The sequence below is a fragment of the Diabrotica undecimpunctata genome, chromosome 3 (genome assembly GCF_040954645.1).
Source record: "Diabrotica undecimpunctata isolate CICGRU chromosome 3, icDiaUnde3, whole genome shotgun sequence".
Classification (NCBI taxonomy): domain Eukaryota; kingdom Metazoa; phylum Arthropoda; class Insecta; order Coleoptera; family Chrysomelidae; genus Diabrotica; species Diabrotica undecimpunctata.
In genome coordinates this window covers 155801829-156327348 of record NC_092805.1, presented here as the reverse complement: position 1 = coordinate 156327348, position 525520 = coordinate 155801829, and the positions used below count along the sequence as shown (strand labels likewise).

Here is a 525520-nt window from a genome sequence, read left to right as displayed (position 1 = left end):
CCACAAGAAAATAGCTTTAGAACAGCATTAAAACGATTTAGAAAATATGATACACTTGAAAATAAATCAGAATTCAAACGACTAAAAGCTCGAGCTAGATTCACCATTATAAGAAGTTAACGAGTGAATCGAGGAAAAAGTTTATTTCAGAATTAAATTTATCTACACCAATTAATAAAGTGTGGCAAATGGTATGAAAGATATCCGGAAAAAATACCTCAAACCATATTCTTAGAAAAAATATAAACTTCCCCTTTAGACGTAGTCAATATTCTAGCTAATAGCTTTAAAATATTCTCAAGCGATGTTCTTCTTCCAGATTTCCCCAAGGATTTAATTTAACGTCTCTCTATTTCTTATTGCAATAAATAATATTATCTCCACTTGTGACTTACGAGTAAAAGCTAGACTCTTTACTGATGATTTAATCATTTTTGTTAAGGGGACAAATAATAAAACTCTAAAGGCCCCAAATAAATACTACGGAATCTCGAATCATGTACAAATTCTAGCGGTCTTCAATAATTAACCACAAAATCAAAGGTTATGTTATTTTCAAAAAAAAAAAGAAGTTATATCACTCCAAAATTAAAACTATTTAATAGAGAAATAAAATATGTTGAGAAAAATAAATGTTTAGGCATGACATTTGACAACAGATTAAGCTGGAATCAATACATTCATGATCTAAAAAGTACTTCAATCTGCACCTAACATTATGAAAACTGTTGCACACAACAAGGGGAGCAGATAGTAAAATTCTGACTCTTATGTAAAAGTCATTAATCAGGTTCAAACTCGGTTAAGCTTGTATTATTTACGATTCAGCAAAACCATATTTGATAAAACCACTCGATCGTATACAAAATAGTGCTCTGCGAACCATACTAGATGCCTTTTACACTAGCCCTACCGAAAGTTTACACTGTAAAGCTGGAGAAGTTAACCTGGAATTTGGAAGAAAACAACTTTCAGTAACATATGCGACATCAATACAGACCAATCCTATGAATCCTGCTAACCAATAAACTTATACCGTTTTAGGAATATTTTTACAACAATACTAGGCCTAATCTTCCTTTTTATGAAATGGTAAATAGAACTTGAATTCAAATCTCCATATATCTACTGTTTTCACTGTTAAACGTCAATACTGTTCCTCCTTGAACTGTTTCCATCCCACTGTTGCCATCCCAACTATCAATACCAAACTCTTCATACATAAAAAAGCAGATAAGCATCCCAAAGTATTATATCAATATGTCCTCCAAGAACTCGAGACATACAGAAACCGTAATCTTATATATACCCATGCCTCTAAAACAAAAGAGGGAGTGGGAGCAGCATTTATGTTTAATAAAACAAAAATATTTATTAAACTCCCCAAAATAACATCCATTTACACAGCCGAATTAACCGCTATCCTCCATGCAATAAATTTTGTGGTAGAAAATAGTATCAACATCCCTGTCATTATTATGGATTCCCTAAGTTCTGTAACTGCTTTAAATAAGTTCCTAGATATCCAAGTTTGTTATTTATTAAACCAGCATTAAAATAACTGCAAACTATGAATATAAATGCCTACTTTGTGGATTCCTTTACATATTGGAATTGCTGGTAATGAAGTAGAAAGCTGTAGAAACCAGAAGCATTCCACATCTAGATGTAAAACCCATAATCAAGAACTTGAAGCAATTTAATTTACCTACCACATTGGGTGTCACTTGTAACAATATAAATTGCTTATGGGGGATTGAAAGGGGGAACTGATCAATTACTAGGCTGGAAAAAGGGTTAGCAAATAAACAGAAATATTTGCAAACGGCTACTCTTGTTTGAATTTGCACTTCGGAAAACGATTTCCGAAGTGGAAATTGAAACGTCAATAAACGTACTTTAACCTTTAATTGTGGCTTATTCACATTTAAATAGTAATCGTTTTAATGCTGTTTTTGAACGTTTAATAGCTTCTTAACATTCAGAATTTCACCAATTGACTAATGAGTTTAATTGTTTGGAATTCATTTTACCAACGGCTTTTTCGGAGTCATTTAAAAATAAATTCGAAAACTCTTGAATTTGATTATCAATATTATTATTTGATTTTAAAATTTCATGTAATGTTTCATTTCAATTTCATTTAAAACTAGATTATAATAGTCTTGCAAATTTGCGTTTTTGATATTTCATTTTAGAATATTACAAGAGTATTGTATAGTGTCAGGATTTGATATTACAATCGGAGAGTGGTCACTATCAGTTAAATCAGAATGTAAATCCCATGATAAAGTAGCTGATAATGCTGGATCACATATTGAAAGGTCTATAGCAAAGGATTTACCAGTTGAAATGTCAAAACGAGTATTTCTTCTATCATTTAGTAGGTTTAACTGAAAATTGTCGAACATTATTTCAATTCTACGACCTAATGGAGTATTTTTTGATCCCAATATGTAAATATGTGTATCAAAATCTCCAAGTATTAGACGAGGTAATGGTATTTGTTTTATCAAATCTGCAATTTCATTATTGCTTGGGTTTTGTGTAGGTGGAATGCATATATTTATTACACAAGTTCAATTTTTATAGGCCCTTTGATAGGAATTGCGAAATTTCTGTATCGATGGATGAATGAGTGTAGATGGTTACGCTACCACTAGCATATACTACATTTTCTCTTCGTTTGTATGCTTCTCACCCAAAACATAACAGATCTAGTATGATATGTTAAGAAGAAAACTAAAACGTTTGTTCTTTTGTTTCGCACTCTATGTCACAGGCCAATAGGTTATTTTAAAAGATACAGATAGAAAAATATATAGAATTTTAATTTTTTAAATCTGAAATACCAACACCCTGTAATGTTTTGCAAGAAATTCTTGCATTAAGCTGGAGTCCATTAGTTCGTATGCTAAATGAATGACGACGACACATTTTAATAATTATTAGTGTAGTTCTTCAGGACATTATCGACGACCTTAATTTTGGGACGTTTCGTAATACATTTTTAATAACATTGGCGACCTCCAAATCATTTTGTCAAGAATAATTTGGTACCTGAAAGTAACCATGAGAAAATACGAAAATTATTTAAATTTATGTAGGTTTATTTTTTACGATTCCAGTTTTTTAAATTGCGTGGATACGAAACAACCGTCAGAAGATAAAAGAAGAGCATTATTACACTAAAACTTTTAATTTCTTATTAATTTATAACAAGGATATCTGGTTTTCCGAAGATCTGTATACATATATATTTGTTGAATAATTTTGGTTTTAAGAAAAATCATTATTTTGATGACGTTACGGTAAGGTAGCATTTGCCATTGTCACGTCAGGTAGTGACGCTTCTTGCTGATGCTTGAAGTAGACTTGCATACTTCCTGCATCCATACTCTTAAATCTTCTTCCACTTGTTGTCTCCATCTCAGTTTAGGTCTGCCTCTAGTTCTTTTACCTGGTGGTATCCATTCCGTTAAAACTCTTAACGGATTGCTCTTCTTTGTTCTCATTGTGTCAATACCATACATCTTATTCTTTGTGCTTTTATTGCTCTAACTATATTCTCTTGACCCATCCATTCTTGTATTTCGTGATTCATCTATTGTCTTGCATCCTCTTCGTTTTCCCTCTTTGATCCGTAATCTTCCTCCCAAAAACTTTAAATTGCTCTTGTTCTCTTGCTGTTAATATAAATGTTTATGCAGCATATACTACTATTGGTCTTATTGAAGCATGTTCATAATTTCTTTAAATTATTCCCTTTAATAAACTATTTTCACGCCGCCCATGCCTGCATACCTTCGTTTTGTTACGCCTTTTTTTAACAAAGAAATAACTTCGCCAAATGTTTCTTCTTCTTTTTATCTTGTTTTGCTACATAAAAATCTTTCCTAATAACAAAGGAAAAAGGACCTATTGTGAAATCTCCGAGCTACCTTCTCAGAAAATCAGAAGAGTTGTTTTTCGTAGAAACTTTACTTTCTATTGGTAAACGCTACGAAAATGAACCCCAATATCCCGGTTATTTCATGTCAATTTCGCGTGGCATCCTTCAGCCAATATCCCTTCCCTATTTTCAACCTTCGCTTGTCTAAGCCCTTCTAAATTCACAATCCGATATTCATTTCCAAGTTGGTTCCTGTGGCAAGCGGTCTTATCTTCGACAATCGGCGGTAAGTGGATTTTCAATTCACCCTTATTTATCTTTACACAGTGAGTCCTATATTAAATATTTTCTCTTTTGTCCAACAGACGTGTTCCACTTCGAAGGAACGAGGTCACTTCTGTTTGCCGATTAACCATTAACCATTAGCCATTAACGATTAGCCATTAGCCATTAGCCATTATTTAATATTCACTATTCATTGTGCATTATTCATCATTCATCTCTACTACCGATTATTACCTGTGCTATTCCTGTTTGGCTGTTTATCTTCTCGTCTGCCGAAATCAACCCGAGACGGATTGAAAACCGTAATTCGTTGCTGTAGCTACCTGTTGCCGAGGACCAAGTGTCAAGTGACTTTATTGAAGGCCTAACGCCACTATCTGTATCCACCTGTGGCATATTAATTGTGAGTAGTAAATTTTATTGACTAAAGCTCAACTTTGATACCTAAACCGTAAGAATTTGATTTATAACGTTTAGTTTAGTGACCTTGCTGTTTATGGTTAAACGGAACGAACTATTATGAGTTTGAACCTACGATACAATATATGTATAAATTACGGACCATTTCTTTTATATTAATGTAGGGTATATTTATGTTAAATTTCATATATAGATTTGAGGTGATCACATTCAATAAAAAAATTTTTGGTAAACGTTTAAGTGTTCTCAAGGCATAATAATAATTTGTTTGACGAATATTGACTATTATAATGTCCCTTGCTTTCTTCTATTCTTGAGAATACTACGTTATGCAGAATTATTTTCCCAAAAAAAATATTTTTTGTTTTTATTCGATTATAAATTAATCAATCACTTATCTCGTGTCATCTAACTGTGCCGTGAAGATTGTTATAGTGTATTTTTTTTATATACCTCAATATAATTTTGTTGACGAACTTTTTGCTTTTTATTTTTATTGTTATGATAGGAATATATATTATTGTGCATGGTGTATCTCTTTCAGGCATTTTTACTGATTTATGTTATTTGTTTTATCGTATAATTAGTGTATCTGTGTCGAAATATTGAGTGTGTACCGCACGATCAAGATATCTTTTCTCTCACGGTTTATTTTATTCTCGCGTATCTTAACTGTATCTTATCTTTCTCATTATCGTATTCTCTATGCCTTAAGGTTTCCCTGTTCCTCTAAAAATAGGGTGGTGCCCAAATAACTTTTCTTCTCTTATCTCTTATCTTCTCTTCTAACTTCTTGTCTTTGTGTCGTAAGTACTTCTTTAATTGATCCGAGATATTTGAGCTGTAACAAGAACCCCGACCAAGATACCTCTACCAGACTGAAGCCCGAGCCTAGTACCGTTCTTTGTGTAACCTTCAATCGATCATCCAGAGGGTACACAGAAAAGAATGGCGCCCAACGTGGGGCTAACAGCAAGAAAATATCGTCCAATGTGGTAGCTAAATGGTAAAAAATAGCACCGCAACGCAGTCTTCAAATATAAGTATCTTCTCTTCTCTCGACTATTTTTTATCTAAACGAGTTTAAAAATGGATTCTTCTGTTATCTCTTATCTCAAGGTAAATCAGATCGATTACGAACTGAAAATCAGAGGTATTAAGTCAAATAGAACTCTTTCCGAAAAAAAATCTATCCTTAAGAAAGCCCTTCAGAAAGCCACTCCGATTATCGATCTAACGGAAAATCCCCTTATCTTTGAAGATGAATCAAGCCAGATCGAAACTATCTTTTCCGAAGTCGAAAATCTTATTTCTGAATTTGAAGGAAACCCTAGTGATTCTGTCTACAAAAGAACAAAGGCCCATTTATTGCATCTTTCCCTAAGACTACAACGTCTAACCCCAGATCCACAGAAACCTGTGGAATCGAATTTTAAAGACGAAGCTATCTCTACCTGCCTTCTGTTAGAAGCAAACCTAGATGATAAAATAATCACTACCGACTCGAATCCTGCATATATACCTTTAACTTCACAAGCTCCTATGCCAGCCATTAACCCTATCGTCCATGTTAATACTCCTGTCAATGTAGGTGATTGGAATATTAAATTTTCCGGTGATCCTAAGCATCTATTTAGTGTCTTGGAAAAAATTCAAAATCTTGCTGAATCGCGTGATATTCCCGATGCGATACTTTTCCGATCTGCCGTGGAATTTTTCTCAGGTAACGCAGCTAAATGGTTTAGCAGCGTTAAATCTAAACTTACCTCTTGGCCACAACTGGTCGAATTACTTAAATTCACATTCCTTCCGCATGGCTATGAAGACGAACTGTGGGATCAGATCAAAAGCCGTAAGCAAAGAAAAAATGAACCTTTCGTTCTGTATCAAGCAGACATACTTAATTTAATAAAGAGATTACCGAGACAGCCCTCCGAAAAAACCATAATCTCTTATATTCGTTCAAATCTCCTACCGGAATATTCTACTATGATAGCCACTAGTACGGTGGATACCGTAGACCAATTATCTTCTCTCATTAATACCGTCGAAATAAATGCTGCCTCAGTTTTCAAACGTGACCCTCCTTCTATTTCTAGCGTAGAAAACCAAAGGGATGCCCAGAGAAACCCTCCGAGACATTTTCAGTCTAGAAACAATTCTTCTAGTAATACCTTTCCCACGAACCGTTCTTCAGGCAAGAATTACGTACCTCCCTTAACTTCTAAGCCAAACTCTTCCACTGCGTGTTGGAATTGCCAAGGCAAAGGACACAGTCACCGTGAATGTCGTCGTCCGAGGAAAATATTTTGTTATCGATGTGGAAAATCTCAAGTTACCTTCCCACAATGTACAAATTGTAATCCTCCAAAAAACTAACGTACGGAATAAATACTATCGGCTATTCTATTCCCAGACATCCCAAAAAGTCCGATATCTCCCGATCCTCCAGTTATTCTTCAAATAGAATTCAGAATAATTTACCTCGAGATTACCGTTCTCCTACATCTCACCGAAGTACCTTTAACTCCCGTCAGCGAAAACAATGGAATAAGAACCGAGACTTTTCGCAGAGAAACTCCTACCGCTTGACCGAAAATGAGTGGAAAAATTACCTTACGGAAGTTAGAAACTTCTATCGTCTTCCTTCTCATAATAAAGTCTGTCCCCTTGTGATCTCTAAAAAGACTGATAAAAGACCCTACATATCTGTAAATATCTACAATCAAGATTTTACTGTACTATTGGATACCGGTTGTTCCATTACGTGTGCCGGACAACAAGGTCTCGCTTTTCTTAATCAAAATAAAATTCCAATAAATAAATCCGTTAACTCGACAGTTTCTCTAGCAGACGGTTCCAATAAAAAAGTAACTGGTCTCATAGATTTACCTATTCTTGCCGATAATGTCTTTAGAGTAATTCAATGCCTTGTAGTGCCTTCTTTACCGTGTTCTTTTATCCTTGGAAGTAATTTTGCTGAACAATTTTGTCTCTCAATTGATTTTAATACCAACCAATGGAATACTAAGTCCGACAAACCAAATCATCCTTTTCCTATGGCCAATCCAGAAGCTATCTTCCCGCATCTTTGTTCGTTAGAATCTCTTAGTCCAACCGACCGTACCTTAGCGAACAAAATTATTAATAACTTTAACGAAGTTAGTAGCGCTGAAGGTATAGGCCGCACAAATAAAATTCAAATGACAATAGATACAGGCGACTCAAAACCATTCAAGCGACGTCCTTTCCCTATGTCTCCATATATGTCGAATATCTTAAATAAAGAACTAGATTCAATGCTCCAGCTAGGTGTGATAGAACCCAGTTGTAGTTCTTGGTGTTCACCCGTTTTGTTGGTTAGGAAGAAAAATGACGAATTTCGTTTTTGTTTTGATGGTCGTACTTTAAACGATGTCACTAAACATGACACCTACCCGCTTCCAAATATCGATAGGATCCTCTCTCTTTTACGAGGTGCAAAATTTATCTCGTCTATTGATCTTAAGAAAGCTTTCTGGCAAATCCCCTTGGAAAAATCATCTCGTGAAAAAACTGCTTTCGCCGTAGTAGGTCGAGGGTTATTCCAATTTACCGTTATGCCTTTCGGTTTGTGTAATTCAGCACAAACACAACAACGTCTAGTAGATGCAATTTTCGGACCTGAATTCGAACCCTTTATTTTTTGTTATCTTGACGATATAATAGTATGTTCCCCTACCTTTGAAGAACATATCTCTCTTCTTTCTAAAGTTAAAGAAAAGCTAAAGGACGCAAATCTTACCATTAACGTAGATAAATGCGAGTTCTTCAAAACTTCCCTTAAGTTTCTCGGTTATATCGTTGGTGATAATTCTCTTCGGTCGGACCCCGAAAAAATATCTGCTATGATAACCTATCCCAGACCTACAAACACTACCGAAATTAAACGCTTCATTGGACTTTGCTCTTGGTACCGCCGTTTTATTAAAAATTTCTCTACCCTTGTCTCTCCAATAAACGATCTCCTAAAGGGTAAAGGAAAAGAAAAGAAACAAACCATTACTTGGAATCCTGAAGCTGAAAAGTCTTTTATCTTAATCAAGCAAGCCTTAGTATCTGCCCCCGTACTGGTTCAACCAGATTTTTCGAAACCCTTCGTCGTTCAAGCCGACGCCAGTGACACTGGAGTTGGAGCTGTTTTGACGCAAAAATTAGATGATAGCGAACAAGTTATATGTTACGCTAGTCGATCTCTGACTAAAGCCGAGCGAAATTTCTCTGTCACAGAACGTGAGTGCCTTGCCGTCCTTTTCGCCATTGAAAAATTTCGTCCGTACGTTGAAGGAACCAAGTTCACCGTCATCACTGACCACTATTCCCTTCTCTGGTTGACTACCCTCAAAAATCCCTCTGGTCGTCTTTGTCGTTGGGCCATGCGCCTCAAACAACATAACTTTACTCTTGTTCACCGAAAGGGATCCTGCCATAAAGTACCGGATGCACTCAGTAGAATGCACGAACAAGTCCCTCTGGACGAAACTCCTGTAAGTCCCGAATTAGCTTCTCTCGATGTTGATCTAAATAGAATCGAGCCCTGGTATGATAACTTACGGTCAAAAATTATCGCTAATCCAGATAACTTCCCCCAATGGAAAGTAGAAAATGAATATGTTTATAAGTATGTACCTACCTGTCTACCTTTTAAATCTAACGAAATAGAATGGAAAATTTTAGTACCTTCTCCCCAGAAACACGACGTTCTCAAATCCTGTCATGAACCTCCTACTTGTAGCCATTTAGGCTATTTTAAAACTTTATCCCGGGTCAAAGAGAGATTTTACTGGCCGAAGATGAGGAGAGACGTCCTCAAATACGTTCGTTCTTGCCAAGTCTGTGGAGCACAGAAAGCTCCAAATGTTCCTCAAATGGGTTTAATGGGAAATCAGAAGAAAGCCGAGTTCCCGTGGCAAATAATTGCTATTGATTTTATCGGTCCCCTCACGCGCAGTAAAAAAGGTTTCTCTTGGTTACTCGTCGTGACTGACTGGTTCTCTAAATATACGTTAATACAACCCCTACGCAAAGCTACCGCTCAGAATGTCGCTAACTTCCTAGAAAATAATGTTTTCTTAACTTTCGGTGTTCCCCAACACATCATATGCGACAATGCCTCTAATTTTAATAGCAAAATTCTTAAGAATCTTTGTCATGAATACAGAGTTCAAAAAATCTGGTTCACTGCCGTTTATTCCCCCCAATGCAACTTCGTAGAAAGAAGTAATCGTACCATTTGTACCGCTATTCGCAGCTATATTACCGAACATTCCGAATGGGATAGAGAAATTTTTAAAATTCAACAAGCTATTAATACCGCCCGCCATGAAGTTACTCAACACTCCCCAGCTTTTCTGAATTTTGCCCGCAACGTTCCCTTATTAGGAGATTATTATAATCGTCCCTATGACCAGCTCCAAAATATCGAATTCTCTCCCGGTAACAGAGACGAATATGCCTCTGAAATAACTGGACTGTCAACTGTCTTCAAGGAAGTCCAAACCCACCTATCTAAAGCCTATGAAAGAAATGCCAAATACTATAATCTCCGCAAACGAGATGTTCAATTTTCTGTTGGTGATACCGTGTGGCGCAAAAATATTGTTCTTAGTAGTGCTCCAAAACGTTTCATGTCTAAGCTTGCTCCCAAGTATGTCAAGGGTACAATATCTAAAAAATTCTCTCGTCTGGTGTATCAAATAAAAAACGAAGATGGTACTAATGCTGGACGCTGGCATATAAAAGATTTAAAGCCGTGTTATAGTGACTCTTTTGATTCCGAAGTCTCAGAAAATGAGCAAGAATAACTATTTACCATGCTAGAAATATATATATTATACCTTTTGTAACTGTCGTCTAACGCCCACATCTAACTTTATTGACTAGGAACTTTTACCTCCCATATCTATATATGTTATAATACGTCTGTAGTAAAAACGGTTATTTTACTATTTCCTACTATTTCTTATCTGACACTCATACATACATTGTTGTAACAAGATTCGTGAAAACACCTCTCATGTCTTTCTACCGATGTATCTTACCTGTCCATGTAAATTGATGTTTGTTGAGACCCCTATAATTCATGGTTAGTCTTAATTGCTTTGATTTCTACTTATCTATGTCTTTATTTTTACTTTCGACGTCATGCGATTTACCTTAAATTTTTCGTCCTATCTTATAACACACCTTACCTCATTGCGTTGATAAAATAATCGTTATATAGGCTGTGCTGTAGTCCTTACAAGCGAAGAAATCTTATCGTGTTACCTTTATTTAAAAATTTTTACCTTATCTTCAAATAAAAATGTAAGGATATCTTACCTGTTGGAAATATACCTTACCTTCCAACGAAAAATTTACCTTACCTTCAAATGAAAATTGAAGGGTACCTTATCTGTTGAAAATATACCTTATCTTCCAACAAAAATTGGAAAAGATTTACCTTACCTTCAAATGAAAATTGAAGGGTACCTTATCTGTTAGAAACACACCTTACCTTCCAAAGAAAATTGGAAACATATCGTATCTTGAATAAAACTACCTTGACTCCAAATGGAATAATTAAGGACTACCGTATTTAAGAAAACCTAAGATTTTCTTGCCTTTACCTTTTAAAAAGTACAATTGCCTTATACCTTATCTTTACTGATACATTGTTTCTAACAAGACTTCCCCTAAATCCCTAAACACACTGTCCGGCTGTGACATCTCTGTCGTGTTTAGAATTCCCAAATCGTGTAGTACTCTCTTTCCTACTTGGTTTAACTTTTGATGTGAGACCCAACATAGAAATAACATCTTCTCTACCCCTTTTCGTCATAGAGATCAGCATCTGCCAGAGATACTAGGCACTGAGGAAGGCTAGGACTGATGTTAGCGGACGTTCGCCAGTTGACTCGCCGAAAATAGTATCTGGATCCTAGTTTCTATTGACCATCTGTGGTAAGAATTCAGTCGTTCTTCAACCGGAATGAGGCCAATTAAATGACTCTCTTAGTGTTAATTTTGGTGCCTAAGAGGTTAGTCCCATCAATACCAGAATAAATACCCTATGTGCACCTGAAAAATTATGTACCATATGTACCCCCTGCTCCTAAACCTCGGGTTTTTGCAACCACATTACTGAAATATAATTTTTAACTCTATTAAATCTCAATCTCTTGTTAATACTGCATAGACTTTTGATAATCATTAAGAGATACTAAGTACGCAAATCCTCATTACAATTCTCCTTGTTAGTTACAAACTCCCTACCTACCTAACCAAAACTTAACATTAGTCTTATTACCTTTATGCCGGGTTACGAAAAACGTTGGCATATTAATCGTCTATTATTACCGCTTATATTTCAATAAGTACCGTTATATGGATTTTTAGCTATCTTCTTACACCACTGAAACTAGGTTAAGTCTATCTTTCTAGTGATGATATCTAAGCAAAATACTCGGACTATCTATTGATACAGTGTTATTTAAACCAAGGTGCCTCACGTTAACAATCTCGCGACGAACTCACTCTCTCGCTCATTGTTTAACGATCTCCATATTGCCTTGTTTGCCTTACGTGTCCTATTTTGCTGTAACAATATCGAGCGGATACCCTCTTATACCTTTTGACACATAAGTGTATATATTAACATAGTTGTATAAAAATATTATATAGGTTAAATAAATTCATTAAGCTTGTACTTTCATACCTTTTGTAAAAATTATAATTATTAAGCATATACCTTTATAACTTTTGTAAAACTTGTAGAATTACTTTTATGTTTTGTCTATTGTGTTAGATAGATACTATTTAGTGTATCGTTTATGTTATGTTATAATGTTACTTGGTCATATTGTACGTATGTGTTATCGTAGTAACGTAAACTTTCCTTGTTTTTCTCAACTTGTCTTTACGATAGTTCTCCCATGCTTCCTTGTTTCACAGTTCCGATGCAAACTCAGTACACCCAGTTTACATCGTGGAAAGGGCTGTGAAGCATGTTCATAATTTCTTTAAATTATTCCCTTTAATAAACTATTTTCACGCCGCCCATGCCTGCATACCTTCGTTTTGTTACGCCTTTTTTTAACAAAGAAATAACTTCGCCAAATGTTTCTTCTTCTTTTTATCTTGTTTTGCTACATAAAAATCTTTCCTAATAACAAAGGAAAAAGGACCTATTGTGAAATCTCCGAGCTACCTTCTCAGAAAATCAGAAGAGTTGTTTTTCGTAGAAACTTTACTTTCTATTGGTAAACGCTACGAAAATGAACCCCAATATCCCGGTTATTTCATGTCAATTTCGCGTGGCATCCTTCAGCCAATATCCCTTCCCTATTTTCAACCTTCGCTTGTCTAAGCCCTTCTAAATTCACAATCCGATATTCATTTCCAAGTTGGTTCCTGTGGCAAGCGGTCTTATCTTCGACAATCGGCGGTAAGTGGATTTTCAATTCACCCTTATTTATCTTTACACAGTGAGTCCTATATTAAATATTTTCTCTTTTGTCCAACAGACGTGTTCCACTTCGAAGGAACGAGGTCACTTCTGTTTGCCGATTAACCATTAACCATTAGCCATTAACGATTAGCCATTAGCCATTAGCCATTATTTAATATTCACTATTCATTGTGCATTATTCATCATTCATCTCTACTACCGATTATTACCTGTGCTATTCCTGTTTGGCTGTTTATCTTCTCGTCTGCCGAAATCAACCCGAGACGGATTGAAAACCGTAATTCGTTGCTGTAGCTACCTGTTGCCGAGGACCAAGTGTCAAGTGACTTTATTGAAGGCCTAACGCCACTATCTGTATCCACCTGTGGCATATTAATTGTGAGTAGTAAATTTTATTGACTAAAGCTCAACTTTGATACCTAAACCGTAAGAATTTGATTTATAACGTTTAGTTTAGTGACCTTGCTGTTTATGGTTAAACGGAACGAACTATTATGAGTTTGAACCTACGATACAATATATGTATAAATTACGGACCATTTCTTTTATATTAATGTAGGGTATATTTATGTTAAATTTCATATATAGATTTGAGGTGATCACATTCAATAAAAAAATTTTTGGTAAACGTTTAAGTGTTCTCAAGGCATAATAATAATTTGTTTGACGAATATTGACTATTATAATGTCCCTTGCTTTCTTCTATTCTTGAGAATACTACGTTATGCAGAATTATTTTCCCAAAAAAAATATTTTTTGTTTTTATTCGATTATAAATTAATCAATCACTTATCTCGTGTCATCTAACTGTGCCGTGAAGATTGTTATAGTGTATTTTTTTTATATACCTCAATATAATTTTGTTGACGAACTTTTTGCTTTTTATTTTTATTGTTATGATAGGAATATATATTATTGTGCATGGTGTATCTCTTTCAGGCATTTTTACTGATTTATGTTATTTGTTTTATCGTATAATTAGTGTATCTGTGTCGAAATATTGAGTGTGTACCGCACGATCAAGATATCTTTTCTCTCACGGTTTATTTTATTCTCGCGTATCTTAACTGTATCTTATCTTTCTCATTATCGTATTCTCTATGCCTTAAGGTTTCCCTGTTCCTCTAAAAATAGGGTGGTGCCCAAATAACTTTTCTTCTCTTATCTCTTATCTTCTCTTCTAACTTCTTGTCTTTGTGTCGTAAGTACTTCTTTAATTGATCCGAGATATTTGAGCTGTAACAAGAACCCCGACCAAGATACCTCTACCAGACTGAAGCCCGAGCCTAGTACCGTTCTTTGTGTAACCTTCAATCGATCATCCAGAGGGTACATTATGGTCGTTTTGTAGATTTTCATTTTTGTGTTTCGGTATATCTCCTTATTAGTAAACATTTTTTTATTTCTATAAAACACTGTGTTTCCCGCTTGAATTCTTCTTTTTGTATCTAGACTTTCATTTCTTCTGTTGACTAGTACTCCCAAATATTTGATTGTTTGAACCTCTTTGAAACTGCGTGCATTTATTCTCAGTTCTTTCATTTGTGTCCTCTTCTTGCTTACGTTTATGTATTTTGTTTTATTTCCATTTATTTCCAGTCCTCTCAGCTCTCTCTTCTCTCTCAAGTATATATATATATATATATATATATATATATATATATATATATATATATATAGTTTTGAGTTGCTTGAACCGTACTATATTTAATATAAAATTAGTTTTTCGTGGGTTTAGTTTCAATAAATTATATTACATGTGGAACTAGATTTTATTTTCCATAGAAATCAACGTTTCGGCAGGAAACCCTTGCCTTTGTCTTGCCTTGCGCCTACGGTATACAAGAAAGGTAACAGGGTCAGTGTTATGCTTCAACCGCTTATTATTACCCCTAGGTTTATCCAAGGTTCTCATTTTATTAAGGATGGCTCGACCTGGAGCTTGTAGATATTTAAAACTATGTACATGTTTTTATCGGCGCTGGGGGGTCGATCCCCAGCCTTCTGGGTGTAGGTCAGCCACTCTACCGGCCCTAAAAACAAAATAAAAACTAAAATTATAGCAGTAATAATAATAAAGAATACAAACATACAAATAAACATGAACACAATTATCTGTAATAAAGACCTTATTTTGGAACTGAGCGTAATAACTATGATAGTTTACGTGTTTTCGATACTACAATAATTAGATATATTGTGGGTATGATAGATATAGATAGTTTTTGGGAATAACCCTAATTATTAGTTGGAATAGACGAATACAAGTTTAGCCAAAATAATTAGCTAAAACAGAGAAAATGCTAAACAGGACAGACTAATGAAACTAGGAAGATAAAAATTTATAGAATAAACATGTTAACATGTAAAACATGTAAAACGATATATATTACACATATGATTAAAGTTTGATTAGGTAACTATTTTTTTGTCAGAAATAAGCACTGTGGTTTTTGAGCTTTATTTATTTTTCAACATTTTTAAAAATTTAATATCGAATTTATTTTAAGAATTAGATAACATTATCTACTTTTGTCGACCTTGTCAAACTTTTTGTGGAAAGATATTTCGGAAACTGCTTATCTTATATTCCAAATTTATGTAATAATTTATACGCCACACTTTTTAAAACGTCATTTTTCTTTTAACCATTCGTCTTTTACGTGACACGAAATAATATATGTTACAATACGTGGAAATTTAATTTAATTAAGTTCTAGCAGTATTTTTTACAAAAACTATGTTGTTCTTATTTTGCGTTTAGTAAAATTAGGAAACCTTCAAATGTAACATGGAGAAGATAAGTGACTGCTTTAAAAACCTACCATCGTAGTCTCATGTGATTATTTTCCTAGTTGAAATTTTATCTTGTAAATAGTAAACGTCTAGGCATTATCATTGTTGCCTCTGCATTTATCTATATCAGCGCTTGCCTTTAATAATTACATTTATCCATAAGTTCCTGCGCTAGAGCACCTACACGATGGCAATATGATCTACAAAGATGACGAAAAATTGGATACATACTGCACAAGACCGTGCACTCTGGATAAAAACAAGGGAGGCCTATGTCTTGCAGTAAACTTAACACAGGCTGATGGTGATGATGATAATGATTATGATATAACGTTTTGTTCTCCGAAATATTAAGTCTGTCCACTTATTAGAGTAAGTTCAAAACACCTTAGATATTTATCAATAAAAACAAATTTATTTATAAACATCGTTATTTGTTTGTCGTTATTTTGGTTAGTTATCAAAATCGAATGAGAATTTCAAGGAAAACTTTTTCTCGTATAGCTCACATAATAGAAGAATTAATGAAATAAATAAATTAAATAAAATATACCATTGCAAATATGTATATATACAGAGTGACTTTTAGGTATGGAACATCTCAACTATCTCGGAAATAGAGTATATAAGTCCACTAGAAGAAAAAAAAACGGGTGTGGCAGTCCACTGGGACTGCCGGTAGAAGTTATACTTCTATACACGCGTTCGCCATTACAAATTTATATGGGAGTAAATCTGCACAATCATTACATATATGTAATGCTATAGGTAAGAGAGAGCAGAAAGAGAAACACAATTAGGTATATAGGAATATGGTGCATCGTTTGCTGTATATAAACAACATTTGACCTGTAATAGGAATATAGTAAATGAAGGATTGAATCAATATTTTGAGGAAAATGTATATTTTTATTTTCGTATATGTATGAAAGGAGTTGAATGCAAAAAAATTTTTTTACACATACTCTGCAGTAAAATTCATTGTTTATTTTATTATTAATATAAAAATACAATACAATGCACTGCAACATAATTCAATATAATAATACAATACAAATTAAAATGCAATATTTATAAGTATTTAAAAATGGCAATATACATAACTTACGCATATGTTTAATTTACCATGATAACAATATTAATAAAAAAATAATAATAGTATTAATAAATATTAAATATATTTACAAAAGGAACATTTTTATTCTCGAGAGAGAAAGAGAGAGAAAATAAATCTTCTGTCTCTCTCTAACCTATATCCTAGATAAATAATATAGTATATAGAGATAGATAGGCAACTTAATGTATAAATTTCGTTCATTAGCACCACTTGCGAGTGGAGTCATTACTAATCATCATTTTGGCGAGAAATTCAAATGGACAAGTATTAATTTCATCCTTTAGCGCTTCTTGCGGGCCATTTCGTTACTAATCGAAATTTACTAGGAAATTGAAAATATCTTATTATTTTCCGATGAAATAATCTCACATATATTATTAAAGGATATGTAAAAAAAGCACAATTTTTTCTAGATATACTTGTATTTATTTGTTGTTTAAGATAAAACAGTTATAAACTAATTACATAATATTCATTACATTGATATTTTCATAAAAGAAATGTTAAATACTATTATTGTTTGCTTCCTGAAAATGTTTAAAATTGGCGCTTCTACAGGGAGCTATTCAAACAATGTTTTAAAAATAATTCACACCATTTGTTATTGGAAATGACATTTCTAATCGCTAACTTCTGATTATTCTTCTTCTTCCCATTCTTGTTTTGGGCTATGTCCTAGACAATTTACCCAGTTTACTTCGAGGGTAGACACTTTTTGTCTTGCTTCAGGAATCAGTGTCTACCTACACTTATATCCTTCCTTTGTTTGTTTTCGGTTATTCTATATGTATACTTATGCTGTTTTTTTTCACAGGCTAAAATATTAGTAGGATAACACAACAAAGGTATGAACTTTTCTTGCTCGGTGTAGCCTCCAAGCTTTGCACACACCAGAAATGCTACTGACGGATAAAGTAGAAGCACTCAGGACTGAAAGAAGGAAAATCATAGTTTTTAATTTAATATTGAAGGTAGAAATAAAGTTGCATAAGGTGTTTAGTTTTAGCTAATTCGGCATAAAAGTCGAAGTGTGGGTTTTGATTTAAGCGACATTCTAATAAAATATAGTTTAAGCCTCCCACTTGGCCACATTCGCAATAAGGATCATCTTTGACTCCAATTCTAAATAGATGAAGAGGGGATGAGCAATGACCCGTTCTTATACGGATGATTGTAGTTAAAGGTCTCCTGCTGATATATGCGAATTTATTGAACCATGGTAGTGTGTGAATTCGTTTATTAATTTTGGCATAGAATGAATTACTTGTGCCATATCCTTCGTACCATTCAACTGCCCAGTTAATTCGGGCGATCCAAATTTGACGTAACTGCAATACATAAAACCATAGGTATTAATAAAATATTATTGTTTATTAATTTAGAACAAGAAAATACTTTGAGTTTCAGAGAAAACTTACTATCATCATGCATGGAAAATTATGCGTTTTTGTAATTTCTCCATGATTTGTAGATTTTTACACAACGGTACAAAACAATAATTTACCATGTTTAGTTTTTCTACTATCACAACACAAAAATTCACACACAGAAAGATAAAGATAATAAAATAAAATTGAAAGCTGTAAACCAACGGAAGATCTGTCATTATTTTTGGCAGAATTGACATTGTGGAATTAAGCTTCATTTGATTATTTTATTTGTGATACCACGAGATTGTGTTAAAATAAATTATTGGTTAAAGTCTTCGTGAGAGAGATATGCTGTCATTTCTCTTTATTAACTTACTGTTGTCAAAGTGGTGGGGGAATGTTCCAAGGTCATTCATATAAGTTTCCGGGGCATGCCTATATCTTACACATGTAATGATTTTGCCGATTCACTCCCGTACAAATTTCCAACGTCGAACGCGCGTATAGAAGTATGACTTCAAAACTCTGTATTTGCAAAAATTGTAAAAATTGAGTTTCCGCTGACAGTTATTTGTCACGTGTTATAGCTATCTGCTGATGTAGAAATTCAGCTGCAAAGTCAGGTATTTGCTAAAAAATTCGCCTTAGAAGTCTTGAGTCAGATGCAAAACTGGTGAGCCTATGCCAGTTGGTGTAATTGCAATTGGCCAATTGCTTACATTGTTTGAGTCACATGACACGTCACATGTGCACATGTCAATTACGCCATTATACGCCATTATGAAGGCGCACATGCGACCGGGTGCACTGTTTGTTATTTGAGTGCTAAAAACACCAAGTTTATTACAAATAATTGGCATTATGGATCTTCACGTGCATATTAGACCTTGTGAAAAAGGAAAAGGGAGAAAAGAGTTATACAAACAGAAAAATGGAAAAACAAAATGTAACGAAACTTAAGAGATAAGAGGTGTCTACTGTTACCTAAATAGGTTCGGGACTTATTGTCAATATTTTTAGTCATAAACCTAATGATTTACCCGCCTTTCCCACCTGTAGTCATACAAAAAAAATGTATTGTTGTAAAGATTGAAAGATGCGAGACATTCAGCGCTGCCATAATAATATGTATTCAACCACTGACAAAATAAAACAAGATATTTTTTTGCTGAAATTTTATGAAGGTCAAAAGTCCAAGAGATCGAGTAAAAACCTACATAGGATTTCAATTAAATATTTTGTTCCTACAGTAGAGAGTGGACTTTTAAGAGTATGCAAGAGAGCGTTTCTTGGAATAACTCACTTAAGTTCTTAAAGAATAGAGCGTGTTGTAAGAAGGTTTGTTATCCGCAGTGAAATACCAAAAGAAAGAAGAGGGGAAGATACAACAAAAGGTAGATTTGATCTAATAAAATTATCTGTCCAAACATATACGATGCAGAAAGTCATTATAATAGAGGACGATCAACTAGACTGTATTTGCCATGTGATCTGAATTTTACAAAGCTTTACAGTTTTGAGAAAGAAAAATTTAGAAGAAGAAAAGTTAAAGTTTGTTACAGAGCAGAGAGTTCATACGTTAAGAGCTAAAGCCTTTTATTCTTTGTTAAAAAACGAATCAAATCAGAATATACAAATATTTTCTTTTAATTGTCAAAAAAATCTTTCCTTACCAAAGCTTCCCGACCAAGCGGCTTATTTCTCGCAGCCAATAAATTTTTATTGGAATTTTTGGAGAGACCAGCCGGATCTCACATTTTATAAAATAATAGATACTGGCGTATAGACAAGTAATAAAGAGAGTGCTGCAGAAAATGATCATATTGATGATGAGGACCCGGAGAAACTTACTTACTTTACTTAATCAGTAGACCCATTTGTACCCTTACTCTGCAGTATCGGCGAGATGTTACTGTTCCATTCTTTAATGGGTCTTCCTCTTCTGTTCTTCCCTATTGGTTTGGCGTCCTACACTCTTTTTACTTGTCTATTATTGTCCATCCGGGTTAGATGTCCTAACCATGCCGATTTTTTCTCCTTGATTGAGTCGAGTATCGGTTTGATTTTGAGTCTTTCTCTTATTTCTTCATTTCTGATCCTATGAGTTTTTTTTACTCCGATCGTTCTTCTGAGGTATTTCATCTCTGCTGCCTGAACTCTGCTCTGATGTGTTTTGTTTAATATCCAATTTTCTGCTCCATATGTCACTGTAGGTCTATATATTGTTTTGTATATTGTCATCTTGGTCTTTGTTGATATTTCTTTGTTATTAAGGAATCCTCTATGTAGTGCTTGGAATATTTTTCCTGTGTTTTCCATTCTGTTGTTAAGATCGTCCTCGATGTCTCCTTTGTTGCAGAATACTGTTCCTAAGTATTTCTATATATTTGTCTGTATTATTTTTTGTTGGTCTATCATTACTTCTATTTGATCTTCCGTCCCTTGTTTCCTTGATATTTTCATTATCTGAGTCTTCTCTTTGTTTACGTTTAAGTTGTATTTGCTTGCTTCTAGGTTCCATTTCTCTAAGTTGTGTTTCAGTTTTTCTACAGTTTCCGCAATTAATACTATGTCGTCTGCAAATATATACATCTCAGCGTTTATCATTTGCATTCTGTTCCAACTGATGCAGTATTTCTTCTCTCGGAGAAACTTAAAAAAAAAAGTTTTCTCTCGGAGAAAAAGTTTAGAAATTAGTATAAATATAAAAACATAATTTGTAAGACCTTTTGTACTTTGGATAAAAATAAAGTGTTGACTAAACGGTTATTTCCACATCCATTCTTTCTTATTCGTAACACACTAGGTTTGGAAAACAGATTAATCCAAGAATCACTAATATCGTTAATTAATGGTTGACTATTATCATGTATTTGCAAATGTTTGTTGCAAAAATATGTATACATAGTTCATTTGGAAAACTCTTTATTTTAAAATGTTTCTTCCTTTCCTATCAAACACAATAACTTTCTAAGAAAAAAAATCATTATATTTTACTTCATAAAACATGTATCTATCACAAAAAAATGCCATTTATTAAATCTAAGGCTTTTTGCAAAATTTACTAGTTTTTTGCAAATAACTGTTTGACTTATAGGGTAAATACAAAGTTTTGCATCTGGCCGACTCACACAAACCATACAAGTTTTATTTTGTAAGGATTTTGTAATACGACTTATGTTATGATTTACATTTTTGCCATATTTTCTGCTGTTTTTTTTTGCATATGGGAAAACTGGCCATATTAATGTTTTGTAGATTTTAATAGTTGTCTTTTTGTTTAGTTTTCTGTTTTAAACAAAATTTTATTTTATTTTTTCCGAAGACTTGGCTTCCTTTTACAGTTTTTTTTTAAATTCTTTCAGATGCCCAAAAAAATAGCTTCAGAACAACATTGAAGTCAAGTCTAACAAAATTTACTAGGTATAATAGTAAAATTTTTTTGACCCTCAAAATATATGCCAAATCCTCTTAAGTGAAGAACGACAAGGCAATTAGTCTTGGCTCCTGTTAAAGTCATCAATGTGTAGATTTTGCAAGGCGGGTTTATTGTATATGTTACATGTTTTTTTTTTTCTCTGAAAACATAATAGGGGTGGTCTTAGAATTTTATATACTGATGTTTGAAATCAGACTTTAGGATGCTGTAAATATTTGATCGTAATAAAATATGACACTGACGACTGTTTTTGGTCTGCGTCTCTTGATAGGTAAATAAACCTCATCTTATAAATTATTTATAAGGTGATCTTTTCTACATCGCCCGAGCACACTAATGATGATGTCAGTTAGGTAAACCCCGTAATATAAAACACAATAAGAATATCAGTGTATTGACCGGAGAATTCGAGCAATGTTTCTGAAGGTATGTAGTGAATGCATGATTGAGTTAACTTCGACTAGGTACATGTTTTGGCACTCAATTTTATACACGCGATAATACAGAGAATAAGGAAAGTGTATACAAATTAAAATGTGACATTCTCTTTTAAATATAAAAGATAAAACACTAGATAAATAAAATCTAGTGAATATACATTTATTAAAAAAATATATATTTACATAAATCACTATATCCAGTTTCAATGCACATAATCAATGAGAGACTGAAAACTTTTCTACAAAGAGAAATACCCTAAGAGTAAACTGGATATACCAAAGGTAGAGATACTCGAGAACACTTTCAGAACATTTTTGTTTTTGTTCGTTTACTGTGCAATCAGTCAAAAAGAAACCATAAACACATTTTTTGACTTTACAACATTGGCGCGAATAGAAACATTTCAATAAATATTTACTCTACGTGAATATTACTACAATTATCGATTTTTAACTCAAGAATGGTAAATCTAATGGTAATTTTTGCTTTAGGCGTCTTGTTTGTTGACTATTGTCGAATTAATTTAACGCCAACAGACTTGAGTGGTTATCTAATCGTTGTAAATATTTATCACTGTGACACTATCACTACAATGAAGGCGAAGAAAACACAGAGCCAGAGCAAATAAGTAGAGAAGAAGTAATAGAAGGATTATCAAATATAAAAATAGGCAAGGCAGGTGGAGATGATGAAATTGAACCGTAAATGGTAAAATACATGGGAGAAGAAGGAATAAACTGGTTATGGAAAATATATAAAGAGGCGTGGGAAAAACAAACAATCCCTAAAGACTGGCAGAACAATATCATCGTGCCAATATACAAAAAAGGAGAACATGTAAACTGCGACAACTATAGAGCAATATGTCTGTCATCGGTATGCTTTAAAATATATACGAAAATAATAGAGAAGAGACTGAGACAAGAAGTAGAAATGGTATTGGGAGAAGAACAAACGGCATTTAGACCGGGAAGACAAACAAATGACAACATATATATCATTAGAAACCTAATAGAAAGAAGCATAGATACGGGGGAAAACTAGTATTAGCATTCATAGACCTAAGAGCAGCATTTGACACGATAGAAAGACATATTATAGGGAAATGCTTGAGGAAAATAAACGTACCTAATGCCTTGATAAAAATTATAGAAAGTACTTACAAAGGGGAAAAAGGACGGGTACAAATAACAGGGGAAAGATCGGAAGCATTTAATTGGAAGAGAGGTATTAAACAAGGAGATAGTCTCAGCCCTTTGCTATTCATAATAGTAATAAACGAATTGATAAGAAACACTAGGGTCAGAACCAATCAACTACAGACAATAATAGGTTACCGCAGATTAAAACCGGTAAAAATAGAGTTCTTAATGTATGCAGACGACATAGTACTAATAGCAGATTCCGAGAATAAAATGCAGAAACTAATGGATATATGGGTAGAACAAATAGAAGAACTAAAAATGGAGATAAACGAGGAAAAAAGTAAGATAATGATAATCAGCGGTAAAAAAGGTAAGGAAGATAATCAAATAAAGATAAAATGTAAAAACTCAGAATTGAAAATAGTAACAACTTACGAATACCTGGGAAGTATAATAACTAATGACGGAAAAATAGACTCGGAAATAACAAATAGAGCAAAGAAATCAAACAATTTATATTATACGTTAGCCCCAATAATGGGAAAAAGAGAACTTGCTCGAGAAACAAGAATAAAAATATATAACACAATAGTGATACCGACTGTGCTCTATGCAAGTGAAAACTGGACAATTGTGGAAAAACATAAGAGCAGGATAAACGCTATGGAGATGAGACATCTAAGAAGGATAGTTGGAAAGACAAAATGGGATAGATTAAGCAACGAGACTATTAGGAGAATGGCCAACCAGGAACCGATAATGAACAAAATAGCAAAGAGACAAATGAACTGGTATGGGCATCTGATGAGGATGCAATCCAATAGAATAACAAGAAAAGTTTATGAAGCAAAAAACATCGGAAAAAGAAAAAGAGGCAGACCAAAAAAAATGGATACAGCAAGTAGTAGAGGCGGGAAAACTTAAACAAAAATCACTCGAAGAATTGAAAATATTGGCAGGAAATAGAAAAGAATGGAAGAGGTGGGTAAATGGAAATTAAAATAGCTAGCCCAAATCCGACACCCTGATAGGGTAAAAGGAAGGAGAGAAAGAAAGAAAGAAAGATAAAATTAATCTCCAATAGGACAGGAACATAAATATAAATAGGACAGATCGAAGACAGGCTCGGAGAGTGAACCACAGGATTCAGGGTATATGGAGCTACACAGTAATGTCTCCACTTCCTAAAGTGGGAAATTTGGCTAAGGTACCTTTCTTCCTTTTTCCGATTTAGCCTTCAATCTAAACTACCTGATGTGGTACAAACAAGAACTATGTCGTATAGTAAAGGAAGATCATTATTTTAGAGAAAAAAAACATACATTGGTGCATTCTTGTGCGCAATACTTAGCCCTCTAAAATAGTACGAATAAAAAAAAATTGTGAAACAATTATGGGAGTGTTTGTTTTACTTACCGGTAAGTATATAAATACGAAATATGTACAATATGATCTTTATTGTTTTTTGTTAATTGGATTAGTTTTATTAAACTAAACTCTTTACAAACGTTCCTTGTTTCTTCACCACCCTTATGTTTTTCACTTAAAGAACTTAAAGAACAGTCAACTTTTGTTTATATCGTCATATATAAAATGACTGCTGCACAGTGGTGTATGTGTATTTAAACTACAAATAAAGCAGAATTTCAGATAAAGCAAGTAGAGTGTCTTTAAGAGCATAATGCCAGACCCCTATCATAAGTGCTTAGAGTACACTTTTATTCTTATTATACACATTTTTTATTCAGACGTGAAGTTTGAAGTGCACTAATCAATAATGTTGTGTTATAAAGATATAGGAACAAAGTTCTTAATAGGCAAGGCCGATGATATTAATTTTTCAAGTTAAAGAAATGAAACAATATCAGTACCAGATTCCAAAAGCAGTTCATTTTTGACTACAATATTGTAATTAACTTTTAAATATTATTTTTGGTTTTGTCATTTGTTACCTTTTTACAAACTTGCTTATTTCCATATGGTATACCCGTTTTAAGATATGATCTATGTACACCTTTTGTAATTTACGTTAGCTGGATGACTATATATAGTAGAAGCCACAATTAGAATAACTCCACCTGGAATGACTGTTGGGTGGATCGAGTAGCTTAACAATCTTTCTTGCCGGTTCCAAGCCCGGATAGAGGAAGAGGGTTAAGCGGAAGGCTAACAACCTGCCCTTATAAAAAACATTGTGTTATGAAAACTGCAAGTTTGCCTCGGATTCGAACAGATACACATGGAAAACTACAATCGCAATGGAAAAGGACTTTGAATGTTGGACACCTTAGTTCTAGACAGCTAGGAAATATAAAAATAGACAAGGCGGTTATTTTCTACAGTGGAAACCAGAGAGGAAAAAACGAATTTGGCTTAGGTTTCGTGATACGAGAAGAATACCTGAACAGTATTATAAGTTTCACGCCCATTAGTGAAAGACTTTGGTATATTTGACTGAAAGGAAAATGGTACAATATCCCAATTATCTTCGCACATGCTCCGACAGAAGATAAAGACGAACATATTAAAGATTACTTATATGAACAACTCGAAATAACGCTTGAGAAAGTACCCAAACAAGACATGCAGATAATCTGTGGAGACTTCGACGCAAAAATTGGCAAAGAACCTAACCTAAGACCGACAATAGGACAACACAGCCTCCGCGATATTTCAAACGACAATAGACAAAGGCTCGTAGGGCTAGCATCGGCTAAACAATATGCTTGTAAAGTCTACTATGTTCCAACATAAAACATTCATAAGCAGACCTGGGTCTCTAATGGCCACTCCACGCAGAACCCAATTGGTCACGTAATTATCGATGCTAGACATGGAAGTACTATGCTCGACGTAAGAAGCCTCAGGAGAGCAGATGGAGATACAGACCATCACCTAGTAAGAGCAAAAATCAGGTTGAGAATATCTTCAGAGAAACCTAAGGCCAACGAAGCATTGTAACAGTGGAACATCGAAACAATGTAAAATGAGAAAATCCGAGAAAATTACAAACAAGAAATTAAACAGCATCTAAGTACAGTAGACCAGAGCAATAATGTCGAAAGGCTGTGGCAACAAATGGAAAAATCAATTACGGAGTCAGCAGAACTAATAATAGGAAAAAGCAGGAAGAGAACAAGGAAATGGTTTGATAGAAAATGTCAAGAAAAACTACACGACAGACAGATAAAGCGAAACATTATGCTTCAACAAGGAACAGCAGAAAGTAAAGAAAACTATGCAACTTCACGCCGAGAAACAAGAAAATTAATTAGAGAGAAAAAAGGAAGTACGAACAACAGAAATATGAAGAAATGGAAAGAAATAGGCAACAGTCAAGCATTTTACAAATCAGTGTCAAATGAAAAGAAAGGCTTCAGACCTAGATGCGTGTCTGTACTCAGAAAATGAAGAAATAATAATAAATGAAAAATAACTACTCCAAACATGGCAAGAATATTTCAAGACTTTACTAAACATACATCAAGAAGAAGAACATGGAGAAAATATATATTTTGGGGTGGACCTATCGGTAGAGGACCCCAAAATAGATGAAACATTGCAAGCAATTAACAAATTGAAGAACGGAAAAGCTCCAGGATCTGACAATATACTGGCTGAATTCCTTAAGTACGGAGGAGAAACTCTACATAGACAAATACACAAACTAATAACACTTATATGGGAAGAAGAGAAAATACCAGCGAAAAGGCATAAAAGTCTAATAATCGCCATCCATAAAAAGGGAGACAAAACCAAGTGCTCTAATTATGCAATCCAAGAGTATTGAAAATTGCACAGTCAAGAGATTCTGGTGTGGTGGTTGAAAAGGATTCCCGTGGTAAACACCATAATCGACCAAACAAAAAGCAGGAAAATATTGTGAAACAGATTGAGGAGCACAGAAGTGATTTTCCAGTGCATGAATCACACTATTCACGAAATGAAAATAAAAATAAATATCAGCAATAGTTAAATGTACAATAAATGTACGAACTTTATTTGAAGAAATATAATCCCGAGCAGGGGACAGAAATAATTATCTTCAAATTATTTGTTAAAAAGGCACGAAAAAATAAAACCTACAGTTACGTATGATTACGTAACTGTAGGATACTTCTACGAATTTAAGCACCAACTGAACGTTCAAAAAGAAGCTCATCTCCGGAAAGCCCAAGCGTTTTTTTGGCTACGGGGGAAATATTTTATGTTAGGCAGATCTGGGTTTACAATCAGCTTTTTTACTCTTCTTCTAATAATAAATCAGTCAATTATATGTTTGCCGAAACACTTGAGAAGAAAGGCTTCATAGAAACTGTATCGTTTTTATGGCATTTTATACAGAAGTATATTAAAACTTCTGTTACTGTTCTGCATATATTTACTTACAACTGTGGGGGGCAGAACAAAAATGCTGTTATGATCCATTTCCTTTCAACAGGCAAGAACGGAAGATTTTCAAATATAGTACGCCATTTACCCGAGTCAGGTCACAGCTTCACCGTGTGACCGAGATTTTACACAAATTGAAAAAAGAAGCGTAAGAAAGAGATTTTGTGTGTACCAGAAGAATGGTATTCATTGGTTGAAAGCTGTGGTCAAATTTCACTGTGAAACGTGTAACACGTAAAAAGCGCCCTTTTACTTTGTAGCGTTTTAATTTTTTTTTTAACTACGAAATATTTATGTATTAAAAATTTTCTAATAATTCCTGGACTATATACATAAATCTGTTTGTCTTTATTTACATTCAAATCCCCCAAAGAAAAAATCGTGTTACGAAGTTAAAATAATCAATATAATACGTTTTATGTGTTATTTCGACGAATTTATTTCCAGTTACCCAATTTAAAAGTAAATAATCAAGATGTTTTTTTGTCGGTTCGTTGCTAAGAACGAGGTCAAGGAGGGTAGATTGTTTGTTTAGGTTCATAGACCAAAACTAGCTGTGAGACGCGAGGGGAATTTATTTTGGTTGAATTTGTAAAATCTAACGCATAAGAGGTCAAGCAAGAGATTTCAAACGAGAAGGACGTTTGGCGGATTTTGAATCCAGAGCCACTTCTTTGTGTGTAATGTCTTAAGACCGGTTAAGGTGATAATACTCTTTGCATAATGGCAGTTTAGAACAGAGTAATCATCATAAGATTTGTGCAGTACACCGGAACTGAAGAAATTTTGGAAAATGATTATATAGGATATCCCACCAGCTTTGTTGTCGTTTGCCTGCTTGATCCAACCCCATTTACGTCTTAGATCGTCGTTCCTGAAGTATGGAAATGGTTTCCTTTGTTCCTGTGGAGAATTTGTCCGGTTAGTTTCAATCCCAGAGATGTAGCAAGTTTCTTTTTTTAAGGAAATAAGTGAAAATAAGGTAACATTCAATATATTAATTTTTTCCAAATTAGACAGACATTTTTTTGCTAAAAGTAATAATTGCTTTCATTAAAATTTAAAAGGATTTGTAATAATTAATAAATTGTAAATTTTATGGTTTAACTTAGCTGTCATTTTAATTGTTTTTTTTTTTAATTTAATGTCAACATATGACAGCTAGCTTTATTTTTTCGATATTTATTTGTTTTGTTTGTTTTAAAAAAGGTTAATCTCTGTGCCGTAACATTTGTAAGTTTTTGTAGTATCTCCAACCCCTGGAGTTTGTAAACAGGCAACACATGTAAGTTTTTTCTTTGAAATTTTGTATTTTGCAACTTTTAATTATAGTATTTTTTTATGACATCTATATTTTTGTAACTGTTTGTTTAAGACAAAAATAAATGTTAATTTTGTCTGATTATTTTGTTTGCATTTATTTAGAAAAATCTCCTAACCCCTGTTTGTGTTTCTTTATTTTAGGAAGGAAGAACCTTTCTTTCCTCCAGCACGAAGTTTTCTCGAAGCGACGTCCCATTTTAAATAGCTAGAGGTATTTCTTCTTGTCTTTATTTGTCCATTTGTCCAAGAGATTTATGCAAGTATCCCTTTGTTTCATATTCTGGTAGTTACCCCAATCCGACACCTTTGTCATTTACTTATCCACGACCCCAGCCTTCCAACTAACCCCTGAGTGCCCGTTCGCATACGTTTCGATTTATTTTGCTTGCCCTATCTCAACCCCCTTAGCTTCTGTCCCCAATTTTCTACCCCCATAATCTTACCCTATGGTAGGCAAAATATAATCGTTACAAAATGGCTCCCAACGTGGCTGGCATCCTTTAGATTTGCGCCATTTGTATCTTCGCTACAACTTTATCGAAATATAAATTATTTATATATGATTCTACATTCCCTGAGAATATTTCGGTAACTGAAGCACATAGTCCTTTCTCTTTAACATCATATGCTTTAAATAAAAGTTTACGAACGATTATTGACCTAAACGGATCTCCTCTGGCTTATAAGGAAAAGACCACTGAAATCAGCAATATACGATAGTATTATGCCTTTAGTGAAAAATATATTCTTATTTTGGTAGCAATAACCGTCTATGTGCAACATTTAACATCAACTTTCAACAATAAAACCAAAGTGAACATAAAAAAATTCACATAATTTCAACTATGACCAAATGACACGTTTTTCTCAAAATTATGCAATGTGCACGTAGACGGTTATTGCACCAAGACCTTCCATTATGGTTTTTACTACGAATTTGAAAATTTAGAAGTTTATTTATTTATATTTAGAAGAAAACAAATTTATTGTAGATTTACGAAACCACATTTTATATTATCATTTTAGTTTTAATTAAAATTGATGTGTATATTAAGTAATTATGTACCATTAACAAAGTATAATTGAAAAACAATCATCGTTAACAACAAAACTTTCTCTCATTTTCGCTAATGCATTATAATAAAAACACCAGGATGTTTGATTGAAAGCAATTATACATAACAATAAATAAAAACTAAAACTAAGGCACCGAATTTACACATATCTGATGTTTACAATTTAAATTAATCTGTATAATGTTAAACTAAATAATTTTTTTTATTATATTTGATAGATTTATGAATTGAAGTAAGGTTAGACATTTATTTGATGTACAATTTTATTTTATATAAATAGCTAGTTAGTACAAGTTTTTTGGTAAAAAAAATAAAGCGTTCTCAAAATTGAAGGATAGACATCCTAAAGAATTAACAACAAATATAATCTATAGTATGCCTTGTACCGATTGTAATAAACGTTTCGCCGGTAGCGCTCTCTCGCGGTTTGAAACTTGTACTTTTCTTGTAAAACCGGTGTAAGTGAAATATGACAAAACGAGAAAAATAGATATTTATCTCAAAATACACAAATTATGAACTGAAATATTATTGTAAACTGATTACTGAACGTATACACAGAATTAATAATAAAAGTAATTACGCTTTTTTATTTTATTCATTATAATTATAATATTTAAGATATAAGTTCCTGCGACTGGATGACTACTTACGCAAGAGGCCATTGAGAAAAAGAAGAAGTTTATGTGAAAATATTTAAAGGTTAAAGGTTACTTTACCTTACTTACTTGTGTGGAGTGTTTATGTTTACTATTTGAAATATATTTAAAATGGAACAAAGACCTAATTATTATTATATAAATGCAATACATAAGGTGTTGCTTTTGGGTCTTCTACACTATGTGAGGCAAAAAAGACGAGAACGTAGCTCAATATAACATATGTATACCATTTTTCAAAGTAAAACACTTCACGTCACGATTTATACAAAGTGACGTCACTTGTATTTAAAATTTCCAGAACGTCAACCTTAGAGTTCAAATGGTTCTAACCCAGCTAATAATACGAAACCCATACGGAACTGCTCGATCTTTCATAGGCGTCAACATGGTGTAATAATCAGAAAAATGTAATCATCATTATATTGAAAATTTTAGAGTTATATTGATTAAATAACCAAAAACATTTGTTATTATTAATAATATAAATTTTATGAAATAATTCTTCAAGTCTAATATTGCACAAAATAATAATTTTAATTAAATAGATTAGATAATTGTACGCAACTGATATCGGAATACTTCAAATTTTATTGACAGTTCAGCGTGTGGCAAAAGTGTATAAAGTGTTGCCGCTTTTTTAGAGTAAGTATTTTGTTTATGTTTTGATTTCTTACACAATTTGGTCATAATATAATATATATTAATAAATGAAATTTATAAATACATATTAAATTTAGACTAATAGCTTTAAAATCTAATTATTGTTGTGTATTGTGATTGTGCTATGTCAAAACAAATAAATAGTCTGTAGAAAGCTGATAAGCTTTCATATAAGATAGATAATTTTAAACAAGAAATAATGGCGGGAAGTCTTTACTATTACAGCCCTAAAACAGGTAAATTTAAAATTTAGAATATATAATTTTGTATTAAAATGTTTTCTTATGTATTTTAGTGTGTTGCAGTAGTCTTAAAACTAAATGTATTTACTGTTAATATAATAGTTTGACAAATAGTTGAAATTTTAAAAATTCCTCACTTACTAACTATTCTGATGTTTTGGCAACGCTGTGGGGTTCTGACGTCGTAAATCTTGAATGACGTGCAAGCATTTTTATGTGAAAAATGCTATATTATATCAAACAAAACAGCTAACATTTATTGAGAGTTAATTGAAATAAATATTAATCCATCCAATAATCTGACACATGATACATATATTATGACATATATGTCAAAAAATGTCGGATACGACAATCAAATATATTCGTACAAAGAATTTCGTATTTCGTGTCATCAGATATCAGATCTGTGAAAATCCAGTTTACACCTCTTGTTTTCATTTTGCATTCTGTTTACTGTTTTTGCTCAGCGTTATTTTTTGTGTGCGTAGGCCTTAGTGCTTAGATATCAATTTGTTTGAATTTTATCAAAATGGATATTAAACATTACACTGGATTTAAGTCTATATCACATGATATCCCATTTCAACCAGTTACACCAAAAGAGGGGAAAGATTTAGTTGATGCAGGGCATGTACGCAATGTTTCGAAATATAGTAGCTGCATCCAAGCCTCAGGTACATAACTCGGGCTCATTTCTGCATCAGATTTTCTTCCTCCAAGAAAGTGATCACTGCAAATTAATGATGACTTTTTGGAGTACATAATGATCCATCCTCGCTACAAAATCAATTATTTTTTTATTTTACATCATAGAAATATCATGTTGTTTGTATTATAGGCAATTTACTTACTTTTTCTTATTGATAGCAATAATCCACTTATGTATCAATACAACAGCTGCTATATCTTTTTTTTTTTAAATATCCATATTCGCCATTATTTGAAAATTTACAAGTTAAATGCAGAAAACTGCCATTAACAGCGCTGGTGAAAACTGTCAAATCCCCTCTACTCATCGGCTCACAGCGCCATAAAAAATCGGATTACCTCCCCCAAAAGTGACTGTACATTATTAGCCCAGTCTGGTTAAAAAAAATAGGTGGAAAAATGTTTCGCAGATATCTGAAGCTTTTAAGACATAGGTGGGGGATACTAGATGATGAATAGATGAAAAGATACTCCTAGTTTTACCTTGCGTTTTTTTTAAGCATTAATTATGGTCACAATTTGATTTTTTGTCTATAAATTTTTTCCCTTATATTTTAAATAAACAATATTTATGTCATTTTTTTATGCCAAGAATATCTTTATTTTCCCGTTTTTTTAATTAAAATTGATAAATAATTTACAGACATATTTGCAAAAAAGCAGTTTTCTTGCACTAATTTATAGATTTTATTAATTTTTTTATTAACAAAATAAAATGGTATTAATACATTTAAACATCAAGGAATTACCATCTTTTAGATTTGTGCGAAATTTTCCTCCGATCAGTCAAATATTTTATAAGTTATTTAATTTGTTTATCCCTGAGGCTAATTATTTAAACTATTGAGCTTGCCCTATGCATGATGCTAGACACATTCAGCAAATTTCATAGAATTCTTTAAGACTTAGACTATCTCAGAAGTTAAATGCATATTGAGTTTTCATCGAAATTATTTACAAAATAAACGTTTGAAAAAGGGGTATGTTTTTTACTTATAAACAATTGTAATAACTTCTATATTTTTCAAGCTACAGACTTGTACGTACAACCATTGGATAGCTGGTAAAAAAGCTCACATTAAAAAATGAAAAACCTTCTATGACCAATATAAACGAAATTAGTGACTATTTTTAAAAAAATCATATCTTCAATGTTTATAAACATTAAGAAGTAAAATTTGCACAAATTTTGAATGAAAATCTAAACTTTATATTGAAACTTATAGCTATAAAATTTATCTAATTTTTCGAAACGACGGTACTTTCGAAAGATCGACATAGGAAAGTGGAGAGGATATCTGCTTCAGCTCCGTTTTTTTTTTCGGCATCGGAACTTCAGATTGCAACACGTAGGAAAAATTTACATTATCTCGGCTTCCTTTGCAGTTGCAAGCCTCTTTTTTTTTATTCCGGGGTAGTTCGTCGAAATATGAATAACTACATAGTTTTCACTGGCCGGAAAATATGGGAAAACTCGGAAAAATTGAGTCCATTTGAAATTCACCATAAATACTCCCTTTTTTTAATTTGCTCGAATAGTCTGTCGCAGTAATAATAATGATGACGTAATTTTCACCCCCCATAAATATCGGAAAATCCCGGAAAATCAACATATGTTTTTTCATTTTATATCAATGATGTAATAATACTTATATATTTTATAAATTAAATTTCAGGTAATTTTTTACACATTATATTATTATATTCCTTATATTAATTATAATTGTTTGTATTTTTATAATTAACAATATTGATTTTTATTCTATTTTTCTTACAAATATGATATACAATATTAATCTAATCGCCTTACTGCTTAGATAAAATAAGTCGATTTTTTCATCACTTGCCTTATAAATTTTACAATGTTTATTGAACTTTACTTTTTTTATTTTCTTTACATACATTGGTTTAAAAGTTAAAGTTTGGTTCATTTATTCGACTTCACTGTCAGGTGTGAACCTTTTTGTTGTTTGTCTTCACTTATTAAGTCAATCTTTCCATACATTAACATATTAATGGGCGATCTTAATGCCAAGGTGGGTCAAGGTAAGGTAGGAGAACAAGTAGGAAAATATGGACTTGGAAACAGAAATGACAGAGGAGATCGATTGATTCAATTTTGCCAAAGTGAAGACTTCGTAATAACAAATACCTTTTTCAAATTACCTCCTCGACGGTTATATACATAAACATCTCCACAACATACCAAAGAAAAAATAGTGAGAAATCAAATAGACTACATTATGATAGCAAGGAGGTATCATAATGCTGTTAAGTGTACTAAGACGTACCCAGGAGCTGATATAGGCTCAGATCATAACCCGGTAGTTACTGTGATAGAGGCGAGCCCAAAAAAGGTTAGAAGACCACACAGAAAGGCACTAGATTTAAATAAACTTAGAAACAAAAATATACGACAAGAAACAGGAGAAGAAATAAATGAAAACCTCCGTTCAGTGCAGCAACAAATTAACGATACAAACAACGTTAACCAAAAATTAAAGTACATAAATACAGCTATACAAACAGCAGGAAAGAAACATCTTACAAAAACAACAACAAAAAATAAGGGGTGGATGACACAAGATATACTAGACTTGATGGAACAAAGAAGAAAGATGAAGAATTACCCAGACAAATACAAAGAAATAAATAAACACATAAAAAAGATAATAAAAGAAGCCAAAGAGGAGTGGATTAAAGAACAATGTGAAGAAATGGAAACCTATGAGAAAAAGTACGATGCGTTCAATATGCCCAAAAAAGTAAAAGAGATAACAGGAAGCATAAATAAATGCCAAATAGGTAAACTTAAAGACAAAGATGGAAATCGTATTGTAGATCTAGAGAATAAAATACAAAGATGGACAGAATACCTGAATGAATAATTTGAAGACGATAGAAACAACTTAACTCAGATAATAGATAATAGATCATTCTGACCATAAATTATTGTTTAAAAAAAACGCAAGGTAAAAATAGGAGTATCTTTTTATCTATTCGTCATCTAGTAACCCCCACGTATGACTTAAAAGCTTCAGATATCTGCGAAACATTTTGCCGTGAAATCGATGATTTTTGTATAACCAGACTGGGCTATATAGCCAGAAAGATGCACTCTTGCCCCACATGTACAGCTGGTTCCTAAAAAACTGATACAACTCTTAAGGCATATTTTGTAGAAAATTGAGCAGTGTATTTTGAAGGATAAATATTTATTATTTACATATTGTCACTGCCAAACTGCCACGTATCACATATGCCTGCTGTCACATATCTACTGCGCATTAAGATCGTACGCTTTTGGAGAGATAAAAAGAGAATCCATTTGAAGATGCGAAAGCTGCATGAATTATGTCACAGTTTCCAGGAAGAAAGACAACAACTTAGCGCAGAATTGAAGCATCGCGTCTTAGGTACCGAACTGCAGCAAAAAAAAAAACAAGCTCTTACACCACAATAGAAGCAATCAAGACATATAAGTATTTCCTTTAAACCATCAATTAATTACTATTAATTGAATTAAAAATATTCGCGGTATTATCAATGTATTCTCCTAATTTTAAATGTATGTAAAAATGTGAGTTTGATTAATTACGTTACGAAGGGATCTTGTACTATATAAAGATTGTTTTGATAATTATAGGGTGGATTATATTCTACATCTCAATTGTATGAACCTATGATTTCGTAGTTCTATAACGAAGTATGATTTTCAAAACCATAATTAATAACTGCATTATAGTCGATTATTATTGTAATGCATATTGGAATGCATCCAACTAATCAAAATTGAATAATTGAAAAGCAATGAATTGAATAATACCAGCCCGTGCAGCTGTCCTTTGACCAGCTAACCATTAAAACCAAAACTGAATATATCTTTTGGAAATAATACGATACAGACGGAATAATAACCCGACGTGCGGGGGTGGAATATACCCCTTCGAATTATTTACCTTTAATTGATATAAAAACAGTTATTACGATTATTAGGACGTTTCTTTGATATGAATAGGACCCTGATCGCGTGCCTCCACAGCGATATTTTTGATTGCAATGCATTGTAGCTGAAACCACTAATTATCTCTTCCATGCGGGAAGGTACACGTGCGCTTATTGTCAATGCTTTTGCTTAGTAAGAGGGAGGTATCGGTTTTTAAATGGGTTGTTCTGAAAAAAATCAGTTTGTATTTTTTTTCTTCACTGCAGGAGATTATTGTTGGTGGCATTTGTGTAAGTGAAGTTGGGTTAACGACCTTTGATTTCTTAGGGTTTATATCACGGATACATATAAAAAATTGGTTATTTTTATATATTAAAAAACCATTCATCTATTATCTATTAAATCTATTATAAATTAAACATTTACTAAGTTTATTGAAGAAGTACATATTAGTCATAAATATTTACTTTTTACAATAAAAATTACTTTAAATATTCCCAAAAAAAAATAAAAACGCAAAAAAATATACAAATTAAAAGAAGAAACATCGAAATCCATAAACAGGAAACAGGGATACAGTTAACAGCTGCTTCTCCTCCTCCGCTCTCACTAGTTTCAAAGTCAACCAATTTTGAGGACCACATTTTTGAAGCTTTGTGAACGATTTCATTAAAATGCAATCTTTTTTGGATTTTTTACATTAAAACTTTAAAGTATGTTCTTTCTTGTAGGCCTCTGGCTTCTAAAAACTTGGTTATTTCCCTCCATTTTTTTCCGACTCTTGCTTTCTCTCTCCAATTTCTCATGCATATTTCTGAAAAATCTTGCTTAACTGATTCCAACCATTTCTTCTTTGGACGTCCTCTTATTTTTTCCCCATTTCTCCCTCCTTCAGTATTGTTTTAACATTTCAATTCTCTGGCATTCGTATAATGGGACCAAGCCATCTAGCTCTTTGGGCTTGTATTTTTGCCGTAGTGACTGGTTTTCCATATATCCTCATTATTTCTTTATTCGTTAGTCTTCTCCAAATATTCTCTGCCGTCTGTATTCCTCCGAAGATTTTTCTGAGCACATTTCTTTCCCAGATCTCTACTTTCTTTTCTTCCTGCTGGTTCATAATCCACGTTTCACTGGCATAAATCACTGTGGGTCTGCTTACTGTCTCGTAGACTCGCAGTTTAGCTGTTCTTGATACATTTTTTGCTTTCAGTAATAAATTAAGTCGCACCTATCCGATCTTATCGCTCTGCTTCCCTTCATTATTCTTTTGTCTATCTCTTTTTCTTCTTTTCCCGTATTCGTTATGGTTATTCCTAAGTATTCAAATTCTGACACTTTTTTAAAACTAAACACAGTCTCTGCTCCTTTCATTTTGATATATTTGTTATTATTTGTTATGTCCCCTCTCATTTTCATATATTGCGTTTTTGTTTGGCTTATTATTAATCCGTATCGTTTCGCTTCTTCTTCTAGAAAACTTTTTTAAATGTTTTTTGTTTTCGCTGGTATCACCACATCATCCGCGTATGCTATGCACTGTTCCCTGCTATTGAAAATAGTCTTGTTTGTGCTCATATTTGATCTTCTTACGATTTGTTGTAATACTAGGTTGAATAAATTCGTTGATATTGGACCCCCTTGTTTTAAACCTCTATTCACAGTGAAATGTCTTGAAATGTTTCCTTTCATTGTTACCCTATTCATCGTGTTACTAAACGTCATTCTCACTAGCCTTATAAGCTTGTCTGGTATAATTTTCTTTTTTCTGCAAATTCTTTTCACTTTTCTTTTTCTTGCCACATAGTTTTCGATCGCATTGTAGTTTTGCCCTGTTTCTTCTTGCCAAAACATTCCTACATTCTTCATCGAACCAGTCTTGCCGTTTTTTTATATGCTCTCTTCCTATACACTTTTTCGCTGCTTCCGACATGGCTGTCTGTATAGTCTGCCACTCTTTATCTATATCCTGTTTGAGTGGATTTTCTAGTTTTTCATTTATTTCTTCCTTTAGTCTGCTTACAACCTGCTTCTCTTGAAGGCGCTCCAATTGGTAATTTAATCTATCTCTAAAAGGTTTTGGTATTATTGGTAGTTTTTGTTTTAGTTTTGGTATTATTAGTAAATGTTCACTGTTGGTATCTGCCCCTCTGTAACCCCTGCAATGGATTATTGCCTTATCATGTTTGCTTTCAATTAGGACATGATCTATCTGATTTTTTATTTTTCCATCGGGAGAACTCCATGGTACCTCATGAATATCTTTGTGATTAAACCTTGTGCTAGCATCTTCATTTTGTTCTATGTAGCAAATTCTATTAACTTTTTCCCGTTTTTATTTGATTCCTTACGTAAAGTTCGTTTCCCGGTTATTCTTCCATATATTTCCTCTTTTCCGACTTTCGCATTCATGTCACCAATGATAATGTTTATATCGTATTTCTGTATATTCCCTACTAGGACGCTTAGCTTTTCGTAGAGCTCCGTTTTGGTTTCTAAGTCTTTATCTTCAGCGGGCGCATGTACATTAATGATACTTATCTTCCTATACTTTCCTCTTACTCTCAAGTAACATTTTCTGTCTGATATTGGTTGAAAATTTACAACTGCTTTGTTTACTTTCTTCGACACCATGAATATCCACTCCAAACATCTCTTGGTCACCTCACTCTTAAACAGTTTGCTCTTTCCTATTTTTATTATTTCTTTTCCCAGTTGTTTCGTTTCTTGCAGAGCAAGGATATCTATTGTATATTTTTCCATAATTTGGTCTATGTTTCTTAAAGCTCCCTGCTCATAAGTACCTCTCACATTCCAAGTCCCAATTTTTATTATATCCTTGGATTGTTGCCTTTCTTTTGTGTTTATTTTTCCGTTTTCCATGGTCTTCCATGGTTTTCCTTTGCCTTGCCGTTTCGGTATCATATATATCTCCTCGGTTGTTTTTCTTCAACTAGCTTTTTGGCAATTTTTCTTTGGTATTTTCTTTTAGTTGTTGTTTTTCTTCATCCCATATCCATTCGTTCGCCAATACAGTCTCTTAATTGTTATAAACAAAGCTGCTATCAATTCATAAAAAAAAAGCGCTAACTTCGTCCTAAAGTGTCCTAGGACAAAATAAATCAAAAATTTCGGTTTTTTATAAATGTTAAAAACTTTTTTTTTAAATAAACTTAAAATATTTAAAAATTTTAAATAACTTTAAAAATATGTTTAAAATTTCAAGTCAATCGGTCAAATAGTTTAAAGTTGTTTAATGTGTTTATGCCAAATTAAATTTTTTTGCAACAATATAAGTCAGACAATTATATACAAAAAAATGAGGATAAATAATTTTAAATATTGCAAAATATGTCGATTTTTTGCTTATAAACAATTACAATAACTTTTTAACCATTGACTGCAAAAAACTGATTTTTTTATATTTAGACAGCCTTCATTTTTTTGTACAAATTTAAAAGAAAAAAAAAAGAGAAGTGGTATAATAAAATTGAAGCGTGCGATCAAAAATACGCGTAAATTCGATCATTTAGCTACTAGATTTTAAGGTTATGAGCCAATAAAGTGAGAAAATATTAGAAAATCGCCAATTTTTCGCAATTTGGGAATTTGTATGTTAAAAATAATTATTTTTACGATTATGATGTTTCATAGCAAGAAACTAGATGGAAAAGCATACGTGGATAAAAAAGCGTGGTATTTTCGAATTTTATCTTTATGAAAGAGTGAAATGGGGACTTTTACATGGAATTTTGATAATGTGGAAGAAAAAATTTTGAATTACCAACTGAGTTTTGAGGTTATGTGCAAATAAATGAATTAAAAAAACGGTTTTTTGATTTTTCGATGCTTTCCGCTCAGAAATTGAAAATTCTGCCTTGGCCATTTAAAAAATGAAAAAAAAAAAATACATAAAAAAATACTATTTAAAAAATAGTCAAAAATTATTAAGATAACCTAAAAAATTATTGAAAATTTCAATAATTTTTCCTGAGCTTAATTTTTCAATATAAAAATTTGAAAAAAATCAGGCTATTTTGTATTCAAAAGATATATCATCATGAATTTTTTCAGATTTTTTAAAGCAAAATTGCGTCGAGAAAAAAATAAAGTCGAAAAAAACTTCTTTTTTAGATTAAAGAAGTTCTATGGGCTCTGGTAAGCTAAAAATTTGTATGAAGTCATGTTTTTATATGCTTTATTGAAAACAAAAGTCGCGGTACGGGGGCACTTTTGACCATCTTATCCCGCTATTATAGCCTTTGAGGTATTTTATTTTTGTACAATAATTTTTAACGTATAACTCTGGGAGCTTTTTATTACACCAATATTTGTGGCTTAAATCTAATAATATATGTTTCATCGATCTAGTGTAGGCATTTGACCGTGTCCAACTAAAAGACATCATAAATCTCATTCCATCTAATCTAATCGATACTGTGGCAACAGTTATTCATCCTTAGCTGAATTTGAAGCATTTTATGTCACAATTTAATATAGTTTGTATATTTTATTGTAGTTAATTTTATACTAATTTTTATTAAAAATTGGATTAAAATATATAATTTATTTCAAAACTAAATAGAATACATATGATTATGTAAAGAATACTCATCTTTAATCACTTCGAGGATATCTTCATCCGAAAGTTTATTCTGAAAAATAGATTATGATAAATATAAGTTACACATTTTGTATAAATTTAAACTGAATTTGCAAAACTATTAATTATCGATACCCTAATGCTGATAGGTCGTAACCCAATTTTAGAAAATTTTACAAGAGGCACAAAAAACTGTATAGCATAATTATAAAAGATTGCTTGTGTAATGTTTTCTTAAATAAATAACTATGTAATGGCTACTAAGTGAGTTTATTGTAAAAATATAAATTTGTTTAATTTTGATCAGGGTACTAAGGGATACGACATATTGTAACCAACGTCATGGCGGCTTACGAGTATATCGAACTCTTAGAAAATGTAGTAAGTTATTATAACTCAAGGTGTCTTCATAAAAGTGTGGTTTACGTCATTTTAAATCATTATCCTTATTTTTTTATTTTTATTAATTTCAAATAAAAACAGATACAAATGTGTGTTTACTTTAAATAAAATGTAGCAAACTAAGCGAATACCATTTAAACAACGTTAGTGTTAACATTTTTAGGAATAATTAAAATAAAATAACTAAATAATAAGTTTAAATCTTGGCTTTCTTTTTTTTGATTTTTGTTATTGTCTTTGGTGATTAAGTCTTCGTGTGGTAGCGTATCATAGAAGTAGTGCACATCTGTAGGTAATACAGACTTTAGATCTTAAAGGTCCTTCCATTTCTTTGTGGTTATTTTTAATCTATTCGAATAAAGTTGATCGTAAACCAAATCGTGATTGACGGTGTTCTTTCTCTGAGGAAGGAGTTCATATTTTTGATCATGGGTCACTTTGTATAATATATCCCCATTTGGTAGTTATTTTAAGCCTCTAAGATCTGTTACCTTCAAATCTCCTTTTGATTTACCTGGATGAATTGAGCTGTAGCGAAAGTTTTTAGAGTCATTGTAGTTTAGAAAAAAAGTGTGTGTGAGATAGGATACTTTGGAGCTAAAACCGATAAACCATTCGCAAGGACGACATTCCTATTCTGATAACCACAGCCGTCCGAGAATATTATAACATTTTTCTTTTCAACGGTCAAATATTGTTCTAGATGTTTTATTAAACACGTAGTGAATACAGATGAACCAAGGTCTGCCTCAGTCTCATTCCAAACGAAATTCATGCTGCGATGATTTTCCAAGTTATATACTGTAAAGCTTTGTTTTATAGTACAAAGAACTAGCCTGTAACACTGGACACAATTTGGCTACCTGCACATCGACGACAAAACACTAAATTTCTTTATGGATGGCTCTGGTTTTATCGGTTTCTTTTTCGACGCGTGCTAGTTCTTTTGCTCTAATGTGGGATGCATATTGTTCATGTGTAACCTGTTTTATCTTGTAAGATGAATATATATCACATTGGTCCTTGCGTGGTTTAAACAATGCTAAATTCATTTCGTCAAATTCTGTAGAGAATTTACAATTTGATAATGGTACCTCCCTGTCTTTACAAAGATTATTGTTCTTTATAATGATTATATACTTCAGTTTTCGATTTAAAATTATGTTCCAGGTATAACTTTCCAGTAGACTTGTGGCAATAGTGACTCTCTATTTTAGGCAGCCTATTTAGAAACTCTCGTAAATTCTGTACTCGCAAAATGTCCTGTTTTGCTTTCGGTGTAGACTCTCTTTTTTCTTTGATCCTTGTTTGCATCATGTCACAAGTTTCTAGAAATCCATCTTTTCGTTAAACTAATTTTAAAGGTCAAACGAATTACTACCAACACGCTTTGCCATTCAAGCTACACTGTGGGATAAGATGAGTTGGAAGTAAACAAACAACGCGAGCGGGTTAGGACTTGTTAGAAATCGCGGGAATGGCCACCTTACTATTTTATTTAGGTTACGAGAATTTAACAGCATATATGGATGCACGGTTGGTTGCCTTTGACACAAAAATATGAATTTTCAATTTTTTGTGGGTTACGATCTGTCAGCATTAGGCTATCGTTATTCTATTTGTGTAAAGTAACTTTTCATTTGAATGATCTTGATTATTTGTCGATGTGCTGAGATTGTTATACTATACAGGGTGTCCAGAAACTCTCCTGACAAATGAAAACAGGAGATTCCTCAGATAATTTTAAGATGATTTAACCCAATTCACCTAGTCCGAAAATGTTTTCTAAGGATGCTAGAGCTCTTTGGAGATGGTGCCTTGTGAGTAGATTTTTTGTAATAGCTATAATATAATAACGGATTCATTACGGCTGTCGCCGCTTCTCCGCCCCCAATTTCCATCTTTTTCTGTCATATGCAGTTGCCTCTTCTAAGTCTCTTGTCGCCATTGCTTCATCAATATCGTTGCGCCAACTTCTCCGTGGTCGTTCTCTCTTTCTTCTTTCAGGAGGGATCCATTCCAGTACTCTTCTAGGCCATCTGTACTCTGGCATTCTTTTAACATGTCCGAACCAGATTAATTGTTTTCTTTCTATGTCATCATTGATATTTCGCTCAACGGTTCGCTCAACTATGAACGGTACTAGAAATTCGCAAATGGAGAAATCGATTCAATTCTGGAGGATAAATAATCGTACCAATTTTCGTTTTTCTAAATAAAAGCGTTCTGGAGCTAGGACAAAAAAAACTACTTATAAGGCGCCATCTTCAAACAGCTCTAGCTCCCTTTCTAGGAAGCATTTTCGGACTAGGTGTATTGGGTTAAATCTTCTTAAAATTATCTGAGACATCTCTGGTTTTCTTTTGTCGGGAGAGTTTCTAGAATAGAAACTTTTGGACGACAATACGACACATAAGGCAGGGAAAACGAAAGGAAATAAACGCAGTAAGAGATACTTCAAACCAAATACAAATAAGCCCAGAACAAATAGCTAGGGTATGGAAAGAATATTATGAGAAAAAATTTGATACCGAAGTGATAAAGGAAGACAATATAATCAATGAAGGCGAAGAAAACACAGAGCCAGAGCAAATAAGTAGAGAAGAAGTAATAGAAGGATTATCAAATATAAAAATAGGCAAGGCAGGTGGAGATGATGAAATTGAACCGGAAATGGTGACGGAATGGTGGCGAAATCCCCAAAGACTGGCAGAACAATATCATCGTGCCAATAAACAAAAAAGGAGAACATGTAAACTGCGACAACTATAGGGCAATATGTCTGTCATCGGTGTGCTTTAAAATATATACGAAAATAATAGAGAAGAGACTGAGACAAGAAGTAGAAATGGTATTGGGAGAAGAACAAATGGCATTTAGACCGGGAAGACAGACAAATGACAACATAGATATCATTAGAAACCTAATAGAAAGAAGCATAGATACGGGGAAAAAACTAGTATTAGCATTCATAGACCTAAGAGCAGCATTTGACACGATAGAAAGACATATTATAGGGAAATGCTTGAGGAAAATTAACGTACCTAATGCATTGATAAAAATTATAGAAAGTACTTACAAAGAGGTAAAAGGAAGGGTACAAATAACAGGGGAAAGATCGGAAGCATTTAATTGGAAGAGAGGTATTAATTAAACAAGGAGATAGTCTCAGCCCTTTGGTATTCATAATAGTAATGAACGAATTGATAAGAAACACTAGAGTCAGAACTAATCAACTACAGACAATAATAGGTTACCGCAGATTACAACCGGTAACAATAGAGTCCTTAATGTATGCAGACGACATAGTACTAATATCAGATTCCGAGAATAAAATGCAGAAACTAATGGATATATGGGTAGAACAAATAGAAGAACTTAAAATGGAGATAAACGAGGAAAAAAGTAAGATAATGATAATCAGCGGCAAAGGAGATAAGGAAGATAACCAAATAAAGATAAAATGTAAAAACTCAGAATTGGAAATAGTAACAACTTACGAATACCTGGGAAGTATAATAACTAATGATGGAAAAATAGACTGGGAAATAACAAAAAGAGCAAAGAAATCAAACAAGTTATATTGTGCGTTAGCCCCAATAATGGGAAAAAGAGAACTTGCACGAGAAACAAGAATAAAAATATATAACACAATAGTGATACCGACTGTGCTCTATGCAAGTGAAAACTGGACAATTCTGGAAAAACATAAGAGCAGGATAAACGCAATGGAGATGAGACATCTAAGAAGGATAGTTGGAAAGACAAAATGGGATAGATTAAGGAACGAGACTATTAGGAGAATGGCCAACTAGGAACCGATAATGAACAAAATAGCAAAGAGACAAATGAACTGGTATGGGCATCTGATGAGGATGCAATCCAATAGAATAACAAGAAAAATTTATGAAGCAAAAAACATCGGAAAAAGAAAAAGAGGCAGACCAAGAAAAAAATGGATACAGCAAGTAGTAGAGGCGGGAAAACTTAAACAAAAATCACTCGAGGAATTGAAAATAATGGCAGGAAACAGAAAAGAATGGAAGAGGTGGGTAAATGGAAATTAAAATAGCTAGCCTAAATCCGACACCCTGTTAGGGTAAAAGGAAGGGGAGAAAGAAAGAAAGAAAGAAAGAAAGAGTTTCTGGTCACAATTTTACTAAAAAATTAAATTTATTTAACGTTTAGATTTCCATTTCGGAAATCGTTCTCAAAATGCAAAACATTAATAAATTAAACAAATTTTGCTTTCGTTACTTAGCAAAATATTCTCCTAATAATTTAATTTTATCTGATTCATTCATATTGACAATTTAGATATATATTATACATTATAAAGAAGACGACTTTAAAATGATCGTGTCAATATTTTTAGAGTTGCGTTCCTGTGACGACTTTATTTTTTCTTTCAACAAGACATTGTAAGTATTGAAGATTTACTTTTCAAGATGATATTAGATTATGTTTTTGATCGAATTATTTTTAGTATAGAGATAGTATATTAAAATTCATATAAGAAACAAAGAAATATATATTTAAATAAATTTACTTTACTTTAGATAACCTAAATAGAAATGATGACATATTAGCAACAGTTATCAATCTATCAAATAGACAAATAAATGCAACAGAGAGTTTAATACTGTCAAAAGGTCTAAACTTTGTTGAGACTCATAAATCTATTTCAAAATTAGACTTAATTAGCTTAATGGAGAAAATATCTCAATATTTACCAACCCACGAAAGATAAGTCTAATATAATTAAGCAAAACATAAGCAAACAGGAATTAATAGCTGTAAGAACTTTAAAAAATGATGACTTCATAATTATCCTACCAGCAGATAAGAGAAATGCAACTGTGATAATGGATTCGATAAATACCTTGTGATAATTTTTCAATCACTTGTCATTTTTTAATTATAAATTTTATTACCTTTATTGCATGGTTTAAACATTGATCTGCCTCATGTTGTCTTTGTAACTTGAAATTAACTAGAGCCAAATAACCCCAAATTTCAGCGTAGGTATTGTCCATTGCATTTGCTTCAGAAAAACATTCTTCAGCACTTAGAAAGTCCTTTTGCTTAGAACAAAAAAAGTATAAAAAAATATATAAAAATCGGTAAATTTGATAACTATTGTAAAAACAACTTAATACCTTATATAAATACACACAACGCAAAAGTCTAGGGATATTTTTATAAATAGACGTATTTTGTTTATCTGTAATCAACTTAAAAAAAGTAATATAAAATTTGTAGTTTAAATTGTTGTTTAATATGTCAAAAACCATAAATTGCAAAAAAAAACAGAAAATTGGAGCAAAAAAAATATATTGCAAATCACCCATGTTTTACATACCACCATAAAATGACAAAAATACGAAATATAAACTTAATATAAAGTATGGCCACCACGTTGGTTTATCACAGCTCTACATCTACTGTTTATGCTCCGAATAACATTGTTAATGTCTGCTTGAGGTAGTTGTGTCCATTATTCTCTCAGAAGCTCTTTTAATTGAAACTCATTGTAGATATTGCCCATATGTGGAGTAATTCTTCGTTAGAGCATGTCGCATACATGCTCAATGGGATTCAAGTCCGGTGATTCTGCTGGCCACGGCAATACATCAATACCCTGGTTATCCATCCAGTTTGTTACAATATGCGCAACATGTGGTCGAGCGTTATCATGCATAACGTAAAAATTTTCTCCAACAGCAGCAGTAAACGGACGCACAACAGGTTCAAGAATAGTGTCCAAATATTGCTGACTTGTGAGAAAGCCACGTGGGAAAATGAGGTAAATTCTTCCATCAATCATGATTCCGCCCCATACCATTAATGTACCACCTCTGTATGCATACACTTCTTGAAGATGTCGTAATCGTTCTCCACATCCGGGTCGTCTCCAAACTCTTGTCCGACGAGAATCTGGATGAAATCCATATCTAGACTCGTCACTAAACAAAACTGTGGTCCAGTCATTGTCAGTCCAATTCTGAAACTCTTGACACCAGGTTAATCTTGCAGCGCGATTGCCTCTAGATAGAGGTAAACATCTCAGTGGTCGCCGACTACGAAGATTGGCTTCATGGAGACGATTTTTCACAGTACTGCTACTTATTGTTACATTATGTGCAAGCTATAATTCATTAACCAGCTCAGATGCTGTGGTTGTTGGCTGCTTTTTGGCATTTAAAATTAAATATCGGTTTTGAGCGACGGTTGTAGAGCGACCACGTCCTGGATGTTGCTCGGCTGGACTCCCAGTGTCTCTAAACCGACGCCACAAACGACTTATGACGCTTTGGGAGACACCCAGCTGGTCAGCAACTTGAGTTTGTCGCATACCATCTTGAAGGAGGCGCACGGCTCTATTCATCTCTTCCAATGTTAAATGTTGTCGTTTCATGGTAAAAAGACAATATCTTTAACTCACCTATTAAGCAAGAATGGTATTAAGTGACTAAAGTTAAAAATAAACAAAACTTAAAATTGTCGATTTTTTTGTCCCTTATAAACAACATTCTAAAACACGTATTGCTATCAGTTTTACAATTTTTTTTTGATAAGAAGTGAGTATCTGTATCAACAATTATAGTACAAGCAAATTTATATGGTCATGAAATTTCTGTCATTGGTATTGTCAAATTATTAAAATATCCTTAGACTTTTGCGTTGTGTGTAGCTTTATATAGGGTATATAGAATGGCAGTAGAACAAGACATACTTAGCAACATCGAAGAAAAACGTTTAATTTGGTATGGACATGTGAGAAGAACAGATCATACAAGGTGGATAGCAAAGATTTCGGATTGGAGCCCAATAGGAAGGAGGAAAAGAGGTAGACCCCGAAGATCATGGAGGGATGAAGTGGACGAGGCCATGGAAAGACGAGACCTCAGAGACGGAGAATAGCAGAACAGAAAGGACTGGAGACGTTGGCTGAAAGAAGGCAGGCGGCGACAGCTGTAAAAATCCTTATATAGATAGAGAGATAAATAGCTTTAATATGTGTTAGATTCTGTGTAGAAGACTAGTGAACAGATTTATGTACGTATTTAAATGACAAAAGAAATCAAACCTGCTTTTTCACTCTCCGTCTTAAAGCAGTCAATTGTTGCAGTACTGTCGTTGTCGTTGTCGCTGTTGTTGTTGTTGTTGTTGTTGTTGTTGTTATTGTTGTTGTTGTTGTTGTTGTTATTATTGTTGTTATTGTTGTTGTTGTTTTTGTTGTTGTTATTGTGATTGTTGTTGTTGTTGTTGTTGTGTGTGTGTATGTGTTGCGTAATTGTCTTTACAAAACATCGCTTATTTTATCGGAACGGCTTCGGTACCTCGGGTAAGGACCCATCGGACAAAGAAAAGATTTAAACAATAATAAATTCTCCTCTCGGTCGGATTCGAACTCATGACCACCAAAGTTTGATGCTCAGTAAGTCTTATGCTCTTACCACTGCGCCACCAAGTTTCTTTGCCACCTTACTATTTACCTTTTGTCCTATTTTTTCTCATGCGGCTTCTCGTATATTTGTTGTACTCTCGCCTTCACTTTATTGAAGCAGCATGTGAAGTGTTTGCACGTTTGAGTTCATTTTAAATAGGTAAGAAAAGAAAAGAAAAGAAAAGAAAAGAAAATATTTACCCAAAATTGATTTTATTATGCCTTAGACCGATTTTGGGCTCTACAATTGCCTGCTCATTGTCAGATTCCCGATTAAGGTAATCAACTTAACTATAACTTAACAATAACAACTGTAACATTTTTTTAGTAGTTAAGTAACCTTAATGGGACCTGACCATTGGCTGAAAATGGTCTCTGTTAACTCAACTAGTCGTCTGTTAAATTATTTATTTAATAAATTGTCTAAGTATTTTTTCCATCACTTTTTGACATCCTTTTTGTGAATTAGTATTTTATCACATCTAATCTGATCAAAATCTTTCGCTTTTGTGTGTGCGTTTGGCCCGACTGGCCCGCTTAGCTATCAGAACGATATTTAAAGAATCATATTTATGTTATTTAAAATAACCAGTGATACTTACTTCATAATATAATTTTCCTGCTATATACCATGTATAAGGAGACGGATTATATTTGCAAGCCAATAACATCAAGTTTCTAGCTTTTTGATCAGCGCCTTTATCTATTAATACTTGTGCCAAATTAACAGTCACTAGATGTAAGTAAACTGGTCTATTAAATGATTCTAGGGCATAATAATACTGCTTTTCAGCCTCTTCCTTTCGTCCTAGAGCCAGAAAACAATGTCCTGCAAGGCTTGAGACCGCATAATTCTAGAAAAGTTATAAAAACATATAAATAAGCTTATACATATATATATATATATATATATATATATATATATATATATATATATATATATATATATATGTATATATATATTTATATATATTTATATATATATATATATGTATATATATATATATATATATATATATATATATTTATATATATTTATATATATATATATATATATATATATATATATATATATATATTGAGGAACTGAAGAAAAAACAGAAATAGATCGTAGTCCAAACATATCCTTCGATGAAATACAACTAGGAAAAAGGAAAGAGCTATACAACTATCAAAAAATAGGAAAGCAACAGGTTCTAATGAAATTTCCAGCAAAATAATCAAACTACTCGACGATAAAGGCAAACATTTTCTTCTAAACCTCTTTAATAAAATATAGAAAACAGGCATATACCAACATACTGGCTACTGTCAACATTTGTAATGATATCAAAAAAAAATGAACGCTAAGCAATGTAGTGATCATCGCCCTATCAAAAATTTGTATCGGCATCAATGCGCAAAGATACGAATTAATCAGAACACGACGAAAGCAGTGGGAATACAATGTGGAGTGGGGCAAGGGTGTATTTTATCGCTTATATTTTTTAATATCTGCCCCGAATTTATTTTCAAAGAAGCCTTATATGAAGATGTAAGCTTTCAAATCAACGGGATTAATATAAATAATCTCAGATAAGCAGACGATACGGTACTGATTTCTTCCAATGAAAAAGAGTTGAAAGAACTTATAAACAGTGTGACCGAAACATGAATTGAATGTGGACTAAAACTTAATACTTCTAGCTAACTTTCCCATTTTTGTTTTCTATAAACAAAACTAACAATGGACGCTCATAATTAGCTTTTTGCAAAATTTGCAGAAACCTGCAAATTTTGCTAACCTGCAGAAACTGGTGAGGGAAGCATATTGTGATTCATTGCCAGTACTACGAAGCAAAAGGAAGAAAATATGGAATTTCAGATGACATAAAAACCACCTTTACTACAAACCTTGACTGCAAACATCGAACATTTACTAGATTATTTAAAAGATTTATATTTATTTACATCTATTTAATGTAAATGTAATGTAATGAAAATGTAATGTAAAAAATGAGTCTATGTGTACATTACTTAACTAACAACCCTGCGTTGATGCGAATTATGTTTCTAAATAAAAAAAATTCTTAACTTAAAAAACTTAATTTCTTATTTAGATCAAATTATCTTTTCAATGTAAATAGCGCAAGTTTTTAAAATAGTAAAATATTTATACCAAGTGCATGTGAAACTAGAAGCTTGTGCGAAATTACAATGTGCCTTGCGCTTAAGTGGGACGACTCTCGCGGAACCTCTCATTGGCTCGGGTCGGAGTAAACATACCCCACCCTACCCTACCATTCAAAATGATTACATCAGCCGGCCCATGCCAGCAGCATGCTTCGCTTCACGTGCAGTGTAAACAGCGCTTTACAAAACTTTTGAAAGCGTATACAGTTTTCCTCTTGCGGTCTGCTCTATATCCCATATTGACCTGTCTTGGAGTTATGTAATGAAATAGTCCGATTTCAAAAAATACTGTCAGAAATGTCACTTTATAGCCATTAAATATTGTCATCATCATCATCAGTAGCTCGACAACCCTTTCTGGGTCCTGGCTTGTTTTAGGATTTTCCGCCATTCTGTTCTGTTCCTTGCTTTGTTTTTCCAGTTGGTAATCTTAAGTGTTTTCAGACCTTGTTCCATGTATCTAAGTTTGGGTCTTCCCTTTGACCTTCTTCCTACTGGTATTTGCCTCATAATATGTTTTGGTGTTTCAGTCTCCAACATTCGTTCAACATGGCCCATCCAGCGCAGACGTCCGATCTTTATGGATGTTATGATCTCGGGTTCATTGTATGCTGTGTATAGTTCAAAGTTATATCTTCTGCGCCATATGTCATTTTCCTTTACCCCCTTATATATGTGTCTAAGGATTTTTCGTTCAAATGTGCCTAATAGGTTTTCATCGCTTCATTAAATATTGTACCAAATACATTATTTTCTACGTCCCAAGAAAAAAACAACTTTGGAAAAATGGAAAAACTTTTTATTCACATTTGATTTTTTTTATTAAACACTTAAAATGTGTTTATACCAGTGAAATCTGGTCATAGTTGACCAATTATCAATTTTTCTTTGACTTAAATTACTACATGATACATACATTCTAAGAGCTTACCCCTATGGTCGACTCTTATTTTACGCACTATAGCTAACACACAATGTAGCACTATGCTCTGCTTTTACACTACACTTTACACTCACTCAAACGGTTTTCTTCGTTTGAGTCTTCTTTCTAACCTAGTATTATCGAGGAGCTGGATGACCTCGACCTTTACATAAACTGTCATCTTCCTGATAACTATATCTACATCTTCAATCTCAAGGTCATTGTGAAGGTCGACATTTGTGATGTAGCAGGGAGCATTAACGACGTTCCTTAACACTTTATTCTGAAAGCTCTGGATAATCTGAATATAACTTGACTTGGCACAGGCCCAAAGTTGGCAACCATACGTCCATACTGATCTCAGTCTTAGTTTGTATAGCAGTTGGTTTTTATCTATGGACAATGCTGAGAAAATAAGTTTCTTCCCATCAGCCAATACATTTTTTTTAACGGATAAGTAGTTCTTCTCTTTTCTTTTGTTTTTTTATTTATGGACCACTGTCTATATATCTTATAGTACCTATTATTTTCTAGTTCAGGTATGTCGTATGTGTATAACAGGTAGACGACCGGACTTAATATGCTTTTTTGATGGACTCCTGATTTGATTTCTTTTAGATATACATATGTACACATCTTCTTGCTTAATTGAACGCTTAATTCTTCATTCACCTTCATGCCATACTTTGTCGAAGGCCGTAGCTACGTCTAAAAAGGTTGTAGAACAGACTTCTTTTCTTCTAATAATTATGTTGGTAATTCTGTGTTGGTAATTTAAATGTTGGTAATTTATTATTGCCAACATGATTGCCATCATGATTGCCAATATGATTTCCAACATCCGAAACGGATAGGAACCAGAAGAAGAAATTTATTATTCTTTCTTTCGAAACTCGAGGCTTTCGAACTCGAGGCTTTCGAACTCTGGTTATATCGCAGAGTGTTAAAAATATCATGGACTGATAGAATTACAAATAAAGAAGTACTGGAGAGGGTTGGTAAAGAAACAGAACTAATCACCACTGTACAAACCAGAAAACTGGAATACCTAAGCCACGTGATGAGGGGAAAAATATAAAATTTTGAGACTCATCATACAGGGAAAGATTCAAGGAAGAAAATCTGTTGGCCGAAGGCAGAACTCATGGTTGAAGAATCTACGTGATTGGTATTAATGCAGATCGATTCATTTGTTTAGAGCAGCAAGCTCAAAAATAAAAATAGTCATTATGATTGCCAACCTCCGTAGGGAGGCGGCACTCTAAGAAGAAGAATTTATTATTATATCAATCGCAGAATGTTTATTTCTAAGGCCCAATTGGTGGTTCGGAATCATTTTTTTCTCTTTTAATATTAGTTTCATTCTTTTTAGCAGGACTTTCTCAAAAAGCTTCACATTACTGGTAAAAGTGATATTGGCATATATGAGGAGACTTCATTTGGTGATTTCCCTGGTTTTGGTATCATTATAACCTCAGCTATTTTCCATAAATTTGGGACATATCTCAATATAAATGTAGCATTAATGATTTTGGTCAATTGGACACTCAGATTTGATTAAGTTAATATATATTTACGTCATCTCATATTAATTCTAAACCGAATAAGATGGGCGGGCCACGTACTAAGATCGAGTGACGAAAGACACCTGAACACCACATTCTGGAAAAGACCCGATGGCAGAAGGTCAGTTGGTCGCCAAGAAAGAGATGGAAGGACGCAGTAGCCAGTGATCTATGCAAAATGGGAATACAGCAATGGGAAATAGCTGCTCAGGACCGACAACAATGGAGGGAAATAGTAAACACGGCCAAGACTCATTCATTTGAAATAAAATTCAGTAATCCGTCATTTTGGCAAATTTTACTTTCTCAAGCTTCAAGTCCTCAACAAATAATTATGGCAACACTGATGCTCTATTGCTTCTAATGTATGAGCTGCATAACTAAAAATTGTTTATATTACAATAAGTAACAAATTATAACACACACACGTAAAAATAATTGATATTTAGTGAAGAAAAAATTCTAATTAAAATCACATTTCCTGTATAAGACCTCAAACAAAATTAAGAACTAATAATAATAAGACTTAACAATTTTAATGAATAAAAATATATTATTCTAGAATAAATCAAAAAATCTTTAAAAAACGAATGAAATAAGTCGATACTAACCGGACCATAATATTTCATGGTTTCCTCAAGATGATCCAAAGCGTGGCGATACAATTCTTTGTAATAACAGACTGCTGACAGAAGGTAATGAGTAAATCCTGGATGGGTATTTATTTCTTGAGCTAAAGCTAACTCAGTCCACTAAAAATAAAAAACATTTACTAATTATATCTACGGCTTATCATTATTATGTACTACATAATGTACGCATATTTTACGAGTCTCCCCATTTATTACAACATATACAAACATTCATCACAGCATCTATCGTAATAGCAATGTCAGTAATATGAGGAAAATAGAGTGACTATTATGTATAGACCGAGCAAGGGATGGCGCTACTAGTTTCGTCGTAATGTGCACTGTCATGCCAGACACGGCTGTTTATCTACCGAAAAGATCTAATTTTCTATCGAGTTTCATTCTTTGGTTCGTTTTTCTATATATCTTATAATTACAAAAGTACATTTTAAGAGACATCACACTATACTCACTATACATTTAAAAAAGCTTCATGTTCCTATCTTCAGATCTTTTAAAACGGTATCTTCTTCTTCCTATGCCGTCCCCATTAACGGAGGTTGGCGACCACATTTTTAAAAGCTTGTCTGTCTTTTGCAACGTGGAATAATTCGTCTACAGTCATGTTTGTCCAGTCTCGAATATTTCGCAGCCATGACTTCCTCTTTCTACCTATTCCCTTTTTGCCATCGACTCTACCCTACATGATGACCTGCAGTAGGCTATATTTATTATTTCTTAGTATGTGTCCAAGGTATGCAGTCTTGCGTACTTTATTCGTTGTATAAAACGGTATCTTATTTTTTAAATCATTACCTACCTTGAAATTTATCTTAATATATCAACTCAACATGTAATACTTATAATACAATCAGTATATCAATATTTTATCTTTTCTAATATAGTTTTTCTTATAGTAACAGTTGGATTGGATATATTTGATTTAAAACAAATTCAGGATTTTCTTTGTAATTTGGCAACATTGTATTGTTAAAAAAAAACAAGGATTGTTTTACTAAAATCACCACTTAAATTGAAATCAACTGAATTCTACAGAATTGTAGTAGTAGTATTTTAATTCGACCAAGTTGCTAACTCGCCTGAACTCATGGCGATTCAAATTGGATTTAGAAACAGAAACAAAGTAGTGCAAAGTCTTCTGAACGAGGGGTTCATTGTACTATACCTCATATAATAATTAAACTGAAAGTCTTTAAGTCTACCCACTGTTCAAATATTAAGTGGATATTTACCATCCCTGAATTAAAAAAGGTATTATCACTGACATTAATTATTAAAAAAAATTGTTAAATAAGAAAATTGATACGTACTGAAAACAATCGTAATTTCAGCAACAGCATAGCTGTTCGAAAGAATACAGTTTTGGGACAAATTTCACTAGTCCATACTAAATCCTCATATTCTGAGAAATAATCCAAAGGTACACTAACATCGCTGTACTTCTTTGCCATGCGCAAGGTGTTATCCATGCCACCGTAATTTTCGGTTTTTTGGTAAAACAGGTAGAAAATTGCCCAACCTAAAAAATTGACAAACAATATTTATATTCTCCGTTAGTTCATAAAATATTAAAAAGAAATACCTTCACACCATTCAGAATTTTCTGTCACTATATTCAAGAAACATGTTTCCGCATCTTCTTTGTGCCCTTTATTACTCAGCAGAGCGGCAAGTACTATTAAACTATAAAAAATATTTTACTATAAAAAATTTAAAATGTACAAACACGTAAAATACCTATATTAATTTATATTTATAGGGGAAAGGATTCATACCTATATTTATGCTCTTGTTTTTGCAACAAGGATTCTTTCATACACTCGTAAGATTTGTCATCTTCCTTTCTTTCTAAAAGATATATTCCGTAGTCAAACCAATAATCAGCACTCTGTGGATCGTTGCAAATTCTCTGCAAATTATTGTATAATACCAGTTGTAACTTTAATTATTGTAATGAAAATTTAATTTTTAATTAAAAATTTGACGTTTCGATTTCCAATCCAGAAATCATTTTGGAAAATATTATTTAAGAGTTTTGTTAAAAAGAGTGTATAACCGCCCAAGTTATTGATGAGGTTATATCTTTTCAAACAGTGAAAGCTTTGAATATTTGGTGTGCAATATTTGTATGTGCTTTAAACGTTTGTGTGTGTCTGAGCATTCATGTTTCGTGTTTGTGTGTTGTGTGTTGCATATGTATTGTGTATGATTGAGGGTTAGAATAATTGAAGCTGCAAATCAATTTCGTCAGAAAAATATGATTTTTCAGCGCATTCGGTTTTCCTTATTAAAACGATACCGAATGTGTATTGAAGAAAATGGGGATCATTTTGAACATTTATTGTAATATCATATTTATAGAGGTTATAAACATTTTTTGTACTTGTTAATTCATTTAAGCCATTTATTTAGTTGCACGAAATTTTTTAAAGGTTAATAAAAAGGGCCGTAACTCAGTAAAAACTGTTTTTTTTTTAAAGTGATAAGAGGCAAAAAAAATTTTAAATTTTTCTGTGCGCTTAGATTTTGTTGTTTCTTTTGTATGAAAAATGCTTTCAGAACAAGAAAGTAACGTGTTCATTTTTATTACAAAATGTCATGTAGTTTAGGAGATAATGCAAAAAATAAATTTTATTTTGTAACTTTAAAGGGCTGTAACTTTTTTTGTGTACACTTTTGTACTAAGATAAGTTTGATTCAATCAATTTATTTTTGTCCCCAGAATGCCTGATTTAATTTATGACATACCTTTTTGAAACACCCTGTATTGTTATTTGATATTAAAGTAAATAGCTTTGTAACGTTATAAACGTCACATGTGTGATTTTTTTTTTTAAATAATTATTTTATTTTAATTTCTTTAACTTTATCTTTTATTTTACTATTTTTATTTTAAAAATTGTTGGCGCCCAACTTTTCGTTAAACTATCTTAATATTAACTTAATATTCTAATTCCCTGTATTTACTCCCCATTTTGTTCTATGCGATGGAACATATAAAATTTCTATGTTCCACTTTGTATATCTATCAGTTGACAACTTTGCCGTGTCCTGTCTTCTTCTTCTTCAAGTGCCCTCTCCGCTACGGAGTTTGGCAATCATCATTGCTATTCGTATCTTTGAAGCCGTTGCTCTAAATAATTGGTTAGATGTGCACTGGAACCAGTCTCTTAAATTGCGCAGTCAAGATATACGTCGTCTCCCCACGCTTCGTTTGCCCTAAATCTTTCCTTGGATAATTAACTGGAGCAATCGGTACTTTTTCCCTCTCATCACATGACCTAGATATTCCAACTTTCTTCTCTTGATGGTGATCAACAGCTCCCGTTCTTTGTTCATTCTTCGAAGAACTACACTATTTGTTATTTTGTCTGTCAAAGGTATTTTCAAAATTTTTCTGTATATCCACATTTCGCAGGCCTCTAGTTTATCGATATTGTTCTTGTTTAAAGTCGAAGTCTCTACTCCGTACAGCAGTATCGAAAAGATGTAGCATCTAACCAATCTCATTTTCAGGTTTAAGTTAATGTCATAACTTCCCAGAGTGTCCTTCATATTAACAAAAGCAGCTCGAGCCTTTCCAATTCTAGTTTTTATTTCTTCTATGATGTCATTGTTGTTATTAACGCTTGTGTCCTGTTAGTTTTATTTAATGAAGAAGTTGAATATTTTTTTATGTCTTTTGCCTATTTTAAGGTGAATTTTCTTTAAGATTCATTTATATTTTTAAATCTTTTCCTAAGGTGAGTACATTTCATTTTCTAGTTGATCAATATTTTTTATATCAGTATTTTTATAATTTTCTTTCTATATTTGACGATCTTGTTTTTTTTTTTAGAAAATCTCCAACCCACCTGTTTCTTTTAACTTTATAAATCGTCACATATGCAGTTAGTATCTTTACTATAATTTAACTAATTTATTTAATAATTATTATATATATTTAATCCTTGCCAATTTGCTATTTTCTTTTTAATATTGTAATTATTTTCAATCTTCATGTGGCAAGGAAATATTTTAAAACATATGCAGTCGCTAACTTAGAATTTATTATTTTAGTTTTTTAGCGTAAAATACATTTTTTTCTTTTTCCTTAAAGACGCTTGTTGCTCCACACATAGGGATGACGATTGCAGCAGCATATTATGTATATGATATGCAGAACTTCATACCTGCTGAGAACTACAACGGGCTCGATCCCGGCATCTCCATCAACTTACAGGATACTTATTCAGCTAAAATCCATCCAGTCAACATCAAAAGTAATCAGCAAGATATCCTGTGCACCACATGAAGCCATAAGTCTCATTTTAAACTTTTTGCAAAGCTGTAGGCAAGATGTGCTTTGTTTTTAATTTAATATTAAGTTTATTTTATATTTTTTATGTACAAAAAATATAATTAGTTAATATCTTAGTTTATTTGTCCCAGCTAAACTAATTTTTTAGATTTACTTTGAAGATAAAACATTCTCACACCTAAGAGACTGAGCTAGATGATACCTAACAATTTTTTCTCAAAGAAAGTTGTGAGTTTTATTGCTATAAATTGGCTCAAAACCTTCAGAGATTGTGAGATTGTCTGTTGCACATGTTCATATTGTTACCCATTGGCACCCACCGTTTCTGATGGGTCGTTCGAAAGTTGCAGATTAAACACAGAGATAATAAACTGGTTATTTTTTTAATTAATTAATTAATTTAATTGCACACTTTCACGCAGGTAGCCTTTTTTGGCTCATTTTCAGAATTTAGAAGTATCAGTTCATTATTGGCAATAGATATTGTTTTTATTTTCATTAATAGTAGGTACGAGAGAAACAACAAAGAAAATGCACCAAAGTTGACTAATGGCCTACAAAGTTTACAGCTGAACTAAGAGCGAATACTAATTATTAAAAAATAAATAGATGAAAAACAAAACTGATTAATCCAAAGAACGAAGTTACAATTTTTCAGCATCTCTTAAAATATCATCTACAATATTTTCTATTGGGTATTTCTAAAACAAAGTACATCTCAGTTTAGTGAAAAAATAGAGTTGCTTTCATCAGGTCCTCGTAGACACATCGTCTCAGGACCAGCAACTTAAAGTGGAGTCATACGTCGCCATATTAGTAGCTTTAACATCATAGAATTTATCACCATATAATGTAAACCAAATTTAAAAAAGAATTTTTAACGGGTTTTTACCCACATATTTAGTGGCTCAATACATGTATACCCACCTAGTGCACTGATGATGCAATATGGATTCCGAAAACGTTTTGGGATATAGTCCGATTGGGTTTTTAAATTTTATACCTTTTATAAAGGATTTTTAATAATTTTTTTTTAAATATCTACTTTCATAGTTCTACCTTGTACACATTGATGTCGTTTTGTTTTACTCACTTCAAGAAAATATTTTTCAGCTATTTCTTTTCTATTTGTGTCCATTGCTTCTTTTGCGTAAAAGAAAAAGTTGTCAATCTTCTTATAAGTTGTCACAGGTTTCAGTTCGTGACATACTAGTTCATTCACAGTTTTGTTCATTTTCGATATGAGAAAAACAAATACCTAAAAATTAAAAAAAAAAAGTCTGAGCACGTTTCGCTTGTTTCGTAATATAATAAAACAAATTTAAAGTTATCTTACACTTTTTCAAGTTTTCTTATACTAAAATGGAATCTAGGCTAGTGTGGATATGCCGAGAACTCGACAAACTGGCAGACAGACGGAATATAAAAGTGTGTCACTGGTATGGGTTCCAGATCACCGGGAACAAAAACGGCATTGAAAAAGCTGATGAACTCAACAGAAGAAAACTCTCACTGAGAAAATATATCCGGTCAAGTATATCGCAAACTCTACATTGGACAAACCTGCTTTGTCGAACCCTCTTTTGATCTTTATTTTGATCAGTATATACAAAAAATACGCAGTTATAATTAAAAATTTAATTTTATACATATATTTAAAATATAGATAAAAAGAATTAAAAGTAGTTTCCTGAGGAAAATTTCACATTAATATATGCATTCTATACTTACATTACCAATAAACTTTTGATATTCTTTAATATCTTTTCCATCTACGCGTTGAAAATTTTTACTTATCATCAAAGATGTAGCTTTTGTAATGGAGTGTACATATGACTCATAAATTCCTTCATGTTTAAGGAAATCCACAAATCTGCCGGCAATTTTCTGGGACGATTCTAAAACCAATATCTTCATATATTTAAATTATTAAATCAATCTGAGAAAATGGTAAAACACTTTGAAAATCTTTACAAAAAACAATTCTATTTATATATCCAATTTACTTTATTTCATCTGGTACTAAAAACTGAGCAAAACTCAACCTGAAGTCAAGTTAAGTATACAGTTCGAGAAGAAGTATTCGTATCTAACAGTTAGATACTGAAGAAAAACAACCCAAGGAAAAGACTTATCTTTGGAAATGGGTCAAAATTTGCATATGAGAAAAAGGTTTTTGGGATAAATTTGGGTTTTCTGGATAAATATTAGATTGTTTAAATTCATAAATTCAACAAGTCATAGAAATTGCGTTCTTCAAGAGTAGAGAGATTACTTAACTTCTTTATCTGTTTTCTTCTCTATCACAGGTTAATGTGTGGTTTCTCACCGTTCGTAATGGAATTCGGAGATTCGGAGTTTTATTCCTTGTAACGTACGAATACTATTTACTTAAATATAAAAACAATCTAGGCCTTTCTGCTCGTGTCGGAGAGTTTGGGTGCGGTTCCTTCAAAAATTATATAGAAGCTGTTTGTATTATCTTTAAAATTAGAATGAATTGGGCGCCAATCCTTAATAGTTTATCCCCGTAAGAAAACAAGCTCAGACAAAGAAATACAATGAAAAACTAAAAAAAAGTAAGCCTTTATTATTTTGTAAGAAACAAAAAGTTATTAAAAGATTCTTGGTTAAAAAGTTACGTCATCACAGAAAAGAAATAAAGAATATATGTTTAAGGTATTAAATTACACATGAGAAGTGCTTATACGAAACTAAAATTAAAATCATATCGTAAGAAAACAAACATTTTATATCTTGGCATTACATAATAAATGAGAAATATATGAAAATAAAATTATACTTTATCCCAAATTTTGACATTCGTTCAGATAAAAAAATACATGTGTATATTAGGTAGAATGTAAATATTTATTGTAATTTAAAGATCGATAATAAATCACTTCCCTGTTATTTAGTTCATAGATAATCTTCACTGCTCAATAAAAGAATATAAAATGGGTACAACTTGAATTATGCAAATGGTTGTGTGGCGTGTAGAAAGGACATATTTTTTTTACCCTTTAGGTACTCAGGCTGGCAAAAATGTTGAATCTACTGAAGCAGAAACATAATATCCACTGGATTGGGCGGTTAAGCAAACGGAATATTCTTTGAATTGTTGGTTTTAGAACACTTACCATTAATCCATAGCTATTTAGATAATCTCGGGTCAATAAACATAGTTCTAGCAACTATTAGGGCTCCCGGTAAGGGTGTAAAATAAATATTTATTTAAAAATATATAAGAGAAAAGGAATTTTTTGGCTTACCTCCTCGAGAAAACACTCAAACAGAATTTTGTCCTGCCTGTTGGATTAAAGAGAGAAAGGAGCAAAGAATTTACGAACTCTCCAGTTTTGAGGCGACGGTCGAAGCTGTTAGGAACTACAGTAGCGTCCTTGAGGGTATTTTAATAATTTATAATTTAAATGCACTCGGCGGATAGATGGGGTGAGCAACATTGACTTGAATATTTACTAGGAATTACAATAATAAATTTTTTGAAACTTACATCCAGGTTACTTTACAGGTTACATCCTGTCTGTTCTGATTTCCTTTCAGTTTATAATGTTCATCTTTGTTATATCGTCTGTAACCCAGTCTTCCCGTCTGCACTTTATTTTATCTCATGATCTCAAATTTGTTGATGTATCAGATGTATTATCAGTTCATCGTTCTCTATTTAAACAATTTGATAAGTCTTTATTTATAGAGTGCGTTGACAACAATTAATCAATAATAATAACTTCAATATCTTTTATATTTTTTGATTTTCAGAACATAGTTTGTTGTTTGTTAACTTCCTTCGAGATCTAAGGTTTCTTAACTTTCTCCTTTTATTAACAAAAAGTTAAGTAGCGCCCTTTTTCTCTCTTTCTCTTTTTACCTATGGTAATTTTATCTATCTATTTATCTATTACTTCTATTTATTCTGTTGAACCAAGGGCCAATTCCAAAAGCTAGTTTCTAATTCACGACTCGCTCTCCACCAAGCATATACACTTCTTAACATGCCATACACCAAAGTGCGTAGGCGACTATCTCATTACTAGAATTCTGATCTTGGCGGCGTGACACAGCTCGCCTGTATTGTGTATTCCTGGCCATTCTTTAATATTCCTTAACCAGGATAATTGTTTGCGGCCGGCTCCTCTCCTACCTTCGATCTTCCCTTGTAGGATTAACTGTGGTATTTCATATTTTGCTCCTCTCAATATGTGCCCAAGGTAACCAATCTTGCGTTTTTTAATTAATTTAAAGAGTTCTCTTTCCACGCCGGCTCTCTTAAAGACGTCATCGTTTCGAACTCTATCCACCCAAGGTATGCGCATCATTCTTCTTAATGACCACATTTCAAATGCTTCAAGTTTGTTGATAGATGTTTTTTTCAAAGTCCACGTTTCCATGCCATAAAGCAAGATGGACCATATGTAGCACTTGACCATTCTGTAGCGTATTTCGAAATTTAGGTTTTGATTACATAGGAGCGGTTTGAATTTCACAAAAGCATGTCTTGGCATTTGTATTCAGGTTTTTATCTCTTGTTGTGGATCCGATTGGTCATTGATTGTGGTGTCAAGGTATTTAAAAGTTTTCACGCGTTTTATGCGATCGTCACCTATGCATATTATCGAGTTTTCTGGAAGGTTTCTGCTAATGACCATATATTTCGTTTTCAAAATGTTGATTTTGAGGCCATATTTTTTACCTATGCTATTCACCCTATCAAGTAATAACTGCTGATCTTCCAATTTATCAGTTATAATCACTGTGTCGTCCGCATAGCGTAGGTTGCTAATTGGTATGCCGTTCACCTTAATGCCTAATTCCGTGTCTTCTAATGCTTCCGCAAATATATTTTTAACATATAAATTAAAAAGCATCGGAGAGAGTATGCAGCCTTGGCGGACACCTTTCCGGATTTCAAATTCATCCGTATATTGGTCTTGCATATATGTAGTTGCCGTTCTCAGTGTATCTGTATATAAAAAAGAGTTACAAATTGGTATAAACGTGAACGGCAATAATGCACTTTTCAGAGCGGCACAATATCAAAACGAGTATGCCAAAATTGTAGCCAACATTCAGGCACCTTCAGAAGAAGGTGGTGCCTTCGATCATATAACACAGATGGACAGTAGAAGGCAAGTGAAAAGAGTGTGGAACAATAAACCAAAAAGGATAAACAGAAAGTGCAAACCAATAAAAGATTGGAACAGCAACATTGCAGAGGCATTGCAAAATAAATGTAAATCTTTACCAGAAGCAACACAAATGGCGAAGAACAGAAAAGAATGAAGGAAATTCATTAAAAGCTAGACGCACCTCCAGCGGCACCTAACGGTAGAAGAGGAACGATTATGTATGTATATGTTCAGAAGATTTTCTTTTAGTCCTAATATTCTTATCTAGTCTTAAGTATTTAAACATTTATACATTTTGGTTGCGTTGTAGAGGTAGTACTTTTTGTACACTTCATTATATTACGGTAGTAATAGTCATTTTTGAAGACAATAACAAGCAACAGCTTAATAATCATGGTATTTGGAGACCAAAAGTAGACAGAGGAAAAAATAGCAAAAACTGCGTGGCTCTCCAAGTCAATTTCTAAGTAAATTAGTGTAATTCGTGTCTATTAAAAATACATCACCATCATCATCATTAACCTTTTGAGTTTACTGCTGAACATAGGCCTCCCGTAAATAATTCCATTGCCTCCGATCTTGAGCCCCTAAATCCAGTTGTGCTGGATATGCTTAATGTATTGCTGACCACCTTGTTGGAGAAATATACCCACCTTCTTAAAAATACATAGAAACCTTAAAATTGCGACATGCAGTGTAAAAAGCAAGTAGAAGAAGCAAGCAAATAGAAGAAAAAGAAGAATCAATTATTCGAAAAACAAGACACTCAATACAGATTAAGTCGCCATTCCGATATACGAAAGAAATAAATTGCTTTAATTGACCAAAATCACTGGGAATATTTAATACAGATTTAGGCAAAGACTGCTAATAAGAAAAATTAAGAGGTGAAAACGATGACATTGAATTTAAATACAAATTCCATTTCACAATTTCTAGAGACATAATAGTCATCACGGAAAATTTTAAGGCAAAAATCGGAAGAGGTAAATGTGGTTCCATAGTATTTCCATGCGAATAGTGGTCGCAACGACAGAGGAGATGAGATAGATTGCTGCCAAGGACAAAACCTAGTAGTTTTTTAGATAGTTTGTAAAACTCTACTAAGATTAACAACAGAGGAAATTAAAAATGTATGTAAACAGCTGAAGAGGAACAAAGCACCCGGACCAGGAGATATACCCGGAGAATTGTTTAAGTACGGAACGAACAAATTGTACGAATGTCTTCGACAACTTTTTCAAGAATGCATAAACACAAGCGAAATCCCTACGGAATGGAAGATATCACACCTCAGCACTATACATAAAAAGGGTGATAAAAATAATTGTGAAAATTACCGAGGAATAGCTGTAACTGGATCTATGAGTCGAATATATGGAAAGGTGTTAAAGAACCGAATCGAGAGAGAATACTTGTATTATGAAGCAGAAGAACAAGCAGGATTTCGTACGGGTCGATCCACTATTGACCACATTTTCTCCTTAACCCAGATAATAGAAAAAAAGATGGCAAGGAATCAAGAGATTCATATGTTGTTCGTCAACCTACGGAAAGCCTACGACAGCGTTCCACTGAAGAAGCTGTGGCAATCAATGGAAAGCACGAATATTAATATAGAATTAATAAAAGCCGTCAAAGTGCTATACAACCAACCAATAATAAAGATAAAAGCGGGGACACAAATAACAACAGGATTTATAACAACAAAAGGATTAAAGCAAGGATGTTGCTTGTCTCCCACTTTATTTAAAATATACCTCGAAAGTGCTTTAAAAAGATGGAAACAAAAATGCAGGACAATGGGGATACCGCTCACCAATACTATGGTATATACGCTTAACTTTGCAGACGATCAAGTAATAATGGCTCAAGATTATGACGATTTAAACTATATGGCACGAAAATTAATTGAAGAGTATGATATATGGGGTCTAGAAGTAAATAAAAAGAAAACCGAATACCTGTGCATTGGAGCAGAACAAAAAGATCTCATATTAGACGATAACACTACGATGAAGCACTGCTGTGACTACAAATACCTAGGTATCACTATTTCACAAGATGGAACACTAGACAAAGCCATAAGAGAGAGAAATACGTCAGGGAGAAAAGCCATCACAATGTTAAACACCATTTTATGGGACCAATCCATCAGCAAAGAAAATAAAAAGAGGATATATGAGACTATAGTAAAAAGTATCACTTTATACAGCTGTGAGGTATGGCCACTGAAAGAAAGAACACTGTCAACGCTGAAAGCGACGGAAATGGATTTTTGGAGAAGAGCCGCAGGAAGATCTAGAAGAGAAAGGATTACCAACGAACGCATTAGAGAAATAATGGGAATCAAACGAACAATCACAGATGACCTAACAACAAAACAACTTATCTGGTTCGGACACTTACAAAGAATGGACGAACAACGAATGCCAAAAGAAATACTAAAGTGGCAACCAGAAGGAAAGAGAAAACGAGGTAGACCGAGAAAAAGTTGGAGCGAAGGAATAAATAAAGAACTGAGAGAGAGGGCCATAGAAGAAGATCTATGGAACAACCGGTCTAAGTGGCGATTGGAAGTCGGAAAACGGCGGAGAACGTTATAAACCGACAAGTAGTAGTAGTAAAACTCTACTTTTACAAACTACCAAAGTTTCGCCATTGTAGGTAGTTTACGTTCTTTACTTCATTATTTTAAATATATCTTGACAGTTCTTCTCAGAAAAATGTTTTGGCTCCAATAATTTAAGTAACTAAATAATCGTAAAATATTCGTCTCCTTGAAGATTAAGTTCATTAAATTAATTTCTGTTACTATATAGGAGTATATCTAACGTGATTTGGTTTAAGTTTTAAAAATACTTACGTTATATATTCTTGCAAAAATTTTAGTTACTTACCCTTTCTACTTAGAGATTCTACAGGGTTCTCGTTGGTGAATGTCAAAAATTTATCATTCAAATCCAATATCATTGCATTTAATAATTCATTGTAATAATCAAATGACATGCACTTCGATAGCATAGATGTGGGATGTAGATTAGCATTTTTTGTTTTCTCTTTAAGTAACATTGATAAACTACAAATAAACATTAAGAATTGACTAATAGGCTTGTGAAAGAACAAATTCCAAATAAAACGTGAGATATTTAGATGATACAAAAAGCGAAAATTGTTTCAAATCAAATGCGTAAAACAAAAAACGAATGAATGTTCAAATCGGCAAAACCAAATACCCGAAAATCAATTTAGATTGATGTAATACAGATTAACAACCAGATGATATTTCCATGAGGTATACGAGATATGAATGAACACTATGAGAATAAAGAAACAAATTCCATGAAAAATCATCTGAATGGGTTCTTCGTGAATTGTAAATATTTAGATAATATTCGAGAACTGTAACCAGAGAAGATGATCCTGCATGTATCTGCTGGAAACAAGAACTTGGATACAATCCGTGTTAGAGGAAGACTACGACCAGGAGATGCCCCTGTTCGGCAACATTACTCTAGAGAAAATAATTAGAAAATCAGCAGTCAATACCTTAAAACAATAACAATAAAAACTACAAATTTTACTCCATTCTCAAAAATGACTTTGAAGCACATAATAAAGGCATTAAAAGTTAAAACTATTTATTTTTTATTTAGCTATATTCTGTTCTCACTTCTTGCGATGATATGGTTCATTTTTAACTATTTTGTATATAGTTAAAAGTGAAATTTCTGTTAAATTAAAAGTTAATTGTATCAACAGTTTTTTTTAGAAGCCGATTTTGTTTTTTAGGTTTGTGTATACATTGAAACATAGTCGCTCTGTTTCAGCATTTAAATGCATTTGAATCTACTTTACAGGTACTTTACGGATACCTACGTTGTTATGGTACGCAATATTTTCAACCACATTGCCCCACGGACGCCACATCACTATTCAAAATAATTAATTAAATTACAACAAGCAACCCTCCGCACTCTACTAAGGAACTGCTTCTCAACTTAAACGCTTATCTGACTAAAATGGTATCCGGTCGGTTGCAAGAAAGAAGGAATATAACGTCGCTGCATTTAAAGCGTTCTATCTTATATGTTACCGCAACTATACTACAATATACTAACTCTTCTTTTACATCTTCAACCTTTTTCGCGGGCACTAATGGATTCGACATCTCGAAAGTAACTACTACAAAACAAGGTTTTCCTGCTTCATTATACACTTGCATGCTAGATTCTGGTTCTGCAGCTGGCGCAGGTTTTGGAGGAAGCAACTAAAAAATATAAAAACTATATTTTAAACATGTTTATGTTACTTCGCTTCCTTTTTTTGTTTTATTATTCGTTTTGATAGTTTTAATATATGTTAATAATTATATTTTAAATAACTGATTTATGATAAGAAGCTAAAAGAACCGTGATGTTGGTTTGCTTAGAAACTATATAGTCCCACCTGTCTGTAGTGAGAGTTTCTCGAACTACTAAGGAAGTGTTCAAATGGCGTACCTATTACAAAATTTAGGCAAGCCACCAGAATGTACTTTGAATGTTTTTTATTCCATCTTCGTACGTCAGCCAATGGCAAAGAATCTGCAGATGTAGAACACATTATTACAGATCTATTGTCCAACCATTTCAAAATAGATGCTTTATTATTATCGCGTACCCATTTTTCATGGGACCCTCAGTCTGCTTTTAGTAAAGCAGAATCTTTTTTTATTTTGCTTCTAAGTAGTCGTGGAATTCGATTATTCATAATAGTACCAATTCCAAGTATTCTTTTTTCTAATAAATAATCGAGTAAATTAATGGAGGATAATATCAAAATAAATTGTTGTTCTTGGACACCAGTTTTCGACGACAATTTTTTCACAACGAAACTTCCAATGCCCAAGGATTTGTCAGGAGCAGCATGAGGTAAAATGTTTGCACCTTGATAAATAAAGGAATCCAAGACTCTTCTTTTCGATGTGCCTATCCGTTACGAATGTTGGCGATCATCATGGCAATCTTTATCTTATCTGCAGCAGCGCGGAAAAGCTGCACATGTTGTATTGAACCAGATTCTGAGGTTCTTTAACCAAGATGTTCTTCTTCTTCCTGGACCTCGTTTTCCAAATATTTTTCCTTGCAGGATGGCTTGAAGGAGAGCATATCTGGATTCATTTCGCATAATATGTCCAAAGAACTGTAACTTTCGAGATTTGATGGTGGTCAGTACCTCTCGGTTCTTATTCATTCTTCTGAGGACCTCCTCATTAGTGACTTGGTCAGTCCACGGGATCTTAAGCATTCTCCGATATAGCCACATCTCAAATGCTTCCAGTTTTTTGCACATATCTTCGTTTAAGATCTATCTATCTATCCAAGACTAGCCCTGTTTAAAGCTATCAAAAAATTGTTCAAACCTACAGGATTAGGATTGTTCTTGACATACTATTGGTGCTAGTGAACGGAATCATTTTTTCGTCGATTGCCAATTTGAGAGATCTTCGAAGAGTGATATATTTACTGCGTACATCAAGAATAGGCTTTCCAAAATTTATTTGCCTTTTTGGTCTCCTCTGAAACTGCACAGTTGTCTACAACATTAAAAACGGGAGTCCAAAAATTTCCATTAAAATATGAATACCTGTGAGTTTCTTGAATTCCTCCGGAGTTTTCCCAAAATTGCTCAGGAAAATACTCTAATAGTGTTCGGAATTCGTGATCTTCATTAGCTGTCCATGTATCAGCGACGTCGACATCTTGAGTTTCAAAAATATTTTCATTTTACCTATTCTTAACATCATCTAATTGTTTCGTTTCCTGGAGTTTATTCCAATACTGCAGTAAAGTAGTATCATCGTCAGATTCTTGGCCGATCTCAAGGCTGTATGCAGTATTGTATGAGACATTGATTACCAGCTATCTTGCTATCTCTAAAGTAGTCTGATGTCTCTTGGTCTTAAACCTCTTAATATTTGGGCAACATGCTGCTTCCACTACCGTCTTCTATGTCTTCTCCATCGTACAATATCCTGTATTTTACAAAGATCTTGGTATTCTTCCAGGAGCTTTCAAATCAGCAATTCTTTATATTGGGTGATTAGCGTCTCGATATTGAATATGCCCGAACTATCTTAACCTATGCTCTCTCATTTTGACATCAATTGGTGTCATTCCTGGACTTCCTTCAATATATTCTGTAGCACGTTGTAGGCTTCTTATTGGTTTTTTTTATTTAAATTTGATGATCTGTCAAGATTGTCAAGGTGTAATGACAGCTACCAGATGATAGAAAAGAAGACTGTAAGTTGGAATAAAGTTGTGTGAACCATGTTGGTGTATTATTTTTATTTCTTAAGAAATTGAAGACATTGTTTCTACAATTCATTGTTAATTTTATTCTTGTTTATCACTTTACCCATCCATATTAGCATTATCATTTCCACCACATGCATTCGCTGTTCATCTGTTGTTTTAACCACCCAACATTGTTTCGTACATAACAGCAGGTCATATGACAGTTTTGTCAATTTTTTTGTCACACAATATATTATTCGCTTCCTTTCACTTGATTTATTCCAGTCTAATTCTATCGCATTGTCTCTATCTATTTATCAGTCCCTTCCACACCTATCCTATACACTAGTTATTACTCCCGAATACATATCTCTAACAATCTTTATATATTCACCGGAGACTCCTTTCTTATTGAGTTCCCACCACAGAATCGCTCGAGAAACTCTATCATATGCTTTCTAAAGGTCAATGAATACCATGTGAGCGTTTATTGCTTTACTCCTATATTTTTTCATCGGGTATCTTATAATTAAAATTGCATCTGATCTTGATCTGCCTTACATAAAACCAAACTGATTGGCTCCATGTCCATTAGACCTACATTCTTGCTACCCGATCAAAAGTACGGAAATCAATTTAAATTATAAGACAAATATTTAAATTATTTAAAAACAAATACTTTGCTGGAACGTTGCTCATTCTTCTTCACCAAATGCCTATTGTTTGCTGAACAGAATAAAAACTTATTAAGAATTAAAAAAAAAATTAAGAAAGAATAAAAAACTAACATCTTTCATATGGTGACCTTCCTTTGCTTTAGCCTTCGAAGACTTCGAGCTTTTAACTGACTTATTGTCTTTCTTAGGCAAATTCTCTCGTGGTTCCTTGTCTTTAGGTTCTTTCGAATCTCTTTTTGAATATGGGAAGAAAAAAGAATCATCTAGTCCACCATATTTGGCAGCTTCTTCAGGACTAAAGGTGGTTAATGGGGCGGCCAGACGTACTTGTTGAACTAAAATCCAAATAAATATATACTACATACCAAAAAATACGATTATTAAAGAATGAATTAAATCGCTGGACGTATTCTATTGGATTGTAAAGTTCTTTAAGTCCTCTCAACAATGACTGGATTGCCTTTCTTATATTCTGTAACAATTCTAATTTACCAATACTTGTTGCGCAGTTACATGATATTAATACTTAGTTAATGGTTCTTTCTGTTATACAAAGGAATAGTGAGAGAAAAATCATTAGATACTAGATTATTTTATCATGTTTTCTTAAATTTATCTCATATATTTTTTAGAATTTCGTGCATTGAATTTTTCTGCAATTAAAAGAAAAGAAGAAGGCTAAAAACATTTTATTGTTGTACGAAAATGGTTGCGTTTCGATTTAATTTGAGTGGTAAGAAACTCAAATTAAATCCAAACGCAACCATTTTCGTATATTTATCGTTCTTACTCGACGCAATGAGTACAAGAAAGATGGTAATTTATATGAGTAAATTGTTGATGCATAGTGGAATATAAATATTCCCAGCATCGCTCTTAATGGCTTGATTAAGCGTGAGTATACAGTTTACTTTAATTGCTATCGACACATTTAACTTCATTTTATTGTTGGTCAATTTTCTATCACAAAGACATAAATAGTTAAAGACTTGACTTGACTGCTGACAAATGTTTGAGACGAACTTACATCATTTTTTAAGCGAATTTTCTATACTGGCGTTGTACTACTTTTTCTCTATAATAAAATACTGAAGCGAGCATCACAAAAGTAGCACCCTTAAACGAAAAGTTGTCCGTGATTCGCAGTAAACAGTTGAAATAGTCCACATTTACGAGACGAGTCAAGTCCGTTATACAACTTTTACTCTTTTGTAAACTTTAAACTGTTGTAAACTTTTTAAACTTTTTAAATCTTAGCAAAATCTATAAAAAACAAATAAATAAATAATAAATTACTTTATTCAATTTTAAAAATATTATTTAAATTTTAAAAATATAGAAAACATAGTATTGTTACGAACATGCATTCAGCATGGCCCGTGTAACGGTTGCATCTCGAAAGCGACTAGAAGTTTCCGGCGATATCTAGTGCGAGAGAGACCAACCCGCCACGTAGGCGAATTAGAGGCGGGACTACTTTAGATTACTCTAGAATAATACTTTTGGTATATATATATGTAACGATGTTATGAGTTAGTTCAGTTGTTAAGATATTACCGAACTGTAAACTTAAAAATAAATATATTTATATAAATTCGAACCGCTCGTTTTATTTAATCTCGCTACAGTATAAAGCTTTACGCTATTATATAAAGCTTACCTCCAGGATACGTTAAAGTAGCCACATCTAATATAGCCATCAAATGTAAAGAGTCTCCGCCTTTTCGAATCTTCCTTACAAACTCAAGTGATTTGCTCAACAGATTAGAAGATTCTTTTTTCTAAAATTGAACAATAGTCTGGTTTTAAATACAAAATACAATCACAAATTTTTAAATACAAAGATTTGAAAGATTTACTTACTTACTTACTTAGTCCTAAGCCTTTCTACCGTTAGGTGTAAGGCTGGTGGGGTTAAGATTTGCACTGTTGTCTCCATGCTATCCGGTCTTGTGTTAGATTTCGTGCACTTTCCCATGTCAATCCTTTCTTCTCAACTTCTTTCCTGATTTCGTCTACCCACCTAACTCTTGGTCTTCCTCATTTGTTTTTCCCTTGCATTCTCGTTTCAAACACTCGTTTTGTTAATCTTTCATTCGACATTCTACACACGTGCCCGAACCATCTTAGTTGCCCCTCTACTATTTTTTCGTTTATTGGTTCTAGTTTTAGGTTTTGTCTGATTGTTTCGTTTCGTATTTTGTCTGTCCTCTTTCTGTTTGCTATTTTCCTCAGGAACCTCATTTCCATAGCATTGACTCGAGATTTTTGTCTCCCAGTCAATGTCCATGACACGCTATTATAGATGATTGTAGGTCTAACTACTGATTTAACAACTGCCGTTTTTACCTTCTCCGGTATTTCTTTTTTCCCCAAAAATGTTGTTTTCATAGTGTTAAATACGCTTCCTGTTCGTCCCATTCTCTCATTTATTTCCATGTCTTGTTTACCGTTTGATTCAATTATTGCTCCTAGGTATTTAAAATGTTCCACTTGTTCTAGTTGTTTTCCGTATAATTGAATTGCGTGTGTCTTTCTCTTATTTGAAATTATCATTGTTTTTGTTTTCTCTGTATTTATTTTCATATTTATGTTTGACAGTTCTTCTTCTAGGATTTCAAGGTTGTTCTGTAGGTCTTCTCTGTTTTCTGCTATCAAAACCATGTCGTCTGCAAATAGAAGCTCTGATAGTTGAGTCTGTTTCATTTGCCAGTATCCTAATATTAGTTTTCTCATTCTTCTCTTGGCTTTCTTTATTGCTTCATCCAGTACCACTGAGAACAGCAGTGGGCTCAACACGCATCCCTGTTTGACGCCTTGACTTGTAGTAAATTCTTCGGATTCCTCGTTGTTGGTTCTCACCGTATTTGTATTATTATTGTACATATCCTTTATTACATCAATTGTTATCCTGTCAACTCCTCTTTCCTTTAATGTCCTCCATACGTCCTTTCTTTGTATTCTGTCAAACGCCTTTTCCAGATCAATAAAGCATATATGTATTTCTCTATTTTTATTGATTACTTTCTCACTTATTTGTCTTATTGTGAATATGTGGTCTTGCGTGCTTCTGTCCTTCCTGAATCCACATTGTGTATCTTCCATAGTTGGTTCTATTTGGGTTTTTATTCTTGTTTCTATTATTCTTGCGAATACCTTCCCAGGAATACTTGATATAGTAATACCTCGGTAATTATTACAGTTTCTCTTGTCGCCCTTTTTGTGTATTGGTAGTATAATGTCTTTCTTCCAGTCCTGTGATATTTCTGCTCTTTTTATGATATCATTCATTAGTTCTTTCAGGCTGTCCACTCCCTCTATTCCCATGAATTTAATCATTTCCGGGGTGATATCATCCTTGCCTGGTGCTTTGCCTAATTTAACTCTTTCAATTGCCTTTTCTAGTTCCTCTGTTGTTATGGGTTCTACTTTTTGTTCTTCATTAATTTCTTGTATCTCCACTATGTTACTACGTCTGTATGAGTTAGCTCTTTGAAATGTTCTCTCCATCTTTGAAAGATTTAATTTACTTTTATTATCGGTTTGCATCTTATTCATTTTGTACAAAGATAAGACTTCTCATTCCTTAGTTTGTTGTAGCAATGACCGCTGGTGTCAATTTAGTGGTTTGTTTAGTTCAGTTTTGTAGTGAAAAATCCACGTATGTAGTAAGTTTAATTATTTTTTACAATTTCACCTATACACGATATAAAGAAAGTTTTTTCTTCGATATAAAGACAGAAAATAAAGAATGTTTATTCTCTTGCAATATGATTTTTCTAAAACCTTTTAGTAACTGTTTGTTCTTTACAAAGTAATGAAGGTTAGAATAGCTTTGTTTTAAATTTTTCATTTTATTTCTCTGTCTGAGCTCGTTTCCTTATAAGATTAAGTAAAGGATGGCGCCCATAAATCTATTTTGATTTTAAAGATAATATATTGAAACAGATTGTATATACAGTTTGAAAGAACCACACCCAAATCATTTCCTACTTAAGTGATGGGCCTAGAATAATTATTTAGGCAATGCTATACTGGGTTGAAAAGATCTTACAAAATGCTCTCGAAAATTTTGAAGAAGGAATAAAAACCAACGGATAATACGTAAACAACATAAGATACGCAGACGACACCGTCAATATTGCGCACAGTGCTGAGGGTTTACAACGACTTTTGAATGTCATAACCAGAGAGGGAGATAGCTTGGGACTAAATATAAACACAAATAAAACAAAAGTAATGGCTGTTACACGTGCAATAAAAATCGACATTAATATTTGTATCTATAACAAACATATAAAACCAGTACAAAGATTCCAGTATCTTGGTTGCTGGATAACAAACGATCTTGACCACGAGGTCGAAATACGTGCTATAGAATATGCTAGGTCCGCATTTCAACGAATGAAAAAATTCCTAATAAACTCTACGTTATCGTTGGATATCCGATACCAATTTGTAAAAACGTTTATTTATTCCATATTGCTATACGAAGTGGAAACATGGACTCTCGGCATTACAAGTGTGAGGCGTATAGAAGCCTTTGAGATGTGGGTTTTTCAAAGGACGCTGAAGATCTCTTGGATAGAGCACGTGACCAACAACGAGGTGCTAAGAAGAATGGGTACTGAGAGAGAACTCCTAAATATTGTAAAAAACAGAAAAACGAGTTATCTAGGACATATTTACAGAGCAGAAAAATACAACTTCCTACTACTTATAATGGAAGGGAAAGTGGAAGAAAGAAGAGGTCCAGGAAGAAAAAAATGTTCCTGGTTGAAGAATGTAAGAGACTGGACAGGCATGGACACACATTCGATACTAAGAACAGCTCAAGATAGAGAGTAATTTGCTGTAGTTATAGCCAACCTTCAGTAATGGAGAAAGCACCTTAAGAAGGTACTGGGTTCTCTTAGATAGCTGTACCTTTGGATTTTTTTTGTAAAACAATATTTTTTATTTTGGTAAATAGTGTGCCTACAAACTCGCCCCGTGTAATTCAGACTGTATTTAGAGGAACTAAAGTTAATAGAAGTTAGTGGACAACTCATTATGGAAAACCACAAGAAAACTAAAAAGAAATAATATTGCTTACGGGAGAAAACAATAGAGGTGGGTAAAAAATAACGCAGAAAAGGCAGAAAATTACGGAAATTTAAATACAATGAAGTTAAGTACATCATAACAAAAAGATTTATTTCAAAAAAGCCTCTCGATACGTTCAATTAGTCACAAATTTCGGAAAAACCTGGTAAAAGGATTTTACTTACTGTTTTTTCTTTAGGGGCCACATAAATTTCTAAAACTACTTTTTTGAATACTTGAATATGATTAATAAGTTCAGTAACAGCATCCCTGAACATTAAATGTCTCTTGATCATTACGAACTGCAGTCTTGGACTCTCTTCAGTGATGTACGATTCATAGTTTGTGTCAAAACGACTTATCAAGTCTTTATGATCTTCGGGAGTTCTAGAATTTGTGGAAAAAATATTTTTTATTAATTGTTTTAATTAAACACAATACTAATTAATTTAATGGTTGATGTAAACATCATGCATTACATTATTTAATGCAGTAAAGCGGTGAAAATGCGGATCATAACTTATTAAGTGGGAAACTTTTTGGTCTTTATTGCTTTTTGAACAAAAGTCGACGTACGCCCCATTGCAGCTATGCTGTAAGTTATTTAAGAAATATAAGTTGAGTCGGTGTACCCTCAGGTTGGTACTCTAATAGTTCATTGCAGTTTCCAAGTCATCGTTAGCGTCCACATGTGAAGGACACTGTAACGAGTCCGTTACTTAAAGAACCATTTACCTTTTTGTCACTGGAATCCTTTAATTTAATTATAAATTAAATTCATTTTTGAAATATTCTTAAACCAAATATTTAAAACTCCAGTAAATTTTATTTTCGAAAGTTGGCATTAAATCCCGCCCTCTGTCTAAGACTCTGAAAGTACATCGTCGTGACAGCCGTAGCACCGTCAGATCGCCACTTGTGGCTGGAATTTCATCGAGTGAACATCGTTTGTTCAAGGCGGCTGTAGGTGCCATTTTCATGAATTGGGTTTAAGTTTATTTTTTATTTTGTGGAAAAGCTGTTGTGTTGGAAGAAGCCATTTGTTATTTAGTTGTTTTTTTTTTTGTGAAAGTACTTTAATTTTGGACCACCTCAGCCGGTAAGCTTAAAGTTATAAATAAATTATGTGTAAAAACATGTCATATCATCCGCCATTGTTAGTGAAATTCAAATCTATTTTAATCCTCTCTCGATATATATTCTTATCTATCTATCTATCTATTCTATCTTATATATGTCCTATTTCACTTATTTCATTAATACCTAAACATATTACAAGTATTAGATTTTATCATTATCTCAAACTTTATTTCTTTCCAAAGATGAAAACCAACAATTATCTATTTCAATTCCATACCGTTTAAACCGGCTAATATTTCTTTTTTTTTTCTATTCTATAATATATATAGACCATGCTTTCCGAAAACCTATCTATTTAATATATCCTATAAAACATTGTCATACCATCCCAAGGTTATTTTTTACAGAAAAACAGTATAGTTTTTATTTCAATTTAAAGCAACTTGTTGACCTTTCTTGGTTTTTCTTTACTTTCTTGTATGAACAAAAGACTTGGAGTAACACAACTGTTTTTTTAGCCTACTTACGGATTCCAGTGCAAGTCAGGGAATAATACTTATTTTTTTTTATGGAGAATTTATTAAGACAAGGGGAAGAAGAATTTTAAGTTTATGGGTTTTATGAAGAAGAATTTAATGGACTTGGTTTAAAGTACCTCTTTTTTTTATATGGAATCCAGGTTTGGAGTAAATTTACCCACCTGCAACTAGTTCTTCACCAGAGGACCTTCCAGGGAAACCTACGGAAACCGGCAGGAAGAACTTAGTTTTATCTTTTTGTTTCTTGTTTAAATATCTTTAATAACATTACGTCCTCTTCAAGGTTTTAACTTTTATATCATTAATAATAATTACATTTACTTTTCCTAAAACAATAGTCAGTACAATTTAATTAAATTATTTATTGTCTACCAAGAGATGAGATTTTGACTCTCCCTTGAATCTCTCTTCATCAGGTTATCGTGTGCACACATATCCGGAGAGTTTCATTTCATTTCATTTCAAACTTAAACATTTATTAAACGAAAACTAAACTATTATATTAGTGAGTAGTATTTTATATTTATATTATCTTATATTTTATTTTATATTATTTATACATAATTATTGAGTATAACCTCTGTCAAAATTTAACATTAATAGGTACGTTAGGGGGGAAATTGTTTTATCATTATATTCTGGGATTTTACTGTAAATATAGATAAGATAAGTATATAAGAGGTGATGGGTCATATATAAGTGTTTAAAATAGTCTGTACATAAAATTGGTATTTATTAAAGTTGGGTTAAAACAATTCAATATTTCAATTAGTACCTATCTTTCATATTTCAGCAATACAAGATATCTCGGAAGAAAACATTTAACTTCCTGGCGCCCAAACATTCAGTAGAGCAACTTTATCTTTCATCTGTTTATTTCTTGGTGGTTTTCTTGTCATTAGTTCTTATATCTTACGGTCTCTGTAGGGCATGCAAATTGGCCGAATCCCTCTTTGAGTGTCGAGTGGTCATTCTCCTGCATAGTCGCTAGCCAGCATTAATTTTATTATATTTTAAAATTCATATATACCCTTTATTTATTTCTTTTACATAATTTATTTCTATCTAATCTCTTCCATCTTCTGTTATTCCACATATTAGTTCGTTGGTGTATAAAGGTACATTTTAGAGTTTACCCTATTTCTACACTGCACATTTTTGCTACACATTCCTCATTTTTGTTACATTTCACTCTTTCATCAATATTTGTTACAGTCAAATTTCTTGTTACATTACTCATTCTTATTACAACACATAGCTCCTTGGTAATTCATTTTTTCGTCATCACTGTCTCCTGCGTCATTGGCGTTGGTTATAATATCCTTGTCCTCAAGTAGTTGATTCATGATTTCCTTATCATTCAAATGCTGATAACAAAGGTCATTACTACCATCATTTTCCAACCACTCCCTTGCAACAAGTTCATCGTATTATCCAAATCCAGACAATGTATATTATCCATAGCATAGCAGCATTCTTATTTTTATATTATTATATATTTATATTTTTATATTTTCAGGCGACTAGGCGAGCAGAGACGACTGCCTAGGTTGGTGGATTCTCAAGATCATTGAGTCACTCCCACTCCAATATTTTTCGCGCGTACACGACAGCCGAGAACTGCGTTTTTTCAAGCCTAGTGCCTTTCACGCTGAAATACTTAGCGCAAAAAAATTAAAGTGTGCTATACTGGGCACGATTGGATTTGCGACACTCCGGATTACTGACGCTCAACTGTAATGTAATGAATTAAAATGATAGGGATCTTGTATTTTCACACCCACTTGGGGCCAAAAACGGTTCTCTGAATATACTTTTTTTAAATTTTTAAAATATACTGAAATATAGTATTTTCTACTTACGTATACACAGTAGCGTTAGCATCATTATATCCTCTAGTGGTTCCAGGCCATAATTTGGAAATTGGTTCCTGAGTTGTTGAAACTGTAGCTGGATTTGTGAAAAGAAGAGGTGATTTCCGCTTAAAAAATTAATCAAATAAAATGAATATGCAAAGAATGCATAACGAATAATGCGGAATCCTCATTTAAAATATATTAAAAAACCCTTTGGATTAAAGAATTCTGATCATAAAATTAAATTTCCTACACCATACAACGGATATGGGGTATCTTGTAAAGAAACGTTATAGATTAATCATATTGATATAATAAAAACTTACCCCATTAAGCATAGGTAACATTATGCAAGCCCAAAAGTCCATTTCTGGGCTCATTAAAGCAGGTATGTTATAAATTGTTTCCAAAGTGAAGTTTAAAAACGTAGAGTCATGCAAATCCAAGTCTTCTTCCATAGAAATCGTCACTACAATTGTTGGATGCGCTTTGAAAGACAACATTTTATTGTCATTATATTGCACGGTAGGTTTTATCCACAACATTTGGGTAAATTTGGATGGTCCTGAAAAAAATTATAATATTTGTATCTTGTTTCTCTTTAGATTGGAAGCAAAACAAACGAATTGTATCTATCTCATTATTTAGTCATCAACACATTATGCTTTTTCTTACTCTTCTCCACTTTTATGGTTTTGGATATCAAATATTCTCCATCTGTTCAAGTAGTGCCCTGAACTTCTTCTTTATTTTGATTTGTAATATAGTATTTGGTTAGTAGATTGTATCTTTTATGTTTAAATGTTATTTCCATTTTGTTCAATATTTTTTTATTTTCTATCGATTCAGTAGGTATACGATTTTTATCATAATAAGTGGTGTAGAAAATAAAAAAATAGAAGTTTTCAGACTTAAATTGGACCGTGATGATCGCCAATGTCCTTAATCGTTGATACACACTAAGAAGGATTGATGTATTCATATTTATCTTCTTGTAATCCATCTTTTCTTATCCCTAAATAATATAAAAACTATTGAAAGCATCTACCAAAACAACAAAATGGAAGTCAGAATAGATGGACAACTTACAGAACCTATAGAAATAGGTAGCGGAATAAGACAAGGGGATTCATTGAGCCCCATGCTCTTCAATTTAATCGTGGATGAAATCATCAAAAGCGTCAACAAAGGAAGACTCATACTCTGTTGTGCAGACGACGCAATATTAATAGCCCAAGATGAAGATAGTCTGCAAAGACTGGTCCACACATTTCACATAAGAGCAAAATAATTTAATATGACAATCTCGTGTCAGAAAACTAAAACAATAGTAGTCAGCAAAAAAACAACCAGAGGTAAAATAGAAATTGATGACATCAGTATTAAACACTGAAGACGTGGACAAAGAAGTAAGAGATCAAGTACAAAAAGCAAATAGATATGGCAGGATGCCTTAATAACACTATATGGTGAAGAAGTCAAGAATTTATAAAGCCAGTGCAAGACCAGTAATGACATATGACTCAGAAACAAGACCCAACACAGTCACAGCAAAAGACTATTGGAAACGGCAGAGATGCGAGTACTGAGAAGAATTACGGGAAATATGCTGAAAGCGAAAGAGAAGTGAAGAAATTAGAAGAAAATGTATCGTTCAGTGTATAAACAAATGGCACTAAATAGAAAAAAGAATTGAATAACCACATAAGCAGAATGGGGGAAACTCATGTCGTCAAAACAGCACAAGATAAATCACCAATCGGCAGAAGAAGTATCGGACGACCGCGCAAGATGGAGTGACAACCTTCCATAGAGGTATTAACCTGCCAATGAACAAGCAGAATTGCTTATAAAGAGGAAGAAGAAGAAGATATTTATCTTCTTGATTTTACTAATATAATTATTGCATTCTTCTTCTTCTTCTTCGTCTAGCCATTCACGTCCACATCTGAACATAAGCCTCTTCAAGTCTTCCTTTCCATTGTTTTTTATTGTACGCTACTTGTAGCCAATTTTTCCCGGCAGTCCTTTTCAGATCATCTGTCCATCTCATAGGAGGTCTGCCTCTGGGTCTTTTGTGTTAGTATGGTCTCCAGGTTCAAATTGATCTGTGCCATTTGTTTAGATCGCTCCTAGCTACATGTCCAGCGTATTCCCATTTCAACTTTAATGATTTTTGCACCACATCGGTGACTTTGGTTTTCTGTCTTATCCATGTGTTTGTTTTCTTGTCCTTAAGTAATATACCTAGCATTGCTCTTTCCATCGCGTGTTGAGTGACTCTAAGTATATTCATATTCTTTTTTGTGATTGTCCATGTTTGTGCCGCATAAGTTAATATCGGAATAATGCATGCATCAAAAACTTTAGATCTAAGATGTATAAATTGAATTTGTTGATTTCTAAGTATATAGTTCAGTTTACCCAATGCTGCCCAAGCTAACTTTCTTCTTCTTTTTATTTCTTCAGTTTGAATTTCCCTATTTAGTATTATTTTTTGTCCTAAGTATATATATTCTTCAACTTTTTCTATAACTTTATCGTTTATTATTGTCACGGTGTCTTCGGAGTGCATGAATTTTTTTTTGTTTAAATTCATTTTCAGTCCTATTTTAGAAGATTCGGTATGTAGTTCTAAAAGCATGGTTTGCATTTCTTGTAGGTCAGTAGCTATCAGGATTATGTCATCTGCAAATCGTAGATTACTGAGGTAGCGGCCATTGATGTTTATTCCCTTATATTTCCAATTTAGGTTTTTAAAAACGTCCTCCAAAACTAAGGTGAACAGTTTGGGTGATAAAGTATCTCCCTGTTTGACTCCCCTGTTTAATGGTACAGGGTTCGTGTGTTCATTTTCATTTAGGTAGTATGTAGCTGTAGCTTGGTTCATAGTTTCTTTTATTAAGTTAATATATCTGCTGTCTATTCTACAATTTTGCATTGCGTTTATTACGGCCGTGTGTTCTATGGTATCGAAAGCTTTTTCGTAGTCTACAAATGCTAGGAAAACTGGAAACTTGTATTCGTTACATTTTTCTATTAATATTTTTGTGGTTAACAGGTGATCGGAAGTTGAATAGCCTTTTCTAAAACCTGCCTGTTCATATGGTTGGTATTCATCTAATTTCCTTGTTAGTCGAGTAGTTATGACTTTGGTGAGTATTTTAAACAGGTGTGACAGTAGGCTGATGGGTCTGTAGTTTTCCAATTTTCGACTATCACCTTTCTTGTGTAATAAGATTACTTTAGAGTTGTTTTAGCTCTTAGGGACTTTGCCCTGATGTAAACAACTGTCCACAAGCTTAGTTACAATTGCAATTAGTTCCTTACCTCCTTCTAATATCATATCTGTGGTAATATTATCTTCTCCTGCAGCTTTATTTCTCTTCATATTTTCCAATGCAGTACTTACCTCTGAAATTGATACTTTTGGCATTATTTTTGATCCAACATTTTTTATTAATTTCCGTGCTGGTCTCATCTCATCATCTTCTTGATGTGTTCTGTAAAGTTCTGTGTAAAATTCTTCTATTCGTGTCAGTATGTTTTCTCTAGTTGTGATTTCATTTTCGTCTTTTCCCATTAATGATATCATCTGACGTCGTCCTAGTGTCGGTCTGAGGCATTTCATACTCTTATTTTTTTCAATAGTTGTTGTTATTAATTTTTCGTTTTCTTTTCTTTTTTGTTGTCTGATTCCTTTTCTAATCTGCCTATTAAGTTCTCTATATTCGTCGGTTCCTCTTTTGTTAGATTTATTTAAGATCTTCCTTCTTTTTATTTGATGTAATATTTCTTTGTCTAATTCATTGTATGTTGTTTTTGGTTTTTTCAGTTGCAGAAGGCTTTTATTCACTGTTTCGGTAATAAGGCTATTCAAATCATCAATATCATTGGAGTTTATCTGCTGCATGCTAACTTGATTTAATGCATGCGCTATCTTTTTGCATATGCAATAGTATATCTGTAAATACACTGTTCTACATAGCTTTGTACTTACCATAAAACAAAGGTAACAAATCCAGGCAACAGATTCCAAACTGCGTGGGATCGTAGTTTACACCAGACTTAGTCTTATCAAGTTTAACCTGCGATGACGATTTGCTTTTAGTGGTCGATGATTTTTCTGAGCTAGTTTTTGACTCATTTTGTGACTTTTTAGAATTTTTTTCCACCTTGGACTTTTCAGATCCTTTAGCACCTAGAAAAATATAAAAGATGTTTTAGTAAATAGAAAAACTTAAAGAAATATTTATAATATTCAGTAATCTAGAAATACTCACAAGAAGGGAGTCAAGGATGGTAACAATACCATTTGTAAAGAGTTTATCAGAAAAATTAAAAAGAATATGTAATAAGTACAATATCAAAACAACATTCAATATATCCAATATACTCAGATCTATCCTCTCCAAAAACAAACCTAACAACACACAACAAAGATCAAATAACTGTATCTATAAAGTACCCTGTGAATGCAACAATTTCTGTGTAGAAGAAACCGCGAGACCACTAAGTGTGAGGATGAACTATATATGAAACATATATGAAAAACAGGGATAGGAGAGATGCATCTATAATCATGAAATAAACTGACATGAAAAAGAGAATAATCAAAGAAGCAGCCCTCATTCTACTTAATGAAGAAAAATGTGTAGCAAACACATCAGCAGAATGTAACAGAAAGTGTATGTACTGAAAGAAGAAGTCAACAATAAGAATATAACATCAATAGCATATTAAGAAACTTACTTACTCACTAAGAGACACTTGTCTTTAGTCATACATAATATATATGCAGCACATAACACACATCATATACAAACGCTTATAGCAGATATTAATAATGCAGAACATCTAGAATAATCAGATTTTAAAGCTCCGTAGGGCAAAAAATCCACCCTCATATCTTTTCAGCCAAAGCATGGCTGTTACCAATAACACCGCTGTCAAGTTTGCTAATTTTTCAACTTTGTTAAATGACATAACCTCATAAACAATTTTGGCGGTTATACATTCTTTTCAACAAAATTCTAAATATTTTTTTTGAGAACGATTTCCGGAATGGAAATAGAAAAGCCAAATTTTTGGTAGTTAAATATCTAATTATCATTACCATCAATCGTGGCTAAATCTCATACAAACACATTATTTAACCAGGTACCCTTTCAGACGAAGCGATTGGTATCATTCAGTTGCAGTAAAGCATTGTTTAAATAAACGATTTCAGACGAGCAACTTTTAGTGTTTGGCTGCTTTTAGTGTAGTCTCCGATATATGTCTCACTTTCGCCACCAGGCCAGCCACAGCGTTTAACAGACAGCATTGGATAACATTGAAGAATAGTGTATCCAATAGAAAATAGCAATCAATTCAGAGAAAAAACAAGCAATCATATTCAAAAATAAAAGAGAAACCCCAGAGGAACAGCTGTTAGTGCAAGATAATCTTGAATGGAAAAGAGAAGCGAAATACCTAGGAGTCATTATAGACCAAGACTTAACATTCACGCAACACGTAGACACAACCATTCACAAAACAGCAACAGACAGAGCAGCAATAAGAGGACTCACAGGTAGAAACAGCAAACTGCGCATAAAGACGAAAATGACACTGATAAACAGCATCACAATAACATCCTCAGAGAAGCGGCAAATGTACCATCTGTTTAGAGAACTGCAGTAAGTAAGGGTGACAGAAAAAATGGTAGAAAAAGCCAGAATTGGGTTTGCGAAATTAGAGAATCACCCAAGCCCAACCAAGCGAGAGATAATAAGATATGATGCCTTCCATCGATGGAAGCACAAAAGTCCAAAACTTCAAATCCTGGCAAACACATAAAGTCTAGAGAATTCGTAGCTCTACCAACAGAAGAAGCTTCAACACGCAGCATTTAAAATTTTAATAACTGTTTATTGTAATGTAATTTTTATTGTAGTGTAATGTAATGTTCAGGACAACCTTCAGAAAAATATAATAAATAAATAACGGCCACCAAAAAAATTAAAAAATACTAACAAAAAGGCGAAAGCCATCCAAAAAAATGAAAGAGCCCCAAAACCTGGGCACAAAGGACCCACATCCTCGCGCACCGAGTTTGGAACTGGGCGCAGCCCGGAGAGGAGACTCGAGGTCTAAGCAAGCAATTTCAGTTCGATGATACGTCACTAGAAAAAATAGGAAAAGGGGCCTTAATGTCTTCACAGAGGAGAAGTCCCAGATGATTGGAATGAAAGTTTGACAATACTTCTCTTCAAATCTCCCTGCTGTCCCAAATGTACAAACTGTTTATGAAAGTAATAACTAACAGGTTAACTTCGAAACTCGATAGCTATCAACCGGACGAGCAGGCAGGATTACGAAAGGGTTACAGTACAGCGGATCATCTTCTTACAGTCAGAAAGCTAATAAAGAAATCCAATGAATATCACTTGAACTTATACATTGGCTTCGTTGCTTATGAAAATGCATTCGACTCCTTAGAAGTTTGGGCAATAGAGAGAGCTATAAACTACTGCAGGATAGACTTCTGATACAGAATGCTCATACATAATATTTACAAGAAAGCTACAATGAAAATACAAATAGATACGAAAACCAAAGCTATACCAATCAACAGAGGAGTTCGCCAGGGAGATGTTATCTCACCAAAGCTATTCACACTTGGACTGGAAGACATGTTTAAAGACATTAACTGGGTAGATAAAGGAATAAATGTTAATGGAAGAAAACTGAGTCATTTGAGATACGCTGATGACATTATAATATTCGCTACAAGTTTCGAAGAACTACAGACCATAATGACGCAACTATTTCAAGCTTCGAAAAAAGTAAGTCTTAAGATGAACTTGTAAAAAACAAAAATAATGACAAATACACCGAACATCAGAGAAATAACGTTGAACGACATAAATTTAGAAACAGTAAGCGAATACATCTACCTGGGACAGATAATGAAAGTTAACAAAGAAAATCAAACTGCCGAAATTACCAGAAGAATAAGGTTAGCTTGGCCAGGATTTGGAAAACTGAGTTGGATCTTCAAAAGCACTAAAATAGAACAATATTTGAAAACCAGAATTTACAATCAGTGTATCCTCCCTATACTCACGTATGGTTCACAGACGTGGACACTCACCAAGTCTAATATGGATAAAATAGTAAAAGCGCAAAGAGCCATGGAAAGATCAATGCTCGGGGTGAGACTTATACACAAAAAAACAAACAAATGGATTAGAAGCAAAACCAAAGTAAAAGACGCAGAACATGCTGCCAAATTAAAATGGAGCTTCGCAGGATACAATGCCCGACTAAAGGATAAAAGATGGAATCACGAAATACAACATTGGAAACCATGGTTAGGAAAGAGAAGCAGAGGAAGACCACAAATGAGATGGGCTAATGATATTAAGAAGATCGGAGGATACAACTGGAAGCAAGTGGCGCAAAAAAACACTGGATTGATTTGGGGGATGCCTATGTCCAAAGTTGGATTACTTAAGGCTGAAGAAGAAGAAGAAGGGTTAATCAAATTGCTTACAACCACCGGACACCGTTCTGTTTTTAGCAGAGTATTGTTTTAAATCGAAGCATTCCCATGAGCCACTTTTGGAGTCTTGTTTTTAGTTTTGTTTATTAAATGTTAATAGCCAATATTGATACCAATTTGATAGCCAACTCACGATAATCGAGCAGGGCATAAGGAGAACAAGAAGTTAAATGTTAAGTGTGTAAGTTACTGTGGAGTTCAATATGGAAGATTTTATAACTGCTGTTGAAGAGAAACCAGTTCTTTGGGACTATAAAATTAGAACAAAATAGTGATAAAATTGCTAAAAGAAATGCACGGGAAAGGGTAATATCAAAATTAAAATATATTTTTCAAATTTTGATATTACCTTTTCGTTATTTGTCTCCTCATCCTGCGTCTCCGTCGAATTATTAATAATACGTTTGTCGCTAATGTCGCTTACTGAGATTCATGTTTAAACTGATGTGGTTATCATCGGTGTCAGCCACTGGTGTTTCGTTTGCGCGGCTGACGAAACACCGGTGAAGGACACCAGTCGCTTCGTCTGAAAGAGTACTTAGACATGCCACAAAAAAAAAACAGTTTCAAAACCTAATTTTTACTAACTTTTATTTCGTTTGTTCTTGCTGTTTCTTGCCTCTTCCGAGATCTCCGTTTTTCGACCAGTGAAAGCTTCATAAATACTAATAACACTATCAAAAGATTTGGTCAAAGGTATATTCTGCAACGGTTTAGTTAATTGTATTTGGGAATATAAGCTACTATCGATAGTGCCTTGAACTTGGGAAACAATAACTAAAATAAACATAGTAACAATCAATACGATAAATCAATAAATGTCATTATATTATATTCATAAATTATTTATTTAAAAAAAAAATAAAACAATTAGCTTTTAGAAAGGGGACAACCAAGTATTACAATGCGTTGCAAGATACAATTAAAAATCTCTCGTGTTACAGCCCATTCAGATGGTACGGATTCGAATTTTTGTTCGTATCGATAAAAATGTCGAATTGTTCAATGACACATTGTTTTAAAATGGCGTGTTCAGACAATTCGATCGTATGTCGCTCTCGGAAATTTTACCGGATACGTCAAAATTTACGTTCGATTTTGTCACTGTAAACCGTATGCCGTGACGCGATACAAAAATCGAATCGAACGTCGGGGGCGGTTGTATTAAGGAATTTTATTAATTAGTTGCTTACTGCTTTTCAAGCACATTTTCCCAAACGTCCTAACACCTTCTGTTTCATTATTTTCGTCGTTTTAGATATCAATGCATTGTAAAAAACGTATTGACATCCATTATTCGCCCTTGCTATAAACTAATAGGGCTTGGAGCGCTTAAGATATTTGGTTCGATAATATTTCGTTTCGAATAAATTATCGTGCATGCCATCTAAACGGGCTGTTAAGAGACGACACGAACTAGTATATTAACCGAGACCGAAACAGACAATAATTTAATATCAATATAATACAATCATATAATTTTTTACCTGATTCTATAATAACTGGTTTAAATATCTGCCATTGATAATTTAAGTTATCTTTACACGGCACCAACCTGGAGTGAGGCCATAGAGATACCGACCTATGTACAAGGGGCTCATCATACGAGTGGATAGAACGAGTCTGTTGCACGCACCTACAGGACTGTATGTGAGGCGGCCTATCACGGGTTGCGTTCCTCTGCATGTGTTAGCAGTAGAAAGGAGACATTTCTATTGTTCTGACATTCTGACTATTGGTCGTCTTCAGTACGGTGCAGCCAAGTTAGAAAAGGAGCAGGTAACTTGGGAAAGGATTACTACATGAGCAATGCTTCCAAAACTAATGCCACAAATTTTAGGGTGTTGAGTTCCAACACCCTAGGCCAACCGCTTCTGCTAGAGTGTTGATCTAGTGACAGTTACCTACCAGTCTTAGAGTATTGATCTGAGGCAGACCTGTTCCGTGGCTACATGTTGATTAGTCACTTCCTGCTCCGTGTCGGATCTATTGTTTCACCTCTAATCCAGACCATTCCTTTTCGTTAGCGAGTGTGTATTAACGAACCTTATTTTTATTTGGATTTTTATGATATTAATTATATTTTATTTTTCGCAGGTATTACACAGTGGGTCATCGAGATGTGCGTCGATACCGTCACCGTAGAATTGGTATTTAAATTATGTACATATTATCTCGATTATAATTTTATTTTGTTATTTATTTATTTCAAATATATTTTTATTTTAATTAAACCTGAGTTTTACTAAGTCTGCTGTCTAAAAGGCTCCCCATCACACCATGGCTATTTGTACTCCCATCATGTCTCCAGGTTTGGTTCTGTCTAATGCTTGTTTTACTTTATTGTAGAACTGTTCCAGTTCTTCTTCTCTATTAAATGGCAAATACCAATATTAAGGCCAAAAACTGATTCATCTTAATGAAGCTGTCGCAACTGATTATAAGGGAGCGTTTGACTCAGTAGGATAAGTACTATATCAATGGGTGGGCAACATACTGAAACTTCTTCATCTTAGACCAAATAGACCATCTTCCGTTTTCTAAATATGTCTCTGATGCTATACTTAAAACTTACAACTACAAACCATATTGGAACCGTACTCACAGACCAATCTATTAGATCTTATAGTACTAAACATCATTATGGCTTTAGAACCCTGCATGTGTCCTAGCCTCCTCAAGAATTTCTCTACAGTCGTCCCTATCCATCGCCTTATTACACTAAGCACGTATTTTCATATTTCTTTTGTCTTCATCGATGTTATCAAGGAACCTTGTTCTGGGTCTTCCTCTTCTTCTCTGACCAATGAGTCTATCAAGGAGCGTTTTTCTAGCTGGGTCATTTTGTTCCATCTGCATTACATATCCTATCCACCTCAGACGTCCTATCTTAATATATTTTACGATATCAGGTTCCTGGTATATTCTATAAAGTTCGAAGTTGCATCGTCTTCTCCACACTCCACTGTCATTCATTGCTCCATAGATTCGTCTTGGTACTTTTCTTTCGAAACATCCCAACATGTTTTCATTACTTTTTGTTAGAGTCCAGGTATCTGAACCATATGTTAGAAGTGGGCGTATTATTCTTTTAAAGTGATATAAGGTTGAATGCTCGAATAAATGAATTTTAATCAAATGCCCAAGTACTTTCGCTCCTAGAGCATCTGCAGGGGCATTTTGTCAAATTTGGCCTATCCAATAATCTATTGAGAATGTCAAAGATAATAATTATACATTAACACTACATTAATATTAAAAGGAAATCATACTTACAAATTAAAGGTATGGACACAAGGGCATCCAATTCTTTTGGATTGTTAACATTAATTGTTAAGCTGAATTTTTGATTCACGGGAATAAGATCATCATCTAGTACAGGCAGTGAAGTCGTATTGCCGATAATTTTATCATCATGATTGATTGTTGTAAGAACTTCGGCTACTGGAAAAAAAGGCTTCTGAAAAAATAAAAAGTTTTATTTCACGAATAATAGCGCCAATGATTTATTGTACTCCACAGTTTTAAGTGTTAGTCTTATCTGCTGTTCGAACAAAAGATTCGCCTGCTTTGACGACTTGTTCTGTCAGATTTTTCCTTGTATTATTAGTAAACTATTTAACAAGTGCTTAAAAGGACAAAATATCCCTCATGATTGGAATGTTGGATACATCAGCTCAATATTCAAGAAAGGGGATAAACGCAAATGCTCTAATTATAGGGGAATAACTGTTATCAGCTCAGTGGGGAGGTTGTACGGTCGAATAATAAAAAAAAAGAATAGAATCAGAATATGAAGACATAGAAGAACAAAATGGATTTCGTGCAGGAAGATCGTGCACTGATGGTATATTCGTTCTGCAGCAGGTAATCTAAAAACGGGAGGCAATGAACCTATATACCCACCTATTGTTTGTAGATTTAGAGAAGGCATACGATAAGGTACCTTTGAAAAAACTGTTTCAAACATTGGCGACAGTAGGTCTCAGTAGAGAGTATGTGGATGCTATCGCAAATATATACAAAAATACAAGAAGTGTCGTTAAAGAAGGAAACTTTATATCTGAATCATTTCCAATAACAAAGGGGCTTAAACAAGGATGTTGTCTATCTCCGACCTTATTTAAAATATATATTCAATCGTCGCTAGAGCAGTGGAGGAAACAAATAATATACTTACAATATTCTTGTAATTTTCTATATGAATGTTGATGACTTTGTACTTTGGCTCTGGTAAAAACTCGTCTGAGAAATGTCTTGTATCAGGCTAAAAATTTAAATATACAATAGATAAATTTTTAGTAATACGTTTGTTTAACAGTATATTTAATACTATTTTATTTATTAGTAATAAAAATATTTACAGATTTTGCAGCTTCCGTTGCACTTTTGCTACTTTTCGGAGGCATTTTAATATTTAGAGGAAGATGACATTTAAATATAAAAAAGACAAATGTATCGACAGATTGAAATAAAATCTTTATCAATTGTAAAAAGCAATGACGTCATAACAAAATTTAATTATAAGCCGAAGAAAACAAACTTTTGAAACATTACAAGTAGAGTAAAACCAAATTATAACATGTCTGTAGGCACACGGCACACACTACGAAACTGATTATTTTACATACGACTGAAAACTCTGTAGTTAAAAAAAAAAGAATTCCTTTGTTTATTCCCTTTTAATTATCAGTACCAATTTTATTTCTTTAATAATCAGTAAGGAAAAGTATCATATAAATACCTACCATTAAAATTATTTTTAAATAAATTTACTTTAAGCGCCATCTGTTAATTAATTGCTTAACTCTCAGCGCCACACCATAAAATAGAAAGTAATATATTAGTGTAGTTGTTTCTGTATAGATGGCAGTACGAGTCTGTATCTAGAATTTATTAAAAGTGTTTAATTTAATTTTAAATAACTAGAGAGTTTTATAAAGACAAGATAATTTCCCGAAATATTATTGACCAGAGAAAAGTTTAAAACATCAGGAGAGGAATGGCAAGGGGATGAAGAATTTGAAACATCTGTCTCTACCTTTGCAATGGTTGATAGAACAGAAGCTAGTTCTGCAAACGAAGTTCAAGTAGACAAAGAAAGCTCTGTCTCGCCAATCGGACCTTCTTTACAAACACGTAAATCATGTGAGGAATTGTTGTTAGAAACGATGAAAAAAAAATAAAAAAGCACAGAATTCAGGAAAGAAACGAAAAAGACTGGTCACCAACTGTGAAATCATCACCTGAAAAGATTACTTAATAAAAAAAAACAAGAGGGGAAAGAAAAAAATGAAAGAAATTGAAAAAAAAATATGAAAAGAAAGGCCATACCGAAAGCTAAACGAAGTAGGCCTACACTAAGCTTTTTTTAAAACATAAGAAATAGAACAGTTTTGATTGTATATCATAAAGTAGTGATGATGTTGATTTGCAAGATATTGTAGAAGTAAATGAAAAATATTTAGATAGCGAGCAGAAATTTGAAATGTTCTGTAATAATATTGATGAGCAGACCTGTGGAAATTTTCAGCAACTAGATTTTAACCAAATTTTCAAAAAAGTTGGTAAATATGTAATTTTTAAGTATAAAGAAGAGTATTTCTTGCAAGTGGGCAGATAAAGCAGATATTGAAAAATACGATTGAGATATCGTTATTGGTACAATTGAAAAACCAAAAATTATTTCTAAAAGACGATTTTTCATGTGAAAGAATTGCAGCATTTGTGGGACATTATATGAGATTATAAAAGCTTCTTTACTAATCTTATTTTTCAATTTGCAGTTTCTGTTTCATGAAGAATTTTATTTAGGAATATGTTAAGATATTAGTTTTTATTTGTTTAGTTTTAATAACCTCATTAAATGTAAGTTTATAAACTCTTTAATGTAATGGCATTAAATTTCAAGTTGTTAGCTGCAAACTGTGTATAATTTGTTCATAAACCTTATCTGCTATACGAGACGATACCCTTACATTGAGTCTGGTTTCAAATTCGCTCAATTTAAATTATTGTTTGAGGTTTCTTTGTAAAATGTAAAGATATGCAATCAGGCCCAGATAGCCCACAATGATTTCTACCAGCCCTTATGAGATTTTAGTTACCCCATTTAATTGAGGTAACTGGACCAACCGTACGTACAATTTTATTATTTATTTTATTATTACTGTAACACTTTCAATCAAATTAAGGTTCCATACATTTAAATGTTATTAAATAATTAGGTACCTAACTAAAAATCTGAGCCGAATGCAGATTTGTTGTAAAATCATGATCCAATTACCCCACCTCACCCTATGTTGATTCTATTAAAAGAAGTTATATATCAATAATGAGTTTTAAACTAAATATTAAAAAGTCGAAAATAATTCTAAAATTTTGTTGCTAGAGAATTTTTAAGAATGTAGAAAGGAGTCACTGATGACGTGCAAGTCACTTTTTAGAGGAAATAATGTGTACCTACATGAGATTGAAAGATCTTATTAAGTTATTAAAATTACGAATAAATTTATGTCAACATTTTGTGTTATTTTTCTAGAAAACCTAAACCTTTTTTCCTGTTCTGTATTCACATTTATATGTTTTTAACTGTATTTTACTATAATTGTTATTACATCATTACGAGCTGTTGGTAAAAAAACAACAAACCCAAATTTGTTTTTTCCGCGGAACTGACTGTAATCAACCTTTTCCAAGGTCAGAAGTATCGTTTTATTAGTATTTTATAAATTCGAAACTGGGAAACACGGCAATGAATCATTCCCGGCTACCCCAGTGACATCATGTGTAAATCTTATTAATAGTGTTCACGACGCGTAGGCAATTCCTCCTACCGCAATGCTGGCTGCCTACACACCGGCGCAATAACAACACTCCCCCAAGCAGTTTTTGTCTTTTATGCCCTATTTTCTCTGCTTAAAATAACAGTGACATGTTTACTGTTTAAGCAAACAAATAGAAAGTCGTGATACTTCTACAAAATAAATACAGCTAAGTGTTGCATATTGTCGCAGTGTGTGATTTATTATCTCCACCTTAAATAGGTAGGTATATATCAGGAACCAAATATCAGTAGGTGTATCCTAGAACATAAACACACAACTAGAACAGTGTGTCGAAGAAATCAGTTATGTAAATCCGCGAAATATAAACCAATGAAGTATAACAATGAAATCTAAAAAGACATTTCATAACATCATTCTTAGAAGCTTCTAATACAAAAAGTAAATTCAAAGTAAATTTATTGCGGCGCACTTGTTGCTTGCGGTGAACTGAAAACCTGCTACTCCCAAATAAACAGAGTAATAGATAAAAGCTAGAATCGTATTGATTTTCAATCAAGGTATTCTCATTAGTAAAATATATTCGGGGTATTCGGGTAAATAATTGGAAATATGGTTACGATAATTTCGAAGGTAAATGGAAATTTTAAAAATATAAACATCAAGAACCTGACCTACTCTGGAAGTGGCTATTTTATCGCTCGTCCGGTTACGTAAGATTGAATGTAGGTTAATTTTAATGCAAACATTACTATGTTAGTTGTTTTATATACCTATGTACATAATTATATTTATCTGATCATAATGGCATGAAGCATCATAAAAAGCAATATGCAAAAAAGTAATCAATCGCCTAATCCAAGTGCAAAATTACTGGAGAATATATAGCGATAATAATACAATAGTGTCGTAACGCAAAAAAGATGATTTTTCAGAATCAACGAAAAACTCATTAATCATTTCCTATTGCAGTTAAAAAAAATTAATGCATAATATGAGTTTAATTAATATTAAAGGAAGTTTCTTTGTACTCTTAGTTAAATAAAAATACTAACAGTAAAGTTATCGAAAAATTTTGAGTTAACACTGTATTGCTGTAAGCAAAATGTGCGAAATGAAATATTATCTTTAGTTATGACATTATTTATGAAATATTTTGTGTTACTAAAATTTGATTTACTATTTTTTTCTGCGGTTTACGTTAGTTTTTGGACTTAAACAACAATTTTGGGAACTAATTCTTGGTATTTGTTAACATTGGATCTAAAGAAATTGTATTACACGTTAACAATTACCGCTGTATTGCGTACGCATATGCTGTAAGAATGTATTTATTTTTTTGGTGCCCTCAACAATTATCAGAATAAAATATAAAGTCCAGTTCTCTACCAGGAGTAGCATGTATCTCAATCTCTTTCAATCTAAATCTCTTTCACTGTTTAGGTCAATTTCTTGAAGTATTTGATGACTCGTAAATCGTGAAGGTATATGTGATGGTTGTACTTTTGCAACGTCACTGTTTTCTATTTGGGCACCAGGTTCATTATTGATACCTTCTAGTGACAATAACGACGGTAAAGAGATTTCCTGCTCCAAATCCTCAGCATTTGTTGCCATAGCAACAAGTAATCGCCCACGACTCAGGTATTGAACCTAAAAATGAATCAAGTAATATTATCTTAAGTATATAGGTACTTGATGCAAGAATGTCAAAAATAGTGTAGTAACTCTAAATTTATAAAATAAAGTAGTTGGTAAGCTTTCTTAATAACACTGATATACATTTGAAATGAGTTATTACTATCCGGTGATCGACAAATAGATAATGATTAATAAATGTTTTACAAACAACAACAAAAATGATTTAAAGTGATGATTCAACAATAATGTAGCATGTCAAAAATAATGAACTGAACCAATAATAGTGTCGTTAGTAAAAATATTAATTTAAAAAGTGCTGGTGTAAATCAGTAATAGTGTAATAACTAGAAAAAACAACAATGTTTTGGTTAGGTTCAAATCAACAAGAATGTAATAACTCGAAATATAGCTATGGAAATAACATACCTGATACCAAAGCAACACGCGTTCCCGATCACTATTGGTCGCAACTAAAGATGACGCGATATTGTGAGGGGGGTGACGACAGTCTGTCAGTCATGAATAACGTCTTATGGTGCCATCTCCTATTCATTTATTGCACTATTAAAACGACAGTTTTATTGACTTAGAGGGAATTGAATTTTACGTGTGAATATAGTGTTATGTCAATTTCGAAACATTTTGAGTTGCGACACTATTGTATTATTAGTGCGATATGACCAATAATATATTATTGGCACAATCTTCTTCTTGTAGTGCCTGTCCGTTTCGGATGTTGGCGGCTATCGTGGCAATCTGTACTTTGCACACTGCTACTCTGAAAAGATTTGTGATTGTTGTGTTGAACCACCTAAGCAGATTTTTTAGCCAGGAAATTTAAACAATAATATTCATAAAAATTCATAAAAAACATGATCAGTAGAAAAAATCAATACCCATGCTTTGGGCTCTATAACTTCTATTATGATACGACTTGGCAGCGTATGAATTGATGATATATTTGGCCAGAGCGCCAAGTAAGGTGAGATGGTTGAGAAAGCAAAATATACGTTTAAAAAAGAAATCTCCGAATGCCGGATATAGAAGCAACGTTTTAAAGCGGACCTATTATACAGGGTCGGAAACCGGTGGAGAAACAGAAACAGAGAACTATCATATACAACTAGTATCACTTAGTTCTTAAGTTGTCTGCTTATTAAGAAATCTGGCAAAGGTAATGGTTTTTTGTTTCAGATTTTTGTAATTATGTTATGGAATTATATGTTCATTCAATAAATATTCATAAAATTCTCTCAAAGTCTTAAAAAATAAATAAACACGACGTTTGTTTAACGTTCCTCTCTTAACTCCTCTGCCACACAGTCCTTCTATTCCAGTTCTCTCACAAATTTTCATTGTGTGCGACAATAACTTTATCCCTCTATAGTTCTTACAGTCGTGAATTTTCCCTTTATCTTTATACAATGATACCATCACACTGTCTTTCCATGCATTGGGCATCTTGTCTTTCTCATATATCCTACTTATTATTTGCCAGAAAATATCAACACTTTCCTCTCATAGAGCCTTCCAAACCTCCACAGGTATTTCATCAGGTCCTACTGCCTTACCGTTCTTCGTCCTATACCCTTAGTCTCCCGACGGTGCTTTTAAGTACCACCAAATTCTGATACCCTTATTTCCTAAGCATTGAAATAGATCGAATTTGAGAATTTTCTGTTAAATAAAAGTTTTAATACACGTGTATTTATATTCTATAAAAAAATAATTATTGCAAAATTAATAACAAAAATACTTTATTTTTTAATGGTACTTATAAGTACCGTCTAAATTTTCTACTATTTATTCTACGACTAAATTACAAATTACAAACTAAATTAAACTACAAAATAACGTTATGGTATTCCACAAAACAATTATTTTTCTCATTACTACAGAAATGGACTTTGCATGCAGAACAAAATGAATAAGGTTATGTCACTTGAGTCAAGTCCTTTGATGACTTGTCTCTTGCTCTAGCAATGCTGTATAACCTTTTCATCCACTCGGCTGCTTCCAACTCTACATACAGCTGTGCAGACGATCTTTTCTTAGCAGTAGCTATAGCGCGATTTGCTTTCTTTTTTTCCACCTTGTATATATCCTTATCTTCCTCTCCTTTAGACCTGTCATACCTCTTTCTTCTCTCTAATCTTCTGTTGTACCTCATCGTTCTACCATCAAGTTTCTTTGTCTCTAGGAGGCCCTTTAACAGAGGTAAAAGTTGGTCTTTTAGCTGACTTCTACATAGCACAAACTCTATCTGACTTTTGCTTCCCCCGCTACTATAGGCTACATACTGGTCTTTAGTATTCATAAAGAACATATTAATGACAGCCAAATCCCATGCCACTGCAAAGTCAATGACACTATTTCCTTCATCATTTCTTATTCCCTTTCCCAAACCTCCATGAACTCTTTCTATTCTTGCATTTTCTGTACCAATATGTCCATTCAAATCATCTCCAATAAAACACTTTTCGTCTACAGGAATCTCGAGCATCTCGCCATCAAGAGCCCTTCAAAATTCTTACTTTTCCTGTTCTTCACACCCTACCTGTGGGGCGTAGGCACATATGATATTCACGTTGGACTTGACTGTATTTATTTTGATACTAATTATTCTATCACTTTTTCTGACTACCCTTACAAGATGTTCCTTCCATTTTTTGTTCAGAATAATACCTACTCCATTTCTCCAAGATCTCTCTACTTATTACCTTTCCATGGAATCATGAAACCTTCAGATTAAACGCTTAAAAAAGAGTGCAATGGTCCATTAGTTCGCTACTTCTAACGACAAATTCCAGGGATTCTATCCAATTTTACTAGTATAGATTCTTGCACATAATGATGTACTAACAGTACAGTTTTCGTATTTCATATTTCGTAAAAACGACACATTTTTGAAGCGAAGATTCAGCCTCTACTGTACCGCCTACTGTACCATATTTTTTCCTTTTTTCTTTGGTGTACATACCTTTATTATAGTGAAAGTTTATTCTAAAACTAGGTTGCATAGAAATTATACAGTAGTATAAAAATGGACTAGATCGTCTTTTAAAAAAATTTATTATTTTTTAAAACATCTATTTAAGCGTTCATGCGGTTAAAACCAACTAAAATACAATGAATGCAAAGGACATGAGCTATCTGTTACTTCTCCATGTGAGTGTATGTAGTGAGTGACATTCTATTTGAAACTAGCTATCTTTTCAATGTTAATATTAACCTTCTATTTGCGATGTTTCATATCTACCGAGAGTTCCGTTATGGGGATGGCCATTTTTGTTAGAATTCGATCTCGCTAGTTTTACAGATGCGCCATCATTTATTTACAGTGACTCAAATTAAAACATTTTGTAGGAAAAGACAGTTAAGACTTGATCTCCCGTATATACATAACATATCATCGCTTTCAGCGCTTAAACATATTTCATCCTAGCAAAACTCATCAGAGCCACTGGGTAGAAGCCATTATAAAACCTTTTAGTCAAACGTATGTCATATTGTGGCATTTGACATGGAAATTTGACATTTCCACTACTTCTTCTTCTTCTTCTTCTTCTTTTTATATAGACATGACTGTCTGTTTTTCAATGTGCCTCCAGTAAGTTGTCGTTCCATCGTTTTCGTGGTCTTCCTATTGGGTAACCATCTCTTGGCGTCTTTTTTACTCTATTTGTTGTCATTTGGCTAATATGATCGTTCGATTCTACTCTTCTATTTCTTACCCAGTTCTGTAGTACATCTGTACTTCTAGCTCTATAGTGTCTTACCATCAATTTTTCTAAGTCTTTTTATCTCTGCTGTTTCTGACATCCTTTTTGTCCTTTCTGTGTCAGGTCTTGTTTTTGTTTTGTAAATTCAGCCTTTCGTTTCTTTCCCGATATTTTTATTTCCCCATATTGTTTCATTTAGGCAGCCTGCGGCTCTGTTTGCTCTATTCACTTGATCTTCCACTTCGGTTTCGAGCTTTCCGTAGCTAGATAATGTGATGCCTAGATATTTAAACTCCATCACTTGTTCTATTATCTGACCTTTCAGCTCAAATTCACATCTTAGTAAATTTGCTGTGGTAACCATGCATTTTGTCTTTTTTGGGGAAATTAACATGTTATATTTTCTGGCGGTTATATTAAATTGGTGCAGCATACGTTATAAATCATCTTTACTTTGAGAGAGTACTATTGCGTCGTCTGCTAGCAGATTATTTTAAGTTGTTGTCAAATGAAAGAGGTTGGGATATCGAATATCACAACAATAAAATCAAACATGGCAACATTGCCAAAACGGCAGTATATCGTATCTTCGTTGTTATTGGTTCAATTACTACGTATGAAGCGGTAAATGAAAGAGGATGGGCTAATGAATATGTTATCATAAAAAACGAACACAAAGAGATCGTCAAAACGGTATTACATCGTATTTCCGCTGTTATTTGTCCGATCGTGACATTCGAGGTGTCAAATGAAAGGGGAGAGGAAATAAGTTAACATAAAAAATAAAGATGGCGGGTATTCAAATCATCATCACCTATCAAAAGGACATTTCGTCATACCTCCGTTGTTCTTGGACCTATTTTGACGTTTATGGTATCAAATTAATGAGATTGATTTTCGTCAGACAAATCGCATTCTCACTCTATCAGAATATCTAACAGCGGAGATACGATGTAATACCGTTTTGACGATGTCTTTGCGTTTGTTTTTTTGTGATAACATATTCATTAGCCCATCCTCTTTCATTTACCGCTTCATACGTAGTAATTGAACCAATAACAACGAAGATACGATATAGTGCCGTTTTGGAAATGTCTTTTCTCCTGTTTTTTTTTTGTGTTAACGTATTGGATATTCCCTCCTCTTTCATTTAACGGGTTACACATAGTAATCTGACTAATAACAACAGAGAAACGATATAGTGCCGTTTTGGCATTGTCTTTGCGTTTGTTTTTTTTGTCCTAACATATTCATTATCACCTCCCCTTTCTATCGATACCTTGCACGTTGTTGTGCATTGAGCCATTTAGACGTTACAAGCTTAGTGTCCTTTTGGCAATGCCGCCATCTTTGTTTTTTGTTTCAACGTATGCGTTTCCCTCCCCTTTCCGATGATATCTCACACGTCACGATCCGACGAACAGTCGCGCCTCCACAACGAAAATATTAAAAAATTACCAAAATGAACCTTAAAATTTTTTAAAAATTTCCCCAGGGTCTGGGGAAAAATTGATTTTCTATCTCACTCTAACACATAGGCTCTTATGGAAGGCGTTGTTGCCAGATGTTGTGAAATGCCTTGTTTTTCAGTAGATCTGGGGAAATTTTATTTTTGTGGCTCCGAAACGGTGCTGCCCTTTTACTTTCCCGACCTAAAAACTTGTTGTTCTTCTGCTAGTGTAATAATTTTATTCAATTTATTTGTTATCACTTTGGTTATTAATTTGAGTGTTGTGTTTAATAAATTAATTCCTCTGTAATTTTCCGGGTCCGATTTATCTCCCTTTTTGAAGAGAGGTATTAGGATGCTTGATCTCCATTCTTGAGGAATTCTGTTCTGTTCTATTATTGTTTGGATTAGTTTTAATAGTTGTTTGGTCAGATCTGGTCCTCCGTACTTTAGGAGTTCGTTCGGCATTCTGTCCTCTCCTGGTAATTTTCTATTTTTTAATTTCCTTAATGCTTCCTTTACCTCTTCCTCCTCAATATTTATTTCTTCGTTTGTTGTCACCTCTGGTGTTGGTGGTTCATTATCGTCAGCTTTAGCAAATAGGGATCGAAAGTAGTCTACCCATGTTTCCTTCTGAATGTGTTTCGTTTTTATTAGTTCGTTCACCTCTTTTCTTTGTCCACTGATCATTCTTCATATTTCTTTTTGTGTTCCGTAGAAATCGTGTTCCATCTGTTTTGAGAAACTCTGCCAGTGTTTCTTTTTTAATTGTCTAAAGTATTCGTTTCATTTCCGATTCGTTTATAATGGTTGTATGCCTGTTGTGTTTGTTGTGTTCTGTATTGTAAAAAGGCTTTCTTCTTTTCTTCACATTTTGTCTTCACTTCCTCTCTAAACCATGGTGTTTTCTTTTTTGATATGTTAGTGTTCATTACTTTCCTCTCTCCAAGTGATTATGTTGCTGCGTTAATTATGTTTTCCCAGCGATCTTCTCTGATATTTTGTTTCCTGTATAAATATTCCGTGGAGTCCGTATTTAGACCTTCGACTTTGATTTTTGTTTGTGTTGGCTCCGCTCTCTTGGGTGAGAAGTATTTCAGGATGATTCTTATTTTACATAATACTAGGCTATGGTCACTACCTACATCTGCTGAGTTGAGGCATCTTACCAGTTGAGACCAATACTTAATTATTTTAAAGTTGATTCTTTATGATGTCTCAATTTGTAGACGACTTTTTATCTGAACACGAAATCATCATGTGATCTAATGTAAAAATCATTAAAAATATAAATCAAGCTACCAAATTTCCCATATGTAATGACATACACACGCCACTGTAAATGAAATTATGGGTTTAAAATATCCCAGTTCATGTTGCTCTCCAAGATATTTTTAGAAAAAAAACGTGTTCCTTAACCAGACGACTGTTAGATCGGTCGAGTAGTCACTACCTTCGATTTTCGCCCCCAATTTGATACCATACAAGCAGCGACGTGCGCGTCTGTCTAGAGAATTACCAAGGAATACGTTGTACGAACACCTCAAAAGTGGACGTGTGTGGATCAGCATGAAGAAAAACGTCAAAAATGGAATAATTGCGTAGTAAAAAGTGCAAAAGTGCAAGAAATAATTGTGTGCAAGATGTGTGATTTGGTGTATATGTGTAAATAATGCCTGTACTAACTCCGAGAACTTGAAAATCATTTGTAAACAAACTGTGCGAGTTTCGTTCAAGATGGCTGGACTTTGAAGATACTCTTTGTCCGTATGTCATTATGAAAGTTGAGCTATTTGCCCAGGATAGGAGGTTAGAGTGGTAAGAAAAAGAGTAATTAATTATCTAAAATTACTAGCCGTTATTCTATAGTAGTGGACAATATGGTGCAATGCCGACATTTTGTAAGAGTCGACTCCCAATCTTGGTGTACATGCGGCCCTGATTCTCTGTGGCCTCGTCTGTTACCCAGATATGTATTTTCTTTTTTCTTTTTCAAAGTATTCTGGGTAAGGTAACATACTTTTCATTACGGCTACATCTCCCACTATGATATTGTTATTATAATAATAGGTTTAATAAGCAAAACTGTTGTTAAGAGGTCAGAAGTCAGGTCATGTATTGCTTAGGTATGATAATAAACATAATCTTACGTTTTAATGCTTTTCGCAAAATGGTTTTGCAGGAGTTGCAAAATATATAATAATGACGCTGGTATTCTACTAAATGTGTTATTAAGGTTATTTAGTAACTGTAATTATGCATGATTCTAATTTCAACATTTCCTTTTATACACAATTCACTAACTCCTTAAATATAACAATGGTACATTAGTTTTCTTTGAAGATTTATAATTTTATATGTGCTAAATTTACATTTAATTTCCATACATTGCAAAGTTTCTGCATGTAACATGATCCCTCTCCATACAAAACATTTAGTTATCAAGAAACATTTTAGATGAAATGCTTACAACCCAATCTGGCATACCTTGACATTTTCATAACACTCTAAATATACACCAGGATAAAGTGTCACCTGTTGTTTTGCCCATTAAATATGCAATAAAGTAAATTGTCCATTTAAACCAGTCTTAGAAAAGATTACAATAAGAATATAAATTCTCTAACATTTTAATTACCACATTTTAATATTTCTGACACATTTTTTCTTCCCGTTTTGTGTTTATCAAAAAAGGTTACCTACTTGGCTGTTTTTCTCCAATTTCAGTTAAAACCAAATCTTTTTGAAAACCTAGCACATGTAAAAATGTCAAGGATCATACTCAAACCAATTTTTAAATAGAAAAATTAATCTATGGCATACATGTAATGAAAAATGTGTTACATAAATGTTGGTAATTCACAGTTACCAAAAAGCGTTACATGGTTCTCTAAATAATTTTTAACTATTGAAATCATAATAAAATACAACAAAACTTATATTTTTCTTTACTGTAGGATTGTATTAGCACAAAAATTGACCAAAAATTAATTAATATTAAAGGGAATACTAAAAATATTAACCAACTTTTGTTTTCTTGAGTTTACACACCATAGTAATATGTAAAGCTGAAATATTTCTAATATTAGCTCATAAAAATGGGAATGTTATTCTTTTGTGGAAAAAGAATTAACCATTTTTATATACCACACCATAATATTGATTTAGTGTTTCATATTACCTCCCTTAAGGTTTGTTCACATTGTGCATTCTTCTATCGAAGGTTGGCAATCACTTCTTTAAGCACTTCCCTATCTTTTGTAACTAGAAATATCAGTTCAACATTGTGGTTAGTCCAATCTCTGATATTCCTCAGCCAAGATTTCTTCTTTCTTCCCAAGCCTTTTTTCCCTCAACTCTTCCTTGCTTGGAAGGTCAAATCAGCTAATCAGCATTTTTGTTTTGATAAAAGAGATGCTAAAACAATCAGAGCTGAAAGTATCTTTAGTAAAAAGATAAAAAAAGTATCTAAGATACTAAAAGTATCTTAGATACTTTTATTTAAGATACTTTTTGGTTAATTTAAAAGTTACTTTTACTTTAGATACTTCTTAAAAGTATCTAGTATCTTTGATCTTTAAAAGTATCTTTAGATACTAAAAGTATCTTAGATACAAAAAAGTATCTTAGATACAAAAAAGTATCTTAGATACTTACTTAGGACCTGAGAAATAGATACTTTTCATGATCCGACAAGCTTCGACCTGTCGCGCCGGCCGTAGCGCGAGAGACGATGTGTATTGTTCTTTGCATCCGGCCCGCAGCATTATCCGTTTATCTCGTTGGGTGTGACTCGTTGGAATTCCATGTTCGATGCTCTGAACCAGATTCTTAAGTCTAAAGAAAAACTGGAATCTCTATACGAAAAATTAAATTTTGCAAAACAAGATCGGCTCAGAGATACTGATCTAAATCATTTAGCAGAATTATGCCAAATACTAAAACCATTTGCTTTGGCACTTGACATTCTTCAAGGCGAACAAAATATGTACTACGGTTTCCTTCTACCATCAATCGTAAGCTTGTTTGTTAAAATTGAAAAGTTTAAAACCAATAAGTTTAAAATGTGGAACCTATTTTGAACGCTCTGACAGTATCTTTAAACTCCAGATTTGAAAAACTTCTTAAGTTGACTAACCAATCTGCAATAATTGCGGCAGTTACTAATCCTTTATTTAAAACACGTTGGCTTACTGCATTTCGAGGAATCAGGAATATCGAAAATGATCTTAGTGAAATTAAGGATTTGGTAATTACAGAAGCTATAAAAATTATGAAGGAAAATGAGGAACAATTAAAACAATTTGATGTAAGTACAAATATCATTACTACTGTAATGAAAAGTAACAAAATGCAAAACGACTTCTTTGAATTTGATATTAACTCCGAATACTCCGATCTTCAAACGCAAAACGAAAACACTGGCTATACTGATTTAGATTATAAACGACAAGCTGAGCTGCAACTATTACAATATTTGGCCGATTCTGAAACCAACATACAAATGTTAAAAAAATATAATATACAACAATTATTTAAAAAGTTCAATACGCCATTACCTTCTTCTGCAGCTGTTGAAAGAATGTTTTCTTTTGCAACTTTTATTAATTCACCCCTACGTCATGCCTTGTCTGGTCATACTTTTGAAAATTTAGTTTCACTAAAAGCTAGTGGTTATACTAACTAGTTATTAGCTACCAAAATGTTACTATTTTTTTTATCCTATCCTATTGTGTTTAAAAATTTAATTATGTTGAATGTTCTGTTTTTAATGCATAATGCATCTTATGCTGTTTTTAACACACGAATTTATGTTTATTTTATATTGTTTTGAAAATTTAATGTTGGATTTTTGTTTTCAATACATAGTTATTAGTTTGTAATAACTTAACGTCTTTTATTTCTTATCTATCCCAAAGCCCAAAGTATACCATTTCAAAGTACCTGCTGGCTTAAACTAAAATTGTATGATAATTTAAAGGGTTAAAATGATGTTTTTAAAACAAAAGTATCGACAATCTACTGTAGAGTAGTAGAGCACCGAGTACCTTTATATTATACCCTAAAAGTATCTTAGTTACTACAAAAGTATCTAAGTATCTTAGATACTAGAAAAGCATCTAAGTATCTTTGATACATAAAAGTATCTTAGATACTCAAAAGTATCTTAGATACTTGAAAGTATCTAAGATATTTTTACTCTAAATACTTTTCCGGTATTTTGTATCTTTAGATACTTTCACAAAAAAGTATCTTAGATATTTAGTATCTTAAGATACTTTTTGCCTCAAGTATCTTAAAAGTATCTAGATACTTTTAAAAAGTATCTTTTACAGCTCTGAAAACAATCCACCACCACCCAATAGCACTGGTCCTTGGTCTACCACCTGGCATTCAAGACCACACTCTTCTAATAATCTTGGTCTCATCTAGGTAGCACCATCCACTTAAACCTGGCTCCTGGAGCTTGATTTCTACTTCATCTAGCTTCCTAATTCTTGGCATAGATGTTTTCTTTCTCGCATTTGCTAATATACTGCCAGGCAAAACCAGTTTTATATCAAATCTTCCTATGAATAATTTATTTTTAAATTCTTATTTAAGAGGATGGGTAAGAAAGTTCTGTTCAACAATTAAACTTATTAAGTAATATATTTACTCTCAGGTTGTAAATTGTCTTAAGCACATCCAGTTTTTACAATTTATTAAACTTTCAATATTTCTTGTTTATTTTATTATTTTTTACTAATTTTATCTCCTTAATTTCAATTTGAGCAAATTTTGAAATTTCAACTTAGACAAGTTCATAAATTCTCTTGAACCCTCCAATTATGAAATAATTTTTGGTTTTACTGTTGTGAAAATCTGTATATAAACAAGAAAGTATGAACAAATGGGACTTTCCATTATGACTCACTGAATAAAAACATTCAAAAATCTGTAAACCCAATGGACATCTTTGAAAGAAAGGTGCTGAGACGAATACTAGGGCTTATAAATGAGAACAACAGGGAGCGAATCAGATACAAATATGAAATATATAATGTAATAAAGAACCACTTTTATTATGCCCACCTATAGTGTCTTCAATGGGCAGGCCATGTATTTAGGATGGAAGAAAACAGGCTTCCAAAAAAAGACACCTATTAACAGACCGAGAAAGTATTGGTAGGATGATATGGACGAAGACACAAGAAATCTTCACAGTCAATCTTGGAGAAGAATGTCTACAAACTATAACGAACTGAGATGTGTGCTGAGGGAGGCCAGAGTTCAAATTGCACAGTAGAGCCATAGGCGGGAATAAAAAGCATATTAAATGAATAAAAACAGGCTCAATAGATTGAATTAATCTTTTTAAATTGGAGAGTATAGGTATAATGATCACCACAGAGTGAGAAACAGATACATGCCTTGACTAAACCTGTTTTTGTTTAGTTTTTTTCACAAAGTTGTAAATGTTCTTGAATTGACCTCTTTTATCTCACAATAATTGCGGAAACTGTTTCTTGGACACAGTTAAAATAATTCTAAACATTACTCACCATTGCTTCAGTGCCATATCAGAGAGCATTGAGACTATTTATGAACTTATTGAAGATTTTAAATGAATTTATAATTAATTCACTCATCAACTACAGTAAATCTTCCCAAATATGTTTGGATTTTGAAAATTATCAAATTAATAAGCCTCATTTTTTCTGCCTACATTTTAAACTGATATGTATGCTAACATCTCCTATTACAAGTAATTGCAGAGCTTCTACCTCAACAACACAACAAAAATTGGTTAAGGTATACTTGATCATATGTTCAGTAACATTCATTGCCTTGCCCATCACATTTATTCTATATATTTGGGTATTAGGTAATATAATAAGAAAGTTAGAGTTGAGACTCATGTACAAGTATCTCTAATAACACACTCCATAGCTTGTATCTGAAAAATATTGGTTAACTTATACTTGATTACTGTTTACATTGAGTTCAGGTTCATGTTTAAGATAAATTGAGAACAATATAGTAATGACAAAAACACATTCGGAAAGAGACAAATATAAACAATATGTTAAAAATCACTTCAAATGATAAATTTTCAACATAATCTCTAAAATTAATTTGTGTAATTAAAGCTTTTTATGAAAGGGACTTGTGAATTAGAAATTTATGTCAATTTTTAATAAAGCCTGTTACTAGCTTTATGGTTCAGTTATTTTTATCAGATAATGACTTGTTACATTTTATGTGAGCTCAGTCACACATGAATTTAAACAAAAGAAGACTAGCACAAAAAGTATTTTACATGGTTTTATTTCATAGATTTTATGTGAACTAGAAATATATGGAACTAAACATTTAATCTGTATCTGTACAAAATTCTGTTGTATATTTTTCTGCATTCAGATTGAATTTATATCAATTGAAACAGATTTTCCTATAGTTTTTATTGATTTAAATTTCTGGAAACACTTGTTATATTTCTACATAAATACAGCAGTGCATTATGAATATTATCTTGTTAATGGATTGTATTATATTGTTTGATAATGCTTAAAGGCAATAAATTACATGTGGAGTTCTGCTTCGACAATAAATAATGAGCATTTTTGCAGAATTGATATAAATATGCTAGTGAACTTAGTATTGCTGTGGTGATGTAAAAGAGATGTATCTATAATATAATTGTATTCAGAATTGTATCAGAAAAAAGATCAAAATTGGTCTGATAATGCCACAAAATTTTTGTAAATGTAGGCTACAAAGCTCTGATAAGGATCAGTGTTATATATAATAATAATAGTCTCCCGTTTTATACCGCTTCGCGGCTTTGGGAGTATAGCAGGGTAGTCTGCTATATCTAGGGCCTACGGTATACAAGGAAGGTAACATGGCCAGTGCTACGCTTCAACCGCCTATTATTACACCTGGTTTTACCCAAGGTACTCATTTTATTCAGGCTGAGTCGACCTGGGGCCTATAGACATTTTTAAAAATGTCTAGTTGTTCTTGCCGGCGGTAGGATTCGAACTCCGGACCACCGGCATGCGAGGCAAGCATCCTACCGCTTGCGCTACGCAGGCCCTTATCAGTGTTATAACCACATCAATAATTATACATAATAGATTATTGATAAACCATTAATGTGATTGTCACCATAAGGTGCTTTCTAGATTTACACATGACCAACTTTTTGTAGACTATTTAACTGTCAACTTCAAGAAAGATCCTTGGGGTATCAAAACAATTGACTAGTCTGCCACTTATTACTTTAATAATACCACGTGCAAAGTTAGTAGAAATGAAAACTTGCTCATAGGCAGTTTGTTTAGTTAGGGAGTTAAACATTATGAGTTTGGAAAAGTGAAAATGATTTAGGTATCTGGGAGCTACTATAGGCAAGATCAAGATATTATATTAGTCAGGAAAGCAGCAAGCCCTTGTTACTTCAAAAATGCATATTTTTATAAGCATTTCTATACCTAAGAACAAAGATAACAATATATGATATATATTGTTTGTTATCAATCAAAGACATGTACAGTGCACAGATTCTAAATATGCTGGTGGGAGATGGCTTCTATGCGTTGTATTATAGTTGGTATATGAGAGAAAAAGTTTTCGAAATAATGAAATAACAAATTTTATATTATTATTTGTTATTTCATTATTTTGAAAACTTTCTCTCATACATCGACTATAATACAGCGCATAGAAGCGATCTCCTACCGGTACATTTAGAATCTGTGCACTGTAAGTGCCTGTCATAAGGATATGCTCATTGAATGACCAAGAAGTAGATGACTACTAGAGATATACTGCAAGATAGGATTTAGGCTTATTGTCCAGGCTAGAGATGTTGTTAGGTTTTATTAGAATGTGACCTTAATAACACCCTATCCTTGCATATGGTTTTATTGACAGGATATTGTTAAATTGAGTGGCTACATTTTCGGCTATAGGCTACAGTAGACAATTATAAGACATATAATTGTGGATATATTTGTAAATAACTTTAATCCTTTAGATTATTACAGAAGGCAGGGAAATCTAAAAAAAGAGAAGAAAAACTTAATGAGAACCACAACAAACAGTTAGATTTCTTTCTTAATCATACATCTTTATATTTTTCCAATACTGTAGTAAGTAGTAGAAGTTTTTATTCTTTGTTGTGTAAAATTCCTATTTTGGTAATTTCAACATTTCAACAATCATGTTGTTCATGTATTATTAATCAATTAATTGTTGTAGAACTAAGAATTCCTTTGTTGTGTTGAAAAGAAAATTTCTGTTCAGTTTATATAGAATTGGACTAGCAAATGATATAAATATTTTGAGTTTATATATTTGGTAAGGAGTTGAAATTTCTTAATTGATATCTTTCCATAGTTCTGTATTTTTTTTTTGTTTCTATTGTAAATAGGTATTATTTCTTAGACTCTTTTAACATTTGGTTTATTATTTGGCTCTTACGCCAAATTTGATAGAGGATGAAAAGAAATCATTTAGGTGTATTAATTGGAGACATTTTATAACAAGAATAAGTCTTTTTGAGAAATTTTTAAAAATAATGATAAAATCTGTTCAGGTTTTTCTTTCACCAGAAAATGTGAAACATTAGTGAAAATAGAAAAGATCTTGAATTATGAATAACAGATATGCATAGCAAGAAAATACCTGCTAATATAAAGGAGTACCTGCAAAATGCTTGAAGTTTGTACAAAGATGTTCAAGAAAAGGCTTGAACACCTAATAAGACTACACTTTACTGCAACCCAAGGATGGTTACAGAGGTCCCTGAACAGATACAACTTTTAAAAACTTTAAAATTTTAGGAGAAGATGCAGAAGTGCCGATCAGGAAGTTGTAGCATCTTTTCCAGCTGAGACTAAGAAAATTATTGCAGGTGGGGAATATGAATGTAGGCGAGTTTTCAAGTAGCTACGAGAGAGATCTGTTTTGGAACAAAAATGTATTAACAGGATCTGCATCTAGAAATAACAAAACAAGCATGACAAACAAACAAAACAAACATGAAGAATGTCCTAAAATGAGAGAGAGAATAACATATTTGCTGGTTACAAAATATGAGAGCTCTTACCTGTAATACAAGAATGTCTTAAACACTAGCAGTTCAAAAAACTATCCAAAGGTACAAAAAACGATTTAATAAAGAGAAAAAAACATTGAGAAAAAGAAATAGCATAAATAAAATCAGTATAAATAGTTAACAAGTCTTTCAAAACGTCTATGTGTGGGTTATTGTCCATTTAAGTCACTAGCATTGGTTAATTGGCTATGCCAAAGCCATTATACAATAAAAAAAAAAAAAAAAAGTCACTAGCACGAAGATCCTGGATTAAGAGATGTGGCAACCATGTGTCAAAGGCTACCCAGAGAACTAAGCGAAAACACTTCTAATACTTCTAGTGTATACAAAAAACAAGCGCTACTGTATTATAATCAATATGTATATAACTATGATTATAATTGATTGCTGTTATACCAACAGCAGGACAAATCTTTGACAGATTTGGAGAGCACTTCATAACTTTGTGTGGAGTAAATCCTTGACAGATTTTTGAGGACTCTGCCAAACAGAGATGTTGCTTCGTCCCTGTCTGAATTCGCTCTGGGGTGTAGTAGGCGGGGTGGCTGATTTTTTGGGGAGTCCATTTTGGAAGAGTCTTAAGTGCACAAACACTATAAAACTAAGCAATGTTGACAATGTTGTAATTTATATGTTTACAGAGTGGGTGAATTTTTGTCAAAAATTCTAGAGAAAACACTGGAATACGGTGTAGACACGCACCACATATTTATAGACTACAAGGCAGCCTATGACTCTGTAAATAGAAGAGAATTGTTTAGAGCAATGATAGACCTAGGAGTACCAAATCAGTTGGTAAGTTTAACCAAACTAACCCTTGAAAAAGTTGAATGCAAAGTATGAATCCAGGGGGAACTCTCTGAACCTTTTAAAACAAATAACAGGCTACGTCAGGGAGACCCACTCTCCTGTATACTATTCAATCTAGCTCTGGAAAAAGTAATACGTACGTCACAAATCACAACTACCGGTTCAATATATAACAAATCTGTGCAAATCTTAGCATATGCTGATGATATCAATATTGTTGGGAGAACGGAAAACGCAGCACGAGAGGCGTATGTAGCATTAAAGGAAGCGGCTACAAAAATGGGTTTAATAATAAACACCAATAAAACAAAATACATGAAAATAGGTACGCAACCACAAACACTATGGCCACTTGTTATAGAAAATGACGTCATCGAAGCAGTTAACGAATTTGTATACCTGGGAACGCTCGTCAATACTGAAAATGACACTACCGCAGAGATAAACCGCAGAATTTGCACGGCTAATAGATGCTATTTTGGGCTTAATCTCCTTTTTAAACCTACAGTTATATCAAGAAATACAAAAGTAAAACTCTACAAAACAATAATACGCCCAGTCCTAACATATGGTTCAGAAACCTGGACTTTAACAAAAAGCAATGAAAACATGTTAGGATGTTTCGAAAGAAAAATACTAAGGCGCGTCTATGGAGCGGTAAATGAAAATGGTGTCTGGAGAAGACGATACAACTTTGAACTCTATAGGATATACTAGGAACCAGATATCGTAAAACACATAAAGATAGGACGTCTGAGGTGGGTAGGCCATGTAATGCGGATGGAGCAAACCGACCCAGCTAGAAAAACGCTCCTTGATAGACCTATTGGTCAAAGAAGAAGAGGAAGACCCAGAACAAGATCCCTAGATAACATCGATGAAGACATGAGAAATATGGAAATATGTGCTTGGCAGAGGAAGGCGATGGATAGGGACGACTGGAGAAAGATTCTTGGGGAGGCTAGGACCCACACAGGGTTGTAAAGCCAAAATGATGATGATGATGAATTTTTGTCAAAAGTGGAGTTAAATACTAAATTAAAAATATTGATAAATAATTTTTACATGTTCGAATGGATTTATTCGAACAGCATCTTCCTAGGAAAATAACTAGGGAGAAGAAAAAACTCATATAAAAGAAACCAAATGGATGTGGGAATCATTTGGAGAAGTTTTGTGGTTGCACAGAAGTTGAAAGAAAAAGTAATGGAATACAACTTGCTTACTGATCTCTTTTATAGGTCACAAGAATGATTGTCTACAACAATCTCAGTGAAACAATGTCTACCTTGTGCACCTCAAAACTGTGAATGTGAGTGCAAACCATTCCACTCTCTTACATTTTTCAACCCTGAATGTTTGTGTCTTTCTTGTACATCTGTTCCTCTTTTTTCCTTCCAACAATTAATTTCAAAAGCCTTGTAGTACTGTTTTTTATGATATGGCCAAGGTAAGAAGTTTTTCTCCTTTTTATGTTAGAAATCAACTCTCTTTATTGAACCACCTCTGCATTTCGTACATGATTCATCCAGGTTATTCTTTTTATAAATCCAACTGTTAAAATCACCTAATATTATTTTCTCTCTATGATTTCCTGATCATGTTCATCTCAGTTTACCAGAAAGTCTTTTGTTTTTGAGTTTTTTATGGAACTTAAAACTATAAAGTACTCAGAGTATTCTTAGGGACAATATATAAAAAAACAAAATGATTGTAAAGGGTTTGTACAATTTTTATCTGAAGTGACTGTTTATCTGAAGATCTTTAATTTGACTTTTGTTTAGAAATATTGTAGGTGGTTCCTTTTCTCTTAATTATTCCATTCTTTATGACAATTCTTTCATTTAAGTTAACGCCAGGAATTAGCTGCGTATTTAAGTAGAGTTGCTGTGAAAATGATTCTAAAATGTATTCAAATATGTAAAAGTTAATGTCACAACATATTGTGGAGTACAAAATGTCCTTGGCTGATGTACAATTAAATTGTTTGATAACTTAATGATGTTGACGATCTATACAACCAATTAAATCTTCTATTAAATTTTATTATATCTGTGTTTGGCTTTGGGTAAATAAGTAAACAAATGACAAAAGAAATTGTTTATCAAATTCTTAGTTGTACAGTCATTAACATGCCTAGAGAATCAGAAGCAATTACCTAAAATAATTAGTATTCCTTTTAATAGTTTCTGGTTAATGTTTTTCCCCACAATGCTCTTTTCTTAAAATTTCTAATTTGGATATTTTCTTACTTAGTTCTATATGTTTTGAAGATTAGGCTCTAACAATGGAAATTCCACTGCGGCCGATTAATGTAAGTGATTTCACATGAATTTTATTTATTTAACAGCTTTATGGAAACTGACTTAATTTGCGACAAAGGGCAAAAACTGGATATGAAAACTGCAGTTGGGCCAGATTTACTATTTTGGTATTGAATTTTGAACTATTTTCATGGTTAAAGTACAATTTATGTTTATGCTGTTAATATTAAACTAGTAATAATTATTTCTTGTGGGTTTTAAAACTACTGAAGTATTTATTTTTATCTGTATAACAACTTTAAACTGAATACGTGATCACTATTGTTGAAAACAAAATTGTAGTCCACTGATTCTGCTGATGAATTAGTTGAAAATACATTGAGTCCTTCTCGAAAACGAACTACAAGAGATCCTCTTAGCGCTGAAGTGAAATAAATAATTTGAAATGTATTTAAATATTAAACAATAGAAATCCCAGGTTAGTGGTTGGGGATATGGTAAAAAAAGTGGAGAATAAAGTTGGAGTTTATGATCGAAGTGTATTTATGGTGATTAAAGAAATTTTTTTATGAGAAACGAAAAACCCATATGGATACTGTTTTAAAGGAGGTTAACGATGATCCTGATTTGTCAAATTTGACGAAAACCCCATTTTATAGAATATTAAAAAAAAATTAATTTTCAATATCAACGCAGGGGAAGAAAGGCCATTTTATTAGACAGAGACGACATTGTGGTGTGGTGACGAGAGTATCTTTAACAGATAAGGACTTATAGAGAAGAGAAGCGCACAAAGCGGCATACAAAATCTAAAATATGGATATCTTTATGCTGGATATGCTTATCTGCAGCAGCGAGGAAAAGCTGCACAGATGTTGTATTGAACCAGAATCTGAAGTTCTTTAATCAAGATGTTCTTCTTCTTCCTGGACCTCGTTTTCCAAATATTTTTCCTTGCAGGATGGCTTGAAGGAGAGCATATCTGGATTCATTTCGCATAATATGTCCGAAGAACTGTAACTTTCGAGATTTGATGGTCAGTACCTCTCGGTTCTTATTCATTCTTCTGAGGACCTCCACATTTGTGACTCGGTCAGTCTACGGGATCTTAAGCATTCTCCGATATAGCCACATCTCAAATGCTTCCAGTTTTCTGCACATATCTTCGCTCAAGGTCCACGATCCAACACCATAAAAAAGGAGAGAGAAGACGTAGCATCGCAGCATTCTTACTTTTGTATCAAGAGAGTGGTTGTGACTCTTGAAGATGGCCCCCATCCGATTGAAGGTGGATCTAGCTTTTCCGATGCGTGCTCTAATCTCCTTGTTGTATTTATTTTATTTTTATTTATTTCCTGTTAGTAATTTCTACATATTTCAAATCTCAAAACTTACAAATACTTTAAATTTTTAGGAAAAGGTAAAAAACTTATTATTTGTGACATTAGCAGCGAGAATGGGTTTGTTCTAAATACGCTCTGGACATTTCAGTCGAATAAGTCTGGTGATCACCATAAAGAGATGGTCAGATCCAGAAACAGATCAATCTTTTGCAAATTTGTGAAAATTTCCAATGTCTTACCAATATTAGAAGACAAATCTATTATTGTTCTTGATAACGCACCGTACCATTGTCGTAAAATAAAGAAAATACTAACAAGTTTATATAAAAAAAGCAATATCCAGAATTGGCCCCGATCCAAAAATATAAAATGTGATCATATGTGAACATTTTTTTAAGTACAACTTCTTTCAATCGTAAAAAAAATTATGATAAATATCTACTTAATTGATGAAACGGCAAAAACCCAGAATAAACTGCTATTGAGACTTCCTCCATATCAATGTGAGTTAAACCCCATAGAACTCATCTGGACAAATATTAAAAATGATAGTACAGGAAAAAACACCACCTTTAAATTTTCAGATGCCATAAATCTATTTTATAATTCATTTTCGTCAGTTATACGAGGACCATAAATATGGAGGAACTGCATTTTACATGTTCAAGAAAAAGTAGAAAGGGAAATTTGGCGGCTGGAAAATGTAATTGAAACGCATTTTGAACCACCTATATTATAAATAAACGTTGATGATAGTGACATATTATTCAGTTCACCAGAATAATGTTAAAAAGTAGCCGAGGTCTCACTCTCTGCTATATATTTACGCCGAACTCAAACGAATTATGGATCACTTTGTATTTTTATTCAAAAAAACTAACCGTTTTGCAATATTTATAACAACATAAACAATTATAAATAAAACTTTTAAAGTATTTTAATATTTTTTGAAAACAGTGTGTTTATAAAATTGGTTGACCGTTTTTGAGATAAAAAAATAATTTCTTGGTTTTTTTTCGTCCTGTATAAATGGTTCCTATTGACGGATATCGACTAAAAACAATCAGGTTCTTTGTCTCGCATTTTTCCAAAATTACAATATAAATTTCGTATTTTACTAAGATAATAACTTCTGGCCAAACGAAAAGATAATCCTAAATGCGACCCTGTTAGAGGCCCACACCTGCTAATTTTTATGTCCCCTGCATAGTTAATTGAATTGTGGTTATAGGTTTTTATTTTGTGTTAAGTTTTTAAGCATTCGTATCTGAAAAAATCTTTAAGTGGTATGAATTTCTGCTCGAAAATATTACTCCAGATTTTTGAGCATTGTTTTCTTTTTTTTTAAATATTTACCACTGGTGGGAGTCTTTAAAATTGCCAGAGCTTGAAATATTTGAATCATTGCGTCATAACAACATCCGTTTTCTTCTAATTTCTCATTCTAAAGCACAATGTTTTGATACTATTTATACAAAAAAAATAATGATTAATTTAATTATAATTAACAGGATATAAAAATGTCCGAATTATTCAAAACCTGGCGCTGAAAAACCACAAATTACATTTGGAATTTAAATTTTCATTTGCTTGAAACTAAGTAGCTCGCCAGGTACTTTCACTCGTTGTGGACGAGACATTATAATATTTACTAATAAGGTCAGTGAGTCATTTCTGTGAAACATTACTTTACAATTAAGGCAATACACGAAAGTGTAGATATGCGAAAAAAATAAGTAGCGAATAAAAACAGTACGTCATTTGACTAATAAAACGTGTAAAAATGCTTTAAACCTGTTAGTGTTGCTTGTTTTGATAAATGTTTAAAAATATTTTTAAAACTAACTGAAGTTCAAACTGTTTAAATGTCAGCAAACATATACGAGGTATGGCAATTAAGTTCCGAGATTATTGATAAAATATCTTTATTTAATAATTCATTTTTCCCTTTAGTATACTCTCCTGTCACATCCCGACACCGATCCATGCGAACTTACCACTGTGTCCAGCAGTGTTGTAGATTATCTTCTGCGGGCAAGACAGGTTGCTAAGAAGCTTGCCGATTTTCGTTTTACGCCCTCTAATGGCTTTCATATCTATATAGAGCACACAACATCCAAAGATATACGAATCAGACGAGGAGGGCGACGAGTTGCGTCTTATCACTAGGGATGTATCGGATCGGGTACCTGGCCAATTCGGCCGGAACCGGAATTTCTACCGCTAACAGGACCTATCTAAAAAGGCCGGTTTTCACGCTACGTCTTATTGTACGTTTTGTTGGATAGGACAAATCCTATACAATAAAACGTGGCATGTAAACAGCAAAACGTACGTCTTGACGAATCGAAATGAAATCCAAGGTCAGATCGTAGAAATGATGGGAGAAGCATAGTTTTGCGAGAACTGATAGGATAAAACGTTACGTGAAAATACATGTTCAGACAAGTCGTCCGATCTTGACTTATTTGACGACTAGTTCCACTGCAGTTCGTTTCATTTTTCCCAAAAAAAGCCTAATAATGTCAGATTTGCGGCAATGCACCCACCCATTTTCTCGGGGAATTTATTGAATTGTATAAAACTTTTTAAGTAGTTATGTTTTAAAACCAAGTAGATTGCATTACAGGTTTCAGGAATTATTTAGCTTAACGCTGTAATATGTATGGTGTTATCAACTCTAGCAATTGACAATAGGCTGAGGTGTCCATTCGCAAATAATTGCGCCAGTCATCTGGTTCGCCTCTTTTAGTAACGAGACGTGGGAATACTGGCTTCTTTTTAGAAGCCCACTCTCTTGACCATCTTGTCTTTTCCCTCTTCATCCCCTTTTTCCTCAGTCGTAGTATCTTTATAGTTGAAAAAATAAAAGAAAGCAGCCGTGTTTCCTCCATAATAAAAAAAACACTAAACAAACTTCACACAACTCAAGACTCTGAATTAGAAATGAGGTAGAAAACGGAAGGAAAAACGTAGTGTGTATACAGTGGACAAAACGTACATTTTGTCGTACGTTTTATATGACCCACAAAACGTACAATAAGACGTAGTGTGAAAACGGGCCTTTAGAGAGTATTCCAACCGCCTAATATAATTTTGCAAGTATTGCCCTCTCTTTAAACTTTAGATGTAATGAAATTTTATACTTTAGCTTTTAAGGTATGCAAATGTGTATGCAAATTTTGCAGATTTATATTATACCTACTAAAGTTGCTTCATTTGAGACGTTGTGTAACTATTTATATTACTGATCAGCGGTATAAATAATTTAAACAGTAATCAATGGGACCTGTTGCAATCTGTCTTTGAATTACTTAGACCTTTTGAAGAGCTAGCGAAGGATAAGTAGCACGAACTCAGTGACTTCAGAAGTGATTCCAACAATTGCTGGATTAAGGCGCTATCTTTTGTCCAATAATGGCGTTTGGAACTATGAAGGAAAGTCTCATTATTATAATCAACAAAAGGTTTTGCGATGCGGAGTGCAAGGATTGTTTTCTATGATCTACTATTTTAAATCCCAGATATAAAACATTTTTTTTTTCAAGTAATGCTGAATTGGTGACTCTCTATGGTACTGAAAACTTGGTCAGACATATAAAAGCTAATCGGATAATATGGGCAGGCCATGTGGTAAGATCAGATGAAGAGTAGAATTCTAAAGACAGTGCTTTTTAAGAGACCAGACGGTAGATCAGTAAGCCGTCCCAGAAAAAGATGGAAGGATAATATTGAAGCTGATTTATCTAGGATTGGGGTATAACAATGAGAGATGGAAGCGCAAGATCTTAGAAGATGGATGGATAGTGGATGCGGCGAAGACTCAGTTGTTAAGCCAATCAAGAAGAAGAAGAACCTTCGGAAGGAGACGCAGGTAGACCCATGCTGTAGCCAAGGTTTCGTCAGTTGTTCAGACAAAATGACCATAAATTTTTTTCCAAAACCAATTATCCATGGTTATGTTACGGTTACTTACGTACACACCCTGATTTAATTGTTTTACATAATATTCACCTAGAGGCAGGTTATTGGTTTTAATTCCCTTTTCTAAATACAATTCTGTATCGAACATAATATATTGGGTACCGACGTCACACAGCATTACTATTTTGAGTCCATATTTGGCTGGCTTGTTTGGGATATACATCCGTAAAGGACATTTTCCCCTAATTGCCAGCAGCTGCTCATCGATTGTTAGGTATGATCCGGGCTTATAGGACGTTTTGCAGTTCTGTATAAGATCATCTCATATTTCACGAATGGCTGCTAATAGGTATGTTTCTTTTCTGTCTGGTCTAGACATTTTATCATCAAAACGTAAACATTGTATAAGAAATTCAAATCTTTCCCGGCCCATAGTTGCTTTATATATCGCACCAGAAATTTTGTCATCAAACATTTGTCTTGTTGCTAAATGATTGTTTTTTTGATCAGCAGCAAAAAGAACTAGTCCTAGTAGTTGCATGCAATTCGTCAATATTCACTTTCGAGTTAGTAAGTTTTTCGACTTTATGTTTTTGTGGCCTAACAAAAATTTCAGCATTTGTATATCCTGCAATTTTTGCCAAAGACTCTGGACTCATAAAACAATGAAAAGCATCTAAGGCAGTTTGTGCTTCCTTGGTAATATCATAGGGGCCTTGTACAAAATGTACGAAGTTACGTTTTGGAGTTTTAGTAGCAGCCTTTGGTTGACAGGACCACCTGTTTCCATTTTTACCTTTTAGACTCGACGGCAACCGAGTTTGCTTCTCTTTAGCTGCAATTTCTGGAGATTCTTCGTTTGATGGAGTTTGCTGAGCAGGACATTTCTTTTCCTTGTCGATTTTAGAGCCATTAGTTTCTTTTCTTTAAAACACTGAAGTAAACTGTTTTTCCAACTCATTACTCTTTTTAGAACTTCTTTTTCTTTTCTTACTACTGGATGGCAAGTGATGGTCGGAATCTGAATTATTTTCGCTTGATGGTTCGAATTCTGATTCAGATGAACTGAGTGCTTCTAAAACGGCATCTTCTGTTTCAGATCCACTTTCTGATTTATCAGAATTGTTATCCGATTCATCTGGCCAAAGTTCTTCCAGGCACAATTGCAACTAAGCTTCCAACTACCGCTGCTTGAGAGGTCTGTGCATGTCTCTTTTTTCGTATTCATATTTTACAAAAAAAAACAAAACTGATAATATCGTTGTTTCTGTAATTATAATATTATTACTTACCTTTGTAATATTTACGAAGCTATGATAAAAGTTTAATAGTCTGAACTTGCGGTGCCCCTTCCATGTGAATTACATAATGGTGTTTAAGGATAGTGTGATGTAGTAGGGTATATCGGATAGGATTAGTAAAACAAAATTATTTCCAGTCGTATAACCATTTTTTGTAATGATTGGTTTTTAATTGCAACACAAAATCAAACACACATGATTGATAGCTAGATATGTTGGTCTGCACGTTCATTATGAATAAGACCTAAATGCGCCTTAATCCACAGAAATTTAATATATTTTCCAATATAATTAAATTCAGCCATAAGCATAAGCTTTTTGATTAGGTTAGCAATCATTGAGGTTGTACAAATTAGTACAAAAACGAAGCACATTTCTGCCAATTAAATTGCGTATCCACAAATATGTTTATATAAAAATAGTGAAAACGGGACATGATGAGGTTTAGGCCATGGTACAAAGAATAACAGGTATGATACTCCCGAGCGCGAAATTGGGACAAGTTCGCGCATTACGTCACAGTGAGAGTGATTTTAAATATTCCCCGTAAGAACGTTAGCAATCGGAACACAATTAATTTTTAATTGGCAATAAAAAGTCATTTTAATAGATTAATAGAGTTTCTATTGAACTATTTCGAATTTATTGAAATATAAGTGTTTTATTATTTTGATTGAAAAAATCTGTAAAATAAATTTGTGAGGTTTTTTGTGTTTTTTGCTTTTTAATCCTAGAAAGGTAACCTTCGTAAATTTTACGAGCTCGCTTTTGATTGTCTTATTTGCCGCCAGTGTCGAGGAGGAAAAAAGATTTTGTCTAGTTGCACGTAAACGGAAGAAAATACTTGATTATTAATTATCTGCACTTAAATCGGAACACAAATCAAACACAAGGTTTTCAGTTACAATTTTTATTAATTTTCTTTTATTTCTTATATCTTCTTTAAGTTCTAGGTTTAATTTCTTAATTCTGAAATACATATTGCTTTTTGATTGTGGTAGACGAAGAGAAGGAACCGCATCAAGCGAGATAGACGGATCTATTTTTGGCCATCCTTTTTCTATTAGTTGTTCGACCGTGTAAATGTGATCTAAGCATGCTTTCCCCGCTGTGAAACCTGCCTGGTCTTCTCCGATTTTATCTTGTATATATATTTCTAATTTTTCCTTTATGGTCTTTCCATACAGTCTGCCTATAGACGATATAATGCTGATTCCCCGATAGTTTTCGCAGTTTTTTCTATTTCCTTTCTTGTATATTGATGTCATTCCCCGATAGTTTTCGCAGTTTTTTCTATTTCCTTTCTTGTATATTGATGTCATATATGCTTGGGTCCATTCTGCCGGTAAGTCTTCTCCATTCAGTGTTCTCTCAAACATTTTATGTATCATACGGAATAACTTTTCCGATCCGTTTTTTATCAATTCATTTGGTATTCCGGCGGGACCTTCTGCTTTTTTGTTCTTTAGAGTTTTGATCGTTCTTTTTACCTAAGCTAGGCTTAATTCGATTTCGTCATGTGTGTAGATTTCTATTCCGTCTATTTCTGATTCTTTGAATTCGGGGCGGTCTTCGGTTAGCAATTTTTTTATAGTATTCTTGCCATTCGTTTTCTTTGATTTGACCGATCTTGATTTTCTGTCTTATTTCTTTGGAGCGACTTTAAGATGCGCCATGACTCTGAATTTCTCGTTCCTACTATGTGCTGTTCTATCTCTGTGCATGTTTTTTCCCATCTTTCATTTTTTTCATTTGCCACTTTTCTTTTCACTTCTTTATTTTTTTTCCTGTATAGTTCCAAGTCCTCATAGTTTTTTGTGTTCAGGTATTTTATATGGAGTTCTTTTTTTCTCTTTTATGCATGTTAGTGTGTCTTCGGTTAATTTCGTAGTTTGGTGGGTGTATTTTTGGTCGCAATATCATACCTGTTATTCTTTGTACCATAGGTTTGGGCCGTTTTTTTACATCGGATTCTTATTTTAACAGTCGAAAGGAGGCTTTCATTGACATCGCTTATACATAATAAAATTACTATTACTGGCAAGCCATGTATATACTTATGAGTAATTTAATATTGAAAATTTTGGCAAGTCTTCTCGTGCGCTCAATACCTCAATTATTGCTCTTCCTATAGTGACAATGTTAGAGCAGTCAGGTTGCATCAATGGCGCAAAAGATGGCAATGTGTAAAAATTTACTAAATGTATATGTTACATTGTTGATCCAACTTATATTTTTTTAACGATTTCTTTTGTTTTCAGGGAATGCATGACATGTTCATCCAATCCCATCAGTCGGTTACGAATAGCAACAGCAATAGCAGTATCAGCAACAACGGGGCGGTCCAACCAAAAAAGCGTAAGGCAGAACATTATAGTAACGGTACCGGTATCGTTAGCGGCAACACAGGCTCAGATTTTTCCTTCGTCGATCAAGTATTTTCTGTGAACGGCGGAACGCAGAATTTCGGATCTTCTTCTTCAAACACAACCAATTCTTCTTCTCTGACCAGTAATAACATTAATAATCAAAATACTAATCATACTCACAATGGCAGTCCTAGTCGCGTTAATCAACAACCGTTTGTACGCGCTTCGACCATCAAATTGTTAGACACGTATCAGCGCTGCGGCCAAAAAGTAAGTATTCCCTTCTGTTTTATTTATTTTTATATATATTTGCTTTAGTTTAAGAATAACTAAAAACCCTATTGGGCTACATCACAGAACGTTGTCGGAATAACTATTCCATCATCAGTGCTATCCTAAAAAGTATAACTACTTTAATTAAATCAAACATGAAAGTTAAAATTTTGACCAAAGTAACCTCTTTTTTTTTGGGCAACCTCTTCAGTAGTAGGTGGTCTTTCGTGTGGGTTAAGTAGATTCCAATCATTTCGAACTGCTACGGTGTTATCTGCTTCTTCGATATAATGGCCGTTCAATTTTGCTTCGAAAAGTTCAACCCATCGGTTCAAAATTGAGGCCGTGTCACTTAGGATATTTCATTCTCTATCCTTACAGCTCCCTATTTTTGGCTTAAACTATTTACTTATTTTGTTTACTGTAGAACTTTTGAGTTTCGTTTTGATTTCTTAGCCATTCTGTTTTCTAACTGCTTTTCTTCAAATTGTCTTTTTTTTTTCTTCTATGTAATCTTTTTTCTTTCCTTCTTAGGGCCCGGTATTCCTCCTTTGCCCTTCTTGTGCATCTAGCTGATTTGTCTTTAGATATGTTCTATTTTTGTTATCTATTGCTTCTTGGCACTCCTCGTCAAACCATTCGTTTTGTTTAACTGGTTTGGTTTTCCCCCATGTTTCCAATGCCTTCTCAGTTATTATGTTTCTACATTGTGTCCCCAATTCCTGCACATTTTCCCCGCTTTTAGGCTCTCTATTTCCCCATCCACTTGTCTCCTATACTCTCTCGCAACGGTTTCAATGCACAGATTATCAACATTAATTCTGTCTTGGAAAAAGGTTTATGCATACGTTTAAAAGAAACGACTAGATACAGAGATCTTTGGAGATGGACCATACACTACATCACGATGACCACTACTTTCCCTCCAGGGGGTCAACATTGAATAGAGAGATTCTGGTCAATAAAGCCTATTTCGCCATGGGCAAGATATTTAAATCGCGAGATTTGCGCCGAAAAACAATCTACAAAACAATAATCAGGCCCATAGTAAACAAGTGTGAAACATGGTTCATAATCATAACACAGAAATTTGAATTAGATCTAGTAAAGAAATATGCGAAACATATCTTCTTCTTCTTCTTAACATGCCATACACCAAAGTGCGTAGGCGACTATCTCATTACTAGAATTCTGTTCTTGGCGGCGTGACACAGCTCGCCTGTATTGTGTATTCCTGTCCATTCTTTAATATTCCTTAACCAGGATAATTGTTTGCGGCCGGCTCCTCTCCTACCTTCGATCTTCCCTTGTAGGATTAACTGTGGTATTTTATATTTTGCTCCTCTCAATATGTGCCCAAGGTAACCAATCTTGCGTTTTTTAATTAATTTAAAGAGTTCTCTTTCCACGCCGGCTCTCTTAAGGACGTCATCGTTTCGAACTCTATCCACCCAAGGTATGCGCATCATTCTTCTTAATGACCACATTTCAAATGCTTCAAGTTTGTTGATAGATGTTTTTTTCAAAGTCCACGTTTCCATGCCATAAAGCAAGATGGACCATATGTAGCACTTGACCATTCTGTAGCGTATTTCGAAATTTAGGTTTTGATTACATAGGAGCGGTCTGAATTTCACAAAGGCTTGTCTTGCCATTTGTATTCGGGTTTTTATCTCTTGTTGTGGATCCGATTGGTCATTGATTGTGGTGCCAAGGTATTTAAAAGTTTTCACGCGTTTTATGCGATCGTCACCTATGCATATTATCGGGTTTTCTGGAGGGTTTCTGCTAATGACCATATATTTCGTTTTCAAAATGTTGATTTTGAGGCCATATTTTTTACCTATGCACCCTATCAAGTAATAACTGCTGATCTTCCAATTTATCAGTTATAATCACTGTGTCGTCCGCATAGCGTAGGTTGCTAATTGGTATGCCGTTCACCTTAATGCCTAATTCCGTGTCTTCTAATGCTTCCGCAGATATATTTTCAACATATAAATTAAAAAGCATCGGAGAGAGTATGCAGCCTTGGCGGACAGCTTTCCGGATTTCAAATTCATCCGTATATTGGTCTTGATCAATCCTCACCTTTGCCATTTGGTTCCAGTATAGATTCTGAATAATTCTGATCTCCTTCTGGTCAATGTTGGCCCTATGTAGTAGTTCCATCATGATATCATGTTTAACATTGTCAAATGCCTTCTCGTAGTCGATGAAGGTGAGGTAGACATCTTTTCGTTGATCTAAACAGTTTTGTATTAAAGTGTTCAAACATAAAATTGCCTCTCTTGTTCCTAGTCCTCCCTTAAAACCGAATTGTGTTGACCCGCTAAGTTCGTCTAGTATCTTGTACATTCTTGAGTGTAATATCCTAAGGAAGAGTTTCAGCAGGTGACTCATTAAACTGATAGAAAAACATATAGCGAAACATATAGAAAACCAATACTAAGTCGAATATACTAGACTGCATCGATTACGGTGTGTAGGGCATGTGGTCCAGATGCATGAGAAAAGAATACCCAGAACATTACTAAACTCACAAAAGCAAGGAGAAAAACCTGTTCCAAGGCCAAAAAGATGGGAAGAGAAAGTAGATGACAATACCAAAAACTGACTAAAACAAGTTCATGGAAAAGAACAGCAGTGGATAGATTTCGTTGGAGAAGCTTACTGGAGGAGGCCAAGGGCCGACGTGGGTTGTTGTGACGTTGGATGGATGGATGGAATTAAGTCTAGACATCCTGATACAAGTTCCTGAGAAGGTAGGAGCTTACTAACGTGAAACCCAAGTACAAAACAGTTTGGAGCAGAAAACTTGAAGATTTCTTGAGGACTGTAGCTCCATTGATAATAATGATGAAATTTAGGCCTTCCATTATGAAACAAACCGCAACAATCTTAAGCATCATTGAAGGCGATGGTTCGTTATCGGTTTAGTAGATTAGTTCATGTTTTTAAAACATTAAATTAGACACTAGTATTAAGATAAAATTTATTTCGTTGATTAAGCTCGGTATTTTTTTTTCAAAACTAATGTCTATTGTTTTTTATATCAATTATTTGATATACTAGATAAAATACCTATTATTGTTTTATAGTGAATTCAAGTTCACTTTGTTATTAATCAATATTGAGTGATAAGCAATAATGTTTATTTTGGATATCAACCACACAATCACAAGGTCAGCTATGTATTCTGTTGCTTTTCAAGTGAAGACTAAAAAAACAAGCTGCGAGAAAAGTAGTTTTAAAATATTATTTTGAAAGTGCGTATTTCAAATCAGACGTAACTGTATACGAGGCCTAGCAATAAGTTTCTAGAGTGAATTTTTTATTACTCGAGCTTTAGAATGTGTTTACATTCTTTTTCAAGAGCCACAAGATTTAAACAATTTCAAAATTATTTTCTTAGTTTACAGAAGCACAAAAAAAATGTTACGAGGATATGTAAAAAACAAAAAAGACAGCAACCAATGTGATGTTCTTATACTTATGGTGCAATGAATGAATGATAAAGAAATAAATTTTACTTAAATTCTGAATTTCTAATCGTTTATTTAAACTATGATCACTTTTGCTTATAAAAGGTCCTTTTGAATTTACTACCCACATTGCACAAAATATTAATGTTGTCAAAATCCATGATATGGTCTTTATCAATCACATACCACACGGCGCTGCCAAAGCACAAGAAGGTTTTTTGATTCTGCAATCAGTTTTGTGAAAAATAATGCGGTTAGACAAATTCCTCCTAGGTTCACCAAATAAGCCTCACACTAACTACAATTAGTGCTGTACACTACATTAATTTTCTCTAAATTATCTATAGGATATTTGGTTTTAGAAAACAGATGTAATGGTTTTGATGTTTTTTGTATCTATTTTTCCATTGGCAATAACCTTTAAGGTTTTTATTATTTTAGGTGTTAATTATAGTATCTAGAGCAGTGTATGATAATAGATGTTTTGATAGAACAGTGTTCTGAGATCTCACAAAAGATGGTGTCAGATTATTCAAATTAACCATATTGGAAAAGCGCATCCTGTGTAGCATATGTGGATGCACATGGGTTTTCTGAACCATCTGGTTTTGAACACATTGTTTGTAGTTTTAACAATTCTCATGTCAAGAAATGGTAAAACATCCCCCAACTCTTCCTCAACTGTGAATTGTATATGAAGAGTGTCCAAGCTAAGTGATCTATGTTCCTATGCCAATGTCCCCCTATGAGATCTACGTGCTAACTTCACTCTAGTGATTGCAAACGAAGCCCAAAGATGGAGCCGCCTGTAAGTCCGAGATCATGTGCTGTGCTAATTGATCTAAGTGCCATTTGCAGGTTGACGTATTGTCGTTAGAATCGATTGATGAATTTGTGTTTTAAAGTAAATACAATGGATTCTAGTGCGTTTGATGATAAAAAGAAAACAATATCGTCAAGAAAAAAACAGAGTGAAGCTAGATTGAGTGGAAAACCCTACATTACAAAAAAATGTAAGCTGCAAAAACTTGGAAAGGCCGTTCCAAAAAATGAGGTTAGTACGAGATTTTTAACAGATATTTCGCTTGAAATTTGTGAATAGCTACCTAAAACTTTTTTTATTGCTACTTTGGCTTTGTTGATATGATATATTACCATGAGATTTTTCTATTTTAGATCACGTGCAAATGTAAATTCAGCTGTAGAGACGTGGTTGATATGAAAATTAAGCTTTTCGACTTGTATCATGGCCTTGAACTCAACGAGCAAGGCAGCTATCTCATGGGATTATTGCAAGTTTTACCAATCCAACGTCGCCGCAATGGTAGTTCTGGTGATTCATCAGAAAGTAGACGACAGTGTACCGTAGCTTTTTTTGTTCCAAATGGGGAAGGTAATGTGAAAAGAGTTTGTAAAAAAACGTTTTTGGAAATATTTGCTATAAGTCCGCAAAAGATTACTACGCTTGTTAGGCGTAAAAAGGAGGGACACACAACCTTTAAGGATAAACGAGGAGGTGTTAGAAAATTTAAGTATACTCTTCATGACAGACAGATGGTAAATAATCACATCAATAGCTTCCCGAGGGACGAGAGCCACTACAGTCGCTCAAAAAGTGAAAAGGAATATCTCAGTCCAGACCTCAATGTTAATAAGCTATACAACTCTTTTAAAATAAAACATCCTGACAGCACCACAACATACAAATTCTATAGGAAAGTTTTTATGAAGGATTTTCCGAATCTTTCTTTTAGAAAACCTAGAGTTGACCCCTGTAGGACTTGTGATTTACTTTTTTTAAGAGGCAAGGACAAAGACCTTAGTATATCCAGAAAAGCTAAAAATGAGTTGGAATTACATCATAGAAAAACAGATAAAGCTCTTAATGTTTTTCAAGAAGATAGTACGAGCAGTACTCTTCCAGGTAGCGATACCTGTACCATTACCATGGATCTACAAAAAGTATTTTCGCTTCCCAAATTGACGCATAGTAGTATGTATTACAGCCGCCAATTGTCATGCTACAATTTTCGAATACACATGCAAGATACTGCAGATGGGATAATGTGCATCTGGCATGAAGGACAATCGGGTCGTGGTGGGAACCAAATGGCATCATGTCTTTTACAAGCCTTGAATACAGGAGAGCTTTCAACTTATAAGGGAAAACTATGTATATGGAGCGACAACTGTGCAGGTCAACTGAAAAACCGAATGTTTATCTTCTTATACATTTTCTTAGTAGCTAATGGACATTTTGATACCATTGATCATAAGTTTTTAGTTTCCGGTCATAGCTTTTCATCTTCAGATAGAGATTTTGCTCTTATAGAGAAACGAGCAAAATGTTCCAAGCTTCAAACAGTAAACGATTTAAAAACTGTAATTGCTGCTGCTAGACCTTCCAGACCTTACAGACTTTTAGATATGGGAGAATGTACTTTCTTTGATTTCGATAAAATATCATCAGAATGTATAGATACATCTAAACTTGGTATTACTCAAGCATCGTGGTTACGTGTGACGAAAGAAGAGCCGGGAACAGTGTGGTACAAGAAAAATTTTAGTGACTTAATTGGATGGGAGAAGTGTCGTGTATTGAAAAAAGGTGTGACTGTCCAAAAGTTAAAGTCGACAGAGCTCTTGGGTTTTTCTGTTGTTCAGCAAATAAACGAAAGTAAGAAAAAAGACCTTCGCGCCATGCTAGAATTCATTAACCACGAAAATAGAGCATTTTTTACCTCTATTTTAGATATTTAGTCAAATATTATTCCTGTGGACTTAGATCATTTCCATTTTTTCTTCATTTATTGAGTATTACTAAGTTTGTTTAGTATATTAACACCGATAATTTGTTATACATTATTTAGGTACTTGTTAATGAAGCGGAATTTCCATAAACAATTATATATTTGTTTTATTTTTTTGGTTAATAAAGTTTTTTTTGATTTCTGGCAATTGTTAATTTTGGTACTTAGATCACTTAGCTCGGCCACTCTTCATATGTTGATTATGGCTGTCGAGTTTCATAAATTTTATCTCTGGGAAGACCAAAACCAAATCATCCACATACCCACATAAAGGAATGACAAAAGTGCAATTGTTAACCCATGACATATCTACTCAGAATGGGTGAAAGACTAGACCCCATAGGACTACCAAAACTTTGTTTATAGAACACACCATTAGAAATAAAAATATTTGAATCAAACACAAAGTTGATGAGTGTTTTGAAATGCAATAAGTCAATAGTGGTATGTTGTAAAATCTCATTCCAATGCTTTTCCACACTGTTTATGATTAAGTATAAAGGCAAATAGGTGAAAAGAGATGTTACATCCAAACTAACACATAGTCAGGTGGTAATTGAAAATTATTGATGAAAGAACTGAAGTCAAATGAATCTTTGATGCATATGTTGTTATTGAAATTATAAGCAATTCATTCATTACACCATAAGAACATCACATCGGTTGCTTTCTTTTTGTTTTTTCTATATCCTTGTTACATTCTTTTCTGCTTTTCTAAACTAAGAAAATAATTTTCGGATTGTTTAAATTGAACATCGTTGATTGTTCTCTCAGCTATGTTTGATGCCAAAAAATTCAAACAGCTGCAATAACAGTTTCTTTGTAATTTAAGGGAGACAAAATGGCTCGCGTCGAAAAAATGTTGAAAGAAAAAATTTAGCAAAGAATTATTTTTTTTAAGTTTTTTGCTAAAACTCGTAAAGTCTATCAAGAACTATTAAAAACCAGATCGCAGGCATTGAGTACCCGTCCTATTCACCAGATTTAGCACTGTGCGACTGCTACCTGCTCTCAAAAATCGTCGTAATGACCTGCAGCGTTGCTTCACATAGTGGACGATACGCGTGGAGCAATGTAGAGATGTGAAAGAAGAGTATATTGAAGAGTAAAAATGAGAAAAATAATAAATTGTTAAATAAAGATGTTAACTGCGTCCTGGCCTCTTACGCTTTGCAGAGAACTTCGGCCATCGAAAGTGAATGATCCTCTGCTTTGAATCCATTTTGGTATCGATGGTCGTTGTTGGATGTAGCTAGTTTTAATAAAGTCTTGGTATAATTAGATTAAACTAAAATCACCAATTTGTTGTGCAGCAAAAATCAGGCAGATATCTAGTGGACTGGAATAGGGGCAGAGCCCCAGCAGTAGGGGTCCCAGAGTGTAGACGACTCTATGTGGGAGCCGTGAGGGACTCACTGGTCTGACCTGAAAATCACTCATATTTATTTACGATATTTTAGACTCATGAGTAGCGATATTTGGGATTTCCAAGTCAATTGACCAATGAGAAGGATTTTGGGACGGGGCGCTACGCATCAGCGTGCGAACTAGTCCACGATTAAAGCACGCGATGACAATATCAAAATTCTAAGTAAATAATCGCCAGACTTTGTATTACTTACATCGGAATTAAAAAAAACAGGTAATAATACTAAAAAAATACTTCGCTATGCAAGTGACTTCATCCTCACAGGAGAAAACGCAGACGACTATATATATATATATATATATATATATATATATATATATATATATATATATATATATATATATATATTATATGTCTACTATAACTAATCTGTTATGTAATATGATTTCCATGAATTCGATATGAACATCCCATTAAAAGGTCCAATTAATCGTAATATCTAAGAGGCCTATGCAAACTGATAGTGGTAATAGATAACAACATACCACACATTGAATTTAATTACCTTTAGAAGTTATAGTATCAGTATCTAAAGAAAATAAGTGATAAACGCACCAAAAATAGGCGGATATCTGAGTGATATCGTATGGATAAACAAAATGATAAGAACAAACGGTAAGATCGGACTTTTTAAAACATACATTACATATTCATCCCGCTAAACACAAAATCCAGACTCTAAAACAGAAACGACAATAAGAATACGGAAAGAACTCAATCAAAATATTACAAATTGTCAATGGAGTAACATTTATAGAAAACAAAGCTAACAACGAGGAAGGGGCTAGGATATTAGATATCCTACAGTGAAATATAGGATACGGTAAGGTGGGTTAGAACTTGCAAGTGATGTTGGAGAGATTTTGTTGACAGAATGATAAAAACGCGATGGACAAGATGATTTAAGACTCAGAAACTTTCTCTTAATTTAACTCTATATTATTATTTCAATAATACAATGATGTGTGCTTTGGTTTGTTGTTCTAATGTATGTGAAATTCAATTCAATAGAATTTATTTTATTATGACTAACTGCAATCGTTTAGTATTGTTAAGTCATGTAATAGTTGCCATAAAATCCGTTGTTTATACATGATACTAAAACAATAAACAAATTTTATGTCCCTTTATCACTTATTTGTTAAAATGTTCAATAACATTAACATACCATAGTCATTTCCATTAAATACGTCAATTAAATTGGGTTTTATCAATTATTTTCAACAATATAATCAGTTCAATTAATTTACGCATCAAACTATTATAAGAGTAGTATAAGAGATAGTAATTTTTTTTCTTTGGAATGGCGCCACGTAGTAGATATGTTTTAATTTCAACGTATTACCTTACAAAAATATCGGTAAAGTTAGCATAAAAAAGCAGAAAACAATTATAGCCCAGGGAAATAAGCATTTTTTCATGACACTCGTCCGGCCAGGCAAACGACAGTTGTTTTGAGTAGTATGGACCTCTGTTACAAAAACCTATTTGTTTCCTGCAGCCGATTTTTTGGACTTAATTAGTTATTAACAAATCAAAGTCAAAAAACGGAAATTTTTTGCTTTTTTCGTCTATCAGCAAAAAGTGAAGCATTTTAAACAAATTTTACAAGAGAAGAAACTTTTAGGTCATATAAAAACCTTTAAAATGGCGTTTTCTAAATGTTTCTATCCTTATTTGTTGCTTCGGCAGTTGCAAAATAGGTCAAAAATTTCGGATTTTTATTTAATAACTTTTTTGTAAATAAACTTATAACATTTATATTTCATGGAAGGCTGTGTCTTGTAGTGCCTAAAATATGGTTACAATTTCAAAGTGATCGGTCAAATAGTTTAAAAGTTATTTTATTTGTTTATCCCAAATTAATTTTTTTGCAACAATATGTCAGAAAATTATAAAGAGACTTTTTAAATATAAAAAAATAATATTTTTACAGGCAATGGTTAAAAAGATATTCAATATTTAAATATTGCAAAATTATAATGCAATATTTAAAATTAATTTTCTAAATTTTTTTTTTAATGTTGATAATAGAACAAGTCTTCTTCTTCCAGAAACTACAATTACAATTACTAAAGCTATATAATTTTCTGACTTATATTGTTGCAAAAAAAATTAATTTGGAATAAACAAACAAAATAACTTTTAAACTATTAGACCGATCACTTTGAAATTGTAACCATATTTTAGGCACTACAAGACACAGCCTTCCATGAAATATAAATGTTATAAGTTTATTTTCAAAAAAGTTATTAACATTTATAAAAATCCGAAATTTTTGACCTATTTTGCAACTTCCGAAGCAACAAATAAGGATAGAAACATTTAGAAAACGCCATTTTAAAGGTTTTTATATGACCTAAAAGTTTCTTCTCTTGTAAAATTTGTTTAAAATGCTTCACTTTTTGATGATAGACGAAAAAAGCAAAAATTTTCCGTTTTTGACTTTAATTTGTTAATAACTAATTAAGTCCAAAAAATCGGCTGCAGGAAACATATAGGTTTTGCCTGGCCGGACGAGTGTCAAAAACAGGGTACTTTTTTTGCTTATTTCCCTGGCCTATTATTGTTGCAATCATTTCCGAGAAACAATGATTATGCTAACTTTACTTTAAACCTAGCAGCGTAACATAACTATAATATATCTCGGCAAGAAAAAGGGGTACAGGCCTGATCTCGGCGGCATATTTTATTGCTATTAAATTGCTGTTGGTTTCCAAGAAACAATGGCTATGTTAGCTTTACCGTTAGTTAAATCTCGGCAATGAAAAGGGTTACAGGGCCCATCTTGGCGTCATATTTTATTCCTAATTAATTGCTATTGATTAGTACATTGAGCAATCCCAAAAACTAGACCATCATCTCTCTAACGTAAATCTTATCCCTGGAAAAATCGAGATGTCGGCCAAAAACGTTGAAACCAGAAACGTGAACCGCTATGAATTAATTGCTAATTTATTACTGAAGTTTTATGCCAATAAACACTTTATTTCTGTAACCGTTTCCCAAAAACAATTGAATAATGTTCAACTTCATCGTTCCCAAATTGTTCCCATCATCTTTCAATGCAAATCTTATCTCTGACTGATACAGTTTATAAAAAATAATGTATCATTGACTCTCGCTTTTAGCTTGGAAAGCTTTTTGCTATATTCTTTGCATATACCAGATGATTTGATTGAGGGGGCTCAATTAATCCCCTTGTCTTATTCCACTGCCTATTTTTATAGGTTTTGTAAGTTGTCCATCTATTTTGACTTCCATTTTGCTGTTTTGGTAGATGTTTTCGATAGTTTTTATAATATTTAGGGGAACTTCTCTATTATACAGAAGATGGATTACATCTTTGAGTCTTACGCTGTCAAACGCTTTCTTAAGGTCAATCATACAGAAATGCTGGTCTATTATGCTCTAGTGATTTCTCATTAATATGCTTTATAACGAATATTGCATCTGTACACGATTTTCCACCACGAAAACCCTGTTGTTTATCTGCTAAACTTTATTCTCCTTCAAACTCCTCTGATTTATTAGCACTTGTAAAATTTTAGTTGTAAGTTTTAGGGTAGTATTTAACAAGTTATACCTCTGTAGTTTTCTGGCTGTTTTTTTATTGGTTGCAGCATTAAATTGTTTCTTGATGTAAAACTTGGGTAATACATTCTAACCAATTCCTCGCGGTTCGTTTTTTGGCAGATATCTCGGTTTTCCGGGGCGTGTTTTGAACTGGGAAATGATAGAGTAGCCTTTGGAGATTGGTTATACCAATCAACAGAAATTAATTAGCAATAAAATATGTTACCAAGATGAACCCTGTACCCCTTTTCCTTGCCGAGATATAGCCATGGCTATGCTAGCTTTATTGTAAAGTTAGTATACCCACTGTTTCTCGAAAACGGCTACAGCAATAATTTTTTTCTTTCTGTAATAAGTTATGAATAAATTATAGTTTTGGTCTGAATTCGGCATTATAAAATGGATATGCTAACCTTACAGACATATATATATTCTTTCCATCTCGCAAGTTTGTCTTCTCTACCTGTAGTTATTTCGTTATTATTTCTTAATATTGTTTCTTGTAGCTTTCTGTCTACCTGTGATCTTAGTAGTAGCTTACAAAAGGATTATTAATATTACAGAGGAACCTGAGTATCCTTACTAATTTAATTTCGGTGATTATCCGTAAAAATCTAAACTGAATAACGCGAAATCTGGTCTATTCCGGAAAATTTGTTAACGACCATGCGGTTTATTTCACACAGGCCCACTGTATTATATTTTATTTAAGACATCAGCTGTCGAGAATATTACTGACGTAATTTTATTCTTGCAAGTCATTCTAGAGATTAGACATTCACGAGTCTTATTAGAACATTGCCATGAATCCAAACTCGTGTAGTCCTTGTTTTTTTTTAATCTCAACCTTATTGGTTATAAAGGAAATAATCGAGGTCTACTATCTTTTAATAAAGACATGGCAGGTTTACTTCTCTTCGAATCAACAAAGATATTAATTATGTACATTTTTGTAAATTGATATATTTGGCATATTATCTATATACAGAATATATATTTACAAAATTACTAATTCGCATTGAAATTTTATTTTATTACGAAATATTACGAAAAATATTTCGTAATTCTCTTGAAAATTATGTAAACTAGGTGTCTGCTTGCGATTTTATTATTCTTGTGTTGCAGTATCTAGTTGTTAAGTTTCAAAAAAGTCACTCACAATCAAAGCAACTTTACATAGGTCTTGGATTTTCAAAAAAAAAAAAATTATATATGAAATTATAGTACTTTAAAAGTATTTACACCAAATTTGAAGTTAATTAGAATACTATTATTGGAGTTATAATATAAATTTGAATACCAAGCGCGTATTGACCGCGCGGTCATGTTATAACCTTGAAACGCGTTTTTCTCCAAACTTTTAATTCATCTTTATATTATTGTTTCGTGATTGAACGAAAGAATTTTCAATTGGTCGACTCGTTCTTGGTTTATACGAAAAAAATGTTTTTAAAACGATGAGAATCTGAAAAATGCTAAAAAATATGAGACAAAATTCATTCAAACATTTCAAAACTTTAAATTTAATTTTTTTCTCCATTCCTTCGTTCAATTACGAGCTAAGGGCATAAACTATAAGAGAATCCTATTCGGAATTTTTGAATTCAGATGAACCTGCACCGAAGTATTCTGCCTATCGCAAAAAAAGACTGGACGAGGAAAGCTGCTTTCAATATTTTTAGCTGAATTTTTTTTTAAATTTTATTCAAATGCTAAACTTTTGTGTGATTTTAAATAAAATATATTTTAGCCTGCTCAGCGAGGAAAGTATCTCATGTATGGATGTCTTAACTATGAATATGATGTCCTAAATGACAAGACGGCTACTCAGTGGTTTAAATATTTCGCAATAGATACCCATTTAGAGGATATTCAGGGTTTCATGGAAGCATATCCTTACCAAATAGGATTCCATATATCCAGTTGGTGTTTAGAGTGATTCTTATTGAGTATTTTTTGTTTTAATAAAACTTGTTATCTCTAAAAGTTATCTACATCAAATTATATGCAAAGTACTTCATTGTCGGGTGGTGCTAGTTGTGTTATTTAATTTTTTCATTGAAAATATCCTGAGTAACGATTTGAATTCATTTGATTTAATTTTATACTTTTCCAGCCATTTTTATTTTCATCGTTCTCCTTTTCTTTATTCGTATAAGAGGTCGAGTTATATTCCGGGTTAGAAGGTCGGCATGTTGTAGTTTCTGTGGTTTTGTTACCTGCTAGAAGTGCTTATTTTCCGTACCAGAATGTGATCTTACCTTAAATTACAAGAAATTGACTCTTGATCTACTATGATCTTATGATCGTCCAAATATTATTTTTTACTTCTTTTTGCTGTTTTTATTAGATACTATGAATGCACACTTTTTGGTGATTTTTTACATAATTATTTTTTCTTGTTTGTGTATATTAGTAGACTTATTCTATATTAATCCTGTATTCGTTTTATAGTAAAGCTTGTAGTCGTCATATTATGTACACAATCCTATTGCGGCGATATTAAAGCGGTATCATAAATGGTTAGTCGTAAATACAAAATTACTTTTCTAAGTACTACAAATTTTGTTGTATTTAAAAGTAGATTATCTTCAAATATTTTGAGAATATTATGTCATGATTTCAATTTATCAATTACATTTAACACGTAGTTTAGAACTTTGCTGAATTAGCCACGACTCTGATTTAACGACAAAAACAAAAATTAACAAAAATTCAAATTTACTGTCACGGACTGTTTACTGGCAGTACTACGAATTAAAAAATTGTTAATATCTTATATAATTCAATTTTTGAATATCGTTCATGAATAAAGAAAAACGTAAATAACAGAAACATTGGCAACCATGACGTAAACATTATTGCATCAGTTATCTTTCATCGCGAGAATCAGTCATGTGTGATAGGTACGTCGAAATACTTCGTAATTGTGTTTTTTTTTATTATTACCAGTATTGTGTCGATAACAGGGTTGCCGATTGGGTAAGAGTTGTCATTTTCCTGGCCATATAGAAATTTTATTAGTTAGCTGTATGTTTCATCAGCTTATCGACTGTTTCTGACATCCGTTCTATTTTTCTCGGACAACCTAGTTTAATTGATTTTCTTCTCTAACGAATTATTTTTCACAATTATTTGACCAAAGTTGCCGTCTGATGACAAGCAGTCCATATAAGATTTTTCAAAAAATTGCAAAAACTACCAACACCTATATTGACAAAGCGGTGTTTTTTTAGGAGACGCTTCGTGTCAGTTCCGATTGCAGTCTCAAATGGCCTACGCGCCAGAAGAAATTCTACTTGACTCCCTGACTATCTAAACGGGAATCTCTTCCTCATTTTTTCTTGTCTTTTAAGAGGTGTCTTAAGCTTCGACCCCTCTCTCCCAATGTGCAGAACTCACTTTTTAGATGCTTCTGCCTGAGGCATATCCCAAACAAACACTTATGATTCTACTAGCGGCCTTTTTCAATGTAAATAAATAATTGTTGGGTTTTGTTTATTCTGCTGGAAAAGACTAAAGTGTTTCTCATCGAAGAATTGTAAGTCTCAAACACAGAGTGGAAAAAATACTACACTATTATCATTTATTAAAAGAAAATTATTATTTCCTATATAAAGAGCAAAGGGAACTACATGGTTAGACAGAATATCTGTAATTTATAACTTTCACTTGTTAAGGAACCTCTTCGTAAAGCAACAAGGTTCGTTTGCGCTGTAACAGATATTCCTCTCCAAACCATTACAGATCCTCCATTGAATACAGTCATAGATCATATGTTGCACTGTGCATAGCATTTTTTGGCCGTAGAATAACTCCTACTTGTCTAACTGAGCTATATAAGCAATATCTCGATTGATCTGTGAACAATACGTGTTCCCATTCATCAACATTCCAGTTAAGGTGCTCTTTAGCAAATTGCAATCTACTTCTACAATAATCGTTTGAAGCTGGTGCTCTTACATGCAAATCTTCTTCAGCGAGAAGCCTTTGTATATTTTCCCCACTAATTTGAATATTACGAACAGCTACCATTTGTATTTGTAAATGTTCCAATAAATAGGAAATTCCTGACGAATGTCAACAAGAACCTTCAAAACAAAATAGTGTCTTCTACATTCTAACTTAAAAAGTACAGTAGTGTCTAGCACTATGTTTACTCCTATACAAATACCAAGCACAATGTGTGTACCATGTCGTGAAATATCCAGTGTAGTATTGAAGCCATTAAAGCTACATCCAAACCAAGAATTTACGACGTTTGGCGATTAAGTTCCGAGGTCGTTGGTACAACATCTTTATTTAGTATTTTGTTCATAATTTTTCATTTTTCTACTTCAATATATTTTCTTGCACCCATACACCGCTCCGTACAAGCCTTAAACTGTGCGAAGCAGTGCTCCGGATCATCTTCCAACAGGCTGTTAGCATTTGTAGCATTAACTAGCATTTGATTTTTAGGAACAGGATAGTCTGCAATGTGCTAAATCTGGTGAATAGAGCGGGTGCTCCATGACTATGATCTGATTTTTTTACCAAATAGTCCTTGACATAGTGCGCATTGTTAGTAGATGGATCCAGAAGTTCTCTTTCACAGTAATATTGGTTAACTGTCTCACCTTGTCTTATCACTTGTTTTTCGGAGAGTGTGGAGTCTTCCACCTGGTGGAAATCATGGGTTATATCGCAAGATAAATGTTTCCTAACAAGTTATGACCTTTTACAAGAAATTTGAATCCTTTCGGTTCATTTCATTGTGTCAGAACAAATATCTTAACGATGAATCGTCTGTTCCGGTGTTAGGAGTGTGAGAGCAATTTCTTTATGAATGTCCAGATGTTCAGCAATAAGATTTTAAGCTCTCTCTTTCTAACTAGAGGGTTACTGTCTAATATCTCGGTTCAATTTGAATTTCGCACTAGGTACGTGCATTTTAAAAAAATATTTTAATTAATATTTATCAGATTTTAAAAAAACTATTTTAATGAAATTTTATTGGGTGTTCACCTCACAAGTGAACCAATGGAGAAACCGCCCCTAATCAGAATTGTACTGAAACTAACGAAATCTTTGAAAAAACAGAAGAAGATTAGAAAAAGCAAGATCGCCCTTTTGGATGATGGCGAAATTATTTCGCAGCCATTACGTTAAAAAAAAATAAGTTCAGCTACTTAAAAGCTATGTTTTCCAGTAATTCTCTACCGAAACACAGATGAATCCGCAAAAAGTTGAAGGTTTTTGAATGTGTGTTTTTCATGGCATCATCATTTAACTCGGATCTATCCACTGCTGGATATAGGTCTCCCTCAGTCTTTTCCATGTATTTCTGTTTTGTGCTGTTTGCATCCAATTTTTGTCGATCCGTTTTATGTCATCAGACCATCTTGTTGGTGGACGACCTCTACTTCGATGTGCTTCTTGCCTCGGTCTCCACTGTATTATTCGCTGTGTCCATCTGTTATCCCACATTCTAACTATGTGCCCCGCCCAGTTCCACTTAAGGGTCATAATTCTTTTTATGGCATCTGTCACTCCTGTTCTCCGTCTTATTTCCTTGTTCGTGATCCGATCCCTACGAGAAATGCCTAACATCGATCGTTCCATGGCTCTTTGGGTAACACAAATTTTATTTCTTACTTTCTTGGTTAGTGTTAATGTCTGCACCATATGTAAGTACTGGCAACACGCACTGATTAAAGACTTTTCTTTTAAGACACATAGGCAGTTCTGATTTAAGAACATAGCTTAGCTTGCCGAATGCCACCCAAGTGAGTCCTATGCGGCGGCTTAGTTCGCACGTTTGATTATCTCTTCCTATGCGTATCTCATGTCCTAAGTATATGAGGTGGTTTGTTCAATATGCATGCCATTTACTGAAATCTTTTCGCTTAACACAAGATTTGTGTTTTTGTGTGGTTGATTTTTAATCCTACTTGTAGGGAGGCTAGGTATAGTTTCTCCAGTTGCGATACTGCATCATCGATTCTGTCAGCAAAAAGGACAATATCGTCAGCAAACCTCAAATGACTAAGCATTTCTCCATTGACATTAATTTCTTTTTCACTCAGATTTGCGTTCTTAAACATATGCTCTAATAATGTTGTAAACAATTTTGGCGAAATTGTGTCTCCCTGTCGCACTCCCCGTTTTATTTTAAATACGTTGGTCTTTTTATCTGCCAGTTTCACACTTGCTGTCCAATTTTGATAGATGTATTTTATCATGTTTATATAGCGATGATCTATACGGCACTCTGTTAAGGCTTTTAACATCTTTTGATGACTTATTGTGTCGAAAGCTTTTTCGTAGTCAACAAATATCATGACTAATGGCTTGTTATATTCAACACTCTTTTCTATTAAGTTCTTAATTACTTGTAAATGATCATTCGTGCCATATCCTGCTCTAAAACCTGCTTGCTCTCTTGGCTGATAGAAATCCAACTTACTTCCTAGCCTGTTGGTAATAACTCTTGTAAATAGCTTATATACTTGTGACAACAAGCTAATGGGGCGGTAGTTTCTAAGGTCGCTGATATCTCCCTTCTTAGGAAGTAAGATGATTTCCGCGTTGTTCCACTGCGTCGGTGTTATCGCTTCGCATGGCTATTTTCATGGCATACATCTTTGTTATTCATTTGGAACAAAAATGTTTAAGCAGTTGTTTGTGATTTAAAGAATATTTTTAATTGAATGTCACATTTAAATAGCGTATTCATATCTACTAAAATCTAAAATAGAACGTTTTTGTCTATAATGGCATGGAGATTATCATTTCATTGACCATTCTCCAGTTGTCTATCTGTTACCTGCAGCGCGTTGCCTATCTTTTGCAATAATATCTTGTTTTCTGCTACCTGCCTATCACAGATTTCATATTTGTCTGTTTCATTTCGGGAATATTATTATTTTGGTATAAGTTTTTATCTCACTACCATAGGTATTTTTATAAAAAATAATGTATTTTCTTTTATTTTTCAGCGAAAAACTTGGTCGCCCGAGGGTAATGGTAATAGCTGCGGGGAGGCGGTCATCCCCAATACAGATTGTCCAATATCAACAACCACGACGGCCCACAGCAAAGTTACAGCGGCTCCGGGGGGCACCAACCCCCAGCCGCAAGGTAAGCAAAAAAGTAATGCCAACCTTTTTAATTTCTAAGTACTGCTCTTTACCACAGTAACGAAATAATAATAATAAATAAAATAAAGAAACAAAGAAATGTCGCAAAATTTGTCTTTTAAAGTGAATTGTAACTAGACTGTTATAAAAAATAAAATCCATAATGTCTTTAAAAAACTAGAATAATGCATGGTTTCTTTTGACTTTAAAAAGCGTTTTGGTCTTTCAAAACACAAGAATACACGTTAATTATAGATAAAATACGACATTTTGTAAGATCTGTACGTGAAGTCTCTTGTACAAAATATAATTTGTTAGATTATTGTCTATTTAGATAAGTTTTTTTTTTTATTTTCGAGCCGGTTCGAGGGACCATATTAAGTACAACATTAAAGTTACTTTCTTTACATCATCATGTAGACTTTACATCATCATGTAGACTCATACATCTAACTCGCTTTCTGTAATTAAGAATTCTGAATTATTTGCAATTGTTGCGTTAGAGCTACATCCTATAGACCAACAAAAATTATTAAACTTTGTAGATAAAACACAAAAAAAAACTAGATTTTTAGCAAAAATCTTGTATTAAAGAATTTAATTTTGTAGTTAATATTTAATTGTAGACTTCAATTAAGAATTTGAACTGTTGATAATCAAATTTTTAGAGTAAAGTCGTGTTTAACTTTAAAATATATGTAAACTAGTTTTAAAATAATGAACTAAACTATAAAAAATACCATTGACGTCAATAAGACTGATATAAAAATGAAACAAATAATAAACGGAATGAAATGATTTATTAGGGAGGTAAATATTTATAAAAATTATCTAATATTTATACAATACACACGTCCACTGAATGCTCACAAGTGAAACACTATTTGAGTGTACTTTCTACTAGATAGTTGACCACATTAGATTTCATTAAACAACAATGTCTACTTCGTTCTTCTTCTTATTATCATCTATTAACGAAGGCTCATATTTGGCTTTATATTGAATCATGTGAATAATCTAATATTGTTAATAAAAAAAGAGTAATTTGTATTCACTGTAAAAATGTATCGTCCAACTCTTTTCATATTCAGGGATTTTACAGTATTCACTGCCTTACCTCGCTCAACCGTTTCCATCTCTCTCTGTTTTCCCATTCTCCATCGTTTAGGCCTCTCTTACTCATGGCGTCGTCTACTTCGGTCCTTCAGGATATTCGGTGTCGTCCTCTTTTCCTTCTTCCTATGGAGCTCCATTCGATTATTCTCTTTAACCATCTGCTGTCGTTCGTTCTTTTTACATGTGCATACCACTTTAGTCTTTTTTGTTCTATATATGTTAGTGTTAGTTCGTCATAACTTCTATCCATTCTTGTTACTCTGCAGCATCTTCGCAGGCATTCCATCTCTGTTGCTACTATCTTACTACTGTTTTTCTTGTTTATAATCCCATTTTCAGCTCCATATGTCATAATACTTCGCACTAATGTTTTATAAATCTGTGTTTTTGTCTTCATATTTAGGTGTCTATCCCACCATACTGAGCTAAGTTGTCGGATTGCTGTTCTTGTTTGTCCTAATTCTTGCTTAATTTCTTTCTCTGTTGTTGCCTTTTTCGTGATTATAAACCCCAAGTATTTAAATTTATCCTTTCCTTTGATTGCTACATTCTCGTCAATCTGTAGATCTTCGATGTCAGCCTTGGTATATTCTTCTTGTAGTTTCTTCATCGTGTAACTGAGGTTTTCTTGGTCTTGTGCAATCACTACTTGATCGTCTGCAAAGCTTAACGTATATAGGTATTCGTTTCGTACCTGTACTTCCATGCCTTCGCATTTTCTTTTCCATGTAGTCAAGGCTTTCTCCAAGTATATTTTGAATAGTGTTGGAGATGTGGAACAACCCTCCCCGATTTTGCCTTTTATCGGTTGCTCTATCTTTTCTCGCAGTATCTTCCCACATAATCTTCCTATTGATGATATTACGCTTATTCCTCTGTAGTTTTCGCATCGTTTTTTTTATCTCCTTTCTTAAATATAGATGTTATATGTCTCCGTCGATTCCTTTGGGAGCTGTTCTCCATTTATGGCCTTCTGAAATATGCATTTTATCATTCGGTGCAATTTTTTTGAGCCGTACTTTATAAGCTCAGGTGAGATGCCTCCAGGTCCCGGTGCTTTCTTATTTTTAATTGCTTTTATAGTTGTTCTCATTTCTCTATTGTTATTTCTCTTTCTTGTTGTGGGGATCTGCTTCGTCTTCGCCTGTTTTCTTTTCCAATGAATTGTGGTCTTTGTTCTATTAACAGATCCTTGTAATAGTCCTTCCATTCTCTGTCCTGTATAGTTTCCAATTTAATTTTTTCTTCTTTCATTTATCTAAAGTACAAAAAAATATACGAGCTGTCACCGTGCTTTGAAGGACACCTAAAGCTGTGGGTCTCCCTGGGTTAGTGTGCATCGACACTTTAGTTATCTGAAACAGAGTTAAAAGTTCAATTGACGCTGGAACAATCCGAAGGGATCTCCTCGTCTAAAATACCATATCATATTATTACCTAAAGTACATAATAAGGAGATACCTATTAAAGGAAACAAAGCATGCATTTGAAGCAAAAGTACTCAGTAAAATTTTTTGGAACCCTTCTGTAAATAGTTATCAATAAAAAGTAAACTTTAACAAATCAAATGTATTGTGAAGATGTATGTATGTATACGATTCAGTTATTCTCTACACTCACATACTAATAATAAGACATTAAGACCATGACGACTATAATTAAAACCGAAAATATTAATAAATATAACAGACCTTGCTCTTTTAAACAAACTGTTTTTACATAACCGTCGAGACGAAAACATCTACTGCGTTTTAATTTTTAATTCGATTCAATTGTCCCACATGTTGTTATATAGTTGTTATCTAATCTGTATTATATTTTCGTAACTTTGTCACTGTTAGCCATAACTAGTTTATTGTTACGCGTTTCAACTATAATTAGTGATTTCTAAACTTCCAGTTTAACCTTTATAAATATATGTACGTACTAAAGCTATATTTCGTATTATGATTGGAACCTTTCAAATCCAGTGTGGTCATGGCATGTGGCAGAAGCATAATCTTTCTCTAAACATTGTTGAGCCGAATTATTCTTGCTTTGGTATTTTGATCACTTATATCAGTATTTAAACAACTTTATTTGACAAATAGTGACACTAGAGGAATTTTAAGATATATTAAAAAAATTCCGACATTAAAAAAACAACATTTGAAAAAGGGCTGACTTTTTAGCTCATCTTTGATATTTTTTATGTCAAGCGCTTCTAAGTCGGCTCACTGAAAATATGGTGAAAAAACACTTTTTCTTCTTCCTACTTTATAAATAGGCAAAATGCCTGTTTTACTTCGGTTTTTAGCCTCAATTGACTTTGTCTGACCATCTTTTCCTCGGTCGTCCCAATGATCTTCTTCCATTTGGCGATTTGTCTCTTGCTATTCGTACTATTCTATTTTCTGTCATTCTTTCGATGTGTTGATTCCATTCCCCTTTTCTTCTTTTGGTTCACGCGTTTATTTCCTCTATACCACATCTCGCTCGTATTTCCTCACTTCTTACTCTGTCTCTTAGAGTTTGGTTTGTTATTTTTCGTAAGACTTTCATTTCTGTTGTTTCCAGTAGTCTTTGTGTTTTCGCCATGTCTGCTCTTGTTTCCGCTGTGTACGTCATTATCGGTCTTATTGTTGATTTATATATCCTGGTTTTCTTTTCCGTTGTGAGGTATTTGTTTCTCCAGATTGTGTTGTTGAGACATCCTGCTGCTCTGTTTGCCATGTTCACTTGTTTTTGTACTTCTTCTTCAACTTTATCGTAGCTTGACAGTTTTATTCCCAAGTATTCAGTTTCCATCACTTGTTCTATTATTTTGTTATTTACGACTAGTTTACATCGTCTCGGTTCCGCTGATATCACTATCGCTTTAGTTTTATCTGTTGAGATCTCCATGTTGTATATGAGCGCCGTATCTTCGAATTCTTTAATTAATCTTTGTAGGTAATCTTCATTTTCGGCTGTTATTATGGCGTCGTCGGCGTAGCGTATTATCCTTATTTCCTTTTCTTCCATTCTATATCCTCTTCTTTTTTTAACTTTCTTTATGATTTCATCCATTATCAGATTAAATATTAATGGGCTCAGCGAATCTCCTTGTCTAATGCCAGTTTCATATTTGATAGGTTGCGATAGTTTTCCTTTACATCTTACCATAGCTATGTTATCTTTATATATATTCTCAATGGTTTTTACTAAATCCAGTGATATTCCCTTTTCATATAATAAATGTATCGCGTCCCGAATTCTCACTCTATCAAACGCTTTCTTCAAATCAATCAGACACATATATACTGGTTTGTTGTATTCCAGCGACTTTTCTTTTATTTGTCTTATTAAAAAAACTTCATCCGTGCATGATCTTTCTGTCCGAAATCCTTGCTGTTCCTCTTGCAGAGATATTCGTTCGTTTATTTTTGTCGCTATTATTCTTGTTGTCAATTTGAGTGTTGTATTTAATAGATTTATTGCTCGATAATTATTGGGGTCTTTCTTATCTCCTTTTTTGAAGAACATCACCATGATCGCTCTCCTCCATTCATCTGGTATTCTGTTCGTGGTGATTATTTTATTAATAAGAAGTTGCAGTTGTTGTACAAGGTGATCACCTCCATATTTTAAGAGTTCATTTGGTGACTTTCTGTTTTTTAATTTGTTTATTCCTTCTTTTACATCGTTTTGGGAGATTTCGGTCTTTTTCTCAGTTATTATATTTGGCGTTTTTGGTAAAGGTTCTTCGTTTTGTTTTTTAAACATTTCTGTCAGGAAGGCCACCCATGTATCCTCTTGTATGTGTTTTATTTCAACTAGTTCTTTCATTTCGCTTCTTTGTTGTCTTATGAAGCGCCATACTTGTTTCTGTTGTCCATAGAAATCCATCTCTAGTCCTTTTGTGAATCTTTCCCAGTAATCTGTTTTTGTTTTTCTTACCATTTGATGAGTTTCAGTTCTTATTCTTTTATATTCGTCATATGATTCATTCGTTTTTTCTGACTTATATTTTAGGAAAGCTTCTTTTTTTGGTGACATTTTTGTTTAACCTCTAGTGTAAACCATGGTGTTTTCGTTGACCACTTTTTGTTTATTATTTTCGTTCCAAGGGCTTCTCGGGAAGCATCCAGAATATTTTTCTTAAGTTTTCTCCAGCTAGTCTCTACATTCTCAAAATCGAAGAGAAATTTAAAGATAAATAAGCTCTCAGCTGTCCGCACACATTCAATTTGATTATCCAATAAAAATTGTAAAAATAATTTATTATTTTTATCGAACTCTAGTTAAGATCAAATTAGTTGTTCATATCAGTCAAATATAAACTAATACAATTATTATTGATGATAAAAGACATATAATCAACATATACTTAAAAATCAAATCGTACACGTGTTTCAGTAAGACAAAACATTAAATCTAAACTTATCAGCGAGCCATGTGTTCCATAATATCAATAACTCATAAAAAATCGTCGCTTTCTGTTTTGTCTTATATTTTAAAATATAGTCTCTATATGCGGGATCTACAGTTTTGATCTGAATTAATATTGAACAATTATAAATGTTACAACTCTTAGATATCGCATTACAATCACGAAATCCTTTCATTAAGACACCGTTCCTTATTTTTTCTTTAGATAATGATTTTCTTTGTTGCTAATTTTTAATATTTTTGAGCTGTGGTAGGGAGCAGAACGACCCTTTATTATTATTTTTGGTAAGAGTTATAGTTATATTTGTCGCAATAATTTTATGAGTTCAGAAGATACCGAATATTTAATTTACTGCCACGTAAGAAATCAGGTGAGCTTTTTGTCCTAAAGCGAGATAGGTAAATTCGGATGATCGTATTTTAAATAATTCTTCTTTAAAAATGTAGTATTTGCTAAGAATTTTAAAACTATAGAATCTTTTTATGGTTTATTTATGAAATTTATATTAAAAATACCTACACTAAGAAAAACTGTATGTAAAAGTGTCAAAATATGAAAAACATATTTTACTGAAATACCGGCCATTAATAAATTCTACCATTTTGTTACAAATCTGATGTTGATTTGTACGTTTCCAAAATAGGTAACAATAAAAATTCATTGTTCTGTAGTAATATAGGAAAGCCGTAGGTTATTTTTAAGTTTGGAACCTAAATATTACATTTTTGTGATAGTCGATAGTCAAACCTTATGATATTTTACTTCGCAAAACTGGTTTGACAATATGGTGGTTGCTGAGGAGCTGATAACCTAGCTCATCCTTCTCACACTGTGTCCACGTCTCAACGGTTTCATCAATTTATTCAAACTTATCGGCGATACGCTTTAATGTAGTTCAACTATGACTAGTTTCTTTATCATCATATTCCATAATGCTTTAATCTCACTCTAGCGTTATTATGTTGTAAAAACCTATTTTAAAAAGTCCTCTTTAAATCCACTCCATAAATTTTCCACCGTAAATATTCAATCTTCATTATATTCCATAATGCTTTAATCTTACTCTAGCGTCATTATGTTGTAAAAACCTTTTTTGAAAGTCTTCTGTCCAAAACTTCATCCAACAAGTTCATCATAAATTCTCTTCGGTAGAGGAGTTTTATTGTCTCAATAACACCTCGATCCATTGGTTGAGAATTGATGGAACATTGACCGGAAATCGAACGAAGAAATTTTGAACCCCAGGTGTTAGGGATGTCTTATTGGGATGAACACCAGCATTATGAAGAAGAAGAAGAAGAGCCTGTTGTGGGAACTTTTCCTTCTTTAAATAAGACTTTACTCCAGAAATGAACTTTTTCCATGATTGGTTCCAGGTAGAACTAATTTTGGAAGATGTCACAAGTTATCCAAGCAGCTTGCTGGTTATAATAGTGAACTGAGAGATTCTGTAGTTTCATGTTTTTAAAAGCGCGAAGAGTTTTTGCCTTTGCTATCACAGTCAATTATGACTGCTAGATGCATTGGCACAACAGAACACTGTTATCCGGTCTTTACTTTTTGCATACCCTGGTGTACTCTTCTCATTACTTGCAGCTAATTGTTTTGCTGTTTTATCAGCGTTATAAATTTGAGAAAGTTGTAGATTATTTTCTGTAATTGTGGTCTCCAGTTCATAACAAAATTAATCCATTGCTTCTCCGTCGGCAGAGTTTTTTGAATCGATGTAATCAAACACTGGATGCAATTAAAGATTTCGTCGATTTTAAACTGTTCTTGAAAAGTCTCCGCTTGCTTAGCACACATTGGCCAGAGATTGATACGCTTTCCGAACTTTTTTACGGAACGACTTGGAAAGTGCTACATCGAGTTGTTGAAAAGTTGATTCTTTTAATTATTTTTAAGAGTCAGACTGAAATGTGAAACTTGTAGTTTCACTTTGTTTTTATTTATATCGCATGGTGTTTACTTGCCTACTTCATAGATTGGTGATAATGATGCGACGCTTTCTCATTTTTAACTTCTGTTTAAAATATCTAGTTTTTCTTCATTAAATCTCTCGCGTTTTCAGCCCTTAAAATATTTGTCTTGCGTGTTTACACTAGTTGTTGTAATTTTGTTTTTAGAAAACAAAGACTCGTATTAGAGCATAGCAGAGTAGCCACTCTTCTCTAGCGCGCAACTAAATCTCGCACATTTGGCAGAACACGCAACGGCATATGACAAGCGCATAATTTCCAGGAATTCCCTGAGCACTGGTGCTATCCATATTACATTATGCCTTTCCTATATGTCTACTATATTTGTATTTGCCTGGCACAACCTGCATACAAGCTGCCTGTTCTTGGCTTGTTTGTTTCCTGTCAATACACATTGAGCGGTTTCCCGGCGTCTTCAGTTTCATTACGACTCAAAAGCAGCATGGATGATCACAGGCAACGTGTTGCATTTGCGTTTACCTATTTCATTTTTTTCTTAGTCGGATTTCTCATTAAATCCTTCGAAGACTCCTCTTTCCTTAATCCAGGCTGCTTTTTAATAGCATCAATAACAGGTCTGTATCCACGTTGAAATCCATCGCTCGGTCAATGTGTACTCGCTAGCACAGACTGTCAAGCCACCCGAATTGTTGTGGAAGCTGCGTTCTCGTGGTGGCGTAGCAAAAACTGCTGTTCTCCCGGCTCACGCCGCTTGCAAGTCGCTTGTTAGTAGCTTGCACGCCGTGGCTCCACTCCACTGTGTGTGCACTGCCTAATTAAAACTGATGTACGATGTACTGCCGAACCGCCAGCGATCGCACGCAACTTACCCGCGACATGCGCGCTACATGCAAAGACGCAAGTGTGCATCGAGCACAATTTTGAGCACACGTGTTAATTGTGAGAAAATGTGGTAAAATACGTGTATTTTTGGAACGGCAGTTAAAAAAGTAACTAAAATATTATACGGCTTTAATTTGCTAAATATTTCTTTCTACACGATCGTGAAATGTCATATGATATTTTTCAGGATGACTGTCTTTATTGATCTCAAAACTTCGGTCGTCTTGAGTCAAATGTATTCTAAATTTTGAGCTCTTTAATGTAGATGACCATTTGTTGATTGACATATCTTCCCAGAATAAAATATTTGGGTCAAAGTTAGCGTAATGGGTGGTCATTGAATCGTTTTGTTTGCCGATATTTGATGCTAAAGAATAGTTAATCAAGAACAAGGCACCACCTAGTCTTTTGTCGAGGGACGAGGAAAACTCGACGCTTGATCTAGGAGAAGATTGGATTAAAAAAAATGACAGATAGGCTAAACCTTTCCAAAAAACCAAAATGCATACATAGTCAAAAAGAAGGAAAATCAAACATACTTACCTTATATTGTCGCTCTACATTCCTGTCAGATTTACCTTCTTATTTCTTAAAAGTTCAGCCATGTGAATACCTTTATAACTGGGTAAAGCTGAAATGTGAATTTAAATAGCACAAATTAACATTAAATTAAATAACAAAAAGATATTATGACATTACCTGAGTTATAGCATATTATCATGATATTATCGGTATTATAACTTACTATTTACTAAAAAATACTTATAAATTAGCTGAACAAAAAGTGTAACCATTTCCCTTGATCACTAGAGTACTGAACGTACAAACTTTTCGGTTGTACACAAAAAAAAACAAAGGTTATTATGGAATACCAAAAAATTTAGGGACATACTCTATACAAAACAAACGTGGCACTGCACCACTGTGCTCTAAATACTTATGTAATGTAATAACAGTTATAAATGAAATCGGGTATATTTCTTTGGTTCACCAGATAGAAAACATTCAGCGATTGTATCTCCAAATATTTTGACAAGTTTTAAATTAAATTGAAAGACCTTACGTAGGACTCCCGTCGGCAGACTCTAAGCCTACTAAAATTAAACTTACAACACTTTTTTCATCTCTGTTTAGCTGTCTTGTATCTCTCGAAATGAGACATACTTACTTTATTAGCAGTACTGCACATTATTGTTACTTTTCCCATTTTTTACGGTCCACGTACTCAACTGCGGCAAAAAAAATCAAACAACTCTCCTGGGCTGGACCCCACACGTCGTACCTTTACGGTCGCCAACATGGAAGTGAAGTCATAAAATTTCTTCCTTTGTCAGCGTAAGTGGAAACATCCTAAAGTGGTTTTTTACTTAGGTATTGCGTAACTCCCGCTTTGAGAATCAGTAATTTGTGTTCCGCAAAAATATTGTGTATCATTTTTTTATGAAAAATTACTCCCAAAATTTGGAGTAACATTATTCTCATCATCATCAATGGCGTTTACAACTCTTTGTGCTTCTTTGTCTTGTTTACTATTACCTCATCGAACCGCCCCCAACATCCTATAATGATAATATGCATTCTCAAGCCAATTCTGTCTTGATATTTTGTTTTCATTAATTATATTTTACTGTTATTATGGTAAGGTAGAATTGATTAAAACTTTTATTTTTTACTTTAGTTTTTGAAGTTCCAGTCATTATTATTGGATCTTTTTATTGAGGTGATTGAGGTAAAGTTTTTTAATTGAAATATGTTTAAATTCCTTTACCATTTCAACAATTATTTGTCTTTTGACTATGTTAAATACTTGTTTCGTTATCAATAACCAAGTTATAATGATTTCAGGTCCTGTTAATAATATATTTCTCTCATTTCAATATGTGAATAAAACATAATTCTCGTTATCGTTCTTTATTTATTGTAGTTGATATTAATAATAACTAAAACGCAGATTATGTAAACTACTTTTGGAACACTGTACTCTGTGATTCTGTTGACATTAAAAACAAAGTAAAAGTATGTTTATTCTACTTGGATTGATTACGTCAACGAAGTTGTTTTTAACAAAAAATATTTTATTTTTTGGTATAATTGCTGATTCGCTTAATCCGTTTATTGTAATAATTCCAACCAAACTAGCAATACCTTCATTACAGATCGATCTATCGAAATCCTCGAAATAACTATTTACGGAAACATTTGCCCCCCGACGAAAACCCCTTAGCACCGAGCCACAGGATAATCGCTGTAACCAAATTTGGGACGTAAGGTAAACAAGTTACTAATTCCAAATTAAATTATAAATTTTGTCATTGCATTTCAGACTTGTCGGCTTGAGCGCTCTCTGATCGAAAAGTGCTTTCTTGTTTACCAAATAATAGTTTTCATCGCACAGTTGTTTTCGGCGACTACGAAATGCCGCACAGTCACTCAAATTCTACAGAAAACATACCAAACTGTTTAGGAATTAACTCATAACTCTCCGTTATGAGCTAATTAACCAAGCCAACAATGAAAAAACTTTTTTACTAAAAATACCTTATTCATATGTCTTTTAGAGCGCTGAACCAGCTTTATAGGGTGTTTTATTACATAATGGTAACACAGAGGCCTATACCTGTTAGTCATTTAGTGCATATTAAATAATATTTAATAAAATATCTCATAATACAGGAAAAGATTCAAGAAAGACGAAGACAGAATTCTTAGTTGAAGAATCTGCATGATTGGTATCAATGCAGATCGATTGATTTATTTAGAGCAGCGAGTTCAAAAATAAAAATACATTATGATTGCCAACCTTCGTAAGGAGACGCCACTCTAAGAAGAAAAAAATATCCTATTCTGTTCTTCGTTGGATATAAATGTGATGATTTAAAAGTAACCTGCATGTTCCTGGTTCGCAATGTGGTTTTAGAAAATCTACATGTTTCTTGTGTGAATGGGACAGTAGGGCTGGAGAACAACATTGGTGTACAAAAAACTGACCTGTGAGGGAGTCTTAAAACGTGGCGAGAAGAATATTATGTGCAAAAACCTGGTATGAAGATCAAAAATCGTGCTCTCACCACCTCTACATATAAAATTGGGTCTCATGAACAGTTTATAAAGTCTTTGCCAAAAGATGGACCATGATTCAAGTATTCCTGCCAACAGTTGTGGAAACTGTCTGCCTTTCAGAAACTTCCAGCAAGAAAGGCGCATGACGCATCCCCTACTAAAGCGACATCGCCGCAGAAAGTTCTCAAAACAATAAAACCTCCCCAACGTAATGTGTGGCGACTGGGGAGAGAAGGTACCGTCTCCATGAGGCGTAAACTCTTTGATCTTCGGACAAGAAAACACCTTACTCCGGGAATCTCATTTCCCCAGCTGGGATTTACTTTGTTTTGTGTGTTTGAGAAGCTAAACTAAAAGACGTCGCCTTTGACGGACTTGATATTAGAAAAATGATGTTTGACGTTAACTTTGAATCTACAATGATCTTAAATGAGAAGGAAGCATGGTTGTCATTCAGAGAAGAATTCGTGGATTCTAACAGACGCCACCTGAAAGAAAATCAGAATGTCACTTTATCGTCGAATCATGAAGATATCCTATAGCGACCACGGTACTAACCGGGACGTTTTATTAAGAACGCAAAAAGGAAAAGAGTTTTTAACCATAATAGAAACAGCCAAAGTTGAATACCCCGGCCATTTGTTAGGAAGCTTTGTCTCTAAGTGCTTCCTTTAATGGCTCAAACAGTGTAGATTAGATCTAGTATTGTCCCATGCACGAATTTGTAAATTTTGTCGGGTTCTGTCACTGCGATTGAAAAGCACTCTTAAACTCTTTTATTAGAATGGGAGTGTTCTTGGGACAACATTACGTTTCAAGTAACGTATCAATACGTTTCATTATAGTAATTTGCATGGTTTCAATTTTCTATTTCTGTTTCAATTGAATTTTCTGGATTTTTGTAGAAAATTGTTTCACATTACGGCTTTCAGATCAAAAACCCAGATTTCCTAGATGGATGTCGAAACATTCAATAAAGTATTTCCAATCTTGTAGTTTTTGTTAATTCGCAGAATAAATAATAAATTAACTTCCGCACTTTTGATTGGCTTTCCTTCTCGTTTTAGTACGTCTGCTTTCTGTCGTCTTTCAGAATTCGTGAACATACTTCCTTCACCTGAACTCAGAAAATGGTTCTTCTTCGAAATTAGGTTCATCCTGATCGTTTCGTTTATTAAGGACACATGCCACATTTCTGTCTTCCATGAATTCGTTCTGTATTTGATTCAGTCTCGCAGGTCAATATTATTTAAAGGTGTTCTTGTAATTTATTTATCCATTTTTCACGTTAAAATTTAAAATGAAATACAGGAATTATTCACAGGTCCTAACAAATAATAAAACAGTAGTTTATATCTTAATTTCTCATAGTAAATGACATTTTTTAACAAAAACTTTAGATTAAGTCGATCGAATGCGACGGTAAATAAATACCTCAGGGAAAATTATGTAAATATGTCGATTGTTTAATGGAATATAATATTTTTGACTAATAATAACCAAAAAGTATTAAAAAATTGATATCAAAAATGACAAAAATCGAAAATAAATAAGTGGTTAACAAAATGTATCTTGGAATTAGTCAAAACAGACGAAATAATATATTCTAAAAGTATATAAAATACAATCATCACATGTTAACACTAGAAGTGCGGCTGTTCCAATTTTGACCCATTTCAAAATTCATCTCTGTGCAGTAAATATTGTATATCTGTTATAGCCTTAAAATTTTATGACATTTTGTGAATTATCGGGAACGTTACATACTCAAAACTATATGTATACTGTGATAACTAATTTTTTGTTTTTTTTTACGAAAATACACTAAAGCGCGGATAGGTCATCTTAGACCTATCTATATTAGTATTAATTATTTACAATTGATATATACTAATTTATATGTTACTACTTATAACTAATGTCAATAGAATGCCGAAATACATAATACCGTCTGAATGGAGGATATACCATACTTACGTTCGCCATATCGTCCATTGCAACCATCGCGTCGTTTAGTCGAGTTTGAGCTAGTGAAGTGCTAGTACGTGTTTTTTTAGTTTTATTAAGTACATAAAGTGACGTGACTATGAGTAATCGTCCCTTGACTCATCAACAACTTGTTGATGCAATTAATGAGATATTAGAAGGCGAATCTAAAGGCGAAGTATTATACTCTTCATCTGATGAAGAGTGGAAAGAGCCAGCCCAAGTTGATTCTACGTCCAATGATGACACGGAACTGACAGTGCCTCAGTCTGATAGTATCGTTGTTGAAGGTATGTTATATGTTCTAATCTTATAAGATGATACTCTTTCGTAATTTTATGTATTTTGTCGTTCTGATATTCTTCTTCTTCAAGTGCCCTCTCCGCTACGGAGTTTGGCAATCATCATTGCTATTAGTATCTTTGAAACTGTTGCTCTAAATAATTGGTTAGATGTGCACTGGAACCAGTCTCTTAAATTGCGCAGCAAAGATATACGGCGTCTCCCCACGCTTCGCTTGCCCTGAATCTTTCCTTGGATAATTAACTGGAGCAATCGGTACTTTTTCCCTCTCATCACTTGACCAAGATATTCCAACTTTCTTCTCTTGATGGTGATCAACAGCTCCCGTTCTTTGTTCATTCTTCGAAGAACTACACTATTTGTTACTTTGTCTCTCCAAGGTATTTTCATAATTCTTCTGTATATCCACATTTCGAAGTCCTCTAGTTTATCAGTATTGCTCTTGTTTAAAGTCCAAGTCTCTACTCGGTACAGCAGTATCGAGAATGTTCTTGTAGAATGTATTTTTTTTTTCTGTGAATAACGACAGCCTCTCCGCAAAAAGCAGAGGACGTGGTCGACGAAACAGAGGTGGAAGTAGACGTTGTCGTAGTCAACCATCGGTCAGAGCAATAGTATGTAATTACGATGTTGTTTCTCAAATTTCTGTTGGCTCAGAGATTATAGCTCCTTATGGTACACTTTGGAAGATCGATGCACTGTGTAATGCATCTGCTGGTAGAAGAACACATCAAAACGTTTTCAAAGATATTTCTGGACCCACACCATATGCCAAACGCCGTGTCGATGAAACATGTAACAATGCTTGGCGACTTCTTATTGACGATACAATTTCATATCATAATATTCGATAACATATCATCGACTGTACTATTCAAGAAGCACGCCGAGTTCATTCAAACACTTGGTCTCTGTCAATAGAAGAGTTATTAGAGTCATTTATAGCTGTAATATACGTACGGGGAGCCATGGGTACTAAAGGTATAGATTTGTATTCGTTATGTTCCGAGAAGTGGGGCAAGGCTTTTATAAAAACGGCAATGTCAAAAATAATGAAATATTTTAGCTTCGATGTCAGATATACATGATTGCAGAGACTAGAAGACGACAAGTTTGCATTGGTGTTGGAAATTTGGTACAATTTCATTGCAAATTCACAGATTAGCTACATTCCATGATTATAATATATCACTGTCGACGAGCACCTGTTTTCGGTTTATTCCGTTTATTGTCTCAAAACCCGATAAATATGGTCAAAAATTCTGGATGGCCGTGAACAAAGACACAAACTACATTGTCAATGCTTTTCCGTATTTAGGAAATGACGAAGCGAGACCAAATAACGAGCGCCTCGGTGATTATGTGGTATAACAGTAGATAGAACCATATTTAAAAAAGAGGAAGAACGTATGACAATTTCTTCACGTCATTGAATGAATTTTTGAAAGCGAACAGTAGTAGGTACTATGAATAAAGTTCGATGTGAAATCCCGGCTTGTGTAAAGTACGAGAAAGAAAATTTGTACAGTACAATAGATACTTATAGACAGGTGATATCTCTCACAGTACAATGCACTCGGATGTACAAATTGCATCCACTGAGAAAAAGAAACCGGAAGTCCTGGCGTTGACCACTTCACACGTTTTACAATTTACTAGACTTAGCTGGAATGATTAGATCTTATATAAATCGCCAATAAGTCGCAGAAATTATATTGTGAAGCTAAGAGAAGAACTCTCAAAAAAATACACAGGGGCTAGAGCTGTTGTCAAACGAGCTGCCATCCCAGATGAAATCGATGAACTTTAAAATAAAAAGCGAACACGTGGTGAAATTAAATCACAGTGCTCTGGAAACAAATCATTTGTAAAATGCCACGCGTGTAAAAAAACAGTCTGTAAAAAATGCACTTCCACGCAATATTTCGTATGTTCATTATGTAGGTAAGAGCACTATCTAGTAATGTTTTATATTAGTTTTTCACTTTGTTTCTTATTATTATTTATTATAAAATAAATATATGATATTTTGTATCAAGTGTCTTTTTACATTTTCGACATAGATCATACGGGTCAAAAATGACCCAGCGTTTATAGGACTGGCAGAAATATCCGCACTTCTAATGTTAAAATACAACTCGGATTAATTGGCCCTGCTTTATTAAACATAATTATAAACTTATATTTAATTATATTCATTAGTCCGAAAAAACAAAGTGATTATAATGAATCATCCGATTTTCCTTATCAGGCTTTATATAGTTCTATATAAGTATAGATTAAATTAGATATATGGATTTGTTTAACAAATATTTTGTACAAGTACTTGTTGTTGGTATAGTTTTAATAAACATTGTGCATCTTAAACATTGTTTTCGACTTACAGCTCACTTAACCCTTTATTAATAGAACCACGAATAACTTATTTTCTACGTACCATTACAGTGACAGTTATCATAACAAGGATTGACCTTGAAGAATCGAGAAAAGGCAAGTATTATTTTTCAATAATGTCTATTGCCACTACGGTTCTGGATGATAGCAGTTTTAAGTCGATTTAGAATAGAACTGAGCTTTTGGTTGTCTCTTTGGACAAGTGTGATCCATTCGTGAATGAGAGCCACACACCGCTTTTAACACGCACCATATATTCTCAATATTATTAAGGTTCAGGATTTGAACAGGCCAGTCCATTTTTGGAATACCATCCTCTTCATGATACAGTATTAAATCCTTTCCGTGTGTGGTCGCGCGTTTTCTTGCATTAACAGAAAATCTTTGTCAATCAATCCAGCATATGGTATAATCTGATGTGTTAGATCCCGATTATCTGTGTGTTAACCTGAGCGTTAATACACCTCTCTCAATTGCGGCGGGATCTGTGTATGTCTCAAAAAAATCCATACATGGGCCATTACGGAGCTCCCACCAACTTGGTGTGATTAACTGCAGGCAATATAACGTTTTCCGCTCCTTCTGTAGACTTAATTTCGACCATCTTCTTTATAAATTGACATTCTACAGACATTCGTAAAAATACTTTTTTTCAGTAGTCTATTTTCCCGGTCACGGGCAAATGCCGGGTTGGGTCTTTTGTGCAGTTGCTGGATCCTCGAAGAGTAGAACCTTATTACTGGTCCTTGAGCTTGTTAAAGATGGCTTTGGCTGATTCTAACCAGTTTGCGTCCGATCTCTTATTGGAGCAATAGTGAAAACACCGATCTTCTCTGACTATTGTCTTCCTTCTGGCACCTGTAGCAGTCTATGTTGATTAGATCCGATTTGAAGAAGTCGTGTGTATGTTCTTGCACACTTGAACGACTAACATTCAATTGGCTTGCCACATCACTTTGACTCTCTGTTCTCTCTGTTTCTCTCTTTCAATAACTTTCCATCGTTTTAAAAAATTTAGTTCATTGTAAGAAGTCCAATTTAACACTAAGGTGTAGCGCCCAGGACACATCTGTTTTAAAACAACTGTTTCAAACTACATATGTAGAAACCAGTTTCTAACTAAGGCTGTAGAACATTAGAAGTATATACAGTTCTTAAACCGATCATTCTGAGAAATTTGAGACGAGAAATGGTAAACAATATATGTATTCTGAGAAATTTATTAGTTGAATTGAATATAGTTCTCTTTTACTGCAAAGCCTGTCAATCATGTCAGCTAATAATATAATGAAAAAGGCCGATCAAACTCAGATTCTAATTGAATGCGAATTACTTGCCAGTGTCATCATCATCATCCAGCCTCAAGAGTCCACTGCTGAACATAGGCCTCTTCCTCATGTTTCCAACCCCGTCTATCTTGCGCCGCTCTCATCCAGTTTTTATTGAGTCTTCTTAAATCGTCAGTCCATCTTGTAGGTGGTCGACCGACGCTTCTCTTGTCTTCCCTTGGCCTCCATTCCAATAACCTCTTTGTCCATCGCCCATCTGTCATTCTGGCTATGTGTCCTGCCCATCTCCATTTTAGTCTGGCTATCTTCTCGATGATGTCAGTCACTCCGGTTCTTCTCCTGATGTCTTCGTTGGTTATTCTGTCTCGCAGAGTTATTCCTAACATGGACCGCTCCATTCTTCTCTGCGTGACTCTCAGTTTCGTAGCTGCTGCTTTTGTTAAGGTAAGTGTTAAGGTAAGTGTTTCTGCTCCGTACGTCAAGACTGGGAGGACGCACTGATCAAATACCTTTCTCTTTAGGCATGTGGGCAGCTCACTTTTAAAAGTTTCTCTCAGTTTTCCAAATGCTGCCCACCCAAGGCCGATTCTTCTCTTCAGTTCATGAGTCTGGTTATCCCTGCCAATCATAATTTCATGTCCTAGGTATTTATATCTATCTACGAGTTCTATTTCTTTTCCACCACTACTGATGTTCTGGTTGGGTACCAAATTGGTCATGATTTTTGTTTTCGAGATATTTATATTTAAACCTACACTTTCTGTAGCCACAACAAGTTCCTGTACCATCTCTCTTGCCATACCTAGATCTTCAGCTATTATAAGTATATCATCGGCGAAACGTAAGTTGTTTAGATGCCTACTTGCCAGTGTACACTAGTTAAAATAATTCTTGGATATGGTGGAGTTTGGTGTCAATTCTAGGCTTACCAACTAGACCAGCAGCAGATAGAATGCTTTAACTCCAATAAATGGTCGGGTTCCGACACCCGTACCATAATCAAATTTTTTAATTTGTTTTTGCGGAGTCCAGTGTGTCTTTTTTGTGTTTTTTTCAATGAAAAATTTGGAAAAGAACCAGTTTAAAAAGAAAATGTTCTATAATTTTTTACCAAATGAGATCTCTCCTAGTAGACTTTAGACTTTAAATACTTGACCATAGCTCTGAATATGGCACTGTAAGCCGAAAGCGCTCAGCTAGGAAGTAAATGTTTACAGTCTTCAAAAATACTTTCCTTTTTCCATTCTTTTGTTTGTCGTAAGTGTGTACAAAAACATATCAGTCTTTTCATTTAAAAAAATAGTCCAAAATACTATTAGATCGTTTCACGTAGCATACATATAGGAATTGAATTGGCGTCACAAACACATTTAATAATGTCAATATTGTGTTTTAGTACAATAAATTAAAATTATAGCGTGTTTTTTTTTTGTTCAAAACAATGTTGGAAAAGTACTTAGATTTTTTAATAAAAAATATCCATGTTTTAAGCCGAACATAAAAGTATGCGTAATATTTTAAAAACTGTTTATAGTAGATACGATATTTATTAACTTTTGTATTTATGTTCAACATGAATCAACGAAAACATCGTCAAGGTCGTCTACGTATTATCGCACACTATTTTTACTCTAGAATGTGCATTATTTTTTATTGGCGTTAATAATCAAGTACATATTGTTACTTTCTTCTATATTCTCTTAAATTTAGTTGTTCCAGCAAATTTAGTTGTTCCAGCCCCGCACTTTCTTCTTATAAATGTGCCTATCTTCTAGAGATGTTGGCCACCACATTGACCCATCTTATTCTAGTCACAGCAGCTCGAAATAAATCAGTTGCCGTTAAACTATAGTTTATTTTTATGAACGAGAGAGTAATTAGCATAATTTTAACTGGTACCTCCGACCACTCCATGGGCGTGCTCAAGATTAATTGAAAAATTACTTTGAATAATTGTAAAAAATAAATGAATTATTTCAGTGTTATAAAGTGTTATGTGTATGTAAACAAAAGTGACCTCTTTTATCACACACTATATTAGAACTGACTGGCCTACATTAAAAAGGGTTTTAAAAAATTCAAATTTTTTTTAATTTTTAAAAATTACAAAAGAGAAAAAGAGTTTTTAAAACCGTCTAAGGTATGTTAAATATGTAGATGAATAAAAATATTAATATAAAACTTACAGCTACTTGTTACAAATCCAAATCAGATTCAGAAGATGAACTTTCAGAACCAAGATTTATAATAACTGGCTCGATCATTTTATCAGTAATATTGTCCAGCTTCCACATTTTTTCCTCTTCTTTAATAGTGTGATTTACTGCCTTTTCCCAGTTTTCAGGTTTTACATTAACTCTTTATCTGTGCCCATACCAGTTCAATCGGGTTTAATTCACAATGATATGGTGGGGATCTAAGTACTGTCATTCCACGATTTTTGGCAATTTCATCAATTTCGTATTTTTTAAATTTTTCTTTATGAAGGGCACACAACGAATAAAGTTCGTTTCTTATAGATCCGGGATGGTACGTAATATTTTTTGAACTCAGCCACTTCTGCAAGTCTTTTTTTAACCACTTGGTTGTGGGCAGTCCTTCTATAAGTCTGGAGTGATAACTTGCATTATCCATTACTATTACACAGTTCTTAAGAAGAAGATCTATCATTTGTTCGAACCATTCTTGAAAGACATCAGCGTTCATGTCTTCATGGTAGTCACCGGTACGAGTTGATTCAAAAGTTAATAAACCACCTTCAACAAAACCGTCTGAACTGCTAATGTGTACTATTATCAGCCTGCGTCCCTTTCCTGATGGTGGGTTTAAACCAGTAGATAAATTATTTACAAAAGCGTGCCTTTGACTTGTAACAGTTTCATCCTGCCAAAATTTATTTGGTGTATGACCCTCGTTGATCCATGTTTCATCAAGATAAAATATTTTTCTTTTTTGGTTTCTCATTTCCTTTATGGTTCTTAGAAAATGTCTTCTCCATATGACAATATCGCTTCTTTCTAATAAAATAGACTTTCTGGGATTCTTTTTCCAGCGGAAGCCTATTTCTTTTAAAAGTTTCCATAACGTATTTCGACTCATTTCTGGGTAATCCTTATCATCTCGAACTGAGACAAGAACTTTATCCAATGTTGGAAATTCTTGTCTAAAGAAGAATTCATGCACTTTCCGTCGAAGTCCTTCTTTAAAATGATATTCTATTTGAAATTTTGGTTTCCCTGGAGCATTACGTGGCATTTGAAAACTACCACATTTCTCTTCTTTAATAACTCTGTAAATCGTAGATTTCCCAACACCAAGTGTACTGCTAACTAACTCAACGGTCTCATCAACACTTTCACATAAACGTTTGTCTGTAAATGATTTAAAACAATTAAATATTAATGTTTTTTCATTAACTGTTAAAGGACCAATTTTTCGGCGTTTACACGGCACTTCCAAATTTTCCATAACACTAGTATACACAATAAACTGCACCTTGCAACTGAAGTACCTACTTTTAGTGAACTGTTAAGAATTTTGAATACGCCACTTGGACCTTCCTACAAAATGGAAAAACCCACTATCACATTTTCTGTGGAATAAGTTTAGAAGGTAATTATCTAGTCAATTACTGTCGTAGATTCCTGGAATTAAAGAATTAAATGTTTGATTGTTGAAACCCTTACTTCGTGGAATGCACTCATTTCAGATAAAATAAAACGTTTTATTTTATCTAAAGAATTAAACTTTATTTTGCAAATAGGTAGGTACTTATTAAACTTTTATTGGTTATATATAACCAATAAAATAAACATCTTACATTTCTTGCAAATTCATTAGTACCTGTTAACCTCCATCACTCCGACACTGGCAACCTTATTTAGGGATTAGTAACCCTCACAACTATTGTATTCTATTCTGCTCCAACCTTTATACCTGGTGGTCATACTCAATTTAAAATTGTTTTCCTATATACTTCTGTAAACTTGTTGACAAATATCTGTTTTTCATTGAGTCACCCGTATCAACAGTTTAGGGATTTGCATACATAATTTATTGTTTTATTACTCTCTCATACATAAAAATACACTATAGTCAATTTCCTAAGATTAGCCAGCCAGGATATACGCCTACGTCCAGGGCTTCTCTTACCCTCAATCTTGCCTTGTAGAATCGACTGTAGAAGTCGGTATTTATCATTACACATGATGTGGCCGAAGTAAGCCAATTTTCTGTTTTTTATGGTGTTATTAATTTCTTTGTCTTTTCTTAGCCTCTGGAGAATAATTATGTTACTTGTGTGGTGTATATATGAAACCCTCAACATACGTCGGTAGCACCACATTTCAAATGCCTCTAATCGTTTTATGGCATCTACTGTAAGGCTCCAGCTTTCTACTCCATAGAGGAGGACACTAAAGACGTAACATCTAAGAATTCTTATGCCTATATTGATAAAAAATCTTCCTAAGGCTGTTAAAAGAGCCTCTGACTTCTTCAATACGAGTTTTTATTTCGTAGCTGCGATCCCAAGTATTCTTAATATTGCAGCCCAAATAGCATATTTTTTCCACTCTTTTTAACGGTGTATCGCCTATTGTAATTTGGGCGTTTATGTTGGTGTTCTTACTAATGATCATTATTTTTGTCTTCTTGCAATTTAGTTTTAGGCCGTATTTGTTACATGTTTCTACAACGTTATCCATCATGCTTTGGAGTCCCTGTGCACTATCTGCCAGCAACACTGTATCGTCTGCATATCTAATATTGTTTATAAGTTGGCCATTTACAGCAATCCCATCTTCTGACTTGTCCAAGGCCTCTCTAAAGATGTTTTCAGAGTATATGTTAAATAATGCCGGTGAAAATATACCCTGTCTAATTCCTTTTTCGACTGTGAATCTCTCGGACAGTTCATTTTCTAATCACATCGTTGCTTTTTGTTGGAGATATAAATTTGAGATCAGTCTTATATCGTTACCATCGAGTCCTGATGTTTTTAGGATATCGATAAGTTTCCCATGTGGGACTTTATCAAATACCTTCTCGAAATCAATGAAACATGCATACACATCGCAGTTGACATCCCTGGCTCTCTGTATTAGAACTTGCAAACTAAAAAGTGCTTCCCTCCTTCCGAATTATGCTCTGAATCCAAATTGAACTTCACTCAGGTGTTCTTCTAATTTGGTGTATATGCGCGAGTGAATGGTAGTAGGGAGTACTTTAAGTACATGGCTCATCATACTAATTAATGTATGTTCTTCATATTTTCTAGCGTTTGCTTTTTTAGGAAGTGGAATGAATATTGATAGTAGCCAGTCTTTTGGTAAATAACCAGTCTCGTAGATGTTGTTAATAACTTTAAAATTTCACCTTGCACCTCATCAGGTCCTAGTGTTTTTCCATGTTTAATCCGCTTAATGACCATAGTTACTGTTTTTTGTGCATATGAAAATCGTCATGTTTGCGTTGTAGTCTTTTCAATTTCCGTATATTTCTCCGTAAGCCATGCTTCTTTTGCTCCTTTTATCTCCTTTCGTATAGTCTTATGCAACTTTTTGTATTCATTGTCATTTCTACCTTTTAATTTTCTTCGCTCTTCCGTCATCTGCAATATTTCATCTGTTATCCATTAGTGCTTCTTTTCTCTTTTTGATTTAGATATTCATGCGAAATTGTGGTAATAGATGACTTCATTTCAAAAATCCTATTTATATCTGTTTTTACTTTTTTCTGGATGTCATTTTCTTTTAGTAGTCTTGTATCTATCTTGGGCCTCATTTTCTTATGAATTATTTTGAGTCGTATGTTGATATTTGCAACCGATAGACTATGATCTGAGAAGACATCTGCGCCTGGCCTGGATATGTTTTTGTTGAGGTGATAGAATTTCTAAACCTTTTGTTTATGTTGATAAAATCAATTTGGTTTCTGTCAATCAATGATTTTCTTTCTTCTTCTTCATGTGCCGAGCTCGATTATCGAGCGTTGGCTATCAAATTGGCTATAGTAATTTTGTTGACGGCAGCTCGGAAAAGATATGCAGAATATCTGTTAAACCAATCTCTCAGGTCTCTTCTTCCGTCTACCTTGCCTTGTATTATTATTTTCTTTCTAGTCTTTATCTAGTAAAGAAACAAAAACCTCAACACCAACTATTAGACATCCAATTATTGAAAAACGACAGCATACATCAGACAGTAAATGAAGAATTAAACAAAAATTTAGGAAATATCGACCACAATAGAATTAGCGAGTACGATGACATAAACGTTCTGTGGAAAACTATTAAAGAACAAATGAACAATGTAACGGAAAAACATCTAAAAGTAACACCTAAAAATAACAAACAGGAATGGATGACAGAAGAGATTTTACAATTAATGAACAAACGAAGAGAATCCAAAGGAAAAAATGACAAGGACAGAGAATACAAAAGACTAAATAGAATAATTCGAAAAAAAATAACCGAAGCAAAAGAGAAATGGTTGGAAACAAAATGCGTGGAAATAGAAGAACTACAACAAAGGCACGATTTTTTTAATTTACATAAAAAGGTAAAAGAGTTTACATCGACTACCAAGAGAACGACTTTTCACACCATGCTGAACACGGATGGCAAACTGATAGAATCAACGGAAGACAAACTGAAAGAATGGGAAAACTATATTAAAATTCTTTTTCACGACATACGAGAAGAACCAAGATTGGAAAATAACAACGAAGGGCCAACAATTCTGAAATCTGAAATCATAAATGCAATTAATCATCTTAAAACAAATAAAAGCCCAGGTCCAGACGGAATATACCCAGAAACGTTATAATTAATCAGCGAAGAAAATATCGAAATATTTGTACTTTTATTCAATCGCATTTATGATACAGGTAAAATACCCCAAGATTGGCTGGAGTCAATATTCATCCCACTACCAAAAAAGCCAAACCCACAACACTGCAATGAGTTCCGTCTGATAAGCCTTATGAGTCATGCAGTAAAAGTCCTACTAAAAATCGTACATTATCGTATCTATAGAAAGTGCGAAACAATCATCGGAGACGATCAGTTTGGATTCAGAGCCGGCATGGGAACGAGAGAAGCCCTGTTCAGTTTACTAGTTCTGGCCCAAAAATGCTACGACCAACAGAAAGATAAATTTATATGCTTTATAGACTTCGAAAAAGCATTTGATAGAGTAAGACACGACCTACTATTAGAACGTTAGCAAGAAGCCGGTTTAGATGGAAAAGACATAAAATTCTTAAAAAACTTGTACTGGAACCAAAACGCCAGAGTTAGGATCGAAGGTTCCACATCCGCAGAAGTAGAAATTAGGAGGGGAGTTAGACAAGGATGTGTTCTGTCGCCTCTGCTGTTTAATCTTTACTCCGAGTTTCTATTTAAAGAAGCATTGGAGGATTCCAAGGATGGAGTCAAGGTGAATGGCGTAAATATCAACAGTATCAGATACGCCGATGATACAGTGTTAATTGCGGATTCCGACGTAGGTCTACAACGACTTATCGACAAGACCAACTCGACCTGTGAGCAATTTGGTATGAAAATAAACATTAAAAAAACCAAAGTGATGTCAATCCGAAAAAACCAAAACGTACCTCAACCTTGCACAATAAATGGGCACATTTTAGAACAGGTCAATAGATTTAAGTACCTGGGATGTTGGATCGATAGCAGCCTAAATCCTGATCTAGAAATAAGATCGAGAATAGAACAGGCCAGAAAATCTTTCGAAAAAATAAAAAAACTACTTTGTGATTCTCGAATAAAACTCGAAATTCGACTACGTTTATCAAAATGCTACGTCTGGTCGACTTTTCTATATGCAGTTGAAACGTGGACCCTAAAAACATCAACCGTAAATAAATTGGAGGCCTTTGAAATGTGGATCTACCGGAGAATGCTCAAAATTTCATGGACATCGCATACCTCAAACGAAGAAGTGCTGCATAGAATAGGCAAGGAAAGAGAACTTTTTAACACAGTAAAAGTTAGAAAAACATCATACCTAGGCCACATACTGAGAAATAATAAGTACCAATATGCCCAACTTATAGTGAAAGGAAAAATCAAGGGAAAGAGAGGCCTAGGAAGGAAAAGACTATCGTGGCTCAGAAACATCCGACAATGGACAGGGCTAAATTTTGAACAGCTAATAAGAACAGCTGAAGATAGAGAAGATTTTAAAATTGTAGTAGCCAACCTCCATTGAGGAGAGGGCACTTTAAGAAGAAGAAGAAGAAGTCTTTATCTATTCTCAGAGTCTGCCTTGCAAGGTTTGTCTTTTTTAGTTTTGCATATAGCCGCTTAGGGCACCACCAATAAAACCTTCCGACACAAATGTATCCTCAATATTTTGTTGACATTACTCGAGAGTTTCATTATTGCTCTTCAACAAGTCGTGTAGATAGATACAGTGAATTTTTGAAATTAGCAAGTACCTACGTCGAAAATGGATCTCAGCTGAGAACATTTTGGAGCAATGTTTTCGAATTTTTTTGCATTGCCACCAAGCCTTCCTCATATTTTTTTTTATTTTCATGACTGTTGTTTTTTTTAATAGTAGTTTTTTGTTTAACTGGCTCTTCTTCCTATTATTACTTATTAATATGTTCGTTTATTGAGTATATTGAGTTCTAAGTGCCATTTACCTACAATAAATAATGTATTCTCTGATTCATGGTATTTCTCTTCCTCTTCTATTATTATTGTTAACGACCAGATTGGTCGTTTGATCTGACTGACCGCGTCTCTGAATATTAAATCAACTTGTGTTAACCCAACCAACAAATTGTCGGTAGCATTTCCTGTAATATTTTTCCACGTTTTGGGTTATACGTTATATATTTTGTATCTCAACTTTTTAAAGTGTCCCGGAGTATTTTTTAAATTGCGCAAAATGCATTATCTGAATATGCTATCTTACTTCACAACCTTAACATCAATTGTCATGAAAAATAGTCTTATTATGAATATGTAATCTTTACTAACAAGATGATAGAAAACATTCTACTTATTCACAAAATGTAACGTTGAAAACAGTTCTGAAAAATAAAATAACCGATCCTTTATTTCGTTTTAAAGACAGATGCAATGCGCCAAATTCTTTTGGAATGATTTGTGCCAGCTGGATCAAATACAATACAAAAATATCACGAGACGAAAAACATTGTTTAGGGTCACAATTAAGGAGTTACTTTACTTTACAATGGCAAATGATAATTAATCATTTAGGATTAAAAACTTAAGAACCTCTATATTATAGAAGCTGGAAAAATTGATACTACCAAAAATAAATACGTGACAATAAAAATATCTACAGATTATTTGGCCATACGACCAAATGTAGAGGTGGACTGTCAAACATTATAAAATACTCGTTACTTTGATTTTATTTCAGCAGAAGCAGATAAAATACATTAAATTCTTCATAATAAATTTTACCAATTGGGTCCAAGACAATGTAATAACATCTCTAGATATTGTTTATGGTCACCATTGAAGATTTGGTCAGAGTAGCATTCCGAAATTGTTTATCGTTTACCAACGGTAGAGACTCCTACGAAAATAATTTTTAAATATTTTGGCGCCAATATCGTCGAGTGTTCATCGAGTTTTAGTGCCAAGGTTTCAACTTGCAACATTTTATTTGTAAAAATAGATCGAAATGGATGTCGTTGAATTAAATGCATCCAATGAGTAAACTTTCATTCTTATTTTAGTACCTTGACAGTTCAATTAATTTTTTAAATTCCTGTATAGAAAATCAAGTATAAGAATGTAGTGTCGTCACATTGTGACGGGTAGCTCTTCAAGCCAGCAGACTCAGTAAAACTAAGGTTTTATTTAAATAAAAATAATATAAATAAAATACAATTAATATCATAAAAATCCAAACGAAAATACGGTTCGTTAATACACACTCGCTAACGAAAAGGAATGGTCTGGGTTAGAGGTGAAACACTAGATCCGACACGGAGCAGGAAGTGACTAATCAACATGTAGCCACGGAACAGGTCTGTCTCAGATCAATACTCTAAGACTGGTAGGTAACTGCCACTAGATCAACACTCTAGAAGAGGTTGGCATTCAGTCAACATTCGAGGCCAGTGGAGTTGTTCCCAGATCAACACTCTGATAGAGCTCCAGACGATTGATCTTTGGCCAACACCCAAAGGCCCGGTGAAGTTCCCACCAGATCAGCACTGTAGCGCAGCTCGATTCTCTTTTCCATCGTTGTCTCGTTGTTCTCTCTCTGTTGGTTGTATTTTCTTTTTGGTTGATTTTGTTGTCCTGTTTTAGGTGTTACACCTCTTCGGGACGTGGTTTGTTTTGTTTGGTGTCGGCATTGCGTCGCTGAGTTGTGCTCACTGGTGGTACGCGTCGGTGGCTGTAGTTCCTACGGAGATGGTGTGAGGTGAAAGGGTTAGAGCTAAAACTGTCCTTTTTAGAAATTTATATTGTATAGTTATGAATTGTGAATGAGTTTATTTAATAAATGTATAAATGTTATGAATCGCGGAGAGCGCAGCTGTGGCTGTAAGCTCATTCTTCTTCTTGATTTGCCTATCCGTTTCGAATGTTGGCGATCATCATGGCAATCTTTATCTTATCTGCAGCAGCGCGGAAAAGCTGCACAGATGTTGTATTGAACTAGATTCGGAGGTTCTTTAACCAAGATGTACTTCTTCTTCCTACCTTTTTCCAAATATTTTTCCTTGCAGGATGGCTTGAAGAAGAGCATATCTGGATTCATAATCTGTAACCTCATAATAGACAGGTATAATTGTGCAATGGGATCGGGAAACCACACAAAACCGATCCCTCTCTGTCCGTAGCAAAGCACGAAGTGATTTATTAGTTATGGCGGTAAAAAAGCACAGCTGCCTACAGGATATTAATGTATTCATCAGGGAATTCGTTTGGGGTGTCTGTTGAATACATTGCCGAAGGATGAGCAGGTAGTTTTAATGATATTTTTGGCTCTGAAGTTTTGGCCACGGATGGTTTTCATTGTATAACTTCTGCTCAGAGAGGAGAGCCTCTCATTGATGGGTTGGATATTCGACAGTTGATGTATGAGGGCGGAGGGGTAGTCGTGCCGTTTGTAGTTTACTGTACGCAGGATTCCCCGTTCCAATCTCAGCAGTTGTTGTGTAAGGCGGTGATTGATCATGGCAGAAAAGTTTGCTCTGTATTCAATCACCGGCCTAATAAATGTTTTGTATGTGTGTATGAGTGTACGTAAGTGTGTCCGTCCGAATTTACCATAGAGGGCATTGAGTAAACCAACTTTTCTCCCCACCCTCCAGTTTAGTGAACACCACACCTAGGTACTCTATCTGGTTAAGGAGCTGGAGTCGATCTCCCCAGAGTCTGAGGTCGATTCTTGCGGCTAAATTGTGTGTAGTGTTTCCGCTGAGTTGGGATGTCTAAAGAGAATCAATTGTGTTTTATTAGGGTTAGGTGTTACTCTCCATCTCCCGTACCACCTGTCGACCAGGTTAAGGTGATTTTGAACAAACCTACATAGAGCATTAGCGTCTTGAGATGTTGTTACGAGAGCAGTGTCATCTGCGTAGAGTAAAGTGAGGGTGCAAGTGTTACGTAGGTTAGGGAAGTCGCTATTGTCGATTCTCTCTTGTGGCGTATGATGTTTTATACCGTTGTTGGTCTTCTATCTCTTCTAGCGCGCATCGATGAAAGCGGAACTAAGCCGTGGGAGTGCGCGTGAACAGAGCGTTGGCGCAACGTTAGCGATGCTCATCGTTCCAACATTAAAGTGCCTTTTCACGAGTGAATATCTTTATCATGGTGGCCAATTTAAGCCGGTCCATTGTCTTGTATTTCTTAATCTGTAGATTTTCTGAGACCTTTATTTCTTCAACCTCTACGTAAAAAAATTTACCTTCTTTACCTCTCCGTAGTATACCACCTGAAGCTGTCTTCAAGCTCACGACGTGTACGACGCCATTATTGCAATGATTCTAACGAATTGCCAGCGAAGAGGAGGTTGTTGTTGATTTTTTGTTAAAATCTTGAAATCTTGTTGAATCTTTTGAGAAACAGGAGCACTCTCTTCGTCTTGGTCCACGTTTGCTCTTAATCTTACCTTTCTATGATTTCAATGAGCTCACGTTCCCTGCTCATTCGGTGGAGAACTTCCAAGTCGGTGGTGTGGGAAGTCCACGGTATTCGTAACATTCGTCTATATACCCAGGTTTCAAATGCTTTAAGTCTATTCAAACTGGCAACTTTTATCGTCCACCCTTTAACTCCATAACAGCGTGGAATATATGTAGCACTTCACAAAATTGGATCGTAATTGCACCTATCGCATACGAGGCTTCGCATTTTCAAAAAGTTTTCCCTGGTTATTTAAATTCTGGCTCGGATTTCACAGTCAGGATTGAGATCTTCTCTTATCCAGCTGTCTAGGTATTTAAACTTAAATACTTATTTCTGCACTGCATACATTTATGTGCCCTGCTTGGTTGGTTGGTTCTGATCCCGGTTTAACACTAATATCTCCCTCAACTGATATCTTGTCATGCAGGCGCTGTATGTCTTCATGAGCCTCTGCAATATAACTGTGTCATCAGAATAGCTTAAATTATTTATTAATTTACCATCCACTTTTATGCCATATTCTGAGTCTTTAAGTGGGTTTTGGAATACAATCTCAGAGTACATGTTAAACAGTACGCAAACCTGTCTCACTCCACGTTTAATTGGAACAGATTTATTATTGTTTTTTTAAACTGTGGTGTTCATATAGGAACTGAATGATTTTTTGATTTTAGGAGTGTAATCCTTTTCTTTCTAGACTATTTAATAGCGCACGATGTTTGACACGGTCAAATGCTTTAGTTTAGTCTATGAAGCAATCTTTACCCACATAGTCCAGATATCTGAGCTTAGGTCATCTTAGGCGGTTCATTTTGATGGTTTTAAAGATGTCTGCATTACCAAAAATGATTGTGGCTTTCTGCGCCACAATCTTAGGCGGTTCGTTTTGATGGTTTTAAAGATGTCTGCATTACCAAAAATGATCGCCTTCTCCGCCACATTTATTCCTCAATGCTGTTCTTTCAAAGATTTGCAGCAGCTTCTCATCGCGTCGGCATTGCCCATGTTTATCGAAGAACTGGCTGTATTATCGTTTTACACAGTTTGCATTTTATTCCTCTTTACATAGTCTAGTTAAGGGTTAGCACAAATCAGCAGCGGTTATCCACGTCCATTATGCGAAGGTTACCCCTTCGCATTCCTGTACAATCCAAGTGTCTCATTGCCCTTTGTATACCTTACCCAACACTTCCACTGCTGTCTCATAAAGCTGCTGCTGTCTCTTAAAACGTGGTTTTTAAAAACTCTCACGTTGTGTTAAGCTCAGTGGCCTGCCTCACTTGTTTAGGATTCTGTTACGAGGTTTGTCTTTTTAGTTTTGCATATAGCCGCTTAGAGGGCGCCGCCAATAAAAACTTCCGACACAAATGTAACCTCAATCTTTTGTTGATATAAATCATATCCTCAAATATACATTGAAACTCTCATGTGATACAACAAGTCGTGTGGATACAGTGAATTTTTGAAATTAGCAAGTCGGTCAAAAAGTGGATCTTGCCGAGAACATTTTCGTTAAAATGCGCCTAAATAAACACAACGAAAAGAACATAACAAAAAAAGGTTTTTTAAATCAATATTTAAATATGAAAATCTTTTCACGCGTGAAAAAATATTCAATAGTTCTGACATTCAGCAGTCGATACTGTTTTAGAATAGAAAAATATGTAGAGCTGGGGAAGTCCTTTTTTCAAGCAACAAGTAAAATATTCGTTTAGTAGCAATGTACCGTAACCGAAATTTTAAATTCCATGCTTATTCTGACAATAATGACGCAGTCCTTCCCACATAGGGGTACATTATTACCGACATTTAACAGTAATACATATAACGTTCTAGACTTAAAAGTATTATTGATTAATTTTATCAGATGATACCCACTTCGCGTTTTGTAAACAAGTTATTTGTGTCTTTATTTATAGAGACGGGTGTTTTCTCCAACTGTTTCTCTGTTGAAGTAAACTCAGGGGCGTGGGAGTACGGGATATGTTATGCCTTCGATCCATACAAGATTGTTATCGGATTCGATTAAAAATACATTTCGATATTTTAATGAGCTTGTGTTGTCTTATACGATGGTTTTTGTGCTCTTTAAGAGCACGAATGGCAGTAAATTCTAGTCTACGCTTCATAATTAAATTATTTTTTTCGGTCAAGAAAATTTCCCATTTCTAAGGTGACAGTAATTTTGAAGAAAAAAGTTTGATATATTTTAGGTATTGAATTTCTTCTGATTTCTGATGACATGCAGTCTACCAAAAGTGTTAAAAGTCTGACAAATCAATGAACATCATGATATAGATATTTCTAATGAAGAAAAAAGGAAGCCAGAAATGATATTATAACGCTACTAAGGGTGGGTTACGAGGGTTATCTTTTTAATTTTGCATATAGCCATAAAGACAAAAAATATATAGACTTAAAGTACTTTATTGCTTTTCAAAATATGTCCCACCAAGACCGATAAACTTTTGCATACGTTCAAATCAATTGGTAAAACAGTTATTTCAGTCTTCAGTTGAAACCTGCAAAATCGCTGTTTTAAAGGCATCGATGGCTTCTTCTGGCGACTGGAATGGCTGCTGACGCATTAAATTCTGGATCTTTGGGAACGTGAAGAAGTCGTTGGCACTTAGGTCGGGACTATACGGTGGGTGGTTTAACAATTCTATGTTTTGAAACTCCAAAAACTCTATTGTCTTTTGGGCAGTGTAAGCACTTACATTGTCCGGATGTAGGCTGGTTCGCCGTTATCTGTCACTTTGTTGGAGTTTCGCGATAACTTCTGGTAAACAAACGATTATATACTAATCAGAAGTAACTATCTTCGATCTTTTAAAGCAATTGTTACCACATGACCAGATTGTTGGTTTTTCCTCATCGTGAAACACTCACACAGCGGATTGGCGTTTATTTTCCGCTTCATAACAGTACTTTTGTTGGACCGTTTAATGTTTTTCGATACCAATGGACGCGAACCGCTGTTTGGTCTTCTGTGAGCAAATGAGGGATCCAGCGGGACACCAACTTCGTAACACCCAGTTCTTCACGAAAGATCTTTTCGATCGAGGTCTTTAAAATGCCCAAAGATGCCTCTATCTCTCGGTATGTTACACGGCGGTCATCCTTAATTAGCTGACGAACCGCATTAATGTTTTGCTGTTTGACTGCTGTTTTGGGTGGATCTGACCTGGATTAGTCGCTGAGACTGGAGCGACCACTTAAAAATTCGCAATATTAGCAGGAAATAGTTGACTGGTGTGATGTTTTTTCTTCCCAAACACAGAAACCATTTCAGCGAGACATTGCTATTGAGACAATCCTCTCCGAAGATTATACTCTAAACAAGATCGTAGCAGAATATACAGTCTCAAAGGTGGCCAGAAGTGTTATTTATGAATCTAGTAGCGGCAGTAAATGCTTTTGTTTTATGGAAAAATCTCAATCAGGCATGGAATTCAACAAATTTAGATAAAAGGCGGCTGTTTCTTTTGGAATTGGAATTGGCAAAGGATTTAGTAGAACTCCATATGCTATATGCTCTAGACTAACTAAAAAGACAAAGGATAATTTGGACGTTTGGTCTTGTCAGACATAGATATGAATACTATGCGGGACGAAGTATAGAGCTGTTAGAAGTTGATGGAAGAAGAGGTAGAGGAAAACCGATGAGAAGATGGAAGGACTGTGTGGCAGTGGACTTGAGAGAGAAATGTTTAGATGAAGAAGGCCCGATGGACAGAAATATCTACGGAGATGAAATCCCGGAGGACCACCACATTCAACCGAATGAAGAGCAGCCAATTAAACGTCAGTGACAAAGTTATACAAATAAAAAACAGCATTTGCAATAAAAAAACGTCTGGGGTGCTGGACGTTTTAGAATTCACCCGGTATTTGGAAAGTTAGTACTGTGTAACTTTGGTTGGTACCAGTTGGTTCTGGATTATTTATATCATTCTTTACGTTATCACAAAGGATTAGTGTACGACATTGCCGAAACTCCTCAAGTTCTCAAAATGAGCTCAAAATATTGAACTCATACTACTTTAGACTTCTCGTTTAGATTTTTGTTTAAGTTTTCCCGCCTCTACTACTTGCTGTATCCATTTTTTTCTTGGTCTGCCTCTTTTTCTTTTTCCGATGTTTTTTGCTTCATAAACGTTTCTTGTTATTCTATTGGATTGCATCCTCATCAGATGCCCGTACCAGTTCAATTGTCTTTTTGCTATTTTGTTCATTATCTGTTCCTGGTTGGCCATTCTCCTAATATTCTCGTTGCTTAATCTATCCCATTTTGTCTTTCCAACTATCCTTCTTAGATGTCTCATCCCCATTGCGGTTATCTTGCTCTTATGTTTTTCCAGAATTGTCCAGTTTTCACTTGCATAGAGCACAGTCGGTATCACTATTGGGTTATATATTTTTCTTCTTGTTTCTCGTGCAAGTTCTCTTTTTCCCATTATTGGAGCTAACGCATAATATAACTTGTTTGATTTCTTTGCTCTATTTGTTATTTCCCAGTCTATTTTTCCGTCATTATTTATTATACTTCCCAGGTATTCCTAAGTGGTTACGATTTCCAATTCTGAGTTTTTACATTTTATCTTTATTTGATTATCTTCCTTATCTCCTTTGCCGCTAATTATCATTATCTTTCCTCATTTATCTTCATTTTTAGTTCTTCTATTTGTTCTACCCATATATCCATTAGTTTCTGCATTTTATTCTCGGAATCTGCTATTAGTACTATGTCGTCTGCATACATTAAGGACTCTATTGTTACCAGTTGTAATCTGCGGTAACCTATTATTGTCTGTAGTTGATTAGTTCTGACTCAAGTGTTTCTTATCAATGCATTCATTACTATTATGAATAGCAAAGGGCTGAGACTATCTCCTTGTTTAATTAATACATCTCTTCCAATTAAATGCTTCCGATCGTTCCCCTGTTATTTGTAATCTTCCTTTTACCTCATTGTAAGTACTTTCTATAATTTTTATCAAAGCATTAGGTACGTTTATTTTGCTCAAGCATTTCCCTATAATATGTCTTTCTATCGTGTCAAATGCTGCTCTTAGGTCTATGATTGCTAATACTAGTTTTCCCCCGTATCTATGCTCCTTTCTATTAGGTTTCTAATGATATATATGTTGTCATTTATCTGTCTTCCCGGTCTAAATGCCATTTGTTCTTCTCCCAATACCATTTCTACTTCTTGTCTCAGTCTCTTCTCTATTATTTTCGTATATATTTTAAAGCATACCGATGACAGACATATTGCTCTATAGTTGTCGCAGTTTACATGTTCTCCTTTTTTGTATATTGGCACGATGATATTGTTCTGCCAGTCTTTAGGGATTGTTTGTTTTTCCCACGCCTCTTTATATATTTTCCATAGCCAGTTTATTCCTTCTTCTCCCATGTGTTTTACCATTTCCGGTTCAATTTCATCATCTCCTCCTGCCTTGCCTATTTTTATATTTGATAATCCTTCTATTACTTCTTCTCTACTTATTTGCTCTTGCTCTGTGTTTTCTTCGCCTTCATTGATTATATTGTCTTCCTTTATCACTTCGGTATCAAATTTTTTCTCATAATATTCTTTCCACACCCTAGCTACTTGTTCTGGGCTTATTTGTATTTGGTTTGAAGTATCTCTTACTGCGTTTATTTCCTTTCGTTTTCCTTGGTTTATGTGTCTTATTGTCGTCCAAAAGTTTCTATTATTTGTTATATATTCTTCCTGAAGTTCTTCTCGAAATTCTTTCCATGTTTTTGCTTTTGCTTGTGTGACTGTCTTTTTTACCAATAGTCTCTGCCTATAGTATTTTTCTTTATCTTCTTCTAGTCCCGTTTCGATGTATTTTTTCCATGCTATTTTCTTCTTTTTTATTTCTGTCTTCACTTCTTTATTCCACCATCTTGTCCTTTTCAACTGTTTATTATATTTTTTGATTCCACACACTTCAGTTGCTGTTGTCTTTAATACTTCACTGTATGTATTCCATCTTTCTTGCATTGTCCATGTTTCTTTTTGGCACTTTATTTGTCTTTTGTTAGTTTCCTCCGTGTAAAATTCTCGCACACTTTCTATCTTTAGTTTGTTTACATTTACTTTCTTGTACTCTTTTCTTTCCACTTCCTTTGTCTCAGTCTTTTGTTAGTTTCCTCCGTGTAAAATTCTCGCACACTTCCTCCATTTTTTCATCCTCCAATTTTGTGGTGACCATCCTGTGTTGTGTAGACAGTTCCGGTTCCTTTTCCGTTAAGATGTTTTTTATATTTCGTTCTAGGTTTCTCGTATAGACTATGTAGTCGATTAAGCTTTCCGCATTTCTCTCTTCAGCCACAAATGTATATTTGTCGTTAATGGAAATAGATAGAAATTTCATAAAACTGCATTTTTTTGTTTTTGGTTTCTCCTCTTTATTTTTATAGTTGTCGTCCAAAGCGTTTAATGTTTAATCCAAATGAGCGATTCCTGCATAATATTCTTTTTTTACAAAAGCCCTCTTGTGCAAGTTTTCGTTTTTCCAATGTTATATTTGACAAAAGTGTTACTTGCATACTTTCTCACATTCTTCATTCTGCCGGTTGTCTTCAGTTTTTTCACCTTTCCCTATTGCTTCTTGTGTCGCATCTATTCAACATTTGTAGCTCTTCAAATGAAACAATAAATGGTAAACAAACACATATTATTCTAAACATAGAATAAATGTATATAAATTGTTGGTTTTCGACCGCATTTCCGTAAGCGGGACACAAATACGTATTATTTTAAAAATATAATTAATATGAAACTTAATAATAACGAAAATTAATATAATAATATTAATATAAAACAACACTAACATTAGGTTGGATATTACACGAGAAGTTCTTGGCAATATTTAAAAATTTAAGGAATTCTTCCGAAAACAACGGCCCTATCTCTATATCTAACAAGGAGATTGGATTTAAAATTGTGGAAATTACGCGTGTGGGCGTCGGAAAGGATTCTTGTGTTCCGTATAATGCAAGAAGCTTTTTAACAGAACACTAACCGGTGAGCTGAAAATTACAGCAGAGTTTGTTCGCAGACTTCCTTTGGTATTCGTCAGTATAGAAATACGATTTTCTATAATGGGAAACACTGACAAAATGAGGGGATAATATGTACTTGAGAATATCTTGAAAGCTACTTAAAAATAACATAATTACGGGGAAATAGAAGCGATTTAGATCGAACAATTGAATCTTTATGTATAATTTCCAAGGATTGGAGTTGTATGGTAAGGGGAACATACAATGGGGCTCTTAAAATAGTATTCTGTGAAAAGCTGAAATAACAGTTACGTCTCAGCTGAGTACTAATATTCGTTTGCAATTTAATCTTCTGGATAATGGTAACTACCGCGCAGTTTTATTAAAAATGAATAGAAATCAATCAATCAATCATATACAACATGGAGATCTCAACAGAGAAAACTAAAGCGATAGTGATATCAGCGGAACCGAGACGATGTAAACTAGTCGTAAATAACAAAATAATAGAACAGTGATGGAAACTGAATACTTGGGATTAAAACTGTCAAGCTACGGAAAAGTGGAAAAAGAAGTACAAAAACAAGTGAACATGGCAAACAGGGCAGCAGGATGTCTCAACAACACAATCTGGAGAAACAAATACCTCACAACGGAAACGAAAACCAGGATATATAAATCAACAATAAGACCGATAATGACGTACACAGCGGAAACAAGAGCAGATACGACGAAAACACAAAGACTACTGGAAACAACAGAAATAAAAGTCTTACGAAAAATAACAAACCAAACTCCAAAAGACAGAGTAAGAAGTGAGGAAATACGAGCGAGATGTGGTATAGAGGAAATAAAGGCGTAGACCAAAAGAAGAAAAGTGGAATGGAATCAACACATCGAAAGAATGGCAGAAAATAGAATAGTACGAATAGCAAGAGACAAATCGCCAAATGGAAGAATATCATTGGGACGACCGAGGAAAAGATGGTCAGACAACGTCAATTGAGGCTAAAAACCGAAGTAAAACAGGCATTTTGCCTATTTATAAAGCAGGATGATGAAGAAGAAGAATAGAAATCAAACTATAGTTAACTATAATAAAATTTATAAATTTCCAATATCTAAAATAAAGAGGACCGATGACATTTCTATGTGTGTGTGCGTGTGAAGATGGCGCGGAAACAAATCCGTTAGTCACAGATTTCTTGGTTTTTATCTTATGCTTTTAGAATGTGTGTATAGTTAGCATATCCATTTTATAAGGCCGAATTCAGACCAACAGTATAATTTATTGCTAATTTATTACGGAAAGAAAAAACTTACTACTGTAGCCGTTTCCGAGACATGAATAAGTTCGTGTTCCTCCGACAAATAAATCTCAGCGGGACCCAGGTCTACCTGGCCTTTCGGCATACGACCTTTAGCTAGCCACTAACCCTAGGGTGGCGCTCCACACTCCCCGTAGTACCTGTGTTGTGTTGCGTAAGGGTACGTTCATGACAGACCATCGCATCGTATTCTCGCCTAGATCATAGCACTGACAGTGAACGCTCGCATTTAAAATAAATTTTTTTTTTTTTTTCCTGGCGATGATAATATGATACCATCATTTATGACCGCACACTTACGAACACCCGTCACCGAAAGGTGAGCCCAAGTAGAGGAACTCGACCTCGCATATAGACAGGTGGCCGCCGAGGAGCTCTTCTCTCCCACTCTTAAATCTCCAATAGTGGGTACGTGCCGCGATCCTACGCCCTTGATGGGGAAAGGACATATAAGGGTCGCAAGTCGTTCAACCTCACTTTGGTTCTGTGGAATGAAAGTAGAGTGGTGGTCCCACGGGAGACTCGAGTGTAGACCGGTGACCGTAACGCCGAAGCGCCCTGCGTGCGCCCTTCAAACCCGACCACTCAAGCGACGCCGACGGCTCTCCACCACTCATTATTTCCCATTAGTCGCCTCTTACGACAGGCAGGGATATCTTGCCCGGCTGTATTTTTATCTCCGCGAACCGGGCGGAGCGTTTCCGAGACAGTGGGTATGATAACTTGACGGTAAAGCTAGCATATCCATAGATATATCTCGACAAGGAAAAGGAGTACAGGGTCCATCTTGGCGGCATATTTATTGCTAATTAATTGCTCTTGATTGGTATATTAACCAATCCCCAAAAGCTACCCCATCATCCCCTAGCTCAAAACACATCCTCAGAAAAACCGAGATATCGGCCAAAAAGCGAACCGCATGGAATTGATTGCTAATTTATTGCCGAAGTTTTCCGCCAAGAAAATAATTTATTGCCGCAACCGTTTCCGAAAAACAATGATTATGCTAACTTTTTTTTTGAGTTATTGCTATTGATAGCTATCAACAAGTCCTCGCAAACACTTCTTCCAAGGATTAGCAACCACAGTGAAGTCATACGTTACCATCTGACCAATTTCGTTTATAACTTAAACATCCTAGTTTTTTAATATCAAAGATGTAAAGTCGGGTCCACCGATATTTCGTCCGTCGGCAAATTCAAACAGATAATATTTGTATGTTATGAAATTCGAGTAACCGATGTCCAGGGACGTCTCGCGATATTGGTTGTTTCACCGATACAAATTTTTTGATACAAGTACTAAATCATAAAATAACAATGTGTAATGTGTATATTTAGTCAAAGAGCAGAAAATCTGATTTTGGAAAAACAAACAAAACGTTTTATTCCATTGTTTTTTAAATGGTTTCCTGCTCTATTTCCTGCATTTTTTCGTCTGCCCATCTTCTTTTATTTGGCCTGATCACTTTCTTAGACCTTTTATAAAGGAATTTTTAAATAATTTTTTTTATACATGGTATACAGCCAACTATAGAAATTCAGTTTCCTTGTGGAATGTAAGACGCATGTTACAGGTTTAATATTTCCTTTGTTTATTTTCCTTATGTGGTCAATGAAACTAGAAATAAAATAGACAATAAATTGGATTTGAATTTATTTTATAAAAACTTACTTAGTTACAGTTTCATAAAGGGTTTGATTTTTCTTCTGGTAGTATCTTCATGTATCTTTCAAATTGTTCTTCTTTAGGTTATTGTTTTCTTATCAAATGTTTTCTTTATCAAAACTGTCACCTGTTAATGGCAGGGTATGCTTATCTTGAGTGACATGACATTTAGCCTCTTCTTACAGGTTATTTGACATCAACTTCTAAAGGTCAATTTATTGGTTCATGGAACTAAAAGTTGTACTTTGAATTGTTGGTCCTAATAGGTTGGAGACAGGATATCTTGTCATGAGTTCGTTTAAAAGTTGGATTTGTGGGTTTTTTGAGTTGTTTTTTTTTTTTTTTAGGAAAAAAAGTTAAGATTTTTGGGTTCACATGTGCCAAGGGTACTGAATATACAGGAAATTTCTGGATTTAAAACTCAATTTCACCTCAACAGGATCAGGAATCAATTATATTTGTAAAATAGGCGCTTATAGCGGATTAAATTCTTGATTGAGAATTATTTTACATTAAGGTCACCTTACATCAACGACCTTATACTTTTATTTTATATTCGTCTCCTCCTTCAAATCTTCTATCTGGTGTTTACTTTTTATTGGCTTCCATACAAGCTGTTCGTCGTTTGGATCTACAACTTCCAGAAGCTGATTGTAGGGTTATTGGATATAAAGAAGACCAAGCTATAGACCCTAAGAAGGAAAGTGAACAATAAACTTGGTGAGAATGAACCATTTTACCTTCCCTGCAACCATCTTGTCTACCTTATCATATTTGGGATAATACTAGTCACATATCCAAATAGTTTATCTGTGGTTACATACAACTGATGTATTTATAATAACCTTCTCTTCCACCAGACGTTTAGATAATTGAAACTATTGATATCTGAAATAAAAGTAACCTTAAATTATAATTAGTAGTTTAAAGTATAATTAGATTAAGTTAGATCACAAGTAAAGTTAGATATTTAGTTACTAATTAGGGGTATAGATTACAAGGTTTATTTAATTTAGTTAAGTTAGTGATAGAAACTTAGTAGGAATAAATTACCACAAAGTACAAACGGTGTGATATAATATTAAGTTAGAAACTTACCGTTGATAAAGTAGTGTACACCTAAGGTATATATATATATATACGCTGGGGTTATTCAAATCATTGTAACAATCCATATTATTTGCTCTAATCATTCTTACAATTAACTTCACTATTTAATAAAAATTTAAACTATAAACATAAAGTGTAGTTCTTGACAGGTGACAATCATAGATAGGTGACAACAACACCTCCGCTGGGTTATGGCTAATGGTCTGATACGCGGCATTAGTCGATAAAATTGTGCCATAACATTTTACCCACCCCACTCTCCGGGTATATATTGGATTTAAACCAAATCTTAAAGAGCTGGTCCGACTACTTACCACCTTTAAATTTCAAAATAGAATATTTTTGGTAACAAGCATTTGCTACTTTCGAAATGCTGCAAAATATTGTCGTCTTGTTATTTGTTAAATCGATGTTTTGTGTATTCAAAAGTGGAGTTTTCTCTTTTATAATTTCTGGTCCAATTTAGTTTAAAGTAGATAATTTAATCGCCCCAATTAGCTATGTTTATTAACACAATTCCCATTCAACTTTTTAAAAACAAGTTTATACAATGTTGTTTTACAAAAACATTTTTAACGTGCATTACATAGTTGTTTGTGTATGTTTCTAAATATTTATATTATTTTGGTCATGGTGAAAGTTCAGAGAGAATGATAAAACTTGGTTAACGTCTTGAATCGCTTATAAAATAAGCTTTCAAATGACTTGTCACGCCTTACATTGCTTAATAAAAAGTGTCTCATAACAGATAATGGAGAATATGTTTTTGTTTTGCGAAATATAGGTATATATCGAAATATTACAAGTGAATCGTGTGTGAAATCATAAATTATAATCCACAGATAACTTGATACAAAAGCCATTTAAATGTCGCAACATCTTTTGACTTATAGTTTGATGTGTAGTATAAAGATGGTTCCATTTTTAAATGCCAGTTTCTACTCAAAGATGTTTATTGCTATGTGTATACGAATTGCGAACGTTTATGTTTCTGTTTTTAAATCTCAGTTTTTCAATCTTCAATTATTGTTATGACGAAGAGATATTTTCACTTTCGTTCATAAGTCGGTAGAGCTCTTTTAGATATATCTGTTTGTTAGAGTTTGTTTATGGTACTACTCGTCAAATATAGCTTGATACTTGTTCTTTTTGATATCAGACTCTACCTTCGATATGCCATGGACAACTACAAAATTCATCATTATTTCGCGATCGCTGAAAGCGAGGCGCTTGTACATTTTACTACAAAAATATTGTTTTCTTTTGCCTGTATTGTAAGAGCTGTTATTGTGATTGATTTGAGTTTTTGAATTATTAGCATGGATTTTCAATCAAGATTAGAAGGCAAAGTCTTGTCTGAACAAAGGAGAGAGGTAATTGTTTTTATGTAGCGAGAACCGGTACACAATCAGCCTGATAAAGATTTTAAAGAAGTATAGGAGCGTGCTTAGCAACGAGAGTAAGTTTAAGTACTATAAAACGGATTTCTCGTGAAATTAAAAATATAAGAAAAAGGTGATTCTACATCATGTTCGGTGCCTAACAACAAATGAATGAAGTCTGCCCCAAAGTCCAACTTGAGCGATTTTGACAGAAGTTTGCTTCGTCGTATAATTCTTTATGACATGGAAAAAATAGTTCCTACCTTGCTACACATAACAAAAACAATTAGTGAATACAGTAATATTTATACAGGGTTTTATGAAACTGTGAGAACAGTCATCCAATTGGATGACAAAGGGAATAAAAATAGATGGAGAATATCTAAACAACTTACGTTTCGCCGATGATATACTTATAATAGCTGAAGATCTAGGTATGGCAAGAGAGATGGTACAGGAACTCGTTGTGGCTACAGAAAGTGTAGGTTTAAATATAAATATCTCGAAAACAAAAATCATGACCAATTTGGTACCCAACCAGAACATCAGTATTGGTGGAAAAGAAATAGAACTCGTAGATAGATATAAATACCTGGGACATGAAATTATGATTGGCAGGGATAACCAGACTCATGAACTGAAGAGAAGAATCGGCCTTGGGTGGGCAGCATTTGGAAAACTGAGAGAAACTTTTAAAAGTGAGCTGCCCACATGCCTAAAGAGAAAGGTATTTGATCAGTGCGTCCTCCCAGTCTTGACGTACGGAGCAGAAACACTTACCTTAACAAAAGCAGCAGCTACCAAACTGAGAGTCACGCAGAGAAGAATGGAGCGGTCCATGTTAGGAATAACTCTGCGAGACAGAATAACCAACGAACACATCAGGAGAAGAACCGGAGTGACTGACATCATCGAGAAGATAGCCAGACTAAAATGGAGATGGGCAGGACACATAGCCAGAATGACAGATGGGCGATGGACAAAGAGGTTATTGAAATGGAGGCCAAGGGAAGACAAGAGAAGCGTCGGTCGACCACCTACAAGATGGACTGACGATTTAAGAAGACTCAATAAAAACTGGATGAGAGCGGCGCAAGATAGACGGGGTTGGAAACATGAGGAAGAGGCCTATGTTCAGCAGTGGACAGTCGCAGTCCTATTTACTGTTTAAGAAAACTCCAAGATATTTAGAAGTAGACGTCCACACTGGAATAATATCAAAGTTTCTATCGTTATACATTTTTTTCCTTTCCGATAAGGCGACTCTATACAAGCGATTTTTGGTGTCTGGAGAAGGTGTTGTCTCAAATAATCAAAGAATTTTGGTCGGACAAAACAGCTTAAATGTCTCTCTCTCTCTTTCTCTCTCTCTCTTTCTCTCTCTTTCTCTCTCTTTCTCTCTCTCTCTCTCTCTCTTTCTCTCTCTCTCTCTCTCTCTCTCTCTCCTCTCTCTCTCCTCTCTCTCTCTCTCTCTCTTTCCTCTCTCTCTCTTTCCTCTCTCTCTTTCCTCTCTCTCTCTCTCGCGCTCTCTCTCTCTCTCTCTCTTTCTCTCTCTCTCTCTCTCTCTCTCTCTCTCTCGTCGCTTTTCCAGTACTGAGGATCGTGATTTCTTCCAATATTTCTCCATTGGTCAGCTACTCTGAGAGCTTCGCAGAATGAGTTTCAAACTGAATTCTTAATTTGGTCGGACCATCTAGTTGGTGATTGTCCTCTTGATCTTTTCCCCGAAACCTTTCCAGAAACAATTAATCTCTTAAACTATCGTCACCTCTGCGAACTACGTAACCGAAAAATTGCAGAATAAGTTGAAACATATTAAAGGACAGATTTTTAGACCAACTTTATTGCTGTCGTACTCAACTCTTCGCAGGAGAATAAACATTTTTTGCTCATTTGCTGCTGTAAGTGTAGTGTCATCAGCAAATCTTTTGGAATTGGAGATTTTCCTACCAGACACTGTTACCCCACCGTCCCATCCATCTAAAGCCATCCTCGTGACATGTTCACCATAAATGTTGAATAAGTCAGGTGACAACACACATCCTTGTCTAACACTTCTCTAGGTGTTGAATTGGTTTGAGAACTTCTGATCTAGTCGGGCTGTTGCTATATTGAACTGGTACAGATTTTTAATAAGTGTCACCAGGTGCATTGGTGTGCCCATTTCTAATAAAATGGACCACAGATTTATCCAGCTTACACAATCAAATACCTTTTGGTACTCAACGAAGCATATAATCCTAGGTAATTGAAATTCTCTATGTTCTTTTCTGAGTTGAATCACAGTCCACGTATTATCGGCTGCCTCACAGTCTTTTGCAGCCTCGATTACCTTATCTTTGAGATAGATCCAAGTGCTCTTGTAACGAAATATTTTGCCTACCACATAGGGTATTACTACTGGGGGGTTGAAAATTGGGGACAGAAATTATTGGGTGGAGATAAGGCAAGCAAAACAAATCGAAACTTATGCGAACGGCTCTCAGGGTTTATTTGGAGTAGCTGGGTCGTAGATAAGTGAATGAAACAGGGGGATTGGATTGGGGCAACTACAAAAAAATGAAACAAATGGGTACTTCATGAATCTCCTAGACAAATGGGTAACAAAACAACAAGAAGGAACTCTAGCTGTTTAAAATGGACGCCGCTTCGAGGGCACCTCCTGCTGGATGAAAGAAAAGGGCCCTTCTTTCCTAGCAGACACAAATCTTTATCTTTAAAAAATTAATGCCAAAAATAATAAAACTAGCTGGCATATATCAATATTGAATTTTAAAACTGATAATAATTATGATAATGCCCTAAGACATATATTTTTAATTATTAGAAATTCTTTACAAATCCTTATCAAAGCAATTATTATTATTAGAAAAAAATGTCTATCGTTACTTTAAAATTTAAACACAAAAAAGTTACCCGAGTTTCACTAAAAATGCACTAAAACTTCTGGTGGTGGAAACTAGACTTACATTACCTGTCACACGAACAAAAGGACTGCATCTATGGTCTGGAACGACGACCAGGGACAAATAAAGTGAGGTTGAAATTAGCAGCACATCAGACACACACTAGAAACGGCTCTTAAAAAACTGGAACCATCTTGGTTATACTTCAAAATTGTTGCAAAACGCCATCTTATAAATCTCTCATATGAGATATGGCACACAACAAAAAACAGTGATTACTCGTTGAGAGCTGCCATATCACATTGAGTAAAAAATCACTTTTCTTCACAAACTTGCCGGTTCTCTCCGACTAAATTAAATACATCTGCTTATCGTCGCCTACATTTCAAACCTAAAACTTGAATTCATTCGACCCTCGATATCAGCCGGGGCTACCAGTTTTGCGTCTCACCTCTCCACCGTTTCTTCAAACATCATACAACCCAAAATTTGTGTTAAACCGCTATTTGACCACGAATCATTCCCAGTTTAAAATATCAAGACTAACGCATACAAATAAATCTGACCATATTTAACTTTGTAGTGGTAACTGGAATTTAGAATATAAACACAAGGACTCAGCTATATTTTATACTAAGCAAGGGCGTACTAGAAAATTTATTATTTGAATATTAGATAGTTTTTAAGAAATTTTCTGCATGCCATACTCTCAGGGTCACTATCTACTTGGTCTAAAGAAAGAACTTCTTCTAGGCTTTGTTGGAAGTCATTGTTTTTGATGGATTTAGAGAAATGACTTGCTTAAGGGGTTACATAATAGATCCTAAATGTTCAAAAAGTTGATTTATTTTTTTATTCCATATCAAAGTATAAACTTATCAAGAATATTTACACCAAATTTGAAGTAAATTCGAGCAATATTACCGGTATTATAGAGATTTGAATACCGCCCGGTCGGTACGTACGCTCGTTTTTTTCGAAACTTTGTTTTTCCGTGCGATAGGCACGATTCCTCGATAACGAATTGCTGAAACTTTGCACACTTCATTTTTATGATTATTGTTTCGTAAATGAACGAACAGATTTTTAATCGGTCGACACGTTCTTGTTTTATACGAAAAAAACGATGAACTGTGCAAAGTTTCAGCAAAATCGGTCGGTTCGTTCTCGAGAAATCGTGTCTAACGCACGGAAAAATATAGTTTCCAGAAAAACGCGTATGAAGTTTTTAAACTTCCGACCGCGCGGTATTCAAATCTCTGTAACTCCATTAGTATTGCTCGAATTTACTTTAAATTTGGTGTGAATACTCTTGAAGAACTATACTTTTATGTAGAATAAAAAAATATATCGATTTTTTGAAAGTAAAAGACCTATGTAACTCCTTAATGAATGGACTCAAAAATGCCGACAACGCAATTTTGTATAAAAAAATGCAAAGTAGGATCTAAACATTGTTTACGAGAAGATGTGACATTTAAAAAAAATTGTCTACCATCCACTATCCCAATTTTATAAAATTTAGGTTTGATGTTGTTAGAAAACGTTTAAAGTTTTATGCAAGTCAGGATATATTGTTTTAAAGTCTTTAAATTGTAAATCTTTTTACAACTATAATCCCTCTTGCAATCTTTGTAAACTTTGCGGCATTCGGCACATGCTGATAACTTTACCACTGTCATTTTATAAAGATTTAACAATCCAGTCATAAAAACATTCCATTTTGACTCACACTCTTATTAACTATATTATTAAAATATTTTAATAATTTAGTTAGTTAGTTGCTATCTTGCTAAGCTTCTTAAATTTTGTCTCGAAAACTTTTGTCACATAAAATGTTATTGTATGCATATTACTTGGTATCTCTGGTATTATTAGTTAGTTACACATTTATTCAATTTGATATTAAGCAGACCTTCCCGAAGTTTGTTTTAAAGCAATAAAAATACTAAAGCGTAACGACGCGACGTCAGCTAAGTATCTATATAATTTTATCGTCGTTTTCAACGTGCCAGTGGTTCGTTTAACCATGCATATGTTGTTGGCATATGTTCTATGTAAATTTCAATTATCACTGCCATAAACAATTGCGTTTTATCAAATAGCGATTAAGAGTCATACCAGTTTTAAATGGATGTAGATTAGGAGATGGTATTTTAGTTATACCGGTGTATAATAAATGGAGATTGTAATGGTTGTTTACGTTCAATAAAATGCGATGTGGGTCTACCTTCTTTCTATCGTAGCCACAGAATTGTTACAATAACTTTTATTGCACGTTATTGATTAACTGTTTCATTTGGGGTCCTTCTTAAGTGTAATGGTGCTCATGTTTTACGGGCGAACAATGGAATCTAGGCATACATAGTTTAAAGAGTTACGTAGGTATTTTATATTATAATTTATTTAAAATTTACACACAGAAAAGTTAAGCATTTGAATAAGTTGCAACAAAATTTCAGCTAAAAATATTGGAAAATTGTCGATTCTTTTCTGCAGTTTCCATCGTCTAGCCTTTTTGGCTAGAAAAACTAGAAACGGCTCAACAACAAGAACAGAGTGTAGAACAAAAATGGAGTTATATCAAAGACGTCATGTTGAATGCGGGAAAAGAACATCTGAGAAAGAAAAAAAGAGTAAAAAATAAAGAATAGATGACTGATGACATTCTGCAGATGATGGAACAAAGAAGATTAATGAAAAACAGGGAAGCGAAGAAATACCAAGAAACCAACCAGACAATTAAAAAAGAAATACGAAGAGCCAAGGAGACATGGATGCAAGAAAAATGTAAACTAATCGAGGAGCTCCAAGAGAAACACGATCATATAAATATCCACCGAAGGATTCGTGAAGCCACTGGTCAATACAAGAGGAGAAACACACACCTCCTCATAAATAAAGACGGTAATCTGGCGATGACAGTGAATGAGAAGTTGGTTACCTGGAAAATATATATCGAAGAACTTTTCTGGGACGACCGAGGCAACCTTCCGGAAATAAATTGCATGACAGGCAGTGTTGCCAGGTGACATGAACCATTTTGCGGTAGAGCTAACTTGAAAAATACGGTAGAAAACGGTAGAAATACCATAAAGATATCGAATTTGTTGTTTTTTTACATTATCTAATGCCAATGGTCTATTTAAATGCCTTTTTATAACAGTACGTTCATTTTTAAATAATTTTCACCAGAAAATACATACAAAATTTTTAAAAACATAATTTTTATTAAAAAATGAACCTAAATAAACTTCAAAAACATTAACTGAAATCAAAACTAAACCTAAAAAGTATGGTAAAACAAAACACAACATTGAATTATAAAAAAATCAACCATTAGATCTCGTCAATATCCGAGTTCTGCTAGTAAATGTTTTTATTAAGAAGTTTTCCCATATCATTTTTTACCATAAAATTATAGCAACTTCCGTTGGAGCCAACCCAGCTTCATTTTCATTTTCATTTGATTTCAAGATTCCGAGAATCTTGAAATCAAATCTTAACTAACTTTTCCTTTTTATTTCGATATACTCTGTACGAGTACTATGAGTACTACTTATAGAAACCAATTCGCTAAGAATTTTGCTTAGTTAAGGAGATATGTTGTGGAATGCAATTTTTGGATTCCCCATGTCTCTCATAACATCTTTATCAACGTCTGTTTTGCCTTGCAATTCTTAGAAGGCACAGATTAAAGCGAAATTCTGAATTTGGTTTCGAAAATTAGTTTACGATTTTATTATCAGATGTCGCTATTTGCGTCTATACGAAGCCATGTTAGAGTTGCTTCCTAAGACAGAAAAGATTTATTTTCACGTTCAGAGCGATTGCGAAAGCCGTTCTGATGAGGCCTATTAGGCCGAAATACGTATAAGCGGATGCGCAAGCGCCCTGTACGTGAAATCAAATCTTAACTGTCTTTTTCTTTTTAAATAGAGATAAACTGGGGAACATATTTAGTCCACTACCATAATTCATTTCACTTACTTGACTGCAAAATGCTAGTATATCATTAGATTCAGGCCACTCAGTGTTCTATAAAAGTCTCCACTCATTATCTAATGATTGAAGATCGCCCTGATTTATCCCAATACTCCCCAATTTTGGTGAAATATGTGCAATTGAATTAATTTTTCTACTTCGCACCAAATCAAGATTTATGAACTGCAAATCTTCCAAGATGTTATTTTTTATGGGAAACCTTTTTAATAATTAGTCCAGACCCTCTATATAAAATTCTAAACACTTTAACTTTACAAATTACAAGTCATTTTTATCTACAATAGGCGTAGAAATGTCAGAACCAAAATACATCTCCTGTATATTATGAATATGTATATTATGTTTTGTCAAATGCCTAAAATTTTAAAATGCGGTAGAATAAGGTGTTAAAACGGTAGAGCGGTAGATCGAAGTGGAAAACGGTAGATCTACCGTAAAAACGGTAGACCTGGCAGCACTGATGACAGGGCCGTCAATTCTAGAAAGCGAGGTAAAGGCTGCTTTTAAACAGTCTAAGAATGATAAGGCTACAGGTCCGGACGAAATACCCGTTGAACTTATTAAGGTGATGAGTGAAGTGAGCACGAAGGAGTTAACTGAACTGTTCAACGCCATATACGATTCAGGTAATATCCCAGAGGAATGGCTATTGTCAACATTTGTAACGCTACAAAAAAAAACGATCTGCGAAAACGTGCGAAGATTTCCGAACTATCAGTCTTATGAGTCATGCACTTAAAATTTTTCTTAAAATCATACATGCCAGAATTTACAAGAAATGCGAAAAAAATGTCGGTGAAATGCAATTCGGATTCCGCAATTCCATGGGTACACGTGAAGCACTTTTCACCTTACAAGTCCTACTTCAGAGATGCCGCGATGTCAGTTGTGATGTCTATATTTGTTTTATTGACTACGCCACGGCATTTGACCGTTGTCAGCACCAGAAGATGGCCACCGCACTACAAAGAGTAGGATTTGATGAGAAGGACATTCGGATCATCATGAATTTATACCGGAACCAGCGTGCTCAAGTCAAGGTCGAAGACCAGCTGACCGATCAAGTGAAGATCATGCGAGGAGTAAGGCAAGGATGTGTGCTATCGCCGACTCTTTTCAATATATACTCTGAGGAGATTTTTAATGAAGCCCTCACAAACCTAGACATGGGAATCCGAATGAACGGTGAATACATCAATAATATCCGCTACGCCGATGACACTGTGTTACTAGCAACCAGCCTAAACGATCTGCAGGCCTTACTAGACCGAGTGCGAACTGTGAGCTGAACCTTAATATTAAGAAAACTAAATTCATGGTTGTCAGCCGTACAAATTTAGATCCCGGGGCACTAATGGCAGGTAGCGAAGAGATCCAGAGAGTCAACAGATTCACTTACCTCGGGAACTACCCTCAACGTACAATGGGACTACGCTCAAGAGATTATTTCCAGAATTGAAATGGCACGGTCTACATTTATTAAGTTGAGATCCTTGCTGTGCTGCAGTGATCTCAGTTTGGGAACCAAGATGCGGATAGTGAGGTGTTACGTTTTTCCAGTGTTACTATATGGAGTTGAAGCCTGGACACTGACGCAAGCCACTGAAAAACGAATCGAAGCCTTCGAGATGTGGATATACAGAAGGATACTAAAAATATCTTATGTGGACCATGTCACCAACGTTGAGGTCCTACAGCGCATGACAAAAGAAAAAGAAGTGCTTAATTTAATTAAACAACGTAAGCTTGAGTACCCCGGCCACGTGATGCGGAACGAAGAAAAATATCGAATTCTTCAACTCGTTATGCAGGGTAAAGTATTTGGCAGAAGAGGACCGGGACGCCGTCGTATCTCGTGGTTGAAAAATCTCCGATAATGGTTTGGGATGACCTCAGCGGAGCTGTTTCGCAGAGCAGTCAACAAAACCATGATAGCCTTGATGATCGCCAACATTCGGACCGGATAAGGCACTGAAGAAGAAGCCTTTTTTGCGGTAGGCAGAATATTTCGGTGCAGGTTCAACCGAAATAAAAAATTCGAAAATTGTCTTATATTTTATACTCTTGACTGGTAACGAAGGATTAAATGTTATCATCGTTTTTAAAATATATTTTTCGTATAAAACCAGAACGAGTCGACTGATTGAACATAAGCTTATTTTCCATAAAACAGTCTAAAACATGGGACCAGACATAATCCGGGTTCATTAGGACATTGTGAACAAAAGTTTACTGTTCCTTTCCTTTTATTAGCAGTATCCCAGCAATATTTGCAACGGCGGTGTTTTGATCTTCCACTTTCGTCTTTTGCACAATATTCTGGAAAATGCTGAGTAGAGGTTGGTTTTTCTTCTTTCAATATTCTTGGTAATTTTTCCAAAATAGAAATTCGAAAGTCGTACAGTGTCATTTTATTTTCGGAATATTTGTTAAACAAATACTAGGAGTTCATAAACATTATTTGGAATATATGAATACCCAGTTTCTTGCGCAACCGCAGTTTTATGTTGACAAGAATAATGACTAAGGATTTGGTCATTTTTGTCAATGCCTCCCATAAATTTATTATATGAATTTCATTTTTTTTTGTTTACTTCTCGAAATTGTTTCGATCTTCTCCGCATCACATTCTGAGGAAATTTTTAAAACGTCCCTGTTGTGTAAGTTTTTTCTCGAAGTAATTGTCCGGATAAAGCAATACTGTTATAGAAATTATCCATAAAAATGGAATGACCTAGCCTTTTTTTCTCTTCAAGCAAATTATGGACCATCTTTTGAGTATGGGTTTTACCACCAACAATAGTATTGGCAGCCCTAGTATAGAGATGGATTTATTGAACAAGTCAGTTGGGTTCACCGAGAATATATAGCTTTATTCCATACCGATGTCGTTTGGATTTATTATATTGACGAAATATCAGCCGACCTCACCATAACATCATTGATTCATGAATTGACATTTTTTTTGTAAATTTTAAAAGTAATTTTTGAGAAATGTTTGGTTCTTTTTGTTGGGTTATATCATTTTTAATAAAAATATTAAATAATAAGTAAAATAATCTGTATTATGCTTAACGGAAATATACAATTATGTATATATATGTAATGTATATATTAAGATAAGAGGTTCGGCTAGGCATATATGAATATCAACTAAAAAAGATTAACAAATATTTTCAAAACTGAGATTGGACGATATAAATATGTTACTACAACAAACCTACTTATTTTTCTCATTTTTCACGTTCTAACATGTTAAAAATTATCAATTTGTGTACTCGGCATATTATATCCACATATTGTCTAGCTGTATTGAAGTAATTTCCTTTAGATTTGAGTAACATTGTGTTGAATTCAAATTTGTAGTAAAATGAACACAATAATTATAAGTTTCTTATTTGTACTGCTTAACACATTCGCTGCCAAACTTCATTTCTTAAATTTTATAGCTCCGACGTCAATTTTATGTTCTGAACTTGTAGAAAAATATTCAAAAAATTCTAAAACTTTTCACAATAACCCTGTGTCTTAAATTTTTTTTGTTCCAATTTTTGAACATGACTATAAGTATATGTAATAAATAATCAATAACGTTAATTTAAACTTAAACGTTTATTGATAAAAAAATGTTAACATTTTAAGAGGATCTATATATTATTTTCATGAAAAGATATGAAACAATTAATAGGATTTACATTAACTTTACAAATACCGCTTCCAAAAGTTGTGTTTATTTTCCAAATTTTGCTTCTGTTTTGTTTTAAGGAAATTGGGTAATTCAGAACCGACATATTTTGTGAAATAGATCCTGGAATTTTTCGAAATAATGTTCCTAACTTTGTCTTATCAGATTTTGGTTGTCGAGTGTTGAGTAGTAGATATATTGTCACAATGTTTCTTGTAAACATTAATAAATCCAATTTACGTATACTTTCAACAAATTCATCGGCGTTAGATTGAATTTTGTCGTGGTGTTGAATTCTATATAAAATCCACGTGTTAGAAATTGAAGCAGACAAAAGGTGAACATAAATTTGTCACCTCCATTTATTGTTACGCAGTTTTGGTCTATAGTTAGCGATATTTCTATCCATTAAATTAGTATCTCCTATATGAGTTTTATTCTGCTAAATTGCGTAGGGAACGTCTACCATTATATGTTTTTTTTTTCTGCTGCAGAATAACGACGTACCGATTTTGTAGGTTGAACGCCATAACAATTTGAAGCCACGTGAACGATGGCATTATCCTTGCACTGAATAATTATTATATCTTCATCAGAACTTGTATAGGAATCAACGGATCCTCTAACTGATTTTTTCATTGCGTTTTTATTCAAATCGCGCATCTCCCAATTCTATTATGTCTAATGATGCCCGTGCAACCATATCCCAAGTCACACATGGTCCTTATCAGTGGAAGTTCAGTAAAAAAGTTGTCAATAAAAAAGTAAAATTTTTGATCTGCAAAATTATGCTTCACCCTCTTGGTAAAAGTTGTAACCACAGATCCACCTAGCCCAAGTTACTCTCTCCTTGTAAGGTTCCTTTCCCTTGGTAAGGTTCGGTACCCACAAGATAACCATTTGGTACATTCTCGTAGTACGGTACCATGGCTTGATCAACAGATACTGATATGGTTTCACCAACCGGCGCATGTTTTATAAATTAATTGCTTAAATGTTCTATGAGTGGTCTTATTTTAGCAAATCATTTTTTTGTAGCTGAGTTTTATCGGAAAAATGTAAATGTAAACTTTGCCAGTCGTTTTGTCTATTTGATTTATTCGCTCTTTTATTATTGAGCCACATTTATTAGAAGATCATCATCGCTCGTCGAGAACATATCTTCAGCCTCTTGTGTCTCACTTTGTGAAATAAGAGTTGCCTCAGCTGGGGCGTGCAGTATCTTTGATGAAAACTTAGAACAATCATTGAAATTCATATCATCCAATGATTTAGAATCTCCATTCTCGACGTTGCGATCTAGGGAAACTCATAAACTAACGAAATATTTTTGGTTTTTTGTCAACAGATAGTCCAGTTATAAGTTACTATGAACACTGCAATGTAACTTTTTTTTCACCTTGCAAAATTAGCTGTCTTTTCTTAAATTTTAATATTTTTGTTCCGAAATTTCAGATAATACTCTTGAAATGTTATACTATAGTGTACTAATGTTATAAATAAATTTTTATTAAACAATTAAAAAAAAAGATTTTCAAAATATGTTTAAAATATTGAAAATACACCCTACCCCCTTAAGTCACAGATATACCAGCTGGTATTAAATTAATTAAATTAATTAATTAAACAAATTGAAACACTTTATAACGGAAACCACTATACGATGCAATAACTTGAGTTAAGAAACCAACACGGAGCTTTGAGATCATTCTATGCTAAAGTCATACCTGTAGATGTATCACGCTTTAACCAGTACAAAATGTATCAGGAAATCAATGCAACGCGTACGATAAAACATGGAAAATTGAAATCAATTGACTACACATTTCCATATAAAATCGAACATTATCGTATTACCCGAATACAGGATTGCTGCTCTATTGAGTTACACTCGCGAGTGGCAGCGGTATTAAATTTACAAGTTTCCATGCCAAAATCTCATAAATTTTTCGACGTAACACCAGTTTAGCGTGAAAAGTATTTTATTTTACACTTTTATTGTTAAATTTTTTGGTGATTTCTCACTATCTAGCATAATTCGTTTTTAATTCACACCAATTAAAAAGTGTTGTCCGTTTGAAGCTAAAAATAAATGTCTGTTGCAATTTTTGGGTGCTCTATATACATAGTAGCAGTTCCAAAGGAATCTAAAAACTAATTTTAAATATTTTTTGTTAATATCTGTGTCAAATTAAAATCACTGTCATCTATGAGTTGTCAGGTATTCTTGTTCTTAAAAGAACAAATACCTTAAATTACACATCGTGCTAAACAAACCACATGGGTTCCAGATTAATCACGCCTAAAGGTCGAGCATTAATGAATATCATATAACAAAATAACTTAGATATTTATCAACGGGAGAACCCACATACTTGCCTACGGATCCCAGATTTGGTAGATTTTGCTGTAACAAAAGAGATAGCTCTGACATCCATAGTGCAATAGAGTCAAACTTCGATTTAACTTCAGATCACAGTACAATAATTATAACTTTAAGTACACACATAATATGGAGAACAACACCGCTCAAACTCACAACTAAAGAAACAAACTGGGATGTTTTCCAATATTCTGTAAACGCAAAGATTAGACTAGATATTAGGATAAAAGAAAACCAAAATGTAGAGAAAACAGGTTTACAAACAACAGGATGGGAAGCAACACCACAGCGCCAAAGAAGTTATAGTTATATAGGTTATATAGTTATATGCGCAAGAAAACCATAATATCGAGAAATCCACTAAATAAAACGTACCTTAACAGGATAAGTCATAGTCTAAATAGAGCATTACATGAAGAAAAAAACGACTCTTTTCAGTTTTATGTTTCGAACTTTTCACATGAAGACCACTCTATATGGAAAGCTACTAAAAAATTTAAACGACCGACAATAACAAATTCACCTTTAAGAAAAACAGATACAACCTCCGCCCGCAGAAAAAAAAACAACAGTATCCGCAGAGCATCTTGCAACTGTATTCGCAGCACCATCTACTAATAACGATGAAGATAATGATATAAGAATGTACCTCGAAACTCCATGTCAACTATATCTTCCTCTGACATTTACTTCGACAGAGGTTCGGCAACAAATAAAAATGCTAAATCCTAAGAAAGCTCCTGATATAATATATTTACTTTATGGAAAAAAAATCGAGTTTTGTTAAATGTTCTTTTAAGTTTTTATTACCTCATAAATCAGTCCCGTTCATATATACATTCTAAGAAACATTATTCAAATAATATATGAAACGCCAACGCTAGGCGTCAATAACACTAGATTATCGGTATAAAAAAATAATTTGAACCGAACCCTTTATATACACACCTGCATATTTTATTGTTCTATGCTCACTAAAAGGTTTTTAATACCCGGTCGTAAAATATTTTATTGCTTTTTTTACATATTTATAATGCCAATAAAGTATCATAAAAAAGTTTTCTTCACTTAAATCTCTATAAAAAGCTGGTTTTTCGCCCGCAATTATTAGAATTATCTTATCTTCAGTAGGGCAACTACACCTCGATGTACTCGACAATTATCTCGTCCTCAGTAGGAGAACTGTACACGCTGTCTAGGAATATATCTCGCCTTGGTTATTACATACACAACCACATCGCAATCCTCAGTATATAATTAACACAACTAGCTCTCCCTACGTATTAAACGTACATACTCGTTTTACTTAGCAAAATTATTTTTAAACTTACTTCGACAAAGATTAATTAATCGACGTCTTTCGTAATCAATCAGTATGGTTTTGGTTCGAAAATCAAATATACGTACATCCTCACATCCGTAACTACCCTGTCGCTTCCTGCAAAAATTCCTCTACGGAATAGAAAGTTTTATCCAATAAAGATTATTTGAGCCGCTTTAAAAATTGGTTTTAATCATTGAACTTTTTAATGACAAAAAAAAATAGATTATGTATTCAACAAAATGGAGGACATTTTGAACAGTTGTTGTGAAATATTATTTTCGCCATTAATTAAATGTTAAGTATTAATTAAGTTTTCTATTAATTTGTAATATTATTGCTAACACAAGTGTCAATTCCAAAGCATACTTGATGAATATTAAGAAATGTAACGATTACAATAAAATATACTCAATGAAATTAGAAGTGTTACACCTAGAAGGAATAAATTCTTCAACTTAATTTTTTGGCAAAAGAATGACAACATTTAAAACATGCTATGATAACAATATCAATGTTTTATCTTTTCTACTTTTTGTAAAAATAAAGTTTTACCTTTAAATTTTTTTGTGAAGATACCGATTTGTAAAAACCGGTTTGTATAGAAATTTTTAGTTATTATTCCTCAGTCTAATTGTATTCAGTGTAAGAAAATGCCTCGAGTTCGAAGACATCAAACTTACCACAATGTAAGCGATTTTGACAGGGGCAGAATTATTGCGTATATATAGATATGGGTTTGTCGTCTCGCGAAATAGGCCGTCGCGTTAATTGTACAGCAATGACGGTTATGCGTGTCTGTCGTGTGTGGACAAACGAAGGTAGAGGAACACGAAGAAGACCTACTGGTCAACCGAGGCGTACCACAGAGCGTCAAGATAGGCGCTTTAGATTACATACTTGCTCTGCGAGACCGTTTTGCTACTACGCGTCAAATTGCTGACCAATGGTTTGTAGTAGTAGGTAGACCTGTTAGTATGCGTACACTATATCGTCGCATTCGAGCCTTTGGACTGGTTTCATTCCGCCCACGACTAGTGCTTCCTTTGACTGAGAATCACTGTCATCAACGTTTGAATTGGTGCAGAGAACGGCAGCATTGGGTGGCAGAATGGCGTAATATAGCATTCAGCGATGAATCAAGATTCTGTTTAGGAATGTATGATGGTCGTAGGATGGTAAGACGCCGCCGTGGAGAGCGACGAGATATCGGGTTTGCTGTGGAGAGACATGTACACAGGACAGTTGGAGTAATGGTTTGGGGGGCTATTGCCTATGGTAGCCGATCACCACTTGTGTTTATTTAAGGCAATATGACAGCTGCGCGTTATGTTGATGACATCTTATAAACCACTTTACTGCCTTATCTCGACGGCCATCGAGACGTCCTTTTTCAGCAAGACAACGTGCGTCCCCATATTGCTCGTCAAACTATGGACTTTCTCCAAAAAGCTGGCGTTAATGTTTTGCCGTGGCCACCCCATGCTCCGGATTTAAATCCTATCGAACATGTATGGGATATGATGGGAAGGAGACTGTCCACTTTGCACCATCCTCCACAGACTCTGTCACAATGAATACATGAAGTTCAAGTTGCTTGGAACGAGGTGCCACAAGCAGACATCGATCATCTCATTTTGTCAATGCCTAGACGTATACAGGAGTGTATTCAGCTACGGGGTCGCCAAACACATTATTAATTTTTTTTGATTACTAGTTAATAAAAATTCTTGACAACGTTATCGTTTCATTCTTGATGTAAATCTACCATGTTGCCAAAAAATTAAGTTCAAAAAATTATTCCTTCTGGGTGTAACACTTCTAATGTCACGGAGTATACATGTATACCTTCAAGTTTAAATAAATCGAAAACGGTGATTTCTATCGAAATATTACAAGAGCACCTTTTTTGCGTAGAAAAGTCTAAGGAAACAATTTTTAAAATATTTTTTTAAAATATGTAAAAATTAAAAAACATGTGACGCAATAACCCCCACTTACCCTCCAAAACTACCCTGTATTAATATAGGATGTGGTAGGTGGTGACATGAAATTAATTATCCTAATGTCTTATAATCACTCCCAAAATATGAACTCCGTATTCAAAACCGTTTGGAAGATATTTGAAAAAATAAGAATTTCAATTCACCCCTTTAAAGGGTTGTATCTCTCTTATTATTCAGTTTTATAAAAAAGTGTACATAAAGAAGTACCCTTATTTTTAGACGTACTATGAGCTCTAGAAATTAATGTACATAATTCTAGACCACCTTGTATATTTGCTCTGAATTTAATCTATTGAACTATTTTTATATGTCTAATTTATTAACTTTATTTATTATAAAATTGTTCAACCACTTAGTTTTATTTTAAAGTCTTTATTTAATTTATATATACAATATTACACTAATTTATTTTACATTGACACTATTTACACGATTCTAATTTATATACTATATTTCCGCGTTACAATTCAAACTCGATACAACTATCCAGACTAACTGTTTAAAATAAAAAGATCCTCTATATATATTAAACAGCCGTTATTCTGGAGTCCCCTCGACTGGACGACGACCTGTGCTGACCCTTCTTGATAGGTATGGAACGCCAGACAGGTTTTTTAGCGGGTCGGAGAATCTAGAAAATATTCGTTAGAATAATAAAATGTTTACAGGTTAAATATGAGTCATATTTATTGTAACACTATTAATAATATACTAGTAAACTAATAGTCTACAAGCCCATCTTGTCTCATATTTTGTATTACCTACCTATGTCCTTGAGTGGTAAGTTTTTCTTACCTGTGACTCACATTGTACCGATAAGAATTGACGGCATAGTTTCTAAAGTTATTATTACATGTTGTAGTATTGTTTTATATGTGATTCATTCTGGGTCAAATGACCCATTAAAAATCTCCAAGTCTATAATTCCTAATTGCGAATAGCGTCATAGTCGGTTTATTTAGATTATATAGGTTATTATGACAGACAGTTATACACTGTAACTATAATCACTACTAACGACATATCCAAACAAAACATTTTTTGCTCTAGTTTGGACGGCACATTTGTATTTAAATTTATAGAAGCGATTAAACCGAAAAAACAAATTCTACAAAGTGGTATACAGTTGTTTTATCATAAAGAATGCTTATCACTTTGATTTTTTAATTATAAAAACAGTCGTCCCGAAAAGAAAAAAGAAAACCTCTTACCGCTGGTTACGTAAAAATATTTAAATCTTCTTTAACGTTAAGGCCAACATTAAAGTAAAAACGGATTTCATAATAATGCTTTCCATTTTGAAGTAATTTTGAAGCCATAATTACTGTTCCCTTTTACTGAGCATAAACCCGAATTTCGATAAAAGTTAACCTCGTTCTCTACTCCCGTTAATGAAAACGGTAATTTTAGGATTTTATTGAGGATTAATTTTATTTTACTACTGTGTTAAATGTTCTTTTTGAAAATAAATATGAAGGCGTGTAATTTTTCCTCAACCAGTTCTTTCATTGCTACTTTTGGTTCGAAATCCTTCGTAATTATCGACCGTGCAAGTAAGTTGTATAACATTACGGAATCGTATTAAAATGTCGGGACTGCGGTCTGAGGCTTAAATTGAAACTATCTACATTTTATTTTAGAAGTTCGATGTTTCGCTGATTGTTTTATTTTTTTAACTTCATGAGGAACATACTACAAAATTAACTAACAATTAGATACACGCATACAATTAACATTATTCTTTTTCTGAATGATCAGTGATCAGATGTCATCATCATCATCCAGCCTCAAGAGTCCACTGCTGAACATAGGCCTCTTTCTCATGTTTCCAACCCCGTCTATCTTGCGCCGCTCTCATCCAGTTTTTATTGAGTCTTCTTACATCGTCAGTCCATCTTGTAGGTGGTCGACCGACGCTTCTCTTGTCTTCCCTTGGCCTCCATTCCAATAACCTCTTTCTCCATCGCCCATCTGCCATTCTGGCTATGTGTCTTGCCCATCGCCATTTTAGTCTGGCTATCTTCTCGATGATGTCAGTCACTCCGGTTCTTCTCCTGATGTCTTCGTTGGTTATTCTGTCTCGCAGAGTTATTCCTAACATGGACCGCTCCATTCTTCTCTGCGTGACTTTCACTTTGGTAGCTGCTGCTTTTGTTAAGTTAAGTGTTACTGCTCCGTACGTCAAGACTGGGAGGACGCACTGATCAAATACCTTTCTCTTTAGGCATGTGGGCAGCTCACTTTTAAAAGTTTTTCTCAGTTTTCCAAATGCTGCCTACCCAAGGCCGATTCTTCTCTTCAGTTCATGAGTCTGGTTATCCCTGCCAATCATAATTTCATGTCCCAGGTATTTATATCTATCTACGAGTTCTATTTCTTTCCCACCAATACTGATGTTCTGGTTGGGTACCAAATTGGTCATGATTTTTGTTTTCGATATATTTATATTTAAACCTACACTTTCTGTAGCCACAACGAGTTCCCGTACCATCTCTCTTGCCATACCTAGATCTTCAGCTATTATAAGTATATCATCGGCGAAACGTAAGTTGTTTAGATATTCTCCATCTATTTTTATTCCCTTTGTCATCCAATCCAAATTCTTAAAAGCATGTTCTAGCACCGTATTAAAAATTTTAGGTGACATTGGGTCTCCTTGTCTAACCCCCCGTTCTATTTTTATGCGATTACTGTTAGTATGTAATCTGACAGCGGTTGTTGCCTGCAGGTATATTTTGTATAATAATTTAGTATATCTATAATCTAGCCTGCATTCTTTAAGCGCCTGTAATATTTTGCTTAGCTCAACTGTGTCAAAGGCTTTGTGAAAATCGATAAATATTAGAACTAGAGGTTTATTGTATTCCACTGCTTTCTCTATTAGGGTTTTATACTTTGTATTTGGTCATTTGTTCCGTAACTTTTTCGGAATCCTGCCTGTTCCCTTGGTTGATAAGTCTCTAATTTTCTTTCCATTCTCTTAACTAGTATTCGCGTAAAAAACAAAATATATATATATATATATATATATATATATATATATATATATATATATATATATATGGCTGAGGAGGCTAATCGGTCTGTAATTCTCTAAATTTGCTTTGTCTCCTGCTTTGTGTAATAGAATCATAGTAGCGTTGTTCCAGTCTGTTGGAATATTGGCGCTGTGAAGGCAGATATTGAAAAGTTGTTTAATTTTTTCAAGTAATACATCCCCTCCAATTTTTAGTGCTTCTGATACTATTCCATCTTCACCCGGGGTTCGATTATTTTTCATTTTCTTCAGGGCTTCTTTGATTTCTGATTTTGTTATATCGGGCATTAAATCTGACCCTTGGTTTAATACCCCAGTTTTTAGTGTAATTGGAGGTTCCGTATTGTTATCTTTTTTTCTTGATCTATATAACTCTGTGTAGAACTCTTCGACTATTCTTAATATTTCATCTCTGTTCGTTGTTTCTTCTCCAGTGCTGTTTCTCAGTTTGTTAATTTCTATTTTCCCCTTTTGTACGCTCCTCTTCAAAACTTTCATGTTCTTATTTTGCTCTATTGCCTGGTTTGTTTTGTCTACATTGATGTAGTGATCAGATGTAAAAGTTCATATTTTTCAGGTTGCCTCATAATGTGACCGAGGTATTCCAGCCGTCTCTTTATTATATGAAGAACTTTTTTACAAAACTGCGTAAATCCATTTCCGGCTAAAATACATTTTTTGTTGAATTTCGAGAATTTGATCTGCCTTAGATCTTGTGTATAAGTCTCATGTGTTAAAAGTTAGGTTAGGTTCTATCTCATTCCGTGACTGAAGAGAAAAAAAGATGTCCTTCATTTATTGCAAACCCACTTTGGACAAAATTCGAAAGAGATCCCTGATCTTCATTGGTATATTAATGCTCTTATGCCAAAATGATGAGCCAAAAAATGTTCACATCTAAATTTTTTGTACTCCTCATTTTTGTTTTGTTTGAGTGGGTACCGTTTAATATTTTTTATTTCTAAGATATTGTTAGTTTGACAAAAGTTAATATCACGTATTACAAACCGCGATATTTCCAACAGACACGTGGCTATATTTTGTTAATGCAAATCAATAATATTAATTAACGTTTTATTTCTCTAAATCTAACCTCAATTGATTACGTTCTCTGAAATTTCGAAAATTTTAGTACAACAGCTGCAGCACGTTTTTACGTCTCCTGAAAATTTTTAAAAAGTGGATTTATGCCGTTTTGTAAAAAAGCTCCTCATATTGATCAGTTGTGTTGTTTGGTTCAGGCGTATGAGGATTTGATTTTATTTTCAATGTGCGGTGTTTAATTTTGTATATTATTAATAACTATCTAACTAACTTGGCTATCCTAATGGATAGCCAAGCGGGCTGGGCGGCTGGCTTCTCCTTCGCTTCAATGCGAGAGATGTCAGTTCAATCCCCAGCTCGGTGTACAGAAAACAAAAAGGCTATCGCAGCAGTTTAAAATTCTAAATGAATCTGCGGCTTAGTCTAGAATATGCTGATATCTGATCGGCCTATGGTGGAGCAGTACGGCAAGAGATAAAGGCTTGCGGCTCGGTGATACTCCTCCATAGATCCATACCGGAAGGGCGTGTGCCGCCTAAATACCGGGTATATATATATATATATATATATATATATATATATATATATATATATATATATATATATATATATATATATATATATTAATAACAGTACGCAAAATTCTGAGTATAATTTCAATTAAGTTTTGTGTATTTTTGCACTGTTTACGTTGTACTTTATTTTTACTGGTAATTTTTAGGGTACGTTTATTAATATAAAAATAAGAAGAATATAAAACGAAATCGGTCTTATTTTTGACTTTTTCTAGAAGGAACTACGTTTTTTATCAAAATAAGATGCACCAGCAAATTCGTCTAAATTTGTTGCAACAGTTTTGGCAAAATACACCGTTAAGTAAGTCCTATGTTCTAATAATTCGCTTAAATTCTTCTGAGTAAAAGCAAGTTATTCGCTTCACTCATTCGGTCTAATCTTTTCTATAAGCAGAGATCCTATACTTCCAAGCATGTTTCCGTAATATTAATTGTACTATAATTTACAACCGTTTCTCTAAATCAGCTTAACACAAATTATAATCATTTTCACCTGTAGGTGTTGTTGGTATTCGATTAGTATATAAATTACTTTTTTAGACAATGTACATAGATTATTGAATATTTTTTAAAACAATATCCGTTTAAACTTCCTCGTTTTTATTGAGTTCTATTAGCGTTTCGTATACGAGTCAGTAATATTTAATTTGAGTTAATACCGGAATCACTGAGTCGTAAAATAACCTAATCATTGAACGTAATTAGCTCTAGTAATAAATGGCTTTAAATTGGTATAATTATACAAAACTAAGTCTTAAGGTGTTCAAACAAACCGACAGTAAAAAAGAAAACTTTACTAAACACTTAGTGTTTTAACTATACCAGAGAAAATAGAATTAATTAGAAAATTTATATAAGCATCGGTTTAAAACGTTCAGCATCTTCAGATTTTCGATCTCCAGTTATCTCTATCATTCCAGGTAGCTATCTCTATTCCTTAATCTCTCAAATCGAATCCTCTCTAACTTTTTTTGCGCGGTTTCTTCTTCAACCTGGTGTCCATTCTATTTGTTTGGCAAGTCTCGTATTGGGAATCCTTTGTAGTCAAACCAGATTAACTGTTTGTCCTTCATGGGTTATTGTGTTTATAGTACTCCGGTTCAACAGTATATATATATATATATATATATATATATATATATATATATATATATATATATATATATATATATATATATATATATATATATATATATATATATATATATATATATATATATATATATATATATATATATATATATATATATATATATATATATATATATAGCAAAAATACGGTTGTAAAATAGGTGTTTCCATACATTTACTGTATTTACTAATATTTCCACGTAACAATAACGAAAAGGAACACTTCAGTTAAAGTTTGTTTAGCAGAAAGCACTTCAATTAGTGCGGTCGTAACTATTATTAAATTTATCTGACTTGGCCCATTGTTAAGACCGGTCCGGAGCGATAAGCAAAGGAGGTAGACAGAGTTGGTCTTTTGATAATTAACACTGACTAGACGGTACCCCTATAATACAGCAAAGGATCCACAAAATTTACAATAATTACGACGACAAAAATATATTGCTTTGCTTATATACCCGAAATTAATGTTTTCAAATGAGTTTTAAAATAAATCAAATCTATTTTAATTGCTAAGATTATAGAAAAACATTAATAATAATTTGTGGTTCTGAAAAGAACCGTTTTTTTAATCGTAACATTTGTAGATTTGATGACAGTATCACTCCACACATAGCTCTGTTTCGCCATCGCTATCCTCATCAAAATTAATTATGATCGGTTCAATTATATTATGATCTACGTGAACATATGAATTTTCTTTACTTATTACGTGTCGGACTGAATTTCTCCAACTACTTGGAAAATTATCATTGACACATTTTCTTTTAACTCTACAACAGTACTACTTAACGTTGGAGAAATATTTTGTGACCTCAAGTTAGACTTCAATTCGTGCCACATATGTTTTATGGGACTAAACATACAATAATAGGGTGGAAGCCACAGTATTCTATGTCCCATTTCCTCTGCCAATGTATCACGAACATATACTTTTTTTATAGAAAATGTCTTCAAAACTTCTAAAAGCTCTTGTTTTGTGTAACATTCTTCAAAATACATATCATTCGTCTCCATGTAATTTTGAATTTAATTTGCTTTGCATCTACAGATAAATGTTTCTTCTTTACCGGAACACTAAAAGAAGCCCCATCATTATTATCCCACGGGCGCCACATAATGATAGAAAACTTAATGAATAAAATGAGTAATACTACTTAACACTTCCCTTGATACATAAAGACAAACAAATTTTATCAAGAACTCGTATTTAAATACTGGTTGGTGTTCATCTCCATAAACTTATTATATAAATACCTGAAAACCACTGAAAAGGTGACAAGCAGACCCGTCGCGCACTACCCTCGAATTTGAAAAACCCTCTTATCAGTACAGTTTCGTCAATATAAGCCTTATTTGTATTAATGAAATTATAATGAGTTTGGATTGTACGCCATTAAATCAACAGTAAGAAATGAAGATTGACAAATTTGACCAGGAAACATATTTAAATTTTACCTGAAACCGGGCCTTTTATACTATTATCGGTTAACCCAGGATGTTTATAGTCGGTACTATTGAATTCAACCATTTACTGATAAACAAACTTTACGCTAATTTTTCTATGATCCCCTTCGAGAGCCGTGAGACTTTATCGTGATGGAGGATCTTTTCATACTCGGTCTCTAATTCTGTGAGGTGGGCAAGACCGAGAGGAAACTAAGAACATCTGATATCAGATATCAGGCGACACCCAGCGTTCATTGGCATTCTTCCAGAGCCTCCAACATATCTCAAAATATTTTTCCCTTTTTAAAACGGTTTGTAAATATCTAGTTCAGATATTTGAAATCTACTGGAGTGATTCTATTGATACGAATTCATACATGGAATGTTTGATGAACCGTGCTCTTGTGCTTTATATATGGCTTCTCAATTTATCAAAGCGATAGCAAAGCTTTTGCTGAAATCTGTGAATCCTTTACAAATTTCGTATAGCTCAAAAAGACAGAACACTATAGCAGTAAATTGTTTTCGTTTATGCCCATCAACTGACTGACACTGTTCATTTTGTGGGATAGGTTAGGGAATTTTTTATTACGAAAGGGACCCGTTTAGGATCATTGAATCCTCTTCAGGCTAGAGTTGAACGTGTTGTTTGTAATGGACAAAAGCAGAACAGACCGACAAACACAACTGGGGTGGCGGTGTGTGTGGTGGAGCATCTGGGAGGCTGTTGAGATGTAGTCACTATTTGAATCTGAGGCGAGAGGCTTGTCTGGACAGGATCGTGTCTCTAGTTACTATTGTTCTTGTAGCCGTTTTTACGTCTATACCCAACTTCAAATCGAGTATATTGCACTAAAATTTTGTTATTGGGTGTTTTCGTTAACGGCCAGTCCTCGTCAGCTTTCGAAAGGCGGCCTGTCGTAGGTAGCCCAGTGTGTTAGCCTGACAGTAATGGGCGCTATCATTTCGATGTTACTTTGGCTCTGGCTCCGTCAGTCGCCTAGACAGCCCCATCCGACTCCAGATCCCGTGTCGTTCACAGTGCTTTGTTGTCGGCCGGGGATCCCAGCGAGGAGGATGCTTCGGTAGCAACTTACAACATTTCAACTTTACAGCCACTTACAGTGAATAAAATAGTACCTAAACCTTCTCTTCCATACATAAAAACTTCTGTTACATATCTGGTTTTAATGTGTAATTCGTTATAGAAATTTTCTTCATGGATTGTTTAGTGGACTCCTTAATTGATTGCCTAAGTGAAAAAAAGAGGTAGAGTGCCTACTTTTTTAATCTTTTATTAAGAACTATTCTCAGAATATAAATCACAGTTGGTTTACTTCATCTAAACCTCTTAAAAAAGTCTCTATCATTACAAAAATTAAAATGGTCGATTCTGCCTCAAATATATATTCTCGCACTCTCGCACTAAGTTTATAAGCATTAAATATCGTACTCTTCGATTTGATTAAATCTTCTAATACCGGATCCATGGTTTTCACTCAATACACAACGAACGCAACTTTCAATAAACAACGATATTTAGGTTATCTTTTTATTTCGCGATAACCTACAACATAATCAGCCCAGCCCTATTCTGTAACTACAAATCGAATAGAAATGCTGCAAATCGAATAGAGGTCAGCAAGTCGGATCGGAATTGTAGGAATCGGTATTCTGCAACTCATCTCGACCTCTACTATCGGAATGTTGTGTAGAAATTGATTTCGACTAAGACAAGCTCTGTCGAGATCAAGTTTCGACATCGAAATTGGTCTTGACGCGTGCGCATTGGTATCATTATTGTTTTGACATTTATTTGTTGATTTGTTGATATAAATTAGCGGTTAATTCATTTCTGTAGCTGCTTCATTTTTTAATCTGTGGTGTTATTTATTTAGATTTATTTAGATAAATTTTACTAAATAATTTAATTGCTCAGCAGATGTCTTTTTCTTTGGTGTTCCGATTGCCATTTTGTATTCTTGTAACGAACTTTTTAAACTTGACCAAAACAAATCAAAACTACTTGACGACAAACTTGAAATATAATCTTCTTTTTTGATGAATTTTTCGCGCGCACTAGCCTTTCCAGTAACACAGAACACTTATTTCTCTTTTTAGTGCGGGGTTGCCACCAACTTCTGACCGCGTCAAGTAGAAGTTGGCGTTTTCGATTTACACCGATTACGATGTGAGTTACAGAATGCCAATCCAAACACAAAAACGACGCGATAGATATCCAACATTCCTATTTCGGATAATTACGATTCGACTTGATCATTTCTATTCGATATTCGATTTGTTAAAAGTTACAGAATAGATCTGATTAACAGACTATAGTAAACTCAATTTTTCTTCCAGATAACTTCTCATTCGGTACTTTATTTGGCAAATAAATATTTTACATTTTATCTGTCAGATAAATTTATTCATGTCAGTTGGTAGTTCAGATTTCTTTCTTAGATGGCGTAGTTACCCTACCGGACAAACAGTTTGATTTGTCGTCATAGCCTTTTATATAGATAGATGACGAAATATAATAAATTTGTTTGATATCTATATTTGAAACGATTTTGGTTTAGTACACAGGATCGTCTCTGTATCTATTTTTTGCTACTCCTGTGCTGCCGTAATCTTTAGCTTTTTAAAATTCTCAATACGCCACACTTCTATATAGAAATATATGTATTCTACACTGTAGTGTTATTAAAGAAATGTTTCAAGATATTCGGTTCATGTCTTTGACGTCCCAAAGGCGTATCAGATAACGAGAAAGTAGTTTTAGATCTTAGAAACTTCTACACACGTATCCTTATTTTCCAAACTTACTGTGAAAGATTGTAGAAATAAGGAAATTGGTCTTTCGCTCAAACTTTGCAGTTTGTAGAGGTGAATATGCGACACAGTGCAAAAATTGTTGAATTAATAATCAAGATAACTCATTTGCCGATGATAAGTCATATATCTCTATCTGAATAATAGCTTATGATAGACTATAATGACTAGACTTCGGCAAATATGCAAATAAAAATGTAGAAAATATGCGCATAAATATGCACGTGTTTACCCGAAAATATGCAAATATTTTACAAAATATGCATACAAATAAATAAAAAAATCGTAAAATAGTAACAATTTTATTTAAAAAAAAAAGTGTACATAACTAAATATTTCCTACTATTCATTAAGATTTACATTTATTTTAAGTAACTACATCATTTTTAAGTATGAATAAACTTATTTAGAATTATGGTAACAATAAATGACCAAGTGGTGTTCAAAATTTTCTAACAAAAACTTGTGGCTTCTGTCTGAGTACATATATTTATATATGGAAAAACTTCGTTCAACATCAACTGATGTAACGGGAGCATTTTTTAAACTAACCAAAACATTTGGTTCTAAATTAATTGTTTCCGAAATATTTCCAGCTAGAACACTGACTACTTCAGAAAGAATATGGTAACCTTTATTTTTTTCCATAGTAGCTTCAAATTTTTTTAAAATATCTTTTCCAATATTACCTCTAACGTTCCGACAACATGACGCAAATTCTTTTATTAATGCTGTACTTTCGAACAATGACAGTTTTGGTGATTCTAACTGAGTAATTGTTTTTTGAACAAAACTAAAATTTGATTTTATAAATGAAAGTTCTTGTTGAAGCAAGTTACTCTGAAAAGTTTGTTTAGAATCCAAAAGAGATTGGGAACTTTCATCTGTTAACGTATCAATTATGTTCTTTATTTTAACAAAATGATCTGCATAAAAATTAGCTGCTTCTAACCATGTTCCCCATCGCGTTAAAATAGGTTGTGGTGGAAGAGGAATGTTAGGTAGCATTTCTTTATAAAGTTGAATTCTTATAGGAGATTTAAGAAATACTTTTTTGACACTGGATATCATGGTATTTACAAGAGGAAACTTTTTTCGTATTTCCTCTGCAACTCTGTTTAATCCATGCGCTACACAAGTATTAAATGTAAATACAGTACACATGTATTAAATCTGGGAAAAATATTTTTAAATTTTGTCCTGCTTTCACCATATAAGGAGCAGCATCCGATAAAATAAGCAGTAATTTATTAGAAGGAATAGTTGTCGGAAGAAAAAAAAGTTGCTAATGTTTCTTGTATAAAACGCGAAATTGTTAAAGCATTTGTTTTCTCAAGTTGCTGGCATGAAATAAGATGAGATTTTGGTAAGGTATCTTCTTTAAGAACACCAATCAATAAATGAACAATATACTTTCCTGAGGAATCAGTGGTTTCGTCTACAGATATGTAAAAATAATTATCTGCAATTTCTTCCTTAATATTAATTAACACCGACGAGTATAGCCCGTTCACATTATTTCTTCTTAGAGACCGATCACTTGGAACATTAAGTTTGCAATATTTTTTTAGAAACGAACTAAAATTTACATTTGCTAATTTTGAAAGCGGTATGTTTGCAGACACTAATGCGCGACACAAGTCTTCATTAAAAGTTTCTTGCTCATCTAATTTTTTTGAAGTAGATTGGAAACATTTAGCCATTGAAGTTTGATGTTTTCCTCCTATTTTTCCTTTTTTTGCAATGTGTGAAGCAGTTCTCACATGTTGGTCTATCTGAAATTTCTTCTCACATGCTATCTATAAATAAAAATAAAAACCTTTATTTTAACCCAACCTTTAAAATATAAAAATATACAAGGTGTTTTTGGTTAATCAAATAACTGGTTTGAAAAAAAACACTCGCTAAGTGTTTTAAATGCAGTATTAATCCACAAATTAGTTTTTGTTACTAACCATTAGTACATCATATAACTTATTTTAAAATTCAACAAAAGTTTTTTTTTTGTTAATTCAATTACAATAAAAATAATTGTGTTTTAGAATAGCTGACTTCATAAAAAAAAGTAAAGGTGAAAAATGTTTCTAAATACACACCATTGTATTGTACCATGGACAATTTTTTCTCACTAAAGGAAGCTATTTTTCATTTAAAAACAACCTACGAGTACTAAATTTCAAGTAAATACGTTTATTGGTTTTAAAGTTATTGTTGTTATTAACTAAAAGAATTTAATTTTTTTTAATTTTAACACCCTGTATCTCGAAAAGTAAATAAGTTTGACCCCTAATTAACTATATCGTTTTGTTCAATTTTTCGAGAAGTATCTACAGTCAAACGTTGTAAGTGTCATTTGGAAACACCCTGTATGTATGAAATATTAGATATTTAATAGAAAATATTAGATACTTACAATTTTGCCATAGACTGAACAGTAGATTTTTCCCATATCCATAGACAGCTCTTTATAAGGTTTAATCCAAGTTGAAGCACTGGTTGTTTTAGGCATTATAAAATCACAATCTTCCTTTTTGTTACGCACAACGAGTGTTTACGCTTTGAATATCAAAACAAAAATGATTTACAAATCTGAGCATCAAATTAGAAATGTTTAGGTACCTAATTCAATAAACTGGGAGATTGTGGAAAATCGCTAAATTAGGAACAAAACTATTAGCCGTTTACCTGCTGTTAAGATACAATAAATTGTAGATAGATTTGGGGATTAGATCATAAAATGCAAATGAGCGAACCCTTAGCGATTATCCAATAACTGAATGCCTCAGTGACCGACACTTTCTAAGAATGTTGAGGGCTACTTAAATTGATCTTCTTTGAAATTGTAAATGTTTTGTACCTGTAGAGATTACGTACTTAGATCATTTCTTGATTAAAATGACTACAAAATTTTATACAAGAATTGCAGAACACAAACCAAAATATTCTGCTTTGTTTATTAAATGTCAATAACTGATGACCTTCTTTGTTAAATGCATTTTGCTTCTCAATCAGACCAGGTGAAATTTTTCCCAAAACTTTAGGACCATACGTTATTACTAGACTTCGGCAAATATGCATATTGCATATTTTGCATATTGTGCATATTTTATGCAAATATTTCATATTTTGGCATATTTGTATAAAAGTTTGCATAAAGTGCATAAACGTTCAGATTTTTATACAAGAATTGAAATAAATTGGTATGTTTAAAAATTTTCAAATACAGTATAAAAATCTGAACTTTTATGCACTTTATGCAAACTTTTATACAAATATGCCAAAATATGAAATATTTGCATAAAATATGCACAATATGCAAAATATGCAATATGCATATTTGCCGAAGTCTAATAATGACTATTAAAAAGGCGAGAAATCAAAACTGTGACCCAGCAAAACATTTTCGAATATATGTTGTAATACAGAATGAGGTGAGCCTAGATCAGGGCTCCCGATGTAACTGGAGGAAAATTACACTTTCTGAGATTTGTGATTTTGCCTGTGCGTATATTTTCTTGCTAAAACGAACGTTTAGCAAGGAAATAATAATTTTAGCCAAAACCATATTTCCCTAAAAGTCGATTCCACTTCCGAAATAACCCTATTTTCAATCGAAATTGTGGATTTATTTTCATTAAAGATAATAAATAGTATTAAATTGCCCAAGAAAATCGCTTCCGAACAATATCTAATATCCTGTACTACGTATAACTAACTCATAGAATTAGTACACAGCCGGAGCCGCACTCTTCGATATAATTTGCTAAAATTTTTAATCTCTTGCACATTTCGAAGTGGGAAATATTCTGGAGACTTTAGTTGGACCTTCCGCATCCGAGTTTGAATTTGTATCATTACGAGTTGTCTGACGAGACAGGGATGCCGAAAGAACCGTTATAACACTTTATTGATACCGATTCAAACGCAGAAAGTTTGACTAATTTCTACTCCAACGCCAACGCCATATATTTGGTTTTTTAATATATGAGTATAGTAGTAGTAATAGGATAAAGGCATTCATGATAATCAGGATATCTTAGTTAGATATTATTCTACAGTAAATGCAGTTAAAGTTTATTTATCGAATGCTACTTTTTAAACAATGCACTATTTACCACGTTCTAATTTATCAGGCCGAAAGGATAACAATCTCCGCAACATAATTGCAAAAGACAACTTTTCCATTTTACTGATATTTGTTGCATGCCGTGACTTCCGTGCCACCAGGGATAATATCCTCGATGTATGCAATTTTATACTTTGTCATTCGATCTATTAAGACTGCTTATAGAATCCTTTCAATGTAGCTGAATGATCTTTAACTATTTAATCAATTTTCCAAGTTTTAAATTATCTCTGTTACAATATACAGTTATTTTTAGGATTACATCTATTGCGGAGACAATACAAGCGTTGTTTTGTTTTTAGATCAATCAATTCAGTTTAACGTAATACTGATTCTTGGTACGGGATCATATTCTATCGGAGCATAACACGGAAAAAACTTTTATAAAAATTGTAGTTTTAAAGATTATTCAAATTAAAAGTTAGTTGCGTCACCCAATGCGTTTAATTAGGATGATAATAAATAGTTTGTGATTTGGTCGGACAATAATGATAGAATAAACAGTTCAGTAATTTGGAAAAATTTTCAAGATCATTTAGAACATTTTTAAAACATGTCTACTTACACGTTCCAGCCCAACAAAGTTATCCGGATACTAAGTTTATTTTAAGTAAAAAGTATTAGAGAAATTTAAATTCCAATTAATGTTTTTTAATGTATGTTCAATAACAAATCATAAAATAAAAAACAAGTTCCAAAATATTGATTAATTTAACAAATAGAAATTTACAAAAATTTTTTATTCCAGAGTAAGTTATTTTTCAAATCGAACCATAAAATAATTCTAAAATATGGATATATAAATCGAGTATTTCCTCCTCGAGCTTGTATAATAGCTCTCATCCTTTCTGTCATAGGCTGGATCAAAGCTCAAAGTAACAATCTCTTTTTATGGTATTTGTTCTCACTCGTTTACCAGCGCCTGTGCTACTGCTACCACAGTATACTCACCATAATTTTGTCTAACTACTCTTCTCAAGTTGTCCCACAAATGCTCTTTGGAGGTAAGGCCTGGGCATCTAGGAGGCCATTCCAGTACCCGAATACCTACATCTAAAGAATTGCATTGATTGATTTAATACTGCGCAGAGATCAAATCTTAACGTAAAATATTTTATAACACATCTTACTTTATACATATTACTTAATCATATAATTATAGCTTTGGCTGCTTATGAGTAAATATGTTTTTTCTAGTTTTCTCTTTAGAACCAGTAGTAATATTTTCCCACACATAACTGTTAATGCTGAATACGATCAGTCTTCAGTTCTTTTCTGTATCTGTTGCAGTTTTGGACGGACGGACTGACAAACGGAGCACACAAAACTATAGGATAGGAAATATTTTTTTAAATTTTATATCGATAGAATACGGTTATAATTTGTAGTTAATCTATTATAATTTGTAGTTAACCTAGTTGGAACGGATTAATTCTTTGAATAGATGAAACAGAAGTCAAATAGATTTGACAGAATTGATGAAACGATTCCATGCATTCTGGAAATTCTCTCCTGGCACTTGTTGCATCTGTATCTTGTTCTGCGTTTGCAATTACTTTCGTGACATCGTGGTGGATTTTTGTAGCCCATTTTTATTTAATAGTCTCCCACTCCATTCAATCGAACTTCAGGTGCCAGTTTAGTGCGCATCTTTTTCTTTTTTTGGAGCAGAATTTTCGGATGAGGATCTTCCTCATTTTCTTGCATTTCCATTTAATTTAATTAAAGTCTTCTTACCAGAGAAAGATAAAATCATATCAAATCATAACAAAAAGGTTGTTGACTGCCCATCGTAGCACTGTAATGTTGTTTTCAGATGTTGTCACGGAACATGGAGCTACCTTTTTTATAAAAAATCCTAGCATCCGTCAGTTTTTCGCTAGCTTTGTGGATTTTTTTAACCCTGACAGTTCCTACTACATGTATATCTGCATTTTTTAGGTAGATGAGTAATGGTCTAGAAGTGAATAGATTGTCCAAAAATATTTTGTGATTGAGACCTTCTAATCCTGAACACAGCCTCACAACTGTATCACCAATGATACCCAATTCTGGTTTATTTTTATTTTTTGAGGACTGGTACATTTCAAATTTAGATACATAGCCATTTGGCGAAGCTCTTACCCATACTTTAAATCCCCATTTATTGGGTTTAGATTTGATATATTACTTATTTCTACTTCTTCTTTGAATGGAATTATCATTTTATCGATAGTTATAGTGAGGAGCCTGTCAACCCTTTGACAGGTTCGAAACGGATACCCAGGTTTCACCGTGTAACGAAAATTTTAAAATAATGCAAAACTACACATATACATAACTAATGAAGGTATTTTAAAATGGTCAAGTTCATTATTATCAATGCTTCTTCTGAATCATTTAGTGATATAGCACGCCTATACTTGTCCAACATGTTTCAGCGAAACTGTTTTCAAAGAGCTCTTTTTAATTATACGCCAATATAACGATACTCTTATTCAAATCCCCTTTGTAGCATTATACTTAATCAACGTAATTTGTTTTACAGGGTCGGCAGCAACTAGTGGAGCCGACGGAGATTACCAATTGGTACAGCACGAGGTGTTGTACTCCATGACCAACCAGTACGAGGTGCTCGAGTTTTTAGGCAGGGGCACGTTCGGACAAGTGGTCAAATGTTGGAAGAAGGGCACCAACGAAATCGTCGCTATCAAGATTCTGAAGAATCATCCTTCGTATGCCAGACAAGTAAGTTAAAAATCGTATTGTTTTCGTAGATAAGAAATTATTTGAATATTACTTACGGTTTTCAAAGGTTCCAGTTAATAATATTTTTAAAAAAATGATAAAACTATAATCAAAAATTTATCTCTCGTAATATTTTATTCATTTTTGGACATAAAGCTGTCCTTGTCCATGTCACTGGTTTAATACCAGTGTTCTTGTCATTAATTTTTTTTCTGCTTGTTTCTTAAGATCGTCATTATTTTTCTACTGTCATCTACTTCTTCCTCTATTATATTCCGTCTACGGTCTTTTGCCAATATATTATCATCATTTTGTAGAATAGTACAACCTTTTTCATTAACTTTTGCTCCTTGTCCTGTAAACTCTTACACTTTTGCCATGCTTCATTCGTTTCTTTTTCAATAGTTTAAGTTTTATATTTTATGTAGGTGTTACAATTTGCCTATTTTATCAATTATCAATACATTTTTGAAACGTAAATGAACACACGGATACCGATCAAATATATTTTTTAATATATTTTGGATTAATGGATATACTGACCTTTTGACTACTGTTGACTGATTTTGTATTTAAATTCAATTACAGATCTCTTTTTCGACTTTGTTCCTTAACACATTTGATCCTTCAACATTTCTTTGTTGAAAACACACTTTTTTTAAATTTACATGTTAACCCCTTACTGCATTTTTTTGTTTTTGTTAAAAAATATGGCTGACTTTTTTTGAAAACATTTATATCGTGAAACTTGTCTTTTTCCTTTACACTCAGGAAATTTGCATCTCTGACGCTTTTTATACCATACAGGAAGATGTCCCACATTATCGCGACGAATTTCTTGTTCATTTGCGCAAAAGGATATTCCCCTTTTTTAATCTAGCTGTGCCTGCAATGGGTCTGCCTCGCTTTTTTTAACTCAAGTTTGAATTCAACTAGTGCCCAATAGTCGTCAAAATTCCTGCTAATTAACGTTCGTCTTCACAATATCCAACTATTACAGCACAAAAATGGAAAAAAGCTAATTTTGTTGACCTTATAAGTATCCTATGAAACCCCAACATCGAGTCAAGGAGATAAACACCTCCCATATAGTTTTTGTTTACTTCCATACATTTAGGAAGGATATAATCGAGGAATCATAATATACTTTTTTCTTTTCTGCAAAACCTCTTGTCACCATCGAACGACCCATCAGAAACGGTGGGTGCAATGGGTAACAATATAATCTCCGAAAGTTGGGAATCAATGTACAACAATAAATCTAACAACTTTCTTTGGGAGCCAATTGTTAGGCCTCGTCTAGCTTAGTACCTCAGGTGTGAGAACGTCTATCTTAAAATGTAAATCTGAAGGATGAGTTTGGCTGGGACAAATAAATCAAGATATCTAATCATATTTGTTGTACAAAAAGATATGTAATTGAAATTTTAATATGAAATAAAAAAAACAAGCAAATCCTGCCTAAAGCTTTACAGAAACTTGAAATTGACACTTATGGCTTCATGTGGTTGACAGACCAACTTGCTGATGTCTTCTGATATTGGCTGAATGGGTTGTGCATGAGTGTCTTTCAGGTTGGTGGAGATGTCGGGATCGAGCCCGTTGTAGTTCTAAGCAACTATTGAGTTCTACATATCTTCTATGCTGCTGTAGTTTTCATACCTCTGTATGGTGCACCCTGAGATTTTTAGAAAGTTCCACCCAACAAGAGAGAACAGGAAAATTTTATTCAGGCCAAGAAAACTAAAATAATAAATCTTGAGTTAGCGGCTGCATATGTTTTAAAATATTTCCTTGCTATATGAAGATTGAAAATAATTACAATATTAAATAGAAAATAGCAAATTGGCAAGGATAAAATAAATATAGTTATTATTAAATAAATTAGTTAAATTATATTACAGATACTCTCTGCTTATGAGACGAACTATAAGGTTAAAATAAACGTGTGCAGTGGAGATTATGTATGTATAAAATATGAAATTATAAAAAGACAGATACAAAAAAATTGATTAACTAGAAATGTACTCACCCCAGAAAAGATTTACCCACACCTAGTTCTATCTCCTCCTTCCCTAGTTCATTAGGTGTGTTGTTTAATTCTTCTAAGGTGCTTGAACCGTGGTATAGAATAAAATCCATAATATAACAAAACACCCCTTATAGGATAAAAAATTTGTAACCCCATTTGTGCGGCTTGCTTTTGATGTACTGACGTAAATTTTCAGCTCGTGTTCCATCAATAGAGTATTGATTTTCAGTGTAAACCTTAAGTTTTCTCAAACTTTTTTTCATAGCGGACGTATTTTGAAAAACCTATCTGTTATAGTTATCTTGCATATTATATCTTGCAGCTTATTCGATACATGTTCCACTGGCCCAATATTGTTCATAGGAAGAACGATCTATTATACCCATTATCAACAAAATTGACCAAAAATCTGTTATCTCATCAGGATCAGTACCAATGCTTGTGCCTTTTATTTGAGTACTATACAAATTTGTCTGCTCAATTATGTATTCTAAAATATCTAGTGAGAACAGTTTGGTAAAACACTCCAATGGAGAAAGTAGTTCCTCATTTATTTTAGAAGCAAACTTAGTGTCTCTTTCATTTTGGGTTAAGTCGTTTTTCGTCCAGTTGAATGCTATTCCTGGCTTTTCATTTTTCTAGGAGTTTGATCAGCAGCTTCAGGGTCGTTTGTTAAATTTTCTAAAACAAAAATTGGAATAAGAGTTAGCTCCTAAAGTTTTATGTGTATTTTACCTGTAGTTTGTGTCCTTATTTGATGAACATGCTTCGCTGGCAATAAATTCTCAGAAGAATCGGTGTGCTCAGAGTCTCTTGGTATTATATCTGAATCATCATCTAAAATTATTCAAATAGTATTATTTCAGATAAAAATAATATAAAGTTTGTAAATTATTACCAATAAATCTTCTAACTCGAAAATTTTTTTCGATAACTATATTTTCTTCATCCTCCACATCGAAGCTATCAGAAACTTGAGGAGGAGATGGTATTTTTCGCTTCAGTTTTTCGTAGAAACTACATGAAGGACTCTCATTGAATCCATCCATAATAGCAAAACTCTGAAAACGACAAACTTTTATTAATAATTGTTACCATATGGTTACCAATGTTTTTGGATGAAGTTATATTATCAATTATCACGTTATATATATATTATCATGTAACACAAATCATCAAATATATGTTCAAGAATCCATCGTTGACTTTGTTTTGCATAGAAATATATTTTTACTTACCAAAAAATTCTTATTAGTAGACAAGTACACAGCTAACCTAACAACTGACGGAAGAACGCGCGAAATCTACATACATGTGAAGAATGGCTGGCAACATAAACATTGGTTGACATTCTCCCATCGCAAATGACCGATACCATATGCTTACACTGAACAGCAAGCCTTGTAAAACATAGTTTGAGTAAAATATACACTTGAATTCAACGTAACCGTATGGTTGCATTATCCAGTAAATGTTATTTAAATATTTTTGAATGTGCCTTATAAAGCGTTAATCGTTAATCATGAAGGCAATCGTTATATCATGACGTAACTAATTTTTTGCAAGTTCCCCATTTATCATGATATTCTGACATACTTCCACATTATAGAAGATCTACCTTGACCATTACTTTCCATATATTATAATGTTTTCTGTCTTCGAAATGTGTCCAAAATAGCATATTTACTACGTTCAGAACCTGACTAAGTATTTTCTCGATGCTCCTTACTGATGCAGTTATAATCTTTAAATTATTTCACTGATTTACTAATTAAGCATTGCAAAAAAGTATCAAAACAATAATATTGCCTTGCAAATACATAATTGATTAGATAAATAACTAAAAATTAATAATAAATTAACAACAGAACATTCTCGCATTAGTTATTCTATAATTGGCATATCTCCTATGACATCTTTTCATTTAATATTGATATATGTGCAGTCGGCATTCATCTTGTCAATGAGGATGATTTTTAACCGTTGAGATACAGATTAATGGTATTGTGATGTATTATTGTATGCCGATGTTTATTAATGTAGACAATAGCAGTTGATAGTTATGCACATGATTGGCCTAGTTCACTGAAATCTTTAAACATCCGTTATGATATTCATTCTCGGAGTTTTATTTAAACCATTTGGTAGTCTGCATTTTGAATGAATAAATCAAATTTTTATGTGATTACTTAAACCCAATTAACGGTTGATTTAGTACGTAGATAAGACTTTGTAACTATTTAACACGAAATTAATGAGCAGTATAAAAACCTGGACCTAATTAACGCATCACTTTTTACTTTTACGATTACTAGTATCTAACTAGGCTTTTATCTCATCTGTGATTATAGAAAACACAATTTATTGAATTTATTTGACTTTATGCGGCTAATCTGTTGGGCATTAAACAACCAGTAAGTCTGAAAGTTAAAAAAGATGTACAAATGCCTGAGATAATTGTTTTTTTAAACAACGTGTCTTAGGGCCTCCCCGCACTAGGCAGCCACTCAAACACCGACGGTTTACGGGAGCCGCGCATTAGTCGGCCAAGAATCTCTGTCTGCGGCAGCCATTAGAACGGGATTGTTGCACCAGCGCCCGTTGTCTGCCGGCAGCCAAAGCGGGTGAGGATTCGGAAGGGAAATGAATATGGCTGCCCTCAATCTTCGCGCACCTATTCACGATTAATCAAAACGCAATAAATCCTGTTTTTCAGAATTTGAGTTAAATTAATACTCAATAGCTTTGTCGTGAAATATACAGCCAATTCCTTCCACGCAATATTTCCAATAGAAAAAGCTATCGAAAGTTTGCCAATCAATCAAAACGCAATAAATCCATTTGTGTTCCTAGCATCAATCAAAGTGCCATAAATCCACCATAGGTACCTCTATTTGAAGAAAGTTATATAGATTAATTTGGCATTTGTCTACACTAGATGGGGCAAGTACTCCCTAATAACTTGTGGTGATATTCTGTCTCCCAATTCTAACCTAAAAATAATTTAATATGATATGTTGTTTTGGTTTGTGGTGTTAATATGTTTTTTGTAGTTTCATTTTGTATGTAAAATGAGCGATTCTGAGGAGTTAAATGTGACTGTTAAAGAAAAAGGCGTTTGGATAAGGGGAGACAATGTTTATAAACATGGGAGTATATATAGAGTACAGTGGGTGATCAAATTATTATGATCAGTCACAAAAGTTTAGGTTTTTCAAATTTGTTCAAAAATTTTATAATAAAATCATATGCTGCTATACGATTAAAGTATGCCAATATATTTTGTCACTACTAACCTTACTTTTTTGACGTTTACAGCTCTAGAACTGTCATTTGTGTCAAATTACGTCACAACATACACATTGTGGTGAATTTGCGCTTGGAGTTTACAACTGAATTTGTATGTTTTTGTATTGTTTTTGAAAGATTTTAAAGACATTTTCAAAATATTTCGATTTTTGAGAAGAAAATCATAATGGGTAAGGCGAAAGACGTCCCTGTGTGTAAAATGGTGGAGATAAAGACACTTTTATTGAATTCAAAGCTTTCCCAACGTCAGACAGCTCAACAATGCCAAGTAGCGCAAGAAACAGTGAGCAATATCAAGAAAAAAATTGATACCGACATACCCCTGACTCACCAGCGTGCCGTGCCCAAAAATGTGGTCGAAAGCGTGTCACTGCACCCAGAGACGAAAGAAAAATGAGGGATATCTTCGTAAACAATAGAAAGAAGCCAAGAAGAATCCTCACGGGACTTATTCGTGAAGCTGGGATGCCAGTTTCTGACATGACAGTCCGCAGAAGGCTTGCTGAGCCAGGTTTCAAATCATGTCGCCCTGACAAAAAACCAAAGTTGACCATCGCAATGATAAAAAAGAGACTGGAATGGGCCAAAGAACACCAAAATGGAACAATTGAGGATTGGAATAAGGTAAATTACGTCACTACTAAAGTTTAAGTCCCTATTACCATTGTTTTTATCCTAAAAAAAATATTTTATAGATTTTTTTATTCACAGGCTTGTTTTTCTGATGAGTCTACAGTTTTGATACTCATGGACAAGAAGACTTTCGTCCGTAGACAGATGGGTGAAACCTATCGCAAGGATTGCATGGTGGAGCGAGTAAAGCATCCTCTCAAGATTATGGTATGGCCTGTGATCAGCAGTAAGGGCACAAGGAGGCGGTACATTGTGAATGGAATGATGAATCAACATCAATATATTGAAGTTCTGGAAAGAAAGCTCATGCCACAAATCAAAAAATGGTTTGGCGAATCGGAGGATTTTACCTTTATGCACGATTCAGCACCTTGCCATAAGGCAAAAACAGTAACCTGGAAAAAAAAAATTAAAGTACTGAAGTGGCCAGGTAATTCACCAGACCTCAATCCGATCGAAAAGCTATGGGAGCTTATGAAGAGGGGGATTACCCAGGAAACTCTCACAAATAAGCAGCAGTTAATTGAGAGACTCATTGCCACCTGGCACAGAAACGATAAAATAAAAGAAGACTGCCTGAGAAACATTCAAAGCATGCCAAGGAGGATCAAAGCTGTAATCGAAGCTAAAGGAGGTCACACAAAATATTAAAAAAAAATTGCTATTTAAGGTCAAAGAAAAAAATATTTTAAAATTTTGTAAAAGAACGTGTTTATGATCTATTTTTATATTATATTCACATCATTAGACGCTTATTTGCAGTTTTATTCTTTATTAAACAGCAAAATACAAAGTTTTTTGAAGTGATCATAATAATTTGATCACCCACTGTATATATGGGAATAATAATACCTAGTTCAGAACGCATATTGTGCCATATATGAGAGAGAGTTTTGCACGACAATGCATGTTGTGGCATATATGGCACAAACATACATATTTTTCATCAAAAAGTACCAAAATATAATGAAATACGTGAAAATACTTATATAAATTCTTGCTTGAAGGTCAATCCTTGATGTGGCTATTTTTTTTGTTCAGAAATATTCAGTACAAACTTCGATTTTTAAATAACAAATTTCACACTTGAACAGCTGTCACACTGCGACCGTTTGCAAATTTTCATAAAAGTTTACTTTGCATTGAGATGGCGTTCTATTGCCGGTTATACGAAATATATGCCCTATATTGACATTGCATGCCTAAATACTTTAAAATAAGGTTCCATCTCTAACGGTTAGGTATAAAACTAAGTATTGTGTCATACCTATATGACGCACCATGCGGTAAGGGGTTAAATTACACTAGCGGACCAACTCGACATCGAGTTTTTTAAATGAAATTTTTATTTTGCGAGAAAAATTAAGAGATCAATACAAACAATATAAGCAAGAATATACATAACATTCATAATAATATGCAAGTAAAAAGTGTATTAAATATCACGAAATATTTCGTCGAAAACAATGTTTTTTGTTACAATGTTATCATTTAGCAGTTAATTTTGCATGCTGATCACGAATCCGGTGTCAGATTTGCTCTATCTTGACGTTTTATGCGCGTTTCGGGTCATATATACATTGGTCGGAAGTACATATTTAGATTCGTCTCGACCGGAAGTTAAAATTTACTTTAAGTTTTAGACCCCACAATGTATCTCAAAACCGGAACTGAATTTTTGTACCAAAAGTATATCTTGACAATCTCATACGTAAAACTAATAATATTCCGAAAAAATATTTTAATTATCTAATATGGTTTTTGAGTAAAGTGGTGGACAAGAAAAGAGCTTAGCGTTTTAGTATATAAGATTACTAATGAATATAACAAAGACATCAATCAGTAAATATATTAATTAATTATCTACAAAATATATTTACTATGAATCTTACAGAAAGTTGCCACGGTCTGATGAATAATATTCTACATTTTTAATTAATGCGAATGACATTGGATAATATGCCGTTTATATTAATATATAATACTGTTTACTGCTTTAGAAAACATTAATTTTGAATAAATGGTTAAAACGTGGTTTTTATGTTTTTTAAAGGATGTCCTGTTACAAATACTATTTTCCGACATTGCCATTTAGAAATTTCCATCTGCAGCGTATTTCATTGACCTTTTTATGTGACACACTTTATTTATTTAAACTGAATTAGACATATCGCCCCATACGTCATGATACTTCTTAGTATTGTATTGGCCATTTTGAATTTGATGTTCTGTATGTTTTTATTAAAGATAAAGATGATTGGGTGAACTTTTTTTATACATGCTATTGTTTGCCGTATTGTCTTCTATATTAACTATTTCACTGTCGCCGTCCGAAATGTTTACAGATAGAACGTCTTTCGCAAGGTCAGTAATACATTCGTTATCAAATTCATTATCATCATGTGATTGTGCAGATCCTTCAACATCGTCGCCGGTTGAAATATCACTAAACTATAAATTGGAAAATACTGTATTTTCCCTCGTTTCAACGAGTCAGCCCTTGGTCTACCAAGCATCTTTTAAATGTGATTTTTACAACTTTAAAAGGGTTTTCATCATTATGGCGAGGCGTTGTTTTGTGTCGACAATCACTCTTCCATGAGGTATTTGTAATTTATTTAGACGAAGCTCTGAGAATGGCATGTCACATGCCGAAAGTACTCAGCTGATTGCAATAAAAAATTTTACACACTATCAAGCTTTTTGAGAAAATACACCTGTTGCCAGTTTGACCTATATAAACTATAGTACGTGACTGTTGCTAATGATGATGAAGGAAGATATACACACCTGGTCTTAAGAGTCGATAAAATATCAATATAATTACAGAAAACATAAAATAAGGTTATTCCCCCTTCCGTTTTGTATAACAAGTTGACTAAGATAGTTGCATTCTTTTCCTTATATCTTATGTAGGGTATTTACCGTTTTATGACAAGCATTACTGTGACGAACAAAATAATATAATGCGGGTCCGTTGGACCAATTTGGGAAATTTTTTTACTATTTTTATATCACTCAGACTAAGCGATATGCCATTTAGCCTGTTTTATATGGTATGTTTATACAGTGTGGAAACCACTTATGGAATAAAATTGTTTGTGTCCTTGTTTTAGAAAATAATAAAAAACGTTGAGATACCTTAACTTTTAAATTTAAATGTGCTCTTCTTAAACATAAATTTGAATGTACAGGGTGATCCACGCAAATCTGGCGTAGTCTATAATCTGTATTTTAAATGAAACACCCTGTATATTTTTAGGTTTTTAAAAGCTCCTAAACAACCTGATCTCAACGAACTATATTATGTAGGTGATATAAATAATACAAGGTGAAAGTTTGAAATTAAGTATAATTTTCTTCAAGACAATTAATTCATAGAATACCCGAGGTAACTGACTGGATTACATTAAAATAAATGCTCAAAATGTTCTCCACCTTGTTGTTGGCCATAACACAGTCTCCTATAAAACTCGTCCCGAACTTTGTTTAAAGTTTGAGCTGAAATATTCCGTATTTCTGTAGTTATCCTTCCTTTGAAGTCTTTAATGCTAGTTGATTGTGTTGCATATACTTTGTTCTTGAGATAACTCCATAAAAAAATCCAAAGGCGTAAGATTTGGCTACCTAGCTGGCCACTCAATAGTACTTCTTCATCCAATTCATTTATTGAAGAAGATTTCATTCAAGTAATTTCTCACCATTAATAAGCATAATGGGGTATTGCACCGTCCTGCTGGAACCAGACAGTTTCATGCGGTAGGGTCAAATCTTTTGGATTGGGATATAAGTTAGCCAACTGAGGAAGAACATCGTCTCTTAGCATGCTTAAATATTTTTCCGCTATATTTTTTCCGTCAAATGACCATCTACAAATATAGGACCAATAATATGATCTCCTATAATACCTGCTTAAGCATTTAACTTTTGAGGATACTGAGTGTGTGTCTCACGCATCAAATTAGGATTCTCCGCTGACCAATATCTACAGTTTTGTCAGTTTACCTCTCCGTTCAATATAAATGTTGATTCATCAGAAAAAAGAATTGTGCCAAGAGCTATTTCACTTGTGTTAATTTTATCCATCATTCTTTCGCAGAAATCCATTATACGATCTGGATCGTCTTTTGTTAGCTCCTGCACAAAAGTCAATTTATATGGATAAAGTTTTTCTTCATGGAGACACTTTAGGACAGTTGTGTGACTCACATTATTTTGACGTGCAATTTGACGTGAACTTGAAGTTGGATTCTCTGCGACACTTAACAAAATATCCACTTTCACCTCATCTTCAATGAAGTTCGGTTTTCTTTTTAATGGTTTAACATGTCCAAGTTCTCTGAATTGTGCATAAATTTTAGACACAGTACCTTGTGCAATATTAGGCAACTGAGGGTACCTCTGATTAAATAAGTTTGCTACTTTAACTTGACTTCTACAATTCTCCCCGTAACCGATCATCATTAAAATCTCAATTCGGTGGGTCTGAGTTAAATATTTCATTTTTATTTCTGCAAGAAATTGGCTTTTAATTAGGAATTTATTATTATAATGTAAAATGTCAACACACCAACAACTGATTGATAACAATCTGCATTATTTACTGATTTAGTTTAATTAGCAGATTATCTAGACAGTTTTTACCTATTTATGACAAAAAATGTTAACAGGGTTACTAAATAGAAATTTTCCCCAATATACTGACACATAGAGTAGAAGTATGTTGTCTGTATTTAGCTAATTTAAAATAATACCATAACACGTGATAAATTATTAATTTCAAAATTTCACCTTGTATTATTCATTATAGACCCTACATGATATAGTTTGTTGAAATCAGGTTGTTAAAAATCTTTTAAAAACATAAAAATATACAGGGTGTTTCATTAAAAATAAGGATTATGGACTATGGCAGACTTGCGTGGATCACCCTGTACATTTAAATTTATGTTTAAAAAGCGCACATTTAAATTTAAAAGTTAACGTGTCCCAGAGTTTTTTATTATTTTCTATAATAAGGACACAAATAATTTTATTCCATAAGTGGTTTCCTCACTGTATGTAATATAGTATACAACAGTAGAAATAAAAAGTCAGTGACGGACTGTATTTGTTACAAAAACCCCAAAACAAAAAAAATGCAATACAAAACTCCAATAACATTCCTGTTCCGAGGCATAATCCTGTTTCTATGAGCTGTATGGTTTTAAAGTCTATCAGTAGGGTGCTAACCTGGCTGTAGAAAGCAGCCAGAAAACTACAACTTGTTAAATACTATGCTAAAACTTACAACTAAAATTTTACAAGTGCTAATAAATCAGAGGATATGTTTAGCAGACGGATAACAGGGTTTTCTTAGTAGAGGATGGTGTACAGATGTAATATTCGTTATAAAAGCAAATTACTGAGGAATCACTAGAGTATAATAGACCAGCATTTCTGTGTCTGATTGGCCTAAAGAAAGCGGTTGACAAAGTAAAACTCAAAGATGTAAACCATCTTCTGTATAATAGAGAAGTTCCCCTAAATATTATAAAAACTATCGAAAACATTTACCAAAACAACAAAATGGAAGTCAGAATAGATGGACAACTTACAGAACCTATAGAAATAGGCAGCGGAATAAGACAAGGGGATTAATTGAGCCCCGTGCTCTTCAATTATGGATGAAATCATCAGAAGCGTTAACAAAGGAAGAGATGCAGAATGGGAAACAAAGAAATAAAAATACTCTGTTACGCAGACGACGCAATATTGATAGCCCAATATGAAGATAGTCTACAAAGACTGGTTCACAGATTTAACATAAGAGCAAAAGAATTTAATATGACAATCTCATCTCAGAAAACTAAAACAATAGTAGTCAGCAAAGAACCAACCATATGTAAAATAGAAATTGATGGCATCAGTATTGAACAAGTAACGGAAATAAAATACCTGGGCTATACAGTGTCTAGCTATGGAGACCTAGACAAAGAAGTGAGAGATCAAGTACAAAAAGCAAATAGACTGGCAGGATGCCTTAATAACACATATGGCGAAACAGACACATTAACACTGAGATGAAGTTAAGAATTTATAAAGCCAGTGTAAGACCAATAATGCCATATGCCTCAGAAACAAGATCCGACACAGCCACAACGCAAAGGCTACTGGAAACTGCATAGATGAGAGTACTGAGAAGAATTACAGGAAATACGCTGAGAGATCGAAAGAGAAGTGTAGACATTAGAAGAAAATTTAACGTACAGTGTATAAATGAATGGACACAAAATAGAAAAAAAGTGTGGAATAACCACATAAGCAGAATGGAGGAGACCCGTGTCGTCAAAATAGCAAGAGATAAGTCACCAATCGGCAGAAGAAGTATGGGACGACCGCGCAAAAGATGGAGTGACAACCTTCCATAGAGGTATTAATCCGTTAACCATCATCATCACGTAGCGCTACAACCCTGGGTGGGTCTTGGCTGACTGTACAACTTTTTTCCAATTTGTTCGGTCTTCCATCAACCTAGGGTCAAATGGAATGTTCATTTTCCGGAGATCTGCTTGGATGTTATCTCTCCATCGCATTCTGGGACGTCCGAGTGGTCTTTTGCCTGTGGGAATCTCTTCCCATACCAGTTTTACCAGTCTATCGTTATGCAGTCTGTGCACGTAGCCTGCCCATCTTAGTCGCTGTGATTTAATTTCTTGGACAATATCGGCGTCATTGTAGAGTGCTTTTAATTCGATATTGGTTCTGATCTTATACTGGTTTGTGGTGATGTCATGCCGAGGTCCGAAAATTTTTCTAAGTATTTTTCGTTCAAAGCGTCTGAGATTTTCTTCGTTTGCTTTGGTCATGGTCCACGTTTCGCATCCGTATGTTATTACAGGTCTGACGATGGATTTATAGATTTTGATCTTTGAACTTCTTGTAAGATTTTTTGATTTTTTTGAACAAGCAGAATTGCTTATAAAGAGGAAAAAGAAGGAGAAAACTACAATACAAGCAAATTATGAACGCTTATGGGCCTGTTGGACTCAGTGGGTGGACATATTCGGTTAAAAAGCATGATATAAAATGATAACGTAATTTTCTGACTGGTGTAATAAATCATTTACGAACATTTTCACATTTTCGAACTAATGTTTATTTTGTTTTTCAGGGTCAAATAGAAGTAAGCATACTATCCAGACTAAGCCAGGAAAATGCGGACGAATTCAATTTCGTCAGGGCATACGAATGTTTCCAACACAAGAACCATACGTGTCTTGTGTTCGAAATGCTCGAACAGAACCTCTACGACTTCCTCAAACAGAATAAATTCAGCCCTCTACCTCTAAAATATATCAGGCCGATTTTGCAGCAGGTTTTGACGGCGTTGCTCAAACTTAAGGTAAATTATTTGATCTTTTTATATACTAATTTTAATAACAATATATAAAAATTAATAAAATTAATACGATTCTTCGATGTGTTGGTCACCGTCTGGACAGAGACTGTACCAATTAAGAACAGTAATATGTGCGAAATATACTTTTAAACTCTCAAAAATCAATTAATTGATACTAATTTTGGTAAACTTCAATTAAACATGTTTGCAATGTAAGAACTGTTTGTATTAAACAGCTCAAAAATATTTGTAGTAGGAAAGTACTAAATTAAATTGGGAGCTATATCAGTTTGACGTTCAGAGTGAAACGTTTTTTCCTCTGAGTACTTTAGTTATCCTGAACGATACAAGAAAAAGCTTATGAATACGACATAGACCTATATAATATGTATATAGACTTTAAACAAGCTTTTGATAGTGTAAAAAGAGCCAGAATGCTGGAAGACCTTTGTAATCTAGGTATACCTAAGAAATACATCAGCCTCATAAAAATGACGTTGCAGGGTTCAAAAGCCGCAGTCAGAGTAGATGGAGAACTGACTTCCCTGTTTCACATCAACATGGGACTAAGACAGTGAGATGCCCTATCAACCATGCTATTCAACCTAGTTCTTGAGGCAGTCATCAGAAAAACCAATATAACCGGCCATATAAACACCAAATCAGTACAAATTACTGCATATGCAGACGATGTAGCCATCATTAGTAGGAGTAAGCCACGACTAATGGAAGTGTTCAAACAAATTGATCCTGAAGCAAGAAAAAGAGGTCTCAAAATAAACGAAGCAAAAACGAAGTATATGACAGTCAAAAGAATAACTGACAATGAAAATAATATCACAATAGACAACTATACTATCGAACGAGTGGATGCCTTTACATATCTCGGCACAGAAATCAATCAGAAGAACTCCGTAAGTAGCGAAATTAATGCACGTATTTCCAGCGGGAATCGTACATACTATGCTAATAAAAGATTGATGACATCGAAATTATTAGACAAAAGAACCAAAATGACTATCTACAGAACATTGATTAGACCCGTAGTAACCTATGGATGTGAAACTTGGGTGATGACGAAAAAAGATGAAGCCCAACTCAGGACATTCGAGAGAAAAATACTGAGGAAAGTATATGGCCCGGTACAAGAGGAAGATGGCACATGGAGAATCAGGAGAAACGACGAGGTTAATGAGTTAAATGAAGGTTATGACATTGTAAGATTTGTGAAAAGTCAAAGACTGTCATGGCTGGGACATGTGCAGAGACAAAACGATGCAAAAACAACAAAGAAAATGTTACAATGGAAGCCCATAGGAAGACGAAAAAAAGGAAGGCCCAGAACGAGATGGTTGGATGACGTGGAAGACGACCTGAAAACAATGAACATAAGACAATGGAGAAGAAGGGCACAAGAGAGATCTGAATGGAAGGACATAGCCAGACAGGCAAAGATCCATCCAGGGTTATGATGCCAAAAGAAGAAGAAGACTTTAGTTATCCTGATCTCGTTCTGTATCTGATTCTCGTTCTCCTAAGGGATGTAGCTACAAAGATAACCAAACGCGGAAATGGGCCCATGTACGGATCGTCCAAAAAAGACACTGTTCAAACCCGAAAACTGAATAAGAAGTAAGATGGAGAAAACAGGAGAAACCACAAAAAAATACTTTACATTACATTTATTTGCAGTGGAGAGGATAAGCAAGGCAAGAATAAAGTCAAGTTTTAATAAATAATAAATTGGCAACTCAGTAGGTGGCAAAATATAAATGCAGCAAATCAAATAACCGACCGAATCAAACACAAAAAAATGGATTCTACGAAATCCCAAATGACATTTTTATAGCCGAAATTTGGACGCAACCTGGAGTAATCCATCTGGAAGCAATAAAAATCAAATCGATCACGTTCTAGCAACAAAAGAATTAGTTCAGAAAACTCTAAGCACGAGATCTTCTGTCGGATCGCGGACGGAGTGGAAGGGACAAACGCGGACACAGACCACTTTTTGGTTGCCAAAAAATAATGAGCTCAGATAAAAAAAAAAAAAAAGATATCAAGCCAAACAGATCCAACCTTATGAGTAAATCCAGACATAAACGGAAGATGACAAGAAATAAACTAAAAAAGGAAGAAAAATTATTGGTTCAATGAGAAGAAGGATATTGAAAAAGGCAGAAAAAATTACAAAATAATTCTATAAACAGCCAAAACAACAAAAAACGGTCCTAGCATTAAAACAAGAGGTCTAAAGAACCAAAAAGTAGAAATCGAATTTTTAGATAAATAGATCAACAGAATACAGGAAGAATATTATGAAAAAATGCTATAAACGAAAGAGAAAACACACTGTGACAACAAAATAAACAATAATCATAATACATAAAAGTACAGCATAATCACGACTATTAGAACAAGCGCGGTTTTGGACCACCTTGGTAACCATGCCATCAGGGTCTCCGATGACGATGACCTGGGGAGGCTTCTTTGACTTTGATGTGTGCAAGAAGTACCAAGAATTCGTGATTGACAATAACCAGGGAGTTCTAAGGAGTGGTTTCTTATCTGTTGATCTCCTCTTCTTTTCCACAGAAGAAGTGGTCTACAATGACCAGAGGGTAGATGAAGAAGTTCACAACTAATCGAATCATTATTCACCACGACAATGTAAGCTCACACACATCAGCACACACAACGGAGTTTTTGACCGGCCAAAACATCGAATTAACGGATCATCCGCCGTACAGTCCTGATTTGGCACCCAATGACTTCTTTTTATTCCTACAATTTAAAAATAAATTGCGTGATCAACGATTTTCGACGCCAGAATAAACGGTTGAAGCATTAAAAGCCCAAATTTTGGAGTTAAATCAATCTAAGTGGAAAAGTGTATTGATTTTCATGGAGAATATTTTGAAAAGCAATAAAGCCATTTCCGACCATAAATACTTGTTTCTTTTATTGTTAGGCCAGAAATATAAATAGCAACCTCTCGTATTGTATTCTATGGTAACTACTGTTTGTAGACCTTGCATTATATCTTCGCAAGATTATTGTCATCTGCGCATCTGAAATAACCTAGACATTCTCTAATTATGAGTATGCCTTCATGAATGTCTTCCAGCGCTAGTTTAAATATCCCTTCTGCGTAGTAATTAAAAACTAGGTCGGTATGACAACCTTTGACACATCTCTATTACAACTTCTTCGCTCAGTTGGTTGTCTTTCTTGATTTCTGCTCTTACCAATTGCTGATTATTTGTAGTCTCATGTTTAGCCAAACACATAAAGAAGAAAGGAATAACACCAGCTTTTAAAACAAACAACAACTTAGGCAAATCTATTAAAAACAAGAGCCAACATAAAAAACACTTACACAGTGGTGAATACAAACTTAAATGTGGCGACTGCACAAAAACTTACATCGGTCAAACTGGTAGAGTTTTTAACAAACGTATAGTAGAACACAAAAGGGCTTTCGATAATAGAAAAACAGATTTTACATACGCACGTCATCTTCTAGATTAGATCATAATCATTTTTTTTTTAATGACGAATTTTAAATTCTTTACATCCAAAATAAAGGCCTTAATCTATCTTTATTAGAATCTATGGAAATTAACAAATTAAAAAATACAGACATAATTCTGAATGACCAACTTGAGACAAACAGTTCTCCCTTTGTCGACCTATTCAGTTAAAGACTGTAAAGTGTAAACACATACCAAAAATAGATCACTTGAGAAAGGCACTCTGTCGAAACAGCTGTAGTGATAAGATTTTATAATAAATGTTGTGGAAGTTTTGAAAACAAAGTTTTCAGTGTGTTATTGTTATATTTATTTTCTTATTTATTTAAAACTATCTGATTTGAGTACTATACAACGATAAAATAACCAAAAGCTACATCCTTTCTTTACCGACCATTATTGGTTCAATTTTATACCCTACATACTTTACATTATGCTATTTCACACGAAAAAGCTAAAAAGATGACTCCATCGACTGTTGCCAAAAATTCGTTTGTTTTGAAAGGCATTCAAAAATAGAATCAAACTTATTTTGCTTCACAAATTTACTCGAATGTTTATATTGGGATTTTTATTAACACACGCTACTCAAGTGTCCTTTATGTGGATTTGGAATAATAAAAAATATGATAAAATAAATATATCTTATCTTTCCTTGGACTTTCTATATTTATTTAATTTAACGATATACAGTGACGGCCTACGAAAATTTATTAGCATAGCATACTTAACATTTTTAAAATATGAAATGTTTTTTTTGTAGATTACTTAATTTATGAATGTAATACTAATTCATAGTGAGTAAATATCAATCAAAACCAATCCTGTTACATATATTCGTCCAGTTGATTAGAAAACATTATTGTTATTTTTTCGTTAATTAAGACTTTGTTAAAAGCTTGTCTTCAATTTGTGTTTTGCTGTTGGTTTTCGTTGTCCTGCTATCAATATTTTATAACAACTACATGTTGGAGCAGATGACAATTAGCTGTGCACGAGCATTATTGTGATAAACGTCACCCGAGTCACGCGTCAACGGGTACGGTAGTAAATTCGCTTATCGTCTTTTCTGTTAACATGTAATTCTCATGACTACCATACTAATACACGAGCTAAGCTATTTTGTCACTTTCAATATTTAGTTATATAAGTATACATTGCTAAACACAAAAATATTTTTAGATTTATGTTTTTGAGAATCTTTTCATCTTTGAGAATTTTTCTCACTATGTTTCCATCGGCCTTCATTTTTCATCAATTTCAGGCACACCATTCATTAATTTTTCAGGTTGATTGGTCAATCTAGGTCCATTATTAGATACTATTAATTTTTTAATCTTATCCATTCATTCATATTTTTCCATGCATTCGTTTCACCGGTTTCACCGAATCTCACTTCCTTTAAGTTACCTGCACACATAGTAAGATAACCCAGACGCCTCACGTACCGTAGTGTGATAACTAAAATACTTGTGTGAATTCTTGGATAATGGGACATTCTGCGGTCATGTTCTTTTTTGGAATAGATGAAGTCCTTTTTGTCCCCTTTCGTCCCTTTCTCGTCTCTTACGCTAGGTTCTTATTGCTGCATGGTGTTTGTTCGTAGATCGAATCTTCACTGAAGTCATCCATAGCTCTACGTACGGTGATGACTTGTGGTGTTCTCCTTAGTAAGAATTTTAGTGTGGTGTAGCAGCTCGAGGACATAGAAGACAAAAGAGAGAAAAAGAACATCCCATCGGAGGAATAAATGATCTAAACAATTAAAAAACTGACAGCACAAATCAGTTGAGGCAAATCATTTTTCTCCCTAACTTCTAAAATATTCCGCACAAAAATGACGTACCATATATGACAATTCATGGAATTGTTTGGGAACATGTTGGCATACAAAATATGGGCCTACCTTCTTTATGGTCTTATCTCCGCATTCTGTGAACATATAAAAGTAAAAAACATATGGAATTGGTACTCACATTCTGTATGTAGCATCGAAAAGTCTCAGTTTACAATGCCATGGTATAATTTGATATTCCAATATAGTAAGGTTAGAGCGCAGGGCGAAACGTCAAGACCTTTCCAGACAAAGATGTGATTACGACAAGATTATATAAGCGAGGCAAGAAGCAATAAAGCTATCAATTTTTGCAGTCAAATACCCTCGAGTAGTAATAAACATTTCCGTCAATTATTTCCGAATTACAAATTTATTTCTTAACGCTCCTACGAATCGAATGTAACAAAAGTTTCATTGAGATCCATCCAACTTCCAAAAATTGGTAGGTTTTGGGCTTTTTACTGCTTCATTGTCTCACCTAATAGTTTATCGTGTGTCTATTTAACAATGATCTGCAAAAATCTGAATTGGCATCGAGGATGATTACAAGAATCAGCATCACTAATAGAATTTTACAAATACTAGTACACGATGATAATATTTACATCATGGCAAGAGGAAAAACGATAAATGTATAGGTCCTAGCCTTTACTACTTCTGTAACTATTTTCTTGTGGCATGGGGCGTTTTAAATTTAGTATAAGCAAAACAAAACATATGAAAGTTACAAATCAAATGAAAGTAATGGAACCCAAAGATCTAGTGATCGGAACATAAAATATACATTCGAATGTGTGCGACAGTTGATACATTTATTATATGATCGATGATTTATTCACCAATCTATTGGAATAATATAATAAACGCAAAAATTTACACGTCTAATCCAATTAATAGCAGCCAATTATAATATGCAAATATTAATTATAAATATCCAGAAGTATTACGCAAATTTGGAATGATTTTTGCTGTTAAAACTCTGCTTTTATTTAACCAAAAACGAAGATATTTAATGTATGATGTTCAGTATAATAGATGCAACTTTATATGCATTGTCGACAGTCCATCGGACTGGACTGTAAAAAACAATGGATTACAAAGCGTAATGCATAAAAAGGTTTCTGTTATCTCATTGTGCATTGACGTGTCTGGTGGAAAGAAAACCAATTTGTCAGAGGTCGTTAGCCTTGTATACCTAATGTGCTAATAGTAACAGACCTATTGTATGTTTAAATCAGAATACTAATTACCTTTATCGCAATTTGTTTTGAGGTTTGTGTTTCCAAGATATTTTAGTTTTAATTAAACTGTTACAATATTGCGGTTATTGCGATAGGTTTAATTTGATAGGATAATCATTTCTTAGTGACATTAGGAAAGTCTACTTAAAGGGAAGTAGATTGGAACATTATTTAAGTTAACTGTGATAAGCATTACACATTGAAATATCAAATAAACAATAATAAATGCGTTGGTGGCCTGAAAAGTTCTTGTTCTGTTAGTGAAAATGGCAATTATTTTTTAACACATTCTTGTTTTATATCGTTCCAATGTCGTTATTACCCTTTATACGTAATATCTGTCTGGAAACTTTGCAAAGTACCTATCTGCAGACAGTGGCATATTTTGTACGAAAAACGCTAGATAGATATTTTAAAAATTGTAAGAATAGCATATATATTGCAGCACTTCATAAAGCAGATCCCTTAATTTCCAAATTTCAAGGTACGAGGACAAAAAAAAATGTACAAAAATAATTTTTTTTACATATACCAATGTACACACAAAAAAATCATTAGAATCCAGTACAGTTGTGAACGAGCCATCATTATCAGGGCTCGTTCGTACACAAAATGATTACGAAACAGTACAGTGAATTTCGGAAGTAGAACTAAAGCATAATTGCGGTAAAAAAAGACAGCTTTTAGATGTCCTTTAATAGGGAATATAATGTACTGTCAGTGCCTTACACCATCGATCTATCGTCTTCAATCGGGCTTTTCTTCCCGTGCAACATAACCAAATTGTCTTACCTTAAATGGGAAAAAAATGATAATGATTTTAATAACCCAATATCGATTAATGTTCACATAACCTCTTATGACACATCTCAATATAGGCAGATCATAATGTAACGATCCAAAGAACCTATATATTTTCTTTAAATTCCATTTAATTCAGAACGCAATCATTTTTATGCGTCTGTGTATAACTGAATTGCGTTTTAATAACGTAAACATTAAATTTTGTTTTGGTAAATCATCGATTCTTGAGAGAGGACGCAAGTCTTCTTCTAGAACTTTTTTGCATTGGTCAGTTTTAATCGTACGATTGAGGCTCTGCCTTGGTTTCGACGGTGGTATGCTTAGTTCGCGGAGGGAATGCATCTATTCTCTTCCTAACTGCCGAACGAATCACAGGTATAGTGCTTTCCCGTCCGTTAGGTGAGTTGTTATAACTTTTCTATGTTCTATTGGTTTTAATGTAAATAAAGTATTAACAGCTTCTTCCACTTCTTTACAGAAGGAAAAAGTAGTATTCTTTCTCTGTAAATATATGGACTACTGTTCGTCTTCAGTGGTATTGGTATTCCAATCTTATTTTTTTGTTTCACTTCAAAAGAATATAAGCATTTTTTCTTCTAGCGTCATTTTTGGCAAATTGTTTATAATTTTTTTATTTGTTCAATATTTCTGGTTTAGCTGTGCTATCTATCATCTCCTAATTTTTCTTCTCCAATATTTTTGTTTATGTGATAGTAGGACTGTCGTAAGGAGCATCCTCATATCTAATACGACTCTGAGCAACGCGGCCTCGTTCATTTTGTTTACCTCAAACACTGTCCATCGTTTGTTGTGTTAAATAATAATTTTTAAACGGAATAAGTTAAAGTTTTTTAAATTTTGGATTAGATATTGCAAATACATGAAGCGCTAAAATCAGCAACATTGCCTCGTACTTGAAGTAATATAAGTTTCTCTTTATAGTCAATAAATTCGTCCCTGTAGGGATTGGGTATTATAGGATAAGATTTAGGGGTAGGTCTTTTGCTAGAAGTTGAGACAGAGGTATGGGGTAAAATTGGTGGAGCCAATGCCATTATTGCTTTGATTTTCTTCTGTTTCTCGTATATTGGACATTTTCTAGACAACTAGGTGTGATCGTTGGTTTTACAATATACCTATGCAATGATTATTTTCATTACAAATTTCTACAGTATGGGTGGTGTCTGTATATTTTTTACATCTACTGTCCTTAGATTTACATTGTTTTGAGGATTGACCATATCTGAGACATTTATAGCATTGCATTACCGGATGTATGTATGGATCTACTGAGAAATTGCATAAATTAATTATTATGTTTTGTGGAACCTCGTTGCCCAAAAATTCTACAATTATCATTTGTCTTGGTACTAATTGAGTTGTGCCATCGTTGTTCGTTATTTTTTCGTTGCATCCTTTGAACATTTACCACTTGTCTCTCGGATATTATCGCATCCTTTAAATAATTCTCCGAAAAGAAAGTATCAACCATACGGACTATGCCCTTTCTGTGTGTATAAAATTTTGGAATATAAGCTATAAGATCATTTTTATTTATTGAATCATGATTAATTATTTTATTTGATATAGAATAAGTTTTAAAAATGACTTTTACCCTATTAATGCCAACTGTTTTTATATCAAGTACATCATTTTTAATGGACGAATCATTTAATAAAAAATGTCCTACCTTCATTGGAAATAACCTACCGATATTTTTATTTTTGTGTTCAATATATACAAAGAATGGAGCCCAGAATCGCTGGGTTTATACCGGTTTTCAAAATCAATTAAAGTATTTACAGACCTGTTATCATCCATATTAGTTTTTCAGAAGTGTTTACAGAATGTAATTCATCGGCGGTCTATGACCTCCAATAGCGTCTTCTTCCATAATTAGATTTTTTGGAATACCAAATTATGGACCTAATTTGCACTAAACAAATTCACAAAATAACACAATAGCGATCACTTTCAATCTCGCACCGAAAGCAATATCAAAACAACCGTCTTCTACGGCTATCGACTCGATACTGAACTTTCTTATCTTAATCGTATTCATGATTTCCATTTCCTCTGTCATCTTTCTGAGGGCCTCAACATTTGTTTTTCGGTCTACCCAACTTATTTTTAATATTCTTCGGTAGGTCCACATCTCGAATGCTTCAAGTCGATCGCTCACTTCTTTCTTTAAGGTCCAGGCCTCCACCCCATACAGCTGCACCGAAAACACATATGAACGTAATATTCTTATTTTGAGTTGCAAACTAAGGTCTCTACTACATAATACTTTTCTCATCTTATTAAATGTTGATCTAGCTTGTCCAATTCTCATTTTTATATCTTTTGTATACTCGTTATTTTCATTACTAATTGTACCAAGATATCTGTATTTTTTTACTTTTTCTATTGGAACCCCTCTTATGTTTAAAATGTCTTGTTGTTGTCATAAATTTTGTTTTATTAACATTAAGCGTTAGTCCGCTTTCCTCACTACATTAACTAAAAGTGTCTGTAAATCTTGTATATTCTCTGCAATTAGTATAGTATCATCGGCATATCTGATATTGTTGATGGGTCTGCCGTTGACTTTTGTTACATTTTCGAGTGATTTTTTAATTATTTCTTCCGAATATAGATTGAACAATAAGTGGGAGAGTAGGCAACCTTGCCTTACGCCTCTTTTTATCTCTACTTCCTCCGAAAGTTCTTTGCCTACTCTGACTTTTGCTGTTTGGTTAAAGTAGAGATGAGTTATTATTCTTAAGTCTTTTTTGTCAATGTGTTTATCTTTAAGTAACTGTATAAGACGGTTGTGCGGACCTTATCGAACGCCTTATTGTAATCAATAAAACAAACATAGAGTGGTTGGTTTACATCCATACATCTTTGCATGAGGACGTTAAATCCAAATAATGCCTCTCGTGTACCCATGGCATTCCTACATCCAAATTGGGTTTCAGTGATGTCTTGTTCCACTTTTCTGAAAATTCTTAAATGAATACCAAATACTATACCATGTTGACGCCTATGAAAGATAGAGCAGTTGCGTATGTGTGTCGTATTATTAGCTGTGTTAGGGAAATTTAAACTCTAAGGTTGATGTTCTGGAAATTTTAAGTACAAGTGACGTCACTTTTTATAAATTGTGACTTGCAACGTTTTTATTTTGAATAATAGTATATACAAACATTCTCTTACCTAATCACATAAATTGATCTTACATTTGTGCAGTTTAGTATACTTATCATATTTTTACTAATGTCATATTATTTTTTACAGCAATTAGGACTGATTCACGCGGATTTGAAACCTGAAAACATCATGTTAGTCGATCCAGTACGGCAGCCGTACCGCGTGAAAGTGATAGATTTCGGCAGCGCGTCACATGTCAGCAAGGCGGTATGTAACACTTACTTGCAATCGAGGTACTACAGGGCGCCGGAGATTATATTGGGATTGCCCTTCTGCGAAGCAATCGACATGTGGTCGTTGGGGTGCGTGGTGGCGGAACTCTTCCTGGGATGGCCGTTGTATCCGGGATCTTCTGAATACGACCAGATCCGGTAAGAGAAAGGTTTATTATAATAAAGTACATGTAAACTAGACAAAGTTAACTGAAAGTACAGTGTCGTCAAAAGTTTTAAATTCAAGAGAAATTATCATGCCACAGTTGCACAATACCACAATATTATTATATTATTTCCGCAATGTTAAAAACTCATTATTTATACCTATAATGTTGAAAATTATTCTCTTTATTTAAATTCCAATATTTCAAACTTGAATCCCCAAAAGTTACGTTTAATTTCATCACTTTACTCACCGAGATCTTTTTCAAATTACCTCCTGACGAATTATCCCCGTCATTATCTGGTTCACACATGCAAGATTTCTCTATGGAGTCGATATTATTCGAAATATAAATGAGAACTCCGCGTTATCTGAAGTGAATTGTATAATTTGTTTGGCGAACATTCGAGATAAAATCGAAATTGATGAAACGGGCAGTTGGACAAGTGCCAAATTACGAGAAAAGGAGAGTGTCGAGAATTACAGGAACGGTGCAATGCATTTCCAGATGTAGGTGCAGATTTTGGCGCATTTTCGACCGAAAGGCGAATATTTCCAGGTAGTGCTCGGTGATGGAACAGCATAAATTAGATTTAACGTGCATACGAAGGTAGAGGTTACATTACTGGGAAAATTAATGCATGAAAAGCTAAACATCATGAATAATAATAGAGAACTATATTCTGTTTTTCAAAAATCCTTGTTTTGTTATCATATATTATCCACCAGACAACAAAATATTGTTCCATATTGAACAAACAATTCTTTGAAAGCATTTTTATCGTATTTTTTCTTTTCATTTGAAAATCCTTTTCGTCAGGTCTTTTTGAAATGATAAAACTAATTTTCCGTATGATTTCAATCTGGAAAACTTCCAGTTCTATCGAGCACATTAACGTTATTTTGCCTTTTGAATTATGTAAACGACTTCACAGCAATTTTGTTCCTAATAGACTAGGCGGTATCTGTTGAAATTCAGACCATAATGGACATTTTCCATAGGAAGCTATTTTTTTGCTAGAATCACTTCAGGATGTGCCCAATATCGATAATCACGATATGCGCCAGTCGCAAACCCTGTGCTAAATTTTTTATTTAACAAAATTTGAAAAAAATTGAAAATTTCTCATTTTTTTGCTCCTATTTTCGTTTATAATTCGGAAAATATTGATCCTAGAGAAAAAATTATACGAAGTTAAAAGTTTCGGTATTCAATTTTACACAATATTTCGTTAGCTAGAAATTGAAAATTTAATGTTTATTGTTGAAAAAATAGCAATAATTGGAAAAAAAGTACAAAAAAATTAAGTTAATCCTTTAAATGTTTTCGACTTTCTAAACTTGACTTACAAGCTCCATATTCCGCCTAGAAAAACTTTAAAATGTTTAAAACGTGTGCTAAATTTTGTTAAGATCGGTCGGATAGGTTTTGCATAATAATTTTGCAATCCAGCCTACTGGAAAAAAATCGCAAATTTTCAAATTTATTGTATGCCCTAAATAAGGCTTTCAGATAGTTGCAAATTTTTTTACATATAAAGGAAGGCTCAAACTTTTAAACGCTTTTTGTAAAATTCAAATCGGTTCACTAGGAGAGCCTAGAATTTTTTTTAAAGTTTTAAACATTTTTTAGGCTTATAAACAAATTGAATAACTTAACGAGCTTTAAACATATCCTTCCAAAAAAAGAAAAAGACTTTAAAAAAAATTATTGAAGATTGAGTCAAAATAAAGTTTATTTATGAAAAAAAAATTTTTTTTCGTTCGCATTTGTTTTAACAATTTAAATTATTTATTAACAATTTATAAATACATATTTGTTTACTAAAAGTACCAATTTACTTCAATGTATAAATTGCAGGCTCAAAAAAAATGCATGAAGAAAAAATGCAAATATTTGTTTAACATACAATTGTTTATTGCAAATTTCCCAATTTGCAATTAAAAATGGTATTTGAAAATATGATATTTATAATCCTTGTCGTCCGAGACAGCGATTCAAAAAAAAGAGCCAAATTGGTTAACAAGAAGCCGAGATATTGCAATTTTTAGCGCGCGCTATGATTTTGCGCACATTTTGAGTGAATGTCCCCCACCACCACCTCTCATGCATTCCGAGCGACATTTTACGCGAAAAAGAAGACGAGGGTATTTTTTTAAAAACGAGCCCTCCATCACTTATGGTTACACGGCAAATGTATGCCAACTTTGACCTTCAATATCTCGGCAACCAGTAAGCCTAATGTATCTTTTTTTTTAAAGAAGCATCTTTTAATGTTCTTTAAGTGTATAAATTTTGAAATTGAAATGTTTAAAGCTCTTAAAGTTATTCAATTTGTTTATAACCCTAATATATATAAAACTTTTAAAAAATTTCTAGGCTCTCCTAGTGAACCTGTTTGAATTTTACAAAAAGCGTTTGAAAGTTTGAGCCTTCCTTTAAGTGTAAAAAAATTTGCAACTATCTGAGAGCCTTATTTAGGGCCTACTATGAATTTGAAAATTTGCGATTTTTTTCCAGTAGGCTGGATTGCAAAATTATTATGCAAAACCTATCCGACCGATCTTAACAAAATTTAGCACACGTCTTAAACATATTAAAAAGTTTTTCTAGGCGGAATATGGAGCTTGTAAGTCAAGTTTAGAAAGTCGAAAACATTTAAAGGATTAACTTCATTTTTTTGTACTTTTTTTTCCAATTATTGCTGTTTTTTCAACAATAAACATTCAATTTTCAATTTCTAGCTAACGAAATATTGTGTAAAATTGAATAACGAAACTTTTAACTTCTTATAATTTTTTCTCTAGGATCAATATTTTCCGAATTATAAACGAAAATAGGAGCAAAAAATAAGAAATTTTCAATTGTTTTCAGATTTTGTTAAATAAAAAATTTAGCACAGTGATTTAGTGATTATCGATATTGAGCACATCCTGAAGGGATTCCAGCAAAAAAATAGCTTCCTATGGAAAATGTCCAATCCAAAACAGATCACGCCTAGACTATAAAAAATCATAAAGCTCCTGGCTCAGCAATTACTTCGAGAAGGGGGAGGAAAACTTCATCTGGAAATATATCGACCAATATATTCATCTGGAAATATATTATGGAATAACGTTGTAACCAACATTTTTGGCGATTTTGAGTTACAGTGTTCTTGTTGTCGAAGAGCTGCGAAGAAGGACGAGTATTGCTGATGTTGTGGAACACATAGCGGAACAAAAATGGAATTGGGCAGGCCATGTAGCGAGAATGCATGACTCACGATGGACGAGCAAAATTACACATTGAAGGCCAAGAGCAGACGAACGTAGTAGAGGAAGACCACCTTGACGACATCAGGCGTATCACCAGCATAAAATTGCAAACAATTGGGGATTTTAAGGGAGGCCTATGTCCAGCAGTGGACGTGATAAATGAAGGCTGGATGATGATGATGCTCTAGTTGTACAACTTTTTATGCTCTATACGCCAATTATAAGAATTGTAAGAAAGATTCCGAATGGGGCAATACCGCAAATATAAAAAATATTTTAATTACTTCTAGAATAACCTAGTAACCACAGATACAACGTTTAACCAAATCAATTTTCATCGAAAAATACTGTATCGTACCATATTGTATCAAAATGATTCTCATATACGTATCAAAAACTACATCGTAACTGTTCTTACAGTTTTATTCGCTGCATTGGCTTCTAAGTTTCGATAATTGTGCAGATAGATACTACATATGTGTCAAAATTTCGCGGCATTATTGTGAAGATAGTAGGGGTAGACTAACGTTCGTATTCATAGTCCGACTCCAGCGCGTCGCTGGCTGTTCACCACGTGGTTCACCACCATATCTATGTTTCATAGTCGACCTACAGCCTGGTTGACGCAAGCGTAAAGCATCTTTCTCCGAACAGTCGCTGGCATGTCGCTGGGTACGCACCAGTCGCTTTCACAGTCATCTCACACTCGAATGACGCATGCCCTGTTTAGAGATTTTCGAAGCTTCGCCAGAGAAGGTATATGCATGCTCTGGCGATTCGCCGATTCGCCCGTCAATTTGAAATACGTTTGCGATGGACGATTTACATCAATATTATGTAGTTAACCGAGAAATAAATGAACAAAACGATATATTACAAGTACCCAGAAGATATATAAGGGACATGCAAAATCCATTACACTTTTATAATGATAATGAATTTCGAAAAAGGTATAGATTTCGAAAACAAACAGTTATTGAAATAATGTTGCCAGTAATAAATGATAAAATGGTGAAAATTAATCGACGTGGATTACTGTTTCCACCCATTTTATGTCTTTTAGTTGCCTACTAAAATTTCCCGCCTACTTGCTCAGCTATTACCCACATATATAAAATTTCCTGAAGGTCTCGAAAACCAGAGAAAGAACCAAAGGCTGTTTTACGATATTGCCAATTTTTCACAAAGTAACAGGGTGTATAGACTGTACCCACATACCAATAAAAAGTCCTGGAGGGAATATGGCCGAGGTATATAGAAACAGGAAAAGATATTTTTCAATAAACGTCCAAGTAGTGGGTGGACCCAATTTAGAAATTTTCGATGTTGTAACTCGTTGGCCTGGAAGAGAACATGATTCGATGATCTTCAATAATAGTTCAGTGAAACACCGTTTCGAGAATGGCACTTTAACAGGATTTCTTCTTGGAGATAGTGGCCATGCTTGTTTACCGTATTTAATGACGCCTCTTTTAAATCCTGGAATTGAACAAGAAGTAAGGTATAACAGATCTCATATTAGAACGAGAAATACCGTTGAGAGATTGTTTGGATTGTGGAAAAAAAGATTTTGTTGTTTGAGTCGGGGTTTAAATAATAAATTGGAAAGAGTTCCAGAAATAATTGTGGCATGTCCAGTTCTTTACAATATTGGGATCAAAGTGAATGACGTAAATGATGAACAAGATAATGTGGAAGAAGAACTAGATGATAATGAACCTCACATACCGAATCAAGCTCAAAATATTGGACAGATTGTACGAAGAAGACTTATAACATTTTAATTGATTTCAATTTTATGTTACACCATTTGGCGCTCTTTCACTTAGCTGTGTTGAAGTAATTAATAAATAAATACAATTCTCCCTTTCTAAAATTCCAAATTTTCCTGCTCAATACTATTCAAAATTCCATACAAACCTATCACTTTTTCCATTATAATATCAATAAATAAAAAACAAATCAAGAAAAACAAATGTATGTACGAGTAATTATAACATATCAATGTGTATAAAATAGAAAATCAAATTAGAAATTGTTAGTGGGACATCAGCTAACAATTAAAAGGTCTTTAGAAAATAAAATTTTTATTTAAACTAATATACTGAATGCAATCTATCTGTTGGTTGAATGGTATTTGCGAAAACAATATCCTATGCATAGTCCAGGTTTTTTTGTCACAATCAGCACACTCGTAAATTGTGTTTTTTCAAATTTTATCCATACAACATATTCTACATCGTTTTTTGTCACGTACTGGTTATATTTCAATATTGATAATGGTCTGACAACATTCCATCCTCTCTTGGTTGTGTGTTCAGTCAAAGTATTGGCAAATTTAGAAGATCCTTTTTCCCTCCTCGTAGATTCGCCACTGACTACCCAACGCTTAGCTACTCTTCATACAATTTGTATTATCTTGTAAAAAAAACCAAGCATTTGCAAGAAAATTGCACTTTCATATAAAAAAACGAGTTATTTATCTCGTACTTTTTTTATGTAAGGCGCAATATTTAATTACTTAATATTATTATTATTAATATTAAAAAACAATATTAAAAGCTTTAATACTATTACCAATGTTAAAAACTTTAATTATACATTATAATATTAATATGAATGACTAGAAACGATTACATTTAAATTTGGCAAATTGTAACTCCAGTCGACTAGTTCACAAGTACGATTGCTGTAGATCCTTGTCATCAAATACGTCTATGTTTTCATATCGAGTAGTAAGTAACCGATCGCCCACTAGCGGTTCTCCGAAGATTGACTATGAAATAGGGGATGAAATCTCGATGGAGTGTTCGCTAACTGAAGAACCGCCGGCGACTCTTCCTGGCGACGCACTATGAATACCAGTGCAAGAGTTTCATTACATTAGAAAACAAAACAACAAAATTATGTTTTGTAGAGATACCCAGTGAATGCAAACAGAACATCCTATCTCGTCTACGGCAACTGCAACATTATGACAGTACCGTGAAATATTGTGATTTATGACTTTAGTACCGTGAAAAAATTTGATATTTCCAAATTGGTATATAAATGAAGAGAACGAAAAAATTGTCTGGACCATGGTGAAACAAATCCTAGCGCGGGAAATATTCGATATGATTTTCTATTCAATAAAAAAATTAAATTAAACTGGCTACAGAAACTTATCTCCAGGAAAAAACTTCTAGTAAAAACCTTTCTAAGGAGCTAGATACAGCGTATTCATCCCATCTAGGTATAAACAAAGCAAAATATGATAATTTGTTGAGTTTATGTCGAAACCAGTGCATTTACTTACCATTTCTTATACTGCAAAAATGTCACATGTATATAAAAAAGTAAATCAAAGAAATTACGGTTTCAACGTTATTCTTTGCAGGGGTCTATATCGTCTCACAAGTGGAGTCTTGCAAAGATGGAAAATGCTGAAACAGTGGTATGAAAGCCATATAGTATGCATCCACTTGAAGATTATGCAGTAAAAAACACAGCGAAAGCTGACAAACGACTTGGTTGCCCATGGATAAAAAATACTACTGTCTTTTGCTGACGATGTCCACACAATTGTTCAGTACACCAAAGCTACAAAGAAAGTCTTGATCCTATTTGAAAACGGGACCAAAGGAATTGGCCTTAAGATAAACGAAAATAAGGCCAACTATATTGGCATTTTGTTTTTCTTGCGACGTTATGTGATTTTAGTTGTCTAATTAAGCCATGGTAACATTTCTCTATTATTTCTTTTCTTGACATTGCCATTATGTCTACATCATCCGCAAACGCTAGTATTAGCACACTTTTAATAATTATTGTTCCCCACTATTGTATGCTCAGGCATTAGCGATAGAAAAAAAATTATATACCAATTGCTGAAAATTTTTTCTTTGTAAAAACCACCAAAACGAGGCAGATCTTCATCAAATGTGGAAAGGCATTAACAATCGCAAAGTTAGCCTCAGTAAGTTAGGCTCCTCAAAGAGCATGTTATAACGTATACTTACCACCACTTTTCAGAAAATTATGCATAGAAGGAAAAATCTCGATGTAAAATGGAGGGTAAATGGAGGGTTGTAAACTCAAAACGCATAATTTTTGTATATTTGTAAAGTCACAGCATTGTTTCTTAATCGGGCAAACAATATTTTAATTTTTTATTAAAGATAAATTTTAATTCCACTATGATGTATAGACCATACTTTCACACATCATGTAGCAAATATTTAACATCGTTATTTTTTACAGATACATCAGCCAAACCCAAGGTTTGCCCACCGAACATATGCTGAATAACGCATCGAAAACGACGAAATTTTTCTACAGAGACATGGACAGCACATACCCTTTCTGGAGGCTCAAAACACCAGAAGAACACGAAGCCGAAACAGGGATCAAGTCCAAAGAGGCCAGAAAGTACATCTTCAACTGCTTAGACGATATAGGACAAGTTAATGTACCAACTGATCTCGAAGGCGGCCAATTGTTAGCCGAAAAAGTTGACAGGAAAGAGTTCATAGACTTGCTGAAAAGAATGTTGACTATGGACCAGGTAAGAATATTTCTTTTGATCACATAAATACTCCAATAAATAATTACCGTAAGCTTTTATTTAATGAAGGAAGCAGCTGTTAGTATAAAAAACAAACTACTAAAACTGTTATTGATTTTACAATTTTGTGGGTAAATATACTATAATATACCATGATAGTATACCATATACCATGAATAACAAAAGGTTTAATTAAAATCCTTTATAAAAGGTATATAATTAAAAGTTTTGTCGGGCTACATCACAGGACGCTTTTGGACTAAAAAGTCCATCATCACTGTATTATTACCAGGTATTCATGAGTCTAGCCACTAAATATGTGGTTAAAAACCCTTAAAAAGTTACAAAATTTATTATGTGTTACATTTTTGTTCAAAATATCGTGGCAGTAACTTAATAAAAAAAATAATAGACAATTGAATTCTGGAAACCGCTTAAGGTGCACACAACCGTTTACCCTCTAGGACCAATATATCCCAACAATAGTACTAATCTAACTAATAAATATAAAACAATATTAGTAATATGATAGCAAAACCGGCGATGTGTTCCTGGAGGACTCCCGATTCTGTGGCGTAATGTTGGGGAACTTCAAAATGGTCCAGTCAAATCTCCTTTATCGCGAGGTGATCATGTAAGATTAGAAACACCGAGATAAGACGTAGAACGAAGATTAGGAATATTGTGGAAGAAATTATGAAAATAAAATGGCGCTAGGCAGGTCACGTAGCCCGATATAATGAAAACAGATGGACACGGAGAATTCTAGAATGGATACCAAGGACGACAACAAGAAGCATGGAAAAACCTTAAAAAAGATGGGTAGATGACATAAGAGCAGTGGCAGGCAAACAGTGCGCAGTTGGCGCAAGATAAGAAAGATGGAAGCAATTGGGAGAGACCTACATTTAGGAGTGGATGGAAAACGGTTGACAAAGAGAGAGATCATGTAAGCAGACAGCTGCTCATCCGGTTTGGAAGTAGGGTTGAATCCTTATGGGAGAAAACTGGGTTGGGCTGCTAAAAACAAACCTCTTATTTACTCTATTGTTCTTTCCTAACTTGGAAAAAGGGTTTTGTGTGGTAGTTATATAGAAAGAATTAACAAAAAGAGGGACAGTCTGAATGTTAATTAAATTTACTTTTTAAGTGTGAAGTTTATTAGTGAGACTAAGGAGTTTGCTTCCCCAAAACAACTTAAAATAATTTCTTATACATAATTAAATATCTTCTCAATATAAAAAAAGGTGATAAACTTTATTTAAACTTAATTCTACCCTTTAGCTTCGCCGTACCAACCTAAATTAGGTCTTAATTCTGTCGAGTCTGGAACTGCAATGAAACCTTGTCCTAAGGAAAAGTCTAAGGAATCTTAGAATTCAAATCGATCATATCAGGTCTCGACATATTGATTCTCCAGTTATTATTGGTTTCTGATACAATAATGGAAATCATGATTTATAGATAACCACACATGAATCCAGATGTATAGTGGATTGCCTACCAAACAGGCGAAAAGAAATAAATTTATATATTTCACGAAATGATTATCACATGAAATGATTATGAAAGACGAAAGTAACACCGTTACAAAATACTGCACCTGATTTATTTTTTTGAAATACCTTTTCCAATAAAACATTTCTTTTTTGTCTTTTATTTACAAATCTTTTTATATGATATATCAATTTCATTCTAGGAGAGAAGGACAACTCCCGGAGAAGCATTAAACCACGCATTTGTCAGATTGGCCCACTTAGTAGACTACGCACATTGTAATAATGTGAAAGCTAGTGTACAAATGATGGAGGTAAGTAGCCAAATGTTTTATAACTCTTGGTTAATGTATAATAACGTTTCCAATAAAAATAGGAGTTGGAAAGTCGCACTCAGCTCTTGACGAAAGAACGCTGAACATTTTCAAACAATAATTATACAAATGTTACTAAATGATGACAATATTAAGGCAAAACGGACATAAGTGAGCATAATGTTGAATATTATCAATAGGTATACTATTCAACCAATAGATATACCATGGATATACTAAAATACCAATCAAACAAAGTACATAGGTTATGAAAACCTTAGGAGAAGTCTGTCAAATACTAAAACCGGAATATATCTTTGGAAAAATCCAACTAAGTTACTATTGAGTACTTGGACGACATTATTGCTAGTGTAGCATTGCTCACTGAATATAATCTTAAAGGAGAACTGCAAAATATTTCAAGAAAATAAAGTCAGTGCGTTATGGAAATGTAATAAGAAAAGCAAATATAATTTACAAACCTATAATGGGAGAAAAAATCGATGGCAAACACGACGCAAGCAGAGGACCTTCATTGTATTCTACCAAATGTAAATTATTAGTGTATATTTTATAATTTAACCTATTACTCAGCTTAACGCGATTATTGACAGATAAATCGTTTCAGGTTTGCCGACGAAACGATTTCAACAATACGACTTCCGCTTCTCATCATCAACCGACACAACAGGCACCGTCATTGGTAGCCAATTTCGTTCCAAGTTCTAACGGCAACGTAACGTTCACCATTAACAATCAGCTGACCAATCAAGTTCAAAGACTTGTTCGAGATCGGTCGGGATACGACAATTTGGTGAGTAGGTTTTAATACATAGTCAGATCAGAAAGTAAAACTTCGATAGTATGTAGTAAATCAAATATTTTCCACAACTTCATCAGTAGGTTCTCTAGGAACTCTCTCTCTCTCTTAATGTTTTTACAGCAGTTGTTCTCACGGCTCTGATTTTAACGTTCCTTGTCTTCTATAGACTGGTATATTTAGTTTTTTTCAGAGCATTTGAATGGTTTTTTTATTAGTGGTATTTTTAATAAAAATGTGTCCAGTACTAGTTTATGTTCTGACCCAATATTTGGTGATGCTCAAGCCTTTAAGGTTTTGAATTTCTTTTGGTATTATTTCTCTGTTTGTTACTATGTAGTGTATCGTTGGATGTTGATATTGTATATTCTACTAAGTATACTTGTGTTGGGGTTTGTGGAAAAACAGAAATGTCCTAGAGAGTAATTACCTTCTTACGTTCGGATTTGAATCTTAAAACTGGAAAACAGATTTCTAATTCAATAACATTCTGGTAGACCAGTTGACTTTATTTGCCTTTGTTCTTGGGATATGAGTGTTTAAGTACCAAGTATTGAAAATAGCTGGTTAAGTAATTAAAATAATAAATAATGAAATAAAATATAGGATTGAAAATAAGAATATTGGCATAACTCATACATTATCAACTCGTAAGAGAATCACAGTTACCTTCTTGAAGGATCTAATTGGCAAAACGATAGAATCAGCGTGGAACCTCATCGTGACATCACGTTGTGGGAGATGATCGACGACGTCGCAACAGGAAGGAATGAATTCGACGATAGCGTCTTGTGAGTTCGTTCGCCGCAAGGTCTTGTTAACTGCTGCCTTCTTTGTAGGGACAAAATCCTCCCACCCAGAGATGCTCGCTCTGGGTTGATCCGGGAACACTTCCCAGAACTAGTGTAGGGTATAATATCGTAATAAATTAGATTTTAACGCTGTAACTGGAGCCTTTTGGACGCAATAGTGTATGCATTCTCTTATTGAGAGATGCGGTAAATTAGATAAAAGCCTCAAATAGTTGATCTGTTAAAAGCGTTTTGGGCTTTCGAAGTAATTAAACACAAGTGGTTCTCTGAATTTCACAAATATATGAGTTAGCTAGTGTTACAGAGAGGAATTTAAAAATGTGAAAGTATCTTTTAAATAAGGTCATATTTGAAAATATTAACGCAAAATGTTTAACGTACTACTAAATACTTTTCCAAACAGAGAGCATCAACTTTTTTTTTTTTAATTTTTCATCCATTAAATTTTCCTTGTAACAACGAAATTTGTTTGATTCTTTTATTGGACACTTTCATTATCATATGTAAAACCTTCATTAATTCAAAGTAATTCCCTTTTTCAATAGCCTTTTTAAGCGTCGAATTTTTGTGGTGTGGTAATATATTATATAGCAACGACTTAACGAACACAAGAATTTCTTTTAATGTAAAAAATTCCGTGCTCTGCGAGAATCTCACGAACAACATGCACTCCAAACTTTCGTTTAGATGCAAACTTTTATGCCCACTGCACCACTGAGGCAGTTTCAATTTAATTATCTAAATTAAATGTATAGTTAATGTTCTTAAATTTTAGTCAATTTTCTAATATTGTGTGTTGTATTGGCTATATCCATCTTTGATTTCTATGACTACAAATGTAATGTATGTTACTTTCGCTCTTTAGTTCCTTGGAACATATGTATATAATGCATTTTTTTGACAACTAGACCTGTGTGATTATATACTTTATAATATTTTAACTTCATTTTTCAGTATCAAATATATAACGGCAGAACTGTGGGCAGGCAATACGCTACAAGTAGCCGAGCAGATCCCTTTCAACACCAACTCGTGTCGAGTATTCTTTGCCCTGCTGGTTACCAAGGAATGGGAGGATCTCCAGCGAAACATGTGACTGTCGTTCAGCAACAACAACTGCAGATACCACCGCCGATTTTGAGTCAACCCGGTCAACAACAGTATGTACCTGTTAGTGTGGTTGAGCCTAGTGGAAGACAAATGTTATTAACTGTAAGTTTATCTATAAATCGATAAATATGATTTTTATTCCATAGATTTAAATTAATATATAGTCCATTTCCATCATATTGATAGCACATTATGTATGCAAATCCCTAAACTGTTGATACGGGTGACTCAATGAAAAATAGATATTTGTCAACAAGTTTACAGAAGTATATAGGAAAACAATTTTAAATTGAGTATGACCACCAGGTATAAAGGTTGAAGCAGAATAGAATACAATAGTTTTGAGGGTTACTAATCCCTAAATAAAGTTGCCAGTGTCGGAGTGATGGAGATTAACAGGTACTAATGAATTTGCAAGAAATGTAAGATGTTTATTTTATTGGTTATATATAAAATAATTTGTGGCCGTAACAGGGGCCGATTTGTAAAAAAATGAATATTATTTTAATCAAATTCCATTTCAGATTCACTGCTTTCTTCAGAATCTAAGGAATCTTCAACTCCAATGTTAATTATTACCGGTTCCAGCATTGCATCAGTCATATTTTCCAAATTCCACATTTTATTTTCTTCCTTGTAAGCATTACTAACAGCATTTTTCCAATTTTCTGGAGTTACTTTTGATAAGGAATGTTCTAATAATTGTTGTAAGTCTTCTAATTTAAAAGTTTTGTTGTTGCGTCCGACTTCACCCTTTACTTGAGACCATATATTTTCTATCGGATTCAGATCACAGTGGTATGGGGGTAAACGTAAAATAATTACATCACGGTTTAATGCCATTTGATCAATTATATATTTTTTATAAGCTGCTTTATGTTGCCTTACAATAGTTAATAATTCCTTTCTTGTCGAATTCTCCTTGTACTCAATTGCGTATCCAACCATTCGATTATCTCTCCTTTTTTCCATGCCGTTGTTGGCAATTTTTTTGCTAGTCTTGAATGGTAACTAGCATTATCCATGACTATGACAGAATTTTTTGAAATTAAATCCAATATTTGCTCAAAATGTTCTTCAAAAACGTCAGCAGTCATTTCCTCGTGGTAATCTTTGGTTGATTTTGAGGCAAAACTTAATAATCCACCATTGACAAAACCGTATTTGTTTCCAATATGGGTTATTATGAGTCTGCGTCCTGTTCCAACGGGAATATTGTTTATTCCAGTAGATACACCTTCGATGAATGCCTGACGGGAACTTTTCACATTTGTATCAACCCACAGATATGGTACAGTATGACCTTCATTTAGCCAAGTCTCGTCCAAATAAAAAATTGTTTTCCCTTCTTCTCGGTACTTTTTAATAGTTCTTAGATAATCTCGTCTCCAATATACAATGTAACCTTTTTCAATTAAAACGGATTTTCTTCTATTCTTTTGCCAACGAAATCCCATCTCTCTCTCAATAGTCCCCATAATTTCTTGCTTGTTGCTTATGATTGGTAACTCTTCGTTTTCTCTAATTAAGAGCGTAGGCGCAAAATTTCGGGCCAATGCTTTTTAAATGCAATTATTTTTTTCGAATCCTGAGAAAACTAACATATATTTTTGAAAAATTTAAACGCAGAATGAAAGACTACATTATTACCGAGGGCCGAAAGTCCCTTAGAATATACAAAAAGTTTTTTTGAATGAGATAGTTGAAATTAAAAATCACACCAAATTTTCTCCTTTTTTTCACCCCTGTAACTTATTAAAATAAACATTATAGAAGTTTTCAGGGACTTTCGGCCCTCAGTAATAACGTATTCTTTCATTCTGCGTTTAAATTTTTCAAAAATACTTATTAATTATTTTAGGATTCGAAAAAAATGAATGCATTTAAAAAGCATTGGCTCGAAATTTTGCGCCTACGCTCTTAATGTTTGGATTTTGTCCAATGTTGGAAATTCTTTGTTAAAAAAAAAAAATGAGTGGACGTTGCGTCTTATCATGTTTTTATGTATTTCTTCAATTCCCAAGGATTTACTCCCTCCACTCTTCTGGGGAGATGAAACAGTTCCTCCTTTTCTTTCTTTTAGGAATCTATAAATTGTTGCTTCTTCAACCCCTGTCATATTTGAACACATGTTAACGATTTCACGAACATTACTTTAAGGGCGTTGATGTACAAGTGCATCGTGTACATTTAATATTATATTTTTCTCTCTTAGACTGAAGGCACCTTTAAAGCTACACTTAACCGGGATAAAACCTGTTGTCGACGTCATTTTTAAATGCAAATAACAAAATATCGACACCAAAAACGTAGGTAGGTAAGACATGAACAATGTTCATCTACAAACTAAATGGAAGATGCAAACAATTTCTAATTTATATTATTGGCATAAGCTGTAATGTGGCATGAAAACTAGTTAAACTATCATTCGTGAAGCCTTATCAGTAATTCCAGGTAATCGTTCAAAGAAGGTATTCTTTTTGTGTCAGGCGATAACTTGTATAGAAAACAATAATCACCTTTAAATTACTGTTTACATTAATTTATTTCGTGAAACATTGAATTCTCTCGTTAATCACCCGTGTATAATTAACAATAATCGTGTGGCATATATACCGACGTTTTTTACGCACAAAAAAGGTATAGTGAGATTGGTGGACACTTATTTTACAGAAGATTTTTTAAAAGATAATGAATTGTTGACGGCATCTTAAAATATTAATTTTTTTTATTTATTTCAAAACAAGTATAGGGTGACGCCTATGGTTTTTTGACCTGTTGAGGATTTGCATACATAATGTGCTATCAATATGATGGAAAAGGACTATAGAAGAGTAGAATGGAACGATCATATAAGCCGAATGACAACACATAGAGTAGTAAAGACGGCAAGAGACGGTTTCCAATAGGAACCAGTAGGTTCCGATCAGTAGGAAAATTACGAAAACGATGACAACTTACTGTAGGCACATTGAAAAACAGACAGAGTCATGTCTACATAAAAAGCAGAAGATTTAACAATTCAATTTGTACAGATTTATTAATTATTAATAAATTTTGATCCTTTTGCCGATGGAAAGATCTAGCAGACGGGGGCAAAACAAAAAATGTCGATATATATGTCTAGCCCCAAAAATCATCCAACATGTTGCAGTAATTTACCATTTATTTTCTGCAGCTGAATATAAGGAAAGGCATGATTTAGTAGTCAATTATACTTTCTTATTATAAATATTTTCCTGATATTTGCGATAAAATCACAACTACAAGATGCATATAATAGGCCGAATCTTAGACTAGTCAGCAACGTTTATTTATGTAGCAATAATTACAGTCTGTGTGTTAATATAACACGAGAAAAGTGCCATTATAAAAAATCTTGTGAACATAGTTTTTTCCGGTTTTATAGTTCGAGAGTATTCAAGACGTATTGCCCACGTTCGATAATATCTGTATTACGCTGAAGTTGTAGGTTAATCTGGCCGGTGTACAGGTCAGATCTTGTGGCAATAAATATAATAAATAATTATAATAAAGTCTGAAATTAACTAAGACAATTTTGCAAAGGAACATTTCAAACGTTTGTTCAAAATACAAAGAAAAATTACATTTACTACGGTGAACGCTAATTCAACATTGAATGTTTTGTATTTTGAGAACGATTTCCGAAGTGGAAATTGAAACGTCACCAAACTTTTTTAAACTTAAAATGTGGCTTATTTCTAATAAAAATAGTAATTGCTTAAATTAATAATTCCAGAACGCAGTACAAACCTCCTGGCCCACCAATCGTCAGCAGATGGCTATTGTACCCTCATGGCAACAGATTCCACCACAACATGCTGCCATCCAACAACCCATTCTCTCCGAAGCCGAATGGGGACGACCGCTCTTGGTAGATTCATCTGCGATTCTCCAAGAACAAAGACCTGTTTTTCCCGTGGACGTCGCTGCAGAGGTATATAATCCTACCATCGTCGATCATACGGGAGCCTCTTGGGGGAGTAGTAAGAGGAGTTCCAAGAATCATCATGGACAGCAGTCTGGGTCGCATCATAGCCATCATCATTTAATGGTAAGTTTTTTTAATACATTTCTTAAAAAAAATCGTTCGCATATTCAGGTTGGGGATCCAATAGTTGAACTTGTAGAGTTGTCACCAACTATCTAATTCTTTGAATTAGATATCATTTGTATAACCGAAATTCTTCAACAACTACAATACCAATAACCAAAGATTTGTATACCCTAACTAAAATTAATTGATATACAAAGACTTGTTCTTGATAGTATGGAAAATACATGTAGGTCCAAATCGGACCTGACTCTGACAATGAAATTCTTTTCAGAATCAGGATATCCCAAAAGGCCCTTCAGATATTGAGAATATTCGCAAAAGTACTCTTAAATGTTATATTTGGTCAATATTTCGATATACAGAGCACGATTTAAGGATCAGTTGGAGGAAGACTTGAAAATGTTGGGAGTACGAAACTGAAAAGCCAAGGCGAAGAATAGGAGAGAATGGAGATTTATTCTTGAGCAGGCCAAGACCCACCATGGGTTGTGGAGCCAATGATGATGATGATTTCGATATAGGTGTCAGAACTGGACTTTAAAAGCAACAGCAATAAACAGGTTGGAAGTAAATAATATGGTGCTATCATGGAATTTTGAAGATTTCATAGATAATATAAACTACCAATGAAGAGGTGCTTAGAATAATGAATACATAGTGAGAATTTCACATTAACATAATTAAAAGATGAAAAACAGAGTACAGGGTCATAATATCAGAGAACGGACCGTGGAAGTGATGACGTAGATTTTATTGACATCTGTCAGTTTCACTTTCCAAACAAACCTTGTTTAGTGTGGATAATTTGTATTTTTCGTTATTTTTTCATTTTTTTTACAGAATCTTTGCGCTTTTAGCAATATCTAAGTATTCTAATAGTTACTACAACAATTTTACAAGGTTGTGTAAATAATAAAGCATGTTGTTTTATAAAAATAGCAATAAAATGCATGTATCAATAAAGTAAGGTTAGAATGTCTTTAATTTAAACTTTTAAACTATATTTCATAGAAATAGAACACTGAATTATGATGGTATTATCGTAAAAAACACTATACTTAAAAGAAAAAGTAGCAGAGGAAGCAAAATGTTAACTTTATAGAAATTAAAAAGTCTTGAGATTGGACATTTCAACTTTTGTTTGGAAAGTAATTGACAGTTGTGACGTCACACTTCCACTGTCCATTGTGCAAAAATGATTATCAGTGCCTCTATCGACCGGGTTACAAAGCTTGCTTGTTTACATTCCGACGCGTCATCTGAATTAACTGACACTTTTTTAAATTAAGGAGTAGCCTTACATGATCGTCCATATTCGTTATTATTTTAAGCATAGCTTTCTTATCGCGGAGCAGTGGAGCGCACAGAGGTGTGACAAAAATAAAAACCGACTGCAACGACTGTAGTGTGAATCGAATCGAATATCGAATCGAATGGCGAATCGAATGGAATCAAATATCGAATATATTCGAGTCGAATATCGAATATAATCGAGTAGAATATCTAATCAAATCAAAGATTGAATCGAATATCGAATCGAATCTAATATCGAATCGAATCTAATATCGAATCGAAATGAAAATAAAATAAAATAAAATAAAATAAAAAATAATCGTGCTTCGTATTTGTTACATGTGAAAGTTGCACAACACTGTTATTCTCTTGCATCAGGATAAGGCAGTCAGTGACAGGTTTGCCATTGAAACATATGCATTCGTTCAATCGACTTTTCTTCAGATTTGGACTACAGCAATTACCAACTGTTTGAAGAACTTAAAAAACACTTGCGTGGTATGATCATGATGATATATATGCGGTAAATCGAACAGTTTGCATTCTCTGCCCTCGAACCTTTCTTTAGAGAAACATTAAAAGTGCTAGAACATAGAACATAGTTTAAACGAAGACGTTGAAAAATAAAAGTGAAATATTTGCATTATATAAAGATATATATACCTATAATATTATACATATAATAAAATATTTATTAATATTATTATTTACGTGATATGTTTTGTATTATTTATTAAATGTTCATAATTATATTAGTCTTTTGTATTTCAAAATAATAATCTCAATAAATCACTGTATGATCCAGAACTGTCAATTTTGAAATATCATTGTGTCATGTCCTCGGTAGTATAGTAGTCAGTATCCCCGCCTGTCACGCGGGAGACCGGGGTTCGATTCCCAGTCGGGGAGGACTTTTTTATTAATATTATTACATTATTGTCATTTTTAAATACTTATGGATATTGAATTTTAATTTGTATTGTATTATTATATGGAATTATGTTGCACTGTATTGTAGTGTATTTTTTATGTATATTATTGTCATTTTTAAATACTTATGAATATTGCAGTTTAATTTGTGTTGTATTATTATATTAATATATTATATTAATAACAAAATAAACAATGAATTTTACTGCAGAGTATGTGTAAAAAAATTTTTGCATTCAACTCCTTTCATACATATATGAAAATAAAAATATACATTTTCAAAATATTGATTCAATCCTTCATTGTTAGTAAGTTGTTATTAATTCTGTTTCTCTTTCTGCTATGTCTTACCTATAGAATTACATATGTAATGATTGTGAAGATTGACTCCCAAATAAATTTGTAACGGCGAATGCGTGTATAGAAGTGTAACTTCCACCGGCAGTCCCACTGGACTGCCACACCCGTTTTTTTTTTGTTCGTTTCTCTTTACTAGTTGTTTGTTTTTTTCATTTAGAACTGTTCAAACTCTTTCATCCCAAACTATTTACTGATTACTTAATGTAAAATATAATATATCTATAATATAGTTGTTAATGTATTTATTTTATGTTCTTATAGGTTCCATCGCATCATCGATCTCAACACGATAAGAAAGAACAGACGCAACTGAGTCCAGTTAAGAAACGAGTAAAGGAAGGTACACCTCCTACAGAACAAATCAGCTATGCAAGCAGTAGTAATAGAAGAAATCATAGTCCATCAAATCAGTGGCATCATTCTTCTTCACATCAACTTGTAAGTATATCAAACCATCTTATTTAATATATTTTCGTATGCAGTGGAATTTAGTACAATTTCCATTTTAAAATTATTTTATAAGTTTTGCCTTAAAGATATGATGTTATACCTTTAATTTTTATTTGCAGGTATCCTCTCATGATCACCATACTCAAACGGTGCATCACCATCATCACCACCACCACCATAACAGCAGCAGCTCTGCGGCTATCGCCGCCGCCCCTCCTAAACAACATACTATTACCATTAATGATACGCCCTCGCCGGCAGTTTCCGTAATCACGATATCCGACAGCGAAGATGAAGTATCACCAGGCAAGAAATCTATACATACCACCACACAAACTCAGCCATTGGCACCGCCCCCGCCAGTTACCGCGGCACAAAGGAAAAACGTGATAAGTTGCGTTAGCGTACCAGATAGTGATAACGAAGAAAGACATTCTGCTAAGGTAAGTCTTAATACAACTAAGTGATAAGGTGATCTGAGTTTTTCTAACACAATTCTTTTTCAGGCTTCCACTCAGACTCACAATTACAATCCAGTTATCAAAAACGAACCATGCCAGAGCCAAAGTCAGAGCAGCCAAAATAGCAGTAGCAGCAGCGGCAGCAGTATCAATTACGCATCTCAGAAAAAGAGGATTCTGGCAAAAGCACAGTCTGAGTGCATGTTAAATGTACCCACGAAACAAGAACCTACAGACTATAACTATTTGCAACACTGTGGATCCGCTTGTAAGGAACCCACACAGGTATATACTATCACTAATATCTAGATTATTTGTCTTCGCTGAATTTAGCGAGCTCAGAGGTTCTCAAAGGTAGATTCAACCTTCACCAAAAGTTTCAATCAAATCGAAACAAGCTAAATAATACAAAAAGTATATTGTACAAAATTTAAGAGGTGCTTAATCACCTCGAGGTCAGTGCTAGTTAATTTAATACCAATATAAAAAATAGATGTGTTAATTAACAATAAAATAATGAAATAAAATACAAATCTTGCATTAAAGTGATTCTGTTGTCCAGCAGTCTTATCTTTGTTACTTCCTCAGGTCTATAGGAGATAAAGTGAGGTAGCTAATCAATATACTGCTGCCTACTATGGTGTATATGTTCTTGTAATTTCACCTAACTCTGTTGATTCAGTGCTGTAAGTAATATCTGCTAACACAAAGCTTCTGCCTTCATGGCAAGGCTAAAAAAGAATAATAATGACATAATGTCAGTATGTTTCATGAATGGAGTTAGAATAAAGGCCAAGGAAGAGAATATCCGAATTAGAGGACATTTTTTTAACTTAAATAAAAACAATAAATCTCGGTGTCTGTGAACCAGAGCTCCAAATGCAACTAGAAGTTACAGGTGGTAGTGTTTCGATTAAAACTAGCAGAATAAGGTTTTATGCTCGAGAGTTATTCAGAAGAAGACAATTAGCGAGTTTCCCGAACTATCAAGGCAACATTAGTGTACACCTACATTAGTGTTTAGAGCATCAAAACTGAGCAATGCAAGATAGGCAAAACCTATTTTCAAATGGAACCGGAAATGGCTGAAAATCAAGAGAGTTTTAGGTTTAGCGAGTTGTTGAGATAAGCTAGACTCAAAGTTATTCGATTTGTACCTAAATTCGAGAACTATAATGTTTTGGGGTGATGATTCTGATAAAAAGAACTGCTCGATTGGAGTTAATTACAGTCCAGATATATGGATTTAGTGCTGGAACCAATTGTAAAGTTCTGAAGAGATACTTTTGGTGATTATTTTTTATTTTTACATGATACCTTCACATACAAGCAGAGCAAATATTTTTTTTAAACATCAAAAGAGTCTTTTAAAATGACCCTCTTTGCATGCCATACCTTAATTGTGTTTAAAACTTATGAGATATGGAATTAGGAGGGCATTAACATCCTCATGGCAATACAGAAAAATGATAAAGGTAGCAATAGTGATTACAAAGTAAACAAAAATTATGTTACTTTTCCCACAATCTACCGAAAAACGGTACTTTGCAATAATAGCTACTTTTTCTTAATTTTCTGTCTTGAAATTTAAGTTTCAAATATGTTTTTATTTTTGTATATAAAATAATTTCAGAAATTCTTGTCTTTTATTTTCTAGCAATTTTTGTTGAAACAAATAATTATCGATTAAAAAAGTTTGGAGTGTGTAGGTATATCAAAACATATAGAGATGATAACAAATAGTTGTAATATTAATACTATTATTCCATTTGGTGTTTGTATTTACAATCATTTCTAACATATTTATGTTTTAGACCTATCAGTACGTTAGTACCTCCCAACATGACCAACCAACATACTCTACGAGCGATAAACGAGTCTCGTGGGCTCCCCCGGTGGCCCACAATACTTCGAGTCACTCTCGACGACATTCGGCAGTGCCCGTAGTAAACCTCCAAGAGTACGCCGTTACTGCGCAGCCGCACAATGATTATATCCAACCGCCCGCCGCTCATTCGACGAGAGATTCGCTGACTGTTGCCAGAGAGCAGCATCTGCTGGCTCCTGGCAAGAGTTGGGTACCGCCGCAGGCTATTCATCCAAGTTATAGGTAAGTACTTAATGCTTTTTATAATGTTTTTACAAATGTTTACAGTTTTTCTCATGTTTTATCGCCTTGGTTGTAACAACTAGTACAAACAAAAAAGATTAAAACATTACAAAATTCAAAAGCGACCAAGAAGTATATGTTAATATGATATTAATGTATAATATTAACAGTTGCTGAATCTACATACATATAACGATACTTTTTACAGTGCACACAAAATTATTAATGAAATTCTTGGTCACTTGTCCGTTTGTAAAGAAAAGTCAACAATCACCCCCCAAGGGTGTAAAAACGAACGAGGATGCAAAAATATAACCGACGTGGCACTGTTATATTATATTTTAATACCAAAAGAGTATATAAGAAGTCCATTTTTTATAGATGCCATAATAAGAACACGAAAGATATTAGAACTATGTTGGAAATATTTAATACATTTGGCAAGAGAATAGGAAATATTTGCAGCCAAGAAGAAATACAACCTAGTGACAATCTTCTAATATTTTTTCCTTCTTCATATTATTAGTAATATTGTTTAATGGTTTATATAAACACATTTCCCTTTTTTTTTTGGAAAAAGTTATATAAAAATATTCCAAGCATTGTGCACTGCTTTTTTATTTGTGTAGATGTGCGGGTGCTTCTATGTTTTATATTTTTGTAGCTTGAGTATTTTGCATGCTAACGTGTATAACAATGGAAAAAACACAATATATCTTCAAGTAGCTATCTTTTTTTATTACGGATGGATTTTTTGATGACCAGACGTAAAATATGTGATGGTAGTGTATCATTTAAAAGTTGTGAAACTGATTTAACATAACGTAACCAGTAGTTTATCTTTTTTCATAGGCATCAGGCAGGCATTCGACGTTGGCAATCGCTAAGCAATTGAAGTCTATCACTTTATGTCTCCATTTAGAAATACAGCCAATACTTCAATACCGTTTACTTTCATGTTCTAATCGTTGATAGTGCACAGGAATCTAAAAGATCGGATAGTGGAAGCCTATAAGTAATACGATAAGCAATTGGTTTTAAAAAGCCCATTTATGGTCAGCTCCCACCCTATGCAACTCCCGGAAGACTTCAATCACCGCATCAACCGTGCTCCTGTTCTTGTACCGTTTGGTTGTCAGTCCACTTGACTCCTCAATGAGCTCAACGCTTTATTGAATTCGTCGATTCGTCGGTGGTAAAAGGTACAACTCGTTCAGCTTCGGCTTTCCACTGCATTTAATGTCAGTCAGTCAGACAGCTGGGAGCAGCTTTAGGGTAATCTGAAGCTTCTTGTCCAGTGGAATCTCATATAGAGGGTACGCCTTAATCGGGTTTATGAGGATTTTGTACCCCTGAATTCATATGTCCTCACCCAGCTAGTCACAGTGTCTCTGCTCGGCACGAATCTTCCTGTTGAGTTCCTTCTTGCCAGCATTGTCTACCATGACCATTCGTCTCTTTCTCTTGCCCTCGTAGAATATCATATAGAGGGTACGCCTTAATCGGGTTTATGAGGATTTTGTACCCCTGAAGTCATATGTCCTCACCCAGCTAGTCACAGTGTCTCTGCTCGGCACGAATCTTCCTGTTGAGTTCCTTCTTGCCAGCATTGTCTACCATGACCATTCGTCTCTTTCTCTTGCCCTCGTAGAATATCTTCTGACGGCAATGCATTTCTTCCTCTTACTGGCGATTTGGTCGTTCTACCAATAAGACATTTTTCTTATTTCATCTAAACTGTTTGTACTGCTCCTCATAGTTTCTCTTTGATGGCGGTTGGTATCTTCCCCTCTCTATCATAATATACCCTCTCTATCTCTAGAGTTCCTATCCATTCCATAAATATTTGTCCAAGAGCTTTTTTTACCAGCGACCCCTACTCGGCCGCTAGTTGATGTTCCCCAGCACAAATACTCGTTTCCCAATAATCTTACCTTATTCATGATCTTATCCAGTCTACTTTCACAATTCTCCCTTGTACAATTCGGTGAAATGTACATATGCCCTCAGTCGTCTGTTCAGTATTCGCACACCGACAGCGCCCGACGTATCCACGAATTTTTCACTACAGTGGATTGGCATGGGATTTGGCTCTCCCGCTTTTATGATGTCAATCTTCCTTTCGGCCTTGGAGATAACTGCAAGATCGTGAGCTAACTTAGCCGTCTCTACATATGTTTGCTGCACTCTTAAAACACGCTCCCTTTTGCCGCCCAGTAACCTCCCATGAAACTTTACCTCTCTCTCGCTATTCTGATAATTTACTTGAACTTCAGGCACTAGTATCCACAATATTTTTAACCGCTGTTCACAATAATGCGCAAGTGATATCAGCTTTATTTATTGTTTGTTTTTATAAGACTGAAAGTTGTATTTTTCCATTGTAATATATTTTTAATATCTAGCAATCAATTTCCATCTGTATGTACTATAACAAAATTAATGTAGTTTATTTATGGAAAGAGTCTTTAAAATTCCTGGCATATGAAAACCATTTTTATGTACTTTGTGTTTTATTAATACAAGCTAAGGAATTTTAAATTTACAATAAAAAAAAATGCAGTAGAATAGCTTTGATTATTTGGGAACTTAATACATTAATAAATTTGGGAAGATATAAGCTTACTTAAAAATAGTAGGATAAAGTAGATTAGTTGTATAGTTAATTATTAGTTTTTTCTTTAATTGCTGCTCTCATCACTTTCACACCTTAAAGGCTTCATAAAGCCTTTTCTAGCTCCCAGTATCCGTCTAATCTACGACATATTCTCTTGATTTTCTGTGTAACACACTTTGGTTTGCAAGCATCGAAATTAAACGTCGAATTAAAGTCTAGTGATTATGTTATGTATAATGCTGTATACAGGTAATACGTAACCATAAACATGACAGAATACTGAAATATTACTTAAAAAATTTCAAACGAAAATACAGTGAACTGTGGACCACGTGCAATCACATTGCAAGCAATTTAAGTCTCGCAAGTGCTTCTAAAATTTGAATATATATATATATACAAGGATTTCCACAGTTTTCACTGTATTCCTTCACTCAACCGTTTTCTCCAATTTTTCCTGTTTAGCCAGTCCCCTTCCTGTAGGTTTCTTCTACTCATTGCTTCGTCCACCTCATCTCTGAAAGATCTTCGGGGTCTGCCTCTCTTTCTTCTTCCTATCGGGCTCCACTCTGTTATTCTATTTATCCACCGATTTTGGTCTGCTCTTCTGACATGTCCGTACCATGTTAATCTCTTCTGTTCGATGTAGTCTATTATGTCGAAGTTCATTCCCATTCTCCTCTTAATCTCCATGTTATTTATTCTGTCTCTTCTTGTTACTCTGCAGCTTCTCCTTAGGAATTCCATCTCTGTTGCTCTTATTTTGTTTTTGGTTTTCTTATTTATTGTCCAATTTTCACACCCATAAGTGAGGATACTTCTTGTCATGGTATTATATATTTTTTTCTTTGTTTTTATGCTGATGTTCTTATCCCATAGTACCGGGTTCAATTTTCGTATGCAGTCTCTTGTTTGTCCTAGTCTATTTTTTATCTCTTCCTCCGTTGTTCCTTTGTTTGATATTATGAAACCTAAATACTTATACTTGTCTGTTCCTTTGATTTGTTTACCTTCGTCTATTTCCAGCTGTTTTATTTCTGTATTCTCCGTTGTTAGGTATTCAGTTTTCTTTAGGTTTATTTCCATCCCATTCTTTGTATATTCCTGCTCCAGTTTTCTCATCATAAAACTGAGGTCATCCTCGTCTTGTGCGATCACTATTTGGTCGTCGGCAAAACTTAGCGTATATAGATATTCGTTCCTTACTGGTATACCCATTCCTTCGCACTTTCTTTTCCATGGTTTCAGGGTTTTTTCCAGGAATATTTTGAACAGGGTGGGGGATGTGGAGCAACCCTGTAGTAGTCCCTTTGTCGTCTTAAATGGCCTGCATATTCTATTGCCCGTTTTGATAGCTACTTCGTTATTCTTGTAGAGTGCTTTTACCGCGTTTATTAATCTTCGTGGAACTTCGATGTCTTCCATTGCTTCCCATAGCTTGGTTCTAGGTATTGAGTCATATGCCTTCTTAAGATCATATTCAAAATTTGAATAGTATGCTGCAAATTAACAATTACTCGATGCTTCGAGTCCCACATATGTTCCAGTATCCTATCAAGGCAACAATTTGATTTCAGAGTGCTCAAAGAAGTTCGTTCTGGCTGTCGCAATGTGTAGGGGAGCATGATCCTGCTCAATAGTCATATTTGATAGTGTCTGCAGATACTTTTACTAAAATTAGAGATTAGCATCATAAAAAGTGGCGAACTCTTCTTTCACCACGTATTCTGGTTCAGGCATAAATTCAGACATCGCCAAACAAAACCTAGCATTGTAAAGATACATTGTTATCAGGGCTTATAATCGGTGACCTTTCCTCTTTAAATGCTGCAGATAGTATCAAAGGCGGTGCGGGAGAGGATGTAAACGTAGCCTCGTATCGTTACCTTGAGCCTAGAATCATCCGTGGTTAAGCGGAACGATAAGAGGCCACGTTTGCTTTTATTTCTGCACTGCCTTTTGATAATATCTGCCGCAGCTGCAGATGAAATGTCCGGAGTAAACAATTTCAGAACATGACATACAAACCCCGATAAAAATTTACCTATACAATACACCTGCCGTGAAAGCCCTTGCTATAACCTAGATGGGGCACTACAGGTTATTCAAATACATTTCTTGTCCCACGACTTGGACGATTTGGTCATTGCTCAACGGTTAGAGGAAACATCCAGTCCACCGCAATGAAAAAGAATAAAACTGTTGGTGGAAAACTGTTTATATTCCAATCGATCTTGCATGTTCTTCGTATCACTTGTTCGCATTGAATATTTCACGAAGAAACAGTCTCTTAAATCCTTTTGGTCGGTGTGGTTCTGTACATATAACTATTGATTTTTGATCCTCCGAAAGGCGATCTGGATAAAATCGTATTGGGCATATGGTAAACTTCTTTGTAGTATATTCTCAAATTATCGGCAAGAAAGTCCAACCTCTATTTTATCCTTTGCTTGTTCCTCGCTTTTGGGCTAATTGCTATATTAAAAATATATTTTTTAATACAATATGCTAGTGACAAAAACCTGCGCTTATTATACATCTCTTAAAAAAACCGTGTTGCTTGATATTGTGCATATTCTCCAATCCATTGTGTAGTATATGTTGCTGAATGAGCATTGTTCTATTACATACACATTTGTTATTTTGGTCAAGTTGTATTAAGAGTCGAATTAAAAAATATCAAAAAAGAATGACGGAATTCGGTTTCGCTAAGTAGAAATCGTTTGATTTCTCTTTTTGAAATATCAAAAATCTTTAACCTATTTGTTATAATAACTGGTATCCAATGCATGCGTAAATTTGAATACGTAATTGTAGACACAGCCAGGCGCACCTATCTCCACAACCATTAGCGGCTGCCCCGAGGCTTTCGCCTCAACATCCATTGGCAGCAGCGGCTGGCCAACCGCTCTACCACCAAACCGAACTATACCGACGACCTGTCTACGTCACTACTACGCAACCCGCATATCTGCCTGCTACTCATCAGGTGGCGCCGGCGGGGTAAGTATTAGTTTTGTAGATGTAGATTGTAGGAATGGGTTAGTTGTAGGGAAATAATTTCTGCTAACAAAAAACGCGATTCACTCTTTTTACTCGGGCCTTATAAGCATTATAGCAACTGAAAAATTACCCGAAAGAAATAATCGTTCAGCGGAACTATATAAGGATAGCGTCAAGATGCAATGATGGCTTTACAACAACTTATAAAAGAAATATGGAGGTAGAAATCGCACCATAGTTATTGAAATATTGGAGTAGGCTCTGCACAACACACAAAAGAGGAGAAATCTTCGAAGGTTCTATCCATAGACGAATTATGCTTGTAAATGCATTTTATAAAATATTTGCCACTATATCGCCGTATAACACGCCGTATACCGCAAAATATAGAAATAATAATGGGAAATATCGTGCTGGTTTCATAGTAAATCGACAAATTATCAGATTTCTATTCTGAAACAAACACTGAGGATTATTGCATAGATATTCACTACCTATTTATAGAATACAAGACAGCTTCATCATCATCAGCCCATGGTCGTCCACTGTCGAACATAGGCCTTCTCGAAAAACTTCCATTCAGATCTATCTTGCGCGGTTGGAATCCATGCAATCCGCGGTTGTATATCCCCTCTTTACGTCGTCAGTCCATCTCGTGGGTGGTCTTCTTGGGTTTCATCTATCCGTTCTCGGTCTCCACTCTAAGATTTTTTTGGTCTATCTATTATCTTTCACTCTAGCGATGTGTCTTGCCCACTTCCATTTAAGGTGGAATACAGACACAAGGCAGCCTACGATATTTACCACTTACAGGAATACCAAATCAGTTGGTAATTTTAACAAAACTACTACTTTTGAAAAAGTTGAGGAGCAAAGGTGAATCCAGGTGAATTGTCTAAAACAATTTAGCCTATCCTTTTAAAACAAAGAGCTGTGCCCGGACTACCATCTCTCATTATATTAAAAAATAGTGTAATTGTATGTAAAAAAAGTAAAATAGTGTAATAATTGGATATTCTGATGATATCGATATTGTAGGGAGAATGCCACAAAAATAGGCCAAATCATAAACATCAATAAAACGAAATATATGCAATAAGCATGCAACTAGGAATCCTACGGCCACTCCTTATATACAGGGTTTTAACGACTAGGAGATGATATTTTGGGCTCAATCCCCTTTCCAAATCTTCAAATCTTATATACTAAAAGGCTAAGCCCTTTTCTTGTGCGCAATACTCCTCCTAAACGGTGATAGATAGGAGAATAATTTTTTCGAATAATTAAACAGATTGTTGAGTAGATTCCCCCTAAGGTTTAAAATAAAAAAAAATCGAACCGGTTTAAAAATGGCGGCCATAAAATGAATTTTTCCTATAGTAAAGTATAGGAATTTTACAGGTTTCTACTAGTTAAATGAATTAATAAATATTTTGTACTTGAAATTCGAAGTTGGTTTTTTTATTTGCAATTTGGTTAGTTTAGTTTAGGTTAGGTTAGGTTAGGCTGGGATATCTTACCGGAAGTAAATACTTCCGGTTTCATAATTCTGAATTCAATCAGTAAGTATAAGAAAAAAGTAGACGCGGGTATATTTTAAAAATACATTGAAAATTAGGACTTTAAATTTTGAAGAATGAAACCTGTAAAATTCCTATACTTTACTATAGGAAAAATTCATTTTATGGCCGCCATTTTTAAACCGGTTCGAATTTTTTAAATTTTAAACCTTAGGGGGAATCTACTCAACAATCTATGTAATTATTCGAAAAAATTATTCTCCTATCTATCACCGTTTAGGAGGAGTATTGCGCACAAGAAAAGGGCTTTCATTTACACCAGGTGACGGAAACGATGGATCGTTAGACTCCGCCCCTCTTAAATATCAGCAAAACTTACATCAAAACTCGATGTCGATTTGGTCCGCTAGTATATCGTAAAATACAAAGGTGAAACTCTACAAAAAAATAATACGCCCATAAAAAGTAATGAGAACATCTTAAGATGTTTCGAGAGGAAAGTACTGAGGAAAATTTATGGAGCGTTGAGTGGCAATGGTCTATGGAGAAGACGATACGACTTCGAACTGTACAAAATATACCAGATAGTCACACAAATGGGCCAGAATGCGAAACAAAATGATCCAGTAAGAAAAACATTCCTTGATAAACCTATTGGCAAGAGGAAGATCCAGTACAGGATGCCTTAATAACATCAATCAAGACACGAGACACAAGTACGCACATTAATAGAACGTCAGACACATCTAAAATAATTATACATGATACATATACAACACACAATACATAAACATATAATACATAAACACATAATAATCAGAATTTGGTTTCATCCGGAGGGTAAAAACACTACTCTCAATTTCAACTAAAAGCATGGCTATTTGTCTACAAGATCGAGGCCAAAGTAAGTTACTCGTCAGTTTGGAAAACAATAACCGCTAAACAACTTATTGGTGATAATAACAGTTCACTGTTTTAAAATAATCTCTTTGGAGTTGAAATTTAAACTTCAAATAACAATAAATTATAAAATATAATTTTCATTACAATCATTAATCCCATATACGAGTCCCTTGCCATATCAGTTGGTCCAACGTTAGATTGATAAGAAAATTAAATTTTAGAGAACAAAAATAAAAGCGCAGCGTAAATTTTAGAAGTTTGAATGCATCGAACATTTTTGAATTTCATAATTATAGAAAATATTTTATAACGTAATGAAAATTATTGATTAAACATGTAGCATTTGTAAATTCCTTGGTATATATTGAAATCCCCTCGTATATGTATTAAAACACCAAAGTATTTCAATTCTTCTTTGCGTCGCCGAGTTGATATAAACCATTTTAAAGTTTTTTATATTTCACAGATGGGTATTTCCTCGGTATTCTTTGATCGTTAAACCGCTCGATATATGCGTTTCAAATAAACATCCATTTAGATCGCTGAGAAGGTTTTGCTGGAAAGATAATTGCGACACTCGCGCTGAGGCGTTGTCAAGAGCGCTTGACTTCAGCGTTAGTCCAAATTTTACGTCAAATTTGTAATGTTTCTTATTTTTCCTCCCCTTTTCATGAAAAATATGTAGTGTATTGTGGTAGTTAATGGTTTAGTTACAGTTTTAAGTGAGGTTTTAAAAGATATCCACATGTTCCAGTTTCCTGTTTTTTAAGAAGCCCAGTTTAAAGTTTGTATCTAGTGGCCCAATTTCAATCTCAAATTTGTATGTCCCTAAGAAGCTGTTTCAGAATAACTTTTCATAGTATGGAGATGAATTTGTTCGTATGGTATAAAATGTAAGCCCAGTTTTACCCCCAGAAATCCAGTTAAGTCTACTTTCCACCCCCAAAAGTAATTTAGTGAAAATCAAGGTAACTTTTGTGTTTAAAGTTTAGAGGAAAAATAAACATTTTTATTGATAATTGCTTTCATCATTTAAAAAGATAATTTTTTATTTGTGATAATTTATTTCTGCCTTAAATTATAGCCCAGTAACAATTGTAAGTTCTTGTAGTATCTTCAACTCCTAGAGTTTGTAAACGGATAGGATATAGTAAATGTTTCTCTTTGTTATTTTTGTATTTACTTTTGTGACTATTAATATAGTATTTTTGTATTGTCTATTTTTGTAACTGTTTTTGGTGAGACAACAATAAATGTTCAATTTTTTTTTCCTAAACCATTTTGTTTATTTCTCTTAACTAACTCTCTAACCCCTTTTTCGAGTTTCATTTAAAAAGATATATTTTGCATTTCTAATAATTATTTCAATAGTTACAACCAGTTGTTGTAATCTTATAATTTGGCACCTCGAAGTGGCGTCCTTATTTCAAATAGCTAGAGGTCCTTCTTGTGTTTTGTTTGTCCATTTGTTAAAGGAGATTCATGTAAGTACCTTTGTTTCATTTTTGTAGTTTCCCCAATCCAACCCCCTTGCCATTGACTTATCCACGACCCAGCTACTCCAAATAAATCCTGAGAGGCGTTCGTATAAGTTTCGTGTATTTTGCTTGCCCTATCTTCACCCCAATAATTTTTGTCCCCAATTAGTTAGAGTTACATACCCTTTATTTTTAATGACATCCACAATTCTTCGAGGCATAGTTTTTGCCAAGTTCTGACAAAATTCGAATGTAAACGAATCCCATATTTTTTGCAATTTTTCCTTCAATTCGTTGACGGAAATGGCAGGATGTTTTCTCAAAGCTTTTTTCATTTCGCGCCACAAAGTCTCTATCGGGGACAAGTCGGGACTGTTAGAAACTCATTCCAGAACTGGTATGCCATGGTCTTCAATCCATTTTAAACTCTTTTTTGAGGTATGACAACCTGCGCCGTTCTGTTGGAAGACAAAATAGTGTTCCATAATCGGTAAAAGAGATTCTTCTAAAATATTCAAATATTTGTACGTGTTTACAATCTCATCGATAAAATCTAACTTTCTCACACCTTTAGACGACATGCTGCCCAGATCATGACAGATTTAGGAAATTTGACGTTTCTCTTCAGACAGTCGGGATGGAAAGTTTCATTTTTCCTGCGAATGACGCGACTCCTACTGTCTCCAACACGCACTTTAAATCTCTACTCATCACTCCATTGTATTGAATCCCATTGCGATTGAGTCCAATTTTTATACTCTTTTGGCCATCTTAGTCTATTTTTGTTTTGTTGTAATGTTAAAAGTGGCTTTTCCTTAGTCTAAAATAAATTGAAATTTATTAAAAACAATTCGTACTAATTTTTTACTAACAAACTATAAAACTTACTTTGTATTACCAAATCCTAATTTGTGAGCCTCTCGGTGACATGTTGATCTAGAAACGTGTCTTTTAATAACACCACTCCATAAAATGCTTAACTCCATATAATTTGCTCGTCGATTTTTCACTATAATGCGTCTTAATGCCCTTCGATCTGCTTCGGTTATTTTACTCCTATTTCTAGTTTTTTTGACGACCGAACCTGTAGTTTTGTATCTTCTGAGTATATTTCTTACACTATAGCGTGACAATTGCAACATATTCGCGATTTCCGAATTGGATTTTCCAGAATTCTTCTTCTTCCTATGCCGTCCCCATTAACGGAGGTTGGCGACCACATTTTTAAAGGCTTCTCTATCTTTTGCAACGTGGAATAATTCGTCTACAGTCATGTTTGTCCAGTCTCGAATATTTCGCAGCCATGACTTTCTACCTATTCCCTTTTTGCCATCGACTCTACCCTGCATGATGACCTGCAGAAGACTATATTTATTATTTCTTAGTATGTGTCCAAGGTATGCAGTCTTGCGTACTTTTATCGTTCTCAACAATTTTTTGTCTCGACCCATTCTTCTCAGCACTTCCTCATTGGTGACCCTGGCAGTCCATGGGATTCTCAACATTCTCCGGTATATCCAAAGTTCAAAGGCTTCAATCTTTTTAACTATTTGCGCTTTTAGTGTCCATGTTTCTACTCCGTACAATAGTTGCGACCAGACGTAACATTCAACAAACCTCAGTCTCAGCGCAATATTCAGATTTTTGTCACAGAACAATTGTTTGAATTTTAAGAACGCTGCCCTTGCCATTTCTATTCGTACCCGGATCTCTTGGTCTGGATCTAATTCTGTGTTGATGTAAGCTCCCAGATATTTATATTTTGTCACTCTCTCTATTTGCTGTCCACCAAGAGTTAGTTGTTCATTATTTATTGGACTCCTTGATACTATCATAAATTTGGTCTTATCTGTGTTGATGTCAAGTCCCATTTGAATGCATTCACTATTTATTGCATCTAGTAAAGTTTGTAGATCTTCTATACTCTCAGCCATAATTACCGTGTCATCTGCAAATCTCATGGTGTTTATGATTTCTCCACCAATTCTTATTCCCTCTTTTCTTTCCCATAAGGCTTTTCTGAATGACCTGTGAGTACACGTTGAAAAGCGTCGGAGACAAGACGCATCCTTGCCTAACCCCTCTCGCAATCGGTATATTATTTGTTTCTATATCGTTCACCTTTACTACTGCTTTCTGGTTCCAGTATATAGCCTTAATAAACTCAATGTCTTTTTTGTCTAAATTGATGTTTTTTAATTCATTTATTAACTTCATATGCTGCACTCGGTCAAAGGCCTTCCTAAAGTCTATGAAGCATACATATGCACTCTTGTTATATTCCCGACATTTCTGCAAGAGTACCGTCAACGCAAATAATGCCTCTCTTGTACCCATGCCTCCTCTGAAGCCAAACTGAGTTTCATCTATCTGCTCCTCACATTTCTTATAAATTCGGTTTTGAACAATTTTCAAGAGAATCTTTAAAGGGTGGCACATTAGGCTTATCAATCTATAGTCATTACATGATTTGGGATTGTTGTTTTTTGGTAGAGGTAAAAATATCGATTTAAGCCATTCTTCCGGGATGTTGCCCTCTACATATATGTGGTTGAGAATTCGGGTGAGTCTCTTTATATTACCGTCATCTAAGGCTTTTAACAGTTCAACTGGAATTTGATCAGGACCCGGTGCTTTTCCTTGTTTTGCATTCTGTAGGGCATTCTTTACTTCTGAGGGTAAAATTTGTAGGTATTGTTTTTCTTCACCTATATCTTGTTCATTTTCTCTCTCGTCATGGAAAAGATGGATTATACATTGTTCCCATACTTCCTTTATTTTGCTCTCTTCAGTAAGTATTTCTCCATTATTATCTCTTGTTATGAGTGTTCTTCTTTGTCTGGTGTTGCCTGTAAGTTCTTTAATTTTTTTATGTAAGTTTGAGGTGTCATGTTTGTTGCTGAGTTCTTCCAATTCCTGGCATTTTTTGTTCATCCATTCCTCCTTAGCCTTTTTGATTTCATATTTGATTTTATTCTTGATGGTTTTATATTTATTTTCATCTTTATTTTTGTATTTTCTTTTTTCAGTTATTAGCTCAACTATTTCCGGTGTCATCCAGTCTTTTTTAGTTATTTTCTCTTCTTCGCCTAGGACCTCCTTTCCCGCTTTTAGTATGGCTTTTTTCATATCTGCCCATTCAACGCTTCCTTCAGTTAATTTATTTATCTCTGCGTTTAGTTGCTGTTGGCAGTTGTCGTCTTTTAGGTTTTTGATGTTAATTTTGGTGGTTTTAACTTTTTTCTCCGGTTTCCTGAGTTTAATGTTGACGTTTGCTAGTAATAGATTATGATCCGTATCTGCATCTGCGCTTGGATAGGTTTTTGCACTTTGTACTCCATTACGAAACCTTTTGTTAATCGTTATAAAATCTATAACTATATATAAAATCTATTTGGTTTAGAGAATTAAAAAATCTAATTATGATTGAACAAATTTTCTTTTCGATAACTTTAGCTCGACCTATTGTACAAGCCACAAATCGCAAAAAGCTTTACAATACTACAAAATACATTTGACATTAACTGACAATATTATTTTTTTGCTGTAATTTTTCCATAGCTACCTCTGAATTTAACGCAATTATGAAAAAATCAACTTATGCTGACTTACGTGAATGCATAGCCATGGTTTAGTGATTTTTTTATTGTTGAAAATAAATAAAAAACCATAAGGGTAATGTTTTTAAAAATTCCATATTAATTAATATGGGAACTTATAAAAACACGCAGAGTATAATTTGTTTATGGTAATCGATTTATTGCAAATTACATAGATGGGCCAACTGATATGGGAAGGGGACTTAAACGTCATATTTAAGATCATTTATAACCAAGATTTTTTGCATTTAGTTACACTGGTAATTACCAAATCTGGTTGTGGACAACTGTTAGTCTTTAATTTTTTCTTCTAAAGGTAGTGAAACAGATTTAGTTGATTTTATCAATTGTTCATTTTTGTTTTTTTCTGATTTAAATTCGTATATTGACAATAATACTTTATATTTAACAGCAAATACGCCGAAATAAATAAAATCGTTATCCGTGCAACAATTTTATCGTAATAATTTTTGAATTTAATCTATATTTGTAAAAAACACTAACTAATAAAAAATATATTCAACAGCCGCGCTCTTCCCCCGCCGCCAGCACACCATGCGAGTGCCAGGCCCGTGCTAGCAAGCCACGCTAGTCACCCGCTGCCAGCCCATCTGCAATTCCCGTCACATGCTCAGGTGACGGCCGCCTCCTACGGATTCGCCCCGCTTAGTCCCGCCAAAAGCCATCAATACCAACCGGCCAGTCTTTGGTTCGCCGAATAGATACGAAGGAATATAATACAAAAAAGAAACTATACGTTGACTGGATACTGCTCAAATTTCGGTCCAGTTTTTTATGAAATTGTATTTAGTTTTGGTTGTTATAAGATGCGGTGGTAAGTGCATTTAGAAGTGTACGAAATGGAGCTGTACTTTGGTAATTAACCGGAGATGTTTGTTAAATTTTGAGATATATACAAGAAGCGCATTGTGTGATTATGAACACAGTTTAATTCTACTACTCAACTAGTATGAAAATATTCACTACTAAAATTTTTTAAATATGCATTTATACGTAAAATACAGATTTATATTTAAAATATAAATTATAATAATACATTTGCGCTATTTTGTATATAGAATTATACCTCTTCGTAATGATTATCTGCCTAAAGGAGGGGGCGCCACTAAATGTACTTATTATCGGATCGAATGTTACTTGAATAGTGCCTATGTTTTAACCGTGTAATTTTTAAGTTTCTGTGTATTGTGTGTTAGAATTTTTTAATTGTTAAGAATTTTCCAACTTATTTTATATTGATTGTAATGGTATTTTGTTCCCTTGTATCAACAAGAGTCCATGTAACGCACGTTATGTCGGCTGTTGTCTTGACAAGGTCATAGTGTTGTATACGAAATTAGTTTGTGCAATTATCGGTCTGTTGTAAACGACGTTTTAGCTCTTTCAAAACGGTTACTTGCAACGGATCTATATCTCTAACGTTCCACATTTTCTCTTACATTATTTTAAACAAGGTATTCTTCTATCTTGCTACTAATACAAAAGGGTATTAATATGTGTTAACCTAAATATTTTACCTAAACAGTTTTATTATTTTTTTTTTCTTACGAACGTTTTTGGGGGATATTTTCCAGTGCACCTTTGTACATATTTATCTGTAGCACTTGGAAATGACCACTGATAACAATAAATATTTATTTATCACTTTCACATATATACATACTGCCTTCATATCAAAATGATTATTTAAGGTCCGCTCTGGCGAACTTAGCATTTTAATCATGATTAGTGTATAATGATTTAAAATATTAAATTTAATTTTTGTTCTATTAATTAATTAATTAACTAATTAATTATTATATCGTATTTTTTTAATTTTTAAAGAGCCTTTTTGTACGGCGGATAATCCAATCAAAATAATTATTCGTTCGCCGATGCAGTTGGCATTCCTGTATTTTTGTTTATTATAGTTATTAACTTTTTATTAGGATTATTTTCTTCTGGTTTGAAGATTGATTTATTAGTTCGAGCTTGTTTTAAAGCTTCAAATTTTCAAGTAGTAGCAACACCACGCAAAAGCTAGAGTTAAATAGGAAAATGGGGAGATAGAAACGTTTACTGGAGTGAAGTTGACAGAGTTTTATAACATCGTGGATTAGGTTTAATTGATGCATGGTGTAATTGATAAATGTTACACCAAAAGCTGTTAAATTAAACGGCATTAAAATACAAAAAGATACTATAGTGTATGAGTGACTATCACTTTGATCTCTGATTAATTAGATCGACCTATTGGACATACATTAATTTAGCAAAAGTGTTTAAAAAGATAAATCAAGAGGTGTTTAATTGATCAAGCTTTAGCTTACTTTTTTTATATGTAAGCGAAAAATGTTTAAAAACCCTTTAAGAAATGCCTTTTTTATCTGATTACTATCTATCTAACTATTTAGTAATAATTGTCGATACTTTGGCCACTTCCTCATCATATACACAGCATTACGTATTTGGAGGTATGCCAACAGTTGTATTAAACAAAAAATGTTTATAGAAACAACTGTTATGAGCCACAAAGGAATTTTTTTCCACATTTACAAAAAAAATCTTAGTATGAAAAAAAGGATCATCATCATCAGGCTAACATCGGTTGTAGATCTATATCATAAATGTTTATATATACGAATAATACAAAGAAATAAATAAATGTTATGGTGTAACATTTGCACGCGTTTCAGATTATTTTCTTTTGCTTTTCATGTTTTTAAGAATTAGGATTAGTTTTGTCTTTATACGTAGTTTTACTAGTCTTTATTATAGGTTAAAGAGCGGATGTCACTTCACGCCAGCAAAATAACGTTAGTTGGAATAAAAAACGAAGTCGCAATCGTTTGCTACTACTTGGTTTTCATAAATTGGTAATAGACAGTGTTTTGATATGATCGGGACCTGAAACTTCCATTCTAGGTCCTGTTTTTCTGTCTCTTAGCTTTTTGAAAGTCGCTTTTGGAATGTTTCCCGTTGCGATTTTTTATTCTAATCTTCACAAGAATAAAAACACTATATCTAGCTAGTCAATTTTTGCAATTGAGTATGTGTCAAAATAATTAGGGGGATATGAGAAAACACTTTGTTTTTTAAGGCTTAAGTCCAGCAGAATCCTTTATAGGCGTTTCAGAATTGCCTCGACAATTTTTTAATATAAATATTAATTTAGGTGTTTCTATCTAGATGTATAAGTGTCGAGGTTGTATCCGAAATGTTTCTAAAGGATCCGTTTTGGTCACAGCCATATACGACACTTTGGGGTTGGGTTTCAATTTAAAGTAAATAAAAGAATACTTAGTAGCGTTTAAATATTCAAGAAAATTCTAGTGTTTTAAAATGTTTGATGTGCCTGTAAATGTAATAATCTTTCATACACTCTATGTTTGACGTTATTTAATGAAAAAAACAACTATGCACTTAATGTCTCAGTGTTTTTAACAAGGGTATATAAGCGTCAATATAGTTGTGGAATATATAGTTGTGATATTTAATAAAACTATTGAAAATAATCATTTTTTATGTTATTTAGGGTAAGACCTTTTGTTGCCACTACTATTTGAATCATTAAGCAGAAGTCTTAGGTAAAGAGGAATTAAATATAAAGAAATAACACGTACATTATGTATTTTACGGCTACTTTATTTTTTATGCACTCTTTTTATTGGCGGTTTTTGATTTTATAAACCCTTAAGATAATTTTGGTAGCTTAAACTATCAGTAGACTCTAGTTCTATTCCTGGTATTAGGATAGAAACGTCTATTTGAACTTAAAAAATTGGTTCGGTATGCGATAATACAATTAACACTTTTGTCATTGCTGTTGTATTTTATCCATGTCGGCTTAATGGCTCAACAAGCTGTCAGATTCGCTTTGGTGTGAGATTCGCGTTGCTCATGATTTGAGCCATAACTCAGCGAGAAAATATTCAAACGCAACAGGATATATCAATATCTTGGTATAAATTCGAAATTGTACTCAACATAATAAAGTTAACACTTTTATCACTGCTGTTATATTTTATATATGTCGCTTGATGGCCCAACAGGCTGTTAGATTCGTATCCTGTGAGTAGTTTATGGTTTGAACCATACCACTCAACCAGAAAATTTTCAAACGCAACATGGTAAAGCTCAAAATGGATCCTGTGGCGTTGAATTAGAATTCGCCAGTGAATCGCGTCTGCCGAGTAGTACGGTGTAAGATAAGATCTCGTGGATCGGTGAAACTTAATTCATTGAGTCCAACCAGAAGACGTGAGGTGATAGAAAATAGAAACATACATATTTTATACATTTCTCTCAGGTTGTTTTTTTCCTTATAGAAAACAAACTATTGTTCGAGTATTGCAGATCGTCTAAAGAGGTCTTCAGGTGTCCTATGGCATATGTTTCCTGTTAAAATTTGTAATATTTACTATAAAAAATGCAAATGAAAAATATTGAGACACTACTTGTTAGAAGATTAGCTACATTTGTACGACTACCAGAATAGGGAGATCAATGTGTTAGATAGAGAAGTACCTTTTAGGTAAGTAAGAGCGAACGATATATGTTGACGTCACAATATAGCCGCCGCCAGTAATTCGCCCTTTTTAAATCTAAATTAATTTACAAAATATTTTTGTAGTTCAACTATTATCGGCTAGTCGGTGCCAGTAATTATGACTTAATATATCTGCAAACGTCATTGTTATTTTCTCTCTTGTTTTCTTCTTTGATGGACCAGTTCACACGTGACATAAAATGTGACATTTGACATAAAACGTGACGCAATATGTGACATTTGACATAATATGTGACATTTGACATAATATGTGACATTTGACAAGAAAAGTGGTACATATATCACGTTTTATGTCAAATGTCACGTTTTGTGCCAAATGTTGTGACATAATATGTGATATAAAACGTGACATAATATTTGTCACGTATGGACTCGTGCATTAAAGGCGTAAACAAGGGAAAAAATCACAAAGACGTTTGCAGACATATTAAGCTATAATTACTGGCTCCGACTAGCGGATAATACTTAAACTACAAAAATATTTTCTTAATTAACTTAAAAATGGCGAATTACTGGTGGCGGCCATAATGGAGCGATGCTTGTGACGTCAACATATAACGTTCTCTCTCTCTTACTTAATTAAAAGGTACTTCTCTCTCTAACACATTGATTCATCTATTCTGGTAGTCGTATAAACGTAGCTAATATACTCGTTTTAGTATGTCCTTCTATAAAACTACTTAAAGAATTCAAACAACTGCTTAATGTGGCATCAAATTAGGATAACCGTAAGTGGTTATTTCGTTTGTAGTTTAATATCTAAAGAACTTTTACCTTACAAATACAAGTCTTAAAAGCAATAAATCATTTTGTTCCTATTACATAATATGATCACTACTGATTGATGATCAAATTCTCTAACTCAATGTAGCAGTTATCAATCATCACGGTTGATCAAATGCTTTTAACATAATGTAGTAGTTCTAATCTTATATTTGCATTTGCATCAAAATTTTGCATTTATACCTATACGTCGTCTTCAAACGCCAAATTTATGCCTATGATATTATGGCATTTCATCAAACGTGATTGCTGCTTATGGCGCCGTTAGAAGCCGTTATAGACACTTTTTATGTGATTTCATTAACAGAAATTAAAATCATCGTTATGTTTTATCATTTTTTTGAATGTTTCGCCATTCCTTTTATTTACCTTTAAAATTTCTTTAACTAAGTGATATAAAAAAGTAGTTTTGACAGCAAAGAGTCTACTCTGCGTAACCCCATTGCCTACAAATGACGATTTGGAAATAGTTCGGTGTTCTAACAAAAACAAAAATTTTACAAAAGAATATCGAAAGATTGATAATTCGTCATAGATGTTTTCAATTAGTTTAGAAGGTATATCTTAAAAAACTTAGGCGATAGAATTAGAAATATATATGGTAGATGTAACAAATAATATTTTTGGATTGTGTAGAATAGTTTTTCGGATTACTAAATAATACAAATAATAATCAGGTGTTTTTTCGCTATATGTAGGTTTTCTCATTGGAAAATGCTCTAGCTTAAGGGGATTTTACCTTGCAAACGTGGGGTTTTTGGTGGTTCTCAAGAAATTAGAAACACTAAGTAAAGTATGTTGTAATTAATTGTATTTTAAATTCAGTTTAGATTTGTATGTAACTGTGCTACACGAAATTGTAGCAAGAAAAAAGTTTTCTCCGTCCTGTAATAGATTTACCTATACATAGGAGTTCTTCTGAACTACTAAACGTTTAAAAACGTTACAAAGTTACATTTTTCCAACATATTTATATATTAATTTCGGTGTTTTCGATGAGGTACCACCTCTATCGCGAACCTTAAAACAGTTTGCAAGGCAATATTATTTTTTGTATTGTATCCCTTGCTAGAGCATATAAATAAAATACGCTGTCCGGGTATATGCATGTTGGTGTACAGAATTTTCGATGTTCAGTTCCTCAGCACTTTAATTTTTAACTCCAATCAACAGATTTGTACATATTTTTTAACATTGTTGGTTCAAAGATCTTTTTTCTGTGATCGTCAAAATTTCTTTTGTACATATTTTCATTTTGGTTCGTAGATTCGGCAAAATCGACGGCGGACTTTGGTATGAGGCCTAGAGAGCTATTTGTATATTGAAGGAAGATAAGTGGTAAATAGTAAGAATTAGAGATAGGTAAAAATATCTTTTATCAAAACCTAAATTTGACAATTTTAATTAGGGTTTTTTTAGAATAATTTTTAGAAGAATTTTAGTATCTATCTTTTAAATTCAAACTGGTTCTAGTCGCTTATATTGGGGAGAGGAATTTTTTAGTTTGAGTACCTTCAATCACAAATCACAAAGCTAAAATATAAATTCAAATCTATCACGTATTTTTATCAAATATATCAAATAAAATAACAAGAAGAAGATCTATCTATAAGATTTTTACTAGAGATTGGCAGTAGAGTCTTACATAGTGACGTGTTGCCAAAATGGCCATCCTCGTCACTTGTCAGAAACTGACAGTTACTGTCAATAATTATTGATGCTGACATACATTAATTTAGTTTTTGTAACCCTACAATAAAATCATTTTTGTAAAATGAAGTAAATTATTCTTTTTGAAACGGGCCCTAAAAGTACCTAATTAGTACCTAACACCTATCATCTAGTGTGCTCAGAAGACCAATATCGTATAAGTTGGCAATACAGGCAACTTTTCATTTAAAATACATAATCATGTGATTGCTACCGAACTCAGTGTGCAAACAGCTAAAGACACAGTGAAATACGAAACATTTGATAAACTGGGAGATAAACGTAATCCTAACCCAATATTTTTAACCTAATGTTCAATTTTAGAAATAGTTCAAGAAGTGTTGTAAATTTATTCATTCTTTTCAACACTAGAGAATTTCATACTCTCTCGATCCATGATATTTTCAATAACCACCGATACAATCCAGACGTAACATGGTTCTTGCTAACGTCCAACCCCAATTCCGTACAACATTCCGTCAGTACGTAGCATTTAATGTCATCGGATACATCGATAATGTCAGCATATCGGATCTTGTTATCATGGTTCACCGACATTCAGTTTTATTCATATTTCTACATCTTCTAAGGCCTCTTGGAAAATGGATTCAGAATATCAATTGAAAAGGATCGGCGACAGTATGCATCCCTGTCTGACAACTTTGATAATTTGAATATCCGATGTTGTCATATTAGTGAGTTCTATGTGAGCTGACTGGTTCCAATAGAAGTTCTTCAAACCGAAACTCAGTTGCCTAGTCAACAAATGCACTTTGTGTACCCCTTTTAATTTTTTTCAATCGACCATAAACACACTCGTTTAAAAATGTTCACGACTTATATCCATCTTTTTTAATATTGAAATTCTAGCGAATTGTCGAAACGTCTTCAATACTGTAATTGAATACCTCACTATTAATATAGTTTGTCGCGTTTCGTTGCCCAGACGTTAAACTTTACGAATTTTTATATTTGAATCATCAGAAAACTGTCACAGGGAGTGTTACCACATCCCATATGGGTAGAAATTCTAATTATCATAAATTATTCGGAATTCCATGGAAACAAGCATAGAAAAAGTACTCAGAAAATTAGTCATTCCCTCAGTATAAGCTGTTTGAAACTAGGCATTAAAATGAGAACCAGAGTTTTTAAAAATCATTATTTTTTATGACGCTTTATACACTTTACCGTATCTCTTACGACTAATTACTTATGAACCACGAAAATAGACCCAGTTGACTCGATTTTGCCCAATACTTCAAACCTTTTCGCTTTAACTAGTTTTAATAATATTGTAACGCCTTATTGAGAGACAAATATTAGTATTTTAGACTTGACAGTCATTTTAGATATATATTATTTAGATCTTTTTGCTCTCATTTTCAACTAATGCACAGGGTTTCGTAATAGATTTAACTTTTAAAAATATAAAAAATAACAGCGAAGTAGCATAGTTGCCAAAATTTATGGTCATCGAAATGTTTTGCTTGTCGCAATTAATATATTGTTTTTGCTCATATTATTTTAGTTTTTGGGGCTTTTATTTTAGTACTTTTCTTTATTTTCGTCAGTATTATGTCATAGGTAATTTGTAACAGCCTTTTCATTATCCATTACTATAATTGAAATACAACTAAATGAATATACATTTTAATATTAGTACTTTAATTATAATATAAAAACACACCACTCATCAAGGTCAAGGTATGTCAAATGAAAGACTTCAATTAGGAAATCAATTTTTCCGAGATAACTGAAAAATAAACAACCTAAATTAGTCATGATTTTTAAATATTGATAATTTAGAACGAAAAAAGAATCCTGTGACTTATCATTTAGATATAATGTTCTTGAACTCCTAAGTGGAGCATAGAGCTTTCACTCTAGGGCAATCGTTGCAATACTGGAATTATTTTTTCTGAGTGTGTGACCAATCCAACCCCATTTTCTGGACTTTATTTGATCTTCTACCCTTTTTTGTTCGGTCAGGTGTAGTAGATCTTCGTTTCTGATGATGTTTGGCCAGAAAATACGAACAATTCGTCGTAGACATTTATTAATAAAGACCTGCAGTTTTTATCACTTTCCAGGTTTCACATCCGTAGAGTAGAAGAGACATTACATTTGACTGGAATATGCGGTCCTTGTATACTTCCCAGATCTCCAAACAGGGTTGAGCATGCTGAATGCTTGATGAGCTTTTCGTATCCTCATACGACTATCGTCCTCTGTTCCTCCGCTTTCTGTTATGACACTTCCAAGATTGTAAAGTTTTCCACATTTTCAGTCTGCATGTTGCTGATAGTAAATAGCGTGTTGTTTCTTTCATTTCCTCTCATGGATTTGATTTTACTAATATTGATTTTAGGACTCATCATTTAACTCCTATATATTTTATCTGATATATTTTTATAGTTCTATACTTTGTCAACTATAGAACAACTAAAATGGTCAAATAAGGACTTACCATCAGACACCGGTATGCCTACCGCATGATTTCGTTCATGGTTAATTCAAAATCTCCTGCTGATATAGTTCTGTCTGATATTTAACCTTGATAATGTTTTTAATTTTGTTGTAAACGTCATCGAAAGTATTTTTCATGATCATTTTCATTCATTTCATGATGGTCGCCAACATTCATCACTGATAGGCACATCAGAAGATTTTTTTATATTTTTCTATATGTAGTTTTATCCAAATTTAAAAATCGAATAATTACCGTTGCTTTTTAAATGTTAACTTTTTATTAGCATCTACTTTTAGTCATATTATTCTACTTTTTAGTATTATTTTTAATATTTTTCTTAGTTTCTGTTTTATTTAACGTATAAAAATTCTGGAAATCGCTATTCATGTCAATATGTTTGCAGTGAGTCATTTGTAAATTGCAGTATTCAGTATTCAATTCATTTTAAGATAAATTTTTTGTACACATTTATTATATTTATTGTGATAAAATTATATATTTTGTTACTGAATTTCGGTGACTAGTTTCGATATAAAATGAAGAATGAAAAGGTTTGTTCAACAAGGTTGGCTTCATTTTCGTGAAGCATATTTTTATACACATTGTACTTAGTACTGAAAGCTTTAGAACGTTTCTTAAATAATTAGCCATGCTCTTTGAGAAGTATTTACATATAACTCAGTCTTCACGTATATAATAGTCGACCTTGTGGAGTTCTCGGATTATATAACAAACTTCTGATATTGAAGAGTAAAAGTATATAAAGAATTTTTGTGTCTGGCAATTGCGCATCTATTTAGGTAGAAACAATATAAAGAATAGCGCGGCAAACTGTAATGTTACAAATTTTGTGCTTTATTGATTGAATGTAGACAAAGTCGGCCAAGTAGCTATTTTAGCTGCAATTGCAAAAATATTCCGACGAAAAACATAAAAACTAAGTCACCTATTTATTCTTGTGTAAAGAATTTACATTGTTGCCAAGCTGTATCTTAACTGATTCGATCTCATGCAAAACGCCAGACAAAAAAATTTAAATGTTAGTGTTTTGTATATATTTACCATCTGTATCCGCATCTGGATTACAAAGATAAATTAATGAGGTATATATTCATGTATCCTTTTTGTCAAATAAAAATTGATCAGAAGTTTTCGTTTTTTGCTCAAAAGTAAAGTGTTACATATGACGAGAACTGTGTACAGTGACATACATTTTGTTAACAAATCTCCAAAAAGTGGGAACGCCCTTCACATGCAACGTCGTGCAGAACCTAAAATCAAAATTTTTTAGTTGATATTAATATTTTTTGTAAACAACTGCACTTTCACAACACCAAGTAGGCGAATCCATGTACGTATATTTTCGAAGGATGTCTCAGGGAGGATCGATATCAAAATATTTAGCACAATAATTTTTAAATTACCTCATATTACTAGCTTGTCTCCCCTAAGCGGAAACATCTGAAAATATGCGTTACACTTATGGGCTGTGGTAGGTACTTGAAAAGAAAGTGATAAGAGAGATAAACTGTTAATGAAATTTTGTATTTTAGCACCTACAAAAAAAAATACTTCAGACTCACAAAAAATACGGACGATACAACTTTTATGTTTAGTTTTGTTGTAAATTTGATTTAACTTGAGGAAATCGTGCGAAGAGATAGAATAAGGAGTTTCGATTCTAAATCAAAAATTGTTACTTGTATTTCTGCTACCTATTGGTCGACCTGTTCATACAGCAAAATGTCGCCTGTCTAATTTAGGCAAAAAGAATATTGGCCAAAGAATCTATACTACATACAATATTTTTTCAAATACGTTCAAAACATCCGGTTCAGAGGACCAATGATCTGTTTTCAACGATAAATGGCAGTACTAAATTAAAACTGTAAAAAAACAGTAAAAAATTAAAACTAAATTAAAAATGTAAAACTGTAAAAAAAATCATATCGAACAAGAAACCAGGATAATTTCAAATTTATTTTACAAAAGGTCAAAATGTCCGACTTGAAGGACCAATTGTTTGTGACAATTTCGACGAATTTAATCGACTCTATTACTACGGTGGTTTTCGGTTCTGCACAAAACTTCAGGTTCGGCTCAAATAAGAAATAAATAAATAATAATAAAAGTTGGTAAAATTATTTATCTAACTTTGGGTTACCTAATTAATAGAACACATAGTAATGAACAAGTGAGTAGCATTTTCTTGGATCTCTCTACAACTCTTTTTGGTACATACCTCACCCTACAGCAAAATGGAATGATGAAATATATATTATTGGCACATTATTTTTTGGATAATTTGTTTGTATATAATATAATGTTGGGTTGGTTATATTTATATATTAGTTACCATATATAGAAAAGCGCTTATATAATGGTTGTAGTTAATAATTGCGATTATTATTATTATTATTATTTTCAATTAGATCTACATTTCTCATAGATATCAAGAGAATAGTTTGAATCCTTTAATCACTTCCAATATTAAGATGTAACAAATATTTAAGATTTTTACTATATGATCTAAAGGCTGCACTACAAAATAGTATGTTTTAAACTCTTCTGCAAAATGACTCAATTAAGTTTTTGAAAGTATTTCAATTAAAAAGGAGAGATAGGGATATCTTTATTAGATAATAAACAGATTGTAAATATAGACTTAAAAAGCTGTTGAATTGTTTAAAATTAAAAAATATACTTATTAAACAATAGTGAAATAATAAAATTGTTACACAAAAAAATAATTTATTTATTTATACAGAATATTCTAAAAATAAACGAGTTTTTCGTTTTCAAATACCAAGAATAATTAGAAATGGTCAATATTCAAACGATTTATTCGGCAAGTAAACATATCTATTATCTACCTTTTTTTAAAGGATAGAGACACTCTCTTGCCGCCACCACGGATTTGTATCTAGTAGGTTGTCATCCATTTTGTTCCATAAACGTACTAGAGCAAGATGGTTTCTTTATACTGATTGAAACAATTTTAGCGTTCTCTGTTTGAATAAGAAATCTCTGTATCATTTTGCCAGTTGGAGGAGTTTGACGGTAAAAATAGGCCATTTCGCTAACATTGCCAGATTGGTGTTTGCTGTAAATCTCACTGTTGTGATTAATGCATCTTTGTCATATTAAAAACGTTAGAGAAATATGGCACAGTTTGTTATTTCCATTGTATGCCTTAACATTTTTAGCTGATGTGATATGACAATATTTTTCCAGGAACATTGAAAATAGCTATATATTCTAAAACTCAATGGACACCCTTGTTGGACCACCTGTGTTCTTGATACTTGTCCAATGTTGTAAAATTGATAGTATCAATATGTCTCACCATGAGATCGTGGTAACTTTTTATAATTCATGATATAGTACGTTGATTCCACCACTGTGGAAATTCTTCCTTACTTTTTTACTTGTTTACATACATATATAAGGATGTGATTCTAGTATAATATGAAAATATAATATTTAAACAGAAATCGTCATCCAACTAAGCCTCCTCCTCTTTCCAATCCCATCTGTCGTGCGTCACCCTCAACCTTTGATTCCAATCAATTTGTATTTTTTGTATATCCTAAAAAATACGCAATACGAGGTAGCCTGTAGCATTGTAAATTTCATTTGTCGTTATAAGTCTCAGAATAAAATAATTACCTACAACGAACGCCATTGTGGTAATGTTTAGGCACAGGCGCACAGTGCGCAGTTTTCGAGCGCAATTCTGTCTGAATAGGAAATAACTTAGCTTAGCTGTTATCTGTCCCACTGAATGAATTCCAATCGTTTCGTACGTGGAAGCAGTATAGTGACTCGAGGCGAGCCTACAATTTGCTGAATAAATCGTTACAAATTGAATCAACTAAAAGTTAAAAAGTTTGTTTATTCCATAATGGATCTAATCGATAATTTTATACAAATTAGAATTTGTTTCCATATTCTCGGAAACTAATTTGGTTGTTTTGTCGCAGAGTTTTGTAGATTTAACTATTATATTATTAGTGTTACACAAGACTGGTGTAGAATCATGTCAATATTTTAGCAAATTAGTGGTGTTTCAACATCTTATTAAATGGTGATAGGCTATTTAGTAGTTATTTGTATTTTAACTAAAATAACAATGGATTGTCGGAATTTTATATTAATTGCTGTTTTGGACCACTTAATAAACTGACATAACAAGGTACATTTATGTTTATTTTTGCTTGAGTAGGATGTTTTAGTAGCTGAATTAAGTTTAGTTTTTGTAAACAATATAGTTTTCTTTAACACGTTAACCGCCACGTTAACCAAAATGCGGTTCACTACCGAAAGACCCGCCCAGACTTCATTACCCAATATAAATGCTTAAGTACTATAATAAAAAAAAAATTGGCCCCCTAGTGTTTTGGGCGGTTAACGTTAACATGCTTTTATCGTTAACAAGTCATTAATCAACTTTTCAATATTTGGTCTTGACCCAATGGCGTTGCCTAATATTAAAATCAATATATTTTTAAGGGACAATAAAACCATAAAAACCATTAATAATTTTCGGGTTTCCGGTAAGATTATTTTTAACAAATCATACTAAATTAACAAATCAACCTAAATACCGGTTCTATAGAGTGCAGTCTAAATTATAATTTAGTTTTGAACTGAAGATGAATTAGAATCATTGAAATAAGGCCCATTTACTTCATATATTGATGTTTTCTTGTTGAACTTTGTTTTATATGTACAAATATCCAATAAAAATATATTTATGCTGTTTAGACTTATTAGCACACCTCCATCCTTGAAATCGATATTGTCGTTATTAATGCTTTGTGTTCAGAAGATTTGTCTGATATTTATGTTTAATATTCATAATATAATAAATATTATGAACAATTATAAGTGTAATATCGTCTCGATGTCTCAGCTACGCTGCTGGGACTCCAAATCAGAGTTCACTAGTAAATTGAGTTGGCCAATATGGTCTTACGTCTGGGCACTTCCATTAATTGACTTCTCTACCGAAATACGTTAAGACATAACTGTGGTATTTATAATATTCATGATTTATTATGTTCCTTCCAGTTATGACAATTGTTCGTGTGTTTGTGGTGTTATAAATTCTGCTTTAAATGAATGTTTTATTGTCTTCCTGACTTTAGACAATCAGTAGTGTTTAAACTTTTAGCCTTCAGTTTTATCATGCTTATTTTTATTATTTACGAAACTTATCCATTCCATATCCTCATATTAAACAAAATATTTCACGAATATTCGTCCATACTTTCTTATAATAGAAAATATATCATTCTTCATATTATATTCCAACTTCAGTGGTTTGCAGTTTTTGTCATAAAATGGCATCTTTATGGACAACACTAAAACTCGCTATTTTTTATCTGTCAAAATGTGGCATACATATGATATACTGTTATCCACCTTTAACAGACATCAAACAACATGATTATTAGCGTAAAGGCGTAGTAATCATTTTATGTAGTGTGTTAAATATTTGACTTGTTACCGAGTACAGTCGGCTGGATTGTCTTCACAAAAATTGCTTATTATACCCGATAATAACGACTCACGACGTATTAAGCTTTCACTCGAAGTTACTACTTTAACTACTGGTCTACCGAGAAAGTTATATATCAGAATTTGTTCTACCTGCTGATTGTTGACTGCAGCAAGACAGTTTCTATCAATGAAATATTACATTGATAATAAAAAGTTGACTAATGGACAAAAAGGTACTTTGTGAACCGGTATCATTGTTTACAAAAACTAACTTATTAATTGAAGCCAGGTATACATGTATTTATAATCAAAAATGATTAGGAAATGTACTTCTGTTCATGGTATTTGGTCCTATTTTGTTTTATTTACAAATAGTACTTGTGTATTTAACGAATTTTTGTTCAATCCATAAAAATATACAAAATATAGTACAAAATGAGATTTGTTGAAAGCGATTGTATATATAATATTTATTATGATTGTATATAGTTTTACGTTGTGAAATGATTTTTGGGTTTGTTATTTTTGAATGATATTTTGACATAGAGATAATTTTGATGTTTATAGAGGCCTTAGTAGTGAAAGACTACGTTATAAAAATTAATAATACGTTTAAAAATCTATATATAGGAGTTTTCCTACACAATCCGTCTCACGTTATCAATGAACTATTCAAATATACGTTGTTACCACTGTATAATTTTCTCTTGAATCCACAAAGAGAAATGATTGTCCTAAATTTATAAATAACTATTTCGTGTGTAGCGACTCAGTATTACTGAGAAAATGTTTCGGAAATAAACGATTGACTTGTCGCCTTCTCACAACGTGCTAAAATATTTCTAGATAACATAAGATAGATAATAGTTTGACCTAAAAAGCCGAGAAGTACTGAATATAGTTAAACTGCAAAAGATAGGCGACAATAAATCTTAACCCGAGCTTCATAAAGGACTCAAAATCGTCAGAAAACATATCAAAACATTACATAAGCAAAACTATTAAAATTGACATGCCACTTAAGAAGGACATACAGACAATCATGGCGCCAATGTCAGTAAGTATTGCATCTGCATTTCCGGCCAATGCGTAACTTAACCTGTTTCATATTGTTTAGTCTTGACCGAAACCGTATATACAAAGACGTCATGGCGTCAACTTGTATTCTTTTTTAATTCGTCTTTTGTTTTGAAGGATTTACGAATATAATAAAATCAAAATCACAAAAGTCACAGAAAAAATACACTGGTCTAGATTGGCCACTACTTTAATCCAAAAAAAGTTATATCGTCAATAGAAGAATGCAAAAAAGTTATATCGTCAATAAAATAAAATCATTAAAAAAAGTAAACTTCAAAAAATGTATTTATTCATTACCATTAAAAAAAAAGGAAACATCCTAACACCAATAACCTAATAGCTAAATAAATTGCGGTACTCAATCAAAACAAAGTAAATGATTATTCAAAATTCATTACTGCTTAAAACTTCATAAAAATTGATAAATAGAAGGCTTCGGACAACAATCTTTCAAACCGAAAAAGCTTTTGGATTATATTGAATATTAGTCACTACAAATGACACATAAAATTCTCTAACTCAATTATATCAATATATCTTTAATTCAAATATATGCAAAAAATTTTATCGTTAAATGTTTCACATAATATACTCACAATAACAAAAAATGCCTATCTTCTCGATAATAGAAACTAGTACTAATTCAATCATAAGATGAATTGTACAAACTTCCCTAATCGACCATAAAATTTAACAAAAATAGTGTATATAAAATATTTAAACACTCTGTAAAAGTCGTTAATCTCTGGAGGCCGTATATTGTGGTCTCAGGTAGGACCCCGAAAAGGTCGAAGTCGCTTAATATCTAATAGTCGCTCCTAATATTCTCGCAGGAGAAACGAAGCGATAAGCAGAAGGTAAAGAAATCATAACAAAGGCGGCTCAGTACATAGCCTGGCTATGCATAAGTGGTGACATATGGATGAACACGGCCACTGAATTCCAACCCCAGCAAAAGAGCTCTAAATGATACGAAAATCTTTGTATATTTTATGATTTGTCACAAGAATAACCAGGCTTACCGCTTAAATGCGAGTTCTCAATCACACAACCATATAAAAAAAAACAAATTTTAACGTCTCCAGATATCGCAACACCAAAACTAACAATGATTTGAAATCTGTATATTTGTGTGTTTTATACCCTATTGCCAGACTAATTTAGGGTAATATAGATGTTTTTATTAGGTACTTGGGGACAAGAAAGTGCTGCTGGGTCTACAATACGCAGATATCTTCATGAGAAAAATTACGTTCTTTTAATATAATCTCACACAAACAAAATTAATGACATGGGAACTTTAGTACGGCAACTTAGACGTAATAAAAACAGTATACAAGATAGTGTAGTCACGTCTTGGTACAACACTAGGGCTAGAAAAATGAAACGCCTTAATTGCAATTACACAAAAAGCTAGGGATGAAAGTTTGCTATTAACTTGACAGACTATTAAGGCAAGCCACCGCTCTACACCACAGACCTGAACAATAGTCCAGTGACTAATGCTTTTACCTGCCCTTGTTTACATATTTAGCTCCTTCTATTTAAGCCACACACTAAAGAAGTTTGTGTAGCAATAAATGTCATTTAAATACTGTGATAATAAATATGTAACATTCTGCAACTAACAATTACTGATGTTGACGTTTTATACTTACAAATACATACTAATTATCAATATTCATACTTGACTTATTTAAAAATTAGACAAAGCATTTACGTGTGATATTTACGTTTCGCGTTCATAAAAGACCAGAGTTACTACACATAAAAAATACAGTTCAATTCTTGAATATCAAAATCTACAAAAATTTTATGTTGATAACAATAATAATACTGTCAGATAACTGTTAATCAGTCTCTCATATGCCAGCGACTGGAGTATGGAAAGAAACATTACTATTGTCGCTGATCACGTGGAACGGAATGAGTAGGAAAAAATAAGAATATAAATTTTAAACTTTAATTGCAAAACAGCACTTCCGAAATGTCATTTACAAAAAAATCTTGAAATTTTTGTACATACCTAAAGTTTTGTACGAGTGATAAGAATGTTTGAATAGAAACTCGTTAAATATACTATTCAGTGTTGGTGTATTTCTTTAAGTACAAATAATAAAAGAATCATTACCCTTTATTAATATAATAACACTGCTGTATTTACTAAGCATAATGTAATGTATGTCAGTCATATAGCTGTTTTCAATAAACAAAATGTTTAAATTAAAAGTTTGTCTACCAGTGTTTGCACATTCAAATTCGAATTTTCCCGTTTAAATTAGACAATCTGTAGAAACGTTTATATACTTATTACACTAATCAAAATATTTAATCGCGCATCAGTGAAATTTTGAGGTTTTGTTACTAATATTCAATAACATGTACTAACCTCTTGAATAGAAAATACGAATATAAGCAAAGAATCTACTTTCAAAACAAAAATTGAGAAATTTCTTTTATCATCGGTTTGACCATCTTTGGACCTCAAGGTCAGAAATTGTTTTCATTTCTGATGAAGATAACGAAAGGTTTTATCCATTAAAGCGAAAATTTATATCTGTTCAAATCTTCGGTTAATATTTTCATTGCGCATAATTCTTTGTATTTGTTTCAAATGTCTATATGGATAATAAATTCCGATTCGGTACATTTTATCATTTGTTTCAAGTATTCCAATAGTTTATCAACTATCGAATTTCACATAGTAACGTAGTAACGATTATTTTAATTGTATTCATCTTGAATATTAATGCGATAACGTTTGTTTCTAAATAATTTTTTTTATTGTGGCAAATGACATAGGTATATACAAAATTTCTGAGAAGTTATGGCTCCACTGTTGAAGAGAGAGAAGAATTTTCACCCTACCACCTGAAGTAACCTATGTGATAATTCAGTAGATGCCATACCTCTGCGCTGGACTGTTTTCGGTCCATGCTGAGCTTCATCGCGTTTTGTTTTTGACAAAATCTGAGGATTACCTTAGCTTCTACTCGGTCTTGCTGACTTTAGTGGCTATGTCTGAGCTCTCGAGAAAGAAACTTTCATAGGAATTCACGCTTCTTATTTTCCACTATCTTTCTGAACCAGTTTAACTGCAAAACGTTTTACTAACACTGCTAACCATTGTATAAAAAAGATGTTCAATATTTAAAAGAAGACAACCAACTGGCGTCAAGAAACGTATACGTTGTATACAGCTTAAATATTGATAATCACAAAAATAGGGTATCAGAATCCAACGAAGAGAGAGAACTTTTTAACGTACGTAAACAAAATAAAAGCTAAAAAGTGTAAACATATACGTAGATGCAATTGCTGATAATGTGGTAGTCATAACAGACTGAAAAACAGTTTTAGTCGAATATAATTAGAAATTAAATTGAGGAAAAGAAGAGAAGTCACAGTTGATGAATAAATCTACTAGATCTACTCTATAAATATACAAACTAGAAAAATGTAGAAAGTAATGAAAAAATGTATGATAAAACGTAAGACGGTGAATTTAGTAAAGTGTTTTTAATATCCTTAGAATTTAGTCAGCTTGACACCTTTTGCTTAATGACCAAAGTCCTCAGAAGTATATATTTTTGTTCATCAACAATCTGTATATCTAAGACAACGTTTTTTCATCCTGAAACTAAATAGCCGTTATAATACAAGGTTACCCACTGCAAAATCACTACCTTCATAACGTAGGTAATAAAACTCACATTGTCCATATATATTTAAGAATAGGAGAATACATTGATATCAGGTTGCTAGTCAAAAATTGGCCGGAAGTAGTTTTGATTAAATTAATGGTAATTAATTTTTGAACAAGAGTTTCGTTAAATTATTTTTTAAATAAAATACGCTGCTCATGACGTATATGCATTTTTTTGTATATCAAATTAAAGCTATTTTTTTTAAATATAATACAAGGTTGTCTGAAGAAAAATGGTCACAAAGAGCTGCCAGACTAAGTATCAAAGATAAATTGAAAGAGACCTAGCGTTTAAAGCCATTGGTTTGACAAGGATGGCGAGTGTCAGATTGTTCTGACCAAGTTTTGAAGCTAGTTATACTGATATTGTGTTAATTAAAGTAAAGTTTGGTAAAGGTAGTGCAAACTTGTCATTCTGTTGATGAAGCTGATGTAGCAGCGAATTATGTCAAGTTGACTATATTCTGTGGAAATTAAAAACAGCGTTTTATTTTATGTTACATTATTGAACAGGAAGTTTCATCAAGTGATTGCCAATTATTTAAAAACAATTTTAAACAATCGAGAAAAAAATGAAAACTGATGAACAGTGAATAAAATATTTACATAAAAAAATTATACAAGAGAAGGTAAATATAAGTGACTAATAAAATACAAAAAACTGAAGCAAACTGGAAAACATTGCTTAAGTAGATTGAAAAATATCAATACAAAAAGTATAATCCCCAGAAGAATACTACGAAATAGATAATTAGGCTGATTGAACAAAAAAAAATTAGTTAAGCGAGATGTGAAGAAATAAGAGACAAGAACTACCCAAAGGAACCTTTAGGGGGTTTTACCCCCTAAAGTTGTTTATATGTATAACAATAAAAGTTGTTTCGTTAACTCTGTAGTTAACTAACCTGAATTGGCAGCCGTAGCTCAGCGGTTAAGATACTGGCCTAAGCCAGAGCGCTCGAGTTCAATTCTCGGCACCAACGACGGCATTTTCATTTCTAAAAATAATAACTAACCTGAACAATGCAAACTAACCCACTAATGTTTTCTATCATTTGCGTAAAAAAAAACTGTTTACCAAGTCTACCAGAAATAATTAATAATATTTTGTGTTTCGACGAATATTTTGAAGTCAGAATGAAATAAGTAATTGGAATGACGTTGATTTTCTTTATACTATTAGTCAATAGTGTTATTAAAATTACTGAAAACTAAAAGGATTAATAGGTATTTGCCACTGAAGAAAAATGATGGCATAAAACCAATTTATAGAAAAACAACAACCGATTGTAAAAATTTCAACTAAACGGTATAAAGAATCAAAAAATTTAAGGTTATATTCACAGGTAAAGTAGTAGTGACAAATAATGATGCAGCCGGATGCTTAATAGATAAATCTGAATTAGATGCATGTAGTGTAACCATATATCTAAGTGACTCATTTATTGTTGATAAGCCGCAAGATTCAGCCATAAAGCTGAATAAAATGAGCATCTTGGGTAAAACCAGGGCTAATATTGGCGGTTGAAGCGTATCACTGGCCCTGTTGCTTTGTAGACCCAAGATATAGCAAGACTACCCCGCTATAATCCCAAAGCTGCGCTAGCTGTATAAAAGGAAACACTATAATAGCGATAATTACTGTTTATTTGCTCATTACTGAATGTATACATTATTAATTTAGCACCCAGTCAAAATTTTTGATTATCAACATTGGCTTCACAGCCCTAGTTGCGTCTTGTCTTGTTTAATTAGCTCCATTTCTCTTTCTAGCTTTTGCTCTTAAGCTTCTAATTAACAACCGTTTAAATATCTTTTTGTAGGGTCCACCTTTATAGTGTAGCTATCTATCTAAGACACTCGTTATTGTTCATTGCTGCATGCAAATTAGTAATTTTATCGACAAATCAGAATTGTCCATTATAAATATAGGTAGGCCTTGGTCTGTTCCATTAATACTTTCCATTCATTTTCTAGTTAAGTTTCTAATTTCAACAATCGTTTTCATATATTGTATTTAATCCATATATCGTGTAACCATCTATGTAAAATACTCATATCTGACTATTAAAACCTTTTTTTGCAAAAATTAGTCTTTATTCTGCTTTTCTAATTTTTCATGCCGCCCTTGTAAAATATCTTCAAAAATAAGCTTCAGTTTTGCCAATTACTTCCTCCTTGGTGCGATATCTCTTGCCACGGAACATTTTTTTTAGATCAGAAAAATGGTAGTAGTCGCTGGGAGCCAGATCTGGACTATACGGAGGATGCGGAAGCAATTTGTGCATTTTTGTCATTGTTTTCATCGGTGAAACAACAATTTTTCTCCAACAAATAAGGCCTTTTTTTGCGACTTCGATCTTCAAATGCTCCAATAAATCAATGTAGTAGTCGCTGTTGATTGTTGCTTCCTGTTTCAAATAGGCAATGCAAATAATTCTTTGCAATAAATACAGAGGCCATAACGTTTCCGTCGGTTTGTTGCGTCCTTGTTTGCTTAATCCGGGTACTGTTTACTTAAACGAGTACCGATTTGATTCCGGAGTGAAGTGACACATCCATGTTTCATCCAGTGTGACATACCGACGCAAAAACTCGGACTTATTCCGATTAATCATGTCCAAACAGTGCAGAGACTCATCAGTTCGTTGTTATTTTTGCTCTGGTGTGAGAAAACACGACAGCCATTTGGAAAACAGCTTTCTCATACCCAAACATTCGTGTGAATAAACGATAATAGTGAAAACGCTACCCTTTGGTAATTTTAGAGTATCAGCTATCTGCTGCAACTTTATTTTGTGGTTTCTCATAATAATTTTGAGCGTTTTTGGATGTTTTCGAAAATAAACGCCTCATTTGGCTTTCCACAGTAATCAGTTTGAATTCAGGAAACTATCGTTTAATGGTTGTAATTGATGTAGCAGAGTCCTGGTAAAATATCGGCCATAAAAGTCTACACTCTTTGATATTGCCCTAGGAGTCTTGACTGTAAGCTCTGACAGAAAAAAAACTCGTCATTTTAGGTTTCAATATGTATGCCATACATTTATTAACCAGCTTGATAGCAAATACCAAGTACGTTTAATTATCCGTTATATTGCTTCAGTACTTCAGTATAGATACGTTTTCTAGTCGCTCTAATAGTTTGGAGATCGATAAAATTGCCTTTATTTATTAAATAATTAATACGGAAGAGAGTGCAGTTAAGAAATGCGAGGTAAGTACATTATAGTCAACTACAAAATAAGAAAGGCTTACATCGCGAGGAATGAACTGAAAATTTTCAAAATTTCACTGAGCAATGTTCTATATAATTCAAATGTATGCTTTTTAAACATATTTCATATATTTGGAGTTTAGGATGTAAAGAATATAATGCAGTGATAACAGATAGTTAGAATTGGTCCTAAAGCATGCGTTTGTGTTGTATTACTGCTAATGGAGAAATTAGCAAAAGCTGTGAAAACTTTATTTTAGGACCGTTAAAAATTTGAAGTCATATCAAATTTGTATATGATTTGGTTAATTTCAGCAAACGATTGGTACCAAAAGCAGCTTGAATTAAAATTGCTTCTTGATATAATGTAAATTAATATTTAACTAACTTGTGATGACACTTAATGGAAAAACTAACCAAACGCAGCTAACTGAATCACCGCTGATTAAATCCAATATGTTCTACCGTCTATAGTTGTGGAGTTACAAAAAAAAACTATATAGTATAATAATGTTATCAGGTTTGTGGACTGACACAATCCAGCTTGCAATAAAACCGCAAGTAAACACCAAACCTGTTTGATTTCGACTTACCTCCTATTCCCTCTATTGCCATTTTATGATCCTTCAGCAAATCGATGTCGTCAGAAAGAATACCACATGACGTTCATGTATTTCGTACTCTATTATAGATTGTTATAATAATTGTGTTCATACTTTATTACATATATATTTTTTATCTGAACCTTTTTAACTTACCTAGAAGCAATTTTAATGTCATGTAAACTCTTGACCGTCAATTTTCGTTCGAAATACCTAATTTGTAATAAAAATATAAGTAAATATGACAAACAAAAAAGTTTCTACTTGTAAACATTAGCAGGGTACATAATTTTGTGTGATTGTTTGTAAACGTTCATATTTTCTGAACCTGCCGAATCCTCTCGGGATTTTCAGAAAGATAATGTTAAAAATTTCGACTGCACATACTGACTGCATCATTAACCTGCCACTGTTAGTTGGACCAAAATAATAGTGGAAGTTGAAAAGCTTGATGGTAAAATGAGACATTTTTGTATTTATTTTAGAATATAAAAATGGGAATAATTTACAATTTTAACAACCTATAAAGATCACTATATTAAACATTTAATGTATGAATAGACTAGAAATTTACTTAAAATGACTTCTGCAAAAAGGTAAAACAATCAAATCTGGATTGATGGATTCACCATATGAACAATACGTTATACATTGATAGATGTTCTAGAGGTACTACCCTTCATATGGAAATCAATGTGTTAGAGAGAGGTACGTTCATAACATTTATAAGAGTGAGAACGATATATTTATTATACGAAGGAATCTACATTACCGGCTATCATAGTTCAACTATTATCCACAAGTCGCCACCAGTAAATCAAGGAAATTACATTATTTTTGTAGTTCAACTATTATCCTCTAGTCGTCACTAGTCATCCGCCATTTTTAAAACCCAAATTAGTATGAAACAAAAAAAGTATTCTGATGTGTGGGACTTAAACCTACAAGCTGTCGGTTCCAGTGGCAAGGTCTATTCCAACTTACATATTTCGGTCCATATATGCATATACGAATTTTATCGCCCATGGACATCCAACAAGGTAGTTTTTTTATCCACTTATTCAGGAATGTCTAAATTAATTTGGATTTAAAAATGGCGAATTACTGGCGGTAACTTGTGGAACATAGCAGAACGACAAAAATAATTTGTAAATTAATGTTGATTTAAAAATAGCGGATGACTGCTGCACTGCTGACGACTAGCGGATAATAATTGAACTGACAGTCGGTAATGTAGATTCTGGCGGCGACTAGCGGATAATAGTTGAACTATGCCAGTCGGTAATGTAGATTCCGTCGACGTAATGTGACGTTAACATAAATATATCGTTCTCACTCTTACACATGTAACGAATGTACTTCTCTCTCTAACGCATTGATTTTCCTATGCCGGTAGAATCCCCCTAGAAGATCTACTATTGACTATATGTAATGTATGTTGAATACTTATGGTATATTAAAACGTCATTTTCCTTGTTCTTCACATTTTCTTCTTAATCCTTGCGTTAAAGTACTTGAAAATCTTGTACAATTTCTGCATGTAATTACCTACCTATTAATACAACAATAATCTTTATAAAACATGTATGTTTTTAATTATCATCATTATCACATAGCACATAATATAACTCGCAGTGGAGAAAAAAATTGTATTACCAATCCATTACCAATTACATTTTCGAATTGTAATTTTCATTTTTCTTCATCACTTCCCAGTTCTTCATTTGTGATTTTATTTGGCTAGAATGTTTTGAATATAAAGCGTAAATATTTATAAAGATTGCAATCTGGGAAAGAAACAGTTTCAGCTAATATTCCCATGATTCTGCTCCATGTGGTAAAACTGATTTCACGCTGGTTTACTTACTTGGTTTCTTCACTTTCCATGGGCTTAATTTTGACAAGTACTCAATTATTATTGTTTCCAAAATTAGCCGCATTTTAGGGTTCTCACATTGAACCGACATCTATTATAACCGATAAATCCAAAAATGCCTTAAACTACCATCAATCATTTAAAAACTTCCCAAAATGTATATACAGCTTGAAAAATTGGAAGAGACTAAGCATAGAATAGAAAAGAAACGATGTGATGTGATTTAAACTTTAAAAATGTCCAGACAATTTTGAGTGATACAATTGATGTAGAGATGTTTCGTTGTAAAAGCACTAGGAAGGTCTTTAGAAAATGAAATTGTTTTGATAATTTTTCGATGACAATAGCAACAAGTAGCAGTAATTATTGTATTTGATGGTTTATTAGTGGCAAATTGAATTAGTCGAATCATCAGTAGAAAAACAATCGAAATGTTATTTTAATAATTGCTGAATTAAGGAAAGTCCAGTAAATTGGTTTTGGTGTTTTGAATGTGAATGATATTAATTAATACAATATAAGCAAGTAAAAATACTAACAAAGAAGTAAAAAATTCACATATTTGAAGATGAAAACAAATTGTTAGTTTAACAGTGTTGAAATCAATTATTGCGTTACAAATAGACCACTTATTTGAACTTTTTCTTCTTTGGATCTTCTTCATAGAAGACATATAAACCTGGTTTCATCGCTTAGACTGAATTCGCATAGTAGGCAACTCGTTTAAATAGTAGTGACTAAACCTTATCACCACAACGCAGTTTCTATCCTGAGCTAAGTCTTCAGCGCACGTTGTTTTATCTTCGGTTGGAGGGCGATTTTCTTGTGGTACCCATCCGCTTGACCGGCTTATAAGGTAAGATCCCATTTATAGCGAATATGTTTTCACGCATTAGTAATTTATTGTTAATTGTTTCCCATAGCAGACCTGAATAATAATCCAGTTATAGTCCAGTTACATTTCAAGGTTACAACACTTAATCTCCATTCGCTTAGTTCCGGTATAATCGTATGTCAGAGCTTTATTTGCCAGCTTGATCCGTTTAGAGACCTAGGTCTTTAGTCTAGTATTTTTGAACGATTTTCGATGTGGACTCTTGATCGTCATCCAAGCTACTAGATCTGTCTTCACAGCGTAAAGATGGTCTTTGTGCAGTAAAAAAATAACTGTTAAGAACATCTATTTTAATGTGATATTAATGTCTCTGTCTCTTCATCAATCTTTATCCATCAAATCTTGATTAGTTCTCTCCCAATTGCGTTCATGTTTCTCTGTCGCGCACCAATTTCTTCCACGGTTTGCCATCACTGTTCCTATGTCATCTGCCATCTCATTTAAGGTCTGATTTGCTTCTTTCCATCTCTTTTGGGCTCCACTCCAGGGTTCTTCGGGATCACCTTTCCGGTTATCATCGTATCTGGCTATGTAACCAGCTAATCTCCATTTAATTTTTAGGACCTCTTCTACGATGCCCCTGACTATTATTCTCCGTCTTATTTCGGTGATTCTAATCTTGTCCCTCAGTGAAACTACAAGCTCGTTCAATTGCTCTTTGTGTTGTTTTTAGTTTTTTAATCAACTTCATGGTAAGGGACATGGTTTCTAATCCATAAAATCTTCTACGCTTTCCTAATTAGGTTTATACGAATGAACCTGTTTTTTTAGAATGAATTTTTTCTTTGTTCTATTTTATTTTTAGGCCTACCGTTCCGGATCCTTCATTGAATTGTTATTTAAAAGTTGTAGAGGGCAATAGTATTCAAATAATGTTAAAGGTGAGTATCGTTGAATACTGAAATATTTTTATTATCTTTTACGATTAAAATGTTTTTTAATTTATTATTAAAACATTTTAACACTTTAGTTTATTTAATATTTATTTACACTTATTTATTTTACAATACAACTATTCTAATTTATATCATTTATTTACAAAATTTGTTTCCGACTACACGCGCGTTACATTTCAAAACTCGACTCGATATTCATTTTAGACTGTCTTAAAAATCTAAATCGTCTGTATTTATATAATATCCGTCGTTCTGGAAAACCATCGAAGCCGGTACTGGATCCTCATAGAAGTTTCGATTCTTTCCATGTAACAATACTTTGCATTTTGTGTAATATTGAAAGATTTTGTTCTTCCACCGCATCAATTACTAATATTTCAGTATACAAGTTATTAAAAATACCAATTTTGAGACTTTTCGTTGCATGAACGTATATAGTACCAAGAATTAAATAGATAAACGGATAAATTAAGTTCACGGATGAAAACATTTAAGATCACTGTTATGTGAACATTTGAAACTAAACAATAAATAGATAAATTGAATGAGAAAATATTCAGTTTGTCGAAATGCTCTTATGAAGTTAATGAAAGAGTAAAACATATATGTCAAATTAGTCACTCTTTACTGATAAATTTGATTTCGATTTTACGATAGGTATGAGTACATATATGTATTTCAATGGAGACTCGCTTTTATGTAAACTAATAAATTTTGAGAACTAAAATTACTAGATTATGCTAAACAACATCTTCAATGTATTTCATACTGAAAGACATTCTAATTTATTTAATCAGAGTTGCTGTTACCAACTTTTGTGTTTGTATGTGGCCAACATACAGAAGCGTATGCCTGAAAATAAGTAATCATAAATCAAATATAATTACCGGACCGAAATACGTTCGTGAAACTTGAAAGTCAAAGAGATCCACCAAATGGCCTAAAAGGCGACTGGTGTCTATAAAATATGTATATTTGGCTGTTGCGAAGCTGACGAATATATACACACGAAGCATTTTTATTAGAATTAACACTGAACGACAATAAATCAATATATATTTCATGTGACAAATATTTTGCATAATATTACTCCTGGTAGAACCCATATCAGTTTTTGTATTGTTATTGGAGAATGAATTTTATTAAAAGTATACAACCAAGAGTAACTAATCTCCCCAAATACTTGATCAAACTCAAGGACTCATTTTACTGGACTTTCTTACGTCTGAATGAACAGTCAACTCCCATTTTTTCAACTAAATGTTTTCATTAATATTCGTACAAATAATTTGTCGATGTTTGAAAAATAAACTAGATACTAATTATTGTGATTTGGCCTGAAAGAATATTTGTAAACTTAATGTAATATAGACTATCTGCATGTATCATAGATTAAATTTATAATTGTAAAAGCTTGCATAGGGTTTTATCAAATATTTTAGTATGTTTTTCTCTATATGAATTAATGTTGCATTTTGTGAAAAAGTACTTGACTTTACTGATGTAGACACACATTATTGGATTTTGCGATCTATATTGTGTTTTTGCAGTAATAAAGCTTGTTCAAGGCTTAAGGTTGTTTTATTTCTGTTTTAAAACTCTACACCATCGAATGAGAATAGGTGTTTAACTTTTTCAAGGACACGTCAGAGTCACAAGCTTCGTCGTACCTCCCCGATAAACTATTTCTATTTTTATTAGACTAGGATAATAGTTTTTATTTTGATGTTGTAACGAAAAACAGCTCAGGTAGTCAAAAAGAAGAAGATTAGGTGGTAATAAGCTGATTGTACATAAGCACATTAAAAAGGACTCGTTGCTCAGAATCGGGAACTTCATTGGGGTGGGTAAGAACATGAGTAATAAAAAAGTAAAAGATATATAACAATAAGGTAACACTTTGATAAAAGGAAAACAAATACTGAATTCTAGGAACTTCAACATAAAGGCGCCAATAAGTCTTAACCTAAGACTAGAGACTGGATTATATGCAAAATGCATATATATGCAGCATATTTGTGGGTTTCTTTATAAATGCATATGCTATTCATATTTACTTGATTAAGAGCATATTGCCACATATTTGAAAATATCACATAAATAAAATGGTTTTCAATACATATTTAGATAATAGTTTCTTGGAATTTTATTCATAGTAGGTACTAGGTGAGGTAACTACGAAATAATTTTATTACAAATATCTACTAAATCTTCAAGTTTTATTGTTTGGGAAAACCCATCTGGGAATTATTTATCAGAAGAAGATGCCAACATGCAGGTAGGTATTATACAGTAAATTCGTTTTTAAATTCTCTTTACCAGCTGGCAAAGCAACTTGTGATTGTGAATATTGTGCTTATAAAATAAAAATAATTTCTTTTTTGAAAATATGCCGAAAGTAGCGAAACAAAAATCAAGTCTATTGCGGAGTTGGGTTGGTGGCAACAGTGAAATGAAGATTATAGACAATGAAAGTGTCTTCTGTACTATTTGTGATAAAAATGTGAGTCCACTTATATTTTAACGATTCATTTTAACGAATTTAAAATCTCATTTTTGCAAGAAAATCGGTATACTTATACTAAACATGTAACAGTTTGACTATTGGTGGTGCTTTTCTTTTCCAGTCCCTCACCTTCACTTGTTTAAGGTCTTCCTCCACTTTACTAATCCACCTCGTTCTGGGTCTACTTCTTCTTTTTGGCCGATTAGTTTTCTGGTTATTACTAGTTTAGGCATTCTGTTTGTTGCCATTCTTTCCACATGTCCCAACCATCTGATTCTTTGTGACTTGACGAACTTGATAATGGTAGGTTCTTTGTATAAAGCCATTAATTCATTGTTGGTTCTTCTCTTTAACTAGCCGGATCAGTTTGGTATACCCAAATATTGCATTGCTCGATACATTTTGACTCTATCGAATCTATCATATGCTTGTCTAAACTCCACAAACAAAACATGCAGGGAAACTTTACCTTCATAACAAGTCGTTTGTATTTCCTTTAATGAGAAGATTTGCTCTACAGTAGATCTGTCCTTTCTAAAGCCGACCTGATACTCATGTAGGATTCCTTCCGTATAGCAATTTAGTTTATTTCTCAATATTCTTGCCAAGATTTTGTATACCGTGTCTAGTAAGTCTATACCTATATAGTTGTCACACTTCAGTTTGTCTCCTTTTTTTATGTAGGGGGCATATGCGGGCCTCATACCACTCCGATGGCATTATTTCCTTTTCCCATACTTGCACTAGTAGCTGATATATTTTTCTTTGTAGTTGTTCTCCACCAAACCTGATCATTTCTATACATATGTCATTTGTACCAGGACTTCTGTTATTTTTCATTTCTTGTATTGCTGTCACCACCTCCTCCTCTGTAGGCTGCCTTTCAACTATCGCATCTTCTCCCACCGTCCAGTTGTCTACTGCTTCGTGCTCCACCTCACCATTTAATAAGTCTTCAAAATGTTTTTTCCATTCCGTCGTTATTTCTGCCAGATCGCTAATTAAATTTTCGTCTTTACCTTTCATATAACTACAGTGGCTTTGGTAACCTTTTCCCATCTTTTTAACTTCTTGATAGATCGACCTCACGTCTTTGTTTTTAAACTTCTCTTCTATCCCTTTTAATTTCAACTCATTGTGCTATCTCTTTTTCCTTCTACACAGAGCTTTCAATCTTCCTCGAATTTTTCTATATTCTTGTTTTTTACACTCTCTATTATCTGTTTATATTTGTCGTCTGATCTTATTTTCCTATGCTATCGCCTGACACTCTTCATCAAACCAATCTTTGTTTGTACTTCTCTTGGAGTCGCACTTAACTATTTTCTCGCTAGCTTCTACTACGGCAGATTTAATTTGTTCTCAGGCTTGATCTGTCTGTAAATTTCGGTTACATTGTTGTAGAATGTTATTTGTTTCTTCTTCATATTTATTTTTTTAGTACGGTTTTTTAGGCGGTAGTTTTAGTTTCGAGAAAAAAAATATGTTATCTATAAACTTTGAAGTCCATATTATTGCATTAGACTCCTATTTACTTAAACGTTTTATTACAGATTCCCTGTGAAAAAAAAATTTCAAATTTCCCAATACTTGAAAACGGCTCTCCACCAATATAAAGTATCTTAGGACTTCAAGAAACCACGCCAGCAGCTTCTGCAGAACAACATTATTCAAAATCGTCACATATCGACGGAGCAAGAAATGTTTGCAAAAGATGTATGCAATTTTTTTGTAACTTGCAATATCCCACTGTATAAATTGGATAGCAAGGTGTGTCAAAATTTTTTGAAAACATATTGTAAAGTTGAAAATAAGTCAGTACAGATACCAAGTTCTTCAACTCTTCGCAAGAAATATGTGAGGGCATCTTACAAAGATTTTATTGAAGGTATTAAAAGCCGGGTAAGAAATGAATATCTGTAGATATCTGTCGACGAGACTACTGACGCCAAGGGTCGGCAAATCGCGAATTTAATTATTGGAGTTTTAAACAGTTCAGCTGATGACTCTAATAAGTCGTATTTAATCAGCGTAAAATGTTTAGAAAAAACCAACTATGCAACAATTGCTCGATTTGTTAATGAATCTTGGACAAATTTCTTTTTACCGAATCAAGTACCTTCTGAAAAAATTTTGCTACTAGTTAGCGATGCCGCTTCCTACATGGTTAAAGCTGTTACTAGTCTTAAGATTTTTTTTCCGAATTTGATTAATTGTACATGGTTAGCGCATGGTTTAAACAGGGTGGCAGAGAAAGTGAGACTCGAGTTTCCAAATGTAAACACTTTAATCAACAATGTAAAGAAAGTATTTTTAAAATTGCGAGTATAAAGAGATGCTTCCCGATATCCCTTTGCCACTGGAACCAGTATTGACTAAATGGGGGACGTGGTTGAATAGTGCCATATATTTTGCAAATAATTATATTGATATCAAAAATGTTATATCAAATTTTGATCCTTCTTGTTGCATTCCTGTTCAGAAATGTCAAAATATTTTTAGTGAGAATTCTGTTCAGAATGAACTGTCCTATATAAAAGCAAATTTTGACATAATTGTAAACTCTATTACAAAACTAGAGAGTCAAAAATTATCTTTAAATGATAGTATTTGCATTGTTGATTATGTCAAAGAAAGAATAGTAAACCTTTCAGGGGCAATTGGAAAAAAAATTAAAGATAAATTTAGTGAAGTTTTAAACCGGAATGAAGGCTTTTCTTTATTGCGATCAATAAATAACATAATCAATGGAAGCTTTAACGAAGTTAATAATATGGATCCCTCGCTAGTGTCAAATTTTAGATTTGCGCCAATTACATCCTGTGATGTTGAAAGATCGTTTTCCTCATATAAACACATATTAACTGATAGAAGGCATAACATTACGCTTGAAAATATTGAACATTTTATGATTATATACTGTAACAGCAAGAACGAGGACATTTTATTGTGAATTTTCGTTTATATTTTTTTATTAAATGTAGTAATAAATAAACACTCTCTAAGTTATACTATAATTTTATTTCTCACCAAATCTCAAGCCCTAAAAATTAAAGTGCATATATAAATGCATATTTCATATAATAAAGGCATATTTGGTTACTTTTTAAGTGTATGTTGCATGCATATTTTAACCATTTTTTAGAGCATATAATACAGTCTCTACCTAAGACTTATAAAGGACTCAAATTAAACGAATTAAACTTTTAATCAACATTAAATCCAAGGAAACAATCTAAACTATTAATACTAACCTGCTTACCTATATAATGTAAAAATATAGCGTAAAAAAAGATATTACAGTAGGCGGTACAGTAGACCAGCGCGAAGTTTTTATGTTGTTTTCTATATTTTTAAAATTTAAATAATATTTTTAAAAACTTTCAAATCAAGTTAAAAAACAAATATAACGTTTACAGCACACAGCAATTCTATAAATAGAGAATGAACTGAATAGTGCATTTCAGATTGTTTAGTCTAATGAAGAAATTAGTATTTTGCAAAGTTTTCTGTTTTTAAAGTACCTACTGTATTAGGCACTCTATAATAACAATAAAATTTTACTTGATAAGGGGAATATGATTTCGTTGCTTTAAGTGCGCTGTTGCCAATTAATCACCTTCAATTAAAAATTGTTTTAGTATAGAAACGAATTGATCGAGTGTAGTGAATCGATGCGAACAGACACTATTTTGTGACGCTAACCGTGAGGTGACATGGCCATATTGTGGCGCTAGTTCCGTGACGAATGCATTTAACTATAGAGAAAAAAGTAACACAACGCCAGTATAGAAGCTTCCCTTCAAAACAAATTTAGACTGCGATCAGCATTAGTAAAAAAGTCTTTATTTAATTTTTACTAATATATAGATACATAAATTATTCAGTTTTAGTATTTTTGTTCTTCTTAGAAGAACCAAGCTTTTTACAAGTAATATATACAAGTGTAATTATAGTAATAAAACTTAATAGTATAAAAGCAATAACATCTAGCAAAAAATACTTATAGAATGGCATATTAACAGCAGCTACCCTCAAGTGAGGAGCTCCTTTATTTCGTATTACATACTCTACCCAGTAGATAGCTGTATCCATTGGTTTGGCAATTCTGTCATGCATAAGTGATGACCTCAATTTGGCAGTTTCTGTGTACCTGCAATATAAAAATTTACGTAGAATAGTTATAATATTAAATCGCGCATTTTGCTGTATCATCTGTATCTTTCGCACATGGGAAACCACTAATGGCTAGAATAAAAATTGATTTTATGAAAGAAAGAAATTCCTAACAGGAAGCAGTATTTCATTAAAATCAATTTAACACAAGATAAAGCAAAACTACTGAAGCAATTTCGGGGCATGGCGAAAGAGAAAAAGGAAAAAGCTATAGAGATAAAGTTTAGATAATATCAGAAAATATTCTGTATGTTGAATCTATACGGCTGTTGACCAATGCTTTCTCGATGGCCCATGGTTCTACACTATAAAAGGCTTTTTAAGGATGTTCAATTAGTCACAAGTTTTGTACTTCTTTCTAAATCCGACCTGTTCTACTAGTTTGTATTCATCAAATTTCCGTGTGGTAATGACTAGAAATGTTTCGAGTAGTTGTGAAAGAAGTGAAATTGGTCGGTAATTTTTTAGGTACGTCATGTCACCCTTTTTGTGAATTAAGATGGTGTTTATAACAATCGTTGGATAATAAACGTGAAGAACACCGTGGGTATGAGAAGAGCTCTAATACTCACTTTTTATTAGTTAATATTTCATTCAAGGCTTTACTTAAAACTTCTTCGGTCATCGTGGAGAAAGTTACGGATACTCCGAAGCCTCCTGCGTTAGCTTTCGCTGCGTTCATTCTTTGGTCACCAAATATGGGCAGAGTTAATACTGGAACACCGTAGTGGATTGCTTCCAAATTACTTAGTAAACCTCCATGAGTGATAAATAGTTTTACATTTGGATGAGCTGTAAAAAACAAAAAATGTTTATTTAATCGTGAATAATGTATATATTTGAAAACTGGCATCTTTTGTTATTACATTTTATATACTTAGTTTTGTCTACTATGAAGAAATGATCTCTTCGCTTTTGTTTTAGGTTAAATTCAAATTTTTTACCAGTATCGTGTTCTGTATAAATACAAGAACTGTCTCTCGGCACTGAGGTCTCAATCTGCCTACTCCTCAGTGCCGAGTGACAACCGGGCTTACCCTGTGTACGTCTCGAGTGGTGGGAGTAGGCAGATTGAGACCCAGAACTCGAACGGAAACGTATCATTCTTGGTAATGGCTCCAAAATAGGTGCCGAAACGTCGAGTAATAAATTCTCAACGCGGTTCTTCCTGAGAACTATATATAGGCAAAACCTATATATAGGCAAAACCAATCGAAGAATTCAAAACAGAATATATGAACATTCTATTTCAGTTCGCAATTCCGATTTAATTTGAGACCTTGGCCAATTTCATTTTGATGTATATCACAAAATTGATTTGAAATATTCCACAACTTTAGCCCCCATTTGTTTTCACCAATCCAGCTTCTGCCGGAAGTGAACGAAACGGAAGAAAAGTGAACGGAAGTTTAATTAACAACATTATGTATGCCGACGATACAGTCATAATAGCCGACAACTTGGAAGACTTAGAAAGAATAATGAACAACATATTAAGATATAGTGGACAATACGGACTCTGTCTTAACATCAAAAAAACCAAATTCATGAAAATAAGCAAGAACAACAATACAAACGAAATATTAAACGGTAGGCGGTCGGCAGATTGAGATAGTAAAAAGATATACTTACTTGGGAACGAAAATCACAGAAAATAACCATTATACTGTAGAAACAAGAGTCAGAATTGAAAAAACACGTGCCAACTTGGTGAAAATGGAAAAGATTTTATGCAGCAAAGATCTGACATTGGCCCTCAGAATAAGGCTAATTAAAAGCTATGTACACAGTGTACTCTACTATGGAGCTGAATCATGGACATTAAACCGGAATACAATAAAAAAGTAAAGTTCGTGTAACCTTCTGGCTAAGGTCTAGTGTTAGGGTTTTCAGATCGCGCATGCGCCCCTAACATCACTTAACGACTAATTTCGTAGCCGGGACCGACGGCTTTACGTGCCCTCCGAAGCACGGTGGCAGCACAGTTAAATTAGAAATTAAAAATTTTGTCGGTGCTGGGATTTGAACCCGGGCCCTCCAGCTTGTTAAGCCAGTAACGTAGCCGCTGAGCTACGGCTGTCACGGAATACAATATATCGACTTAACGCGTTTGAAATGTGGAGGACATTTAAAAGATTGTTAAGGATTCCATGGGTAGATAGGGTCACGAATACAGAAGTGTTAAGGAGAATAGGCAGAGAGAGGGAAATGGAAAATACAATAAAAGAAAAGGAAATTGCAATATCTCGAACATGTGATGAGAGGCGAAAGATACAACATCTTGAGACTAATAATTCAAGGAAAAGTAGAGGGTAGGAGAAGCGTAGGAAGAAGACACGTTTCCTGGTTAAAAACCTAAGAGAGAGGTTTGGTTGCAGCTCAATACAATTGTTCAGAACAGCTGCCTCGAAGATCAGAATAGCCATGATGATTGCCAACCTTCGTCGCGGAGATGGCACTTAAAGAAGATGTAACCGGACCGACGTATAGCTTAACGAAGGAGGCTTATTTCAAATATATGAACATCTACTTACCTAATATACCTTGTTGTGGAAACCACTGTCTTATTACAATATTGTCAGCCTTTTCTGGAACGTCTTTATACCATTTTAAGAGAACCTGCAAATATCAATTACACTATACTCAGTAGACAGCAAGAATGATTGCCGGTATAGCAGTCTCCCATATACACATTACAGATCCGCGAGGATATCCCTGGTATAACTATCATGGCAATCAGTACGAAGTATAAAACAGTGACTGATCATGGAAATCAGAGACAAATTCAATCATGAATCAAGAGGGGAAGTAAGAATAAGGAATCCCAGTCGCTATCCCAGGAATAGTAGTCGAAGTCCTTGTCAAACAAACAAAATACAATTGTACAATATGTGAATTAGTACGTGGAATGTGAAAAGCATGTATCGTCCTAGTCAAATGCATAAAGCTCTTCAAAAAATGAGCAGCATAGATATGGAGTCGTCATTATTGCCGATAAAGTAAATAAAGCAGTAAAAGTCTTTGTCTCGATATTCGAAAGAGATACACCAAACCTAATCTGATTCAGCTATACTCACTAACGACAGAAGGAACGTAAGATGAATTAGAAAGGTTCTATCAACATGAAAATAACTAAGGTTTGAAATAATACTAGGAGACCATGGATTGGGAAGCGTAAGGAAAGGGGGATTCTTAGTATAATTTTGCTAAAAGCATAAACTAATACCAACACATTTTTTAAATTACTAAACTATATTCATGATTAACGAGAGATACCGTAATATTATCAAAGCAGTGAAAACATATCCAGAAACAGATATCTCATCCGATCACAACCCACTTATACCCACCAATATTATACAGATAGAAATATGAACAATCTGAGATATAAAAAGATGTCTCCTCGATCGATTGATAGATCCTGTAAGAATAAAAGAGAGCTGGATGAACGATGAGATATTAAATATGATGAAACAGTATAGACAAGCCAAAAATAAAAATGCCTTCCAAATGCAGAACTATTAATAATGAGATCAGAGAAACAAAAGAATGGAAAGAATATAGAAGAAAATCGAAAAAATCAAATAACTTCACAATAATTATGACTTGTTGAATCTACATAAATACGGTATAGAAATGGCAGTAAATACTTACAACGAAAAAACCATATTTTGTTACAGTTAGAAAATGGGAACACCATAATTCAGACCGGGAAAAAACTCAAACGCTAGAGAGAATACATCGCACTGTTCGAAGACAAATGAGGAAAAATAGAGCACATATTATCGTTTAAATAAAAAAAGAAAAGCGCAGAATTGGTTGATTGATATTCTTAAGATAATAGAAACGAAACACATGGTTTAAGTTATTCAATGTGATATACATATTAATCAGGAAATATAACCAAGGAATGGTTGACATCGATCTGTATTTGCCTCCTATGAAGACACACTCTCGAGAGTGCAGCGATCACTGTACTATTACATAGTTCGATGTCTCGTACACTAAAAATATTACTGAAGATCATAGAAGATCATCTGTTTCATAGATTATAATAAATCGTTTGATAAAAGTTTTGAAAGCAAAACAAATAGACTACAATTACTTTCAGATCATAAAAAATCTATATTATAAACAACGAGAAATAGTACGTATTAATGAAACACATAAAAGGAAATCGAAATTAAATGAGGGGTTAGACAGGACTGTGTGATGTCACCACTTTTCTTTAATGTATACTCTGAAGAAATTTGAAGGACTTTTGAAGGAGAAACTGCTAAAATAAAGGTCAACGGAATACGAATTAACATTATTTACACGAATTAATTTGGCAGAACATCTCGAAGATTTGCAGAGACTGATGAACAGCTATATCATTGTAGTAAAATGGCTAAGAAATAAACAAAAAAATTGCTGTTGAGAACTCTGACACAGCCATATATTTGACAAAAATGTTTAAGTGGTATAACATTTTTGTCAAATATATGGCTGTGTGAGAGTTCTCAACAGCAATTTTTTTGTTTATTTCTTAGCCATTTTACTTCAGTGATATACAAACCCAAAAGCAGGGCCGCCGCTACCATGTGTGCCAAGTGTGCATCGCACACGGGCGGCCAACAATAGGGGCGGCCAAAAGTAGTCCACTGATTATAATACTTTTTTAAAACGAAAATAAATTCAAATAATTAAATATTAATAATTCAGATAATTCTGTGAACTCTAATATTCCAAACAATAATAATTATTCAGTACGTGATAATACTCAAATGCGTTTCATTTATCATGTATACTTCTTTTTTATTCTAATCTAAAAAAATGTCAGAAAATATTATTTATTGTATGAACTGTCGCCCTTTTGCAGGTACAGTCTTAAGCAGTTTCGTGAATACTTTTTAATTCAAAGCGGCTGGCGGCTTTTGGAGTTCAGTTATTTGGGATTTCACACGTAGATACTTTACAAGAATTTAGGCAAGTGGTTGTAAAGTTTCTGTTATAATATTGTGTCTATGGTTATGTTTATAGATGGATTAATATGTATTCTGTTCAGTCTTAGTTGAGAATTCGATAAATTGAAGAAGGTGCATTTTGAGTATGAAGGAGCTGATGAACCTATATTATCTCCGGAATTGTCATTTAAAATAAATTTTTATTTTAAGATTTTGTTTGTTGCCATAAAAGCAATTGAAGAACGGTCCCAATAATTATTTCAACAGCATACAGACATTTTTAGTGTAATATATGGCATAACCAAAGTTTAAAACGATGATGAACTCAAAACCAATTGTGAGAAAGTGAATCAAGCCCTTACAGACATAAACAGCTCAGATAGTGACATTAGTGCAACCGATTTATATGAAGAAATTAAAGCTATTCAACCATTTTTTTCCGCAGAAAAAATCCTTGTGATATTCTTGAATATATTTACGAAAATAATCTTGTATCAACATTTCTAAACTTAACTATAATAGTACGTATATTCCTAACTCTACCTGTTACTGTAGCTACGGGTGAGCGGTCGTTTTCAAAACTTAAGATTATTAAAAACTATTTGCGATCCTCAATGAAGCAAGATAGACTTTCTGCTTTAGCAATTTTATCTAAAGAACATGAAGTGTGTGCGACATTGGACATTATAGATATTGTCTTATAGAAGTTTTCCGAGACGAAAGCCCGAAAAGTGCGTTTTTAGTTTTTTTATGTGTTTATGTTTCTATTTAAATTAGGATATTAGGATATACACATTCTGGACGTTGGATCATGGTTATCAAATTAGGGGAAAGAAAGTTTAAATTAGGATATAAGGATATTAGGAGATACATAGGATATGCATTAGGATAATATATGGACGTTGGATCATAGAAATTAGTCTAAATGTTCAAGTAAGTATTTATCTATTTACAAATTATTATTGTTATATTATGCATCTTCTGCACATTTCTTTAAATAATAGTATGTATGTCTAAAGTGTTGGAAGAGGGGCGGCAAATATTAAGTTGCACACGGGCGGCCAATACCTTAGTGGCGGCCCTGCCCAAAAGGCAAAACCCAAACAAACTTCTTCAATACCGAGGTTTGTAAATAAAAAACGTTACTTTTTGGAGAGGTTTGTCAATATTGTGTACCTGCTTTGTTTGCATCTCAATAACAACAAAAATTTTTATTCACTATAGTACAAATATTACAGTTGGTGGTTTACTACACTTACCTTATGAGGGAGTTTTCCTAAAGCATTAAATATTGCTGTAGTTTGCTCTTTTTTCATTTTAGCGGGATCTATATGAGAGCCCAAACTGAAATAGACAATGCCTTAAAAGAAATATATAAATTAGTAAAGAGGATTTAAAAATAAAGTGAAAAATAATAGTATCCAGAATCGATATTATGGAGAAATAGATGAAGGTACATGTAGTAGATTTAGAGCAGAATGGATGAAGTACAAGAATTTGAGGTGAAGTATTTTGTGACAGGAAGATTCCAGTGAAAGTAAAAGAAGAATTAGTAGAAGTTAGTCGTAGTAGAAGTGAAGCTGCCATAAGAGTAAAGGAAGTTGGGTGAATATGGAATACCCATTCTTATTATGCACTTATAAATTACAATAGAATAAAAATTGATAATAAAACATATAGATAACCAATTGCATTCACTTTATGGAGAAAAATATATCTGATAAATACCATGCAGTTGAAAAATAACAAAAATACATTTTTGTTGATTTTTTTTTATTTGGCAACGTTATGGACTACGATTTACAAAAGTCGCATAAATACATTTCGTGGTCGTTTCCTGTGCGGGCTTTATGTGACCAGCATTCACACATGACACTGAATCCATATTTCTCGGCTTTTACTTTTAGAATATACTTAATTCTAGGACTACGGGAATATTGTCGACCAAAAAATCTTGATCGTTTATTCTGAATATTTGTCCAACTGATTTGGCCAGTGGGAAATTGTCATCAGATGATGATTTTGAACTTGACGTTGTTGGCTTGCGTCGGTCGTTTGCATATCTTCTTGGGCATAGACTTGATGCCACTAGGTTCTGGTGTGTCATCATCAATTCTTCTCACAAACATTTATTTTGCTATTATCATTCAATCATCGCTTATCCACTGCTGGACATAGATCTCCCTCATAATTTTCCATCTATTTCGATCTTGTGCCTCTTGCATCCAATTCCTATGACAACGTTTTAGATCGTCAGTCCAACGTATTGGTGGACGACCTCTACTTCGGTAGGCATCATCTCTTGGTCTCCATTCCAGTATCCGCTTTGTCCATCTATTGTCTGTCACTCGAGCCACGTGACCTGCTCAGTTCCATTTTAGTGTTGCTACTCTCTCTACTGCATCAGCCACTCCTGTTCTTTGTCGTAGCTGGCGATTTGGGATCTTGTCTCGTAGTGAAACGCCCAACATAGCACGCTCCATCGCCCTTTGACACACACGGATCTTTTGAACTGTTCTCCTTGTCATGGTCAACGTTTCGGCACCGTAAGTTAACACTGGCAAAACACTCTGATTAAACGTTTTTCTTTTAAGGCATATTGGTATATCAGACGATTTGAAAATATGGTTCAGCTTGCCGAAGGCTGCCCAAGTCAGTCTTATAAGACGGAGAAGCTCAACGGTTTGGTTATCTTTTCCTATGCGAATCTCATAACCTAGTATTTATAGGCCATTACCTGGTCTATGGATCTTGTTCCTACGCATATATCTTCGCTGACTACAAGATTTGTCATCATCTGGGTTTTAGATATATTTATTTTCAATCCCCCTTCTAGCGAGGAAAGGTAGAGCTGATTTAAAAGTTCTTTGGCCTCATCTATCCTATCAGCTATTAGTACAATATCATCTGCAAACCTTAGATGGCTAAGCTTTTCTCCGTTTATGTTTATGCCCTTGTCGGTCAGTTTTGCCCTTTTACATATATATTCCAAAAGCGTAGTGAACAGTTTCGGCGATATGGTGTCCCCCTGGCGTACTCCACGTTGTATCGGGAATTTCTGGGTTTGACGATCACCCACTCTAACACTGGCTGTTGCGTTTTGGTATATATGTTTAATTATATTTATATACCGATAGTCAATTCGGCATTCTGTCAAGGCTTCCAATATTTTTTGTTGATTTACGGTGTCGAATGCCTTTTCATAGTCGACAAATATTAAAGCTAGTGGTTTATTATATTCAGTGCATTTTTCTATAAGATTTTTTATTACCAGTAGGTGATCGTTTGTTCCATAGCCTTTTCTAAAACCCGCCTGTTCTATGGGCTGATAAAATTCCAATTTATTTTCTAGTCGTTTCGTAATTATTTTTGTAAATAGTTTATAAATATGTGAAAGTAGACTTATGGGCCTGTAATTCCTGAGGTCGGTAGCATCCCCTTTTTTATGAAGTATGATAATTTCTGCGTTATACCACTGGGTTGGTGTTATTGCTTCCTGCAAACATCTAGTGAATAGTTTGGCAAGGACCTGCCATAATCTTTTTCCAGCCACCTTCAAGGCATCTGCCACTATTTCATCGCCTCCGGGGGACTTATTGTTTTTCATTTCTTGCACTGACCTTCGAACTTCATTGGGTGTTACGTCCGGTAAAATTTCAGATCCCTGATTGATTATCTTTGGTAATGATCCACTCCGGTTACATTGCTGTTCTTTGTATAGTTGTCTATAAAAACTCTCTATCGTATTCATAATTTGAATTCTATCCTCAATGATTTGCCCCTGTTCATTTCTTAATTTGTGGACGTTTTTTCTTCCAATGGACATGCTCTGTCTGAGTACTTTCAAGCTTTTGTTTTCTTCTATTACTCTAGTTATTTCCATCGTATTGTATCGTCTCAGATCTTTTCTAACTTCCTTTTTAATTTTCTTATTCAAAATTCTTAGTTCATTTTGGTTATGATCCTGATTTTCCCTAAGTTTTCTTCTTTCCTCTAGAAGATGTTTTGTGTTGTGGCTTAATTTTTTGTTATTATTTTCAGGACGAGGACAGTATTTCTTTTCAGCTTCTTTCAATATTTGGGTAATATTATTGTTCATTTCATTGATGCTGATATTCTCTAAGTCGTGTGTATCCAAACTAGTCTTAATATTTTCTTCGTAAAGTGTTATATCTTCTGGGAACAGCCACCTTCCACTTTTCTTTTTGAGGATCATTTTTGTTCTTTCAACTTCAGTGTTAAAAGTGGTTTTTGCTCTAACTAGTCTATGGTCGCTCCCTGTTGAAAATTTATTCAATACTGTTACATCCTGAACAATATCTTTCCGATTTGATATTATGAAATCAATCTCATTTTTTGTTCTTTGGTTCGGACTCTTCCATGTCCACTTACGTTGGGGTTTCTTTCCGAAGAATGAGTTCATCACAAAGAGATTTTCCTGATGTAAGAAGTCAAGAAGCCTGTTACCTCTCTCATTTCTCTCACCAAATCCAAAGTTTCCCATAGCAGATTCTGCATCATCTTGTTTGAATCCCAATTTGACGTTAAAATCTCTAATTATCAATGTGTAATGTGTTTTTGAAGTTTGTATAGCTGCTCTGATATCTTCATAAAATTGATCAACTTCCTCATCCGGGTGACTCGTAGTTGGTGCGTAAGCCTGTATACTTTTAAGTTTGTATCTTGGGTTTAATTTAAAAATAAGATTGCTATTAAGCACATATTTTGCTATTAAGCAACTGAAATACTTTGCTCTAACTCGTCCTTATTTAGCGTCGATCGTGCGGTGAGTATCACCGACTTGCCACATTTTCTGCCACGTGTTCCTTCCTTCTTTTTAAGCTGTGGTAATGGTATATTATCTGGGAAAAGGACAGTGATATTTAGGTCCTCAACTGATTCTATTCTTGCTTCGTTTTGCAGCTGACTTTCTTGTTCCGAAAATATATCACGTCTAACTGGACAAATTACAGTAGCACTGAAGTCTTTTACTGTTTTCTCTCCTATCTGTATTTTTAAATAGACATTCCTGAATAATTCACGTACCTCGAAATGAGTTATCGTTCTGTTAGTAGTTCTGATAAATACTTCTTCACTGTAATAAGTTTTAAGTGCACCCATTACCATCTTATCCAGAGGCAAACAAATAATTGACACATAAGTAATGTTCTTTAGCTTTCAGAATGACCTCCAAGTTTCTGATATGAATATGATGCTCATCTAATACCAGCACTATAGAACTGCCTCGAGTGGGTTTTGTGTGTTCCAAGAAATGATCGAATCGCTGGGTAAACAAGCCCATCTAGATCCACCCAGATGGGTGAAAGGTGAAGAGAGACCCTGGTGGAGCGTTTTTTTTTAAGCAGCTCGCTGGATTTTTTTCTGGAAAAAATGATCATCGGGGGAACGAAAGTCCCACCTGCGCTCATGCAGAAAAAAACTGTAACCAGGGACCCCTTCCTGCTAAAGTAATTGCCGCTTACACTGAGAGTGATTTTATGCTTACACTTCCTGGCATGTGAGGATGAAATATTTCCACCCCGTTTCTAGGAGATATGTTACCAATTCACTTTCTAGGGCTGCTGGTAAAACTCGCTTTCTTCCAAGTGATGTTTTCTGAATAAAATCATCACCTTCCCTACAACAGTGAAATAGTGTGCTACGAGGATCGCCAAAACTCTTGGATGTCGCTAAATAACCCATCCTTTTTTTTTCTTACAGCATCTATTGTTTTGCGCATATTATCGATATTCCTGGAATGTATTTAGCTTTAACAAGCTTCTTCGGTGCTATTATAAAGTCTTTAAAAAATGTCTACGTTATAGGTACTTCGGAGATGCGGGTAATACGTAATGCGGGTAAGTACGGAATATTGGGCAATATGGAATACATATTGGCTTCGTATACTGAGGTAATATTAATTGAATTTCCAAATGTCTAGAATAGTTTAGAATAGCTAATGCATCCACTGGTATCCATAGTGTACGTACCTAATCTCCAAAATAAATTTCTATTTAAAACTTCCAAATTATGGGAACAAATTTGCAGCGTTACCGAAACTCCGCATGCTCACCGAACAAACTTTTACTAATGGCTTCTTCATAAAAGCAGATCGGAAGTACCGAGTATGCGCGGGCAACAACGGGTGGCGCCACGTGTTTAATACACCAATCATATTACCAGGATTATTCCATATTTACCGAACTTCCACTATGATTGACGGTATAGAATGCAAGGAAGATAAAAAGAGAGAAGAACAACGTATGCATGTGGTGGAAATAAAACTCTTTGGACTGATAAGTGGAGTTGTAACGTTATAAACGTCACATGTTTGGTACTTTTCTTCAAATAATTATTTTATTCCGACTTCCTTTGATCTAATTCATTTAACTTTCTGTTTTGTTTGACTATTTTTCTTCTAAAAATAGTTGGCGCTCAACATTTTAGCAACTTAACATTCTGTACAATCTTTATTCTTCATTTTAAGTTTTCATTTATTTCTATTCTACTTTCCCCTATTCTACTCCATTCTATTCTATTCTTAATATTGTTCTGAAGCTATTTTCTTGTGGCATTTTAAATTAATTTATATTTAAATGGGAATAAGCCACAATTAAAGGTTAAAATACGTTTATTGACGTTTCAATTTCCACTTCGGAAATCGTTCTCAAAATACAAACATTGGTAAATTAAACAAATTTTGTTTTTTGTTACTTAGTGAAAAATTCTTCTAATAATTTAATTTTATCTGACTCATCTATATAGACAATTCAGACATACCTTATACATTTTAAAGTAGAAGACTTTAAAATGATATTGCCAATATTGTTGAGTTGCGTTCCTGGGACGACTTTACTTATAAGATAGTTCATTCGATTACATGAAATCAACTTTAACTTGAGAATATCCGTCAGAAAAGATCATAACATGTAATTCGTCTTTAAAAAGACAAATACATGCCATGATGACAGTAAAATTCTCCTGTTAGTGATTCCATAGTAAATTATGAGGGAAAAACCAGGAAAAAAACCTCATAATACTATCCCGACATGGTAAGTATTTGATCGTGCATTTAGTTTACCTTCAATAAACACCAAATTCCGATTTTATATGTTTGTTATTTAAAAAACATAAATGATGTATTCTCTATATGTTACTGACTTACCAATACTGGTATTTTCCTTTTAATAACTTCCTCTTTCAATATGGGTAACCAGATCCTACTACATTCTGCCGAGGAATTCGCGACACAATTGGTCTCATTTAGCATAATTAGAGCCGCTTCTTTGATTTTTCTCTTTTTACCATCCGTTTCTTTTAGGACTATATTTGAATCATTCCATTGTTCATTATCCCATGCGTGTTTACAGATTTGAGATCTATCAAATTCTCTATTTTTAATTTATATTTTTCCGAAGTGGAAATTGAAACGTCAATAAACGTATTTTAACCTTTAATTGTGGCTTATTCCCATTTAAATATAAATCTATTCTATTCTATTGACAAATTTTTTGCTTTGTAATTGTTCATTTTGTTGATATTCGTTCCATTATGAATGAAAGAATCTTCAATCAGCACCTTTTGGGCGGACACCACGGGCTGCAACAGGGATAACAACACGGGTAGTATACACAGGGGATGCAACAGGGATAACATGAATAACAGCAAGAGCAACAACAATGTATACAGTAGGTCATTTTGGATATTTTATGAAGTTATTTTTGATATTATTATATACCTTTTTGTTCACCATGTTGTTCCCCTTGCTTTTATCCATGTTATCCCTGTTGGAAAATGGCACAAATATCAACCAAATGAATACTAAAAAAGCAAAAATAAGCCTCAGCATGGCCTTGATGATAATATTGACACATGACTTTAATTGAAATATATAAAATGTCTATGAACTATTCCAAGTAGCGACAAACTATTCGTCTGTTGGCAATTGTGGTTTCCGAGTTTTGTCATGTTCATTTCGCTTCAATGGAAATGGAATGTTGTTTTTTTCTAACATCTTTTGTTTATTTTAAGTGGTTTTTTAGTTCATAAACCAATCTGTATTCTTAAATCTTCATTGGAGTAAGTTGATGTCTTCATATTTAATATTTCACCAATATTAAGTGTCTTTTAATAGCTAGAATCTTGTATTGATGTAATTAATTTAGTTTTTTTTTCACCCTATTTGGGTGGGATTTTCTGAAGCATGTGGGACATAACATGGTCTGATACTATTTCATCTACGTTCAACTACAACAACAATTTAACAGATTTGCATTTAAGATAAGACAACCTACTGACAAAAAAGGACATCTTAAAAAGTGAGCAAAGCCAATAGAATGATGATGATTTTAAAATTCTGCAAAATTTTTAATAAAAAAATTTGTTTCAAACTGTTTTTTGTATAAATGTCAAAAGTTCAAAAAGAAATAAAAAGCTGCAGACTTACCTTCTTTGGCATTATCCATAATAACTTTCAAATCCTTAGGTAATTCTGCACCAGGCATAATATGCATACCACCAACATTTATCATATTTGGTACCAGTGGCACTGGTTGGTTTATACTCTCGTGGGTATTTAGCAAAACAAGTGACACATTTGCAATTAATTCTTCTAAACTTGGACTCCCAGGGAAATTTTGTCTTACTATTTCTTGTTGTGCAGGATAATAAGATACTTGTTGAGTTATGATATGGGATAAAGTTGTTAACATATTTCTAAATCTTTGTAAAAACGTCATATTTTCCGTAAAATCAAGATGTAAATCTGGTATGTAAGATATCGGATTAGGATTGCCCACCAAAGGATTCACCCAAAAATTTGCACCAACTGTACTAAGAAGAATCACAGGTGCATCGAAGTACCAGCCTAACACTTTCAATGCATCGTTGCAAAATTGTTCGATAATAATGGCGTCGAACTTTTGATCGGAGTCTAACAGTTTCTTAATTTTTTTATGTTCCAATACAGCTTTGGATAGCATATGCCCAGATTGGTATGCAGAATATATTGCGACTTCTGGGAGTACATGTTGTAAATCGAAAAAGTTAAAATCTTCCTTTACTGAAAAATAAAAATAAACACAATTAAATAAAATTAAGATTTTGACAAAATAATGAAAATTGTTTAGGGCCCTACAAATTCAGCCCATCATCAAAAAATAGAAAAAAGAGAGAATGCTACAATTATTATGGGTTAGTAATGTTTAAATTATACCAATATTAAGCCTATAGTAAACTAATTTTAATATGTTTACCATCTGTATTCGGAACTAACCACAATTTCGGTTTAAAATACGTATATTTTGACATTTGCACCTTCATATCCATTTCATTTCCACCGAGAAGTGGAAATCGAAACGTCAAAATAATCGTACTTTACTGAAATTGTGGTTAATTCCCAATACAAATTGTTACTATAGCCTTAATATTGACATAATTTACACTTGACCAATCTATAACAATTTAAGCATTTTTTCTTTTCTGTTTTTAGTGGTAAGTAACTTGGTGGTCAAATGTTCGACATTGGATCTTCCCTTTTAATAGCGAAGGCAGTTCTAATGGAGAACGGTGAAGATTTTTCTAAAGATGTGTCAGCAGAGCATCAAAATGGATCAGGTGACGCTCCAGCAGATAGTGGAAGTGCAGAAACGCTCGGTTGTGATGACGATAGAAAATTATTTGTTGGTGGCATGAGATGGGAAACGACTAATAGAGAATTGAGAGAATATTTTGGTCAATATGGTGAAATTGAAAGTATAAACGTAAAGACAGATCTCAACATTGGTAGACCAAGGGGATTTGCATTCATAGTATTGTTACGATAATTATGGCTTTTCAAACTGTAAATATATTATGACTAATTCTGTTTTTGTTCTAGTCATTTCGGCGCCTGTTTACCAGAAACCTCTAGACCTGAATTATGATGAGTCATCCACGCTCGAGGTTTCCAAGTAGGCCGAATAAAACCAGTCTAAGCTTCTGGTTTCTTCGATGGGGGATCGCTGCTTCACCGTTATTCTCGAATAACAGGATTTTATATTTATAGAGGAATTTTGTTATGAAGAGAACAGTTAGTCTCTGAAGATTCGCGCCGCGTAAATTAAAATGTAACGCCCGTAGTACAATAAATTGTATAATTGTTGTGTAAATAAATTAAGTAATAAAGACTTTAATAAATTTATAAGTGTTATAAATAGAACCTTTTAATAAATAAATAATAAATAAATTAGAATTATTAAAAACATAACAGAAGGATTAGACGAGGTCCAAGGAGGAATTAAGATTAACGGAATCAGCATAGACAACATCAGATATGCTGATAATACCGTCTTAATAGCAAGCAACGCACAAGAACTACAAAATATAATAAATGCGGTAGTTCACCACAGCGAAATGTTCGGTTTACATCTAAACGTTTCCAAAACTAAAACTTTAGTATTTTCAAATACACCAATAAACGTACAGGTGGATGCCAAGGGTCAAATAATAGAACAGGTAAATTCCATAAAATATTTGGGAGCAAATATCAATAGTCAGTGTAATCCAAAAAAAGAAATCCTATCAAGAATCGAACAAGCAAGGAAAACATTCATGAGCATGAAAACATTTTTTACAAGATCAGACCTTAATCTACAGCTTAGAATCCGAATGATCAGATGTTACGTTCTTTCTGTCTTACTGTATGGCTGTGAAAGTTGGACAATGGACTCTGAAATAGAAAAAAGCATAGATGCCTTTGAGATGTATATATACAGACGAATGTTGAGAATTCCATGGGTACAAAGAGTTACTAATGTTAAGGTACTTCGTCGCATGTGTAAACAAAAATAATTACTAAGAATAATCAAAGAGAGGAAAATATAATACTTGGGTCACGTGTTGAGAGGCGAAAGATATGAATTACTTCAAGTTATACTGGAAGGAAAAGTACAGGGCAAAAGATCAGTAGGAAGACGCCAGAGCTCGTGGCTGAAAGACCTGAGGAGATGGTTCGACCGCTCATCCGCAGAGATCTTTCGCGCAGCAGTTTCCAAAACTACAATTGCCATTTGGATAGCTAACTTTCGAAAGGAGACGGCGCCATGAGAAGAAGAAGAATTCGTTAAAAGGTTAAAATGGAGCCAATTGCGCTGGAATCGAGTATATTTAGTAAGAAGTGCTGATAGCGGGCACAGCATAAGGAACAAATATGTCTATGGGAACATTTGTGAACATATATGTGTCTAAGGAATATTACGGATAGTTTCAGTTCTGGATGACGTATGCATAGAAGGTGCTGAAGGAAGATTGTGCTCACAACAAGTATATTTTGTAAAATTGCCACCGGCTTAAGGCTCTACAAATTTAGTCCATCAGATGCAACGTTATTTAGTTACTTAACCACTAAAAAATAGAAAAAAAGGGAGAATGCTACAATTATTATGTGTTGGTAATATTTAAATTATACCAATATTAAGCCTATAGTAACTAATTTTCATATATTTACCATTTGTATTCGGAACTAACCACAATTTAGGTTTAAAATACGTATTTTTTGACATTTCGATTTCCACTTTCATATCCATTTCATTTCCACCGAGAAGTGGAACTCGAAACGTCAAAATAACCGTACTTTAAACTGAAATTATGGTTAGTTTCCAATACAAAACCTTAATATTTGCATAATTTACACTTAATCAATCTATAACAATTTTAGCGTTCTTTCTTTTCTGTTGTTAGTGGTTTCAAATAACTTGGTGCCTTGGTGGTCAAATGTTTGACATTGGATCGTGGTGATACTCAGGGCTGCCAATGATCTGGGTTCACTAAAACATTACGAAATACCCATGTCAAACAAAAAACGAGCCAACAAATCATACCTCCACGTCCTCGCCGTGACCACTGGGAAATAAATTGCAATGGGTGTACGTCATGTACATGACGGAGAAGGATGAAAGGTCGGTTTCCGGCGCCTAAAAACGAGAACAGGGAGAAAACGTCAACGGAAAATTCGATATTCCTGAAATGGAATTTACGTTTTTGCAAATGTTCCCAGGAAAAAGTATCAGAGAACACAGGACGATCATAAACAAAAACTGCATGGCAAACGTAAAAAAATATTGATTTTTGGTACATGAATCATACAAGGTTGGAACACTAAAACAATAGAAATCCTGACAGAAATAAAAAACTTTAAGGTTGATTATGCCGTACTGACTGAAACTAAGAAGAAAGGTCAGTGTAGTGAAGAATTCCAAAATTTTAAACATGTCTACAGCGGCGTAAGTAAAGATAAGCTCTAGTAAATTGCAAAATTGCAAAATTTATAACTAAATGGAAATTTGTAACTGAAATATTTATTATTCTAATTATCTTAATTTACTTACTGCTTACTATATCATTCAAAACGACATTCGTGTAAGTTCCTCCTAATGGTGGACTTTTTTCTTCAAAAAAGGCTACCATCGTAATATCATGTCCTGCCGCAACCAATTGTTTAGCCAGCGTGGTCCCTAAATTAAAGTGACTTCTGGCTGGCATGGGAAATACAAATAAAACTTTGTATGCATTTGTCACTGGGCTGAAGAAGAATATAACTGATAAACTGAAAATTAAAAATCGTCTTTCGCTCATATTGTTGCATAAGGTATATCTACTGGAACCTTCCGCGAAGTGTAACACCGTATTAATGTTATCGTGAATAACCATAAGTTCGTAAATTATGCATCTATTTATCCATTAAAGTTCGTAAACTGTAATTTATTAAGGTAAATATGTATTTCATATTTATATATGATATGACGAAGCATAAAATACAGAGATTTTAGTGGTAAAAGGTATAGCCATAAATATTAAAATTAAATTGTATTTATTAACACAGTTACAAAATGCAAAACAAATTTTTACGGCGATTTTCCACTAAATTGGGCTGGAATAATGTTTCCCCTCCCTAATAATTGATCTTTTTTAGCACAATACTGAAACGTTCAGACAAATCGACTTAATGGAACATAATCACATTCCGCAATAGCATCAAAGTTTCGAACTTGGCAGGATCTCCCTTCAGGCGACGTTATAACTTAAATTTCTTTAAATAGCATGTAATATCCAATGAATAGTTCGGTACCTTGGAGGTAAAGGACACTATGTCCATTTTCTTACTTTTCCAGGAGAGCAGTTTTAAAATTTTTTAAATTTGTAATCAGTAAATACTCAAATGTTTCTTATATTTAACCAAGATTAATATATTATTATTGTGGAGTGTATAATCGTCTTTCATTCCATGAAGCGTTATACACCTGAGGTTTACCGTTCATTATTTAAAAAATTTTTTAAAATGTGTAGTTGGACATAGTGTTGTTTACCTCTAACAACTTTTTTAAATAATGTGGCATTGCATGTTAAGGTCTTTACGAAATAAACAATACAAACACATTAAACAGCCTATACTATTATTTTATTAGAGGTAAATATTATGTTATAATAATTAAGTAAAATTATAGACGACAATTTTCAAAATTGTTAAAGATGCTCCATATGATCTTCATCTTCTTGTGGGTAATCGTTTGTGGCTACATCGCTATGTGTTAAATTTTGATAAAACGTATGACAAACTGACGGAACAAAAGGCAGTAGTGCAATTAAGTCATTGTACTTTTGTTTTGTGATTGGTAATGGGATTACTGAGACTTGATTTAATTGGGCTGGAAACGTTACTTGCTGTCTTCGATACCTCATGAAGTCCACTTCATACATATTTTGATTATTGAAATCGGTCTTATAAAAGAACTTTCCAATGTGTTCTTGTTGGACTTGTAGGAAAACACATGTTGACAGTAGAACAGGGTCTTTATTAACATTTTTTTTCTACTTTCAAAAGGAGAATTAGATGACAATTTCTTATCAAACAGCGTTTTGAAGTTTTTGAAATCTGCAAGTTCCATATTGTGCAATGTGTATTTACCTGATGTTTTCCTAACTAGTTGTTGCCAGTCCCATGGTATTAAAATGGCCAAATTGGAGAGTTTCTTTCTTTTTCTTTCGATTAAAGCATGAACAGTGTCTGCTTCCATATGTGTGTGCCCTTTCAGTAAACACTTTTGAGTGATCGTCTTTATTTACAGTATCCAAAAATAGCACATCCGTGTATCCAATAATACGAGTAATCGTATTTATTATATAGCACTTATATTTTTATTTTGTCCATAGCAGTTATCGGTCCAAAGAGTGATGTCCTCTACTTGACCACCTGGAATTGTATTGTCAGCCCATTTAAAAATTGAAGAGGCAATTTCATTTGCACCTCGGGCCCCTTTCGATTCGTCCCACATTATACATTGTACAGAAGAATCACTGGCATCATGTAATGTAAAATTTAATGTCCAAAGCTTCCTTTTGTAGAAACTAATACAATTGTTTGTTAGTGGTGAAGGCAAACATTTTTGCAAATCACCAGATAGTACTTTGTATTTTGGTGACTCTTTAGCTATTATAAAGTCCAATTGTTTTAAGTTATACCGAGTTTTAGATTCAATTAGGTGAGCATCATGATCAGCCTGTACACTGGTTAGTTCATCTGCAGTAAGATTATTTTTTAATTGAGCGGTGAATGTATTGCATGTATCGCAAATGTCTCTTTCGGGCGGTTTAAACGACAACTTGAAGTCTTTATTAAAAATATCTGCGTACAACCACTTTTTTGCTCTGAGCTTTGGATCTACATGTCTTTCATTGCATTCATCAATGTACAGTTGATACATCTTTTCTATTGTAAGTTCTGTGCCCAGATAATCTCTCTTACTCCTTTCTCTGGAATAATGACTCTCGTATTTTGGGAATGATTTAATATATTGATATATACTATTTATGGTTTCGGTAGGAGTTTTATTGGTTGGCGTGTGTCTACCTCTTTGATCAGCTTTTATTAAACCTCCTGGCTCAATTTTTTTCAACATATTTACTACTACTAAATTAGATATAGTGTGTTTAAAAACATAACCTTGCACACCTTCAATAGCTGATTGTTCACTAAAATGGTAGTGTAGTGTATTATTTTTAGATTTGGTAGAAAGTTTAGATTTGGTAGAATTTAGATCTTTTTTTCTTGATCGAAGAGTAGGTTGTTTGTCGATACATGAGAAGATAAATTGCTTTTTAAGATCTGAAACGTTTGTCTGTCAGTCCAGTATAAGTTGAAAATTTTTTGTCTTTCGTATTCTGGCAATCTTTCAGAGCATTTCATGTGACACATGCAAGGAGGCTTTAACATTTTTGCAGGCATGTCTCTTCCTCTTTTACTGAGATACTCTTTCCTACCATCTATTTTTCGTTTGCGAACATTACAGGCCCAATTTTGTTCATTTACTACACGTTTTTCACCTTTTTGTTTGCATTTAGTTATATTTTGTACCTTTCTTTTAACACTTTTCTCTTCTTCTAAAGTAACTTCATTATGTTCATTGAAATTGCCTACATCACTGCTTAAGGATAAATCGTCCTGAAGATTTTTTTTATTGCCCCACTAATCGTAGGAGTAATAATAGCTTTCTCTTTTACCTTTGTTTTCGCTGGTTTACTTATACGTGTCATATCATTGTCGTACGATTTTGAGCTTTCACCACTTAGAGGCTCATATATTTTATCAATATCCGAATTTTCATCTCCAAACAAATTATCATTTTTGTCCACTTCTTTCTTATAACGAATATATTATATCAAACCAGCTAAAAGAAGGACTTGAATCGTGTTTTATTATAATTTATGAAAATATTTTAATTAAATAATGTTAAAAAATAAAAAATTTAGACATGGCTTTAAATTATTATGTTTAATTTCAAATCGAGAGCTGTATTTCGTTTCTCGTCAAGTGTAGCACAAAACTGTATTGAGTTGTGGCATACTAGAATAAATAAAACACATTGAAAAAAGAAAAGAAAAAAGTACTAAAAGTTTAATTTGAAATTAATACAAAATGATAAATTTTACAGTGAACAAGTGTGGAATTTAAATATATGTATTCTAATTCGAAACTGCTGAAATAATAGTATTTTGTCATATCTCCATTATTAAAAAATTCTTCAAACATTTTGGACATTAACTCAACCGTCTCTCTGCTTATTAAATTTATTAGATACCGTTTTTTGTTGTTAATAATAAAAATAATATTTATCTAAACACATTTTTAAACGTTATTTTTTTTATTTAGATTTAGTGCAATTCCGTTATCTGTGATGGCAATAATGAATTGTTTCACGAACCATCGTCTCCAGTCTGAACCAGAGATATGTAAGAGAGGCTCTCTTATATATCTCTGGTCTGAACACTGATTTACATTGGGAAAAAAAGTGTACCATTTTTATATGACGGGAAGTGTACAAGGGTACATAACACTATGTCCGGATGGTAAATGACGGTGCACACATATAGTAGAGGTAAACAACACCAAGTCCACATGGTGTTGTTTACCTCTGACTGGAAGTGTACTTGGTGTTTATTAAAAAGTCGATAGCTTGCCGTAAAATTCTCTCTGGACATAGTATGGTTTACCTATGTGTAGAGCCCGAAAAGTTATATTCAGAAGTGCAATAATCTAAATTTCGATAAAAATGGACGTAGTGTCGATTACCTCCGGGGTACACAGTTGTATTAGTTAACTATAAGAGTATACAATATGATAATGTCAGCAGAAAAAACCAAATGACAACAATGTATGACAACATCTAAATACCCACTACGATGTAAAATCAAAATTGATGGGAAAATAATAAAGCAGTAAGCAATGTTTAGATATCTGGGAATATATATATATATATATATATATATATATATAAAATTGTTTTTACGTTGTATGCGTCGTTTGACGTTTTTTATGACGTTTTATGCGACGTTCGACGTTTTTTATGACGTTTTATGCGACATTCGACATTTATGAGACATTTATATGATATTTAACATAAAACGCGACATTCGGCGTATGACATGTATGTAGACGTAAAACGAGACGACTACTAGAAACAACAGAGATGAAAATACCCCAACGAATATCAGGGAAAAGTCTGTTGGACAGGGAGAGAAGAGAACACATAAGAAGAGCATGCAATATAGAGGACATAAATGGATGGGTGACAAAACGTAAAAAGGAGTGAAACGACCACATTAGTAGAATGACAGAGGACAGGATAGTACGAATAGTACGAAAAGTCACCAAATGGACGAAGAAGTATTGGCAGACCAAGAAAAAGATAGTGCGATAATTTAAACAATTTAGGAGGCTTATATTGAAGAATAAACAGGCTTTAAAGCCTACGTATAAGAAGGAAGAAAAAGAAGAGCTATAAGCGTTACATCTATCATATATTTATTTAAACGGTGCTGGTGTTATGTTGTTATGACGAAATGGTGTTATGACGAAATAAGTGAAATGAAAATTTATCAATTCATCTGAATTTTGTGTGTGTATGTAAATTATATTGTCATGGTTGTATCATCGCCTTTGATGATGAATGAATACTTCCTTTTCTTTTCAGCGCGTTGGGTTGTGTAATCTCGTGGTTTGCTTCTTACACTCGGATGCCGGGTTATATCACAAAACTGAAGTGTTTATCTCGCGTTTGGTTATATAAAGACTGACTGTGAGTGTACGCCGAAATAACTTATCATGTTACGCATCCATATATATTAGGGCGGTGTCTATAGGACCATATTAGCTGCGCAACGTAAACACACACACACACGTTAATTAAACTGAATATGAGAATATATATTTAATAAAATACTCAATAAGAAATCATAAAAAAATTGGTTTGGAGGGACAAAACATTCCCACCCATCAAAATGCATATTTGCATTTTTAGTCAATATATGGCAGATGGCATATCTTCACTAAAGCTCGCCTAAGTTTTCCTTTCACGGCTTGTACGATAGCAACGCGAGCAATCTCATTTCTACCGAAAATTATAGTTTTATTTTGACCCATTAGCCATTGTAAGGGAGGCTTGGTCTCGTTACGATTTAATATGAGTGTACCTATACTGGAATTACTCTCATTGTCATTTTTATGCCACTTTTATTTTTATACCACATTTTAGTAGTTGCCAACGACTTAGTCGGTTTAAACGAACATCACTGTAATCCAGATCGGGGATCATCTTTAAAGGTTCTAAAGAAAAGTCTAGGTGCTAATATTGGAACAATATTGGGATCATTACTGACAGGACATAAAGGACGACAGCCTTTATTTAAACGACGACAGATTTAAAACAGCCTCTATTTGAATAAGTAATGTATTAAATTCTTCGTATATTAAAACTTGTTCGTCTATGACTCTACACAAATTTGTTTGTACACTTTTTATATCAGCTTCAAACAATCCACCAAAATGGGAAGCTTCAGGAGGATTTAAATGCTATGTAATGACGTTGTCTTTATCAAAATGTGACCTAATATCTTCTAAATAGAATTTTTCGCCTATAAAACCGACCTCGACGTGCTATAAAACGTCTAAATGAGGCTAAAAATACTTCTGTTCTAAATTCAGATACCTATTCTAAGTGCAAAGCCTTAGTAGCAAAACATACAGACAGTCAAATATAAGCTTTGGTTCGTTTTTTATCATTTTCAAGATTATTAACTCGTACCACAAAAGGACCGCCAAAGTCGACGCCAATGCAAGAGAATGGTTTAACCTTGGATATCCTTAGGTTGAGAAGAGCCTTGCTCGGTGGTTGATAATTTTGAGGTTTTAGTCTTCAACAGGAAGGGCATTTTCAAAGAACACTACGAACACGTTTGGACGAAATTATCCAAAAGTTTTATGATAAGGTGAAGTGCGTACCTTGGATGCCTGTATGTAGATGTACAATATAAATTTTCGCAATAAGCAATTTCATAAAATTACCTTTGGAAGGTAAAAGCGGGGGAAAGCGCTTGTCATATGCTAACTTTCATCGGCCAAGTTTTCTTCCACTTTTAGGAAATCATATGAGTCAAAGAAGAGATTTAATTTTTTTAAACATTTGAATTTGACATTATTACCTTTAACCCGTTGTATTTACTCTTTGAGATATTTTTGTTGCAATAATCTAATTAGTTGATCGGTGGCATTACTTTGCTCCTGAATAGAAAGCATTCTAACCGTTGATTGGTTGATTTTAGGTTATTAATGAAAGATGTGTTTCAATTTTGAAAAGGAATAAAATTTATTTTTTAATTAATCGACGAATTCATCTGATGGAAAAGATAACTCTTCTGCTCTAATTGCATATTATATTCGATAGAATCGGGCAAGGAGAATGATCGGTTATCTTCAATAGTGTCCGGAGACACCCATCAAGTAGGAATATTTGTATATGTAAATATAACCTTTGATCTAGATCAAAGTGGTTAAGATCGGTGGGTAGTTTTTCGCAAACCTTGATCCTTAGAAATCCTGTTTTTATATTATCCTCAATGGACAAAATGTATAGTTTATGCGTTTCTAATGCTTCTATACTTCTCGCAACCTTTTATCCTGTTTTTGGTCCTTGTCTCACCCTCGGTGAAATGAGGTTATACTCGAAAGCCAGAATATGTGGTTTATAAGCTTTTAAGTTATTTAATATCTTTCTCACTGCTATTGTTTGACTGTGGATTGCTGACTGTGTTTTATTGTCTTAAATTTGTCTTATAATTCCGCACTTTAACCTTCTGCACATCTATCGTGTCTATCAACAAAAATTTTATCAATGGTTCTTCAATTTGTAATAATCTCTTTGTTTGTTGATTTCTTCTAATAGTGAATCTAATTTATCTTTAAAGTTTTTCCAAGTGCACGGCATATAATTATTGCAATATTCGACCTTAGTGCTTGCGTCTTTGGCCATGGGTCCGTGATTCGGTGCGTCCAGACGTTAAATGTAGTTCCGATGATCCCCTTCTAATAGCTAGTGTGTAGGCTTGTTGTACCTTTAGTTTGCAAATATTCTCAATACAAGAGTGTCTTGTTAGGAGACCTACGACAATTCGCAGATCATTCCTATTCATATCTAGTAGATCTTTGGATCTCTTCTTCGAAGTTTCACGTATAAAATCCTTCGAAAGTTTAACACCTATCTGTTTGTACCAGTGGTTACATTTGATCCGTTCCACCTAGTCCGTTGGTTATGCTTCTTGCTAATCCATGACAGTTATTGGGCCTATGCATGTTTCTTTTGTTACTTAATTTGTTAGTTTTTTCGATCTGTATCAGATTCTGAAGACAGTTCCAAAGTAACTTCCAATTCCAGTGAATTAAATGCCGCCTGGCTCTCCGATATAATTTATTAGTTCCTGCAGGCATATAAATTTACCATAAATTTATGCATAGAAGATAGTGGAGGCATTAACTTGTGTTTCGCTAAGGCTTAGCCTTGGTTTTCCTCCGTATACTCCAGCTCCAACTCCTTCATTGCATTGCATCTGCTACCATTTCCAACTCTGGATGAGTTGTGTGTATGTGGTTTAAGTTTCATATCAGATAATGGATGTTGTTTGGGGGAGGTATTTCCCCATTCCTCCCGTCTATCCGTCACTGATCCGTATATGTAATGGAGGGAGGTAAGTAAGTTCTCCCTCCTTAAAACCTTATTTTATTTTAGATTCTATTAGATTTTTCTTATTTTTATCCCCTTTTTACCACCTGTTATATTTATATTAAATCATCCCTTCCCATTGTCGCATCCATTGTTTTTAAAACATTTGAAAAAACAAAACCAATTTTATACTTCATGAATTTATTATTATTTGTTGTACTGAATTTTAATGACTGATTTGCCCTAATTTGATAACTATGTTAATTGTTAGTTACTAGAAAACATTCGGCCGTAAACAAGGACATTCATATTGCCTAAATCGTTAAATTTGCATAAAACATATACTTTTGCATAATTTAAAGTAAGTTTTTGAGAGTTATCAATATCGTCATTTGGATTTCTTAGAATTTTTGAATTCTAAAAATGTTAAATTTATTGACAATGAGGCTTTTTGTAGTAGTTAAAAATACTTATCTTTGAAATAATTAAAACAGAATTTAGTTTGCTTGACATAATTAGACAAGACAAACAAATAAAACGACTAACACGTAACCTTTGTACGTTTTTGAATTTGACAATAAATTATACAATAATATAATATTCACCGTCAATATTAAACTATCATTAGTTTACATATTAAACAAACATATTAAAATTAAAAGTATTAATTTTAGGTGTATAGTCTAGGAGCCGGGGGGGGGGGGGGGTTGAGTATGCACTTTTATGTTCTCTCCTCATTTACCTTGACTTTTTTTTATGTTTTTCCTGGATTCGATTTTTCGAAGGTACCAGGCCAAAAACCCGTCAGCTAATTTGTTATTAACAATTTAATTGTATCTCCTCAACTATTAGGGATATTTAAATTTTTTAAACTTTGATCCGATTGTTAGAACCCGAGTTCTAACAAACACATAACAAATTTCGTGAAAAACAATTGCAAAATAAGCATTCGAGAAGTTTTCCAAGTATAAATCAGCTTTCTCATGCAATTAACTTCCAAAATCCCTCATTTTAAAGGTAATTGTTTCAGCTTTAAACAAAACTTCGCAAAAATCACTTATCTTTATTAATAAAAAAGTTATACCGATTAAACATTAAAACTTTCACTAAAAAGTTGCGAATTAATTTTTTTATAAGAGATTTAAACAAAATTAAGCTACAACCTTTGAAAATCTGTCTAATGGAAGTTATAGAACAACTTAAAAGAAACATTTTAAGTTTTTATGTTAATTTTTAACCAACATATGGAACTTTTAATAACGCGCTCTGGCGCGCAAGGTCAGCTCGCAGCGGATAAAAACCAATACATACCGTAAAACGAGGTCAATAGAAACAGTTTTGAGGTTTTCAGGCTTTGTAGTTAGGTTGCTATTTATCTAAACGGCCACGAAAAATATGTAAAATGTGTGTTACGACTAATAGGTTTAAGGGCCTAGTGAGCACATTTGAAAAAGTAATACGACGTTGGGGGCTTTGGTGACTGATATCGAAGGAATGTCATATCTCAGAAGCACTGTATTTAAATAATGATTAACAGCAACAACATGATCTTGGTTTTAATGAACAATGATAACAATAACAAAACATAAAAAAAACAACTTAAATGTAACTTAACCTAAGTACGCAAATAACAAAGAAAAACTACTTTTGTATTGCCTTCTCTAGCCTCTATAACTGCCTGTACACGTCGGAGAGGTTGCGAGTATCATCTTGCTGGACGTTTTGCCATTCCTCTTCTAAAGCCAAGCGAAGTTCATTAATCGAGGCTGGTGCGACTTTACGACCTCTAATATTTCTACCCAGCATGCCCCAAACGTGTTCTATTGGGTTCAGATCTGGCGAACACGCTGGCCAGTTCATTTTATTAATACCAACCTCTAAAATATTGCGTGACATACATTGCAGTAATAATAATAAGATCTTGCAGTAATAGAAAATCATCGCAGAAAATTTTGACAAAAGGGTACTACGTACCCTTTTCTACTCATTCGCTAAAATTTCCTTAATGTACCGGTGTGCAGTCAACGAACCCTCAATAAATACCAATTCAGTGTGCGCCTCTCGGGATATTCCTACCCATAAAATCACCGAACCCCCTCCATGGCTAACACGGGAACTGAAAGCGCACTCCGCAAATCTCTCTCCAGTTCGACGCCATACTCGTTCTCTCTTATCTGATGAGTGAAGACAGTATCTCGACTCATCCGTAAAAAGAATATTACTCCATTGTCCTAAATTCCAATGTAAATGTTCCCTGGAAAATTGTAGTCTAGCCACTCTGTGCCGTGGAAATAATTTGGGCCTAGTTGTTAGTCTGCAACTTATTGCCTCAAACCTCTTGAAGCTGATTTCTTGTTTGCGCCGCATAAATGACGATCCCGCAAAGCGTTGACTCATATAAAACGATCATCTAAAGCGGTAGTTTTGCGCTACCTGCCACTTCCAGCTCGTTTGTTCCAGTATGTATAAAACGTTCCACTACCCTTTGAATGGTAGAGCGATGAGTGTGTAGTACTCTAGCCACATACTCATAATTTCGCCCATCTGCAACCAGAGCAACGGCTTTCGCACAATCTTCGACACTAAGAACCATGATCAATCATAGGTAAACAGAATGTAAGTGTCAATATGACATAATGATAACAGTCACCAAAGCCACCTCGTCGTATTACAAAATAACTCCAAAATAATCATAATTAAAAAAGTCCTAAATTGTGTGCGGCAAATTCATTTGGCACTAAAAAATGATCCAAGGCATATTTTGACATGAAACAAACACAGTGCTTAGGAGACATGGTTGCCAGCGAAAAATAAGGTTTTACGAAAATTCGCAAACGGAATTATTCCACAGGATGTTTCAAAGTTGGGATCATAAACCCACGTTTTAATTAACCCCGTACAATACGTCAAATATAAAATTTTATCAAAAAACTGACTGAAAATCATCAAAATAGAGCTAAAAATTAAAAATTTAAATTATTTGAATTTGACCAAAATTTTCTCCGTTGCGTTTTTTTGCATCTGAGTGTATAATTATATCTTTAATATTGGGAATCGGGAATTTGGATAAATATGGAAGGCAAACAATTAAAACAAAAAGATATTCAATTTAAAAAAATCTATATTGATTTTCGTTACAACTGATGAAAAATATAATCAAAATACAAATACATTCTATAACACTATTTTATATTTGCTTATAAACAAGTTGTGAATAACATTGTTTTTATCTGTTTTTTATAAAATATTTTGTAATACTAAAGTCTATCTGTTTGCAACTAGCAGCTCATTACAAATACAAATCTTTAAAGAGAGGTTAAGGATTACCGGCAAGGCCATAAACCATTGCCGTACGGACGTGGTTGAAACAAAGGTTTTTTTTTTTTTGAAAAATTACACGTTATGCATTCAGTTGTTTAGTTACATTTACTTTAAAAAAAGACCCCATGCAATTAAAAACTCTTAATACTAATAATGATAAAAAAAAAGCACGAATTTTGTAAAAGTTGTATCTTATGCGGATAATTACCTGTATTTTCTTTCCGCCCTTTAATTTTTTTCACAAAGCAACTTACAAACAAAAATCGCAGATTCCTCAGATAATTTTAAGACGATTTAACCCAATTCATCTTGTCCGAAAATGCTTCCTAAGGGAGCTAGAGCTCCTTAAAAATGATGCCTTGTAATTATTTTCTTTAATTACCTCCAGAACGCTTCTATTTATAAAAATCAAAACTGGTTTTAGTACCGATCAGAGGCGTCCATTTTGGGTAGGTCAACGGGTATTTTAACGCATATCTTTTTTATCTGTAATTTTTAAACATTTGTAAACGATACAGAAGAGATTGTTTAAAAGTGTGGGTAGATAAAAACATTACAAGTTCTCGGCAAGACATTCTAAAAGGATATTCTACTGGTTTAACTGCTCTCGCAGGAAAGGGTCGAATATTACGCATATTGGTAGCAAATATGGTTTTGTGGAGAGTAGTTTATTGGAGTTAGTTTCAAAACTCCCTAAAAATTACCATGAAGAAATGAACTCAAATGTTTTTGAGCATAACATGTCTCAGGTATTGATTTTTCTTTCAAATAATGCTGTCGTTGTTTTCAATAACGTCAGCTATCACTCAAAATTAGTGGAAAAGTTACCGACGGTCTCTTGGAAAAAAGTAGATATAATTGACTGGCTTCAACGTAAAAGAATACGTATGATCCGACTGCTTAAAACGGAATTATTATGAGTTGCAAGGAAACATAAATCTTGCTATAAAAAATATGTCATTGAATGAATACTACAGGTAGTAAGGAAGGGCTACAGTAAAAGCTGAACTGGCCAGACAAAAAACAATTTCTAAATTAAACGATGTCAAATTTTATTAAATTCCATAAAAAACGCAACGAAAGATAACTGGACCAATGGCGTAAACAGCGTATAGAAAGAGGATTGTGGACTGTTGACAATAACATTGAAGAACTTTGTCAATATATAATCATTCCAATCAGGCGGGACAAAGAATCTGGCACAGAAGATGGAAATTCATAATTTATAAGCAAATCACTAAGCTTTTAATTTGTGAACATTGCTAAATTGTTAGATATCAATACGATGTATCCGTTTTAACATTAATTTTATGTAACAGTTCCTTTTTGATTCTCCAACACTGACCCATCATTTTCTTACCAGTTAGGTATATAACCCATTGGTTTGTATTGTTATTTTTATGTGAACAGTGCGGACTTTTTGAAAAATAATATCTAAAACTACATTTCAACAGAAGAGGATATTATTTTGAGTGATTTCAGTTTGACCACTATACCGGCTGTTGGCAAATTGGTAACGATTTTCATTTATAATGAGCCAGTTGCAAACAAAGTATAATTTACCACTTGTTCTCATTAAAAAAATGTGAGTTATCATTTCAAAGCAGTTTCAGAATCTTTTTAAAGGACAATTATTGTTGAGAATTTGTATTTATTAGTTTCTAGTAGGCCAAGATTTAAACTTGTCCACTTAATTAATTAATTGGGCAACTACAATATTTTATGTCACGTCAATATCAAATGATTTAAAATTGAATAAAAAAAAAACATTACATAATATAGAATGTATTTTAACATTTTCCCTTATACTGGTCTGACCAGTAACCTCCTTTAAAATGAAAATCAATGTTGAGGACTTGGGAGAGAAAATTTTAAATGAAGAAAACAAGATAGAAAGAAATGAGTGGAGAAAACAATTAAGGAACAGCTATTCCTAAAAAGGGAAAAGCCGAGGAAGAAGAAGGAGCATTAATCCCATAATAGTTTTCCAGCTTTTCTTTTGATTCTTTCGCTGTTTTATTTATAAAATAATAATGTTTAAGGAGTTGCAAAAAGTTATAATCAGTTAAAAATATACCAACGGCTGCATCGCAGTAAAATTTGACATGTATGCCTAAAAACGGTTAAACTTTCTAAAACTAATGTTTTTTTTATTGCAAGGCCATAATAGGCAAAGGAGGTTACTTATGGCTACCTGATAAGATCAATTTCAAGACCATACTCAAATAATGTTTAGTCATCATAGCAGCAATTTGAGTTTATGCATCTGTCATTCTTACTTTGAATTAGTTCAACAGTGAACATTAATTACTAAGAAATCTTTCTGAAATTAATTATTTTCATAAAATTGTCGTATTTTGATATAATTTTATTGAGTTATATTCCGCCGAGTTAAAACTTTAAACTTGACTATTTACTGAATTAATTTTGATAATTACAATATTTTATTAATTCTATCACTTGAAATATCAAATAATTTAACATAGAAACAACAGTAAAAAACTTCTAAATAATTATAATGTACCTTAAAACAATTTCCGTCTAGTTCAGTCGTCAGAGATATCTGATCTCTAAAAACCAGACGAACAAGCTGAATTTTGCTAATAATGTCAATTTTGTGAACCCAAAAAGTATACCAAAAAAGTTTACCACTCCTACCCCCGGCTTCCGGGTAAAAACCCCCCTCGCAGGGGTAGAAAAACAGAAAAAATCGATTTAGCAAGAATCTGAACGCCGTAGAAAAAAATGTTTTAAATAAAAAATATAGCTGAGATAATATTGAACAAAAATGTCTATTAGCACTTTTTGGGTAGAATGAACCGTTCTCTCAGAAACAACGATTGAAGCGACCGAAGATTTTTAATGACAGATTCTTACCGGAGACCGGAAGTACAAACACAATTTTAAAAATAAATTACTTGATCGTCGTAGAAAAAATATAGTATGCAACTCATAATTAATCTTATGCTTTTACATCGACAATGCCCTGTGTTAAACAATTTTTCTATGTCAATAATTCCATTTTTTTGCTAAAGTGCAGTGACCCATTCCTATCCCTAAGAATGTTGGTTATCCCACATCTCTAATAAGGTTGTTGATCCCATCTCTAATATTGCTGCTTTATGATGTAATGTCCGCTGATTTTTCTATATCGTTTCATTCTATTCACTAAAATCCTTTTCAGCGACACCTCGCAACTATCCTATATGATATGTTTGGACTTTTTGACTCCACCCTGAATATTACAAGAAGAGATAGACGGAAAGATGATACGTCACAGTGTCTTTTTATCGAAAGTATAGTCGAAAAGAAGACGTGATAGCTACCCTACGAGAAGATGTATTGACAGTTGACAGACGAAAAGAAGACGAATTGACATGGCTGTGGCCAGAAAAGAAAGTTCCCACACTCACCTGTCACAACTGCACACCTGGCATTAAAGGATGCCGCTTTTCCTCAAGGTCCGAAAAAATCTCCCAGGTTGTGTTCCAACCTCTGCTCTCCGGTCTCCTCTAAAAATTCGATATCTTTTGGTCAGAGTGATGTATCGACAAAATTAAAAATGCGTTTCAAAGGTGAAGGGAGCAGCTTTTGTATGCAATTTTGCATTTTATGCTTTTGACGCAAATAAAGTCAGTTTGTATAAATCTGTTAAACAGATAAACGTTGCACGTTGCGTTTTGACCATTTTTTACATGAAATCAATAAAATTTATCACTTCCAGTGACCGGTCGCCATCGTTGGAGCCTAATCTTCAAAACCTATAGCATGACATTTCGATTTTGAGTTTTGGCAAGAAATATGAGACATTTGAAATATGCCTAAAAAAACGCAATCACCTTACAAACGATCGCACGTCACGTAAAATGCTTCCAATGCTTCGAAAAATGTACTTGTGTAATCGAAAAATGCAATTTTAACCGTTTTAGATCGTTTGTAATATGAAAATTTAAAAACATACAAAACCAAAATTTTATGTTATAAATTTTGAAGACTAGGATTGAAAAATGGAAATTCCACAGCGATTGATTAATGAATGTGATAAATTTTATTGATCTCATGAGAATCGTAAAAATTGGCAAGAATCGCGCAACGTTTATTTACTCAACAGCCTTATAGAAACTGACAATTTGCGACAATATGTAAAAATTGCATTCGAATTCTACACTCTTTACCTTTCAAACGCATTTTGATTTGTGTCGATAGCGCATCTGGATCAAAAGATATCGAAATTTTACCGTCGAGTTGATACAAATTTGATTTCGCACGCGTATCTGACATTCAAAATCGCCGGTCGCTTCCAACGTTGTTTCTAAGAGAACGGTTCATTGCACAGAAAAAGTGCCAATACACATTTTTGTACAAAATTACCTCAGCTACATTTTTTATTTGTAACACTTTTTTTCTACGGCGTGCAGATTCTTGGTAAAACGATTTTTTCCGTTTTCCCTCGTTTTACAAGGAGGGTAGGACTGGTAAACTTTTTTGCATATTTTTGGGGTTTCAAAATTGACATTCTCAGCAAAATTTAGCTTCTTCGTATGATTTTTAGAGCTTCAGTGGCATTTTCATCTCTGACGACTGGACAGTTATTCAATTTTTTTAATAAAAAAATCTATTAGTTAACCCTATATTCATTAAACACGTACGCTTTGATTTTCTCCCAAGATTTATTTTCGAAAAGTGGAGAATATTTCTCTTTCAATACTTCACATTCCCCCCTCTTTGGAGACTGCTTTTGTCGAATGTGATCTTTAAAAAAATTTAAAACAATTTTCTTTTGCTCTAAACTCCAGGAAATTCGTCGTCTCTTGCTTTTGGTAAATAATAAACCTACATCTGTTTGATTTTCATTACAAGTTTCATCAAAATCTTGGTTTTCTTCGGAACTTAACGGTTCTTTTATTACTTCTGGTAAGCATTGCTGAGTTTTGTGATTATCATCGAAATAGCTCCAAAGCTCTTGAACGTTTTTATGGTATGTCATAAGATCAACTCCTACAGGAGCCTTGTTTTGTTCTAGAGCTAATTTACAACAATCTTTTATATATTTTGTACAGTTCACCACTACACTCGGTGAATTATACCTACCAAGTATAGAGTCATATTTCGCAAGTATACATATTACCTTCGCAATTAATTCAAAATATTGAGGCTGCAAAACAGTTAATATATCTGAAATAGAACTTTCCGTTCTCTGAACTTGTATAAGAAATGCAGCTAGTAGCCGCATTCTTGTAGAAACTACGTTGTGGTTTTTAGTACCCAGACTCTTTAAGTATTTGGATCCAAACGCACAAATTAATTCATCATTTTGGGCTATAAGCGTTTTTTGATCAAGTTTCATGCTGGGAAATACATAAGTTAATAAATTTCGATCAATGTGTCCAGCTCCACCTAAACCGGCGGCACAGTTTGCTCGTTTCCGAAGAGATATAATCATCTGTTTTCTTTTAGTGGTGCCTGGCGGTTCCGAAAACAAAAGTTCAATTTCAGGTTCGTTAAAGTGTAGCTTTTCTAGGTGTTTGACAAAATGATTTACTTCAGTTTGACAGTAAATGCAAAATCCTTTACGAGTATGACTTTTACTTTTCACCTTTGTTTTATTTTCCTCCTGAAAGATAAAGAAATAAGATTTAAAATAACGTACAGAAAAACCTTTCCTTTATTTGTAACATTAAAAAACTTATATATAATATCAAAGAGACAAATAATTTACCAATAAACAAAAGAATCATTCATACTGGAATTGAAAATATACAATTTGCAAATTAGCAACCAATAAAAGGAATACTTGTTTCTTAGAAAATTGTTGATAAAACGTCGTAACTGAAAAGATTCTGAAACTGGTTTCGTAAGGCATGTCTACTTTAAATATTATGTTTATATGGGATTACGCCACAATTTATTGTAATTAAAATTACATTTTAAAGTTTGACGTTTCGATTTCCACATTATTCAACTTTCCCAACTTGTGACAGAGCCCACTTGATATTGGCCCTTAGTAGCTAAAATCTTTCTCCAGGTTTTTGGACCTGTAGGACAGTAGGACAAGATGGCGGTTACACCATTCTACAGACTAAACTGAATGTTAAAGTGTAATATGAAGTACACTAAAATTTACATTTTATACAAAAAGTGTTGTTCTATTAATATAATTTGTTATAGAGTTACCTTGATTTGTAAAGAAGTCAATAATTAGATCAAAATCTAATAAAACACATAAGAATTCAGGATAAAATAACTAGTTTGCTGGGATGACAGGAAATGAGCGCTAAATGTCACCTGCTAAGCAACAGCCCTATGCAATGACGTCTTCTACTAAAAATAAAACCAAAACCCACTCTGCCGGTATTGCCCCTTACGTCAGGATTCCCCCTGTTTACCCTATAAGATCGAGGCCAAGTAAGTCAACTGTCATAGTTTTATTACCGTCCAACGTCAATTTATAAACATTTACTCGTTAAGATCATTCATGTTTCAGAATTTTATTTTTATTTCAGAATATTATGAAAATGATTTAAAGATTGGAAATCAAAACGTCAAAACAAATAAAGGGCCACGGAAAAGAAAGATCAAAGTTACATTTTGTTCTTTTTGTACAAATCGAATTTTAAAGTCGTTTATTTTGGTTCAGGAAAATTAAATACAACATTTTTAATTATCAGTTTATTACTATAAGACTTTTTAATACGCAAATTAAAGAAAAATAGGAAGGAAAAGACAGTTAAGATTTGATTTCACGTACAGGGCGCCTGCGCATCCGCTTATACGTATTTCGGCCTAATAGGCCTCATCAGAACGGCTTTCACAGTCGCTCTGAACGTGAAAATAAATCTTTTCTGTCTTAGGAAGCAACTCTAACATGGCTTCGTATAGACGCAAATAGCGACATCTGATAATAATAAGTTTACGGATTTTAAAGAAAAATAGTTTGCTAATTATATATGTGCTTGAGATCTTCAAATTTTTAATTAATGAGCTGGACTTTGATTTATTTTAGGTCTTAAATGTCGATTGGTAGATCTTCAACAAATTCCACATCACTACCTTCATTCGTACCGGTATGGGAAACTAGTCCTTGGTAAAAGGAATGCGCTTCAGGATTCATCAGGAGTTGAGTTAGGTGTAATAAATCATGAAACTTAGCAGTCTTAATAGGCAGAGATTCATTATACAGCTTCCTTAATGGACAGGTTCCAATTTTCTCTTACGTACCTGATTTTTCGAGGGAACTACCATGGCTGTAAGATATAGGCCAAAATAGTGGTTTTTCTGAACACAAAACGTGGGTGGTTTTTTCAATGTTTAGAATCTTGATAGGCCTAGTTGCCAAAGGATATTTTGGCACACAAATATGGGTCCATGTCTGAAGGTTTACTTCATCCGCACAGTTTATTACCTTGAATGGTGAACGTTTAATGCGACTATTCTTTAATACATCTCTCCAGTTGTTCGGTATTTCTAAACTTGTGAACTACGTAGTGGAGAAAGCGAATTACGGTAAAATTTTTGTTTTGATCGCCGCACGAATCACAAAAAATTATTAGATGGCTATGTTTAAGCCCAAAATATGCAAAAGAAAGTGTTCCAACATCGAAGAAACATCATCGGCACCCCTTCGGGCAACACTTTCGGCGTACGAATAAAACACTAAAGTTGAATTTGACAGAGATGTTGGAGGTGGGGAGGTTTTTTTGGTAATCCATCGTTATCGCTTCCATTGTCTCGTTTTTTCGTGGTTCTTTTCTATATTTTTTTTAAGGGAGTAAAACTGCTTACTTTTCCGTAAATGGATCTTCTTCTCACTCACTAGTGTCTGCAGTGTTGTTCATGAATTGTTGTTTTCTTCATCAGTGCAGTTATTTTATCCGTAGTAATTGCAATGTTAGCTTTGAAAGAGCTACATGTATCTTCACGTGGGTAGCCGAATGATATATTATAATTATTCACAAATATCTCATGAAATGTAGTGTACCCTATTTTATTACTACTGTGTGATTCATTATACATTCGATGAAGTTTGGCTGTACTAAGTTCTGCAGGTAAATATATTTTACTAGTATCATGCAAAGAATAATTTCAGGGACTGTATAAAGCTCATTACCATTGTTCTTGTTTCATCGGTCAATTATTATGTCTGTTTTTATAATCACCTCGTCCATCTTCTTTAGCATCGCCAAATTCAAGTAAATTTTTCTTTATGGTTTGAACACGGCGATTAGTAATGCCGTGTAAAGACAAAAATGCTTTATAGCAAACCACAATATCGTGTAACAAGCCACTCACATTTACCTGAACTTTATAACTATAGGAAGATCGATTAAAACTTGCTTCACCTTCAGGATTTCGGCTTCTCCGTATACCAAGATCTGTTAAATATTTGTTTTAAGCACTGTAGTCCCCTAACTCATTAAAATGAGCAATTAATCGTTGTCTTTCGTTCAAAGGGATAACTTGAAAACAGTTATAACGAATAACTTACTGTCTTCCCCGACCTCGTGAGTGGTGGTACGTAATTTTTTCATTACATCACTTATTTTGGCGGTTTCTCCGCTTTTAAACTTCACGTGGCTCTTTTTTCCTTTTCACTATCGCTAAGATCAGTTGACATTGTAAATTTACTCAAAAACAAATTGATGAAAACTGCGAAACAACAGCGGTTCGCTTAGTATAATAGAATAGAACTGGTAATAGAGACGCCAACGACAATCTACGTTTAGTGAGAAGGTCGTCAGAAGGCCGTTAGCTTATATCCTTCGCCTTTATTATCTTCTGTACGGTAATCGTTATTGTACAAACGAAACCATGTTTAGGTTCTTTCCACAAAAAGGTTAAATATGGCGCCAATATCTAAATTCCGACTAAAAATGGACTTTGATCGTTCTTTCCCGCGGCCCTTCAAAGATAAAATGTAATTTTCATTACAGCTAATAATGGTTTAATCCCATATAAAATAAAATATAATTTATTGGAAAATAAAAAATGTACAAATTATGCAAATAAACTGTCACAAAAATCACAGACGTAGCCTTCGGGAGAGTCAACTCCACTACAAAGCTCATGAACCCATTTGCTGCAAACTGAACACTGAAACCAGTATTCATCTTTTTTACTGGAGTCGTCGCAAATCAAACATGTACTTTCTACGTCAGCCTCCGTTTCGTCCATATCATTGTCGTCATATAACTGACTATCAGATATTTCTTCTTCAGACTCACTTTCTTTGAAAAAGTTTCTTTTAACTGATTTCATTTTACTTTTAGCGGAATATTCTAATCTAGATTTATCTTTTTCTTGCGAAGTTAACTGTCTCTTGCGGCGTTGAACTGTCCGTAAGCAACTGTAACCAACTAGATGAGAATTTGCTTGTACCACAGTTGATGTGGTTAAGTCTGACTCAGGAAGTTTTGATTGTACTTCAACATCAGTTTGCTGATCCTCTTCATATACTCTTATTGCTGGCATATGATCAGTAGACGGCAAAAATTTTTCACTTCTAAATTTTTCAGGTTGGAATGGCCATATTCCTGAAGCACTAAATCCAGATTGAGCTTTGTCCTTTGTAGCAACTTCAACGTAAGCTTTATGAAAGAGTTCTGACACATTATACAGTGTGATTCTTTCAAAATGTAAAAGATAGTTGTCACACTGTTGATTAAAAGCTACTTTAAGTGGACGAAAAAACCTTATATCTAAAGGCTGCAACCGATGGTGTGTACGTGGTGGAATGGTTAGCAATTCAATCCCATTCTGATTACAAAATTCATAAATTTTTATAGACAAATGACTCGAATGATTATCCATAATTATTAGCACAGGCTCATCCATGGAAGGTTTCACAATGTTTTTAAAATGCTGAAGCCACTGGTAAAATAATTGTTCATTGCTCCATCCCGATTTTGAGCAAGTATATTTTGCATCGGGCGGCCCTTTTTTTTCCAAGCTGTTGGTCATATGAGCTCCCGGAAAAATAAACATAGGTGGAACATAACATGTACCAGCAGCATTATAACAACAAATTACAGTTACAGTTTTTCTCCTTGCAGCAAAAGTTTTTGTTCCAAATTGTTTCACTTCTTTGGAGCCAAAAAGTTGAACGGTACAAATACCGGTTTCATCCACGTTAAAAATCTTATTATCATTGAACCGATACTTCTCGTACAGTTTCTTCAGATTCGTAAAAAACTCAGTAATGTGTATCTCGTTAAACGCAGAACTTGTGTTTATGTTTGTTGGTCCTGGTTTTATTAATGATACCTCATTGTTTCTTTTCAAAAATTGATGGCACCAGTCTTTACCTGCCATTTTAATTGTATCATTAAAAGTGTTTGGAATGTTGTTAACTGTTGCGTAAGAATATGCTAACCGTCGAAGCTCATTTCTTGTGACACCATAAAAAAGTTTTGCCATTTTTAATACACAATTCGCTAGATACTTTTCTTGGTCTTGGGAAAAAATAGGAGGTCGACCCAGTTGAGGTCCAGTAATATCACGTCCTCTATCGTAGTCTTTCTTTCTGTCACGAATGGTGGATTCAGGTATACCAAACTTTCTTCCAGCATCTCTAGTTGATCCACCATTTGCAACGAACAATATTGCTTTTTTCATTACATCTGCGTTCCAGGAGGCTCTTTTTGTTTTGCCGGTGTATCTTGGTATCTGAAATAGTTTAAAAAACGTTGTATTGCAGACTAAATTATACAAAATTTAGATTTAAACAGAATTGTATGCATCGCGCATTATTAGCAATAAGGACCTATTGATTCATCATCAATTCATCAAATTAAGCTGTCGAACAAGAAATAACTTTGCAAAGGGGTTGAGATATTATTACGCATTTTCACTCTAACAGTTCTCTAAGACAAGATTTTACAATTTTTATAAATTATAACGGTAGCCTAATATCGTACCCGGATACGAATAGAAATGGCAAGGGCAGCGTTCTTATAATTCAAACAATTGTTCTGTGACAAAAATCTGAATACTGCGCTGAGACTGAGGTTTGTTGAATGTTACGTCTGGTCGCAACTATTGTACGGGGTAGAAACATGGACACTAAAAGCGCAAATAGTTCAGTGTCACCAATGAGGAAGTGCTGAGAAGGATGGGTCGAGACAAAAAATTGTTGAGAACGATAAAAGTACGCAAGACTGCATACCTTGGACACATACTAAGAAATAATAAATATAGTCTTCTGCAGGTCATCATGCAGGGTAGAGTCGATGGCAAAAAGGGAATAGGTAGAAAGAGGAAGTCATGGCTGCGAAATATTCGAGACTGGACAAACATGACTGTAGACGAATTATTCCACGTTGCAAAAGACAGAGAAGCTTTTAAAAATGTGGTCGCCAACCTTCGTTAATGGGGACGGCATAGGAAGAAGAAGAAGCCTAATGTCAATCGGCTTCCTGATCAGTCCGTCGTGTCAAACTTGATCAAAATCCTTTTAAACATGTACAAACGTAGATGTATCGTTATAAACGTCACATGTTTGTTATTTTTCTTCAAATAATTATTTTACTCCAATTTCTTTTGATTTTATACACTTGTTAACTTTCTGTATTATTTTCCAACTTTTCTTCTAAAAATAATTGATGCTTACCTTTCTATTTACTAAAAATTCTGTCTTATCTTTATTCTTCATTTTTATTAATTCGCGTTCTATTCCTCGTATTCAGGCCCCGTATATATTCCATAGACATATATAAAATGTCTATGACCTACTCACACGTCGATACAAAAATATTTGTCAGCTGACTCTTGACTTTCGTCAGTGTTACTTCAAAATAATAGAAAGGCAACATTGTGTATGTATCTCTTTCTATTAAAAGTGGAATTTTATCCCAAAATTCATTTATATTATTTAAATCTCTCTGGGATGAGTACATATTGATATCTTCATATTTGTAGTTGATAATTTTTTATCTATCTGTCTTATAATATTCTTTTTTGACTTCTTTTTGAACAACCTCCAAGCCACGTTTCTTTTTAACTTTATTAATCAATCGTATACGAGCCCCTTCCCATATCAGTGGGCCCCATCTAGGGAATTTGCAGTTTAAGTCGATTACCATCTTAGATTAAAGAAACCATAATTTCGTTTCGTTAATATAAGATTACCATATATAACAAAATTGAAGGGTCCGATCAAAAATACGAGGAAATTCGATCATTTAGCTACTAGATTTTAAGGTTATGAGCCAATAAAGTGGGAAAATATTAGAAAAACAGGATTTTTCCCAATTTGAGAATTTGTAAGCTAAAAATGATTATTTTAACAATGATGATTTATAGCCCGTAAGAAAATAGATGAAAAAGCATACATCTAACTATCTGATTTTAAGGTCAGGTAAAAAAAAGTGCGAAAAGGATAAAAAAAAACGTGGTATTTTCGAATTTTATCTTTATGAAAGAGTTAAATGGGGACTTTTAAAATAGAATTACATAATGTGGTAGAAAATTTTTTGAAAAATGTTGAGTTACCAACTGAGTTTTGTGGTTATGTGCAAATAAATAAGTAAAAATACGGTTGTTTTGATTTTTCGATGATTTCCGCTCAGAAATTGAAAATTCTGCCTTGGCCATTCAAATGAACGAAAAAAAAAAATACATAAAAAATTACTATTTAAAAGTTAGCCAAAAATTATTAACTTAACCTAAAAAATTATTGAAAATTTCAATGATTTTTCCTAGGCTCAATTTTCAATATAAAAATTTGAAAAAAATCAGGCTATTTTGTATTCGAAAGATACATCTTCATGAATTTTTTCAGATTTTTAAAAGCAAAACTGCGTCCAGAAAAAAATAAAGTCGAAAAAAAAACATTCTTTTTTAGATTTAAGAGGTTCTATGATTCTATGTTTTGACTATCTTATCCCGCTGTAGCCTTTATTGACATTTTCTATGCGGGTGCTATAACTTTGAATGTTAGCTTGTAGAATGGGACATTTGCTTACTACCATTGCTTTTGTTTTACTATTGATTTTAAGACCAAACGATTCGTCTTCTTCTGCTACTGCGTCTATGACTATAGACCATAAATTATACACAAATATAACACTTTGTATATACATCCAAATATAAAAGGTACAAATAAGTACTACTTTGATGAAGAGCATCTAAATTTTTTATGGTTGCTTTGGGGAAGTATATACGCTTTCATGTATACGCTTAGGTGGTTCATATGAGTTCAAAACATACACATAGTTTTCATCTTATTACTAATGTCATATTGACAGATTTTGGGCCATAGAAGCCTGAAAATATTTGTGAACCCCCTAAATTATTTTCATTTGCTACCTTACTCATTTTTTAACATTGTTCTGTGTTCTTGTAAATACTTCTACGTGTATTTCACAATTTCATTATTGAATTTAAGATTCAATTTAGCCTGTATTAGAAGCTTTGCAAGTAATTTATTCTCAAAGATAGTCGCCGCTTCACCATAAACACTAAAATTTTCGATTATAAATGAGTTAGTTTCTTACATTAACAAATTTTGCATGGTTTTAATATGTTCAAGACGGTTTAAACACTTTAACTTTAAATGACCTTGTTTACGAGTTTTATTACATTCCTGACAAATAGATCCCTTGTATATGTTATAAAAGTAACAAAAAGGTCTTAAATGTTTTTTTAGATTACTTTATTTTCTTTAAAATGGTGTTTTACAGAAATCAAACAATTGAACCTCGTTATGCAACAAGGAACGAACTGACATTAACTTAGTTTTGAAAAAATTAAGAAAAATGTTTTATTTATTTGATGAAATTATTTGGATATAAAAATAATAAAAAAACGACTCAAAAGTAAACACGTTTATTGTCACTTATGGATATAAATGCTATAATCAAATTAACAACTAAAAAATTAACTCCTAAGTAAGAAAAAAATCAAGTGGTTCTTTGTTGTTAAATATAACGTTAACAATCCGCATCTGGTTCGAAATCTGGATTTCCGTTAAATCCGTCTATATCCTCGATTATAGTATATCTGCTATAAGATTTGTATAGAAATCGTGGTAACTTAAGGGTATTAAGTGAAGATAACTTTGTATATCTTTAAGTTTTGCTTCGGAAACTGGCTTTCCTTTAGGCCACAATGGTTCCAAATACGTGGCAAACTGTGACCCAGTTGAAGGTTCTCTTCCTGTTCCCTTTTTATGCTTATGTATAATCGTCAGTGTCTTGATAAGTCGTTTTAAAAAATATGCTATACTCGTTTTCATCGTTCTTGGAGTGTGCCTGAAATAAGCTACTACGGAATTTTTAATATTCGTCTCTCTCTGATACACAGATGCGTAATTCAATTGTGCGAGTCACGTTCGTCATGGTAAAGTGCGATGAGAAGGGAATGAAGAGACCACTCACGTCTCCCAGTATTGTAGCAATAACACCGATGCGTTTGGCCGATACGGTGTCGGTGATAAGTTCGGCCTCTTTACGAATACAGATAGCTGGCAGTGACGTGTTTTTTTTTAACATGTTACCCTGATCTGTGCAGGTTTGAAGTAGCTGATGAAATAGTTTTTATAAGTAAACAGTTTTTAATTAATTAATAGTTTGAGCTCTTACTGTGTGGAATTCCATTACATAAAATAATACTCTCGACACCTTAAAAATTCCAGTTTATTATAAATTAACTCTCTCTCTTCCGATACCCATTGCAATAATGACTTGTGGCATTGTTCTTGAATGAGCTGGCTAATAGGTTTATAATTGTAACAATTACCATTGATATTTTATGTTGTTTTAGTCGATTTTAGTCAGTCATTGTTGGAATTTGTTCCGAACAGTTTTACTTATTATTTTTTGTTGTGAATAACTAATTGTTCTATTTAATAAAAAAATGCCGGGAAAAACGATAACAGGAGAAATGCGAAAATGTGTAGTTCATTTATTTGAGTATTTTAAAAAAGAAAAAGAAAACAACGGACCTTTGCTTTCGTTATCATCGGTACATGAACGAGTAGCGGACGCTTTGAAAATCAGTCTTCGCACAGTGACAAGAATAAAGAGTGAATACAAGACAGGGGCAGCTCTTACTACACCAGGAGAGTCACGTAATGTACAAAAAAAAGACTAATGATGTCAGCGATACTATAAAAGGAGAGATTAGAAATGTACTGTATGGCATGAAAGCAAAAGGAGAGCACGTTACAATTAAAGTTCTAAATACACAATTAAGAAACAAGCATCTCTATGACGGTTCTGATACAAGCTTGTGGCGTCTTATGAAAAATTGTGGGTTTTCATACAAACTAAAAAATAGTAGACGAGTGCTATGTGAGAAACCATGTATTGTCTCCAAACGACTGTATTTTTTGAGGCATTATATGAGAAATTTTTTAAGTCCAAGCCCACTTCAGTTCGTTTTTTTAGATGAAACATGGATATTCCTAAAAGGGGCATATAAACGTACTTGGCAAGATGACTGTGTGAAAAGCATCAGAAAAGGACACGAAAATACAGGTAAACGCTTTGTTGTTTTACATGCCGGAAGTAGGCAAGGATTTGTTAAAGATGCTGGATTACTGTTTTCTACGAAATCGAAGAGTGCAGACTATCATGATTCTATGGATAAAGAGTCTTTTAAAAAGTGGGTCTCCGAAAAGCTGATACCAATGTTGGAGGAACCATCTCTAATTATTATGGATAATGCCTCATACCATAGTTCTTTAATAGAAAAGTTACCGAATGCCAGTTGGAAAAAATCGGACTTACAAGAATGGTTACGAGCGAAAAAAATAATTTTTGAAGACGATTCGGGCAAGACAGAGCTATTGAGTCTTTGTCGCCAGAATAAACCACAAAATACCAGGTACGTTATAGACGAGCTACTCCAAGAACATGGGCATCAGGTTTTGAGATTGCCTCCATATCACTGTCAATATAATCCGATTGAGTTGGTCTGGGGCATTTCTAAACAATACTATGATCGTCATATTGGAGAACATAGACGTGGAGATGAAACAGTGAAAAAAGTTTGGGGCGATGCATTAGCTGATGAATTTAATTTCTTTGGTTTGTAACCAACTTATTGTCTCGTTGGTTTTACTTTTTTTTTTCTGTTGGTGATTTGTTTTTCTAATTTTGCGGTACTCAAAAAATCTTCTTGTGTTATAATATTTACATTAATGGGTCGTCGTTGTCTACAAGTTTTCATTATATTGCTATATTCCCCAGGTGAAAATATATTATGTTGCACATGTTAAGTGCACATTCCACATCTCCAAAATCACTGTCTTTAAATGCTGTGATTCCTCTAGAAGACATTTTAACAAAAGTACTATTTTAATGTTCCTGTTTTGTTCCCCCGCAAGAGTCGCTCAACAGAATAATGTGCTCAACTTTATCGCTAACATTACTGAAAACATATTTTCTTAGACAAGACCCCACTTCTTGAGCTCCACGGCCTGCCTGCCTTCGAGCCATAAATGAAAAGTGGATTTTTTTTACTGCATAAATTCCGCAATTATATACCCATAACTGTCGTTTATAAAATATAATATTTGAAGATATGCGAGATAAAGGCAGCGTTTTTTCTAAATCAAAGGTCAGAGTTTCTATTTGTTCATTTTCTATTGCTTTGGTTCAGTCAAGGTTCATTTGTTTTCTTCCTAATTCAGCTTGTTCCAAATGCAGTTCCTATTGTATAACAATATCCTCTTTTTCATAATCTTTAATAACCTGTATCTTAATTTTAAAGGCATCACATTTATTGCAGGTACTTTTTTTGGCTTTTTTAGTCGGAAGTAAAAAATAATTCAAAAAAACTCTTTTAAAAGTTGAGAAACTGGCAGGATTTTCACTTTTTGGTTTGTAAATATTATAAATATATTATTGATAAAGTAGTTCTTTCTTGCAAATATTCTTGGTCCATTTTACGTGCTCTGCAGTAATGAGATACATACCGTGGAAACTGGTTTATGTGGTAAGTATAATATTTCTTTCATCTGCTGACATTTTGTTGTGCCCACCGCGGACTCTTCGCTTATAAAGTGTAGTCAATGTTCTTACTTTTTGAAGAGCAATATTTATGCGTTTAGTTGACACTTGCAATGTATTGATATACATATTTCTACAAACTACTACTTTATTTATAAAGTATTTTCTTGAGAATTGTCGTGCTGCAGTATTTGTGGCCTGCAAATTTTTTCTCTGTACAGGATGTTCTCTAACGGATGTTGATATAAATGTAGTTTGTAGATTATAATCAGCTAAGTGCCAATAGTGTTCGAAAAACTTTTGAAGGGTTTGAACAGAAAATTTTTCATGGCATTTAGCGGCACATGAACACATGTATCTGATAAAATCTCTTGATTTTATTAGTTTAAAACTTGATGAGTAATATTCCATATTGCTGTTAGTTTTTATTTCTCTTTCTTTTCTGTCTTGTTGTGCAAATTTTCTCTTTCTTCCTTTTCTTGGACGACCCGAGAACGATATTTCTGCATTCAAAGTAGACTGTTCACTTAGATTTTGTTCTAAACTTTCCTCTGCAGATATGTCACTGTAGGTAGGTTCGCTATTTTTATCCTTAACAGAATCATCAGAATCTTCTTCATTACTCACATCGTTAGTATTCGATATATCCTGTTCATTAAAATTACTGATTTCTAATTCTGCACATGAACTACTGCTGGTACTTGGTCCCTGCTTTTCCTCGCTGTTAATTGGCTGAACCTAAAAAAAAAATACAATATTCTACACAATTTTAAAAATGTTTTTAAGGTTAGAAGTTAAAAAAATATAAATCAATACACATACCTCTCGCAAATTGCAAATATAAGCTTCAGTGGAAGTTGATGGCATCAACGTTACATTTCTCATAATTTTTTGCACTCTTTGCGATAGAAATTTATTTTGGTAAAGTAGCATTTTCACAATTATTGATTGCTAATGGTAATCAGAAACCTAATGAAATAAATCTACAACATGAAACCAACTATCGGATGTTACAGATACCTGCAACAAGGAACCAAAGTTACTTGGTTCTAAATTGAAAACCTGTACCACCGAATTTATTATTCTGCAATATGGTTCTATCGTCCACTAGATGGTGCTGAGGTGCCAGAACATTTGGCTCGTTATTGCAGAACATGAATAATATTATTGAGTATATTCGAACAAAGAACTTCATTTTCGAAAAAATGTTAATTAATTCCTCGTTGCATAACGGGGTCCAATTGTATACATTCTTTACAAAAGTTAGGTTATATTTATATTCGTTTTGGATTTCTTTTGTGACAGAAACTAACCACCCAAAAGAAGGAAGACGTATTCCATGGGTTATATGGGATAACTCAATTATAATTTTTTTTAGATGGTTTATTAATAAAAGCGTTATAATTTAAAAGTAGTTTACCTTGATATTTAGTGTTTCAGACGAGTTGTGGTTTTCTATTTTTAAATCACTTTCATTGTTTTCGTTTTTAACAGAACTGGCTATGCAATTTCCTCTTTTCCGAAGAGATAAAATCATCTGTTTCCTTTTAATCGTGCCGGGTGGTTCAGAAAATAAAAGTTCAATTTCAGGTTCGTTAATGTGTATCCTTTCCAGGTGTTTGACGAAATGGTGTACCTCTGCTTCACAATAAATGCAGTAACCTTTTCGAGTTCGGTTGCCTTTTTTAACTGTAACCTTCGTTTTATCTTCTTCCTGTAAAATGAATGATAACATTACCTCTTGTTTAATTACAATATCGCTGAACGAAACTGAGTTATTTTATTTCAAGAAATAATTTAAAGAAATAGGGGAATAATTTAAGGGAATAAGGGAATACTTTAAGGGAATAAGGGAATAATTTAAGGGATAATCCAAAGCCAATAAAAAAGAAAAAAAAGAAAAGAAATAACAAAATTGTTCTTAATAGTATTAGAATATTACTTTTATAGCGTTTTTTCTTCCACTCTGTACAAGGTTTTAATTCGCCTCTTACAAATCTTCGAAAGAGATTGCACGAATTGCGTCTCAAAATCTTGGAATAGAATAAACCTAATTCAATTAATTATTTACATTGACAAAAGCCGAGAAGCGAAATGCGATCGCTAACTTTGACCGGGGAGAGATAATCGATGCGTATTAATAAGCATTGGTTGAAATCAGTCTTGGTCTGGAATTTGGCCAGTCAAGTAGTGCTGGAATTATCACAGTAGTTTCACGAAAAGTTCTATCTGACTTCCCACACAGCCAGCATCGCCCAGTTATAGTTGAGGCAGGTACACAAATACCTCTAATTATGATGAAAAGGTTGCTGGTGTGAGCACATATTCATAAATGTTAGGGGAAATAAGTCTTTTACTCACAATCCGTAATAGGTTTTATTAAGATTACAAACTTTTGCAGCATCTTCAGGCCCTCAAGAAACTAAGTATACCAGTACAATTCTAATCTATACATCCAATAAATCCTATATAATCCAATTCTATAACATTATCACGTTACATTGGATGTATAGATTAGAATTGTCCTTATATCCTTAGTTTTTAAGGGCCTGAAGTTGCTGTAAAAGTTTGTAAACAGCGAAACCGGTAGCCCATTTTCTTTTTTCAACTTTAATAAAACCTATTAAGTATTGTGAGTAGAATACTTACTTCCCTAACATTCACCTCTAATTACATTCAATTCACGATCAAGATGGAATCTCAAAAGAGCCAATTGGATACCTCTTACTAGTAAAAACTACACCAGATTTGCTGGTGATGTAATAAGCACTGCTAAGACATGTATTCCGAGAGGCTACCGCAATGAATATATTCCTGGATGGACAAAGAACTGCCAACAAGTTTTTCTGGAAACTGGAGATCAAGAAGTAGCAGATCAGCTGAATCCACGGCCTAAATGCATCTAGAAAGAAAATGTGGATGGAAACTGTTGAGAGCCTAAACTTCCAAATATCGAGCAGAAAAGCTTAGACATTACCACGAAAACTGGGAAGTGCTGCCCCACACGAAGACAACCTATAACTGTTAATCCAAACGCTGTAGAAGACCCTGTTTATACCTAATTTTAAACTGTGAACCTTACTGCTACCTCCTATTCTTGTAAATAACTTTTTTTTTATTTAAATTTTATATTTAAACATTGTGAGTCTAATGCCATACGATAAATAAAAAATCTTCTTGACAGGACAGAATCTTGGATACTGACTGAAGCATCACTTAAAAACTTAATGCTTTTAAAATGCGGTGCTACAGAAGAATGTTCAGGATCTCTTAGGAGGATCGTGTATATCAAACAAAGACATGAAAAGACTTGGTAAGAAATGTTAAAAAATTTTTCAACAAGAAGCAGCACATGTTAGAATATTTGGGACACATAATGAGATATTAACAGCTCTATGGTCTACTGCAGCTGATACTGTAAAAGGATGAGGCATAAGAGGTCAAGCCAGACGAATAATTTCATGGCTTTAAATGTTAGAAAGTGATTTTCACTATGTGTCACTGAGCTATTTAGACCAGCAGTAAAATAAAGCAATAGCCATGTAAGTTGTCTACATCGTCACATAGTTAATAAGAATAATATCTAAATCTAAAAATAGTTTACCTGGTTATTTAATGTGTCTGAATAATTGTGATTTTTAACGTCATCAATGTTAGAAGATCTATTTTCCCAATCATATGTTGCAGCAATTGATTCTGTCTAAAAAATTAAGAGATTTTCAGTTCTTACAAAATAAGATGCTTTATGAGATATTAGACATTTTCATTTAGGCAATACAATAAACATTTATTGATCAGTTGCATTAGGCAAGTAAAATATATTTGCCATATCTTCTTCTTCTTGATGTGCCTATCCGTTACGAATGTTGGCGATCATCGTGGCAATCTTTATCTTATCTGCAGCAGCGCGGAAAAGCTGCACAGATGTTGTATTGAACCAGATTCTGAGGTTCTTTAACCAAGATGTTCTTCTTCTTCCTGGACCTCGTTTTCCAAATATTTTTCCTTGTAGGATGGCTTGAACGAGGAGAGTATATCTGGATTCATTTCGCAATTTGCCATATAGGTACTCAGTATTTTAGAAATTAAAAAAGGAACTATCCTTTGGAGCAAAAATAGCCCAAAAAATAACTCGGCTAATAACTTAACAGAACGTTTATTAATTCTATGGTGGTACGAACTACGCTGAGTCAGCTAATTATAAAAGATAAATAAATATTAGGCAATAGATAGGGAGGATATTAAATCATAGAATAGAACAAAGCATTTATTTAGCTGGAAATTCTATTCAAACTACATACATTTAAGTGGTTATTGGTTACTACACAAAAAATATGATTAACAATTGAAGGGTGCAGGGAATAAAGGCGCAATATCAACTTTTACGAAAATCGAGATTTTAATGCTATATGTTAAGGAGTACTATAAAGGCTCAAATCAATACCTTCCGTCAGGGATAAAGGCGCATAGTCCATGCGTTCTAGGAATGAAAGCGCATTGTCACTTTCGTGTGGCGCCACTGTGACTACAACTTGTAGCTGTTTTCTTGAGCTGTTAGTTGCACTAAAGAATTCATCGTAGCAGTATGCAATTTATTTAAGTCTATAATATCATTAAAATATTGATTAAAAAAATGAGTTAAGTTTTTGCAAGTGACTTTATAGACAGTAGTAATGATGGTTTAGAGAACCCTAAACAAGAAAACACAAAAAAAACGAAAAAAAACTGGGCGGATGAATGAGGTTCGTAAAAGACTACGACTACAGAGTCACGTACCAGGGCCAGACTGTAAGTGGGAAAGATGTTGTTGCTTTGAAATTGTATCACCTGCCGCTAGACAGTCAATAATACGTAGTTTTAATTTACTTAACTCAGAGGATTTACATAATTTATACCTATGTGGTCTTATTACAGTTTTACAAATTAAACAACAGAGGTGAAGGAAAGATTTGACCGACCCAGAAAAATTACATGTTTACGGAGTTCAATTTAAAAATGCCGACGAAGTTACTACTGACGTACCTATCTGTGCTAAAGCTTTACTGTCTATTCATGGAATCGGAAGAAAGAAATTAGAGTTATTGGAACGATCTTTGAATATAACTTGAGAGGCACCTACAAACAAGAGAGTTAAACACGCTAATCGCCCTCATAATCTATCGGAGGCTGTTACTGCTGCTGTGATAGAACAGATATCTTCCTTTAAAGGAAGAGAATCCCATTATAGCTTAAAGGATTCTTCTAAAGTGTACCTATCTGAGGAATTAAACGTTAAAAAAAATGTGGCAGATGTACATGGAAATGTACAAAGAGGCCATTTCTTAGGAATCTTACAGAACTTTATTTATGAATATGTTTAATATTTCATTCGGGTACCCCCGAACAGATAGTTGCAGTATGTGTGATGAACATGTTGCAAAACTAAAATTACTCGAGAAAGAAAAAGCTAACTTGCCCCCCTCACTGCAGCAAATCAATTATGTTCTGGAAAAACAGAAGAAAAACCTTTACGCTGCAAGCAAACTTCATAAAATAAAAGCAGAAGCTTTTTACAAGAAAAAACGGCAAATGAAAAGGTTATGAAAAACCAATGAAAAAATCGAAAGCATTTGCATTGACTACCAAAAAAACTTGCCAGTGTCTAACATTTCAACAAATGATGTCTATTACAAAAGACAATTATCTGTATTTACGTTCAACATACATGTACTAGCCTCCAATAAAAGTGTTTTTTATACATACCCACAGACAATAGGGAAAAAAGGCACAGACGATGTGACTTCTCTCCTTCACCATTTCGTCCATAATTTCCTTGATCCTTCAGTTGAAGAATTGTTTATATTCGCAGATTCTTGTGAGTACCAAAATAAAAACTATACAGTTGCAAGATTTCTGTATCATCTTGTTTACATAGAGAAGAGACTTAAGACCATACATATGATTTTTCCAATGAGAGAGCATTCATACATGGAAACAAGGTAAAAATATGGGGATTATAAATCAAAAATCAAGAGTTGAATTGCCAGAGGAATGAGCTGAAGTTTTCCGGAATTCAAGAAAAAACTGTTTCCTTTTGATGTGATTGAAGTTGACCAAAATATGCTGAAATCCTGGACTGAGTATTTTGAAGACAAATTCTTTAAAAAATGTCAATTTCAAACAAGACCTAGAAAAGTTTTGAAAATTGAACAAAAATCTCCCCATTTGATTTTTCATTGTCCAACATACCTACTATGAAAATTTCGTTTCAAATACAGTTATTCTAAAGGGCAAAAAAAACCAATGACATCAGTTACCTCTAGCATCTCAACAGCAGCTGCTACCTTTTTCTAGAGAAAAATTTGAAGATGTAGTGTCTCTTAGTGCATTTTGTTCCAAAGAAGCTCAGCAGTACTTTGAATCTTTACCACATCAGAAAATAAGTATTCTTCTTAAGTATATTGTTGTTTAATTATAATAAAAGATAATAAAGGCCTTGTTTAACTTATTTTTGTGCACTAGCAGTAACATTCTTTTTTTTATTAATTTAAAATATTTTTTATTAAATTAATATAATTAACACTTATACTGTTATATATAACAAGTTTTACTAAATTGTTTAGCAACCTGTTAAAAAAAAAGAAGTTTAGGATCATACACGTTAAATATTACAAAAATAAAAAAATAGAAAATGTAGTTTTCTGAAAAATGTACTAATAGTGACATTGCGCCTTTATTCCCTGCACCCTTCAATTGTAATTTCATGTAACTTAATCAAATTAATGAAAAAATCTCACCTTAATACTACAGGCTTCTGATAAATACTGGTCTTTTAAGCTAACATCAATGTTTACAGTGGAATCATTTTCATTTGTACACTCTGTTTCAGTTTGTGATGTATTCTACAAAAAATTTGATTAAATGTAGCACATTTAGCAGCATATTACATTTATAATACTTATTAACAACTAAATTTTTCAACATACCTTACAGAACTCTTGCATATCTGAAATAAAAAAATATATAAATACTAATAATATGAAATAAAATCACAGGTTATATTACGTTTAGGATCAATGTTCCATTCATCAGTCGTAACGTCACATTCTTGTACTTCATTTTTAATCAGCTCTAACATACAAGTGTCCATTGACTCCACCTCATCCGGTTCTACTATTTCAGTCTTAATTCTAATTTGCTTATTTGGGAGCAGCCTCAGAAGCATATTTTCGGTTTCTATACAGTTTGCTATAAAATTTTCAATGGATTGAAGTTTACTTATACATTTGTTACATACATTTTGAGGCATATCAGGATTTGCGCTGACCTAAAAAGTCTAGTTTATGAATTTGATCAATATTTGTTTTGGAAGTTTTTGGAATTATTTATTTGCAACTAATACACCAAACAGTACAACTGTTATAGGTGACTGATAATCATAATAGAAGGGAAGTTGATCATTAAAAGTACTGATTTTTAGGAATCTATAGATTCCTGCAAGATATTTTGTTACAATTTGCAATATGTATATCAAGAAAGGATTAAGAACACATATAATACTTGTGTACTAGAGCTAAATAATAAGATAAAAATTATAATATGCATAGCAAGTTTCTAAGCTAAGGTGTGGGATATATAAATCCACTGTAGCATGTATACAACAAAATAGGTACATTTTGCTTTTAAAAAGAGAGAGCAAATTATTTCTCAGTACAATTTCATTCTTAAGTACCTAACATTCATTTAGAAAATAAGGAATGCATTTTTTTAACATTTTACAAAATTTTTACTGAGCATTAGGTACCAATATATTTATCAAATTAGTTATTATGGCTAAGAATTCATTGAAAGTTCTATGTTTACATTCCTGAAAATAAGGTAAACATATTGTTTAATTTCAGTATATTTATGTATGTTGGACAATGAAGTGAAGATGCCAGTTTTTAACTGAATTGTAGAATACACATAAAAACTAGAGTAAGTAAAACAAAATTCAAATAAAGAAGCTTTTGATATATCTAGAAAATCATTAAATATTACCTCGATATTTGTAATAAGTTTAAAAGTCCCCATTACAGAGGATTGTTCTTGAAATGCCAGTAAATTGTTCCTACTCTGGCATATTCTGCATATATATGGAAAATCTATATCTTGCAATTTCGTCTCTTTATTATCAACCTGTTCAACGATATTCATTCTTTGGTTTTCTCAAGTATACCCTATGTTCAAAATAAGCAATAAATAAATATTTAGCAGAAATCAATCCGATTTGCTAAAGTAGAACATGTAAAAGATATAGGTAATTTTGTTTTGCAAAAACTTTTACATTTACTTTTTCTGTTTGGCTCTAAATGTTGAAGAGTTTATTTACATTTTTTATATATTAAAATATTTAACTTGTTTCACAAATGAATCGATTTTTTGGTAAATGGTAAACGGAAAACGGGTAAACCTTTTGTTTTGTTTATTGGATGTCACTTGTCTATCTAGAAACTTCATTGGCGGGTCGTTTACAAGTTTCAAGGGTTATTTTGTTATAAAATATTCACCGAAAATTTTATTCGATTTATTACAAATTGGTATAAAAAGAAATAAAATTTTTAGACAATAGTGTTTATTAGCATTAAATTATTTATATCAAGACTAGCTTTACATGTCAACTGGGTTTATGCCCATACTACTTCGTCGTAGTCTTAAGTCTTAAGACCCCATAGATATTTTCGAAAATAATCAAATGAATTTTCAAACTGCGGTGGATAGTCCCACTTTGTTTTATTACTTATTTATGACGTAATAGTCTGTACGTTCATGTTCACTCCTTCTTTAATTCAATTGACTATGACTATAAAACTGATGTTCCACGTCCCACTCATCTTGAACAGCGACAATCCAATTCTAAACTTCTAAAAGATTACCGGGAGTTCTCTCAATTGAATATTCACCTGGAAAGATGTTTCCATATACGTTCAATGGGATTAATTTTTGATGAGCTACTGTCCAGTTCATTCTTTGTACTCCATATTTTCTACCCTTTATACGCCCTTTAAACAATATAGACGCATATGCGTTTATATTCTTTGGTTCTATTTTACCACGCAAAGGACAGTATAAGCAAAGAATATAGACAAATATGCGTCTACATTTTTTGGTATTACTGAGACACTAGGTAAGTTATCACTCTGAACACGGCTCGTCCCAGTAGCTAATACAGAACGTCTATGGATTTATAGTACAATAGGCCGGCTGTTAATAAGACATCAGCATTATTCTCTTTGCCTTTATCCCTATGCGTGCTCGGTTTCTTTAATTACATTTCTCAAGAAGTTACTATCCTGAGTCATACCAATAAGTTTTCCTCTTCTGTTTCTTCCAGGAACTAGCAGATCTGACATTCTTCATATTAGTTGCTCCTAGTGTCACTTTCTCTTTGTTTTAACTGCCCAATATTAATTTCCGTACATCATAGCTGGTCGTACGACAGTTTTATCTTAGTTCCATTAAAATATTTCTGTCACTCAACATACAACTCGCTTCCTTCCACCTTATACATCCTGCTGTAATGCTACTGCATACATATCAATCTATTTCCCCATTACTCTGTAATAGCGATCCTGGGTACTATATTTTTCTTATTGTGCCGTCTCCTTTGGAAGGTTGGCCATCCAAATGGCAGTTGTAGCTTTGGAAACTGCTGCACGAAAGATTTCTATGAACGGTCAAATCATCTCCTCAGGTCTTTCAGCTACGAGTTTTGGCGTCTTCCAACTGATCTTTTACCCCGGACTTTACCTTCTAATATGTTTTGGAGTAATTCATATCTTTCACCTCTCAACACATGACCCAAGTATTGTATTTGTTTCTCTTTGATTATGCTGAATAATTCTTTTTGTTTACTCATGCGCCGAAGTACCTCACTATTGCTAACTTTTTGTATTCATGGAATTCTCATCATCCGTCTGTATATATACATTTCAATGGCATCTATTATTTTTTCTGTTTCAGAGTCCAGTGTCCAATATTCACAGCCATACTGGACACACTGAAGTTGAAATTGGCACACTGGACACAAACCTTGGACTCAGCTTCTTAAAAAACAGGAATAGGTACAATTGGACGCAATGTCAACATGTGGTTATCCATTAAAGTTGTTGTAGATGCCGTTTTACAAGTATCATAAATGAGAGATGGCTTACAAACAAAAAACAGTGATTACTCGTTCAAAATTGACACATTACATTGAGTAACTTTAGACTTTTTCAACAAATTTGCCGGTTTTTTCCGACTAAACTAAAACACGTCTCTTCTCCTTGACCAAATCTTCAAACCTCACTTAAACTGTAACTATTACATTAAACTGCTACTATACACTACATATTTTCCATAACAAAAGACGAAAAAACAGAAAAACTAAACACACCTTTAACAGCGGCCAGCCTTACCGAGAGTGAGTAAATTCTTAAAAATCATTTTCTTAACATGATATAAACAAAACACTAAACGGGAATATTTATTTGAATTTATTTGAATTTAAAATACCAAAGAAATACGCGTCTGTGAAATATAAACAAACTGTAAACTCGGCAACGCAAAGAGGATTGAAAATATTTTTTGGTGTTTTAACTTATACGAGGGGATTTTAATATATGTCAAGGAATTCAAAAATGCTACATTTAGATGTAAACCGAACATTTCGCTATGACGCTACCGCATTTATTATATTTTGTAGTTCTTGTGCGTTGCTTGCTATTAGGACGGTATCATTAGCGTACCTGATGTTGTCTATACTGGTTCCGTTAATCTTGATTCCTCCTTGAACCTCGTCTAATGCTTTTCTGAATATAGATTCCGAATACAGATTAAATAATAGCGGTAATAAGATGCAAACTTGTCTCACTCCTCGTCGGATTCGTATATCTTCGGATGTTGTGTGCTCTATTCCAATGTTGCCGTTTGGTGCCAATATAGTTCTGAGATATTTCGCAAGTCTTGTTCGTCAATCCCAGTTGTTCTCAGAATTTCGATTATCTGTTGATGGTTGACGCGGTCAAATGCTTTTTGACAATCAACAAAACATGTAAATACATCTACACTCATGTCTCTGCATCGTTGTGTTAACACATTTAAGGCAAAAAGAGCTTCTCGTGTTCCCAGTCCATTTCGAAATCCGAATTGAGTGTCACTCATCTGAAACTCACACTTCTTATAAATTCGTGTATGAATGATTCTGAGAAAAGTTTTAAGGACATGAGACATCATGCCTAATATTCGATAGCTATCGCAGTGTGAGGCATTGCATTTTTTTTTGGTACTGTTACGAATGTCGATTTTAGCCAGTCTGATGGTATTTTACCTGTATCATATATCTTATTAAACAGTGCTGTTATTAAGTCGAGGCTTTTACTTTCGTTGTCTGCAATTAATTTAAGTATTTCGACATTGATATTGTTTGTACCGGTGGCTTTTTCGTTCTTCTGAGCTTTTAGGTATTATCTGAGCTTTTTTGAGGTACTATATTAAGTAGGTATTAATAAGTAATATAGTAATAGTATTATTTATACTTCATTCACAATTATAAGAACTGACTTATGCAGAATTTAAAAGTATCCCGCTGATAAAGTCGAAGCCATAAAGGGATTTACCTCTTCAGGTACATAGTAAAAAGGGCCGGCTTAACGAATTTTATATTTTATTTGTCATTTACATTACATGTTTAATTTAAATAAATATCTAGATAATGAAGGGAAAAAATACATAAGCTGATGGAGTATTAGAATTAATTAATTATTATATTTTCTGTCTCGATTCTTTATTAAATATATTCAAATTTTGAAAGTCATAAACAATTTTTGTTTTGTTAAAAAAATTGCAAGTGAAATAATAAAATGGTGAAGTGAAAATTAAAATGAATTAATGTAGATATATACATATAGCTAAATATGATTATATTTTATACTTCATGTAAGGAAAGAAGTGTTTTAATTGTTAGTAAGGTATAAAGTATGTCTGAAAAAGTTGGCAACAAATGGGAAATTTCTTTATTATTAATTTCATGAAAAAAACTATTCGTCATAAACATTTCTGCATTTCATAGAAATCAATAATCAATAATCAAATTTATAAAAGTTTAAGTGGTATACAGCGAAAATCAAAAATATTGATTTATGCTTAAAAGTGAAGTGCTTTTAAATTTAGGTGCAGCATAAAATGTTATTTTAATTTGGTTGTAGGATTTAAAAATTATTTTTAAATTTAGATTCATGGCCTTTTAATGATGTATCAGTAGGTGCATTAATTTTTAATTTTATTTCTAATTTACCTTATTCAATATAAAGTATTTTTTTATTTACTTTTTACTTTAAATGTATTTTTTAATTATTAGAAGGCGATGAATCTAAACTTGGACATAATTTTTAATAGCTACAAACATTTTAAAATTACATTTTCTTGCATATCTAAATTTAAAATCACTTTCCTCTTCAGTATTAATTAATAATTTTGATTTTTCCTATCTACCACTTAATATTTTATAAGATTATCTGTTAATGATTTCTATGTAATGCATAACCTTTAATGAAGAATAATTTTTTTTTTCGTAAAATTATTAATAAAGAATATTTCCCATTTTTTGCCAACTTTTTCAGACATGAAACGGAAAACTTAAACATAACAAGTCAACATGAATAAATATGAACCTTTTAAAACGAGTAAATCGGTACTCACCGAAGGGACCTTAGACGTTCAGATACAATTAGCGTCTCTTTGTAAAGACAATGAAGTCGACTTTACTTAAGTAACAAGACATTTACTTAACACAGACACTACTCAGTACTTCCCTGAGTTAGTGATAAGTTATAGTCTAAAAAAATCATTATGAAATTGACTGGCCAGTGTGAAAACTAGTGCCAATAAAACACAAAACACACACCAAACATTTTCTTCGTTGAGACTTAAAATAATGATTAATAATAATAATTATGGGAAATTTGTATGTTTATAAAAAGAGTTTTTTGACATTATGCTTTATTGATAATATTTGATCTGATTATATATACCTATATACAGTCGTGCTATGCTTGGCGATTATGCCGGTCCTGGCAGCTTTGGTAGCTGTGATAATTATACAACAATAGAGTATTTACAGTGGATTATTTAGTTTTACAGCTGTTATTAAAATAACTTTTATAATGAGACACTAAATTTCTGGATACAGTATATTATTACTTTTCACCCCATTAAAATTTGATCCAAAAGGTTGAAGTATGTGTGAGGAGTGAGATATACTGACACAATCGTAACATGGTTTGCTTTTGCCAAATACTTAGAAGTTAGATCAGTTCGATATTTCGATTGTTGCTCTAATAGCCATCTAAGAGTAAAAGCACAGTTTTCTTCTTTGTAGTATTAACTTAGTGATTACAGTGTGGAAACTACCGAGTGAAATAATTAATTTTAATACAATCTGAATGATGCTAAATATGGTCAGATCTAAGAACAATGGTGCTACCCATTAACTCAACTATTATGGACGACCGTTCAAGATGGAAGCAAGTTGTGCAGTCAGCAAAAACTCACCCCGGGTTGTAGTGCTACGAGAAGAAGAAGAAGAATGATGCACTCCAAAAGTTGATTGTCGTGAAGCCCCTTACAAATTATGTACTGTTCGTTCATAATTTGGCTCAGAAAATTATTAAAGGAGTATGAGCTGGCAGTGTTCATAAATGCAACAATCGTCCCACATTCTCCCGATCATGAATAATATATTATCTACTATGTGTCATAAATTATTATGATAATAATAAATTATAAAGGTAATTTATTTGTTTCATATTTTTCAAGTTAAGTACCAATTTGTTTTCATAAATTTACTTTAACTTTGTGTTTTCTGTTATAAGAGTTCTTATGTATTAATCCATCATTTCGAAAATAATTTAAATGTACGACTGACAAAATACGGATCTGGGTTTCTAACCTGAAAACAAAAGTATTTGTTTTCTTCGAATTTTCTATTTACAATCCTGATTTTTTATTTAATATTTATTTTTAATATTAGGTAACTGGTTGTAACTGCGGTATTTCACAATATTGCTTATTGACCTTGATTATAAAAATTATTTCGTTTTTTTATGCATTAAGAGTACAATAACCATTCCCAACGGTATAACAGATGATTTTCAATAGGAATATAAATTATTTTTACAATCAAAAAACAGTCACACGTGGATTGTGCTGTGCGTTGTGTCGGGTTGTGTTTAGTTTCTATTGACTTATTTTTAATACGAGGTATGCATTTTTTAAGTATGGTTTTGGGTTGGTATTGGTATATTAACAGGTACAGATCATTTGCTCCATCTGTTGTCCATAGTCCATAGATAAATAATATAGTATATATAGGTAGATAGGCAACTCAATGTATAAATTTCGTTTATTAGGACACTTGTGAGTGGGGTCATTACTTATCATTATTTGGGGGGAAATTTAAATGGACAAGTATTAATTTCATGCCTTTAGCGCCTCTTGCAGGACATTTCGTTACTAATTAAAATTTACTAGGAAATTGAAAATATCTTTTGAAAATATTATTTTCCGATCAAATAATCTCACATTATATCTATTATTAAATCACTCGGAAAGTTTTCCTAATTTTCTCTTTACTCTATGCAATATAAAATAAAATTAAAAAATACACAAATATTCATGATATGCGATATATACATAACTAATTAACAAAAGTAACTTACTACGAAAGTATATAATTTAATACCTGGATAAAAATACTTCTTGACTTAGATATTATTATTCTTGTGAAAATAAATAGAGACAAAGAAGAAACCTGTTAAATTATATTAAACTCATTGTTTCTCTTGATATCTAAGTCAAATATTGACTTATCTTCAGTTGACACCGCCATGTAGATTATTTGATTATTTAAAACAGGTACATTTAACAAAATATTGATATTTTTATCATTATGAAAATGCGATTACATTTTTGATATATCACATCTATCTGCAATGGATCATTATGTTACAACTAGGAACGTTTGCTTTCCAAGAAGATTATTTGCACATGACCAAAAAAATACAATTTTAATACCTTTATTTCGAACAGGACGACTTACCTCTCGTTTGATGTTCTTGAGTGAACTCGTACGGTGAAACCTAATAATTAAGTTTTGTGTACTTATTGGTACGTATCGTAAGAGATAAAAATGGAGAAATGCTGGTTGCCGAAAACAAAATAATAGAAAGATGGGCTGAATATTTTGAAGAGCTCCTGAATATCCAAAATTTCACTGATGAAAACAATGAAAATGGTGGAAACAACGGAGAACAGAGTATCAAACGGTCGAATTAGAAATACTTCCACCAAGGCACCAAGCATGGCAGAAATTACGCATGCCATAAGAACGCTTAAAAACGATAAATCCCCTGGTCTGGACAATGTTGATCCGAGCTAATTAAAACAGGCGGTCAGGAACTCATAAGTAAAATCCATCAATTAATAGAAATGGCCTGGCAACAAGAAATAATACCGAAAGAATGGTGTTGTAGTATTATTGTACCAATACACAAAAAAGGAAAAAAAGAATCATGCATGAATTACAGAGGAATCTCACTAATCAACATTACATATAAAATATTGGCTTCAATATTATTAAAAAGATTAGTACCATACGCCGAAGAAATAGTTGGTGACTACTAGTGTGGTTTCAGGCCTGGCAGATCAACTATTGATCAAATATTTACAATAAGACAAATGCTTGAAAAGTATTGGGAATATAATCACGACGTGCATAAGATTTTTATAGACTTCAAACAGGCTTATGATTCAATTAATCGTGCAACATTATGGAAGGCAATGATCGAGCTCGGCGTACCCAAGAAACTAGCTGCGGTAACACAAATATGTGTAAGTAACTCTTTTGCACAAGTTAGAATAGGGGGAAAAATATCAAATGCTTTCTGCGTAAATTCTGGACTGAGACAGGGAGATCCGTTGTCCATCCGTTGTTATTTAACCTGGCCTTAAAATATGTCATGCGGAAACTATATCCAAAAATCAAACCAGACATAACTGTTTGGGGAACAAAAATCATACTCTCCTTTGTCGCACAATCAACATTAGAAATTAAGGATATTTTCTCGAGCTTTGAAGAAGCTGCATTAAACATCGGTCTAAAAATAAATGAAGATAAAACAAAATACATGGTCGTCTCAGAACAAGAACGACGGCGAATAAGGCAAAACATTACTATAAATGATCACAACTTCGAAGTGGTTAAAGAATTTAAATATCTAGAAGCAACAATCACAAATGAACAAATTAGAGCGAGAAGTTGAAACGAGAATAATGGCAGGAAACAGATCTTTCTTTGCAATGCATCATCTAATGAAGTTAAAACTTCTTTCACGAGATACAAAAATCCGGATATATAAGACCATAATCAGTCGCGTATGGAAGCGAAACATTTACACTAACAAAAAGAGAAATAAATAAATTGTTGGTGTGGGAACGTAAAATTCTTCGAATGATATATGGCTCTTGTAGAGACAGCGTGACAAACGAATGGAGGGGCAGATACAATAACGAGCTAGAATCTCTATTCGGAAAATAAAATTTAGTCAGATATATAAAGGCCAATAGACTCAGATGGGCAGGGCATGTGATACGCAGTAACGACAATCGCCTTATAAACAATGTGTTCTGGGAAAGACCACAGGGAAGAAGGTCTGTAGGGCGGTCTAGAAAAAGGTGGAAAGATGCAGTCAAAGAAGATCTAGAGAAAATGGGAGTGGGAGAATGGGAATTACTGACACAGGATCGAAAAACATGGAAGGCAATAGTAAACGCGGCAAAGACTCACGAAGAGTTGTAGCGCCATTGATGATGATGATGATGATGTACGTATTGGTAGCTTATATTTTTGTTTGGATGATTTTGATTGAAATGGCGACTATCTTAATTCTTTGGCCTTTGAAAAAAATCATTGTGAGCACGATTTGCTAACTATAACGATAACGAACAAGTTTATTTTGCTATTAGTTCCTATGTTCTTTTGTTTCTACTTTCTTCTTCTTATGCTTTCGCAGCTTGTGTATATCTTTCCTTTAATGCTTCCCCGATTTTTTGACCACAGAACCCCATGCATTCGGCTCCAAAACCAAACAGCTTGCATCCTGTGGTAAATTTCACTATCTAGTGTCCCATTCTCTGGTATGTAGTATATAAGGTAGTTGAATTCTCCTACTCGTATTAGTATTTACCCCTAATAATATATTAGGGGAATAATCCTAATAAAACTCCCCTAATATTAATATTCGATATCCCTAACCATTGCCGTTCTTCTCAACCACATGTAGGTACTCTATTTTCGACCTACTTACCTTAATAACCTTTTCAATAGCCCTTCTCCAACCCTTTAACTTCTCCAACCTTTTTTTGCTCTCCATCACTAGCACGATATCATCCGCAAAGAGCATTGATAATTATCTATATGTGTCTACATACATTCGAATTCATTTACTTGATACCTGAACTTAAAATTGAATGATATAAATACGAATTGTTGGGTAACTAATCGATCGATTTTATAATTAACTAATAAATCTACAGCAGCCTACAGCACAGTGTTAAAGTTATAAGAATTATTTTTTCATAAAAGTTTAAAAATAAGAAACCTGCCTCGATATAAAAAATCTACCGATTTTTTCAGGAGGTCGGCAATCATCATAGCTATTCGGACTTTTGAGACGGCTGCTCTGAAAAGTTCATTTGATGTACATCCGTACCACTCTTTCAGGTTGCGCAGCCATGACATTCTACGCCTCCCTATGCTTCTCTTTCCTTGGATCTTTCCCTGCATAATCAGTTGGAGCAAGGTGTATTTCCCTCCACGTGTAATATGTCCGAGATATTCTAATTTTCTTGTTTTTATTGTATTTAAAATTTCCATTTCTTTATTCATCCTTCCCAGAACTTCTTTGTTTGTGACGTGTTCTGTCCATGATATTTTCAGAATTCTTTTGTACACCCACAGCTCGAATGATTTCAGTTTTTTCATTGATGTCGCATTTAAGGTCCAAGATTCCATTCCATATAATAAAGTCGAAAAAACATAGCACCTCGCCAACCTAACTCTTAGTTCTTAATCATTTGTGGAGTTAATCATTGTTCCCAGGTATGCATATTTGTCCACTTGTTCGACGTTGGTTCCGTTTATTCGAAGATTCTCGTTATTTCTTTGAGTTTTCGCTATTCTCATAAATTTCGTCTTCTTGACATTCATTGTTAGACCATACTCTTTTCCATACTCTGCTATTCTGATCACCAGTCTCTGAAGATCTTGAATGTTTTCGGGTAAGATCACAGTGTCGTCCGCATATCTAATGTTGTTAATGGGAACTCCATTTACCTTTATTCCAGCTGTTTCACCCTCAAGAGCTTTTTTCAGGACCTCTTCGGAGTAGGCATTAAAAAGAATGGCGACAATACGCATCCCTGTCTCTCTCCATATCTAATTTCAATTTCTTCTGACAGTTGTTCGTTAACACTTTAACGTTAACGTTTTGCTCGCTGTTTATAGTATAAATTTGATATGATCCTGAGGTCGTTGTAGTCAACATTCTTTGATTTCAGGACATTTATTAATTGTTTATGTCGTACTTTATCGAATACTTTATTATAGTCAATAAAACATATATCGTATATATCTTGATTGACGTCCAGGTATCTTTGTATTAGTATATTAAGTGAAAAAAGAGCTTCACGTGTTCCTAGGTCTTTGCGAAAACCAAATTGTGTATCATTAACGTCTATGTCCAGTTTGTGATATATTCGGCTATGGATGACTTTAAGTAGTAACTTAGCATATGAGACATTGAGCTAATGGTGCGGTAATCGCTGCATTCTCTTGCGTTTTTCTTTTTAGGGAGACAAATAAAAATAGATGTTAACCACTCTTTGGGTATCACGCCTGAACTATAAATTTGGTTCCAGAGTGTCACTAAAACATCAATGTGCTTCTCATCTAGAATTTTTAGGATTTCTATAGGAAGCATATCAGGTCCAGGGCTTTTCCCACTCTTCATTGTTTTTAATGCGTATAATATTTCTTCTTTTGTAATATATGGACCTATTTCTTCTGACGTAAGTTCTATGTGCTCCAGATCTCCTCTTTCATCATCGAACAATTCGTCGATATATTCTGCCCATCCTTATACTTTCCCGTCCGTATGTGTTATAGCAGTCCCGTGTCTATCCAGAATTGCACAAGTGGGATTTTGTTTTCTTAGTCCTGCCAGTTCTTTGACTTTCTTGTGTAGGTTAAACAGATCATAATTATTTTCTCTTCAAAGTATTTTTCTTTTGCCTGCTTTATCGTCTTCCTGATCTCGTAGTTTATCTCTCTGTATTTATTGTTATCCTTGTTTTTAAATTGTCTCCGTTGTTCCATCATATTGAGTATTTCGTCATTCATCCATTCCTCTTTTCTCCTTGTGGAAGTCTTTAAGTATTTCTTTACAGGGTTCCAGTAGACAATCTTTTAGTCGATTCCAGTACTCGTCAATATCATTGGTGTTTGTGTTCAATTTGTTGCAGTTCACATGCAGTTCATGTTGGAGGCATTCTTTTACTTTAGGTTTTTAAGTTTTCTTGTGTCTATTGAAATTTTAATTTTTAGGGACTGCAAATTCACACTTTAATCTGCATCTTATTCTTTGTTTTACTTAACTTGCTTACTGTAGACTTGCTAGTTACCTAAATAGAATAAGGACTGTTTCTCCCAATAATAACAAAATCATGGCAGATATCTCAGCAATCAAAAATAAAAAACGAAGGTATGCTCTAACATACTTCGACAAGCAAACGAAGAAGAAATTTTTACTCAACTGTAAGAATCTCAATTCTTAATTCCAACACAACAACGTAATCTTAGTCGCAAAAATTCCTCCACGGATTAAAAGCGTTTAACTTAGTGATCAATTCTCATGATTTTTATTGTAAACAAAGAGTTTATTTTCGCTTTGGAAATTAAAATGCAGTTCTTAAAGAGTTTAAGAGGATAAACTTATCAGATATTATAGAGAAACGATTACCCAAGAAAATTTGGATTAAATAACATACACTTTTAAATTTTGTTTATTCTATTGCCAGTGAACTAAAGTGCTTCCATATGAAAATTTTGGGGTGCTTATAAAGATCATTTCTTCGAATTTATAAACAGACGACGCCCTATAAAGAGTCGACCAAAAGTAAATGCATTTTTTAAATCCAGTTAAAGGATTTTAAATACTTGAACTAAAACTTACAGAATTTTCGGTTTAATACAAGTAGTGCCACTGGTGCTACCTCTCACTCTTGTACGCCACTGAAAGGCCAAGAATAACTCCTAACCATTTCCTGGAATTTAGTGTCTACAATTTCGAAACTACACTATATAGCGAAATCTTTTCTAATTTACACAATTAAATAAATGAAAATGTTAATATTGATCGAGCCATTGTTATCAGATTTTAATTATCTTGACAAGTAAGGGAGATAACATTTACTTATAATTACAAATTATAAAATAATAATATCTTTAAAAACAAATCAGTTTTATCCGGTTAGTATTCCGGTAATTTTATTTTTTGTGTTGGTAAGTTTTTATTTTTTTATTTAGTAAACATTTTTAGTAGCAACTATTTTTACTGAAACTATTAGTAAAAGTATCAACTACTTTTTGTACTATTTGCAATATAGGGAGCATATAAATAGCCTGATGTTAAACTTTTAATCAAGTTTAGGGCTAAAGTCTTAGCCAATTAGGTAGAATATTGTATTTTTATTAATATTTTACACACCAAAAATCTTAACTACTTAGGTACTTTGATATATTGTACAATGCTACCAAATTAAGGATCAGTCTAGATTATTATGTATAATATTTTTCACCCTAAAATCATTCACGTTACGATATATACAAACTGACGTCACGTATCAACCTTAGCGCTCAAATTTCCCTAACACAGCTAATAATACGAAATCCATACGGAACTGCTCTATCTTTCATAGACGTCAACATGGTATTATAATAAGAAAAATGTGATCGTGCTTACATTGAGAATTTTAGAATTATATTGTAATATTGATGAAATATACAAAAACATTTGTTATTATTAATAGTATAAATTTTATACAACAATTGTTTCAGTTTAATAATTCAAAAAATAATCATTTTAATTAAATATATTTAACAATCGTAAACAAATAATTTACAATCTTATAGTAAGAATTCTGTTTATGTTTCTTTTCATTTGTGTATCAACTTGATTCGAATACATATTAAATATTTATATATAAATCATAAAGCTCCATAGTGGTGTTGTGACCGAGGAGCAGAAAACAAATAGGCTCTAAATTAGCGTTTGACACTTTATTATTAAACTGTAAAATACAAAACTAACTACGATCTAAGCTTCTACATAAGAAGCCAAGCTAACATCTAGTTCTGTCATATTTCTTAAAGCTAAGTTTACACGAAGTATTTCTTAAGATACTACAATACCTCCCCTCTAAAGATCCAAACGATCGAGAACTTTAATAAGTCTTTTTCACCACACTGGCAAAACATTAGCTTTATCTAAAGTTTCTTCCTTGGCACTTTCATTAACTTTATCACTACTATCTGGTTTCTCATTACTCACACTCTTATCTCCTACATTAATCATTAATGATCTAATATCACCAATACAATCAGATACGATTAATTCAGGTGTTTTATATCATAAAGAGGCGTCATAGGATCAGATCCTTCAAACTCAGCTAAACTTAATTAGTTTCAACAGTTTGGTTTAAACCTCCTAACTCATTGAATTTTCCTTTCAATATCTGATCGACATGACGCTTCCAAAATATATTTTCATTAACAATTTCACAAATATAATGCCTATCTCCTAAAATCTCATTTATAACTCCTACCCGTTTTTATAACTTCTTCTACCCATTTCCTCTTATTAGGATAACTATAATCTCTTACTAACACTCTATCCTCTTTTACAAATTTTTCTTCCCTTTTCATTTTTACATGTAACAATTTCTCAGCTTTATTTTCCAATAACAAATCAAAACGGTTTCTAATCTTACGTTTAAAAATAACTTATGAAGGTGTAACACCTGTGGAAACATGTATGGTTTCTATAGTGAAATAAATATCTTTGTAATGCAACCTCCAATGACATGTTATCACCAGTGTTCTCCTTAATATTCTTTGTCACACTACTCTTTAATGTCTTAACTGCATTTTCAGCAAAACCATTTGATTGGGGATGATAAGGTGGAGAAGTTATGTGTTTTATTAAATGATTAGAAAAATATTGTGAAAATTCCACCGAAGTGAAATAAGGTCCGTTATATGTACAACGATCTTTGGTAGACCAAACCTAGCAAATATTTCTCTAAAGTTACTTATTGTTGCCAAGGAGTCTGTTACATGCCTTCATACACTTGCATTATTTTCCCCATAGTTGATATCAACCTCTCTATTCCCTCATAGAAGCTTCTTTCGAAAAAGCAATTTCAAGCAGTTCTTTCAACTACTTCCTATTGGGCAAACATATTAAGTCCTCAACATTTAACTGTTCTATTTATGTTAAGCCCCCTACATGTTTTTCTAGCTTAGTTTGGTACTCTCTTATTTTGTCCATATTTTTTAATTTACTTGTGTCAAATTTTTTTCTTTTTTTTATTTGCCCTGTAATTTGTTCTGATGCTGATTCTTATCTGTGCTCTAACTAGTTCATGTTCTGATGCACAATCTGCTCCACTCATTGCTCTCACGTCTGGCAAAGAGTTTTTCCATTCTTTCGAAAACAGAATGTGGTCGATTTGGTTTTTAACATATCTTCCTTGTGATATCCATGTTATTTTGTGAATATCCTTGTGTGGGAACAGTGTTGCTCCTATAATGACATTGTTTGTGGAACAAAACTATCAATCTCATGCAACATTGTCATTCCTATCCCATATACCATGGATTCCCGTTACATTTCCGTTGTTAATTGTTCCTATTTTGGCATTCTAGTCCTCTGTGATAGTTTTGATATCTCGTTTATGAGTTTTTTGTAAGTTTGCAAAAGAATATACATTTGTGTTTTGTTTTATTTTGTTTACAAAGAAATTGGACAAAGAATTAGAAAGTTTTGTGGTAAGGAATAAGTATACAATAACCGAAGTAGTATTAGCTGTATTGTCTCTAGAAACTTGTAACCAAAAAAAGATCCTATTTATGTAAAATTTGGAAATACCCAGGTTATGTGATATCATAATAGCATTGAGCTTGTGCTTGACAAGTCACAGAATTTGATTGGTCGAAAGGGATGGCGTGGTATGTGGGATATATATGTGTGTGTGAGTGTGTGTGTGTGTGTGAGTGTGTGTGTGTGTGAGTGTGTGTGTGTGTGTGTGTGTGTGTGTGTGTGTGATTGGTGAAAAGGGGAAGGAGGGGTTGAAGTGAAGGAAGTCAGGTTTTTGCCCGGGAAAAAGAAGATTACTGTGATTTGAACGTCGGAAGAAGCAAGTTGTTTTTGTTCCATATCCCGCAGTGAACGTTAGCAGAGTTCTTGCCAAATAAGAAATTTGTTTGGTGTCTGTGGAACGAGCCCCAAGGACTGGTAGCAGTGGACAACGAAAGTACATCTTGTAATAAACAAACAGGTGTATAGTATATTTGGTTCTAGTCACCTAAGTGAAAATTCTTTCAACTAGAAAGAATTTGAGTTCCTGTGAGATAGAAGTTTGGTCCAGGAGCTTTTGGAGAGACTGTTGCAGCCATAGTGTGTGCGAGAGACGTTGACAAGCAGAGGATAGCAGGCGTGTGTACGCAGACTTTCAACAACACTTTGATTTAATTTAAAAAAGAAAACACAGAGAAGCGATCTTTTATTTGAATACAAGTCCAAACAATTATTGATAATGTGTATAGCAATTTTAATGAATTTGTAATTTTAATTATACGGATTAGCGCATATAAATTGGCCAACAGAGTTAGATTTAGAGCATTGACACCTTCATATGTATGATAAAATTTGTGGAATGAGAATTTGGTTGCAGACCAGTGTAATAGATAATATAGAAATGCTATACAGAAAATACTCTCATACAGAACCATATAATATATGCGAGATATATATATTAATTGCATATCTAAATACTTAAACTTTGGCATACATGCTTTGGAAATTATTTTATTATTATCAGTTAAAATAATATTTGCACTTATCACAATAACCGTAGATGCAATTGTGTCGCAGGTAAATGTGAATAGTTTTTTAAATTCACGTCTATAATTTAAAACAAGTTGAAAATAGTGACCAAGACTATATTACATTTACTTAATTTTACTTAAAAAAATTTTTGTTAAAATCCTTTATAAAAGGTATATAAATTAAAAAACCCAAACGGGCTATGTAATGAAGACAAAACGTTTTCGGAATTCATTTTCCATCATCAGTGTCTAGGTGTACATGTTTTGAGCCACTAAATATCTGGGTAAAAACCCGTTAAAAGTTATATGTTACAATTTAGTTTACATTATTAGCAACTTCATGTGGAGTCATACGTTGCCATGTTATCATATCCACTGGTAACTTTAACATCCTAATATATAAGACTAAATAATGTAAACTAAATTGTAATATATAACTTTTAACGGGTTTTTACCCAGATATTTAGTGGGTCAAAACATGTACACCTAGACACTGATGATGGAATATGGATTCCGAAAACGTTTTGTCTTCATGACATAGCCCGTTTGGGTTTTTTAATTTATATACCTTTTATAAAGGATTTTAACAAACTTTTTTTGTGTATGTTTATGTATTTAAATCGGATCTGCCCATATGCCTCAAAAGAAAAATCTTTGACCAATGTGTGTTACCTGTACTCACTTACAAAAAAGGTAGTTAATAAGACCTGAAGGTAGACTGATGACCTGAGGCGTGTTAGCAATAACTGGATGCAAGCCACACAAGAGAGAGACAGATGAAAAGCAGTGGACGCATACAGGTTGATGATTATGATGATGACTTACTTTACGTGTCTACTGTTGTCTGTCCAAAAAAGTGCAACTTGATGGCTGTGTCATTTGCCTGTAAATGTTCTAGCTATGTGTAGGGTTTGTTGAACAGGGGGCAGATAAGAAAAAATGTTGGATTTTATACATCCTTCACATCCACATAATACACCAAATATTAATACAACTTTGTTCATTAAAAACGTTTCATTCGATGCTTCATGAATACAATTTAAAACATCTTCTCTAGATAGAACTTTAGACTTTTTGGCTGATATCAGTGAATATATGAACCTTCATTTGGAAAACTTTCAAGACTTGTTAGAACTTCACCAAATTTTATTATCGTTGGTGGCCTGTACCTGGCGAATTCTTATGTGACTTTTTGAGGCGCTTTTATCTGCCTCGTACTTTAATGCATGAGCCAAGATGGTTTCTATAGTCTGGATAGTCAGTTGTTCCAGAAAGTCAACTGGAGCAATAGGATATGCTAGTCTGATAAGGCGTGCTATATTGGCTTCAAATTCTTGTATAGACTTACCGAATTTCTGCTGTCTGGACCTTAACTGATTTTGATACAAAAGGTAAAAGAAATAATAAATTAGACTTACTCACAATCAATTTAATTTAACTATCCAGACGACCGGTTTCGCTTTCTACAATATGCAAAGCATCTTCAGGTCTCGATACAAAGTTAAATAAATGCTGAAATAATAAACCCATATTAAGGTGTTGTCTAATAAAGATAAACAAAGATAGAAGATATAAATTACAGTAATTATGCCAATATTACATGTCTGGGGTTTTTCAAAATGAATGATGAAATTTATAACAAAAGAAATAAATTCTGGTTCAACTAAAACAAAAATCAGTTACTTGTATGTTAATAAACAGGAAAAATAAAATTTTACTCTCAAAATTTACACAGATTACTGAAACTATTCCAAATTTTGGACACCATAATTTTCAAAACAATGCCTACATAATCCCGTCAGATGTTCTAGATACAAATATTTTTTACAGTTTGCACAAGAATATCTTGTTCTTCGACTTTTTGTAGTGCTGCCGTACGTACATCGTCCATGAGTTTGATTCTGCGGAGCAATATTCTCAGTTTCTATACCACATATTTCAGAAAGACGTAAACGGATTATCCTGGGAATGTTTTGCTGTTGTGTATGTCGAGGAATATGTGGGCTAAGTAACTGAAATCCTAAATTTTCTAAGAATTTTCTTCTATCGGTTTTTGTTTGGGTATTCGAGGTGTAAATGATGTAACTATTTATTCCAGCAACGTTCATGGCACTATAAAAAATGACCATTGGCCAACGACGAGTTGCACGAGCGCAATTGTAGGCTTCGCACATTTTGTCAACAACGTCGACACCGCCTTTTGTTTTGTTGTAGTCCATGATTATTTCCGGTTTGCCAGTTTCCTCGTCAACAGCATCATCGTAATGCATAGTCGATACTAACAGGATATTTCTTTTTCGTTTTGGGGAATACGAAACGAGCGTACACTTATCTCTAAAAGCAAACATAATGGACTTTTCTGGTCTTGCTAGTAACATTTGAGAAGGTATCTCATTATTTTGACGTAATGTCCCAATTGTAGTAAGACGGTGTTGCCTTAGTATCTCCGTCAGAGGTAAGCTGGTAAAAAAGTTGTCATGCGTGACATTTCTATTTGATCCCAAGATAGGTAAACAAAGACGAGACACTAATGCTAAATTCGAAGTATCCCGTTGCAATGGTCCGGCAGGCTGTTTCCTATGTACACTTCCAAATTTGTAGTTTAAAACATTTTAGCGTCCACTAAGGCATATATTTTTATTCCGTAGCGATTCGGTTTTTTAGGCATATAAATTTTGAAAGGACATTTACCTCGAAATGCTTTGAGTTTTTCGTCAATCGTGGTGAATGCTGACATATTGTAATGGGACAAATTGGATACAAACTCGTCGTAAATTTCCCTAATTGGAGCTAATTTGTCGACTTGTACTCTTTCTTGCCTGGTAGCTTTATCATCGAAACGAATATGTTTCTACAAAAACTGAAATCGTATCCGGGACATAGTAAGTCTGAATATGTCCATAGCCATTCCGTCTGTCCTAATCTTCAGCGTTTCTCCGGTTATTTTTACGAGCACCAGAAATATATGAAAGTCCCAATACTGCTTTTATTTCTAATAAATCAGTCGGTCTATAAGAACGATTTTGTGAAACGTCATAGGCTTGCATTTCTATAAATTTGTTGGTGTAAGTAACAATTTTTTCCAATATGTTTGGAGAAAAGAAGCATTCCCATATTTCTGAAGCTTTATTTTTATGCCTTATATCTCCCTTAGGTCCAGGTAAATGTGTGAAAATATTTTCAGCGCGTGTTCGAACATTCCGTGCTGATCCAGGATATTTTAGCCACCTGGTAGTTCCATATTTACCGATAAGGCAGGGTATTCTTAAGGTACAAGGGGTTTCTTCAAGAATAGGTAAGTTTTGTTGATTTTCAAACTCCTCTTCCGAGTCTATATCCTCAATAGTTTCTATAATATGGTCGTCTATCAAACTCACATCATCATCATCTGGTTCTGCCTCTGAATCATTTAAAACTTCCCCATGAAGCCGCAACAGCCATTCTTGTTCCCTCTCGTAATTCATTATAAACGTATACCCTAAAATATAATATAAATCAGTACCGCAAACAAAAAATCAAACAAATTAGTCTTACCTTAAAATGTAACGGCAACTATAACGTCGGTTTGCGGGATCGAATCCTGTATAATATTCAAAATTCTTATTAAACGATACACGCTGTCCACTTGCTAACCTACAACTGAATATATACAGGATACAGACATGGATACAGGCACGTTCGAAAGGTACTGTGAGGTGTAGATTGAAATAAAAATTAGCAGCGATTAAACAGCGCAACTTCGAATCAGTCGGTGTGAGAGACATAATATAACGTTATCAGCCGAAGGTTAAGTGATCTCCCCAGCATCCTCTTTCAATCTCTCAAAAATCAGCTTAGCTTGCTAGCACACTGTGTTCTAATCAATAGGACAATTTTTCACATTTACTTAATTATCACACCATAATTTTAATATTGTTTCCATCTCGACGATAATACAGTGACGTATACGATGACGTTTATCATGGTTGAATCTAAATTTGCAATCTTTATCTTGAATCGACTAGATTTGAAAAACGCGTAACTCTGGATTAGCGTAAGTCGGGGTAGCGTAAGTCGAGGTATTACTGTACTACAATAATTAATTACACAAGTTCATTATATTTTCGTGTTTTGTAAATTATTTTTATTTGTTTATATTAAAATTCATTAGTAGAAAGCGGATCTAAAAATTCATATTTTGGTAAGTTTAATCAATGTTTAAACAACGGTCCCGTAAAGTTAGATTAATATTTTCATGAAAAAATCGCCTAAACTTTGATTTGGAAGAGGTGCTAATTTGAATTTGAAACATAATGCAAAATGCTTTACACGTATTAAAATTTTATTTGACTGGGTTATGTTGATGCGGTTTGTATGAGCAGCTGTGATAACTACCAGGTAATCGTTTTAAATCGTTCAAAATTTAATCTGGTTTTAATATGTTTTATATAATCATTGAACTTGTTACAAATTATTATCATCCTCGACAGATTATTTTATTAAATTAAAAATACTAGCATGATTTAAATAATTTGTACAATTTAATGTTATATTTTCGTAGCCTTGAAATTGTGATTTTTTAAGTATTGTTTAATTATTGGAACGTTGTTTAGGAACCAATTTTAAAGTCCTTGAAATTTAGGCACGGGCAATAATTTAACAGTTTTTATATTAACGACTTCAAGCTAAATGATTTATTTACTCTGTAACTGTAAGATTTTTACATTAATAACTGGAAAAAAGTCAGATATAAGTCGAGAATATGGGCTGGATCTCAATACGAACAAAACAAAGTACATGGTAGTTAGTAAGCGCGAAATATTAAATACACATATTTTGGTAAACTAACAGCCAATTGACAGGGTAACCAGCTACACATATCTTGGCACTAACATAAACAGTTAATGGGACCACTCTACTGAAATAAAACAACGGCTAGGGAAACCAAGATCAGCGTTCGTAAAGATGAAGTCTCTTTTCAGAAGTTACGATTTTACCACTTAGTACAAAAAAAAGTACAAAAAATAGCTATAGTCGAGGCTGACGAAGTAGTCGCAAGTAAAATAAAAAGAAATCACAAAAACGAGTGGATGACGGAAGAGATACGTGATCTAATGGAACAACGCAGACAGTACAAAATACATCAGAATCAATAGGAATACCAGGAAATCCAACGTACGATATGGGCAAGAATTAAAAACGCAACGGAAATCTGCATGAAAGAACGTTGTGAAGAATTGGAATCACTACAAGAAAAGGGAGACAGCTTTGGACTACATTAAAAGGTCAAAGAAATTTCGAGTATATACAAGAAACACCATGAGACTGGCCTGAAGAATGATCAAGGAAACTACGTTCATACCCAGGAAGAACTAGCTAAAATCTGGACAAACTATGCTTCGTCCCTCTTTACGGATAATAGACCGAATCTGCCAACCACTAACTTACCCCCGGAAAATTTATCCGGCCCTCCCATTATTCGCGACGAGGTGGAGTACGCCATAAAAGCAGCAAAACTAGGCAAGGCCCCTGGACCGGATGGAATTACTACAGAAGCCATAAAACTGTTGGAAGATGATAGTATCGACATTCTGCTAATAATTTTCAATGCCATATATAACACCGGCCACATTCTAACGGATTGGCTTTATTCAACCTTTATTTTTTTTTTTTTTTTTTTTTTTTTTTTTTAGCCCTTTTTTCTATCCGAATTGTCGAATAAAGGCCTCTCCCATTTCTCGCCATTCATCCCTGTTGTGTGCTAGGCGTTTCCACATTGGTCCTGCGACTCTTTTGATATCGTCGCTCCAGCGCATTTGAGGTCTTCCTCTTGGTCTCTTCGCATCGTACGGTCGCCAGTTTCCGACTTCTTTGTTCCATCTTCGAGACGTTCGTTGTGTCCAGCCCATTTCCATTTTAATTTAGCTGCTTGTTTCGCGGCGTCCTTTATTTTTGTTTTGTTCCGGATTGCTTCGTTCGTTTGCCGATCTATTAGTGAGATACCAAGCATCTGTCGTTCCATGGCTCGCTGAGTTTTTCGAATCTTGTCCATGTTCTTTTTTGTGAATGTCCAGGTTTGAGCTCCGTAAGTGAGAACGGGAAGGATACAAGAATCGAACACTTTGGTTCGAAGGTTTTGGGGTATCTTTTTGTCTTTCAGTATGTATGAGAGTTTTCCAAATGCGGCCCATCCCATTCTTACTCGTCTGCTTATTTCGGTAGTTTGGTTTTCTTTGTTTGCCTTGATATTCTGACCCAGATATATGTATTCTTCTACATGTTCCACTTTTGTTCCTTGGATGGTTATCGTCGGTTGATCATCTTTATTCGACATTAGCTTAGTTTTACTCAGATTCATTTTCAGTCCTTTTTTTATGGATTCCGTATGAAGCTCATCGATCATCGTCTTCAGTTCTTTCCAGTTGTCGGCTATTAGTACTACGTCATCTGCATATCTTAGATGGTTTAAATACTTTCCGTTTATCGACAGTCCCTTCGTTTCCCAATTTAGTGATTTAAAGATATCTTCAAGTGCGGCAGTAAATAGTTTTGGAGATATACAACCTTTATAATGATCCCTAAATCACAAAGAGCGACAAAATGCAAAGACCACAGACTGATAAGTTTAATGAGCCATTTGCTTAAGGTGTTTCTTCGCATCCTTCACACAAGAATGTTCAGAAAGCTGGAAGATCTAAGCGGTGAGACACAATTTGGTTTCAAGAGCGGACTGGGTACACGTGAAGCAGCTTTCTGCTTGAATACGCTTGTACAAAACTGCATGGATCAACGAAAGGATATAGTCATAACATTGCTCGATTATGAAAAAGCGTTTGATACCGTAAAACATGACGCAATGATAAAAATGCTACACAACGTTAACATTGACGAGAAAGATATAAGAGTTATCCAGAATCTCTATTGGAATCAAAAAGCACGAGTGAGACTGAACAAATCAACCAACACAGACGAATTTTAAATTGTAAGAGGGATGCGACAGGGATGTATTTTGTCTCCTACGCTCTTCAATCTCTATGTGGAGAACATTTTTGCAGAGGCACTGGAAGGCTCTGAGTGTGGAATAAAGGTAAACGGGTTCCCGATAAATAACATTCGTTACGCCGACGACACCGCGATAATAACAGACAACGAACATGATATGCAGTTGCTGTTAAATAAAATAAATGCTGGAAAAACTAAATGCATGGCAATAAGAAAAAACGCACTTTTAAGAATACAACTGCAAGTAGATAATGCTCCAATCGATCAAGTGAAAACATTTAAAGACATTTTAAACTTGGGAATGATGATGATTGACCAATGGGATCCTCAACAAGAAATAAAATGCCGTACCGAACAAGCAAGACAAGCTTTTATCAAATTTAAACCGTTACTATGTAACCGCAATCTTTCCTTCAATCTTCGCTACAGGATAGTTAAATGCTATGTATGGTCCATATTGTTAAACGGCATCATGGACGTTAGGAGTACCTTCCATTAATAAGTTGGAGGCCTTCGAAATGTGGAAGTTGCGAAGAATATTCCGCATACCATGGACAGATAGAGTGAGAAACAAGGAAGTCTTAAGAAAGTCAAATACTGAGAGAGAACTACTCAATTGGATCAAGGTACGAAAAATTGGATACCTCGTCCATATTCTGAGAGGAAATAAACACGCAATCCCTCAACTAATATTGAGGTCCTACGTAGAATGGACAAAGAATACGAGATCACTAACATAATCAAAGAGCGCAAATTAGACTATCTTGACCATGTTATGAGAAATGAACACAGGTATGGCTTATTACAACTTATTCTTTAGGGCAAAGTATTTGGAAAGAGAGGACCAGGGAGAAGAAGAATATCTTGGCTTTAAAACCTAAGAAAGTGGTTCAATATTTCTAAAACCGGACTATTCTGAATAGCTGCAATAAAGTTAGGATATCTATGCTGATCGCCAACATCCGGAACAGATAGGCACCATAAGAAGAAGAAGAACTGCAAAAATATTAAAATATTATTCTTAATTTTACTTTAAGTTAAAATAGGATTTTCTTATAAAATTATTGGTAAAATTTTTCTAATAAAATGGTCAAGTATATATAGAAAAAATGAAACAAATACAATAATAGAGAAAAATGACGTGAATATCAATTAAGAAAAATTGAAAAATAACGAAAAAGATGTTTGTGAAACATTTGGTACAAGAACTACATTCAGCTGCAGATAAAAGAACCATTTTGAAACTATTAATAAACTTTAATCCAAGATAAATTTTTATTTCTGGCAAAATCTTAGTAATTTTTGGATAAGTAGAAGGAAAATAATCTCTTCTTCTTCTTCTTTGTGTGCCGTGCTTGTATTCAAGCGTTGGCTATCGTCATATTGACAAGCTGATGAAATGATTCTCGGTCGGCAGCTAGATGAAGCAGTTCCTCGACCGTTCGACCTGTCCATTGCCTAATGTTACGCAGCCAGGACAGTTGTTTTCTTCCGACCCAACGTTTTCCTTCGATTTTGCCCTGAATGATTAACCGGAGTAAGCGATATTTAGGTCCTCTAATTATATGACCGAAGTATTGGACCTTTCTCATTTTGATGATGTTGATCAATTCTCGCTCTTTGTGCACGGTCTCTAGCACGCGTTCGTTAGATATGTGTGCTGTCCACGGGATTCTGAACATGCGACGGTAACACCATAACTCAAACGCTTCTAATTTGTTGAGATTTTTTATTTTTGTTGTCCAGGTTTCACATCCATAGAACAAAGTGGACCAGACGTAGCACTTCAATACTCTTAGACGTGTGGTCAACGACAGACTTCTACTGCATAATACAGAACGCCAGTTAATAAAGTTTTTCCGTGCGAGTTCTATTCTGGTCCAAATTTCCTCGTCACTTTCAACCCTGCAGTCAATCCAGCTACCCAGATATCTAAAGTGTTCCACCCTTTCCAGGATTTTGTTATCTAATCTTAGCACTGAGTCTAAAATAATCTCAGATTAATTTATATCTTCAATTTCCGACGAAGCCTGCAATTATGCACATTATACTTAAAAAAGCAAAATTATTGTAAAATTTTTCTGCAGGCTTGCATCAAGAAATTTTCCACCTGGAACCGTCTATGGGTCATATGATAAGTTTGTACACATCGTAAAACACATATGACGATTGTATATCTACAATCTAGATATACTAGATATACTAGAAAGATATCTATATTTTGGAAGAAATAAAAAACATGTGGAAATTGTGAAGAAGATACAGTGAAGAGTTTTAACCACTACTTAAAAGACTTGAGAAGCTATATGAGGATGGCCCTGTTGGTAAGCAACAATAGAGGCTGGGACGGACGTTTACATATGATATTCGCCAACAGAACGGATAGGTGGTGCAAGCTGGTGACCAGTCCGGACATGAAACAAAATAGAAGACGCGCTGGAAGGTGTTTTGGAATTTTAATAAAGATCTGACAAAAATCACACCCAATCAGATAACACAAAATCTCCTAACCAACGGTAGGACAAGATCAATGATGAACAAGTATAGAGCCCCACTAAATATCGACCAAGTGAAGGATAATCTAGGTACCTACAGCCTTTTGTCTGGAGAAGATGGGAGCAACAATCCACCAAATGAAAAATAATAAATCCGCGAACGATGTAAGATTTGATGAAGACGGTCATTTTCCCAAATTTTCAAAAAGGGGCAATGCCGCCACTGTTCAAACAATCAAACACATATTATTATATGTTGCATAAAGTGTGATGGTCGTTTATGTTTTGTATCCAAACGTACCTGTTTTTATTAAATTTAATTTAATTTTGCTTATAGAAATTATTAATTAGATTCTGTTCTCTTGAGCTTGATAGCACAGCATCTCATTATAAATTCGGTCTGAATCTTCGGTCTAAAAATGTGTCTTTACTCGCTATCTTTGGTTGTATCTTCCCTTATTATGAGATTAAGGTAGCTGGTACAATGGGTTCGAGGGTTAACATAAAACGAAAATGAAGAATTTGCCGATTCAGTGCCGGGAAATTGGGTGTAAGTGTTTGGAAAATGAAATTATTATTAAAATCACCGTCATAACTCTATAAACCCTATCGGGCAACATCACAGAACGTTCTCGGAATTACTATTCCATCATCCGTGCTATATGGATGTACATGGTTGAAGCTACTAAATAAATGAGAAAAAATATTTTAAAATTTGGTTAGATTAACTTTGAGTTACATTTTTTAAAATTATAAATTATAATATAAAGTTACAATAGGAATTGAGATTATCAACATGGTCTTCGCCTGGTGGACGATACAAGAATCAAATAGATTATATTCTTGTCACTAAACGATGGAGGAGTTCAATAATCAACGTGAAGAGAAAACCAGCTGCAGACTGTGGTTCCGACCACAAAATGTTATAAGCAGAATTTCGCATTAAATTAAACAGTAAAACAATCACAAATAAAAGACAAAAAACACAAAATTACGCCTTGTTCGAGCATTGATATTTCCTATCGCCATCTATGCTTCAGAAACTTGGACAATAAAAAAAACCGATTCAAAGGTTTTGAATTTGAAATGTCTGTCTACCTTAGAAAGTTGCGCATACCATGAACCGCCCATCGCACAAATAACTCAATTCTAGTAGAACTTAACATAAAAACTAGACTCATCACAACTGTCAACCAAAATATACTGAGATATTTTGGACATATAACTAGAAGAAGAGAAGGCATGAAGCGAATGATAGTTAAAGGTAACGTAGCGGCTAAAAGATCCAGAGAAAGATCTCTAGTACGATTCTCGGACCAAATAAAGGACATGACTGGTTATTCATTCTTTGAAGCAAAACAACACGCATAGGAGAGAGATAATTGGACAGAAATAGTCAAACAAATTGCATGACGCCACTACATCCTTACGAAGGAGAAAAGATAGTGTAGGAGAAATTGATTACACGGCTACGTAAGACTCCACTGGGGTTGCTAGTCCTTAGATGAAGTGTCTGTGAGGACTTGTGCTAGAGAGTTGCTTTCACACACTCATTTTTCTTCTGAGCCCTGCGCAATCTCAGTCCTGGCTTTAACGAAGGTACATAAAGTTGCCTTTCAAAACTATGGTTCATATGCTTAAGTAATATTAGTATTACCTTTAGTTTAAAACAAAATATAAAGGTGGGTATTAGTTATTATCTTAAGACAATCACGAAAACCTATTTAAAAGAATACTTGTTATTGCAATTGGGGTGTTTTAATACCGGACTAATATTTAAAACTGGCAAGCACAGATAGAGACTTAGGTACATTGTTGAATGACATTACATTATTGCGTTAATTGTTGCGAAATATTGCAAAAGTCGCAACTAATTAAATATTACACAATAGATTCTTTAGCAAATTTAAACAGCAGTAAACAATACAAAAATTTTATTACCATATTACAGACGTCTTTTTCTGAATAAAATTTAAGTGAATAAATTGGTCCAATGGTTTGTCTACAAGCAAATTAATGAGGCTGTGGTGAATCGATTAAACACATATGCAGACTACATTTAATGAATTCCAATTTAATCCAAAAATAAACGCATGTATGTGAACAATCTCTATAATGATAATTTGTATAAGCACTACTTTAATGAGCTTTAATTTTCTGTGTTCATCAATTAGAAAGATTCAGTGCCAAGTATTTGTTATGTGTTTGAAAGTAACAAGTGAGTATCTATTTGCAAATGTGTTTGTCTTCTAATAATTATATGCTTTCTAAAAAGTAAATACCTTTATCACACTTCTGCTTTTAGATTATATTTGAGTCTTTCGTTTGAGTATTGGTCCGATTGGTTATGTCATATAATTTTTGGGCTAGATTATTGACAGTTTCATGCGATAGTCTTGTTCGGGACGTACCATGGGGTATTAGTTATCATTTGAAGGAGTTTCGGTTGGAATCTTGCAAGAATGTCAATACTTTCTCCGTAGCTGCATTCCATAGGTCCAAATGGGTTTTAGAATAACTTTATGTTAAAATTTTGTTGTCGATTGATAGTTTTTAACTTTTGGCCTATTAACCAATATAGTTTGCTAAGTTTAAGGCCCAGCTGTTTTCGCTTGGTAAAGATGTGTCTTGTCCATGTGAGTTTACAATTCAAATACATTCCCAAGTATTTTATGTTCTCTGCCCTAATTGGGTAAAGTCTGGTATACTCATCTTTTACAAGTAATAGCGGTCTTGTATGGACGACTTTAGGATTTGGAAGTAATTGTTGGGAAGGGAATTTTTGATTTTGTATAAAAGGCTCTTCTTCTTCTTCTTCTTTTTATATAGACATGACTCTGTCTGTTTTTCAATGTGCCTCCAGTAAGTTGTCGTTCCATCGTTTTCGTGGTTTTCCTATTGGGGAACCGTCTATTGCCGTCTTTACTACTCTATTTGTTGTCATTCGGCTTATATGATTGTTCCATTCTACTCTTCTATTTCCTTCCCAGTTCTTGATGTTCTCCACGTTTCATTCTACTCTTCTATTTCTTACCCAGTTCTTGATGTTCTTTGCCTTGCATCTACGTCGTATATCTGCACTTCTAGCTCTGTCCCATAGTGCCTTACCATCTATTTTTCTAAGTGTTTTCATCTCTACTGTTTCTAACATCCTTTTTGTCCTCTCTGTGTCAGGTCTTGTTTCTGCCGCATATGTCAATATTGGTCTGATGACTGTTTTATAAATTCTGCCTTCGGTTTTGAGCTTTGCGTAGCTAGATAATGTGATGCCTAGATATTTAAACTCATCACTTGTTCTATTTTCTGACCTTCCAGCTCCAATTTACATCTTAGTAAATTTGCTGTTGTAACCATGCATTTTGTCTTTTTTGGGGAAATTAACATGTTAAATTTTCTGGCGGTTATATTAAATTGGTGCAGCATACGTTGTAAATCATCTTCACTTTGAGAGAGTAGTATTGCGTCGTCTGCATAGCAGATTATTTTAAGTTGTTTTCCTTCCATTTGGTATCCTTTTTTAGTTTTTACTTTTTTTATTATTTCGTCCATAATCAGGTTGAACAATAGTGGACTCAGGGAATCTCCCTGTCTTATCCCATTGCCAGCTTTAATAGGATCGGTTAGTTCTTCTTCTACTTTTACTTATTTTGTGTTGTTTTGGTAGATTTTTTCGATCGTTTTGATTATTCCTAGAGGTATCTCTCTTGCATACAGTAAGTGGATACCGTCTTACATAGATATGCTGGTTTGTTGTATTCTAATGATTTCTCTTGCAATTGCCTCATTATAAATATAGCGTCGGTGCATGATCTTCACGACCTAAACCTTGTTGTTCTTCTGCTAGTGTTATAATTTTATTCAATTTATTTGTTATCACTTTGGTTGTTAACTTTAGTGTTGTGTTTAATAAATTAATTCCTCTGTAATTTTCCTGGTCCGATTTGTCTCCCTTTTTGAAGAGAGGTATTAGGATGCTTGATCTCCATTTTTGAGGAATTCTGTTTTGTTCTATTGTTTTTTGGATTAGTTTTAGTAGTTGTTTGGCCAGATCTGGTCCTCCGTACTTTAGGAGTTCGTTCGGTATTCTGTCCTCTCCTGGTGATTTTCTATTTTTTAATTTCCTTAATGCTTTCTTTACCTCATCCTCCTCAATATTTATTTCTTCGTTTGTGGTCACTTCTGGTGTTGGTGGTTCATTATCGTATTCGTCCCAAGTTTCCTTCTAAATGTGTTTCGTTTTTATTAGTTCGTTCACCTCTTTTCTTTATCCTCTGATCATTCTCCATATTTCTTTTTGTGGTCCGTAGAAATCGTGTTCCATCTCTTTTGAGAAACTCTGCCAGTGTTTATTTTTGATTCGTTTATAGTGGTTGTATGCCTGTTGTGTTTGTTGTGTTCTGTATTGTAAAAAGACTGTCTTCTTTTCTTCACATTTTGTCTTCATTTACTCTGTAAACCATAGTGTTTTCGTTTTTGATATGTTAGTGTTCGTTACTTTCCTCTCTCCAAGTGATTCTGTTTTTTATCATTTTTTAAACATAAGGACAAGAAATTTTTTATTCCGAAGTGGTTTCCACACTATATAATAATAGTATACAAATTTGATTCATTTTTATGCTTTCAGGTCAATACTGATAAATCCGGAGGTTCCAAATTTTTAATGAACAAAGACAATGGATTCCACAAAGGAAACCTACAATCCCAATCCAAGGGACAGTTCCAATATATTCTCGATACTATTTTTTGGGTGAGTATAATTCTGATATCTTCTAATCAATTTTATCATTTTTATTCAGGTGTCATTCCAATAATGGATGTTAAAATAACAAATGGATAAAAAATGAAGGTTGTAGATGAACTATATTAAATACAGACAATGTTTATTCGATGTTAGAACACAATTGAAGAAAATATTGACATAATGAGTGCTAGTGTCTACTATAGACAATCAATATTGCAACTACTACGTCATTCACTACACCATATATTTTGCAGTTATTGGTAAATACCTCCAGCAAGTTCTTGTTGATCATAATATCGGAAGAGTTTATTAATTGCAAGATGAGTATGGTTAATGTCGCAACATATACATTACCCATCACCTCTTGCTACAATCCGTAGAAATAATTCATTAACGAACTTAGACCTAGATAACACAGTTTACACAGTGTGTCAAAATTATTAAGCAACTGTCATTAACTATCACTCTAATGCAAAAAAACTCCTGTTGAATGTTAAGTGCTGATATTGACAGAAACAAGTTTTGCAAAATCTTAAAATAATTTGATTTTATTAGAAAATCTAAGAATTAAATTACTTCTTTTTATATTGTTAAGCAGTAATTCATACTTATTTTAGATTTATCCAGTTTTTATAAACTGTCCCGTTTTGAATCAGAAATTGTATCAACAATATGAGATAAGACATAGTTACGTGATTGTGCTGTGAACGTCATGAACCAGTTAAGAACAACATGGTTATCTGGATTTTCCTAGGAAACTTGTAGGGGATGACATGACTAACATGTAGTTGACTTGATCTTCAAATGGATTGAAGGAAATTGATAGAATCAATCAAGTAAATATGAATGCAAATACTTATGTAATAAACAAGGTTCGACTGCTGGGATAATCTCTAGAGCTAAGGTATTATTAAAGCTGTTATACTTTCGTATATTTGGTTCTTGTAATGTTAGGTAGTTAATGAAGACATAGAATCCATTTTGATTCAATGAAGTGAAGTTTAACTGACACCATGGCGTTAATATTTTCTAGTGTTGTAGAATGGATAAAACTATAAAAAAGTGAATATTCAAAAACTTTCATAACCAAGGCAATCAAAGTTTTTATTTTAAAGTAATAGAGTAATGAAAGAAAAGAACTAGGCTGGTTTCAGAGGTGGTAAATCGATAATTCATCAGATTGGTACACTAAGACAAATTTTAGAAAAGACGCTGGAATGTGGCATATATACTCACCACATATTTATAGACTATAAGGTAGCCTACAACTTTGTAAATAAAAGAAATGTTCAAAACCTTGAAAGATTCTCAACACTAAAATAAGACTACTGTAGGGATTAAAAATTAAACAAAAACTGTTGAATCAAATAAATATAAAAAGAGAAGTGAGTCAAGGCTGTATACTATCGGCTTTATATATATCTACTATATATACTGTATACTATACTCGTTAACTTTTATTCAGAAAAAATAATAAAGGCAGCCCTAATGGAGACAACATAAAGTATTATTGTTCATGGTGTAACGGTAAACAATATTAGATATGCCGACGATACCTTAGTGCTGGCCAATTGCGGAGAAGACATTCAAACTCTAATGAACAAAATAAAAAAAAACCTGTAATGAGTATAGATTAAAACTCAAAGTTAAGAAAAAAGAAAAATAAATATATGACGAAAGGCCAAATATGCAGCTAGAATCATAAAATATGCGTCTAGTTTTTGATGAATTTTTTCCATTCTTTTCTGTTCTTCGTCATTTGTGTTGCTTGTGGCCAAAATTTGCCCTTAGTTGGTAACACCTCTGCTATCGTTGTTCCACGCTTTTTTTAAATTGATAGTATTCTTCTTGACTTTGCGAGTAAATTTGGGTTCGATAATACCAAAAAGTTTTCTATTTATTATAGTACACAATTTAGTTGTTTAGTGTTTGCTTTAATTTCTACCCAGATTTATTTAATAATCAAGCAATCAACTATGATTGGTCAAGTTCGTTAATGATTATTTCTACGGATAAAAAGCTTCAGATCTTGGTTTGATTGTAAATACTCGCAAATTAAATATTTAATAATTACAGAACTTGCAAGAGGAATTGGTGATAGCTGAATTGATTTTTAAATACTTTTTCCATATATTCTTTTAGGTTTGACTAAGTTAGCCTTTAGATTTAAGTGTTATAGCTCGTAGAGAGAACGATTAAGTGCAACAAATCGATACCAATATTAAATATGGAAATTTGTAGCTGCCTGGATGGATATGTTATTAATATATAGGTAATTTTTGTGAAAAAGCGTTATTTCCCCCAAAAAGTTTTAAATAGTCAAAGTTGTTTAAAAGTTTAACGAATGTACAGTCCTAAACTTTTTTTTCGATATATGCTATGAAAAAGTCACATACATTGTAAAATACACTTTTTATTACCTTCGAACTTTTGTTCTGAATTGAACTGATTGTTAAAATATTATTTTCAAAATAAGCAGATCATTTGAATCCAGCATTTAATAATTAAAGAAATAAACTAATTTCATTTATTAACTTTAACTTATAGCACTGTATATTAGGAGTAAAAACATCACATTGGCTGGCAAGATGCTACAGAATTTCCTGTACAGGAAAAAAAGAATGAGGGCAAGAGAGGTCCAGAAAGAAAGAGAATTACTTGACTTGCAAACCTGCGTAAGTGGTTTTTAGTAACATCAATCGAGGTTTTCTCCAGCGCTACAAATAAAGTTCGCATTGCCTTGATGGTGGCTAAAATCTGAAACGGATAAGGCACTTTAAAAAGAAGAAGAGTGTAAAAGTCAACAACATATCAACAATAATCTCTCATTATTTTTGTTACAATTATTAATAAAACACGAAAATATATTCTATTTATTTTCGATATATCTCAGCTCAGATAAAACGAGTTGTTTGTTTCGCCAGTTTCCCGTTGAGACGCCTACGAAAACAGGTTATTTCTTTTGGTATCTAAACACGCTTCGATAGTATGTTACCGCCAATTCTCCTCTTCTCAATATAAAAAGTTATCATTTTTACGACCACAATTGGTCATAAATGTTTTTTCCTAGTACCAACCGCTTCGCTAATTCATTAAAAAAAAGTTTTTTGTCTACCTAGAACTGGGTCAATAATGCTTATTTGTTCTCGGAACTCGTGAAAGGGCAATAAATCTTTTAGTTTTATTGTTTTATTATTATGCATTTTCTTCGTAAATGTATAAAAAAAAGTGGCTTACTATAACCCACCGTTGCAACGTTAAAATTCGTTAAAAACAGTTGAATTTGGCGGGTCGTTCTTTCCTATAAACTGTTGGATTGAAGCGGCATTCAAAGACTTCTCTCTCGGTTCTCGCATGGGATAGTTATCCCAACGGCTCAAGGCTCCGTTCTCGGTCCCCATACCTTACAGTAGGTACATCTCGACCTCTCAAAATTTGTGTAAAAATACAAGCGCTCTACATATATTTTCGTTCGCACATAGCAGAAAAATAAAAGGTTTTAGTTTTACTTAAATACCTTTGTAAATAAATGTCTTTTGTAACAGTGCAACGTAATATAAAGTGCCCTTAAAGTCATCAAGCATTATTATTACCATTTCGACTTAAAAATTGTTTCGACGAAGGATTATTTAATCCAAGTCTACATACTTTCCATCATCAATTGTCTAAGGATTGACGCACAACGTTAACCCATCAAAATTTGCTAAACAGAGAACTATCACCTCTATATTTAAACAGTTCTGTTCAACACAGTCAAACGTCAGCGTCTGTGAGTGAGTCAAATAAATACTAAAATCAGTAATAATATTTAAAGTGCGTTTACTACGAATTTACACAGTTCAGCTTCTGAAGGACACGAAATTATTTGAGTTTATTTATTGTAATATATCTATCTATATAATACCGAATTAATAATTTACTTGGTATATAATGGCCTTCCGATAATACCTCTTAGCAGCTGATGCAGTTTCTTGGATTATGGTAGAAATAAACGGAATTTGTTCCACAAATAATTAGGATGGCGATCTTACCACCATTTAGAACGTACTAAGTAATGTAATTAATTCTAAGTTGAAGGACCACCCACTAAAGTGAGAAATAAGAACACAAGCATTAAACAATACGTAATTTAATGATTAACTTTGTTACTACAACTAAGTTAGGATCTAGCCAATGTTTTAGCGCAAATTTTTTACATCTAAACCGCCGATTACTGTCCAGTTTACACCACACCACACGAAAGCACTGTTACAGTTTAAATATGTTACTAATAAAATTGTCACATGAACCAAGGATGTTTCCTTCAGTATTAATATACTTTATTAATAATGAGCGTTTGTGAAACATGTAGCTTTTAAACTATAAGCTATATAACAATAATTATGAAAGTGGAAAACTCTTAAACTAGAAATGCGTCGACCCCTTTGATCGAATACTAAACTGACACTGACTAATATGCGAGAGTTAAAAACTTTAAACAAGACGAGACCAGATAAGTTAGGATACTATTTGACACTGACTACGTGACTACTTTCAAATTATCACTACCTGACCTATCAGAGGTTAGGAGAAATTTCTTCGAAATTTTTATTAGGTAGCTGAAACCTGCTTTTGAATGATTGCTAACCGGGAATTTTCTAGGTACCAGTTTTCAATGGTTAAAAACAGCTTTTAAATGCTTTATACCAGCGAATTCTTTGGAATTTGCTCGGAGAAACTTAGCTCGGTAGATCTTATGAAATTAGAAATTGTTTGCTACCAGTGGCGTAGCAACACTTGGATAAATTTCTTACAGAAAGATTAAAATAATAATAGAAACGATTTTAAAAGTTGTAAAACGTATTTGACAAGTTACGAGTCATTATAACTAGATATTTAGACTTAATTTAGTTAAAGTGACATTACATTAATAACACGAAATATGCGTGCATCTTATCACTTAATCTTATTTAATTTATGCTTTTAGCGTCTACTAAACACTAGAAGGAAATACTTACGTCATATACTGATATTGTGCTTATAGCGCACTCATTGTGAGACATTTGTGAATAATTTGCGATAAAAATCATTGTTAAAAATATCAATACAGAGACAAAGAAAACATAACACTTATTTACTTATAAAAACAATATGATACTGGGACCATCTCCACTTACAGCTGACACTAAAGCTGACAAAATGTTATGCAAATGCTCTTGGACTCAAAAATTGCTTAAAGAGGATAACTTACAAAATACCTTGGTCCAGAGCTGGCATAAGGAATGCCACATAGGCACTGTCCGCAATTTAATGAGGACCTCGATGCGGACTGAACGTGACTACTACAGGAAAAATATTGTCGTCAGTGTGGACCAATCACAGTGAAGATTGTCACTCTAGCCGGGCAATTACAACGAGTTTTATTATCTACAATTGTATTGGCCCTTTGACGGAAGATCGCTGCGCACATGCAACTAGGAAATGCATAAAAGCAGGGTACCTTCCGATTGGAGAGTAAAGGTAGTTCTTAATCTTGACACCAGCAAGACCTATTTTGGCTGAGTAGCCCGTTCACGAAACTCTGCGTTTTATTTCTCACCTACACTAAACTTCATCGAACTACGAGACTTCGTCACTAAGAATAGTTCCATATCTCTTTTAATTGTCGGGATAAAACAAGGTCTCACGGCTTTGATATTATCACCACAATCAGAAGTGTAGGAAACCGGCATTTTTAGCTGTTCAACTATCCTTTGTTCGAGATAAAGAAAAGTCTGGAATCGGACTTAAAATTATCTCACAAAGACTACCAAACAGCTCGAGGAGAACACTTCACTAGTCAGAAAGGTATTGGTTTGAAATAGATAAAAGTTAGATCGACATAAAACTATTTCAGATCTTGTCGAACTGACATAGTGTTCCGATAGATCACCAACGGTTAGGAGGAAATAAAAGCTCGAGCGGACTTAAAACTACTCCTCAATCGGTGAACGAGCTGAAGTAGCATTTTGCTACTAAACCATTCGTTCGAAATAAGTTAAGGTCCGAAAGGTCTTAGAATTATTTCACGAGAGGTAACGGTCCGAAATGAGCTCTTCGCTTTCTGCCGGCAATCAACATGATTGCCGGAATAAGTCAAAGTCCGGAAGGATTTTCCTCAATCGGTGACCAGTCAAAGAGTCGACACTCTGCCGGTATTCCTACGCATCGAGAAGAGTAATCTCGATTACACATCTAGGCCTGAGAAACCTACATCTCTGTTAACAATCGAAGTGGCTTTTGTGCATAGACTACTAATAAACCTTTCATGTAATATATAAATATAATTAAATGTAAGAAATTTCGAAATGATAAAGTACTCTACATTGCCAGTAGCACCTTATTGAAAACACAGCCACCGGTGAACCTCTCGTCGGTGTAAATCGAAAACATATTACTTCTCGATTAACCAGAGGATGGAACCGAAGAACCTTCGTTCATCCTCAAGAGCAGCGACTGGAAATCATCCTGGAACTCCAGGCAATATGGAGGATGATGTCTGTACGACAATGTATACGTTCAAGCACAAGGCAAAATAGATATTGGACGGGCATGTGCTAATAGGGCTGAAGTACTATGGAATAGAGACAAAAATTAGCTCAAACCATTCTTTCTTATATTTCTTATTGGAAAAGTGCCAGTCAAGGGATACTTGTATACAATGAGGTTGTTTTAGGGAGATTTAAGCTGCATATTCTGTGGTATAGAACTGAAATTATGAAAAAGTACTCACTTTTTAAAGACTTAAAAGTGACAAGTGATTCCACAAACATATGCTTCTTATACACTAGATACGGACAAGACGATCGCGTGACATTACAGAAGTAGATTGTCTTGGTTGCGTAAGATCAGGAACAGGGTAGGACTTAACTTTGAGAAATTAATCATCTTAGAATCTTAACATCCGAGAATATAGACTAGTTTGTTGTAGTGCTGCTATTTGCTAACCACCATTAGTGCAGACAGCGCGTAAAGAAGAAGCTGGTTTTTTAAATAGTAATAAAAAAGTTAACCCAGGAAGAATTGGTTTTAAAAAGCGATGAAAAACTGATTATATCTTGGTTTATAATAATTAGTAGGATTAAAATATAATATTATGAAACAATATTTTTATAATACTTTCGTTTTGACTATTTAAAAATATATTGGGTGGAATAATATTTGAGAGTGTAAATAAAACAGCATATTTATATTGTTATTTTGGATATTTTTAATTTTGAAAGAAAACTTTAAACTAGCTACGAACATTGAATGTACATTGTTTATAATATATCCGTAAACTAATTTTTCGAAACCAAATCTTAACTGTCTTTTTCCTGTTTATAATATATTTAAAATATGAATTGATTTGTGTCGAAATTTTCCAAAATATTATAATGAATATTAATTTTTGGTTACACACCTCGTTCTGCTTCATCTGCTGCTCTAAAAGGTGTTTTCTATTTCCCTGTATGATAACTTTTGACTCCCTCTTAACTCTTTCTTTAAGTGGTCATGTCATGGTAGTTTTTGTATATTTATTTTGTTGTTAAGTTCTTTTTCACACAAAGAAAGACAACATTTCAGGCACTAAACTATTTAATGTTATTTTTAGCAGCTACAGATAACGTTTAAAAATATTTCATAATGAATATTTGTTATGGAAAAAGAAAAGATTCTTCTATATATCCATGATTCGAAGGCTTCCAATCTATCCGAAACGTCTTTTTTTAATGTCCATGCCTCCAACTCTTAAAATATTACGGAAAACATCTCCGGAGCATCTCAGACCTTCTATCTTTAAATGAATTGTAATTTCCTCGTTAAAGAATACTTTTTTCGGTTTGCTGTAAGAATTTCTTGCCTACGTCCTATTTTTGCTTTAATTTCTTCTTTGTACACATTATTTTCATTATCTATTGTTTCCATATATTTATATTTTTGAACTATTTTAATTTGTTCCCCTTATATTGTTAAGCTTTGTTGGCGCTGTTGGGCTTTTATCTTGTTTCAGTATCCTGTCCCATTATTAAAAATTGACAGTCATATTGACAATATTAACTTTGTTCACGGCAACTCGAAACAGATTAGCGGATGACTCTTGATACAACTCTTGGAGATTTTGGGGAAATAATGTTCTTCTTCGGCCCTTTCGGCGTTCTTTTAAATGATTTTAAGTATTTACAACGAGTTCTGTAGCTATTTTATTGATACTAAAAAAAAAACAATACACGTTTTTTTATTTTATTTACACTACATACCTATTATCAAATGAAACATATTCCTATAGCCTGTAAATTCTTTTTAGATGCAGTTCCAAAGACGATGTATAACTATTGTCTAGTGTAGTAGTAATACAATAAAATAAGAACTAAAAACAAGCTATGATTTTAAAGAAGTCGTCGTATTTTTGATTTTACAGGTTCACATATCCCATATTCAAGAAGGGCATGAAGAAAGACTTTGACGTGGAAGATTTGTATAACCCGTTGAAAAATGACAGAAGCACTCTTTTGGGAGATAAATTAGAAAGGTAAAAATGATTTTTTCAAATATGTACCTCTTTATAGGTTAGGTTAGGTTCAATTTGAGTGGGTGCTTAACCACCCTTATTTACAGATAAATAAAATAATTAAAAATAACTTTTTCGTTATTAAAAATATCCATATTTTCAGAAATTGGGAAAAACAAAAACTTAAACAGAAAGGCAAACCCAGTCTCCTCCGAGCAGTAGCAATTACATATTGGTTCGAATATTTACGACTAGGATTCCTCACATTGATAGGAGATGTAGTTATTCGAGTAAGCCAACCTTACGTTTTGGGATTGTTGCTCACCTATTACAGCCCAGATTCCACAACCACCAAACAACAAGCTCTAGGGTACGCTGGGATGATAGTTACTTTTAATACTCTAACGTCGTTTATAAAGAATCAGTATATGATGAATTCTATGCATGCTGGTATGCGAGTAAGGACTTCAGTTTGTGCTCTTATTTATAGAAAGGTAAGTAATCATTTTACTAAAAAAAATTTCCTACGTAAATAGGACAAGAACACTATTTAAGTTGGTTAAGATGATATCTTGAAGCTAACTTCAGTCTTCAGTCTGTTTTACAATTATATGAAGATCTGAACCTTGCTCTTTCATTTACTGCTTTTAACAAGTTTCAAATTACTTATACCCCATAGTTTCTTATAACCATTATGATAAATGTTAACTGTGTTCTACTTACAATGGATTTTGACATATTTTAAATTTTCAGGCCATCAAATTAAGCACTACTGCCCTCGGTAAAAGTTCAGTGGGAAAGATTGTCAATCTTCTTTCGAACGATGTCAGCAGATTCGATTCAGCTTCGATGTTGCTGCACCAAATGTGGGTTGGACCAGTTTCCGCAATAATAATTATGTATATCATTTTTCAAGACATTGGATGGTCCGGAGCAGCTGGTGTTGTTACTATTGTTACAATTATGCCCATGCAAGGTAAGTATCTTAAATATTTTCTTCAAGAATAAATCTTTTTATAAGAATTATATACGAATTATATACGAACAAATAAGAAACGAAATGAAAATGGCGAGAAATATCAATGATGACATAGAAAGAAAACAATTAATCTGGTTCGGACATGTTAAAAGAATGCCAGAGTACAGATGGCCTAGGAGAGTACTGGAATGGATCCCTCCTGAAAGAAGAAAGAGAGGACGACCACGGAGTAGTTGGCTTAACGATATTGATGAAGCAATGGCGGCAAGAGACTTAGAAGAGGCAACTGCATATGACAGAAAAAGATGGAAATTGGGGGCGGAGAAGCGGCGACAGCCGTAATAAATCCGTTATTATATTATAAATCTTTTTAGCAAATATTCTCTTTTACCGAAAGTCTTGATCCATTTAGTTCTTCTTTTTCTTAGGCTTGCAACCTGTTCTGTCTCCTTTCCAATCATCTTCTTTAGTGGTCTGTAGTTAACTACTTATTTGACTAATCTTTTTTTGTTGATTCTTTTAACATGTTCTCTTCCCTTTAAAGAATTTTATTTATTCTATCGTTCGTTGATACGTTTAATTCGGCCCTAATTGTTTCATTTGTGTCATGTGACCTCTCAGAGTGAAACCTTTTGTTCCACTTTGTGTCCCACTTTGAGTGGAACACATTTTTTTTGCTTATATTGGTATCTTCTTTTATAGTGTTCTTTGTATAGTGCCACATATCATTTGAAATTTGTGTAGTTTGCTATATATCTTTTATATTCGTAACTTATATTTCACTTATATAAAAGGAAACACAAGATACCACAAAGGTAAAGATTTGCTTAGTAAAAATTTTTTGTAACGGCTTTCCGTTTTCAAGACAAAGGGTGTTGAAAAAAAAAACTGTTACACATTTTTTACAATTTTGCCGAAACTACAGGCAACATTGTAATTTTGTATAACTTATCTCCGGGAATTATCTGACTATTGTCATTGAAGTGGATATTGTTTTTTATTTGTTCTCAGCGATTTCGACTCATATTTTCTGCAACAACTGAAATTCGATGCTTTTAAGTACATTTTAGTTGAGGGTAAACCATATATTGACATGAACAAACATACACCGAAAAACTGTTCTATTTCGTTCTTGTCCACATTTAAAGATTTTTCCAATTACCAATATCAATCACATTCAGCGATATAAGCGGATCTTTGGCTACTAGAGTAGCCAATTTTTCTAATGAAGCCATCACATTAACAACAGTACGTAAGCTTCCCCTAATGTGCAATCTTTTTATTATTTTCTGGTTCCTTTGGGTTAAGCATATGAAACTGGATATGAACGTAATCCACAAATGTTTAATGTCAATAAAAAGTGTATGGAACGTTTATTTATTTATATTTATATTTATTTTTTTCTTTTAGCGTATATTGGAAAATTATCAGCAAAATATAGAAGAATGATCGCTGGTAAAACAGATGAAAGGATAAGACTGATGAACGAGGTCATCGGAGGTATTCAGGTGATTAAGATGTACGCATGGGAAATACCGTTTACGAAATTAATCAGTCTTGCTCGAAAAGCTGAAATTAATGTTATTAGAAGAACCGCGTATATAAGGGGTGTATTTATGGCCTTTAACTTATTCAACAATAGATTCGCTTTGTTTGCAACTTTGGCTACCATGGTATTTACTAACAAAGCAGTCACGGCAGCTAGAGTAAGTACAATTTTGAATGTTTTTTGTTTATATCTATTATCAAAATTATTATCCAATTATTTTTGTAATTCTTAGATACTAACTTTAAATATTTTGTTCTCAATATCATTTTATGCCTGCAGTTGAACCTCAAAAACTGTTTTAACAATCGATTAACCGATAAAAAGAATTATCTGGTTTAAACCAATTCTATTCGATAATATATGCGTTGAAACACCTTCAGTTTAAGATTAGTCAAGCTTAGAGCCCAGAAACATAAGTATAAATAAATGATTGAAAATGCAATATTTTGAATATTAGACAAATGATCAAAAAATCAAGCCATGTATCTAACTCTCCCTTTGATTTCTCCCTTTGGCTTTTCTCCTCTCTTTCATTAATGCTAGAATGTCTGAAGTCATAAACTTCTGTTTTTTATTTGTCTTTTCAGGCTTTAAATTTTCTTCTGCAGCCTTTAGTAATGCCTTCTGAATATTGCTCCATTTTTCATTGACATCTTCTGATGTTAAGATTTCTTCTCCTACTTCTGTTAGATTTGAGTTGACTTGTTGGATCACTTTTTGATATATCTATAAAGAATCGCCAAAAATATATAAATAGTTTGAAAATTTTGGGTAACAAAACCAAAATTCTCTGCAGGAAATATATGTAAGTTGTGTTTATATAGGTACCTATATATCAAATTCTACCTATCAAATTCCAGAGGAAAACTTTTTCCTGTAGTAAAATATCAGTTTTCTGATTTTAAAGATTGTTATAAAGTAATAGCTTAATTTATATTTCCAGGTGTACGTTTTCATGTCATATTACCAAATCCTAGCTAATACACTAGCTGGAGTATTCGTCAATGGTCTTACACAAATCGCCGAACTTTTAGTTTCCATCAGCAGAATCGAAGAATTTCTCGAAAACGAAGAACACAAAGAATTACCTGCCCTTAGAAGATCTATAAGCTCGAACGTCAACGAAGAGATGGTGTCATGTAAAAACATGGTTGCGTCCTGGAATGAAAACTCACTTGATCCTGTCTTAAAAAACCTAAATTTTAAGCTTGGGAAAAATACTCTGCTTGGTGTTATTGGACCTGTTGGTAGTGGGAAAAGTTCATTGCTACAGTCTATTTTGGGTAAGACATTTTATTTAATAACCACAACTTTTTATTTTCTTCGATGTTTTCTACAATAATAAACAAATCATTTTGGAGGATTGAGCCAATTTAATAAGGTTTTTTCTTTACTTTAACTCTTTCAGTCACAGCGTTCTCCTACGAAGATACAAACTTAATACGCATAATATTGCCGAATAGTGGAGTTTAACCTTACGAAATAATATATTCCCTGTAAAAGGACAGTGTATTTACTCGTGTGTAAGTGATGGTTCTATCTAGAGGAGAACGCAAATTCAATTACATAAAATTGATTACGTCAGTTTCGCGCGAACTACTGTCCAATCCCATACACCTGTAAATTTGTAATTGATTTACGCGTAGAATTAAACGTTGAAATATATAATACAATTGGTTTGATTGTAACTAGAAGCTAAACAACTTTTTGTATATTAATGTATATTTTCGTAACCATTAACAAACGTATTTAGAAAGGACAAACGTATTTCATGACAAATTGTCAGAGTAAAATTTTTCGATTTTAGTTTTTCTAGTTTTGATTTATTTTATCATCATCTGGGCATATTTTATATTAGACGATTTTTAAAAATTTAAGGAGCTGTTAGAGATATGAAAAAGTAAGAGGGATTATAGAATGGTTATCATGAAATAGAAAACATGGGAGTAGTTGATAAACTTGATTTTTTGCTTAGTCTATATAAATCGTACGTTTTGCTAAAAAATTGCTTTCATATGTATTATGAAAAATAATATAATTGCGTATTTCCTTATGTGATAGATCAATATATTTCAGTTATTAACTTTTTATTGCGGTTTTACTGTAATTACTTTAAGTAACTTTGCTCTCGCAGAAGGACATTCGATAAATCAAAAACCAAAAGGGCTCTAGCGAAATTTTATTTTGAAAATCTTTAAAAAAGTAATAGAAAAAGTTACCAAGTTTCAAATTTTTATTTGTATTATTTCTTGCAACGTGACTGAAAGGGTTAACTGGCATAATAAACTTTAATCTACTTTTAACTCTTTCAGCCCGAACTTTTTTAACATAAAAATTATTTTGCTGCATTTTTTAAACATATATACGTACCTGGTATTTTTTTCAAATTGTTTCTTCCACTATTAAAGTGCACTAGGAAGCTGTGGCAATCGCCACCACTCGGTTCAGATGAGTAAAAACTATTACGGGTGTAATTTACTTAAAACTATTTATTTCAGATAATATTTTTTAATACAAATTTTTTTTTATTGTAACATATTAAGAAAACTTTCATTTCATCAACGTAAAAAGACATTTTTACCCTGTGTGCGAGATCGAATTTTACAGCACTTGAGTTTGCATCTATGTTTAAGACCATTACTAAGGCTGGGCCAATGAGCAATATTGTAAAACTTTACGTCTTGAGTTGTTTTGGTCTCTTGGCTGTTGAAGAAAATCCAGCAGGAGATACAGAACGAGGTATTCCAACTTTAGGTGTCCTTTCTAATACCTTTAAAAAAACCAGTGTTTCAGCAACGTTAAATAATATAAATTATATAAATTAAATATAATTTGTTTTGTAGAATCGTCTGCATTATATAGATCTCTATTAAATAATGCGAACAGTCCATTTTTTTGATCGAATAAAACTTCGATATAGAGCAACTAAATAATTGCTTTTATCAACCCCGCCAATGGTTTTGTTTATTAATTGCAGATTTTTCAATGCCCCACTTTGTCATTGAGATCTATAGCAATAAATTTTGAAGCCATATTACAACTTATCAAACCATCTCAGTTACTTAATCGTTACTAACTACATTCAGTTATTCCTCTACCAATTTTTTTCAGGTCAGCCTCTGACCTGACTTGAAATAAATTTTTTGCAAACGATTAGATTTTATAGTGCTAGTCGAAAAAATTTCTATACTAAAATTTTTAGAGAGTTCTTTTAGGACGTCCCTCGAATTAGAAAAATTATCAAAATAAAGTTTTCATCAGCAGTGACCTTACAATCTTTCGGTGAGATGCAATGCTAATTGAGTCATTGCTATATCGCAAAACATACTGTAACTGTATATATTATTTATTATGCATTGTATGTAGATTAGTTATAATAGCAACCTCTAATCATTTTAGAAATATAAATAATAGATCTTATTTACAGTGGCAGCCGCCATCTTGGTAAAATGAATTTAATTACATAAAAATTGTATTTCTGTGAGTACTACGTATTTTACAGGAAAGTGTATATAGCGCGAAGACTGGTTCTTTCAATTTAAGCGCCACATCATAGATGGCAGTACTGTAAGCCGATTGTGAATATTGATGGTGTTTATTTAACACTAGCTGCAACAAAAAATATAAACGCGTAGTACACTGATAAAAACGAAAAAGAGATGTTCGTTTTTTTGCAATAATTATTTTTATGATTATATTATTTTCATTTATTTACATCTAAGGCTTTTCGCTATAAATATAGCAAAGTTTTTGTTCCTAAATTATAAATTTTCTTGTGGAAAAAATAAAATAAAAAGTGATAAATGTGAAACATTTCATTTATTTTTTAATAACAGCGTTGATAAAAAATATTTTAAATTAAAATAATAGCATGTATGGAATCTTCTAACTCGCCGAACTTCTGCACCACACCTAGACATACTTTCAATCACGTTTCAAATAGTTTCTTAATCTATTATGTTGTTCCCATTCTTCCACGAGAACTTCCTTGACATGTTGTACGTTTTTTAATAGCTGATGATCCTTCAAGCGCTTCCCGAGTCTATCTCAAATGTGTTCAATGGGATTTAAATCTGAACTCTTTGCTGGCCACTCCATAACCTGAATATTGTGGGTAGTCAAATAATTTTGCACTATCCTGGCCACGTGCGGTCTCGCATTATCTTGGTGAAGGATAAATTCTGGACCCATATTTTCAGCAAATCCGATAATATGTGGTTCGAGAACTTCGTTAATGTACCGCGCTGCCATCATCGTCCCTCGTCGAATAACTGCTAGGCCAGAGCGGCCATTTAAAGTTATCCCACCCCAACTCGTAATTGAACCTCCAAGAAGCGCTCGCTTCTTCTTTTCCAGACCCTAACACGTCCTTCAACATGATTTGAATAAAATCTGGACTGCTCAGTAAACATCACGTTACTCCATTGTGTCATGGTCCAATTAAGTGTTCTCCTGCAGACAAGCGTCTGGCTCTACGATGTGCAGGGGTCATAGGAGGTACTCTAGCTGACCTTCTTACATGCAACCCATATTCGTGAAGCCGATTACGTATAGGAGTATTTACTCTTATACCTGTAGCTTCTACAAACTCATTTTTTAGCGTTTGGTCAGTACTTCGACGATCTCTGACGGTCCATAGTTGTAAAAGTCGATCCTCTTTAGCTACGTATATATCCTGTCTGTATGACAGAAATTCAATATCGGAATAAAAGTGATTCCAAAATGTTTTGCTTTTTTATTGAATACAAAAAAAACGAAGATAAGAACTTTGTTTTTTTATCATTTATAAAATTGATCGGTCTATATTTGTTGCTAGTAGTTTAATTTTTATTAAATATAGATTCTGTTCTGTCTGAGAGTTTATCTTTTACTTTCTCCAATTTGATGAGACCCAATATATTCTGAAATATGTCCTAACGCAGCAGAAACATAGGCCTTTAGACAGAAAGGATAATAAGTTATATCTTATATGGCATAATACTCCGGTATCTAAAAGGAACCCCAGAAATTTGTTTCTGGAAAGTAGATATTTGAAATAAGTACTTTCCTATATGGGAATTTGAAAGGAATGGTTATTAATGATTTGGATTTATACTTTTTTAATTTTATAAGTTGTGTAAATAATAGGCTGTTCAATAAGATTTGTTAAGAGAGGGCGTTGCTACTAGCTTAATTTTTGTTGTTGTTTTGTATACTTTTCACATGAACGTATGTGCAGTTTCATTTCAATCTGTCAATTAATATTTACATGCTGTCGAGTATGGACGTGTTGGTATTTTTTTACAATGGAAAAAAAATCAAATATCGCGCAGTGATTGAATTGTTATTTTTGGAAGGTTTAAAAGCAAAGGAAATTTGTGAACAAATGTTGAACGTGTATAAGGACTCCTCGCCTTCAATTAATACAGTAGAAATATGGGTTGATGAATTTAAACGTGGTCGTACAAGGCTTGAAGACTATTCAAAAAAGCAACAACACCAGAAATTGTAGAAAAAAATATAGAATATCGCATTGGAAAATCGTCGAGTGACTGAAAGAGATTTAGTAGAAGCTCTAGGCATCTCATTGGACAGCGAAAGCAATATTTTGACTTAAGTATTAAATTTCAGAAATCTGTGTTTACAATGGGTGCCGCATTCGCTAACAATAGAACAAAAATACATTCGGATGCGACTTTCTCAGTAATATTTAGAGCTTTATCGAAAGTATGGATGAGAATTGGGTGTATCACCATGATCCTAAATTAAAACAAGAGGCTAAAGGGTGGTGTGAAGTATAGGTAATGGATTTTCTGCTCCGAAACGGTTTTGCGGTTTGATTTTTGTTATGTTGGTACATCCTTCATATGAACGTATGTGGAGGTTCATTTAAATTTGTCAATTCATGCCAGAAATTGGCCAAGAAGGTAATAGCATAATTTTTTTGGGATGAGAAAGGAATTCTGTTTGTGTATTACTTGCAAACTGGTGAAACAATAAATTTTGAATATTATTGTAAGTTTTTTAGACAAGCTGAAGGAAAAAATTTGAAAAAAAACCTTTGTAGAAGAAAAAATCCTTTTTCATTAGGACAATGCACATTTTGAGCATTTTGACAATGGCTAAAATCCATAAATTAAAGTTAAAATTGTTGAAGCATGCACCGTATTCACCAGATTTGGTACCTAGCTGCTTCCGTCTGTTTCAATACCTAATGAAATCATAAGTCTGGAAAGCATTTTTATCAAATGATAAGGTGATAACAGCTTTCGAAGCCTATTTTGCAGCCCTTTCAGATTCTCACTTCAGGGATGGAATTTATAAATAGAAATCTCGTTGAAACAAGTGTATTGTTGTTCAGGGAGACTATACTGAATAAGTGTGTTTTAAGCCATAAAACTGAATTTTTCCTACCGAACCCCAAAACTTATTAAACTGCCTATTATTTAAAATGATTTTTATTAGATCTAATTTAATTATGTTTCATAGGTGAACTTGATATAGTTGAAGGAACCCTAGCCGTCCATGGCACACTCTCATATGCCTCCCAAGAACCTTGGATCTTTTCCGGCAGTATTAGGCAAAACATTCTTTTTGGTTCCGACTTTGACAAAGCACGCTATGATGAAGTATTAAAAGTATGCGAACTGAAAAAAGATTTTGATCAATTCCCTGACCGAGACTTCACTCTAATAGGAGAGAAGGGTGCTAATCTCAGTGGTGGACAAAAAGCTAGGATCAATCTAGCCCGTGCTATTTACAAAGATGCGGATATATATTTGTTGGATGATCCGCTTTCTGCTGTTGACAGTATTGTTTCCAAAGTATTATATGAAGACTGCATTAATGGATTTTTAGCTAAGAAAGCAAGGATATTAGTAACCCATCAAGTTTATTATTTAAAAACTGCTGATCACATTCTAGTCCTTAATAATGTAAGTTAATATTTTTTTCTACTTATCTAGTACATAAAGATATCAATTAACTGTCAATACCCTAAAGAATTTCGCTCGTATACTACAGTACGCCCAGGATAGCAATAGACGTGAGCTGCGCGCAAACCGAAGAACGAATGTGGCTTCAATTACAGGGTTGCCACGGTTACTACAAACATTGTTTGATTTCTTTGGATGTACAGAAATATTGTTTACCTGAATCATTGTTTTGCAGAATAATTCTAAAATATTTACTAAGAGTTCGACATTTTGTTTCGCAGATATAGTGTATGCGGACACTTCATGAATTACTTGGATTAAGTCTTAAAATCTCTAGATGCCCTTTTAGACCACCAAGTCCTAGAAAATCTTTTGTAGAAACCGCAACTTACTGTAAAACTAAAATAATTATTTCACACATGCATATAGAGATATTTTGTATAGTCTAAAATAATGTTTTTTTTTTTGAAGAACGCCCTTCATTTAGTTTGACGCCCATAGAATATATCTAAGACTCTCCATGTGTGTATGCAAATATTAACTACCCTACCAAGGAAATGCGCTCAGCGCGACATCCCTCACCCGCCAGACACATCTACAATTAAAAAACTTTCTTGTAAAAATTCCTTCATTTCTCTTTACACTTGGTGTGTTGAACGTCTCGTTTTCGACCAAAGGGCTAACTGCCGCGTATTGGTACCGGTATTATATTTAGTATCTAAATAAATTTAGAAAAACTTGAAATATAGACACAGATAAACTAAAATCTAATACAGAACAATATAAAAGCAAGTTACAACCCGCGAAAGTATTAAACCTAGAAAAACTTAGCTTAAATGAAATCAATAAAGTCATAACAAAAGAACTATTAAATGCAAGTTCATAAGTGGCAACCGCTCACAGAAAACGAAAATCCAAAATAAGTGTAGAATCTCAAAACATGCTGAAATAAAGAAAAGATCTTCTGAGACAAAACAAAAGAGACATTGCAAAATTTAAGGAACTTAATCGAGTAATGAGAAAACAGATAAAAGAGGATATTAAAAAACCTCAAGAAGACCGTACAGAACAAATCATATAGAAAAACCGAAGTCTCAAATGCACCAAACCGAAACTAGGAAAGAAAAACACAATAACCATTAAAAATGAACAAGGACAACTAGAAAAAAGTAAATCTGATATTGCAAACTCAATTGAAAAGTTCTACGCCGATCTGTACCGTTCCAGAAACGATCCCCCTAACTTCTCAAAGCAGAACTTGAAAAGCCAGATAAACAATGTCAACTCAGAAGTGATGCCCGAAATAAGCTACGAAGAAATAGAAAGAGCAGTAAAAGAAATAAAAAGGAATAAAGCTCCTGGAAGCGATGGAATCCTAACAGAAATGCTGAAGGAAGGCGGAGAGGAAGCCATCACATATCTAAAAATACTATTTAATAAATGTCTATTCCAAGGCAACATACCCGAACAATGGAAAAATGCTAAAACAATACTAATACACAAAAAGGGAGACACCACAGATCTGAAAAGTTATCGACCAATTTCACTTCTTTCACAACTTTACAAAACCTTTATAAAGATTATTACAAACAGGTTAACAATTAAATTTGACGGATATCAACCAGTAAAACAAGCCGGATCTAGAAAAGGGTACAGCACCTGTGACCATCTATATGCATTAAAAATCCTAATAGAAAAGACTAACGAATACAATCTCCCATTATGTCTGGCTTTTATATATTATGAAAAAGCTTTTGGTAGCGTAGAACTGTGGGCAATTAATAGAAGAAGCATTAGTCAATAACCGGATCGACTCTAGGTACAGAATATTAACACATATTATTTACGAACAAGGTGAAATGATAGTGACGTTGGGTAATGGAATCGAAACAAGACCCGTAAAAATCAACCGAGGAGTAAGGCAAGGAGACACAATATCTCCAAAATTATTTACAGCTGCCCTAGAAGATATCTTTAAGTCAATAGACTGGGAAAATAAGGGAATCCCTATTAACGGACGATACTTGAACTATCTTAGATACGCAGATAATGTAGTACTAATAACCGACACGTGGAATGCACTGAATACGATGATTGAGGAGCTACACATAGAGTCCCTAAAAAAGGACTGAAAATGAATTTCAGCAAAACTAAATTAATGTCAAACAAAGATGACAAACCTATGATAAACATCGAAGGGATAGAGATAGAGCACATAGATGAATATACATATCTGGGTCAAAATGTCAAGGTAAGCAAAGAAAATCAGACTACCGAAATAAGGGCTGGGCAGCATTCGGAAGACAACAGAGATAAATGGCGAGAATTAGGAGAAGCCTATATTCGGCAATCCGAATAGAGAAAAGGGCTTAAAAAAAATATATTTAGTGCCTAAGATTGCATCTTACAGTGAATGTTGATAGTGCTCACTTTTCGGCTAGAGGTTAAATATTGCATTTTAACCTTATGTGTGAATCGTCTCATTTATGGCAAAGCCCCAGAAATATCGCTTATTAGTACCAAAATGAAATAAAGTGCTAGAGTGATAAAAACCTTGGTAAAGTTTCTTGGCAAAGACATGTTCTAGTAAATTTTTTTCTCTTGTTTTTCAAAGCCCAAATAGTAATCTTTTATGGTCCTAGTCTGATATCTAAGTAGTATTGTTATTATAAACGCGCACAGTTCAGTTAAAAACCAATTAATCCTAAAAACAATTTTAATTTTCAGGGAGGTATCGAAATTGAAGGTACCTATTCACAACTACTAAAAAGCGATAACCCTCTAACTGTCCACTTAACCGAAGAAATTGAAGAAATTTTAAAACGTCAAAAGTCCCAAGATTCTGCCATAGAAGAACAGGAAGCTAGGAATATAAGCACGACAGACGTTTCCAAAGTAAATGGAAAAATGAAAGCCATTGCCAGAGAAATGCAAGAAGAGACGTCTAAAGGCAAAGTTAAAGGTTCCTTATTCCTCGAATTCTTTAAATCAGGCATGAGCATATGCGAAATAGTATTTTTAGTTTCTCTTCTTACCGTAGCCCAGGGCAGCGCCACTGTTATAGATTGGTTCATTAGCTTCTGGACGAATATCGAAGAGTACCAGATGACTCTAAACTCAAACTCTACCGCAGTCAATGGTTCATTAAACTCTACCGTAGTTGATGAAAGTGTACCGTTTTACATGAACTGGAGTAGCCAGACTTGTTTGATAATCTATGGAGCCATTTTATTTTTTTGCTTGGTTACGACATTATCGAGGTCACTTAGTTTCTACAGATTTATACTAAATTGTTCTGAAAATTTACACGGCATGTTATTCACTGGTGTAACTAATACATATATGAGGTTTTTCGATAAAAATCCAAGTGGAAGAATCTTGAATAGGTTTTCAAAGGATATTGGTTCTGTGGATGAAATCTTGCCCAGAATGTTATTCGAAGCTGCTAGGGTAAGTGCCATTTTTGTAATTTTTGTTAATAGAGAAATATAAAAGTAAGGTATGGGGTACGTAATTGTATATTTAAGTATATATTTATTATTTGCTTTGATTAAATCCCTTGCTAATAATATCCTGGCAATATAATAATCGCAGTATAATGCTACGCAATATTTTATGCTACGCTTTTTATTTTCAGATCACTCTCAAAATGCTTGGACACTTGGCTTTAGTTCTTTATGTAAACCCGGCATCAGTTATCGTTGTAATAATATTGGGAATTTTGTTTTCATTTATCAGGATAGTGTATCTCCGATCGTCCAACAATATTAAGCGGCTTGAAGGAAGAAGTAAGTAGTATTGAATCTAGTATCTTTCTATTATAAAACATTTTTAATGAAACAATAGGTCCGGAGTGTTCATTACGAAAACCTCTGGCCATTTAGTGTATGTCTCTAAAATAATTAAAATTGTTTTTGATCTAATAGGCCCTAGAAAATCAGCCTGTATTTTTTCATAGATGTAGGTAGATTCCTGTGACTTTATTAACTTAGCCTTAGGCAGATCTGGCCGCAATTGGCAACAAACTTTACAGTTATTTACCTGCTGTTTAATCTCGTCATCCAGCGATGGCCACCAAAAATATGAACGGGCACTGGATTTCATCTTAGTCATACTTTCGTTATTACTGTATAGTTCTTTAGGTAACTGCCCTCTCAGTGCAACAGGAATTACCGCTCGATACCCCCACATTATATTAATTCCTTGCTTAATAGAAAGCTTGTGCCTCCTGGATATACGTTTCAAGAGTTCATTTTCAGTATGCTTCGGTAATCCATATCAAATAGAATTGAACTCCGTGATCAAAATAGGATCTTTTCTTGATTCTGACCGCAGCTTTATTGAATCCATAGGTATTAAGTTCTCAACCCTGTTTAAATAATCATATTTAGGCTCATCATTTTCGTAATAGTCCTGTAAAGGCAATCGTAACAAAGCATCTGCTTTTGAGTTATCCACTCCACTAAAAAACCTAAATTTGTAATCGAAACTAGCTAGAAATAAAGACCATTTTTGAATTCGTAAGCTTTTATATTCACCTAAGATCGATTTCAATGGTTTGTGATCACTAAAAATTTCGATTGCTACAATTTAAATATTATCCGTAGACAGCCAGAAGCTCCTTCATAATTTCACTCTGCTTTGTTTAATACCTTCGAGATATAGCATAAAGGCCTCTTACTCCCATCTGGTAATACATGCGACAAAACTTTCCCGATTCCGTAAATCGCTCGCATAACACGCTAAACGAATTGGTTTATCTGGGTCATAATTTACTAAAATTCTTTGTGAAGCTAACTCGGAATTTGCACATTGAAAAGCATTTTTACATTCTTTTGCACATTTAAATTTTTAAATTTTTCCTTCAACTCATATATCGGTTTTAATTTCCCTTGTAAATTTTCACAAAAACACGAATAATAATTTATCATTCCTGCAAAAGCCCTAACCTCTGTAATATTCTTGGGACTAAAATGCACTTATGTTTACCCTTACCTAATGCTGCTAATGCCGAAATGGTCCTAGTATTAACCGTGTAACAGTCAGTTGGAGCGGCAAAACCGTGTTTTCGAAATTACTGTTGTTCAGCGACATGAGTTGTAAATTCTACATTCAACTTTTTGTAAAAAATACAATATTTTGTGTTTTACCCAAACTTCCACAGTTTTCTCGTCGCCAAATAATTGTAATATCGTCGAAATAATACTCTCATTATGGTAGATACTTTTATGACTCAGAAAATACCCGCTAAAAGGGTAAACGCATGTTTATCGTTTTACAGAATGTTTATGTTGTTATATTTTATATTGACAGCTGACAGTTGGCAGACAGCCATCAGTTACCACCCTAAGGTCTGGTTCACACTGTTTAAAGCTTACGACACTACAAGTATAATGAAAAACCGATTATTACCTGACATATTGCTACTTACATTATCAATCCTTGAGATTAAAGAAAAATGTATTTATTACTTAGGAAGAGTGTGATCTTGAACTCTAAAACTATGCCAAATTGTCAAGATGACTATGAGTTTTGAGGCTTTCTCAAACTTGAATGACTAAGAAATATTTACGTTTATCCATTTTACTGGCTGTCCATATTCACGTCGTGTATTTTGAACATTAATTACACACTTATTGCATCAATAAACTATTATTACGTTTTATGAGTATTTCACAAATGGTTTAATGGTCGTTTACTAACAACTATTAACTAATTTCATTAAATGAATATTTAATTAGGCATACATTTATCTATTATGCTTATACATTTATTTTTTTGTAGTGAAAAGTCCAGTCTTCAGTCATCTAACAGCTACATTGGAAGGATTAACGACCATAAGAGCCTTTAAAGCTCAAAACATTCTTAGGGCGGAATTCGACAAGCACCAAGATAGCCATACTAGCGCATGGTTTATGTTTATAAGTACCAGTTCTGCGTTTGGATTTTCATTGGATGTTATCTGTCTGATGTTCATTGGATCGTTAACCTTTAGCTTGATTGGGCTGGGTGAATGTAAGTATCAATTATAAAAAAGCATAGCTTGAACAGTATTGCTGGCCAATAGGAAAATACTAACTTATCCGTAAATTAAATCATTCAAATTGCCTTTATATTTACTCTTAGAGCGAAGTTTGTTATTCCTCATTTGCAAAATTGCAATTGCGAAGCTGCATTGTTCAAATTATAACACAAATTAACATTTCATTCCTACATTCTAATAAATTATTTTGTTTATAGATTTTAACTTAACTGGCGGTGACGTTGGTCTAGCTATTAATCAAGCCTCGGCGCTTACTCAAAACATTCAATTTCTGGTTCGTTTCTCTGCCGATATCTCTAATCAACTAATGTCGGTAGAAAGAATTCTAGAATACAAAGAACTGATGCCAGAACAGCAACCAGAAAAGCCACTATTACCTCCAAAAAGTTGGCCAGATAAAGGGATTGTTAATATAGAACATCTAAATATGAAATATATCGAGGATGGTCCCACTATTCTGAAAGATGTCAGTATTAAGATTGAACCCAAAGAAAAGGTAAACATTAATTTATAATATAAAGATAAATATTTACATGATTTTGAGTGATCCGTTTATTAGTTTTATTTAAGGTTAGGCACAATTATACGAATATTATTGATTAAGGTAATTTGTAATCTATTTAAACTGTCTTCCTTAGCTCCTAAGGAAGTATACCGTCTGTGGTTGATTTGAGTTTAATTTTTCCTATAGACAGACAAACAAAAAGTATCGCCAGGCCGTTTCAAACTATCAAAACCTACGCCTCTGTTAAGGACTGCCAACAAGTATGTGAATGAACGTAACAACACTTTAAGAAAACTTAACAATTGTTAAAGGGAGTCCAAACTCATAGTACTAAGATCAACTTTCGTAGAGTGGCTCATGAATTCACTAAAAGATCCAATTCTTGACAAAATTGCCACCCCTGTTTGACCGAGAAGCGTACTCTGGCAAACTAAAATCAAGGAAATGCTTTTTAAGCACCAGGCTAGTCGAATCACCAGTCTGTTACCAACCAACAGAAACTCCACAAGGTGGGATTTCAAGCAACTAGTCGCAGCGGTACTTGCTAAACCGCTTAAGAACTGGCGTAGTACCGATCAAGTGAAAACTTATCAAATAATAAGAGTCCTGCTGAATATAAATGATGAAAAGTGTGAATGCTTGTGTGGTTCAATCGATACGATCAATCGAATGATATTGTTACGACATTTCCGTGAGATTTATTTAATTTAGAAAAAGCCCCTAGACGAAAAAGAAGAAGTAGTTCTAGATCATTCAAGATGACATCGAAAATTCCATACATTTCTAGTAATGTTTGGGATATCAGAAAATATAATATAAACATATATTGTTGACAGTTAGAGAGCAGTTGTATTTTGAAGTTTATAGTTGTCAATCTTTTAAAGTATTGTAACATTGTTGGTGTTCCGAATAAGGTTGATTTGAAAGAAGTGTAACAATACGTTACTAAAATAATTTTTATTTTTTTTTAGATTGGTATTGTGGGCAGAACCGGAGCTGGAAAGTCCTCACTAATATCAGCCATATTCCGATTGACTCCTCTAGAAGGAAAAATTTACATTGATGACATAAATACCAAAGACATAACACTCAAACAACTTAGGTCTAAAGTTTCAATCATACCCCAAGATCCAATCTTGTTCTCTGGCACCTTGAGATATAATTTAGATCCGTTCGATGAATACAGCGATGAAATGTTGTATAGAGCCTTAAACGAAGTCGAACTAAAGGATCCGAATAACATTATTAATCGTTTGGAGAACAGAGTTATGGATAGAGGATCAAACTACAGCGTTGGGCAAAGGCAGCTAATATGTTTGGCGAGGGCTATTATAAGGAATAATAAGATTTTGGTCTTGGATGAAGCTACTGCAAACGTGGATCCACAGTAAGTTCATTAATTAGAATATTTTCTAAATTAATTTTATAATTCGAAACAACGTAATGATGTTTTAAAAACTATTATATTTTATGAAAAATATGATTTTTCAGAGACGAGAATGCCACTTCTTCTTCTTACTATGCCGTCCCCATTAACGGAGGTTGACGACCACATTTTTAAAAGTTTCTCTGTCTTTTGCAACGTGGACTTCTTCTTCAAGTGCCCTGTCCGTTGCGAACGTTGGCTATTAACATGGCAATTCTGATCTTATTTGCAGCGCTTCTGAATAGTTCGACCGATGTGAGCCCGAACCACTTCCTCAGATTTTGGAGCCACGAGTGTCTTCTCCTGTCTGGCCCTCGCTTACTGTCTATTTTTCACTGGACAATCAATTGCAGTAGACGGTACTTATCGTGTCTCAATATGTGGCCTAGATATTCAAGCTTTCTTTGTTTAATTGTATTCACGATTTCTTTCTCCTTTTCGATTCTTTGGATTACCTCTGTGTTGGTGACATGTTCGGTCCAGGATATACAAAGAATGCGTCGGTACACCCAATGTCCAGTACATGTTTGTCCAGTCTCGAATATTTCGCAGCCATTAATTCCTCTTTCTACCTATTCCCTTTTTGCCATCGACTATACCCTGCATGATCACCTGCAGAAGACTATATTTATCATTCCTCACTATGTGTCCAAGGTATGCAGTCTTGCGTACTTTTATTGTTCTCAACAATTTTTTGTCTCGACCCATCCTTCTCAGCACTTCCTCATTGGTGACTCTGGCAGTCCATGGAATTCTCAACATTCTCCGGTATATCCAAAGTTCAAAGGCTTCAAGCTTCTTTACTATTTGCGCTTTTAATGTCCATGTTTCTACCCCGTACAATAGTTGCGAAAAGACGTAACATTCAACAAACCTCAGTCTCAGCGCAGTATTCAGATTTTTGTCACAGAACAATTGCTTGAATTTTAATAACGATGCCCTTGCCATTTCTATTCGTACCCTGATCTCTTGGTCTGGATCTAATTCTGTGTTAATGTAAGCTCCCAGATATTTATATTTTGTCGAGAATGCCACTAAACCTCTAAAAATCATACGAACAATCTAAATTTGGTCGAGAATGTCAATTTTAGGACGCCAAAAAAGATGCAAAAAGATTTACCACTGTTACCCACGGGCTTTCTCCTAAAACCCTTTTTCTGGGGAGAGAAAACGGAAAAAAATCGATTTACCAAGAATCTCTATGCCATAGAAAAAAATATTTCAAATAAAAAATGTAGCTAAGATCATTTTTAACAAAAATGTTTATTAGCATTTTTTGTGTAGAAAGAACCGTTCTCTCAGAAACAAGGCTTGAAACGGTTGACAATTTTTAACGTCAGTTCGCGCGCGAAATCAATGTTTAATAAAATTTGTATCAGCTCGACGGTTAAAATTCGATATTTTTGATCAAAGTGTCCTACCGACAAAAATCAAGATGCGTTTTAAAGGTGAAGAGTGCAGCTTTTGTACGCAATTTTTGTATTTTGCCGCAACTAAACTGAGTTTTTATAAAGACGTTCAATAAATAAACATGGTGGGATTTTTGTCACTTTTTATGATTCTCATGGGATCAATACAATTTATCCCTTTTATTAACTGGCCACTGTGGAGTTTCGATAACTAGAGCCTAATCTTTAAAACCTATAACATAAAATTTTAGTTTAGAGTTTTGGCAACAAATGTGAGGCATTTAAAAAACGATCCAAAACATTTAAAACTGCTCTCTTTCAATAACACTATAGAGCGTTCCACTAACAAAATAACATTTCTTATGGACGATAGAAGCGCGGCGATGCCACGACGAACACAAGCACGGTTCAGGGTTGTATTATTTGTATTGTTGTGAATTTATTAAAAGGTTCAATATTTATAACACTTACGGATTTAATTTATTTCTTTATTTATATTAACTTATCTGACAATAATTTATTATATCCGTACGTACAAATTCGCGAGCGCGGGTCTTGAGTATTAACTGTCTCTCCATATAAAAATGTTGTATTTATATACGAAATCCTGATATACTGGAATAGTCGAGAACATCAAGTTGGAGAATTCACCATAATTTGAATCTAGACTTCCACCGAAATTTCTACAATAAAACAGAATAATTAGTCATAAAAGTTAGGCCAGTATATTTATCGTAACATTGCCCCCCTCTTAAAAGATGGTTCCTCCTGGAACCTTGTCGGGACTGGAACCGGAACTGTATGCTGGTATCGGCAACTGGACCCTCTTTTACAACTTCCAGTTGTATAAAAATGACAAGGGACGGTTTTCTCTCCGCACCAGTAACTATGCGGATTGCAACAGACTAACACCTGGACTTCGGTGTCTTTAAAGATCTCCTCCACCATATTTCGGATAACCCTCCAATCTAATTGGCGGCACTCCAACTTTGGCATGGCTAACTTTTGCACGTCGGACTCTAGTACGTGCTCTCTCAATTGAAGTAAGGCTTCCCATACATCTCGGTAGGTAGGTTGGTCACGGGCAGTGTCTTTTGTTACCAGGTAGAAAAGGTAACGTGATGCATCTTGGAGTTTCAAGGTTTTACCGGGAGCTGGCACCTGGCATTGAAGTTCTGCAACTCGACCAAACTTCCTTCGAAAGACGGATGCCAACCCTGGTGCGTCTTTGATACTGGCCGGGATGGTAAGGGCCAGCGAGTAGTCATCGGGGAGCGCGAGTAGATCTTGCTTTTCTTCAGTGGTAACACCATGTCTTGCTTTACCGGTACCTCCATAGGCACCCATGAATTCCTCAAACGTGAGGTCAAACACATCTTGGACTTGGTTTACTTCCACTTCTTCATCTACGTCGTGGTCACCTTCGAAAGATGCCAACCGGTTATGGTGTACTATCATCGGCTTTCCCCTTGGAATCTTGCTTATTCGGTAGATGACATCGTTGATCTTCTCCATGATGAGGTATGGACCTTCCCAAAACTGCTGCAGTTTGGGAGAACAACCTATTCGCTTCTTGGGATTATACAGCCATACTTTGTCGTTCTTCTTAAAGCAACCCTTTTCGGCTTGTGTATCGTACCGTTTCTTCATTCGGTCGCTAGCGATCTGAAGGTGGGAACGGACCAACTCATATACATCGTCCATTCTTCTTCGCAATTCGATCACATAATCTTCACCTGCTACATCTTCTCCAGGTCGACACCCAAATTCTAGATCACAAGGTAGTCGCATTTCGCGTCCGAATAGGACTTTGGCTGGTGTCTGGCCTGTTGATTCGTTAACAGCAGATCTGTAGGCCATTGTGAAGAACGGAAGGTATTGGTCCCAGTCTCGCTGATGATCGGACACCATCTTTGTCAAATACTTGCCAACTGTCCTATTCATTCGTTCTACCATACCATCCGATTGCGGATGATACGCGGTAGTTCTTGTTTTCTTCATGCCTAGTCTATCACATATTCCTTGGAATAGATCACTTTCGAAGTTCCTGCCTTGATCACTATGGATCTCCAAAGGCACTCCAAATCGGCTGATATATTCTTGGATCAACTTATCTGCAACGGTGGCGGCCTTCTGGTCTGGAAGTGCGTAAATCTCGACCCACTTAGTGAAGTAATCCATTACTACCAACATGTACTTGCCCCCATTTTCACTTTCTGGAAATGGCCCTGCAATGTCCAAAGCTATTCTTTCAAACGGGCTTCCAACATTATATTGTCTCATAGGAGCTCTCCTTTTCCGGTGAGGCCCGTTACTCGTAGCACAAATAGTACATTTCTTACACCAGTCTTTTACGTCGTCGGAACTGTTCATCCAATAAAACCGTTCCCGAATTCGCTGAAGGGTTTTCCTTACACCAAAATGCCCTCCCGATGGACTGTCGTGTAACTGACGAAGTACTTCGGCTATTCTGCTCTTTGGGATCACCAACTGTCTTCTCTTCTCTGAACCGTCATCATTTTCCAGGACTCGTTTAAGCAAGCCATCTTCGATGATAAATGAGTCCCACTGGGCCCAATACGTCTTAACTACTGAGCATAGGTTTGATATTTCCTGCCAAGGTGGTCGACGGTTTTCCTCTTTCCATTTTCGGATTTTCTGTATAACTGGATCTCTCTCTTGTTCTTCCCTTATCTTAGTAGGCGTCCAGTCGTCGTTGACAATCGTCGTTCTTAGCACTGCTGCTTCCTTGGATTCCGTTTTGTTGCAGTGGGGACACTCTGCTGGGCATGGCCTTCTGGAAAGAGAATCAGCGTTTCTGTGGCTAACTCCGGCTCGGTGCTCAATCTTAAAATCGTATTCTTGGAGTCGTTCGATCCACCTGGCTATCTGACCCTCTGGATTCTTAAACTGCATCAACCACTTAAGGGCGGCATGGTCGGTTCGGATTAGAAACTTTCTGCCATAGAGGTATTGATAGAAGTGCTCTACTGATTTAACTACTGCTAGAAGTTCTCTCCTCGTGACGCAATAATTCCGCTCAGGTTTTGAAAGAACTTTACTAAAATATCCGAGGACTCGTTCCTGTCCTCCTTGAATCTGAGACAGCACTCCTCCAATTCCCACATTACTTGCATCTGTATCTAAGATGAACTCTCCTTCTGGCAGTGGATACCCTAAAATTGGTGCTGTTATTAAATGCTTTTTCAAGGTCTCAAAGGCATTTTGGCAGTCTGTATCCCAGCGGTAATCTCTTGCTTCCTCCGTAAGTCGCGTTAATGGCTTAGCGATATCTGCAAACTTCTTAATAAACCTCCGGTAGTAAGTACATAGTCCAAGAAAACTTCTCACTTGATGTTTGTCAGTTGGTTTTGGCCATTCCTTAATGGAATCGATTTTTCCTTTATCCACGGCCACTCCTTCTTTACTGACTATATGACCCAGATAATTGACTTTACCTTGAAATAGCTGGCACTTCTTGGGGTTTAGCATCAATTGGGCAGCTTTAAGTCGATTAAAAACGTTTTCTAAATTCCTCAAATGATCTTCGAATGTCTCCCCCAAGACGATTATGTCATCTAAATAAACCAGGCATGTTTTCCAAGATAACCCTCTCAACACATTTTCCATAAGCCTCTCAAATGTCGCAGGAGCATTACAAAGTCCAAATGGCATAACGTTGAATTGCCACAATCCAGATCCTGTGGTGAAGGCTGTCTTTTCTTTATCGACTGGGTCCATTTCTACCTGCCAGTATCCAGACTTCAAATCTAAAGTAGAAAACAATTTACTTCCAGCCAATGTGTCCAATGTGTCATCGATCCGAGGCAGAGGATAACTATCTTTCTTGGTAACGTTGTTCAGCAAACGGTAATCCACACAGAACCTCGTCGTTCCGTCTTTCTTCTTAACCAGGACCACCGGAGAGACCCATGGACTCGTAGAAGGTTCTATCACCCCGTCTTTCTTCATTTCCTGAACAATCGTTTCAGCTTCCTCTCTCTTCGCCTGTGGTAATCGTCGAGCTGTTTGACGAATTGGCTTAGCATTACCAGTATCAATTTTATGCTTAACAACGGTAGTTCTTCCCGTCTTTCCTCCTTTCGGTACGAAAATATCACGATACTGCCGCAGAAATTCCCTTAATTTTCTTTTCTCCATCTGATTTAGAGACTGTCCTGCAACTGCAACCATTTGGTCGAATTTGTCGTTGGAATTATCAGATGTTGTCGCCTGACGGATTATGGATGTCACAGGTACACAAGTTCCTACTTTTGTCTCTTTCTTTATGGTCACTGGGTAGTCGTTGACATTGATAAGTCTCACAGGAATTTCTTTAGCCGAAGTCACCAATTCCTTTCCAATTATGATTCCACGACCAACCTCATCGTCGTGGTTCCAAGGCTCCATCATAACAGGTCTCCCTTCGTCTACAATTCCCTGTAGTCGCGCTACTATGATCGTTTCGCTTCTCGCAGGCACGACTGTATCTTCTGTAATGGCTGCTTGCACAGTGTTGTCATTATGTGGATGGAGAAATACCTCCTCGTTGCCAACTTTGATTACCTTATTCTTAAAATCCAATTGGAATCCATGCATATTCATTACGTCCATTCCTAATATAACATCCTCTTCGATGTCAGCAACTATAACAGTATGGACAAACTTTTCTGCCCCAATTCCCAATTGTACCTGGATTTCTCCATGAATGTTGGCATTTTCACCTGTAGCGGTCCGAAGTCGTAACCTCGTTGGTAACAGTTTCTTTCGGCTGTTTATAACTGTCGGGCGTATAATGGTTCTGGTCGCTCCGGTATCCACCAACAACGTATGCTTTTTACCATTTATGTCTCCATCTACATATACACTATCTTCACGACATTTCAAAGAAGCTATTAGTATGAGAGGGTCTTTGGAAGAGTTCCGGGTCGAAGCTGCCTCCCTAAGGTTGACTCGTTCTGGTTTTCCTGATGGTGAGTTTCTTGATTTTATGGTCTTCTTTTTCTTGCATGTCATGCTTTTCATCAAATTAACGAGCTGGTCAAGTTTATCTTCATCTTCTTCCTCTTTTACAGTCCTAACTTTACTGTAACCGCCAGAGGCCTGCGTAGCTGACTCATATTCGAGGGCGGCGGATAGGACATCAACCAGCGTCTTGTGACGAGCTAATCGCAGTGTTCTCTGCATTTCATGATCACGAAAACCATCAATAAACGTTTGAACGGCCAATTTTTCCATCATGTCTTCGGGAGCTGTTGGATAAGCATATCGTACTAATCTGGCAATATCTACCTCATATTCTTGAAGAGCCTCATCTTTCTTCTGTCTACGATTTTTAAGCTGTGACTGATATACATGCTCCAAATGTTCGTGGCCATATCGCATATTTAACCTCTTCTTCAGTTGTTCGAAATCATCGGTCTCCTCTACGGCTATGGTCTGAAGCACATCTAAGGCATCTCCTCGAAGAGCGATAGTCAGGTTTACAGCCTTTTCTTTTTTAGACCATCCATTTGCTCTTGCGGCTGATTCGAACTGTTTCATGTAGTTGTTCCATGATGATTTTCCGTCGAAAGTTGGGACTTTAACATGAATAGAACCTCCACTTCCTTCAAATTTCGGCCGTGTCTCCAACTTAAATTTCGTCTCGTCTTCTTTTATCTCCACTGTAATCGGATTGTTACCTCTCTCTGCTGTCCCTGTTTCTTCCATCTTCCTTTCCATCTCTTTAATCTTTTCTTCGAAGGCTAACATATCGGCAGCAACTTGGTTTTTTAACGAAGATATTCTATCGACCAGGGCAGACATCTCAGAAGTGACTTTGCTTTCTAAAGAAGCGATGTCGCCGGAAACTTTCGAAATATCGCCAGAGACTTTGTTCTCTAATTTCGAAATCGACGAGATGACAGCATCATGTTTGTCTTCAAATATATAAGTCTCTGGATCTAGTCCTTCTTCTAGCAAAGCGTTCTTTAGTCGTTGGACTAACTCAGCCTTTTTTCCGGTAGAAGCTAATTCTCTGTCTTCTAGATGTCTTCTTAAAGTAGTCACTGTCAGCTCATAAATCGTCGTCATTTTCACAATTTATTTTATATTCACTTGTATTATTATTATAAGTCTAATTTATGTTCGATCTCACTCTGACACCATTTGTTGTGAATTTATTAAAAGGTTCAATATTTATAACACTTACGGATTTAATTTATTTCTTTATTTATATTAACTTATCTGACAATAATTTATTATATCCGTACGTACAAATTCGCGAGCGCGGGTCTTGAGTATTAACTGTCTCTCCATATAAAAATGTTGTATTTATATACGAAATCCTGATATACTGGAATAGTCGAGAACATCAAGTTGGAGAATTCACCATAATTTGAATCTAGACTTCCACCGAAATTTCTACAATAAAACAGAATAATTAGTCATAAAAGTTAGGCCAGTATATTTATCGTAACAGTATTTTCCTTTCCACGGACACGAATTAAAATTAATGTTTTTTAACGTAATTGACCAAAAGTGCCCATTCGAAACAAAAGATGAAAAGTAGGGAAAATGATTTTAATTAAATAAATAGTACTTACAAAAGATAATTTTATTTTATATTATTTTAATTGTAGTAACGACAATTAAATTGTAACGCCCTGCCCTAATTACGGCACAAACGATCACCTGCAGTGCCTAAAAACCCTGATAGAAAAAACTAACGAATATAACCGTCCCTTGGCATTGATATTTGTAGACTTTAAAAAGGCGTTTGATACAGTGGAACTACCGTCCATCTTAAGAGCACTACAGGATTACAGATATTATAATATAGTTAAAAATATATATGAAAATGCCACAACAACCATAAGTCTACATTCAGCAACTAATAAAATAAAGATAAAAAGGGGAGTCAGGCAAGGTGATACCATGTCACCAAAGCTGTTCATTACCGTTCTTGAGTATGCATTTAAAAGACTGGCAACAGAAAGGAATATTCATTGATGGAGAAAGATTAAACCATCTACGTTTTGCGGACGATATCGTGCTTCTGTCAGATAATCTGGGAGAGATCAAAGACATGCTCCAAGAACTGAATGACATACTACAAGAAACTGGGCTGGGGATAAATTTCGAGAAAACCAAAATGATGACCAATATGGTTCCCAGCGAAGAGATACAGATCAATAACAACAAGGTAGAATTAATCGATAAATACACATACTTGGGTCATGAAATTAGAATAACCAGAGATAACCAAACCTGCGAGCTAAATAGACGAATCACGTTGGGATGGGCGGCATATGGAAGGATGAGAGACATTTTTAAAACAAATACCCCAATTCACCTGAAAAGGAACGCATTTAACCAATGCATCTTCCAGGCTTGACCTACGGAGCAGAGACCCTAACTTTAACGAAAGCTACTGCCGAAAAACTGAGGGTAACACAAAGGCGAATGGAGAGATCAACGCTGGGCCTGACCTTGAAAGATCGCGTGAGAAATGAGGAGATACGCCGACGAACTGGCGTAGACGATATTATACTGCGAATCAATAAACAAAAGTGGAGGTGGGCTGGACATGTTGCTAGAATGGAAGACGGAAGATGGATGAAGAGATTATTGGAGTGGAGAGCAAGAGCCGACAAGCGAAGTCGAGGCAGACCACCCACCCGATGGACCGACGACCTAAGGAGAATAGAAACAAACTGGATTGCAGCAGCTAGAGATAGAGAGAACTGGAGACGTTTGGAGGAGGCCTATATCCAACAATGGATGTGAAAATGGGGCTGGATGATGATGATGAACGACAGTTTATTTGTTTTTTGGTGAGAATACCATATGTCATGAATCATGGAAATCAGTAGAAAATATTGCTTAGCTAAATCATGCATTTTGCCGTCTATTAAAGATAAGCAATTAAACGGACCGCTTTGTGTAGCGCGATTGTCCAGATATCCATTGGGATGCATATATCTAATTACTAATTGCAACTTAAAATAATACGATGTGCGTATGTCAGCGATTTTATGTCGTTCTCTGACTACAAAATGATAATAAGGCTTTGTGGTTCTTTAGTAGTTATTCTGACTTTACAGTTAAATGTTAATTGAAAATGGAAATTCAAAAATTAAGCCAAGAGAATATCTTGGATATCTGTGCAAAACAAATTGTTTTAAATGTACAAACATCTAAATTTAAGAAGTGGCAAAAGTGTTACTATTTCTAAAATACTCAAAAAAGTTGCGGGAGGAGGACTAAGGTCCATAAAAAACAAGAAGATGTACCAAAAGTAGAGTGAACAGCAGAAAGTTCACTTATGATGCAGTAGTTCATACGCGGCTACGTGCCATTGTGCATAGTTTTTTCTTTAAAAATTTACCGCCGATATTGAACAAAGTTTTTGCACTGGTTAAAAAAGACAAAGATTAAGCAACATGTCATGCACAACAATGTAAAGAATACTCCATGAAATGAACTTTGTTTTTTGCAAACGAGGAGTAAAGTCACGCATGAGATAAAAAAAATTCATTCTCAAGGATACACCGCCGTTTATTTGGACGAAACTTGGGTGAATGTTGGACATAGTGTTTCCAAAGAATGGAATGACCTCTCATTGACTTCAACTAGGGATGCGCTTGTTAAGGGGTTGTCAACAGGCCTAAAACAGCCGGCACAACGATGCCCCTGATTTGTTATAGTGCATCCTGGTAGCGAATTAGGCTTTATAGAAGGTGCTGCTTTTTGGTTTTTAGCTAAAAAAAAACTCATGATCGCTCAGCCCTGGCGTAAAAGTGGTAAACTTTTTTGCATATTTTTTACGGTCCCAAAATTGATATTATCGGCAAAATTCAGCTTGTTTGTATGATTTTTAGGGATCAAATCCGTGACGACTGGACTATTTTGGAAAAAAATATTATTGTTTTTAATTTTAGAGATTTGTAAATAACGAAATATTTTTAAAAGATTGTAGAACAATGTACTAATAGTAATAGTACTAATTATTTAATATGCCCTTCTCTTGTTATAGGACTGATGCTTTAATCCAAAGAACTATTAGAGAAAAGTTCGCAGATTGTACAGTTTTAACAGTTGCACATCGGTTGAACACAATCATCGACAATGACCGAATATTGGTGCTTGAAGCAGGAGAAGTTGTCGAATTCGATCATCCGTACCTATTATTACAAAACAAATTTGGAGTATTTAGAAAGATGGTGGAAGAGACTGGAATAGCTATGCTCAGACAGTTTTTGGAAACTTCCAGTCAGAATTATCAAAAATTAATTGACTAGCGATCTGTTAAGTTTCTGTATTTGACTTGTATTATTTTTTTTATAAACAGAAAGTGAGATTTATATTTATATTAAGGCAAAAATAAAATTGAATTTGTTTAATGTCTAGTTGTTTGTTATTTGTAAACATGGATCTATAGTCCATTTCCATCATATTGATAGCACATTATGTATGCAAATCCCTAAACTGTTGATACGGGTGACTTAATGAAAAATAGATATTTGTCAACAAGTTTACAGAAGTATATAGGAAAACAATTTTAAATTGAGTATGACCACCAGGTATAAAGGTTGAAGCAGAATAGAATACAATAGTTTTGAGGGTTACTAATCCCTAAATAAAGTTGCCAGTGTCGGAGTGATGGAGATTAACAGGTACTAATGAATTTGCAAGAAATGTAAGATGTTTATTTTATTGGTTATATATAAAATAATTTGTGGCCGTAACAGGGGCCGATTTGTAAAAAAATGAATATTATTTTAATCAAATTCCATTTCAGATTCACTGCTTTCTTCAGAATCTAAGGAATCTTCAACTCCAATGTTAATTATTACCGGTTCCAGCATTGCATCAGTCATATTATCCAAATTCCACATTTTATTTTCTTCCTTGTGAGCATGACTAACAGCATTTTTCCAATTTTCTGGAGTTACTTTTGATAAGGAATGTTCTAATAATTGTTGTAAGTCTTCTAATTTAAAAGTTTTGTTGTTGCGTCCGACTTCACCCTTTACTTGAGACCATATATTTTCTATCGGATTCAGATCACAGTGGTATGGGGGTAAACGTAAAATAATTACATCATGGTTTAATGCCATTTCATCAATTATATATTTTTTATAAGCTGCTTTATGTTGCCTTACAATAGGTAATAATTCCTTTTTTGTCGAATTCTCCTTGTACTCAATTGCGTGTTTATCCAACCATTCGATTATCTCTCGTTTTTTCCATGCCGTTGTTGGCAATTTTCTGCTAGTCTTGAATGGTAACTAGCATTATCCATGACTATGACAGAATTTTTTGGAATTAAATCCAACATTTGCTCAAAATATTCTTCAAAAACGTCAGCAGTCATTTCCTCGTGGTAATCTTTGGTTGATTTTGAGGCAAAACTTAATAATCCACCATTGACAAAACCGTATTCGTTTCCAATATGGGTTATTATGAGTCTGCGTCCTTTTCCAACGGGAATATTGTTTAGTCCAGTAGATACACCTTCGATGAATGCCTGACGGGAACTTTTCACATTTGTATCAACCCATAGATATGGTACAGTATGACCTTCATTTAGCCAAGTCTCGTCCAAATAAAAAATTGTTTTCATGTACATCTACAAACTAAATGGAAGATGCAAACAATTTCTAATTTATATTATTGGCATAAGCTGTAATGTGGCATAAAAACTACTTAAACTATCATTAGTGAAGCCTTATCAGTAATTCCAGGTAATCGTTCAAAGAAGGTATTCTTTTTGTGTCAGGCGATAACTTGTATAGAAAACAATAATCACCTTTAAATTACTGTTTACATTAATTTATTCTCGTGAAACATTCAATTGTCTCGTTAATCACCCGTGTATAATTAACAATAATCGTGTGGCATATATACCGACGTTTTTTACGCACAAAAAAGGTATAGTGAGATTAGTGGACACTTATTTTACAGAAGATTTTTTAAAAGGTAATGAATTGTTGACGGCATCTTAAAATATTAATTTTTTTTATTTATTTCAAAACAAGTATAGGGTGACGCCTATGGTTTTTTGACCTGTTGAGGATTTGCATACATAATGTGCTATCAATATGATGGAAAAGGACTATAAAACTATTTGTTTAAAGAATTTTTATGTTTACTACTATAGTTATTAGAAACACACTATACTTAATACAGCACACTACAGTGCTAGTAGAGAAACAAATATACATACGCACTCTACAGGAAACAAAAAAAAAAAAAGAAAAGAAAAGAACAATCCAAATAGGGTGAATATATACTAGTCTGAAAAATACATTTGAACTTGAAAAAATATATAGAATCGAGTAAAAAGGTTTGGTGCGGAGAAATGCAAAACAAATTAGTCAGTGTATTCCGTTTCCAAGAATCTTTTTAGTGATAAACCGCTTGCCTATTATCCTGAAAGAAAAAAAGCAATTAGGACTGATAACTGCTGCAGAATGATAGACAATAGTAACTAAGTTACATGCATGATGCTGCCGGAGGATTCCTTCCTCCGTTGTTTGTATTAGACGGAGTTTCAGCTGGATCAATTGCTGATTGTCACCCCACAGGATGGATACAGAGTCACATTTTTATGCGATGGATGTAACATTTTATTAATCATTCAAAACCTTCAGAAGACGAATCCATATAGCTCAGTATTGACGGCCATTATAGCCATACACGGAATCTGGACGTTAGAAACTTAGCTTGAAATACCAAAAAAAAGTCCAGAAGAAATCCAAAATTGGTTAAAGAATAATTCTCGTCGAAATGTAACGCTTTAAAATATGCTCATTATTCTGCCCTGCTTCGCAAAGCAGAAATTTTTCCATTCAATCGAAATATAATTATTATTTTAATGGGAATAAGCCACAATTTAATGTTAAAGTAAGTTTATTGACGTTTCAATTTCCACTTCGGAAATCGTTCGTTTATATTTTGAGATCGATTTCCGAAGTGAAAATTGAAACGTCAATAAACTTACTTTAACATTCAAATTGCGGCTTATTCTCATTAAAATAGTAATTACTTTTAAATGACATATTCACACAAAAAATAGCTTCAGAACAATATTAATCGAAATATACACTTGAGTGCAAAACAATCGACTCAAATGCGATTTTTGATATTACACCTTCTGTTTCAATGTAAGAACTGTGAGAATATAAAGATGTAATGTTTAAGCTCATCTTAGATATGCTATATTGGATTTATGTCTGGGCTCAACGCAGGCCAATTTATTGTAGGTATACTAATCTCAGTCAGATAGGTGGAGGTGACTCGTGCAGTATGGCATCGTGCATTAAAATAAAAGCATCACCAATAAATCCTGCGTATAAAACCTCATGTTCCTCCAAAATGTCTCTTATATAATGATCCGACGTTAAACCTCCTCAACATCCTACACCAGGCACGAAAACCAACTTGGTTTTCCCATCCATTGAAATGCCTGTCCAAAACATAAAAGAACCGCCTCAATATGACACAATTTCTCATATAAAACATTAAGCAAATCTCTCTCCTAGCCTTTTCTAGACTCGACGCCTCTTGTCATTGCCACGTATGCAGATTCTACTTTCGTCGGAGAATAATACCTGACTCCATTGATAGTCTTTCCAATCCAGATGTTCGCGAGCAGATTCTAATCGCCTTAACTACTGGGTTGCAGTTAGCTTGGAACCTGTAGCTGCCCTTGTTGGTATCAGGTTGGCTACCTTTAGTCTCCTTCTGACTGTCCAAACACTGGTAACTACAGCTCGGAACTCCCTAAGCTCTTTTTTGAGATTAGCACCAGTCAAATGCTAATTTCTAAGGGATTTCGATACAAGAAATTGATCGTCTCTTTCCTTTGTAATTCGTTTACGGCCTCCTTTTTGTCGGCGAATATAATCACTAGTATCTTGGTACCGACGATACACTCGAGACACAGCAGATTGGCTTAAATTTAGTCGATTTGCCACGGCCCTTTGGCTCAGGCCTTCTCTCAATAATGCTACTGCTTGAGCTGCTTTGACAGATGTGGTATCCATTTGTAATGCAGTTGCAAACGTAAGTGACTGATATATTAGTGAGTTGCTATGGAAATTGATGCATACGATGTTAAACAAACGCGTTAAGTCGGTGCGTGTCGTTTTCAGTGAGTCAAATTTTGACCGCCCTACTACGCGTTGCATTATTTATTTGTAATATGTCATCCCATTTACCAAAAAAACAAATCTTTTTTAAAACTCAATAATAATTATACTAAATATTTTTAAATATACACTTTTTCGAGTCGATTATTTTTCACTCAAGTGTAGTTTCAAAAGCAGACTTTACTTTAGAAAAATAAAGAAAAGAACTCCGCCTCGAGAATATACTTCTGAAAAGAGTTTGCCATTCAAACCAAATTACACCGTAAGATCCATTCAACTATCTATTGAAAAATCCCCCCGAAACATCACAGGGTAGCACTGTGAAAATTAATCAGTTATGGAACATTGTAATAGTTCAAGACTTTTCACCTTTACTATCCTGAAGTTCATTAATACCTACTTCAAATAGGGTACGCAAAACCGATTCTGCAGTGTTAATTACAAGTACGCCCTACAAAGATGATTTAGAAGCTATCATTAAAGAAAAAAGGAAAGAATTACTTAAAAATAAAGAACAGTTGCCAAAATTAGAAGTTTTTAATTTAGTTGCGAAAACTAAAAAGAAGACCAAGGTCAAAAATAAAAAGGCAAAGAAAGTGAATCCTCAGATTCCTCAAATGTTCCTTATGATGATGATTTAGATATGGATACAGATCAAGAAAGTGGCGCAAGCTGTATTTTCTGCGGAAAGTGGATACAGTGTTCAAGTTGCTTCAGATGGTCACATGAAGAGTGTACTGGTAGTGATAAAAAGAACACTTACGTGTGTGATTTTTGTATTGAAAAATAGGTTCCTAATTGTGGATAGGGTATAAATATTTTATTATGCATAAGTTGTTTTTATTGAGGTTACAGCACATTTTAAGTACAAAAAAATATTCTAAAATGTTTGTTTGACCCAAAAAATTGAAATAATAAGAAATATCCAATATGAGGCGACTTTCCTCTACAGCTAATTTTGCTTTGCTCTTTTATTAAACAGTCGTGTATAAAACGTTTCTTATACAATTTAAAGAAAAATGGTTCAAATAATCATAAAGATAAATAAATAAAAAAATAAATGGTGGATCATAAAAAGTTTTTAAAATTGAAAGTTTCAAAATTAAAATTGAACAAGATAATTGCAAAAACTATTATATTTGCAGTAGTTTCTAAATGCCTATTATTTTGTTTTTTTTTTGCATAAAGCTACTCGAAATTGTGGCACTTAATGAGTTATTCAAGTGTGGTGAGTTTTAAACAGATCGATCAAACAGTTTATAAGTTATTCAATTTGTTTATCCCGGAAAGCGATTTTTTAAACAACTGCACTTGTCCAAACAGTCACTGTAGAGGTATTTTGTAAATCGCAATCGATTCTTTGGGGTTTCATTTTAAGGTAAATATTAAAAAAACTTGAATATTTTATTAAATTTGTTATTAAAACACAGTTTGAAAAATACCTGATTTTTAGTTAATAAAAATTTAGAATACCTTTGACATTTTTCATGTCACGAGTACGTGCAATGAAAAGCTGGTGAAAAAACACACTTTTCAAAAACAGAACCTTCTATGACCAATAACAAGAAATAAGCTACGATATTGCAGCGGACAGATACAAAGACAGACCAATACAAATATACATTCAATAACACCCGTGCACAAAGATCTATTATAGATTTTGTTATAACCAACGGAGATAATCATCCGTCAAAATAATTGACGTAAGATGCTCCAACTCAGTAGATGTATCAATATCACAGAAGATTGCTGAGAACGAAATATTACAAAACAATACCATCGAGGAGTTGGGAAAAACTCAAAGATAATATAATTAACGTAGCAACATAATCACTTGGAGAAAGCAATGTAACGAACACTAACATATCAAGAAAGAAAACCCCATAGTTTAGAAAGGAAGTAAAGACAAAATGTGAAGAAATGAAGAAAGCACTTTTACAATACAGAACACAACAAACACAGCAGGCATAGAACCACTATAAACGAATCAGAAACGAAACGAATATTTTAGTTTGACAACACTGGCAGAGATTCTCAAAACAGATGATGCATTTAATGACTCTCAAATAGGAAGACGATCAGTGAAAAGATCACAAAAACGATGAAAGGACGAATTGCTGCAGGTATATTACAAAACAGACAGAGTAATTTCTGTTATATATTAATCCTGCATCGGAACAGTAGACACTTCGGAACAATTAGACAGGCTTGGGTGAGGTTATGTTATGTCGATGAGCAGCTCCGAATGTCCATGCTACTATGATTAATTGAATTATATGTAACCGTTTTATAAGTAGATAAATAGTTATGTTTTGTTAGTCTGTGTTTTATTAAATACACAACAATATTTGCACGAAAAGAAGAAGATGAAGAAAAAGAAGATAAAGAAGAAGACGTATTTCACTGTACTAATTTAGTTCAATATTTCAAGTTTTAAACGAGATTCCTTCGCAAATTGTGTTATTTATGATCTTTAATATAGTTATAGATAATAGCCTTATTACAATCTTAGTTTTTTAGTGTTTCTCTTTTTTAGTATTTATACCTCTCATATTAAACAAAACTCTAAATAAATTACTTGATATTCATAATATTATTCAGATATCTGTACAGTTAAAAAGTAAGTAAAATAGGTAATACTAATATCAACTTCAAGTGATTTGGTAATATGTAATTCTTGCCAGTAACATCGATTTTTATTGATACCACACCCCGTCCTTTTATAAAATGTAGGTACCGTTTTGGCAATACCCCATAACGTTAACTCTCACGTTTCTCTCACTGTCACCAATTTATGCGATAATGTTTGTACCGTTCGCATCAGAAGGTGTTATTCCAACCTCGCCGACTTCACTATGTCTTAAGTGATCAACAAATTGCCTAGTTGGCTTTGGAGTAGCTGCCGCAGCGGCAATAGCTGCTTTCATAACTGTTCGATAAGGCAAGCAAGAGGTAGCGCAATATCTACTGCATATATTTTTTAGCATTATTACTGAATTCTTGACATGACGATCGCCATTAACAGGAGGATTCGATGATTGACAATTGACTATAGGAAACCGTGGTAGCGGTGTGTGGTCAATCCCCAGTCGGTGGTTTCGAACTGTTATAGTATGGAAGATAAAACCGCTTTAGAACATTTAATAATTGAAAAACATATGAAATTTACTGTGCATAGTCCTTAAATTAATTATTAGAAATATAATATCGCAAAAGAATATTAAGAACGGAAAGTAGCAATGAATGTAATAAACATTAAATACATTTACACAAAAACTAAGACTAGACAAAGGACAAACAGTTAAACAATTGTTTCGATGCTACATTGTGGGCAATTCATCAATCTCCTGCTGTTGCGAAACTGCTTGGACAAGATTTAATTAAAACTCTGCTCGGTATCTTCCTTTTATTTGCAAAAAAATAATAGTAAAGTTAGAGAATCTTCTTATTAAACGAAAGATAAACAGAAAGCAAAATGTCGAACATTAACTGGGACATAATAGGAGTAAGGGAAAGAAGTAAGAAAGAAAAGAAGAAATATTATACACCCTCAAACCAGGTCACCTTTTTTACCACATTGGAAACGAAGATACCTCAGTGTAAGGTATTGGGTTCTTTTTCCACAAAATACAGACGCACAATATCCTACCCATCAAAAGAATTTCAAGTAGAGTTGCTTATTTACCTTAAAACTCAATAAAAGATATAGTATTAATTAGGTTTACCTCATCTCATTCAGACAAGCAAGTTGAGTTTTCGGAGAGCTAAACGAAACACGTGATGATTTTAATGGTAATACGAAATATGTGATGATTTTAATGGTAAAACTGACAGCAGCATAGGTGTTAAAGAGACATCTATAGGAAAGTTCGAGTCAGACCACGTAACTAAAGAGAAGAAACCCTGGTTGGTTTTCTTTTTCAGAATAACTTATTTCCAGTGAGTAGCTTCTTCCACGAAAAACAGCAAAGAGGATGGACTTGGCAAAGCCCGGGTAGCAAAACCAAAAACAAAATAAATATATATTTAGCAGCAAACGAGAAATCGTCCAAGATGTGACTGTCCTAACCAAGAGTTAAAATTTATCTAGACAAGGAAATACATCAATTATTGAGAAAAAAAATGATATACACACATGGACACAACCCAGTGACATCAAAATATACCAACCTTTTAACATTGGGACCAAATTAAAATCTAATACAATAACACCTCCTACTGAAGATATAAATGCTCTCAATGAATGCATTGCACAATAAAACCAAAACAAACATTGTCCAAAAATGAAGAACGAAGAGAAAGTCAGCAGTGAAAACAAAACCCTAATGAAAGAGAGAAAAAATATAAAAGAGAATATAAACATAAGTAAAGAAGAAATAAGGAAGATGGATAAATAAGCAAAAAAAGCAGTCAGAAAAGGTTTGAGAAAATATAATAACGAAAAAATCCAAGCGTAACGATACAGACCAATAAAAGCTTAAAGGTTCTTCAGAAATATTTTCTTTTTTATGTTTTGTTTTCAATTTTTAATCGTTTTTTTTGTTTTTAATTACCTTATTATACTTCTTTTACATTATTTCAAATCAAATTCATAATATAAATTTCAAATTACAGATTTCAAATCATATGTCTACAGTAAATTACTTGACATAGGAATAGTAGACATGGTATAAAAGATTGCACGAAATACAGGCAAAATTACTTAAGATAAAACCAACATTTCAACCATGGTCTGGTAGTTCCACCAATCGTTTTTCTCAGGCGATTATGCATGAACATCTGATGCCACGAGATTCCCAACCCGAGTGTTGTACTTCCGAGATCTCGCTAACAATAAAATACAGTACAACCTGCCACATCCGGATCAATGTGGCGACCGACTGATCCGGATATGAAAAAAATCAGGATATAAAGACTGTTTAAAAATATGTAGCTGTAAACGGCCTGAAATTTTTGCAAGACATAATTTATAGCTATTTAGGCATTTAATATCAGGACTAAAATACAATACATACATACATTACATAGATAAGAAAGGTAAAATAAAAACTTAAACATTATAGAGTATCTTCTTGACTTTCAACGTAGCAGAACAGAGTTTCGAACGACTTGAATGCTTCGAAGTGGCTCATTACGACTGGATTTTTGTCAGCGCTTTCATCCCCTTCGTTGTCTAAGTTTATATCATCATTCTGGTACACCATGCTTAATATATCACCGTCTGTTAATTCGTTCTGTTCGTCTGCACTCAACCACTTGTTAAAATCGTCTTCCTTCATTTATTCAAATCCCGGCAGGTTTTTTACCAGTTTAGCGATTTCTTCTTCGTTGAAAGTATCATTGGTACCTTTCTTTGGGTTTCTCCCGTTAACTCATCAGATGTTTTGTGGTCTAACGGCTCCTGATCCTGTAGCGTTGCTGCAGACTAAAATTGACACTCTTTCCTCTTTCTACTCGAATCCTGGTGCACTGTCTGCTTGTTTTGAGCTCAGAGTGCAGATCGGCAGCATTTTATAATTGAGACCTGTTTCGTCACAATTGTTGAGCTGGTCTCCGATAATTTCTTCTTCTAGTAAGCTGTGCAAGGTATTTTTGAAGACTTCGACAACTTCTGGGCCAGCAGACAGTTTTTCACCACATATCTGTAGCCTCCGCACACCATAGCGATTTTTCCAACTCTCCAACCATCCTTCACTTGCCTTGAAATCATTATCACCTCCAATTTCTTTGTTAAAGTGTAAGGCTTTTTCTTTTAATATAGGCCCTGAGATTGGTAATCCCTGCTCCCTCCTTTGGGTGAACCTAAGATACAAACACTCATTGATATGGTTGTTAGGGGCGTTTTTCATCATTTTCAGTTTCTTTATTCCAGTTGTTGGAGCCTACGATGAGCACCATTTTTCAATTTTTTTTCTAGATTTGTTTCAGTTACTCACAGTGCTAGTCTCTACACCCATCTCAACAGCAATCTTCTTAGCCGTTTCATCAGCATCTAGCCTCTTCAACGCACGAAACTTTTCTTCCACTATTACAACATTTTTCTTCCTTTTCTCGGCCATATTACCACAAAAATGATGGACAAAGAACGAACAAACAACGAACAAACAACAATCACTATGTCAAGTAGGTACAAATCTTAAAAATTTCACGCCAAACAAATTTCATTGCTCAAGAGCAAACAAAGACTGAGAGAAAACACTGACCCACAGTCACAGAAAGTCAAAACAGTAAAGAGAGTCATTCAAGGTCACATGCCACGCTGGAGATACATTCATTCGTAGAGAACTACATAGGCGTGGAGCCGTTCATATCTTGGAAAAATTGGTTCCGCGAACTGTCCAGATATGGGGAGGTCCGGATGTGACAGGTTCGGATGTGGCAGGTTAGACTGTAACTTCTAGTGGAGTGCCCGTTAGTGTGCGTTCATAACGAGGCGCCGACGCTCGATCGGACCGTAGGATGGTAATATATTATCATCGCCACGTAAAATAAATGCATATTATTTTAAATGCGAGCGTTCACTGTCAGTGCTATGCTCTAGGCGAGGATACCATGCTATGGTATCCGTAATGAACTAACGGAGACCATCGCACCGCCGATAATGCATTTATTTTACCGAAAATCGATTAAATGATACCATCCCATGGCCCGAGCGAGGATCGGCGCCTCGTTATGAACGCACGCTTACACAGTGCGGAAAGATGTGCATGCGGAATCCCGGAGAATTTGAAAAAACTTTTCTTAAAGTGCCGTGCCAAAGTGATTATTCAATATTCAAAAGCAATTAACTATTTACACAACATCTTATATTTACAAAAATGTTGTACTATTAAATAGATACTAATATTTTTTTCTTTTTTCGCTAATAGCCATACAGACTGATGCAAGTTTGTAAATAAAAAAAACTGGTGTGGCAGTCCAGTGGGACTGCCGCTGGAAGTTACACTTCTATACACGCATTCGCCGTTACAAATTTATTTGGGAGCCAATCTGCACAATCATTACATGTAATTCTATAGGTAAGACATATCAGAAAGAGAAACAGAATTAATAACAACTTACTAACAATGAAGGATTGAATCAATATTTTGATGAAAATGTATATTTTTATTTTCATATATGTATGAAAGGAGTTGAATGCAAATTTTTTTACACATACTTTGCAGTAAAATTCATTGTTTATTTTGTTATTAATATAATAATACAATTGTGTTTTCATCTTGTTCAGCATTTGTGTTTGGGCATAAAATGTTATGAGTATTATTGTAGATATGCTTTTCTCGATTTGAACTGTCTTTTAGCAAAGCAAGTTCCATATACGAGCTAGGCTTTTGCTTATATTTAGTACAAGTTTGTTTTTCGTTGTTAGAAAAGTCTTCTAATTTTATTTTAGAAAACGGTAAAATGATATTTAAAATACCAAAATTTAGACCTAAAATAATACAATATAAATTAAACTGCCATATTAATAAGTATTTAAAAATGACAATAATATACATAAAAAAATACACTACAATACAGTGCAACATAATTCCATATAATAATACAATACAAAATAAAATGCAATATCCATCAGTATTTAAAAATGACAATAATGTAATAATATTAACAAAAAAGTCCTCCCCGACTGGGAATCGAACCCTGGTCTCCCGCGTGACAGGCGGGAATACTGACTACTACACTACCGAGGACATAACAGAAATGTATTTCAAAATTGACAGTTCTGGATCATACAGTCATTTATTGAGATTATTATTTTGAAATATAAAAGAATAATATAATTATGAACATTTTATAAATAATACCAAACATATCACATAAATAATAATATTAATAAATATTTTATTATATGTTTAATATTATGTATATATATATATATATATATATATATATATATATATATATATATATATCTTTTTATAATATAATATTAAATTATATATAAAAAAGGAACATTTTTATATTCGAGAGAGGAAGAAAGAGAAAATATATCTTCTGTCTCTCTCTTACTCATTATCTTACATATGTAATGATTTCACAAATTCACTCCCATACAAATTTCCAACGTGGAGCGCGCGTATAGAAGTATAACTTCAAAAAATTGACCCCAAAAATACAATTAAAGATGTCTAAGATTTCCGAGAAAATTCATTTAAGTGAAATGGGAAGCAGAGATTTAGTTTTTGCAATTCTTTTTTATAAAAACATGCAATATTTTCCTGGTATTTTTTATATTATCATTTCATCTGTGTTACATCTCTATATTTCCACAGGTATAGTTTGTAGTATCTGACAGTTTCATTTTGTAGTTTCTTGAATGTGTTAGAGCATGGTTTGACCTTATTCTATTATTAATAATTCTTATAAAAATTCAGTTGGACTCTGAACAAAACTATCTTTTTTGAAGTAGTTTGGATTGTCACTGTTTAAAGGATGACTCTCTTTCAGATTCCACATAATCTGCTTGTCATTTTAATCTGAGCCTATGTTTACTACGGACATCTATACTTGGATAAGGGTAGAATATTGTTGTTTATATTTTCTCTGATTAATAACGCGTTTTTGGCCAACGCATCTACTATTCTGTTACCCTTTATCCTGGAATGGCCTTGGATCCAAGCAATAACAACTTCTCCAAACTTTGAAACCTCATAATGAAATTTGAAAATCTCTATATCAAAATGAGTTAAGTGCTTGGATTTATATGTTAAACCTATTCTCCCTACGGCAACTTTTACTATCTATAAATATTACACAGTCTTTCATTTTTTTTTTGTCAAAGCGTGAGAAAGACCAAACTTTATTGCCAGCATTTCCGCTGTGTAGATGGTGGCTTCATCAGGCAACTTATATTTATACTGTTGTCCAGAATTCTGTTGGTATACTGCGCATGCAGTGTTATTTCCTTTTTTAGAATCATCAGCAAACATATAATATTAATTAGATCATTTCTTATGAATTTCTGCATTAAACATGAGTTCTTGGACATCATTAAGAAATTCTGTTTTGATTTTTATTGAGAACAATACATGACGTTTCAGTATTAACTGGAGGAAGATGACTCCTTTATAGAACCTCCATATATTTGAAAGATTTCTGTAGCTTTTCGCCAACAGTGGAGATTTTTTGTTAAACCAGTAATTTTTTGGTCAAATCTAAGTTGTATCGTGAATATCTTTGAGAATTTCTGTGTTTCTGCTAATGGTACGAGCTACATATTTGTCGATGAGATACTGCCTCCATAAATTCAATAAAGGTTCAGTTGCTTTAAACTTAATTATGTTGATTGGTGTAGATTTAAGATACCCAAGCGTTAACATTTGTTTTTCTGTACCTCAATTTTTAATAAATGTGTATTCGATGTGTTTCCGTTCAAGTGACAGCTATAATCAAAAATTGGTCTAATGATAGATCGAGAAAACAATAAACTAATGTTGGGGTCTGCACCCAAGTTTATTTTACTGAAAGCCTTTAAGATATTTATACCATTTCCTTTTTTTTTTGATGATTTGTTGTATATGACCTTTCCACAAAAGTTTTCTGTCTAAATAAGTTCCAAAATATCTGACACAGTTTTTAATTGGAAATTTGAATTGATCATAATTCTTCTGGAATTCTATGATTTCTAAAAAAAGCAGAATCAAAGAAAACTAAAAACTGAAAAGAGTCAAATAATCAAACTAAAAAACAAACAGGGTGAAATAATAAACAACATGATTGAGTTAAAAAGTGTGGAAGATTTCTATCAAGAGCTATACAATAGTAGAAGGGACAGAAAAACTTTTCCAAAACTTCAATTGTGTGTATGCTTTTAAATTTTCAATTGTTTATATAAAAGAAGACTATTCTATTTTGCGTTAATATTGAGACATACATAATCGTTCCTATTCTACCGTCAGGTGTCGAGGGAGATGATTCTAGCTTTTGATGAATTTTTTCCATGCTTTTCTGTTTTCCAGCAGTTGTGCTTCTTGCCAATATTTTTCCTTATTTTATAATATCTGCTATGTCGCTGTTCCACCCTTTTATTGATCTGCCTTTTTTGTTTTTTCTATTGCTTTAGCTTCCCACACTCTTTTCACTTGCCTACTATTGTCCATTCGTGTTTTCTCTCCTTTATTTTGTCATGCAACGGTTTAATTTTGAGTCTGTTTCTTATTTCTTCGTTTTTGAGTCTGTCTGTTCTTCTTGCCACTATCGTTCTTCTGAGGTATTTTATTTCTGCTGATTGTATCCTACTGTGGTGTCTTCTGTTTAAGATTCAATTCTCTGCTCCGTATGTCAGGTTGACCTATATATTGTTTAATATATAATCATTTTCGTTTTCTTTGATATTTTTTAGAGACTTTAGAGACTTTTCTGTACCCGTTAGTCTGCTGTTGAGATTATCTTCTATGCTTTCTCTGTTATTTATTACTGTTTTCAGGTATTTATATATATTTGTTTGCTTTATTTTTGTTATTTTAATTACCTGTGTCTTCTCTTTATTTACATTTAGATTTTATTTTTTTGGCTTCTTAGTTCCATTTCTCTAAATTATGTCCAAGTTTTCCTGCCATTTCGGCGAATAACACTGTCATCTGCAAACACGGATATCTTTGCATTTCTAATTTATCATATATTAACATATGTATATAACAGTTTACTTGATGTATACATTTTCGATTTACATTGTTTCATAGAAAATGCTCTCTCACTATAGAAAGTGGAATTATCGACATTCCTCAATAGTTAAGCTCACTGATTCTTGCAATTGTTTTTTGTTGGTATTTGCGGTTGATGGTAATCGATTCGGTTTATTTAGCTTATTCCTTACGGTCAAATTAAAGGTACAATTATTGGTCCCGGTACAATATTGGTACCTAATTGAAGGTGATTATTTTTATTGGTCTTGTTATATGGGAACTTAATTGTAGCTTAGATGGAGATTGTTCACTGATTTTTATGTTTAATTAGAATTCTTTTGTAATGTTACGGTTTTAAAGTGACAGGTTGCAATGTCTCCCAAGATGAGAATGATCTTAACTCGTTATTTTCTACTATATTCCTTAATTTTATTATTTCTATTCCTAAGAAAACACTATAAACCAGATGTGTTTGTTATTGGTGTTAATTAATTTGGCTGATGTGATAATCGGTGAATCCTGTGCAGTAATTATCTTAACTAAAATAGCGATGAGCACCATTTAGCAGAAAACTTTTTTAAGATAAATACACATGGGAGTTCTTTTTTATTATTAACTCCTTAAAGTCATATATTTGTTTTATATTTGCAATCTAATAAGAGGTCATTTAATTATTATTTTAGACTTATATTATAACTACAGTTTTCCATGTGCATATTCCATGTTCCATGTTCTTCCTAAAACAATTGTTTACTTGACTTAATTTCTAAAATTGACCAATAAGAGGTAATAGAAGTTTCTGTTTTACTGTAGAAGATTATAGTTTATATTATTATCATCATCGTCAGTAATGTGTCTAAAAATTTCGGGCTGGCCACAATTCTTGCTCTTTATTCTTCCATATAATTTTGTTAGAATTTGTTATTCGAAAAGCACAAGCATTCCTAATATTTTTCTACAGATATCCATGTATATGCTCCATATGTTAACACTGGCCTTATTTAATTATAGTATCTAAAAGTATAAGTGGATATTGAGGTCTTTAAATCACGCGCGATTTTTTGAAGTTATACTTCTATACGCACGGTCGGCGTTGGAAATTTGCATGAGAGTGAATCTGTGAAACCATTACATATGTAAGATAATAAGTAAGAGAGAGACAGAAGATATATTTTCTCTCTCTTCCTCTCTCGAGAATAAAAATGTTCCTTTTGTATATATTTATATTTAATATTATATATTATATAATATTGTATATATAATATTATATATAATATAATATGTATTAATACTATTATTTATGTGATATGTTTTGTATTATTTAAAATTAAACATTTATAATTATTTTAGGCTTTTGTATTTTTAAAATAATCGCTGTTTTACCGAGAACTGTCAATTTTGAAATCCGTTAGTGTCATGTCTAATTGGCAAATCCTTTACGTGTTTGGTTCATATGCCGGTGGTTGTGAGTTCGAATCCCAATTATGAATTTCCTTTTTTATTTTTGAAATATTTAAAAACCTCACGTTAATCTTATTAAATATATGTAATATACGCAAAAAACATAAATTTTAAAATAAAATGAAAATTTACAACATAATCCGAGTTGTTGGTTTTTTATTTTTATCTTCGTAAAGTAAGTTATAAATGTATATTGGCAGTTTTAAATATTTAAGAATATTACATTTTAATTTATATTGTATTATTATATTGAATTATGTTGCAGTGTATTTATTGTATTGTAATTTTTATATTAATCAAAAACAAAATAAACAATGAATTTTACTGCAGAGTATGTGTAAATTTTTTTTTGCATTCAACTCCTTTTATACAAATATAAAAATAAAAATATATATTTTCATTAAAATATTGATACAATCCTTCATTTACTATACTCTTATTTCAGGTCAAATGTTTATATACAGCAAACGATGCACCATATACCTATATAACTAATTATTTTTCTCTTTCTGCTCTCTCTTACCTATAGTAATTATTGTGCAGATTGACTCCTATATAAATTTTTAACGGCGAACGCGTGTATAGAAGTATAACTTCTACCGGGAGTCCCACTGGACTGCCATACCCGTTTTTTTTGTAGAACATTCCCGCTGCATGTTAACACTGGCCTTATTTAATTATAGAATCTTAAAGTATAAGTGGATATTGAGGTCTTTAAAATACGCGCGATTTTTTTGTAGAACATTCCCGCTGCGCCGTCGTGCTCGAAATAGAGCAAGTGTTTTAAAGACCAGTTATCCACGAATACTTCACGCTATTTTTTTTGTTGATACAATTTGAAATCATGTATTATTACTACTATCCAATATCTATCCAGGGAATTTAAACCAACTACACAAACAAGAATGGATCAAAACCGACATATTATAAATGACGAGAAAGGGATTGCGGAGGTATGGAGAAAATATTGTCAAAGTCTATATGCAGATGATCCCCAGAATGCAAATCACGACGAGTTCACTGCAGAGAGAGAAACAAATATAAAGTCAGAGGTAGAAAAAGCAATCAAAAAGTTAAAAAATAGAAAATCTCCTGGCGCAGACCAGATCACCACAGAAGTGTTAAAAGAGACTGGAGATGTTGTAACACTGCCGTGCTACAATGATATATACAAGGCCAGAATCGCTCGTTGTCGAAGAGTGTTGGGCGGGGTTTTCATAAACATATAGAAACTATATCGTATTTTAAATCCAAGCACAATTAGATAATATGAAATTATAATTTATTATTGGACGCCACCCCTGGTTTATCCTCGAAGGGGAAGAGCAAAAAAATAAGATTTATCGAAAATTTACAAGAAAACTATTCTTTATTATTTCTTAGTAATGAACAAAAAGAAAACATTAAAAGTTACGTCTTCCCAAAATGATACCAAAATACTATTTTATGTTTACATTATCATAAATAAAAAAGCTTTGTATCGAATTAAATTAAGAATAATAAAAAATAATATAAAGTAAATGAATATATATGTATATTAACCCCAAATTTCGAAATTTGTTTACATTGAAAATAATATAGTTATTTATCAACTAGGAATAATGAAGAAAATAAACCTCTAAATAAAATAGAACACTTCACTATATTTTCATTTCTTTTTTTTTGAGTTCATAATCATTTCCGTTGTCTTGAAAGTAGGTATAATAAAAATTGGTACAACCTTAATCTGCTCTGTTTCTTTCCTTATTTAATCAGTCACCAAATAAACCATTGATTCGGCTACGTCTTATATCAATCCACCACCATCCTAGATAAGAGGGGTTAGGTATTCCATAAAAAGATACCGCTACTGGGCCATGATCTGGAATAACTTCATAGCAATACTATCTTGCGACAAGTATTAGAAATAAGTCAGCATTATAGCCTCTCCAATAAGGGTCTAAAAAAATAAATATCGAGCGAGGGCGAGACGCTATTCTTGCGCTCTCTGGAAATTGGGCGTGAGTGACAAGTTGAAAAATATGCTCATCTACCGGATATATTTGGGAATTACAGAAGAATCCTTGAGTCGGCTACAGGTAGGTACTTGACAGATAGATGGGGTTACTAGTTTTATTTAAAAAAAAATATAATCGAAATTTATAATGATTTTCTTTTAAATCTTTTGAAACGGTTACAATGTTGGAATAAATGTTATGCATATGATCTGCAATTTTATAGTTGCACTGCTATCAGCTACTTAAAACCTATCATTTAACAACGGTTCAAGAGTTATTGGTTGAAGATTATCCTAAAAGGATTGGATTTTGCGATTAGTTGTTAATGGAAAACACTCGAAATGTTAATTTTATTAGAAATATTTTGTTTACCGACGAGGCTACCTGCCGTAGAAATGGAATAACAAACCATGATAACGAGCACATTTGGGCCGACGAAAATCCTCACGCCAAAAAAACGACTCATCACCAAAGGACTTTCAAAGTTAATGTTTGGGCAGGAATTGTGAATAACAATCTAATAGGCCCAATATTTCTTTCCAACAATTTAAATGGTGATAATTATTTGCAGTTCTTGACAAACGATTTACAAGAGTATTTGGAAGAAGTGAATATTGCAATAAGGCAAGATATGTGGTTTCAGTAACGCTCCACCGAGTTACAGTAATGAAGTCCAAGAATACCTTTGCAGGCAGTATCCTGGTCGGTGGATTGGAAGAGGTCGTGACGCACCTATTTCTTGCCCACCCAGAAGTCCAGATCTTAATCCCATGGACTTTTGCTTTTAGGGGTTTATGAAAGAGAAAGTGTATTCTGTAACAATAGAAGACGAACAACAATTGAGGGTAAGAATAATTGAAGCTGCAAATCAATTTCGTCAGAAAAATATGGTTTTTCAGCGCATTCGGTTTTCCTTATTAAAACGATACCAAATGTGTATTGAAAAAAATGGGGGTCATTTTAAACATTTATTGTAATATCATAATTAGAGATTGGGCTACACACCCCCTTTAAAATTTTTCTGTGCGCTTAGATTTTGTTGTTTCTTTTTTATGAAAAATGCTTTCAGAACAAGAAAGTAACGTGTCCATTTTTATTACAAAATGTCAAGTAGTTTAGGAGAAAATGTAAAAAAACAATTTTTATTTTGTATCTTCAAAGGGCTGTAACTTTTTTTGCGTACACTTTTGTACTAAGGTAAGTTGGATTCAATCAATTTATTTTTGTCCCCGGAATGCGTGATTAAATTTATGACATACCTTTTTAAAACACCCTGTATACTCGCATTAGAATTTGAAATATTTTTACTTAAAATATAACTATAAAACTCACAAATAATCTATTTTTTTAAATAGTCCAAATAAATTCATTTTAAACAAACACTACTTCACTATGAATCAACAATAACGAATTCCAATATCTTGGATGAAAATAATATCCATAATCCACATCCAAAATAATATTCCAATATCTGGCTGAACAGATATCGATACAGATAACAGAGCAGAATCGTGCTATCACTTACATAGAAAACAGACGCAGGTGTGCGCTGACTAATTCTCTATGTTGCCAACTCACTCAGTTAAGTTCGATTTCTTGTTATAGATAATTGATTTTAGGTGATTCTAGGCATGGGATAAAAAAGTTTATTTGAAGAAAGTGTATTTTTTTGTTTTTCTTAATGGCGGTACGGACTCGTTTTTGTAATATTTTATTTAGTTATAGAGTAATTTCCACAAACTAACATATTTCTCAAATTGGGCTCCGTACCGCCATTCTTTACTATATCACGTATATGTGTGCCAAATATCTCGACAAAATATTCAAAATTAAAGCTGTAATCTTGGAACGAGTTTTCCGTCTTGATGATGTAGCCTCTTAAGCTCCATTAATGCATACAACCATATTTCAAAACTCCAGAAAATTTTTAAAAAAGATTGGTATACTATAATTTAAAACGAATCTCAAAATATTTTCGAAAACCATTGAAAAACTAATTCTTCTAGGCTATTGCAGATTTATCTATTATTTATGACGAACTAAAGTAGCTTTATAATGTATTATGATATTTTTATTATTCTCAAGATATTTGATAAAATCTGAGAAACAGTTTCATAATAATAAATTTTTGTTTTATAATTAATAACACTGATATTTATGGTATGATTGGTATTCAGATATATGGTATAAAAAGAGAATATCACATATTTGGTTTGAATAAAAGAATAGCTGGTTTAATTACTTTAAAAATATGTCGAGAAAAAATACTTTAAAAAACAGAGATGGCTTAAGACAATTTGTGATTTCTAGATGTAGGCTAACATTATTTTCTGTGTCCTTATAGACCAGAGACCTAAGGATTTTCCCATGACATTAGTTGATACAGGTATTTAACAACTGCTTTTTTCTCTGGCCTATTAAGAAGAATTAAACTTAAGGTGTAATTATTGTATCTGTTTTGTCTAAATTAAGATACCTCATGATTAGGAAGTATAGAATGGTTCACAATAAGAGATGACGTAGATAGAAAAATGTATCATAAATACAAAATAAAAACTACAAATAATAAAAAGAATAAAATTAAAATAGAGTAAATACAAGACTATTCTTCTTCTTGTCAAGGTGCTTATCCACAATGATTGATGAAAATCATAATGGCAATATCTATCTTGTCTTCAGCAGAGTGGAAAAGCTGCACAGATGTTGTGTTAAAGCAGGTTCTGAGATTCTATACTAGGATGTTCTCTTTCTTTCTGCACTTTACTTTCTAATATTTTCCCCTGCAAGATAGCTTGTAGAAGGCCATATCTGTACTGTAGCTTTCGGGATTTGATTGTTGTCATTACCTCTTGGTTCTTTTTCATTGTTCTGACTTGAACAGGTAAATGCGGCATTCAGTAAGCTAAAGACTGGTAACTTCATTTTACTTTTAAATATTATATTTTAATCTTAACTAATTAATAATGTTACCTAAAGTCAAAATTTAATTTAACTGATAATACATTGTTGGAAGTGCATCTCATGATCTTTCTAGTTCTTTACATATTAATCTTAATGTTTTTTACTTAAGTTTTTACAACAATTTTTTATATACATATATGAGTATCACATGTTCTTTTGCTGTGCTAAGTTTGTTAATATGTAAACTGTACCTAGTTTAAATTAATTGTTTATACAACTTTATCTCTAAATGTTCCATTATCGTAATAGACTAGGCGGGATCTGTAGAAATTCAGACCATAATGGACATTTTCCATAGGAAGCTATTTTTTTGCTGGAATCCCTTCAGGATGTACCCAATATCGATAATCACGATATGCGCCAGTCGCAAACCCTGTGCTAAATTTTTTATTTAACAAAATCTGAAAACAATTGAAAATTTCTCATGTTTTTGCTCTTATTTTCGTTTATAATTCGGAAAATATTGATCCTAGAGAAAAAATTATATGAAGTTAAAAGTTTTGTTATTCAATTTTACACAATATTTCGTTAGCTAGAGATTGAAAATTTAATGTTTATTGTTGAAAAAATAGCAATAATTGGAAAAAAAGTACAAAAAAATGAAGTTAATCCTTTAAATGTTTTCGACTTTCTAAACTTGACTTACAAGCTCCATATTAAGCCTAGAAAAACTTTTTAATATGTTTAAAACGTGTGCTAAATCTTGTTAAGATCGGTCAGATAGGTTTTGCATAATAATTTTGCAACCCAGCCTACTGAAAAAAAATCGCAAATTTTCAAATTTATAGTAGGCCCTAAATGAGGCCCACAGATAGTTGCAAATTTTTTTACACATAAAAGAAGGCTCAAACTTTCAAACGCTTTTTGTAAAATTCAAATCAGTTTACTAGGAGAGCCTAGAAATTTTTTAAAAGTTTTAAGCATTTTTTAGGCTTCTAAACAAATTTAAAACTTTACGAGCTTTAAACATTTTCAATTTCAAAATTTATACACTTAAAGAACATTAAAAGACGTTTCTTAAAAAAAAAAAAACGATACATTCGGCTTACTGGTTGCCGAGATATTGAAGGTCAAGGTCAGACCTGAAGATTCTTGTCCTTCCAAAAAAAAAAGAAAAATACTTTAAAAAAAATTATTGAAGATTGAGTCAAAATAAAGTTTATTTATGAAAAAAAAATTTTTTTTTCTTTCGCCTTTGTCTTAACAATTTAAATTATTTATTAACAATTTATAAATACATATTTGTTTACTAAAAGCAACAATTCACTTTAATGTATAAATTGCAAGCTCAAAAGAAGAAAAAATGCAATTACTTATTTAACATACAATTGTTTATTGCAAATTTCCCAATTTTGCAATTAAAAATGGTATTTGAAAATATGATATTTGAAATCCTTGTCGTCCGAGACATCGACTCAAAAAAAAAGAGCAAAATTGGTTAACAAGAAGCCGAGGTAATGCAATTTTTAGCGCGCGCTATGATTTTGAATTCGCCGATTCACATTTCAAAGTGAATGTCCCCCACCACCACCTCTCATGCATTCCGAGCGACATTTTACGCGAAAACGGTTTTTTATTTGTCTTTTTTATGGATGTTGCCATAAAGCGCATTATGTAAAACTTTTCATATAAAAAGTACTTGACAAGACGAGAGTATTTGTTTAAAAACGAGCCCTCTATCACTTATGGTTACACGGCAAATGAATGCCAACTTTGACCTTTAATATCTCGGCAACCAGTAAGCCGAATGTATCTTTTTTTTTAAAGAAGCATCTTTTAATGTTCTTTAAGTGTATAAATTTTGAAATTGATATGTTTAAAGCTCGTAAAGTTATTCAATTTGTTTAGAAGCCTAAAAAATGCTTAAAACTTTAAAAAAATTTCTAGGCTCTCCTAGTAAACCGATTTGAATTTTACAAAAAACGTTTGAAAGTTTGAGCCTTCTTTTATGTGTAAAAAAAATTGCAACTATCTGTGGGCCTCATTTAGGGCCTACTATAAATTTGAAAATTTGCGATTTTTTTTCAGTAGGCTGGGTTGCAAAATTATTATGCAATACCTATCTGACCGATCTTAACAAGATTTAGCACACGTTTTAAACATATTAAAAAGTTTTTCTAGGCGGAACATGGAGCTTGTAAGTCAAGTTTAGAAAGTCGAAAACATTTAAAGGATTAACTTCATTTTTTTGTAGTTTTTTTCCAATTATTGCTATTTTTTCAACAATAAACATTAAATTTTCAATTTCTAGCTAACGAAATATTGTGTAAAATTAAATAACGAAACTTTTAACTTCATATAATTTTTTCTCTAGGATCAATATTTTCCGAATTATAAACGAAAATAGGAGCAAAAAAATGAGAAATTTTCAATTTTTTTCAGATTTTGATAAATAAAAAATTTAGCACAGGGTTTGCGACTGGCGCATATCATGATTATCGATATTGGGCACATCCTGAAGTGATTCCAGCAAAAAAATGGCTTCCTATGGAAAATGTCCAATCCAAAACAGATCCCGCCTAGACTATAAGCTTTTTCACAAATTTAATATCATTGACTGCTACATGTCTTTTTAAGGTAACACACATGTTATAACTTCTCTATGGATGTTTGGTTTTTCATATTGTTCTTTTTAGATGAACTGATAATGCTTTTTTCTGGTTTAACAATTTTAACCAGTTAAGTCTGATCATCATAAGATTCTTCTTAAGGTAAGTCCTGTTCTGTTATTAAGGGAGGCACAATAATCTCATTTCGATCTTAATTAGTATGAAGGAACATGTGTATATTATGAAAGCAAACAAGTGAGTGCTTCTTATCTCGATTTTATTTGTATGCTACTGCAAGAGGCAAGTTATTTACTGCTATTAAATTAGTTGGTTACTGTTTTCGGATTAAATTACATTAATAAATGTGATACCTATCTATTAAAAATAAAAAAGAATTTATATCTGGTACAAAAACTTTTAATAAGAATTATTATTTGTATAGTGAAAATTAACATCCTGCTTTGAATATGAAATGAATATTAAGCAGAAATGGGGATTTAATTAAGAAAAATAATTCTGGCTCTGGCCGTGGAAGTCTCCGATTTTGCAATTTTTACTATTTATTCTTTTTTAAATCTATTTTTACATCTGTATTTTCTATATTTATTTTTTTTTATATAATTATGTTTATATTTACAATCTACATCAATTACAGGGAATTAAGTAAATGTGTTAGAAGTTTTGGGCGTGAAGGAGAGACATCCAACTCAACTTATTCTATTTTGGTTTAGTTTTGAAGTAGGTCTTGGGACCAGGTTGTATCTAGTCTTCTTGTGGCTGGACCATTGTTGAATAATTTCTTTACTAGCTCCTCATTTTCATGGTGATTGGAGTTGATGGATTTCTTCCCTGGTAAAAGGAACCTTTAAGACGGAGTGAAGCGTTTGATTACTTACGTACCATGGTACATCCACTATCGAGATCTTAGTGTTTAGACTAGAATCTTTAGATAATATTCAGCGACGTTGGCTTTGCAAAGCCCCATTCGTGTAGTCTGTAGAACCAGAGAGGTTTGAGCATGGCTTTGTATAGAAGAATTTTGTTTTGGATGTTAAGTTTTGATTTACGTACAAGGAGTCAATACATTTGCCGGAATTTTAAGTCGAGTTACTTTCTTTTGGTCTGGATATGTTTCTTCCAAGTGAAACGTTGGTCAAGATGGAGGCCAAGGTATCTAGCGTCCGTTACTGTTGGTATTCTTACAGGTGGGCATATGTTGTGAACCTTGGTAAATGTTATTTGAGTTGATTTTGTCTTATATGTGCTATACTTATATAGATGATTTCTTTGTATAACAATTTATTTAAATTTAAAATCATATGAGACATATCTTATATCAGTCCAGCATTTCATAAGATTTGTCAAATCGGTGATTTGACAGTAAACAACTGTAGAGCTATTAAAAAAACTTTATTGAAGTATTCAATGGCAGCGGGTCCCAAAGTTTTTTGATGGTAGAACTCTTTTAAAAAGCACTAAACTAAAAGCAATAAAAGTTATATGTACTTATATTGTTAATCATATAAAAAGGGACACCCAAGACTGAGTAATTTAACAGTCGGTTGAATGGAACACACCCCTATACATGGTTTTTGTTGACTTCGAGCGTGCCTTTGACTGTTTATCTCATGCTGCTTTATGGAAAATTTTACAGCTAAGAAACATCCCGCATAAACTAATTTCCATTATCAAGTCACTGTACACTGAGGCAAAATGCAGCATGAAACACAATAGAATCAACAGCGACGAATTTGACATACTTACTGGAGTCAGACAGGGATGCGTGCTTTCTCCGTTTATTTTTAGCATAGCAGTAAACTATGTTCTCTCCAAACTAGACTCCGACAAAAGAGGGATACAATGGACGTTAACCACACGCCTAAGCGATCTGGAATACGCCGACGATATCTGCCTATAAGGTTCCAAGATGTCGAAAAAGATATACGAAAAGCTCAACAAGCATTCAGCATGCTCAACCCTGTTTGGAGATCTGGCGCGTATACTACACGGAGAAAGATCCTTATATTCCAGTCAAATGTCATGTCTGTTCTACTCTACAGATGTGAAACCTGGAAAGTAACAAAAACCCTTACCGATAAACTTCAGGTCTTTATTAATAAATCTCTACGTCAAATTGTTCGTATTTTCTGGCCTAACATTATCACATTATCAAACGATGATCTACTATACCTAACCGAACAATACACCAGTCGTCAGAGACGAAAATGCCAATGAATCTCTAAAAATCATACGAACGAGCTGAATTTGGTCGAGAATATTAATTTTGGGACCCTAAAAAAGATGCAAAAGAGTTTACCACTTTTACCCCCCGGACTTATTCCTAAAACCCCCTTCGTAGAGGGGTAAAAATCAAAAAAAAAAATCGATTTCCACAGAATCTGTACACCATAAAAAAATGTTTCAATTAAAAAATGTAGCCGAGATAATTTTAAACAAAAATGTTTATAAGCATTTTTGTGTATAATGAACCGTTCTTTTAGAAACAACGCTTGAAGTGACCGTCGATTTTGCATGTCAGTTACGCGCGCGAAATCAATGTTCAATAAAATTTGTATCAGCTCAACGGTAAAAAATTGGTGATATCTTTTGATTCAAGTAACCTATCGATAAAAATCAAAATGCGTAAAGAGGCTTTGTTTCCCTGGATGCTGTTTTGTGTTTTTTAGTAGAGGGACTTTTTCTAGCTGTATGCGGTAGTGTTTGTTTCCTTGTACGTAGAAATTTTTGACTGACCATATTTTGTGGATGTATTGTAGTAGATTTTGCATTTTGCAAAATGGAAGTAAACCAAGATGACGCACTATCAACCAAGAAAAAAAGAAAAAGGAGAATAGTCCTTTAAACTCTTCATAAAAAATTCTTTCAAAATTCAATTTTAGATTTTTTTATATTTTTCTTAACGTCATTATAAATCTAACATAATTGTTATGGTAATTGAAAACTGATGATAAACTAAAATTATCAAAAGATAATAAATTACATTCCGTAAAAATGTATAACCATTTTTAATGCCATTCATTGTTTGGACACGGAAAGATATATAATCCAAATATAACACGTTCCTAATTAACTCTCACCTTTGAAATACCTGATCTCTTTAATCCTGAACATAATAAATATTAGAATTAACGATTAAGACTACCTAATTTTTTAACTAAGCGTCGTATGTGGGAGCTCGGTGTCACCTTTTACTGCTAATTATCTAGTAGGCGGAAAGTCTTTTCTTGCCGTTTATAAAATACAAGAATTTCTAAAGCTTACCACGTCAATAACTCACTGTAAATTATTTCAGGTTCATTGTAAAGCTGTCAACATGGATTGTGTCTAAATAGCTTATTCGTTACGCCGAGTTTGCCTATTTAAATACTCTAACTAGATAATAAGTGTTGTTTTTTTAATAATAAGAAAAGAAAAATAAAATAACAAAAAGGGAATGTCGCGCGAAACAACTGAATAGCTAATAAATATCACGATATTTGACAGTACTTACTAAACAGTAGCAAAATATCTTAACACGTTGTTGGACAGTTAAATAATTTGAAGAATTTGAACCTAAAGTTATTGAAATAATGTGTTTAAACTTGAAAATAATAATCTTTATACTATATATATACGAACCATTTCCGCAAATTTTGGAGCCACGAACGTCATCTCCTGCGTGACCTACTTCTGCCTGACCCTCGCCTGCTAAACGGTCCAGTATATACGAAAAATGTATCGGTACACCCTCATTTAGAATGGCATTCGTTTTTTTATGAGCGTCTGTCTCTGTCAGCGTCCATGCCTCCTCACCATATAGTAAGATCGGGAAAATGTAGCATTAAAATACTCCTAGTTTTAAAAGAAAAGACAAATCCTTGTTTAACAGGAGCTTTTTCATATTGTTAAATGCTGTCCTAGCTCGTTCTGTCTTCGCCTTAATTTCTGAGGTCTGTTTCACTTTTGTATTTACGATAGTGCCAAGGTATACCTAAGATTTTATATAGCCAACTGATATGTTATTTATCTGTATCTGTCGAGCAGGTTATTGATTTTGTCTTCGTAAAGTTAAGGCTCAAGTCACAGTCTTTGCTGACTGCATTTTCAATTTCCGTTGTCTGTTGTAGTTTATTTATGCTACTGCCAACGATCACCATGTCATCGACATTGTTGTTTAGTAACTCACCGTTTATTTTTATGCCCACTGTTACGTTTTTTAGATATGTTTTAAATATATCCTTGCACTAGATATTAAAAAGGAGTGGGAATAAGATACACCTCTGTCGGAAACCTCTGTTGATATGGGCACTTAAATATAGGTTTGTCACAGTCCGAATATCCTTATCGTCAATACCTGTTGCGTAGAATATCTATTAGTTGTTTATGATTGTCCTTTTCTAAAATCAATCACTATTATAGTTGACTCACATTTACCATATATTCTTGTATGAATGATCTTTAGTATTTCGCAGTGTACATTGTCCGGATCTGCTGTTTTGTTATTTTTTAGTGCTGCAGTGGCATATGAAACGAATAAAACTTTAGCCAGTAAAAATATTGTATTTATATACCTAATACTCATATAAAAATCATAAATATCATTTTAGTAACATCAATTTGGCTTATTATTATTTGTGCATGTTTCTTAATTTTTAAACTAATTAAAAAATATATAAATATGTAGTATGTTTAAAAATTTGTAGTTTACGCTTTTGGTTTTAATATCAATGCCTCATTTCCATTCAAAGTTAAGGATTTTCCATCAACCTCATCTCTGTAAATAAAAAAATATTTTCATTAAAAATAATTGATTTTTGGCATTTTATAGAATAAATTAAATTTATTTATAAGGCTTTCTAACTCTGCTTTTCGTATTATTGCCAATTTTACAGCTGTAAAAAAATATTCAAAGCTCATTTTTAGCAATCTCATACTAAGAAATCATAAATAGGATAATTTTAGTTAGAATGAATGAAATAAAACAAATAAGGAAAGAACAAATAAAAAATAATAAACAAAAAAAGGAAATAAAGGAAGAAAACAAAAAATAAAAAACAAAGTGAGACAACACAACACAACAAAAATAGAAGAAACTGCCTACGACATAGATACACCTTCACGGATAAAATTAAGATATTAAATAAGAAAAGTAAGACGAAGCACCATAAAGATCGCATATATTAATGGATCTTACAAAGAAATAGTTAAAAAATAACCTAAAAGAAAATATTTGTGAACAGGAAAGAATAGATATAGGATAAAGAAAAAGAGCATTTTATAGAAAATACCAGAGTGAAATTGCCAAAAAACTAATAAAAGAAAAGCAACTAAGGAAATATGTTACCGAATAGGCAAGGAAAGGGAGTTTTAAGAAATTTAGATTTAATATATTAATATCGAAAAATATACAATAGATATCCTTGCCCTACAAGAAACAAATCAGCTGGGAAATAAAATAATAAAATAGGAAAGAGCACCCTGTTCAAAAATGGGGGAATAGAAAGATGTATTGGAGTGCGATTCATGGAGTCTGAAAAAGTAAACAAAGCGATTGCAGATTTTCAAGCAATATCCTCTTCTTCTTTAAGTTCCATTCGCTATCGAAGTTTGAAAATCATCATCGCTATACGGATCCTGTTTACTGCCGCTCTAAATAGTTCTGCACTACTTCATTTAAACCATTCCCTCAAGTTCTCAAGCCACGATATTCTTCGTCTTTCACATTTTGCTTTCATCGAATTTTGTCTTGTATAATAAGTTGCAATAATGAGTATCTTTGCCCTCTCATAACATGGCCTAAGTACTAAAGTTTTCTTCTTTTGATAGTCAATATTATTTAAGCTTCATTTCCTATTCTTCTAGTAACTTCTTCGTTTGATATTCTTTAAGTCCAAGATATTTAAAGGTGACCAACTTATTCAGATGCACTTGTTTTAATGTCGATGCTTCCAAGCCATGAATAAGAGTAGTGAATACATAACACCAAAGCATTTTTAGGCGTAGTCCTAACCTTATATCCCGACAACAAAGAAACTTTCTAAGTTTATTGAATAATGCACGTGCATTTTAAAACCTGTCTTAATTTCTTTGGTTTGATCTACATTTGATGTTATCAATGTTCCTAAGTATTTTTAGGTATCCACACTCACAATTACAGTATCCTTAACAATCAATTGGATGTTATTTGTATCTGCTGGTTTAGTCATGATCATGCATTTAGTTTTTTTCAAATTCTTCCGTAGTCCGTATTCATGACAGCATTTATTAAGTCGTTGCATTACGTTCTGTAAATTATTGTTGTTATCATTGTTGTTGTTATCAAGCAATATCAGATCGAGTATATTACTTGAAACTAAGAGGAAAGTATATAAAGAAAAGTACCATGAATGTACATGCGGCCACTGAAGATAAATATTGAGAGAACAAAACAGAGTTCTACGAAAAGCTAAGCACCCTTATCGGAAATGTGCAGAAATATAATATAAAAATAATTATTGAAGATATGAATGCAAAAGTCAAAAAAGATAAAATATATAGGAAATAACAGGGGGACGAAGTTTGCATAAAATATTAAATGAAAAAGGGGAAAAAGTTAATTCAATTTGCTACAGAGAACAAAAGGAAAATAGCTATAAGTACAAGCTTATAGCTTATAAGTATAGTTTATAGTACAAGTTTTGATCATAAAGACATTCATAAGATAACATGGACTTTCATCATGTACATTACATACAGATACAGAAAAATTAAACAGGTGAGCAGAATACTTAAAATATCTGTTAAATATAGAAATCAAGAAAAAATCTGTTAAGAGAAACTAGAAAAACACAAGAAACTAGAGGGAAATGAGAATTGGCAAGAAGATGAAGAGAGAACAGGCAAAGAACTAACTCTGAAAGCAGTTAAAAAAATAATAAAAGAACTAAGAAATAAAAGGACAGGAGAAAGCTAGCAAGATTTTTACGGAAGGCCGCAAAAGACTACAAGAAAAAATATTGCGCTTGCCTTTAGTAGTATGACAAAAGGATGGAATACCAAAGCAATGAAATAGCGTTCTTATTTGCTCGATTTACAAAAAAGATGACACAACGGAGTATAAAAACTATAGATATAGCACTATTAGAAGTAGTCTATAAAACACTTATAAAATTATTAAGAAAAGAATAATGAAATAAGAAAACAAAGTGATCCGGGGAACTCAGGGAGTGAAACTAAACTGGCAAAATAATAAAATTTAAATGCACACATCAAAATAATCTAGATGACAAAAACAAAATGCGAGGTTACAAAAGGACTTCAAATATTTTTAACAAAAAATTATAAAAAAGTGCCCTGAATATAAAATAACCATTTTTTCTTAGAATTATCGTAACAGCTCTTAAGAACATTAAAAGAGAACTTCATAAGTCAAATAATATTAACAAAAAAAGTTAAAAAATCCAATTTGTTAACCCTCAACTACCAAAAAGGAAGTATTTAGGTTAAATTAGTATAGTGTATGACCTTCATGCTCGATAATTACTATCCTACATTACTAAGACCAATTCATGATCAGATGGTCAATGTCTTGCTGCGGTATTCTGTTTTACTCCATTGAAAGGCCCTCAAGCAGTTGCTGTCTTATGTTGAACGCAATATTTTGTTGTAAAATAAGTCTGCATAATATGTCCCATACATGTTCAATTAGGTCTAAATCTGCCGATTAGGCAGGCTATAGTAAAACCTCAATTCCATTATGTTCAAGAAATGATCGCATGACCCTGCGAGTATGCAAATGCGCATTGTCGTGCATTTACTGAAATTGGGCACCAGCTTGTTATGCAAAGGGAATAACAATAGGTTCGAGAATAATATCGCGGTAGTCTGTTGTATTTAGAAACCGTTCTAGACTAACGTGATTGGTTCTTCCACCAAGAGTGACGCCACCCCATACCATTATACTTCCACCTTGCTGTCTATGAACCTTCTGTACAGTGGGCAATCGTTCAGCATTACCAGATCAAATCGGGACTCATCTGTGAATAAAGTAGAGGCCCATTCACGTCAAACCCAATTTGCCTGAAGTCGATGAACGCGATTTCCGCTGGATAACACAGGCACTTCCACAGGACTTTGAGAATTTCAGCTACAAACACCTGATGGCTCTATTGCAGCCTTATTTGTACTTGCGGTGCTGTTACAGTGCGATCTCGCAAAGCCTGCAACCTAATAAAACGGTCTTTAATCTGGTTGGTTATCCTTATACGGCATGTATGACGTTCAGAAATATGACCAGTTTCTTGACACCTTAACAACAAACGATTAATGACACTTCTGTTCATGTGGAGGACCTCAGCAACATCTCTTTGATTTCTGTCAGACTGAAGCATCTTGATAGCAGGCTTTTCCTTTTCGCAATTTAATGGCAATTGCAAAACTAATCAAAATCCACATATACGACATTGAAAACATTCTTACCGTCAAGTTGTTACAATAATTGACAAAACAACAAAAAAAGATTAAAAACATAGACATATTTCTGTATGTGCAGCTATTATTGATTTAAAGCTATTAATATAGCTCTTAAAATGTCTTAAAATGCTTATGGTAATGTATCGAACTTTAAATAGGCAGTAAAAATAATTAAAATTAAAAAAATCTTACCCAGAATTCCTTGGTGAGTTTCCACTGCTTATAACTACTTCGTAAGATTTTTCTCTATTCAGATCAATACCTTTAAGCGGTTCAGATCCAAAGTTAAATACAAATTGGACTTCATTAGATCCATCTTTGTTATACCGAACAGCTTGAATTATATTATTTGAATCGTCCAAAGTTTTTATTTCGTGTTCACTTTGACGCCATTGGGGTCGCAGCCTTTGAAGTTTTTTATATATATTTAAATGACTTCTTTCATCATTAAGTTGATCTGCCACATTGCATCCTGCCTTTTTGTCACTGACAGGTAACCATGTTTTATTTCCATCGGTAAATCCTGCAAACTCACTACTGTCCCATTGGAATGGGGTCCGTTGGAAATCTCTGGAGATTCTGTAATAATCTGTGCAGTTTTCAGCGTGGTCTAGACCTTGTGTTTCGCAGTTTACGTCTCCGTTTTCCATTCCAATTTCTTCTCCGTTGTAGGTGACTTGAATGCCAGGAAGGAAAGCCATTAACATATTTAAACCATCCACTTTTTCTGTGCCGACTTTTGTAGCTATCCTGTGTTGATCATGATTTCCTAGCTAAAAAGGTTTTATTCATTAAACATTTATTATATTATTTAACGGAAAGTATCTAGCAGTATACATTATATTATTTAAGCAGTTTATATAAATTTATAGTCTGTCATTTAAAAATATAAAATTTTAAAATTAAAAAGGGTTTTAAAGAAAATTAATTTTAAAATCAAGAAAATTCTGGACTCCTTTAAAAGTTGTGTTACAAGCTTGTAACATATCTCAATGCGGTTTCTTATTTAATAGTACAAAATATGCCTCTGTACTATAATTGCCTTCATTATATTTCTTTGTAAATGTATTATACCCCAAAAAGGCTGTGTTTTCGTTAAATGTATATTTTAAATTTTATTACTTCTTTTACAAATTTCAACAAGAGCTTTGCTACGGCGTTAATGAATTGAAACGACGAATATATAAATAAACGACATAAGGATAAGGAAAACAATTCGTCAAACCTTCCATGTATAAACTGGCATCAATAGACTGATAACGTAATCTCTGTATTTCCTACGTCTTCAGACAGTCGGGTAGATACAACTTCTATACGGAAAGCCACCGAATTGTCGTGGTATTTCCGACTTCTCTAGTGGTAGCTACAAAAAGTGCCATCTATTGTGATGGCCTTAAACAAAAACGATTTACCACTATCATTTTCTGTCTTTTTGAGCTATACGAAATTTGTAAAAGATTTACAGATTTTAGCAAGAGCTTTAACTGCTTTGATGAATGAATATATTAATAAACGCCGAAAAAGCACAATTCTTTAAATCTTACGTGTATGAATTGGTATCAATAGACTCTTACCACGTTATTTCTGTATTCCAAACGTCTGCAGACAGTCAGGCAGATACAAACTCCTACACGAAAAGTCAACGAATTCTCCTGCTATTTCCCGCTTGTCGAGTGGTAGCTTCAAAAAGCACCATCTTTTTTGATGGCCTTAAATGAAAACGATTTACCAGTATCGCTTTCTGTCTTTTTAAGCTTTACGAAATTTGAAAAAGATTTACAGATTTCGGCAAGAGCTTTGCTACGGCGTTGAAGAAATAAAACGCCAAATATATAAATAAATGGAGAAAGAAGCACAATTCGTCAAACCTTTCGTGTATAAATTGGTTTCATGTCCAATATGGCATTCTTCCATTTTACTTAACCTGTTCTAACTCTACTAGAAGCCTTTTTGTCTATGTTTCTATTTCTATATACTCGCGATCATAAAATCCGGGTCACCTTCAAAATTTCAAGTTTCTTGAATATTTTTGCCTCTGGTGCAGTAACAACTTTTTTTTATGCTAACGTATATTTTATTTGTCATCAATGTTTGTTTTGAGAGCACAAAAACGGTTTTTATTGATAAAGCAGAAAACAAACCAAATAGTTGAAACAGACAAAAAAAAAATGAAAAATACAGAACGTGGTAAAATATCAGTGAAATTTCAATGACTAATATCGTGTATTGCCTCTACTTGCTCTAATAACCTCTTGCAGACGAGGGGGCATACTCTCAATTTTTCTCCGGATTACACGTGGTGATATGTTATTCCACTCTCTCACTAACAGATCCTTAAGCTTCTGTGCATTGTTAGGAGGAGATGTTAGGGGTTGAATACGTTTTTTTCAAATCGTCCCAGAGATGTTCGATGGGATTCAGATCCGGAGACCTAGCTGGTCAGGGTAACCTCGTAATTCCAACCTCGTCCAAGTATTGCATACTGATCGTGGCAACGTGCGCGCGTTGTACTGCATAAAAACGAGGTCTTCTCCAAGCCCTGCCATGGTATGCATAACATGTTCTTCCAGAATCTCCGTAATGTCCCTTCGTGTAGTTTAGGACCCAGAAGGGTCGATGAAGGGTAATTCTGTGCGGAAGTCGGAAGGTACACCTCCCCAAGCAATGACCGAGCCTCCACCAAATGGCATTCTTGGAGCAATGCAAGCTTGTGAAAATCTTTTACCGGTTCGCCTCCAAACTCTTACACGTCCATAGGATCCAGTTAGGCAGAAACGGGATTCATCTAAGAATAACTCTTTGCTCCAATCGTTAATTCCCCAACGCGCGTATTGTCGAGCAAAAGCTAGTGGTGCAACTCGATGCGCCAGGCGAAGTGGCTGTCCTGTAGCCATTACCCGAGAAGATAGTTCAAAAGAACGAAGTCTTCTCCTGACTATTGCAAAGCTAACATTGCGAATTCGTACTTCCTGTAGACGATTTCGATGCATAATCCCAGTTAAGGTCCGGTTTCGTAAATCCTGAAACACAAGAAAATGGTCATATCGTGCTGTGGTAGTTGTTCTTAGTCCAGGGCCAGGTCGTCTGGATAGCAAACCCGTCTCCTGAAAGCCTTGAAGCACTCGTTGAACCGTAGAAAGACTTACGCTAACAGTTCTTGCGACTTGCCGTTGAGTGTGACCGTCTTTCACAAGCGCAACAAATTGTGATGTTTCAACAACAGTTAAGGGTATTTTTGGCAAAAAATAAACAATAATAAACACTAATAATGGCACTAATAAACTCTAATGGTGGCAAGAACGAACGTTTGTTTGTTGCGTTTGAACAGAAAGTCGAAGCACAAATGAGACATTTAAAGGAAGCGGCAGTTACAGCTACCGTTCATTTTGGGAAGTGTGCACTTTTCCGCGAAATCGGCACTATTGGAATTCTTTGTTGCAAAGGAAACCGCTAAGCCGACAAAAATTCTCAGAAACATGCATTAGTTTGTATTTGTGTTATTATTATTTACGATAAAGCTCGTTAAAAATGAAATATCGGTGATTTTCAAGGTGACCCGGATTTTATGATCGCGAGTGTAACTATTGTAATTGTAGCATATTATCTACAAACATTAATTTTATTATTTCACCATCCAAACTAACATTCTTATGCTCTCGTTCTTCTAAATTTTAGACCTTTTAGTTTAAGTTACTTACCACCCAATTAGATGTGTATATTTTAGGAAGACTATCCATCCATAAGTTTATCAAGTTAGAAAGGTCACTTGCTGTGGAAGTAGTGTTCAACACAAGTAAGATAAAATTAAATGAGAAATGAGCACCCAATTTTGAACCATCAGATGTACCGTAATATGGTATTATGTGCTTGAGGTCAACCACAGCTTCTGTCATGCATACTCTGCAAATAAATAAATAAATGCAAAAATACATAAAGTACAACATAAATAAAAAATATATATTTGGCTGTAAATGTAATTTGTATAATATAAATAATTTAGTTCGTTTGTTGTAACTGCCTTGAATAAACCTTTTATTTTTGTATGGAGACTTTGTTGGTTCATTCATCTATCAATGTATTTTAAGCGAAACTTAGAAACGAGGATTGACTTCAGTTTCAATTAACTATTTTGTGTATCTAAAATTCAAGGAAGGTAAAATTCAGGGCAAAAGATCAGTTGGAAGACGCCAGAACTCTTGGCTGAAAGACATGAGAAGATGAGTTGGTCGCTCATCCACAGAAATCTTTCATAAAACAGTTTCCAAAGCCACAATTGCCATTTGGACGGCCAACTTTAGAAAGGAGACGATGCAATAAGAGGAAGAAAATTCAAGGTGTACCTGATGTACTAATAGAATTGGGGAAATCTTTATTTTCCATCAGGAATATACCCATAACATCAGTATGGAACAGTGGTATTCGTGTAGGATATAATGGAACAATTAGTTACAGACTTAATTCTTTGAACCATAGAAATACATTATTAAAACTACAAAGAACTTACAGAACCCTTAACATAATCCAAATTTATGTTTAAATAGGCGACAAGAAGATGAAAAAATTTAAGTTGATAAAGAGAGGTAAGAATTCATTTAACGGACACGAGGAAATGAATTTATCACCCATAAGTTGAAATCTTTTATAATGTAGATTAGAAAGCTAAAATTGCTTTTTGAATTGCCAACCATTGAAAAAAGATTAATCCAAAATTAAAATAGGTATGACCTTAACTAAAATAATAGCGAAAATAGATAGCTACAGTCCAAAAAAGATAACTGTTGAAGAAGAACAGAACCATTTCTATGTTTGTTATTTTTAGTATAATGGTTATTATCTGCTGGGTCTCCTCTCACGATCAGGATTTAGTACTAAAAAAACACTACAACTTACCTACCAGCAACAAATAAAACAAGATATTGTGTGATTTTAAAATTAAAAAAACTGGAAAAACAAAGCGCTAAATAGATCGGAATGAAGAAGAATATTTAATAGACCAAGACCAAACAAAAAGTTGTCATCAACACCAATAAAAAATATAGCTAAATTGATTTCTACAACAGCTAAATAATAGCCAATTAACATAAATATGAAATAAAAAAATTACTTGGTATTTTTTGTGTTTTTGGATATCTCATCAATATGACTTCTCCAATCGTAGATTATGTTATAGCTTTCGTTTTGATTTCGTGAATATATGTGATCCAAATATTCATATTCATTTTCAGATGCATTTGGATCATATGATCTTGGTTCATTTGGCCAAGTGTTGTCTTCAACCAAGTAAGGAACAGAATCTATTCTTATTCCATCCACACCGTATTCTTCCAACCAGTAATTTAGAATATCCTAAAACGATTAGTATGTTACTGAAAGTTAAAAGGTTTTAGTTAAATGTGTCGATAGCAATTAAAGTAAATTGTATACTCACGCTTAATCAAGCCATTAAGAGCGATGCTGGGAATATTTATATTCCACTATGCATCAACAATTTACCCATGTAAATTACTATCTTTCTTGTACTCATTGCGTCGAGTAAGGACGATAAATATGCGAAAATGGTTGCGTTTCGATTTAATTTGAGTTTCTTACCGCTCCCTAACACGTGTTTCTGGGTCTTCCCGTCATCAGAGAGAGCTTGTAAGAAAACTCAAACCAAACCAAAACGCACCGACTACTCGGCAATTATAGAAAAAATAATTACCAGAGTATGCTACTAGAGACATCTAGTGATGAAAGATGAAGTTAAATGTGTCGATAGCAATTAAAGTAAATTGTATACTCACGCTTAATCAAGCCATTAAGAGCGATGCTGGGAATATTTATATTCCACTATGCATCAACAATTTACCCATGTAAATTACTATCTTTCTTGTACTCATTGCGTCGAGTAAGGACGATAAATATGCGAAAATGGTTGCGTTTCGATTTAATTTGAGTTTCTTACCACTCCCTAACACGTGTTTCTGGGTCTTCCCGTCATCAGAGAGAGCTTGTAAGAAAACTCAAACGACACATCGACACATTTAACTTCATCTTTCATCACTAGATGTCTCTAGTAGCATACTCTGGTAATTATTTTTTCTATAATTGCCGAGTAGTCGGTGCGTTTTGGTTTGGTTTGAGTTTTCTTACAAGCTCTCTCTGATGACGGGAAGACCCAGAAACACGTGTTAGGGAGTGGTAAGAAACTCAAATTAAATCGAAACGCAACCATTTTCGCATATTTATCGTCCTTACTCGACGCAATGAGTACAAGAAAGATAGTAATTTACATGGGTAAATTGTTGATGCATAGTGGAATATAAATATTCCCAGCATCGCTCTTAATGGCTTGATTAAGCGTGAGTATACAATTTACTTTAATTGCTATCGACACATTTAACTTCATCTTTCATCACCAGATGTCTCTAGTAGCATACTCTGGTAATTATTTTTTCTATAATTGCCGAGTAGTCGGTGCGTTTTGGTTTGGTTTGAGTTTTCTTACAAGCTCTCTCTGATGACGGGAAGACCCAGAAACACGTGTTAGGGAGTGGTAAGAAACTCAAATTAAATCGAAACGCAACCATTTTCGCATAAAAGGTTTTAAGTTACTAATACTAAATAATGTAATGTAATATATGATAATATAATAAAATATTGTTTAAATATTATAAATATTATCAAGATTATACTGGAGTCAAATGGTAAGAAGAAAACTTAAAGGTTCCAGGTCAGAGGAAATAAGTATTCAGAAAGGTGTATGACAAGGATATATGCTCTCGCCAATGCTATTCAATTTATACTCTGAATATGTTTTCCGTGAAGCATTGAAAGATGAATTAAACTGGAATAGCGATAAATGAATAAATGTCAACAACATCAGGTATGCTGACGATACAGCTATACTAGCCAACCATTTGGGAGACCCCCAGAGATCGATAAAAGATCTATTATTAGTATGATGAACGTATCAATATGTGGAAAACCAAAATGATGGTCTTTTAAAAAAGTTAACTGAAATTGTGAACAATTAGTTTTTAATAGACATGTCATTGAGCGGGTTTCTTGAAACCATTGTTAATGAGAGATTAAGAAGAAATTCGTTCACGCATTGAACTAGCATGAGCTGCATGGAATTTTGTGCATGAGAAAGCTGTCGCCGGGATGGGTGCCGCGTTTGCTCACTTAGGACAACAAGCGCAACTGTGAAACCACTTCAGAACAGTGCTTGATGCTAGTTAAGCATAATCCGAAAGAGTTTCTACGCCGTTTGCACCAGAAACCAAAGAACCGTCGAAATATTAACGGCACCCAACGAACGAGCTCCAAAGAAAGTGAAGACTGTCCTATAGGAAAGGTGATAGCCACCATTCTCTGGGATTCACAAGGGATAATATACATCGACTACATGGCGAAGTTAGTTGAACTGGGCTCCAAACTGTTGCCCCATCCACCGTATTCTCCAAATTTGGCTCCGTGCGATTTCTTTTTGTTTTCAAACTCGATAAAGGCGGTCGCCGGGCAGAAATTTAAGTCGAATGAGAAGGGCATAGACGTTATGGAAGCCAACCTCGAGAAAACGTATTTTTTGGACGGGCCAAAGAAGTTGGAGCATCGCTGGATCAAGTGTATCGAGCTAAAAGTAGACTACGTTGAGAAATAAATCACCCCTTTTTCTGTTCGTTTTTGTTTGAAAAATGTTCGTTTTTCTTTTGTATTGTAAATACTTATCGGACTAGTACCAACCTATATTCCGAGAAAAAACCAAGGAAGACCTTAATTATCATAAAAGAAAGAAGTAGATCTCTATCCAGAAGAAATGCCTGGAGAAAAGTGATTATAGAGAGATCAAGTTTTATTTAAATAAATTGTTTAAATAAAAAAAATTTCAAACTAAACCAAAAATTTGTATTTTTCTTTATTATTTTATAATTTTACATAGGGGATTAAAAGTACATTTCAAACATTTGGTGATCAGTTTTTCCTTAATTTTCTTTTTATGTAAACAAGTTTTTCTATTTTTGGTAATAAAAATATCTGTAAATGGATATATTCTTACCTTCATTTCTTTCCGGACTTGATCACTAAAAAAGTTAAGATCTGGCTGTTGCTTGAAGAACTGATGTAGGTAAAATTGCTTTCGTTTGTCACTCCATTCCCACGCTGAATATTTAAAGACACTGAGCTACAAAAAGAAAAAAGAATAAATGACATGTATCATGCATCACACAATTATTGGATTTTATTAATTCATATATAAGTTTACATACAAAAAGCCAAGTTTACATACAAAAAGCCAAATTTTCCATGTAGTCTAATACCTAAACCTAGATGATATGATGCGACAAGTATTCACTAGAAAGTGTGACATTTTTGCGCTAATCTTTTTTTTTAACCTTTTATTATGTATTTTTTTTTTAATTTTTTATATGTTCTTATAGTGTTATTCTTCCTGCTATCTTTTGTATTGTACTTCTAATATTATTTAACTTATATTTACATTGTTTAGGAATTTTTTAAATTTTGGAAATCTTCATTTCTTCTCAGATTCGTCTGATTCTTGATTGGTAAACCGCTTAAGAATACATGTTTTCTTTTTTCTTATCTTTTCTAACTTAACTTGTTTACTTAAATCTTTTTTAATTACATTTTTATATTTTTCAAATTGTTTTTATTTTATAAATAGCTGGTTAATGTATTAATTGAGAATACAGATTTGATAATTTGATTAGCTGAAAATACTTACCCAATTATTTGGAGGCTCAGTCATGGCTCCGTTTTTCCCATCGACCCAAACAAAATAATCTTCATATCCTTCTTCTCCATTTTCTGATTTTTTAAACCAGTCGTGCTGATCGCTGGTATGATTTGGTACATAATCTAGCACGATTTTCAATCCACGAGCATGTATTTCATTTACAAGTTTAACGAAAGTCTCTAAGTCTCCAAATAACGGATTAATGTCTCTAAAATCACTAATGTCATATCCTTCGTCCACCAGTGGTGATTTGTATATGGGTGAAAGCCATACTCCTGTTACTCCAAGGTCTTGTAGGTAGTCTAATTTCTCGATAATACCTGTAAAATTAGAAAAAAAAACATATGAAAGATGTGAATTTTTGGCACATATTGTAAATGTTGCACACATTAAGACTACCTTAAAGGAATTAAAATTAGAAATATAGTTACACTGATACTATTTTAAAATATAACATGTAATTAATTGGTCAAAAAAAATATTTAAAACTTGCCAGTCAAAGCAGATATAGTGTTAAATATTGCTCCAACACATCTTTATGACTGCGATGTAGATGACATAAAGTTAGTTTTTCTTTCTCCTAACGTGACAACCCAATCACCAAGCATAAAAAGACGATATAGACATAAACATTTTTCTTCTTCTTCTAATGAAGGTTGGCTAAACCCATTGCAAATTCGCCTCTATATTCGGTCCAGTCGCGAAAGTTTTTCAACCAGGATATTTGTCGTCTAAATTTTTTTCATTTGATTTTATCCCTTCATAATCAGTTGCAACAACTCGTACTTAATATTTGTAAGTATGTACCTCAAATAGTCTTTCTCCTTTTAATGGTGGTCAAATGTTCTCTGTCTCTTCCTATTCTGTGCCAAACACCATTTCGTTCGTAATATAATCGGTCCAAGTATATTTTCAAAATTCTCCTAAAAATCCACAACTCAAAAGCTTCCAGCTTTCTCATTACGTCAACATTAACAGTCCAAGCTTCAGCACCATAAAGAAGAATAGAGTGAATATAGCATTTTACCATCCGATATAGAAATTGAGAGTGGCACAGAGACGAATGGAACGATCTATGCTGGGAGTGACGTTGCGGGTCCGAATAAGAAACGAAGATCTGCGAAGAAGGCCGAGTATTGTTGATGTTGTGGAACGCATCTTCTTCTTCTTCTTCTTCGTCTAGCCATTCACGTCCACATCTGAACATAAGCCTCTTCAAGTCTTCCTTTCCATTGTTTTTTATTGTACGCTACTTGTAGCCAATTTTTCCCGGCAGTCCTTTTCAGATCATCTGTCCATCTCATAGGAGGTCTGCCTCTGGGTCTTTTGTGTTGGTATGGTCTCCAGGTTAAAATTGATCTGTGCCATTTGTTTAGATCGCTCCTAGCTACATGTCCAGCGTATTCCCATTTCAACTTTAATGATTTTTGCACCACATCGGTGACTTTGGTTTTCTGTCTTATCCATGTGTTTGTTTTCTTGTCCTTAAGTGATATACCTAGCATTGCTCTTTTCATCGCGTGTTGAGTAACTCTAAGTATATTCTAATTCTTTTTTGTGATTGTCCATGTTTGTGCCGCATAAGTTAATATCGGAATAATGCATGCATCAAAAACTTTAGATCTAAGATGTAATTGAATTTGTTAATTTCTGAGTATATAGTTCAGTTTACCGAATGCTGCCCAAGCTAACTTTCTTCTTCTTTTTATTTCTTCAGTTTGAATTTTCCTATTTAGTATTATTTTTTGTCCTAAGTATATATATTCTTCAACTTTTTCTATAACTTTATCGTTTATTATTGTCACGGTGTCTTCGGAGTGCATGACTTTTGTTTTGTTTAAATTCATTTTCAGTCCTATTTTAGAAGATTCGGTATGTAGTTCTAAAAGCATGGTTTGCATTTCTTGTAGGTCAGTAGCTATCAGGATTATGTCATCTGCAAATCGTAGATTACTGAGGTAGCGGCCATTGATGTTTATTCCCTTATATTTCCAATTTAGGTTTTTAAAAACGTCCTCCAAAACTAAGGTGAACAGTTTGGGTGATAAAGTATCTCCCTGTTTGACTCCCCTGTTTAATGGTACAGGGTTAGTGTGTTCATTTTCATTTAGGTAATATGTAGCTGTAGCTTGGTTCATAGTTTCTTTTATTAAGTTAATATATCTGCTGTCTATTCTACAATTTTGCATTGCGTTTATTACGGCCGTGTGTTCTATGGTATCGAAAGCTTTTTCGTAGTCTACAAATGCTAGGAAAACTGGAAACTTGTATTCGTTACATTTTTCTATTAATATTTTTGTGGTTAACAGGTGATCGGAAGTTGAATAGCCTTTTCTAAAACCTGCCTGTTCATATGGTTGGTATTCGTCTAATTTCCTTGTTAGTCGAGTAGTTATGACTTTGGTGAGTATTTTAAACAGGTGTGACAGTAGGCTGATGGGTCTGTAGTTTTCCAATTTTCGACTATCACCTTTCTTGTGTAATAAGATTACTTTAGAGTTGTTCCAGCTCTTAGGGACTTTGCCCTGATGTAAACAACTGTCCACAAGCTTAGTTACAACTGCAATTAGTTCCTTACCTCCTTCCAATATCATATCTGTGGTAATATTATCTTCTCCTGCAGCTTTATTTCTCTTCATATTTTCCAATGCTGTAGTTACCTCTGAAATTGTTACTTTTGGCATTATTTCTAATCCAACATTTTTTATTAATTTTCGTGCTGGTCTCATCTCATCATCTTGTTGATGTGTTCTGTAAAGTTCTGTGTAAAATTCTTCTATTCGTGTCAGTATGTTTTCTCTAGTTGTGATTTCATTTTCGTCTTTTCCCATTAATGATATCATCTGACGTCGTCCTAGTGTCGGTCTGAGGCATTTCATACTCTTATTTTTTTCAATAGTTGTTGTTATTAATTTTTCGTTTTCTTTTCTTTTTTGTTGTCTGATTCCTTTTCTAATCTGCCTATTAAGTTCTCTATATTCGTCGGTTCCCCTTTTGTTAGATTTATTTAAGATCTTCCTTCTTTTTATTTGTTGTAATATTTCTTTGTCTAATTCATTGTATGTTGTTTTTGGTTTTTTCAGTTGCAGAAGGCTTTTATTCACTGTTTCGGTAATAAGGTTATTCAAATCATCAATATCATTGGAGTTTATCTGCTGCATGCTAACTTGATTTAATGCATGCGCTATCTTTTTATTAAATTCACTATTTTTGATTTCTTCAGATGTCCATTTGTATCTAATTTCATGTATTCTTTTTCTTTCTAGTTTTTTGTTAATTATTAGTTTTGTTCTTATTAGTCTATGATCGCTTCCTAGGTCAAACTGATTTAATACTGATACGTCTTCTACTAGGTTTCTACTCTTCGTTAAGATATAATCTATTTCATTCTTTGTCTTTTTATTGGGGCTCATCCATGTAAATTTTCTGCTTGGTTTTTTATTGAAAAAGGAGTTCATTGAGTACACGTTATGTTCATTCATGAAATTGAGAAGCATTTCTCCTCTATCGTTTCTTTTCCCGTAGCCATAGTTACCAATTAAATGTTCGTAATCTTCCTCTTTTTTGCCCAATTTAGCATTAAAATCTCCTAATAGTATTTCGTAATTTGCTTTATTTGTATCTATAGCTGTTCTTATTTCATCATAAAATATTTCTACTTCTTCATCGTCATGGCTTTTGGTCGGAGCGTACACTTGGATCACTTTCAGAGTGGTTCTTTTATTAATCCTGATGATGAGATATGCTACTCTGTCTGATATGGGCTTGAATTCTTCGATACACTGTGTGAGGCTTTGTTTTACCAAGAATCCCACTCCCGTGTATTCGCCACCTTTATGCATAAAATGTGTGCCATTTTTTAGTATTATATACTCATCACTTTTTCTTCTGGTCTCGCATATACCAAGGATATCCCATTTTATATCCTTTAGTTCACTTTCTATTTCTGGGAATCTATTGTCGTCCGTCAGTGTTCGAATATTGTAGGAGCATAGCCAAATTGTCATCTTGTGGCAGCCGGGTCTTACCCAGGGATTCTTAGCACCCCCCCTTCCGTTAGTTGTTTGATCGCTGCTGTGATCAAGTCTCTGGGAAGTGCTGGGCACTGGGGGCCTTTTCTTTTTTGTCCTGTACATTGACTTGAAGGTTTGGACCGTTATCTCCTCACGCTGGTCCAGTGCGGGTTGAGGAGGGAAGGGAAGGATTTGGGTAGGTCTGGGTTGGTGGGTAGGATTTAGGGCTTAGGATCCGTTTCTCTCCCGGAAGAGGATTGGGAGAAAAAGCCGAGCTCGCGTGGGCAGGGGCGCATCCCTGAAGCAGACCTGTCTTTACTGGGATCGTAAAGAGTGTCTACCCGCTACCCCAATGTGGAACGCATAGCGGAACTTAAATGGAATTGGGCAGGCCATGTAGCGAGAATGCATGACTCACGATGGACGAGTAAAATTACACATTGGAGGCCAAGACCAGACAAACGTAGTAGAGGAAGACTTCCTACACGTTGGGCTGACGACATCAAGCGTATCACGAAAAATTGGCAACAAAGAGCACAAAATCGCGAAGAATGGAGGAGTTTAACGGAGGCCTATGTCCAGCAGTGGACGTGATAAATGGAGGCTGGATGATGATGATGATCGAATTTTCAGATTGAGTATTTGGTTACTCCTAAATTTTCTTATCTTTAAAAAGGCTGCTCTTGATTGCTCTAGTCTTGATCGAATATTTCTGATTTTGGATTTAGATCTTCAGTAAACCCGACTCCTAAGTACTTTATTTTGTCCACTTGTTCAATATGTTTATTTTTTATTTGGATCCTTGTTATAACTTTAAATTTTTGTTAAACTAAACTATTCCCCAGTATTATAAATTGTGTTTAGTAACGTCTGCAGGTCTTTCTCGCTTTCGGCGATAATGACTGTATCGTCGGCATAACGAATGTTATTTATATTTTCACCATTTATCTTGATCCCTTCTGTACAATTTTTAAGTGGTTGTTTAAATAACTCTTCGAAGTATTATATATTAAATAGTAATGGTGAAAGTACACAGCCTTGTCTCACACCTCTAATTATCTGCTGTGCATCCGTACTATTTTCATCTAATGTTACCACAGCCTGTTAGTTCCAGTAGAGATTTCTCACTATGTTAATATCATTTTTGACAAGTCCGTTTCGCTTTAGACACTCCATGAGACTGTTATGTTTAACTTTGTCGAATGCTTTCTAATAGTCTATAAATGCGACGAAAATAGCTTTTTGTTAGTCTCGACATTTTTGAGCAAGAGTTGTGAAACTATAGAGAGCTTCGACTGTTCCGAAGCCATTACGAACGCCAAACTGTCTATTACTCATAACCGCTTAACACTCTCTGAATATTCTTGCGTGTATATCCTTTAAAAATGTTTTGAATGATTGTGACATTAATCTGATTAATCTATACTCATTACAGTTTTTGGAGTTCTTGGTTTTTGGTAGCGGAACAGAGGTCAACAGCAGCCATTCTATAGGTATCTCACCAGATTTGTATATGTTGCTAAAGAGGATAGTTATTGCGCTTAAGTTGTCTTCACCTGTAAGTTTAATCAGCTCGATATAATCTTTATTTTTCTCAGGGGCTCTGCCTGATTTTGAGTTGTTAATAGCATGGTGGACTTCAGATTTTAATATCATTAGAGCTTCCTCGCTTTCAATTAGTGTTGGTTCTGTTCTTGTGTCCCTCAAAAGATCTTCAATATATTTAGTCCATGCTTGTTTTATTTCAATTGGGTTATTAATAGGTTTATTGTTTTTGTTAATTAATGGGTTAGGTGTGTTTGTTCGTGATTTTCTAGATAATTCTTTGATTTTTTTACGTAAAGTATAATGATCACGTTTTTTCTACAATTCCTCCATTTCAATGAATGTTTCCATCATTTAATTTTCCTAAGCCTTTTTGATTTCCAGTATCTCTTATGTCTTAAGGTTTTCAACTTTCTTCATTCCTTTGATATAGTTTCTTTTGCGTCTTTATAACATAATCTTTGATTTTTCTCTACATAATATTCACATTTTAACTGCTTTTCATTTCTAAGGTTAATCTTTTCATTTCCTGATTTACATAACATGAAGACTTAGCACGTATTTCGTTTATCTTGAACAACTTACCCGTTCTAGCCTTAGTTTTATTTTTGAGACAAGAAGGTTATGGTTTAATGGGGCATCTCATTTTTAGGAGTCTTAAATTCTGCAGTATTCGAAAAGTAAAGACAAAAGTCTTCTAGAAGTCAATTCAATCACCATTCAAAAATGGTTTTAAATGGTGATCAAATCATAGATTCAGCAATTAAAGAGTTGGAGAAAATAGCCTTTATTTGACATGACTATTGTATTACAGGGAACCTACAAGTTAACATTTACAGGTTAGGTTACAAAGTACCCTAACGGTACTTTGGGTTTACTGATTAAAAATAAATAAAACAATTTATTAATTTAATAATTTTAATTACTTAATTAAGCATGCACCATGCAATGCTGCGGCGTCGTACTAAACGGTATAAAAAGATTGGGGTTTAACTATGAAGTTAGTGCTCTTGGTTTACTAATATTTATTATTGCATCAACCGTCGAGTCGAGAACTTTTACCAGATTTTTATCTTTATTGTTATAGCTTATTTGGGTTCATTAGACTTGGCGCCACCACTTAAGTAACTCAAGTGACTTTATTATTTTCGTTTCTTGGAATTTATTTTACAAGTAATAAGTATTTTTGCTGATATTATGTATGTAATCATGTATTATTTTATATTTTGCTTAGTCAAATTTATTATTTTGAGCACAATGAGTTATGAAAAGGAGCAAAGTCGTCTACTTTAATTGCTTGAGGAAGTACAAACTGACACAGAACAACATTTTGATGATATTGAATCAGAGGATGAAGTAGATAACATAGAGGAACATCTTTCAGATTCAAATACTGAACAAGAGGATGATTGCGATGATTGCGAAGTGGATGTAGTACCAGCAAAAGTTGCACGGATTGCTACTTTTGTAGGCAAAGATGGAGCAATCTGGAAAAAACACTGCCCGGTGCAAACAGTAAGAACTCGAAAATTTCATAAAGTTTTTCACTTACCGAGTGTAAAAGCATATGGGAAGAATGCCAAATCCATAATTGATGTTGGAATTTATTTTTTCCGAAGATATTTTAAACATTATTGTTGAAAGTACGAACAAATATATAGATCAAATGAAAGAGATGTATAACAGAGCCCGTTCTGCTAAAAATACTGATGTAATCGAAATAAGAGCTTTACTAGGATTGCTCTCTTTAGTTGGGTGTTTGAAAAGTAATCGGTTAAGCACAGAAGAGTTGTGGGAGCGAAATGGCAGCGGGGTTAAAATGTTCTGGTTAACCATGTCGTAGCAACGTTTTTATTTTTGTTAAGATATCTTAGATTTGATGATTTAGAAACTCGAGACGAAAGAAAATTGTCGGACAAGCTGCGCCTATAAGACAACTGTTTACAAGTTTTGTAAAAAATTGAAAAAATGCCTACACAATTAGTGAGTATGGCATTATAGATGAAAAACTTGAGGCATTTAGGGGAAGATGCGGTTTTAAACAGTATATTCCTTCCAAACTGAACAAATATGGATTAAAAATATTTGCGTTAGTTGGTGAAAAAACTTCTTCTTCTTCAAGTGCCATCTCCGCGGCGGAGGTCGGCAATCATCATAGCTATTCGGACTTTTGAGACGGCTGCTCTGAAAAGTTCATTTGATGTACATCCGTACCACTCTCTCAGGTTGCGCAGCCATGACATTCTACGCCTCCCTATGCTTCTCTTTCCTTGGATCTATCCCTGCATAATCAGTTGGAGCAAGGTGTATTTCTCTCCACGTGTAATATGTCCGGGATATTCTAATTTTCTTGTTTTTATTGAATTTAAAATTTCCATTTCTTTGTTCATCCTTCCCAGAACCTCTTTGTTTGTGACGTGTTCTGTCCATGATATTTTCAGAATTCTTCTGTACACCCACAGCTCAAATGATTCCAGTTTTTTCATTGATGTCGCATTCAAGGTCCAAGATTCCATTCCATAAAATAAAGTCGAAAAAACATAGCACCTCGCCAACCTAACTCTTAGTTCCAGTTTTAAATCCCTGGTACATAGAACTCTTCTCATTTTGTTGAAATTTGCTCTAGCCTTTTCTATTCTTATTTTTATCTCCTGATTGTAATCATTTGTGAAGTTAATCATTGTTCCCAGGTATGCATATTTATCCACTTATTCGACGTTGGTTTCGTTTATTAGAAGATTCTCGTTATTTCTTTGAGTTTTCGATATTCTCATAAATTTCGTCTTCTTGACATTCATTGTTAGACCATACTCTTTTCCATACTCTGCTATTATGGTCACCAGTCTCTGAAGATCTTCAATGTTTTCGGCTAAGATCACAGTGTCGTCCGCATATCCAATGTTGTTAATGGGAACTCCATTTACCTTTATTCCAGCTGTTTCACCCTCAAGAGCTTTTTTCAGGACCTCTTCGGAGTAGGCATTGAAAAGAATTGGCGACAATACGCATCCCTGACTTACTCCACATCTAATCTCAATTTCTTCTGACAGCTGTTCGTTAACACGTACTTTTAAGGTGCAAAAACTAGATATACATTAAATCTAGAACCGTATGTTGGTTTACAATCAGAGGGACCCTTTCATTTAAAAAATGATATAGTTATTATTGTGGAGAGATTAATTGGTTCAATATCAGGTACTGGAAGAAACCTTATGTGTTATAATTGGTCTACCAGCTTTGAGCTTATTACAAAACTTTGTCGTGATCACATTCTGATATACGTTGGTACAGTGAGAAAAAACAAACAACAATTAACGTTGCAGTTTATTAACACCAAATATCGACCTGTTTATTCCAGTATGAGTATACCCAAGAAGGGAAAAAATGTCATACTAGCCTCAAGTATGCACAATAATGATCAAATAGAGGAATCAATAACTGATCAACAGAAGCCATTATAACGTTTTATAACTCAACTAAAGATGGGGTCGACACCGTTGACGAACTTTGTGCCACGTATAATATAGCTCTAAATACGCGGAGATGGAAAATGGTGATTTTTTATTCACTTTTGAATGTGGCTGGAATAAACTCCCAAATTATATATCTGGCCAATAATCAAAATGATAATTTGCTTCGTAGAATATACATAAAACGTTTGGCCGCAGAGCTAGTCGACTAGCATCTGAAGCGTCGCTCAATGGTGGAAAATATGTCTTCAGCTATTCGCAGATGACGCCCAGAAGTGGCTGAAACTTCAAGAGGTAATCTGAAGGTTATTTTGGTTTAATGTGCAAAAAATTTATTTGTTTATCACATGCCCAATTTCAGTGCCATGATTGATGTATGATTAATTTGGCCCATTGTTAATTATTTTGGAAGGTTATATTATTTATTGGGCACACATTACATTTTATTGTTTAAATAATTTATTTTCTAATGAATAAATTAATAAATTTTGGGTCTGCCAGACTTGGCGCCGCTACTGGTGTTTCGATATGGGCGCCACTAGTACAGGGTTAATACTTAAAGAAAAGACTAAATGAAAAATAATAAAAAATAAGACTAAAAAAGAGATTACCGATGTAAAAGAACAAAATGGCTTTCGCGCATGTAGATCCTGTATAGACAGTATATTTTCTCGAAGGCAGGTTATTCAGAAAACATTAGCCCACAACCTTTTAACTTATGGAGTTTTTATAGATCTCACAAAGGCATACGATAGTGTACCACTTTCAATGCTCTCGGTAGCAATGGAAAAACAAGAAATAAACAAAAAAAAAAATGAAAGCAGTATAACAAAAATATGACGGTACACAATAAAACTGAAAACAAATTAACTCAAGAAATTTCTATTAGTAAGGGTCTAAAGCCTTACTCAACCGAAAATGACACTCTGGTCATATAAAACAATAATTAGTCCCATGGTCACATACGTATCATTCGTATGGTGGCCAAAAACACAACAAACAAGAGCTAACGCCAAGCTGCAAAAAGTGCAGCAGCTAGCTTGTCTGGGAATTACAGCGCCAATGTCAATATGTCCCACTGCAGCTCCAGAGGCGATGCTGAACCTTCCTCCCCTGCATAAGGAAGGAGGCAGTAACTACCGCCTTAAAACTGCGACAGACACAAATAATGAAACCTGGAGATCTAGTTGGCCACCTGAAAATCTTAGAAGAAATTCCATTGGATTCTAAGGACATGCCGACAGATGCTATGCCAGTAAAATTCGACGTTAAAACATCCTTTGAAGTGGTCATAAAAAACCACCAAATGGTTGAAGAAATTGAACCAAAAGTAGAAGAAGGTTCACTCGTATGGGATACGGATGGATCTAAGATAGATGAAAGGGCAGGAGTGTGAGTTACTGGGCCCAATTTCAGGCTATCTAAATCTCTTGGAAACGCCCCATCTATCTTCCAGGCAAAAATACATGCTATAGACATAAGTACCTAAGAATGTCTCAACCGAGACACCCGTAGGGCAAAAGTCTTTATTTTATCAGACAGCCAAGCCACCTCAAAGGCTCTAAAGTCATTTACGTGTGAGTCAAAGCTGGTTTGGGACTGTAAACAAGCTCTCAAGAAGCTGGCGGAACGCAACAATGTAACTGTGATGTGGGTGCCAGGTCACAAGGGAATTGCAGGAAATAAGGAAGCTGGCAGCCTCGCAAAAGAAGGAGCTAATACCCCATTCCAGGGTCCGGAACCCTTCTGTGGACTATCGAAAAGCCACATCAGAGAGGAACTCCGTACCTGGGAACTCAATCAACTAAGATCATATTGGTCTAACACACCAGGACAAAGGCAAGCAAAAAGGCTCATAAAAGTGTCGCCTACTGCAACAAACCGCCTCCTCGAAATGAGTAAAAAAGATATCAAAATGGTCACTGGCCTTCTCACTGGTCACTGCCCTCTAAGGTATCATCTCAAGAAAATGGGCAAATGAGATAGTGAGAACTGTCGTTTCTGTCACAATGAAAAAGAAACGGCAGAACATATACTATGCAACTGCGTAGTACTGTTCTGCAAACGACTAAAATTCCTAGGAGAGGTCATTCTGGCGTCCTCTGACATAGGAAACAAGTCACCTAGGAAGCTAATCAATTTCATCAGAAGTATTTGCATTCTATTTTAACTAGATTAAGGTATGCACAAAAGATCTCTATAGGTCGAAGTGCGGTAAGGCCGCATGGCCTTAACGACCTCACATAATCTAATCTAAGGGTCTAAAGCAAGGCCGCTGCATAGCACCTACCCTCTTCAAAATACATCGAAATGAGTCGCTCTCGAAAGACAAGAGCGATATAGACTATATGCTTATACAGGAGAAAAACTAGAAAACCTAAATATTGACATAGGGGAACTATAAAATCAACTGAAACCTTCAACTACTTGGAAGTCCAAATAACATCAAAAGTAAGGGTTAACGAGAAAGTACATTCTAGGATTGAAAAGAAGAATAAACAAATCAAAAATTGAGGCCATGTAAATAGACTATTGGAGACAATGTTGCCGACTTACTAGACTTGATAGGTGAGAAACGTAGATATTAGGTGAGAAATGAAAATTGCCCTAGACATAATAGACACTATCGAAACCAAAAGACTTAACTGGTATATATACCTGCAGAAAATGACTGAAAAGATGGCCGAAAAAGATAGAAAAATGGACTTCTCATACTAGAAGAAAACGAGGTAGACCAAGACGGTTATGGATCGAAAATGTCGAAGATGCAATGACCGCTAGAGATATAAAAACTGAACATTGCTTCGACAAAAAACGCTAAAAATTAGGATGCGAGAAATGGGGCCAGCTGTAAAAGACTCGTCTATTATACCTGTATACATAATGAAACAGTAAGAACTATTAGTAAGACCAAAAAGAATGAGAAACTATTATTACAAAGCATTGAAAATATTCAAACAAAAAGTCTTAAATAATTTACTTTCTTTACCTTTTAGATCTCCTATTCCATCTCCATCACTATCTTTAAATGATTTCGGGTAAATCTGGTAAAAAGTTGCCGTTTTCCACCAATCTTCATCGTTTTCCGAACATACGACAGTTACAACTAATATAGCGGACAGATATATTATACACTTAAACATTATGTCACAATATACCCAATACAATCTAATAAAATTGTAAATTTTCTAAACGTTTTGAATTTATTTTATATCTGTGTCATGAATTATTCAACACGTTTATCTTCTGATTTATTTTATGTTAATGATTAAAATGGTGTGATAAGTTGTTAAGGATTATGATATTGTCGTTTACTAACAGCATTATCAAACGAATAGTTTTCTAAACAATTACCGTTCAACCATTGTTTTGCCAATTATATTATTATATTCAGTGTTGTATAATCCGCGGTTTTTTTATTATACAGGAGGTCAGTACAAAATATTGATGCTATCATTGGTTTTTACGTTGATAGGAGATTTTATAGGTTTGTATCATGTCGTTTGCAGTACTATAATAATGTATTTATTTTAAGATAGAATAAGGTATAGGGAAGATCAAGTTAACAGATAACTAAATATATTTTTCGAGTAAATGCTGACTAAACCGGAAGGAGGGAGTAGTATTATAATAGCAAAAGAAATAGACCAAAAAGTCATCCAGTACAAATCGGTAAACTCTAGAATAATAACAAAATAACTTTGCAAATGGAACAGATAATAACCTTTTACTATTCCGGAGATAACAACACACAAAATCGCAATGGAGTAGCAATAGTCATCAGCAAAGAAATCGAAAGATCAGTCAAAAGGGTTCATACCGATAACGGATAGAATAGCACTATTGAAATTAAACGCTATACCTTGCAACATAAACATCATTGTAGTCCATGTACCAACATCTGATAGCACAGAAGAAAAAGTAAACAGCTTCTACAATGACTTAAACAAAACATTCAATGAAACTAAATAAGAAAAAGTAAATTTGATTTTAGGTGACTTCAACTCGAAGGTAGAGAAAGGAAGAGATGGAGAAGTAGTAGGAGAACACGGACTGGGAACACGTAATGAAAGAGGTGAAAGAATAGTTCAGTTTTGCTAGACTAGACTAAAAAGATAACGAACTCATTATCAAAAACACGTGGTTTAAAAATATATACATGGAAAGCACCTAGAGATGATGGTGAAATTATAATAAGAAACCAAATAGATTACATAATAATAAATCAAAGATTCCGAAATGCCATAATATCGGCTAAAGCGTACCCAGGAGCAGATATAACAAGTGACCACAATCTAGTTCTAGCAAACATGAAACTCAAGTTAAAAAAGTTAAAAACAACTGCCAAAACACCGAGAATTAATCTGAGAAAAGAAACTGATATATACCAACAAATCAAAAAACAAGTGCACAAAGAAGTTCAGGAAGTAGAAAGGCAAAAGCAATTGACAACAACAGATAAATGGAGGAAAGTAGAAGAGATCTTGAGAAATACCACAAAACAAAAACTTCAAGAAGACACATAATCTAAAAATAAACAATGGATCACACAAGGGATAAAAGAACTGATGACGGAAAGAAGGGCATACAAGAATAAAAACGAACAACAGTACAAAAAAATTCTTAAGAATATTAACAAAAAATTATATGGGTACATGAAAAGAATTATTTAATGACATTTATTATACGGGAGAGATTCCAAAAGAAAGGTTAATATCAATATTTATTCCAATACCCAAAAAATCCAACGCAATGAAGTGTGAAGAGCACAGGACAATTAGCTTGATAAACCATATTCTAAATGTGTTCTTACGAGTGATACACGAACGTATCTATCTATAAAAAGCTAGATGATAGAATAGATGAAAACCAATTGGGATTCAGAAAAGGCTTTGGCACCAGAGAAGCATTATTTACTGTACAAACATCAATCGAATGATGTCGAGATGTCAATTGCGACGTATTTATATGTCTAGTCGACTTCAAAAAAGCTTTCGACAAAGTACAACACCGAAGAATGGCAAAAATACTGCAGAACACAGAATTAGATGACGAATACGTAAGAATTATTGCCAATCTATATCGATATCAGAAAGACATAATACGAATAGACCAACAAAAATCAAAAGAAATACCTATAAATCGTTCAGTAAGACAAGGATGTGTACTTTCCCCTTTACTTTTTAATATGTATTCAGAAGAATTGTTTAAAGAGGCATTAGAATACGTAAATGAAGGCATATTTATTAACGGAGCACTTCTGAATAATCTTAGATATGCATATGACACAATACGCCTTGCGAACAGCAGAGAAGGACTACAGATCTTGGTTAATCGCATTACCCAATACTGCGAAAGGTATGGAATGGCACTGAATACAAATAAAACAAAAATCATGGTGGTAAGCAACCATGGTGGTACTTTGGTCACATACTAAGAAACGAGAACTACGAATTGATGCGGCTGGTCATACAAGGGAAGGTGGAAGGCAAAAAAAAGAGCGGGGAGAAGACGCACGTCCTGGTTGAAGAATCTGAGACAATGGAGTGGGAAAACCTCAACAGAACTTTTCAGAACGGCTGCAAATAGAGTCAAATGGGCCATGATGATCGCCAATGTCCTTAGGGATGGGGCCTGTTAAGAAGAAGAAGAATAACTTTGATACAAATATATGCCCCAGTAAAGTAAACACCGATGAAACATTTGATGCCTACAAAGTACACTAAACAACGAGAGAGAAGACACTGAAAACACAGTAATCATGGCACTGGAATACAAGAGAAGGTAAGCACGCTAATAGATAGATAGATAGTTTATTTGACTGTAATTTACAACAAGGTTTACAGCAAGTCAAACTAAAATTATAAATATTAATCATTACAACAAAATGAAAACAATACGTTAAAAATATTTAAAACATTAAAATACATATAAAACGTACAAGGGATATCATAATATAATTAAAATAACATTAAATTTGGTTATGTTACAGCTTGGGCATTCACAGATACACTCTGGTAATATTCACCTAATGTATAAGGACACATGGTCACTAGGTACTTTTTGACTTGGTTTTTAAAAGCTGTAGTTGAATGAATGTTTTTAAATCTTTGAAGAGGTTGATTATACAATAGTAAACCACAGACAGTAGATGACTTCCTACTTATTTCTAAATGTCGATAGGGTACTACAAAAAGTTTTGTGTGAGTGAATATCACTGTTACATAAAAAAGTTCTTGTATTTTTATGAATTAGTATCAATAATTCCAAAATGTAAATTCCATACACTGTTAATATATTCAAATCTCTAAATAGGTTTTTACAAGACCAACCATACGGAACACCTGCAATACATCTGACAATACGCTTTTAGGCCTTGAAAACGTCCTTTATACTAGAAGAGCCACCCCAGACAGTTATACCGTAACTCATTGTCGATTGTACCTCAGCAAAATAAAAAAGACGAAGGTGTTGGAGACTAAGTATTCTACCCAAATTTCTCAATTGATAACATTTAGAATTGAGTTTTTTACATACATTCCAACAATGAGTCTTAAAAGATAAATGAGAGTCGAAAGTCACTCCTAAAAACTTCACATCACTACAACTCAAAATACCCTCACCATTGATGGAAATACTTAAATCAGGTTTAGTAGAATTTGAAAGATTGATTGATTAGAGGTCTGGGGTGCATGGGAAAATAGGGTGGACAAGTAGCAAACACGAACGAAAAGTGATGGGCTATTGTTAAAGAAATTACCTTTTAAGAGAAATCAGCTATAGCAACAAAATATAGAAGATAAATACAAATTTATAACAATAGAGAAAAACGCAAAAGATTGATTGACTGCGTCGTACAAATACAAAAGCTGACGAAAAAATTAAAACATGAGAGGTAAACAATCTGAAATCTGATCAAATATCGAACTTTTTTTCTTAGAGTGCCCTACGGAGATTGGCAATTATAACAGCCATTTTTATTTTTGAACTTGCTGCTCTAAACATATCAATTGATCTACATTTATACCAATCATGTAGATTCTTCAACCCAGAATTCTGTCTTTGGCCAACAGATCTTCTTCTTTGAATCTTTTCTTTAGCCTCTACATTTAGTGTTTCATTAAACATCTCACTTTAAACATTTGCAACCTTACTTCCAGGCCCGTTCCTAGGGCAGTGAGCGCCTGCGTGCAGGATTTTTTGTGCGCCCCCATATTATGTTTTTAAGATACCTATATCATAACATGTTCTTGTGATATGATTGAAAATACGATATGAATGTAAAAAGAAAAATAAGACGAAACATGTTTGAAAAAAGGTTTTATTTTCAAAATTAAATGAAGAAAAAAGGTCATTTTAAAACAATATTATTATATAAGTTAACAGTAAGAAAGAAAATACTCAAATTAATAAGGCATTCTGCAATATAACATGAAACAATAACGGAAAGGAGATACTCTCAATGCAAAAAAACTTTATTAAATAATACATATATACCAAGTGAAAAATAATTAAATAACAAATATTGGAATTACATGACACGTCGTGCTTTCACAGATGAAAGCTCATTAATCATTTCATTGTGATCAATGGCTTCACAAATTTTATTTTCAATTGAAATGACTGCCAAATTTGATAGCCTTTCTTGGCACATTGACGTTCTTAAATAATTTTTTATGAGCTTTAGCTTTGAAAAACTCCTTTCGCCAGATGCCACCGAAATTGGAAGGGTCAGGAATATTCTCAAGGCTATAAATAGATTTGGAAACAAGGATTGTAAATTTTTCTTTGTTATATAATTTAAAATATCTATGGGCGAATCCGAAATTTTGCTAGAGTCTGTGAGTGGGTTAAGAACTTTGTATGACAGAATTTCATTATGCAAATCAAGACCATCAATATCTTTGCATACGTTTCCTTCATGTTGAATTTGTAAAGCTAAATTAAAATCCATACATGATCTTTTAATCACATCAGAATCTAGATTTTGGAAATTACCCAAAAATCCAAATAAATCGTGGCACTTATCTATTCCCCCAAAGCGTCTTTGTAGGGATTGAATTGTTGTGTCCAAAATTTGAAAATAAAAACTGATCTTAAATTTTTGTTTTGGATCGAATACTGTTTCATCTGTACCTTCATACGAGAATTGAAGCTTCGTTTTTCTTTGTCTTAATAATGTAAATGTTTGCTCTACATCACTTTTTTCTGCTTCTGCTACAGCCTCATTCATGAAAATCTCGAAATGTTTGTCTAACCTTTTTTCAGTGAAATAAATAATAAGAATTTTTATTTCTGTATGGCATTCATTTAAAGTTGTATTTGGATTCTGAACCATTTTGCTTACTATATTAACTTTTGTCAACACATCATGCCAAAATATAATAGAAAAAATGAATTTGAACGTTTTAATTTTGTCTAATAGTGACCTTGCTGAAGTTTCGTGTTCATATCTCTTGAATTATCTTCCCCCAAATCATGTAAACTTTTACAAATTTCGAGGAATTGAAACCTAAGAGGGCGAATGGCTTTGACTCTGCTTTCCCATCGTGTTTCTGATTTTAAAGTTAAGTTTGGTACATTCCGTTTTAAAATGTCCCATATGTAGGGTGAAGCAGAAAAAGAATTGAACAACTCCTGAATAATTGAAAAAAAACCTACAGTCTCATATGAAATTTTAGCTGCATCATTGACACTTAAATTAAAAGTGTGAGCTGAATAAGGCAAAAACATTGCTCTGGGATTAATTTTTAGAATTTGAGCTTGAAGGCCCACATGCTTGCCAGACATATTTGCCCCATTGTCGTAGCCCTGACCTCTCATCAAGGTTTATTTCAAACTTTGATATTTCTTCTTTTAAAAAATTGAAGAGCCCTTCTCCTATAGTATTTAAAACTTAAAAAAAACCCAGAAAGTGTTTTCTAATTTCGACTTCATATGGAGAACAATAAACGAAGCGAATTATGACCGTCAGCTGCTCAACATGGCTAGCATCTGGAGATTCATCCAAAATAATTGAGTAATATTTTGCTGTTCTGAGGCAACTCAGAATTTCTTTCTGAATATTTCTTGACAACAAATGAATTAATTCATTTTTCAAGTGATTGCTCAGGTAATGAGGCATATTTCGGCACAACCCTTTAGACCTTCGAATATTGCTCAGGTGTTCCATCATAATTGGATCGAATTTAGCAATCATTTCAACTAGTTTCAAAAAATTGCCATTATTAGTATCAAAAAGATTCGTACTGTCACCCCTAAAAGCTAAATTTTGGCCAGGTAAATACTGCACAATACAAATCATTCTTTTAATGATTTCACGCCATCTCAGTTTTTCAATTTCATAATATTTTTGTTGCTCTTTATCAATAGTACATTCTTTACTCAAACGCGGCGAGCGGCATTAGACAACGCGTCGTGTGCTGACACTAATAAAATTGTAGGGTGGTAATTTAATTAGTAAACTCCATTCGCTTAACTCGGGCATATTTTGACAGATTCATTGTCGGAAACCTACAACGCAACAATTCCTACTTCTCAGTATTAATAGCTCAAGTATCCTACTATTGCAGACTTCTTTCTTTAAAAAAAGATGAATTATTCTAAATAGGGATAGTGTATACTAAACCCATCAAATTTTTGGTAGTATAGATTTAAACAATATATATTTAGTTGTTATAATTTAACATAACTATTTATTATATGGTGCAGATAAATAAATATTGATTGTCGGTAATTCGCAAAGTTCTATTTTATTTACTATTTAATTTGTTTACTATTAATATTGGCTATGAGTACGTGTGCTTGGTTGTATAGTAATTTCCAGCCACTTTTAGTCTGTCAAAAAGTAACTAACTTCGCAAAAAAATAATTACTAAATTCATTAGACAGTTCGGACTGGGAATAGCGAACCGAGTATAATTTTGTTATTATAATAGGGAATAGCAATCGGATGAAGTGATTGCTTTAGAGCTTACAGGGGAAATACTGAACACTGACTTTTTTTGTTTTAGAAGTGAGAATATTTTTGTAATGGTAACCAAATATTTGGCGCCCCTAAAATTTAGCGCCTGCGTGCGGGGCATTTATTGCATATCCGCCAGGAACGGCCCTGCTTACTTCGATAGAAATATTAAACCAGTATTTTTATCACTGACTAAATAAAACTTTTTTATCTACGCCAATGAGACCCTCAACAATTTTGCACGATAGTTTAAATGTTTTTATTAGTTTAACTGCTTCAATTAAGATAAAGTTGTATCCTGTAGCTGAAGGATAAAACTTGGCACAAAATCATAGTTTGATTTTATGTACCTATATAAGTTGTTGTATTATTTGATTTTTAAACAATTCTGTGGAATGTGTAAATGGTTTGGAAGCTAACTCCATTATCACTGACCTTAATTGTGCAAATTTTTCTGCGTAAAACATTGCAGCCGCTAACCAAATTTCTCATCTATGCAGTAACAATAGGTTTTGGTGGAAGAGGAAGATTTGGAAAATGTTCTCTATAAGACTGATTTCTAATAGGTGCCTTTAGAAATATTTTTTTCCGCATCGTATCTGCATAAACAATTCTTTCAGTATGTTAACTAAATAATTTTTAAATCGAGGGATTAAAGCATTTAAACGTGTAACAAAACAACTTAAGCTGTAACTTAAGCAACAGCGTCATGAAAGCCTAACAATATATGGAAAACAAATTAAAAAAAGTGCAAAAATATAAATATCTGGAAACAATAATTAATAAAAATAATGAGTACAAAGAAGAGATTAAAGCAAGAATAGGACAGGCAAGAAATGCCTTCAATAATACTGATTGGAAGCGTACAAATTACAGAACTACAGAAGAACATTACCGTTAAGTTGGGTGAATAGAGTGACGAATGTTAAGGTCTTGAGAAAAAGGAAAAAAGCGGAAAAGGTTTTATATACAATTAAAATTAGAAAATTGGTATGAGGTATAAGGAGTTGTGGAAGAAGACGCATATTCTGGTTAAAAATTGGCATTGAATGTAATTGCATTGAAGAGCTTAGTTTAACTGCGTTTCTGCTGACCCCATTATAGCAGCGGTATGCCAAGGGTCAAATAATAGAACAGGTAAATTCCATAAAATATTTGGGAACAAATATCAATAGTCAGTGTAATCCAAAAAAAGAAATCCTGTCAAGAATCGAACAAGCAAGGAAAACATTCATGAGCATTAAAACATTTTTTAAAAGATCAGACCTTAGTCTACAGCTTAGAATCCGAATGATCAGATGTTACGTTTTTTCTGTCTTACTGTATGGCTGTGAAAGTTGGACAATGGACTCCGAAGTAGAAAAAAGAATAGATGCCTTTGAGATGTATATATACAGACGAATGTTGAGGATTCCATGGGTACAAAGAGTTACTAATGTTGAGGTACTTCGTCGCATGTGTAAACAAAAAGAATTACTAAGAATAATCAAAGAGAGGAAAATGCAATACTTGGGTCATGTGCTGAGAGGCGAAAGATATGAATTACTTCAAGTTATACTGGAAGGAAAAGTACAGGGCAAACGATCAGTAGGAAGACGCCAGAACTCGTGGCTGAAAGACCTGAGGAGATGGTTCGACCGCTCATCCGCAGAGATCTTTCGCGCAGCAGTTTCCAAAACTACAATTGCCATTTGGATCGCCAACCTTCGAAAGGAGACGGCGCAATGAGAAGAAGAAGATCAAAACTGCAAATTGCAATGATAATTGCCCACCTTCTTAGAAAAGATGGCACGTGAACTAGAAAAAGAAAGAATATAGTCATATATAGCACATATTATCATCATCATCATCAATCAGCCAATCGCGTCCACTGCTGGACATATGCCTCCCTCAGTTCTTTCCAGTCTTCTCTACACTGGGCCGCTTGTAGCCAGTTTCCCGCTACACGTTTTATATCATCGGTCCATCCAGTCGGTGGTCGTCCTCGGCTTCTTTATAGTTTATGGGCCTCCATTCCATAATACGTCTTGTCCACCGTTCATCTTGTGTTCTGGCTAAGTGCCCTACCCAGTTCCACTTAAGCGTCGTGGTTCTTTCGATGACGTCTTGAACTCCTGATCTTTGCCTGATTTGTTGGTTTGTTATGTGGTCTTGAAGGCTCACGTTCAGCATTGCACGTTCCATGGCTCGTTGTGTAACTCTGAGTTTATTCGCAGATTTTTGCGTGAGTGTTAAAGTCTCTTCTTCATAAGTTTGTACAGGCAAAACACATTGGTTATAAACCTTTCGCTTAAGACACATGAGAATTGAACTTTTTAGAATATGGGTTAATTTGCCAAATGCTGCCCTTCTTCTTCAAGTGCCATCTCCGCGGCGGAGGTCGGCAATCATCATAGCTATTCGGACTTTTGAGACGGCTGCTCTGAAAAGTTCATTTGATGTACATCCGTACCACTCTCTCAGGTTGCGCAGCCATGACATTCTACGCCTCCCTATGCTTATCTTTCCTTGGATCTTTCCCTGCATAATCAGTTGGAGCAAGGTGTATTTCTCTCCACGTGTAATATGTCCGAGAGACAAATCTCGTGTAAATGCTGCCCATGTCAGGCCTATTCACCTCTGTGTTTCATGTGTTTGATTGTTTCTGCTTATTTTGATTTCGTGTCCCAGATATTTGTAAGTGTCTGTTTGTTGTATGGTATTATTGTCTATAGTTATATTTCCACTCATTACGAGATTTGTCATAAGTTTGGTTTTCTCAAAGTTTATCTTTAATCCTGCTCTTTCAGACAGGCTTTTCAGCGAATGTGTCATAGAAACTTTATCCTATAAGTTATCTGCGATTAATACAACATCATCTGCAAACCTTAGATGAATCTTTCTCCATCTATATTGATGTCCATATCTTGCCAATGAGTGTTCTTAAATATTGACTCTAGAGCTGCCGTGAACAATTTTGGTGAAATATTGTCTCCTTGTCTAACTCCTCGATCTAAGCTAAATTTTTCTGTGTCTTCGTGTAGTTGTATACTTGATGTAGCGTTCTCGTAGATGTTTTTGATTAGTGTCGTGTACCTGTAATCTATTCGGCTTTGATTTAGGGCTTTCAGTACTGTTTTAAACTCTCCAGAATCAAAAGCCTTCTCGTAATCGACAAATGCAAGAACCAGTGGTATGTTATACTTCATGCACTTTTCTATTAAGATCTTTATGGTATGCAAATGGTCATTTGTGCCATATCCTGCCCTAAAGCCTGCCTGTTTCTTGGGCTGATAGAAATCAAGTTTAGGTGTTAATCTCTTTGTTAAGATTTTCATAAAGAGTTTGTGCATATGGGTCAAGAGGCTGATTTCTAATTTAGTAATATCGCCTTTTTTGTGTAACAAGACTATCACTGCATTGTTCCAGTCTTTTGAAATCGTACCCGCATGTAAGCATTAAACAGTTCGCTTACTGATTTGAATAGAATTTCTGCTCCTGCTTTTATCGCCTTAATAACGAGTCCATCATCACCAGACGATCGATGGTTCTTCATTTCCTTTAAAACTGCTCTTACTTCTGACACAGTAATGTGTAGAAGTATTTCCGATCCCTGATTTATGAGAGTCTTTACTCGTGTCGGGAAATTGTCTTTATAAACCTCTCTGGTTAATTTCAGAATGTTTTGTTTGTCTGTTGTTGCCTTTCCGTCTTTATCTCTCAGCTTGTATATTTCTTTTTTACTTTGTGTGAATTTTCTTTTCATTATCTTTAGACCTTTGTTCTCTTCTACTGTTTGAGTAATTACATTAATATTATATCTTCTTACATCTTTTCTAATTTCCGCTGAAATTCTTTTATATAGTTTTCTATATTCTTCTTTGTTTCCCTTTTCGTTCTCGCTTAGGTTTCATCGTATTTCCATGAAAGCTTTTGTATCTTTGCTAATCTTTTCACTTTTGGTGTCATTTTTCTTGCAAAATTTGAGTTGTGCGTTTCTAACCGAGTCTGTTATTAATTTATTGTGATCGTCGATACTTAGAGGTTTGGGATTATTACTCTGTAAAGTTTCGGCTATATTTTTTTTTATTTTATTTTTTTTTAGCACATATTATATCTAATAAAAAAAACTACTGAAACAATATAAAATTTGTATAAATTTTTTTTTACGATATGTTTTTATCTCCTTTCCTAAACAGAATAGCACTGTCGTTTGTTTGAAATACAAATTTTGTACTTTTTTGCAAGAATTTTTTTTCCGTTTACATACATTATTATAATGTATCAGCAGAAGCTTCTACTAATGTCAAGTGTGTAAATAAGTAACGTTTTACTTGTTTTCGATAAAAAGATAAGAAAACAGTTTATAATTGTGTAAATAACAACGTGTTCATTCATATCATTTTTTTCGTTTATAAGAGGAATGCTGCAATTTGGTTAATAAATAACGTTTCGATAGATAATGATATCTTTATCTTATAATCGTTTTACATTTGTTATTAGACAATACAGTAATATTGTCAAAAGACTCTAAGGTTTCTACAGCAACAACTAACACATCCATGGAGAAAAATACAACTACCCTAGGAAAGGAATGCCAAACATTTAGAACGTTTCAAATAACGAGAAAAGGTTAATGGGAGAAATAGTAAAATAAATGTGGAAAATATCGCCACAAATTGGCCGCATTGCTCCTGTAGTGACCCTTATCCAAGGTATCATTCTACTATCCTAATTTGGCGGCACCCTACTGATCTTCTTCTTCATGTACCATGTCCTTTCACAACGTTGGTTACCATCATAGCTATCTTAATTTTATTCACTGCCACCCTAAATAGCATGCTTGTATCAACACCATACCAATCTCGCAAGTTCTTCAACCATGAGGTTCTTCTTTGTCCTAGACTGCGTTTGCCTGCTATTTTCCTTGCATGATATTTTGTAGCAATCTATATTTGGGACCTCTCATTACATGTCCGAAATACTTCAGCTTTCTCTGCTTGATGCTTTTTATGATCTCAGTAGTCTTGCTGAGACGTTCTAGTATTGTGAAGTTTCGAATCTTCTCCATACAGGAAACTTTTAAAATTCTTCTATAGCACCACATTTCGAAAGCCTCAAGGCGATTTAGATCGATTTTATTCACAGTCCAGGACTCGACACCATAAAGTAAGACCGAGAACACGTAGCAGCGAAGATGACGAACATATATTTAGAAATATGTATTTATGATTGCCTTCCATCTTATATACATGTTTTATTATTGTTTTCCCATTGTTCCGAGCTATGCCGATACTTTCTACCTTTATTTTACTATGAACTTGCAATAACCTTTTCCTGTTGTTTGAAAAGTTCTGAACGTTTGACATTCATTTCCTTAGGTAGCTGTAGCTTCCCCCGTGATTTTGTTAGTTGTTGCTGTGGAAACCTCAGAGTCTTCTTACATTATTGTCACAAATTGGTCACATTGCTCCTGTGGTAAGTTTCCAAGTTAACTTTCTCCTATCCTAACTTGGCTGCACCGTAATGATGACGCTGATCGATAGGAATATATAACGTAAAACATTTAAATCAAATAGAAAAGTTATTGCGGGTGAATAAGAAAAGTAAAATGCAATGGAATGTCTCGCAAACAGGAAAAAAACAAAAACAGGTGTATCGATGAAAGGCAACCGTGAATACGTATTTCTGACTATTTGGTCATCATCAGTACGTTGCAGCCAAGTTATAAAAGCAGCATGTTAAATTGGAAAAGGTTTACTATAGGGGCAATGCCTTGCAACTTGTGGCAATAGTACTGTATTGAAGGAGACGTAAAAACCAAGGACGAGAGGGCTTGGCGAAGGTAACGGTTCTTTTTAGATATATTTTTTGTAAATTTACTGACTATAGTTGCTGTGAAAAGAGTTAATGGTAGCTATAGTTTTTAGCTTTTTACAGACAAGGTAATCAGACATCAGACAAATAATTTTACGTTTTCTGTACTATTTGCTTCCATTTTTTTGTCCAAAGTTGTCCCTTCTTCTTCTTACGATGCCTATCCGTTCCGGATGTTGGCGATCAACATGGCTATCCTAACTTTGCTTGCTGCTATTCTGAATAGTCCGGTTGTTGATGTATTAAACCACTTTCTCAGGTTTTGAAGCCAAGATATTCTTCTTCTCCCTGGTCTTCTCTTTCCAAATACCTTGCCCTGAAGAATGAGTTGCAACAAGCCGTATCTCTGTTCATTCCTCATAAAATGGCCAAGATATTCTAGTTTGCGCTCTTTGATGGTGTTAATAATCTCGCATTCCTTGCCTATTCTACGTAGGACCTCAGCATTAGTCACACGATCCACCCATAAAATTCTTAAAATAGGTCTGTAACACCACATCTCGAATGCCTCGAATTTTCTTAAAGTAGCTTCGGAAAGTGTCCAGGCCTCTACTCCGTATAATAACGTAGAAAATACATAGCATCTAATGAGAGATTTTGGTAGCAAGTGGTAAATCGTGACTTCTGAAAAGAGACTTCATCATTATGAACGCCGATCTCGCTTTTCCTATGCGTTGTTTTATTTCACTGGAGTGATCCCATTGGCTGTTAATGTTGGTACCAAGGTATGTGTAGCTGTCCACTCTGTCAATTGGATGTTGGTTAACCAAAAGCTGTGTATTTAATATTTCGCGCTTACTGACTACCATGTCCGTGTTCTCTACTTATACCTGATATACGCCACATTATTCTTTGCAAACCGTCCAGACTATCTGCAAAAACTACTGCGTCGTCGGCATATCTAATGTTGTTTGGACGTATTCCGTTGACTAATACACCTTCATGTAGTTCGCCTAGCGCTTGCTCGAAGATATATTCAGAGTATATATTAAATAACACCGGGGACAGAATGCATCCTTGCCTCATTCCTCTATCTATGGAGACTGCCTCTGTCAATTGGTCATCCACTTTAATATTGACTGTTTGGTTGTAATATAAATTATAGATGATTCTTAAGTCCCTATCATCTAACTCCACTTCTTTCAAGATGTTTATCATGCTTTACTCTATCAAATGCCTTTTTGTAGTCGATAAAACAAGTATACACATCACAGTTAACATCCCTGCATCTTTGTATAAGCACTTGGACAGCGAATAGAGCCTCTCGGGTGCCGAAGGAATCGCGGAATCCAAACTGCGTCCATGATACTTGTTCTTCGCATTTTGTATATATTCTGCCGTGTATCACTTTCAAGAACGTTTTAAGTAAGTGGCTCATTAGGCTAATTGTTCTGTAGTCTTCGCATGTCTTGGCATTTACTTTTTTTGGTATGGTCACGAAGGTCGACTTTAACCAGCTTTAGGTTATTTTTCCAGTTACGTATATGTTGTTGAATACAGTTGTTATCCATTTTATTTCCTGTTCATCCATAAGTTTTAGGAATTCTGCACAAAACTCGTCAGGCCCTACCGCCTTACAATCTTTAGTTCTTTTAATAGCTGACGTGACTTCTTCAATGGTAATCGGGGGTCCTGTTTGGCACTCAGTGTCTTCAATGGTATTCTGCCTTTCATCTGCAAAAGTTACTTCCACATAATTCTTCCAAGTGTCTAGTTTTTCTTCCACAGTTAACAGTGGTTTGCCTTTTTTATCTGCCAAACACCCAACTCTTCTAGGTTTGTATAAGGCTGCGGCTTCTTTAACTTTTTTGTGCATATTAAATGAATCGTGTTTATGATGTAATTGCTGTATTTCCGCACACTGTTTTCTTAGATGTGTATCCTTAGCTATTCTAATAGCTTTTTTGATCTTTTTATCGATTCTTTTGTATAATGACATGTCTTGATCTTTGAACTTTTGCCTCTCTTACATCATATCTAGAATCTCATTTGTCCTCCACGATTTCTTCTTTATTTTTGGTGGTTTGAGAAATTTCTCTCGTATGTCTTTTGAAACTGTATGTAAGTATTGACGTAATAAAAACACTTGGTTTCCTCCTCGATTAAAGATACAAACTTAAGATCCGGAAAAGTTAGGCATCACTAGAAATTCTTAAAAAAACAACAAGACAAACTCATCCATTAAGAATAATCATTGTATTCTAATTGAAGATAAGTTATAAGACAGGATATAGATTTAAACAAAAAGATAACAATTGAGGAAGGTGTAAAGTTTGTTATTTAATAAATAAGGTTTCCACAACTAAGATACATCTAATCTTTTTAAATTTATTACTAGAAAATACTAGATATAGTAATAAGATGGCAGATTAATTTTTTTTATGATAGATTGTGCGAGAAGGATATTGTTTTGTAATTACTTTGGAAAATTTGAAATATGTTTTATCTTATTTACATACAACCAACGTGAGAGTTTTAAGAATCCTAGCAAAATCCACTAGAAAAGTAAACTATATGTTTTAGATTAGACAACACTATTGGGGCACCTATTCATTAATTCATTGACTCATTTATATAGTTTAATATTTCAAAACCGTTTTAAGACTATTCGAAAATAACTATAAAATTACAATACTCATTTTTTGTGTCAGATTGCTAGATCTGTACAATTTAAAAGTGAAAACTGTCAGATGCCAGAAGATCATCATCCTAATACTCTTTCCTTTATTCCTGTTGAGGAGAAATAAACCATGAGTTCAGTTGCGGTTAAAGCGTGACCAGTTGTCCACACCCATTTGCCATGGCTGAACGGACAGCGCTGACAGTAGACGCACAGCTGCAGAGAAACACAAAAAGATGGTGATGTAGATTTGTTTTTTTTACAATTGTTTTTGAGTTTAAGTAAAAAATAAAGTGTATCAGTTTTTTTATATACAAGCGATTAAAATAACCAAGCGATTTACCGGAATAATTCCCATGCGGGTTTAGCTTCCCTAATTACATGTCTCCATTAGTCTCTATTTTGCGCCAGATCAATATTAAATATCCGTTACTGACGTTATGCCTAAGCGTCTCCTCCCAGGTCTTCTTAGGCCATCCTGTCTATTGGGTGAATAACTTCTCGACGTTGAACATGACCAAACCATCTTAACAGTGGCTAACAGATCTCTCATTTTGGAATCAATTGGTACCACTCCTAGACTTCCCCTAATATACTCATTTCTCCACTTATTCATCTCAGCATTCTCATTTTTGCGACATGCATTCTCTATTCCATTTGCTTTTAACTGTCCATCATTCAGTTCCGTACACCATAGCTGGTCTTATGACTGTTCAATAAAATCTTCCTTTCCCATCCTATGTTTGATAAGCAAAGGCAAATTTAAATTAGGATTCAAATCTCATAAAAGTTTTATAAGTAGCACGGCTCCAGTTGAAACAACTGCTGAACGACACCGTTTATAGGTTTTGGAGAAAAACTTTGTCTGCTGATGAAAAAGATGCAAAGAAACAAATGGCTGTAGGTTGTCAATTACCCTACATCACATGGAGGTCATTTATAGATTCAGAACCGGTACGTTACGATATAAGTTAAACTTAAATACATTAGGCTGTACAAATTTGTACAATCTATTCTATGAATATACGACTGTTTTGGATTATCGCGACAACGAATATTTTATTGTGCAACATCAAAGTACGAAAGTAAAAACTGACAGTAGATCCTTTTTATTGGAATAATTATTAGAGGAATTTACTTTCGTACATCTTATGCTGCACAGTAAAATATTCGTTATCACGATAATCCAAAACACTTGTATATTCATGAAATAGACTGTATAAATGTTACTGTGGTGTCTGATTTCGATATTCAATTCGGCTACCAAAGCTTTGTCAAAAGGCTTCAATTTTTCTGTCACTCCCCTTTCTATTTCAGCTGAGAAAATTATTTGTTAAACTAAAGAAGCTATTTCTCATCTTCCTTCCGACCTCACCGTCAAATATTAGTCTTTCAGAAAGACATAAAGAGCTATATAGCCACCCTGACATTGTCATCTTTTCGACTGACAAAAGTAATGCCACCGTCATTCTCAACTCTTCTAATTATTTCGACAAAATGTTCGAAGTTCTCAATTCCACAGAATACAAACGCGTCCCAAATGATCGTATCAAATTTATGGAAAAAAGGACCAAATCCATCATAAATAAGTCTACTCTACCTCCAGACATCAAAAAATCTCTTATACCCAGCGAAAAATCATTCCGAACTCCAATGATATACGGCCCTTCAAAAATCCGTAAGCCCAATGTCTTCCTAAGACCCATAGTCAGTGTATTCAACTGAGCCACTCATACGAACTGCCCCACACAGATTTTAACAACAGCTTTGCTACGCTTGAATGAACTGAAACGCGAATATATAAATGAATTGGTATCAATAGTCAGGTAGATACAAACTCATCCACGAAAATGTAGCTAATGTGTCCTGCTATTTCCACTTCTCCAGTGTAAGCTGCAAAAAGCGCCACCTATTTTGGTAGCCTTGAACGAAAACAACTGTATTTTTCTGTCTTTTTGAGCTGTACGAAGTGTGTAAAAGATTTACAAATTTCAATAGGCTTATTTCGGCTACATGATACGTAATAACAAATACGGACCTCTATATTTGATTCTATAAAGCAAGCTTGAGGGCAAGAGAGGCCCTGGACAATGACATATATCCTGGTTGGCCAATCTTAGGAAATGGACTGATCTTTTTCGAGCTGCTGTAAATAGAATAACATGGCTCAATGGAGTCATCAACATCACTAAAAGATGGGGTACATTTAGAAGAGGAAACATTTTTGATCCTGTTCTTCAACTTAGTTTGCTGGTTAATTCTGTCAGATCCATACGTGGACAGTGCTTCGAGTAAGGGCCAATATGTTTTCTTTAAATTAAATCTAATAACGTCGACAATAATTTTATATTTACGATGATGGTCTGATACTATCGAAAATGTTTTGAAAAATTGTAATCCGTTTGGTTGTTTTTATTATTTTAATGTTTTCTAACAAATATACCAATTACATTGGAAGTTTTCTACTTCATTGTAAACGTTTTTTAATTATGGTATACAGTAAACCACTAGGATTAATCTCATTTTAAGTCTGAGTTGTCTACTTTTATAATTCTTATAAACTTAATAATAAATATTATGAATTAAAATCAGAAGATCCTGTAAATCATTAATTAACTAAAAAATGTATAGCGTAGATAAACGCAGGTAACAAAAATTATTTCCGGTAGTTCTATGTATGAGGTTAACAATACTTTTAATAATACTACACCAATTTGTTATATAAGTTATAATGGTGACAATATTATTTTAATATATGTGGAAAGTGTATAACACATAATGTTAATCAACATCTATGAATAATAAAATCCAGTATAATTTAATACATTATTAATATATTAGTTAAATTAAATTACTTTTTTTTTCTATTTCTTCGTCTTACGGTGCATTATCTGTTCCGAATGTTTGGAGCCAAAATTTTTTTTCTTCATGGTCCTCTTTTTCCATATACCTCGCACTGAAGAACGAGTTTCAACAAGTGGACAAATTTGAATGTACAGTAGTATCTCTCTATAACGATTCCCTATATAACGATAATTCCTCTATAACGATGAAAAGTCATAAGAACAATATATTAATTCTTTCTCTATACCGATATCGTTCTCTCTTTATAGCGATAACTTTTTAGCGTTCAATAGTTGATGACAAAAATGTGTTATTGTGTTTAAAGTTCAGACGACCTGAATCACGAGTGGCAAGGTCATTGTCCAGCGGTTGTTTTGTTTTACGCTTAAGGAATGCGTCCACATATTCTACTCTTTCTTATCAGATAATTAAGTGACTCACGTTTATTGTTCGGGCGGCGTACCTAACTATTATCACAGATGTTGTCATCTATTGACGACTTTTCATTTCCAGTTTGAGTTGTGTCTTAGTGTGTTAACAGTCAACATGTTTTCGAAAAAGCGTAAAGTGCTCTCGGTGGAGGAAAAGTTATCGATAACTCGAGCAATAGAGAAAGGTGAAAAGCAATCGGATGTCGTTCGCCGGTCGGAGGTGTCTCAGTCAACTGTGGCTACGATATGGAAGGACAGAAAAAAGTGGCTTAAAGCGGAGATGAAGGGCGGTAGCAGGAAGAAGTTACGGAAACCTCAGCACAAAGATTTAGATCGCGCTATGCTTCAGTTGTTCCAGCAGCAGCGTATGAACCATATTCCACTTTCTGGGCCTGCGGTGAGGACAAAAGCTTTTGCAACTGAACTTAGAATTGAGAATTACGGGCAGATCAGTGGAGAGGCTCGCGATATTAACAAAAACGTAACGGATGGTTGGTTAGAAAACGTGTGGCTTGGACTGAAGGCACGATATGCGTCAGACGATATTTTCAATGCGGATAACATTTAAATTGAAAAAGTGCGTTGGTGGAAAGCTCTCTAAGGAACGCATTACAGTTTTAGTGATCGCTAACATGACAGGTTCGGTGAAGCGAAAATTGTTAGAGATAGGGAAGTCAAAAAACCCGCGTTGCTTTAAAAACATAAAAAATCTACCGGTGAGCTATAAAGCAAACAAGAGTGCGTGGATGACCTCGGAAATTTTTGAAGAAGCGATAAGAAAGTGGGATATCGAGCTTAAAGGGAAAACAATTCTTTTGCTTGTAGACAATTGTCCTGCTCATCCTGTATTGCACGACCTTCAAAACATCGAACTCTGTTTTCTGCCAGCAAACACAATGAGTGTCCTTCAGCCCATGGACCAAAGTGTCATCAAGAGTTTGAAAAGCCATCACAGGAGAAGATTTTTGATGGAATTGGTTGAGAATAAAGGAGATCTTAAACTAAACATTCTTGACGCCATCCTAATGATTAGTAAATCCTGAGACGAGGTGACGAGCATACAATAAAACATTCCTTCAAATACGCAGGATAGCTGGAAGATCAAGGATTGACTGATGATGAAGATGACCTGCCATTAGATGTTTGGGCCAGACAGTTTGAACTTACTATCACCTACGGACCGGAAGAGCTAACAGATTTTGAAGAAGTTAATGAAAATGTAGCTACAATATCTGGACTTTCTGACGAGGAGATCCTGCAAGCAGTTCGTGTAGAAGAAGAAGAAAATAGTGACTCGAAAGTGGAAGCAGAACCAGAACCAGCTCCAAACCCTCAGCAGGCATTGGATGCGGCAAAAGTACTGCATCGATTCTTCATCCACCGGGAAGACGATATGAGTGCTGTGGAAGATTCGATGCGTCTTCAGGACAAGGTCAGGTCAGTTCTGTGGAAAGGGAAAAGAAGACAGACCAAGGTGACAGCTTTATTTTGATAATATAGGCCAAATATATTTTACAGTAGCATATTATTTTTTTATTGTACAGTACACATGTTTTAATTGTAAAGTCATTTTTTATACTGTATTGATTATATTGTTCGTTAATAAATCTATGTGAAATACAATATTAATTCATTTATATTCGTTTTGATAATTTTTTCTTTAATTAAAATAGGTTATTTAGTACAGTATTATTAATATTACAGTACAGAAGTTTGTCTCTCTCTGTATAACGATCTCTCCTTATAACGATGAAAATTCCCGGTCCCTTGCATATCGTTATAGAGAGAGGACTGTAATTATAATTTTGAATTGTCTCTAATGCCTTGTGTCCGTTTCTTCTTGATCGGCGATGATGAATAAAATGTTGAAGTCGTGGAGTAAAGTATAGTTTTATTGACAACTACTGAATTATTACATTATAGTTGTTATTAAGGTAAAAATTTATAAAAGACTGCGTCCCAAACTAGTCCCGAAGCTATATTTATATTTTCACTAAAATGCTACAATTCATCAAATAAGTGTATTGTCCTCTGCATAGAACAAAAACCTTTGATTTTTGAAAGCTGGCAAATATAATTTGAACCAAGGAAATGATTGCAAGAGTTTTCTCAATACCTATGAGGCAATCTACAGTTTACAGGAAGTTGAACAAACTATAACTAAGCTACTAATCGATATGTTTCACCATTATATACGATGAAACTATAAAAATTCAGGAAATTAAGATTAATGTGAGAATATAAGTTAATGAACTAATTTGTGATTGAACATATTGGCCACTATAAGAACCAGACAACCAATAGAAGAGGCGTAAATACATAGAATATAAAATATTAATAATAGTTTAAAATAATCACAACACTCCGTAACATTATACTAATTTACTCGGTTTTTGAATTATTATCTCACCCGAGCAGTGTTATCTATAACTTAAATATTTAGAATTTATGATTCAGTCATACCATTCAATTCAAATCTAAGTTTATTAAGTGAAACTGATCTAAGTGGGACTGTCCCAAGTTCTACGTAAATTTGGTTGTGATATCGTATGTCTTGTTTTTTGGCTCTCTTGTAATTCCGAAGATATCTTAACCACATAATGATCACATAATAACCACATAATGACGCTGATGGTTGGCAATGGATTTCCACGTGTGTTCGGATATGTCTTGGTAGAACTGCTCTGCCTCAAGTACTATATTTGGCAACTCACCTCCCCGAATGTCTATATTATGTCTGGGAATGTTGATCTGTTTTATTATTGGCCCCTACATAAGCTCATTAGTGGAGCTGACGGGGGTCTTTAAGTAATTTTCAATTGCTGTTTCTAATCCATTACTGGATGTGAGTAATGTTATGTTCATAGAATTCATTTAATTTATTATATGTTCAGATCAAGAACCATCGCACATTATTGCTAAATTTATAGCATATGGTGAAATGACTAGCTAGAGGTTTGGTGTGCTAATTTTTACCCAACTGGCTTCCTTTATCCTATACTCTACTATATTACAGGTGGTGTTGGGAGTTGCTATAATATAATTAATCAAACGAGTTTTCTAAAGCTGTCACCAAAATGAGTTGCTCAGACCCGGAACATAATATTACTCCCATCCATTAATAGATTGGAAACAGCAATTGGAAGTTACTTAAAGACTCCCGTCAGCCCCATTAAATAGCTACGCCAATTCATTGAATTCTGCTACGCCATAAATTCGTCAAAACACGATTCAACAGGATTTTCACCAGAGCTTCTTAAATTCGGAAGAGAATTGGACACAATAGAGGCGACAAACTTAAAGCGTTAAGAGAATTGGGGAAAGTGCACATGGAACACGCTTTCGAGGACTAAAAGAAACATTACGACCTAAGACGAAGAGACTGGCGGCCACATCCAGGAGATCGAGTCATGAAAAAGGAACACCATCTATCATCGGCTAGTGCAGCTTTCACCAGCAAACTAGCGCCAAAGTACTCAGGACTATACATAGTAACATCAGTGATATCACCAGTAATAGTAAAACTGAAATTGACCGATAGTAGTAGCCGCAAACAGATAACGGCACATGTAAAAGATTTAAAATCATAGGAGGGGGAGATGTTACTACAGAAATCCAATCCTTACCACAATCAAACGAACGGTATTTAAGTGGCAATGCTAGCAAGCAGAATTCAGTTTATCCACATCAAACATGGAAGACGTACTAGAGATACCGGAAGAGATGACCCCCTGGGAACGCCAGAGAGACCCGGACTGCCCTTGACACCAGGGAAAGACGCGGAGAGAATCCTGAAGAGGTTTCATGAACTATTTGGTACACTACCAACCCCACCAAGGAAGAAGAGCGTACCTGATACTCCAACAGGATCAGAAGCCCAATCCGCGTCCACTCCAGGAGAACCTGAACTCGGGAAAAACTCCGATCTCATAGAGATCGTTTTAAAGCACCTGATCGAGAGGGGGACCAAAAGATACCGGATATGGTGTAACAACTGGAGGAAGATTGCGGTAAAGATACCGCGAGGGATAGATGGCATAACAAGGCTGTAGACGTCACACACACAAAAAAAAGGTATGATACTTTTTTTTCCAAAAAGAAGGGGGTGTAACGATGTGCTGGACGTGCTGGACGAGGTGGGATCCGGAGGACGAGGTGGGATCCGGAGGACGAGGTGGGATCCGGAGCGGCCATTTAAGGCGAACGACTGGCGGAATTAGATTAGTCTTGTGGCTAATGCTCTAGGCTCCCTGGCTCGCTGGTGTATTGAATCTGCGAGCCGATCCGGACAGAGAGACTTCCGTACTGAGGATTATACTCTGTCCTCAATCAAGCAGAACCCGTGGGTATCGTCCATTGAACGTTACCGTATAGCGTGGATCTGCACAACCGAACATTGCGAGTGCGTTTGGCGCTTCCACTGGATTGAAGTGGAAGCGAGCACAAGTCTGCGTTCGATTGAATTCGCGTATTCCATTATTTTTGTTAGAAATAATAATTTTTCTTTTACAGGCGTCCGCCGGGGAATTCACTCTCGCGGGATCCAGACGGGGACATAGGATACATTTTATTTTTATTTTTTATTCTTGTATATACGTTGAAACTAATATATTTATTTTTATTTCAACCTGTGTTTTACTGAGTCTGTCGCTCCGAAAGAGCTATCCGTTAGAAACTGGCGCCCGAGCAGGGCGCTCGCCTTAAATAGCCGCTCCGGATAGCACATCGTTACAAAGCAAAGGCCAATATTAAAACAACATTCCCAGACATAATATAGACATTTGACGAGTTAAGTTGCCAAATATAGTATCAGTTGGACCAAGACATATCCGAACACACGTGGAAAACCATTGTCAACCATCAGTGGGTTCCTCATTTATCTCATCATCTTTCCTCATCTTACTCTTGATGTAAACTGCTAATTTCTTTTAATATAGTTCGGATATTCCAAGTTTCGCCCAAAAAATTTCCAAGCCAAGCCTCTACTCTGCATATGGCAAGATGTATTTCATCTACAGGTGCTGATCTTGCCTTCTCTATGCGGTGTTTTAATAGTTCTATTTGAATGAATCAAGAGATATTTGATTTATTGGAATAACGACAAAAATTCTTTACAAAAATATAAACAGGCTCAGACGACGTACATTACTTGTAGCAATTCTCGTTATACTGTTATATACATATTCGAAGTTTTGTACACATGGAGATTCTTCGCATCTTTTCCCCACTGAAGGGGTGGGTATAAAGCAGTTAAAAAGAAAGTGGTATGCTTTCTTATACCGTTTATAGCTCGGTTAAATTTTTGCCATATCTTCTCACCCTTACCTACTTTAAGCTGTTTAACCAAAAATTGTGTATAATGTATAAATATAATATATACCCAGTAAGTCGGTAAAATATGGTATAAAAAAATTTGCACTTGTTGATTCGCTAATATATGCGAATGAGATAGATAATAGTCCTAGCAGTGTGGTTAAACGTATAATAGAACCATTGCCCATACTGGAAGCAACATTACTTGCAACATCTGGTTTACGTCCACTCTGCTGGCTATTGACTTGCTACATAATTACAGGATAACTCTAGTAGAAACCCTGAGAAAGAATAAACCTCAAATTCCTCCTATTTTTGTAGCTACAAAAGGAAGACCACTAAACAGCAGCATTTTTGGTTAGGGTAAAGACCGTCTTTGACTTACGTTTCCAAGAAAAATAAAAATGTTCTCATGTTATATACGTTTCATGATGATGACACAATTAATGAAAAGACGGATGAAAACTTTAAGCCGCAGGTTATAACCTTCAACAATACGACAAAGGGAGCAGTGGGTGTTGTGGACCAGATGAAATGTAATTACTCCGTTTCTCGAATAAGTTGCCGATGGTCACTTACAGTCTTTTTTTCATTGATGAATATTGCAGGAATAGATAGTAAGGTAATTTATTATAGCAATACTAATACTAAATTAGAACACCGTAAATATCTAAGTGGAATTAGTACATATCTCATCAGACCTGGCCTGATAAGTCGTGCATCAATAACAACATTGCCAATATTATTACGACTTCAAATAAGACGCCAAGCAGGGCTTCCTGATGAAAAAACTTCAGTAGCAACTGCAGAAACTAAAGATAGAGTCAAATGTTACTTAGGCCATAATATGGCCCAAGTACTCAAGTTTTCTTCATTTAATAGTCAATATTATTTCAGCTTCATTTCCTATTCTTCTAGCCACTTCTGCGTTTGACATTTTTTTAGTCCATGAGCAACCGACTAAGTTTCGTTAATTATTGAATATCCTAATAAAATATAACTAAATGAGAAGAAATTGGCGACTGAGCGCAGCGCACATAGGCGAACAATTGCGTCATTTTCTGATACGGAAATATGTATAAGTCGAAATATAAGTATAAATCGCTTCTTATATCTTTATTATTGACACACTATTTACGACTTACAGTTAATGATTTACATAGTACTACTAACTCTTTTTAGTGTAGCACCTGTAATTTAATTTATTTATAATGAAGAAAATCTCATTTTTTTTAGGATGATGTCACCCAACTATAGCGTATTTTTCGTGGCAACATAACATACATCAAAATCTTATAAAATTGTTTTTGCATTTTTATTTCCAATTTATGGGCAATAAATTAATGCTTGTCTACGTGTAATACCTTTTTTAATTTCAGTTTTGTATAGATTTTTTGCAATCTTCTTTGAAATTGCACTCGAGACTGTCTAAGTATCTACTGATATTTGATCACGTTACTCGCATTACCAAAAGATTACTAATGATTTGATAAATTAGTACGTTTTTTATTTGCTAATATATTTCATGTGGCAAGATTAAGATAACTAAATTTTAAAAGGACAGATTATTTAATTTAATATATGAATACTAAGTAATGTTCCAAAAGTTTAAGGAATAATTTGTAAACTTTAATAGAAACCGACAAAAAACCTACAAAAAAATGTTTTACAGGCAATCTTCTGCTTTACATGTGTTTTCTTTTATCGTTGGTCTTTCCTCTATCGTTTATCCTTAGAAAGGATGTAGCAGTTAGCCGAATCTACTGAAGATATACCCGGTATATATATATATATATATATATATATATATATATATATATATATATATATATATATATATATATATATATATATATATATATATACCCGGTATTTTAGGCGTCACGCCCTTCCAGTAGGGATCTATGGAGGAGTATCACCGAGCCGCAAGCCCTTATCTCTTGCCGTACTGCTCCACCATAGGCCGATCAGACACCAGCATATTCTAGTCTAAGCCGCAGATTCATCTAGAATTTTTAAACTGCTGCGTTAGACTTTTTGTTTTTCTGTATACCGAGCTGGGGACCGAACCCACGTCCACTGAACCACTCGCAGTTCAGCGAATGAGAAGCCGGCCGCCCAGCACGCTGGCTATCTGACCGACCGATCTAGAAAAAATAGAAAATTTCTTGTAGATTCTAGAAGACACTCTGACACTCAGACTAAAACTGACAAAAAGCATGATCTAACTATTATCATGGGCGATTTTAAAGCCAAAATGGGCTAAAGTATAGTCGAGAATGATGTAGCAACATTATGGTCTTGGTATAGAGAACGAATGAGGACAAAGGCTGATCCGATTCACCTAAGACATGAATATGGTTGTAACAAATATATTTTTCAAATTACATTCAAGAAGACGTTTTTCTTCTTCGTGTGCCTCCTCCTTTAAGGACGTTGGCGATCATTATGGGAAGTTTTACTCTAAGAGTTCTTAATTGTTAAGCATTGTTGTTTGTCCACACCACTGCTTTAAATTTTTCAAACAGGACCGTATCTTTCCGGTCCTTTTTTGCTTCCACTTTTCCTTGTTTAACCAATCGCATCCAATTATATTTTCCATTTCTTAGTATGTGACCGAAGTAGGTCATTTTTGTTTCCTTTATAGTGCCGAGTAATTCTTTTTTTTTTGTGTAGGCTTTGTGCTGCGCCCAGTTCGAAGACTAGATGCTCAAGGGTTTGAGTCCTACGTGTTCGGGTTTTTTAGGTTTTGTTAATTTTTTTATCTATCCGGGTATATTTATATTTTATTCTCTCTCTAGGGTTTATTGTTTTTCTTCTCACTAGGCTTTATTTACATTTTACTATTCCACTGGTTCCTTTTATTTTATTCCACTATTTGTTGTTTTGGACGTTTGTGTTTCCATTGATGCAACGCGTCGTATCTCATGATCTCTGGCAGTATGGGACTTAAGTGATTCTCCAGTTCCGCAAATTTTATGCTGGCTTTTATCTTCATCATTTCAAGTCATCGTGACTTGTTGCGGTTCTCTGAATCTAAATCGTTTGGCGACGTATCTTGACACGTTAACTGCCTCTTTAGGCTGCTGTTATGGGCAGCTTGTATCCTCTTCTTTTTTGTATTACATACGTGATGCCGTGCTAGAGATGCATACGTTAGAATCGGTATTATAATACTATTTATTAACCTAATTTTTGTTTTTGCTCTTAATTTACTTTTTTTACCCGTAAGTCCTCTTATTGAAGCTTTTGCCATATGGGCTTTTTGTATTGTGACATCTACGTGTTTTTTAATTGTGAGTCCTTTATCTATTATAATTCTCAGGTATTTGGCTTCGCTTTTCCATTCAATTGTTTTGCACTGTCATTTGTTCCTCTGGTTGTTAATATCTCTGCTTGATGAGTGACACACCGCTTGCGTTTTTTTCAGAGTTTATGACGATTTTCTATTGTATACTCAATTCTTTGATAGCATCTTATTTTGTAGATAAGCCCTTAATACTTGACTCTATTAAAAGCTTTGCTTACGTCCAGGAAAGCTGCTTATGTGTATTGTTTGCCGTTAAATTTTGCCTAGTACTTGTAGCTTATTGGAGTGTTCTGACCGGAATCCAAATTGTGCTTCTGGTATTATTCCTAGCCTGTTTGTTTCAGCTTGTAGTGTGTTGAAGATGATTCTCTTTACTTTAGTTTTGCATGCTGTCCTTTCCTGGTTTTGGTATCATTATGATATGAGCCTTCTTCCATCGATTTGGGAAAAGCCTATATCTTAGCATCGCATTGACTCTATTTGTTATAAATACTATGGCTCTCGCGGGTAACTATTTCGGAGCCATATTTGTGATCTGGTTTGATTCAGGTGCTTTTCTTGAGGAACTATTTTTGATTTGTTCGTTCATCTACTCCGATGATGTTGAAGTGATGATTTCATTAGGTTCGTTGGGCCTTACTCTTTGTTCTTCGACCTCTATGAAGTATATATCTTTGTCTAGGTGATAGTTAAGTGTAACACTTTTTCTTCAAAGTCGACCTCATTACCTCGGCTTTATCTTCAATGGAGTAGACAATTCCATTCTCGCCGTGTATTGGGGGAATGGGTTTTCTGTCATTTCTATGTATTTATCCTCCATATCTTGGACGTGGTTGTTCCAGTTTTGACTACGGTGTTCTTTTTAGTGTAGTGCTATTTTAACCTCTCTATTTAGCCGATTTGTCTTGTTTTTGTCCACCTAGTTTCTTATTTTGCTGGCTCTGTTCTTTTTCTTATCTTGTTCTTTATATCCAGGGTTATATTTTTAAACCTCCCCACGTGTATTTCTACTTTCTCTTCTGTAGTGCTATTCCTGATGGCTTCCTGTATGATTTTCCCAAACTCTACGACTCTATCCTCTATTTCTTTTCAGTTGTTTGTCACTGAAACATTATTTATTCCAGTGCTCATAAGTTGTTTGTAGTTGGTTCACTTTATTTTCTATTTTATCCGTTTGATAGTACTTTCCTCTTTCCATCTTCCTAAGTTCCAGTAATATGGGCTTGTGGTCCGCTGTTCCTTCACCTAATGTTTGGATTTCTGTTTGGAGTTCTAGGTTTTTAGCGACTACAATGTCGATGTGGGTGGGAAGTCCGTTTTCTTAGTAGCGTATTGGTTCAGTGGGGCCCATTGCCATGATGTCGTGGCTGTTGCCTATATAGTTATTTAGTCGTCTTCCTTTTCTGAGAGCGATTTTTTCTAGGTGCCTGTTTGAAAACAACAATGTATAAACATTTTGAGTACAACAAATAGCAATTATTAATATTGTCGAGAGAAAGGGCGATGCGTACAGAAATGCGCATTAGGTTCAATCTAATAGCATGCGGTGACAGTTGATAGTCTTATAGTTTTATACTATAAATTCCACAAAGGAAGATCCAACCTCGCGCATGTGGTATGTCCCGACTGTATATGAAGAAGTGGACAGTGGCGTGATTATGCTTTTTATATAATTAACGGTACCAAACGGTTAACGCTGCGCTACTAACAGAGTGGATAATTATTATGTAAAAAAGGCGTTCGGATCGAATCGGTAGGAAAATAAGAATTTTCCCTGGCTCTTCGTAACTGCGCATTCTACAGTAGCTCTTTCGATGTTGTCTTTCTTCTTCCATTAACTTCAACGTTTCATTTTCGTCTATATTGTAGTGAAAATTAACAAAAATACATCATCGTTGGAATTTTTATTTTTTTCCTATTTATTTATTATTCTACAATTCTATTTATATTTCTATCTAGAGTTTTGTACATTTAATTTAAATTCCTATTATAATTTTTATTTTATTAAAATAATCTTAACAACAATAAATACTAATAATAAATACAGTACTGATTTTAGTAACACAGTTTTCTTTAAATATTCTTGTGCTGGCAGTCATCGTATCTTTTTACAAAAAAGTAAAAGTTAAAGCAGTTTATACTTTTGGTTTCAGTATCAAAGTTTCATAGGCATCCAAATTTAGGGATTTTCCGTCCACTTCATCTCTGTAAATAAAACAATCTGTCATAATATGCGGGAAGAAACTAGTGGTACATAAAAAGGTATCATTCATTGAATAAATGAATGTATTGAAACCAATAAACGTACAGAGATGCGATCATCATATCATTTGTTAGTTAGTTAGTTAGTAATTTGTATAACTTGTTAATTAATAAGTTGATTTTTAATGTGTAAAAGTAAAGACTAAAATAATTTTGCCGTTGAGTGGGATTAGTTTTCATAAATTTGACAATTGTTTGATAACTAAAAAGCTTTACTTATTAACCAAATTTCAGCTAAAAAATTTAATATGCCTAAAATAATGTAGTTAATCGATTTGTGGAGTAAAAAAGATCGATCAATTTTTGCGCAGGTTTCAACTAGTACTAATTAAATTATTTAATTAAAGGTAACATGTTCAGAAGCTCAAAGAACCTTTGAATCTCTGGAGTATCTCAGTGGAAAAACCATTAGGGATTAGAAAAATTAGAATAGTTTCTTGTATTCTATAAAGTCCAAGTAGAAATTTGAAATTGATATGGTTTAAAGAAGGAAAGTTCAAATTGATTGATTGTAAGGGATAAATAGCAAGGACAACGAAAAAAAAGAGAAGGTAAATGATACTTCACCTAGGTCAACCTTTTGACTGTTACTTAAAACATACTACAGTATTACCACTTACTTGAACATTTGCAAAAAGCCACTTACAAAATGTTTTTCAAACCTTTACAAAAAATATGACTTAAATCTAAAATGGATGTAATCAAGTGACCTTATAAGAGACTATTTCATCTTTTCAACAAGTTCTATATCTTGGTATGGATGCATTGAAGGGGAGATAGTCACTTCTGTAAAAAACGAGATTGTTGAAGGAATTTAACTTTTCTTTTGAAATTAGTTTAATCTGTGAATAATATTTGGATCGTTGACCGCTATTAGCTTATTAACGTTTATTCTATTCTATTATAATAGTTCTTAATCTTGATAAGAGTATGGAAAGCTGATAATTTGTATGACAAAGAGTAATTTGAAGATGAATGTATGACATGATCGGTCTGAGTAGGTTTCCTGTATCTATTAAATTGAATTAGTCATTGATTCTAGTGCCGATAAGTCTAAGAATTTTGAAGATTCTAGATCCTTAGTCAAATTAATATAAAGGTAAATTTGTTTTGATTTCAAAAACTAACAGAAACTTATGAACAAGTGACAAAAACTTATGAAAAACTGTAGTTGGGGAAGTTGAGAAATTGGAAATGTTTATTAATTATTTTACATTTTGTTCTAATTGGAGAATGAGCAGTAATAGGAAAACAAAACATACGATAATATATTTAAGATTGATAACAAATAATAAAAGACTGAGAAAAATTACAGAAATAATATAAATACATGAAAATTATGTTAAAAGCTACAAGATATGATGAAGAAACTTTGTATAAAACAAGAATAAACATACCTGTAACTCTAAAGAACATAATGTATATCAACTCTATGTATAATCTTATCCCTATTTTCATTTTACACGTTTAGTTTGATAACCACCGAGTTATAAAAATAAATAAGGTCACAAATTCATATACTCAAATACTTACCCAGCATTCCTTGAGGATTTACTACTGCTAATAACCACTTCGTAAGAACTTCCTCTATTAAGATTGATTCCTTTAATGGGTTCAGATCCAAAATTAAAAACAAGTTGAGCTTCATTTGATCCACCTTCATTATACCTAACAACTTGAAGAACATTCTGTGCTTCGTCTAAAGTTTTAACTTCGTATTCACTTTGACGCCATTGGGGTCGTAACCTCTGCAGCTTTTTGTATATACTTAAATGACTCTTTTCGTCTTTTAGTTGATCTTTCACATTACATTCAGCTTTCTTTGAACTGACGGGCAACCACGTCTTTTTTCCATCGGTAAATCCTGCAAATTCGCTATTGTCCCATTGGAGGGGTGTTCTTTCGAAATCCCTGGAGATTTTATAATAATCTGTACAGTTTTCTGCGTGGTCTAGACCTTGTGTTTCACAATTAACTTCTCCGTTTTCCATGCCGATTTCTTCTCCGTTGTAAGTAACTTGAATTCCCGGCAGGAAAGCAGATAACATATTTAAACAGTCCACTCTTTCTTTTCCGGCTTTGGTAGCAATTCTGTGGTTATCATGGTTTCCCAACTAGAAACAATTAAATAGTTTAATAATTAAATATTGAATATTATGCTTGCACTATATTGAAAATTTATAATAGTAGAAAAGCTAATTTATAATAGCAAATTATTGTTTTTTGCATAGTTGCCTTATAAAATGCAGGACTCTAACTAGACTAACAACAAAAAAAGTTAAAAAGTTTAGTAAAACATAAAAACGTCGACAAAAATCGCTCTTTTTAACGTGAACGTGATGTTATAGGGTTGGACCGCGTACACTACCTTGAGAAACTCCTGCCGAGACCGGATATAGATCAACCTTCACCATAATTATTTAGGAAGCATCTATCTATTATATATGGACGCCAGTTAATAAATCTTTTTCGTGCAATTTCTATTCTGGTTGAAATTTCCTCGTCACTTTCAACCCTACAGTCAATACAACTACCCAGATATCTAAAGTGTTCCACTTCTTCTTTGTCAACCATTTTCCATCCACTCGTGAATGTAGGTCTCTCCCAATTGCTTTCATCTTTCTCTATATTGCGCCAATCTAATCCACTGTTTGTTTGCCACTGCGCTTATGTCATCTACCCATCTTTTTTGAGGTCTTTCAATGCTTCTTGTTGTCGTCCTTGGTCTTCATTCTAGAATGCTTCGTGTCCACCTCTTGTCATTATATCGGGCTACGTGACCTGTCCAGCCCCATTTTATTTTTGTAATTTCTTCCACAATATCACTAATTTTCGTTCTACGTCTTATCTCGGTGTTTCTAATCTTGTCTCTCAGTGATATTCCAAGCATGAATCGTTCCATTGCTCTTTGCGTTGTTTCTAATTTTATAGCAGATTTTTTGGTAAGGGCTACTATCTCCAAGCCGTAGGTACAAACTGGTAGTATGCATGTGTTATACACCTTTTGCTTTAAGTTTACAGGAATGGAGGCGTTTTTCACGTTTGCCAAAAGCGCCCCATTACAGTTGTGTTCTTCTTTTAATTTCAGCATCTTGATTTGGTTTTCCCAGTTTGATGACATGACCTAGATATATCTAATGTTCAACATTTTCTATGGTATGATTTTGTATTGTTATATTTGTCTGGTCTCGGCTCAGTATTTTTGTTTTGTTGTAGTTCATTTTTAAGCCTACCGCTCCTGAAACTGCATTCAATTGTTGTAACATATCATTTACTTCCTAGATATTATCGGCTATTAAAACTATGTCATCTGAGAATTTCAAGTGCTGTTTAAGTAAGATCCGTCGACGTTGATACCCTTGTTGTTCCATTCTAGTTTCTTAAAAATGTCTTCTAGAGCAAGGGTAAATAGTTTGGGAGAGATGGTGTCTCCTTGTCTTACTCCCCGTTGTAGTCTTATGGGATTAGTTTTTGTGCTTTTGTTCCAGACTTTCCAGGATTTTGTTATCTAGTTTTAGTATTGAGTCCTTGATATTAATTTTCCCGACCACCATCGATTTTGTTTTCTTTGTGTTGATTGTTAAGCCCTTTTCGGTGCATTCGTCGTTTACAGCGTTTAACAGGGCTTGAAGGTCTTCTAGGCTCTCTGCCATTATGGCGGTGTGAACTGCGTATCTGACGCTATTAATAATTTCGCTACTTATTTTAACACCTTTGCGACGATTATTTAGAGCTATCTCAAAAACTGGTTCAGTGTGGCTATTAAACAACATCGGAGCCATAACATATCCCTGTCTGACACCACGCTAAATAGAAAATTTGTCTGAAACCTCTTGATCTACCTTAATACAAGCAGTCTGATTGTAGTTAAGATTTTTGAGTAATATAGTGTCCAGAGCAACTGAGTCCAAGCATTGAAATAGTAGAGTTTGTGGTAGTCTATCAAAGGCTTTTTCGAAATCTATAAAAAATACGTAAATATTTTTTCTGAAGTCAATGCTCTTTTGTAAGAGTATTCGCATACAAAAATATGATAGACCTTGTCAAATGCCTACTGTGTGATGTCTAGGAAGTCAGCTGTATTGTAGGACTTGTTTTCAAGGGCATCTCTAACTCTTCTATGACTATCCTATGTATTTGTTGGATGGTGTCATGTTTTTGTGTCAAAAGAAAAATTTGTAGTTTGATATTTATATTAAGTTATTTTCCAAGATAATATTGGTATGGTGAGACCTCATTTGCGTATTCGCTTGATTTTGTTGTTTTGGCTCCTTATTTATTTAAGCTACTTTCCACATGACAGAAAAGTAACCAATTTTTATAATACCCTTGAAAATATGCAGTGTTTGCCTGTTACCCTCTTCAGGTAAATTTCTTAGTATTAAACTTCTGATAAGATCATAACTGGGTGCTTTTTTTGTTTAATTTTGCAGCGACTTCTGTGATTTTACTAATTTTAGAATGAATTCTGTCCAGTATGTCTAAAATGGAGTTTTCGTCATCTGCATGAGCTTCTTTCTGAGGAGGTTTGAATAGAGACATAAGGTGTACAGCAAAAGTGCTTGATTTGTCTTTATCAATACCAACCCAACTACTATCGTCTTTTTTTATAAGAGTCTTAGTTTGTTGTTGGGATTTTAGTTTCCTTTTCAATTTTGTAGTGGTGAGTAGTCTTTATTTTTACTTACAGAAAGGTTTTCTAAAAATGTTTATACCAGCATCTTTGTATTCGTTTGGTGCTTCTTTGAGTTGTCATGTAGCTCTATTTAGATTTGTTTGGTCTATTTAGTTTCGAGTACTTTGTCATTTTTTTCTTAGATTACTTTTTTTATAAATCATATTGTTTATATAGTCTGGATATGAGCCTGGTTTTCATTTATATGAGATTTCTGGAGCAGCAGCCCAGGCAACTTTTTGAATTGATGTAGTTAGGTGTTGTATTGCATCCTCAACATCCTTTTGGATTTAAGTGACAAGTTCAAGTTAATTAAACTAATTCATTGAATATGTTCCCGTTTGTCAGTATGTTGGTTAATATTGCCGGTCTGTTAATGTGGCATACTTCCGTGTTTACACCTATGATCCGCTATTTTTCGCGCGTCAGTAGGTCAGTAGGTAGGTTGATCTGTGGATAGAGTGCTAAGATTACTGACCACGATACTTTTGAGTAGGGTTTGGCCACATGTGGTAAATAAATAAGAATAAATAAAATATTTAAATACTTTAAATGCTTACTTACCACCCAATTAGACGTGTATATTTTTGGAAGATTATCCACCCAAGAGTGTATCAATGAGGCAACATCACCAGCGGTGGAAGTCGTTTCCAATCCAAGCAACACAAAATTAAATGAGAAATGAGCTCCCAATTTTGATCCGTCTGCTGTACCATAATATGGTACGACATATTTTATATCAACAGCTGCTTCCGTCATGCAAATTCTAAAAATATTTAACAATAACTATATGTAGGGATGAATTATCCGATCAACAGGTTTTGTTAATTGTTTACATTTTAGGCACATTCACAGTTAAATAAAAAACGATACATTCTAAGCAGTTATTAACAAAACGTCAATTAATGTGTGTAGTTTTGTGTCTTATATAAATCAATGCCTTGATAGGTCCCTAGGCGAGAAGAGTGTCTCCCTGTTTTCCTAATATCGATGTAATCTTTTATTTTGATAGGGCATTTAGTTAAATTATAATAATGACTGTTTTATTCCTTTTGTGTCTGGTTGTATGACGATAAGTCTAAGCCAAAAAAAATGTGTGTAGTTAAGTGTGAAATATCTCATTAACACAATTTTGAGTTTCAACATCAAAAATAGATTTTTTGTATTCAGTCTGATTTGAGGAACCTGTTATTAAGTTACTTGTAAGAACCTGTACAAACTAAGTCATTAAAGTTAAAGTTAAGTCGTATTTACTCATTATAAATTTAAAATTAAATTTGAGTAAAAATTTTACACAGAAGTTATTTAATACTACAAGACGTCTGGTGATATTTTTGACTACAGTGGTTCAACAATGGTACCGATCAACAAACGTTCTTACTCTACAGTTTCTAAACAACAAAAAATTATAGTTTTTCCAAAAAATATTAATACATAATACTATAACCATAGAAGAATATTTTCTGTATCATTAACAACACTAATACAATCCAAAACCGTACTGCTCTCGTATCTCGCTCTCGAATCTCTAATGGTCGAGTTTGCATCTACCTTGTGGACAATTTTCATCTGCCAAAAGATTACATTACTTATTGTGGCCCGACTATTCTCCATCGTAATATTTTAAACTATTATCACCGATATATATCTAGACAAGAAGTAGGGTAAACTTTTCCATAGTAGGATGCGGTACATAGTGGGAATTTCACAATATTTTAGAAATTCAGGTGAGTGATCAGCTGAACATACATCACCTCCATATCGTCTTATTCTGTTTAAACCTAGCTACACCTTCTTTTTCTTCTTCCTATGCCGTCCCCATTAACGGAGGTTGGCGACCACATTTGTAAAAGTTTCTCTGTCTTTTGCAATGTGGAATAATTCGTTTACAGTCATGTTTGTCCAGTCTCGAATATTTCGCAGCCATGACTTCCTCTTTCTACCTATTCCCTTTTTGCCATCGACTCTACCCTGCATGATGACCTGCAGAAGACTATATTTATCATTCCTCAGTATGTGTTTAAGGTATGCAGTCTTGCGTACTTTTATTGTTCTCAACAATTTTTTGTCTCGACCCATCCTTCTCAGCACTTCCTCATTGGTGACCCTGGCAGTCCATGGAAATCTCAACATTCTCCAGTATATTCAAAGTTCAAAGGCTTCAAGCTTCTTAACTATTTGCGCTTTTAACGTCCATGTTTCTACCCCGTACGATAGTTGGGACCAGACGTAACATTCAACAAACCTCAGTCTCAGTGCAGTATTCAGATTTTTGTCACAGAACAATTGCTTGAATTTTAAGAACGATGCCCTTGCCATTTCTATTCGTACCCTGATCTCTTGGTCTGGATCTAATTTTGTGTTGATGTAAGCTCCCAGATATTTATATTTTGTCACTCTCTCTATATGCTGTCCACCAAGGGTTAGTTATTCATTATTTATTGGACTCTTTGATATTATCATAAATTTGGTCTTATCTGTGTTGATGTCAAGTCCCATTTGAATACAAAGACCACTTTGATAAAAATTTTTATCATTTGTATTTTGATGCACCATAAAATATTCTAAAATATGGTAAACATTTTCATTTTTTGCAGAACTGAATATTCGAGACATCCAAAATCCCAACTGTCAGCAGTTTTCGAAAAAAGTCTAGAGGATCATGAATATATGCAAGGTATATGCATTATGCAGTAGAAGATGTCTTAGAAAATCAAATGTCATTGATGAGTGCATCCAAAAAGCATGGTGTAAGCAAATCGGCTCTACAACGTAAAGTGAAGAAATTCAAATTAGCTAATGAAAAAAACACAAAATATTTTGAATATGGACAAAAAAAAGGTTTCAAAACAATATTTACAAGTAGAGAGGAACCGCTATTATGCGAGTACATAATTCAGGCTTGTGAAATATGCTCCGGCTTAACAATAATACGTACTCGTGAATTGACTTATAAGTATGCCATTACTAATAATAAAACGGTGCCTAGAGCTTGGCACGAGAAGAAACGAGCTGGAGTCGAATGGTTGCATAATTGTAGGAAACGACACACTGTGTTATCGCTTCGAAAACCAGAAGCAACTAGCCTTGGTAGGTAATAACGAAACTTAATATCCAGTCCAACCAAATATACAATGTACATAAACCCGGGAAGGTACTTGCTAGCATTAAACAAAAACAAATTGGAAAAGTGAGAAGCGCTGAAAGGGGCACATTAATAACAATGTGCACTGCAATATGCGCTAATGAGACTTTTGTGCCTCCATTCTTTGTATTTCCGAGGAAAATTTTTAAGCCTTTCATTCTTACTGGGGCCCCTTTAAGATCAGATGGTGCAGCATCTTACTTTGGTTGGATGACGAGAGTCAATTTTTTAAAGTATATAGACCTTTTTATCAATCATATGCGATGCAGTAAAGAATTTCCAGTTCTATTAATTCTTGACAACTATAAGAGCCATATTACGATATTCGTGTGCTAAATCTGTGTAAAGATAATGGGATTATTTTATTGACATTGCCACACTATTACCTCTCTGTCCATTTAAAAGCTATTATAACCGAGGAGTTAATGACTAGATGTTAACTCATTCTGCGATACCTATGAGCATTTATGATGTTTGTATTGTTAACCACGACATGTCAGTCCAATTAATGGCCCATCCAGTATAATGACCCCTCAGCAAATTAGGCCAGATGCCAAAGCTGCTTTTAAGCAAAACCTTAGGAAAAGCAGAAAGAAGCTACAGTCAGCAATTATAACAGATACTCCCATAAAAAATGCCATAGAGGAACAGCATAAAGAAAGATTAACTAAAAGAACACTTTCAGAAGAGAAAAAGCAGAAGGCTAAAAAAGTTAAAAGTCAAGTTTTTAATGGCGAAATTAATTCGAACAGTGATGTTAGTGAAGAGATTTGCAACGATTCTAGCGATTTAGAAAGCTTCACATCAGAAAATCAAGATTTTTCTATTTAAAATCAGGACTACGTTTTAATAAGATACACGACCAAAAAACTGTTAAAGGTAAGTGGAGAATATAACATATCTTTCATGAAGAGAATCGTGGCCCGAAAATTTGTTTTCCCTGACAAACCCGATGCAGATACCGTAGGAGCAGAAGATATTTTACTAAAGCCGCTATTTCCTGCCATTAGTGGAAGTGCAGCTAGGGCTGCTCGCTAGTTTGTGTTCCCTGTGAATTTTTTCGAATTTAAAATAAAGTAAAAGTGATTTAAATTAAAAATTTCACTATGGACCACTATGAGTCCCATAATGGACCATATAGTGGTTCATAGTGGAACGAATGGTCCATGGTGGGAGTTGTTGAATAATATTTATTATAAATAAAAATTTACTTGAATTTATTATTAGTTTGCTTCCTTACATCCATACCCATGCATAGGTACTCTTACTATAATTTACAAACGCTTAATCAACGTGCTATACACTAAAAAAATCGTCCAACTATGGACCAGTTTACCTTATACGCCTTAAGCCTTAATTAAATACAACAATACAATGGCAAGATACCTGATTATAAAGATAAATGGGGACCACATATTCACAGGATAGATTATCGAAGACTGCCCAGAAAATACTCAATAATTAATTAAAATACATGAAAAAAATAGGGAGATATCAAAAAAAACTGTCATACTACGGATTGTACTACTAATTGTAAAGGCAAAGATGGATATCTGTATCGCAAAGACGTATGCGGCTAATATTGCATTGTAGTATTATGATTGTATTTTGTATTCAATGTGTCTGTTGTACATTAATATTTACTTTGTTTGTGAAGTATTCTTGGATATTTCGTCGATGTGACTTCTCCATTCGTAGACCAAATCATAACTTTCTGGTTGGTTTCTTGTAAAAATGTGATCCAAGTAGTCATATTCATTTGGAGCCGCGTTAGGATCATAGGTTCTTGGTTCATTAGTTAGGTTTTTGGCCTCCACTAAATGAGGCACAGCATCAATTCTTACTCCATCAACTCCGTATTCTTCCAGCCAGTAGTTGAGAATATCCTAAAGAAATATTTATAGATATTAAAATCAAAATAAATATGCCCTGAATATTTTTACATAATAATACTATACTATAAGGTCATTACATCTGTAGAAAATAATATTTATTACTAAAGTTGTCAGAAAGGAAAATGTCACTGAAACTTTAAAAATTATATGAACAAGCTGTGCAATTTTTTATTAAGTCCTATCGACAAAAATCAAAATGCGTTTTAAAGACGAAGAGTGCAGATTTTGTATGCAGTTTTTTTTTATGCAAATCAGTTGTTATGTGTTAAATAAATAAACGTTGCACGATTTTTGCCATTTTTATGACTCTCATAAGATCAATAGTTATTTATGTACCAAGGGTATTTACCACTGGCGACTTACAAACCATCGGGCCAGAGGCCCTCGGGTTTGTAACATGCCCTCTGGGCATAAACATCTATTAATACCCGCGGTGCGTACAAACTTTTATATCGTCCGTGTTATGTTGCTACGCTACGGAAATGCTGTCAAACGTATCAAACTAAAACCGTGAAAATGCAAGATATTTTTGAGATCCCTAACCAAATTTAAAAAAAGAAGCGGAAAAAGCTACGCAAATGTCACTACAACACAAGTCGAGTACGACAAGGAATATGAAAAATTACAGCACTGGATGACAGAAAACCATGTAGAACACTAGTGAAACTGTGCTACTGTATACTTTGCCGATCTCGCCGAAACATTTTCTCTGAGTTCCCTGTGGTCCAAATATTCAATGGTAAAGAATACTTTAATCGTAAATAAGTATATTAACATTACCAATTACCATAAATTGAAAGAATATTTGAAGCAAGGCTCGAAAGGCTACCAGCTAAAAAAGTCTAGAGTCTTCTCTAAAGAAAATGTTTTAAAATTTATTCACGAAGCACCGACCTGTGTCGGACTTCGGCAATTCTTCTGGCAGAAGCTGGGGCCAGTATGACCACGTTGAAGTGCCATGGTGGGTGGAAGAGTACGTCGGTTACTAAAAGATATTTAGAGGACAGCATATCTTTAAAGAATGAGGTTTCAAGAATGCTAGCAGGCATATCTTCTGGATGTGGGGTTTCCTTATAGAAACTTGACACACAAGCTATGAAACATGAGTCAACGTTTGCCGCGGGTAATCTTAGTATCACCGGATCCTTTTAGAATTGCCACTTTTATGTGAATTCTAAATAATGTTTTAAAATGTTGTTAAATAAAGATTTTTCTAATAATTTTTTCTAATCTTTACGCCCGTGCGGGCCATAAAGTACACTATAACGTAGTTGGTAACTAAGCATTAAAAACACAATAATAAACTAGTATGACATAAAAACATTTATTAGTTTCATTGACCGGTCACCATGGAATTTCCATTTTTAAAACCTAATTTTTGAAATCTATAGTATATTTGGGTTATAAGTTTTGGAAACAAATGTGAGGTATTTGAAATATGCTTAAACAGCGCTGAATTTTATTTATCTCATGAGAATCATAAAAAATGGAAAAATTCGCCCAAGGTTTATTTATTGAACAAATTTATAGAAACTGACTTCATTTACGGCAAAATGTAGAAATTTCATACGAAAGCTGTACTCATCACCTTTAAACTGCATTTTAATTTTTGACGATAGGAGGCTCTGATCAAGAAATATCAAGTTTTTACCGGCGAGTTGATACAACATTTATTAAAAATTGATTTCGCGCGCATAACTGATATTGAACATCGCCAATCGCTTCAAGAGTTGTTTGCTGAGAAAACTGTTCATTCTACACAAAAATTGCTAATAAACATCTTTACCCGTTTCTTAGTAAATCGATTTTTACTCCTACGAGGGGGAATTTTAGGGGGAAACCGTTCTTATGATTAATAGAGGTCAAATCTCTGACGATTGGACTAAGAATAGAATATACATATCATTTAAGTATTGTTAATTCTAGGCCGATATTGAAACGTTGCCTTGGAAGTTTAATTGCGTTTTTAATTTCTTTTTTGGTCTTTTTCATTTACTGTGGCTACCAACAAAAAAATTAAATAAAATAGTCGACCGATTACTTAAAAAACTTTAAAAGAATGATAATAAACTAAAAATTTATAAATTGTCTCACCATAAATATAATAAAACCCATATTTCTAAATGTAAGAATAATTTTAGTTAAATATACATACCCTCATTTCTTTTCGGACTTTATCGTTAAAGAAGTTCAGATCCGGTTGCTGTTTAAAGAATTGGTGAAGATAAAATTTATTTCTTTTGTCACTCCATTCCCAGACAGAATTTTTAAAGACACTGATCTATGGAATAAAAAAAAAATAAAATTAAATACAACATAACTTTTTTATTTGTATTAACTACTGCAAAACTTATAGCATAATTTTTTTCCCTTAAATATCGAATTAAATTTATTTGATACGCTCCTGTCTGATGGCGTTACAGTGACCCAAAGCTATTTGCTTCTCAAGATTTTTGCAGAATCGGCTGAAAACAAAAATGGCAAGGTGGTTGTCGAATTTGACCTCGCCTAATTACCTTTTAATTTATATAAGTTTCCACAAAAATTTGAATACCGGCATTTTAAGGTTCAATTTTAAGATACCAGGCAGGGAAGACTGGAATAAAGGTGTACCCATACAAGCTGCTGCTACCTGGTACACGGATGGCTCAAAAACATCGGAGGGTGTGGGAGCCGGCATAGTAGGGACAAATCAAGGGATACATTTTCCGGTAAGTATATCTAAGGATGTGACAGTTTTCCAGGCGGAAATAGCTGCAATCCATCACTGCGTGGAAGAAATAGAAAGGCAGGAAAGAACGTTCTGTTCAGTTTCCATCTTCACAGATAGTTAGGCAGCGCTTAAGGCACTCAATTCTGTAGAGGTCAATTCTAAG

At 33.7% G+C, this 525520-nt stretch overlaps 7 protein-coding genes across 12 annotated transcripts in view; 2 read left to right on the top strand and 5 right to left on the bottom strand.

Moving 5' to 3' along the window:
* Positions 1-40957: 40957 nt before the first annotated feature.
* On the bottom strand, positions 40958-91140 carry LOC140437641 (cilia- and flagella-associated protein 70-like). 2 transcript variants are annotated; one of them, XM_072527269.1, is made up of 21 exons: positions 91051-91140; positions 90867-90953; positions 89963-90146; positions 87275-87463; positions 83138-83338; positions 79464-79702; positions 79144-79262; positions 75848-76049; positions 72238-72358; positions 70689-70912; positions 67741-67889; positions 66520-66698; positions 60204-60370; positions 59566-59730; positions 55948-56081; positions 55755-55855; positions 55483-55691; positions 54131-54271; positions 49463-49714; positions 46345-46494; positions 40958-41060 (listed from the first exon to the last, which is right to left on the bottom strand). In XM_072527269.1, the coding sequence occupies exons 1-21, from the start codon at positions 91093-91095 to the stop codon at positions 40983-40985; spliced, it is 3336 nt and encodes a 1111-aa protein (XP_072383370.1). In that variant the 5' UTR covers positions 91096-91140; the 3' UTR covers positions 40958-40982. The 2 variants fall into 2 exon arrangements, with proteins under 2 accessions (XP_072383370.1, XP_072383371.1); XM_072527270.1 differs by lacking the exon at positions 54131-54271.
* Positions 91141-101795: 10655 nt separating this feature from the next.
* Hipk (Homeodomain interacting protein kinase) lies at positions 101796-304755 on the top strand. Of its 3 annotated transcripts, none has more exons than XM_072527266.1 (17): positions 101796-102102; positions 122296-122673; positions 140957-141098; positions 216168-216367; positions 229495-229725; positions 240420-240703; positions 248211-248514; positions 250214-250324; positions 250953-251138; positions 252911-253168; positions 256827-257141; positions 259989-260165; positions 260297-260620; positions 260684-260923; positions 262453-262748; positions 268183-268368; positions 276395-304755. In XM_072527266.1, exons 2-17 carry the CDS (start codon positions 122299-122301, stop codon positions 276588-276590), a joined length of 3825 nt encoding a protein of 1274 aa, XP_072383367.1. In that variant the 5' UTR covers positions 101796-102102; positions 122296-122298; the 3' UTR covers positions 276591-304755. The 3 variants fall into 3 exon arrangements, with proteins under 3 accessions (XP_072383367.1, XP_072383366.1, XP_072383368.1); XM_072527265.1 differs by having other exon boundaries at positions 140957-141110; XM_072527267.1 differs by lacking the exon at positions 268183-268368 and having other exon boundaries at positions 140957-141110.
* Positions 304756-309536: 4781 nt separating this feature from the next.
* Positions 309537-327525, bottom strand: LOC140437639 (UDP-glycosyltransferase UGT5-like). The gene is made up of 6 exons (XM_072527264.1): positions 327175-327525; positions 323256-323870; positions 316069-316169; positions 312398-312482; positions 310436-310655; positions 309537-309840 (listed from the first exon to the last, which is right to left on the bottom strand). Exons 1-6 carry the CDS (start codon positions 327494-327496, stop codon positions 309567-309569), a joined length of 1617 nt encoding a protein of 538 aa, XP_072383365.1. The 5' UTR covers positions 327497-327525; the 3' UTR covers positions 309537-309566.
* Positions 327526-344288: 16763 nt separating this feature from the next.
* On the bottom strand, positions 344289-364050 carry LOC140437638 (uncharacterized). The gene is made up of 7 exons (XM_072527263.1): positions 363624-364050; positions 362649-362910; positions 362570-362589; positions 362381-362485; positions 359209-359304; positions 357025-357318; positions 344289-349317 (listed from the first exon to the last, which is right to left on the bottom strand). Exons 1-7 carry the CDS (start codon positions 363777-363779, stop codon positions 347650-347652), a joined length of 2601 nt encoding a protein of 866 aa, XP_072383364.1. The 5' UTR covers positions 363780-364050; the 3' UTR covers positions 344289-347649.
* Positions 364051-369723: 5673 nt separating this feature from the next.
* On the top strand, positions 369724-430764 carry LOC140437637 (ATP-binding cassette sub-family C member 4-like). 3 transcript variants are annotated; one of them, XM_072527261.1, is made up of 14 exons: positions 369724-369863; positions 393928-394050; positions 402464-402574; positions 402717-403047; positions 403307-403529; positions 404943-405238; positions 406025-406364; positions 411550-411995; positions 414723-415445; positions 415633-415783; positions 417780-418010; positions 418236-418534; positions 419515-419930; positions 430398-430764. In XM_072527261.1, the coding sequence occupies exons 2-14, from the start codon at positions 393977-393979 to the stop codon at positions 430660-430662; spliced, it is 3906 nt and encodes a 1301-aa protein (XP_072383362.1). In that variant the 5' UTR covers positions 369724-369863; positions 393928-393976; the 3' UTR covers positions 430663-430764. The 3 variants fall into 3 exon arrangements, with proteins under 3 accessions (XP_072383362.1, XP_072383361.1, XP_072383363.1); XM_072527260.1 differs by lacking the exon at positions 369724-369863 and adding an exon at positions 376147-376221; XM_072527262.1 differs by lacking the exon at positions 369724-369863 and adding an exon at positions 396187-396316 and having other exon boundaries at positions 402350-402574.
* A 27886-nt stretch (positions 430765-458650) lies between these two features.
* Positions 458651-483644, bottom strand: LOC140437636 (maltase A1-like). Its single transcript, XM_072527258.1, has 7 exons — positions 483319-483644; positions 471290-471621; positions 470603-470728; positions 467666-467907; positions 466260-466461; positions 462754-463334; positions 458651-458884 (listed from the first exon to the last, which is right to left on the bottom strand). Exons 1-7 carry the CDS (start codon positions 483470-483472, stop codon positions 458815-458817), a joined length of 1707 nt encoding a protein of 568 aa, XP_072383359.1. The 5' UTR covers positions 483473-483644; the 3' UTR covers positions 458651-458814.
* A 28910-nt stretch (positions 483645-512554) lies between these two features.
* LOC140437634 (maltase A2-like) overlaps positions 512555-525520 on the bottom strand; it is a 21981-nt gene continuing 9015 nt past the window's right edge. Inside the window, exons 3-7 of the mRNA XM_072527256.1 lie at positions 524800-524925; positions 522394-522635; positions 518169-518370; positions 514463-515043; positions 512555-512872 (exon numbers count right to left, since the gene is read on the bottom strand). Coding sequence (XP_072383357.1) covers positions 512803-512872; positions 514463-515043; positions 518169-518370; positions 522394-522635; positions 524800-524925 — 1221 coding nt within the window. The 3' untranslated portion in view covers positions 512555-512802. The remainder of the gene's footprint in view (positions 512873-514462; positions 515044-518168; positions 518371-522393; positions 522636-524799; positions 524926-525520) is intronic.

Excerpts from the sequence above, each read along its gene's own strand:
- LOC140437641 (XM_072527269.1), bottom strand. The coding sequence starts at position 91,095 with ATGCCTCCGAAAAGTAGCAAAAGTGCAACGGAAGCTGCAAAATCT. Across the intron at positions 76,050-79,143 it reads GCTAACGCTACTGTGTATAC|AACTCCCGAAGATCATAAAG; the intron begins GTAAGTAGAAAA and ends CACAAATTCTAG. Across the intron at positions 41,061-46,344 it reads GTTTAAACCATGCAATAAAG|AATAAACTTTCGGATGAAGA; the intron begins GTAATAAAATTT and ends TCTATTTTTCAG.
- Hipk (XM_072527265.1), top strand. The coding sequence starts at position 122,299 with ATGCATGACATGTTCATCCAATCCCATCAGTCGGTTACGAATAGCAAC. Across the intron at positions 248,515-250,213 it reads GAATGTTGACTATGGACCAG|GAGAGAAGGACAACTCCCGG; the intron begins GTAAGAATATTT and ends ATTTCATTCTAG. Across the intron at positions 251,139-252,910 it reads GGTCGGGATACGACAATTTG|TATCAAATATATAACGGCAG; the intron begins GTGAGTAGGTTT and ends TTCATTTTTCAG.
- LOC140437639 (XM_072527264.1), bottom strand. The coding sequence starts at position 327,496 with ATGGTTATTCACGATAACATTAATACGGTGTTACACTTCGCGGAAGGT. Across the intron at positions 323,871-327,174 it reads TTTGAATGATATAGTAAGCA|TAAAGGAAGATTTTAACTTT; the intron begins GTAAGTAAATTA and ends TTTATTTTTCAG. Across the intron at positions 312,483-316,068 it reads TAGGAAAACTCCCTCATAAG|GTTCTCTTAAAATGGTATAA; the intron begins GTAAGTGTAGTA and ends TGATATTTGCAG.
- LOC140437638 (XM_072527263.1), bottom strand. The coding sequence starts at position 363,779 with ATGAATATCGTTGAACAGGTTGATAATAAAGAGACGAAATTGCAAGAT. Across the intron at positions 362,590-362,648 it reads ATGGAACATTGATCCTAAAC|ATATGCAAGAGTTCTGTAAG; the intron begins GTAATATAACCT and ends TTTTTATTTCAG. Across the intron at positions 359,305-362,380 it reads CAGAAGCCTGTAGTATTAAG|ACAGAATCAATTGCTGCAAC; the intron begins GTGAGATTTTTT and ends TTAATTTTTTAG.
- LOC140437637 (XM_072527261.1), top strand. The coding sequence starts at position 393,977 with ATGGATTCCACAAAGGAAACCTACAATCCCAATCCAAGGGACAGTTCC. Across the intron at positions 402,575-402,716 it reads TTGGGAGATAAATTAGAAAG|AAATTGGGAAAAACAAAAAC; the intron begins GTAAAAATGATT and ends CCATATTTTCAG. Across the intron at positions 403,530-404,942 it reads TACAATTATGCCCATGCAAG|CGTATATTGGAAAATTATCA; the intron begins GTAAGTATCTTA and ends TTTTTCTTTTAG.
- LOC140437636 (XM_072527258.1), bottom strand. The coding sequence starts at position 483,472 with ATGTTTAAGTGTATAATATATCTGTCCGCTATATTAGTTGTAACTGTC. Across the intron at positions 466,462-467,665 it reads AAAAACACAAAAAATACCAA|AGTATGCATGACAGAAGCTG; the intron begins GTAATTTTTTTA and ends ATTTATTTGCAG. Across the intron at positions 458,885-462,753 it reads AACTCACCAAGGAATTCTGG|AGATGAGGTTGATGGAAAAT; the intron begins GTAAGATTTTTT and ends TTTTATTTACAG.